We start from the raw sequence: 576,716 nt of genomic DNA, 5'->3' as shown, positions 1-576,716 counted from the left end.
TAGAAACCCACTGTGGGAGAAAACTTTGACAAGTAAATTTAGTAATTGTAGTTGAAACTCTATAATGGCTTGTTACAAGGCAAGTAGGCTTAAAAGTCTACCAGTGAAAAGATTCAATGAAGTGAAATATGAATGCTTCCCTAAGAACCCAAGCCTAGTCTTTTGCTATGATTTGATTTGGATTCCACATTTGAAAAATCTCATATCACTTATTAGAGGAAGTTGTTTTTATATATTGTTGTGGCACATTTATAGTAACTTTGATGAGTAGTATATTTTAATCCTCGGAAAAAGATTTATTTCAAAGGTTCTTTGCAACTTTTAGCAGCAAACTGGTGTTAGAATGATTTAGAATAACTAGGGGGGGAGTGTGTGAATCAGTTATCCTCAAGTTTAGATGTACCAATTGAAATTTTAATCACTTCAAATACTTGAGGTATAAACATTTAGTAGCTTGGTCTCAATAGAAAATAATCAACAATATAAACTTGCAGTCCATTGTCCTATTAGTAACAAACTTGTAGAATATAAAACATTAACAATAAAGCATCTCAGACAACATCTACACAAGTATGATACTAAGATTTAATGTGGAAATCCAATTGGGAAAAAGCCACTAGTAGCATGCTACCATTTTTTCACTCTTCTAAAGTGAGCTCTATTAGGAGCGTGACCTTGTTAAAATATTTAATCACCCTATTAGGAGTGGGCTTGTTAGAGGGCTTAAGAACATTTCATTAGAATGTCACCTTGATTAAAGGATTTACATATGACTATTAGGTCAAACTTGATTAAAAAAATTCAATACTAATACAATAGTTAGAAAGTAATAGTAGGTTGATCTAAAAAATATAACTCACTTTACAAATATATATATCACAATTTGGTCCAACAACCAACTCATTAACTGGCATCCATTAACATTTCTATCACACTTGGAAATCCTTCAAGAAATCACTCTTCAACACTTCATTGTTCAACCTTCTACTCTTGTTTTCCAATCAACATAATCAACAACTTCTCCAACCTTGTTAAGGTTTTCACCAGCTCTTCTATCATCTTTAACGTTAGCCCTTGTCCCTCCTTAAATAGGTAATTCTAATTTTTTTCCACTTAAACATCATCATAGATATTAGGGTTGTTGGCTCCTAATTTAACAGTTTTGAAAATAACCAAGAAACCAGACGAATGCATCTAAGGCTAGAAAATTCCTATGATGGATACACTTGACTGCAATCTTGGGCCAACTATAAGGCATAACTCCTTCTTCACTTCAGGCTCTGCAAGACCTAGGTAGATGGACCTCAAGGTTCTAAGATATGGTACCAATGCAATTAAACATAAATCTGAACCTATTTACTGTAGATGAAAACCCCTTATATCTCTTGATAACTCATGAAATAACACAGATCTACAGTAGCTAAATGCAAATCTATGACATTCATAAGTTGAGTGAGGGCATTCTATTTTAGATTCTTCAACATAAAATGTAAAGATGATTTGAATTTGAGTTTTTTAATTTTATGTGGGTGGGGAAAGTGGATGAAAACCATGTATAGACAACAACTTAATGACCCTGTAGCTTATCCATTGGGCAATTCATGAATCTCCCTCATGCATTTTGGATATCTGATACTTATTCATATATTTAGATATATGATCTATCTATTCACCTTGTAAATAGACATCAATGTTCGATCTAAATCTCATTCTTACCTGATATCCCCCTCAACAAAACTACAACCCTATTAAATTTCTGAAGCATTTACATAATTCCTTGAATTACGAGCAACATACAGCCTTAAGGGACTGCACTTATGATCTAGGCTCTTTCTTCAAAGACCATAAAACATTATAGCTCAACTGAGAAAGGAGACAAGATTTAAATTGAAACTAAATGCTTGCTACTCACTGTATTAATTTCCTTGAAATAACACATGAAAATGCATGAAATGACTCACAAATCACCTAATAAACTAGACTATACAATAACATATGCTGTCATACAAGAGAGAAAATGGTGGGAATGAGAAATCGATGGGATGGGAAGGGGGTATCATAGCCAAAGCATAGCTTCATGGTCTAGAACCAACACATCCCATGTCTTCTATTCAAGGTTTATCAATTCTAGGGCTAGTTCTACTAAATGCCTTCATTCTAGAGAAACTTTCCAATATTTTCCAACCCCTATAAAGGAGAAGAAGAAAGAATAAATATCAAGAGGGAAATTCTCAGATTGAATCTACAACTGACAAGTGTCCCCTCTAAATTCCTTCCTAAGAAGATCAAAAGCCTCTCTCTACCTTCTCTCTATAACTAAAAATAAAATACCCATGATTTTGGTTCTTAGAAGCATAAAGAATATCAGATATTTGGTAGAAAATATAATTGATTTTTGATGTCGCATTTGAACTCAAAGTAACAAGTGAAAAATCAGTTATATGACCTTTAGAAGCCAAGAAAACATCACATAATTGGTTTTCTTCATTTTCACATTTCACCAAGCCTTCATATCTGTCCTTTTACCAATTCTGATGATCCATGATGAAAACTGCTCATTTTATTGAGAATGCCCTAAATTTTACAAATTGTCTTATAGCTCAAATCGGTGAGCACCTGTCCACAAACTAACTTCAGAAATGGAAAATTTGGATTCTCCTGGTTTCGGTGGTATATTGGAGTGCCAATTTTTGACAAAAATTGCCCAGGTTATGGCTGCTTGAAAATCAGGCCTCTATTCATTTTTTCCATGGCATTTTGCAAAAAATTATCCCTTTTATATAGTTTTAACTATATAAAAACTCCAACTTTAAAAAGGAATTGCACAAATTTTTTTTGGGGGAAATGAATAGAATATTAAAATTTGATTTTTCCAAAAATCTCCACCATTCTCTATCTGGCTCAAACCTATTGACTAGCTTGGTGACACGTGTCATGATCTAATTGGTCTTCTATTCTACGACCTCACTGTGCCGTGTCACTACATTATTGGTTCTGTTAGCCACCATGTCAGCATTCCACATCATACTCACTATGTCACTATACTAACAAGTAAGTAGCTTCCTCTTAGCGACATAGCGAGAACCCTCCAATCTGCCACGTGGCATGATCTAGTGCATCATTGAAACTTGCTTTCCACATCACTTTCAGTTGCCACTTGTCACATGTTGGTTCACTACTCCGTACCCAGGCGGGACCCATGTTGCTTATTTGGCTCTCACCAAATTTCTAAGTTTTTTTGGTAACTCACTACCTTGCTAGCCATAAATCCTTGGATTTTCTAGCTAGTGAGGTAGCAACTAGCCAAAATTTTTGACCTTTTTAGCAGCTTGGACATGTTGATGTCACCTTGTTTTTCACGCATGTTGAATCAAAATTTATGTCTTGTTCTAAGCAATTGGGACCCACAAAATCCACCATACACCACACGGCTTCCAAAAGCCTTCACTCTTGTGGACACAAAGCATATTGCAAGGGATTCTATTTAAACAATTAAAATCCCCACCCACAAGCAATGTGGGATATACATTTCTGCACACTGCCACTAGGGTCTTCATCTATCATGTGGGCTAATTCTTCTATAAAGTGGCATCTCACTCTCTTTCAAGCTTTGCCCAGCGTTTGAATTCCTTTTTGTCTTTAGATTGCCCCTTTCAATTGTGTAGAGCTACTTTAAGATGTGGATGTTCTTTTTTATTGTGTGAGGCCCCTTTTCTATCATAAGTTGCAGCTTGCAGCTCCTTTCAAATTCGTTGGCTTTCCTTTGGCTTGTGGCGTGAGTTGTAGTTTTTGACTTATATGTGGTTGTTTACTGTACCCTATGGAGATCCCTACCTCCAAACGGCTAATTCCATGCCATGGGTTGTGTCTTGGATGGATGGCATGGTTTTTTAATTTGCACATGTGTGTGAGCTCATTTTTCACATTGTGTGAACCAGATTCCATTTGAACAGCTTCCTCTGACTTATTTGTTGACTGCCCTGCACTTTAAATGCTTGCGAGCTCCTTGTGTTAGCATGGACTGTGAGCTTCTTGCTTGACGCTTGTTGTTCATTATCGTCTCCTTGCATGATTCCTGCTTCTAACTATGTGTGGAGCCTGCTCTCTTTGATGTGGACGTGGGTATCTTTTCTTTTTGAAAGCATGGGCTCCTTTTCAATGTCGTGAGCTTCATCCTTCGTGCTCTGCCCTGCAAACATGGTGTGTTCTATTTATTACCTACCTAGCTTCTATTTGTTGCAGCTTTTGTGTCTTTCTCTGCCTCTAATCTGTTGTGGGTTCTTCCTTTTATTTGCCCTTGTGTAGAGCTCCCTTCAACACATGTTTCACTGTGGTTTTCCTCTTTTTGATGTGTTGTGTGGGATAGCCTCATTGCTCCTTGTGTGTGGACTGTGGCATCCTCATCCTCCAAACTGCCCTTGGTCTTTTTTATTTCCTAGCATAGACCTTCATTGCCTCACATTTTTCTCACTTCTATTCTTCTTTGTAGCATCACCATTTTGTAGGCCCCTTCTACTTATACTGTGAAAAATGTTTTCAATGTATTCAACAGAAAATATCATGGGGTGTATTTATGAATAAAATGTGGGCTCTCTTTCGTAGCTACAGGCTATGGCTTGGGTCCTTTTTGAATGCATGGACTTCTTTGTCTACTTGCCTTAAATATCAATTGCACTCTCTTAGAGACATCTACTGTAGTTGATCATATATGATGATGTCTTACTCAGGTAGTTCTTCCCACCTTTCTTACATTCTCACATGGCAAGACATGAATATTGATAAAACATATGAAGTGATTAAGTCCACTTCAACATATTTTGAAACTGATCTCCATGTCTTGGAATGTCTTCAAAGGCCTGAAAAGGGCTTTTAATATCATCATCAAATTTGTATCCCAAAAAGAGGTTCCTTCCTTTTGCACCTAATCTTTATCAATCTGATGGAATCAGTCGAGCCCCAAAGTGGGTCTGGCTAAAAAAAAATTCATTTTCAAACAACTGAACCTTCAAATTGATTTGTTGATCACCTTAAACTAATCAGAAGCAAGTTCGGCTACTGATTAATCAACTAAAACCCATTTTACCATTGATTTGCAACCTGTCACTTTTGTACTAGGAGGTTCATTGACTGGCCTTAAAAATTGACCCAAACACCTGACCAAGCTCTAAAATCTGGAACATTGAATCTCTATTCCACAGACTTTTACCCTGTTGAATCTTGTCTCATGAAAAATTTGGGGTCAAAAGATATTTTCTATCAAAGTTGACCTCTTAGAATTACCTGCAAGTAAACATGTCAGAAAACAACTAGGTTCAGATTTGGCTTTGAAAACTAGGCAAATAGACACTTGGGAAGACAAAAACTGGGGTGTTGATTCACTATCATGAGGTGAGTATGGATTTTCAATTTGGGCTCATGAAAAATAACTAAGTGCAAATGGGAAGCATTCAAAGTAAGCTACTTGAAATTTGTAAACTAGAAACACTGACAAAAAACATTGTTTGCAAATGGAATTGACCTAGAAAAGTGTGCATATGGATTCATCAAGACTTGCAACTAGGCACACTTAAAGTATTTTTAGAGTACTACATAATGGTACAATCCATTTGATCTATCCAGTCATGAATTTTGAATTATGATATCACAAACAGGGGTACTAAACAATCTACAAATACTGACACCAGTAGAACTTTAGAAATTGTGTTTGGAATCGCGTTTGAAAACTGATCAAATGGATTCGTCATGAGGTGAAACTTGAAACATAACAAGTCTCTGACATCTATAATGCAACATAAAAGGAAATTCAACATTTTGGTCAACTAGTTAAAATTTTTAACTCTTTAAACAAGGCTTCCCAGCACTCTGAACATTTCATATCAGCATGGCATTGATAACTGACCAACTTCAAGGGATTCAAAACCTAATCAAACAGACTCAAAATTACTTAAAATCTGAAACATAGGTTCTCAAGTGTGGATACTAGACACTCCCAAAGTGGTGGGTCACAAATCATTTATGGGTTCAAGATATTTAGATGCAAACAAGGCCATCTATCGTTGTTTGACATGGGTGAAAATGTAGAATTGACATTTGTTCAAAACAGGACTTCACGAAATGGTTCAAAATGTCAATTTAACTTCATGGAACACTTAGACATACTGAATGCAGGTTGTTAGAAACATTAAACACCTCTTAGGCCTCAAAGGTACAACCAGGTACAATCACCTCAAAAGCATTTATAGGGCTCAATTTCTTCAATGGTGCTCAAAATTTGGGCTACAATTTTGAGCGCCAACAAGGATTAGGTTATATTCTTTGAATCCTTTCATATTTTAATATCCTATTTTCTCTTCTAGAAACTTCTCCAAACTTCTCCTTGAATTCATGCATAGAAACATGAAAACATAGTTTCCCTTGAATTAAAGGTTCCAGGTCATCCATCCTTATCTTCAACACACTTTCCATATTCAAAGAATTCAATTATGTTGGCTAGAAATCAATATTTCCTTACAATCTTCCAAATTTTTTCCCTTGGCCAACACTAGGTTCTCACACTCAGTCATCATTGAATTACTCAATTGATACTAATTTCTCTATCCAACATACTTTTTAATGCTCGATCAATATTGATGCTCAGTTAACACTATAGTTTTCTCCATTTATACTATCACTCGGTCAACTCTAGCATCACCCAACATAAACTTCTAGTTCCTTAATCTTCTTCCCTTTTTCTTAATCAAGCCTATGCATTTGATCTTTCTTTGATCACTTCTTCTAGGCTTCAGTACATCTATCTTCTTTACTTAGGTTATGTTTAAACAATCACATTATCTTGTCAAAGTCTAACTAATCAAGTGTCCATTGTAGTTTCTCATAACTCAACCTTTTGTCTAGGTCCTTTTTTTAAGTCTTCTTCTCAAATCCTCTTCATCAATCATCTTGATATGAATTTTTACTTAAATAGAAATTGTCTTACCAATAAGGTTTGACATCAATGACAACATAACAATTGTTCCAATTGTAGTTTCCAATAATCTCCCTGTTTGGAATTGATGGTAACACCTCTAGTTACCATGCAATCCAAAATATTCAATTTCTTAGCATCCAATATCAAACCTTCATCAATATCCTTAGTTTTATTATGATTCTCAACTCTATGTCCAACAATCATATCTCCTTTTTAGTTTCATTCTGATTCTCATTAATGCACCTCTAATATGCAACACATAGACTCCCTCTATCACATCAAAACATGAAATCAATCATCTCCCTTGTATTATTGGAAACACAATTCATTGATTTGTCTTGGTTAATATATTCTCTAGATTTTCACCATCTCTTAATTTTTTCATCTTAACTCTTCACAAAATATCTCTCTTTTCATATGGTAACTGTATATTATCTCCCTATTTGACAACAATGCCAAAGATACTTCAACTTTGTCATATATATTTACCATGTATATATCTTCATGTTAATACTTTTGAATCTCATTCACCAGTTGTCATATGTTTTTATGACTAATACAAAATCATGTTCTTCTCATGTCACTACTTTAGGCAACTCCTAGAGTATGACTTTCTACATCAACTTGTAAGATATTCTTATCAACACATTTGATGCAAAGCTCCATCTTAGCTTAAGTGGTAATAGCTAGGGGAATCACCCCTAATTTATCTCTTAGATAATCTTGTGCATCCTTACATAAATTCTTAGTTAAAATATTGTATATTTTCTCCTTGGTGTTCACATATTCCAATCTCATTTCTTTATCTTGACCCAACTCTCTCAAGTAATGATACTTGATAGAAATATGCTTGATCTTTGTGTGCATTACATGGTTCATTAATATATTTAAAACACTTATTTTATTACAATATATAACAATGGGATTAGTAATGTCTTCCTCTATTCCTTTCAATAATTGATCGATCTACACAATGTTAGAAAAATTTACTATTGTTGCTAAATGTTTAGCATTAACCTTCCCACCACTTGTACTTTATTAACATCAACATTGCTTGCCCAATCAGCATCTGTTTACACTTTTAATTCAAACTTGTCATTCTTTTGTTGTCATTTGCATCTCTCTTTCATTTTTACTTTCTTTCCCTTCTTTCATCCTTTCCTTCCTTGTCAAGACATCTTATAGCCATATGACCAACTTTGTTACATTTAAAATATATTATATAAAGTTTACCTTTGTATTTTCCTTTGCCTCTTAGATTTCTTCTAGCTATAAATGCCTCAAGCTCATCAAGGTCATCATCAGAGATATCACTATCACTATTCACACACTTTCCTTTTCCTTTCTTATTAAGAACCAATTGAGATTTGAAAGAAGATTCAATAGTACAGATGTACCAATTGAACTTTTAATCACTTCAAACACTTCAAGTCTAATCATTTAGTGGCCCAGTCTCTATAGCAAATACTCAACAACATAAACTTGCAGTCCATTGTCCTAATATTAACAAACTTTTAGAATATAAAACATTATCAATGAAACATCTCAAATAACATCCACATAAGTATGACATTGGGATTTAACATGGAAACCCAATTTGAAAAAAAAAACCCAGTAACATGTCACCAATTTTTTACTCTTCTAAAGTGGGCTCTATTAGGAAGCAACCTTGTTAAAGATTACAAAACACACTATTAAATGTGACTTTGTTAAAGAATTTAATTGTTAGTTTGTGGTGACTAGTCAGGAAAGTACTGTACATACTTCATAAATTCTTTTGGGAAAAAATTTTGGACTGTGGCAAACGTTGTGGCCGACATATGGCCGACATATGGCTAACATGTTGTAACCCTGAAGTGATATAAAATTACTTGTATAAAAGGTCTTAGGGTTAGGCATTTTCATAAGGTGTCATGAAAAAATTGGTTCTATTGAGTTGTAAGGGATTATGGATTGTAATCAGGTTGTAATCACTAGATCGTAATAATACTGGACTTGTTGTTTGGTATACATAGCCTAGGGTTTGGGTGAACCACATTAAATTTTGGTGTCTATGTTCTTTTTTTTATGATCTATTATTTTTTGATATTGTTTATATTTACATGTAATTGTTATTTCTACCTAAGGTTTAATCCTAATAAGTGGTATCAGAGTGAGGTTATTTTTTAGTTATCCTCTATAGGAAAATTTCATGATTGAGTGGGAGTCTTATGGTTGAGTGGGATAAATGAAAGATGAAGGTAAGATGAGGGTTGAGAAGTTTAATGGGAAAAAATTTTAGTTATGGAAGATGCAAATAAAGGATTATCTCTATCAGAAGGATTTATAGAAGCTGTTGGAAAGAAAAACCAAGAATCAGGGATCTATGTCAAATGATGAATGAGATATTTTAGATAGAAAGGCACTTGGGAGCATTCAATTATACCTAGCACCATCGGTGGCATTTAATATTATAAAATTGAAGCTGATGGAAGAGTTGATAGAAACCCTAAGGAAATTGTATGAAAATCCCTCTACTTCAAATAAGGTATTTCTCATGAAGCATTTATTTAATATGAAAATGGCAAAAGGTGGATCTATTGCAGATCATTTAAATGAGTTTAATACTATTACTGGTCAATTATCTTCTATGATTTAATTTTGATGAAGAAATTAGGGCTCTCTTGATATTGTGTTCTTTTTTGTGTGATCTATTATTTTCTGATATTATTTATATTTGCATGTAATTTTTATTTATGTTTGAGGTTTAATCCATCTAGGAATTGAGCATTTGAATGTAGTCAAATGGATTCTCAGATATTTGAGAGGAACATTCAGTAAGTTTTTACACTTTGGGGGCTCTAGTAATAATTTATAGGGATGTGTTGACTCAAATTTGGTTGGGGATATTGATACTAGGTGGAGTACTACAAGTTATGTATTTATTGTTGGTGGGGCAGTCATGAGCTAGGTTTCTAGGTTAGAGGAGGTTAATGCTTTATCCACTACAAAAGCAAAGTATATTTCCACTATAGAGATAGCCAAGGAGTTGATATGGCTTTAGTTCTTCTTGGAAGAATTGGAACACCATTAGAGGGATAATTATTTGTTTACAGATAGCCAGAGTGTCATTCATCTTGCAAAAAATTTAGCTCTGCATTAAAAGATAAAACACTTTTAGTTGTGGTACCATTTCAATCAATTAGTTTTGGATGATGGATAGTTAAAGATGGATAAGATACATATAGATGACAATACAGTGGATATGTTTACAAAGGTAGTGACAAGGGAGAAGTTTAATTCTTCTTCAGCTTCAGCCGATCTTCTAGACTGAATAGGAATAAAAGAACAACAAAGTCTAGGGTGGTTTGATTGAGTGAGAGCCCTATGTGGTAGTGATATTACTACAGTATCAGTCTCCAAGTGGGAGATTGTTGTCTAGTGTGGAGTTTGATTAGTCCCCAAGTGGGAGATTATTAGTTTATGGTGACTAATTAAGAAAATATTGTACATACTTCATAAATTCTTTGGGGAAAAAAAATTTTGGACCGTGGCCAACATGGTGGCCAACATGTTGTAACTCTAAAGTGGCATAAAATTACTTGTATAAAAGGGCTTAGGGTTAGGCATTTTCATAGGGTATGATGCAAAAATTGGTTCTTGCAGTAGTATTGAGCTATAAGGGATTACAGATTGTAATTAGGTTGTAAACATTGGATCATAATAATATTGGACTTATTGTTTGGTGGACGTATCCCATGGTTTCAATAAACCACATCAATTCTTGATGTCTTGTATTCTTTTCTATTTGATCTATTATTTTTTGATATTGTTTATATTTTCATGTAATTTTTATTTCTGTCTAAGGTATAATCCTAACATTAATCACCCTATTAGGAGTGGGCTTGTTAGAGGGATTAAGAACATTCCATTAGAATGTCACCTTGATTAACAGATTTACATATGATTGTTCGGTCAACCTTGATTAAGGGATTTCAATACTACTATAATGGTTAGAGAGTAACAATAGGTTGATCTAACAAATACGACTCACTTTCCAAATACATATCACAATTTGGTCCAAGAGCTGACTCATTGAGTGGCCTCCATTAACATCTCCATCACTAATTCACTTGGCAATCCTTCAAGGAATCACTCTTCAACACTTCATTGTTCAACCTTCTACTCTCATTCTCCAATCAATAGAATCAACAATTGCTCCAACTTTGTTAAGGTCTTCACCAAATATGCTACCCTCTTTAAGTTTAGCCCTTATCCCTTCTTAAATAGGTAATTCTGATCTTTTTCTACTTAAAAATCACCATAGATCTTAGGGTTTGGTTAGATTCATCAAATCCTTCCATTTTTATGTCACTTGTTTTCCCTTATACAAACTTTTCTATTCATGCATAGAAATGCTCAAACACAATTTTCCTTAAATTAAATGCTCCAGGTCATATGTCCTTATCTTCAACACACTTTCCATATTCTAAGAATCCAATTGTGTTAGTTGGAAATGATGATTTCCTCATAATCTATCAAATGTTGTCCCTTGGTCAATAATGGGTTCTCATACTCAATCATCACCAAATTACTCAATCGATACTAACTATTTTGTCCATCATACTTTGAGATACTCGATTGATATTAATGGTTGGTCAACACTATATTTTTCTTGTCTTATACTATTTTTGGTCAACTCTAATGTCACACAACATAAAATTCTAGTTCCTTAATCTTTTTCTCTTTTTCTTGGTCAAGCCTATGTTGATATAAGATTGTTTTGAAGAGAAGAACCTGTAATGGACCAATCATTATTTTTTCAATGAAGTCAAACCTGCTACCTGCTAGTGAGGCAATTTATTTTTGGTATAAAATTTATCATTTAGTTGATTGATGAAGGTAGTTGAAAAGAAGGGATAATAATAACACCTAGAGAAAGGTTTAATTATTTGGTATGTAAAAGAAGCACTAAGACCAAGTAAGACACTAATGTTATAGTGTATTGGTTATCTACTTTTTGTCTGAAGTGAAAGACTAGTCAAGGTAAGACTGCAAGAAGTTTAAGTAAGAAAAGTGTCTACCAAGCCTTGTCAAGCAATTAGTGCAAGCCAAGAAGATATTAGTAGATGTTGAGTGAAAATCAAAAGGTGTCAAGCAAAGATGAAAAATAGTGCAAGCCAAGTGATTGTTAGTATATGCCAAGTAAAGTTTAGTTGATGTTGAGCATCCATTAACTTAAGTGTTTTCTGAGTGACAGAACAATATAGATGTCGAGTGACAACATATTGATGCCATGTTATACTAAACAATGTGAAATTGAAGATTTGAAAAATATGAGCTAACTATTTTATTTTCTTGAATTGTGAAGCATGTGGAAGACAACTATGATGATCAGGTGGAACAAAATTCAAGGTAAACCATTTTGAGGTGAATTCAAAAAATATTATAGGAGAAGTTTCCAGAGGAACCAAATAGAAAAGTGGGTAGATTCATTGTATCCTACCTAATCCTAGCTAAACTTAAAATGGACGATTGTGGTTAACCTGAAAAAGACCTAAATTCTCTATTTATAGAAATAGATAGTTAGAAACAAAGGAAGACAATGAGTCTAGGGTATTGCTTCATTCAGTGACTAAACAGAGGTGACTATAGTTGGCATGCAAAGAAAGAGGCTTAAGAGTATGAATGCTTGAAGGGTGAACAAGCTATTAGATTTGAAGTGTTTGAAAAATGAAGGACTAAAATAGAGTTTGTTGTAGTGCCTCTCATGTTTGCAGTCTATACCTTGTTATACTTTGATCTGAGAGACACTTGTTACTCATGTTACTTTTAGATTTGAGATAACCTAATGGTCATATTTTATACTTTGATTTTCATTATCATAAACGTTAGATTACTATGTTGTTTAGTTGATCATATTTGCATGATGATGCCATTTTGAGATGATAGTATATTTTATGATGATATTTGGTTATGTGGTATTTGGACATATCTTCGATTTGGTTATATGATTGGATTTAATATTAGGGTTATTTACTTCACTCTTTCTTTTTGATGCTTTATGTGAAAGTGAGTGATGTAAATGGATTATTTTGATATAATTAAATAAATGGATAAATTATGTTATTTAATGCATTTATTGCTTCAACTATGATATTTTATGTAATTGCACTTGATTGTGTGTTTTAGTGTGCAAGATTTCTTTCCTTGGCAACAACACATGGAGTTAGTGACTCAACTGTTCATATTTAACCAATTTCATCCATGTATGGTTGACATATCTTATTTAAGTTTTTAATTTAAACCTTTTGGTGATTTGATTAAATTTAGACTCATTTTCATTATGTGATTAGACTTGTGAACATGTCTATGGATTTAGAGGTTCACATTGTCACGAAAGATGTTGAGGAATTTATGTGATTTTAAGTTTTTGGGCTTTATTTTTTATTGATTTTAATTTTTGGTAGCTTTGCCATAAATGAATTCCAATTACTTGGAATAGCCTGCTTTCATTTGGTTTATTCATGGTTTAACTAGGTTACCTAGTTATTTGCCCTAATCAATTATTCACTCAAAAAGTGAATAAGTATCCAAAGAGGGAATTAATTCCTCACTTCTCACTTTTTAAAATTAGAAATTTGAGACCTTTTTCCAAAATCCTCTTCTAGTGGATTATGTTTCTATTTTTTGTGAGAGCTACAAGCATGGGATCTTCATGAGATCAATCTCATTGGATCCATCTCAAGAAGACCTTGCTATACCACGACTTTTGGCAGCTTCCACAAGATATTTATTTTATCTAGTTGATTTCCATTTTAGCCCTTTTGGCTATCATGCAGGGCTCTCTTATTTTTGTGTTTTAGCTCTATTTAAGCTTTCATTTCTAGTAGTTGTGTGTTAGGAGGCTAAGAAATAGTGTTCCCCTCCATTTCTGATTGTTAGTTCTTCTTGGTTGGTTGGATATGAATATTTTTTTGATTTTTAGGATTAGGGTTTGGGGTTTTTCATCATTATGTTGGCCATTTTTGCATACAATGTCCAAACCCAAATTTTATTAGATTTTTTTCACTTTATTTCCCTAAGACCAAATGGGTTTTAATTTTAAAGTTTTTGAGTTTTGAGGTTTTTACTTTGATTTGTGTGTTGCCCAATTTTCTTAGGTTTTCTTAGCATGATGTTGGTTGTGGACTTAGATTATCTATAGGATGTCAATCAAACTATTATTGCACTTTTTTTTTTGTATTGAGATGTGTGCCAGATCCATTCACTTGAGCTTTTTTTTAGTTGAGTGTTATTTTTCTTGTGTCTCATCCAAGCTTGTTTTATGATCTTTGTGATGGTGGTGCACCCACACACGAGTACATGTGTGTGCATTTTTTGGGTGAATTGTGAGGCCCAATCACCCATTGTATTTCAGTTGAGTTATGTTCATTTGGGTTGGGTTGGGAATATGCATGCCTATGGGCACTCATCATTGGATGTGTATGGGTATGGTAGCTTCATGGAAGGTCAACCTTGGTGACTTTTCCTAGGTTGGCATAAAGAAGGCTTAACAAGTGATAATTAAATAAATTAACAAGGTAGTAAATTTAAGATAATAAAATTCTTTATGAGCACTCAGTGTTAGTCTAAGGATACAATGCATGAGCCTTCTATTGGGAAGTTGATTTAGGAAAGTGCTAGCTTGTGCTTTTGATGCCAAGTGTTTCCCCTCCAGATGAGTCCCTACATAGTTACCCATTGAGTGTCTGACCAGTACCTATTGTACTTGTATTGTCTCATGATCTTGGTTTTAGTGATTATTACTGTCTAGTGTGAGTGTTAGCCATGGATATTTTCTTTATATGTATTTTTGGTTGGATCATTATCTCCATTAGCATGATGGGAGTGAATCTATGGGTTTCACATGGTTGGGAGGCATAGCTACCTATACCATTTTTGGGGACTGGTGTAGAGAGATGGTCTATTATTCTAGTGTAGTTAGTGCTCAATGTTTCACTTGGTATATTAGGGATTCTGGAGTATGCTTCCTTATGATTTATGCTTTCATTGGGATGATTGGATATCATAATTAGATGATGTTAGTTATTTTATGCATTTCCTTATTATGATGTTTAGCATATGATTAGATGATATGATTTACATAAAGTATCATTTCTTATTGGTTTAGCATGATTAGATTTCCTTGTTCTTATGATGTTATTACATTTTAGTAGTGACACCCTAATAAGACAACTTTGACTATCTAGTTGGTAGCTTGGTATATTACATGTTGATCTAAGATTGGTTTTGATAAATGAGTTTTTATAAACTTAAGTCATTTACTTAGTTCATTTCAAACAAGTAACATATGCCGAGCATAACATATAAGATAGTGTATACTAATTAAATAGTGAGTACCAAGCCACTCAAGTACCAAGTCACTCAGATGTCTAGAAGATAGTATGTGCCAAGTGATTCAAGTGTTGAGCAAGTAGTGCATGTGGAGTCATTCAGATACCAAGTGACAACATTGAAGTTACAGTTAGTGTTAAGCACTAGGGATTTTAGATGCCAAGTGATACAATTTTGACATAGTTATTTATATTGGCACAAACTACTATGTAAACCATTTTAAAGCTGACTTAAGTATTTTTTTACAATCTTTGTTGATAAGGACGAATCTTAATTGTGAATCCCTATGCATTACATGCATCCAACCAGAAAAATGGAAGGTTTAGGTGGAAATATGGGTGAATCAATGATGTTGATTCATACCTAACCCTAAATCACCTAGGTCTTCTTAAGGAAGATAAACCTAAACTCTAAAAGGAATGCTAAGGAGAATTGAAGAGAGTTTTCATGCGCAAATAGAGCATTCATGGTGATTAAGGTGTCATGAATTGAGTTACATTGAAAAATTAGTTAAAAGAGAATAGAGGAAAGGAATCAAAGGATAGCAGAGGCACATCTAATCAAAAAGTATCAATTACACATTAGTATAGAGGTGATTAGACATTAAGCAACAGAGTTCTAATAGAAGGATCATTGTTGAGAAATTTTAACAAGTGATTTAGTTACATCTCTTAATAGAGCAGTCTTAACGGGCTATTGTAGATCCTTTAATAGGGTACTTACTTCATTGTAAGTTAAAGTCCTCTTACCAAACACATTTTTAGTAGGGTGTTTAAATCCTTTAATAGGATAAGATCTAAAAATCTTGTAAGCCTTTAATAGGGTAGACTTTTCACAAGGTAGATCATGTTTCATGGTCAAACATTGTAACCTTCATTAGATACACTTTATTATTGTAGTAGTGAAGATTTGTGGGTGTTATTCCCACCTTAGTTTTACCTTCTCCTTGGAGGGTTTTTGGGTAACCAAATATCTTGTGTCATATATGTGTTGAATATTTACTTTCATTCTATGGATGTATATGCTTAATTTGGTATTTTAGTTTATATGCATAGACTATGAGATGGATGTGTGGTGAATAGTTTTAGAGGTTAAAAGTTTTAAGTGTTGATTCATTTCCACCCTCTTAGAGTTTATTTCCATATTGTATTTCCAATAGTTACGCATAGAGGATGGCTAGTGCCTTCAAGATCTTATGATGCTATTATAGTTGGGAGGTATTGTGCATGAGTTTTTTTTATGTTTTTTCATTTTGATGTTGATTTTAGTATGTTTCCTTACACTATTATGTTTTAGATGGTTAGTTGCTTGTTCCATCTTATTTCTCTTTCTATCTTGTTGTTATGGTATTCGAGTGTCCAAGCCTTGATTTGTGGATCTAATACTCCCTGATGTGGAGGAATTATTTTCCCCATCTTTTTATTTTTGGTTTTCCTTACTGGCTATTGTGTTTCCTCATGGAAGATTGTACTCTCTAGTGTGATACTTTGATGTTTCATGTGGAGGCTTGCATTTCTTTGTGCAATTTCTTGTACTTTCTTGTGCAAGCCTCAGCACTAGTGCAATGGTTTTGGCAGCTAGGCCAAGCACTTCTTCATGCGAGAAGGTAGTTCCTTGTGTGGCCTAGTGCACTTCCTTGGGAAAAATTGTCAGTTGTGTTTTCTTGTGCAGAAAATAGGGGTATCTCCTCTATTTTTTGGAGAATGCAATTTGGTGTTTTGAGTGCCCTTTTGGATTGTTTATTTTTCTAGGCCTTGATAGATCAAGGATTATTGTTCTATTGTCATATTTGGTTTTCCTCCTTCTATTTAATCATGTTAGTAGGTAGTGGCATTTGGAGATTCATTCGTAGTCGAGATTGTTGGTTAAGTCTTCTGTTACAATATTTATTATCTTTGTATGTTGATTATTGTGTGCATGCATAAAGAGTATTATTTATCCTTGTTCCAAGAATCTTAGGGTGGGGCATTACATCTAGTATTAGAGCTTATGTTGCAACATTGGGATCTCTATTTTATGCTTCCACTATGTTACTATTTTTAGTGTGTATGTTGTTATCTTATGATTGTTATTTTTATATCTCATTCTAGTTCATGTTTGTGACTCTATGATTGTGACATGCGATTCTAACCTTATCTTTTTTCTCCCATAGTGATGCCTCTTACACATAGACTTGGTGGTCGAAGTAGTAATTGATGGAATAACCATGAAGAAAAACACCATGAAGAGGAGCATCAAGATGGTGGGGGAGAACAGGGTAACGATTATTAGGGTGGCATTGGGGCACCGATGTCATAGAGATCATAGTTCACTTGGGTCCTCGTATAGAGGAAAACTAACATCAACATGGCTAGGAAAAGGGATCTCATCATGGAGATTCCCACCAATCAAAGAATAGGGAAGAAGAGGAACATGGCCATGAGAATGAACATGAACATTCTTGTATACCACTTGGTGGTAGAGGGCACTGATAGAGGGTTTGTAGTTAGGATGATGATGACTTCACCCAGGTGGAAATGATGTAGGAAATCCAAAGTTCTAAACTACCACTATTTGATGGCCAAGGGACAAGGCTCAAGGCTAAGACCTGGTTACTAGATATGGGGCATTGCTTTTCCTTACTACCCTATGGAAGCAACGTGAAGGCCCATTGTGCTATCATATAGTTGAGAGACCATGGATCTATATGGTGGGATATGGAGAGTGAGAAGCTCCATATCAATGTAGTGGATCTCACTTGGGAGATCTTTGAGGAGAGGTTCAAGGAGAAATTCATATCTCCACAATACCATGAGGCATGTGCTAATGAATTACATGAGCTCAAGCAAGGGAATATGTTAGTGGATCAGTATGAGAAATGGTTTCTTGGGTTGAGGTAGTATTTGAGTTACCATCATGATGAATCTCTCCTCACACAATAATTTATTAGGGGCCTTAAGGACTCTATCAATGGAGATTCTTGTGTTCACCAACCAAGGACGATTGCACTTTCTATGGAGAAGGAAAGAATTATTAAGAGTATTTTGGCTAGGGAGTTCAATGGAAAATTTAGTTCTCATAACCAAAGTGCACAGACCTCAAGGTGGAATGCTCATTTTACTTAGTCTACAGGAAAGGGCCAAACCCATTCAACACCCTCACAAGGGGGCTAAGGGCATCAAAATTGACAGGGTCATTATTAGTGGTCTAAGGGTGGAAAAAATTATAGTGCCCCAAGAATGAAAGTGGATGACTAGAGTTGTTGACAAAAGTCTCAGCATGATCACCCTCCTTAGAGTAGTTAACAAAACTCTAGCAAGAGAAGTGCACCATATTCTAGTGCTACTGAGGGTGGTCATGGAACTATTTTAAGCTTTGTGAGAGATTGTTACCCTTGTGGCCAGCCTAGCCATAAAACATTGAGATGTCCTATTAAGCCTCCTTTAGGAGCTAGTAGAGGTGTTGCTAGATCAGAGCCTACCATGGGAGATGTAGGAAGAAACCATCAAGTCTTTTTGATAGTTTATAAACATCAAGCTAAGCACTAGGGTATTGTATTCAAGGCTACAGGTATGTTGCATGGTATTTCATCTTCATTAATATTTGACTCAGGTGCTTCAGATTCTTTTATTTCACCATCTCTTGCTAAATGATTTGGGCTAGTGGTAGCACATTAGGTTGATAGGTGGCAAGATTTTTGGAAGATTGGTTTGATGATCATATGTTACATTCATGACTGAGTTTGTCATTGATGTCAACATAGCATGTTTTTTTGTCTTCTGTGGTATCTAATAGAAGAACATCAAAAAGATTAAGTTGGTACAAATGGCTAGTTGAGCATGATAACCACCCAAGGTTATGGGAGATACTTTGGAGTATCTGGTATATGTAGTTAACTTTGGAAGTAGAAAGGATAAGTCTAGAAGAAGTTATCTAAGTTTTGCTGATGTCTATTTTGAGATAGAGTTTAAAGAGGCATGTTTTGGTAAACTTGTTATATCTTTTAGCAGATCTATTATCTTAAAGATTGAGGTTGAGGACATGGAGAAGACATATTGAGTATGACATGGTTGAGTTCACTCATCATAATATTGCATATATAGAAAGTTATTCAAGTTGTGAGGCAGAACATTTGTGTTATCACTAAGTCTAACATGATCTTAATAAGGTCCTATAATAATTAATTGAGAAAAAATAATAGCTGACTCAGGAATTGTTTAATGGACTTGGCATAAAGGAAGGAGATTTTCCTTTATCATGTGATGTTTTTATATGGAGATATCTGAATTATGAATGCACTGTAAGCAGTAGAGAGAGAAAAATGAAAAGTTGAGCAGAGCAGTGCGAAAGTGAAGAAAACTTCATTGCTGAGGTTTTGCTAAGTGATTCAAGGTTTGGTATTTGGATTTGAGGTTGCTAACTTGATATACAAGGTTTGACAATGATTGGTCTAGTTGACAAGATAGAGGAAAGTACATAAGAACGAAGAAAACAATAGTAGATTACTTGTTTGAGCAGTGAGATCTTTTTGTGGTTGAAATTGTATATTTAGGCAGTGGTCTCTTCTCACATACATTATACCACAAATCCTAACAGGGATTCAAAGTCTCCTAATAGGGACTCATTGTACTAAATGTTGTAATAGACTCCTAACAAGGTCCATCCTCTAACAAGGAATATTTATATTAATACATCATCTTGTGGGCATCATTCCCACCATGGTTTTCCATCAAGGGTTTCCCTAGTCAGCATATCTAGTGTAATTGTCTATGTGCATCTTTGTATGGTTGTTGTTTACTTTGGTTGAATGGTTAAGTTTTCTTAAAGAAGATAAGTGTTTTAATTATTGGATAACTAATTCACCCCCCTCTCTCAATTATCTTTTGGACTATTATTCCTAACCATTAGTATCAAAGCATCAGATCCTTGATGAAAAAATCTAAGAGCTTTGGGAGATCCATGGTGAACATGTTCAGGAAAGATAGTCTAAAGCTTGATGGAACAAACTATGATAGTTGGAAGGAAAAGATGAAGACATATTTTTTGTGTATGGGTCCAGGAAATTGGATCTTGAAAAAATCAAAGAAGACAATCATTGAAGAAAAGGAGTTGGAAAGTCACTCCAAAGTAGAAAGAGATCTTTTTATCTGTGACATGAGAGCTAGAGAAGCATTATTGACTACACTTCTTGAGATTGAGTACAATCAGGTAAAATAATTTGCTACTTCACATTTGATTTGGAAAGCTTTGGAAAATAGTTTTGAAGGTGATGCACATTCTAAGAAGTTGAGGCTAAAAAGTTGGATTTGTGCATTTCAAGATGTTAAGATGATGGAAGATGAATATGTAAGAAAATATATAGGTAGATATCAGAAAATACTATAGGTATTAAAGCTCAAGGAGGAAATAAAGAAGATGATGAGGTTATATGAAAGATATTGAAGGGTCTAACACCACCATTCAAGCCAATAGTATAGATGATATAGTTGTTGATATCTTGTACCAAATATTTCACAAAGGAGACATTGGTTGGAAGACATGAAGCAGCTAAGAATGAACTTAGACAGTCTAAAGAATTAACCAAAATAGAGATAGCTTTCAGTGCCTTGAACATTTGACCTAATCTATCGAGGAGCACAAGTCTTAGAGGAGATTTTGCTAGCAATTGTAGATCTGAAGAAGATAGGAAGATTGATGAAGTAGTAGCCCTTCTAGTAAGAAGAGAAAAAGGAGGTAAGAAAATATTTAAGTGTTGGACTTATGATGAATGTGGTCATTATGCATCTAAGTATCCTAAAAGAGAGAAAAAGTATAAGGGAAATCATAAACCTAGAAAAGATAGATATTTTTTATATGCAATGAGGATAATGATTCTGATGAACAAGCATTAAGTGCTAGTGATGATGAAATTGGATTGTGGCAATTAAAGAAGAATGTCCAGAGAAGGTAGCTTTGGTATCACAGGTTGAGAAGAAATCTAATTGGATAATTTATAGTGGTTGTTCACATCATATGACTGGTGATATGAACAAGTTTATTGACTTCAAAAGTCAAGATGGAGGAATTGTCTGAGTTGGAAACAATGAAGCATGCCAAGTAAAAGGTATTGGATCTATAACTCTTGATGGTAAAAATAATACTGAGGATGTATACTTTGTTGATGGTTTAAAGCAAAATATTTTTAGTGTTGGACAACTAGTACACAAAGGTTATCAGTTGCAATTCACAGATAAGACATGCATGATCAGAGATAAAGATGGAAAGGTAATTGGAATAGGAACTAGATCTAGAGGTAATGTATTTAAGTTCAATCCTACTGGAGTGACATGTTTGGTTGCAAATGCAGATGGCAGTTGGTTATGACATAAGAGATTTGTTGAAGATTGTAAATCCTACTAACACAATTTGCAAGGAGTGTGTTTTAGCAAAGTACAATAGAACTTCTTTTCCCAACAAGTTCACTACTACAATGAAGTTGGAGATCATACACATAGATCTCAATAGTCCTATAAAGACTAGAGGATTCTATGGTGAAAGGTATTTTATGATTCTTGTTGATGATTTTTCTAAAATGATGTTGGTTGCATTTCTTAAAGAGAAATTTGAAGCATTTGACAAGTTTAAGATATTCAAGAATAGAATTGAGAATGCATATGGTGTAAAGATTAAATGTTTAAGATTAGATAGAGGATGAGAATTTACTTCAAATGAATTTAACATGTTTTATGAAGAAAATGGAATTAAGAGACAACTATCAGCTCCAAGAACCCCTAAATAGAATGGCATTGCAAAAAGAAGGAATAAGTATATTATAAAAGCTACAAGAGCTATGTTAGCAGAGAATGATGTATCCAAGATATTTTGGAGAGAAGTTGTGAATACAGTAGTTTTCACTATGAATAGAGTATTGTTGGGTGTTCATTTTGCATGAGGTCAATGATAGGAATCCATAGTGTAATTCCTCTCTTGAAAAGAAAATCTTTTTAAGGATCTGCTCCAAGGTTCAGTGTTTGTCTTGCGACGTACCAAAATCTGCTCAGTAGAAGATAAATGTTAATGTTCACAAGGAGGGCTTTGCTGGTTCTAAAACTCTTTTATCTCATAATCAAAGTAAAATCTGTTTGTTGTCTCAAAATATCACATGAAAAGAACAATCTTTTTGTATTTTCTATTTTTTTAATGAATGCATCTCTAACAATGTAGCTAGTATGAGGTCCTACTCTAATAGGGGGGGTTAGCAAAGAAAATAACAAAACTAAAAGAAAATAAAATGAAATCAAATAACTTGAAATTGAAATTCCTAAATAGACATAAGCTACAGAACACAACATGCTGCAAGTTAAACCTTCGAAGAAATCGGTAGGAAACCAATGAAAATAGGAGCAGCGCTTCCTAGAATCCACTGATGCAATCATTAGTGAGAATCTTTACAAATTGAATGATGTTTCACTCTTCATCAAATTGCAAGGCCACAGAAAGTGCGCTCATGCGAGACAAAAAGCTATGTAGACACAATCGGGTGATCTCTTCTCAAGCTCGTTACGTCAATAGAATTCATATATCTGTAGCAAACACCAGAACTAAAAGATCGCACAACCAGAAACAACGCAATAAACCTTTGGCTTAATCACAATCTCATGAATAAAATCCACAAAAAAATGACACATTCAGACAAGAATAACTACACTCCAAATGCTAGCACCAAAAGCATAACTTTATTGCATAATAACGGCGGCCCCTGTTACATTTTACAATGGGGTATTTATAAGAAATCATCTCCTCAATTTGTGTTGAGAGTGAGAGATATCTTAATGCAATAAAATGCTTTTAAAAGATTAAAATAAACTAAATATATACAAACTAGTAATCTAACTGGTGCTTAGAGGGACTCCGTCCATATTTTATTCATTAATTGGATGCATGAGCCCTTTACATGTCGAAAATAGAGAAAACATGAGAGAGAAAGTAGGAGGGAGCCATCAGTCAAAGTAGAAGTGCATGGAGACACCAAAAATAAAAGTTGGCCCTTCACTTAATGTGTGTTGGAGTTAACTTGCCATCAGAATGCGCTCTTGATGCATGGAAAGTGTTATTTTTGGAACTGGCAGTCAACTATCGGCGCACCTCTGAATTGTGGAGCTACATGAAAATGTGAAGTTGTAGAGCTACAGACCTGTGTAGCTACATAGCTGTGGACCTGCGGAGCTATGGACCTGCAGAGCTGCAGAGTTGCGGAGCTACGGAGCTTAATTCGCCAAAAAATCAAAGTTCTCAATTTTGAAAATAGTTTTTGCGTTTTTCTCAAATGAGGTTTTAGATCATTTTTTGTATACGCTCCATGCCCCTTTCTGATGATTTACACCCTCTTTATAGCCAATTACTTTCATAAACTTGCACTCCCTCAGCTTCTTCAATCAAAAATCTCAAGGCACCTGCATTGTATCTTGTCCCCAATAGCTGCATAAGATGAGGAACCTGATTTGCTTTATGTGTCCAACCTCTGTATCTTTAACCTTTATCTTCTCTCCACCTTTTTGGAGGTATTTTGCTCAAAATTTCAAGTGGGAACCTTTGTCGATCCCTAAAATTGGATAGCCGAAGGCTCACTATTTTAGGGACTAAAATTAGATCTTCAGTTCTTCTTTCCAACGGTATAAGCAATTCTAAATTCTGAGGCCCGAGTCAAAAGTTATGACCTCGACAAGTTGAGGATGCCATTTTTACCTACAAAAGAAGCAAACATTAGTCCATAGAATTAACAATGAATAGTAAAGACACACTAGCTACTCAAACAAAACTAGAGATGAATCTTGAAATCTAGCAAAGTCTGAAATCCTGAAGCCTTGAAATTTGGCTAAGTCTAGATTTCTAAAGCCCTAAAATTTGGCTAACTCTGGATTTCTAAAGCCCTGAAATTTCCTAGAATCTTTACCTTATCTCAAGGAGGTATGAAACCTATCTCAAAAGATTCATCACATATATTAAAATATATCTTAAGTACACGAAATTTATGCTTAAACGATATATTTTAAACCACTTTTATGGCTACTCAGACAAAATTGGAGGTGAAAGGGTAACTTGGCAAGGGCACATGGTGCCTTGAGAGCACGGCAACATGAATGTGCATGAGGCACCTTCATTGTGCATGCGCGCACACTTACAAACCACAGTAGAGTGCACGTACAATGGTGCAAGTGCATGGCAAAGCGCACGCGCGATGGCACGAGTGCGTGGCAAAGCACATGCACAATGTGTGTGGCACTTGGTGCACATGGTGATATATTTTAAACCACTTTTATGGCTACTCAGACAAAATTGGAGGTGAAAGGGCAACTTGGCAAGGGCACATGGTGCCTTGGGAGCACGGCGGTGCAAATGCACACAAGGCACCTTCATTGTGCATGTGCGCACACTTACAAATCGCAGTAGAGCACACACACGACAACGCGAGCACATGGCAAAGTGCACGCATGCTTGTGCAAGCGCATGGCAGAGCACGCTCACAACACGTGTGGCAGAGCGCATTGCGACGGCGTGTGCTCATCGCGCACTCACAGTGGCCCGCGTGGCAGAGCACGCCAGGATGTGCTCGAGGTGGAGCGTGCGACACTTTTTCAAGAGATTTATTTATTTTTATTTATTTATTTATTTATTATTATTATTATTATTTTATTTTTTTTAATAATTTTTTTTAAAAAAATTAAATTATTATTATTATTATTATTTTTATTATATTTTTATTTGTATTTTTGATTTTTTGTGATTTTTTTTTTTTAAATATTTGAGTCTAAAATCCTAAGGTCTAATAAAACTCTTCTTCTCCCGACTCCCGAACCATGAGTCCAAGAGTCAAAAAAGTAGGGGGTCCCCATTCTTGGTGAGGAATGGGGTGTGTGTTGTGGACACCACAACAAGTACAAGTCATGAAGGACATAAACAAGAGACTTTATGAACTGTGGTTTGGTAACTCACCTATAGTTAAGTATTTCAGAATATTTGGAAGAAAGTGTTACATAAAGAGAGATTATGACATTGGTAAGTTTGATGCTAGAAGTAATGAAGGTATGTTTCTTGGTTATTCATTGAAAAGCAAGGCTTATAGATGTTATAATTAGAGAACTAAGACTATTATGGAAAGCGCTAATGTGAGAATTGATGAGAAGTTTAGAGTTCAGGAGAGAATAGTTTATTACAATTCAAATGATGATGATGTTATTACTAAGCCAAGAAATGTTGAGGTATTTCTTGAGACTAACAATGATTTGTAGAATGAAGAAGAGCCAAGACAAGAAAAAAGCTTAAAACCTTTAGTAGAGCCAAGAGTTGAGATAGCAACTCCTACTTTAGGAAAGAACATGATAAAGAATCAACCATCTGAAAAAATCATCAGAAGCAAAGACAAAGGTGTGATGACAAGAAGCAGAGTGAATGAAGAATTATGCGTGATATCTCAAGTTGAGCTAAAGAATGTAGATGAAGCATGTAAAGATGACTATTGGAAGCAAGCTATGAAAGAGGAATTGGATCAAATAGAATAGAATGAGACATGGGAATTGATCCCCGAACTAGCAAATAAGAATGTGATAAGAACTAAATGGGAATTCAGGAACAAAATGAATGAGCAAGGAGAAGTTGTAAGAAACAAATCAAGATTGGTATGTAAAGGTTACTCACAGCAAGAAGGAATAGATTATGAGGAGACTTATGCTCCAGTGGATAGAATAGAAGTTGTAAGATTATTCTTAGCCTATGCAACATAGAAGAAATTCAAAGTATATCATATGGATGTCAAGTCAACATTTTTGAATGGAAAACTTGAAGAAGAGGTATACATTGAGTAGCCTAAAGGATGTCCTTTGACAGATGACAAGGACATAGTATGTAGATTGAGGAAAGCATTGTATGGATTGAAGAAAGCACCCAAAACCTAGTATACAAGGTTGGACAAGTATTTGACAAAGCTTAGATATATCAAAGGTATGGCAGATAGTAATCTGTATTGGAAAGAATCTAATTATGGTTTGATGATTTTGGTAATATTTTTTTATGACATTATACTTGGAGGAAATGATGAAGAAAGTAAGAAGTTTGCACAATAAATAAATAAAGAATTTGAAATGAGTATGATGGGAGAGATGAAATATTTCCTAGGATTAAAAATAATACAAATTAAAGAAGGAATCTTTATTTCTCAGACTAAGTACTTGAATGATTTACTTAAAAGGTTTGGTTTGGAAACATGTAAACCTATTGGAACACCTATGATAACTGGACACAAGTTATCCATAAAGGATGAGACACCTATTGTTGAGTAGAAGTACAAATCTATGATTGGAGGATTGCAATATCTGACTCATGCAAGGTCTGATATAGAAAATGTAGTTGGAATTGTTGCAAGATTGCAGGTTAATCCTAGAGAAGTACATTATGTAGTAGTAAAATGGATATTTGGATATTTGAAAGGAACTTTAGAGTTTGGATTATGGTATGACAGATCTAATGATTATACTCTAAGTGCTTATATTGATGCAGATTGGGCAGGTAGTATGGATGGTAGAAAGAACACCAGTGGAGAAGCTTTCTTTCTTGGAGGAAGATTGGTTTTGTTGGCTCATGATTTAACAGATTTTTAAATAACAAAGAAACTAGACCAATACACCTAAGCCTATCAAATTCCTATGATGGATGCACTTGACTACAAATCTTGGGCCAACTATAAGGCATGACACCTTCACTTCAGGCTCTACAATGACTAGGTGGTTAACCTTGAGGTTCTAATATATGGTACTAATGCAAATAAACATAAAATCTAAATCTATTAATAGTAGATGAGACCACTATATCTTCTGATACTTATGCAATAACATAGGAATGAAATAGCTACAAATCATAACCTATGAAACCATAAGCTAAGTGAGGGTTAATTCCTTTTAGCCCACTACAAAACATGAAAAAATGAAGTGATTTTATTAAAATGATTTGTGCAAATGACCTTCATTTCAACTTGCATCTGATTTAGTGATTGGTGCCTTATCCATTGCAACATAGAGTCATTGCCAACGAGATAACCTAACTTGATTGCCTTACAATTAAGTTGCCAAAATCCCCAAATTCCATTCTTACTAGCATCCTCTCCATACACCCAAAAACCCTATCAAATCATTGAAGCATTTACTTAACTCCTTGAACTAAAAGCAATAATAGATCTAACACACAACTCATCCAAGCTATCTTAAATTAAATGAACCTTATTCATTCAATCACAAAGTTAACAACATATGAAGAATTAGAAGATAGAATAAGAGAACATAGACAATGCATTGAAAGTCTCCTTTTGTATTTATCCTTGGAAAGACTCAATGCATTAACAAGTAACACTAAGTGAAACTCAGGATATATTACATGATCTATCATCAACTTTTATTATCTCAGAGAAACAATACATGAAATGAACCCAGAAACTTGCATAAGAATGGATGTGTGGCCTTCACCGCTAGAGATCTGCTCAATAGATAGGAAGTAAAACCAACCAACCCCTTCAAAGAAAGAAGAAAATAAAGATATAGACAAGGAATGAATTCCTAAATCTGTTCTGCAACTACCATGTGTCCACTTGGAGAACTTCCCCAAGAAGTATAAAACATCTCTCTAATTTCTCCCAACAACTAGCAAATCAAATCCTCACTTATTTTGCCTCCAAAGTTGAAAATATCCTTAGCATTTGATGGAAAATATAACTGATTTTCTAGAAAACAACAATTACTAAATTTTCCACCAAATATACATCAAATTTCTAATCAGAAGCCAAATACTTCAACTAGGATCAAAATATCACACATTGGAACAATCAAACATGCCAAGTGTCACCACAACTGATATCTACAACTGAAAACATGAAAGACCTGTCAAAAACCAAATACTTCAACTAGGATCAAAATATTACATACTAGAACAATCAAACATGCCGAGTGTCACAACAACTAATATTTGCAACTGAAAACATGAAACACCTATCAAAAACCATGGATTAGTAGGAATTAAAAATCTCCACTAGTGACCACCTGTGCAAAAAACAACTCCGAAATCATTAAGTCTTTATTTTGACAATTCCAATGATATATTATAGTGCATATTTTGGATAAAAATCATGCCTCTGAGGTGCATTCAAAATTTCAGCCCATGGGCAATGAAAAGTCATTAAAAAATGAAAAAATTAAAATATTACATAGTCAAAACTATATAAAATCTTAAATCAATTAAATTTTTCACTTTTGAAATTTTGATGCATTGGATTTTAGATTTTTTTATTCACTTTCCATTCCCTTATCTATCCAATCCACATGTGCCAAATGTTGGTTTTTTATTTGACCATCATCATTCAGGTGGGCCCCACATCCATCTTCCTTATTTAAAATATATGAGATATTAGAAGTTTATGCATCTACGATATTACAATCAAATCGTATTATCTTAGCACTAATTTTTTCTTCCTCCAACTATATGCTTACCCATCACACATATTATATTATAACTCCCCAACCTTATGATGGCTTCCAAATTTGGTAGCATCTTACCTTTAAATTTTTCTTCTCACAATCTCCTTATCATGTATCATCTTAGGACTTAAAACATTGTTTTATGACCTTATGGAAATGGGCCCCATCATAGCATCTTCGATCATATTTTTGAGCTCCCTGATCACATGATGGATCATAGCATCGTAGGCCTTTATCCTAGCTCTTCTAACAATATGATGGGCACTCCCAAATTGCTCCATGTGGCATGCCTAACCCCTATACAAGGTTATGAACCCATAAGCTAAGTGAGGGTTATTTCCTTTCAGCCCACTACAAAAGATGAAAAACTGAAGTGATTTTATTAAAATGATTTGTGCAAATGACCTTCATTTCAACTTGCATCTGATTTAGTGATTGGTGCCTTATCCATTACAACATAGAGTCATTTTTAATAGGATAACCTAACTTGATTGCCTTACAATTAAGTTGCTGAAATCCCCAAATTCCATTCTTACTAGCATCCCCTCCATACACCCAGAAATGCTATCAAATCATTGAAGCATTTACTTAACTCCTTGAACTAAAAGCAATAATAGATCTGACACACAACTCATCCAAGCTATCTTAAATTAAATGAACCTTATTAATTCAATCACAAAGTTAACAACATATGAAGAATTAGAAGATAGAATAAGAGAACATAGATAATGCATTAAAAGTCTCCTTTTGTATTTATCCTTGGAAAGACTGAATACATTAACTAGTAACGTTAAGTGAAGCTCGGGATATATTACATGATCTATCATCAATTTTTATTATCTTAGAGAAACAATACATGAAATGAACCTAGAAACCTACACAAGAATGGATGTGTGGCCTTCATCGCTAGAGCTCTATTCAATAGATAAGAAGTAAAACCAACCAACCCCTTCAAAGAAAGAAGAAAATAAAGCTATAAACAAGGAATGAATTCCCAGATCTGCTCTGCAACTGCCATGTGTCCACTTGGAGAACTTCCCCAAGAAGTATAAAACATCTCTCTAATTTCTCCCAACAACTAGTAAATCAAATCCTCACTCATTTTGCCTCCGAAGTTGAAAATATCCTTAGCATTTGATGGAAAATATAACTGATTTGGTAGAAAATAAAAATTACCAAATTTTCCACCAAATATACATCAAATTGCTAATTAGAAGCCAAATACTTCAACTAGGATCAAAATATCACATACTGGAACAATCAAACAAGCCAAGTGTCACCACAACTGATATTTGCAACTGAAAACATGAAAGACCTGTCAAAAACCAAATACTTCAACTAGGATCAAAATATTACATACTAGAACAATCAAATATGCCAAGTGTTACGACAACTGATATTTGCAACTAAAAACATGAAACACCTATCAAAAACCATGGATTAGTAGGAATTAAAAATATCCCTAAACTATGCACTAGTGACCACCTATGCAAAAAAAAACTCCAAAATCATAAAGTCTTTATTTTGACAATTCCAACGATATATTATAGTGCATATTTCATATAAAAATCATGCCTCTGAGGTGCTTTCAAAATTTCAGCCCATGGGCCATGAAAAGTCATTAATAAATGAAAAAATTTAAATATTAAATAGTCAAAACTATATAAAATCTTAAATCAATTAATTTTTTTAGTTTTTGAAATTTTGATGCATTGGATTTTAGATTTTTTTATTCACTTTCCATTCCCTTATCTCTCTAATCCACATGTGCCAAATGTTGGTTTCTAATTTGACCATCATCATTCAGGTGGGTCACACATCCATCCTCCTTATTTGAAATATATGAGATAGTAGAAGTTTATGCATCTATGATATTATGATCAAATCATATTATCTTAGCCCTAAATTTTTCTTCCTCCAACTATACGATTACCCATCAGACATATTATATTATAACTCCTCGACCTTATGATGGCTTCCAAATGTTGTAGCATCTTACCTTTAAATTTTTGTTCTCATGATCTCCTGATGGTGTATCATATTAGGACTTAAAACATTTTTTTATGACCTTATGGCAATGGGCCCCGTCATAGCATCTTCAATTATATTTTTGAGCTCCCTGATCACATGATGGATCATAGCATCATAGGCCTTTATCCTAGCTCTTCTGATGATACGATGGGCACTCCCAAATTACTCCATGTGGTATGCCTAACCCTTGCATAAGGTTGGTCAAAATTTTGATGACCACACTATCCATTAACCATGGTATCCCCATCACATGAGAGCTTGGTCTTTCAAAGGCTAGGTGTCTTTCAAGACACATTATGATCAAGTGTTTAGGTATTAAAATGACAAAACTTCCCCTCATTTCACCAATGTGGGATTAAGAACTCAAACTTATGCCTCCATATTATTTCCTAGCATTTTCATTAAGCGATAGGTTTGGTTGACTTCTGCTAGGTTGTTTTGCTCCAATATAGTCTCCTCTGCCCTTTGTAGTTGCGGGTTCCTCTTTTAAAAGATACCTTGCTATGGATATTACCTCTCTAAAACTCATTTTAATGCAATAGGAGCTCCTCAAACCTCAAATGGAATGCATCTTATTCCCTACTATGTTCTCAAACCATGATGGCATCTCTTGCTTCACTGTGGAAGATCTCTTCATTTGGCATAGGACTTCCTGCAGGTCATGGTTTTCCCTACCTCCTTCCAATAGCTTCTCCCTTTGTGTGGAGCTCACTACCATAGGTTTCCCTACCTCCTCACAAGCTACCACTTTGTCTTTATGATGGTATTTTTTTTTTCTACCAACATGGAGATGGATGCTCAAACTGTCATGAACTATTGAGGCTTCTTCAATTAATTGGCTACCTTCCAGCTCTGCTCTTCTCCATTTCAATGACTCATACAAATCATATGAGTTTAAACTCTTATAAGAACTTTAAAATGCTTGCAATGTACCATGGTTGTTGTATAAAGATGTATCCTTATAGGCTCTTATAATGAGAAATAAAGAGAGCACGTCGATGTGGATCCTTGTGCATCTATACCTATTTTATACATATTGAAAATATGCAGAGACATTGAAAGATTTATTGAAATCTTGATTCATTAAGGCACTGATCCTACAATATTGATTTGATGAGGGTAATTTTCTCAATTAACAACAATATTAATCATCCATAAGACGTACTGAATTACCAGTGTAATCACAATCTATAAAAATGGTTGATGTGACTAGTTCTTGGGAGAAATGCACTCAATCAGACCTTTGAATAATTTATTGTCCAATAAAACTCTATGCAATCTCAAACTCATGCCTAAGATCCATACATGAAAATTTTCCACTGATGCAATCTACCTTTCTCTTTAAAACCATGTATATAGTTTTGTACTACTTATTTTCCTTCAAATGACAATATTTTCCCCATGATTAGACCCCCATATTACTTCTTTGCAAATCAAAATCATTTTAAAACCTCAAGGCACCTTCAAGATTCCACAAAACTTAGACTCATCTGATGGAATTGGTCTAGCCCCAAAGTGGGTCTAGCTAAAAAAAATAAAATTGAACAACTGACATTGCAAACTGATCTATTGATCTTCTCAAACTATCTAAATTCAAATTCGAGCACTAAAACACCATTTAGAAACTTGTTTAACCATGTTTTCAGAAACTGTGATTTTATCATAATAGGCCTTGTTGCCTGGGTTTAAAAACTAACATAAAAAAATAGTAGGGCTTTGAAAGATGACATGATAATAATTTGTTTTGCATTCTTACATCCTGCCAAATCTCATCTTATGATGATCATTCAGTCAAAAGATATTGATGTTCAAAGTTGCCCATTTAAAACTATTTGCAAATAAACATGTAAAAAAACCATAAAACGCATTTGTTTCTAGCTTCAAAATTAGGCAAACGGATGCTATAAGGCTTGAAAATTGCAAAATTAGTTCATTTCCATGAGGGGAATATAATTCTACCATTTGGGCTCATGATGAATAACAAGACTAGAAACATCAGTATAAAAGTATTTTTTTGCAAATGGAATGGCCCTAGGAAAGTGTGCAATGGATTCGTCAAGGTTTACAAATTGGCTTGAAATATTTTTAGAGTAGAATAGACTGGTAAAAACCATTTGATCTAATCTATTACAGATTCGAAGATATGACATCTTGAACAGGGGTACTGATCAATCTGCATTTCATGACATTAATAAAAAGTTATAAATTGCATTTAGAATCGCATTCCAAAATGTATCAAACAAATTCATCACAAGCTCAAATATGAAACATAGAAATTGTGTGACCTCTAGAATGTAATGAAAAATGAATTTTCTTAGTATGGTCAACTAGGTCAAAGTTATAATAGGTCAAATGGGGCTTCCCAGAATTCTAAACAATTAGCATCAACATGACAACAATAAATGACCAACTTTGAGGGATTCAAAACCTAGTCAAAACATATCAAAATGACTCAAAATTTGACACATAGGTTGTTTTATATGGATACTAAACACTCCCAAAGTAGTGATTCATGAAACATTACTAGATGTGAGATATTCAATTGTAAACAAGGCCTCCTGTCATTGTTTGACACTTGGGTAAAAATGCAAATTTGAACATTGCTCAAAACAACACTTCGTAGAATAACTTGGAATGTTAGTTTATCATTATAAAACACATGGATATGCTAAATTCAAGGTGCTAGAAACATAAAACACTTCTTAGGCCTCAATATGATAGCTGGGTATATACACAACCAAGAAAATGTGCATATATGGCTCAAAGCAACTCAAAAACTTGGGATGGTACTCAAAATAGGGAATGAAAATTTGAGTTTCATTAGTGGCTTTGTCTGGGGATGCATGATCCTTGTAGGCATGGAAAGGATTTATATCTCTGGAAGAAGAAAATCACACACTTGATAGCAAAAACTTCCTTCGAACAGCTTTATTGAAAGCAAAAACAACTATTCCTAAATTGTATAAACGATGGCCCTAGGCCACCAAAACTTATCAAAAATTCCCACCTCTATCACATATCTAATTTTTATTTTCACTTTCATGAGTTAAGCTAAAAAAATCACTTCTATCATTTTCACCAATCAGATTAGCATCTTGATTGAAATCACTTGGCAAAATGAAATAACTTCCTTCATTCTCATAGTGCATATATAAATCAACATTAACTTCTACATCATGCTTACTATGAAAATATGGATCAGAATGTTCATGTAAACTATCCTCAAACTAAAAACCATCATCCACATATGAAAAATGCATCTTATCAACCAAGAACATGAATGATTCATATTCTACTTTGTTTAAAAAGTTGCATGTGTCAAAATTTTGCAACTCACCTTGTGTAACCGGATGTGAGGAGTACATGAAATATAATTTCTCTACCTCATTTGTAATCATGTTACTCATCAAATAAGATTTATATTTTGCTACAACCTCTTCACACTCGAAGAACTAATTAGTCACCAAGTATTAAAAATCATCCTGAAAGTGTTGATCTAAACTATATTGATCACAATCATTTTATTCATCTAACAAAATATCAGAATGAACCTCAAACTTATCTCTACAAGACTTATTAGCACATAAAGAAAATCCATAATTGAATTGACAACTTTCACTAGTTTCCTCTTCATCATATGAAACATTAAAATATATTGCAGCAAAACCAACATGAGAAGAATCTGAAACAACATCAAACTTCCCTTCACTAACATCCCCCACATCCAAGGAGTCATCATGTGCAAAGACATTTGAGGTACTATCATATACAACTCCAAAATCTAACAAAGATTTTTTGGATTCTATACCTCTTTCCACATCAAACTTTGGGGAAGTAACTTGACTGAATGAAAAAGTATTATGAGGGAAACTATGAGTATCCGTAGAAACACTTACATTTTTTTCAAAATCACCAACCAACAAAGCTTAAATTTCATCAAGATTCAAGAAGATTGCCTCACAAATCTTCTCCCAACTGTGATTATCATTCAGATGACATGAAGAAATTACAACAAAAAAATCATTAGTATAACACTCTAGAACATTAGAATTATTATAACATTCATTCTTATCATGGCAAGAACTACCTCCATTGTTGTTATATAATTCCTCAACTTCATATTCATTGTAACAAAGTTTATTTTCACTTTCATATCCATCTTCCTCATGTTGATTGCAATTTCTTGATTCATTTGCATTTGAATCCACCTCCTCACATTTGAAAGACAAATTATCTTTATATACAGATTAAATACATTAATTGTTACCTTGAATTTTAACACATTCATTATTATCATTAGAAGATATAACATGAACTCTATAATTATCACTTTCCATCTCCTTAGTCAATCTTTCAACCTGCAAAAACTTTTTTGTAATCTTATAGGTGCTGGCCAATTAATTGAATCAAGCACTAGGATATCAAGGAAAACTTTAGGTAGGGAAGATTCCTTAGGTTTAGAATGAAAAGGGATCTTTTTTATTACTTATTTAAGCCTTAGATAACATTGTTTGGATTTTAAACTTTGAGTACTTCCTACTTCAATTCTTATGGCACTGACAATCTTATTATAGATCAGTTTATTTAATATAGCAATGTTGTTAACCACATTCTTCAAACTTTTAGGACTTGGCAAACTAAGTTCAGATCTAAGATCTGACTCCATCATAAAACAAAATTTCTACCTCTTCCTTCTAGTGTTGAAAATCACTAAATAGAGGTAACAATTTTAAACACTTGACTTCCATGAAGAGAAACATGAAAATTAGGAATACCTCAAGTACTAATTCAAGACTTTGATCTGTTGATTTGACACAAGTGCATACTAAAAATTCTTAACACTATTGATAAAAACCTTGTAGAGCCACCACCTCTTTTAAAGAGGATAAAGAAATCACTATTATGATTTACTTTTCAACACTTCACTTTCTTATAATAGTAGATGCAAACAAAACTCCAAAACTTATCAAGAACTTAGACTTCCTTTTCAAGAAACTATCAAAATCTTTAGATCTACTAATACAGCTAAAAGTCCTTCAAAATATTGCAAAGAAATCAACTAGGAAACAACTAGTACAAAGATTTAGAGTCACCACTCACACTTTGTGAGGAATGAAACATAATTTGTCACTTGACAAATCTAAACAAGACCCTCAGATGTAGGAGAAATGCAAATCATCAAAACACTCTTGTAGATTTACAAACTTGAAAAAGAGAACACAAACTTATGTTCATTCTTGACTTTGATTTTATAATAGCACTTTGAAAACAAAATCTAGTTTAATTGATTGAAGATGAACACTCTTAGCAATACAATTTACACTCAACCTCAAACTTACTGCTAAAAATGGATAAAACCTTACTGGGAGACATGAATCTTTAGTAGAGAAATGGGAAACACCTCACAACCCTACTAGTGTAGCAAATTCTTCCTACTGCATTGAATCTTTTTTTAAAATTATCAAGGTTTTTCTATCATACGGATTCTAAAAATTCTATTTATACAAGAGATTCTAGTACTTTAAACAATGAATTTCTTCACAATTCCCTAGTAGATGGGCAAAACCATTCTGAAAAAAAAAGGCTCAAAAAATCAATTCACACCAAAGATTCTTGTCCTTTAAACAAGGCTTATTTGCCATCATCGCCTTAGTAGAGTTGCCATTTTGTTGGCTCTTGATTTAACAGGTTTAAAAATAACCAATAAACTAGACCAATACACCTAAGGCTAGCAAGTTCCTATGATGGATGCACTTGATTGCAAATCTTGGGCCAACTATAAGGCATAACTCCTTCACTTGAGGCTCTGCAACACCTAGGTGGGTTAACCTTGAGGTTCTAATATATGGTACCACTACAAAGAAACATAAAATCTGAACCTACTAATAGCAAATGAAACCCTTATATCTTCTAATGCTTAAACAATAACATAGGAATGAAATAGCTACAAATCATAAGCTATGAACCCATAAGCTAAGTGAGGCTTAATTCATTTTAGCCCACTACAAAACATGAAAATATAAACTGATATGATTAAAATGATTTGTGCAAATGACCTTCATCTTAGCTCGCATCTGATTTAGTGATCAGTGCCTTATCCATTGCAACATAGAGTCATTACCAGTAGGATGACCTAACTTGATTTCCTTACAATTAAGTTTATCAATTGAAATCCCCAAACTCCATTCTTACTAGCATCCCCTCCATACACCCAGAAACCCTATCAAATCATTGAAGCATTTACTTAACTCCTTGGATTAAAAGCAACAATAGATTTGACACACAATGCATCCAAGCTATCTTAAATTAAATGAACCTGATTCATTCAATCACAAAGTTAACATAATATAAAGAATTAGGAGACAAAATAAGAGAACACAGATAATTCATTGGAAAACCCCTTTTTTATTTATCCTTGGAAAGACTGAATACATTAACTGGTAACACTAAGTGAAACTCAAGATATATTACATGATCTATCATCAATTTTCATTATCTCAGAGAAACAATACATAAAATAAACCCAAAAACTTGCACAAGAATGGATGTATGGCCTTCACTATGAAGCTTTGCTCAATAGACAGGAAGTAAAACCAACCAACTCCTTCAAAGAAAGAAGAAAAGAAAGATATAGACAAGGAATGAATTCCCAAATCTGCTCTACAACCACCATGTGTCCACTTGGAGAACTTCCCCAAGAAGTTAAAAACATCTCTCTAATCTCTCACAACAATTGACAAATCATATCCTCACTCATTTTGCCTCCAAAGTTGAAAATATCCTTAGCATTTAATGAAAAACATAACTAATTTGGTAGAAAACAATAATTACCAAAATTTCCACCAAATATACATTAAATTGCTAATTAGAAGCCAAATACTTAAACTAGAATCAAAATATCACATACTGGAACAATCAAACATGCCAAGTGTCACCACAACTGATATTTGTAACTAAAAACATGAAACACCTATCAAAAACCATGGATTCATAGGAATTAAAAATCCCCCTGTAGCATGCACTAGTGACCACCTTTGCAAAAAACAACTCCAGAATCAAAGAGTCTGTCTTTTGTCGATTCCAACAATATATTATACAATTATGGATAAAAATCATGCCTCTGAGGTACATTCAAAATTTCAACCCTTGGGCCATGAACCATCATTAAAAATTTAAAATTTAAAATATTACATAGTCAAAACTATATAAAATCTTAAATCAACTAAATTTTCACTTTTTGAAATTCTAATTCTTTGGATTTTAGATTTTTTATTCACTTTCCATTCCCTTATCTCTCCAATCCACATGTGCCAAATGTTGGTTTTTAATTTGACCATCATCATTGAGGGAGGCCCCACATCCATCTTCCTTATTTGAATAATATGAGATATTAGAAGTTTATGCATCTACGATATTACAATCAAACCGTATTATCTTAGCACTAATTTTTTCTTCCTTTGACCATACAATTACCCATCACACATATTATATTATGACTCCCCAACCTTACAATGGCTCCCAAATTTTGTACCATCTTACCTTAAAATTTTGCTTCTCCTGATCTCCTAATGGTGTATCATCTTAGGACTTAAAAATTCTTTTTATGACCTTACAAAAATGGGCCCCATTGTAGTATCTTCCATCATATTTTTGACCTCCCCAATCACAAAACAAATTGTAGCATCGTAGGTCTCTATCCTAGCTCTTCTGACCATATGATGGGCACTCTCAAATTACTCCACATGGCATGTCTAACCCTTGCACAAGGTTGGTCAAAATTTTTCTAAGCACACTATTCACTGGCTGCGATAGCCCCACCACATGACAACTTGGTCTTTCAAAGGTTGAGTATCTTTCAAGACACATTATGATAGAGTGTCTAGGTATTAAAATAGAAAAACTTCCCCTCATTTCACCAATGTGGGATTAAGAACTCAAACTTATGCCTCCATTTTGTGGCCTAGCATTTTCATTGAGTGGTAGGTTTGGTTGACTTCTTCTATGGTTGTTCTGCTCCAGTATAGTCTCCTCTACCCTTTGTAGCTATGGGTTCATCTTTTAAAAGATACCCTAATGTGGATGTTGCCTCTCTAAAACTCATTTTAATGAAATGGGAGCTCCTCAAAAATCACGTGGAATACATCTTATTCCCTGCTTCGGTCTCAAATTGTGATGGTGTCTCTCACCTTGCTATGGAAGATCTCCTTTTCATTTAGCGTGCAACTTCCTATAGGTTGTGGTTTTCCCTGCCTCCTTCCAATAGCTTCTCCCTTTGTGTGGAGCTCCCTATTGTATTCTACCATACCTCCTCACAAGCTGGGACTTTGTCTTTATGATGGGATGTTTTATTTTTTTCTCCCAACATGGAGATAAATGCTCAAGCTATCATGAACTATTGAGGATTCTTCATTCCATTAGCTACCTTCCAACTCTACTCTTCTCCATTTCAGTGACTCATACAAAATCATATGAGTTTAAACTCTTATAAGAACTTAAAAATGCTTGTAATGTACCATGGCTACTACATAAAGATGTATCCTTATAGGCTCTTATACTGAGAAATGAAGAGAGCATGTTGATGTGGATCCCTGTGTTGGAAATATTCAAGACTATGCTAAGTTACTCAAACAGGAGGGGTAAATCATTAACTTCTAAAACTTCTACCAATTTTAATTCTTAATCCAATAAACCAATTAGCATTTATGGCATCACATCTGATCTAATTGCATGCATGAGAAATTGAAAACATGAAAGCATCCACAACACTTGAACACAAGATTTGGTGACCCAGAAATCTTCCAAATAGAAATTAAAATTGGGATGGGGGATGATACCCATAAAATTTTGTACTGTGCCATAAATTTGGTCTTTTAAGGCTTACATTGATCACTTCTGATGATCTGCCCTATTACAAGCAAACAGGACTACTAGGTCCACCTTGTGAGAGGATTTACAAACATACAATGAAGTATGCACTTGATAAAGAGATTTAGAAAAGACTGTTAGGTCTACCTTGTTAAAGGATTTTGATTGGTTCACCTATTAGGATGAATTAGTAGATCTTTGATTTGCAACTAAGTTTGTTGATAGAGATTCCTTAGTGTACTGATCACCTTTCTATGATAGATTTGTCACTGCTGCTCCTTGTACGAATATGGTCTTTACAATTCTTTATCTGCTGCATTCAAAACTTGAACTTTTTACATTCACAATACATATGCTCACATTTACATTCTTGCTTTACACTTTCATCCATTTGATATGATACAATACATCACATATATATACATATCTAATGTACAAAACTACAAAGTCAGCCATGACACAAGTTAACACAAATATTACAAAGTCGGTCCGCATGAAGACACTTGGGTTCTAAAGACTGACTTGGTGAGGTTCTAATACACAACATCCACTACTACTACTTGGCATCATCATGCTCTTAGTAGAAATAGAAGCTCAGTCCATATTGATCACTTTCAAGTAGTCTTGAACTCAGTCTACACTAGTGACTCAATAGATATTGTGCAACTTGTTAAACACTAAATCACTTGGTTACCATGAAGTAGCTCGGTTAGCATTGGCTTTGCATCACCTAAATTGTGAACTCAGTAGAAACTAAAATGCTTGGTAAACATAGGCTTTGCATCACATAAACTATGAACTTGGCAACCACTAATAAACTTGGTGTATACATAAATGCTTGGTTTGAACTGCTGAACTTCACACTAATTAAATCTACCCAATAACCATTGAGATTAGTCCAAAAGGCTTGGTAGCAACTATAGAAGCTCAGTGGCTACTGAATTACATGGAAAACACTATAAACTATTCAATCAACTCAATAGTTGTACATATTTTGAATAAGTGTGTGTCAATAATGACAAACTTGACTAATATGTCAACAATCTCCCCCTTTGGCATTAGTGACAAAAACACTCATTAGCCCAACATTGAATACCTTGTATTCATCACCATGTGATACTAGCTTTGTCTTATTTTTTAGATTTTTCAAAATTGATCTTTGTAAGGTATATACAAAGTATTTCTTCACCATAGCATATTTCTCCCCATACTATGTGATCTACTATGTACATGTAACTTTTCTCTTATATACATATTTCCCCCTATAACTCTTCTCTTCTCATATCTCATCTCTTCTCTTCTACCCCTTTTTGATAGTAATGCCAAAGATTTATTCAACATATTTACATAGAGACACCAGAATGAGATAAGCATTCATAGTGTACCTTGAGGGTAATTGCCAAGGTTTTATGCGAATTTTCTTGTAGTACCTTACATGTATGAATGGAAATTTGCACTTCTATTGACAATTCAATCATGTGGTCAACAATAGAGAAGTTGTTATCATGAATCAAGGTCTTTGAATATACAATGTTTACCTCATGGCCAAGAGGCTTGACCCACACAACTCTAGGCTTGACTGCCTAGATGTATACCTTGTCACAATCAACCATGAAGCACACATCATCCTTGTAGTCCTCAACTAACTTCTTAGGTATCCTGAACCTATTGTTCATTTTATCTTTAAACACATCAAATTAGTTATCCATGATGTTGCCATAGTTCTCTCCCATTTTTACAATATATTCATTTATTTGGTATAGTACAGGCACATCTTTTCTCCAAACTATAGTGCCTTTTGAAGGGAAGAACTTCTCAACATAAAAAAATAAACATTTTAATAGAGAACCAAATTTGCACGGATTATTATTGGAGGTTCTAATACTTTCCATATTCTTATTGAATTATCTCAATAATAACTCGACAAGGTCATAAGATAAGTTATTCTTCACCACTTTATATGCCAAATCCACCGCTTCACATGATACACTGTAAAGATGGCTTGAACTATATATCTTATGAGCTATAACATGAATATCGAACTTCGACTCTGTATCTATGACATTGCTTATTTTCATACCTCTAGCATCCCACTCAGCTAGGGTTTTCTTCTCCAACTCTGCTTGACCTAGGGTTTTAGTCATTTGGCTTTGGTGAGCATGGGAAGGCTAGTGATTCAATGAATCATTTTCTTGGTTATCAATATTGGCTGCTCTAACCATAGTTGTTCGTTATGCATCTGGCTAAGGATATACCTAATCCATTTAATTTGAAACTCTCAAGGCATATGGGAAATGTGTTTTAATCCTTTTGCTTCCAAATGTTGATGCTCAAGTTTCAAGGTTCCATCAACACATAACTGACCTAGGGCACCATCCATCTCTAGAGTACCAATTTCTTGAATTGCACATTTAAAATGAGTTCAAATGTCATTAACAAGAAGTACCCTCAGAGGGATTTGAGATTGAGCTCCGCTGGGGTCTAGGATTTTAGCAACCATGGGCATAAGCTTGAAATCTGGCACTTTCTATTCAACACCTCAAACCAACATGTCAGAACCTTCTTGACCTTGTTGCTACTGGATGCCATTTTCACTTGGTAGCTTGAGAGAACTTCAAAAAAAATTGCAAGAAATTTTCTCAAGTGGCTTGATCACACAAAAAATAGCTCTTCACAATAGCACTCAAAAATTCATGGTAAGAATTGAATTCACTTCCATGCCTTTTGTTAAAAAATTTCCATTAATGCTTAGTATAGAGGTAGACAAATTGATATTATGCTTGATAAACTGTCATCCACTATTCTGTATTGATCACTCAGTGAAGTCTTCATGACTTGGTAACCATAAGTGCCTTCGTTACTTCTGACCTTGCTCAATAGAGTCTATGACCCGACCTTACTTGGTAGAAAATGTAACTTGATAATAATTGATACTAATCTTGCTCGGTGATCCCTTTATATCTTGCCTATGGATTTGGATCTTTGTTACCTTTCAACTAGAACTAATTATGATGTCTTCTTTGAGAACTTAATTAGAAATGGTAGAGTCACCCAATTCTTGAGTGACTTGACCATCATTACTCAGACTAGTATCGTCAGTAGACTTAGGAATCCATTGTTTTCTCATCTGCTTTTGAATGTTATCAGCTTTTGCCTTCTTTTCATCTTTAATTTTACCAGTGTTCATACAATTCTTGGCAAGATGACCAAGTTTTGTACAAATGAAACATCTTTTAGTGGTATCTCTTTTCCTCATATGATGTTTAACATAATTCATACCAATGTGTCCAAATTCTCCACATTAATGACATCTACACTAGGTATTGTAATCCCAACCAAATATTGCTTTCACAATTTGTTCTACAGGATTCAATGTCTTTGTTTTGCATTCTGATGCCTTGTGTCCATGTTTAGTACATTTATGACATTTGCCTTCAAATTTTGGTTTCTCTTTCAATTCATTAGCCTTATGACCATGCTGATTGCAATTGTAGCATTTGACACTAAATTTTGCTTTTCCATTACTCCAACATTTGTTTGATGTATGACCTATCTTACCACAATGATTTCAAGTAGGTCTTTGATTCTTTTGAGCACCTTGTTTGGAGGATTCACCTTCTTCTTTGAATCCAATTCCTACTTTTCCTTTTTGCCTATAGAGATTTTGCTCATTAAGTTGATCCATGCCTGCTTGAGATTTCATTATTTTTTCATTGATTTGCTTCTCAATGTTTAGGTCATTTCTCAATCTTTCATTGATTTTTTTTTCAAATCTTATCTCATTTTTTATTCTTTCATTGATTTTTCATTCAAAATTTAGATAATTCCTTATTCTTTCATTGATTTGTCTTTGGCTCATGATTTCCTCATTTGCATTGGAGAGCTGATCAATGAGGTATGCATGCTAAAGGGATTGGTTTTGGATCTCATTGTTCTTTCCATCCATCTCTTCTTTTATCTTGTTTCTCTATTCCAAGACTTCACATAACCTTACTGACTGAATTTCTTGTTCTCTTTTTAGCTTTCTTACTTCTTGTAGGGAACCATTCTTCTCTAAGAGTTCTTTGATTGCATTATTTTCTTCATCTAAATTATTTGAAGGGTGAAAGTCTTCAATTCTTTATTCAATGTAAATATGATCATTCATTTGATTTGCAAGTTCCTTTCTTCTTTTCAGGGATTGGGAAAGTTGCTCCTTAGCTTTCTTGAGTTGGGCAATGGCCATTTTCAGATCCAACTTTTCATTGTCAACAGCTTTGTCGAGTCTAAATATCTCCATATCCTTGATCTTTGCTCAATTTGTTAGACTTTCTCTTGAGAACAACAAAGCTCTAATACCAATTGTTGGAAATATTCAAGACTATGCTTAGTTACTTAGACAGGAGGGGTGAATCAATAACTTCTAAAACTTCTACCAATTTCAATTCTTAATCCAATAAACCAATTAGCATTTAATTCATCCCATCTAATCTAATTGCATGCATGAGAAACTAAAAACATGAAAGCATCCACAACATTTGAACATAAGATTTGGTGACCTAGAAACCTTCCAAATAGAAAGTAAAACTAGGGTGGGGATGATACCCACAAACTTTAGTACTACAACATAAAGTTCGCATGTTAAAGCTTACACTGATCACTTATGATGATCTACCTCATTAGGAGCAAATAGGACTACTAGGTCCACCTTGTGAGAGGATTTACACTAGTAGATTTAACCCTAAAATTTGACCTAAATTTTCAACCAACAAATTTAAATGGCTTGGTTGGTCGTCATTATAAAGGAAACTTTTGTTTTTTTTTAATACATGCTCGCATTGGTCGCAATTGCAACAATTTCTTTTTATTTTGTCTTGGTCTCAATTGCGACCAACATGGCAACATAAAGACAAAAAAAAAGCGGCATTTTATTAGAGCATTTCACTTGAATGCGGCAAGTCAGCTGAGTGCATTTCACTTCACTTGACCGCCATACCAGTCGAGCATCATTCTGTAGATAATTGAGGATTTTGAGTGCATTCTTCATCCTTGGAGCATTTCATTGGAGCATTTGGAAACCCATCTACTACAGCCCTAAACTAGAACTATTAGCCGTCATTCAAGCATACACAAATTTTCTTAGCTTCATGTCACAATCAGTGAATAGGTGAATAGGTGAGTTGATACCTTCTTGTTTAAACAATGATTGATTGGGGATTGTGTTGGGACTAAAAATTGCATGGTCTATTTTCAATCACATTTTGAAAATTTTGAGAAATCAAGCCCCATAAATGCTTGTGTACCTAGCTGTACTTGTAAAGCCCCAGAGGTGTTCAATGTTTCTAACACCTTTCATTTAGCCTGTCTAAGTGTTCCATGAAGTTAAACTGACATTCTGAGTTATTTTGTGAAGTCTCATTTTGAGCAAATTGTCAAATCTACATTTTCACCTAAATGTCAAATAGCAACATGAGGTTGTGTTTGCTATTGAATATCTTGCACCTAGAAATGTTTCATGATTTTCCACTTTGGGAGTGTCTAGTGTTCGTACCCAAGAACCTATGTTTCAAATTCTAAATCATTTCAAGTTCGTTTGATTAGGTTTCGAATCCCTCAAAGTTGGTCATTTAATGTTTTCATGCTAATGCACATTGTTCATTTTTCTGGGAAGCCCTATTTGACATATTATAACTTTTGACCAGTTGACCCAAATGTTGAAATTCCTATTGCACTGTATTGCATACATCAGAGACTTGTTATGTTTCAATTTTTATCTCATGATGAATCCATTTGATTGGTTTCCAAACGCGATTCAAAATGCAATTTCTAAAGTTTTACTGGTGTCGGTATTTGTAGATTGATTGGTAGTCCTGTTTTTGACATCATATCTTTGTATCTGTGATTGGTAGGACTAAATGGTTTATTCCCCTATATTGTCCACTAAAAATACTACAATTGTGCTAGTTTTTAGAACTTGACAAATCCGTCTTCACACTTTACCAGGGTCATTCCATTCACAAAAAATGATATTTTACTGATGTCCTATGCCCTACAAATCCAGGTAGCCAACTTTGTGCCCTCGCAAAATTTTCCCTGTGATTCATCATGAGCCCAAAATTGTATAATCATATTCTCCTCATGACAATCTACCAGCACCCCAGTTTTCAGAACCTCAACTGCCCATTTGCCTAGTTTCCCAGGCCATTTCCAAACGCACTTTCCAGCTTTCTGACATATTTATCTGCAGGTAATTTTAAGGAGACAACTTCGGAGATTGATATCTTTTGACCTCGATGTCATCATGTAACGAGATCTTGCAGGCATTTTGAACATGTCAGAGAAATGATAGATCCTGAGTTTTGGAGTCTGGCCAGGTGTTTTTATCAGTTTTTAAGGCCAGCCGACAGGCCCTGTCATCAAAAAATCATAGTTTGCGAAGAGCAGAGTAAAATGAGCTTTTAATGGTGAATTTGTGATCAAATCAGTTTTCAGCCAGTCTGAGAAGGTAGGCGGATCAGTTTGAAGGTCTAGTTGTCTGAAAATGAAAAAAAAATTAGCTGGACCCCCTTTGGGGCCCAACTAATCTCGACTGATCCTGTCAAATAAGTGTAGCAATGGGAAATTGAAAATATCCAATCTAAAGGAACCATGTAAGGTCTTAATGAAAGTTGATTGTCTCACAATGGCATAAATTCTACTAGTGATGATTTGAAGAAAAAGTTGTGAGAGTTTCCATGTTCAAAGAAAGTGTGAGATTCATTGATGAGATCAACCAAAGGAATGTCACCGCAGAGAATGGTTACAACACTTTCAAGATTGATTCTATTGGACCGGGCATATTGTGATAATCGTGGGCATGACACTCATAAAAGGTTTTTTGTTTGAAACTAAACTTGCAAAGTATGAATTGTTTGAGGTAGTAGATTGCATGACCATCCATGCATAGAAGATACAGAGCCCATGCATGATTGAAAGGTAATCCCACGTATTAGAAAGAAGACCCAGTAGTCAAAGGAGGCCATCCAAGCAATTTAAAGGGGAGAGTTATGTAGTCTTTGAGCACTCCAAGCCACATCCAACCAAGAAGAAAAGGCCTGTACAAAAAAAAATGACCACGCATTGAATATTGGACAAAGCCTCTATAAAACATTAAAAGAAAACCTGCTGCAAACAATGAAAGATGTCAATCTTCAAACCACAGGGGAGGCAGTCAACGCCAAATGTGGAGCAGCTCACGCATGGAGGTAGGCCTATATCATAGTCAAGCCACGATGGATTGGAGCCTCACACAAATAAATAAAACCCACACATTCTAAAGAAACTCGCGCAATATAAGAAAGAGAAACTCGCATGATAGAAACCTGCGCCCTTTAAAGAACAGAGACCCTGCCAAAAAGAAGGAAGAGTTATCATAGTTAGCAGGGCAGTCAACACCATTAAAAATTCCAAGTAGCTAATACGAGTAGCCATGCCCAAACAAAAGACAAACCTAGAGTAATAAGAAGGAAGACACGTTCAAGAACAAGCCAAGCCACTGATCAGAAGAATCCCCACATCACAGACTTCACGGAGTTGAGGATGAAGAACCCACATTTTCTGAAGAGCACTCACACATTAAAAGCCAACAGTAATGGATGTAAGAGAAAGCCACCAAACAAAGAAGAGAATACGCATGATCAGAGGCAAAAGATTAAAGATAGAAGCTGCTTGTAAAAGTTTAAAGATGTAGTTGGAGGCGCCAAAGGGATAGAGCAGCCGCGGTTTGAAAGAGGAAGAGGAAGTTGTGTTTTAAATAGGAAAAGCTTAGGATTCTTTATCCCACATTACTCATGGGAGAATTATTTTAATTTTTTAAATAGAAATGCTCACAAAGAACGTAGTGTCTTGAAGACATGCCTTTCACAAAAGGCAAGACATGTTTGCGCATGGACCATTGTGGTTGATGTCAATAAGGAGGACAGCTGGAATGTGTTGCTGATTAAATTGTGAATAAATACACGCAGACGATGACATGGCATCGAAAATGGAGATTTGCCCAGATCATGTCACCTGTAGAGATCCGACGGTGCCTGCTTCCCCGCAACAATAAGTTGCACGAAAGATTAAAAATGTAGGAAAGTGGGCAATTGACACATGGTAATGTGGGCTCTAGGTGTAGTGACATGCAATTTTAGATGAAAGCATCAGATTGTGACACGTGTCATGATCTGACAGTGCCCGCTTTCTCACAATAATAAGTTGCAAGGTTTTTTAAAAATGCGAGAAAGTGAGATTTTTCCACATGTCACTAGGACTAGAGTAGATGACGACGTGGCATCTGAAGTAGAGGTGGGCAAATCATGAACTGACATGTGTCACCCGATCAACTGAAGGTTGACCTCGGGTTCCAAGGGGAAGGGAAAATGTAGAGAAAATAAAAAATAATTTTTAATTATTTTTTTACAAAATAATTATGTCACCTGTAGAGATCCGACGGTGCCTGCTTCCCCGCAACAATAAGTTGCACGAAAGATTAAAAATGTAGGAAAGTGGGCAATTGACACATGGTAATGTGGGCTCTAGGTGTAGTGACATGCAATTTTAGATGAAAGCATCAGATTGTGACACGTGTCATGATCTGACAGTGCCCGCTTTCTCACAATAATAAGTTGCAAGGTTTTTTAAAAATGCGAGAAAGTGAGATTTTTCCACATGTCACTAGGACTAGAGTAGATGACGACGTGGCATCTGAAGTAGAGGTGGGCAAATCATGAACTGACATGTGTCACCCGATCAACTGAAGGTTGACCTCGGGTTCCAAGGGGAAGGGAAAATGTAGAGAAAATAAAAAATAATTTTTAATTATTTTTTTACAAAATGATTACATGTGGAAATGTTTTAAATTAAAGTGAGACTTTTTTTTAAGTTTATACTTTAGGATTGAATCAATTTTTCCAAAAATTAAAAATTCAAAGTTGCAAGTCAGACTCTTCTAGCAGAGGGACTATTTTCAAACAGACTTTGAATGGGTTTCTGGAAGTCGAACTATGCCTTATTAAATATCGCCAGAATCGAGAGAAGATGAACTTTCTAATTTCGAAGCCAATTTTTACACAGGAAGCAGTTGGTTCATGTTACAGGGGGATTTGTCTCAGGTACTTGAATTGCAACTATATTCAAACCAGGAAGTTCAGATTTGATTTTTTGACATGATATTGATTTGAATATGGTTTAAAAATAGTTGAAATGTAGTATGGGTCAAAATTTGAACACATTCACTTTGTAAAAACTAAAATTTCACTAGCATTTCATGGGGTAAATCAGATACTTTTGGTGACTTAACAAGTTTTAACCATTTCACAAAGATATTTGCAAATTAGTTATAAGAATGATGAAGCCAAATCAGATCAGATGGAAGAGAGAGGTTAGAGAGAGTCTTTTCAGTTGCAAAAGAGGGAATTTCAAGAGGACAGATGTTGATTGTAGATTCAATCCGAGAATTCACCTTTGTCTATATCTTTCTATCTTTCTTCCATGGTAAGGGTTCCATTTTTTTGTTATTGTGAGACCACTGTGGTTTGGAAATTTGTAGTCATTCTATGAGACCATTTCTTTGGATCCAGAACTATGATTCCACCTCCATTCTTTAGCAAATTTCTCTCATGTGAATAGCAAATGTAAAGATAATACAGATAGTTCTAAGATGTTAGGTTGTTTCATGTTTTGATTTCATGCATCTGAATGTATATTTTCAAAGAAAACAAATACATATGAGCAAGCATTTCACTAGTTTCATTCTAGTTCTTGTCTCCTGTTTCAACAATCTGTAAGTCTTATGTGGTCTTGGAACAAAGATCTAAGATCCATTTGCATCCCCTTCAGGTTGTATGTTTGATGTATTTTTCTATTGGACCAAAGGGCCAAGTAAATGCTTGATATGTTTAAACAAGGTTATTGGCTATTTAAGAAGGATATTTTGTAAGAATGAGACCTGAATGAACTTTGATGTCTGAATCACAAGGTGGTTAGATAGATCTGATGTCTGGGTATACAAGATATGTCCTGATGTCACAGATGTATGTTTTGAATTCATGGAATTGCCCAATGGATTAGGCACTATTCAGTTATAGGATCCCTTGTTATATTGTTGCATGTTTGAGGATTTGTTGAAAATCAACATCAATAATCAAACACTTTTCCCCTTTCATGTTGAAGAGCTATAATAGAATGCCCTCACTCAACTTATGAGATTCCTAGATCTGCATTTAGCTACTGTAGATTGATGTTATTTCATGAGTTATTAGGAGAAATAAGGGTTTTATCTACTTCATATTAGATTTAGTGTATGCTTTGATAACTGGTACCATATAAAGAATCTATAGGTCTACCCGCCTAGGTTTTGTAGAGCCTGAAGAAGAAGAAGGGTCTAGCCTTATAGTTGGCCTAGTGTCTAAATGGGCATGTTGAAAATGGGACTTAGCTACCCCTATATGTGTTTTGTTCTCATCAGGGTAATTAGAAACTGGTAACGTTTTCAAACACCAACAAAATGGTGACTCTGTTGGGGACTGTATTGAATCAAATTTAAGACAAACCTTGAGAATTTGAAAAGAAGAGATTCAATACAACAGAAGAAGTGCATAAAAAATTTGTAGCAGTAGGTTATCTGATGTGTTTTCTAGTTCTCTTACTCAAATATCATGCACCCCAGTTGAGCTTTATTCATGGATAGTAGTATGTTGTAAAACTGGATGAAAATTGTGTGCTATGACTGTTATAGGTCTATCTTCAATCAGTTTAGTTTGCAAAATTTGTTGAGAAAGTCCAGAGTCAAGAATTGATTTATAAAGTATATTTTCTTTTCAAGGTATTACTGATTTGCAAGTATTTCCTACATTGAAGGTCTAGTTCAGATTTTTCAAGTGACTAATTATGTTTTATTTCTCACAAAGTGTGAGTGGCGACTCCCAAATCTCTGTACCAGTTTGTTCCTAGTTGTTCTCATTGCAAAATTTTGAAGGACTTTCAGTTGTATGGGCAGATCTGAGACTGTTGATAGATCTTGGAAAGGAAGTTTTAAAGTCTTGATAAGTTTTAAAGTGTTGTTTGCAATCTACTGTTATAAAGAATTGAAATGTAAAAGTAGATCATAGCAATGGTTATTTTATTCATCTTGTAAAGAGGTGGCGGCTCTACAAAGTTTGATCAATGGTGTAAAGGATTTTCAATCTTACACCTGTGCCAAGTCAACAGATCGAAGTTCAGCATCAGCACTTGAGGTATTTTAATTTTCATGTTTCTTTTCATGGAAGTCAAGTGTTTAAAGAAGTTTCCTCTATTCAATGATTTTTAGCATGAGAAGGAGGAGGTAGAAATTTTGTCTTAGGATGGATTCAAATATCAGATTTGAGGTTAGTTTGCCAAATTCTGAGAGTTTAGAAATTGTGAATAATAACATTGCTATGCTGAATAGACTGGTCTACAAAAGGATTGTCAATCTTATAAGAATTGAAGTAGGCAGTACTCAAGGTCTAAGTGTCGAACAATGTTATTTAAGGCTTAAATCAGTAATCAGTAAGATGCCTTTTCATTGTAGACCTGAGGAATCTTCCCTGCCTAGTGTTTTCCTTGATGTTCTAGTACCCGATTCAGTCAATTGGCCAGCACCTATAAGATTACAAAGGTTTTTACAAATTGAAAGATTCATTCAAGAGATGGAAGATGATGATTACAGATTTCATGTTATGTCTCTTGATGATAATGAGTGTGTTGAAAGCCAAGGTAGTAATGAATACAATGAGTCTGTAGAGCAAGATAATCTGTCTTCCAAATGTGAAGAGGTGGATTCAAATGTTAATGAATCAAGTAATAGCAATCAGCATGAAAAAGATGGATATAAAAGAGAAGATAAATTCTATTATAGTAAATATGAAGTTGAAGAAAGTTGTAACAACAGTAGATCTAGTGATTGCCATGATAAGAATGAATGTTGTAATAATTCTAATTTTCCAGATTGTTACACTAATGATCTTCCTGTTGTAAGTTCTTCATGTTATCTAGATGACAATCATAGCCAGGAGAAGATTTGTGAGGTAGTCTTCTTGAGCTCTGATGAAATCTCTATTTTGTCGGCTCGTGATTTTGAAAAAAAAAAAAGTGTTTCTAAGTGTATATGAGCAATGTTAGTATGCTAATAGAAACCAAATTTAAATAAAGCTTCTACAAACTAAACAAAATTCATAAACTTCAAGATAGACTAAGATGAGCTCTCAATTGAGAATATGAGCCATTAATGGACTCTCTCAATAAGAAGCTCTCTTGTTGAGTAGCTTTATCTAAATGGATAGGATGTATGCTCAATATGCTTCCAAAGGCTTCAATGGATGATTGTGGATTTTTGGTGTGGATAGATGGCTTTAGTATGGATTTGGCTCTCAAAATAGCATTATAACTTTACTTCATGGATTGTGTTATTTTGCAAAGGGGAAGGATCCAATTTATAGGCAAGAGGCTTGAGGGATTGAGGGCTAAGATGCAAGGATGAGAAAAAGCTCATGGAGGGCTTAGATTGCATGAGAGGAGAGCACATGGATTGTGCTTCCTTACAACCAATCAAGGAGTGACACATGTCACATGGTGAGAGGATGGAGGAAAGGGGAAGGATGAGTCAATAAAGGAGGCTCAAGGGATAAAATCTTCATAAAGACCCTCATAATGACTTGTAAGAGTAATAAAAGGGCTTGTAAGAGTCATTTATGACCTAGTGGACTTCATAAAGTTTTATGGTTGAGATATTTTGAGGGTGATGAGAGCAATTTCGACTTGGGCTTGATTAGGAGGGTTTTAAGCTTGCTTAGGATTGTGCAAATGATTAGAGGATGGATTAGGATGGTTTAGGATTAGCTTAGGGATAGGCAAGTGGATGGCATTTAATGAGGGTGGGTGAAGGAGGAGATATTTGTTAACTTTGGCTTGGGTTAGTAAGTTTTAACCCATGTTTAGGGAATGCGACAAGGTTAGGAGGGGATTAGGATTAGGTTTAAAGACATCTTCTAGAAGAGTCTAGACTTTGGATGAGGATAAAGACTTTCTAGAATAGTCTAGAATTTCCTAGGATGAGAATGAAGACTTTTTAGAAGAGTCTAGAACTTCTTAGGATGAGGATAAATTAGATTTTTAGGAAATAAACAAAGTTTTATTTATTTCAAGGGTTTGGGTTGAGGAGATATTTATTAAAACTTTTTTAATAAACATGAGAATTAATATTTAATCTTAATTAAATATTTTGAGTTGGGATTAGGGGTAGGAAATGATGGGATTAGCCTTTAATCAAAATTAAAGAAGGATTAGAAGATTTTGGAAGAGGTTATTGATCATAAGGAAATTGGCCAAGTTTTGGGCAAAAAATAAATTTTTTATTTATTTTAGGATTTTTGGTCAATTTATTAATTAAATAATTAATAAATAAGGAAATAATGTTTAAATAAGATTTAAACATTTTTGGGAGGGATTTCTTAATTAAATATTTTTAATTAAGATAAAGGGATTTAATGGCATAAAAATAAATTAATTAATTAAATAATTAATTAATTAATAAATGATGATTTCATCAGGACTTTTTCAGAAAATAAAAAAACTTTATTTTCTAAAAGTTTTTAGGTGTCTACACTAAGGATCTTCATATTTTTCGTCATAATGTTTCTTCATTCAGTCAAGTTACTTCCCCAAAGTTTGATGTAGAAAGAGATGTGGAATCCGAACAATCCTTATCAGATTTTGGAGGTGTAAATGACAATGCCTCAAATGTCTTTGCACATGACAATTTGTTGAATGTTGATTATGTTAGTGAAAGGAAGTTTAATGTTGTTTTAGATTCTTTTCATGATGGTTATGCTACAATAAGTTTTGATATTTCATATGATGATGAGGAAAATAGTGAAGGTTGTCAATCAGATTATAGATTTTCTTCATGTGTTGATAAGTCTTGTAAAGATAAGTTCAAGGTGTATTCTGATTTTTAGTTAGATGAAGAAAATGATAGTAATCAACATAGTTTAGATCAGCACTTTCATAATGAGTTTTCAATTTTGGTAACTAATCAGTTGGTTGAAGAATGTGAAGAGGCTTCAGTGAAAGATGAATTTGATTTAGTGAATGATATGACTGCAAGTAGGCAACAATTAGATTCCAAACACTCTTTGCAGCTAGACACACAAGGTGAGTTGCAATTTTTTGGTCTTTACAACTTGGTGAATGATGTAGATTATGAAGTTTTTGTGTTTTCGATCAGAATGCATGAATAATCATTGGATTTTGATTCTCAATTCAGTTTGTGTAGTCATGAGCATGCTGATGCTTTTTCTCATAGTGAGCATGAAGAGGAAATAGTCTTTGAATTTTATATGCACTATGAGAATGAAGGAAGTTGCTTTGTTTTGCCAAGTTATTTGTTTCAAAATGTTGATATGTTGGGTGAAATAAATGATAATGAGAATTTCATCTTACCTCAAGAAGATGTAAATGAAAATCCAAGTGTATGATAGAGGTGAAAAATTCTGAAACTTTTCAGTGGCCTGGGGCCATCTCTTGTACATAGTAGTAGTTTCCTGTTTTCAATAAAGCTGTTTGGGAGATTTTTTGCTATCAGGTGTGTGGTCTGCTTCTCCCAGAGATCTAAAATCTTTCCATGCCCACAAGGGACATGCATCCCCAGACAGAGCCACTGTTGGGACTGAAAATTGCATGGTCTATTTTCAATCACATTTTGAAAATTTTGAGAAATCAAGCCCCATAAATGCTTGTGTACCTGACTGTACTTGTAAAGCCCTTGAGGTTTTCAATGTTTCTAAAACCTTTCATTCAGCCTATCTAAGTGTTCCATGAAGTTAAATTGACATTTCGAGCTGTTTCGTGAAGTCTCATTTTGAGCAAATTGTCAAATCTGCATTTTCACCTAAGTGTCAAATAGTGACAGGAGGTTGTGTTTGCTATTGAATATCTTGCACCCAAAAATGTTTTGTGATTTTCCACTTTGGGAGTGTCTAGTTTCCATACCCAAGAACCTATGTTTCATATTTTGAGTCCTTTTGAGTTCATTTGATTAGGTTTTGAATCCCTCAAAGTTGGTCATTTAATGTTTTCATGCTGATGCACATTGTTCGTTTTTCTGGGAAGCCCTATTTGATGTATTATAACTTTTGACCAGTATTAGTACTTTATCCAAGTATTTTATTTTCTCCATGCCAATTTTAGGTACATCTAGGTACTACATAGCTGATGGTTTGATTTGTTGTAGTTTTATATAAATAATAATTTAGAATGTTAGGGTTGAGGATATCACATTGATATATATATATATATATATATATATATATATATATATATATATATATATATATATATATATCAAATTATAAGGAAAGGACTTTATTTGGTTGTCTCAAACATTACTATGTAAATTAAGCAACTGATCCCTTCCTTATCACTCATGATGACATAACAATAATTACCATTCCTAATATTCCTTTAGAATCTGTAATAATTTCTATAGTTTTGGTTTGATCAAACCACTTACTTTAGGGTAATCTCTTGTCTAATATAATAATTCAAATGGTGATGTCTTTTGGTGTCATTCTCGATGTTTTAATATGTTCAACAGATTGCCTTAAGTGAGCCTCTACTCACTTTGCATGATCCAAGTATGGATAAATAAGAAAAAATAATATTCAATTATACCTTCCAGATGTGAGATTAAATCTCATAATGTATCCTTTACAAGTAAGTGGTAGAAACTTTTGGAATATACAGTTGTTGCTCTTTATACAATTGTCTAATTCACGTCTTTCTCTAGATGTCAATTCTTACTATATTGATTAATATCTTGTGCAGTATGAAATTTTTCTGACGAAAGTTTTGAATTAATTATATAAATAAGTTGTATCTTCAATAAATATCCCTCCCATTACTGATGTCATTAGTAATATTAAAACAACTGAAGTTTTTTGTTCTCTGCATCCCTAAATTTTTTATGGTAATTATTGCATTTTGACTAGTTTGCTGATGATTTCCCTTCTTGATCATTGTAGACATGATTGTTTCTATCATTCATATTAATATAATTTTTTGATAACAAATAATAATAGGTTTTCTTCTATTAATAAACTAAGAATGATAAAAGAAATATTTATCTAGTTTCAACCTTGGAATAAAGAAAGAGTTTGTAATGTTCAACTAAGATATACATTGAAATTTATTGGTCCTTTGAAATTTGAATAGAGGTAATATATAATTCTTTTTTTGGAATTGGTAAAATTAAGTTGAGAAAATGTGTATGTGGGGCTATTTTTTGTTGAAGCAAAAGAAAACAATGCCTTCTGAAACTTGTCCTCTTATTTTTAAGAACCTTGTGTTGCACTTTGTCATTGTCCTTGAGTCACTATGAAGGTTTTCTTTCCAATACTCCAAATTTTTCTTAGTTTTTTTTTTTCATCAAACTTAGCATATAGATATAATCACTTAGAAAATAAAATGTGATAGACAAGCTTCTTGTCTAACAGATGCTATGGCTAGTAAATGTACATTAAGGAACATAGTCAGAATCAAAGGAAAATGAATTTTTATCTATAATGATAGCACTTCAAATGACAATAATCTCAAGAAAAATGTACATCCTAAGATGTGGAACAATCGATATGAGAAAAATCAAGTCTAGAAAATTCCCTATCGTACATGATAAAAAATTTTTGCTACAAAATCTTACCAAGAATAGAGAAAACAATAAGAGAAGAGACACCATATAATGTCAGGCACTTGTCATTAACAACATTGATGAAATAGTTTAAAGGAGGAGAATTAAATATTGTGCCACCCTTGAAAATAATTGTAAGCTTTGGTAATTAGAGTCTGGTAATACCTGAGACATTGAATCATAGATCAAGTTAGCTTTGTACAAGTCTTATTCTTAGATACAATAGTCATTTTGAATGCTGCAAGGATTATCTGGTATGTAGGCTCTACAATATAGGTCAAGGTGGTGCCAAAATCAATGATAGTTCTCCCATTTCCCTAAACATCAATACTCCAAACCTTGGGATGGATGGGAAGAAGAACCCCATCAACAAAAACTTTCTTTATCCCAATTTAGTAAAAGGTCTCTATAAATATGTTCCTTAGAAAAGGAGAGTAGCTCATTGATTTCTTCAATGACTACCTCAATGGTGTCTGCCCCAATATAAATTAACTTGTGTGTGTGGGGGGGGGGATAGTGTAGTCCAACAAGTAGTAAGAAGTTTTATTCCAACAAGTTTACCAAGTTGTGAGGTGAATAAAATAGGCCCCTTCCCCAACCCCATTACATAATATATTTCAACAAATGCTTAACCTATAAAACTAGGTCCTCAGATTTTAATCCCACAGCTAAATGCCACATTGGGGATTTTGGTACTCTCCCCTAAGCTTGTATTGAGTGTTTCAGTCTCCATAGAGAAGATCCTAGTTCTATCAGGGAGATTTGCATAGATATGGTAAAGCATGCATGAACTAGGGATCCTTGTGCAATTACATGAAGAATTTGAGAGAGGAGAAACTAGTTGACAGACTGGTGCATAGTAATGTACTGGTGTAAAACTTGATGAATGCCCTACAAAGAAGGTTGATCCAGGATTTATATGGAATTTCCCTTTACCATTAGATCACTAATGGGTAAGTATATTTATTAAAATAATAGGAGTTATATTGGCTTTTGTATATATTCTATATTAAATCTTAGACTTATATTTATTTGTACATAATCAATGGTGCATTTTATCAAATCAACTTGGCCAATTACCTTTTAACTTGAAGGAGTCTATGCAATAGGAAATGGGTCATTCACAAAGTTTTAATTGAGGTTTGTGGAACTTTTCCAAAAGAGCTTCCTCTGTGCTAGGTAGTAAGTATTATGCAATTAATATGGAAAAAAAAAATCTTTGTTAGTGCTTCTCCTCTACTAAACTCTATGTTAAATTCAAGGAGTGCATGATGCTTGGTGTATATTGTAGGCCAAATGGTGATTCCTTGTTTCAAAGTATAATTTATTCAAAAGCTTGCTCTGCCCAATTTATAGAAGAATTGTCTCTACACTATTTAGTAAGTATAATTTGTAGTTGATATGAGATTTGTACTTTATAAGTTTATTGTCTTTCTTATATTACTGCCTATAATGAATTCTTCTTAAGTGTTTTATTGTCATCATAGATGCATTTTTCACATGAAGTCAACTACCTTATATCATAATAAATTGAACTCCATTTTAATAAGAATTTGATAATTCAGATGACCTCCATCAACTTCTCTGAAGTCTATACATTTGCACTGTCTTCATAAGGTTTAAAATAGCAAAAGATAGAAATGGGAGCTCAAAGACCTCCAAAGCCTCCAGCAGCCATGAGGTAAGTATTGAAAGCTTCACTAAAATATTGAAGCACATGTTGAATTTGAATGCTTTTATTATCATATTTGAGAATCTACAAAGTAGAGTTCACATAAAGAAACAAAATATTCCCTGCTATATATGTTTATATGTTTTTCCAACATAGGATTCACTCCACATTTGGGCAGAATATTCCCTATTGTATATGGCTTTCAATTCCAATATATCTTCAAGCTATGATCACTTCTACACCCCACAAAATTGCATATGCACTATTAGTAATTTATAATACATGTTAACAATTTCATCTTATGAAGGTTAGGCCTCTACGTTCATGGGATGATCCTCATTCTACCTAAGGTGTTACTACAACAACAAATTGAAATCAAGAGTAACTATTTTAAGTCAAGAATGGTATGACAACAAACCTACAATGTTATGAAACATTTCAATAAAACATAGCAGTTCATGCATAAAACCTTGTCAAAGTCTTTTGAATACAAACCAATTGATTGGAGATCCAAAGTAATGGAAATCAATTGCAAAGAATAGAGTTTTATTATTGGTGTCTTTCTCCTATGTTCGTACACCTGACTATCTCTCTTATAACAGAGACTCAAAACAAAAATATAGAAATGCGTAAAACTAACTCAAAACCAATACAACTTTCATTGGTTAGTTGAATGGTTTGGTTTTAAAACAGAACAAACTCAAACTAATGTTGACATATATTTTATGGAATCCCTTTAAACAAAAAGACCATTAACCAAATTTTGATCTTTTATGATCACTAACATTCCTAGGCACTAAACACTCCAATGTTATTTGTGCTTGGGCAATGACAGTCCATTAGAATTTCATTTAGTCTTATTAAGGACATTAAAAATATTTGAATCATCATATTAGTCTAATTCTTATAACTTGCCAATTAATTCCCTAATTTCCTCTAGTATCTTTGTGGTCTTCATAAACTACACCATTGGCTTGGTTGTGTGTGGGGCTCCTGCTCCAACTACTCTACCTAGCCTAGTGAACTAGCCAAGAAGAAGAAAATTATTTACAACTACCAAAACATAAAATGGGAACTTAATTAATGCACTAAGAAATTACTTGGAATGATTCATCAAACAATTTGCTTTATTAGTCAATATTTCATACACTGGGAACTCGAACCCCTCAAAATGATTTCAAATGAGCTTATATAACTCTATTGTCCAAGTACCAACTTTCTTCATCGATCCCCAAAAATTTCTTAGTGACTTTCTAATATTGCTATCAAAGTTGTCACTAACAATTTTTGTAATTTTTTCACTATGATGACTTGGAAAGTCATGATCACTCCTCAAGGGTCAAGTTTGGTTTCAATAACATATCTAACTATTTTAAGACCCCTCCTACTAAGATTTTAAATGAGCGAACTGGAACATTTATGTTGAAAAAAATAATAGATCTAAAGAATGCTAGTTATTTTGTTGCTTTTTGGGATCATATTGATAATATAACATATGTTTTGACTTTATGGTACTCATTTTTGTGTTAATGCTCTATAGATAAAGGTGAAGCATCCTATAAGGAAAAATCATGCCATCGCAAAGAAGCTACCAACAAAAGATTCTAGCATGAGGATTCTTCTTTTGAGGAGGTTAGTCATTTTGTTGTGGATAATTATCTGTAGAATAGAATCATGTTTCAGTGGAATCACAAGCTTATGGAATTTTGATGTTCAATAGTGAACAAATGGTTAATTGAAATGCCTTATTTCAAATTGAAAATCAAACAAAAAAATTGGTGCTCTCTAAATGATGAAGACATTCAGTGTACTTTTCTAGCATAACATTAATAGATATTTGTTTTTTATCTTTAAATATTGCTATACTATCGTGACATTTTTCATTTTATAAAAAAAAATTGTACTTTTTGAAAGAGAGATAAGAAATTCGTGTTTAATATTATTCAAAGTGCATTACAGGAAACACATAAAAAACCAAGTTCTTTGGGAAAGAATAACTCAATTGTAGTGAAGAATGGGTCAGTTGCAGCTTTAAAAAATGATAAAGAAGAATCAAGTGAGAATGAGTCTTCTGATGAGGTACTCCATGGTTAAGCCAAGTCTTCAGTACATAATAAAGCAATTGAATTTCATTAAAAAAAAATTTGATAGTTGATTTGTTTAAATATTGCCCATCAAAAATTACTTAGTACATCTCATCTTTTTTCTACACAGGAGCTTGCAGTTCTGAAGAATCTAATAGTGAAGAATTTGAAGAAGATATTGTACCAAAGGTATATTTGGTGTTCTTTTTTAAGTGAAAATGTGACTAGAAATTTTGTATATTGTCATATTTCACATGCAGAAAGGTCAAATTGTAAATAGAGGTGAAATCGTATGGATTTAAGTTTCTTCATTATTTATAATGCTCTTGATTCATCCTTTGTAGCTGTAAAAATACTTGTTTATTTTCATCTTTCCATATACCCTTTACCAGGGTCTTGAAGATTCCAAAATATCTTGGGCTGACCCCACTCTAGCATGTAGGCAAGTTTCTCGGCTGGACCATCCTTTGTTCCCGGACCATCCTTTGCATCTGCTTATAAAGAAATGGGTACCCCCGAGCTAAACTATCTAGATTGCTAAGGGCATAGAATTTTAGGGCTTGAACTCCCTTCCGAATAACCCTAGAGGTTTATTAGTTTGGTAAGACAATGAAATATGTCCTAACTCCTACTTGGTTCACAGACCTAACTCCTTGCCTTTTTCTCCAAGTTTTGGCTTTACTACTATGGCAAAGAAAGGGGTGTTTTTCACCTTGAGGGTCTTCAAAAACTCCTCTCCAACCATCATCACACTAGATGCATGTTGGATCTCCTTCCTATCTTCTAGCAGTGGTCTCATGGTGTATTCCTTACCATTTTTGGAGATGATGTAAACATTTCTCCTTCCATCATGCTTAGAATTGACATCAAATTGCCAGGGCTTACCTAACAATAGGTGACAAGCATCCATTTTTGCAACATCATAGACAATCTTGTCTTTTTATTCCCCTATTTGAAATTGAACATGAACTTGTTCATTTACTATGACCTGTTGCTCCTTATTTAGCCATGAAACCTTATAAGGCTTAGGATGAGGCAACTTCTTCAATCCAAGCTTCTCTACCATTTCTACTAAGGCTATATTATCAGTTGAACTAGAATCTACAATAACTTTGCAGACCTTACCTCTTACCTTGCAGAGATTTCTGAATAATGTCTTTCTTTGGGGAGGTTCTTGCTCTGTGATAGTCTTCAGTAGGGTTCTGTTGAACATTAGAGACTCTCCTCTCTCTAGATCAACATTTCCTCTTGCCCCTTGGTCACTTTGTGCATCCTCCTCTTGAGCCAAATGGACTCTTCTATTCCCTTCTTGGCTATTGCTACCCATTTTCTCAGGAAGTGCTTGTATGCAGCAACTACATTATGTAGAGGCAGAGTTACGGAAGGTCAACTAAGTATTTGTTTCTTTTCATTTTTTATATTTCTTTATCTCTTTATCAATCTATCTCTCTATCTATAACTTAAAAAGAAAAGGTGATGGAAAATGTTATTGTCCTTGCAAAAATTGCAAGGGCTTAAAGACTCGAAGATATCTAATCAAAATAGTTGAGGATCATTGTAGGCAACATGGTCACATTGAAGGGGGAAATGAATATCGTCCATTGGTATGTATTTTAATAATTTATAAATTGCATAAGACATGATTTGATGATGACACCATGGTCATGGCTAATATTAGGTCATCATTTTCATATAGGTCAACATCCTTGAGTTTCATGTTATGGACCATGACAATTCAAAGAGTGTGGATTTCCAAATGAGGGAACATGGAGGTGTGAATATTGAGGTAGAAGGTAATGATACCATGGAAGAAGACCATGATGATGAAGATCACGATGATCAAGATGGTCATGATGATCAAGATGATGATGATGATGATGATGTTGATGTAGAGCTTGATGTACCTATACTTGAGAAGGCACATGAGTCCCTATATGAAGGCTTTGAAACAACTCTTCTTGCGGCTATATTGTTGTTGGTGAACTTGAAGGTTATGAATAGTTTATCCAATGTAGCAATGACATGTATGTTAAGGTATGGCATCTTCTTTCATTATTTTACTCTTTCTTCCCTCACAATTAACATTGGATTCATGTAGCAATTAATATTCTTGAAATTATCAAATTATATTTTTGGTCATAGGTTGATACGTGAGAGTTTGTTACCACCATCAAACATTCTACCTCACTCATACCGAGAATTATCTGCCATCATGAAAGATATTGGAATGGAGTATCAAACAATACATGCATGTCTAAATGATCATATTATATATCATAAATAGCATGAATTTGCAACACAATGCCCTATTTGTCATACTAGTAGATATCAATTAGATCAATTAACAAAAAAGGTGCCTCGCAAGGTTCTTTGGCATATTCCCATTATTCTATGTTTGCAACGATTATTCAGGTGCAATAGCTTGGCACAATTTATGGATTACCATGCACACAATAGAAGTCAAGATGACATTATGTGAATGCTTGTAGATGGTTCATCATTTAAGGAAATAGAGGGAAAATGGCCACACTTTAAAGAAGAACCTTGTAATCTCAAGCTTTCATTGGTTGCAGACGGTGTCAATCCTTTTGGAGAGATGAGATCTACGTACATGGTGTGGCATGTAATTGTTATCAACAATAACATACCTCCTTGGTTGTTTATAAAGAGAGAGCACATAATGTTGACACTAATTGTTCTAGGTATTTTTTGATTTAATGGTCATCTAAATTAACTTATTATTACTAACCCATCAAAATGGTCATAATAATTATGTAATATTTTTGTTCATTCAACTAGGTAAGTACCAAGTTAAAGATATCAATGTATATATTGAACCCCTTATCGACAAGTTGTTGGTGTTATGGAATGGGGTTACTATGTATGACATCTATAGACCAATAGGACAAAGACAATTTTAATTTCATGCAATGCTTGTATGGACAATACATGATGCCCCTGGGCTAACACATTTTTGTGGTATGTTCTCTTCTAAACACCTCTTTTTTGGTATGTTATAGTGACAACACAAAGTTAACACATTTAGTCCAATTATACACTATCTTGTAGCTCTTCAAACAAAGGGAAAATTTGCATGTCCAGTTTGTGGTCCAAAGATGAAATCTCATCATTAAAAAAGTTTAAGAAAGTAGGTGTTCGATGAGAATAGACACTTTCTGCATAGAAATCATAAGTGCCAAATTATCAAAAAACATCATTTTAATGGGAAAGAAGAGACTACGTCAAAGCCATAGAGAATGAGACATCACCTATGTAAGTTGGCATACAATAAAATAAATCATCGAGGTAATGTCATTCCATCTGATGGTTTTTATTTCAAATTTATATTTTGATATTGTGTTTTGTTTACTGATGATGTAATTTATGCTTGTAAAGGTCGTCAAGGCATCAATGACCAAATTCCAAAAGGTCTAAAAATTTATCCTACACAATTTACTCAGTTGCCATACTATGAGAAACTCCCAATTGTGCATTTGTTTGATCCTATGCATATTGGAAAGAATGTAATAGAGACATTATGGAAAATCTTGGATGGAAGGCGTGATAAAGACCAAATTGTCAAAACTTGTAGTGACATTGAAGAATCCAACCATGCAATGAAAAATGGCATTCAATCAAATAACAATGGAGACCAGATTGATACAAGTGCCCTTAGTTGGTTATTTTCAGAGTAGCAAAGTAATGCTATAAAAGAAGTCATAAAAAAATATGATTTCCCATAGGATTTTCTGCAAACATAAACAATCTCATATCAAAGAAAAGTGAATTTGGGCCAAGGTTGAAAACACATGATTGGCATACATTTATTAAGGTAATTCATGTTATTTTGTATTCACTATATATTTTTATACTGCATGTAGTTTTAATCACATTCTTTTATAAAATATTGACAAGATCATTTTACAAATATTGCAGTACATTCTACCTCTATCTCTCCCACACCACTTCACCAACAATGTAAAACAGGTTATATATGATCTTGGAAAATATATGAGGTGGTTTTCATCTAAAGAAATCAATAAAGAAGATATATTTTATTGGAAGAGAAAAATTCCTCTTCTTATGTGTGAAATGTAAAAGTGTCTACCTCCAAATTTTTTCAATGCACAAGAACACTACCTCATACATCAAGTTGAGGAGATTGAATTGTGTGGACCTGTACCAACTAGGTCAATGTGGATGGTTGAGAGGCACCCAAAATTTTTGAAAGGCTTGGTTTGACAGAGAGCACATCCTGAGGGTTCTATGGTGGAGGCATATATGGTATACTAGACCATGGTATACATTAGTGAATATCTTCCTAAGTTTGCAGCAAAGATCCATGTAGATCATATTTGGGATCCCAACTCAATTAACAAATTCGAATGGGAGTACTTGATGGGAAAAGGTAGATCGAGGAAAGTGAGAGCTAAATCTAAGATGTTATTGTAGTTAATTAATTCTTATAAATCTTCAATATAAGTTATTTATAATTGGTGTATTTTTTTTATACAGGTGGTCGAGAGTGGGATGCAATACATTTGTATATTGCGAACAATCTCAATTGGATGACGGTATAAGTTAAACGATGTCAAAAAAATGGTTGCTCATTAACATGGGAAGGTGTTGCTTCATTGGTTACAGAAGCTCATCACAATGGAGATTCCAATGTTACGTCGATGGTAGTTGATCTATTAAAGGGTTTAAGAGGTGGAGAGATATGTAGAAATTTATTAATGATCATAACTCGATGTATGTTTCGTATCAACTCATGATGCAAATAATTTACACACACTTCAAAAATTGTAGGTCAAGCACCACAAATTTATGTACTATCATGGCTACAAATTTTGCATAAAAAAGTTGGATAACACAAAGAAAACTTGTGATTCTGGGATAACTACAGTTTTTGAGGTCACCAATATATCATCTAAAGATGACGTACATCCTCAACAATCTCAAAATAAATACTATGGAATCTTGGATGATATAATTGAGTGTGACTTTAACTCCTTCAAAGAATTTCTATTCGTCATCAAATGGTATAGGTTATGACTAAATCAAAATGATCCAGATAGAATGGTTATTCAACATGATAATGGATTTACAATGATTAATACAAGGTTGTTTGAGCCAATTGGAGATGAGCCCCATGTTCTTCCAAGCCAATGTGAGCAAGTGTTTTACTCAGAGGTTCCACATAAATAGTTTTGGTCATTTTTTGTTAGACATGATCCAAGAGGAAGGCTAATAAAGTATAATTTTATGGAAGAAGAAGATATTGAAGATGATGAAGAAGCAGATGATGAAGATCAAGATGATGGTGATGATGATGATGATGATGATGGTGATGATGATGATGATGATGATGATGATGATGGTGATGATGATGATGGTGATGGTGATGATGGCAATGATGATGGTGATGATGGTGATGATGATGGCGATGATGATGGTGATGATGGTGATGATGATGATGATGATGATGATGATGATGATGATGATGATGATGATGATGATGATGAGGATGAAGAAGAAGAAGATAATCAATGACTACAAACATCATCACCCCTTCTGTTGACGATCTTGCATTCCATATATAAGGTAAATTTTTTCATGTTTACGATGTTGCATATTGTTCATGTTGTCTTCTAAGTTATTTGTAGCATACACATATCATGTAATTTTTAGCTAACTTAAGATAAATGATTAACATATGCAGGAAATATGATTACATATTTATTGTGTTCAATTCTAATGATTACAACATATGTTATTTATAATTACCATTGTTTATATTGTGTCTGATTATCACCTTTTTGCAAACAGTCAATTAACTATAGACATCGTCACCCCTTCTGTTGACGATCTTGCATTCCATATATAAGATAAATTTGTTCATGTTTAAGATGTTGCATATTGTTCATGTTGTCTTCTAAGTTATTTGTAGCATACGCGTATCATGTAATTCTTAGATAACTTAAGATAAATGATTAACATATGCAAGAAATGTGATTACATATTTATTGTGTTCAATTCTAATGATTACAACATATGTTATTTATAATTAACATTGTTTATATTGTGTCTGATTATCACCCATTTTGTAAACAGTCAATTGACTACAGACATCATCACCCCTTCTATTGATGATCTTGCATTCCATATATAAGGTAAATTTGTTCATGTTTACGATGTTGCATATTGTTCATGTTGTCTTCTAAGTTATTTGTAGCATACGTGTATCATGTAATTTTTAGCGAACTTAAGATAAATGATTAACATATGCAGGAAATATGATTACATATTTATTGTTTTCAATTCTAATGATTACAACATATGTTATTTATAATTACTATTATTTTATATTGTGTCTGATTATCACCCTTTTTGCAAATAGTCAATTGACTATAGACATCGTCAGCCCTTCTGTTGACAATCTTGCATTCCATATATAAGGTAAATTTGTTCATGTTGTTTTCTAAGTTATTTGTAGCATACATGTATCATGTAATTTTTTGCTAACTTAAGATAAATAATTAACATATGCTATAAATTTGACCCCTTTGGCCTGGATCATGCACAGTGACATGGATCAGCAGGTATAAGTCAATAAATAGACATAATTTTCTTATATTCTTCTTGTTTATCATTGACCACGTATGTTATAAATAGACATATCATATAATCATATAATGTATATATAGACAAAAATGGTCCATATAGAAATATAATTGTATAATCACTTTCAGCTTACTACATTTTATATCTCTCATGTATAGACAAGGAAGAACTGCATGTATGAGTCATGACTTGATTATTCTATATATATTATTTAACTATTATCAAATTTCCATTTCATGGATTGTAGGTGCCACTAAATAGGTACTTTTTAGATCTATCTACATCGAATGAGGGAAATGAGGAAATGGTAAATGAAAGCTCTACATGTAGTACGGCTAAAATAGGGAGATCAACTAGAAGTCAAAAGATTAGAAAAAAAATTGATAAATGCATGCAATTTTTCCTTGATAATGGGGGGTCATGTTCTTATGAGGATGAGACCAAAGGTGACATCAAGGTGCCCTTTTGGTACACACACATTGAGAAAGAATGGGTACCTGATGAGCTACCTCCAATTAACACAAATTTTTGTGTTAATGAGAGGATATATCGCATTGCTCCATCCTCATTACATGGTTTGGGCCTATTTTTCCATGGATGGGATAAAGGTATGTTACAAAAAAGTTGTTGAATTGTTCAAGTATGTTGATCCATGTTACAATTATAGTGATTGGATGCAGATTGTTCAATATAAAAAAAGTATGCGTAGGTATGCACTATCAACTAATTATATACAATGAAGAGAAAATGATCAAAGTAAAAGATTTTTTATGTAAATTGATGGGAGACCAAAAGAAATGGTAATATTATAGGTTTTATAAATAGTACATGACCTTCCTCAACTAGTAAGCAACCCAAGTGCATATTTGAGGTGCGTGAGGGGAATGAAGTTTTTATTTGTGCAATAAAACCAATAAGTGCAAGGGAAGAACTACTAATAGATTACCATTTAAATTGCTTAGATACAAACAAAGTTACTATCATGAGGGTTGTAAGTACTATATAGCATTTTTTTAATAATTTTTTTTTTCTATTTATTGCTTTCAGTTAGCTGAAGTTTTTATGTTTAATCTTTGTGGCAGGAAGATATGGATCTGACAAATGATAAAGGCCATGAGGATGCTACTCCCACCCATTCTTTAGCAAGGATAAACCTTATTGAAATTATAAAAATTAGATAGTTGAAAAATTTTATATTATTACATTATTTTATTTACTATTTTGAGTTTTTATGATAGTTTTACTGATATTCCTCTCACAATCTGATGTTCAGGATAAGGGAAAAGCACCTACAGTAACTACAGAGCCACTAGCTACCCCTTCTGATGACGATATTGCAGAAACTCCCAATGTAACAATAATGTTGAAGAAAACATTTAAAAAAATTAATTTAGAAATAATGAGATCTTTGGATGAAGCAAATATTCCATCTGAGCAGATGATAAAGAGGCTATCTGATTTGAGAGCGCAAGCTCATCGTTATGAAGTAAGTAGTAATGAATCTTTAGTTATAACAAAAGTTCAATAAAGATTTATATTTTATAATATTTTATGTTGTGAAGTAAAATATTTAATATGTGCTCTTGTTATAGGATTTTTTGGCAACTGATCCAAAACCTAGTCAAGGACAACGTAGTGAGGGCGGTAGTAGCAGAGCTCCAATTGCCACTAGTAAAATAATCTTTTAGTTGACAAGTTACAAGGAATTTTTTATTTCGAACATTCAAAAACTTCTTAAGTTAACTCTTACTTTTATTATTTTAGAATGTCTTTGCTAATGATGTATTGTTCAAGTCATCAAGTGCAAGAGACTCCTAGGAGGTTGACGGACATCCATACGAGATTGCCAACTGCAATGTCGGCAACAAGGGGATGTCCAACTAGTAAATCCTTGTTTTTCTATATTTGGTTTTGTGTTAATTATGAGAAGATAATTTGTACTTTTATCTTGGGTGCATCACATAGTGGATTTTTTTTTGTGGTAGGAGATGCACCATCTGCTACGCCAGAGACAGATCATAGTGCAAGTATGGGTGATAATTCACCATCATTTCCTAGAGCTACCCATGTTTCTAGCACGGGAGCTATGCAGATGTCATTGTTGATTGACAATGATGAGTCGATGCCTTTAAAATGTCCTAAGATTCCAGGTACTTTAAATTAAAAAAATTTATATTGTAATATGCATTTAGCTATTCATAAGAAGCTTTAGATTGATTATCCCATGACATTTTTTGCAGGAAATGATACATTTTATAGGAAGCTTTATGACCTCACACTACAAATATTTGGACCCACCATACATACAAGGTGGAACATCATAAGTCAACTAATTTTATCTCACTATTTTATTTTTCATGTCATTAATTGGTGCAACATTTTTCCTTTCATTCGGGTCTTTTCTTTTACTAGTTATATCTAACAATTTTGTGTTTTTTCTTAAAAGGTGGAACTTTCAAGATTAAAAATTAAAAGATCAGCTCATCAAAGATTTAGAGCATGAGTTTGGTAATAATATTTTTGATCATAAGAAAATCTTACAAAAAGCTTGCAAACATCTTAATGTTGTGAGGGACTCATATAGAAAGAGTCTCATCCTAAACCTAAATTATGAGCATCCTCCTTTTATTACAGTGAGGGAATGGAATGAGTTCATTTTGGATGCAAAGGAGAAAAGGGCGGATGATTAAAGAGAAACTACACCAACAAGTGTGAGAAGGTATGAAATAGTATTAACTACTAGTACATTAATGTAATAATGCACTAATTAGTACTAATCTTTATATATATATCGTCTAACATATTTCAAACTTTTCATAGGTTGTAGGACACATCAAAGGCAACAAAGGCTAGGCTGGAAAAGGTTGGGCAGCACAAACTTGGCTCTGGGGGATATTCTAAAATCAAAGAACAAGTTGTAAGTAGCAATAAATGAATTTCAAAGAAAAAATATTTATAAAATGCAAATAATTTTGTTAATTAATAAAAAATGAAAATAAAATGCAGGGTGCTGATTTTAATCTGAAGGCCACAAAAGAACACAAAAGAATTGCCTTCAAGCAAGGCTATGCAGCCGTGGTTGAATAGGTAAATATGCCAAAAAATATATTAGAAATTAAATACTTGAGCAACAATCTATTTGATAATAATGTGCATTACATTGCAATGTAGCCTGTTAATCGTGACACAGATCATACGCTGCATCATGAAGCCCCTAATGTGCATCGTACTATCCATGGAGGTGCTCATTTTCTATTTAAAACTAATTATGTAATTATTAATACAATTTAACATCCTTAATTGAACTTGGTGTAACCTTTTTGTGTATATTTTAAAGGATATAGAATCATGTCATGTTGAACAAGTGCTGGAGGATGTTTAGACTTATCAGCAGGTAGCTCATGTTGCACATTCAAGTAAAGAAAATCTATGTTTTGTTCTTTTAAATTAATTTTTTGATTTATAGTTCTTTTACTTAAATAAAAACTCTTAATTTACTAATATAAAATGGTGTGAATTTAACTAATGAAGTACTTTTTATTGCAGCGGACCCTCCTTTGGTGTAGCGGCCTCATGATGTTCCTGAACGGATGAGGAGGAGACATGCATTAGAACCAGTAGAGGAGGGGGATGACGAGGACATTGATATTCCTCTTAGAAATTTCATGAAAAAAAAATAGAAAGAAAGCCAAAAAGAAATGATTGTTGTGTGTTAATGACTTATTCATGAATGTTCGGTGTTAATGAATATTGTGTTAATGAATTATTCATGAATGTTGTGTGTTAATGAATGTTATCATGTGATTATAATGATTGAATGTTACATTTCAAAAATGGATGAATGAATGAATGTTATTAAATGTTAGTGGGGAATTTAGAGTGATGTTAGGGGGGGAGGTGCCAAATGAGCTTCCACCTTCATGTGGTTGGTCTTGTTTAATAGAGAATATTATACTATTCTCAAAACCAAGTGAAGCTCAAACTTTAAAGATAAGCTTATAGTTAATAGTGACAACCAATTAGCAAGTCCAAATGAAGTTCTTTGTTACAGGTGCCTTTTTAGTTTATAAAGCATGATGTCATGTTTTAATATTGTGTAGTTTTTTTTCTTAAGTCAAAGTATTCTTTTACTATAAGAACATAATTTATGACTTGTTTTCTAAGCTAAAAGTATTAAATAGACAAAATTGTCTTATTTTCCATGCTCAATTTTCATATTAATGTGAGATTTTTTAAAATGACCATCTAAGAATTGTACAATATCTTATTTAAAAAACCCTACATGTTCAAAATGTGGTGCTCTTTCTAATACATTTGCTAACAATGCATTCTAGGAAAAGGCTAGTCATGATAAAGATTTTAAAGAAGCATTACAAGCTCTTAGGGGAAGCCAATGTGATGTGTCATATGAAGCAACTAAAATCCTAGTGCATATCTTTGTTTGTTCTAGAAATATATATATTTTTCATTCACCAGTATCAACTAGGTCAGCTTCCAATTTCAATTTAAGTTGAATATAAACTATTATAAGGACATTTACTATGTATTAATTTGAACAACAATAAAGAAAACTTTCTTCAGATTGTTGTAGGAGGAATGAGTATCAGTTGCCTTATTGTTGGATTGTCATTCTACATACTGGTAATTACACTTTCCTATCATTATAACACTTTATGTCCACTAACTCAGTTTAATGGGATTTAATTTCATTTACCTAATGCTCATGCAAAAGAAAGTAGCCTTTTCTCTTGTTAAACCATCTAAGACTATAAAGGGAATGCCATTGTTGTGTCAATGTGTTTTAAAATGGAACTATTGTTAACAAGCATATATTTTCTATTTGATAATTGAGTTCTAATGTTACTTTAGTCCACAAGTTGGCAGCCAATTTTTCAACATAATTACCAAGTACATAAATGACAGAAAATGACAATTAGATAGAACATCAAAATTATGATGTTTATTTTGAATTATTTTGATCTACCTTGTTCTACAGTAACACTCTTCACAATCTATTTTACAGTTGATTGGGAGTAGGCTAGCTCTGATTGGTCTATTGGTGAGTATTACATCATTAACTAGGCAATATTTTATTTAGATCTCAATAATTCATTATCCATTTCTGATAAAAAATATTGTTTATAACATCTTCTTGTATTTATGTTGTACAGGTCTATATTGCAACATTTTCATTAGGGGTTGGCGAAATTCCATGGGTTATAATGTCTGATGTTAGTTCTCATTAGAAAAGTGAATTGACTAGGTTAAGAAGAAAATGCAGAGATGAAGTCAATCTATCAGTAAACACTAATGAATCAAAACTTCCTACCTTATCATTTCTTCTAAGTTTAGTACCCAACTCTTTTGATTACCGAAGGCTAGACATTATTCTTGAGAAGAATGGACCTCATGATCATTATATAGAGACTATTCTTTAATGAGAAGACCTAATGTCTTATGGATTAGTTCCTTTGTACACCCTCATCCTCACCCACCTTGAAAATATCTAGAGAGCTTTTCTTCTAAATCATTCTTTCATTCAGACTCTTCATTCTCTAAGGCATTTAATGTTTATATCCCACTTCAATCATTCTCAACACCCTGGTGTAATCCTTGGATCATTAGGAATGCCTACCCCTAACTATAGATGCATGTACCCTACCACTATAGAATCTTTCTATCAATAGTTGAGCTTTGAAACATGGGTTATAACTAATCCCTAGGCCACATTAATTTAAAACAAATCCTTAACTATGAAATAGATAAAGAAATTTAGTAAGCCAATTATTTTTGGAGCTTGCAAGTGTTCTCCAAAAGTTTTACACCACTAATATAGATTAAAAAGACAATTCTACAATGAAATTCTGGTAATTGAACTTTAGTCTTTAGGTCACATTAGTCAAAACTGAACCCAACCTTCCAAATATTAAAAGAAATTATATCAATAATCAATGGTTTATTTATATTGATAATCAATTTATATGAATTTCATAATCTGTAGATTTATCTGTATTTGGTTTGATGTAGATGTTTCCTATAAATATAAAGGGCAACACTAATAGCTTGGTGTTTTTTGTTGCTTGGTTTGGTGGTTGGCTTGTTACACTTACTTTGAATTCTCTCTTGTCTTGGAATCCAATAGGTTAGACCAATGAAATAATTCACTCAACTTTTCCTATTTTGATATCATCTCTCATTAGTTGTAAGAGTGCTTGAATGGAGAAATGTTAGATGTGTTTTTAGCACTAGATGCTTCCTGTACTCCATGCAATTCCCATTATGAAGATGGATTGCTTATTCTAGACACGGATCTTAATCTCTGCAGACAAGTGAAGGATGAATGGGGATTTTGAATGATGGCCTGTTATGAAATGTATGCAGAGCTACTCACAAATTATCTTAAGCCATAATTTAGACCACAAGTTGTTATAGACCCCTCACTACAGAAGGAGAGATCTCAATAGTGCCTTGGAATAAAAAATTTCTTTTTGTCACGTAAAAATGTACTTTTTCAAAATTATATTGAAGATAGTCCATAGATGCTATTACCAGCTTTAACCCAGGATTATGTGCAATAAATCACCATTGTTTTATAGTTCTTCAAAGAGCTGCCCTTAAATCTCAATTAGTGACCAATATGTGACGATACATTTTTAGAATTATCTAGAAAAGTCGAAGGGTTAAGACACGTTTTTCTCAACAACCCTTAGGTCACTTTGATTAAAGAAATGATTATGTTTGTTTTTTATGTAAATTGCATTGAGTTGATGAAATATTGATTGAAGTGAAAGATGCTCTATGACTTTGCGTTGATATCTTGGATTAATTTTCAACTGGACTTTAGTTTTGGGTTGAATGTTTCAATAAAGGACCACTTCTATTGGTGGATGAAGTGCAGTGAATTCTATGATAAATTCTAGGAGTAGTAGTTGGAAGGCGATGTAAATGATTAGAATAAGGTGGTGTAACGCTAGAGAATAAAAATTCAACCAAATTCTTTCTAACCTAAATTTGCAAAGATGCATATGAAGTAAACTATTGTCATTTCAAATAGGGCACTTCTGAGAATCACTTATAATTTTATAATGTATGTACCTAGAATGGAAATGACTGTGTCCTTTGCAAATGATCATCGAGCAACTTAATTAGCCATAAAAATTATTCATGCGATGTGGATTAGTGATAGCACTGTTGGAATGACTCCCAACATGTTGCAAGTGTGTTGTATATAGCACAAAAAAATTCTAATTGGTTTTAGAGGCATTACCTTAATCAATTGGAACGTGTATCTTTTCCAACTATTGAAATTGTTGTTTCTTATAAGTTGCAAATGAATGGTATTCTACAAGTTGTATTTTGAAATTTCTGCCAACAAGGCTTCAAATAAATTGGTTTGAAGTCATCACAACATTGTTCTAGATAGGAGATTCAAGTAATTTCCTTGTTGCAATAGATGATGATCTCAACTCCCATCGCTCTTGCTATTTAACAAGAATGTTTGAGTGACATTTTAGAGTTGGGCCTTAGAGACTCAGATTAGTGTATATTACAGATTGAAGCAATTTTTCTATGTGGAACCATAACTAGTAGAAGGAAATAGGTGTTGAAAACATTCTACCAAGAAAGAGAATAGAAGACCTAGTAACATGGTTGAAAGGGAGAGAATCTAAAGACACTTGGGAAATAAAGAGGTGCTATGAGTTGAATGATTGAAAGTACATGCTAATGAATTAGTTATAAGAGACAATGACCCCTTTCATAATTGAACATTCATATTTTAAATTATGGAGAAATATTAGAGTAACATCCTCTAATCTGCCCATTTAAGTTACAGATAGGACATCAAATCTAAAATTAAGCATCGTGAACCATCATGTCCATGTGGAATGTATAGTGTTTAATGTATATCAAATAGATGAGTGAATTAAACATATGCATATATGATTGGGATTCACACACTAAAGTAGCCAACCGTCTTTCAGAATTTCATGGTCATCTCTAGTACTATTATGAATATATTTTCCCTTGAAATCTTCAAGAAAGGTAAATGGAATGTGTGAGCAACTATTGGATTGGTCAAGTTGTCCACAAAGAGGTATTGTTTTATGATAGATTTTTTTATGTTAAGGACATGGTGAGGGGTCCTTTAGGTGGGATTGAAGGTAAGTGGAGGCTTAGTTTGATGATGCCCTAGTTTGAGGCTTAATAGTGAGGGTTTGGGAGTTAATGCATAAAATGAGTATGGCTAAGTAAATCAGTGCAAGAATATGTGGTTTGGCAATAAATTGAGACATTGTGAAAAATTTAAGAACTTGGTTGCAAGATGAAAGGACACTTTCTTTGTAAAAGTAGCCTAATTGGAACTCTTGAAAGGGGTAGTAAGGTTTGGTCTGAGGTATTGGTTCAAAATAAATGTTGTTAAATTTGATATATGTTGTATAAATTTTTTAAAGTTATCTAAAACCCTACTGTGTTTGGAGAGTTGTTTGGAAGAACTTGAAAATAAGTTGAAAAAACTAGTTTGGCAAAGCTAATAGAATAGTTTCTCTTTTTCACAACCAGTCGATTTGCACCTTTGCAGAATAGTGATTTGATTCAAATTTTGGATGAATGAAGTTGTACATTATTGATTTCTTTTTGGAAGGTTTCTAGATTTCATTCTTGCAATCTATCAGTATAGCTTTCTTCCTTTGTGATTTATTATTTTGATGCATCACATAGTATGCTGTCAAAATTCTGTGATCTATCTATCAAACTTTTCTTATCTAGCTCAGTATCTTTAATATAGATAATAATTCAAATATTTAAGGTCTTTAATGTAGATCTATAGAGTATGACTGCCGAATTTATTTCGAATTTGAATGCTCTTGAAATTGTTTGCATATATTTTATCTGTGTCAATGTTTTCTATGATCCATTATCACCTTGTCTTTTCTAGATCATTCAATAATGCATTATAGAGTATGATCCATGTTCTTACAATCCATCGTAAAGATTTTTTTTTTTTTTTAATTCATTATATTGATGGGTGTTTGAACGCTTTGAAAATCTTTATTATAGACCAAGAAAATAAGATTGCCTAATTTTTTTCAGATTCAGTTATTTTTATCATTTTTTCCTATCAATATTTTAGATCATATTCTATGATCTACCATCACAACTTTTGTGTTCTCTAACTTCCTATCTTGATCATGATAGATAATGGAGTATGCACCATTTCCATAATGTCTTGTTAATAACTCATAAATATTGATGCAAAAGAGATGTATGAAGTCATATCAAAATCTTTGAAATTCATTAAATTCTAAGAAAAATAGTGTACACTAAGTAAACTACTTATAAAATGGATCTTTATTTGCTTTGAATTTTCATTTTTTGAGTTGATTGTGTATTTTTGTAAACTCTGAATTAGAAATCATAGCTTTATATATCATCATAATTTTTCTCTTTTCTAGCTCATTATCTTATTCAATCCATTATAAACCTAACCACACTCATATGAAAAAGTCTTAATTTGTATCTTAAATTGGAAAGCTTGTAGACTTGATTGCAGGTATCTCCAAAATTATATTTATGATCTAGCATGACTTTTTGTTTCTTTTCAAGCTCACTATACTAAATGATACATCATGGTAGTTCTCTTTTTCACTGATTCGCTGTCTAGATTATAGATTCTAAAATATGAATTGCAAAGTCGATGCAAAAATGTTATACACGGTCAAAGTGAACTGTCCTCATTCTATTCATTTTGTTTTGGTTTTTATTTTATAGGAAGAGTATTTGGGGTCATTTAATATGATGACATTGTTCAATATGATGACATTCTAACTTGTGTCTTTTCAAAACCTTTTTAAACTAACCAGGTAAAAATGAAGCTTAGAGGCCACCAAAAGAAAATTACAGGCTTGGCATTTTCACACACTTTGAATTTATTGGTATCTTCTAGGTCCAATGCCCAGGTTTGTCTTCATTTTGTATATACATTGCCATCTCATTTTGTACATTCACATGTTTATAGATTCAAATTACTAAATGCTTGGCCAATGTTCTGGTAGCTCTATTTCTAGAGCATTGATAAATGGGAGAAGTGAAAGTCAAAAAATTTACAAGTGCAGATAGGATGATCATCACCACTAGTTGGGGATACAAGAGTACAATTCCATAATGATCAAGTTCACTTGTTGGTTGTTCACAAGAGCTAGCCTACTATTTATGATGCTTCTAAGTTTGACCATTTGCATTATGTAAGTATTTGTCAGCAATTTAGAATTCAAATTTAGTAAGTGATAATGATATAAGCTACCTTCTCTATATGAGTGTAAACTAATATCACATTTTTTTGTACTATAGTGGACACCTCATGATTCTCTATCTGCTACCATTTCAAGTGTGGTATATTCATGCGACATCCTTCTCGTATTTTATGATTTAACTCAAAATGCATCCTTTGATTATTCATGCAGTGTCTATCCTCTAGTAATTGTATCACATCTATCTTAGTCAAATTAGTTTGCTCTTGGAATGATTGATGAAGGAGTTTATGTCATTGAGCCTTTAGAATCAATAGGAAAGTGGGGTGTGGGACCTCCTCTAGATAATGGTACCATTGGATCAAATCCAACATTAAGCAATCAAGGTTTAGAACCAACTCCAAGGTAGTTTATCATATTAGAACATGGAAAATGGTGCCTTGTACTACCTTTTTATGTTTATCACTTACCTATCTGCAACTCCACAATTGATATTGATGATAGTCTCTTGCCCTCACCATTCTCCTTTTGATATATTAGTCTTGTAACTTGTATATATATCTTCAAGAGCATGGTGCTTCTTTGTGCATAAGTTTGAGATTTTAGAGAAAATCATTCACTTATGAACATTCCATCAAAGATAATGTATACTAAGGAATTATGGCTTTTTTAGCTATTAAGTGGAAGTTTCACATTTTTTGAACATTCAAATAACTTTACTTTTATTGATGTAGCTGAACTACAAGTGCCTTTTGTGTTCTTGACAAATGGTAAGCTTTCAAATTTTGTGAAGCCATTATGGATGCAAATGAACTACAACTTGTGAGGTGTCAATTTTAAGGCAACTTTTGTTTCTATAGTATAGTTCAATTGCTAGAAATAGGCTTAGTGATTGATTGCATTTTAATATTATGTCCTAGATGCTCTTGCCAAGGAATTGATCAACAAGTAGCCAAATAAGGGGTTATAGTTATATATGCACTCTTATGATGATGTGATTGGGACTGTAAGTTTTTTTGTCACGTTTATTTGTTTGAAAAATAGAGATTAGTTAGTGTTATTGGCTTTCATTCCTGATAAATAATTCTTTCCTACTTTTATTTTTCCCTATAGTCTTCATAAGAAGCAGTGTCTCAAGAACCAAAATTTAAATGGGCTGTGCCAATTATTGCAAAGGCTTTGCTCTCATAGGAGCCTTTTAAACTACACAAAATTTGATTCTAAAGCACAATTGCTCGACAGAGACTCAAGATATCATGCACATTTCTTCCTTCTTCACATTGTTTTGCATGAAATAAATCATGTGATATGAATGAAACAATGGTGTGGAGGTAGAAATGTGCATGATACCTTGAGTCTCACACTGAGCAATTATGCTTTAGAATCCAATTTTGTGCAGTTTAGAAAGCTCCTATGAGAGAAAAGCTTTTCCAATAATTGGCATAGCTAATCTAAATTTCTACCAAGCATTGGTCTCAATTTCAACCAAAATGTCTTCCCTTTATCATCGCATGTATGGTACCACTATAGAAAATTAAGGGGTCCTGGTCACAATTTTGACGATAGTTGAAAGGGATCTTGGTCACAATTTTGATGATAGTTGGTCATTTTTGCCATCGAATGTTTGGCTTTACTATCAAAAATGTTAAGGGGTGTACGTCAAAATTTTGACCAGTGATGGACGCAAATGAGGAAATAAGAATTCAGGTTGGACTAAGGAAATTGACGAAAGTCGCGTCGGTAAGTCAACCTTTTTTGAGTTAAAATTTTGATGCATAATTACTGTGACAAAAAACCAACTACAAAAGATCGACGACAGGTTTAGTCACCTATTCAACCAACTCTAGTTGCAATTTTGACCTTTTTTCATCAAAATTTAAGGCTAAATTTACTAGTGTTACAAACATACAATGAAGTATGCACTCGGTAAAGAGATTTAGAAAAGATTGTTAGGTCTACCTTATTAAAGGTTTTGACTAGTTCACCTGTTAGGATGAAGTAGTAGATCTCTAATTTGTGACTAAGTTTTCTAATGGAGATTCCTTAGTGTAATGATCACCTTTTTGTGATAGATTTGTCACTGTTGCTCCTTGTATTGATATGGCCTTTACAATTGTTTGTCTACTGCATTCAGAACTTGAAATTTTCACATTCACAATACATATGCTCACATTCACATTCTTTCTTTACATGTTCATACATTGGATATGATACAATACATCACATATATATACCAATCCAATTTAGAAAACTACAAAGTTGGACATGACACAAGTTAACACAAATATTACAAAGTCAGCCCACATGAAGACACTCAAGTTTTGAAGACTAACTCGGTGAGGTTCTGATACATGACATCCACTATCACTGCTTGGCATCATCATGCTCTTGGTAGATGTAGAAGCTCAGTCCATACTAATCACTTTCAAGTAGTCTTGAACTCAGTCTACACTAGAGAGTCGGTAGATATTAAGCAACTTGGTAAATATTGAATCACTTGGTTACCATGAAGCTGCTCGATTAACACTGGCTTCGCATCACCTAAACTATGAACTTGATAGATACTACAATGCTTGGTAAACATAGGCTTTGCATCACATGAACTGCAAACTCAATAACTGACAATAAACTTGGTGTATACAGAAATGCTCGATTTGAATTGCTAAACTTCACACTAACTAAATCTACTCAATAACCACTAAGATTAGTCCAAAAGGCTTAGTAGCAACTATAGAAGCTCGATGGCTATTGAATTACATGGAAAACATTGTAAATTTTTCAATGAGCTCGGTAGCTATACAAATTCTAAATAAGTCTATGTCACTAATAACAAACATGATTGATATGTCAACACATAGTGCATCAGTACTTATTTTATACATATTGAAAATACACAGAGACATTAAAATATTTATTGAAATCTTAATTTATTAAGGTACCAATCCTATAGTATTGATCTGATGAGGCTAATTTTCTTAATAAACAATAATATTAATCACCCACAACATGTGTTGAATTGCAAGTGTAATCATAATCTATAAAAATGGTTGATGTGACTGGTTCTTGGGACAAATGTGCTCAATTAGACCTCTGAACAATTTATTGTCCAATAAAACTCTATGCAATCTCAAACTCCTACCTGAGATCCATACATGAAAATTTTCCACTGATGCAATCTACCTTTCTCTTTAAAACCATGTGTATAGTTTTGCATGAATTATTTTCCCTATGATTATATTTTTCCCATGATTGGACCCCCATATTACTTCTTTGAAAATCAAGATCATTTTAAAACCTCAAGGCACCTTCAAGATTCCACAAAACTCTGACTCATCTGATGGAATCAGTCAGCCCCCAAAGTGGGTCCGGCTAAAAAAAAAAATTCAAACAATTGACATTGCAAATTAATCCATTGATCTTCTTGAACTGTCTAAATTTGAATTCAAGCATGGAAACACCATTTAAAAACTTGTTTTACCCTATTTTCAAGAAACTATGATTTTCTAATAATAGGGCCTATTGCCTGGCTTTAAAAACTAACATAAATAAACAGCAGTGCTCTAAAAGCTAACATGCTAATACTTTGTTCTATATTCTTACATCCTGCCAGATCTCATCTTATGATGATCATTCAATCAAAAGATATTGACATTCAAAGTTGCCTAGTTAAACTGTTTGTAAATAAACATGTTAAAAAACCATAAAACGTATTTGGTTTTATCTTCAAAAACTAGGAAAATGGATGTTTGAAGGCTTGAAAATTGGGGAATTAGTTCATTGCCATGAGGGGATTATACTTATGTGATTTGGGCTCATGACAAATAAGAGGACTGGAAACATTAGTAGAAAAGTGTTTTTTGCAAATAGAATGGCCCTGGGAAAGTGTGCAGATGGATTTGTCAAGGGTTACAAATTGGCACACTTGAAATATTTTAGGAGTAGAATGGAGTGGTACAAAAAAATTGATCTTATCTATTATGGATTCAAAGATATGATATCCCAAATAGGGGTACTAATCAATATGCATTTCATGATACCAGTAAAAAGTTATAAATTGCATTCAGAAACATTCAAAAATGTATCAAATGGATTCATCACAAGCTCAAATCTAAAAAATAGCAAGTGTGTGACCTTTATAATGCAATGCAAAAGGAATTTTCTCAATATGATCAACTGGGTCAAAGTTTTAATAGGTCAAATAGGGCTTCGCAAAATTATGAACAATTAGCATCAACGTGACAACAATAAATGACCAACTTTGAGGGATTCAAGACCTAGTCAAAACATATCAAAATGACTCAAAATCTAAAACATAGGTTGTTTGATATGAAGACTAAACACTCCCAAAGTAGTGAGTCATGAAACATTACTAGGTGTGAAATATTCAATTGCAAACAAGGCTTCCTGTGACTATTTGATACTTGGGTAAAAATGCAAATTTGAACATTGCTCAAAACAGCACTTCACAGAATAACTCAGAATGTTAGTTTATCATTATAAAACACATGGATATGCTCAATGCAAAGTTTTAGAAAAATAAAACACCTCTTAGGTCTCAATATGATAGTCGGGTGCACAAGCAAGAAAATGTGCATATATGGCTCAAAGTGACTCAAAAATTTGGGATGGTACTCAAAATAGGGAATGCAAATTTAAGTCCCATCAAGTTTCTTGGTTAAGAAAGAAGTAGGATTGTACATATCAAAGTACAACAGAAGTAGAGTATGTTGCGGTAGAAAATAATTGCAATCAAGTTATTTGGATGAAGCAGATGCTAAAGGATATAAGGTTAGAGATCAGTGAACCTATTGTTATTCATTGTGACAAGACAAGCACGATAAATATGTCTAAGAATCCAGTATTGCATTCAAGGATGTAGCACATTGATATTAAGTATCATATGTTGGGACAAAAATTTTCTAAAAAAAAAAACTCAAATTGGAGTATGTGAGCATAAAAGAGAAAATTACTGATATATTCACTAAGCCTCTTCCCAAAGACACTTTTGAGTATTTGCAAGGTATTCTTGGGGCTATGCCCCTTCCTACATTAGAGTAAGAAGATGCAAGAGTGTATCAATCCAGGGTAACAGAGCACCATTGTTTGTTTGGACTGGATGTTGATGCTTCCTATCTGGGGGAGCATCTGTGATGGACAGAGTCATTTAGGACTCTTTCTGATGTTGTTTTGAATAGTATCTTTTAACACTCAAGTTGAGTAAGTATCAGTTGTTGCAGAGTTTGATGTAGAGATGTTGGTTGCAGAAACCTTTGAAATTTATGTCAATGTGGGAGAGATTAGCATAAAAATATTATGCTAAGAAGATGATTGGCATGAGTATGGGGGAGAGTTTGGAATGAATTTGAAATGATAGTTTGGTACAGAGCACATTGAGGTACATCAATGGGGGAGTATGATTGATGAAGAGGATTTGAAGACTATCTTTTGTTGGTATTCTTGGAACTAGATAGTTTTTCATCTATGTTGCCATCAATGCTAAAGGGGGAGATTGTTGAAAGATTGGCAAGATTGTTGGAAGATTGGTTTGATGATTATATGTTACATTCATGACTGAGTTTGTCATTGACATCAACATACCATGTTTTGATGTCTTCTCTGGTATCTAACAAAAGAACAGCAGAAAGATTAAGTTGGTATAGATGACTAGTTGAGCATGATAACCACCTGAGGTTATGGAAGATACTTTGGAGTCTCTAGTATATGTAGTTAATGTTAGAAGTAGAAAGGATAAGTTTAGAAGAACTTATATAATTTTTGGTGATGTATGTTTTGAGATAGAGTTTATAGAGGCATGTTATGGTAAACTTGTTATATCTCTTAGCAGATTTGTTATCTTGAGGATTGAGGTTGAGTACATGGAGAAGACATGTTGAGGATGATATGGCTAAGCTCACTCATTATAATATTGCATGTATAGAAAGGTATTCAAGTTGCAAGGCAAAAGATTTGTGGTATCACTAAGTGTAACATGTTCTTAATGAGGTCCTATAATAATTAATTGAGAAGGACTAACAACTGACTCAAGAATTGTTTTATGGACTCACTATAAAGGAAGGAAATTTGCCTTTATTATTTGATGTGTTGATATGGAGATATGCAAATTGTGAATGTACAGTAATCAACAAACAGTACAGAATGCGAAGTTGATCAGTGTAGTGTGAAAGTGAAGGAAACTTCATTGCCAATGTCTTTATGATTGATTCAAGGTTTGGTATTTGGATCCAAGGTTCATGACCTAGTCTATAAGGTTTGATAGTGATTATTCTGGTCGATAGGATAGAGGAAAGTATAGAGGAAAGAAGAAAAAAATAGTAGATTACTTGTTTGAGAAGTGACCTCTTCTTGTAGTTGAAATTGCATGTTTGGGTAGTGGGCTCTTCTTGCATACATTATACCACAACTCTAATAGGGTTGGCACAACTCCTAACAAGGTCGGCATCTACTAATAGGGATTCAAAGTCTCCTAATAGGAACTCATTGTACTAAATGTTGTAATAGACTCCTAACAAGGTCCATCCTCTAACAAGGAATATTTATATTAGTACATCATCTTGTGGGCATCATTCCACTAGGGTTTTCCCTTTGATTAAGGGTTTCCCTAGCCAACATATCTAGTGTATTTTTTTATGTGCATCTTTGTATGGTTGTTTTTTACTTTGGTTGAATGGTTAAGTTTTCTTAAAGAAGATAAGTGTTTTAATTATTAGATAATTGATTCACCGCCCCCCCCCCCCCCCAAGTTATCTTGGTGGACTATTATTTCTAACAAAGTTGAGTTAGCCATAGGATCCAAAGTGGCTATAGACTCCTTGGTCAATGGTTGTAGTTTGAACTTGGGTACCTTAACCACTACAGTGGATTTTTTTATCCAACCATTAGGATCATATGACATTGTGTTGGGCATGGATTGGTTAGCCTCCCATTAGGTGAATATAGATTACTTTTGTAAGTCAGTACAGTGTGTTGATGACATGGGTGGGTAGGTGGAACTTTTAGGGGTCTAAAGACTAGTCTCACTTTGAATGGTCTCAACTAATCAGCTGAAGCAGAGTGTGTGGAAGGGATGCCAGATGTTTATAGTTTCTATGAGTGATCTTGAGGAGGTTGAGAGTAGTACAGTGACACTTGATGATCACCCACTCCTTTGTAAGTATGTAGATGTGTTTCTTAATGAGATACTAGGTATACCACCCTAGTGTGACATTGATTTCCAAATCAATCTCATACCACGAGAAAAGCCAATATCTTGAGCTTCTAACTGCATGAATACTTAGGAGTTGAGTGAACTCATATTGCAATTGGAGGAATCATTGGCCAAGAGCCATATTCATCCTAGTTTATCCCCATGGGATGCATCAGTCATCTTTGTAAAGAAGAAATATGGATCATTGAGTTTATGCATTGACTACTGGCAGTTGAAGAAGGTGATGGTGAAGAACCAATATCCTTTGTTGAGGATTGATGACTTGTTTGATCAAATGAAGGGAGTTTGAATGTTCTCAAATATTAATCTTAAGTCTAGATAAAATCAACTTTGTATTCAAGAGGTCAATGTTCATCAAATAGCCTTTCGTACATGATATGGGCATTATGAGTTAATGGTTGTACCCTTTGGGTTAACCAATGTGTCATCATTGCTCATGAGTTTGATGAATCAAGTATTTTTCACATACCTCAATTAGTGTGTCATTGTATTCTTGGATGACATATTAATCTATTTGAAGACTATTGAGGAACATGAAGTCCATTTACACTAGGTGTTACAATTCTTGTGAGATCATCAGTTATATGGCAACTTGGGTAAATGTGGATTCTTCTTTTTAGAGGTAAAGTATTTGGGGCATATCATCACTAGGGATGGTAATACAGTGGATCCAAAGAAAATCTAAACTATCATGGATTGGCTGGTGCCCACTAATGTTTCTAAGGTTCATAGTTTCATGGGATTAGTGAGTTATTACCATTGCTTCATGAAGGATTTCTCACGTTTGGCTCATCCCATCACTTCTTTTTAGTGAAAAGAGAAGAAGTATGTTTGGTCAAACCAGTGTGAGGCAACATTTAATGCTCTTAAGGAGTGTTTGAGTAGTGCATTAGTCCTTGCAATGCCTAATCCTATAGGAAATTTTGTGGTTTGCATAGATGCTTCATTGGAAGGTGTGAGTGAGGTGTTGATGCAAGATGGTCAAGTAATTTCTTACAAGTCTATAAAACTTAAGGACCATGAACTTAACTACCCAACTCATGATTTGGAACTTGTTTCCATAGTGCATGCTCTTATGTATTGGAGGAATTTCCTTTTGGAACACAATTTTGAGTTGCATAGTGATCATAAAAGCTTACAGTATATCTTTTCTTAACAAAACTTGAATGCATGATGGCATCACTTGATGGAGTTCTTGTGTGAATATAAATTTGATGTTTACTACATAAAGTGGAAAGTAAATATCATCATAGATTCTTTGAGTAGGAGGCAACATGAGATATTAGTGTTGTCATTGGGAGTTGATTTGTGAGGTTGTATCTTGGAGGTCTTTCCTAGTGACACATGGTATCAGGAGGTGAGGGTAGAGATCAATTTTGGACATACCCTTGAGGGGAGTTTTTTAGGTTATTTTCTTGAGTTTGATGGACTACTACTACGCTTGGGACATATCTTTGTACCAGCATCAAGTGATCTTCATACCTTGGTTTTGTTAGAAGCACATCATGCACCATATTTTGCACATCTTGATGTCAAGAAGATGCATGCCAACCTTAAGTAGTTGGACTTTTGGGTAGGGATAAGGCACAATGTTGTTTATTTTGTTGCTCATTATCTTGAGTGCCAGAGAGTAAAAGTAGAGCATCAACATCTGATAGGTCTTTTACAACTACATACCATTTCAAAGTGGAAGTGGGATACAATATCTATTGATTTTATCATGGGTTTCCTATGTCATCATGTCAACATGATTTTATCATGGTGACAGTGGAAAATTTGTCTAACATAGCACATTTTTCACCCATGAGAACATCTTACACAACTACTTCTATAGTTCTTATTTTCTTGGAAGATATTATTCAATTGCATGGGATTACTCATTAGATTATTTTGGATAGAGATCCTATGTTTACTTCTACATTATGGACATCTCTCCAACATGCTCTGGGCACGCAACTCAATTTTAGTTTGGCTTATCACCTAGAGAGTGATGATCAGATAGAGAGAGTGAACCAGGTTTTGGAAGATATGCTTTGCATGTATGTGATGAATAGATAGGTGAAGTGGAAGGATTATTTATACCTTGTTGAGTTTGCTTATAATAATGGGTATCATAGTTCTCTTGGCATATCATCTTTTCAGGCTTTATATGGTAGACCATGTCATACCCCTTTGAGTTGGGATCATTTAGAGGACCAAGTACTTCTAGGTCCAGAGATACTTCAAGATATGGAGAAATAGGTTATTTGTATTAGAGTGAATTTGGTTACTACCTAGGACAAGAAGAAGAAGTATGCAGATGCACATAGGTTAGATCGTTACATTTTTTTGGTGACAAGGTTTTTTGAGAGTGCATTCAAGGAAGAGCCCCATCCATTATGGGAAAGGCTCTAAGTTGGCACCAAGTTTTTTCAAGCCATTTGAGATCCTTAAGAGGATCAGCTCTATTTCTTATCAACTAGCATTGCCACCTAGCCTATCACACATCCATGATGTTTTCCATGTTTCTATTTTGAGATGGTATATTCTTGATGTGACCCATGTTTTTGATTGAGATGCTTTATAGGTGGAGGATGTGAAACATTCTTTAGAGCACATTTGTATCCTTCAACATTGGAGATTGACTTTGAGAGGTCATGACATAGAGTAGGTAAGGGTCCAATGGGACCTGAGTGATGAGACTTCTGCTACTTGGGAGGATGCTACACAATTCAGAGATTTGTATCCCTATCTTTTTGCAATCATCTAGGAGTAAGCTTATGCCTAGTGGGGGAGTATGTAGTGCCTCTCATGTTTGTAGTCTATACTTTGTTATAATTTGATCCGAGAGATACTTTTTACTCATGTTATTTTTACATTTGAGATGACCTGATGGTCATATGTTATACTTTGATATCTAGAATCATAGATGTTAGATTACTATGTTGTCTAGTTGATCATATTCACATGATGATGCCATTTTGAGATGACAGTACATTTTATGATGATATTTGGTTATCCAATATTTGGACATATCTTTGATTTGGTTATATAATTGGATTTAATGCTATGGTTATTTACTTCATTCTTTCTTTGCGATGCTTTATGCGAAAGTGAGTGATGTAAATGGATTATTTTAGTATAATTCAGTAAATGGTTAAATTAGGTTATTTAATGAATTTATTACTTTAGTTATGTTATTGTATGTAATTATACTTGATTGTGTGTCTTAGTGTGCACACTATTAAATTTGGACCTATTTTTTGACACATGTTCATCAAAATTACAACTCAAAAATGTCAAAATTTACTGTCGCTAAACTAGAGTCAAAAGTTCCACACACTAGATGAGTGTCAACAAATGGACGACAAAATCTGTCAAAAATTATTGTCATCATTGTCACATGCAAGCATCAAAAAACTACTTCAAAATGTCAAAATATCAATGACCGAGAGATGGTTCGACAGGTATTGCACATCATTGATGACTGGATTCATCAAACTATTGATGACAATGAGAGATGTTTCGACAAGTCTGCCATACTCTCGATGACTAGATGCGTCAAAATAGAGATGACTTGTAGAGATGTTTCAATGGGTTTCTTATACCATAAATGATATTAAGCATCAAAATATTGGCAGTAGTCAAATTTTTAAAAAAATCTTACCCGTTGACACTAATGAAATTGATTGTCATTGATAGGCCATATCTTTGAATGAGAAACCAGAGTCATAGTTTTGTGCTCAAGGGCCAATTTTATAACTACATTTTCCAAGTCCGATATTGGTGATTTTCAATGTAGCATTTCAATCATCAATATATGTGAATAATGCACATGCTAGCAATAAACAAGATTGAATTAGAGAACTCTGACAACATAAGTCCATTAATGTCAAAGCATATCAAGGAGGGCTTTGAATATGATAGCGCTTTTTAAAAATGATAGTTTCAAGTTGCTTCATAGGGTCATTCCATGCCAAATAATCAAAAAAATTCATCGCATACAACACCATTGTGGAAAATAGAAAAATAAACATCATTAAATATCATTGCCACTAGTTATGGCAATAACTATAATAAAGTAATGATGAACATTTTTTGCATACTAACAAAGGCATGCTACTATTTTCACAACCTATAGAAATCTTGACCTTTTTCTCTCAAAATAGACATAACTTTTTCTATTACAGACTTTAAGGAGCTTGGAGAGAATAGGGATCTCGGGATTTCTTTTTTATGTTTGCCAAAATGAGGATGATAATAAATTAAAACCTGGAAGAAACTCTTGGTATCAACTAAATAAACTCTATGGTCTATGGAACCTAATTCTCTCATGTCCCTCCAATCTCGAACTCATCTTTCATCCTATGATCTACATTCATTCACCTTCATTTGAATTGTACAGATTCATAGCTCATACTTGTAGAGAGTCTCATAAGATATTGACAGTTTCAAAGATAGTATAACAAACCTGAAGCCAATAAACTTAGAAGATTAATATACCTTAATATTGACAATCAAATACTTTCTCCTCCTTGGTGGACAAGTGTGATACACAATCTCTTGTGAGAGTAGCTCCATGTCTGCATACATCTTATAGAGAAAGCAACATGCTATCCATTTCTATTAGAGAAGCAATTGGTAATCAACAATAAATCATAATCTACATACAACTTATAGACAAAGCATCATGTTGCAATTCATAGTACTTATGTTAAGGCCATTTTAAGGCATTCACCTAAAACCTACTATGTTCACCCACTAAAAGTAAGTACCATGTTGGAGACTTCACAGTTTGAGCATCCTCGTGATCTACAATAATGACAATAATGCATGTGAGAGACAATAATGACATGATACAAAAATAAGTTGTAACTAAAATGCTTTTAATGGATTTATTTTGAGCTTCACTTGGTTTCGAGAATCCTTTCATATTCTCTACTTAACAAGGCCAACCACATGAAGGTGGAAGCTCATTTGGCTTCACTTGGTTTAGGTTGATCTTCACTTGGTTTTGAGAATCTTTTCATATTTTCTACTTAACAAGGCCAACCACGTGAAGGTGGAAGCTCATTTGGCCTCTCCTCCCCTTATAATCACTCGAAATTCCCCATTAACAACTAAGTTTATATTTCATTCATTCTTTTTAGAAGTATATCATTGAATCATTATAATCACATAACATACATTAACATGACATACAATTAATTAATACATATAAACATTCATCAATAATTTTTGAACACATCAATCATTATATTCACATAAAATTCATTAATACCTATAAACATTCATCAATAATTTGTGAACATGTCAATCATTATAATCACATGAAAATATTCAATAACATGGCATAATATTCATCAACATTCATAAAAATCCATCAACATTCATCATCAATAAGCAATATTCATAAAAATCCATTAATAAGCAACATTCATCATCATAAAAATCCATTAATAAGAAACATTCATAAAAATCCATCCACACATTCATCATCAAACAAGGTTTTTAAGATTCATTTCCTTCTTTTTTTTGAAGATAAAGGCTAATAGGCACATCTTGACTATCATTGGCATCTTGTGGCTCTTGTGATTATGATCTTACAACATGAGGCTTCATCTTCTTTCATCGAGGACAAGGTTGATGCACCCCTGCAAGAAGAAATAAATAGGTTTAATTCTAAGCTTTTTTTTAATGTTATAAGTATTTAATTAATCTAAATAACATAAAAGGTATTTTTCTTTACCTGATATTGCCACATCATCTATTGTCACATTTTTTTCATCCATAACCTCAACATGACACTAACATCACGCTTTGCATACTCAAAAATTATCACATAAAGGTTACACCAATTGCAATTTAAGATGTTAAATTTTATTAATAATTGCATGATTAATTATCAATACAAATTGAATATGTACTTGTATCATTATGATGCACATTGAGGTCTTTGTCATGTGTAGGATCTGTGCCTTTGTCATCATGAGTAAGATCTATGCCAAGAGTAATAGGCTACAGTAAAATGTCATGCCTGAATTGTTATCATTGTTCAAAATTAACATCAAATAGATGAATTGTCATGAAGTTCTGAATTACTATTATTAATCATTTGTCCTATTTACTTATGTATCAACCATTGCACCAGAATCTTCTACACCTATTTGGCCACTGGATTCTGTGCGGTGGCAGGCAATCACTGCTTTATAGCCTTGCTTGAAGCCAATTTGTTTGTCCTCTTCTGTGGGTGCTATATTAAATTTAATGCTCTACATTTTTGCATAATATCATCAATAATTAATGTATTTCTTATTTGCAATTTTATATTAAAATTTTGATATAAAATTTTATTTACTGCTACTAACAAGGTGTGAGTGAATTTTCATATATCCACCAGAGCCAAGATGATGTTCACCAACCTTCTCTTTCCTAGCTTGTGTCACCTTCAATGTGTCCTACAACCTGTATATGTAAACTTTGAAATATGTTAGAAATATTTTAGATTATATAAATCCACAATCACACTTCTAGAAATGTGTTAGATTATATAAATCCACAATTAAATTAAACATGTAAATTGTTTTTAAAAAAAGTAATGGCTCAACTATCCTCTATTAGTATGAAATCATCATGATATTATTCCATGCCTTAATGAAACTGTCCTCTCTCCTATGTTATATTCTAGCACTGCTATGAAACTTCAGCAATTGTTCACTTTTCTCAATGAATCTATTGTTTTTTCCTTCACTTCATACCTTTGACTACTACAACATTCCTCAAACATGCTTACGGGTCATGTGAAAAGGCATAAAAAAAAAATATAAAACCTCCTTGGGATGTTGGAGAAGTTCTTATAGGACAATGCACTAACCTTCTTATAAATAGTATGTAATGGCAAAAGGCCTCACTGCTCACTGTTAGACACTAAATACTGTGCAAATTCATAATGAAGAATACATTGATTGTATGATTCTCACTGTATGGGGATTAGGGAAGGTGTTAATTGTCTCTTGGTTGTCTTGATAGTTATCTTATGGGTTTAAATCATAACCATTGCTCCTTGTGAAGAGTTGACCATGAATCAACATGTTAACTCATGTTGTTGCAAGAAAAAATAGTGAATCAACATTCTCGACAAAAATGTGACAGATGCCTGGTTATGGTGTGCATGTGTGTTTGAAGGTTGGTATGCATTCATGAGATGTTGAAGATTCTCTTGGAATGATGCAATAGATGAGAGACTAAATTTTATGAGACACATAACTATTTTTTTTGGGTGGTGGGTTAAGTCCTTTAGCCCTTAGACTCTTCTCTTTTTCATCTTCAATGATTTCATTCCACTTTAGTTGTGGCACTATAGGAGGATGCTCATACTTTAGGTTGAGCTTTAGAGTCCTTCTGTACTGGTCTCTCACAGTCTTTAGATTTTTGCAAGATTTTTTTAGAAGTTGGGCTCTGTTCAAAATATTTTGACCAAAGAACTCCTCCATAGTATTTATGAGATGATCTTTTAATTCAAGGGCTTGATTAGTCCAACTTTTAACAACAACAACAAAAACTTGTTTGATAAAAAAAAAATTAGTTCAAGCTATGTACGTTGAATACATTACAACAAATGGATGAACGGAAAAATATAGCAACCAATTATATCAAGCTACATACCTTTTATGTAATGTGGGCACAAATATCTTCAATGTTAAATCATAAAAACTTTCATAAAATGATCATTTCTTGCAAAATCATCACCACGTCATTAGTTGAAAATGAGTTATGAATAAGTAAACTACAATTACACTCTAAATAATTAAAATTTTAAAGTACTTGGAAGCTTAGCCAATTTTAAGGGAAGCATATCTTTCTCAGCCATCAATAATGATGCCTTTAATGATCCAGTACAAGTAACATAGGCTGGTCTAGGAAAGGCTGGTAAATTATCAGTAGTACTAGCATTAGTTATATCATCATCATGAGAAGATGGACCTGTCCTTGTACAAAGTTAATCAATGTCATTATATACTCAAATGAAGAAGAAAGTACAAATATTATCATATTTAACACATAACAAAATGTAGCAAAACAAGGACTTACCATCTCTAGTTTTAGTAGGTATGGATGTTTTCATGCTCCTTATTGCTGATCCTATAGTCAACAATCTTAGAGTGTTGGACAGGCTCATGGAAGTAGGTTTATGGAAATCATTAGCACCTAAAAAAGAAACACACACACACACACACACAAATAGTATATTTTTCATGTCCCCTATTGGTAGAAACTCTCCACCCATGAGTCATTCCAAATAAATATTATCAAGTCAAGGGTAAACATTATACCACTATAAGCAAAACTAGTCCTATAGAAATATATCAGGAGCAGTAGATCATCATATCACAATAAGCAATATTTGAAAGATAATTGCATATGTTTAAGGATCAAAATTAGACACATCAATAGCATCATTGAGAGCCCTTACAAGTTTTCATCAATAAGTGAAGAATGGAAAATGCATCACTATGAATGATAGTAATTATAGTAAGAGTAGGAATAGATTGTAGCTTACTTACACTATCATATCAAAGACAACTACCAATCTCATTAGTTGAACATTTCAAATCAAAGATCATTCTTGCATAATTATTATCAGTCATATTAGAAACAATAGAGATAATATTAACATTGTTGCATTGGACTAAGTGCAGATATATAGACCAAAATCATCTTACATATACCTAATTGTTGTATCAGAGATTGCAGTGGCATTATTCTCATTTATCATATCAATTGTATAACATAAGAACAATCATTTAAAAGTGGCACCATAGACTATTTTTCATACATTAGTCACTATCAGTTTTAATTGTTATTTGAGACTTTAAGGAAAGAAGTCTCTTGCAATTGAGTTTTGTAAGCTATTTGTACCTATTTCCCACATTTTATTAATAGGAGACATTACATCAAGGGCATTATCAATGAGGATCAATACAACTATCAAAGGCATATATAGAAATTTTTTAAGGCATATTTTATGACAATGACAATAGAATCATATTAGTTGCAATGATAGAAAGTTTTAGACCAACTGTTATGTACAACACAGATATTAGAATCATATCATTACAAGCTCATGAACATGGAATTGGTTAAGAGGATATATATTTAATTAGAAAAGATATATGAGTTTTCCACATACAGATAAGATAACATATTAGGAATGAGTATCAATTACAGAGTATGGATAAGGGATTGTATCAATCTTAAGTATCGAAGAATAAATACAAGTGGTTAAGTAAAGGAGAAGAGTGAACATGCCAATAGTAATATAAAATTGTCAATAATAATCATGAAGAAAATAATGTCCCTTCTAATGATTGAGAATTGAAATCACATACATGTAGGACGTATTGGTGTTTTTAGACTAATAAGAAACAAAATACTTAATACCAAGATGGTGAAGATCACAATAACCTAAGGATTAGCTACTTCCTATAAACAACTATATGTTCTTCAGATCTAGACCCAACTTCAACAAAATCATGGAAGATTTTCTACTCTTTTGGCTCTACAAAACCAAGGCGGGTGCACATAAGTGATAAAAGATTCACAATTTAATACTATATACACATGTAATTCAATTCATTACATTTTATAATAATATTCATCCCTTACAGTAGATTGGTCACAATTCTTCTTAGATCTACAAATAATTATGGGTAATAATAGCTAACTAAGACTTAAGAGGTTAAATATAAACAAGTACTGACCAGATGGCATTCTTCATACATTTAAAGAAAAATTGATATTGATTTTTAGATGTTTACTTGACATCTATCTAAGATCTTTTCATGTGCTAACTGAAACAATTGATCAGTACCTCATCCATTGGGATTCAAAGTCTATCCAATTCTCGTGACCTAATTGACGATATTATAATCAATATAATCAGCAACTCTCTCTACAACTCATTCTTACATAAATCCTTCCTAATGTATGAAGATCCAGTCACATTCATTGAATCATTTACTCAATTCATAAAATCAAAAGCAATAATGAATTAACATGCAACTTATCCTAGTTGCATTAAATTGAACAAGCTTTCTCATATAATCTCAAAATAACTAGCCACTAAAAATGGAGACAAGATTTAGAGAGAAAAGTTAATGGGGATAGTTCATCTTTGCATTAATCTTCTTTGAAAATTATACAACATTGGATAATACTCAAAACAAATCAAAATTAGACACCATGATCATGGACAATCAATGTATTCTCAAAATTTATAGAGAAAATACATCAAAGAGTTGATATCAAGAAAGACTAGACCGAAAAAAGCTTAGCAAAACTAAAATTATGCAATCACTCAAACCATTTCTCTAGCCTTAGAATCTCACTTATATAATGTGAAATGCAACAAGCTTCAGGCATAGAGAAAGTAATAGCTATCCTTAAGACATAAAGATATTTACATGTTAACCCTCACAAAAAAATTGAAATTGGTGCAACAGAATGTCTTTCATCATGAATATTCTTTAGTGGGGACCACTTTCTACTACACTTTTTTTGTTGCTAAGGACTTTATGATTGGCCTTGATTTTTTTGTTCTTCCTTGAAGTGTGTGATCATTGGGTCTGCATGTGATGGACCTTGTTCTAGTACTTGAAAGCTGAGCTAAACGTAAGGTACTCCATCCATGTCATCTTGTACTAACAAATTGATAGTTATCATCAGTTGTATTGTTGCCAAATCATCTATTTGGGCCCCTATTCTGGTAACTACAATTGGATGTTTACCCTTGTCCTCTTCTATTTTTACTGATGTGTCAATTATTTGTACTTCATCTTATTCCATTTCATTATCATTAGTGTCACCATACTCTGATTTATTTGCATGAACAAAATCTACCATCCACTTGTCAAAAAGTGTGTCATCTAGCCAATTGAAATTCAAAATATCATGTTGCTTCCCCATCACATATTCCCCTACTTTATCAATTTCAATAAAATATATTCTCAGAGAATCATAAAATAATTGCACTTTTATAACTTCTTCAGTTGTATTTGCCCACCATGCATTTCCTTTCTCATTTATGACCTTATTCATTTGAAGGCATAATAGGTCATTCAATTCCTAGGCCCATTCCTCTTTATTTTTCAACTTATTCTTTTTATCTGTGGCATGTGGGAAGAGTTCAAAATTAATACTCTTATACTTGTGAAGATAATATATGATCCTCTTTTGCAATATAATTATTTTATCATCAAACTCTAATATATTATTGGTCAGATCATAAGTCTTTTCTATACACTCATAGGATATATTGATAGTAGAAAAATACAGAAGAGTAACACTTTTATCTCTTCTATTTTATTTATTGACAATTGGCTTTAGGGCATCATCATTTTCTTTTAGCTCATCCCATATATTAATTACCTTTGCTAACTACACATAGAAAGTTGGCCAATCAATTTTATTAACTAAATACATGATATCTTTCCTTAGCCTATCCTCATACTGAATATCTAACTCTACATGTAATGCCCACAATTTACTCTTTTCCTCTTCAAAATCCTTTGCAGTGTAATACTAAGGTCTCTGTAGTGTGTCTGGAATCTCAATAAGAGGATTGGATTTAAAAGGCTCCACTAGTGGGTAAGGGTAAGTGATCTTAGGCCTACTAGTTTTCCCTTAGTGTCCCATCAATTTATTTTTGAGTTTAATTCTCCTTTGAACTTCTTTATTATAAGTAGCCAAAACTTTATCATATTTATCCTACAACTCTAACCTTTCTCTTTTATCCCTCAGAGTTATGGCTAAGGTGAAGTTGGCTGATCCAACACTTAGTTATGTAGCATCTTCACTTGTAGTTTCTTCAACTCTTTTCACAATTAAATTCCCTATCAGGTGGGTGTCATCGGGCTAGGAAGAGATAGCTCTAAATCCTTTTCTCATGTACCATATTACCAATGCAGCATGATCCTCACTGAACTTGGCTCCTTTCATTTATTTCTTTTCCTTCTCATCTACACTTAATTTCTTGGTAATAGAATACCATAATTAAAGACCATTGCATCTACAATATGCCAATTTGGCAACAACAAAACCTCAGATGATTTTATCATTCTCCTTCCTTCTTTAGAAGTCAAGCTCTTAAATTCTTGCATCATTTCCTCTATTATTTGGTTCTATATATCTAACTCTTCTATCTTAGGATGTTCTCTTTTCATTTTACTACACCTTTCTTCAAATAGTCCAATATTTGTTCTCCAAGAAAACTAATGGAAGGCCCTAGATTCAACAAAATTATCATTAGAGATTAACTCTTGGTTGGCCTATTCAACAATAGGGTCCAACTCTCTTCCTTTGTAATCAGCAATAGTCAACTCAAGGCTTGGCATAGGAGGTTCCTAAGGTTTTCCCTCCTTCAATTTTGATGTGGTAATGAAAACTCCCCCTTGGGATCCCAACTGTTCCACCTACTCCTTAGTGAGTTGTTCATCTCCCATGTGTAATGGGGATTGGGTGGGTGAATACTCCTCTGTGTGAGGCACTTGTTCCTTTTCTACCTTCTACCTCTTGGGCATAGTCTCATCAGGTCTTTCCTCCAAAATAAAATTGGTTGACCCTATTATTTGTTTTCCTTTATCAACTGTGGGCCTTTTATTCTGAATCATGTTGTAGCTAGGTCTTCTTTGAAAAATTACCCTGATCCTACTACAAGGATGAAAGATAACCTTCTCATGACCTCTCAGGCCTTATCAAGATAATAATTAATAAAGAATAATTTCTTCGCATTCATAACTTCCATAATCTTAGAAAAAATCATCATTTTATTTAATTTATCTGCCTCTATTTTTTCATCATCTAGAGGCTTATACTTATTATCAAAATAATTAATAAATTCCAAAACCCTAGAGTAAACTCTCCACTTTTCCTTTTTGATCTTTTCTCTTGTAGAGAGAACTCATTCCTTATTATGTCTTTGGGGAAGTAGAGTTGGTAATCTTTTGCACTAGTTTTAGCCCTTCATTTGAATACATCAAAAAATCCCTCACTATCACAAAAATGGGCATGGGAGATAGTCATTTTATACTGGTCCAAAAACTTATACAAGAATAGCCAACCACCCTTAGTGATTATAAACTAGTGAGCAATAGTACAAGAGGGGAAAATTGAACATCTAGACCTACCAATCAGTTGTGTTTCCTCCAACCCACCTATCTGCCATAATATTTCAGCTATACCTACTTTCAATGGCACTTAGTAAGGAAGTACATGGGGACTCCCTTGGAAACCATATACTCTAAAAATTGTAGAAATAGGGTAGGGTATAATATATGCCCAATTGTGGGATACCTTTAAACTGGATGGATTGTCCATAGGCTTGATAAAATCTAGAAATTCCTTGGGAATCATGGGATTGTCCCTTAACATGAGGTATCTCAACTTGGATGCAAAGTATCTATCAAATCTAACAAAGCTAGCCTCCTCTACATCCCAGGTCATGTCTACACTCCACAACTGGACTAATAGAGCTTCTCCCTCATACTCTCTATTTAAAACCATCTCTTTTTCAAAATAAGTAAACTCTTTAAATAAGAACATGTGCATCAATAATAAATAATGGCCAAATGTTTTCTCCACCTTGCTCTTTGAAATCCCATTTAATCCTATATGAATCTCCTCTACTATATAAGATGCAAAATCAAAGATGATATCCACACCAAAAGAAGAGACCTGTGTCATCATATACATGAACCTAATTGGCATAAAAAAAAATTCATTCTCACCAAAAACCCTACACAAGGTCATGTAGATATCTATAGCCCTACTAGTAAAAAATTCCTTCTTAGAAGGTTCTTTAATTCATGTTGTAACAAAGATCAAATTCCCAATGGTGGCCAAGTGTTTTCTCAATGCACCTTGCCTAACCTGATCCTTCTTAGACAAGTATTTCTTCTCTAGACTCTGAAAATCAATGGGTTCATGGTAATCTATAATTGGCTCCAAACCAAAAACCTCTTAGATTTCTTCAAGATTAATTCTTATCAGAGGTTCCCCATCTACTCTCCTTACTATCCTAGCTATGGGGTTGTAATTTTGCGTTATGGTTGCAAGAAGGTCTCAGTCCATGAAAGCCTCGAGAACTACTAGTTTACCCAAATCAAAATTCCAAATATTTCCATGGGGGGCAAACAACTTCCTCTTGAGAACCATTTCCTAAAAATTTGAAGTCCTATTTTTGAGGTAGTAGCATCCCTAACCCAATTCCCCGTTGGATACAATTGTTCAATTATGTGTTGTCTTTGATGTTACACAAATGTCATATCAGTTATTAGTCAGAGTCTACAGAGCTCAGTTGGTCAGCAAGGCAAAAGATAGGGTCTATCAAGCTCAGAAGGTTAGCAAAGAAGGTTTACAGTGTCTACCGAGTGTTCTCAAGCTTTACCTTGTATAGACAGTTGTTACCGAACTTTCAAGGTTAAGAAAGAAAATTCAGTGACTACAAAGCTTACTCAGTCATCAAAGAAAAATTTGGCAAAAAATAGTTCTTACCGAGCTCTCATGGACAGCGAAGGAAATTTAGTTCTTATCGAGTTCACTCGGTAGCCAAAGGATTTCACAAAAATTGCAATATTAACTGAGTTGAGATGGTTAACTTAGGAAATTGTTTCTGGAGCAGTGTTTACCAAGCAAGGTTGACCAATGAAGGATTTCATTGTTTTGTGAAATAAAGTTTATTTGTTTAATGTAATATTTGTAGTTGACTGATGTATGGTTTATTGGTAAATGTAACTTGTGAATGAGCTAACTTGATCATTTGAATGGTATATATAAGAGGTCAAGTTGTGAATTCTACGTGTGTGATGGATTTGATGTGAAATGAATGTGAAGAAGGACTGATTATTGTGAGAGTGAATTTTGAAGGATGATCAGAGATCATTGAGGAGCAGCAAAGCTATATTTGATCAAGGAGGATCTATTGGTGGAGAATAGAGATTTGTAATTAGCAAATTTAGTTGCATCATATTCAGGTCAATTCATTGTTACTTTCTAACCATTGTAGTAGTGATTTCAAAATCTCTTAATAGAGTTGGTTTAGTATCCATTTTGTAAATCCTCTAACAAGGTGATAGTTTAGTTGAATTGTTCTAAAGACCTCTAGCAAGGCAACTCTTAACAGGGTGATTAAATCCTCTAACAAGGTCAAACCTAACAGTTTGTTTTGTAACCTTTAACCGGGTTAGCTCCTAACAGGGCTCACTTCGAAAGAGTGAAAATTGGTAGCTAGTTACTTGGTGGTTTTTTTCATATTGGATTTCCACGTTGAATTTGGTGTCTCTTGTGTTCATGTTATTTACTCTTGCATGCATGTTAATAATTATGAATGCTTGAAGATCAGTAACAATTTAATCTACTGAGTTACAGCATTTTTATAGTGTTTACTGAGTATCAGCAGTAACTAGTTATTTAAGACATCTAAAGGATCTGTGGATTTTTTTTTGTGGTAACTGATTCACCCCCCCTCTCAATTACTCCATATATAATTCCAACATTCCCTTTATCATATAAACCATCTGCAATCTTAAGCCTAGGGTTCATAAGGACTAGCTTTTTAATTTGAGTTGACTCATTTGTAGACTCCATTAACTATTCCAAAAAATCTCATGTATATTCCTACTAGCATATTCTAATTTTCCAAAGAAACCCTTCTTTGGAGGCATATTTGATAATAATAATATAGAAAAATTAGATTTTTCTAAGTAATATGCAAGCTAAAATACTTACTTTCTCTCTTCTATTCCTTTTCGAAGTTCTTTGACAAACAACTAATACAAAAAGCTCTCTTTCAATTCAAACAGGCAGGAAAATTCTTCAACAAGTTCTTGGCTCTTTGAAAATTGGAAATTCATTTGTATGGAGAGAAATTATGAAATCTTTCACTATATCTCTAGTTTTACTTTGCACGGGGAGCCTTAATTTTCATAAATGGATTGTAAGGAAAAACAGGGTGGCACCACCTTCCAAATTAAAAAATAAGCCATTGATTTGTGAAAAATCCGACAATTGAGGGATTAAAACTTTGATGACTCAACTTCTTCCTTACATGTTGGCAATCAAACCAATTGAATTCATCCACATAAGCTTTTATTTTCACTATTGGCACTCACACTGGACCCATTTGTGCTTTTGGGCATGTGTCACACTCTTGTTATGTCGCTAAGCATAAACATTGAGCAACTTCTCATAGCAACATAGTGACCATCATCGATGATGACTTGATTGAATGGTGAACATGCTATGACCATTTTATTGCAATTGGGTCCACATAATTTTCCTTTGGTCACCATGTCACAAACAATAAAGGTCAAACAAGTTTTCATAACAACATGGCAACCACTGTCGATCTTGAAAAGATCTAATGGCACAGATCAACAAGTACATTTCCTTGAGTGTGGACCCTTGGTGACATATGACATCATTCCATGCTGACATGATGACATGGCCATTAATGATGTGTAATCTTTATGGCGCCACCTTTAAATTTGGACCCATTGTATTCTCTTTTCATGGGTGGCTGCTATGTCATGATGGGTAAAGTTCCTACAAATTTTGGTAGCAACAACATGACCATAGTTGATCTCAAGAAGATTTGATGATACAAACAACTCATCTTGAAATAATTTCTTACTCACCAACTAGGTCCCCCTTGTAACCACCCTTTGGTCGCCATGTTGCTAATATTAAAAGACACACTATTTCTCATAGCGACATGGTGACCACCATCGATCTTGAAGAGATCTGACAGTGAAGAGTATTTTAGGAACTTTTAAGAATAAATGTAACCCACCTTAAAAAGGTTTCCAAGAATACAAAAGGAAAAATTAAAATATTCTCCCGCTTGAAAAAATATGAAGCGACACCTAATCCAAAAGCTTCTCTAGGGAAATACATTTCAAAATTAAAAGGAAGTAGGGATTTTCTAGGGTTAAGAAAGTTAAGAATGTCAAAACCTAATTTTACAAAGAGAAACTAGTATTTTCACCTCAATATTTATATATTTAGAAAAGAACAAAGTGAAAACATGACCAACAGGATGTACACCAGTACCCTCATTAGGTGGAAGAACTTGGTGTGGTCTCAAAAAATCCTATAACAAACATATTATGGTTCATGATCCATAAATTAGTATAAAACATAAAGCTTTATTAAACTATTTTCCTAGAAAAAGACTCATTGTTTCTTACTTCCAAACAGTGTGCTCTACAACACAATTCATTTCTTGTGGCCTCTTTTTCTTCTGTTGGATGTGGATCCATCACAAGCCCAAGAATTTGTAGATTGACATTCTTCAAGGTCTTTTTACACAAGCTAACAAGGTCACTACTATATGTGATGTCATCATCACATAATATAGTGGCTACCATATCAACAAGTAATTGTTGTTGTGCAATTTGTTCCTTTCCATTTCCCTATGAATCAAATTGTTACAAAAAATATCAGTAAAATTATCAAAAAAAGTCCAAAACCTTCACAAAAGTAACATAATGATATGACATTTTGTAAAATTACAATTGTATTAATTTTATATAGAAGGTTTACCTACACTGGAGAAGGAGTGGGAGCAAAATCCCTACCTCTGTCATATGATGGCTTGACCATGTTTCCCTATGACAAAGAATGTATATGAAAACATTAGCATAATCAAAGGAATAGTCCACTTAGCAAAAAAAAACTTATTATTAAAATGGTATATTGTATATTACAATTTGAATTATAATTAATTAGTTTAAATTTACATATATAGTACTTACAAGTCCCATGATAGTAACTTTCTTTGTATCTATGTGATTTAAATTGTAAACTATTAGCAACTCTTCCCCTAAACTTATTGACTTTATCTATTTACAATTATCACACACAACTTAAACATACAACAAAAAATATGTGTTAACTGTTTTACATACCACAACAATGTGTTAGTCTAGGGGCATCATGTATAGTCCATACGAGCATTGCATGAAATTGAAATTGCCTTTCACCAATTGGTCTAGAGATGTCGTACACAGTGATCCCATTCCATAACTCCAATAGCTCATCAGTCAAGGGCTCAATATATACATTCATATCTTTCACTTGGTACTTACTTAGTTGAATGAACATAAAGAAAATATAATTATTACAACCATTTCAATATTGTGTTTATAAATTAATTTAGATGAATATTAAATGGAAAATACTTGGTAAAATTATTGCCAACATTATGTGCTCCATCTTTACAGACATCCAAGGAGGAATGTTAGTGTTAATAACAAAAATAGGCTAGACCAAGTAAACAGATCTCATCTCTCCAAATGGATTGACATCATCTACTACCAATGAAAGCTTCAAATTATGAGGTTATTTTTTAAATACTAGCCACCTATCTTCTATTTCCTTAAATATAGAACCATCAGTAGGCATTTTCATAATGTCATCTGGATTTCTATTTCATGCATGGTAATCCATAAATTTTGCCAAGCTAGTACACTTGAATAATCATTACAAACGCAGAATAATGGGAATGTACGGAAGAACCTTATGAGCCACCTTTTTCATTATTCAATCTGATCAATATCAACTAATATGACAATTAGGGAATTCTGTTGAAAATTCATGTTGTTTATGATATATAATATGATCCCTAGGACATCATGTATTGTTTGATACTCCATTCTATTATCTTTCATAATGGTCAATAATTCTCAGTAAGAGTGAGGTAGAATTTTTTATGGTGGAAAAAAAACACTCACCCATCAACCTATGGAAAAAAATTAATATTAATATAAAAAACATTAATGGTATTCTAACATAGAAGATGACAAAAATGACACTATACCTTAGCATACGTGAGATTGCTATATTGGATATACCATTCATAACCTTGAAGTTTACCAACAACAATACATCAGAGAAAAGTGTTGTTTGGGAGAGTTGGTATAAGGGCTTGTATGCCTTTTCAATTATAGGTTTATCAAGGTTCTCTTCATCATCATCATTAGATGCATGACTATCATCGTCTTCATCATCTTCATCAGTTGTGCTAGTAAAATCTTCTTTAATCCTGTTCTCTGGCACATTATTAGTTACACCAATAGCAACATCTTCAATTGTATTCTCTACCTCAAGATCATCTTCTTCCATGGTAGTATTACCTTCTGCTTCGATATTCACATCTCCATGTTCCACCAGTTTAAAAGCCACACTCACTAAAGGATGAAAATCCTTTCCCCTTTAATGTGATCATGTTTCCTACAATGTCTCTAAGCTAATGTGCTTATAATTCTTTGATTCTTTTAACCCTTTCATTTTTTGCAAGGACAATAACATTTTCCATCATTGTTTCTTTTGAATTGAGACCACAATCTAGCAATTGTCGCCTTATTTTGTTCTAGGTTCATATTGTTAGGGGTGGACTTTCTTCACAAGCAAATATTTGGGATATAAAATTATAACAAATGTAAACATAAAAACATTAGTAGTATCTTGTATATAATTGATAATAATAAAATAATAAAATATTGCTATTTCTTCATTACATATGCCATCTAAACAAATAAAATGAATTATACAATATAAATATTGGCATTGATTTTGAACAATATAGCATTAGCATTGATTCTAGACTTCATTCAACTTGGTAGAAAGCTTTTGAACTATTACATCCATGAGGTAAGAGAGAAAGTGCATATTGCATTGTGATGATCCATGCTACCTAACTGTGTCCAAGGTGTTTGCACACTGGAGGTATACTCCACTTACCAGGTTGCCTACATACCTGTAAACATGGGATCAAGATCCTTGAACTACCCACTCTATTGAATATGTAGTTATGGTTTCTAATTGTTTTGATGTGGCTATATTCCTATAACCACTTGTGAGTTTTACTCACCTAATATGACTCTTCACCATCATACACCCCCTCGGGAAAATGAAGTGGTTTTCTGTAATTACAATCCTGTAATACCCTAGTACAACCTTTCTATTGTAGTTAACAATTAATGTAAGCTTAACCTATATACGTCCTAACTCACTCCTTATATAGTTATGTTTAAAAGCTTGTGACAATAATCAATGGGTCTAAATAGACCAGTCAAGTTAATGCTAGCAAGGAACAATTGATTGTTTGTTTTATTGTATCTAATCTAATGATAGTTCTATATGAATTTGTAATCAACCCAGCTAATCAGAAACTAGACCAATTGACATATATATGTCCTAACTCATTCCTTATATAGTTATGTTTAAAATTTTGTGGCCATGCTACTTTTTGAGTGAGTTTTATTGTTTATATACATACATACATACATACATACATACATACATATAATCTAATGATAGTTCTATAGGAATTTGTAATCAACCCAGCTAATCAAAAACTAGACCAAATGACCTATATATGTCCTTACTCATTCCTTATATAGTTATGTTTAAAAATTTGTGGCCATGCTACTTGTTGAGTGAGTTTTATCTAATGATAGTTCTTTAGGAATTTGTAATCAACCCAGCTAATCAGAAACTAGACCAATTGACCTATATATGTCCTTACTCATTCCTTATATAGTTATGTTTAAAAGTTTGTGGCCATGCTACTTGTTGAGTGAGTTTTATTGTTTATATACATACATACATATAGACATGTGTGTGTGTGTGTGTATTATATATATATATATATATATATATATATATATATATATATATATATATATATATATATATATATATATATATATATATATATATATATATATATATATATATATATATATATATATATATATATATATATATATATATATATACATATATACATATACATATCTATATATGTGTATATATACATATATACATATGTATATATGTATATGTATATGTATATGTATATGTATATGTGTATATGTATATGTGTATATGTATATATGTATATATGTATATATACATATATATATATATACATATACATATATATGTATTTATGTATATGTATATATACATACATATACATATATACATCTATATGTATTTATGTATATGTATATATACATACATATACATATATACATATACACATATACACATATACATATGTATATATATGTATATATATGTATATGTATATATATATCTATATATACATATGTATGTATATACATATATATATATATATACATATGTATGTATATACATATATATATATATATATACATATGTATGTATATACATATATATATATATACATATGTGTATATATGTACATACATACATACATATACATCGATGAAAAGGGCACGACAACAAAATCGTAGATCTTGGTGTAGGGGCTCTAGGTCCTAAATAAGGTGGTCAAATGCTAGGTAGGATAGTATAGAAGTTCAATAAGCATCCAAGTTGACAAAAAGTAGTTTAGGCAATCTCAAACATGCATTTAGGCAAGTTGTTTACATGTAATAAAGTTATAAGCAAGTCAAAGGTTGGTCAAACATTGCGAGTTGACCAAAAATATCAATTCTTATGTTTTATAATCTTTTTGCATGTTGTGGTATAGTTTTGAAGGCATATGGAGTCTTTTATTTGAATTTTGTGTAAAAATTTTTAAAATTACAAAAATTGCAATAAAAGTTGTCATGCAACTTTTTACAATTTCCCTTGTAAGGAAGTCTAATTGTCAAGTCATTATTTTGATCAAACCTAGAAGGATGAAGTTGTAAGGTCAAGATGTGAGACCTATAAAGTGATTATCTTCAACCTAGTCTAGGGTTGGAATAGTAATGAACATATTTGGAATGAAATAGCAATTCTTTTGGTGGGAAAATCATGCACAGTCAGATTAATTCTTTCTAAAATATATTTGCAGAGTGATAATCAGTTGTTATTATGTTTTTAAAAAGTTGATTTTTTGAGGATTGATGAATACAATAACTTTTTTTGTCTAATAGGAGAAAGTGGCTTTAGTTTTGGATTTTATTAAGGTTGTTCTTTACCCTACCTTACAATTAAGGTTTGAATGAAAATAATGAATATCTCCTAATTGCCACAATGAAAACTCTGGATGGTTGGTGAGTAGAAGGTATGACAATGGAGAAGATATTCTTGGTTTGTGTTTTAAAAATGTCCACCTATTTGTACTATTCCTTCAACATCTGAGTCTCAGGTTTCAACAGTCAAACTGTTGGACATGCCAACAAACCATGATTACATTGTAGAGATCAGATAGGGACTGCACCCAGATTTAATAAGAAAACCTCTATTTTTACAATATTTATGAGCTTTGGTTATCTTTGAAGGCAAGTTGATCTTGACTGAAACAAGGAAATTAACCTATGATCTAATCTTCCACTTTCATGCTTTGATTGAAGGTTTCCAAAATTGTTTCCATTCATATTTTGTTGATTGTCATAATACGCTCCAATTTCTAGGCTATTTTGATGACTCAATTATGAAATAGTCATTCTATGAATCTAAGTTCTTGATTCTCATGGAATGGCTTGTTTCCAATATGTATTATAGCAACTAACCATTCTATATGCATTCGTGAAGGAGAGAATGAAGTATTTTGGTGATCATCATAACTAATTTAAGGAATCTTACATTGAAATTGTTGGTTATGCTACAACAGTAGCACATTGGCCTTAAGGGTGGCTCATTTTATGTTGGATTTATCTACATATGCTAAGTACAAGGTATTCCATCCATCAGTTGTTGAAGAAAGTGTTGGGAAAGTATAGATTGAGGAAGCCCTAGTTTTTTAAGGTTTTGAAACACAAATTGGGGCTTTTGCATTTGTAGGGTCTATTAACTCAAATTGATTGAAAATTCCTTTAATTCAACTCATTTTATGAGATTGTGGAGAATCTTGAAGTTTGGGAGTAAGTTTCACTCATAGTTGCTTTGCAAATCCATCATCTAGGAGGCCTAAATTGTTTATCAAGCATTAAAACATAGACTATTTTCCAAAATAACCCTATCTATCCTTTTTGGCATATTGAAGTATTCAATAAAGGGTATAACTGATGTAATCCTGCAATTAAATGATCATAATTTTCCTATTGTTGTTGTATGCCTAAGTGCATAACTGATGTAGAGTTGTAGCTTCACTATGTTTAAGTAATAAATTTGAATAAATAGACCACTTTTTCTTTTTCTTTGATTTTATGTAACCTAATGGTCTAATAGATTTGTAAGATGGTACTTGTTGCAACTTTTGAAGAATGAAAATTTGTGAGAAATAAAATGTATTTAATATTGAACGCTAGATTTTTTTCCAAGGTTCCTAACATGGAGCTTGCTTTAGCCAATGATTTAAAAATTATGCTTTAGAACTTGCATTAGCTCTACAACTTCAAAGGAGTTGAGAAAAAACTATTACTTAAATCTTTTTAGTAAAATCCATGTGCCTATTTTTAACTTTTTGTTTTCTTGCCCAGAAATATGTATATCATATGAATGAGAGAAAATGCCCTCACAAATTTGCACTTTGTATTTAAATATAAGTGCCAAGAATCATAGATTTCTTAATAAGCTTGCTTTAATGTTCACATTGACAGTAGTTATCTGAAAAGAATGCTTCAAGAAAAATAGAAAGAGTATGTCTAGAAAAAAAATCAAATATCAAACTAAGGTATATCACTGTACCATCAAACCCAATGACTCCATATATCTCTAGCAGATAGTTTTCAATGTGTACATTATAATGAAACAAGTGAGTTTTAGCTATCAATCAAAAGGAAACGAAATATAACCATTTTCCTAATTGGCAAGGCTACTATGCCTATCTTGTGTATTTTCTAGTTTATTACTACAGTGAGTTTATGGAAGGGAAGAACTAGTTCAATCAACTTATAGATGATATTTTAAGACCATTAAAACCACCTTGTATCATAGTATAGGTCTTGGACAATCATTTAGGTGTTAGAGGCATTAAAGGTCATTTCATTACATTGAAACTTGTGGATTTTTGTTTTTTCCTTACTCTTTCTAATCCAATCTTCATCCCACCATAACATATACATACATACATATATACATACATACATAAATATATATATATATATATATATATATATATATAGATATATACATACATACATACATACATACATACATATACTTACATACATATATATACACATACATACATACATAAATACTTCTGCATATGCAATTTTATCACCTCATTTAACTAACTTTGCTTTCAAATAAAAATTTAGGAAGTAAAATATTTAGGTACATTTTTAAAAAGAAACTGAATTTTTTAGTGGAGAGAGTCTTGTGCAGAGAATATGGCTTTTTTTTATACCATGAAGGCATAGACCCATTTTATTATCACAGTCAAGGGAACTTTTTTGGTTCAGTAAACATGCTTTTCATATTGAGTTTCTACACTCCACAATTTCATGATCCTGCTTAACTTAAAAATCTTAGATAGGTAGGTCTTTACATAATCCAATCAAGAAATTGGGCGAGATCTTCTAAGGGGGTTATCATGCCAACTCTATGCTCTGACTAAAGAAGGTAAGAATGTGAATGTAAATGAGGTATTCCATGTACTTCCTAATTTGTCGCCTAAATTGCTTTCTATGCTTTGTGCTTGGTACGTGAATGATGTTTTAGAGGGCAATTTGAATGATTAAGCAAGTTACAAACAAAAATTACCTTGAATCCTTACAATGAAAATGAAAATTACCTTGAACTCTTATAGCCTTAAAATTAAGGAAGTTGCAAACATAAGAGGATGAGAACAAAAATGAAAATTACCTTGAACCTTACAGCCTTGAAATTAAGGAAGTTCCAAACAAAAGAGGACGCGGAGAATGAAAATTAATCCATCAACCTTACCTTGATGGTGCTAAAAAACTCTTAATTGGTCATTCCTAAAGCCTCTTGCTCGCACTTTGCCACATGAATAAATAAATTTTCACTTCTCCTTTTTTTGTTTATATCCCTGATAACATCAAAATTTCAACACCAAAAGTAACTTTCATCGAAATTTTGAAACTAAAATTAACTGTCGTCAAAATTTTGATGTTATCGAGATCAAAAATATTTTAAAATGAATTTGACAAGACAAATTAGCCGACCATTGAAAATTAACATCAAAAATGACCCCCAAATGTACTAGTGGCAAGATTTATATCCCTAGTAGTGGCACATTTAGTTAGTGATTCAACTATTCATATTTAACCAATGTTGTCATTGTATTGTCAATGTATCTTATTTAAGTGTTTAATTTAAACCTTTAGGTGATTTGATTAAATCCAGACTCATTTGCATTATGTGATTAGACCTGTGAACATGTATATGCATTTAGAGGTTCACATTGTTGCAAAAGTTATTAAGGAATTTCTGTGATTTTTGGTTTTCAAGGTTTATTTTTCATTAATTTTAATTTCTGGCAGCTTTTCCATAGATGAATTCCAATTACTTGGAATAGCCTATTTTCATTTGGGTTGATTTGAGGTTTAACTAGGTTACCTGGTTATTTGCCCTAATTGATTATTCACTCAAAAAGTGAATAAGTATCCAAAGTGGAAATTAATTCCTCACTACTCACTTTTGGAAATTAGAAATTTGAGAGGTTTTTCAAAAATCCTCTTCTGGTGGATTATATTTCTATTTGTTGTGAGAGCTACAGGCGTGGGATCTTTGTGCGATCACTCTCATTGGATTGAGCTCAGGGAGACCTTGCTTTGCCACAACTTTTGGAAGCTTCTATGGGATATTTATTTTATCTAGTTGATTTGCATTTTAGCCCTTTTGGTTGTCAAGTAAGGCTCTCCCATTTTTGTGTTTTAGCTTTGTTTCTACTTTCTTTTCTAGTAGTTGTGTGTAAGAAGATTGAGAACTAGTGTTCCACTCAGTTTTTTATTGTTAGTTCTACCCAGTTGGTCAGGTATGAATGTTTTCCTAATTTCCAGGATTAGGGGTTTAGGGTTTCACACCATTATGTTGGTTATTTTTGCATATAGTGTTAGAACCCAAATTTTATTGGACTTCTATGGTTTTTAATCCCTAAGACTAAATGGGTTTTAATTTTGAAGTTTTTGAGTTTTGAGGTTTTTACCTCAATTTGTGTGCCACCCAATTTTCTCATGTTTTATTGGCATGATGTTGGTCATGGACTTAGATTATCCATAGTATGTCAGTCAAACCATTGTTGTACTTTTTTTTACATTGGGATGAGTGTTGCATCCATCCTTTCAAGCTTGGTTTCGGTTGTGTGTTATTTCATTGGTGTCTCATTCAACCTTGTTTTATGATCTTTGTGATGGTGGTGCATCCACACATGAGCACGTGCATGTGAATTTTTTGGATAACTTGCATGGCCTAATCTCCCATTTTATTTTAGTTGACTTGTGTTCATCAAGGTTGGGTTGGGAATATGCATGCATATGGGTGCTCATCATTGGATGAGTATGGGTATGGTAGGGTAGCTTCATGGAGGAGCTTCTACCACAACCTTGGGGACTTTTCCCAGGTTGGCAAAAAGAAGGCTTAACAAGTGACAACTAAATAAATTAACAAGGTACTAAATTTAAGATAATAAAATATTTTGTGAGCACTTAGTGTTAGTCCAAGGACACTGTGTGTAAGCCTTCCATTGGGAAGTTGATTCGGCATAGCTCTATCTTGGGCTTTCAATGCCAAGCATTTTCCCCTCCAGATGAGTCCCTACATAGTTACCCATTGAGTGTTGGACCAAGACCTATTGTACTTGTTGTCTCATGATCTTGGTTTCAGTCATCATTACTATCTGGCATGAGTGTCAACCATGAACATTTTCTTTATGTGTGTTTATGGTTGGATCATTATCTCTATCAACACGGCAAGATTGAACCTATGGGTTTCACATGGTTGGGAGGCGTAGCTACCTATACTACTACTGGGGACCGGTGTATAGAGATGATCTATTATTCTAGTGTAATCAGTGCTTGATGTTTTACTTGGAATATTTGAGATTCTCAAGTATGGTTCCTTTTGATTTATGCTTTCATTGGGATGCATGGATATCATATTTAGATTATGTTAGTTAATTTATGCATTCCCTTATTACAATGTTTAGTATATGATTAGATGATGTGATTTACTTAGTTGGAGTATCTATTGCTTATTGGTTTAGTATGATTAGATTTCCTTGTTCTTATGATTTTGTTACATTTTAGGAGTGGCACCCTCATAAGACAACTCTGACTATCTAGTTGGTAATTTGGGATTTTACGCATGGGGAATGGCTTGGGACTTTGAGGTCTCATTATGCTATTATGGTTGGGAGGAACTGTGCATGAGTTTTTTTATGTTTGTTCATTGCGATGTTACTTTCAGTATGTTTCCTTACACTGCTATGTTTTAGATGGTTAGTTGCTTATTCCATCTTCCTATTATGGTATTTGAGTGTCCAAGACTCACTTTGTGCATCCAACACTCCTTGGTGTGGAGGAATTTTTTGCCCTATCTTTTTATTTTTGGTTTTCCTTGCTAGCTATTGTGTTTCCTTGAGCAAGATTGTACTCTCTTATGCAAGGGTTTGATGTTTCACATGGAGGATTGCATTTCTTCACATGGTTTCTTGCACTTCCTCACACAAGCCTTGGCACTAGTGCAATGGTTTTGGTAGCTAGGCCAAGTACTTCTTCTCATTAGAAGGTAGTTCCTCACATGGCCTAGTGCACTTCCTTGTGAGAAACTATCAGTTGTGTTTTCTCGCGTAGAAAATAGGGGGTATGTCCACTAATTTTTGGAGAATGTAATTTGGTGTTTCAAGTGCCCTTTTGAATTTTTTGTTTTTTCATGCTTTAATAGATTAGAGATTATTGTTCTATTTTTGTCTTTGGTTTTTGTCCTTCTATTTGAGTGTGTTAGTCGATAGTGGCATTTGGAGATTCGTTGGTAGTCAGGATTGTTGGCTAAGTCTTTTGTTGTGAACTTTATGATCCTTGTATGTTGATTGTCATGTGCATCTGTACCTATTTTTAAAAAAATCTTGGCTTTTATTTATCCTTGTTCCAAGGATCTTCGGGAAGAGCATTTTATCTACAATCTATAATTGAGTTGTAATTTGTTATCAGATCAAGCCTTACTATTACATTCTAATCATTGTATCAGTCTAGTGTAAATCCTTTGCATTAAGGTTGACCTAATAGTCATTTGTAAATCCTTTAACTGGATGGAATTCTAATGGAATGATCTAAAGTCCTCTAACAAGGCTCACTCCTAACAAGGTGATTGAAATCCTTTAGCCATATCACATTTAACAGTGTGTATTGTAAACTTTAACAGGGTTCACCTTTCATAGGGCATCACTTTAGAAGAGTGAGAATTAGTAGGATGTTACTGGTGGTTTTTCCTAAATTGGGTTTTCACATAAAATCCTTATGTCAAATTGTGTGAATATTCTTATGTTGTTTCATGTTTACATTTCTACAAAGTTATTTTGACCTAGGACAGTAACATACAAAGCTTAATTATTGTATGATCTAATGGATGTATGCATGATAAGGTTTTACAGATATGGGTTTACTAAGCATTGAAAAAATATTTGTGCATTTGGTCCTTGAATAACGAATTCACTCCCCTCTTAGTTATTGTAAATAATTCCAAAAATTGGTATCAGATCCATAGTGCTTAAGAGGACTAGTTTGAAGGTACTAGAAGCAAAAGATCAAGATGTCCAAAAGAGAGGTACACCAAGTCAACAAGAAAAAATTCCTTGCATGGAAAATTCTAATGAAGCTACACCTAAGAGGTCTTGGAGACCATGCACAATCTACCATCACCACTGATCATGTTCACCCTATTAGAGCCCTAACTGTCGAGGATCTAAAAAAGAAGAAAGAACACAATCAGGCTATGTTAGAAATTGCATCTTCTCTAAGCTACATTGAGTTTGATGACATCAAGGACTGTGATACTACTAAGAAGAGGTGAGATGCTATAGAAAATATCTATGGAGGAGACAAAAATGTATTGAGAGACAAATCTAAAAGTCTAAGAGGTAAGTTTGATGATATGAGAAAGAAAGAAGGTGAGAATATAGTTCAATATTATGCTAGAGTGAAAGAAGTAGTTAATGTTATTAGAGGAGCAACGAGTAAGATTGAAGATGAGACTCTGATTAGCAAAGTAGGTGAGAACCCTACTAGCCATCTATGCCATTAGAGTCTCTTCCTTACAAGAACTGCTTTTGAACTCTCTAATTTTAATAATTTTAAATCTAATAATGTTGAATCTACTTTCAAAGATAAAATGTCATTAAAGGAACCTAAAGAGAAAATTATAAAGGTCAAATATATTTCTAGTTATAGTGATACAGATGAGGATGTAGAGTATCTTGAAGCAATGCTAGCAAGGAGATTTCATAGAGGCAAAGGAAAAATTCAAAGGAAATTACCTATCACGTGTTTTAATTTTAATGAGGTTGGTCATATTATTGCTAGATTTTTAGAGATAGAAGTGGAGACAAATACAAAAGTAAAAGAGATGAGGACAACAAAGATTACAAAGATAAAGGTAAGAAGTCTTGCTACATTTCTGAGGAGGAAACCAAAGATGGATCTAATTACCATGATGATGAATTGGTGCATGTTGCAATGAAGGATGATTTTGATGAGGATGAGGAAACTGCACTAGTATCTTATGTGAACAAGAGTGACAGATAGATCATTGATAGTAAGTTCATTAACCTTGATTATTATGATGGAAATAATGTAAGATTTGGTAATGATGAACCCTATTTAATAAAAGGAAAACAATCTATCAAAGTCACAGAAGAGATCATGTGTCACAATGATGATTATGTAGAAGGAATTAATAATAACTTGTTGAGTGTGTCACAACTAAAAATTTTAGGTTGCAAAGTTGTGTTTGAGAACAAGATAGAAAAGATATATGACATAGATGGGAAACTAATTTGGAAAGGTGATCAGACTAGAGGTAATATATTCTATCTTGATATGAATGATTCTACTTTTCTTGTTGTAGAATTTTATGATGTATGGTTATGGCACAAGAGGTTATTTCATGTTATATAACTTAGTCAGTATTAGTAACATGAAAAGAATCAGAGGTTTTCCTAAGCTGAAGAAACTTGACAATATGATATGCAAATAATGTTAGTTTGGCAAGATAAAGAAATCTAGTTTTAAAAGTAAGACTTGCACCTCTAAAGAAATTCTAGAGATTATTCATACTAACTTGTGTAGACCAAATGATATGTAAAGCTACAAAGGTGACAAGTACATTATCTTATTTGTTGATGATTATTCTAGAATGATGACAGTTATGTTTCTGAAATAGAAATTTGATGCTTTCCAAATGTTTAAGTGGTACTTAGCTAGATTTGAAAAGGAGACATGCAAAAGTTTAAAATTTCTAAGATATGATAGAGGTGGATAATTTACATCAAATGAGTTTTAGATGTCCTCTAATGATAGAGGAATCAAATGACAGAGTTCTGCACCCAAGACGCCTTTAGAAAATGGGATTGTTGAAAGGAGGAACAAATCTTTAATGGATTGTGCTAGGACACTCATGATGGAGAAGAATGTTGCTTTGAAATATTGGAGAGAGGTTGTAAGTACAATTATCTATACCTTGAACTGTGTGCAAGTCAAGAAAGGTACTCATTCAACACATTTTGAATTATGGCATGGATACTCACCCAATGTAAAATGTTTTAAGGTATTTGGAAGAAAGTGCTACATTCTTAAGGATTTTAGGAATGGAAAATTAGATGCTAAAAGTGAAGAAGGTATATTCCTTAGTTATTCCACAAGAACTAAAGCTTATAAGTGTATAAATACTAACACTAACAAAGTTGTGTAAAGTGCAAATGTGAAGTTTGATTAATATATAGAGGTACATGAAGATGAACCTATGAAGGAACCTAAAGAGTACAAATCATTTGTATAATTTTATGAAGGTATGTCTATTAATGAATATTTTCTAAACCAAGTTGTAAATCAACAAGTTTTAGTGACTACCAAGTCATACAATTAATGCCAACTTGCATTCAAGAACCAAGCCACAGTCAAGAGTCATGTTGCAGATAGAAGCTCAAGCACATTTTGATTCTAAGATAAGTGTACATGAAAGGGATGTTGAATTACCTGATAGAGAGGTAGATAGTGATTCTAAATTTGATAAAACTATTGAAGAAAGAAGAGTGGAACCAATATTGTCAAACTGTGTTGAAAGACATCACACTGCTGAACAAATTATTGGAGATAAAGATGCTAGACCATTGACAAGACTGCTAAAAAGTGATACATGTTTGTCGAGAATGCATCAGCCTAAGACAATGAAAGATGCCTTATAAAATGAGAAATGGAGTATAGCCATGAAAAAAGAGATTGAGAAAAACAAGACATGGACTTTAATTCCCAGACCAGAGGACAAGAATGTGATTGGAACCAAGTAGGTGTACAGAAACAAGTTAGATGAAAATGGTGAAGTCACAAGGAATAAGGAAAGATTAGTTATCAAGGGGTATGCAGAAGAAGAAGGAATTGACTATGGAGAAACATTTTCCCCTTTTGCAAGATTGGAAGAACTCTACTTGCTTACTTGGCATACAAAGGTTTCAATGTTTATCAAATGGATGTGAAGTCAACATTTCTAAATGGTGTATTAGAAGAAGAGGTTTATATAGAAAATCTAGAAGGATTTTTTGATGCTAACAAAAAGAGAATGTATGTAGACTATACAAAGATTTATATGGTCTAAAGCAAGCCCCAAGAGCATGGTATGAAAGGCTTAACAATTATCTTGTGAAGATTGGTTTTGAGAAGACTAATGATAACAAAATTATGTAATTGAGGATAGAAGGAGGTAAAGGTATTTTACTAGCTGGAATTTTTGTTGATGATATCATATTTGGAGGTCAAGATACCTTATGTAAGGCATTTGAAAATGAAATGAAGAAAGAATTTGAGATGTCTATATTTTGAGAGATCAAGTTCTTTATTGGTTTGTAAGTATATCAAATGAAATATGGTATATACATTACTCAGTCTAAGTATGTGAATGAAATATTGAAAACTTTTGGATTGGAAGATTCAAAACCAGTTAGCACACCTATGGTTATAGGACACAAACTATGAAATGATGCTTTTTTTGTTGTGAATCAAACATTGTATAGGTCTATGATTGGAAAGTTGCAATATGTAGTACATAGAAGACTTGACATTGCATTATCTATTGGGATTGTTGCAAGATTCTCTGCAAATCCTAAGGAGAATCATTTGATGACTGTTAAGAGAATTATGAGATATTTGAAAGGAACAAAAGAGTGTAGTCTATACTACAATAAAAATGAAATATTTGAGTTGAGAGCCTACACAAATGTTGATTGGGTTGGAAGCATTGATGAAAAAAAGAGCACAAGTGGTGGAGCATTTTTCTTAGGAAAGAGGTTGGTCACCTAGACCAGTAAGAAACAAAATTGCATATCTCAAGCTACTACTGAAGCTGAATATGTCGCTGCTAATTAAATTGTATAGATGTGGCATGGATCAAATAACTACTCAAAGGTATGAAGGAGGAAATCACTAAACCTATGGTACTTTATTGTGATAATACAAGTGTTAAAAATATATCCAAGAACCTTGTGATGCACATAAAGACTAAGCACATTGCAATCAAGTATCATTACTTCATAAAGTTAGTTCAAGACAAAGAAGTGAGGATAGAATATGTGAATACAAAAGAACAGATAACTTATATATTCACAAAAGCTTTACCTAAGGATGCTCATAAGTATCCAAGAGGTAAACTAGGGGTGATACCCCTATCTAGAGCTACTTAAGAAGCATAATTAGTGTCCTACATCAAATGAGTTAAGTTTTGTATATTATAACTTTATGCAATGGATATTACTTTAGGAGCTACCTAAAGTAATGAAGGAGCTAAATTAGAAGATTTATAGTCACATGAAAGGTGATAGAGGGAGAACCTGGATTGATTATATCCACATATAGATATGACAAGTCTTTGGCATTATTGCCAAAGAGGGAGAAATGACTCCTAGAGATGACTACTAGAGGGAGATAGATTACATGACAATAAGTATTGAGGGAGAAATGACTACAAAAAATCATATACCTAGTAAGAGGGAGAAATAATCTAAAAGAGAAAAGCAGATAGAGATGGATACACCTAAATATCAGAAAGAGGGAGTGACATTCTAAAAGGAAGACATAAGAAAGAGGGAGAAGAAGTAGTAAAGGAACTTGACAAAGCTCACATTAGCCTACATAGAGGAAGAACATATACTATACTAATAGAGGGAGAAATTTCTAAGATTTATTTTCTTTTTGGTATTGTTGTTGGTATTGGTTTGTCATCAATGCCAAAGAGAGAGATTATTGATATAAGATTGTTTTGAAGAGAAGAACATGTAATAGAATAATCATTATTTTTTCAATGATGTCAAACCTACTACTTGCTAGTGAGAAAATTGCTTTTTGGTCTAAAAGCTATCATTTAGTTGATTGATGAAGAGGATTTGAAAAGAAGAGATAACAATAACACCTAGAGAAATTTTGAGTTATTTGGTATGTAAAAGAAGCACTAAGACCAAGTAAGACATTTGATACTATAGTGTATTGGTTATCTACTAAAATTCTAAAATGAAAGATTACTCAAGATAAGACTAGAAGAAGGTTAAGTACAAAAAGTATCTGCCAAGCCTTGTCGAGCACTCAGTGCAAGCCAAGAAAAAATTAGTAGAAGCCAAGTTAAAATCAAGAGGTGCTAAGAAAAGATGAAAAATAGTGCAAGCCGAGTGATTGTTAGTATATGATTAGTAAAGTTTAGCTGATGTTGAGCATCAATAAACTTTAGTGTTTTTTGAGTGACAAAACAATATAGATGCCAAGTGACAACATATTGATGCTGACTACCAATAAACAGTGTTAAATTGAAGATTTGATGAATCTGAGCCAACTATTTTATTTTCTTGAATTGTGTGAAGCATGTGGAAGATAACTATGATGAGCTAGTAGTACAGAATTCAAGGTAAACCATTTTGAGGCAATTTCAAGGAATATTATAGAAGAAGTTCCTAGAGGAACCAAATGGAAAAGTGGGTAGATTCATTGTATCCTACCTAACCCTAAAATGGAAAATTGTGGTTAAGCAACAAAAGATCTAAATTCTCTATTTATAGACATAACTAGGTAGAAGAAAAGGTTTTCTTATGTGAGAACCTAAGGAAGACAAGGAATGAAGGGTATTGCTTCATTCAGTGACTGAACAAAGGTGACTGTAGTTGGCATGAAAAGAAAGAAGGATTAAGAGTATGATTGAAGAGTGAGCAAGCTATTAGAGTTGAAGTGTGTGAATGTCAAGTAGAATGGAGGACTAAAACAAAGATATCTAATATGCAAGTGAGTTGTAATTTGTTATCAAATCAAGCCTTACTGTTACTTTCTAATCATTGTATTAGTCTAGGGTAAATCCTTTGGATTAAGCTTGACCTAATAGTCATTTGTAAATCCTTTAAGTGGGTGAAATTCTAATAGAATTTTCTAAAGTCCTCTAACAAGGATCATTCCTAATAGGGTAATTGAAATGCTTTAACCAGGTCATATTTAACAAGGTTGGCCTTTTACAGGGCATCACTTTAGAAGAGTGAGAATTAGTAGCATGTTACTTGTGGTTTTTACCAAATTGGGTTTCCACGTAAAATCCTTGTGTCAAATTGTTTGAATGTTCTTATGTTGTTTCATATCTACATTTCTACAAAGTTATTTTGACTGAGGAAAGTAGCCCATAAATTTTAAGTATTGCATGATCTAATGGATGCATGCATGATAAGCTTTTATGGATATGGGTCTACTAAGCATTGAAAATTTTTATTTGTACAACTGGACCTTGGAGAATTGATTCACCCCCCTCCCCCCCCCCCCTCATTATTCTAAAGAATTCCAACAACCTATGCATTTGGTGTTTCTTTGATCTTTTTTCTAGGCTTCAGTACAACTGTCTTCTTCACTTAGGTTATGATTAAACAATCACATTATCTTGTAAAAGTCTTGTTAGAATTATTTTAGAATAACTGAGAGGGGGGGTGAATTAGTTATTCAAGGTCCAATAATGTCCAATACAATTTTTTCTTTCTAGCCTTTTTACTTTCTTGTCAAATCCTTAATGGCATATAATTGAAATTATCATGCATGCAATTAAACATTAAACAATCATGAAAAGTAAACATGCATCACCACATAACACAAAGATTTTGGTGACCCAGAAACCCCCCAAGAATAAGAAGGTAAAACTGGGGTGGGGATGATACCCATGAAATTACTACGCAATAGATTTCAACCACTTCTGATGGTTTGCCCTGTTAAAGGCTTTACACACTATTAGATGTGACCCTGTTAAAGGATTTCTACACCATGTTAGAAGTGTGCCATGTTAGAGGACTTAAGAACATTCAACTTAGAATGCTACCTTGTTAAAGGATTTACATAGATCTATTAGGCCCACCCAAGTCCATGGGATTTACAGTCACCTTCTCAAAAGAATCTTTTATCCCTCTCTAAGGATCTCCTATCCTTCTCCTAAGGATCTCTTATCCTTCTCCTAGGGATCTTCTATTCTTTTCCTGAGGCTTATTCACCTAGTTGTTAAGCTAACCTAGCAATGTAGGATTTCAATTTCTAATACAATGGTAAGAAATTATTAGAAAGGTTTTGACCTGATAAAGATTGCAACTCTAACCTTGCAGATTTCATATCACTCTTCAGTTCTTTTCTTTGCTTGGCTTTTCTTCCTTGCAGTGCTAACAGCTTGTTCACCCTTCAAGATCTGTCTCCTTGAGTTCTTCCACTTGTTATGCCAATGCACTCTATGGTCACTTGATCAACTCAGAGTCATGATTCTCTGTGCTTACTTCTCACTATGTCCTCTTCTTGACACTTCCCACTAGCCTTCTCTTGGCTTCTTCACATGACCATACTTATGACCAACTCCCTCACACTCACTTGATCTCTGACTTGTAACTCCTTATAAAGAAGTTATGTTTTTCATTTCCCGCTCAAATCTTCTCGCTCATCAATTTGATTTGATCTGAGAGAATGGTATTGTTTTCCCTCCAAATTATTTCTTTTAGAAACTTCATGATAAGTTCATCAGTATTCACTCAAAACTGGTTTGCATGGTTTACGTGAAATTCTATGCCATCTACTTATCATCCTTATCATCCAACTAATTCACAAAATTCAATGTAACAAACTTATCATTACTGATCTGGTGAATTTTTTGTCTTATTAATAATGCAGCAACTCAACATCATTGGTTTACTGATGCTTAGCATTAACTGGGTCCGGATTGCTCAGCATCCTCTATAGTTTCTGCTTTACTTGGCACCTAAAGCTTTCCTGTATTGCTCGGCTTCTACTATTTTCTTTAATCACTCAGCTTCTATTTACTCCGTAGTGCTTGACTCCTGTTGGATCTTGAGTTACTCGGCTTCTACTACATTTAGTGTTACTCAGCAACTGAAGGATTGCTCGGCACCTTCTTTGTTACTCGGCACCTAAAGGATTTCTTGGCACACACTAAAGTTGAACTTGCTCAGCTTTAACTAGCTAGCTCAGCACTCACAAATGAACTTAGTTGGGTTCTACAAATGACTTAGTTAAACCTTATATCTTTGATGTGTCTTAGTGTGTCCATTCCCTATGTCTTAGAGTATGTCATCAATACACTATTTCATCAATAGCTTAGCTGATCCTTATACTTCATTACAACATCATAACTTCAACCTTTCTCTAGGTGCTCTGGTTACATCTTATTGATTTCTACCTCCGTGTCAATCAACCAATTGATAGTATTTGGATCACTTGAGCAATTGCCATTCCTACAAGTAGCAAGTTTGACATCAATGACAAAAAAATGATTGAAAACATTCTTTACCAGTTCCATCATTCTTCATTCATGTTCTTTTCAATCATTTCCAACAATCTCCCTCTTTTCCATTGATGGCAAACCAAACTGATCAATTGATTGAGCTAATCAACTTAGTTACCACCAAAAGTATATACCAAATAGAAAACTTGTTATCATTACATATCTTCCTTTTTGTATCATGTCTCCCTCTTTTGTTGATAGAAATTGAATCCTTTGTTCTGCTTCTCCCTCTTGACTATTGCATCCTTACTCTGTATTCCTGATCCTTCATAGCTGCTTGCTGATTAGTTTCTTATCTCTTCTAAATCTCCCTCTTTCATCTCTCTTTTTTTTTTGGTCTACTACTGATCTCATACATCTCCCTCTTACTATTTATTGATCAGTTTCTCATAAATCTCCCCCTTTGACATAAATGTCAAAGGTGTAGCATCTTCAACATGCTTGGTGTAAGCTTTGCATCTTATGTATTTTTCATCTATCACCATGCTTGTGATTGATCTAGAATTTCTATTCCTATTATCATCCTCTACATCATTCTTTTGATATTTCAATGATCTACTCATGTTGATGTAAGGCAGCTTCTTTATTACTTTAGACTACTTGAATTAGGGGCTTTACCCCCAACTTGCCTCTAAGATATTCATAAGTATCCTTGGGAAATGGTTTGGTGAAGATATCTACAATTTGTTCCTTTGTGTGAATGTACTCCATCTTCACGTGTTTGTCTTCCACCAATTCTTTGACATAGTGATACTTGATTGCAATATTCTTGGTTTTTGCATGCATTACTGGATTCTTGGATATCTTTATAGCACTTGTATTATCACAATACAGTATCACAGGTTTGGTTACCTCTTCTTGCATTCCTTTCAATAGATGTTTGAACCACACAATGTTTGTGCAATTGGTTGCTGCTACCACATATTCTGCTTCTATGGTGGACTGAGATGTGTATGTTTATTTCTTGCTAGTCCAAGTAACTAGCCTTTTACCTAAGAATAATGCTCCTCCACTTGTGCTTTTCCTATCATCAATGTTGCCTCCCCAATCTGCGTCTGTGTATGCATTGAGCTCAAACTTCTCATTCTTTTTGTAGTATAGGCCAAAATCATCAGTTCCTTTGAGATACCTAATTATCCTTTTTACTACCATGAGATGATTTTCTCTAGGATTAGCAGAGAATCTAGCCATTATTCCAACTACTAATGCTATGTCTGGTCTGCTATGCACAACATATTCTAGTTTTCCAATCATGGATCTGTACATTGTTTGATTGACTTCAGTTGATTCATCATTTTTGGATAGCTTATGTCATGTTGCCATTGGTGTGTTGATAGGTTTGGAGTCTTCCAATCCAAACATCTTGAGTATCTCTTTGATGTACTTTGATAGTGTGACAAATATACCATGTTTTAGTTGATGTACTTGCAATCCAACAAAGAACTTGATTTCTCCAAACATAGACATCTCAAACTCATGTTTCATTTTGTCAAGAAAACTTTTGCAAAGCTCTTCCTTTCCTCCAAAAATTATGTCATCCACAAATATTTTAGATACAAGGACATCCTTACCTTCTTCTAATTTGATGTACAAGTTGTTGTTATCATCAATTCTTTCAAATCCTATTTTCACTAGATACTTGTGAAGTCTCGCATACCAAGCTCTAGGGGCTTTCTTTAATCCATATAGAGCCTTATGCAATTTTCATACCTTGTTTTTGTTATTTTCATCAACAAATCCTTCTGGTTGCTCTATGTAGACTTCCTCTTCAAGTATACCATTCAGAAATGCGGACTTAACATACATTTGATAGACTTTAAATTCTTTGAAAGCTGCATATGCCAGTAAGGTCCTTACTCCTTCCATTCTGGCAACTGGAGCAAAATTTTCTCCATAGTCTAGTCCTTCTTCTTGTGTATACCCTTTACAAACTAGTCTTGCCTTGTTCCTTGTGATTTCACCATTCTCATCTAACTTGTTTCTAAACACCCACTTGGTTCCAATTACATTCTTGTTAGCTGGTCTTGAGACTAAGGTCCATGTCTTGTTCTTTTCAATTTGTTCTATTTCTTCTTTCATAGCATTGTGCTAGTCATCATCTTTTATGGCTTCACTTACTATCTTTGGTTCTATTTTGTTGAGCAGACATGTCTCACTTCTTAGTCTATTCCTTGTCATTGGTCCTGCCTCTTTGTTTCTAATAATTTGATCTGTAGGATGATGTCTTCTTACATACTTTGCCAATACTGGTTCTTTGCTTGTTTGCATGTTGTCTCTTTAAGAATCTGAATCTTCATGTGTATCTTCATCAGGTATTTCTTCATTTCCTTCATGTTGACAGTTCTTAGAATATGAATGAACATTCTCTATATTTTGTAGCTTGGCTTCTGAATGTGTCTACTGCTCGACATTCACTATCTGTGACTCAGAAAATATTGAATTTTGTTGCCGATTGTCATTCTGAGTTGCAACTTCAACATTATTAGGTATACCTTCATAAAAGTATACAAAGGTCTTGTATTCTTCTACTTTCTTGGTGTTCTCAACACTTTGAACTTCTGCAAGCTCATCAAATTTCACGTTTGTACTTTTTACTACTTTTTTAGTATTAACATTCAAGCACTTATAAGCTTTGCTTCTAGTAGAATAACCAAAAAATGTGCCTTCCTCACTCTTTGCATCAAACTTTCCATTTCTAGACTCTTTATATATATAGCATTTGCATCCAAATATCTTAAAATGTTTTACATTAGGAGAATGCCCATACCATAATTCAAAAGGTGTTGCATTTGTACCTTTCTTGAGTTGAACTCTATTGAGCGTGTAGACTACAGTACTTACAGCTTCTCTCCAGTACTTGAGCGTAACATTTTTCTCCATCATTAAGGTTCTGGTGCAGACAATGACTGATCTATTCCTTCTTTCTGCTATACCATTCTAAGGTGGAGTCCTAGGTGTTGATGTCTACCTTTTGATTCCTCTTTCATTGCAAAATTCTTCAAATTCTCTTGATGTGAATTCACCTCCTCTATCAAATATGAGACATTTTAGGCTCTTTCCAATCTCTTTCTCAACTCTGGCCAAGTATTGTTTAAACATTTGGAATGCGTCTAATTTTTTTTCAGGAACATGACTGTCATCATCCTTGAATAGTCATCCACAAATAACATCATGTATCTGTCACCTTTGTAGCTTTGTACTTCAATAGGACCACACAAGTCAGTATGAACTAACTCTAATACTTCATTAGAAGTATAAGCATTGCTTTTGAAAGTTGACTTGATCATCTTCCCTAGTTGGCATTGTTTGCACATGGTGTTATCAAGCTTCTTCAACTTTGGTAGACCTTTAACTTTCTTCATTTTTCTGATGTTTATCATATTGTCAAAGTTTGCATGACATAGCCTTTTGTGCCATAACCATACATCATCAGTTTGAACAATGAGACAAGAAACATCTTCCATGTCTAGGTAGAACAAATTACTCCTAGTCTGGTCACCTTTTCCTATTAGACTTCCTTTAGAATCATAGATCTTAGCAATTCCATTTTCAAATTCAACCTTACATCCTATGTTGCCTAACTATGAGACACTTAACAAGTTATAATTCAGGCCTTCAACATAGTATGCATTATCAAATGATCAAGGAATTAGTTCACCATTAAAGAGTTGCTTCATGCCATGTTTGCAACCATGCCAAGTAATATGTGACAGCATTTGAATAATCAACCTCACCATATGGCCCAATAACCTTTCAGCATTCTTCCATCTCATCCAATTTCCATCCTATGTCAATCTGTTGACTGCCTCAGATCATGGCCTCACAGCTTGGTTCTTTCATTAACTATCTAACCTTGTAAAACTATGAACCTAATCACTACTTCATAACTTGTTTTTACCTTATTTTCTTAACTGTGGTGAACCCTGTGATATCACAAAAATGATCATTTTACATCATTGCCATGGTTTGGACCTAACAACCCTCTAATCGCACGATGATGTTAAATGTCTTATCTTGCTTTTATTACCATGTTATAGCTTATTTCATGGCAGGCATGGAATGTTCACAACCCTATGATCCATGTATTTCACTACTTTTTTGCTTGAGAATACTTAACTATTTTGCTACCTACAAATTTGCGAAGATTAAATTTAACTTCTTGTATCACTTTTTTCATGCTGACGACTTCAATGTTGACTTTGTCTTAGACCCCTGTGACCGTGTGAAAACCATCCGACTAACTACCATCATGTCATTGCAACTTAAAACCTTAACTCAATCATTGAACCTACGATGGCACACTCAAAGTGTTTCGCTACTTTTTTGCCATGACTACAGGTTAGTGATTTAACCTCGTGACAAAGTGAAAACTTTGGAATTGACTATAGCATGTTTGACTATTTACACAGTAGTGACCTAAATCTTTGAAGCTCTTTGATGGAGTGCATCGATTCAACTGATCTACTTCTATTGGATGAATAAAAATCCCTAAGCCTTTAGCTACCTATGAAGTTGCACTGACCGTTGAGATAACTATTTCACATGCTTACAACCATCTTGACAGTTAATCCTTGACTTGGAGTGATGGAGCGAGAAGAGGAGTGAGTGCAAGATTGTAACTTGAATTTTTATAATGATATAACATGTAAATATTAAAAGATTCAAGACTTAGGAATAAAAAGGAAAAAATCAAAGATGTTTTATCTTATTCCTATTAGGCTTTCATGGCATATATATTTGGAAATTCAAATTTTAACATTGGTCATGGTCATCACTCCTAGATATTCAAAATCTTGGGAGGGGGGAAATGGCTAATAAATTTGGTGACTCGTAGGGGATACTTTGTTGCTAAGCATTGACCATTGGCCCTAAGAAATCTATTGGGCTATAGAGTTATAAAAAATGAAACCCTACATTTGGTCACAACTCTGCATCTATGCATCTGCAAAACTTCAAAACAAGCTATCTAATAGAGAAATACCTTATGCTCATAAACTTATTGAAAACATGAAACTACTCTACTATATATAGAAACCCTTAACCTTCCTTAAAATCAAGACTTAAGGTAAATTCCATTTATTGGAATTGGCAAAGTACCACCATTAGGCTTGGATAACTGTAAAGCATTAGCTTCCTTACAAGTGGTGATAACATATAGACAACTCCACATAGCATCAAACTTGGAGTGTTTGCCTATTTTGGCTCTATCTACATCCCACTTGAGAACAAGATCTCCCTCCTTGAAAACCCTAGCTTTAGCCTTCTTGTCAAAACTCCTTTTGACCTGTTGTTGATGTGTCTCAAGTGTCTACATAGCTTGCTACCTCTTTTCTTCTAGATTAATCAATTCTTCCATTCTGACTGTCATGGCATCACCTTCAATTAACTCTAACTGATAAGCTAATTCAAGAGAGGGGAACTCAAGTGAAATAGGAAGCCTAGCTTCTCTTCTATATACTAGCATGAAGGATGAGTTCCCAATTGCTCTCTTGGGTGTAATTTTGTCAGCCCAAAGGCAGTTTTCAACTTGTTATGCCAACACCTTTGATTATCCTCAATTGTCTTCTTGATAATCCTAATTAGGTTCTTGTTAGAGGACTCAGGAAAGCCATTGCCATGGGGATAGTAATTTAAGGAATTTCTCAAATAGAAACCATGGTCAACTACCCAAGAGCATATGTGAGTCCCAAAAAATGACTTGGCATTATCTAATATTATTGTTGAAGGGACACCAAACCTGGTAACAATTCCATCAAGGAATTCCACTACTGAATTCTTTGTGGCATCCTTCAAAGCCACTATTTTTTTCCACCTTGTAAAGTAGTCTATTGTAGCTAGGATCCACTTGTGACTAGAGCTAGAAGGTAGATTGATTGGATCAATAAATTCCAACCCCCACTGGGGAAATGGTTGATTAACCTATATAGGATAAGGGGAAGAGCTACTAACCTTTGTTTACCTAAGAAGAAAGCACACTTCTCACATTTCTTTACATGTTTATGGAAGTCATAGAACAAGGTTGCCAATAATAACTAGCTCTCATGATCTTCATGGCTATTATTCTAGATAAGAAGTGACCACCGTCAGGGCCATCACAAAACCCTCTGATCATTCTAGTTGTTTGATCAGGATTAATGCATCTTAATAGGGCTCTATCAAAATCTCTTCTAAAAAGAATTCCATCCACAAGGACAAAAGAGATGGACTATAATCTAAAATGTCTTTTTTTAGCCCTATCTAGTCCTTATGGATATCCTCCTCCCTACAAGAAGGTAGTCATGTCATGTATCCAACTGTTCAAATTTCCATCCCTTATTGGTTCAACATCCTCTAAATCTAAAGCAACTTCCTTAGTTATCTCCTAGGATGAAATCATCTACTCACACAATCCTCTACCTCTCACAAGCTTGGTGATCTTGATATCTATGCCACATTCCATGACCTTGGTGATCCATCTAGCTCTTTTCTCATTGATATCTTTATTCAAGAGAAAATCCTTCACACTTGCATGTGGAACTAGGAGTTGGACCTTGTTATGTGATAATAGATGTCTAAATTTCTCTAAAGCTCTTATGACAAAAAGAACTTGATTCTCCACATAGTTCTATTTGTCTTCATAATCCTTTAGCCCTTTACTCAAAGAGGCTATAAGTTGTTCTTCATTTGCATTATTCAACTATGTCAAGACAACTGATCTACTTGACTCACCTCCAAGCATATAGAGAATGAAATCCTTATCAAAGTTGGGATTGATAAGGGTGGGAGTTGATGCTATTTATGCTTTGATCTCTTTGAAACTAGCTTTCCCCTCCCTTTTCCAGGTGAAAACCTTTTTTTTTTTTAGCATCGTTGTAAGAGGCTCAATTGACCATGGTAGAAAAATTAGGGATAAATCTTCTTACAAAGTTGATTCTACCAAGGAAGCTTTGCAGGCCTTTCTTATGAGTAGGAGGTGGAAAAGAAAGGATATATTTTGCTCTTTATAAATCAATGGTTAAACCATCCTTAGACACAATATGTCTTAGAAATTTTCCTTTCCTGGTGGAAAACATACACTTACTTGGATTCAAAGACAAACTATACTCCCTACATTGGATGAATACCTGCCTTAGATAACCAAAGTGGTATGCCACATTCTTTGAGTAGATAGTTATATCATCAAGGTAGACCAGCACAAACTTCTCAATCATGTTCTTGAAATCCATCTCCATTGCTTTTTGGAAGGTGGCACCTACATTGGTTAGTCCAAAGGGCATTTTTCTATAGGTATAGGTGCCCCATTTAGTTGTGAAAGTTGTCTTGTATCTATCAAACTCCTAGACTAATACTTGGTTGTAACCAGAAAATCCATCCAAGAAGGAAAATCTTTCAAAGCCACTAACCTTGGCTAAGATTAACTCCATGGAAGGGAGAGGATGGTGATCTTTGAGAGAAGCCCTATTTAGGTCTCTATAATCTACACATAATCTAATTTCCACATTCTTCTTCCTAATGGGAACAAGGTTAGCTACCCAAGAAGAAAACTTAATAGGAAAAATAATATTAGCCTCTATTAGCTTAGATAACTCTTTCCTCATCATAGGCTCAATCTTAGGGTTGCTTGGTCTTTGCTTTTTCCTAACAAGCTTTGTATTACTATTTAAATATATGGTATGTTGAAACAAACTTGGGTCAAAATACTTTAAATGATTATATGTCCATGCAAATACATCATTGAACTCTTGACATAAATGAACAAGATTTTCTTGTTTAGCTTTAGAGCATACCTTTCCCAAATTGAGAACTCTTCCATTAGTAATGGTAACTAGTATGTAATCATCCTTGTTTGTGGCTAAGTTCAGACTATTATCATGAATGCCAATGATACTAAATTGGGGGAGTATCCTAATAATTAGAGAGTATTGATATGTTGCATTCATGGATGTGTTTATCATTGATGTCAACGTAACACTATTTCTATAAAGACTAGCAGAGTAGCAGACATAGATCTTGATGGTACAGACAATGATTTGATTGTTTGGTCATATGTAGTTATGGACATGTATAGTACAATGTCTTGATGACATGGTTAAGTCCATAGAGTCTAAATCATTGGCATACAGATGTTATACCTGATTTACAAAGAGCAATTTAGAGATAGAATATTAGGAAAGTAGTTCCTAATGATTGTTTTTTATCTTACATCTGAGATGTAATGAAGTGATATGCAGTCAAGTAGTGGTAGAGGACAACTAGATGATGATTTTACTGAGTGTATAAGTCTTAGTAGCACACGTGTGAAGTTTTTAATAGACTATGAGCTAACAGTGCTATTGGAATTGTAATTAATTAATTATCTTATTATAATTAATTGGAAAAGGCTCAAGGTTGAATCAAGGAATTATTATGAAGATATGATATAAAGGAAATATGTTTTCCTTGATTGTAATGTGTGTTTAATTATTGTGAGCATTGTTCAAGTGTGAATTCTGAAAAGGAGTAGTGTGCTTACTAAATGCATGTAAGCAACCCAAGGGATTATTGGATGTATAGTTAAAGATCGAGTTACAAGATCTAAAGGAGTATATGTCTAGTTGACAAGATAAAGACAAAGGAAAGAAGTACAACCTAGTTCTATTATTGTGCAAGGAATAATTCAAAGATCATTTGGACAATGGGTTCATTGGTCTTGCTCTCAAAGTTGTTTGGGCAGTGGGTCTAGTTGTCTTCCACAACTCCTAACAGGGTTGGAATCTCCTAACAATGATTTAAAGTCTCCTAACAGGGACTCATATGTACTAAATATTATAACATACTCCTAACAAGGATCTATCCTCTAAATTAAAAAATTATATTAGTACATCATCTTGTGGGTACCAACCCCGCTGGCATTTTCCCTCTGGTCAAGGGTTTCTCTAGTTAACATATCTAGTGTTATTGTGTATGAGTATCTTTTTGTGGTTTTAGTTTATATTACTCATATGGTTAAGATTATTTAAAGTTGTTATTTGTAATAATAGTTGGATAATTGATTCACCCCCCCCCCCCCCCCCCCTCCCCACCCTTAGTTATATCAGTGGACTATATATTCTAACACAAACCTCTACTCCTTTCCTAATCATTAGGGTCGAAGATACTCTCTAAAGTGATTAGACCTTTAGGCAACCTGTTGGAACTAAGATTCATGATTTGATCACCATATTGGCTTTTTAGCTTGAATTGATTCCTCTAAGAGAATTCTGCCTCACTTTGTAGAAAGTTGACAATTTGTTCATCAGAGTCAAACACTTGCCAATTAGCATGGTTGTCTAGAAAAATAGGTCTTACAAATAGTCTGATGTGTTGCTCTCTTTTATTCTCACCATGCTCTAGTACATCATAGTGAACACTTATTGGTACAAGTCTATCAGCATGTTTGTTTTCTTTCCTAGACTTTGGATATTGAATGCCTGGAAACCTTCAAATAAATCCCAAACCCTTTGTTTATATAATTTGAGCAGATTATTCTTGGTGATGTTTTGGATCCTTACTTGATTAATGACCAGTGTATTGCATAAAAATGTAATAAGAGAATAAACATTAAGCAACTAATGCATATTCCTACATGATTATGCAAACCTCAAAATATGCAAGAGAACATGGAAATAAACATAACATGAAATCAAAATAGCACTATGCAAACCTCATGAAACCATCAAGTGTAGATGATTTCCTTGCTCATGGGATGTGGTTGCTCACAATTCCTACAGCATAACAATGGGGTAGATGGTGCTTTTGAAAATTAGGAGAGGGCTCTCCTTTTATAGAAAATGAGATGCAATAGATGGCTGAGATTGAAAGCAAGATGAAGGGCTAGGATTTCTTAGGATCGATGAGGTGTCCATGAGGTGGAGGCCAAGTAGACTCCACATGGATTAGGGTTTTGACCATTCAAAGGGGGCAATATGCTCACACATGTGTGAGCAACCTTTGATGGTGACATTATCAAGAGGTGTGAGAAGCACGGCTTCTCACACATGTGTGAGACAACTTGATTCTCATGCAAGGGGACAAGTGTGCAAGAGGTGTGAGAAGGCATGGTTTCTCACACATGTGTGACACACCTTGACTCTCATGCAAGATGACAAGTGTGCAAGAGGTGTGAGAGAAGGCATGGCTTCTCACACATGTGTGAGACACCTTGACTCTCATGCAAGAGGACAAGTGTGCAAGAGGCATGGAAGACATGAGGGATATGGGAAGTGTGAACATCTCTCACACATGTGTAAGGATTCCTCACACATGTGTGAGCACACACTAAGGATTAAAAGGTGATTAGCTAAGGTGATTATGCAAAGCAAGCATGATTAGGAAGTGGGTACATTTAGAAAAGGTGGGTTAGGTAGGATAGTGAGGTTAGGAGAGGGTTAAAGGTAGGAGCCATGTGCTCAAATAGGATTAAATGTAATATTTAATTCCAAGGGGGATTATGCAAGGATTAATTAAGTAAATGAAGTACTTAATTAAAGTGAATGGGTTAGGATTTAAATAAACCTTAGTTTATTTAAATCAAGGAAAGGCTAGGATTTAGATAAACCTTAGTTTATTTAAATCAAGGTAAGGCAAATGTAATTAAATAAATGCAAATTTATTTAATTAAAGGTAGGAGAATTAAATAAATAATAAATATTTATTTAATTGGTCAGGAAATGGGTTTTGGACAATTTTAGGTGTCTACAACCAGTTCACTTTCTCCAAAGACCTTATGGCTTTGATTCCCCTCTTGTGAGAAAGTTGGAGGCCTTGAATCAATGCTTCATATTTTTCTATGTTGTTAGTGAAATTGAATTGAAGTCTATAGGCAAAATACAACTTCTCCAAACTAGGGGAGACCAACATCACACCAACCCCTAAGCCATTCTTCGTTCTTGAGCCATTAAAGAACATGCTCCATAATCCACCAATGTCCTCGTTTATTTTCATGAGACTAGGAATAGGAGTACCTTTCTCCAATATACAATAGGTGCCAAGACCTATCTCTAGAGCTTCCTATGTTGGATCAAATTGGAATTTAGTTTCCCATTCATCCAAAAGATAATTAGGCACCCCTACTAGGGAAGTAGTGGGTTCATGAGTTGTTCCCTCATCATCTATCTCATGAATTATACAATTCATGTTCATAGGACTAGGTGTATAAGTCTCTATGTGATTAAAGGTTGGAGGTTCTTCCCTTAAGGAAGCCCTTAACCTATATCTTGTCCTCAAAAACATATAGGACCAATCTATTGCAATATGACCATCTATTTGTGTAGTGAAGTCTCTAGAAAGACAGATGGCAAAATATGGTTCAACCTCAGCTACTAATATGTCTTGAGTGACAGTACAACTAGGAAAATCATGCAATGAAATTTTCATATTTTTTAGGACCCCTACTATTTTAACAGAGCTACCATCTACTTTTAGGCATCATAGAACTACTAGCTCCTAAATCTATCATATAGTTATGAACTAGCTTGTCTCCTATAATCAAAGAGACATAAAAAGGAGGAGGCTTGATTTTCTTACTTGTATCTCCTTCTTTTGTTGGTTGCACAAAATTTGTTGTGTCACCCAATGTGGCTAAATGCAATTCCACTCCTATGCTTTTTGACTCTTGCTACAGTAGTCTCTTTTATTGTGGCATGATGACAACATCCCACAAGGAGATATTAATATTAGCCTTCTTCATATGGTCTACTACACTAAAAGGAGTACCAACTACTTTGACTGGAGTTCTAGGGACTATATGAACTGATGACTATATTTGAGTAGCCTAAGGTCTAGTAAACTCTTTGTTTCTTATATTTTGCTTCTACTGGGGAGCAATATTTGATTGTGCATTCATCACTAGTATATAGGGAGAAGTACCCAAATCTGAAGCTTGATTTGGTGGAGGAGATATGGAATCTTTAGTAGCTCTTCTTTTACTTCTAGTATTATGAGTTAAAGCATCATAGTTAGCATGACAATATTCTTCTAGCTAATAGTTCATAAAAGAATGATCACTTTGCTATTGCAGATGAGAAGCATGAATAGGTTGGCTAACACCATACTATTTCCATGCTACTTTCTCTTGTATAGTTAGCACTTGGAAAGATTCTGTCTTCTAGAACATACACTACCCATATGAATAGTTGCAAGAGGGACAAAAATCTTGATCTTGCAGAAGATTGTTTTGAGGAACTAATGCCCTATTTGAGTTTGTGTTTGTATTTTTAGGGGATCCATTACCCGCGGGTCTATTTTGGTTGTGTGGGACATGACTCTAACCTTGATTTGGTGGTCTATTAAGTGGAGAATTCTAATAATTGGTTTGAAAAGGCATGTTACCATAAGTTTGTTGTCTCTTTAAATCCACCAACTCATTCCTCATTTTTTGCACTACTAAGAAGATGTCATCCATCTTTCTTTCCTGATCTTCCAATTTCTTGTGTATCTTTTGCAATATTATATGCATCATGTCCTTGATTATATTTATTTCATTTGAGGATATAGAGGCTAATTGGGGTTATAGAGAGAGGTTGGCATGTAGATGCAATAGGAATAGGGGCTATTATAGGCTAATGATTGGGCATGTTAGGAAAGAAAGGCACAAGGGGCCTTGGAGCTAACTTCCCTCCTTGAATCAAGATATTCTCAGCTTTTATGGAAATTTCATATGCAACTAATAAGGCATCCCCTCCCATGGATTGTAAAGTGGTGGAATATCACTATTAAAGGCTCTTAAGTAATGCAAGAAGGAATTACCAAGGGTAGACTTTACTACAGGAGGTATTCTATACCATGTTATTTGGAATCTATAATTAAAATTTGTCAGACACTCATGGGGTGTTCTCTTGGTGGTAGTTAGTTGTTCTCAAAGAAAGAGGTGATCACTTTTGTCTTAGAAATGCTTGCACAACCTTTTACCTAGCTCATCCCAATTAGTGATGGAATTGTATGGCAATCCCATATGCCATTGTAAGGCATTTCCCTTTAATGGGGAAGACAAAAATCTAATAGCAACATCATCCTGTATAATACCATGTATATTACAAACATTTGAGACTTTCTGAATGTGCTCTAAAGGAGAAATGGAGGTCTCACCAATAAACTTAGGTAGACTTTTGAGAGTAGCTACTAGGATATCATGTCTTTAAGCTAAAACAAGAGGGCTCACACCATTGAAGCTAGAAAAAAAAATGCACTCTAGGGAGGGACATAGACGGTACCCTAGGTTGTGACCTATCAACAAGAGGAGTAGAAAGAGATCTTGCAAGTGTATGTGATACTGTTGAACTCCTAACTGATGATAGAGAGAGTCTAGTTCTCTTTCTTCTAGGATTTGAAAATGATAGTTCAATATATTGAAAAGTACATCTAGAAGATGCTCTTTTTTGAGCTTTGGGCATGAATCACAAAAATTTGGGCCTGGAAAATAAAATGTACATATAGAATTTCCAAGTGCTTGAACTTGAACCTCTTTAAACACTGGAATACTAAGAGTACCACTATCTCCTTGGCATCAATTTGAAGTTCTTTTCTTTGATACTAGTGAACCAATAGGCTTAGAATGCTTCAATATGGGTCCCATCAGGCATGCCAAAAACTATTGTCACAAAAATTTGCACCCTTGCCTAAAGTTTTTACCTAAGGGAAACCTTGTGAAACATGGAAACAATCTCCAAGTTGTGGGACTTGAACAATGACATTGAGTCTCTAGAGAAGGTCGCCTTCCTTACTATCAGGGTCCACCTAACTACTTCTTGAGAGGAAAGGGGAGAAGAAGATGCATGAAAATCAAACTACCTAATCTAATCTAAAGGGGACGATAGACCAAAATAGTTTTTTCAGTCTTGTCTTTGCCTAAAAAATGCACTATTCATCAATATAATCTCATAATACATCAATTCAATCTTTAGCTTAATTCAACAATCACATGCAGATCAGAGACCAATAAAATTCCATAAGGAAGGAACTTCACTCTATATCATTCAGTGCCAAATAGATATAGTCATACAGATTGAAGAATGGAAGCAATACACTAAAAAAGGCAAGAAGGTTTTGTACTTATATTAATGGGAGAATGAGGTAACACAAAGAAATACATTCATTCATAGGAAAAAAAAATTTACAGGAGTAGAGAATATGATACTATTGTTATAGAATTAGAGAAAGACCGATCTTTGGAAGGGTTACAAAACTTTCTTTTATAGTTCAAGCATAACTAAGAAAACTTTTACTGGAAGCCAAAGCCAACTATTGCCATTAAACTTTGTAGAAAACAATCACTATTGAACCAAGGAAGATTTGATCGAGTGTGTGCCCATATGTAGAAAATCATACCTTCCACACCAATTCTAACCTTGAAGAAATAGAAATGACAATCATTATTGCATGATTGAGTGAATGGATAACTCAATATGGTGATGGAATTTCCTTTGCATCAAATAGGTATGGAGAGCATCAAAAAGTAGTTGCAACTGATCAAGGAATTAGTTTTCCATTAAAGAGATGCTTCATGTCATGTCTGCAACCATGCCAAGTAAGTTGTGTTAGCATTTGAATAATCAACCTCACCATGTGGCTCAATAATCTTCCAGTATTCTAGCATCTCATCTAGTCTCCATCCTATGTCGACCTATTGATTGCCTTAGATTGTGGCTTTGTAGCTTGCTTCCTTCATTAACTATCTAACCTTGTAAAACTGTGACTACCCTTGCCTATACATGATTGTTGCTTCACAACTTGTTTCTACCTTATTTTCTTAACCACGATGACCTTGTGACACATATAAATGATATTTTGCATCGTCACCATGGTTTGAGCATGACAACCCTCTGATTGTGTGATGATATGAAATCGCATATCTTGCCTTTATCACCCTGTCGCATCTTATTTCTTGGCTGATATGAAATGTTGCAACCCTATGATCCACATATTTTTATGCTTCTCTACCTGAGAATACTTAACTATTTTGCTACCTATAAAGTTATGAAGATTAATTTTAACTACTTATATCACTTTGTGCACAGTCACAACTTCAATATTGACTACAACTTAGACCCTTGGGACCATGCAAAAACCATCAAACTAACTACCATCGTGTCATTACAACTTAAAACCTTAACTCAACCATTGGCCCTACAATGGTGAACTCAAAGTGTTTTACCACTTCGTTTTCATGACCACAGGTTAGTAATTTAACCCTATGACAAAGCAAAAACATTGCAATTGACTCGAGCATATTTGACTATTTGAACAATCATGACCTACATCTTTGAATCTCTTTGATGGAGTGCATCAATTCAATTGATCTACTTCCATTTGATGAAAAAATATCCCTAAGCCTTTAGCCACCTACAAAGTTGCATTGACCATTTAGATAACTATTTCACATACTCACAACCATCTTGATGGTTAAGCCTTAACTTGGAGCAATGGAGCGAAAAGAGGAGTGAGCGCAAGATCACAACTTGAATTTTCATAAGCATATAGCATGCAAATATGAAAAGATTCAAGACTTAGGAATAAAAGGGAAAAATCAAAGATTTTTTTCATATTCCTATTAGGCTTGCATGGCATATATTTTAATAGTCAAATTTGAATTTTGGTCATGGCCATCACTCCTAGATATTCAAAATTTTAGGAAGGGGGGTAAAAATGGCTAACAATCAATTAAGTGCACACTTTTGGGAAACTTCTAATATAATGAGAAAATAGATTACCAACCCTCAAATCTCCACCATTGCTCACTATTGCATGTCAAACATCCAAGCATTTGTACAAAAAATAAAAGTAGGCCTCTACCCCATTTCAAAGGATTCCAACTTTGTGTTATTTTTATTCTACTAATTTGCATATTGATTTACACAGGGCTCCATCAGGAACATATGATGAAGGAAATCCAAAATATGTTATTCATTCAAAGTCTTATGATTTTGTCTTCAAATATTCAGCCAATGATATTTTAATTTTAAAAATAATCTTACATATTCATTTGTAAGTCTTATAAAATATTGTTGTTCTTATGAAATCAACTTAAATATGTTGCTTTACTTGACATAGTATTGGGAATGAAATAGACGTATAGCATGAGAAAATAACTTAGAAAGTTGAATGGAAAGAAACTATTTCAAGAACATTACCTTAGTATTATGTTTATGTTAGAAATCCATTGTGAGAGAAAACTTCCACAAGTAAATTTAGTAAGCATAGTTCAAACTCTATAATGGCTTGTTACAAGGAAAGATGGCTTAAAGTCTACCAATGAAAAGATACAATGAAGCAAAATATGAATGCTTCCCCAAGGAGCCAGGCTCAGTTTCTAGCTGTGAATTGATTCGGACTCCACATTCCAAAACTCTCATAACACTTATTAGAAGAAATTTATTTTATGTATTGTTGTGGCACTGTTATAGCAACTTTGATGAGTAATATATTTAAGTGTAGAAAAAAAAATTCGAAGGTTCTTTGCAACTTTTAGCAGCTAACTAGTTCTTGCATTAGATTTCTCTCAAGAAACCATTTACATACCTCATTTTAGTTGGTAGTACAACGTGCATGCTATTATGTCTCATGGAAGAATCCACCTACCCTTTTCATAATCATAATAGTAACATCTTTTTGGTTAACTAGAACATAATTAACATGGACCTCCTTTTCTACGATGAAAATATTAATAAATCCATAATATACTTTCATATTTTCATGCCAGTGCACTTTTTTGGAAGTCTGACAACCTATATATAGTATAATTGTGTCAGGAAAATAATTTGTTAGTTTAAGGACTTCCAGTTGGTAGTGGTATAACATTCTTCTACTATAAACTATTTTTTTAAGTTTGACTTAAAAATTGCACAAGTTTTCTAAAATACACACAAATGATTAGATAAGGACTATTGATTGTACAAGTGGAAAATATCTAGCTTATGGTAACAATATTGGAATGAGAATCAAATTAAATTAGTTAAGAGATTGACATAATTATATCAATCTCTTGCGTAAATATCCTTAAGTTGACTCTCACTCTAATACTCTGACTTTAAGTTGGATATATTCTACTTATATAATCAAAACTCCTCATCTAATCATTTACATGTTATTTTAGATTCATTCTATAGTTTTTAAGTCAAACTTTGAAAAATGGTTTATAAAGAGAGAATATTATACTACTACCACAATGGAAATCATTTATTGTCAAATTATTTGCCTAGAAAAATTATACTATGCAAAGGTCATCAAACTTCTGATGACATGTCAACAATTTTTGACATTTGTTCCAATAAGGATTTCATACACCTGATGATATCCTCATTAGTGAATTGAATTGTTTACCATCAAAATATCGACGACCATTGATGGGATTTCCAACTAGGATGCCATACCCCCAATGGAATCCTTGGCAGTCTTTCATTGGTCAAGTTGCTTTCAAGGCTTTCACTTCCCCATATTTTACACTTAAGGGTCCATGAACAATCTTGCAAACATATGATGTGGTTGAGTTTCTAATGACGGATAATAAAGTTGACCCATGTAGATGGAATCTAATTAGCCAACATGAACTTAACTAGTTTTGAACTACTTTCATATGCTTCCTATAACTAGGACACATTATAAATTTATATATATATATAGGCACACATACACACAAACATATGAGTAGACATAAATATATATATATATATATATATATATATATATATATATATATATATATAAACTAGATTCACATACACATTACATTTATTGTATATATAATATTGTAATCACCCTTTTTTTTCTAGTAAACTATGAGCCCCCAGTATGAAATAATTAAATTAAATTTAAAAAGTAGACCCTATTATGAATTAAATAAACTTTGCATAATTTAATCATTATTAAATCCCTCATTAGTTTATCAAATAATCGTTAAAGTAAATTTATCCTAAGGTTTTATTACTTCATATTTTGTTTATTTAATCAAAAGAATCATTCCCCTTTTTAAATAAATAAATTAGACTCCCTTCTCTAAAGTGCACATTAAATTCAATTTTTAAAATAAAATAAAACAAAATAACACCACTTAAGTGCACACTTTTGAGAAACTTCTAATATAATAAGAACACAAATCATCAACTATCAAATCTCCACCATTCCTTACTATTGCATCTCAAACATCCAAGCATTTCTACAATCTATAAAAGGAGACCTCTACCTCAATTCAAAGGATTCCAACTTTCTGCTATTGTTATGCTACTAGTTTGCATATGGATTTTCTTGAGTATTTATAAATTTTTTCTTATTTAGCTCATTTCATTTTTTGCATCTTAGATTAAACAATCTAGAATAACTAGGATGGTTGTAATACTTCATCTTTCTAGTTTAATCTTGCATTTAGCTTATTTTTAATCATTTTCACTTGCATGCATTCATGGAATTCATGGAACTCTTGAAAATCAATTGCATGTTCCTTTTCTAATCTTTCCATTTCATAGTGCACCTTGCAAATGTCTCATTGCTCAATTTGAGAGCACATCAAACAAAATAGGCTCTTGCATATTGTGAATAAGAAGTTATAGGTCAAATTTTGTAGATTATTTTACTTAATATTTAAAAGCAATGATTTACATAAGTATCAAAATTTAGTGATACATTTTTGGTGTCCACCATGGTGCTAGAACCATTTTCTATCTTTGTAATCTTGGGTTTTTAATTCTATTTTTGAAGCATAGCTATACAATATCATGCAACAAAACTCCATATCGGGTGTGATAAAATGCATCCATAGCTTATCGTATTTCTTCTAAGATTTTATCTTTCTACTTATAGGGTTTTATCATATGCATTCTGGACTCATGATTATATCACTATTGCAAATTTTATTGCATGGCTTAAAGAGTTCTACCACACGATATCCTAGTGAATTTTGTTGTATCACATTGATTTAAAAAAAAGGCTCATTTTCATACTTCGAACTATATATTTTTGGATTTTTTGTAGTGTTTCTTGGTTTCTAGTAATCTATAGTAGTTGTTTCTCATGATAATATTCTATTTTGTAGGGTTTATGTCTTTATTTTAAGGTGTATCTAACTTGCAAGATTTGCATGTTAAAGAGCTATTAGAAAATGCTAGCTATAGGTTCAACAATCAAAGAAAAGAAATGGAAAAGTACTAATGAGTCTAATTTGTAGGTTGCATGATCAATTCAATCAAATGTTATATCTTTAATAATATTCTTCATAGGAACTTAGTCATATCTTAGGGCACATCTATAACATTAAACATAGTTTGAGTAGGAATGAAAATGTCTAGTGTGTCTAGAGTGTAGTGATCTAATAGGAGAGTATGTTCTCCTTTTAGGAAAATTATAAATTCACACCCATTTCGTGAATCTTGTTTTCTTTTTTTACATGTAAAGTGCCTATTATTTGAGGAAAAAGATCTCCCAGGAATGACCCAAGTGAGAACACAATTTGCATCAATAATTCCAACTCACTCTAAAAAATATGATTTTTGGAGCCTAATAGCTTGAAATATGATTTAACATCATCCTCTTGATCCTAAATTGAGGAAGTCAAGAGGGTTATGTGTCCATTGTAGTGAGTGGCACCACTCCCAGCCTTGTTTGTAAGGTTGTACATTTTAGGTGATAGTAGGATTGAGAGGTTTAAAATATTATTTACAAGAGCACTTGGGGCACTACATTTGGGACCATTTTGTGATGGTCATTTTTCATATGGATTGATGGAGAGACATTGGAATACTTACTAAAATAGCCATCATTGAATGGGCATAAAAAATGTTGATAGATCCTAAAGCTCTTAGAATTCCAACACCAATAGCAACCATCAAACATGAGATATCATCATAAGACTAATGCCAAATGTCATTGGTAGAATATGGAGAAGTGAAAGCCGTGAAAGCAACTTGACCAACATTGATGTTGTCACGAGTATGATACCCTAGTTAAAAAACCAATCGATTATCGTCTATCAAAATTTGCTACTTTTTCATCAAAAAACTAATATTATGCAGATAGTATATTTGTGTCAAGAAAATGATTTAGTAGTTAAAAATTTCCATTTTGATAGTTATACAGTATTCTCCTGTCGTAAACTATTTTTTAAGTTTTACTTAAAAAGTATAGAAATTTTCTAAAATAATGTGCAAATGATTAAATGAGGATAGTTGATTATACAGGTGGAATATATCCATCTTAAAGTCACACTATTGGAATAAGAATCAATTTAAAGATATTACACAAGAGATTCATGCAATTCTATCAATCTCTTGCATAAATGTCTTTAAGTTGATTGTCATTCCAATAATGTGACCTTAAGCTAGCTATTTTCCACTTGTATAATCAGCACTCCTCGTATAATCCTTTTCACATTATTTCAGAATATTTGTGCGGTTTTAAAAATAAAATTAAAAAATCAATTTATGAAGGAAAGTTCTATGCCATTACCAATGCGGAAATCATTCACTAACCAATCATTTTCCTAAAAGAATTATAATATGGAAAGGTTGTTGGAGTTCCAAAAAAGAGCACTAGAATGATCTACGAGTTCAAAGAATATAGAATAATAAGAAATATGAAAGTATATTATGGATTTATTAACATTTTCATTAATGAAAAGGAGTTCCTTGTTAATGATGTTCCAGTTATACCAAAAATGTCTTGCTATTATAATTTTTAAAAGTGTAGGTGGATGCGTCCATGAGACATAATGTTAGTCCTAATTGATTATGAGTGGCGGGGTAAATCACTATACACACTTTTGCAAAATCTATCAGTTAGTTTACTAATCCTTACCTTACACCTTGATATTGCCTCTTTAACTATCAAGGAAATGATGAATACTATGAAATAAAACCACATAATTTTCCACACATAAGCATACATTAATGACACAAATATCTTTACGTGGAAATCCCCAGGGTAAGGGTGAAAACCATGGTGGGAGTAACAAACTCACTAACCTTTCCTTGCAAGAAAAAGGGTGCCCTATTAAAGGCTCACATTTGTTCAAACTAAGAATGTATATTTTTAAGAATGTTAGTAACCTATTAGGATTATAGTAGCATGTCAAGGCTACCTCACTAGAGGATTTAGATATCTTTCTAAGATATACCTTGTTATAGAATTTTAAAGACTCTTTACAAGTCTGCCATATTAAAGGCTTACAATAGATGCTATGGTTAGAAAGAAAACTAATGTATGTGATCTAACTGTATGGTACACCTTTCCTAATAGATACTTCATTGTTTCTTCTCAAAGATTCTCTAATCTTCTTATATTGCTATAGATTGGGTGAGATTCCTTATGCACTATGCCATTTTTCTCTCATGCACTCTGCACTTTCTATAGCTCTATATTCACATCTAGCAATTTCTGATGTATTCTCTATTCTTTACAGTTGTAGCAATAAAAAATTTCTTGGTACTCCCTTCTAAATAGTTGTCTTCTACACTTTCTCTTGGCCAACAATAAATTACAACAAATCTCAAGTGATCCTTAAATCACTCTCATAGACTACAGGTAGAAACTCTAAATTTATCTTGCTCAAACTACAAATTAAATTTTAAATTGCATAGTAATCATAGTCACAAGAATCTTGTGACTATCTTTCCATAGATGCCTATGCTTATAGGTTGGATTGTCCATCTACAAGTCTATTTCTAGGCCTAGAACATTATGTGCTCCATTGTATCCTATCGCTCTTCTCTTTTGTATGCCTTTTTTTATGTAGACCTTCTCTTGTATTGTCACATAAATGGTGACTAGGCTACATCCATTCCATGTTTTGTGTTTCTTCTTCATTCTATTATCTTGACCGATATACCAATTTTTCAATTGTTGCACTTATAATGTTTTGTGACTTCTTGTTAATCAGTTTCCAATCAATGACAATAAAATCTTCTAACCTGATGTTTATGCTTTTCATTCACCACTTTCCGAGTTGATGTAACTTAGCCAAAACATCTCTCCCTTTGGCATTGATGGCATAACCTTCTACAAATCTTCATAGGTTAACAAGACTCATAAGGTGAGACTTGACCTATCTTCTTCTAAGCCAATTCATTCTACACGTTTGTGGCCATAGAATTTTTTTGGCTATATCCTTTGTCAAAATTCTTTATTCCTTCTCCTATTCTCATGCTCCCCCATTGTGCATCTCAGGTACACTCCCCTTAGTGTGTACTCCCCTGAGGTATCTTTCTATATTCTCCCTCTTTTTTATCAATGACAATGGAAAGGGCTAGAGTATAGGTGATTGGTTTTTGTTGTGTAATCCCCCTATGATAGTTAATCCTTCACATTATAACTTTACAAATATATCCTTTTATTTTTCACTAGCAGAGTTTAGAAGAGTCTCCCATGACTCCTTTAATTTTCTTTAAGTGCAAGGACTACACTCCTTGGTTCTATCAGTTCCTATAAATTGCTTCTTCCATTTCTGCTCGTTGTATGGCTAGCTAATCATCTATGCCCTTTAGTCCTAAGTTGTTGAATCTAATCATTGGAAATAAGTATTGAATATTTATGAATTGGATAGCTCTTTTCTCTTCTTCTATGCACAACTAATATATTAGATACATTGTGTCCTACGTATCTGTGATGTGTTATGTTGTTGATCTAGAGAGTGGTTCAAATGCTTTTGCAACCAAATCAAGCTCTTGTTGTGCCTATGTCTTTTTCTAATTGAGATCACTTGTTAGAGTGTGTGTTGAGCTTGGTTTTTGGATTAGTGTGGTGATGTCCTTCTGTTAGAACATAAAGTCCACCAAGATAACTAAAAGGGGGGGTTGTGAATCAATTATCCAATTAAAACAACTTTTATCAACCTTATTAGATACAAAACATATAAAAAATAAGTGTAACAACCATAGCCAAATCACAATACACATTAGCACCATATTTATGAACTAGAGAAACCCTTGATAAGAGTGGAAAACCCTAGTGGGGATGGTACCCAAAAAATGATTTACTAATATATAAGTTTCGTGCAAGAGGATGAACTTTGTTAGGAGTCAATGAATTTCATTCAATACATATTAGTCCCTAATAGAAGACTTTGAATCCTTTTGAAAAGATTCCAACCCTATAAGAAGTTGTGGAAGGAAGAAGGACCTACTATCCAAACAACTTTAGGGGTAAGATCACTAAACTCACTATCCAACCAATCTTAGTACTAAACTCATAGTCCAATTGATCTTAGTACTATCCTTCACAAAATAATAAAAACAAATAACTGTCCATGGCAACCTCTTTGCTAAATATAGTCTCTATGTCAACTCACTATTCTTTAACTGCACTAAAAACTTCTCTAATCTTAAGATATTCAATATCAGGTTCACTAGATCTCACATCCAAAGTTTGCATATTTGCATTACATAATCATATACTTAATTCACACTTCTATCACACATTACCACAAGGAAAAATAGCTTTCCTTTATAACAAGTCCTCAAACTAGTTATTGAGTTAGCCTTGAGGATTTCTCAATTTACAATTACAATATAGGACCACAATAAGATAATACAATGCATGTTACATTATAAATTTACATATTTTCATAATTTCATAATATTTTCAACTCATAGTCTTTATAATCCTTCACACATGTAACATTGGGATGTATGCACTTGACCATTGCATCTTTGTCATGTCTTCTTCCACTTTCTAACCTCACTTAACCAAATTCTATCTCTGTTATGAGATATAATCAAAACAATGGTAACTTCTTCTCGGGAGCTCTGTCTAAACATCTTCTTTAAGAACTCTTGAATAAGTGTCAATTTTCTTCATCTTTCTAAATGTTCACTTAACCACATCATTATGACACTCTATACAACATCCAACTAAGTGTGCATATCCTTATCGTCAATCCTTGAAGTGTGCAATGTCGATATCTATCGGATGTTCTATCAATCTCTATAGAATAACATGTGTGTTTACATCAATGACAAAGAATGCCATGAATGCAACATATGATCATTGTATCATCTCTACAATTTAGGTATATTCCCCAATAGGAATATCATTAGCATTCATGTTAACAATCTCCCCCTTTGGCATTGATGGCAACACAAATGAAAAGAATTTAAGTTCCATGAATACCAAATATATATCTCTGTTGCAACCACTCCACTGTATTGTAATCATATTATTTTCAAATTATCTTCATCAATCAAATTTGAATCTTAGGAACATCTCTCCCCCATTGATATCAATATCATATACCAATCTCTCTCCCAATGTACTATATAATGTTTTTCAAGTAAAACTCTCCCCCATTGACATCAATGACAAAGGCATCATTATGTCAATTATTCTACATAAGATCTTCAATAATCCCAAGCATACCTCTTAGTTACTCAAATGTATCCTTTGGCAAGTGCTTTGTAAATATATGTGTTATCTTCTCCTTTGTACTAATATACTCTAACCTAATCTCCTTCTTTTCAAATTTCTCTCTCAAAACGTGATATTTAATAGATATGTGTTTTTTTTTTAATGTAACACATGATTCTTAAACATACTCACTCTACTTGTGTTATCACAATGTTTGTTAATAGGCTCTATAAGCTCAACTCTAATTTCCTTCAACATTTTTGTCATGAGCCCAAATAAATTGTAATCAAACATGGCTATTGTATAGATTATTTATCTAAAGATAAATATGCCATAAAATAATGTAATCTTATTTATGGTTAATGTGAAATAATAATGGAATCAATACTAAATAGTAATGTTAACATTAGTAGTTTAAATATAATCAATCTACAAATAAATTATTTTAAGAAATACATATATTATCTCAATTAATATTGAATATTAATATATGAAAATATAGGAAATGAATAATTAAATAATCCCCAACATGGGACCCTACACCATACATCGTGACTCAATAATGAGGCATGAGTCATTCAACATGACACATATAAATGTAGGGGAGGAAGGAGAGGTATGACTAGCCATAGGGGAAAAGAGATTTGGCAATTGCAAACTAGGTAATCCATGTCACATAGCGAAGGACATCAAGGACAAGAGATTTTTTGCCTATACAGATCCACATACTCCGAGAACATACATAAAACCATCCATGTTAGTAGGAAAATAGATTTGGCAAAGAGGATAGAGGTACAGACACATCATACATAGAGCTCATGAATTTGGGTTGTAGGGATGGTATACAAAGGGTTCCCATTCAACTGATCATGTGTGAATTCAACCTTGACTTGAAAGACATACCAATCATAGTGCATAGAGATTCAATTAAAATATATTTTCCACGTTAAAGCATGGGCACTTCTATCACCGTTGGTTAAGGTAACTATGTATAAGGCTAGGGTAGGAATATTAGTTATGGGAAGAAATGTTTATTATTTACATACATGGATATAAAATTATATTTAGGTATTTTTTTCTAGTATCATTGCTAACACATAATAATAGTATCATTATCAAATTAGATTATATAATTTAAATGTAAGGTATATTTAGTTATTTTATAATTGTACTATTACTAGTATATAGTAATAGTATTATTATTAATCTATTTTATACCATTTAAATATGATGATTCTTAAGATCAATTGAATTATGACTAGGATTCACAATAGGGGTGAATAAAAATAATAATAAATGTAAATTATTTTAGGAAGATGATTGATTTACATTAAACATTTAATATGAAACTATTGAAGAGATATGTAGTAGATGTGTTAAGATAATCTCGTAGGTCTTTGAAGGATAATGGCTAGCTAATCAAGCATCATTCTAAGGAACCTAGAGGGTCTTCCTAGAGGATTATGATGCCTAAATTGAAAGTTAGTTTCAAGGAAGAAGGCCAAATAATCAAAGGTTGTTCCTCATGAAAATAGGGGATCCTCCTAGAGGGTTAGGAAGCTAGATTAAGGACCCTCGGAGATGTGTATAAATGTTGAAATCCCTATTATCAATCACTAGAATTGAATTTAATAATCTATATTTCTCATAATTTCTATAGCTAAATTTTTCCTAAGGAGTGGGGACATTACAATTTTCTTCATCCACATGATCTAATTACAATTATTTGATATTGCTATATATTATGCTTCTATTGTACTCTGTAAAATACAATCTTGTTTCTTTCTTAGCCAAGAAACCAATCTTCCTCCTAATAAAAATGCTCCACCATTTATACTCTTTCTCTCATCCATATTGTCTTCCCAATTTGCATCAATATATGAACATAAGGTAAATTCATTTGATCTATCATACCATAACCCAAAATTAGGTATACCCTTCAAATATATGAAAATCCTGTTTACTGCTACATAATTTGATTCTTTAGGATCAGCTTGAAATCTCTCCATAATACTAATTGCATTAGCTATATCTATTCTTGTGTGAGTCAAATATTTAAAACCTCCAATCATATATCTATACTTCTATTCAATAGTAGGTGTCTCATATTTGCTAGATAACTTGTGACCAGTTACCATAGGCATACCAACAGGTTTAAAACTTTCTAAACCAAAGTTTTTCAACAAATATTTCAAATATTTAGTTTGTGATAAGAGAGTACCATCATTATTTTGTACAATTTGAAATCCCAAGAAATACTTCATCTCACCAATCATGCTCCTCTCAAACTCCTTTATTTCACCAAAAGATGCTTCACTTTCTTCATCATCACCTCCAAATATTATATTATCAAAAAACACTTAAAAAGTTAGTAAACCATTCTCAATCTCTTTCAAATACAAATTAATGTTTGCAATGATAGAATGATTAGAATGATTAGTACCAATTCAACTTCTAACAATTTCAAATAACTTATTCAAACTCATTAAACCACTCGGCCATATAGAAACTCATTAGTAACTTAACTTATTCATTCATCCCTTAGCTCTATGTTTAGTATATATTGACTAATAGAAATTAAAAAAAGTAAATAGCATGCATCATCAAAATAGCATTCACACAATTGTGACAATAGGATTTAATGTGGAAACCCAATTTAGAAAAAAACCACCAAGTAACACGCTACCACTTTTCACTCTTCTAAAGTGAGCTCAGTTAAGAGACAAGCCTATTAAAGGTTACAAAACACACTATTAGGTGTGACCCTATTAAATATTTAATCACCTTGTTAGGAGTGGCATGGTTAGAGGTCTTTGGATCATTCCATTAGAATGACACCTCTATTAAAGGATTTATAAATGACTAGTAGGTCATCCTTGATTAAAGGATTTTACTACCACAATGGTTAGAAAGTAACATCTAGGTTTTATTTGTTAAGATACAACTCACTTTTCTTATTTAGATCTGGCCATTCAGCCTATTTACAAGTTCATTGCTTAGATTTTATTATATTCTTCATCTCTGATCTGCTTGGAAACCCTTCAAGAAATCACACTTCACCAATCTCATCACTTTTTCTTTGTTACTTTGTTCTTCAAAAATTCACCAATTAACAATAAATCGACCAACTTAAAACATCTCTTATACCTCCTTGAATAGGTAGCTTTGATCTTTTGTCACTTAAAAACCACCATAGAACTTAGGGTTTGATCAGATTCATCAAATATATTCATTGATTTGTCCTTCTACTCCTTTTTGAAACTTCTAGAAAATTCTCTTTAAATACTATCCTTTGATCAACTAACAAACTCAATTAATGCATTAAATATGTTGTCTCATCAATCCTTATCATTCATGCATTTTGACCAATCCAAAAATTCAACTATGTTGGTCTCAAATCTTGATTCTTTCATAAACTATTATTTTGTTAACACTTGGTCATCACTATGTTCTTTTGGTCAGTCAACACTGGGAATGTTGTGGTTTCACAACGCATGCCCTATTTTGAGTCATAAAATAAAGATTCCCTAGTTTCAAAATTTCCAATGAGGCATCTAGTCTAGAGCCTCGATCATTTTGGACCCTCCTTTGGGTCTAGGTCAAACCTTGACTCAGGCAATCAGAGAAAAGAGAAAAAAATCAAAAAATAGACTTCATTATGCTTTAAGTGCACACATGTGCATCTGCACTAAGGGTGCACATGCACACTTCACCTCACTTTAGGGATGCACACATGCATATATGCAGATGTGCGCACTCTCAGAGGTGAAGTATGCAGAGGTGCGCACCTATGAAGGTGCGCAATAGTCCATCCCCAAGGCCTATATAAGACCCCACCCCCTTACCTTTCCTCATTTTCTCTTGCTTCTAGTTGAAATCCACAGCTCCATACCTCCTTTCTCCCAATTACTCTATTACTTTGGTCTCCCCTAAACAGATCTAAGGTAAAATACCTAAGAGGTGTGCATGTGCACACCTTCGCAAACCTACAAATAACTTTAAAAAAATTAAAAACCTTATAAAAAGACAACTTAAAGAGGTCCATGAGGTGTGCATGTGTGCACCTCCATAGACTAAAAACATTAACAAAAAAAGGACTAAGACAAACTCCCCCCCGCTTGCACTATGTCATGATGCACATGTGTGCTAGTGCATAGCTACATACTTTTCCATTTCCAAGGCAAAATTGGTGCACTAGCACACCTGCCAAGGTGTGCTGGGTGCACTAATGCATAGAATTGGCCAGTGGAGGGATTTTTATATAGTTTTCATCAGTTTGACTTGTGTTGACCCACTTTTTACTTAGTCTAGATCCTATTTGGGTTTTATTTTTGCCTTCTAATATCCATAGGACTAGTCTTTTCTTCTTGTGTGCAAATAAAATGGCATCATCATCATCTTCCATGGCTGAGAAAATAACACCAAAACCCGTTACATTCAAGTAGCAAGGAGCACCTAAGAAATCAAGATTCCAAGACAAGCACGCAGAAAATATGAGATACTAAACTAGGTCACATTGACTAGAATGCTTTCTTGACCATCTACAACAAACCAAAGGAGAGGTAAATGATGATATCTACACTGATCCAAAGTGGGTTGGTGAACACAACATCACATCCTACATCAATTCAATCTTCTGAACTGATAATAGCATTGGTAGAACATTATGTCATAGAGGAGAAGGTTGTAAAGAGATAGTCCTAGACCTCCAACCTCAAAATTTTGAGAAAGTACTCCACCTCCTAAGGGCATACTAGTACCTCTAGATATCATAGAATGGAGCAAAAAGGTGGTATAGAGAGAATGAGAAGGAGACAAAAGAACTAGTACAAACATCATTCTTGATCAACAAAACACCTCTAGGTCAAATAGTAGGTATTGTGGTTATGACTCAAGGATATATAAACGATGACATTGGATACTCAATTGTCCTCCTTAATAGAGTAATGGGCCTTCTTGTAATGGGTCACTTACAAACATGGATGATTCACTTTATTGAAACTATAAGGACCGCAAAGATGTCCATTGATTGGGCCACCATCCTAAGTGATGACTTGGATGAACAACTAGTCATGGTCAAGATAGGCCCTCATTTTTACATGACATCATACATGGTGTACCTCATTGTGGCCAGAACCATTGACTATCTAGGGTTATATGGGAAGGGAAGCATGTAGGATGCAAATGCTTGTCCCTATGTGGTTTACTTATAAGTGGTGAAAAAGAAGCTCCCACTGAAAAGTGTGGAATATAGAGTTGTTAATGATGGGTTCAATTTTTCTATCATTAGGTTTATAGAAGGAGATTATGCAAAAATAATGTTAGTAGAGGTGGCAGCTAGAATCACTGAAGTAGGAGCCTGCTACATTTAGTTCAAAACATTCACATATCTTTGGGTAGTTAGTACTCTTCTATGCCCCAAAAAGCTCCCAAGATGCCCTTTAGATCTTTTGATACTCTTGGAGATAGCCTACCAACTCACTTCTGTAGATGACAAAGTGAGGAAACAACACAAGAAGGCTTGGGTCTGGCTGATCATCATCGGGGCATTCGAGGTAAAGAAAAAGTAGGACATTGATACCTTTGATTCAAAATTGGATCAATATCCCTTGGAAGAATACAAGTCTCCTTTCCCATACTTCAACAACATTGGGATGCTTTAGCATCTTACAGGAAAGGCATTCATCCAAGTAGAAGACCTAGAAGATCATTGGATGAACACAATAGATGACTATGATGTCCATATAATGGACTATTGTAGGATGATTCTATATCTAGCAAAGAATGTTCTTAAAATGAAGATTCCTCTAAAGTTTGTAGAAATGGGTGCCCCAGAAGTCATGGATCCTTTGTATAATAGGAACAAAATCTATGATAGGAAAATCATGAATGTAGAGATAGGGTGAGAGGAAAATGATGAAATAGATAATTGGACTAGACATGTGGTCAAACTAACAAGGAAATGAATATGGAAGCCATTTTGGATGGATCTAGTTTCCCAGGCCATACCTCTACAAGCCACGACCAGACCTCAGAAAGGAAAAGGTGCTAAGGTCACCATACCAACCCACCCTGCTCAATCCCTAGTAAGGCCAAAAATGGTACATCAACCTAAGTGGGAGGTTAAATATTTTGAGGAAGATAAGGGAAAAAAGAGGAAGAGGGAAACCCCTAGGACAAGGAAACAAGTGGTTGAGGCCCAAACAACATTAGCTAAGCAAGAGCCATAACTAGAAGACTGCTTTCAAGCTAACCAAGAGAAAACTCAAGAGAAAAAGAGGAGGAACAACCAAAGGATCAAGACATCCCACCGCCTAGAACTTCAAAGGAAGAAGCCTTCCCATTAGCTCCAAAGAGAGAAAGAATAGAAACAACTATGGTGGTTTCTTGGAGGAGACTAAAGAAGAAGAATAATCCTTCCCCAAAGGTTCCAGAGACCATCCCTGAAGTAGAGGATGGGGAAGAAGGGGAACAAATAAAGTTTGTCCCCTTGACCTAGAGAACCCACTCGACCAAAGCTATAGAGGAAGAGAGGAGTTCTACAAAAATACCTCCATCTTCTCCAAGAGAACCCATGCAAGTAAAAAATTTAGAAGATGAGTAATAGAAGTGGATAACATAGATAGAGGGTGAAGGGGAAAATGTCTTCAACCTCTTAGACTTTGATTTTATGCCAATGGACACTAAGATGGTGGGTGAGAATATAAGAGATACTCCCACAAGCAAGCCATTAGGATAGGACTAGAATTAATTGCCTCATCTACCTCAAGGACCTCTATGCATTCCATCAGTACCACCACAGGATAGCACCACCATTCTAGATAAAGGGTTAGTATCTCCACCTCCTTCAACAATACAAGAAGAACCACAAATTCAAGGAACCAAGGAGGGAGAATACCAACATCTTCATGTTGATGAAGAATCTAAAGAGGGGAAGATAGAAGAAACTCAACAAACTCCCCTAGATACAGAGGCCATATCCTTAGACCAACAAAGAATAGAAGCTCCTTCTAAACATCCTCCTCAACATGAGAAGACTCTTGAGAGGAGTAATAAGGGAAAGGAGCCTACTTAAAAATAACTTCTTCAACCAAGTACATGTCACCTATGAGGACCACACCATCATGGATGAAGAGGGAAGTCATGTCTCAATGAAAGAAGTAGTTGGATCTGATAGAAGAGGAGGGAATGAAGGAATTAATTGAAGTGATAAATAAGCCTGAGCCACTTAAGGGTGATACTAGAACACTTACCTTCATCATGAAGAATCAAAATTAGGACCTTATAGCTCATATCACCATTCCTCCTTCTCCTCATACTGACATTGAAGAACTAACTCCTAAAGATTACCAAATAAAGAACGTCATGTTGGGAAACCCCACAGTCGACATGACCAAAGTTATGATTACTATAGGCATGAAGGAGGTGTTTCAGCACAAGGATCGAGATGAATCAGAATTGATAACACTTTGAAAGCATAATGATCTACTTAGAGGCAATTGTTGGCCAAAAGTGCCCTCTCGCCAAGGATTAAATTCAAATATTTAAACCCACCCAACAGTCACTTTCATGTTATATTTTAACTCTTGGGGGTGTGATAGAATGGTATGGTCCTGATCTTATGATAGCTCATATATCAAAAGATCATCAAGAAAATCAAGCAGTGATAAGATGATATGAGGCTCTTATTGCTCGGGCTTTTGTAAGATCATAGATAGTCAAAGGATTGTAAGCCAAAAAGAGGTCTTGCCTAATGGTACAATAGTAAACAATCATGAGATCATAGGTACTCCAAGGATGTCTTTCAAGGACATGAAGTTGAGGATCGGCATAGTGTCAAGTTGTCATGATATCAAAGACCTCATAGTATTGTGAGCCAAAAGGATATATGTTTCAAACCATGAAAGTCAACATTTCTAGGATCACATGGTTGACTTCCTAGGTTGTTGAGGCTATAAAGGGGAAGGTTGGTTGTATGATCTTAGAGTTGTAAGGTCACAAGCACAAGAAAGGATGCCTCTTGAGGTCATGAGAAAAGGATAGTTAAACCATGATTGTCCGATCATGGGGGTTATTGCCATGGTTGTCGATATCATGATGGAATGTGATTGTAAGATCATAAAGGTCAAATCAATTATGCTTGTGATATCACATGGATAGAATAATGATAGTACAACCTTACGCCAAGGTTTTTATCATCATTTTATCATGAGATTGTAAGACTTGTTGATGTCAAAGAATCTTAAAGAGAATGAAAGATAGGCTTGATGTTATGAGGTATTGGCGATCATAAGATCATAGAAGTTATGTTTATGAACAAAAGGTGAGATGAAGGGTTTTGACCATAGTTGACGCTTGTAGGATCGTAAGTTCCAATATTGACCAAATATATAAAGAGTTTCACCCACCAAGCTAGAAAAAGAGGAGCTCTCAACCAATCAGGTAGTAGGAAAGGTATAGAGTGATAGTTGAATATAGTTGACCTATGATTTTCTATTTGATTTGGCAAGTTGATGATAGAGGAAGCAACTCTTTGATGATAGATCTGATCTTTTTGATCTCCTATAACCACTTTCATCATTCCCCAGGCCTAATAAATGCAAAAGAGCACTCCATCACTGCTTGTTGATCCATCTACTCAGTCAGAAGGTTAATGGTTGTAGTTCATATCCTCTTAGAGATTGTTTGGTGGATAAGTAATCTTCTCACATTTGGATTTGCACTGTGATCAGATCTTTTCTAGTTTTGCAGTACTTATTCTCTATAAGTTTGAAATCAATGGTTGAATTTTATCCTAGGGTGGAAGCTATCTAAGTTATGCTTACATGATGAAAGTAGATGTTGTACTCTTTCTTAGGGTTAGATCTTCTCTTTTTCTCTGGTATTTCCCTAGCATACTACTAGAAATTCCCTCTTTGCCTCTAAGTTATATGATATCATGTCTTATCTCTTTCAACCATCAATGTATTGTGAAAGCTTTATCTACCTCTCTTTGATGTACTATGGATATCTATAACCTACATTTATGTATCTCTTTTGACCTATGAATGATAAGAAGTGAATCTCTTTTTCCCTATGTCACTGATTTGGTTGTCTGATCTATATGTAGCTAATAGATTAAAGCAAGTCTAAATTTGTATATCTTTGGAATGTCATGATAATTATACTACACATGTATGGGTAGATATTGGTTTGAACACTTGTTTTGGTGCATCACCTCCTTACAATAGATTAGGTAGTTACTTTCATGTACTTCTTCTTTTCCTCTTCAAGAGTAGTTTAAGTGCATCTTGATATAGAGGAAGCTGACCCTCTCCGGAGACTCAACCTCATAGTTCAAGTCCCACAACTTTGAGGTTGTTTCCATGTTTCACAAGTTTTTCCTAAGGTAAAAACTTTGGACAAGGATGCAAGCTTTTGTGACAACAATTTTTGGCACACACGATGGGACCCACATATTAAACATTTAAAGTTGACTCCCATCAAAGAGAGATTTCATGTTCATGCTGAGGAGATAGTATTGCCTTTAGTATAAAGCCTTCAAGAGGATCATTTGTTCAAAAGTCTCCAAGCTTCAAGCACAACCTAGTTTCCAGACCAAAGTTGTCACGATTCATGCCCAAGACACACACAAGGGCATCTTCCAACGGTAATTTCCAATACCAGGAGCTTTCTTTTTCTAATCCAAGAAGAAAGGCTATGGTATCTCTATCACTAATTAGGAGTGCAACAGTAGTACATACCCCTGCAAGATCCATCTCCACTCCTCCTATTGTTAGGTCTCAGCCTAAAATACCATCTACCCCTATTAATAAATCATTTTCTTACATGGCTAGAGCTCATGCTTTTGCCACCTTTAATGGTGGAAGCCCCCTCCCATTATCCCAAAGGTATGACATACCAGTATCATCTCTTGAAATTATTCCTGAGTTTACTAGTGAAACCTCCATTTCCCCTATTGAGCATATTCAAGAGGTGTCTAACATCTGCAATATTCTTAGCATCACCAAAGATGATGTAGCAGTCAAGCTTATGGCCTTATCCTTGAAAGGAAAGGTGCTAAAATAGTATAGAGGTTTGTCTCATAAATCTATTGCTGATTAGGATGGGTTAGGAGTAGCCCTATGCAAGAATTTTGAGGATAAAAGGGATCACCTATCACTTTTAGAATATATGACAACTATCAAGAGGGCACTCCATGAATGTACGACTAATTTCAATTATAGATTTCAGAAGATATGGGATAAAATATCTACTGCAGTGAAGCCCTCTCCTAGTAATGCATTCTTGTCTTATCTCAAAGCCTTCAATAGTGATATTGCTACCACTCTAAAATCTATGGGAGGGGACACTCTACCAACTGCTTATGAGGTTTCCATAAGAGCATAAAATAGTCTGATACAGGAAGGGAAGTTAGCTCCAAGGCCCCCAATGCCTTTCTTTCCTGACATGCCCAATCATCAGCCTACTGTAACCCCTACTCATACTTCCTTTGAAATTCATCCTCTTGTTGTGGTCCTAATAGCCTCCACGTCCTCTAATGGAGTTGATAGGATTGAGGCCATGATGTAGATACTAATGCAAAATGTGGATAGGAGAATGCAAGATCAAGAAAAAAAGATGGAAAATAATAGTGCAATAGTACAAAAGATGGGAAATGAGTTGGTGACTATAAAGAGGTAGCAAACTCAAAATAATAAGCCTCTCTAGCTCTAGATTCAAGGTCCCATTCATGGTAGACCCCCAAACTAGAGTCATGTCCCCTACAATTAGAATAGACCTATTGACCACCCCCAGACTGTAAGAATTCTTAGAAATGTTGAAATCGCCTTACATGCATGCCTTGGTTGTACTATAGTATAAGATATATCAATTGATGAGGTTAAACCACACTTTGCCATTTTTCTTTCAAGATATTTCACTATCCAAATAGGAGGTTACATATACTCTAATTGGTCATACATGTTTTTAAAATAAGATATGGAATCAAAGCTTCAATCAGAGTAGAACCATTAGCCCACCATAATATTGAGTCCTACACTCCTAATCTCATCAATATGAACTGCATCATCCTAGAAATAGATGAAAATAATATAGAAAAAGAGCCTGCCACTTCTTTAGAAGAGATACCTGATTTCCTCTTCGATGAGTGGGCTAATGTATATCAGTTTGATCCTATATTAGAAACCTTGGAGACAAGCCTTGGCACCTATTGTATATTAAAAAAAGATGCACTTGTTCCCAACTTAATGAAAATAAAAGTAGACACAAGTGGGATATGGAGCATGTAGTTTGATGGATCTCAAAATAAGAATAGATCAGGGGCTAGTGTGATGTTATTTTCTCATATGATAGAAAGGTACTATTTCTCATTTAGGCTTAAATTAAGTTGTACAAATAATGTGGCCGAGTATGAGGCATTAATTTAGGGTCTTCTACTTGTATATGAGCAATGTTAGTATGCTAATAGAAACCAAATTTAAATAAAGCTTCTACAAACTAAACAAAATTCATAAACTTCAAGATAGACTAAGATAAGCTCTCAATTGAGAATATGAGCCATTAATGGACTCTCTCAATAAGAAGCTCTCTTGTTGAGTGGCTTTGTCTAAATAGATAGGATGTATGCTCAAGCTTATGCTTCAAAAAGGGCTTCAAATGGAGTTAGAATTTGGGTGTGAGTGTACGGTTTTGATGTAAAATGGCTTCTTAAAATGACATTATGACTTTACTTCATGGATTGTGTTGTTTTACAAAGGGGAAGGATCCAATTTATAGGCAAGAGGCTTGAGGGTTTGAGGGCTAAGATGCAAGGATGGGGAAAAGCTCATGGAGGGCTCAGATTGCATGAGAGGAGAGCACATGGATTGTGCTTCCTTACAGCTAATCAGGGAGTGACACATATCACAGGGTGAGAGGATGGAGGAAAGGGGAAGGATGAGTCAAAAAAGGAGGCTCAAGGGATAAAATCTTCATAAAGATCCTCGTAATGGCTTGTAAGAGCAATAAAAGGGCTTGGAAGAGTCATTTATGGCCTAGTGGGCTTCATAAAGTTTTATGGTTGGGATATTTTGAATGAGATGAGAGGAATTTCGACTTGGGCTTGATTAGGAAAGTTCTAAGCTTGCTTAGGATTGTGCAAATGATTAGAGGATGGATTAGGATGGTTTAGGATTAGCTTAGGGATAGGCAAGTGGATGTCATTTAATGAGGGTGGGTGAAGGAGGAGATATTTGTTAACTTTGGCTTGGGTTAGTAAGTCTTAACCCATGTTTAGGGAATGTGACAAGGTTAGGAGGGGATTAGGATTAGGTTTAAAGACATCTTCTAGAAGAGTCTAGACTTTGGATGAGGATAAAGACTTTCTAGAATAGTCTAGAATTTCCTAGGATGAGGATGAAGACTTTCTAGAAGAGTCTAGAACTTCTTAGGATGAGGATAAATTAGATTTTTAGGAAATAAATAAAGTTTTATTTATTTCAAGGGTTTGGGTTGAGGAGATATTTATTAAAACTTTTTTAATAAACATGAGGATTAATATTTAATCTTAATTAAATATTTTGAGTTGGGATTAGGGGTAGGAAATGATGGGATTAGCCTTTAATCAAAATTAAAGAAGGATTAGAAGATTTTGGAAGAGGTTAGTGGTCTTAAGGAAATTGGCCAAGTTTTGGGCAAAAAATAAATTATTTATTTATATTGAGTTTTTTGGTCAATTTATTAATTAAATAATTAATAAATAAGGAAATAATGTTTAAATAAGATTTAAACATTTTTGGGAGGGATTCCTTAATTAAATATTTTTAATTAAGATAAATGGATTTAATGGCATAAAAATAAATTAATTAATTAATAAATGATGATGTCATCAGGACTTTTTCAAAAAATAAAAATACTTTATTTTCTAAAGGTTTTTAGGTGTCTACATTTTGCCCCTCTTTGATGTGATGCCACAAGTGGCATGGCATCAAAGATAAGAAAATAAGATGCCCAAGGCTAGAGCAGAAGAGGAGAGAATGGACTGCGAGATGCCCCCTCAAGAAGGTGGCGGGGAAAGAAAGTGAGGCTCAACAACTTCTTGAAATGTAAAAGAATCTGAGATGAGCAAGAAGACTCAGATTGGCAAAGAGAAGGGGTTGAATTAGCTCAAACTCTCACTATGGGAGAATGATAAAGGAGAATCAGATGCACAAGAGGAAGCAAGCTTAAGACTTTAGGGAAGGTGGAGGATGAAGGAGCGGAGCGCTATAAAAGGAATCCAGGATGGGGAGATGGATGAGGGGATTAAAAAGCTGATGCAACATGATTTCAAAGAGTCATATTGGCAGAAGATGGGTTTTCAAGATCCCTAGGACTAGGATTGTGGATCTCGAAAGATGAGGCTTGGTGGATTGATTTGGATTGGTGGATCCCTAAGACTAGGATTGTGGATCCCTAAAGCTAAAGGTGAGGAGTGATTCAAAGAGATACTGATGAATAAGCTGGGGTAGGAGAGATAGATGTTGGATATGGATGGGGGATAATGGAGATGAAGGAAAACCATTGAAGCTTTTTGAGCGGGGGGATACTTCAAAGAGAAGTACCACCATGTAGTTGAGCACTAGATTTGCTATAGGACTGTTGGTTGATTGCCAAGGTTACCAAGAACATCAAGGCCTTTTCACCAACTGTCCAAAGGACTGACGGACTGACTCAAAACAAACACACAAGGATTGCCCCAGCATCACACATGAAACTCGGAGGAAACAGTGTGGAACCAACACTGGGTAACCCACAAGCAAAAAAGAAACAAACAAAAGACTTGATCAAAATCGTACGCTCAGAGTGCCCCATTCGTAGCATACCATGATATGGAAGATCATGGCAACCTTGAGGAGGGAACAAAAAGATTGCTTGGAAAAGATACTTCAAGACCCAAAAGGGAAGATTCCAAATCAAAAGAAAGTGAAAATCCAAAAGAGAACCGTTTGCCAACGAGATGGGTAGGACGAGATACTAACAAACCAAGATCAGACATGAGGAAAGCTATATCCTACAAGGATCTATTGGAGAGCACCTAAGCCAATGGATTTGGGTGAGTGATGCGTTTGGCAAGCTAAACTAAGAAGGATAGCACTTTGGTGATAGGAGATCTAGCTAAAGGATGCATTGCAATAGCTAACCAAGAGTTTTGTGATGTGTGCAAGATGTTGATCAAGGAGGAACTGACACAAAAGATGGATAGATACAATGGTACTAAGCTAAAGAGGATGTACAAGATGACGGACCAAGATATTTACAAGATGAAGCTGACCAAGATAGTTACAAGCAGGCAAAAGCTCAGGATGATAGGATAGCAGGATGGTTCGATGTTGTGCAAGATGCGAAAGCTAAGGATGGGGTGATAGTGAAAGATGTGGATTTGGCAGGATGCATCCAATGATGATGAGAGATTTTGTGACCAAGGATAGCTAGAGGAGTAGGATGAGATGGCTAGATAGGATGGTAGATAGCTAGGATTATGATGGATATAAAGAGCTGACATTGGGTTTGCATGAGGATAGCCTAGAGCTAGATACCATTGACAAGGGAGGATGGACAAGACAAGATCTCCAAGGAATATAGTGCCCCCAATTAGAAGATAACATGTGGAAGGAGGTCTTATGATGGATGTGATAGGATTGAAGCTAGGATGGAAAAAGCTGAAGGGGCTAGGGAGATGGATGATAGCTGGGATGGTTGGCTAAAGTTGCAGGAGATAAGTGGATGGTGTGAGATGGAATATGGAGGGCGGAGGATAGGTGGATAGATTGGAAGATGGAGTTGGATGTCAAGAGATGACCAAAAGCATGAGGGTGATAGGCTAAGCTGGGGATGGCAGGATTATGCATGACGCTTGTTTGCCAAGTTTTCATCATGGTACTTGTCCAAGGCGCTTGAATTGCCAAGTTTTCACCAGTGGACGCTTTATTTTTCTTTTTCTTTTTTGACTTTTTGACTTTGAACTTAGCTGGAATGATTTTGGCTTGCTTCAGCTATTTTTGGCTCATAGATGTTGGTAGGATGGATGAAAAAGGATTGGATTGTACAAGTGGAATGGTGGGTGGGAGTTTGACAGATAATGGATGCGAAGACATAAGGTTTGTTGGTAAATGGATGAGGAAAATGGAAAGATCATCATTGGCACACACCTTGAGAGGTGATAAAGTAGTGGGAAAGATGGTTTTGAGCGAGGTTGAGGAGAAAATGGAGGAAGAGAAAGATAAGGACTAAAAGTAGAGTTGGAAGATGGAGGATGGGAAATTTAGGATAAGAAGCATATGGACTAAAAGTGGATTGGGGGGATGAAGGATGCTTATATGGGGATTTGGATGAAGGATGGATGGATGAGGCTTTTTGAGTAGCATGAATGGATGCCAATTGAGATTTTTCTTTGAGATGCATTTCTTTTATGAGCATCTTGGGTATCCACATGATTTTTGACTTTTTTAGCTTGGGCTTTTGTGGCCTCTTGACTTTTTCTTTGATTGGGATTAAATGTTTCTTGTTTTGAACATGTATTTTAGAAGGGACATGTTGAGACTTAGATTTTTGTGGATTTTTGGATTTATGCTTTTGTATTTTGGCATCCAATATGCTTCTATTCGCCATGGGATGGGAACAAGAGCATGTAGGAGATGGAGGGATAATTGATGGAGTGATAGGGTTTAAAGGTTGGAAGGGATTCAAGGGTGAGTGCCTTTGATGATCTAGCTGGTGGATTTGAGGGGATGGAAGGATAGATTAGAACATAGGATATGGATGGATATAATTGCCCAAAATGGATGGAAAGGGTGTGGGATTTAGATAAGGGATATATGGACCCAAAATGGAGGGTTGGAGATAAGGAGTAGGATGAGGGCCCAAAATAGATGCGAAATAAGATGGATGGGAACTTTGGGGTGGAGATGGAAGGACTTGGGACCATGCAGGAATAGCAGGGATACCAACATCTAGAAATACATTTTCATTTCTTTTTTCAATATGATGTTCATTATTTGGAACACAAGATGTGAGTCCATTACTAGCTGAAGGAGTTGGAGCTTTAGATATGATAATTAGTTCTTCTTCGATGGATCTATCATCACGGATTATGGGAGATGTATGATCATGAAGCAGAGGAGATGGGAGGATAGGATCTTGAGTTGGGTGGGATGAGGGAAAAGGATCTTGAGATGGAGTAAGTAAGATGGTAGGATTTAGATATGGAGGGGATGGTAAAAGTGGATCATGTAGGGGAATAAGTGGGATGGCAGGATCTACTGTTCTGTCAGAGGATATTTCAACATGCTTTTGGACAAGATCTTGATAGGAATGGATGGGAGTGGATGCATGAGGTTCATTATATGGGATTTGGATAATGCTTGGAGGAGGAGATGTGGATGGGATTTGGAGTGATTCGATGAGTGGTATGGGGATGATAGCTATGGGAGATGGAGGTGATATTATAGATGGGGAAGCTTCATTACTAACTACTTCACATGGTTGGATTAGATGACATGGCTTATCGACCGTTGGAGGCGGCTTTTCTTGTATTTCCTCTAGGAGATTCCTTGGAGACTCGTGTGTTGGAGGTGGAGGTGGATTGACAGGAATAGATAGTGTGATGGGGGTGGAAGATTGGAAGCTTGGTTGATTGGGTGATGGAGGAGAAATTGGGACATCAGATGGCATGACTAGATAGTTTGGAAGAATGCATGGATTTTGTAGGATGCTTGGGGGAATGTTTCTAAGGCTTTCAATATACCCATCATAGTCAACAAGATTTTCATCATCATTGGAATAGGAGGTGGCAAGAGCAAGGACAATACGACTGAACACATCATGATAGGTTTGGGATTTCATGTTTTGATGATGAGTCGGATGGGGATGGGGTCTTGCATATGGATGAACACGGAAGCTAATGGTTGGATTTGGATTAAGTGCAGATTTTAGATTGGCTGATGAAGGATTTCCTAGGGAGAGTCAAAGCTATATGACAGACCTAAGGAGGATTGGCTGGAGATTTTTGGCTTTCCTGTGGATGGAAGACTTCAAGGGTATGCTGTCAAAAAGTGAGAGTTTTGCTTTCCTATGCGCTGGATTGGTGAAGATTGTGTCGAATTAAGGATAGACTAATGATCCTATGGGCATGGCACAAGATTGACCACTTGTGGATCCCAACCTTTAGCTCAAGGTGATGAGGGATAACAAGTGACAAAGCTAGATTACCCTAGACAAAGCTCTGTCAAAGGGATAACCTTGGTGAGGTTGGTGGATTGGTCAGATTAATTGGATAGAAAATTCTAGCAGAATGACAACAACTCTCTAAAGGCTTGGGTATGATTTTGGATTAGGTTGCTAGCTAGCTGGGGGGGGATGATTTGGAGAGACTTTGGATTTGGGATTTTTCTAAAGCAAGGAACTAGATAGATTCGGTTGCAGCAGGGGAGCTTGGATGATTTTCTGATGAGGCAGTGACTACGCTAAGTATGCCTTGAGCTGGGAGATTTTTGCTTTTTTGGAATTTTGACCAAAGTTGGCAAACATTCATTCAAAAGCTATGAACAAACAAGCAGACAAAATTTTGGAGTAAGCACGTCAAACACACCAACATCCTAGGAAGCTTTCTACAAGGATGAAATTTGTTATAGCTAGGGAGTCCTCGATATACGCAAGGTAAGTGAGGCCCAAATTCGTAGATGAAACCAAAAAGATGTCACACAGCCGAGAGGAGCGGTAACCCACTTCTTCTCTTTCACATCTCAAGGGTATAAAGTTCCTTGAGGCTTAGCCCGAGTGACAAAATCTTGATTCCAAGAGAGGTGTCTTTGGATTCACCTTCTGATTTTTATACTCCGCTGAAACACTGGAGTTGAGGTCATCCAAGGGGTGATGAAATCCCCAAGCAGGCCTCCTAAAAAGAAACAAGGTTTTGGATCCTAATCTTATGCACCCAAGATGGCCTTGAAAGATGACAAGCGGAGAGAAGACTTGGATGACCTTGGGCTAAAAAACACGCTTGTTCTTTTTACCAACTGACTCTTATGTGTGCTGATCTAGACTTTGCAAGCACTCATGTTTAAGAGACAATGTTCAATTCCAACTTTGAAATGCGCCAACAAAGCAAAATCGAGCGAAGAATGAATACAAGAAGAAGAGTTAGGGTCAACAAAAAATTAAACCCGCGCGCCCGGAGGCCCTCCACATCAAGTATCAATTAATTTTCTTTAAGGCATTCAAGAGTTGGTGTGATTTTGTTTTTAAGCCCAAAATAAAGATATGTGAAACTCGATTTGTCAAGCACGCTCCCGGAGGTCCTCCACATCAAGATTTGTCCAATTTTTATGCCCAAATGAAGTGTGAGCGAGATTAATGTGCATTCAAAGAATTTTCTAACTTAGAAAAAACACTAAAGACCCAAGTGAGTGGATTTTGATCTTTGTGGAGCACTTAACACCCTCTTAGGTAGACCCATCCCCATAGATGGCGCTGAGATTGCAACCAATGGTTAAATTGATGGGTGATTAAAGAGGGTGAGTCCAACTACAACTTACTCAAAGCGTCTTTATTAGTTTTTATAACTTAGAAGATTTCAAAAATGTGGATTCTTTTTATGCCCCAAAAGATGATTATTTGATCTATGGCATTCAAGATTGGATTTGTTGTTTTAATCATGCATTCATAAAAAAACAAACTTGATTTTAATCCATGGCACTCAAGAGTGATTTTAGAAACATGCATTCAAAGACAAGTGATTAAACATTCAAGTTTTTTCCTTTGAGCATTCAAGATTGAGATTTTGTGTGTTGTTTTAAGAACTTTGAAGTGCTTTATTTTAACCTTAGATCATTCAAGATTGTTTTGGACTCAAAAGTGAAAATGACTCTTTGGACTTTGGTTTTCATTCAAGATATTGTGTTCTAGTTTGCATATTTTAAGCCCAAAAATGATATTCCTAGATTGTTTTGATGCATGAAAAACCTAAGAAACATTCAAGATTTTGCAACAAGACATTTGTTTGGAACAAATAACAAAGCTTTTAGGACAATTTTTGGCAACCATTTAGGACTCTTAGTTTTCATGATATTTTTAAAAGAACTTTAAAATATTTGCAAATGAGGTTCATTTTATCCTTGATTGATTCTTTGAGTTTGATTTAGATTTTAGTGTGCACTTAGTGTTGATTTTGAACCTTTTGAAATGGAAACTTGAAGTTCTTTTTAAATTCCCAAAAATGAAGTGTTCCTAACTTTGCATGAATGCATCTAAAACCTTGATGTTGCAAGGATGCAAATGATTGGATTGGTTTAGTTTCACTTGTTAAAAAAAAAATTCTTATTTGCAAATTTTTAATTTTTTAATGGATTTAAGTATGATTTGGGGGTTCATTTTAAGCACTAAAAAGAAGTGTGTATGATTTTTCTTCCTTAAAAAAAAATGGCCAAGATCTCCCACAAGAAGAAGAAGAAGAAGTAGATGGAATAAGAAGAATATAGACAAGAAGATGAAGAAGAATTCCAAGTTCTTTTTCCACCTATAAGCTTGAAAAATCTGCAAACACTATGAGATAGACTATGAGTTCCTTTGTCTTCTTCATGCTCATGTGGACCTACAAAACCAATTTATACAATCCTACCAATCACAAAAACAAGCAAAATTAGCCAAAATTAGCAAATAACATACAAAACTTGACTAAAAAAGCTAATGAAGATGACCCATGCGGGGTCCCACCAGTCGTGCCAAAATGTATATGAGCAATGTTAGTATGCTAATAGAAACCAAATTTAAATAAAGCTTCTACAAACTAAACAAAATTCATAAACTTCAAGATAGACTAAGATGAGCTCTCAATTGAGAATATGAGCCATTAATGGACTCTCTCAATAAGAAGCTCTCTTGTTGAGTGGCTTTGTCTAAATAGATAGGATGTATGCTCAAGCTTATGCTTCAAAAAGGGCTTCAAATGGAGTTGGAATTTGGGTGTGTGTATGGTTTTGATGTAAAATGGCTTCTTAAAATGGCATTATGACTTTACTTCATGAATTGTGTTGTTTTGCAAAGGGGAAGGATCCAATTTATAGGCAAGAGGCTTGAGGCTTTGAGGGCTAAGATGCAAGGATGGGGAAAAGCTCATGGAGGGCTCAGATTGCATGAGAGGAGAGCACATGGATTGTGCTTCCTTACAGCTAATCAGGGAGTGACACATGTCACAGGGTGAGAGGATGGAGGAAAGGGGAAGGATGAGTCAACAAAGGAGGCTCAAGGGATAAAATCTTCATAAAGACCCTCATAATGGCTTGTAAGAGCAATAAAAGGGCTTGGAAGAGTCATTTATGGCCTAGTGAGCTTCATAAAGTTTTATGGGTGGGATATTTTGAATGAGATGAGAGGAATTTTGACTTGGGTTTGATTAGGAAAGTTCTAAGCTTTCTTAGGATTGTGCAAATGATTAGAGGATGGATTAGGATGGTTTAGGATTAGCTTAGGGATAGGCAAGTGGATGGCATTTAATGAGGGTGGGTGAAGGAGGAGATATTTGTTAACTTTGGCTTGGGTTAGTAAGTCTTAACCCATGTTTAGGGAATGTGACAAGGTTAGGAGGGGATTGGGATTAGGTTTAAAGACATCTTCTAGAAGAGTCTAGACTTTGGATGAGGATAAAGACTTTCTAGAATAGTCTAGAATTTCCTAGGATGAGGATGAAGACTTTCTAGAAGAGTCTAGAACTTCTTAGGATGAGGATAAATTAGATTTTTAGGAAATAAATAAAGTTTTATTTATTTCAAGGGTTTGGGTTGAGGAGATATTTATTAAAACTTTCTTAATAAACATGAGGATTAATATTTAATCTTAATTAAATATTTTGAGTTGGGATTAGGGGTAGGAAATGATGAGATTAGCCTTTAATCAAAATTAAAGAAGGATTAGAAGATTTTGGAAGAGGTTAGTGGTCTTAAGGAAATTGGCCAAGTTTTGGGCAAAAAATAAATTATTTATTTATTTTGGGTTTTTTTGGTCAATTTATTAATTAAATAATTAATAAATAAAGAAATAATGTTTAAATAAGATTTAAACATTTTTGGGAGGGATTCCTTAATTAAATATTTTTAATTAAGATAAATGAATTTAATGGCATAAAAATAAATTAATTAATAAATGATGATGTCATCAGGACTTTTTTAGAAAATAAAAATACTTTATTTTCTAAAGGTTTTTAGGTGTCTACACTACTTACTCAAAAAAAATGAATTCAAGCATTAAGTGTGTATAGAGATAGTGATTTGGTGGTTAATTAGGTGAGAAATCAAAATATCATCAAAAATGGTCTGCTCAAGTCTTATAAACATAGAGTATGGGATTTTCTTGAAAGTTCCAATTCATTTAATATTCAAAGCATCCCTAGAAGAGGAAATAGACATGCTGACAAAAATGTAGCAGTGGGTGCATCTTATGATGTCCCAAGGAGCCTCAAAGATGAGAAGAAGCAGAAGATTAAACTAGTAGCCAGACCCGCTATCCTTGATAATAATATCAATTGGCAGGTCTTTGAATCTGATGCACAAATTGTGAGTTTCTTGCAAAATGAAGTAGAGTTCTTAGATAGAAATTAGTCAAGATTGCACAACTAATATGGTGATCAAATCATCAACATCAACTCTAATATGTTGACTAAGGGTCTCATTACCTTAGAGAGTGTCTTTAATCCTAATGACCAAGTAAGGGATAGAGGTATAAATCTTGTTGCAAACAAAGATGATCATATGCTAGTTGTAGTTGTTGATGGAAGGATGCTAAACATGGGGAAGGTATGTTTTGAAACCAAGCAATAAATTTTTATTCATCTATGTCAAGAATTTAATGATGTATTTGCTTCGACATATGATGATTTAAAGGGTTTGGACCCACACTTGTTTCAACATACCATAGATCTAGTTGATAATGTCTACCCTATTAGGCAAAAGAAAAGACCAATAAATCCCAAGATTGAGCCATTAATGAGAAATGAGCTATCCAAATTAATTGAGGCCAATATCATATTCCCTATTAAGCATTCTTCTTGGGTGGCAAACCTTGTCCCTGTTAGGTAGAAGAATGGAGAAATTAGACTATGTGTATACTTTAGGGATCTTACCCAAGCCTCCCTTAAAGATCATCATCCCATTCCTTCCATGGAATATTTATTGTCCAAAGTTAGTGATTCAGATAGATTCTTTTTCTTGGATGGATTCTTGGGTTATAATAAGGTGTTAGTCAAAGTGGCTAACAGATATAAAACTGCTTTCACTACCAAATGGGGCACCTATTCCTATAGTAAATGCCTTTTGGACTAACAAATGTAGGTGCCATGTTTCAAAAGGCGATGGAGATGCCTTCAAAAACATGATTGAAAGGTTTGTATTAGTCTACCTTGATGATATCATAGTGTATTCAAAGAATGTAGCAAATCATTTTAGTCATCTAAGACAAGCATTTATAAGATGTAGAAAGTATGTGGTAACTTTGAATCCAAGCAAGTGTGTATTTGCCACTAATCAAGGTAAATTATTAAGACACATTGTATTTAAGGATGGTCTGACTATTGATGTAGAAAGAACAAAGGCAATACTTTCTCTTTCCCTTCCTAGTCACAAGAAAGGTCTACAAAGTTTTCTTGGTAGAATAAATTTTGTGAGGAGATTTATTCCTAATTTAGCTACCATGGTGAAACCTCTTACAATCATGCCTAAAAAGAATATGGTCTTCTCATGGACCAAGGAAGGGAAAGAAAGTTTTGAAGAGATCAAAGTAGCCATAGCTTTAGCCCCTACTCTTATCAATCCAAATTTTAATAAGGATTTCATTCTTTACATCTTAGGAGGTGGGTCAAGTATTTATGTTGTTTTGACTCAATTAAATGATAAGAATGAAGAACAACCTATTTCTTTCTTTAGTGAAGGAATGAAGGAGTATGAAGATAAATATAGCTATGTAGAGAAGAAATCCCTTGCATTCTTAAAATCTTTGAAGAAATTCAGACATCTTCTATCCCACAATAGGATCCACTTATTGGTCACTCATGCAAGTGTTAAAGATTTCTTGTTCAATAGGGATATTAGTGAGAAAAGAGAAGGTTGGATCACTAAGGTTATGGAGTATGATGTGGACATCTAGGTTACTAGGATGGTAAGAGGGAAAGGGTTGTGCAAGTCGATGATCTCATCTTACAAACCTGATGAGGAAGTTGCCTTGGTTTTGGCATAACAACAAGAAGTGAGAAATGATAATCCAAGGAGTTGGACAGATGACATGAAGACCTTCTTAGCTAGAAATGGATATCCTCAAGGGTTGGATAAGGATAAAAGGAGACAGTTAAGATTGCAATCAATTCCCTATGCTATAGTTGATGGTGTTCTTTTTAGGAAGGACTTCAATAGAGCTTTGCTAAGATGTATTGATGCAGATCAAGTAAAGAGAATGATTAATTAGCTTCATGATGGTCCTAATAATGGCCACTTTTCAACAAGAACCACTACAATGAAGATCATGAGAGCCAGTTACTACTTGCCATCCTTATTTCATGACTACCACAGACATTTAAGGAAGTGTGAAAAGTATGCTTTCTTCTCAGGTAAACAGAGACTTGCAGCCCTTCTTCTTTATCCCATCCAGGTCGATCAACCCTTTGCTCAGTGGGGATTAGATTTTATTGGTCCTATTAATCTACCTTCTAGCTCTAGTCATAGGTGGATTTTGGCTGTAACAGATTACTTTACAAGATGGATAGAGGTAGTAGCCTTGAAAGATTCTATAGTCTTCAGTAGAGGAATTTCTTAATGGAATCATTACTAGATTTGGTGTTCCTTCCACCATAATATCAGATAATGCCAAGTCATTTGAATGAGCTCAAATTTGTGTGTGGGCAATAAATCATGGTATTTATTTGAGCACATCTTCCAATTACTTCCCTCAAGGTAATGGTTTGGCTGAGTCATCCAATAAGAATTTGATCAAAATCATCAAGAGGACTATTGAGGATAATCAAAGGTGTTGGCAGTAGAAACTAAAGATAGCCCTATGGGCTAATATAATAACATCTAAGAGAGCTATTGGAAATTCTCCTTTTATGTTAGTATATGGCAAGGAAGCTAGACTTCATATCTCATTGGAGTTTCCTATCCTTGAGTTGGCTCATCAGTTGGAACTAATTGAAAATGATGCTATGTCTATAAGAATGGTAGAACTAATGGAGCTGGAAGAGAAGAGACATCAAGCAATATAGACCTTAGAGACACATCAACAATAGATGAAGAGAAACTTTGATAAGAAGGCTAAGTCTAGAATTTTCAGAGAGGGTGATCTTGTGCTGAAGTGAGATGTAGATAGAGAAAAAGAAGGGAGACACTCAAAATTTTATGCCTTATGGAGTGGTCCCTATGTAATCATTAGTTGCAAATAGGCCAATACTTTCTAGTTAAGCAAACCTAATGGTGAAATTCTACCTATTCCAGTGAATGGAATATATCTCAAGCCCTATTTTTGAAGAAAAGATGAGGTTTCTTGTATATAGTTAGAGTAGTTGCTTTCTATCTTTTCTTATTTTCCAAGTAGTTTCAAGCATAAGTTTTGTTGCAAATAGTTTTGGTTCCAGTTTTGAAGAGTTATAGAGAGACTCCATAGTCTAATGGATCTTTTAGTGGTCACTGGTCATATGCCAAGAAGGCTCGCATCCCCCTTGAGTCACCATAAATGTTGGCCAAAAGTGCCTTCCCACTAAGGATTGAGTTTAAATATTTAGACCCACCCAATAGTCACTTTCATGTTATGTTTTAATTCATAGGCCTATGATAGAATGGTATAGTCTCGATCTTATGATAGCTCATATATCTAAAGATCATTGGGCAAATCAAGCAGTGATAAGATGCTACAAGGCTCCTATTGCATGAGTTTTCCTAAGATCATAGATAGTCGAGGGATCGTAACCCAAAAAGCAGTCTTGCCTGATGTTATGATAGTGAATGATCATGAGATTGTAGGTGTCGCAAGGATGTCTTTTGAGGACATCAGTCAAGGATTGGTGTAGTGTCTAGTTGTCATGATATTAGAAACCTCGTAGGATTGCAAGCCAAAAGGATATATGTTCCAAAGCCACAAAATTCAATGATCATTGACTTCCTAGGTTGTCGAGGCTATAAAGGGGAAGGTTGGTCATATGATCTTATAGTTATAAGGTCATAAGCACAAGCAAGGATGCCTCCCAAGGTCACAACAAAGAATAGTTAAACAAGATCCTAGGATCACGAGGGTTATTTCCATGCCTATTGATATCATGATGGACTGCAATCATAAGATTGTAAAGGTCAAATCAACCATGCTCGTGACATCGCATGGAGAGAATAATGATACCATCACCTTGCACCAAGGGTGTTATCATAATTCTATTATGAGATAATAAGAATCTTTTTTGTTGAAGGATCATAAAGAGAATGAAGGATGGGCTTGATGCTATGAGGTATTGGCGATTGTAAGATCATAGAAGTCAGGGTTATGAACAAAAGGTGACATAAAAGGTTTTGACCACAGTTGATGCTTGTAGGATCATGAGTTCTAGTATTGACCAAATATATAAATAATTTCACCTGCTAAGCCAGAAAAAGAGGAGCTCCCAACCAGTCAGGTAGCAAGAAAGTATAGAGTGGTGACAATTGAATACGGTTGACCTATACTTTTCTATCTGATTTGGCAAGTTGATGACAGAGGAAGAAGCTCTTTGATGATAGATCTGATCTTTTCAATCTCCTGCAACCACTTTCATCATTCCCTAGGCTTGATAAATGCAAAAGAGCACTATATTGTTGCCTATTGATCCATCTACTCAATTAGAAGTTTAATGGTTGTTGTTCCTATCCTCTTAGAGATTGTTTAGTAGGTATTGATCTTCTCACATCTGTATTTGCATTGTAATTAGATCTTTTCCAAATTTTCAATAATTATTCTTTGTAAATTTGAAAGCAGTGCTTGAATTTTATCTTAGGGTGGAAGCTATCTAAGTTATGCTTACACTATAAAGTTATATGTTGTACTCTTTCTTAGGGTCAAATCTTCTCTATTTCTCTGGTATTTCCCTAGCATTCTACTATAAATTTCCTCTTTGCCTCTAAGTTATATGACATCTTGTCTTATCTCTTTCAGCCATTGATGTATTGTGCAAGCTTTGTCTGCCTCTCTTTGATGTACTGTGGATATCTATAACATACATTTTTGTATCTCTTTTGGCCTATGAATGATAAGAAGTGAAGCTCTTTTTCCTCATGTCACTCATTTGGTTGTTTGAGCTATATGTGGCTAATAGATTAAAGCAAGTCTGAATCTATATATCTTTGGAATGTCATGATAATTATTCTATGCATGTATGGGCAGAGATTGCTTTGAAAACTCTATTTTGTGCACCACCTCCATAGAATAGATTAGGTAGTTACTTTTAGGTACTCCTTCTCCCTTTTCTCTTCAAGAGTAGTTTAAGTGCATCCTAATAGTAGAGGAAGCCAACCTTTTCCAAAGACTCAACCTCATAGCTCAAGTCCCACAGCTTGGAGGTTGTTTCCATGTTTCACAAGGTTTTTCTTAGGTAAAAAATTTGGACAAGGGTGCAAGATTTTGTGACAATAGAAACCTAAATAAATTAGTGGAACATATTGACCTGAAAAATCCAAAGGTTTCTCTTGGAGCTGCATTGGGAAGGAAACAAACAGGCCCACAAATGGACTCATTTTTGGAAGCATGTCAAAAATGGTGTGATAGTTTTGAGGAGAGGGGAGTGTAGATAATATAGGGAAATTTGAACTTGTTGCACAACATCCTATCAAATTCCAACAAGTTAGTTTCCATTGTAAACCAATATTTTAGGCTGATGGATGAAGTACATACCTGAGCTTATGATTTACAAGCACTCGGATCAATAAAGGGTCAAAGGTATTAGATTCTAATGGAAGTATACCCTATAGAGGAGTTGGATAAGCTTGATGATTGGATAGAGAAAATATCGGCAAGTAATAAAGTAATGGAGTGATTACATGAGGAAATATTGTGGATAAAAGATAAAGCTCAAGAGTAATTTTGGAAGTGGAAAGGTACTACAATGCCACTAGCCTTGAGATTTTTTAGGATGATTCAAAGACGACTCTTTTTGTGGTGCAATCAGTAGTCCAATAATTTAGAGCAACATTCAAATAAGCTTTTTCAGAAGATGATATAAGAAAAGCATTCAAAATCGAAGAGGCATTGTTGGAACTAGACACCAAGCTTGAAGATTTTATGAAAACAAGAATAGAAATTGGTAACTAATAGAAGATAGTAAAGAATAATAATGATACTTTAGATTTACTCAAAGAAATTCAAGTAGTAGAGATGATAGAGAAATTCAAGAATAAACACCTAGACATTGTTTTGGTATAGAGGGGAAGAAAACCCAGATGCTGGAAATTTAATTTTGACACTTAGAAGATTTTTTTTTTTTTGGAACCTGTCACCAAGGTGTGCAGGTGCACATGTGTGCTTTTTACAAAGGTGCACCAAAAAATTTGAAGAAGAAGCAATGTGCTGATAGTTAACTACCACTTGCTATTTTAGAGAATTACATGCACCAGAAATGCATTTTGACTATAGTTCAACTCCCAAAAATGTCTAAAGAAGGACAAGCTTCCATTTTTAGAGCTCTAAGAGACTTCCAGATCATCTCACAACTTCCTTCTTCTTATATTCTTATTATTTCATTCTTTTTATATCATGTAACACTCATGCACCTATTAATGGATATAAACAAGGGTGGAGAACTACTTAGCACCATTTAGAGAGTCAGTTTATATATTATTAGATTTTAGCATAAGTTTTCATTTAAAGAGCCATCACTCCCAACACAAATGGAGGAGATGATTTATTATAAATACATGGATGTAATATGTACTCAAGGCCATTATTTTGATCCAATAATATATGTTATTGGTGTTCTCATTCTAAGTGTAGTTATTCTTGCCAGAGTTTTCTATTTTTGTGAATGCATGTTCATGAATAATAATGGAGCTAATGGTTTTATTGTGTTATTACGATTGTGCGATCTTTTAGTTTTGGTGTTTGTCTTGTGTTAATGAATTCCACTTATGACAAATTCGAGAAGAGGCCATCGTTATTCTTGCATAGTGTCTTGTATCGCGTGAACGCACTTTTTGTGGCCTCACAATTTGATGAAACATGAAACATCTTATAGTTATTATTGATTTTCCATCGATGATTGCATAAGTGGAGTTGAGGAAGTGATGCTCCTATTTTCATTAATTTTAAACCCAATCCTTTTGATAATTTATTTCTCAGACATGTTGTTACTTTGGCTTATGCACATTAGGAATTTCCCTTTCAGTTATTTACTTTAAATCTCTTGTTACTCTATCTTCACATTTACTTTTCAAACACTTGGTTAAAATAGGAATTCATATAGTTGCATTGATAAATTGCATTCATCACAAAATAGAAAATACAAAAAAAATGTCTTTTGTGGTTACATTATAGCAATAGGTTGTGTAATAATGCTTTGAACCAGCAAAGACCTCCTCATGAATATACACATTTATCTTTAATTGAGTTACCTAGTTAGTTGAAAAATCCACCTGGAACCTTGGAGTTGGTCGTCGATCATCTTTTCAAGAGAGGGGTTTGAAAGGATCCCTATCATTCAACATCATACAAAATGACAACTCAATAGGTAGCTTATTCTCTACTGCTTTGTCTCCCTCAGTCTTCACAATGCTCAGTCAATACTTCATTTTTATACTTCATCTTTCTTGACTATAACTATCACTCAACTAATATTATTAGCTTGAATATCTCATAAGTTCCTTAATCTTTTTCCTCATCTTCTTCATTAACCTTGTAAACTAGTACTTGGTCAAGCTTAATGTTTTCTTAACAAATCTTCTAGAACTCAACATTCTTACTTCTCTTTACTTAGAAAATTCACTAGTTCATCTAGCAATCTCTCTTTTCAAATCATCTTCATCAATTAAATGATATGTCACCCTACACTATTAACAAAAGTCTCATCAATAAGGTTTTCAATCAATGACAACATAACAATTGTTACAATTGTGATTTCCAACAATCTCCCTCTTTAGCATTAATGGCAACACCCTTAGTTACCATGCAAATACAAAAGACTTTCTCGTGATTTCTCATTACCACCTCCCTCTATGATTGGATATAGATATTCATTAATATCCTTAGTTTTATTTTATTCACATCCATACACTCCTTGACACTTCTACCTCTATGATACCAATTGTATAGATTTTTTAATTCTAACACCAATCGTATTAGCACTAGGAATGACTCCCTCTTTGATATTACCTCTTATAACACACCATATCCCTCTTTATATGTAACTTTTATGGTAACTATCATTCATATCTCCCTCTTTGACAACAATGCCAAAGACAAAATCTATTACATACACATCAACCTCTTGGCATTGTTTGACTGATCTTTAAATAAATCACTCCCTCTATCATCTTTATCCATGACTACTGAAGGCCTCATCTGCACATGCTTCTATCCATCTTTTTACAACTTTAGGTAACTCCTAAAGCATGACCTCATACACAAATATGTAAGATATTTTGATCATAAAAATTGATACAATGCTACATCTCTTCTCAGTTTTCTTCAAATAGGGAAATGACCCCTAACTTACCTCTTAGATACACATATGCATCCTTAGGTAATTCTTCAGTGAATATATAGCTATCTACATCTTTGTGTTCACATACTCTAGTCTCACTTCTTTGTCTTGTATTAACTTTCTCAAGTAATGATACTTGATTGCAATGTGCTTTTTCTTTGTGAGTATCACAAGATTCTTATATATGTTTATAGCACTTGTGTTGTCATAATATATCACCATAGGATCAGTAATCTCTTCCTTCATACCTTTCAACTATTGCTTGATCCACACAATGTTTGAACAATCAACTACTATAGAAACATATTCTAACTCTGTTGTGGATTGAGAAATATAGTTTTGCTTCTTACTTGTCTATGATATGAATCTCCTTTCGAGAAAGAAAGCACCTCCACTTGTACTCTTTCTATCATCAATGTTTCCAGCCAAATTTGCATATGTCTAAACTTTCAGCTCAAACATGTAATTCTTCTTGTACCATAATCCATAGTCTTATGTTCCTTTTAGATATCTTAGTATTGTATTTACAGCCATCCTGTAATTTTCCTTAGGATAGGTAGAAAATCTTGCAAAAATACCAATAGATAATGTAATGTTAGGTCTATTATGAACAATATATTATATTTTACCAATCATTAACTTGTACAGTGGTTCACTTCAATAGAATCATCATTCTTTGAAATTTTATGACCAATGACCATAGGTGTTCCAACTAGTCTTGAATCTTCCATTCTAAATATTTTCAATATCTCCTTGATATACTTTGATTGTTTAATGTATATACCTCTATTCATTTGATAAACTTGAAAACTAACAAAAAAATTAATCTCTTCATACATTGACATATAAAATTCTTTCTTCTTCTCATTAGCAAATGATTTTCACAACACATCATGTCCTCTGAATATGATATTATTAATGAAAATTTCAGCTAGAAATATCTTGTTCTTAGATTCATTTTTCAAGTAAAAATTGCTATTATCATTAGTTCTTGCAAGGCAATTTTCACCAAATAAGTATGTAACCTTTCATACCATGCTCTAGGGGCTTGTTTCAAACCATATAATGCTTTGTGCATCTTACATGCCATGCTCTTCTTATTTGGATCAATAAATCCTTTAGGTTGTTTGATATAGACTTCTTCCAAGATTTCATTCATAAATATAGATTTGACATCCATTTAGTATACCTTGAAATCTTTGTAAGAAGCATATGCAAGCAATGTTCTCACTCCTTCCAAACTTTCAACTAGGGAAAATTTCTCTCCATAGTCAATTCCTTCTTCTTGTCCATATCCCTTACAAACTAGTCTTTCTTTGTTTCTTGTGACTTCACCTTTCTCATTCAATTTATTTCTAAATACCCACTTTGTTCTAATCACATTCTTATCCTTTGTCTTTGGTAGCAATGCCCATGTCTTGTTCTTCTATATTTGATAAATTTACTCGTTCATTGCTTTAATCTAGTCTTCATTCTCCAAAGCATCTTTAACTAATTTAGGCTCAATTTCACATAGTAAACATGGATTATTCTTCAACTTAATTTTTTTCATGACTCATGAATATTTGTCTCCAATGATTTGATCAGTTGTATAGTTCCTTCTTACATATTTTGCTAAGATAGGTTTAGGTCCTCTTCTTCTTGTGGTAACTCACTTGGTCCATTTTTCTCATCTTCTTTAGGATTCTATGGCTATAACTCGACATTGTCTATCTGGCGTTTGGTCTCCTCTCTCTGAAATTCAAATTCTTCTCTCTATGACTCAGATCCTATAACCTAATGCTTGAAAAAGATTTTTTGTTGAACCTCAGCAATTCCTAGCTACTGATGCTCATCAACCTCTTTATATGGTTCAGGTAATGTTCTTGGTTCTCCTTCATATATGTAGAAAACATTTTTTTAATCTTCAAGTTCTTTCGTACATTCCTCTTCATTCTTTTTTATAAACTCATCAACTCTAACATTTGCACTTTCCACAATTTAGTTGGTGTTATAATTCAAACAATTGTATGCCTTACTCTTAGTGGAATATCCTAAGAATATACCTTCATCACTATTTGGATCAAGTTTTGTTTTCCTTGCATCTTTCAATATGTAACACTTTCTTCCAAAAAATTTGAAATAATTGACATTAGGTGCATTGCCATACCAAAGTTCAAAAGGTCTTTTGTTTGTGCCTTTCTTAGCTTGAAGTTGGTACACTATATAAATAATAGTACTTACAGCTTCTCTCTGGTACTTTTGTAAAATATTATTTTCCATCATCAGTGTTCTTTCACAATCCATGATTGATCTATTCCTTCTTTCAGCTATTCCATTTCATGGTGGAGTCCTTGGTGCACTCATTTTGTCTTTTGATTCAATTTTCATTGCAGAATGCATTGAAATAATCTGATATGAATTCACCTCCTCTATTTTATCTCAAACACTTTAGACTCTTACCCATTTCCTTTTCAACTCTATCCAAATACCTCTTAAACATTTGAAAAGCATCATATTTTGTTTCAAAAACACCACTGTCATCATTCTAGAGAAATCATCAACAAATAGAATAAAATAATTGTCACCATAATAGCTTTGCACTCCAATAGGACCACATAAATCAGTATGAACCAACTCCAAAATATCATCAAAACGATAGGTCTTTCTCTTGAAACTATACTTTTCTGTTTTTCCCATTTAACATTGTTTGCACATCACTTTATCAGGTTTTCTCAATCTTGGTAATCCTCTTACTCTTTTCATCTTATTAATATTTAACAAATTATCAAATTTAACATGAAATAACCTCTTTTCCATAACCAAAAAACCTCAAATTATGAAAATAGACAATTATCTTCAAATAAGTATAGGTAGAGCAAGTTACCTTTTTTTTTATCACCACTTCCAATTATTTCACTAGTAGCATCATAGAACTTTTCTTTCTTATTTTGGAATTCAACTTGGTAGCCTAAACTATTCAATATTCCAATCCATCAACCCAATACGCATTGTCACATTTAATCTTTTCATTCAAAATAATTGATCCTTTACCTTTCACATAACACATTGTATCATTTCCAAACTTAAAACTACTTCCATTATAATGTTCTATCTTCTCAAACTTACTTGTATCACTAGTCATATGATGTGAGAAATCACCATCAATTATCCATATGACATTCTTATTCACATGTGAGACTAATTTAGTTTTCCCACCTTCCTCGTATCCATCTTTTATTGTAATATAAACAACTTCTTCATCATTTTCATCTAAATCACTATCTAAACCATCTTCTTCAACAATGTAACAAGATTTCTTATCCTTTCCTTTTTAGTCTTTGTTACCTCAGTTGTCTCTATTTTCTCTCCTTCCTTAGTATTTGTTATCTTTCCTTTCTTCCTTCTTGTCTCTGTCAGGACATCTCACAACAATATGACCAACTTTGTCATATTTAAAACATATTATAGAAAGTGTACCTTTGTATTTGTCTTTTCCTCTTGGTATCCTTGTTTCCAATAATGCTTCTAACTCATCAAGATCATCATTTGATTTACTATCACTATTCACATGCTTTCATTTTTTTCTTTTAGATCCATCAAGGGTTAGTTAAGACTTGAAAGAACAATCAACACAAGAAAGTGTAAACAAATCAAAATTTGACAATTCAAATATAGTGAGTCTACCAATTAGACTATCCAAGGCTAGATCATTACCAGGTGTACATCTAAGTTCTTGAATTATAGATACTCTAATTACATAGATAGGAAGTAAAGTCCTTAATACCTTTTTGACCATATTCTTGTCACATATGTCTACTCCAACTCCTCTAATAGAATTCACAGTGCATGCATTTGTTGGGTGACTTGCAAGGCTCAAACTCCTGATTGTATTTTGGTGCATTAATGTTCATTTGGGGTTGGGCTGGGAATATGCATTCCTATGGGAACTTATCATTGGATGAGTATGGGTAGGGTAAGGTAGCATGGAGGATGCTTCTCTCTTGCAGCTTGGTGACTATATCCAAGAGGGTTGGCCTGAAGAAATTCTAAACAAGTGATAACTAAATAAATTAACTGGGTAATAAATTTAAGATAATAAAATTTTATGTGAGCACTTGGTTAAGTTTGAAGAAATAGGATTGTGCTCCTCCTCGAGGAGTGCAAGCTACAAATACTAGATTGGGCTACCCGATGCCAAGATACTTACCCTCCAATGAGCCCCTACATAGTAACCCATTGAGTGTTTGACCATGACTTGTTGTACTTGCATTGTCTCATGACCTTGGTTATAGTCCTCTTTACTGTCTAACATAAGTGTTAACCATGGATATTTTCTTTATGTGTGTTTGCGGTCGGGTCATTACCTCCATCAACATGATGGGAATAGACCTATGGCTTTCATGTGATTGGGAGGCATAGCTACCTATACCACTATTGGGGACTGGTGTACAAAGATAGTCTATTATTCCAGTGCGACTGGTGCTTGATGTTTCACTTGGTACTTAGGTTCTAAATTATGTTGCCTTATGATTTATGGTTTTATTAGGATGCTTGGATATCATGTTTAGATGATGTTAGTTTATTTGACACATTTCTTTATTATGATATTAGCATATGGTAAGATGATGTGTTTTACTTAGTTGGAATATATATTGCTTTATTGTTGAAGCATGATTAGATGTTCTTGTTCTTAAGATATTATTATGTTGAGTAGTAACACCCTCATAAGACACCTCTAACTATCCAGTTGAAAGTTTTGCATGTTATGTATAGCAAATGGCTAGGGCCTTTGAGGTCTCATGATACTATTATGGTTGGGAGGAATCACGAAAGCGTTTAGTTATTTTGTACATTGTGTTGTTTCTTTTAGTACATTTTTTTATACTACTATGGATTAGATGGTCATTTGTATCTCTATCTTGTTGCTCTTGTGTTTGAGTGTCAAAGTCTTGACTTATGGATCTAGTACTCCCCAATGTGGAGGTTCTAACTCTATTTTATTCCTTTGGATGTTTGTTGGAACATTTCTTGTGTTTCTTGGGCAATAATGTTCTAGCATTGGGCAATAATTATAAAGTATCGCATTCCTAAGGAAGAAATATCATGCAATATTGGAAAATATTGTACACCCAAAGGGAAAAGGTTGTGTGATATTGGAAGGTATCACATGCCCATTGCAAAATTGTCATACAACACTAGATGAGTATCACACAACTTTAGAAATAGTATCACCTATACCTTGGAAGTATCACACAACCATTGTAGAAATTTCATATGATACTAGTAAAATATTGCCCGTGGTTGTTTGGAAGTATTGTTGAGGTATGTGAGAAAACCTACTTAAGCGACCAGTGGACACTTTTTGACTTGATCGAAAGGTTTTGAGAGGTGACTAGGATACCATTTATGGAGTCTTAAACCTTAGTGTTTGACCTTTCAAATTTGAGATTTTTTGGATTTGAATGTGTTTTATGATTTTCATAGTTTGTTGTTTTTGTTCAATAGTGGCATTTGGAGATCCGTTGGTGTTTAGATGTTTGTTTAGTCTTCCATTGTAATCTTTGTGATGCTTGTATGATGATTGTAGTGTGAATTCTTTTTTTAAAGAAAAAAAATTATCTTGCCTAATATTTATCCTTGTTCCAAAGATCTCTGAGTGGGACATTACATCTGGTATCAGAGCCCATGTTGCAACATTCAGATCTCTGTGTTATGCTTCCACTATGCTATTGGCTTCAACGTATATGTTGTTATCTTATGTTTGTTATTTTGATATCTTGTTATGGTTCATTCTTGTGACTATTATGATTTCTATGAATGATTCTAACTATAAGAATTTGGTATAGCTCTGATACCATGTAAGAATTTTTCTAAGGCAAGAATGAAATGCCAAGATCTAGAAGCTCAAGAGATAGCACAAGAGAGACAAGATATGATCAAATGAGAATGGATTAATTAGATAATTGGATGAATACAACATAGAAGTGCCTTGTATATAAAGGCAACTATTATGTCTAAGAGTCATATAGGAGATAAGCATAACAACTAAGCACATATCCACGAAGAGTGGATTATCCTCCATTGTCAATAAATGTACTTGCAACAATGTGAGGATAAGAATGTTAGAAGAATGAATGTTGATGATACTTCTATGGGGGGGTATTTTAGAAACATGATTAGATCATTATCATGATGATATTTACATTCATGATTGTGCTTGTCATTGATGTCAACATAGCAGTTTTCTATGGTATCTGACAGAAGAATAATGGTAAAGAACAAGATGGTACAGATAGATAGTTGAGAATTTTCACTAAGTGAGGTTAAAGGGAGATAACACTAAGTGTCTAGTATATGCAACTAACCTTGAAAGCATAAGATATTAATTCTGAAAGAAGTTATGCAAGTTTCAGTGAAGACTATTCTGAGATAGAGTTTATAGAAGCATGTCCTAGTAAACTTGTTATATCTCTTAGCAGATTTGTTATTTTAAGAAGCCAAACATAAAGATGTGAAGTAGACATTCTAAAGATAACATAGCTAAGCTTGCTCATCATAATGTTCCATGTACAAAAATTTATTCAAGTTACAAGAAGAAATATTAATGTTATTGCTACGTGTAACATGTTCTTAATGAGGTCCTATAATAATCAATTGAGAAGGTGTAATAGCCAAATTAGGGAATTGTTTTATGGATTCAGTATAAAGGAAGGACATTTTCCTTTATCATGAATGAAATGGATAAATTATTGCAAGAAGCACGAAGAGTAGAATGTGAAGATAAGCAAAGCAGAATAGAGCAAAGGTGAAAAAAACTTCATTGCTGAGGATTTGGTATGGGATTAGAAGTTTGATATTTGGATCTGAGGTTTGCAACCTAGTCTACAAGGTTTGACAATGATTGGTGTAGTTGGCAGGATAGAGGAGAGGAGCTAAAGTATAGTACAAACAATTATTCTACAAGGAATAGTTGAAGGTTAGTTGGACAGTGAGTTCAATGGTCTTGCCCCAGAAGCTATTTGGACAATGGGTCCTTCTGCCTTCTACAACTCCTAACAGGATTGACATAACTCCTAATAGGGTTGGAATCTCCTAACAGGGTTTCAAAGTCTCCTAACAAGGACTCATATGTACTAAATGTTGTAATAGACTCCTAATAGGGTCCATCCTCTAACAAGGAATATTTATATTAGTGCATCATCTTGTGGGCATCATTCCCATTGATATTTTCCCTCTAATCAAGGGTCTCCCTAGTTAACAAATCTGGTGTAATTGTGTATGCACATTTTAGTATGGTTATTGTTTACTTTGATTGAATGTTTAAGATTATTTAAGGTTGATAATTATTGGATAACCGATTCACACCCCCCCCTCCTCAGTTATCTTAGTGGACTATTATTTCTAAATATCGGTATCAAAGCATCAAGACCTTGAAGATAAAGTTTAACAACTTTGGGAGATCCATGAAAAACATATTTAGAAAGGATAGTCTGAAGTTTGATGGAACAAATTATGATAGCTGGAAGGAAAAGATGAAGACACATCTATTGTGTATGGGTTCGAGATCTTGGATCTTGACAAAATTAGAAAAGACAATTGTTGTTGAAAATACTTTGGACCAAGGAAGAGAGAGAACTTTTCGTGTGCGACATGAGAGCTAGAAAAGCACTATTGTCTACACTTCCTAAAATTGAGTACAACCAGGTAAAATCACTTAATACTTCTCATATGATTTGGAAAGCTTTGGAAAATAGTTTTGAAGGTGATGAACATTCTAAGAAATCAAGGCTATAAAGTTGGATTTATGCATTTTAAGATGCTAAAATGATGGAAGATGAATTTATAAAAACATATGTAGGTCAGATATCAGAAATTATTGTAGGTATTACATCTGAAGGAGGAACCAAGCAAGATGATGAGGTGATCTAGAAGATATTGAAGAGCTTAATGCCACCATTTAAGTAAATAGTTCAAATGATACAGTTGTTGATCTCTTGTACCAAAGATTTCACAAAGGAAATATTACTTGGGAGACTTGAAGTAGTTGAGAATGAACTTAGATAGTCTAGAGAATTGACCAGAACATAAACAACGTTTAGTGCCCTAAATATTTGACCTAGTTTATTGAGGAGCACAAGTGTTAGAGGAGACTTTTCTAGTAGTGGCAGATCTAATAAGGACAAAAAGATAGAAGGAGTAGCCCTTTTGGTAAGTAGAGAAAAGGATGGTAAGAAATTTTTTTAATGTTGGACTTGTAATGAGTTTGGTCATTATGGATCTAAGTGTTCTAAAAGAGAGAGAAAGTATAAAGCAAATTTCAAACCTAGAAGTGATAGAGAGTGTTTTTATACAAATGAAGATGATGATTTTGATGAACAAGCAATAAGTGCTAGTGATGATGAAATAGGATTTGTAGCTATTAAAGAAGAAAGTCCAGAGAAAATGGCTTTGGTATCACACGTTGAAAAGAAATCTGATTGGATAATTGAAAGTGATTGTTCACATCATATGACTGGTGATATGAATAAGATTGTTGAATTCAAAAGTCATGATAGAGGAATTGTCAGAGTTCAAAACAATACAACATGCTATGTTAAAGGTATTGGATCTATAACTCTTGATGGTAAGACTAACAGTGAGGATATATATTTTGTTGATTGTTTGAAACACAATCTTCTTAGTGTTGGACAACTAGTGGATAAAGGTTATCAGTTATAGTTCGCAGAAAAAAACATGCATGATTAGAGACAAAGATGGAAAGGTAATTGGAATAGGAACCAGATCTAGAGGTAATGTATTTTAGTTGAATCCCATTGAAATTACATGTTTGGTTGCTAAGGTAGATGACAATTGGTTATTGCATAATAGATTTTGTCATATAAACTTTGATAGCATTATGAAGACTAATAGTATGTTTGCAGTTAGAGATTTTCCTAAGATTGTAAAGCCTACTAACACAATTTGTAAGGAGTGTGTATTGGAAAAGCATTACAAAACTTCTTTTCCCAGCAAGAAGTTTACTACTACAACAAAATCAGAGATTGTACATACATATCTTAGTGGTCCTACAAAGACTGGAGGATTCTATGGTGAAAGGCATTTCATAATTTTAGTTGATGACTTTTCTAGAATGATGTAGGTGGAAAAATGAAATAAGATTATTGGCCCATGTGGCCCATCTTGGTTGCAGAATTAAGTTGACCAATTGACTTTGTTGATTCATCAAGCCAACTATGAAGAAGAAATGTTTTCTTGCCTGATTTGATCTTCATGATCATTTCCAACCACTTCCCAATGAATGCCACATCTACTAAATGAAGGAAAACACTCCACCATCTTTGGTTTTATCCATCTACTTGTTCAAAGTGATTTAATGGCACTTCTCAAGGCTCTGTCTTGGGAAAAGGTTGTATTTCCTTGTATTTGAATCTATGCCAAGATCAGATTTTCTCCAGATCTACATGATTATTCTTTGCACTCTTAAATGGTAGCGGTTGAGTTTGGTTTAGGATAGAAAATATCTCAGTTATGCATGAGCAATAAAGGCAGTTTATATGAATTTTGTAAAGGTGGACTCTTCTCTAGTTTCCTTGATATTGCTTTGCAAGTTCACTGTAAATTCCCTTTGCCTCTAAACCTATATGACATTCTACCTTCTCTCTTTAGACATTGATGCATTATGCAAGGACATATTTGCCTCTCATTAGTGTATTGTGGATCTTTGCAATCTTGCATGACTATATCTCTCTTTGGCCTATAAATGATATATAAGTGAATTCTCTTCTCCTTTGTGTCATTTATTTGGGTTTTCTGATCTGCATTTGATTGTTAGATTGAAACAAGTCTGAATGTGTATATCTTTTGGTGTCATGATGGTTCAAAAGTGCATGTATGGATAGAGGTTAGTTTGAACGCTTTATTTTGGTGCATCACCCCTTAGGTTAGAATAGGTAGATTTTCTTCCTATGCATTCCTTCTCCCTTTTCCTCTCCAAGTGTAGTTAAGTGCATCCTGATAGCAAAGGAAGCTATCCTTCTCCAAAGACTCAACCTCATAGTTCAAGTCCCATAACTTGGAGGTTATTTCCATTTTTCACAAAGTTGTCCTTAGGTAAAAACTTTGGACAAGGGTGCAAACTTTTGTGACAATAGCTTTTGGCACACCTAGTGGGACTAAGTTCAAGAAGATTTTAAGTTGATGTTGAGGAGACAGTGTTGCCCTCAGTATTCTAGGCCTTAAGAGACTCATCTCCACAAGCACTCTATGACTCTACACCCTTCATATCTAGTTCCAGACAAAAGTTACTATGATTCATGCCCAAAGTTGAAACAAGGGCATCTTCTAGAGGTAAATTTCAGTATCAAAAGCTTTCATTTTCAAATCCTAAAAGGAGTACATTGTCTCTATCACCAGTTAGGAGTACAGAAGAAGTACATACCCCTGCAAGATTCATTTCCACTCCTCTTGTTGTTAGATCTCAATCTAGAAAGCCATCAACTCATATTAATAGACTACTTGTTTATATGACCAGAGCTCATGCTTTTTCCACCTTTAATGGTGGAAATCCTCTTTTATTGGACCAAAGACATGACATACCAGTAGTTACACTCAAAAGTATACCTGAATTTACTAGTGAAACTTCTATCTCTCCCTTGGAACATATTCAAGAGGTCGCAAATGTCTGTAATATCCACAATATTATAGAAGATGATACGGTCGTTAGACTCATGCTTTCTTCTTTAAAAGGAAAAGCCCTCGAATGGTATAGAAGTCTTTCACATGGTTCTATAATAGACTGGGATGGATTAGGAGTAGGATTATGTAAACACTTTAAGGACAAAAGTGATTTTTTATCACTTTTAAAATAGCTAACTATTATAAAAATAGCCCCCCATGAATGTATCACCGATTTCAATTACAAATTTTAGAAAACATGGGACAGAACACCTACATCAGTGAAGCCTACCCCTGGTAATGCCTTCTTACATTATCTCAAAGCTTTTAGTAGTGACATTGCCACCATAATCCAAACCATGGGAGGAGACACTTTACCTAATGCTTGTGAAATTGCAATAAGGGTAGAAAACATATTGATACAAGGAGGAAAGATAGCCCTAAGGCCTCTTATGCCTTTCTTCCCTGATGTCCTAAATCACCAACCAATAATGGCCCCTATTCCCATAACTTCCACATCACAATCCTTTGCTCCAGTCCCTCAAGCTTCCACATCTTCAAATGGAATAGATGAAATCAAGGAGATGATGTAGTCTATGATGTTGAACATAGATAAAAGATTACAAGGCCAAGAGATGAAATTGGAAGATAGCTTCTCTATGATGAAAAAGGTGGGCAACAAAGTGGTGATGTTGGAAAGGCAGGAAGCTCAAGGTAATAAGGCTCATCAATTGCAATATCTGTGAGGCCTCACCCCGACCCTTCGTAGCATAGTTGATACCTTATTATTTTGATACTTATGACTCGATACGTCGAAACACTACCTGATGCTTTGAACATATTATATTATTTCATGTTGTGTGATGCTTACTTTCAGATATTAAAGTTCACCATTTAATGCTTTATGAACATGTATGTTGATGCAGTAAGTAAATCCAGGATTAACACTTTGATTATGAAATGGTAATGATTAAGAATATGAGTAGGACGAGAGAAACCTTGATTGATTGATAGATGTATGTTTTAATTTATGTGATTCCTCGATACATATATACATATGTGCATGTGATTTTATGGGACTACTGATGTGTGTAATGAGTGTGCAAGATATTTTAGCCGAGGAACCTGACGGAGGAACAGAACTGATCCCTATGTGCCATTCATGGAAACCTTGTTGTTCATAACTTAATTTTATTATGAGATGTATTAATGTATCTTTTCGTGATCAGTAAATGTTAATGTTCGTAATTGTGTTCTTATAATGTCACTTGACACTCATGAATTGTTTATGCTTTTCAACATGCTAGCCAGGATTAATCTGTGTAGCCTTTGTTTCTAAGTTAGACTAAGTTAGTGACCTTTTCGCTTAATTGTTTTTTATCAAGTTTAGTTACCCTAATCTGGATTAGTGCTTATCTGCATTTTGGAGTTGTTAGATGGTTCTAAATATTCCTAGCATTTGTTTGGTCCCAAATCAATTCCTAAGGCCTTAAAACATGAAATCTTTATACCCAAGGGGTATGGGTATGGGTATGGGTTGGGGGCATTTTCCACCCCCTAAGCCCCTTTTGTTGACTGTTGAGGTCACTCAAAAAGTATATTTTTGCCTTTGTGCAAAAATTGAAAGTTGTTACCATGAGTTGGATAACCACAACTCCACTTGGAGGTTAACCTTAGGTTTGGTTGAGTTGGAAACTTCTAGATTTTTAGGTGAGTGGGGAAAGTTATTGCCCTTTTTGGTGGTTGAGTATGGATCTTATTTAGAGGCCCATTTTGCAGTAGTTTTGGTTGTTACCCAATCTCTACTTTTAGAGAGAAGTCTTGGAAGATTGAAGGCAAGGAAGGAAAAAGCTCTTCTCAATTTGTTCATTTTACCATAACCTCTTGTGAAGGTAGGAGTTCTTCATCTCCTTGTTCATGTTGTTCATATTTTTCATGATGTTTCATGCTTGGTTCATGCTTATGCTATTGTGATTGTTTATTGGTATGCTTGTATGTATGTTGGGTATGTTTGGGAAGGAATTGAAACCATGTTTTCTTGAATGCTTTTCTTTCATGTTTTTATTTGAATTTTGAAGTTTCTTGTATGGGTGTTTTGGCATTACTCACCCTTGGATAGGGTAGAAGTGTCCAATTTTGGGAAAGGTCTTTTTAGTTGGACTCCAACAATGTAGAGTCTCTTCTCAGGACAAGAAGAGGGAGAGAGGGTAGGGTATTATGGGCCCCTACTTGTTAGCACAAACCACGTATGAGTTTTGGCATGTAAGAATGGAAGAACGAAAGTTCTTGAGTTATAGCCCCGATTGGGCACTTGGTTTGGTGTTGTGTCCGACATCTCCTGTTGGAAAAATTCAACTTTCCCTAGTTTTGTTTTAATGTTGAATTATGTTGTGAAAACCTAGTATGGATATGAATGTTTGATTTTGTCTCATTGTTATGCTTGTTTGTCACCTGGTCAGATTTTGTTCCCTCCACGATCTTAGCAATGTATTGCAGAAAATAATATGGATCCCTTGATAAGGGTCATGAAGGAAATTTAATTGGATTGTTGTAATTTCAGGATTTGAAACCCTATGTAAATTGTATTTAAAAACTTTGTTGTAATGGCAACGACGTCGAGTTTTCTTCCTGGTTCTTTCCCGGTGGAGCCTTTGAATCAGGTTGCCAATAAAATAGTGATGGAGTATTATTGCTTCTCATGAGTTTTGTTTTGTATTTATCGGTTATATAGATGCATATCAAAAATAAGTTGAAATGATGATGTTCAATTAGGCAAAATTCAAGTTTCATATATGTTGAAACGAAAATTATGTTATGAATGTAGGTTCAGTTTCGTGATTATTGAAAACAAAAAAATTCTTGCATTGTTGTTAAAATGGATCATTCAAATTCTTGGTATATTTAGATTGTAACAAGTCCTATATATATATATATATATATATATATATATATATATATATATATATCTATATATATGTATATATATCTATATATATGTATATATATCTATATATATCTATATATATCTATATATATGTATATATATCTATATATATGTATATATATCTATATATATGTATATATATCTATATATATGTATATATATCTATATATATGTATATATATCTATATATATGTATATATATCTATATATATGTATATATATCTATATATATGTATATATATCTATATATATGTATATATATCTATATATATGTATATATATCTATATATATGTATATATATCTATATATATGTATATATATCTATATATATGTATATATATCTATATATATGTATATATATCTATATATATGTATATATATCTATATACATACATATATATATATATATATATGTATATATATATATATATATCTATATATATATATATATATATATATATAGATATATATATATATATACATATATATATATATATATATGTATGTATATAGATATATATATCTATATACATATATATATATGTATACATATATGTATATGTATACATATATGTATATGTATACATATACATATATGTATACACATACATATATATGTATACATATATATATATGTATACATATATATATATATAAATAATCCCCTTGGCTAATAAATCAACTTGAAAACCTATACTTAGAAAAATAAAGACTTAAAAAAAAAATTGTCCCAAGAAAGCAAAAACTCTCTAGTTTTTGTATGGGAACAAATTAAATTTCTCCTTTGGTAACAAAGAATCTTTAAAGATTCCCCTATTTATTGAATATTATAAAATAAATAATATCATTCAAAACAAAAAAATTTAACATATTAAACTAACTAATAACTATTTCTACCAAATAAACTTTTTGCATTAACTACTTCCTTCTTTGGCACCAGCTCTTGGTATGGGCTTGAAAAAGTTATAAAACAAAGTCAACATAATCATACTTAGGGTGACATCACCCTGGTACCCCCTCCATAGGAACTCGCAGCTTTATCTTACCCTTTGATTGATTGCATTGTGCTTGATTGTGATTAAGACTTTCTTATTGAAGCCTTCCACATGACTTGACTTGTGATAATGAAAAAGTAAGGAGGGGGCTTGAATGACATTGCAGAAAATGTTTTAAAAACAAAACCAAACATCTTTTAACCTTTTTGCAGCGCATTTTTTTTTGGTACTTGGTTGTATGTAAGGAAGGGTATGTGGGATCCTGCGCTCACGTGGGCGGGTCTTCTTGTTGCGTGGGCGCAGCTTCCCTTTGCCTTGCACTTTGATGTAAGGAGTTTAGTGGGGAGAGTTAGAGTTTAGAGGGGTGATTAAGATTTTAGGTTAGTTTAAAATATTGTGTTTTAGTTAGAATGTTGGTCTCATTTTTTTTTAGGTTAGTCGTTTGTTATTTAAAAGTTTTTGTTTAAAAGTTAGTTATTAATTATGTTAGTTTAATTTATTAAAGTTTTTAAGTTAGCTATAAATTATGTTTAGTTTAGAACTTATGATAGTAAGATTTAGTTAGTTTTAGTATTAATGCTAATTTAGTTTTTATTTTAAGTTTTTTTTAAAAATTGATTAAGATTAATGTTTTAATGATTAAATTTTTATATAGTTGAATATTAAATGATAGTTAAGAGTTTTATTGAGTGAGCATGTATATGTTTTCTTTCTTTCATTTTATTATATTATTAGTAATTATTATAATTTTAAAATCTTAATAAATTTACTTGTTAAAAAGTTAATTGGTTTGAATGTTAGGTAAGTTACTTGGGTTAGTTTTAGTTATAATTTTTTTTTTAGATTTTCATTTGTTAGAATGTGATGTTTTATTAAGTTTCATTAATTGAGTTTAAAAAAAAAAAATCTTTTGTTTGATTGACATTATTCAATGTTAGATTAGTAGATTAAGATAGTTGATTTATTTATTTCCTAGTCATATTTAATTTATATTGTTATTCTAAACATTTTCAATATATCGTTGAAATCTTAATGTTATAATGAACCCAATGTTGTTACCAATTTTATAATGAGAATTTAACTCTTGTACCCTAATGAACCTAGTAAGTTTAATTATTAAAAAAAAAAATTGTGTGTGTGTGTGTGTGTGTGTGTGTGTGTGTGTGTGTTTTTGCCCTCGTATTTTTTGGGCGTGACAATATCAAACTCCAAACAATGGTAGGCCTCTAAATCATAATTATGGGAACAATTATTTTGATCAAAGTAGGTAGAATAGTCATGCTTCAACCTCAAATGTAAACCAAAGTAGGGCCATAGTCCCTCAAAACATATGGCCCAAGATCAAGATTTTTGTCCCTCTTGTGATTACTCCTATGCCTATAGCATGTGTCAAAAGGTTGAATCTTATTTGGCTTTGAAAATTCAAGAGCTTACAACAGTAAAATCATACAAGGAGAATCAATCCAAATATGCCTCATTTATGTGAGGGCAGGGTGATTGCTCCTCTATGAATCATTAGGTCGAGGAACATTGTAATGTAAACTAGGATTCCATTGCTCACAACACTAGGAGCAAAAGAAGAGCTATTGAAGATGCTACCCCTCCTCCTCCTAATCAAGCTTCAATTTCAAATGAAGTGCCTCATGTACGAGCAAGAAATGATCGAGCCAATGCTCCTCTACAACAAAAATAGAGTAATTTTAGAGGAGATGTGAATAGTCCCCAAGTTGTCCCATCTCAATCTCCTACATATGTAGCTCCCAAGGCTTCTACCAAAGCACCTAATGTCTCATTTAGTGTTGTAGAGTAGATAAAGAAGACAAATGTGAATATTTCCATGTGGGATGTTGGTGTTACTATATCCATGCAAAAGAGGTTGTTGCAGTAGAAGTTGGAAAGTACTCAACCAAAGGATCAACCACCTAGCATGGAAAGTGCCACGAACCTAGTACAACCATCAAAGGAGGTAGAAATAAATTTAGACCTCCTCCATTTTATGTTTCTCTAATTAGGGGATAAACTAGTCCACAATTGCATGTTTGATTCAGGGGCTAGTAGTTCAATGATACCTAAGTGTGTTGCTGATGGTTTAGAGATGAAATATGAACCCATTGTTAGGGATGTATTACAGTTGGATGGTAGTATTTTCAAGACTATAGGGATTCTTAGGAATGTGGAAATCACCTTACATGCATGCCCTGGTTGTACTGTAACTCAAGATATATCATTTGTTGAAGTCAAGCCACACTTTGTCATTTTTCTTTCAAGAGGCTTCACTGCACAAGTAGGTGGTTACATATCTTCTGATTGGTCATACATGTTTTTGAGAACAAAATATGGTACCAAGGCTTCAATTAGAGTAGAGCCTCCATCCCTCCATCATATTGAACCCTACACCCCTAATCTCATCAATATGAATTGCATTATCCTAGAAATGGATAAGAATGACATAGTGAATGAGCCTACCACTTCTCTAGTAGAGATACCTAATTTTCTCTTAGATGAATGGGCTAATGCATATCAATTTGATCCCATATTACAAGCCCTTAAGATAGGTCTTGGTACATACTGTGTGTTAGAAAAGGATGATCTTGTCCCTAACCTTATGAAACCCAAAGAAGACGTGAGTGGGATATGTAGTATGTATTTTGATGGATCAAGGAATAAGAATGGATTAGGGGCTAGTGTGATGTGGATTTCTCCTACATAAGTAAGGTACTACTTCTCATTTAGGCTCCAATTCAATTGCACTAATAATGTGGCAGAATATGAGGCTCTGAACCAAGGTCTCCAATAGGCACAAAGGAGGGGCATCAAGCTCTTAAGGGTGTTTGGCAACAGTGAGTTGGTTGTTAATCAAGTTTGAAATTAGAATATCATGAAGAACAACCTTCTCAAATCATACAAACATAGAGTTTGGGATCTACTTGAAGGCTTTTAGGCTTTCAATATTTAGAGCATCCCAAGAAACAAAAACAAACATGCTGATAGACTTGGAACCGTTGGTGCTCATTATGATATACTAGAGCATGTTACTGATGGAAAGAAGTAGCAAATCAAAATTGTTGTAAGGCCTGCCATCCTAGATAATTGCACAAATTGACTAGTAGTTGATTCTAATTTACAAATTGTTAATTTTTTTGCAAAATGAAGCAGAGTTCTTTGCTAGAAATCAATCCAAGCTACAAAGTCAGTATGGGGACTAGATTATAAACCTAAACTCCAACAAATTTCCCAATGGTCTAGTCACCTTAGAAGGCATTTTCAACTCTAATGATCAAGCAAAAGGCAGAGGTCCAAACTTGCCCACAAAGAGGAATGACTACACACTTATCATTGTTGTTGATGGAAAGACTCTTAACTTGGGAAAGGTATCCACTAATGTTGAACAAAAAGTTTTTATTAATTTATATCAAGATTTCAAGGATGTTATTGCTTGGACATATGAAGACTTAAGGGGTTTTGATCCAAAATTATTTTTGCATACCATAGATTTAAACCATGATGCTAAGCCTATTAGACAAAAATAAAGGCTAATATAACCCAAAGATTGAACCTTTAATGAGAGAGGAACTACTCAAACTTATAGAAGCCAATGCCATTTTTCTTATTAAGCACTCTTCATGGGTAGCCAATCTTGTTCCTATTAGAAAGAAGAATGGAGAAATCAGATTGTGTGTAGATTTTAGGGATCTTAATAAGGCTTCTCTTAAAGATCATCATCCCCTTTTATGGAACAAATTTTATATAAAGTTAGTGGCTCAGAAAGGTTTTCTTTCTTAGATGGTTTTTTAGGCTATAATTAGGTACTAGTCCAAGAGTCAAATAGTTGTAAAATAACATTCACTACCAAATGGGGTACCTGTGCTTATTGTAAGATGTCATTTGGACTAACCAATATAGATGCCACATTTTAGAAGGAAATGGAGATGGCCTTCAAGGGTGTACTAGAAAATTTTGTATTAGTCTATCTTGATGATATAACTATTTTCTCAAAACATGTGGTAAATCATTTTGATCATTTGAGATAGATATTTGAGAGATGCAGAGAGTATAATGTGTCCCTAAACCCCAAGAAGTGTGTATTTTCCACTGACCAAGCAAAGCTCCTAGGACATATTGTGTTAAGAGAAGGGCTAACAATAGATCTAGAGAGAGTAGAAGCAATTCTCTCTCTCCCACTTACCAGTCATAAGAAAGGATTACAAAGATTTCTTGGTAGGATCAACTTCATAAGAAGGTTCATCCCTGACCTTGCCTCCATGGTGAAGCCTCTCACAACTATGTTGAAGAAGAATATGGTGTCTACTTGGACCAAGGAGGGGAAAGCTAGTTTTGAAGAGATCAAGAAATCAATTGCATCAACTCCCACTCTTGTCAATCCCAAGTTTGATAGAGAATTTTTCCTTTGCTCCCTTGGAGGAGAATCAAGTATATCAGTTGTTCTAACATAGTTGAATGATGAGAATTTGGAGCAACCCATTGCTTTCTTTAGTGAGGGGCTTAAGGATTATGAAGAAAGATACAACTATGTAAAGAAACAAGTCCTAACTATTATAAGGACTTTCAAAAAATGTAGACATATTTTGTCTCATAATAAGGTTTAGCTCTTGGTTCCACATGTAAGTGTAAAGGAGTTCTTGTTGAACAAAGATATCAATGAAAAAAGAGATGGATGGATCATAAAAGTCATGGAATATGAAATTGATATCAGGATCACCAAACTTGTGAGAGGCAATGGATTGTGTGAGCAAGTGGTCTCTTCTTTTGAAATGAGCAACTAGGAGGGAATGAAAATCAGAATGATTGCTTGCATGATATGACTACCTTCTTGGTAGAGGGAAGATATCCACATGGCTTGGCTAGAGCTACGAGAAGATAATTCAGATTATAGTCTATCCCTTATGTCTTGGTGGATGGAATACTATTCAGGAAGGATTCTAATGGAGTCCTATTGAGATGTATCAAAACAGATCAAATCAGTAGGCTATTAAAAGAGTTCCATGATGGATCTGTTGGCGGTTATTTCTCAGCTAGGGTTATAGCAATGAAGATAATGAGGGATAGTTATTATTGGCCAACTATTATTGGGATAGTTATATGTGAGAAAATGTGAGAAATGTGATTTCTTCTCTGGAAAGCAAAGATTGGTTGCCCTTCCTCTCCATCTGATCCAAGTAGACCAACCCTTTGCTCAATGGTGTTTGGATTTTATTAGTCCAATAAACCCGCCCTCTAGTGCTGGTCACAAATGGATCTTGGCATCCATGGATTATTTCACAAGATGGATAGAGGTAGTAGCTCTGAGAGATGTAATATAAACTTTAGTGGTTGAGTTCCTTGATGGAATAGTGACCAGATTTGGCATTCCATCAACCATCATATCAGATGATGCCAGATCTTTTATTTGGAATCATATATGATCATGGGCGCTAAAATATGGAATATATTTGAGCACTTCCTCAAATTTTTACCCCCAAGGGAATGGTTTGGTAGAATCCTCCAATAAGAACCTCACCAGAATAATGAAGACAATCAGAGGTGTTGGCACGCTAAGCTAAAAACTGCCCTTTGGGTTGACAAAATCACACCCAAGAGAGCAATTAAGAACTCACCCTTCATGCTAGTATATGGAAGGGAAGCAAGGCTTCCTATTTCACTTGAGTTCCCCTCTCTTGAACTAGCTCATCAATTGGAGTTAGCTAAAGGTGATGCTATGATAGTCAGGATGGTTGAAATAATGGAACTGGAGGAAAAAAGATAGCAAGTTATTCATACACTTGAGGTACATCACCAATAGGTCAAAATAAGCTTTGACAAGAAGGCTATGGCTAGAATCTTCAAGGAAGGAGACCTTGTCCTCAAATGGGATGCTGATAGCGCTAAGCCAAGTAGGCACTCCAAATTTGATGTGATGTGGAGTGGCCCATATATTATCACTAACTGAAAAGAGGCCAACACTTTTTAGTTATCTAGGCCTAATGGTGAAGTTCTCTCAATATTAGTCAATGGGATTCACCTTAAATGTTGCTTTTAGAGAAGGTTAAAGGTTTTTTGTACGTATTAGAATAGTTTTTTTACTTTCTAATAAGTGCACGAGCACAGGTTGTCCCTCTAGAGGATATCAAGTTTTAAAGTTTTGAAGGTTGCAAAGGCTTTTTGTTCCTATTTTGTGGTTGCAAAGAAACAAGGGTAGGGCTATGGTGTTTTACTATGTTTAGATCTTCATGTTTTATGACTTTGTAGCCCAATGGATGCTTCAGGCCACTAGTCCATGCATAGCTAGCTTGCATCCCCTCTGAGTTGCCAGAATTATTGGCCAAATTTTTCCTCCCGCCAAAATCACCACATTTGAAATTAAAGGATAAATGACCACTCCCCATTTTATATTTAATGCCATGGAAATAAGATATCATAAGGTTAGGAGCCAAAACTCAAGGGCCTACGATGCTACGAAAGTTCGTAAGATCGCGTGAGGAAAGGTGAAGTGTTGTGATGATACGGTGGTTGTAAGATCAAGGAACCCAAATTTTAAAGGTAAGATGCTATGACCAGGATGCCCACTGTAAGATCATGAGATTGTAATAGAAAAGGTCATCATAATATCGTAAGACAAGGTTTTAATTCCTAAGATGATATGTGTTTGAGAGATCATGAGGCAATTTTCAAAGGTTTATAATGTTACACCAAACTCGTAGGATTGAGGAATCATAGGATCGAGAGAGGAGAGAGAAAGGCTTAAGATTTTATGTCTTGCAAGTGGTCAAAGGCCTTAAAGGGTTCATCTACAATGTTATGACAAAGCTTTAACCATAGCATTAGGAGAAAGAAAAGGAGTGTTATGATGCTACGAAGTGGAGATGCTCAGTAAGATTGTCCAAGGAAAGAGATTGAGCTTCGATGTTATGCCAAAAATAGCCAAAGAGGATGTCATAGGATCATAAGGCCAAAGGTGAAGATGTAAGATCTTATGAAGTTGTCGGATCTTGTAAGGTCGTAAAAGGAATTTTGCTTGGTTTTGATCTTACACTTGAGAAACATGTGGGGTCATCTATTCCAAAGGGTGCCATATTTTATCATCGATCTTTCGTAGATCAACTGATGGCACTTCACTGCATCGTGAAAGTGTTTGAAAGTTAAGGAATGCGGTAATGCGCCTGCTTGACATGTGTCCTCATGGACCCAGTTTGAAAGAAAGGTAGTCACAATTAAGACTGACAGTTATGTGACATTGCAGTTAAGTTGGAAAGTTGGCGTGGTTAGTAGGTTGTATAGTCAATCACCTAGAGACTTTGTTGGGGTGGCAAAATGAAATACGATTATTGGCCCACATAGCCCATATTGGTTGCAGAATTTAGTTGACCTACTGACTTTGTTCATTCATCAAACCAACTATGAAGAAGAAATGTTTTCTTGCACGATCTAATCTTCATGATTGTTTCCAACCACTTCATAATAAATGCCACATCCAGTGAATGAAGGAAAATACTCCACCATCTCTTGTTTTATCCATCTACTTGGTCAAAGTGATTTAATAACACCGTTCTATCTTCTCAAGGCTCTATTTTGGGAAAAGGTTGTATTTCCTTATATTTGAATCCATGCCAAAATTAGATTTTCTCAAGATCAACATGATTGTTCTCTACACTCTTAAATGGTAGTGGTTGAGTTTGGTTTAGGATAGAAAATATCTCAGTTATGCCTGAGATATAAAGGCAGTTTTTGTAAATTTTGTAAAGGTGAACTCTTCTCTATTTTCCTTGATATTGCTCTACAAGTTCACTATAAATTCCCTTTGCCTCTGAACCTATATGACATTCTACCTTATCTCTTTAGACATTGATGCATTGTGCAAGGACCTATTTTCCTCTCATTAGTGTATTATGGATCTTTGTAATCTTGCATGATTGTATCTCTCTTTGGCCTATAAATTATATATAAGTGAATTCTCTTCTCCTTTGTGTCATTTATTTGATTTTTCTAATTTGCATGTGATTGTTAGATTGAAACAAGTCTGAATGTGTATATCTTTTGGTGTTATGATGGTTCAAAAATGCATGCATGGATAGAGATTAGTTTGAACACTCTATTTTGGTGCATCACCCCTTAGGTTAGAATAGGTATATTTTCTTCCTATGCATTCCTTCTCCCTTTTCCTCTCCAAGTGTAGTTAGGTGCACCCTAATAGCAAAGGAAGCCAGCCTTCTCCGAAGACTCAACCTCACTGTTCAAGTCCCATATCTTGGAGGTTGTTTCCATGTTCTTTGAAAATTATACAACATTGGATAATACTCAAAACAAATCAAAATTAGACACCATGATCATGGACAATCAATGTATTCTCAAAATTTATAGAGAAAATACATCAAAGAGTTGATATCAAGAAAGACTAGACCGAAAAAAGCTTAGCAAAACTAAAATTATGCAATCACTCAAACCATTTCTCTAGCCTTAGAATCTCACTTATATAATGTGAAATGCAACAAGCTTCAGGCATAGAGAAAGTAATAGCTATCCTTAAGACATAAAGATATTTACATGTTAACCCTCACAAAAAAATTGAAATTGGTGCAACAGAATATCTTTCATCATGAATATTCTTTAGTGGGGACCACTTTCTACTACACTTTTTTTGTTGCTAAGGACTTTATGATTGGCCTTGATTTTTTTGTTCTTCCTTGAAGTGTGTGATCATTGGGTCTGCATGTGATGGACCTTGTTCTAGTACTTGAAAGTTGAGCTAAACGTAAGGTACTCCATCCATGTCATCTTGTACTAACAAATTGATAGTTATCATCAGTTGTATTGTTGCCAAATCATCTATTTGGGCCCCTATTCTGGTAACTACAATTGGATGTTTACCCTTGTCCTCTTCTATTTTTACTGATGTGTCAATTATTTGTACTTCATCTTATTCCATTTCATTATCATTAGTGTCACCATACACTGATTTATTTGCATGAACAAAATCTACCATCCACTTGTCAAAAAGTGTGTCATCTAGCCAATTGAAATTCAAAATATCATGTTGCTTCCCCATCACATATTCCCCTACTTTATCAATTTCAATAAAATATATTCTCAGAGAATCATAAAATAATTGCACTTTTATAACTTCTTCAGTTGTATTTGCCCACCATGCATTTCCTTTCTCATTTATGACCTTATTCATTTGAAGGCATAATAGGTCATTCAATTCCTAGGCCCATTCCTCTTTATTTTTCAACTTATTCTTTTTATCTGTGGCATGTGGGAAGAGTTCAAAATTAATACTCTTATACTTGTGAAGATAATATATGATCCTCTTTTGCAATATAATTATTTTATCATCAAACTCTAATATATTATTGGTCAGATCATAAGTCTTTTCTATACACTCATAGGATAAATTGATAGTAGAAAAATACAGAAGAGTAACACTTTTATCTCTTCTATTTTATTTATTGACAATTGGCTTTAGGGCATCATCATTTTCTTTTAGCTCATCCCATATATTAATTACCTTTGCTAACTACACATAGAAAGTTGGCCAATCAATTTTATTAACTAAATACATGATATCTTTCCTTAGCCTATCCTCATACTGAATATCTAACTCTACATGTAATGCCCACAATTTACTCTTTTCCTCTTCAAAATCCTTTGCAGTGTAATACTAAGGTCTCTGTAGTGTGTCTAGAATCTCAATAAGAGGAGTGGATTTAAAAGGCTCCACTAGTGGGTAAGGGTAAGTGATCTTAGGCCTACTAGTTTTCCCTTAGTGTCCCATCAATTTATTTTTGAGTTTAATTCTCCTTTGAACTTCTTTATTATAAGTAGCCAAAACTTTATCATATTTATCCTACAACTCTAACCTTTCTCTTTTATCCCTCAGAGTTATGGCTAAGGTGAAGTTGGCTGATCCAACACTTAGTTATGTAGCATCTTCACTTGTAGTTTCTTCAACTCTTTTCACAATTAAATTCCCTATCAGGTGGGTGTCATCGGGCTAGGAAGAGATAGCTCTAAATCCTTTTCTCATGTACCATATTACCAGTGCAGCATGATCCTCACTGAACTTGGCTCCTTTCATTTATTTCTTTTCCTTCTCATCTACACTTAATTTCTTGGTAATAGAATACCATAATTAAAGACCATTGCATCTACAATATGCCAATTTGGCAACAACAAAACCTTAGATGATTTTATCATTCTCCTTCCTTCTTTAGAAGTCAAGCTCTTAAATTCTTGCATCATTTCCTCTATTATTTGGTTCTATATATCTAACTCTTCTATCTTAGGATGTTCTCTTTTCATTTTACTACACCTTTCTTCAAATAGTCCAATATTTGTTCTCCAAGCAAACTAATGGAAGGCCCTAGATTCAACAAAATTATCATTAGAGATTAACTCTTGGTTGGCCTATTCAACAATAGGGTCCAACTCTCTTCCTTTGTAATCAGAAATAGTCAACTCAAGGCTTGGAATAGGAGGTTCCTAAGGTTTTCCCTCCTTCAATTTTGATGTGGTAATGAAAACTCCCCCTTGGGATCCCAACTATTCCACCTACTCCTTAGTGAGTTGTTCATCTCCCATGTGTAATGGGGATTGAGTGGGTGAATACTCCTCTGTGTGAGGCACTTGTTCCTTTTCTACCTTCTACCTCTTGGGCATAGTCTCATCAGGTCTTTCCTCCAAAATAAAATTGGTTGACCCTATTATTTGTTTTCCTTTATCAACTGTGGGCCTTTTATTCTAAATCATGTTGTAGCTAGGTCTTCTTTGAAAAATTACCCTGATCCTACTACAAGGATGAAAGATAACCTTCTCATGACCTCTCAGGCCTTATCAAGATAATAATTAATAAAGAATAATTTCTTCGCATTCATAACTTCCATAATCTTAGAAAAAATCATCATTTTATTTAATTTATCTGCCTCTATTTTTTCATCATCTAGAGGCTTATACTTATTATCAAAATAATTAATAAATTCCAAAACCCTAGAGTAAACTCTCCACTTTTCCTTTTTGATCTTTTCTCTTGTAGAGAGAACTCATTCCTTATTATGTCTTTGGGGAAGTAGAGTTGGTAATCTTTTGCACTAGTTTTAGCCCTTCATTTGAATACATCAAAAAATCCCTCACTATCACAAAAATGGGCATGGGAGATAGTCATTTTATACTGGTCCAAAAACTTATACAAGAATAGCCAACCACCCTTAGTGATTATAAACTAGTGAGCAATAGTACAAGAGGGGAAAATTGAACATCTAGACCTACCAATCAGTTGTGTTTCCTCCAACCCACCTATCTGCCATAATATTTCAGCTATACCTACTTTCAATGGCACTTAGTAAGGAAGTACATGGGGACTCACTCCCTTGGAAACCATATACTCTAAAAATTTTAGAAATAGGGTAGGGTATAATATATGCCCAATTGTGGGATACCTTTAAACTAGATGGATTGTCCATAGGCTTGATAAAATCTAGAAATTCCTTGGGAATCATGGGATTGTCCCTTAACATGAGGTATCTCAACCTGGATGCAAAGTACCTATCAAATCTAACAAAGCTAGCCTCCTCTACATCCCAGGTCATGTCTACACTCCACAACTGGACTAATAGAGCTTCTCCCTCATACTCTCTATTTAAAACCATCTCTTTTTCAAAATAAGTAAACTCTTTAAATAAGAACATGTGCATCAATAATAAATAATGGCCAAATGTTTTCTCCACCTTGCTCTTTGAAATCCCATTTAATCCTATATGAATCTCCTCTACTATATAAGATGCAAAATCAAAGATGATATCCACACCAAAAGAAGAGACCTGTGTCATCATATACATGAACCTAATTGGCATAAAAAAAAAATCATTCTCACCAAAAACCCTACACAAGGTCATGTAGATATCTATAGCCCTACTAGTAAAAAATTCCTTCTTAGAAGGTTCTTTAATTGATGTTGTAACAAAGATCAAATTCCCAATGGTGGCCAAGTGTTTTCTCAATGCACCTTGCCTAACCTGATCCTTCTTAGACAAGTATTTCTTCTCTAGACTATGAAAATCAATGGGTTCATGGTAATCTATAATTGGCTCCAAACCAAAAACCTCTTAGATTTCTTCAAGATTAATTCTTATCAGAGGTTCCCCATCTACTCTCCTTACTATCCTAGCTATGGGGTTGTAATTTTGCGTTATGGCTGCAAGAAGGTCTCAGTCCATGAAAGCCTCGGGAACTACTAGTTTACCCAAATCAAAATTCCAAATATTTCCATGGGGGGCAAACAACTTCCTCTTGAGAACCATTTCCTAAAAATTTGAAGTCCTATTTTTGAGGTAGTAGCATCCCTAACCCAATTCCCTGTTGGATACAATTGTTCAATTATGTGTTGTCTTTGATGTTACACAAATGTCATATCAGTTATTAGTCAGAGTCTACAGAGCTCAGTTGGTCAGCAAGGCAAAAGACAGGGTCTATCAAGCTCATAAGGTTAGCAAAGAAGGTTTATAGTGTCTACCGAGTGTTCTCAAGCTTTACCTTGTATAGACAGTTGTTACCGAACTTTCAAGGTTAAGCAAGAAAATTCAGTGACTACAAAGCTTACTCAGTCATCAAAGAAAAATTTGGCAAAAAATAGTTCTTACCGAGCTCTCATGGACAGCGAAGGAAATTTAGTTCTTATCGAGTTCACTCGGTAGCCAAAGGATTTCACAAAAATTGCAATATTAACTGAGTTGAGATGGTTAACTTAGGAAATTGTTTCTGGAGCAGTGTTTACCAAGCAAGGTTGACCAATGAAGGATTTCATTGTTTTGTGAAATAAAGTTTATTTGTTTAATGTAATATTTGTAGTTGACTGATGTATGGTTTATTGGTAAATGTAACTTGTGAATGAGCTAACTTGATCATTTGAATGGTATATATAAGAGGTCAAGTTGTGAATTCTACGTGTGTGATGGATTTGATGTGAAATGAATGTGAAGAAGGACTGATTATTGTGAGAGTGAATTTTGAAGGATGATCAGAGATCATTGAGGAGCAGCAAAGCTATATTTGATCAAGGAGGATCTATTGGTGGAGAATAGAGATTTGTAATTAGCAAATTTAGTTGCATCATATTCAAGTCAATTCATTGTTACTTTCTAACCATTGTAGTAGTGATTTCAAAATCTCTTAATAGAGTTGGTTTAGTATCCATTTTGTAAATCCTCTAACAAGGTGATAGTTTAGTTGAATTGTTCTAAAGACCTCTAGCAAGGCAACTCTTAACAGGGTGATTAAATCCTCTAACAAGGTCAAACCTAACAGTTTTTTTTGTAACCTTTAACCGGGTTAGCTCCTAACAGGGCTCACTTCGAAAGAGTGAAAATTGGTAGCTAGTTACTTGGTGGTTTTTTTCATATTGGATTTCCACGTTGAATTTGGTGTCTCTTGTGTTCATGTTATTTACTCTTGCATGCATGTTAATAATTATGAATGCTTGAAGATCAGTAACAATTTAATCTACTGAGTTACAGCATTTTTATAGTGTTTACTGAGTATCAGCAGTAACTAGTTATTTAAGACATCTAAGGGATCTGTGGATTTGTTTTTGTGGTAACTGATTCACCCCCCCTCTCAGTTACTCCATATATAATTCCAACATTCCCTTTATCATATAAACCATCTGCAATCTTAAGCCTAGGGTTCATAAGGACTAGCTTTTTAATTTGAGTTGACTCATTTGTAGACTCCATTAACTATTCCAAAAAATCTCATGTATATTCCTACTAGCATATTCTAATTTTCCAAAGAAACCCTTCTTTGGAGGCATATTTGATAATAATAATATAGAAAAATTAGATTTTTCTAAGTAATATGCAAGCTAAAATACTTACTTTCTCTCTTCTATTCCTTTTCGAAGTTCTTTGACAAACAACTAATACAAAAAGCTCTCTTTCAATTCAAACAAGCAGGAAAATTCTTCAACAAGTTCTTGGCTCTTTGAAAATTGGAAATTCATTTGTATGGAGAGAAATTATGAAATCTTTCACTATATCTCTAGTTTTACTTTGCACGGGGAGCCTTAATTTTCATAAATGGATTGTAAGGAAAAATAGGGTGGCACCAACTTCCAAATTAAAAAATAAGCCATTGATTTGTGAAAAATCCGACAATTGAGGGATTAAAACTTTGATGACTCAACTTCTTCCTTACATGTTGGCAATCAAACCAATTGAATTCATCCACATAAGCTTTTATTTTCACTATTGGCACTCACACTGGACACATTTGTGCTTTTGGGCATGTGTCACACTATTGGCACTCACACATAAGCTAAGAGTTGAGATAACAACTCCTACTTCTGGTAAGAATATGACAAAGAATCATCCACCAGAGCAGATCATCAGAAGTAGAGATAAAGGTGTAATGACAAGAAGCCAAGTCAATGAAGAACTATGTCTAATATTTCAAGTTGAACCAAATTCAGAAAAGACAGACATTGTTGAGAAAGATTTGGAAACTTGTATCGAGGAAGAAAGGGAACTTTTCATGTGTGACATGAGAGCTAGAGAAGCACTATTCTATGCACTCCCTGAAATTAAGTACAACTAGGTAAAGTCACTTATTACTTCTCATATGATTTGGAAAACTTTGTAAAATAGTTTTGAAGGAGATGAACATTCTAAGAAATTGAGGTTACAAAGTTTGATTTATGCATTTCAAGATGTTAAGATGATGGAAGATGAATCTATAATAACATTTGTAGTCAGGATATCAAAAATTACTACAGGTATTAGATCTCAAGGAGGAACCAAGCAAGATGATATGGAAGATATTGAAGAGCTTAACACCAACATTTAAGCTAGTAGTTCAAATGATATAGTTTTTGATCTCTTGTACCAAACATTTCACAAAAGAAACATTACTTGGGAGACTTGAAGTAGTTGAGAATGAGCTTAGACAGTTTGAAGAATTGATCAGAACAAAACTAGCTTTTAGTGCCCTAAATATTCGACCTAGTTTATTGAGGAGCACAAGTGCTAGAGGAGAATTTACTAGCCGTAGCAGATCTTATAAGGATAGAAAGATAGAAGAAGGAGTATCCCTCTAGTAAGAAGAGAAAAGGATAGTAAGAAAATATTTAAATGTTGGACTTGTAATGAATTTGGTCATTATGCATGTAAGTGTCCTAAAAGAGAGAAAAAGTATAAGGGAAATTTCAAACCTGTAAGAGATAGAGAATGCTTGTAGGCAAATGAAGAAAATGGTTTTGATGAACTAGCAGTAAGTGCTAGTGATGATTAAATTAGATTTGTAGCTATTAAAGAAAAAATTCCAGAGAAAATGGCTTTGGTATCATAGGTTGAAAAGAAATTTGATTAGGTAATCAACAATGGTTATTTACATCATATGACTGGTGATATGAACAAGTTTGTTAACTTCAAAAGTCATGATGGAGGCATTGGCAGTGTTGGAAATACTGTAGTGTGTCAAGTTAAAGGTATTAGATCTATAACTTTTGATGGTAAGAATAACACTGAGGACATATATTTTGTTGATGGTTTGAAGCACAATCTTTTGAGTGTTGGACAATTAGTGGATAAAGGTTATCAATTATAGTTCATAAAGAAGACATGCATGATCAGAGACAAAGATGGAAAGGTAAACGAAATAGGAACTAGATCTAGAGATAATGTATTTCATTTGAATCCTACTAAAATGACATGTTTGGTTGCAAAGGTATACGACAACTGGTTATGGCATAAGAGATTTTGTCATATAAACTTTGACAACATTATGAAGACTAGTAGTATGTTTGCAATTAGAGATTTGTCTAAGACTGTAAAGCCTACTAACACAATTTGCAAGGAGTGTGTATTGGCAAAGCATGATAGAACTTCTTTTCCCAGCAAGAAGTTTACTACTATAGAAAAATTGGAGATTATACATACATATCTTAGTGGTTCTATGAAGACTAAAGGATTCTATGGTAAAAGGTATTTCTATTGGAAATTTGTTCAACACTCCCCTCAGGATTTGTGAAAAAGGCTTAACTACCTCCTAAGTACTATAAGTTGAGTGGTTGTATTCGGCATTGATAGATCAATCTTTTGGTACAACAGAAACCCCACTCTAACAAGTGGTATCAGAGCTTAGTCACAGGATCAAATTCTCAGACCCTCAAGTAATGTTGAGTGGGAGATTGTTGGAAATTCGTTCAATGCTCCCCTTAGGATTCGTGACAAGGGCTTTGTCGCCTCCTATGTATTATAAGTTGAGTGGTTGTATCAAGCATTGACAAATCAATCTTTTGGTACAATGACAACCCCACTCTAACAATTTCATGATTTTAGTTGATGACTTTTCTAGAATGATGTGGGTTGCATTTCTTAAAGAAAAATATGAGGTATTTGATAAGTTCAAGATATTCAAGAGTGGAGTTGAGAATGAATCAGGTATGAAGATTAAATGTTTAAGATTAGATAGAGGAGGAGAGTTTACTTCAAATGAGTTTAACATTTTTGTGAAGCTAATGGAACCAAAGGACAACTGTTAGCTCCGAGAACCCCTAAACAAAATGGCATTGCAGAGAGAAGAAACAAGTTAGTAACAAAAGTAACAAGAGTTATGTTAGCTAAGAATGATGTATCCAAGATGTTTTGGAGAGAAGTTGTGAATACATCAATTAAACAATGAACACAGTGCAAGTCAAGAAAGACACAAACCCTTATGAACTATGGTTTGTTCACTCACCTATAGTTAAGTATTTCAAAATTTTTGGTAGCAAATGTTATATCAAAAGAGATGATGATATTGGTAAATTTGATGCTAGAAGTGATGATGGTATATTTCTTGGTTATTCATTGGAAAGAAAGGCTTATAGATATTATAATCTAAGAAATAAGACTATTATGGAAAGTGCAAATGTGAGAGTTGATGAGAAATTCAAGATACAAGAAAGAATAATTGACTACAATTTAGATGATGAGAATGTTGCTACTAAACGAAGAATGATAAAGTATTCTTTGAGACTAAAAATGATTTGCAGAATCAAGGAGAGCTAAGGCATGGACAAAGCTCAAAACCTTCAATAGAGCTAAGAGTTGAGATAACAACTCCTAGTTCAGGTAAGAATATGACAAAGAATCATCCACTCGAGCAAATCATCGAAAGCAAAGATAAAGATTTGATGACAAGAAGCAGAATCAATAAATAACTATGTTTGATATCTCAAGTTGAACTAAAGAATGCAGATGAAGCATGTAAAGATGACTATTGGAAGCAAGCTATGAAAGAGGAATTGGATCAGATAGTGGAGAGTGAGACATGGGAATTGGTCCCCAAACCAGCAAACAAAAATGTGATAGGAACAAAATGGGTATTCAAGAACAAGATGAATGACCAAGGTGAAGTTTTTAAGTAACAAAGCAAGACTAGTATGTAAAAGTTACTCATAGAAAGAAGGAATAGACTATGATGAAACCTATGCTCCTATTGCAAGAATATAAGGAGCAAGGTTATTCCTAGCATGTGTAGCATATAAGAAATTCAAAGTATATCATATGGATTTCAAGTTAGCATTTCTAAATGGAGAACTTGAAGAAGAGGTATACATAGAATAGCCTGAAGGTTGTCCTTTAATAGATGACAAGGACATAGCATGCAGATTGAAGAAAGCACCCAAAACTTGGTATGCAAGGTTGGACAAGCATTTGACTAATCTTGGATATAACAAAGGTATGTCAGATAGTAATCTATTTTGGAAATAAATTGATGATGGATTGATGGTCTTGGTAATATTTTTCGATGATATAATATTTGGAGGAAATGATGATGAAAGTGACAAGTTTGTAGAAGAAATGAAGAAAAAATTTGAAATGAGCATCATAGGAGAACTGGAATATTTTCTAGGATTACAGATTGTGCAGGACAAAGAAGGAATCTTTATTTCTCAAACTAATTATTTGAAAGATCTACTAAAAATGTTTCATTTGGAAACATGTAAACCCATTGGAACACCTATGGTAACTAGACACAAGTTATCTACAAAGGATGAGACACCTACTATTGAACAGAAGAAGTATAGATCTATGATTGAAGGATTACAATATCTGACTCACACAAGGCTAGATATAGAAAATGTAGTTGAAATTTTTGAAAGATTTCAATCTAACCCTAGAGAAGCACATTATGTAGCAGTCAAAAGGATATTTAGATATTGAAAGGAACACTAGAGTTCAGATTGTGGTATGATAGATCTAATGATTTCACTTTATATGCTTATATTGATGTTGATTGGGCAAGCAGTATGGATGATAGAAAGAGCATCAGTGGTGGAGCCTTCTTTGTTGGAGGAAGATTGGTTTCTTGGCTAAGAAATAAGCAGGACTATACCTCACAAAGTACAGCAGAAGTAGAATATGTTGCAACAACAAACAATTATAATCAAGTTGTTTCAATGAAGTAGATGTTGAAGGATATAAGGATAGAATTTAGTGAACCCATTGTCATACATTGTGACAACACAAGCATAGTAAATATGTCAAATAATCTAGTGTTGCATTCCAAGACTAAGAACATTTCTATCAAGTATCACATGTTGATAGAAAAAGTTGCAGAAAAAGAAATTAGATTGGAGTATATAAGCACTAAAGAGCAAATTGCATATATTTTTACTAAGCCTCTTCCCAAAGATACTTTTGAGTATTTGGATGTATGCTAGGGGTTGTGCACCTTCCTACATCAAAGTAGATGATGCAAGAGTGCATCAATCCAGTGTAATAGAGCACTATTATTTGTCTAGACTGAATGCTGATGCTTCTTGTATGGGGGAGTATGTGTGATGGACAAAGTCATCTAGGGTCCTCTTGTTGGATGTTGTTTTTAATAGTGTCTTTGGACACTTGAGTAGGTCAAAGATAGTTGTTACAGAGAATGATGGTTTTTGAAACCTTTGACATTGATGTTAATGGGGAAGAAGTACAACATGAAAAATAGTTCGATAAAAGAAATATAGAGAGAAGTATAGTAGGAGAAGTACAGTAGAAGAAGTACAATACAATAGTTTGGGAGAACATTTTGGAAGAAGTACAACATGGAAGAATGATTTATGAAGAGGATTTGAAAAGAAAGGTTACCAGTCCTTTGCAGTTGGTATTCTTGGAACTAGATGTTTTTCATCTATGTTGCCATCAATGCCAAAGGGGGAGATTGTTGGAAGCATGAACGTTGATGATATTCCTATGGGAGAGTATTTTAGAAACATGATTAGATCATTATCACGGTGATATTTTACATTCATGACAATGTTTGTCATTGAAGTCAACGTAGCAATTTCTTGTGGTATCTAACAAAAGAACAATAGAAAGATCAAGTTGGTACAGATAGACAATTGAGCATTTTTAATAAGAAAGGTTAAAGGGAGTTACTATTAAGTGTCTAGTATATGTAGCTAACCTTGGAAGCACAAGATATTAAGTCTGGAAGAAGTTATGCAAGTTTTGGTGAAGACTATTTTGAGATAAAGTTTACAGAGGCATGTTATGGTAAAGTTATTATATCTCTTAGCATATTTGTTATTTTGTGAAGCCAAAGTTAAAGATGTGAAGAAGACATTCTAGAGATGACATATCTAAGCTTGCTCGTCATAATATTGCATGTACAAAGAGTTATTCAAGTTACAAGGTAGAAGATTAATGTTATCGCTAAGTGTAATGTGTTCTTAATGAGGTCTTATAATAATTAAATGAGAAGGTTTAATAGCCAACTCAAGGAATTGTTTTATGGATTCGGGATAAAGGAAGGATATTTTCCTTTGTTATGTGTGGATGGAAAAACAATTTCAAGAAGCATGAAGAGAGGAACATGAAGATAAGTAGAATAGAGTGAATGTGAAGGAAACTTCATTGCCAAAGTTTTATTGTGTGATTCAAAGTTTGATACTTGGATCTGAGGTTCGTGACATGGTCTACAAGTTCAGACACTGATTAGTCTGGTTGACAGGATAGAGGAAAGAAGTTAAAGTAGAGTACATACAATTATTCTTCAAGGAATACCTATGAGATCAGTTGGATAGTGAGTTCGGTGATCTTGCCCCTAAAGTTGTTTGGACAGTGGGCCTGTCTGTCTTCTACAACTCCTAATAGGGTTCGAATCTTCTAACAAGGATTCAAAGTCTCCTAACAATGACTCATATGTACTAAATGTATTAATAGACTCCTAACAAGGTCCGTCCTCTAACAAGGAATATTTATATTAGTACATCATCTTGTGGGAATCATTCCCACCGGGGTTTTCCCTGTGATCAAGGGTGTCCCTAGTTAACATATCTAGTGTAAATGTGTATGTGCATCTTTGTATGGTCATTGTTTACTTTGGTTGAATGGTTAAGATTATTTAAGGTGGAATAATGTTTTAATTATTGGATAATTGATTCACCCCTGCCCCTCTCAATTATCTTGGTGGACTATTTTTTCTAACAGTAAAAAAGAAAGAAAGATTGGTATGCAAAGCTTACTCACAGCAAGAAGGAATGGACTATGATGAAACTTATGCTTCTATGGAAAGAATAGAAGTAGTAAGATTATTCTTAGCCTATGCAACACATAAGAAATTCAAAGTGTATCAAATGGATGTCAAGTAAGCATTTTTGAAAGGAGAACTTGAAGAAGAGGTATACATAGAACAGCCTGAAGGTTTTCCTTTAATAGATGATAAGGACATAGTATGTAGACTAAAGAAATAATTTTATGGCTTGAAGCAAGCACCCAAAACTTGGTATGCAAGGTTGGACAAGCATTTATCAAATCTTGGATTTAGCAAAGGTATGGTATATAGTAATCTATACTAGAATGAAATACATGATGGATTGATGATTTTGGTAATATTTGTTATTGATATCATATTTTGAGAAAATGATGATGAAAGTGACAAGTTTGTAGAAGAAATGAAGATGGAATTTGAAATGAGCATGATAGGAGAAATGAAATACTTCATAGGATTATAGATTGTACAAGAAAAAGAAGGAATCTCTATTTCTTAGACTAAGTATTTGAAAGATCTACTAAAAAGGTTCAGTTTGGAAACATGTAAACCAGTTAGAACATGTATGGTAACTGGACACAAGTAATCTATAAAGGATGAGACACCTATTTTTGAATAGAAGAAGTATAGATCTATGTCATCAATCTCAATTTCATAACCAAAAGGTTTAAGCCAGGCTACTTTTGGCTTAAATACCTATACATATGTGTAATCATTATCAACTAGAAAGCACACATCATTATAATGCTTTTCGACTAAAGATGCTAGAATCCTTAATCTCTTTCTCATTTTATGTTTGAATTCTTCAAAATATCCATCTAGAACATTCTAAAAAAATTCTCCCAACTTTACAATGTACTCATTGAGCTACCTTGTAGCAGATTTGCTTGCTTCCATACAAAATTTCCAATAGTAGGAAATAACTCTAAGTATAATAGAAAATGCACATAATCAATGATCCAAACTTACACGTTGAATTCTTTGCTTTCCTTATTGATACCCGGTTCTCTACCAATTACAAGCATTGTAGCTCAACAAGATTGTATTCATGATATTTATTCACAATTTTCCATGCTTGATCAACAACCATACATGACACACTATTCAGTCGACTTGAATGATATAATTTATGCAAAATATTTCTCACTGAAAACTCAATCAGTGGGTCAATGATGGTTGAAATAGACATGTCATGTCTATTCCACTTAGCCTTGGCATTTGCCTTGATAGCTTCTTTACTCAGGAAACACATCGTCTTCTTCTTACCAAATGTTGGATAACCTATAATAGCATAAATCATCTTCTTTGTAATTTTGATCGACCCATTCCCTAGCCATAACTCCATATCATGAATTCAGCTCAGCTTGGCCTTGATCCATTCAATTTTGAAATTTCTTAGAAAAATATAGGGCACTCGTTAACCCTTTCCTCTCAATAATTTTGAACTCATCTTTAAATACTCCTCCATCACACAATTTTTGATATGCCACATAAATTTCATAATCTTCAACTTCACCAATTTGACACATGTAACAACTTTTTACATCATGAATCATAATAACCTTGGGTGTTATCGATGGTAATGCACCCCTTGAATCTCCTTTCATAGAAAATTTAGGTAGAATACGATAATTAGGTGGAGGGCAAGTGTCACTTTTCATAAATTGAATATTTCTTACCTCTTCTTCTTGATTCTTCATTGCTGATGATGATGCAATTTTTGTGTTTAGGGTTTTGAAACTTTTCTTTCTAAACAACTCGACACAACTTAAGATCAATACTTGATCGCACTTCAACAACAAATTTGATCTCAATCACCTTAAAAATTCCTTCACAAATTGCTCAAAATGCTCTATGCTCTCAAAATCTAAATGCATGGTGTATAAAATACCTGCAAATTCTCAATATATACCTTCATTCATTCAAATTAGGGTTCTCATAAATGTTGTGTCCTCTGTTAGGTGGATTCCAATGGTCTCGATTGTCATTAAACTTTTGAACTCTATCTTCATTATACATCTCAGTTAATAACATCTAACTCAACCTAGATATCAGTTTAGTCATTGGGATACTCAATCCATATTGCAATACTCAGTCAATACAAATGGTATTACTGATGCTCGACACCCAAAATATAAATGATTCTATTACACTATTCTTTCGATTAATATGTTCTAATGCATCTTGTCTTATGCAGATATGAACTTTGGCACATTTATGTTAGGAACCAATGTAAGATAAGTCATTAAATATACAACTTCTTACATACCTTTGTTGATCAACTTGAGGTGGTCTGATCATCTTCTCCATTGGATTGGGTGATCTTGACTTCATTTGTTCCACTATTTTAGCTTCCACCTTTTTCTTCCAGGTTTGATTCATCTCTTTCTTTGTGTGTTCAAGATCCACTTTGCCTTTACCTTTGATGTGTTCATTGTTTGGTACTAGTGCTCAGGTCCTAAAGTTCTTGCTTACATGTCCAACTTTGTGACAACTAAAACAAACTTTCGTAGGTGCATTGTCTCGCCTTCTAGTTGTCCAGTTCGGCTTTGCCTCTGATCTTTATTCATGTGCTCTATGTCCACACTTTTGACAATTGTAGCCATATACCTCAAATCTAGGTGCAATAGGTATATTGTTCATCTTTGATCTACATGCATGTACTTGGTGTCCTTTCTTTTTGCAATAAAAATAGTTACCAGTAAACTTAGGTTTAGGGTTTTGCATACCAGTATTGCTTTTGCAAATGTTTGTAGTATGTTCAAGTTTACCACAATGATAGCATGTAGGTTTTCCTTTTAATTTTTCATTCCTTAGCTCTCCACTATTGGATGACTCTCCCTTTTTAGTAGAAGAATGTTGCTTTGTATGCCCTAATCCAGAGGTGTTACTAGATGACCTAGGTGATCTCACTAGTTCTTCAAAATATCTTATTGCTTTACTAGGTTTGTTCATCCTTTCTAAAATTTCCTTCTCAAATCTTAACTTATTCCTTAGTAGGTCACTCTATGCTCTCAAATTTTCTATCTCCATGTCTTTCCTATCTAGTTCCTGATTTGTAAGTATCATTTGATTCATCATGTTTAGCTAAGTGTTTGAAAGCTTTTGTACATCAAATAACCTTTCAAGTCTGATAGACATTTGTCTTTTGTCTTCTTCAGCCACAACTTTTTCTTCTTCAACTTTCCTCTTTTGTTATGTCACTTCACATAGCCTTATTGATTGGATTTCATGTTCTCTTTTCAATCCTTTGACTTCTTCATTCAACATATTCTTCTTCTCCAATAGATCTACAATGGTTGCATCACTTTCACTGTAACTTCCATCATCAACCAATCCTTGTATACCGACTTCTTGATAAAGTGTGTCATTATGTTGAATGGCCATATCTTTTCTTTTTGTTAGGGATTTCCTCATTTCCTCTCTTGTTGCTTCAAGTTGTTTTAGTATGAGTTGGATGTCGTTAATAATCTTTCTCGATTTGTAAGCCTCCATCTCTAAGATCTGAACTCTCAAGTTTTTAGCCTTGTTTCAAGAGAACTATGCCCTGATACCAATTGTTGGAAGTTTATTGGAAAACTGAGATACTAAGAGGGGGTTAATCAAGATTTATAGAAGTTTTATTGTTCAAAACAACTTGACTATATTTGCCATATTAATCATCTCACATCTAGCTCGTGCATAACATAACTTGAAATATCAAATGTTGACATACATCTATCTATGCATCACATCCATGAAATGTAAACAAATAAAACAAAAGATTTTGGTAACCTAGAAACCCTCCAAGGTGAAGGTAAAACTGGGGCGGGGATGAAATTGACAATTCTTCACTACTATAGTAACAAAGTTAGCTTGTTAGGACTACAATTTGATCACTTTTGATGATCTACTCTGTGAGGGGTCTACCTTGTTAAGAGCTTTATGAGACTACTAGGTCTACCTTGGTTGAAGGATTTAACACTTACAATAAAGTAAGGATTATTTTAAGAGATTTACAAAGGTCTATTAAAACTGCTCTTTAAAGATATTCACCTTGATTCAATTTGCCAAAACTGATTCAATACTTGATCCTTCATTCTACACTTACAATGTTGATTACAGATCTCCTTCCAATCTATGATCTGATCTCTTATTTGATATATCTTTATTCTGTCCTTCACCACTTCATAGGTCGCTAACATTGTTGCTTCATAGTTTTGCTTGCAGCCTCCAAAACCTAACTTCTTCACTCAATACTTCACTTGTTTGCTCTTCTTACACACACACACACACACTTCACATCTGTCATCTCCACACTTTGAAATAGGGTTTGGATTTGCTTATTTAAAGCCACTGGTAGAGTCTTCTAGATTTTTCTCTTATTGACTATTCATCTGATTGGTTGTCCTCCCTTCATGGGCATTATTGATTAAATATTTTTTATTTAATTAATTAATCATCATCCCCTACTTAATTAATTAATTAAATTAACTATAGTCCAATTGATAAAATCAAATGATAACCCAAAATCAAATTATCAATTATATCCCTATTCATCTATTAAATTAAATAAATTATCAAATCTATTTAATTTAATCCTGTATCCCCATTTTATTAAATAAATCATTTAATAAAATATCCAAACCCCTAAAAAATCCCTAAGACCTACCTTTATCCCTAATCCAACCCATTCACCCATACTAACCTCACTTAGACTCCTAACTAACCCATCCCATCAAAGCTAAGCCACTTGCCCCCTAACCCACTTCCTAAACTAAGTATAATCCCCCTCCTAAACATGTGCACAAATTTAAGCGAGGGTTAAGACTTGCTAACCCAAGACAAAGTCAACAAGTCTCCCTTATCCCCTTCCATCCCTATCCAAGAGCATTAATGGCTCTTACATACCATTAATGACTCTTACACATTTCTTACACACTCAACTTCCTTCATTACTCCCTTTGACCAACCCTTATCTCATCCCCTCACACTCATCCTCCTTGTGACAAGTGTCACTCCCCTATTGGACCCAAACACACACAATTTATGTACTCACCTTTGAGTGCATCCTAGCCCTCCCCCACCATTCTTCCATCTTTGCATCTTGACCCTCCATCTCTCTATCCTTTGACCTATAAATAAAGCCCTTCCCTCTCACAATCTATTAATCCACTTTTATGCAACCTTATAATGCTCTACTAACTACTCCATCATAGCCATTTTGCACCATCATAATGCTGAAATCCATCCATACCTCCATTATTGAAACCCTCATCCATGTACACACTTGGTAAAAGCCCCCCACCCTTTATAAGCTTGAGCACAACGTGAGCATACATCTGCTATCCATCAGGGACATAACTTCGTCATCATAGGTTATGCCCAATGAGCTTACCATTCCTGGTTTGCCTTCCTTTTGGTGATAACCTTGTCCTACCATAAGTGTTTACTTATTTGGTTATTGTGAATGCTTTTGTTACTATTCCTTTTACACTAACTAGATTAGGTGATACACATAGAAATTGGTGATCCATGTCAAAATATGTACCAACCATTGTAACAAATTCTACGCTCATTAAATGTTGTTTACATGTTGACTCAAAGCAATTACCTCAAAGTTTGTACCATTTCAGACATTCTTGTTCACTCTGTGTTGCTAGGTACATACTATCTCTGATGCTCAGTTGTAATTGTTCTTTCTATTGCTATTCAGTCTTAACGAATTTAGTTCCTTCTGTATAACTTGACATCTATAAGCTTTGACTGCTTGTCATTCACTAAACTCAGTTTGTATGGAAGTACTCAATAACCAAATACTTGCTCGACTCCTATAGAGCTCGACATATAAATGATTATTTACAAGTCTTTACATGTCTCACCCTATATAGAGTAGCTTAGTCCCAGTGATGATCGACTAACTTTGCCGTACATATGACTAAGTGTTTGACACTAATAAAAAATACAACTTAGAGAGACCAACACCTTTGTCCTTCCATTCTTTCACATCCAAATTACTCTCCCTAATTGTAAGTACCTAACAAGACCTTTTCCCATTTGGTTAACTCCACACACATCCTTCTTATGGCCCTTGACTATACATTTGGAACATATTTGTAGATCATCTTCTATAATTAAAGATTGTTGCCACATCCTTGCCACTATGTTGATTTTTATCATGTCTAACAAAGGATGACATGATCGGGCCACTAGATGCATATTATGGGAAACATGTCAAAATCCACCTTATCCAATGTCTCAATAGGTTTCACAAATGTTTCTAGTTTATTACCTATTAATCTTAAGGTTTAATTGTTCTAATGTTGCTATGAGAGATTTGTAAGCCCAATCAAAACCAAAACCTCCTTCACGTCTTCCTTAAATGGATCAAATTTTGGTTCCCATCTTCTCAAATAAAAACCTTTCTCACCCAGTATCTAAGGCCCATTGCTCACAATCCATTCCCTATCATGTTCCATTGACACAATGACTAGAAATAAACCATTCATAAGCATTTTAAAAGTTCTCTAAATTTTTTATTACACCATTCCTTTATTTTTCAATGGGTTAACCATCCTCCCTCCCATTCTAGGAAAAAACATGAGCCTTGAAAAAGCTAATTGATTCATTCCAATCATTGCTTTCTACTACAATTAAAACAACCTTGCAAAGATCTTGGCTAGGGTTTACCTACGAGGGATCAAGCTAGTAAAAACATGCTTTGGATGCCACAATTTACCAATAATCTTTCCAAAATCCACTCTTTCAACCTGCTACATCGGCACAAATTGGTTTGATAGGCACTCCACATCCTTGAATTTTTTGTTCCCCCTCATTCCTATTTTCAAACCATCTACTACCATTCTTCCATTACTCATCCCTTGCCTTTTCAAAATTCTTCCATTGATACCCTTGGTTTGCTTTGCCTTTCCTTTTGTTAAAGGACCAAATTGATTAATAACCATCACCATATGATAAACCATGGTATTTGTAATGACCCTACTTGCTGCTCTACCATTTCCTCCTTAAAAGATACTAACAAGAATGCGAATTATTATTCTTGAGAGTAAATCAATAATAATTTTGGCATATCCTTCGATATCCACCTTTTACCATCTTAGCATTTTAATTCATTTTTACACCCTACCTCACACATATTATTATATCAGTTGAATAAATAATATACATATAATATATGCATATATATTATAAATGTGTGCATGGTACAAAGGTATTTACACCAAATATAATTTATGTAAAAAAATATTTTTCAATGCCAATAAGAGGTCAAGTGTAATGACAAGTCAAGTATAATGGCACTTGTGACTAGTAAAAACACTTCCTTTTTATTATCTAAAATACTAATATTTTTATACCCTACCTCACATATATTATTATATCTATTCAATAAATAATATACATTATAAATTTGTTCATGGTACAATAGTATATACATCAAAGTATAATTTATGTAAAAAATATTCTTAAACAAAGTATAATGACATGTGTAACTAGTAAAAACACTTCTTATTATCTAAAATATTAATATTTTAATTATAATAAATATAATATTTTAGAATAATTAACACATAAAATTTGTGTTATATGTATATAAATAAAAAAACATAGTTATGGAACCAATTGGGTGGGAGTTATAACCTTTTCTTGCTTCTATATGTAACATGGGTGTGCCATCACCCTAAACTAATAAAGATGCATAAATTATTTTTTTAAGAAAATAAAATAGATTTAAATATCTCTATATTTTTTAGAAGACTTAATTAAAATATCTTTATTATATACACATTAATGTAACATGCAAAAAAAAAAAGTAACTTTCTAGTTGAGGGGTTCATAAAGTCTAGGCATCACCTAGATCCAATGAGTGGTAAGTGTTCGATTTATTATCATAAGAGATGGAGTCGATGGATTTGACTCAAAACTACATAATTAAATATAGCAATATCATTAGCAATATCATAATTTGGCTTCCTACTTTAAAAAAGCAGAAAAGGTCTCTGTAGATAAGATAAATTTATAACATTCGTTTTATGCACTAAGATATTAAACGTCGATTTATCAAACTGTAGAATATTTGTTGTACGAAAACAGAATACTATAGAATGGGAAAAATAATTTCAATTTTCCCAAATCTTTATTTTAACTTTTTATGAACAACCCTTCGCGAATAAAGAAGAATCCGCTTATAAAACATTGAAAAATAAATAAATTTGTCAAACGTAATTCGAAACTTCTATAATTTCCACGTGATTAAATTCGAGGTTTTGGAACCAACTGAACTTCTCCATTGTTGACCAACTCTTCTGTGTGTGGCTGCTTTTTAAATTTTAATTGCTATAAAACTCATCTTTGCAGGTAGGCACGTTTGTAATGAAAGTTCAGGCTACATTCTGCCCCAGTTGCTACCACAATATTTCATCGCTGTAATTCTTCGATGTTAGCAGGTGATTCTTTTCTCCTTGAGTCAGATTTGATTAGGTGTAAGATCAACTATCGTTTTTAGCAGCTTATAAGCATTTTGGCTGCCATATAAACAGGTGGATTTTGTTGGGACATTTGGATATCTGGTTTCTAGGTCTTCAGGACCCTTTTCCGGGTAATATAGATTTAGTTATTTTTGATTAATTTTTCTGGATAACAGTTATTTTTTTTTCTAGAATGCGATTCGATCAGATTTATTGGGAGCTTTTTGGATTAATTTTCTTAAATTTTTAAGATTCAGATTTATGATAAGTTGAAGACGAAAGATTTTCTCTCGAATGTGATTTGATGAAATTTCGTGTCTATTTTTGCCTGTATAATTCTTCTTTATTTTATATTCAGTTCTATGGCAAGATGAAATTATAGGGTTTAAGCTAGGGTTCACGTGATCTATTGGCCTTTGACAGCATTGATAGCCAGGTCTCATTTTCCTGGCATTTTCCAGCTGTTCGCCCTGAAATCTTGAATCTCAGAGTCCAAGAGGATTCATAATTATATATATTTTAAAGAGATCTTTGAAGAATTCCAATATTAACAACAATACAATTAATAGGATCCATTGGTTCTGTTGTTTTCAAACTCAAATAAAATTAATTTCTATAATTAGTATAGAGATTTTATTTTGATTTGTATAAGTAATCATCAGTTAGTTAGATTGTAGAATGTTGTTTTATTACCTGAAAGTTTGAAGATAGGAAAGAGTTTGACATAATATACAACTCTTTTTTATAGGGACTTTGGATCCAATTTTTCTTCTTAAATTAAAAATTAACGGAGAATCTCAATTCTGAATTATATTTTCATTGGTCTTCGATCTGTTTCAATTGAAATACCGCTCAAGCCTTTCTCTGACAAAATTCTTATTTGATACTAAAAGAAGAGAAGCTTGAAATCTTTTTGCTAAGTTACCAAATTCGCTCCTCAGCATGCAAATTTGACATTCAATTCGTAGCTAATTCGAAGTCGGTTCCGGTTCTTTTCAAATTTGTCATTTGTCTGATGAATTCCTTGCGGATTCTCTTTTTCGGACCTTGGACAAATTTGAGTGAATGTCAAGCGAATTTTGTAGTTGACAGAAGAACCAGAGAGGAATTTGGAGCGAATTTGGGCGTGCAACCAAAAACGTTTGACTTTTTAATGTTTTTATTGTTTTGAAAAGGCATTTTTTTTGGTTTAAATATAATCTGATTTATTATCAAACCGACCCAACCCTATAACACGCCCGCACTTCATATAGTGGTGTATGAACTTATTTGCTGCAGCATAATTTTACACACACACACACGCACACGCGCACGCGCGCGCGCACACACACACAGATATATATAATTAAAAAAAAAAAATCTTGTATGGACGACCCAAAATGAACCTGATTCCAGCCCCAAAAAATTTTGATTGAATTTCGAACCCGAATGTCGAACCCGCATTCGAACCAGAGTCCAAACCGTTAACTTAGTCTTTTTGCATGGCCTTTACTTAAATAAAACAGAAGCAAGTAATATACTTACTAATAACTGGTAGAATTGTTTGTTTATCTCCCGTGTCCATCTACCACCTCCATGTAACATGCAAAAGTGTGTATATATTTGACTGTCTATTTTTGCAAAATTTGGGTTAATTCATCTGTTAGTCGTATATAAATTGACGTATAACATGAATTAGTTTTTAAGTCATTCATAATTTCTCAGGCATAATAACCAACCAAACAAATCTCATTCACTATATACCTGGCTTTATATCAAGTTCCAACAATTCAAACTGAGTGCTATTACCTTGTTAATGATTTCCAGGCTGGAGCTACAGTCTGAATGCTTTTAGCTAGGGAAAATTGGGATATTGTATAGTTATGCTACTTATACTGCAGTAAACTACTATAGAAGTATAGTGATTATACGTTATTGTAATGCTCCCTACCACTGCAATAAATTACTATAACACTGTAGTGATTACATATCGTAGTAATTTTCCCTACTACTGCAATAAACTGCTATTAATTTTAGTGATAATATATTTTTGACTCTGATGTACAGGGTATTTATGCAGTATGATAGTTCTCATTTGTTAGGATAAAACTAAAGTACATAACTATGAATGTCGACAAGGACAACAGAAATAAGACAACTGTATTTAAACATTACACCACTCAGGTCAGTGAGGTCAGGTTGCTCCTGTATTACTTGATTACTTTGTCAGTAACAGTTGGTTGCTCATCACCTCCATCATCCTATATTGCTAGTTCTGGATTTATAGTTTGCTATTGGTTAAGTATGACTGGTTCAACTATGAATCACTGAGTGTAAGCTGTGTTATATATCTAAGTTTTTACATTCCTGCATCCTGACACGACATTCAGGAACTGTTACCAATCTAGGGACATGTACCCTGAAAAAAGGGCTGTCACACTGTGGAAACATCTGGAGGATGCAGGGATTCCACAGAAATGGCCCTGACCGTATCCAAAATTGGGATAAAAAGATTAGGGGATATTTCTGGTATGTTTGCACAAATTTGCTCTTGGATTGGGTCTGAGTTGGAATCCATTCCTTTTTGTGAAAGCTTCCTATATTTGTATGTTTTTGGTAATACTATCCAATGTACGATTAACTTCTCTTTGGCTTGTGTATTGAATTTGATTCATATCTTTTGCCATCCACATATTGCGGTTCATTTCAGATTTTACACCTGAAAATATTTCTAAGAAAAAATACAGATGCCCATATTTCAAGTTAGATTTCTCTTAAATCCTTAACTTATTGCATTAGATTTTACTCCTGTTACAAATTATTGTCCAATATTCGTTTTAGAGCTTAGGAATTATGTGGTAATTACATTTTTGCAGTTGAGTTTACAACACAGTAATGAAAGAAAATCAATACAATATTATATGATAGTTTTAGGATTGAAAGAAGAAATGATATTAACGTGCACAGATTACTAAAAGGGGAAAAACTAATGAAAATAGATGCAAAACTATTTTGATGTAATTTTACTATAATGTGCCATGTGTTCACTATATTGTCATTGTACTTTTATCAATGAATGCAATGAAAATATCAACTGAACTCCAATATTATGTGTGAAGGCTCTATGATGTGTATGATGATTGTCTTATGAATGCTATTATAGGAATATAGGAAATTCTCTATAATTTTTATAATTTCCTCATCTTTAATAGCTGTCCCCTCAATAATGGCTCCCTCTTGTCTACATCCCAAAAACACATTCCCCCATCACCGATCTACCCCGCTCCTGAAACTCAGGGCAACATTGATTGTTACACTCTCTTACTGATGCTTCCCCTAGCTGTCCAACTATAAGTTTACTCATGTTGTTGTTGGATGCTGGTCGTATCATTTTAATTCTAGTCTTTAGCTGGTCTACTGTCACCCTCCTTTTTAGGGATGTCTTCTTATGATAAGAGTGGTGCATGTGACTGAAGAGGGAAGTGTTACAGAAGGGGTTGTAGGAATCGCAGGAACAGGCTTATGAAGAATAACATATAGACGTAAAACGGTCTAATAGATATCAGTGCACTAAAATTTACTGGGCAGGAACGTGTAAAAAGTTTGTGAATCTGGATGCTTGCTCATAATTTTCCGAGTCATTGTAAGGCATATGCCTTTAGCTTATCACCTGTATCAAGATAGCTGACACTGGTAGAATGATGTAAGGAACTACCATGATGTCATACTGTTATTTCTGAATTTACTGTTACGTTCACTCTGTTGTTCTTAATCAGTTTTAAGGAGTTGCTTGGATTGGTTGCCCTTCATTGGGTGCGATGTGTATGATCTCTGTCAGGCTGTCTGCATCAGAGCTTATGCTTGAATTGATTTGTGTCTTTTGCCAGCTTTATGTGGCTCAGGATATTGCTTGGGACCCAAGTTTGTGCTCATCTTGGTTGTATATATTCAAATATTGACTTCCTTTTAAATATCCTTGTCTTTAAAGTCTTAGGTAACTTTTGAGGATTTTCTAGCAGCGCAGAGCTCTAGGAGGAGTCTTGTCTTAGGTTTTACTTTATTTATATTTCTATTCTCTCTCGGCTTTTGAAGCTTCATTCAATTGTGTGTTTTTAATCAGTTAATAAAGGATATTTTGTTACTCTTCACTTTTAAAATTATGGTCTTTATTTAAAATTTAAAATTATGGATGCCAATCTGTCTTGGAGTGTTAATTAATGACTTGTAGGTGATGTAATTTTTTTTTTCTATTGACATGGTTTGTATTAGAAGTTATAGTAGCATAAATCTTTCTTGGCATTGACTCGGATGTGGCAAACAAAAAACATTTTTTCAATTAATTGTGAAAAACTTGGGATCAAAGCACTGTAAAATTCATAAAATAAACCATGTTATTTATAAAAAATAATATTAAATCAATATCAAATCATTAATTTTGTTTGTTGATGCCTTCATATATGTTCCTGAATATAGAGAAAAATTGATGAGCTGCTCCAGACTGGAGTGTCAAACTTGCTGAGAGTTGATTAATTGTGAATTATCAGATTCATTTTTCTAGGGTTTTTACTACCGTGGTATGAGAAAACTGTTTTGTATACTAGCTTATGTTTAGATAAACCCTAGTTGATTTTGATATATTGTCTCCTTGATGCAAGAATACCCTCTCCTCGCAACAAAAATCAAACTTAAATGCAAAAACATTTGCAGACTCTCAGCTTCTAAATGAACATCAGATTGCAACGAAGATAGACAACTTTATTCACCACAAATTTGCAATCACAAAATTACAGACTCGGCCTCTTAATGACCTCTCTCTGCACATTTTCACCCTTAATTATCTTTCTCTTCTATTCATTTTCAACTATTCAATCTTCTCTTCCCTTATGTTCCCAATTAGAATGCCCACCTCTGTTTTCCATGGGTTGATTATTCTTCCATACTCTTCGAGCTGGTCTTGGCCAATGACTATTGTAAAATAAGGTGAAATATGCTTGCTGTATGAACTTAAACTAAATACTTATGCAAATTTAAAACTGAAGATTAACCTATTGGCAAGTTGGATATGTTGTCATCAATAACAACTTATCCTTAAAGCAGTTTACTAGTGGGGCGATGAGGACCGGTTATTGAAGGTGAGGTGTCGCACACCTCGAGGGATGCTATAGAGGTTGTCTACTTGGTCTATGCCAAGTTTTAGGCGTTGACATGACGATTTGGATGAGTTATGAAGTTGCAGTTGGTGACTGGTTGCTTCGTTCTCAGCCAGTGTTGAAAAAGTGATAGATTGGTTTGATGTGCGCTTCTAGTTGCTTCGTTCTCTGTTAGTGTTGAAAAAGTGATAGATTGGTTTGATGTGCTCTTCTAGGTCAATATTTGTGGTTACATAGCCAAAAATATGTTTAGGACACGGTGATGTGTCTTCCATTCGAAAGGTTCATGATCTAGAGGGTCCATAATGCATTTATGAATGGAGTAGTTGAAGGTGTTAGTGTTCTTGGGGGTTGGCAAGATAGATGCTGCCAAAATTTGACGATGTCTATGGGTAAGATGTTTATATGTACTTCATGATGCCTATGGATGTTCTTGCATTGTGTTCATGCTGAGTTGGTGGTCTACATTGATCAAGGTGATCGAACTTGAAGGATTTCTTAGTTGTAAGTTGCATTCTGTGTTCTTGACCACCATGATTAGAAAAACAATTTATGATTGATTGGTAATGCATTTTATGGCAGTGTTTGATTTTGAGGTTGTTGATAATGATCAAGACGATTGAACATGTTTGAATTACTATCCTTGGCACATGGATTTGAATTGTGAAATTAGGGTTGGGACTGACCTTATTTTTCAAGGTTGAAGAATGATATGAGGGTTTTAGGGCAATATCTTTGGTTGCAGATGCTTGGTTGGAGGAGAAGCAATAGTGGTAGATCTATTGGTGATTAGAGAATTCATCTGAAGGAGTCAAAGAAGGTTTGATTAGAGATTCCTGTTGTACTTCATTTGAACTAACCTAGACATATGGTAGATGTCATTAAACAGTTCATAAATTTTTTCAGATTGTTGTTTGAATAAGCCATTGTAGTGGTCTTGTAAGGCAGAAAGTCTTCCTTTGGGTTGTAGCCTTGGGCATTTTGAGCAGTGAGCTTTGTTAGAATATTATACTGTTTCTTTAATGATGATCTTAGTTATTCTTTAGTTTACTAGGTAGTTTCTATTTTCATCTTTAGTTTATGATTGTTTCTTTTAGAAACATCGTCTTTATAAATCTATATAAGGAGCTCTCATCTCCATTGTTTAATACAACTACAACAGTATTGATTTACCTTAACATGGCATTAGAGCAGGTTGATGGGATATCATAAAATTTGGTGAATTTTTAAATAAAATTTCAAGCCTCTTTTGATTTGGATTTTTTCCAGAAATTTGCTTATCTTTATTTGAAATAAAAATTAGAAGAGGTATTTTCTAAAATTTGTGGCATTTTGTAGTCTATTTTGGGACATCATGCTCATCTGCAAAGTTTGGAGGGTTTGCCAATTTTGTCTTCAAATCCTTGTTAGCTATTCTTAGTGTTCGTCTTTGTCTTCAGGGAAGAGAAACTTCATTATTCAACATCAGGTTGGATGCTTTTGTGATGATTTCTAGTTAGATGTTTTACTGATTTTGGGAGAGTTAGTGACAGATTCATCTCGGTGGTAGAGTTAGTGGCAGATTCGTTTCTCTTGTTATAGAGCATTTGAAGAAGGGGGCACCCTTGTCCTTTCTTTTCTAGATGTATTTTGGCTACTCTTGATCTTTGATATTTTGCAGATCTAGGGAGGGTCTTAGTAGTAGTAGAATGTTTCAAAGAGTTTGTGACCAGAAGGCAACAATTAGACAATGACCATTAAGGGAGGATATTAGAATACTATAATGTTTCTTTAAAGGTCATCTTAGTTAGTCTTTAGTTTATTAGGTAGTTTCAATTTTCATCTTTAGTTCTTGATTGTTTCTTTTGGAAACATCGTTATATCAGGAGCTTTCATCTCGTTTGTTTATTACAAACACAACAACATCGATTGACCATAACAAGCTGTAGGTAGAGTGCTTGAATGCATGTGCATTCCCTATTTGTGATAAGCTTATACTTCTAAAAAGGTATATTCTTATTGTGGGTTTAAACCCCATTGTCGTTTTCATCCTAGTTGGATTTCCACGATAAAAATCTGTGTTATGTGTTGTGGATGTGTTTTTGATTCATGCTTGCAAGTGTGATTTGTTCAAATCAGAATTAAGGGTATAAAGTATAAGGGTTTTGAAGTGTAAAGTGTTTGAAGAAACCCATTCATCCCCTGCCCCCCCCTCCCCCCCATTTGCTTGTTGCAATATTTCCTACAATTGGTATTAGAGCTTGGTTCCTTGAAGGACGCTTAACAACTTGAGGATTATCCAAAGATCACAGCGTACAAGAAAAATAGTCCAAGGTTTGATCGATCCAACTACACATTGTGGAAGAGTAGCATCATACTCATCTCAGATGAATTGATGATGATTGTTGGAACATTACCAAGTCATTTTACAATCCTCTTGTGACCCCTACTACCCCACAAGAGATCAGTGATGCCAAAGCCAATGCCAGGACAAATGAAGCTTTATTTAGTGCCTTGACCGATGGTGAAATGACCAATGTCATGGAGTTGGAGACAACTAATGAGATATGGAAGAAGTTGCAGTTCTTGTATGAAGGAGACAAAGACGTAAAAGTTGCAAAGTTGCAGAGCTTGAAAAGGAAAGTAGGAGGCCTTGAAGATGAAAATATTGCCTCTTTTGTGCTTATTAGGCTAAATGAGGTGGTGTATGCTATCAGATGTGCTGGAGGTATCTTGGAAGAAGATGAGATTGTTGCAAAGGTGTTGAGATCACTTCCCTCCACCCACTGACACAAAGTTGCAACCATTGAAGAAATTAGGACTGTGACATATCTGACAAGAGATAAGTTGATTGGTAAGCTTACTACCTTTGAGTTAAGTTAGTTTGGTAGTTCATTACCTAATGTTGACTTGGCTTTCAAAGCTACTATATCTGGAAAGAACATGCAAAGATCAGATCAGGGAGAAGGATCTACAAGAAGAATGCCAAGATATGAGAACTTGAAGAGAGCTAGAGCTTTAAGAGCTGAAAGCATTGATTGCTAAAAGATTACCAAAAGGTTCTGGTACTTTCAAAGTAAAGATACCTCTCAGATGTTGTTCATGCAATAAGATAGGACACTTTGCATCTAGATGTCCAGAAAGAGTTGTTTAATGGAACAATAAACTTACTGTTGTGAAGTAATTCTATTTTTCTATTGATGATGATGGAGTTACAAATGATGAATCTGACGATGTTGATAAGGATGATGACGAATTTACATTTATTGCTATCAAAGAAGATGAGTTTAAGACTGCAGATCCTATGCCTACTCGTTCTACTGATTGTGTTGTTGAAGAGAAAGCTGTAGCTGCTCAAGCTGTCAAAAAGGATGAATGGGTTATAGACAGCAGATGCTCTCATCATATGACTGGTGATAAGAGCAAATGTGCGAGTTATGAGAAGCATGATGTCGGTATTGTAAGATGGGAAGACAATATTGGTGGTGTGATTTGTGGTAGGGGTTCTATCTTTCTAGTTGGCAAGAATAATGCAGATGATGTGCTGCATGTGGAAGACCTGAAGCATAATCTTCTTAGTGTTGGACAGCTGATTGACAAAGTTTATGGTCTGCACTTCAAGAATGACAAATGAAGATCACGAGTGATTCGGATTGACATTGCAACAGGACAAAAAACAAATGGTAAATTATTTTATTTGAATAGTGGCCAGAGTTGTTTGATTGCTCAAATAGATGAAAGCTGGTTGTGGCATAAGAGGTTATGTCATGTGAACTTTGACAACATTGTGGTGATAAGTTCTAATCATGCTGTTAGAGATCTTTGTAGGCTGAACAAGCCTGGTAACATAGTTGCAAGGAATGCCAATGATATAAGTAAACAAGAGTTACTTTTCATTCTAAGACTGAGAATTCAAATGGATTGTTAGATCTTGTTCATCTGATTTGTTAGAATAAGAAGAATTCAAGGAGATAGATATTTCATGTTGCTTATTGATTACTATTCTAGGATGATATTGATAACTTTCTTGAAAGAAAAGTCAGAAGTTTATGAGAAGTTTAAGATCTTTAAGAGCATGATAGAGAATGAGACAGGATTAAGACTGAATTCACATCAGGCGAGTTTAATACATTTTATGAAAAGCATGGAATAAGAAGGCAATTATCTGCCCCAAGAACTTCATAACAAAATAGGGTGGTTGAGTAGAAGAACAGGTCCATTCTAGACGCTGCCAGGACCATGATGCTTGAAGGAAATGTTCTGCAGATGTTTAGGAGGAGAAGCAGTCAACACTGTAGTATACACTCTCAACTGTGTGCAGATAAAAAGAGGTATTTGTAAGATACCTTATGAGTTATGGTATTGAAATGTGCCTACTGTTAGGTATTTTAGAATTTTTGGTAGTAAATGTTACATCAAAAGAGATGAGGACACAAGGAAGTTTGATGCAAGAAGTGATGAAGGTATATTCCTTGCATAAAGTACCAAAAACAAGTCCTATAGGTGCTGCAACAAGAGGTTAAAGAAGATGGTGGAGAGTCCTAATGTCAAGGTGGATGAACGCACCTACCAATTTCAGTTGCTTCAAGGTAGCTAAAGCCTTTTCTACCATCCATTTTTTGCATATCCTGCAATCTTGGTAACCCGCAAGGCACCACTTTAGTGAGGCATTCTGTCAAACAGTTACATGCCCTACCTATGCATCCACATTTTATGTACATGTCTACCAAGACACTTAAAAGGAAAAATAATCATTATGCTTTGATGAATGTCACACCCTGCTCCATGCATCACCCGCGCGATTGTTGGACTCCAGTAGCTTGCATTTCATTCTGTGGCAGTAGTCGATCGTTGGGAAGCATTTTTACAACAAGCAATGCAACAACACTTTGAGGAAGGACTGGTGCTGGAGCACCTAATGGAAAGCAATTCAATTTTTGGTTTTGGCTTGTCTAGACTCTAGCCAAATCTTGCTTTCTTGTTTTGGACCCTAGTTGGTCTGTTGTGTTTGTGTGCAAATGGATTTGATTAGTTCAATCCATGTTGTTTATGTTGCTTTGAAGTGTTTTGTTTCATAGGTGTTAGGACTAGGACTTTTGGTGTGCAAAATGGTGTGCAAAGTTGGCATGGGTAGTTATTTGGATCCTAAGAGTGTTTTTACACAAGAATGCATAAGGGGAAGGTCATAGGTCATCATCTAGGTGATAAATGCTAAATATTGTAAAAGTTGTCATCAAGTTGTCAACTTGGCCTAGGAGTGTAAAAATGAGGGAAAAAAATATGTGGATTGTGGAAAAGGCTAATTCACACTTTCATGGTCTAGTTGGACCATTTCTACCTTACTTGGAAGTTTCCAAGTCCATTTGGCAAGATTTGGGCAATGTAGCAAAAAGTTATCATGACAACTTTTTAAAAGTTGCATGACAACTTTGTCCTAAGGATTGCATTCGCAGAATAGGACTAGGATAGTTATGCTAACTACTTGCACACCTGTGGAAGACCTATAAAACCTCGAGGAAGACATGTTCTCGTTTGGTTGGGAATTTTGAATCAATTTTGTGCTGAAAGCAACGTTCTTATTGTGCATCTTTACCATTTGACCTATGCATGAAACCCTCAAATGCATTAATGGATTGAAGTTGCTAGTTTTATCTTGGATTGTTGTAGTTCTAGTATTTATTGTTGTTTTTCATTTAGATAGTTTCTTGGTGGGAGTTCATTCAGTAAGGTTTTGAAAATCATTTGAACAAGTACAGTTCACTGTCCCAAGTTTCACAGCTTTTGCTAACATGGCTCCCCATGAATCCCCACCATGAGTTCTTTGTGGCCTTTTGGGAAATGGGAGAGGAGCCTATGTACATATTGTATATAGTTTTTGGGGCCCTGGAAAGCAGGGCACAAACTGATGCCCTAGGCAAGACTGTGTACCCAGCTAGGCAAAAATCAGTCATTGCAAGAGGCAGATGGGGGATTGAATGTATTGGATAGTTCAACCCAGTGTATGGAGTTGAAAGAGGGATATATGAAGTTGACTTGGTGAAATGGAGAAGCTTTCACCTTTAGTTTTGGAGTCCTGCTGAATTGGACCTAGTGAATGCTGCTATTTCACCCTAAAACCCTTGTTTTCAGGCTTGAATGTAGCTTTCCTGTGTCCAGACAAGGTGGAGACCTAAAAGCTGAAAAATCCTTTAGATTTTTCAAAAGGGTGCCTGACTCTATAGTTTGTTTGGGGTCTTGATCGGAAATGATTTGAACTGAGGGCCTAAACCTCAAGTAGGAGGGCTAATTAAATTAGGCCTAAAAGGGCAATTGGATGGTTTGGTTAAGATTGGTTAGAGCCCCAATTGGTCTTAGGTTCAGAAGGTTGTAATGATGCATATACTTCATGGAGAATTCCCCCACTCCTCATGGATAATCTAAAGGTCAAGTTTGATCAGGATTCAAGATTGGCAAGAAAGCAAGAAGAATACATTTGGTGAGTTTGAGAGCTTAACTAAATGGTGTAACTTGGTGGTGAAGTGTGGGAGGATAGGAGAGCAATCCTCTAGTGGATAGGGCACCAAGGTGAACACTAGGAGGCTTGGTGTAAGCCTAGGCAAGTCCTAGTGGAGAATAGGACTAAGGAAAGCAAACTACCCCGGGAGTTACATCAAGGACCATATGCCTCTACTCATATGTGTCATCAAAATACTTAGCAGAGTACTGAATTTCTGGCAGTTGAATTAATCCCACCAAAATCTCAGGAAGAAAGAGATAATTGGCTAAATCTAGCCTCGAGTTTCAAATGCTCTTCAAATCTCACAACGGAAGAACTATCAGCAACTCAGAGAACAAGCAAGTAAAATGAATCACAGGAAATGAAGATGCTAACAAAGGTATTGAAGATGAGACAACATTATTGAGCACAGGCACAAATTTAAGAGTTTTAGGTGCCTTGAGCCTATTGTTTTGTGATACAACTTTTCAACAAAAGTATTAGGTTCCCAATAAGTACTGACTGCAAAGCCAAAGAAGAGATGCAAACAATACCAAGATGAACAAATTGAAAATGTTTTTGGTCGGTGCTGATCGCTAGTCCACCTGTGCGATTGAGCACCATTCCTTTTCTTTCTTGTTTTAACATAATTTCTAATCAGTTTACCCTAACAAATACATGGGAAGTATTTTCCATTAAGATAGAGAACCATTTTACTTAAGAGGTTATTTGAACTTTAGAGTACTGAATCTGGACTAATCAGCAGAACCCAAGTTAATTTATTTTAACATCAATTTCTGTAGCATACCTAGAGGGACCTACTTGAAAAACTTTTCCTTTATTTGTTTATTCTATATGAAGTGACAAACTTTTTTACCAATAAAGATAAGTTATTCAAACTCTGCGATGGCCTACATTGCGTTTTATTAGCATATATACTGTTATATCCATTTGGAAATAAAAATTTAATTCCAGCTAACGGTAGTTTTTATGTCTAGAACAGCTAACACGTATATCTACGCATGTACAATTTCTTATTCAGTAAGTATTTAATTACAGCTGAGCTTACAAATATATACAAATTCTTATATAGGTATATATTTGATTATATATGTGTAAATACTGTCAATAAATACTCAGAGCATTATCAGTCAGTAATTATAAAATGTAATGATAGTTGAATGTATATAAAATGAGTTTGTATGAGAACTTTAACTCTGTCTGTCAAAAGCAACTAGCAGGTATAACATTTATCCCTATAGCCTTAATCAGCATCTTTCCAATCAAGTAAAAGAGAAACTATACAGGAAGAACAATCAGCCCTTACAAGCAGTTCTTTGCAGATATTAATGGAAGTATTCAAACAAGGTAAAGTCATTCCATTCAGACTTACAAGTAAGGACCATGCATAAGCATACACTAAGTGTAGACTTCTTGACTAATACCTCTAGAATGTAATGAATAATGCATTTAACTGCAGATTTCCCAACATATAGGTCAATTAATAGGCAACATACTTATAGAGAGATTTATGTTGGAAAGATCTTTTAACAGCTTTTAAGCAAGAGCATTTGATGAAAGCCAAGCTATGCTTAGCATTATTTATGAGTAAATATAATAGAGAATATAAACTATGAGAACATGCATAGGGTGTGCTAGAACTGACATCAGGAGTTGAATTATGACAATCATGAATCAAGTCTCCCAACATATGAATAATGCATTTAACTGCAGATTTCCCAACATATGGGTCAATTAAGAGGCGACATGCTTATAGAGAGATTTATGTTGGAAAGATCTTTTAACAGCTTTTAAGCAAGAGCATATGATGAAAGCCAAGCTATGCTTAGCATCATTTATGAGTAAATATAATAGAGAATTTTCCATCATACAAAGAAGCTATTACGGTGATACTGGCTATGTAAACAATGAGAACATGCATAGGGTGTGCTAGAGCTGACATCAGGAGTTTAATTATGACAATCATGAATCAAGTCTCCCAATCATAAGTGAATCAAACAATGAAACCACACATTTATGTCCTTTTGGCTGTAAGAGGACACTAGCTAAGTACAAGTGTTTTTATATACCTGAACAAAACAATCATATCCTTTAAGTGGCAAAGGAAAAGTGGTTAACTAGCTGAACTCAGAATTAATATCAAAATCCAATTATAATGCAGAGGCAGGGGTATAGAATGTTTGTCAAAATGTTTCTTTAAAGCTGTAAGAATCTTTTTAAATTGATGTTAGATCTATTGTTTAAGCTAAATTATTTTCAAAACAAATGGAGAGAACATCCAGCCATGGTGGAGCATTTACTCTAGTTTTTGAACACACAGAGTAAGCCAGAAACATGCACGTGCAATCTGACTTCATATTCTCTGCAACTCCCTTTTCCTTCTTTTCCTTGTACTTTCTCTTCTCCCTGACCTCTTCCCCTTTTGAAAAATTGATAACATATTCATAAAAAATCATCTATCATGGATGGTCATTATGTCAACAAAAGATGCCATGCTTGTCGTAACTCTCTTGTGACACAAATCTCTCCAACTTCTGCACAATTTTCTCCATGGGCTGCCCATGAGCTCCCTCAACCCTACAATGTAGGGTTCTTAAAGTCAATTACCTTTCACTTTTCTTTTAATTTTCCCTTTTTTGAAATGGATTTCTAACTTCAATTCAGGCAATCTTCATCTAGATTAATGAGTATTTTGTTCCTTGAAACAGAGATTCTTTCAAACAATGGTTTTGTATAGAGGAGCATTGGCATTTTCAAGGCTACGCTCTCGTCTTGTAAGTGGACATTTAACAAATATTTGATATTCATTCTTATATCTAATTCCATATGATGCAATTTAGTCAAAACGTTATATATTTGTCTGTTTAGATATTTAAAAATATACCTTTAAAATGCATTTATCTGGTTTAAAATTATGTTACAAGAGAAATGTGCACCTGAACATATTTTTGTCTTATTAAGTGGACAAGCTTTACATCCTAGTATTTTATCTTTTGATGTGTGGTCTTTTTTTTTTGTAGAAGACTTGAAATAAATGTACGAAGGAAAACATAAATTTATTTATCTTGACTGAATTGTACTTCCTATTGGAGAAATCTAGTTGGAAAAAATTGATGTTTATATATTGTGAAGAAGGGAATACACTGCCCTTAGAATTGATGAAATCCTAAGTAACAAATCAACCCTTGTGCCACTTCACTTCTAGCACTCTAGTGAGCTAGGCTGATCAAGAAAAGTAGGTTGATGAAGATGTATGTTTTTGTGTTTAAGTGAAATATTATATATAATACAAGAATTAAATTAACTAGACAAGATCAATAGATAAAAATAATTTGACTATTGAAAATGAAAGAGCTAACTATGAATATTGTTAAGAATATAACCATGATAAACCTACAGGTCTGACAGTACAGACCGTACTTTCTCTTAATAATAATATATCTCTAATGATTGGCATTTAATATATATATTTCTCCTAGAGGTGCCGGCGATTTCTAGATGATGCATTTGTTTGGTGCTTGACTAAACTAACACTTAGTTAGTTAGTCATTACTAATCTGTGTCTCCTAGATTGCCGACTTTGGAATAATATGGTTAGTGCCAAGTTAGGAAGGGTTATGTCCCTTGAGGGACATACCCTTTAGAAAGGATATATAATTAGATTGTAAATGCAGCTTAGAAGACACACAGTTACAGCAGTCTGCTCTTCTAAGTATTTTATATCCTGCGATTTATACCTGAGATTCTCCCTCACGATAAAAGGTGCAATATTCAGTATTGGATCTGCATTATAATAAGCAATAACTTCATCCACAATCAGAATACTTAAAAGATCTAACTCAGCATATAAGACTGGATTGAAAGTCTGATTAAGAGATAAGGACTTAGCAGAAACTTTACATGGTATTAGAGCCTAGTTATTATATCTAGGGCTCTGCAAAATTCAGTTATCAGACTTCATATATATTCAGTAGCTTTCTCCTATCTTCAATGGCATACACAATCAGACCCGAGGACAGGTTTGATGGGAAAGAACACTTTGAAGCCTGGAAATTCAGAATCTTGATGATTCTTGAAGAGAACAATGTTAAACAATTCGTTGATGGAGCATCCAAACAACCCTCAGTTGAACCTCACAAATCTATATGGAGCAAAGGAAATAGAAAAGCTATTCAAATCATCCTGGATGGAGTTAAAAACGATATTGCACCTATGCTTACAAAACATCGTACTGCCTTTGATATGATGAACGCATTACGAAATGCATATGAAGTAAGCAATGCAACTAGGGTTCTTGCACTAAAAAGGCAACTAAACACATTCAGATAAAGAAAGGAGAATCGATAAATTCTTATTTCCTAAGAGTTGCTAGTATTAGAGATGAACTATCAAGCATAGGAACCATCATTAGTGACACAGAATTAACACTTATGGCTATAGATGGATTGCCAGATTCATGTGAGACATTTGCACAAGGAATAAGTGCCATAGATCAGCTTCCGGACTTTAACAGACTCAAGAATAATTGTCTTCAAGAGGAATCTAGAAAATTAAAGAAAGGAGGGAAACCAAAAGTAGAAGATGAAGAACTTCACGTTCTTAATACAAACTCCTGTAAGGGCAAGAAGAAGCATTTCAAGAAGAAAAAGGGAAATCAAAAGAATGGAAAGTCCAAGAAAGATCTATTTAAAATAAAGTGTTTCAAATGTGAAAAATTTGGACACTATAGATCTAATTGTCCTAAAAATTCCAAACAACAGGAAAATTGTACAAATGTCATTAGAGAAGAAGATACTTATGATCTTGAGAACCATGTTTTGTATTCCTCTCTATCAAATGAAATTTCAAATAAAACATGGGTAATTGATAGTGGATCTTCTAGACATATAACAGGATACAAAAAAACTCTATATTCTTTGTCAGAGAAGGTTAACGGTGAAGTTAATATTGGTGATAACTCAACACACTCTGTTGAAGGAATTGGAGATTGTACTTTGAAACTAAAATCAGGTAATACTCTTCTTCTTAAAGGTGTACTCTATGTACTAGGGATTAAAAGAAACCTAATCTCAATTACAACACTTGAAGATGATGGACACAATGTTGCATTCGTGGATGGCAAAGTATTAACTTGGGCTAAAAACTCTTCCATCAAGAAAGCAAAGTTAATTGGTCAAAGAAAGGGATATTTGTATGAATTGAATATAGAATCGAGTCGATCCATTCAAGCCCTAGTTCATGAAGCTGAAGATTCAAATGAAATATGGCACAGAAGATTAGGGCATCTAAATTTTAAAACTTTATCAACTATGGAAAAGATGGTTACTGGATTACCCAAATTAAATAAAGACCACCCTAGTATTTGCAAAGGGTGTGCTCTGGGTAAAAGCACCAGAAGTCCCTTTCATGATAGTACTAGGAAAACAAATAATGTACTAGAATTAATTCATTCAGATTTATGTGGACCTATGTCTGTTCCTTCTCTTGGAGGATTCTAGTATTATATCTTGTTCATAGATGACTTCTCTAGGAAAACATGGATTTACTTTATAAAATGCAAGGAATCAGAAGAAATCTTACAAAGATTTAAAGAGTTCAAAGCATTAATTGAAATTTTTTTAGGACATAAAACTAAAGCCCTTAGAAATGATAGTGGAGGAGAATATACATCAAACTTGTTTAAAAGGTTTTGTAAAGAATCAGGAATTAAGAGGGAGTACACTGTTCCTTATGACCCAGAGCAAAATGGGGTAGCAAAAAGAAAGAATAGGACAATTATAGAAGCTGCTAGGGCTATGATTTTTGACCAAAACCTAGAATATTATCTTGCGTTGAAGCCTCTTGTACTGCTGTATATATTCAAAACATAAGTCCTCACTCCTATCTTAAAGATAAAACCCTTGAAGAAGTATTTACTAAAGTAAAACCCAATATAAGTCATCTTAGAATTTTTGGATGTCCTGTATATATCCATGTTCCAAAAGAAAAGAGAACCAAGTTAAAACCCTTTGGGAGGAAGGGTATTTTTGTAGGGTATAGTGAAACTTCTAAAGTATATAGGATCTTCATACCTGGACAGAAAGCTATTGAACTTAGTAGAGATGTAATCTTTGAAGAAGATCTTGCATTCAAAAGAGCCATAAGTTCTGATGAACCTTCTCCTTTATCTAGTTCTGAAAGAAATAGTGAATCTGGATCCCAGAGGGAAAACTTAGAAGAGATTGAAGATGAAATTCAAAATATGAACCTTGAAGAAAATTCAAAGAAAAAACCACTTTGGGCCATAAAAACAATTGAAGCAGCTCAAGACTTTGCTGCACCTTCAAGAACAGTCAAAGAAAGCAAAAGACCTAAAAGATTCTTTGGTTATACAACAAACATGAGTGATTTATCCAAAACAGAGCTAACCAATCCTTCTGATGCTATTAAACATTCAGTTTGGAAAGAAGCTATGACACAAGAATATCAATCTATTATGAAAAATGATGTTTGGGAAATTGTTCCAAGACCTAAAGGAAAATCTGTTGTTTCTTCCAAGTGGATATTTAAAATAAAGCATGCTGTTGATGGTAGTATTGAGAAGTATAAAGCCAGATCTGTAGCCAGAGGATTTTCTCAGAAAGAAGGAATTGATTATGAAGAAACCTTTGCTCCTGTTGCCAGATATATCTCCATAAGAGCAGTCTTAGCAATTGCCGCATCAAAGGGATCGAAGGTACATCAGATGGATGTGAAAACAATATTCCTAAATGGAAAGATTTTAGAAGAAGTATATGTGGAGCAACCTAAAGGATTTGAAACTCATGATTCTAACACTTTTGTTTGCAGGCTCAAGAAAGCTCTCTATGGGCTTAAATAGGCTCCTAGGGCCTGGTACGAAAGAGTTGATAAGTTTCTCACCAACTTAGGATTCTCCAAGAATGAAGCTGATCCAAATTTATATTATAAAAGAGATAAAGATGATATGGTAATTCTGATACTGTATGTTGATGATCTACTAATAACAGGTGATGATCATCTCATAGATCAGTGCAAGAAAGATCTAACTAGAGAATTTGAGATGAAAGATTTGGGACTCCTTCATTACTTTCTAGGGCTGGAAGTATGGCAGAATTCTGACAGTATCATACTAAATCAAGTGAAGTATACATTAGATATTTTAAAAAAATTTGGAATGTGGAATTGCAAACCTATGTCTTCTCCTATGGAGACCTATCTACATAAACTTAAGGAAGCAGCTGTAGAATCACCATCCATAGATTCTACTCTCTACAGACTGATGATTTACCATTATGTAAGAGATATGGTAGACATGAATTTTGTAAAATTGGAATACATTTGCACTGCAGATTAGACAGTAGACATACTCACCAAACCTCTATCTAGAGTGAAGATAGAACATTTCAGGAGGAGACTTGGTATGGTTGAGTTGTAATCCATTTGTACTTTTTTGATTATTAATAATTTTTTTTTTTTTTTTGTCAGGCTACTGACTGTTATGGGTTCCACCATGTGTAATCATTATTTAAAGAGGCGATGATCTCTAAAATAATGAACACTTGTATAAAAGGTGTTTACCATACTAGGTAAAGAAAATAATGCATACTGTTAGAAAAAGTGATTGAAATGATAAAATATAATAAAATGAAATAGCATGAAATAATAGATTTAATCCAAGAGAGCAAGAAGAGTTTTACCATACAAATGATACAAGATCAATGGAGCAATACCAAAGATAAGCAACACAAGAGACAAGGATTTGATAAGGGGAAAGCAAAGAAAACCCCTTGTGAGTATTATGAATGAGGCAAAAGCCTAAGAATGAGAAAGAGAGAGAGAAGAAATACAGCAAAATAGCTCATTTACAATAGCATCAAAAACTTAATGTGAATAATGGAGACTAGATGAAAATGAGAGATAGAAGCACCTCTTTTAAAGAGATGAGAAAGGAGTTGCATGTCTTTGCATGTGTAACTCCCATTTCTATGAATGCCACATTCATAAAAGGTGTGTGCAAAGTGTCAAGTTCCTCTTAAGGAGGAATATCTATTTTCCTTATCAAAGGAAATACAAAAAAGAGTTGTCCTCACAAGTGGACAATAGGACAAGAATGATATGTCCTTTACATGTGGACTAGAGGACAAATAAATAATACATAAGGGATACCTTGGTTTATTCCAATAAATAAATAAATACAACCAAGGAAAGATTATTAATTCTAACACATACAGACAATAGATGAGAACAACATATAAGAATAGCAGAACTCCTTATTATATTCGCATACACCAAGATATTACATTATGCTTCTGATACTAAGATGATTACAGTGATCCCGGAGGAGGGTATAAATACATCCCGAGGAATCTTCTCGAAGGTATCCGTCAGCCATATACAACATGTCGACTACATAATAAGAACCTTCCCGATACACAAGAACCTTCCCGATACCAACGACACACATCCCGATACACACGCTATCGGCCGATACCGACGACATACATCCTGATACCGACGGCCTACATCCTGATATAGACAGAATGCATCTTGATACATTATTTACTGTTGACAAAGGGCATTATGAGAGATGACGATCTCTTAGATAATGTACGAAACAATAGATTTTACTGTAGATCTAGATGAGTTTTAGATCATATTGTGATGTTGACATTGCTATCTTCATGGGTCACAAATTGGATAAAGGAAGAATCTTAGTATTCTCTGGGTTTATCCTATATTCGAGTAGATCTTAAACTCAAGATCTTGTTGTGATATAGAAATACCAGTTTCTATGAGTCACAACCCGTGTCTTATCACAGTAGCAGTGATTTGTCATATCACAGGTTTAGTAATATGACATTGTATCATGTGTTCTATGATATCACATACTAAGAAGAGACAGACATATATAGAGTATTAATTCTTGCTTAACCATCTGTGTTGGTGTTGCTAGGTATAATATCTCTCTGTAGGATTATCAGGTTAAGAGGGAGTGTTAAGAATATAACCATGATAAACCTACAGGTTTGACAGTACAGACCGTACTTTCTCTTAATAATAATATATCTCTAATGATTGGCATTTTATATAAATATATATATATTTCTCCTAGAGGTGCCGGCGATTTCTAGATGATGCATTTGTTTGGTGCTTGACTAAACTAACACTTAGTTAGTCATTACTAATCTGTGTCTCCTAGATCGCCGACTTAGGAATAATATGGTTAGTGCCAAGTTAGGAAGGGTTATGTCCCTTGAGGGACCTACCCTTTAGAAAGGATATATAATTAGGTCGTAAATGCAGTTTAGAAGACACACAGTTACAACAGTCTGCTCTTCTAAGTATTTTATATCCTGCGATTTATACCTGAGATTCTCCCTCATGATAAAAGGTGCAATATTCAGTATTGGATCTGCATTATAATAAGCAATAACTTCATCCACAATCAGAATAATTAAAAGATCTAACTTAGCATATAAGACTGGATTGAAAGTCTGATTAAGAGATAAGGACTTAGTAGAAACTTTACAAATATTAATTGCCAAGCTTTGCAAGCTCACTGCTTTGGACACTTGTTTTAGTCTAGGACAATTGTAATAACCCCAACCTGGCTATAGCTTCAAACATATATCTTAAGCACACAATTTCCTAAGCTAATCAGAGGTTTGACATTTGTCAAACAGTTTGCAAGCCAACTCTCCAACAAGACAATAAACGGTTGCGATTTCAAGCTTTGTAGTTGCCAACTGAAACAGTTTCTTAATTGTAAATAATTTGCAAAGGAAGAGCCAACTAAATGTCTAATGAAAAACCAGCCCAATGTATTTTAAATTTCAACAACTTCACTTATTTCTCAAAACCTTCAGCACTTATTACATTCACAAAATTTGATGCTTTATCTGAAGCACAAGTATCAACATTGGAATAACAATTGGAACCTGGTTTAAGCAATTGAATAACTTGACTTAGTGTTATGAATTCCACCTTGAATTGATCAGCAACCTCTCTTCAGTCTGATCACAGCCCTTCCACATCCATGTTAGCCAATGTTTGTAGAATGATGGCTGGAGATACACTTGGCAATCTCAGATTTAGGACAGCTCCTCCCAAAAATGCAGACGCTGATATCCAGGCTCAGCTGCCCACCTCTAAATCCCAAACGCAGGGCTGGTGTTATTCACGTGCAAGCTTGAATGTGGTTTGCGGGCCAAAGAGAAATGGTGCAGGCCAATTTGGAGTGATTGCAGGCCACTATCAATGCCAACCCTGCCTTAAATGAACAACAACAATTATTCTTCTAGATCGTAGGTCAAGAGTGGGATTTGAGCATTTAATTCCACCAAATTCTAGCTTCAGATTTATCAAATGAAATTAGATTTCTCACAACATATCCAATACAAACTTTAGCAAATGACTCCTCCTTAGTCACAATAGATACAGTAGGAGAGAGAAACTCACAAACCACTTAAAACTACTAGCCACAGTAAAAAACAAAAGGGAAAAGAACAACTGCAATACCTCAGCTGTGTTTATCACATAGGTTAATTAAGAATTGCACACAGAGAATGAGCACGAACACCAACAGCAGAACTCTTCTTATTATTATTCGCATCTGCCAAACAATACATTATGCTTCCATGATAAGATGATTACAATGCTTCCCGAAGGGGTTATAAATACTTTCCGAAGAACTTTCCCGAAGGAGTCCGTCGGCCACATACAACATGTCGCTACATAACAAGAACCTTTCTGAAGGGACCCGTCGGCTGATACACAATTTCTACTGACGACATCATCCCCCCCCCCCCCCCCCCCCCCCCAAAAAAAAGAAAAGTCGTCTCCTGACGACTATTACAAAATCTCTGAGACAAATCAACAACCAAAATACATTGACTGACTAATTGGTCTTCAACACTGTCACCTTAGCCAATCTGACATCTGACCCTGATAGCCACCTGTGCCGCTTTTTGCCTTCCAATTCTGAGTACACTGAACCAAGTATTGCTGTACTGCCTTCAACTGGATGATCAACTCCTCCCGAGCTCTCCCTGCATCCACTAAGACAACTTCACGGCCAACACCTACTCCAAGTGTAACACCCCTCTCAAAATGCTTGTTCCGTAGATCTTTCCACCTCTGGCACACTATGCCTGCAACAACTCCAAGTTTCATCAACTGGTCACACTTCCTGCAACCGATATCCGCAACGACTGGGGGTCCAGGGGGCAACGCCCCCGCGGGGTCCTAGGGCAGCGCCCCAGGTGCGCTCCTTGTCAGCACTTCGAAACTCACACAAAACTGCATGGAACACACTATTTCTGTCATTTTCTGCCGATTCTACACTCTTTTTGGCAATCGTTGATGCTTCCCCTTCTCTATGGTATCCTCCGTTACTCATTCTAAGCAGGCTTGATTTGTTGACATTTTTTTATTTTTATTCTTTTAGAAAAACCCCTTGCCACCCTCTACTATGTTATGCCAATTCCTTATGCAATAACTTGGAATGCCATTCAAAATCTGAATGCAATAACATGCAGAAGCCGTATGCCCAAACCTGTAGAATCCATACGCCACATTATGCAAAAACTCTGCACCATAATATGCAAAATCCGTACGACAAATCCCTTCAAAAAACTTTACACCAAAATATGCTAATGCTACACTGAAAAATCTGTACACCAAGCCGTATGTCGAGTGCTGAGAACGGAAGCCATATGCCAAATTGGGATTCAATGTCTTCTCCAAAATCCGTATGACTAACTATATGAATTTCTCCTTCATCTCCATACGCTGAAGAGAACTTGCCAAAATCCGTATGTTGAAGAGAACTCTCAAAATCCGTACGCAGTACTTAGACTTGTTTCCTGTGTTACAATCTTGAAATCTGTACGGTGACTTTACCATAGAAATCCGTACATTGGCTACTTTAGAAAATCCGTACAGTGACCATGTTGGGAAATCCGTACGATGGCTGTTTTAAAAAAAAACCGCGCTGAGACTCCCAAATTCCGTACGGCAAATAACATATACATGAGGAAATCTGTACGACAAGCTTTTTAACAAAGCCGTACGGTAACTTAACCTCCAAAATCCGTACGGTGAGTGGCTCTCGGAATTCGTGCAATGGTGGTCATTTAAGAAGCCGTACGTTAGCTGACTTTAAAATCCGTACGGTGACTTGGGTTGGAAAAGCCGTACAGTGACCCTGACTCAAACTGCTTACTTGGAAATCCATACGGTTCTTGGTTTCAAAAATTCGTACGGTAGCTTCTTTTTTTTTCTTTAAATCTCACTTTTGGAATAATTATGTACAATATTTACATATATACAGTACTTACAATCTTTTCTTAGTTGTTCGTCCACGGGGGTGCGTTACTTCTCCCATGGTAGACATTCAACTTCGACCGATTCACTGCGTCAGCCACTTCCTTTTCGTCTAGTGTTGATAACTTCACCGCTCCATTATCACCAACTTCCCGTATCTTGTATGGTCCTACCCATTTGACGCTAAACTTCCCGAGTTTGATCTCATTCCGACCGTCGTACTTCAACACCCACTGTCCAAGTTGAAACCTGTTCAATTTCAAGTGTCTATCATGCAATCGTCGCTCATCAAGTTTATTTAGGATACATGATCTCTCCATCTGGTTTTCCCTATTGCCCAGTTTGTTCTCGAAGCTTGGTACCATGGACTCCATCAGCTGCCCCTTCTGACTGTCAATAACACCTGCAATCTGTGCTACTTCAACTTTTATTGAACCCTTCCTCTTTGTTTCTTGTGAAGGTTGTATCGTGTGTCTTCTTTGCTTTCGGCACCTTTCTGCTATATCTGTGGTTCGACGTAATACTTTCTTCCTACACGGTCGTACAATGGAATCTTTCCTCCTTTTGGATTCGTATTGTATGTTCTTTCCTTCAGCTTCAGTCATACCCGCCTTTCCTTCTTCGGCTTGTCTGGGTTGCTTCGGACATTCATTTCCTTCTTCGGCTTCTCTATGTACCTTCGGACATTCATTTCCTCCTTCGGCTTCTCTGTGTTCCATCGGACATTCATTTCTTTCTTCTTTCTTACCTTCATCGACCCTTAACATATTACAGCTCGGAAATAGCTCATAATCCTCTATTTGCCAATGAAAAAGGCCGTTCAACGAATTTAGATCGTCATCACTCGAACCTCCTTCCAGTCTTAATACGCCCTCTTCATCAGGTTCCATTCTTTTCTTCCCTTCGTCATCCCCTTCACCTTTGCCTTTGGAATCTGACGAGAGGGGTTTCTTCGCCGACCATTTGAGTGTGCAGATCAATGACAAATCGTCGGCTTTTATTTTCCAGTGATAAGGTGTTCTTTTTCCAGTCGTGTTGAGCTCTCGTTTTGATAAGCCATCCGTGGCCCAGGATGGCGTCGTATCCTTTTCATTTCAACGGAATCACCACGAAATCCAACAGGAACGGCTGAGTGCCAATTGTGACTGGCTGTGCCATGAGGATGCCCAGAGGTTTAATACCATGTTGATCTGCTGTCAGCAACTAAAATTTAGGAGGCCACAATGTCGGTTGTCCAAGCTTCTTCTAGGTCTCTTCGGGCAAAACATTTACGCCGGACCCTCCATCGACTATTGTGTCCGTGAGAACATGTCCGAGGATCCCCATCTCGATGACTGCGGGATGCCGTCTGGATGTAAGGGCCAGTAACATTTGATCTTCTCCACCTGCAGTAATTTTCTTCCCTTTACCTTGTTCTCTTGGTATCTTCGGAGCTTGCGTAATATTCGTGAGAGCGGATTGGAGCTGAGGCATTGTAAGAAGCAAATCATTTATCTTGACTGGTACCTCTGTTTGCAAAATTTGCCGTACGATGTTCTGTTCTACACAGTTTCGTATGGAGGTAATAGGCGTGTCCTTCAGGTGTGCCATTTCTGCCTGTGTTGCTTTCTGGATCTTTGCCCGTGCTTCCTCCAGTCTCTTCTTTTCTTCCGCCGGGTCAAGGTACACTTTCACTTGCTGTCGCGTGATGGCCAGAACCTCTTCTTCGTCCGTCCCGACGGTGATCAAGTTTACTCCCGACTTCGGACACCTAGCATCTTCATGATCACCAAGTCCACACCATCTGCATAACAACTTCGGTGTGTTCGCCATTGTACACTCTCGGGCGAAGTGACCGCACAGATTGCATGCGCGGCATTGGACTATCGGCCGGCCATTCGTATCATACTAAATTCGACTTCTCCTGCCATTATTGTTGTTGCTGCCATTGTTGTTGTTGTTGTTTTGATCGTGCCGATTATTTCTATATCCACTTGATGTGGCACCATCCATACTGGTGTTCCCGCTCCCTCCTGATGGGGACGCCTCCTGTGTCAGAAACACTTGCTGTGGTGTTCTTGTTTTCAAATTGAAAGGGCATTCCTTTACTGAGTGTCCCATAATCTGGCAAATCTCACAAAATTGGTCTTTCGGGCATGATCCCTTCGTATGGCCTTCTTTCTTGCACTCTGTGCACCATAGGTCATTGCCCTTAGGCTCCTTGTTCATGTTTTTGAACTCCATCATCCGTAGCATGTCCTTCTGAAGAACACGGACTTTCTTGCTGCTGCCTTCATCGTTGCTGCTATCTTCTTCTGAAGGTTCGTCGTCATCTGAATCGGATGAGCTGGTCTTCTTCTTCTTCTTTGTCTTCTGTTCACTTTCGAGGTTCAATGCCCGATTGTATGCTTCAATATATGTTGATGGTGGCACGATCTTCATCTTTTTCCGCAGCTTGGGGTGAAGGCCTTCAATGAACCATCTTTTTTGGAGCCCATTTGTTGGCTTATTCTCCATTTTACTGATTAAGTCTTTCAACCTCCTAGCGAAGACCTGTACTGTTTCATTCTTCTTTTGCTTGGTATTGAATATCTCGGCGACGATTTCATTATCGTCGCGCAATATTTGAAATTCTGCGCAAAACTCCTTAATATTATCCCAAGTGTTTAACTTCTGCGGATCTGTGATAGTAAACCAATCAATCGCAACACCTCGTAGGGTGGTTGGAAATTGTTGGACCCATTCGTTCGTATCTGTTTTGCCATTTGCTCTCCAGATCGTTTCACATGTTTTATAATGTTGAATCGGATCAGCAGCTCCTTCACCATCAAATTTAGGCAACTTTTCTTTTGGACCTGCCATTATCACTGTAGAGTGAGGGTTTTGTTGTGTACTTGCGGTATTCTGAACACCTGCTCTGTTCTGAGCTCCTGCGCTGTTTTGAACACCCGTGCTGTTCTGCACACCTGCGCTGTTCTGCACACCTGCGCTGTTTTCGACTTCCGCGTTGTTTTCTACACTCGCGCTGTTTGCAACACCCGCGATGTTCTCGGCTTCCGCGCTGTTTTCAACACTCGTGCTATTTGCAACACTCGCGTTGTTTTCGACTTCCGCGTTGTTTGGTGAAGAAGAGGTTTCGTCCACCGAAGCTGTCCGTTCCGGAAGTATATCTCGGACGAAGAGGTCACTCCACGCTCGTGCTCCCTCGGCACTCTGAGCCGTGCGAGTCAATCTCCTTCCGTCAGGATTCTCTTCCCGTGGCGTATGCAAGTTCAAAAATTCCTCCCTCGCTTCTTCCACCAAATCAAGCCGTTGTCAAGTCTCCTTCAACAATCCTTCTGCGCTCCTGTTTCCGTCGACAATCTTCTGGAATCTCCTTCGGCGCTCTGTCTGCTAAGCCAGAATTAAATTTTTTGCGCAACGCGTATGTCATCCTTTTCCTTCAACTTATTCTTATCTTTGTTCAACTGATTCGACATTTGATTCATATTCGCCTACCTACGTACCAGGTCCATCGGGCAACGACGCCAAATTTTTATCGCATAGGTTAATTAAGAATTGCACACAGACAATGAGCACGAACACCAACAGCAGAACTCTTCTTATTATTATTCGCATCTGCCAAATTGTACATTATGCTTCCATGATAAGATGATTACAATGCTTCTCGAAGGGGTTATAAATACTTTCCGAAGAACTTTCCCGAAGGAGTCCGTCGGCCACATACAACATGTCGCTACATAACAAAAACCTTTCTGAAGGGACCTCTCGGCTACATAACAAGAACCTTTCCGAAGGGACCCGTCGACTGATACACAATTTCCTTTCCGAAGGGACCCGTCGGCTAATACACAATTTCTACCGACGACAAGCTGCAGATGAAATATTGACCCTCAGATCAAACCACTATACCTCAGCAGTGGAATCAACAATCAGCTACAAATCCTTATACTTCAGCAAGGGCACAAAAAATCAGAACTCAGAAAAGCCACAAATGCATCAAAAGCAAATAAAATATCCAAGCATGCTTTTCTCAATGAAATGATCTCTCATCTATAATCTTTCGTTGGCCAAAGTTTCTTAAAAAACTCCACTTCAAAAATTGTGGAAGTTCCCCAAAATAACTCAACACTTGAAACTTTCCAACACACTTTTTAGAAATATCTCTTAAAGTCATTATTATAATAATATAAATATTATTATAATAATGCAACTTAATAATTAATAAATAAGATCTCATGCAATTATTAAACTTATTTACTGCAGGTGACGACCAATTGTCAAGCCACTCACTGCATTGCCAAGAATAGCAACTACCCAAAATAGACTTACTAGTAAGTCCACAACTGAGACCCCCAAAATGCCTTGTCAGCTCACGAGGGTTGCTATGATGAGCTAACTCCATCAAATGCGTAGACCTGCCAAAATGGGTTCATTACAACAATAGTGTTGATGTATGATGTTTGCACTATGTGCTTTCATTGTGTATGACAGTGCACAAAATCCTAGACAATGTTAATGATTGGTAGTGCCAGTCGGGTTAAATCATATGGATAATTCCATTTTCTACCATCTACATTCTACTCAGAATTATTGTAAGTATTGATGCTATAATAGTGATTAATAATTATTTATAATCTTCTTGCAATTATCCACTTATATATGTATATGCATATTTTGTATATATACACATCAAATATATATATACCAAAGTAACAAGAATCGGAATTGGATCGGAATCGGCAAGGCCGAATCAAATCGTGAATCGGCAATGAATCGGCGATGAATCGGCAAATTTGAAAAAACCCTTTAAATTTAAAGATTTTAACAATTTAAAACTTATTTCATGCACCCTTTATTGAATATAACTTAAACACACTATAACATCATCAAATAGAAGTTAAAACTTAACATACATAAACATGGAACATAAAATCCATCACATATGTAACTATGTTATCTAAAATGTAAATTGTAGGCTAGTTGAAGTAAATAGAAATCAAATGATCACAATGATTTAAATCATAGAATGTATGTAAGACGATCCATAAGACATCAAATCATAAATGTATGTAAGAATCTAAGATGAAGATCCATGAAAGTTTGAAACATATGTCTATCAATGATTCAGTATCAATATCTGTAAACAAAATATAAAAACAAGGCTCCAGCTCAAGCCTTAGACTCATAGTCATCATCATCATCCTCAACATCATCCTGAAGCTCGGCTGCAGCCTCAGCCTCAGCCTCTGAGTATCCAGTGTGCCTAGTAGCAAGGCGTCTAATGTAGGTCCTAGAGGACTGCCGAGCCATATCTCCCGCATGTAAGATGGGCTCATGAACGTCGCTAGGGCCTGTGCCTGTGCGTGCACGTGTGCGTCTACCAATGCCTGAAGAACGTGCTCTAGCTGCCTCAGCCTCTATATCCACCTGGTCAACCCACACACGGTCTTCCTCAGTGAAGACTGGATCCACAACCGCTGTGAGCGACTCTGATTCTGGATCAATCTCCTCCAAAATGATCAGAGAGGAGTTAGTGCCCAAAATCTGTCTGATCCTAAGACGGAGGTTGTAATGAACAAAGACAATATCATTCAACTTCTGCACTATCAACCTGTTTCTCCTCTTCGAATGGATGTGCTCGAACATGGACCAACTGCGCTCACATCCAGAAGCGCTGCTTGGCTGACTCAGAATACGAATGGCAATTTTTTGAAGTTTTGGGATTGTGGCCCCAAACATTTGCCACCATCTATCTGCAATAAGGGAAAAATTGAAAATAGAAACAATTAGTCTCATTTACAAATTACAAGTTAACTCTAAAATTACATAATCAACTTTAAGATTAGAATCTAGATTCATGAACATTGACTATATTATTTAATTTTTACCTGGCTGTAGTGTTGTCTGAGCATTTATGGGCATCCTGCCAGAGAAAAGTGGCCCCTCTTTATTGTTGAACTGGTCTAGCTCAACAATCGCAGCAGCGCTATCTTCATCGCTACTCAACCTCTGAATCACTGTGTATAAGCCAGTGAGAACCTCCGCATCCGCCTTGAACTTAGGACGGAAAAAATAATGCCGGATTCAGAAAGTAAGCTGCTGCATGGATGGGTCGATGGAGCTGATTCTGCCATCTCCTATCGATGATGTCCCAAATAGGGCCATACCTCTCCTGCACTCCTGCATATTGGGCTCTGATGGCCTCCTTGGCCCTATCCATGCCCTCATAAATGTAGCCCATAGAGGGCTTCTCCCCATCAGCAGTTCGTAGCAAAACTACAAGGGGCTCAGTGACCTACATATAAAGTAAAACAAAAAGCTTGAGTCAAAACTTAAATATAAAATAATATAACTTAAAGTAAAAGTAAAATACTAAATGTTAAATTGCAATAAATTTACCTGCAGGATTTCTCTAGCGGGTTTCCAAAAACCATCCTCATCAAATATGCAATCCGCCACATCTATCCCTACAGTGGTCGTAGCATAGGAAGAGGAAATCCACTCCCGCCCAACAAACATGCTCCTCAATTCATCCCTTGATGTCAACAAGGACTGCAAGGTGATGAAATTCGAGGCAAACCTCGTGATACTTGGGCGAGCTAACTCTTTGCCTTCTGTGTACTTCCTCATTGTGTGAAGGACAAATGAATGATTATAAATGAATTTGTATATGTTTTTTGCCCTTTCCACACATGACTTGACAAACTCAAGTTTGCCAATTTCCTCCAACATGAGGTCAATGCAATACGCCGCACAAGGGGACCAAAATATGGTGGGGTGCCTCTCCATCAAAAGTTTATCTACAACAATTTTAAGTCAATTAGAAATTCAAATTTCAAAATTCAAATAAATTTATTTTCAAAACTTGAAAAGTTAAAAGTTTACCTGCAGCAACATAACTTGCTGCATTATCCGTCACCACCTGGATCACATTTTGTTCTCCCACCTCTGCTATGACTTCCTCAATAGCCTCACATAAGTATGTCACATTTTTTACATGTGCGGAAGCATCAATGGATTTGATGAACATGGTATATCCTACAAGTAACAAAACAACGAATTAGAATATTAAAATTAAATGGATCATCAACAAATTAGCATTCAACAAATCAAAATTTACAATTATGTATGTAGGAAAGTAGAATGATCAATTACCTCCACAGGATACAAGAAAATTGAGGAGTGTTTTATTCCTCCTATCTGTCCAACCATCAGTCATGATGGTGCAACCCTTTGCAATCCACTCCTTTCGGTTCTCCTCGAGCTCAGCCCTCATGTCCTCTACCATCTCATCCAAGAGGTATCCGCTCAACTCAGCCTCAGTTGGGGCTTTAAACCCCGGACCACAAATAGCAACCGCATCTATCATGTTCTGCCAATAAGGAGCTCTGTCACAAATACAAATTTAGATGTCAAAGACTCAAATTATAAAACAAGTAAATATAATTAAAGTTTTACATTTACTTTTAATTTTAACTTTAAAGAAAACAACAAAAAAAGAATCAATTACTTGGCTGCAATAAATGGAATGTTGCAAAAGTACCAAAATTTGCATATCTCCTTTCTGGCAGCATCATGAATTTTCTTGTTCAAACCCATGCCCTCAAGCGTGGGTTGGGAACCAGGAGTAGTGCGGGGCACAAAGTAACTATCCATTCTGTTTTTCCGCACTCTAGGCTGCAATAGGTTGGTGTGGGACTCTGTCTTAGTATGTGACCGACTAGCACTAGCACGAGCAGAAGAACTAGGATAAAAAAGAGGCCTAGAAGAACCCTCTCCAACACAACCTACAGATGCAGAAGCTGATGCAGATGTGGATGCGGCTACAGATGCGGATGCAGGAACATGGGAGCCAATACCCCTTAACCCTTCAAGTTGCATTTTCCTATTGGCTTTGTCTTTTTCAATTTTTTCTAATGCCATTAAGCAAGTGCGTTTTGCCTCAGGAGTTTGGTGAGTGCAAATTGTAACATCGTGTTCAGGTATAGCAGCAATGTGGTATTTCAATCTATAAATACCCCCAGAAGTTATTTTTTCTTTACAAAAAATACATTTTGTTTGATATTTGGTTCTTCTAGGAAACTCTTCGTTATATTTCCAACATTCATCTTTTCTACCCATTGCGAATTTGCAAAAAATGAAAGCAAAGGCTGCTGCAATAAAAATTTATATGTAAAATATCAAAGTTTGAAGCTAATAAAAACTACAAAACAACAAACCCTAGTTTGCAACTTAGTAAAAATAAAGAACATTCAAGATCTAAACTAAAAATCTTGAAAACTATAAAAATTTAACAAAAAATGCATAATACACTAACATGCAAAAAAAAAAGAGCACTTACCTCTTGCAAATGAGTTGAGGAGTGTTGAGATTGGCTCCCTAATGCTCCCAATGCAATTGATGGCCTCCCCAAATGGATTGCTGATCTCTTTTGTGCTCTTTCTTCTTGCCAGTTAGAAACCTATGGCTTTTCTTTTCTCTTCTTCTCTCTCATTTTTCCTCTCTTCTACTCATGTTAAACAAATAGAAGGCCCTTTAGGGTTATAACAAAGAGAATAGGTCAAAAACAAAGTTAAAAAAAAAGCAATTTTTTAAAATTTTACAACTCTATACTTTATTGGCCGCGGGCGATTCATGCCCATTTTTCCAGGCGATTCATGCGATTTTTTGGATGAATCGCCTGAATCGCCGATTCAGGCGATTCACCTGAAGAAATCGGCAATGGCGATTTCCGACTCCAAAAAAATCGCCATTGCTGAATCTAATCGCTGAATCGCCGATTCAGGCGATTTTATGGCGATTCTCGTTACTCTGATATATACACACACATATTATTACTAAACAATTATTAATTACCTTATGATACTTAAACTAATTTACCAGTTTTATTCTGAGTAACACATATCTCTGATTATTGATTCTTAGAAATCAATCCTTGTTTTAAATACAAAGAAATATTACTAATGTTTATTCAAATCAGCATTATCACTGGCTGTAGATGATGCAATTACAAATGCGGCAATTTCATTTGTAAATTCTGTGATTACATATGCAGCGATTCATTTATGAATCGGCATCTAATAAGGCTGTTAAAACTATGATTTAATTTGGAATAGACACCCAATAGGGCATGCCTCTCTCTCTCTCTCTATATATATATATGAGAAGTTTCAGATCTTGGAAAACACAGAAAACATACAATTGTGAATACAAGATAAAAGTTGCAGCAGACTCACTCAACTACACATAATAAATATACTTACCAAAAGTTGATTCAAGTCTCTCATTCGTATTCTGCAAAATACACAACATTAGTGAAAATTCTAGAGATAATTTCAGTCAAGTATAGAATTTGAATCAAAATAGATTCATTCATTCAAATCTGATATAAAATTTAACAGCCAGAAACCCCAAACAAATTATTAATTAACAAAAAGCAAACTATACTAATAACAGAAATGAGAAATACAACTATGTAATGGAAATTATAAGAATCTGGTGAATCGCTCCACTTTCTTCTCATAAAAAATCTGCACTCTCAGAGAAAAAGGTAAATGTTATGGGCTGTCTGGAGACTTGCCTAAATGAAGTCCTTGTTTTGGTGTTTCCACCTCCGGAACAATTAGATAGATAGATAACTTGTGATAGATATCCAAGAGCTAATAGACAACAACCTATAATCAAAATAACAGGACTATGATAGAACGCTATGATATGCTTAAACAAAAATATGAAATGAGATGCAGTGAAGGACTCCACTTCAAAGCCACAAAGCCAGAGCAGAATGAAATGAAGGCAAAGTGACAATGATGGTGAAGCTGGTATGCTGTGAAGACCAAGAATGCTATGTGGAAGTTATCCCAATTCATAAATGAACTCGAGAGAGTGTAAGCATGCTGTAGAAGGAAGCCGAAAATTGTAAGAGAATTTAACATTATCTCCAAGAAGCTTGAGGGGATAGAAGAAGACCCTATATAGTTTAAAAGTGGAGTCTTAAGCTAATAGAACAATCCTCGATGTCTATGGGTAGTGGTAAGATGTGTGACATTGCAAGGGTAGTCGTGATTCGTGGGATGAGTGCACGTTGGTCTTCGCAACGTGCACATCCTATGCCAACTAGGCTGCGTGGTCAAGATTCTAGGTGAAAAAGAACAAGGGAGATGGAGGGATGTGGAGGCTTGCCTGGGATTTTGTTTTTCAGATAAGGTAGGAGCATCGCATAATGGCAATTTTACGACACTACATAGATACACATTTGTGATGAAGTGGTAATAATGTATTGTGTGCTAACTCAAGATGTTATCATAAGATCCCAAAAATCTATAGTGGGCAAGTCCATAAATTCTCTAGGGTGCTCACTTTGGCTATTTGGGTTAAGCCCACAGGCATCCTTATAGAATCGCCTATGATTAATGTGGATTAGGTCCACAAGCACTCTTGTAGAAATCTATTTCACTACAACAGATTAGGTCCATAGGCATTCTCATGTGATACCCCCTGACAATTGTTGGCAAAGTCCACATTTTTTGGCCAGAGATATTGAATTTGAAAGGCTTTCCTAAGTAACTCTTTGAAAAGTGGTTGAGATACTAGGTAATGACCAAACAAAATAATCTTTTTGTATATTCGTAATGCTCAAAAATCTTTCTTAGACAAGTAAAGGCTCAATAAATGTGTGATCATTTGGGTATATCCTAAACTTTTTTGTTTTGTTTTATCCATGAGAAATTCACCTATTTTAATTTATTCATTATTCATTATCGTAGTACTTTCTCAAAATGCCATCTGATTATTGTATGGATACAACATTATGTATATTAGAATATTTTGATTCCTAGGTTCTTTCTCTTTATAGCTCGCAATTCTAGACTCTTAGTTAATGGTCATTTAGGCTCTATTTTTGAATTGTCTAATTTTAGTCATCATCTTTATTTAGATGATTTTTCTTTATTTTAACACTTTTTATAACATTTGTAGACTCCAAATATTCGCTTTATTGTTAATACAAATTTATCCAATTTTTTAAAGTTTCATGGTATCAAAGCTGGAGTTGGTCTGGCTATGACCCCCTCATAGGTGGGCCTAGGATTATGAAATTTTTGAGGGCAATTTTAAACCATACTTTCTTGTCTACTCAAAATCCATCTAGAGCTTATTGCAAACTCGTGGGTGGTGGTATTAGTTTCAACTTGCATTTTGCATTTTGGTCTTTTGTGAATGCAACTCGAGAGTTTTTAGTAGATCTTCAAATAATATTTCTACAGTTTTTCAGCAAAGATCAAAAGTTTTCGAGGGTTTTAGTGGCTCGTGTTTGTATTTTTGAGCACTTGTGTTTTTGAAACTCCTATTTCTATGTTTTCTTATGGCTTCTTCTAGTTTTGATGACCCTTGACGCCCTCTCATCCTCAACCATCCTTGGGGGCTGTTCTCACGATCTTATCTCTTGCGATTGTGACCATGGCTTCTTGTGTTAGTGGTCATCATTCCCGTTGTGCCATCGTGTTGCGTCTATGGTTGTAATTTGCCTATCCACTATTCTCAACATTTGTCGTTGCTTGTTGTGTTTGCTTGATTGAAACTCTGCATTGCTTGTGGTCATCGCCCCTTCTTCCATGTTCCAAATCCCCGTTTCTGGTCAAGCCTCACTGTTGCTTTGTTTGTTTGTGTGCAAGGTTTCTTTAGTGATTGTTCCTAGCTCCTGCCTTCTGTTGATATTGCTGTTGCACATCTGTTTGTTGGTTTTTTATATTCCAAGGGGTGCTCTCATGGGTATCTTCCTGTTTGTAGCATCTTTTGTGTATGGCAAGTGTGCGTGTTGTGTGCTTTCTATTTGCTGACCCCTCACCACCCTTTCTCTGCTGCTCTGGTCATGGAAGCTTACCGTGGTCTTTGCTTTTCAGCTTGTGCCATGTTGAACACACAACTTCTGTGACAATTTTCTTTGTTGGAGAACATGCCAAGATCTAGCCACAGGTGGACTTGTCTTTTCTGCCTACCATTGCAATCATTTCCTGCTACTGGTTTTGCCCTCTCTCATATGTCAACTCCACTATGCACTTTTATGCACTGCCAATGCTGGTTGCTACTACAGTACACCCAAACTCTATGTACATCTGTCACTTACCAATGTTTAATTGACCTTATAGCCAAACTTCAAGTGGAGATCGCCTTTGTGAAACTGTCCACACACTCTCTATGTCACTGGCTGATTTGAAACAACTTGTTGACTCTAACACCGCACAACAAAATGATGTTTTTGCTTTAGCCACTAAGATTGCTAATGTCAATAAACAAGTCTTTTCCAACAATGAACAAGCTCAGGAAATTCGCACTATGAGAGACATACATGCTAAAATTGACAACAAACAACCTTCCTTGATTTCTGAAACTCAAGATGTGGGCCTCCATTTGCAGCAATACCAACTGCGCACCACTCTACGGTGTGTAGGAGTTAGTTTAGGCTCAATTAGCGGATGATCATGTTATGTGGGGTTGTGCGCTCAACTTGAGAGTTTAGGGCCTTCCTATTAACAACTAGGGTTGTTGCACTAAACATCGATCTGTTAATGCCTTATATGGCGCCTAGACTTATAGAAGACACAGGAGGCTATTAAACTATGTCAAGAATCCAGTGTGGGATGCTAGCCCACTGCTAACATGACATGGCTTAACCTGCTTTATAAGTCTAGTGCTTGTATCAGGCATTGATAGGTAGGTCTTTTGGTGCAACAACACTAGCTTGTAAGAGTTACTCCATCTTCTGTTAATCTTGTCTCTACAGGTTACTCTTTCCTATCAACTAGGTATTGTTGACATCACACTTGACAGGGCTTGGGTTGGCCATGATAGTACTCTTTCTTTGACTAGTTGCCTCAGTGCTCTTAGGGCGAGGAGGAAGCTCTTTCCTCTTCCCTCTAAGATCTATGTGGACGAGGATCTCACTAGATCGCAAGTGGCTGAATTGAAACGTTCTCACGGTCTAGTTATGGAAGGTGGATGCAATGGGAACTGGGTAATTATTAGGAACCTTAGAGTTGTTATTTGAGATTCCTCTTCTGTAGGGTGGGAATTGAAGTTGACTGTGGAGACCAAATAATGGTTGTGTAGGCAATTGGGCATGGGGGAGCCTCTCAATTGTTCTCTTCGTGTTAACTACTAGAACGACAATGGTACCCTCTAGTCCTTGTTGGGTCTCTTTTAGGATGCTATTGGTTCTACTGACATTCTGTTGGTTACCGAGACTCATGAGAGTGTTGTTCATCTTCTTCTAGGTGTATCTGAGTACCAGTGGCTGTCTATTTTCAGGGACAAGGTCAGATACTTGGGTGGGGTCAAGGGCTTTGGTTGGGTCACTTGTTTAGTCAAAGATCGCCTCTTCAATGCGACTTTCATGGTCCGCTCTTATAGCTTGGCCAAATTCTTGTGGATTTGTATCGGTCATAGGACTACACAGTACAAGGGCATCTTCATTGTAGTAAGCTATTTCCTGCCGACCTCTTCATCTTATGTTGTATAGATTGTGAAGCATGACGATCCTTGCGTGGACCTTTATGAGCACATTATAAGGTTTTCGGCCATGGGAGATATTATCATTCTGGGGCTCTAATGCACGAACCAAAGACTGTCAAAGACCCCCACATGACCATGGTGTCAACTTGACTTGCACTTTCAAGACCTATTCGAATTCTTTGGGCGTAAAACGTTCCTAATGATTGTATGGGGCCTCTCATGCGATGTGGTTACCACTTACTCTAGTTATTGAATTCCTTTGACTTGGTGATCTTGAAGGGGCTTCCCTACTTTCGTGGAACTAGTTCCCTCTCACCTATTAGCCTCATTGTGGTGGTGTGAGTGTTGACTACACGCTCTCTTGTGCCTCCATTCTTTCCATCAATAGTTTCAACGTCTCTCGCCTCCCCTTGGTCGATCATGCCGTTCTCAGCCTTACTTTCAAGGACTCCCATCCTACCACCCTATTGCATCCCCCGTACTCCCCTCTCCCTGAGTTGACCCTCACCTGCACCTCTTTTAGCTTCATTGATGGGGACTTTGACCTTTTTATCTTCCACCTTAGATGACTCCTTCCTTAATATCCTTCATTGATCTTAGTGATGTCTCCACCATGTTTGATGTGTTTGTGGCTGTGCTTCGGGAGCCTTCTCTCCTCTCCACCCCCCACCAAAGTACCTCTGTTTCTTGCAACCAAAAGTGCGGGAACAATTTCCTAGGATTTAGTGGTTTGACGAAGACTATAAGTCCTTTTAGCGCTTGGTTCTCTCAACCCTCTCGGCCCCTTCTCTCATGTACATCTAGTTGAACCTTGCCCACTGCTGCTTTCTTTGCCATAAAAAGTGCTTGTTCTTTACGTCTCTGTGTAAATTCCTTTATGCTTCCCTCATGCATTGGTGTACTATTTTCCCTTGCCACCCTCCCCCTCCTTCCATCTTGGACCACAATGCTCTTTTCTCATACACCACTCTTTACAATATCCCCACCCAACCTCCCCTCCACCTCACCCCTATGTCTTGTTGCCATCTCTTCTCCTACTCTAACATTAGTGAGGCAATCGGATCCATGAACAATAGCAAGGCAATAGATGATGAAGGCTTCCAAGCGAAGCTCTTCAAGCTTGGCAACATAGTCTTGGGTTCCTTACTCATAGTGCTCTTTAACAAAATGGTTTGTACGAGCTTTCTTGAGTCCTGGACATGACATATTATCTATTTGATCCATAAGACCAGGTTGGTCTCTGACCTCGACAACTACATGATCATCATGATTGGGCACAACTTTGCTAAACTCTATGCCATTGTGTTGAACACTATTTTATCCTGAGTGCTTGATTGACGAAACTACTAGGCAAGGGGCTAGGTTGGCTTTTAAACAAACTTTTAAACCATGGAGCACATTTCGACCTTGCAGACTATCTTTGAGGAGACTCATCACCATTTGAAAAAAGTCTACTGTTGCTTTGTTGATGCGGGAGCATCCTAGGGTAGTTGGCAATCCTGAATGCAGGAGTTGTTTTGACTTTGGAGTTGGAGGACTCGGTCGAAGAAGAGGTGATGCTTGGTCGCAGTATTGACTGAAGAGCCCTGTTGCTGAAGATGCTCAACAGACATTGGGTTGCTCGACTTATACTACATTGCTCGGCATGTGTTGGGTGCTCGACTCAACGATGCTTTGAGTTTTGCTGACGCTCGATAGTTTGGTGTGCTGATTGGTATTCTTATAGATTTGCTTGACTGATTTGGTGCATTTAATGCATGTAATGTGTGATTGTGATGTGGATTGATTTGGAGATGTGTGTGGACTTATTTGAGCCTTGCATCTTTATCCTAGGTGCGTTTAATGAGTGTTGACAACTGACTAAGGCATTTTGTATTTAATATCTGTTGCAGGCTGACTTGTGGCTCAAATATGTAATTTATGTAAGGGTTTATTTAATTTGTAACTTTCTAGGCATACTTGTGGCTTAGTTGGGTATAAGTAGAGGGTCTTTTGGAGTCTTGAATTATATTCATTCAGCATGGATAAGAGGAGTAGTTGAGAGAGTGAAGTTTGAGCAGAGCTAGTAGCTAAGTGTGGCTTCAAGAACAAGAAGGTTGCTTGGTGGCTTGTGAGCACAAGTTTAGATTCTTCTTGGGGTTTGATGGAGCCCTAAAATTCTGTAAAAAATTAGGGATCCATTAAAGTTAAATTGCCAATGACATATTAGGTTGTAGTGAAGACTACTTAAGAAATGAAGAGAGATATTTAGAGTATAACTTGCAATGAGTAAACAAAGGGTAGGATACATGCAAAAGATAAGGAAAACACAGTCAGCAATCCATGGACATATCAAATACAAATTTGGAAGCTCTTTTGTAGTCTCTGACATTCAATTGACCCCCTTTCTAAAATGTGCTAGTACAAACATACAATGATTATCACATGACATTTTGTGTTCAGTAGCTACTATTGACACATTTGTCTTTTCCTTAAATAACTATGTGACTAGAAACTCCAAGGTCTGTTCCAGTTCTTTAGCTCTCTGGGTTGATTTTCAAATTTGTATTGACACTTGTCAATTCAAGGAATATTTACAATGATATAAGCAAACTGGTCTCTGAATAACGTCAGCATGGCTCAATTTATATTATATTAGAAATGATGAGACCCGATATGTGAATGATCTTATGCATTCTTGGACATGAGCAACTTTAAGTCATGTTAGCGATTTAACAAAATATGCAGACCATGTACATTCAGAAGTGATAATGTTGAAAGTTGTTTCTTAGATGATCTCAAAACTTCAAAGGATCAAATCAAATGTAATGTTCCCATCATAAAATAAATTATTAATTAAACTTTTGTCAATGGGTCGATTGATTTAGTGTATCTTAGACCCATTTTTGTTTTAGTTTCCGTAGGTAAGTGTAGTTGTTAGCTATCTTTGTACACCCTCGAAAAGGTTTCCCCGACGAGTATTTAAGCACGAGTTGTAGGTAGTTGTTGGTATGCAATTTGGATTAGTTCTTTGTATTGCGAATTCCTGTTGGGATTCTCTGTTGTTCGCCATTTTCAAAGTGAACGATCTTCCCTACTTGGCTTTTCGGTTTCGGTGGGATTCAACCCTCACCCTATTCCATCTGTGTACTTCTTGGCTTGGATCTGGCAAATCGGAGCATCATTTGTATGTGGAATATCATTATTATTTGGTACAAGTGTGTATCTGTTTGGTCTCTGATTTTTTGTGAGTTATTCGTGTTTAATATATTGCATTGCATTTCAAACGACATTGCCAAACTTCTTTGCATTTCCCCTTGCCGTAATCATCTTTACTCCACCGTTCATCCTCCTGCATGTATCCCCGTATGGACATACGACCTGAACAAGTGTCTCACCATCATCTTCCCCTTCGTACTCCTCTTTCGGCCTTCATTTGTTCTATTGTATGGACTACTGTACGACCTTCTTGGCCCTCACACTGTACTTTCACCCTTCTTTCATTTACCGTATGACATCCTTGTGTCACTATACGACCAGAGCTGCTCAATGTACACCACTTCCCACCACCATACTACACATCTTCTATCTGATACCATACCATATGACCTTCCCCGTTGACCATACATTGTTGTTTGGCATCTGTACACCATCTCACCCTAGTTGTACTGCTCTCCAGAATACTGTACGACTTCATCTGATTGACATTTTTGGCATATGAGGGGAGAAAGATTGTTTTAAGAGAAGTTGCAGGGTATGGATCATTACATCAAATACCACTCAATGCAAATAAAATCTGACGAAGACACATATTCCTTTAATAACAGTGACTTATTTCATCAGGTTGCTATCTTACAAGTCGATGACATGTACAACAATAACTAGAAATGCATAATCATAGGAAAGCTATGCATTTAATTTAGGGAAATGAGAGGAAAATGTATACTCCAGAGATGTAGCAATTAACTCCGATAAAAAAATAAATAAAATGAAGACTTCATGCCTTGAAGAGACTTTAGAAATCAAGAGCTATATGGAGGATATAATGAAGACTCCGCACATGAAAGCCAGTATGAAGGAGATGTGCATTAGACAGTGGCAAACACATGAACAATAAGAAACAATATGAAATCAGACATGATGCCCAATAATGACATAAAGCATTCTTAGGAGACCGCAAGTATGAATATGATGGAAATCAAAATCACCCAATTGCATGGCTAAATCTAGAAGCGATTTTTGGAAGTGGTGATTTGCATCCAAGAGGTTACTGTCTGAAAGCCTTTAGAAGAATCTATGCATGAGACAGACATACTCCTGTGCCAGGAATGCGAATGATTCCACAAAATGGAATAACATGATGCATCTTTTATAACCTGTTAAAAATGATAATCACCAGGCAAGTATATATGTTTGAAGATGTTTTGTGTTCTTTTGTAGGTTTGGAGAATATATACGGAAGAAACATCTTCACCAAAGAGCCCGATACTTGTTATGAATATATCATATATGTGATCACAAAAACCTTAAAAATGGTGCCCTATTAGTGTATTTGTAAAAATCAATATGTACTCGTCGACGTCATCATGGAGAATCATTGTATAAGCGGAGAACACAAACCAAGGCATCAAGTCGGTAAGGATGTGCAAAGATAGATATATTCACAATTAATTGAGTATAGGAGCACACGTAGCCTCCAAAAGATTGTTCGTTGTGAAGAGATATAGGAATGAAACGAATAGTTGCATCCATGGTGTCGTGCGAAAGCTTACTTAATTCAAGATAGTTTGTTTGGCCCATTCCATGTATTTAGTAAGGCATATATGTCTCTGGTAGTTTTGAGTTACAGTATGATTTATTAAAACAATTAAACCCACAATTTCATTATCAAAAAGTTGTAATTAGGTATCATGAAGAGGTATGCCTATCCAATTACAACTTTTCATTGTTTATAAATATAGATGTAAAATAAAGGGTTACAGTAATATACAATTCTTATTTTTCTCTTTAATTTTTTTTACATATCCAAGTGATATATGCACACTTGATATATTATATTCTTCTATTGGCCGAGATTGAGTGATTGAACAAAGCTCATGGATTTGAATTATTGGGTGAATTTTGTGCAGTTCGGAGAAATTCACAATAGATGGATCATCTATAAGGAGTGTCTTTATTGCGATTTTATTTCCAGCATAATTATTTATTTTAAATTTTGGAGTTGAAATATTATTAAGTTGTGTCCGTTATAATTATTTTAAAAATTCTATAAATATTTTAATGTTCAGACAAGTGGATTGGATCGTTATTGCATTGTAAACTTGATAAACATAGATATTGTGAAATATTTAATTGTTTTTGTATTTATGTCTAGTTTGTCTCCATATCATAGGAGTTAAAATGCATTCTGGACTAGTTTAAAATTGCATTCGTATAATTGATCTGTCGCGTCTGGATTATTAATTTGTTTATAGTTTAATTACATTGAACTTTATAAAGTTGTATGTTTCAACTTATAATATTGACTCAATTTGCCCATTTAATTAAGCACTGGTCTTTATATTACTCTTGATTCGCAATCCATACGCTGCAATTATTTCATATCTTTCCTTTGGAGAATTAATATATTCATTTGTCGCTATCATCCATAATTAATTTTTATTTATTTAAAACATTCTCACATTTATATAATCATTTACTATTCTTAATTCATAATTTGCAAATTTGTAGTAGTCTATAATTCTTGCCATTAGGAAAACTTTCATCGCATTCGCATTCTAATTGATCTGCTATAAGGATCTTGGATTTAAGTGATTTATTTAGGATTAGGTAAACCTGCCTTGGCCTTGCAGAGCCAAAAGCGCAGGGAACTTGAATTACATCATTCAATTGCGTCAAGTTGGCCATAACCAGTTGGATATCCCAACATTGAGTTGGCAAGGCTCGTTGGATTCCAATCTGCGATTTTGGGAACCAACAGGGTTTTCTACCAGATTGTGGATTTGGGCTAGCTAGGGTTTGGATCTTGTGAGATCTTGTAGAATTACTATTGTATTTGCTTATGTATTTGGCTATAACTCGGAAGGCCTTACAGTTGGGCATGTTGGATGTTAATCTATTGATTCTATTATGAGAATTGGTGTTGTTGTGGATCTAAATCTCTGTGTTATTGTTTATATTTCACTATGTGGTTATTGCTGGGGCTAGGACATGTCCTTTGGGGATTCTCTTACCTTGTACTGCGTCAGGTGATAATTAGAGTTGAAGGTTGACCTGGTGGCAATTTGTTACTTTAGGTCTACAAAGATCTTGGAAGATGCATCCAAGAAGATTGGACCCTAGGACGATTGATGATCTCTGTGATGTTGTAGAGACCAGGATTTCAAAGAAGGTGAGATTAGATTTCAAATCTGAGATGGAGTTGATGAAGAATGAGATCATGAGAGCTATTGCTGGTGTACCGAGGAATGTGGGTACTGAAGATGGTTATGAGGTGTTGAGTAACATGGATCGTTTTCTACAAAGGTACTAACATTGCCAATGTTATTGATGTATTCCAAATGCAGATTTGGATCTCATAAAAATATGAGAAGAGAAGAGACATGTCTCTAAGGATTAATCATCATTTAATTAATATATTTAATAATAATAATTTGTATAATATATATATATATGTATATATATGAATATATATGTATAATGTATATATGTATATATATGAATATATATGTATAATGTATATATGTATTATATATAATATAATATATATATTATATTATTATAATAATATACTATGTAAAATAATATATATTATTATTACATGAATATGTATATATAGGAAATGATGATTTACCAATAACAATAATGTATATTGAGTCAATCCAACTGAAGCTACAACTTTAACACTCCCTCCTAGCTAGGGAGGATTTGTAGAACACATTATGTTCTCAAGTATATGAAGAGATATCATCTCAATATGATATTCAATTCACTATAAGGCTAAATTTCTCAATGCTCCCTCTTTAGCAAAAAGACAATTGAAGCAATTATAATACAAGATTTGAACACCACTTTAAGTGTGGTCTATGAAAGATTTAAGTTATGGTGTCTGGCAAGATCTGGCCTAAAGAACCATAACAATTGATTTTCATGGTGTTCGGCAAAATCCGGCCTGAAGAACCATGATAACACTTGCGCCAACACATTTTGGTGTTAGGAGATAGATCAACTATTGATGAAGTCGTCACCTTACAATAGTGACCTCACACATGAAAAATCATCACCTTTTATAAACCAATTGCAAAAATTTAATCTTCCTGAGACAACAACTTAATGAAGTTTGTTATGTTGCACTCAAGAGTAGGTCCATCAAAATCATGCAGTCACACATGTATTTTTAGATTCCCTTTGAGTATCAATCTTCTAAGCTCCTGCATTTGCCTTCGAAGAAGTGTCATACTCCCTCGTAATGTAGAAGGATACTCATAATTTCAATCATTAAAGATATTTGCTTCAAGAGCCTCATTTTATCAAGCTTGATCGCAATTTCTTTTAAGTTACTGTTAGAAGCTACCTAATGTGTCATTCTTCTTTTCCTACAAGATCAACTTTAGATAGAAAAGAAAAGATCAAGGCAAATAATCTTATAGTATGTGTAGAATTACAAATAAGAGAGACTACAATAAGTAAGTAAATATAATACTCAAAAATAATAGATACTTATATCTCCACATTAACGTTCTTGATACAAGTTGCTCCAATGAGGGCCCATGTGCCTCAAATAAGATGATGTCTCCATATAAACATTTGTCAAAGAATGGGAATGAAACATTGATTATTATTCCCCCCACAATGTAAAATTCCTACTTGTTCCATCAACATTGTTGGGTGATAGTATCTATTTAGTAATATGAGTGATAATTTCATTCTATGCAATTCATATCTTGAGGAATGTATTGAAGTTCTGTTCTCGTGAATGATCCATTATCGCTATTTTTCCTCATATCCTCATCTCCTTTGGTGTGGGTAATCCGATGAAATTGATAGCACCATATATGATCTAAGTTACCAAATTCACCCCTCAGCATGCAAATTCGACATTCGATTTGTAGTTAATTCGAAGTGGGTTCCGGTTCTTGTCAAATTCGTCATTTGTTTGATAATTTCCTTCGGATTGTCTTTTTCAGACCCTAGACAAATTTGGGCAAATGCTGAGCGAATTTTGTAGTTGACAGAAAAACCCGAGAAGAATTTGGAGCGAATTTGGGTGTGCAACAAAAAAAGTTTGACTTTTTAATGTTTTTACTGTATTGAAAAGGCCTTTTTTTTGGTTTAAATATAATCTGATTTATTGTCAAACCTACCCAACCCTAAAACACGGCTGCACTTCATATAGTGGTATATGAAGTTATTTGCTTCAACATAATTTTACACACACACAGATATATATAAAATAAATAAAAAAATTCTTGAACGGACGAACCCAAAACAAACCTGAACTTAGCTCCAAAAATTTTTGATCGAATTTCGAACCTGAATGTCGAATCCACATCTGAACCAGAATCCAATCTGGCAACTCAGTATATGATGGTCAAGTAATATTTGATACTTGTGTATCCATTTCTTTGTGTATGTTCTCTACACATATTCTAAAATATTCATAGCTCTTTACTCTGTTGTGTGTTTTATTGTTTACTTTATTAATGATTCCCCTTTTTCTTATTGATAGTCCATGCTGCATCTCATCAAGGATGATGCTTCATACATAGAATATTCACAAATGCCTTGAGCGAGAGATCGCTGAAGAGTTATAATATGCAGAGATCACTGTAGGATGACTTGCTTGGGAAGTCATGTTTCTTCGAAACAGTACTGTAGACTCTAAGGGTTACAAAAAATTCCAAATATATAATGTAAATAAAGTAACACAAATTCATGGCAAATTCCCATTATATGTTTCCATTTCGTGCCTTGAATATTTTCTCCCTCTTGTATACTTAATGTATAAAGCGATGAATCTACTGTTTGCCTGGTAGAGAATCTTTCCAATCTATTTTTTAATATCCTTCGTACTCTTCCATGCGGATTCTTCACTGCCTTGTTAATATCGTTGTTGTTCATGTAATGTCTCCAAACTATGAGTACTATTCAGGGCATATGCAACTTCTATTTTAGAATGTGCTTTCTATGATGGCGACTGACTGAACTATGCATGGTATTATTGTTGGATGTAGTTTTGGAGTGGTAATATATTATGACCACAATCTTAGAATGTCCATAAGCTGAGTGAGTCATGTTGCTCCCTTGATTACACCAATTACGGGTTACTAAATTCCTATACATTGCTTGTATATCTAGATGATCGTTGCCTTTGTTATTCCTTAATTCTCTGAAATTTCTCTCTACTATAAATGTCCACCAAAATAATTCTAGCTTAATGCAATGCCCTTGGGTGCTATTAATTCCCACAACTTATCTTAGTATGGATGTTTCTTTAATATCACTCTTCCTTCTATTGTTGTTGATTTATCACAACATCCTTATTTATCATGGCTTTTTCAATAATCTTTATCATTGGATTTGACCATATTATTTTTTTATCTTTGTCCTGTTTTCGTATTGCCTTTTTTTAATTCTTTCTTATGTTTTGGTTGTCGACTAAACTTCATCCTTCTCCTATCTAGTGTGTCTTCCTTCCAACACTCTTATTTGTATGCATGTGACTGTGGATTACTTTTCCTTTTAGATGTTGGGACTCGATGCTCCCTATGTCTGATAGGACTCGCTACTCTATTTTATGGGTGTCTTTCCTCCTAGTCTACTCACGTGCCCCTTGTACAACCATCCCAAGAATTACTTCTATGTTTTTACTTCCACCAAAAATTGATCTAACATATTGTACTATAAATGATATGCTATATTTAGTCATATGTTGTGGTCGGAGTTGTGATATCCACAAGGGGCTATTTCTATGTATATCCTTGTTTGACTGTACGACCGTGAGTCATTTATTTTGGTCTTACCATTATGACAAGACAATAATCCCATTTGACCAACATAGCCACTATTTATGACCTATTTCTTGATCGGTGCAAGTGCTGCAGATCAGTACGAAAGCAACGGTCGACATGTACGTGCAAAATAATTGTGTTCTCTTTAATATATGAATTCAAGTGCTGATGTAGCATTTGGCGAATGAACAAGATTCTGAGATATTTGTTTTTGACATGATGTGTTATCACCCATTGTACTCGTCTTTCTGTCGGTTCCTTCTCAAAAAATGATGTCTTGGGAGCACCCATCACAATGACCAAGGGGGATTATCCACAATGAATATCGATATCGTTGTTTATACTTTGCACCCTTTTATTATTTTATTGTTTTGATTTGCATATCAATGTATCGATTTGGACTTCCTCTATGCCACGATGATGTGATCTCTTCTTAGGAGTTGTCTGTAGATTGAAGGGGTTCAGTGCAAATTACATTGAGAAGGTTAGATGTCGCACAAAGGCAATGTTTGTCTTTTTCTTTTGTTCACTATAACAATTGTCTAATGAAATGGGCAATCACCTTTTCTATTCATCTCCAAAATAGGGAAGAGTAAAAAAAATGATATTGTAATTTCTTGATGGTATGCTAATCAAACATTAATATGGTTTATTCTATCACTGAATGCATTCTTTTGATTCATCTATCTGTGTATTTGCCATTTTTTTCCTTATATTTATCCAAATATAATGATTCTTCATTGATGTCCTCCCAACTAGGCTCTTATACCATGTTGAGTAACATGGATCATTTTCTGCAAATGTACTAACATTGCCATTGTTATTGATGTATTCCAAATGCAGATTTGGATCTCATATAAATACGTGAGGAGGAGACATGTCTCATGAAGAGACATGTCTCTAAGGTTTAATCATCATTTAATTAATATATTTAATAATAATTATTTGTATAATATATATATTTATATATGTATATATATGAATATATATATCTATGTATAATGTATTTATGTATTATATATAATATAATTTATATATATTATATACTATAATATATATATTATTATTATTACATGAATATGTATATATAGGAAATGCTGATTTGCCAATAACAATAATGTATATTGAGTCAATCCAACTGAAGCTACAACTTTAACATGAGGAAGCTCCTAAAGACTTTGAGTTTGTTGGATCTAGTGGTGAAGACAAAATTGATCGCTTGGAGAAACCTTAGGTGCCGATTCGTGAAATGAATCCGATTCGAGCACACGAATCGGATCCGTGGATTCAGGATTTTTTTTTTTTTTTTCAATAATGATTCGTAGAGGATTCGTGTCTATATATATATATACACACACACACAAAAAAAAAAAAAAAAAAAAACTAAGAGAAATTATTTCATAGTATGAATCTATGATTCTAGTATGCATCTATGAATGTAGTATACTTGATAATTGATCTATTTTCATGATTATAAAGAAAATCAGAACATTCACATTCAGGATTTTATGTTTTTGTGCCTTGTATTGCCATGGATTCATGTTGGATCCTCAGGATTCGGGTAGGATCCTTGATTCTGCCTGTGGATCCATCAGGATCCTTGGGCCACGGATCCTGATGGATCGACAGGCAGGATCATGGACCCTGCCCAGATCCTCACGGATCCACATGCAAATCTGGATTTGGATTGGACCTGAATCTGGATCCAGGGTCTGATTCGTGAATCCAGTATCTATGGGAGAAACCTATAGAAGACAGAGCTGATCGGTTGGAAAGATCTGGAGCTCAGATGAAGCTGAAGCACAAGATGGATGTTTCTAATTTCTCAGATACTTTGAATCTTGAAGACTTGATTGATTGGATTGGTAAGCTAGAAGATTACTTTGAGTTAGAGGATATTGGTGACCTGCTTAGAGTAAGGTTCGCACAAACTAAGTTGAAAGGACATACTACTCTTTGGTAGAAATAATTGCAAAGAGATAGAGAAGAGGAAGGTGAAATGAAAATCACTCGTTGGAGGTTAGTGGTTACAAAATTGAAGGTTAAGTTCATTCCTGCAGATTATGAACTTGAGTTGTCTAAGAGATTGCAAAATCTGAAACAAAAGGATATGTTTGTGAAGGATCATACCGAGGAGTTCTACAAGTTGACTATTCAGTCTGGACATAGAGAACTATTTAAGGAGAAGGTGGCTCGGTACATTAATGGTTTGAGATTCAATGTTCAGGATGAGGTTGGTATGGCGAAGAGTGATTCAGTTGAGGATGCTTATTAGTATGCTTTGAAGGCAAAAGATAAGTTGAAAAGGAGACCTCAAGGTGGGTCCCGAGGGAAGGAGAAGCAAGATCACTCGTCAAAGGAGAAATCGAGTGCAGAAGATGAACCAAAACTTGTTGGCTGAGGAAGAGGATGGGTAAGGTTGCCTCTAAAGGTAATTGTTTTCGTTGTGGTGAAGAAGGACATAGAGCTTATGGATGCTCCCAGAAGGCTGGTGATAGAGGAGTTGTTGTTGTGAATGAGGCTGAAGACTCAGTTAATGAACCTGAGAGGGAAGGAGAGAATCCATTGGCTCGACGAGTATTGTTTGGTAAAAGGGTATTGGAACCTTGTCAAAGGAGTAATTTGTTCAGGACTTGTTGCAAGTCTGCTGGTAAAATCTGCAATGTGATTGTGGATGGTGGTAGTACTGATAACCTTGTTGCTGAGGAGATGGTTCAAAAGCCTGGTTTGAAGAGAGAGACATTCTTGTCCTTATAGGAATGGTGGGTTACAAGATGGTTATGCTTTGGAAGTGAGGGAGCAGTGTCTTGTTGATTTTCAGATTGGGCAATATAAGGATCAAGTGTTATGTGATATTGTGGACATTTGTAGTTGTCACATATTGCTTGGTAGACCTTGGTAGTATGATTGCAGAGTTGTGCATGACTGTTTCAAGAATGTATATACAGTTGAGAAAGGTGGCACAAAGTTTTCATTGATTCCTTTATAGAATGAAGAACTTGGTAAGAGGAACTTGAGCTTTGGGAGCCGAGTTGAGTTGAATGATTCTGAGATGTTAGAGATCAGTGTGGAAAATAAACTCGTGCTACACCATGGAAGGATGTGAGGAAGCAAAGTAAAGGATTGACCATTGCTGGAAAGGATTGGCAGAAGTGGAATAAAGGGAAGCGTGTGCAAGTTGATAATTTGGAGGATATGTATGTGAGGATTTATGTTCTAAATCCCACAAGATGTTCTTTCAGCCGATTAAGAACATCTTTTCGCACCTAGGGTGTTGATGCGGGAGCATCTTGACCTTTCATACATTATGATGAATTTCATAATATTGTAATATTTAACTCATTTAGATTTTCCTATAACCATGTTGAAGAAATGGTTAAAATACTTAGCTTTGCATTGTGATGTATTAAAAACTAGAAAAAAATACATTTGCATTGTAATGGTAGTGCTTAAAGAAGCATTGAAAAATGGACAAGGGTTAAAAGAATGTGTTGGGTTGGTTTAAAAGGTGGTTGGGAAGTTGTAAACCACCACAACCACTTTAAAATCATTGTATTGGTCGTTCCAAACAGAAATGGATGAGTGAGAAGAAGAATAGATCATTTTGAAGCAATTGGTTTTCAAGAACTTGTCATTTTTGATTGGTTATAACTGTTTTAGTGTTGGTTCCAGGCCTTGTACGGCCATGTACAGCCTGAAACCCTTGTATTTTCTATACGTTTGAAGAGTAGGATTAATAATCTTCTTTCTCTTTTTGGTTTGGAACAATTTGTTAAGTTTTGAAGAAGTTATGCTAGTTTTGGTAAAAGTGGTCATTTGCAGATTTGAGGATGCCCAGCTACAGTTGAATTTAAATGTTTGGTACGGGCATATTTGGATGAAACAGAAACTCTAGTTGTATTCATTGGAAAGATATATGAACCAGCTTTTATTTCCAATTGGTTTGAGTCGTTTTCATTTAGATATGTGTCAGTTATGTTCATTTTAATGAAGACTGGTTTTTAAGGATTTGTTTTGAAGTTATAGGCAATGATTAGTGCTTGTAGAACAATTTATGAATTGAAAAATTTAATGGCTTATATATTCAGAAACTAGACTCATATAGAGTTTATGAAAAATTGGTTTGGTTGCAATTGGAGTCATTTTGAGGAAGTTATTAGATGCCCAAGGAAGGGTTATTAGTTTTACTTCTGATTTATGACAGAGAAAATGGGTCTACATGCAGAGACTATAACGTGTAATGAATTGATTATTTTTAGCTCAGATTTGGATATGTTTTAGTATTTCTAATTTAGAACAAATCCTCCAAAGGGTTTTGAAAGAAAATGTCAGGATTGAAAGTTATGATTAATGTACTCGGGTATAGCAGTCAGACCATGTGAATGGTAAAGTATTGTAAACCAGTGTTGGAAAGAGTTTTGTTTTGCCTCATGAGATGTCTTTAAAATGGAATTTATTTCATGGATATGAAGGAATAAGCATGTATCCCAACATTTGGTTTACTCCATTGATGCTATTTACATCAGGTTTTTAATGTAGGAGCATCCTAGTGTAATTGGCAATCCTGCATGCTGGAGTTAGAGGACTTGGTCGAAGAAGAGGTGGTGCTCGGTTGTAGTATTGATTGAGGAGCTCAGTCGTTGAAGGTGCTCAGTTGTTGAAGGTGCTCGACATACACTGGGTTGCTTGGCTTATACTACATTGCTTGGTATTTGTTCGGTGTTCGGCTCAACAATGCTTGGAGTTTTGTTAATGCTTGGTAGTTTGGCATGCTAATTGGTATTCTTGCGAATTTGCTTGACCGACTTGGTGCATTTAATGCATGTAGAGTGTGATCCTGATGTGGATCGATCTAGAGATGTGTGTGGACTTATTTGGGCCTTGGACCTTTATCCTAGGCCCATTTAATGGGTGTTGTAACCGACTAAGGCATTTTGTATTTAATATCTATTGCAGGCCGACTTGTGGCTTAAATTTGTATTTAATGTAAGGGTTTCTTTAATTTGTAACTTTCTAGGCCGACTTGTGGCCTAGTTGGGTATAAGTAGAGAGTCTTGTGAAATCTTGAATCATATTCATCCAACATGCAGAAGAGGGAGTAGCTGAGAGAGTGAAGTTTGAGCAGAGCTAGTAGCTAAGTGCGGCTTGGAGAACAAGAAGGTTGCTTGGTGGCTTGCGAGCACAAGTTTAGATTCTTCTTGAGGTTTTCTACCAGATAGTGGATTTGGGCTAACTAGGGTTTGGATCTTGTGAGATCTTGCAGAATTACTATTGTAATTGCTTATGAATTTGGCCACAACTTGGAAGACCTTACAGCCGGGCATGTTAGATGTCAATCTATTAGCACAAAGACGTCGTTAGCACTCCTATTTGACCTCAGTTTGCAGAAATGACCTTTTGTTAAGATTGGACTTGAAAGGATTACTGTTTGTAAATGGGTTTCAGATTGAAATCATTTGACAAAAATAATTGGTTTGGTTCTTTGATTTTTATGTAATTCATCATAAGTCTTGTAATCACTGAGTTTTGTATTTAGGCTGATTGTGTAGTTGCTCAAAGTTGTAGAAGGCTGATATTTGGAGAAGTGAGGAACTCATTCTTGTTTAAATTAATAATTATTTTGCTGCATCAGAATATTAACATTTTGAGAAGGTGAGTGGGTTGGAGCCCTAAACATTGCAGAGTTGTTGCTCAAATAAGGTAGTGGAGTTAATACTAAGTTTGTATATGTTGTGGAAGAGTTGACACTCTTAAGAAGAAAGGGGTTTTCTGACTCCTTAGGGTTGGAATCCTTAAAGTTCTCATTGGTTCTCAAATTTGTGAGGCTGGTTTGGTATAGTAGATGCTAGCAGCTATTATAACTATGGTTTTCTCCCGCATCGGGTTTCCATGTCATATTCTTGTGCATTGAGTTTTGTGTCTCTTGATTTCGTGGTGTTTTCTTCTAATTTATCTGAAGTACAAATTGACTAAGTTGAAGAAGATTTGATTAAGTTTGAACTTGATTGTAAGATTCATTCACTACTAATTCACCCCTCCACCCCCCGCCCCCCCACTAGTAAACATGTGCTCCACATTCTCAAGGTGTTGATAAAGGTTATTGATATTGTTTTGTAAGCTATAAACACAACTAGAATTAGTAAATATTTTATTCTAACATGTTGGAATGTGTCTAGCATATCCCCTTGGGATTTGTGACATGGTCTATTAGTTTCTTGTGATATCCTTAACAAAGATGGTAGCAGTTTCCTGAACATATGCATTTGTAGGGAGAAATGGCCAACTTAATTTCCTTCAAGTGGTATAAGACTAGGGTTAGAGGATTGGATCCCCTTGGATAACATTTAGGGGGAGATTGTTGGAATGTGTATATGTAGAGCCCCTCTAGATTTGTGATACGGTCTACCAACCCCTTGTTAGATCCTTAACTAGGATGGTAGCAGTTCTAGAAGTATTGCAATCAAAATTTGTTTCCATGATCCAACATAGTTCATCGTTAACTCTTAAACTTTACCTATACCACATTAACGATTACATACATTCATTGGAACAAATTTGTTAATTCAATCATAACATTCAAAATCCCTTATTATGTATAGTTAATCAAATGCAATCAAGCCTTTGCTTTACCTAGTGAGGGTTAGGGATTCCACCTAGTTGATAAAAGCTAGTTTATAATTGATAACTTATACATACACACCAATCACACACACATAGATGCCACGAGGTGTCTCTTGGGGTTTGGAGGCCAGTTGGGTATTATCATGGCAAGTTTTCATTTTATTGGAGTTCAACTATGTTTTATATAGGATAATTATTATTTTTGTTAGAGGAGATTATTCATTCGACTAAATGTTCTATCTGTACAATCCTAACACCTAGACCAACTTAATTCCTTGAGTTTGACCCCTCATGGATTGCCTACACATCCCTTCCCTAGGGAATAAATGGACGTGTAGTTTTGATAGGAAGTTACTAGCTTTTGTCAATCCAATTAACTTGTTTCTTGTCTCATGCTAAGGTTTGGCCATGACCTATGGACTTGATCTCATTCAACCAATAAGTCTATCCATTCTTGTGGTCATAATTTGTTTCCCCAAGGTTTCGTAACTCATCATGTTCTCTCTACTATCTAATCCAAAAAATATTTTAGAATAAATGTGTAATATAATTGCACTTACATTCCCTCTAGCATTTTAGAATGATATTAATTAATTTGACAACACTACATGTCTAAAGATTGACATTCTTCATGAGTTTATTGTATAGTCACTTACGAGTCTGCATTTGATCTTTGGTGTTTAGGCAATACTATATTTTAGATCAAGAATGTATCTCACATTCAAGGATTATTTTAATTGCATAATATTGTTATGCCTTATTTTGTTGTTTCTGGTTCCATTTCTTCAAGTAGGGAGACATCATCAACATGTCGTTGAGCACAAGGATCAATGTCATCCAAGTCAATGGACTCGGTGTGAATTTGACCTCCACCTTTCTAGTTCAAAGGTGAAGGTTGTATTGAACGAAGACAATATCATTCGGGCATTGTTGGGTCAACCTATTTGTCTACTTGCGAGTGTTCTCAAATAAGCTCCAATTGCATTCACACCCAAAATCACTTCATGGCTTGGACAAAATAGATATGGCTATCTTTTGAAAATTATACATCCTAGTACCAAAAAATTCCCACCATAAATCTACAAAAAACCATATAAAAATATATGAAAAGAGTCAATCCTCCTTACACAGATCAAATATAGAAAATTAGTTATTGCATATGTCTTTGGTTCGAGCCAATCCATACTAATGTGTCCCACCCATGTTGGAAAGCCAATGTTCTACTATTTGCTCGAGTTGAGCAATGTCTTCTCTTGTTAATAGCAAGTCTTCAATTTTTTTTCCACTTCCATTCAATGGATAGGTTATTGCCTTTTTTCACAAATGTGTCCCACCCATGTTGGAAAGCCAATGTTCTACTATTTGCTTGAGTTGAGCAATGTCTTCTCTTGTTAATAGCAAGTCTTCAATTTTTTTTCCACTTCCATTCAATGGATAGGTTATTGCCTTTTTTCACAGTCTTTGACTTTAGTGCCCTAGAGTTGTTTGAGAGTCTCCTTAATATGAGATGTGTTCATTATGCTATCTATGGCTGAGTAGCCTCCCCATGAGTCTTATAGGGCTTTGTACCCTTCTAGGATATCCCTCAAAAGATGATTTGCGATGACTTTTGCAATTCAGCATAAAGTTCCAGTCCTAAGATCCTTTCTGTGGGTTAGGAGTGCTAAATTGTCAAGTTGGCTCTTAACTTTCTAATTATTTGTTGTAGAGGATTTTGACTCATTCCAAATGGGTCTCTTTATGCATTTGCCATAAAAACTTATTAACCGACACCTTATTTTGCTATAATTGATTCCTCAAGCCTAAACCACCCATCTCTTTAGGTCTGCAAATTTCATCCTAAGATATCATTGCCATTTTTCTTTTCTGCCAAGCCTTGCCAATAGTTATTTTTGATTTTTTGTACTATTTTAGAATTTTCTCTTGCTGAAATGGAAAGGCTGGAGAGTAGATATATAGGTAGTGCATATATGACTGCCTTTAACTTGACTATTCTTCCTATCCATGAATACCATTTTCGTTTCCACAAGGAAAGTCTCGTCCATTTTCTCTCCCAAAGGACCCAATAACTTTGTGGTTCTTATCCCTTTATCTAGAGTGAGTCCTTGATATATGCAAGGTAGTTTGCCCACTTTGAAGCCCAACTATTTCTTGTTTCCACCTTCCTTGGTTCAATCGAAAAGAAAAAACTTCTGATTTCTGTTGACCTATCATCTGCCCAGAGGCTATAAGGCATATTGTTTTAGTATGCTGTTGATTTTAAGAGTTTCTCTTGTTTTTCCTTCCCTGAATAGCATTTTGTCATCAAAAAATTGCCAATGAAGGATAGCTTGCATTGAGCCGGTGATCTTAATTCCTCTAATCAGGCCCATCTCTTATGATTTCTTTAGTGCTCTCCCCTTATCTCAATTGCATTTACTAGGATGAAGAATCTTGGACTTGAAATACATTTAAAGATCCAGTGTATCCATTGTTTATAGAAATTAAATGACTTTAAACATTTACATAGGAACCCCCAATCCACCCTTGTCATAAGCTTTCTTGATATGAAGTTTGATGAGAACACTTGAAGTCTTGTTGTTTTGAATTGAGTAAATTGCCTCTTGAGCAATTATCTCACCATTTAGGATAAGATCTTCCTGGGACAAACCCAGTTTGTTCTTTAGATATGAAGCTTGGAAGAATATTTTTTAACCTATTTGCAATTTCTCTTACCCTTGTCTTTTAAAATGATGTTACATAGGGATATGGGTTTGAACTCATCCATGCTCATGGTTTTCTCCTTCTAAGCGATGAGTGCAATGAATGTGTTGTTGATCTCCTTTAGAAATCTTTAGTTCCTAGTGATTCTAGGACATCTCCAAGCCCATCCCCCAAAATATACCAACACTTTTGAAAGATTCCAATTGGGAATCCACTATGACCTGGTTCTTTGTTGGGGTGCAGTTGCTAGAAAGTAGTCTCATCTCTTCTTTTGCAAATTTTTCTTTCAAAATTTTACTATCTTCTTTTAAAACTATGCTAGGAATATGAGAAAGTAGTCCTGTTGATTCGTCAAATTTGATATATCCTAGTTGTTTAACATGTTATGGAAGGAGCCGTCTACTTTCCTTAATGTGATAATCCTATTCGTATCCCTCTATCTAGTCACATTTCTGAAAAGTTGAGAGTTTTTATCTTTTTCCACCTTGGCAGGAGCTAAACAAGCACTTTATGATGGATATCTATAGATAGTATATCCTCACTACTTGGGTAAACCCCTAGGGGGTTGAGCTTGATAATGGCTTTCTATGTTGAGCACTCTTTAGATATTTAGGACAGGATCATTGTTCGCCCCTCCTATTTATTCTACTACTTGTCACATGCTCTTCATATCTCTCTTGGCTCCTTCAAAGTGGGTTTGTATAAGCTTTGTATTCAGTCTGGCTGTCATTTGCTGAGGTATGACAGGATCTGCCAACTTCGTGACATGAGGGTGGTTGAGGCGAAGACTCATTTCATTTTCTGCTGCCCCATCTACTATGAGATCAAAGGGAGGTTCTACTACTTATTCAGGGAGACTCAATCTCTTCCCTCCTGTTTCTGATTTACGGACTAGAAGTGCATTGCTCTCTATCTTCAGGAGGCCCTGAGGCTGTAGGACCACTCTTTACAACAACATTTCCCCACAAGACCGCACTCAAATCAGCTCGTCACCCCATTGTTCACGGAAGCCCCCTCTATGCAGGGGGCCAAGCAGCCTCGTCCCCCTTTCTAGGCTCCTCAGGGAAGTGCATCCTCACATATCCTCCATGCAGCTACGATCTTTGTTCCCTTCTTCTACAGGTTTTCAGCAACGACTTGGGGTCTCTTCCTGCCTAAGGCATATCCTTTTGTCCTGGATTTCTTTCCAGTGGCTCGAAGCAACTAGTGGGGTGGTTTAGTTTCTTTTCAGTTTGCATGCTCTTCCTTTTGTTGTTCTGTTTTATTTCCCTGGACACTGTTTGGTGCTCTTGCTATAGGCTTTCTCTTGGCCAGGTTTTGGCAGTCCCATGGACCCTTTTGTTGGTCTTTTGTTGGATATTAATGAAATTATCTTTTCTTATCTTCTTCTACCTGTCAAGTCTCTCTTGATTTCTATCTCTAGAAGGTTTCTTCTTTAGTCAAGACTTCCTCATAATCATTTTATAGAACTGTTTCTCTAAAGAATCTGTGTTTTGATCCATCCCATGCTGAATAATTTTCTCGTTCAGAGATACCAATGGTTCCTTAGTTCCGCTTTGTGGAAAAGATGTTTTTATAATGTTGTTTGTTCATTGCAAAAGCTGTTGCTTGACTAATTTCTGTTTTGCCACAATGAAGAAACTTTTGTCAATCTGCATGTTCTCTAATTTGAAGAGATCGTTCAATGGTTTCTAATCACCAATCAACATCAACTGCACCGAATAATGATCGTCTAGGGCATGGTTGTATGGAAGCTTTGAGACCAAAGGGAAAGGTTGTTAGATCTGCTTGAAAAGGAATATATCACGCTTCTCTGCAATGGTTTCAAGTATAGGAACCATTTTATGATTCAATGTTAATAAGATTATTTGTGTCGACCCACTTTCTAAAGTCTATCTGAAATTTACTCATATTTTTAATGCCTCCACTCTTTTGTAAAAGTTGCAGAATAGCATTAAAGGTCTCCCCAATGATTGTATGAGGAAAGGGGAAGTTGGATAAAAATGTATCCAACTCACACCAAAGTTCTTTCTGCTTAGTTTTAGGGATTGGGTCATATACATTTATCACAAGGAACTAAGAAGAAGAAGTTTGTAGTCAAGCTTCTTACTAGAGCCCTTATGCATTTCTTTCCACTAGCTAATTTTTCAATATAAACTTTCCGATCTTCTTGCTGAACAATATCATCTCATTTGTGTCCAGTTTAATCTCTTGTAACAGTAGAATTTCTGCTTTTCCCAAGGAAACACTGTACTTGACCAAGTGCCACTTGTTAGGGGCATTTAATAAACTTGGCTTTTGGGAAGGTTTCGTGCCTCTTATCTCTTTCCTCTTTCTTGTTATAAGAAGTAGGAGCAAATCCTTTCCCTAGTATTCATTTTCCACCATTTTCCTCCATGTCAACTTTAATTTTTTCAAACCGTTTTCCTTTTTCGGTGATGATTTCAAGGTTATCTAAATACTTTAGATATGTATCCATGTCAGCCAATTTTTTTGCCTCCGATCTTGGCTTGCGAAAAAAAAGGTCTTCTTCAACTCCTATGAAAGAAGCTAGGGATTCCCCTATTTTCTTTAGAGCTTCTGTGTTCCAATATATAAACAGTAGATATACTAATCTTTACCCTTTTTGAAAATCTCTGGGGTTTATGTTTAGAGGGATCAAAATCAGGTTCCCAGTTTATTCAAGAGAAACTAAATCCTTTGAAAAAAGGGGTTTCCTGGATGGAATTTATTTTCTATAAAATTTATTGGTGCAATCAATGAGATAGAAGCCTTCAGGGAGTGATCTTGCACTTATCCGTCCTTTGAATTGCTCCTACCACCAGATGATGATCCTCTCTGTTGGGTTGTATACACTCCATTTGAAGAAGAAACCATAATCTTTGAAATGATCCCAGATCTGATTTGAAGTTCTTATTGAAATGACAAATGCCTCATTTTTGTTGTTCATCGGTGCTTTGCATTTCCCTTTGCCTGTATTCCTATCTTTGTCCAGGTTTATGAATTTAGTGTTCCAAGTCTTTGCCTGAGACTGGTTGGAACTGCCAGGGTTTCTTCCTCTCCAAGAATGGTTTCCTGCCCTTTTGGAAATTGTGACAATATTCCATCCTTTTTTGCTGCAGGTTGGGTTTCTGTTTGCCCCAGAGGCAGATGGGGGATGTCCAAATCATGTTGTTTGCCAGATCCAATCTGTGTCCTATTTTTCCACCAAGACCCTGTGTTGTGCTGCCATCTGTTGTGTGGGGTCTACCACATCTGCTCGACAGAGCCCCTGGGGACCTTTCACATCTCGGTTCTTCTTTTTCGCTCATGCCATCTTCTCAAAGATGGTTGACTTTATTATGAAATTGTATATTGCCAGCATAAGATTTTGTAAATATGAGTGCATCAAGTGTTTCCTTTATTAAAGCAGTACCTGAGAGAGTTCTGCATTTTATCCTTGGTTCCTCCTTTATCAAGAGTCATGTTTTATGAGGTTCTATCAAGATAGATTATTTATGTAATAACGGACATTTCTTGCTAGACTTCATTTTTGCTTTTTCAGCTTTGGTCATGATTGCTGGGGTTGATTTTCCAATTTCATTTTCTATATTCATTCACACTTCATTTAAAACAAGTGATGCTGGGTTTGTCTTTGGACATGAATAGAATGAAATATTGAATGATTTTCTTTGTAATATTCAACAGAGTTTGTCTTTGAGTTCAGGCATTATAGGTGGTTATAATAGGCATTGGCATATATGGGTTTTAGCTGTATGTTTTCTCTCTGTTGCCTTTATGAGATATTTGTTACCTTACATGTAGTTTGTTTGTTTAGGTTTTCTCCTCTGTTTTTACAAATGAATAAATATGTTGGTTTTAGTATCTGATGATTAATGCCAAGAAATAACTCATTGTATATTGCTTTTACAAAAATATTTGTAACAGATACATTGAGTACAGATGTAAAGCAATGACTTTTTTCAAAAAAATGTTATGATAGGGATAATTGCTAGTTGTGGTAATTGTTTTCCCTTGTATTGTAGGCTCACCGAGAATCTACTTCTCAGTTTGTACGATGGCTTCAAGTTCAGAGTGCACCACAAGAGGTTAGATTTAATGTTTTGCTGATTCATTTTCCTTGAAGAACTTAATTGTTTGTTAATGACTAGCTAGGATTAAAATATGATGTACACATTATAGAAGAGCTTTTGAAATTAAATTCTATGATGATATGGAACATGGAAGTGGATGTAAATCCTTTTTTAGCTGCATAAAATGGGGGAGCAGGGTCCCACTCATTTTTATATTAATTAAAAAAAATACTTGCAGATATGACCTTGATCTCACAATATCAAATGATGAGGTGGATTGGGTTTTGAACATATTGTAATGGTAATTGTAATTCAATACAATAGACAGACATTATAATGATCCTAAAAGTAACAAACGTAAAGAGAAGTTGGAAATAGAAACTATGCTTCTAAAAGAAACAAACATAAAGAGAATTCTGAAATAGAAACTACCTAAACTAAGACAGCTAAGATGATCATTAAGGAAACTTAAGATTATTTTAATACCCTTCGTAAATGGTCATCATTCTAACAACTCTGCAGGAGACATAATGTAGGTAATTTGGTCACAAATACATAGAAGGCTGCCTGCTTCTGATCACAAATGCATAGATAAGGTTGTCATTTACCTTGTTTTGATGTCCCCAATTTGAAATACAAAGAATAATTGAATGATAAAATAAAAATAAAAATAAAAGAAAATTTAATATACTCTATTTATAATATTCAATTAAAATATATTTTAGAATAATAATATAATATGTAAATATATTAATATATTATAAGTAGAGAATTAATAAAAATGATGAAGTATATAATTGAATAATCGATATAATATAAATATATGATATTATTATACATAATATTATCATTTATAATAATATCATTGTTATTTCAAATATAAATTTAACATTTTTTTTTATAAGTAATATTATACATACATAACAATATTATAATATATAATAGTATCATAATATGGAATATAGAATAAAATAATAAATAAACAGATTTGTTGATTGATTAATTAATTAACACCAATATCAATATAAATCTATTACTAATGACTTAGTTACCGGTTCGAGTTTGATTCGAAATACTAGTTTGAAGAACCGGTTCGCTGTTACGACAAAATTTTGGAAATGGTTGAGATCATTTCTACAAAAACATGTAATAATTATAAAAAATTATATATATATATATGTATGTATATATATATATATATATATATACATATGCATATTTATGAAGCCTAGAAGTGTAGAGTATCATAAAATCATATGATTTAATCATTTAAACAACAAAAACACCATAGGCATGAACTTTAAACATGTAAGTTGTAATGATAGCATCATGAATCGAGATCATACCGTTATATATCTCAATTTTCAAGTCCAACATCAAAATTAAATCATGATCCATGAATCATAACAACAAGTTCAAGTATCATTGTTCACTCAATCACCTATTTGCTCACAAATTCACCTATTTGCACACCGCAAATGATGTTAGAAGCCAAAATAACCTGTTTACATTCACTTTTTAGGGCTGTGGAACTCAAAAGTCAAAACAATATCAAATGTGTTATAAAAAAATGACTTAAAAGTCGTTCGTCACCAGAAATTTGCCCGGATTTGATGCAAATTCGATCTGGGCACATCAAATTTGCTTGGGTTTGAATTACCAACCTGCAGATTCAAACCACCCCCTTCCAAATGGAACCCTTCTCAAATTTGGGTTGAACCAGACCAGTATTTCGAATTGGTTCAAACCCAGATGTGGTTTTGAGGGAAACTAGCAAACCCTGGTAACTAATACTAATAAAACAATATCATACCTTCTTTCAAAAGGCGTGACACTAGAAAAGGAGAGATATATCTTGTAATAACTCATAAGACAAAAGGGGAACCATTTGAAGAGAATTTTTACGATTTTGAGGAGAAAATCCCAAACCTGGTCTTCTTTGGAAAATAGCCACAATTTTATTCAAACAGTCACCAAAAACTTTTTCAGATGAGCACATTGCGCCTAAATAGACTCCATGGGACTGCAATTTTTGTGACAAATCCTTGACTGATGTGTTGTGTGAGGGTTTTTTGATTGTCTAAAAAAAATCATTGGAGGGTTTTGTAAATTCTGTTTTCATTATTAAATATACAATTGCTATTACACATATGATACTCGACAACGTATAGGTTGGTCTTCTATGAATTTACTGTTTCTGATGAAATTGGGAATTTATCCTTGAGGGTTTGAATATGGAAATGTTGTAAACAATCTGATCTGTTGTGATAGGTTAACCACTCCATGAACATGTTCTGCAAAAAATGTGGTCTTATTAATAAAATGTTTTCTGAGCAATGATATCTCCTTAAAATATGCTTGTGTTTGGATGTGTAACATCCTGATTTCCCGGGTCTAAATGAACATCCAACATACTCAAAGAATACAATTACTACTTCGTTTCATAGCAAATCAGTTATATCATTCAGGTTCATGTGAATAAGATTTACCATTAAAAATCAGTTAGACAAAATTTCTTAACTAAAAACTTAAAAACACCATCAAATGAAATTACTATAGAAATTAAAACCACATACCTTGGAAAACTAAGATCAAAATCAAAACTACGGATGCTTTTGCAACCACCAGGGTTAGTCCACAATACCAATTTAACAATATCACATGACGACTATCATCTAAAAACCACTATCTAAAAATCAAATGATAATTACAATTAAATACCACCAAATTATCAATTAGGGCATCACATACCACTGTATCAATTAGGGCATCATTTACCCTCGGTTCATTTAGGGCTGTTGATACTGCTATTTCAAATTAGGGCTTCCGCTACCACGGATTCAATTAGGGCTTCTGATATCGCTGTATCATGTAGGGTTCCAGTTGTCACTCAATCAATTAGGGCTTCGGATTCCTTTCTTTCCGATTACTTAACTGTGACAGTAACTCAAGATTACAAAATATACTTATATTCTTTATTCATATATATGAAAGTAAAATGACGCTAACAATGAAATAATTCAATTTAATCTTACCTCTTCATAAATAAAAATGATAATACCTGTTTCCGATAATGCATGGCTTATCTCTATTTGACGCATGTCCAACATCTAGAGAGAGGTGAAACATTGTCAGGGGCTTAACCACCCAATCTCGGACCAAATCTCATCCCGCACGATCTCTAACGAGAAAGGCCCTCCCTACCCGAAACAGGCAATGGTCATCTTGCCATTCACTGGGCTTCCTGGTATAAACTCACCACACGACTTGGCAACAAGAGATCACAATAACAGGAATATGCATGAACTATTAATTAATTCATATTAAATGATAAATATTGAAATGTCATCACTGATACTGATTTATATTATTGGCGATTCCTTTCTCACACCTCATCACCCATCTTCTCGGCTACACAACCGGGTGAGTCCCAAGTATTTGGAATTCTCAGAGCAGATGACTCTATCAATTATTCAAGAAGATTACATACAACCATCATTTCTCATTCTATGTTTACATAAATTATGTTCTTTAAAGATTTCAAAATTCGAAAGCTTAATTACTCAATTTAATAATAACTGAATTCTCATCCGCGTTCTTGCAGACCCTCTACACCTCACCATTTCAGGCTACCATGCCGGTGATTCCAGGTGCCTGCAAATTTATAGATTTACACCTTCTCCACCTTGATTACTTGGTGAATTCCTCGGTGTTCATAATATTATCTTATAAGAGGATGCATTTATATCTTGAACAAAGATATTGGATTGGTATACGATCATGGCTAAAAAAATTAAAATAAAAACATTATTACAATGCAATATCCTTATTCTATTATTTATTTTCTTGAATCCAAATCAAACTCGTATAACAGTGTTAAGAAATCTGTGAGTTATTGACATGGGAAAGGAATAAGGAATTGTAACATGGCACTATGGGTGTGGTATTTTGTACTTATGTTGCAAACTCAGCAATTAAAATACAAGGTAACACATGATTTGCAGCACAACATTTAGATAGTGATATTCTGAATAGACTCAATGATTTTGATGCATGGTTTAGCATGAGTTGTAACAAAACGTATGATAGTGGTATTCTATACCTATGCTATAGACTCAGCGATTTAAATGCAAGGAAAAACATGATTGCAACACAGCATAATAATGGTATTCTGTATCCATACTACAGACTCAGCGATTTAAATGCAAGGAAAACATGATAGGAAGTATTTGGATTTAAACTTATTTGTTAGACTACATGGCAGGGTTTTTCATTATATGATTCATAAACAAATGTATGTATCTTTCTATTTCTACCTATCATTCTTTGCATTCAAATGGAACTATCTGTTACCTTGACTTGGAATCGGTTTTATAATCTCCTTACTACTATTGTTACAATGTGAAATGGAGAACTGAGAACCGGTGGAACTTAGAGCATATATTTAAACTTGGTTTGCTGTTCATCGAACTTGACAATTAAGGAAGTAAAAACAAGTTGCAACAGGTGCCTTACTTGACTCCTCTAAATGATTTTGATTGACTTGCGCTTGGTTGAATCCTTGATTTCTGGTCTGTGATCTGCGGCAAGTGTGATAAGGAAAGTTCAGGCGTAAATGAGTTCAATTTCAGAGCTCTGTCACCTTTGGGTCACCGGCGGCAATGGCTTGGAAGGCTGAAGGAAAAATAGTCGAATGTGTGATACGGTTATGGGAATCAAAGAAATATACAAAAGCCTGACTCTACGGCTTCCATCAGTTACAAGAATCCGTTCGAATTCCCAAGATGACCATTCGGATTCCAATTATTAAATCAACTATGAAGAGAGAAAAGAATAAAAGAAAAAAATAAGTTGGAAAGAATTGGAAGATTATAATTTGAAATTTATAATAATTCAATTATTATAACTCTAACATTATTATAATGTACAACTAAACATCACTCTATTAAATTATTAAATGATAATGGTGCCAAATCATTTTTATATTTAAATGCACATTTATAAGTATTTACTAAAATGATATGATGAAAGATAAATTAAAATTCTTTAAGATACGTTCTATATTTTAACTCAATTATTTTTAATTAAATTATTTATTAAATAACTCATGCGGGTCCTGTAGATGTATTCTGTTCCAAGTCGCTAGGTCCTCTACCCATTTGCTTAGTGATGGTGATGCTCCTGTGCCTAATTCCTTTCTGACAATGTTTCCCCCCTATCGACACGTTTCCTGCAAGAAAATTTTCCGCAGTTAAATTATATTATCATAATGAATTATTTAATCTTGATTAATCATAACGGTTAACCATCTTCTCACTTCCATGAGTTTGTGATTAATGATCAACTAACATGTCATCTTTACTTGAAATCACGACTAACTATCTTACCATTTCGCCAGATTATAACAAATTAAACTGCTAACTGACTTCATGTGAACCTCAACAGCTATATTTCAAATTAGGTCAAAAATTGGGATGATAGAACTTCACATTCTGCTAGCTTTTTTATGATTCCATTTCCCTTCTGGGGGTTATCCTAGAGTTGCCCACAATGAATAATACTATTATAGCCTGCAGTATTTAACAACTTTTGTTCTGATAGATGGGAATAGAGATCGGATCCTCTAGCCAAATGATGGTCTCATCAACAGTTGCATGGAAAACAACCCTTGTTTGGTTCTCTTCATGTCAATTATTGGAATGGTAATGACACTTTTTGGTCATTACCTAGTTTCTTTTCGAATGCAGTTGGATCTGCGGATATTTTGGTTATCATAAAAACTCATGAGAGTCCGGTCCGCCCTCTCTTGGGGTTTTTTGATTATAAGTGGCTATCTGTTTGTAGAGAGGACGTTCGGGCTTCTGGTGGTGTACGCAACTCTGGTCATGTGGCTTGTTTGATTAGAGAGGACCTCGTCAGTGCTACATCTGTGGTTCACTCTAATACCTTGGCTAGATTTATGTGGATTTAGATCAGCCACACTGGTCACCGTCTCAGGGACATCTTTATAACTGTTTGTTATTTTCTGCCGGCCACTTCTCCATATGCCATTCATAGTTTGGTGGATGGAGATCCCTTCTCCGATTTGTACGAGTGCATCTCCAATTTTTCGAGATTGGGTGACATCATCATTCTGGGTGACTTCAATGCATTAACTAGAAATCTTTAGATCCTTCTCCATGACTGCAGTTCGGGCTTGTATTTGGGAGACCGATCTTGCCAGTATGGGTTTTCAGCACCACTCTCAGGACAACCTTTGGCCTCTTTCTTGTTATGGTCGTCATCTCTTCTTGCTTTGCAAGTCTTTTGATTTGTTGATCTTGAATGACCTCCCTTGCTTTCTGGGTTCCGAGCTCTTCACTTGTTGGCCCTATTGCGATGGTGCGAGTATGGTCGACTATGCTCTTGAACCGACCTTTTTGTCCCCTCGGTTAGCCGTTTCACCATCACTTGCCCTCGTTTGGCCGTCCATTCTATCCTCAACCTCATTGTCTGCTTCGACCCCCGCCCTCACCCTCCTTGCTCCATCCCCCACCCTTACTCTCTGGTCTCCATACCACTTTCTGCTTCTCAGAGTGTGACTGCTACCTCTTCACCCCCCACCTCAAAATACTTTCCCCCCTTGACCACTTTTCGGATTCCTCCCAAGCTTCATCCTTGTTTGACCTTCTGGCTACTGGTATTTGGGAGTCCGCCCTCCTCTCCATCCCCCATCACACTTCTCCCTCTCCCTTCAGCCTTGCTAGCCAAAAAACTTGCCCCATGAAACATTGGTATGATGATGATTGTAAGCCTTTCCACCACTCCCTATGTGCGTCCTTTGTTGCTCATTCCGCCTCCTATACTCAGTTTCGTTCCTCGTACCACCGCCTTCTTCATTACAAGAAGCGATCGTTTGTGGCTTCGCAGGGTAGATCCCTCTATGACATGTTCGTTCGTGACTCAAAAACCTTCTAGAGTACCTTGTTCCTCTGCCACCCTCACCCTTGACTAGCACTCTCTGGTGTCCCATGCCCCCACTCTTTACGATATCTCTAGCCAACTGCCTATTCATCCTACCTCCCTCCCCCACTGCCATCTTTTTAGTTCCTCCTCCGTTCGTGAGGCCATCAGATCCATGAGATGGTTGCTACTTACATCAGGTTCTGATCACCATTCTCCTCTTTATCGATGATGTGGTTGTTTTAGCCTCCTCTCTGGAGGGGCTTTAGAGGCTCATTGATGGGTTGGCCTCCTTCTGTGACCTGTGATAGCTCATTCAACTGTACGAAGACCTCACATCTTCACTTTGGCTTCCATGGTCATGCGATTGAAATTGTCTCTTCATACACTTATCTCGAGGTCAAGTTCTCTACCCCCGCTTCAACATGAGCCCTGCCCACCTGCCTAGGTTGCCAAGGGGATGGGTTCCCTCGCCCTTCTGGAGAGACAATGCTACCGACATCAGTTTTAGGACACTAAGTCCAAGTTATATCTCTTGGACTCCTTGGTCAGAGTGATAGTTTTATATGTCTTTGTGGTTTGGGGGCATTCTCTTCTTGATTCAGATTGGACTTCGGTCTAGCGGGTCGAGATCCTTCTTCGTCGGGTTATCAGATGTCATCGGTACACCCCACATAGTATCATTTTGGCTGAGTTCGGGGCTCACCCTTTTAGGCTTGGCGCCATCTTCGATTTGATCTGGTTCCTTCATTGCCTCGGGGGCTTTGCGGACTCCACGAGTAGTCACCACAAATACTCCTACCTCGCTTACTGGTCCTCTGTTGATATTGCCAGCTCATGTTTCCCTAGAGCTAGGCCTTTGATCTACTCATCACTGCATTTTTTCCACCTATGTTCCCCTCTAGGGGCATGAAGTGGCTGCTAGCTATACCAGTCTTCGGACATACTATATCTGTTAGGCCTCGTCGTGCTTTCACCAGACAATGACTCCCTAACTCCAGCATTACCCAGAGACGGGCCCAAACCCTTGGTTGCCTTGGGCCTTATCCTTCGGTGCTGGACTTCTTTTTATGGAGAAAGGATATTTGGTCCTCTTGTTTGTTGTTGTTCACTTTCTTTGCTTTCTTGTCCTCTCTTCTCGGACATCGTTTGGTGTTGTTGCTGGGTGGTTTGGTACTATTGCTGTAATCTTCCAGTCCCTTGGACCCTTTGTTGGTCTCTTGTTGGACATTAATATCATTATCTTATCTTATCTTATTTGACCTCTACGCCTGACTACTGATGTAATTGGAATTTGTTTGCCTTTTCTAAGTCTAGATCCTTGTCCAGTTGTTCTCGTTGATCATTGACTACCTTGTCTAAGTCGTTCCACCAAGGACTTACTAGACTAGTTATATGAAATCAATATCTTCCCTTTTCGACTTGACACCTGAATTTAGATGAAATATTCAACTTTCTAATTCTTCCTACAGTGAGGCCTGTCCTATTTATATACTTTTTGTTAACTAATCTTTATGCTGCCTTTTTGGTCCTAATCCTTGCTTTTATATTGATTTCTATTGCTGCCTTTTTCCTTACTAGTCGTTGCTTTCTTTTTGTTTATAATGCCAATCATTGCATATTAATCTTGTCCTCGATAATCACTGTCATTCCTTTTTAAATTATATCGCCCTCCCTTATTTTTGCATAGTTGATTAATACACCGTGACTCAATTTTTGTTCTTGATATTAGTGTTGCCGGGTTTGATATTAATCTTAATGCCACTGAGATTTCTTGTTTATGCTCCTGTAGAGCCATCGAAATCTAAACATTAATAAGTATGAATAAATCTTCACTTATTTTCAAACACAATCCTTATGTAATATTTATATCCTTAGAGAAGTCACTCTTCATAGTCACATTCTCATTCACATCTTTTGGTTTGTGGGTTGGGTATCAATGATTATTATTTTAAAATTGCCTTAATGTTGATAATAAACTATTTCTTATTGAGGCGTCTATTTTTGTTCTTGTTTCCTTTGTTGCCTCCCGTGATTAGTTCTCACGTTGTCTTTGTTACCTGGCCTCTCTCTTTGCTCGCCGTTCTTGGCCTCTCTGCCACTGTGGGTGTGTTAGCTCCTGTGTCACCCTGTGCAAGCCGCGATTGTGTCTGCTACCACCAAGTTGCCTTCGTGCGAATCTGCTCACAAGATGGGAGGTGTTGGTTTGACCCATCTGAGGCATTGTCTTTCTCCCACGATGGGTAGTTCATTTCTTTTGTCTGCTCGTGCCCATCTTGGTCTCCCCGGAGAACTCTGGTTGAGGTCTGCTAGTGTTTGTTTGTTGTGCCTTTCTTATCGCACATTTGAAATTCTCACTCTGGGTTCGCCAAGGCTACGGGGTTGCTCCAATGCTCAACTATTAAACATGTTGGATTGCCTAGCTCGGGTAGGCTATATTTCTCTGTTGTGTTGTATAGACTGCGCCTCCTCCGTCACTGTTTCTTTTCGTCTTTCCCTATGGGAAATGTTCTCCCTCCAGCCGAATCAAATCCTGCTTTTGTTCCGGCTTCATCAGCTGCCCTTGTGCCCTCCCTGACCTATCAGAGGCTCTTTGACAGGCTGGTCAAGGTCGAAAATGAGAATTAATGTCTAAAGGATATAGTGCTCACACTCACGGAGACCGTTGCTGCACTTAAAATCCAAGTTGACTCGTTCTTGGCCACTCTCATTTTGGACACTACTATCATGAAGACTCATTTCGACAAGGTCATAGAACAACTTGGGGACCTTGACACTTTCAGGGAACAACAAAGCGAACTAGTGGCTAAACTCACTTCTCTTCTATCCTAGACCAAGAAGAAGGCCAAGCCATGGGCGTCAGTGTACACCACTCCTAATTCTACCCCTTGCGGGGGTGGAAAAGATCATCAGGGGGCAACTCATCAAGGAGCGTTGGAGACGGGTTCGCAAACTTAACCTCAAGGTTCGCTGGCTCCCTAGTTTTACCACTGATTTGTTGACAACTGGGCAATCCTTTCTCGTGGAGTAGCTAGATATCATAGATATCACCTTGGATAGATGTTGGGTGGGACCGGATGGGTCTTTTTTTCTGCGTTCCTCTCACTCTCTGATAGGTTACATGCTCTTTGATCAAAGAGGAAGCTTTTCCCTCTCCCTTTGAAGATCTTTTTAGACGAGACTCTTGCTAGAGCACATATAGTAGAGCTGAGACATTCTAGGGGGTTAGTAGCAGAGGCTAGACAGGAAGTGGGTTGTGATCCGAAACCTCAAGGCTATTATTCAGGATCCCCCCCCGAACGGATGGGAATAAAGATAGGCTCCTCTAGCCAAATGACGATCACGCTGGTAGTCACATGGGAGAGAACTTTCCTCTGCTTCTCTCCATGCCAACTGTTGGAATGGTAATCGTGCTCTTTGGTCATTACTTGGCTTGCTCTCGGATATGGTTGGCTCAGTAGATATTTTGGTGATTATAGAGACTCATGAGAGACTGGTCCGCCCTCTCCCTGGGTTCTCGGGCTATTAGTGGCTATCTACTTGCAGAGATGAGGTTTGGATGTCTAGTGGTGTTCGGGGCTCCAGGAGTGTTGCCTATTTGATCAAAGATGACCTTGCCAACGTCACGACAGTGGTCCACTCCGACACTACAGCTAGATTTATGTGGATCTTGATCAACCATGCTAGTTATATTGATCACCGTCTTAGAGACATATTCATTGTGGTTTGTTATTTCCCACAAGCTCTCTCCTTATGCCATGCATAGCTCGGTGGATGGAGACCCCTTCTCTGATTTGTATGAGTATATCTCTAAGTTCTTGAGCTTGGGAGACATCATCTTGGGAGTCTTCAATGCACGAACTAGAGATCTTCAGACCCCTATCCATGACGATTTTTTGGATTCAACTTGCACTCGCGAGACTGATCTAGCCACCATTGGTCTTTAGAGACACTTTGAGGACTTGCTTGGGCCTCTGTCATGCTATGGCCGCCATCTCCTCCAACTTTGTGAGTCTGTCGATTTGTTGATCTTAAATGGCCTCTCCTGCTTCCTGGGTTCTGAGCTCTTCACCTACTGGCCTCATTGTGGGGGCATGAGTGTGGTCGACTTCACTCTTGCGCTGACTTCCTTGGTCCCCCTTGATCAATAGCTTCACTTTCACCCACCTCCCTTTCGTCGATCACTCCGTCCTTAGTCTCCCTGTCCACTTCGCCTGCCCACCTCCACCCCCTCGCTTCACCTCTAATCCTTATCCTTTATTGGTATTTTGTTGGACATTAATATCATTATCTTATCTCATCTTATCTCATCTATTGAAGTGCTGCCTTTTAAGGAGTCAACCTTAATATGTGGTTCTATATAAATTAACCATAAACATTGCTTTGATTCCCTTATAATCTCTGTCATAAATAAAAATATTAATTGCTGCACCTTATTTGTTAGCTGCAATCAAGGTTTGCACTAGAGGGACGTGACAGGAGATAAATTTTGGGAATTATATTAGTCTCAAAGGCAACAATAAAAAGTGATGACTCAATCCTTATGAAAGGTGCTGATCCACCAATGAAACATAAAGGAGAATTCATTCAAAGCATTAAAGGGAACTTATCAATTTTCACTCACCCATACCTCAAGGCATCAATCAGCAAAGATTGAACCATTGAGCAATAATACTCATCCAAGAGAGAAGCAATCAACAACCAAAGAGATAAAGTCAGCAGACTTGGTATTTACAAGTTGTGTGGGCAAGATTTAGGGCAATTCCAAAAAGGGGACATTACAATTAGTTTCGGAGCTCTGACCCTGCTAGTCTGCAGGGTAAAGATAAGATGATGGATAACAAGATATCAAGGGCAGTCATAAAGATGTTTCAAATAGTCATGAGAGTGTCATAAGTGCTCAACAAACCTGATTTAATAGTGGATTATTGAAGCAATGTCAAAAGACATATAAAGACATTGGATAGCATGTAGAGAATGGTTTACAAAATTAAAATGCGAATTGAAACAATTAGGAAGACAAAAGACTGTGCTAGGTTTATAAAAGCATTGCAAAGTATAAGTTACAATAAACAAATGTTAAGAAGGGGATAGTTGCATAGAGGTCATTTAAAGGCCAAGTTCGTTGATATGTACAGTGCTGATGATGGGGAAAGATAGCAACCAATGCAAGTATGAAGAGAGTTATGTCTTCATTCATGAAAAGTAAGACCATATAATGTATGGAAGAGACATTTTGTGGGGTCCAAATATGGAGAGTTATTGTTGCATTTGCATCTTCAGGGTATCAAATGTTGAAGGCAGAAATCTAAATCAGTTGCCTTTATTGTGGGCCATGGTCACTGTTATTGTAGTTGTAGTACCGAAGTCGTTGCAAGCTGTCATAACATTGTTGAAGTATATGGATGTGCATGCTGAAGTTATAAGTTAACATTTCCTTAGGATCCCCCTTCGTTCTTTTTGAGTGCGTTTATATCGGCTCTAGTGTGAGGCTGACCATCACATTGACAAAGTGCATAGGATTTGTCAGCTTTGCAGCATTGGGTAGGTAAGTTAGAAGGTTACTGTATCTTGTGTTTCCCTTTATACTACAAGGTCAAATGGAGGTCCGGGGAGGCACAGTTGCTCTCCATCTTCAAATACAAAGACCGGAGGTGCCTTGCCATTTATCTTTAGGGAGCCATTAGGCTTCTAGGCCACATACTCCAACTTGGTATCTTGTGACACCTCTGCCTTGTTAACTCATTACATCCTTCTTTACAGGGCTTCACTCAGTAGACAACACCAAGCAAGCGTTTGCTTGGATCCATCCCTTATTCTAGATCTGTGAAGGCTAGGATGATCTCCTATCTGTAACGACCTTCATTATGAAGCGACCTAGGGTTCCGACTAGTCCCATTACTTATCCTTCAGTTTTGAGGTTCTTCATGGTTATTCAGAACCCTTAGCAGGGATGAGGAGGGTTTTTCCATTGAATCCCTCTTTGTTTTTGTTTTTGTTGTTGCTTTCTTTCGTCGGGCAACATTTGGTTTCCTTGCTGCATGCTGACCCCTTTTGTTGTTCTTGGCAATCCCTTTGACCCTTTTTGTGGCCTCTTTTTGGACGTTAATAAATTATATTATCTTGTCTCCACATGTTTTGAAGAATAGTGATTGTCACCAGAAGAACTGTGATGCGCTCTTTGAACTTTTGGAAAAAGGGTTTGTAACTTAGGTTTGTGGTTTTGTCGTTTCCAACTATCTAATGTAATACTCCAATTCTTAACAGTTACGGAGAAAGCTTAAGCTATTAACATGATTAAAGGCATAGGCTTGCAAGATCTCATGCTTTAATACCACTGAAATAACCACACTTAATTTTTCTTTGAAGATATGGTTAGCATTCAACAAAATTGAAAGATGCATCGAATTCCTTTCCACTTTTCGATCACCTAGATTTTAGAAAGGGAAAGGTGAGAGCAGAGATCCCATAATTGTTGCGATTCAAGCAATTTTGGCAAGCCGAATCAAGCCAACAAGCGTTTATTTAAAAGATAAATACAATATTAATACTCCAAATAACTCCCTGAAAAAGTTCAAATAACTTTTGGACAACTTTTAAACAACAGTAGCATCAAATAATAATAGAACCTCCAAAATTTATCATTTCATGCACACATTAATCAACCATCATTGAAGAAGGAAGCAAGTAGGAGAAGCTTTCAGGGATGATGATGTCATCAACAAAGAAATGATTATATTACTACAATCACGCCATTTGTACAAGTCCCCCATTGTTGATAGAGTAATAGTAAGATGCAGGGTGAGCTTTTAAGTTGGGAGTCTTCTAAGAACTTTGGAATTTCGAGTCCCATTTTCCAAACCAATTAGCTGATGGGAATTCAGTAATTGAGCAAAAGGCTTAGAAATCAATTTCTACTCAAATTGAGGACATTACAGCTCCTTGTGGGTTCTGGGGGCAGGAAGCCTAAATTAAAAGCCTTTGGTACCGCCAAAATCTTCAGGGCACATGCCATTCTCTATAATTTTATCACTGTTTAACCATTGTTGAAAACATAGTTGGCACACTTGCAGATTAATCTGCGATTTTCGATTACTCATTGAGTTAACCAGCCAGGTGAGTTTTTGGCAAAACAAATCATGGATTTTTCAGCTCCCAGGGAAAATTCGCTGATTACTCACAGGGTTTTAGTTTTAATCAAAAACTCACAAAAACTCGTCCACGTGCATAGGGCAGCGATATAGGCAAAACAAATTGATTTTTAGTTTGTCAGTTTTCATTTGTTCGTTTAGAGGCTTGAGGAGTTGAGAGAAGAAGGGTTCGAAGGCATTCTTAGGTGATTGCAAGCTATTGAAAGGCAGATTTGAGTGGATTTGCAAAAAATAATGTATTTTTAATTAAATTTTAGCGGTTCTTTTTAGTTTCCCGAGTTTTTTTTTAAAAATTGGCCCATTTTTTCCAAAATAAACTTTTAGGGGCTTGGCAAGTTGTTGCTGAGTGAGAGTTTTCCAACTATGGTAAAAAATACTTGAAACCCTTATTTTTAATGTTTTCTTTTCTTCATTTTACCTTATGTGGCCAATTCTTTTCCTTGGGACTTCTCAGATCCAGCAAGTTTAATAGGCTAGGCAAGTCTGACCGAATTTGTTGGGTACTTGGGTTACAAGTCCTTAGGACCTGTTTAGTGCAGAACATCTCAGGACTTTGACGAGTCCAGATTAGTCTTGTAAGAATGCTAAGGGAACCCCATTTCTTTTTGTTCTCATCCAGCAACTCTCAATTTCGTCAAATTGAGTTCATGCAATTGGATGGGAAGATTGTTCCTTCATTTTTTCCAATTCATGATGACTCATTGACCGGAATAGCCTGCCAAATAAATTATCTCTGAAGTTGATTTCTGATTGCTAGCTTCATTGCTGGTCTTGGAGGTGATAATTACTCTATTAAACTCTTGCATTAATAAACAATGAAATAATATGCATAATGGAACCCTTGAATGGCATAAGACTATTATTATATTTTAGAATTATCGTCAGTGTGTAATGACAACCCAATTTCTACAAATCTAATTATTTCAAAACATTTTTTTCCATAATTATGTCCTTACCTACCTTCGAATAAATGTTTCTACAAATCTGATTCTTTAAAAACATTGTTTTACATAATCATGTCCATACCTACCTTTGAATTAATGGACATATTTAAAAGATTTATGGTATAATTCACAAATAAATAACAATAATTTTAAATGTTTTAGAAGGTGGATGAAGAATAATTTATATGAATTTGATTTAACCGAATGCTACTGAGTTTCTGAATGCTAATAATTCTACTTCAATCTTTTGTGATTGCTTACTCTATTACCTTCCACTGTAATCATTTTGATGTAAATGTTCAGTGGTAATTTCAATAATATTGGTGCTTCTATTTACATGCACGATAGAAAAGTTAAAAATTCTGCTATCTTCATTTTCTCTTAATATCCAAGCCTCCAACAAATCCGCACTGGGTTTCTGAATGGTAATTATTCTACTTCAATCTTTTGTGATTGCCTACTCTTTTACCTACCACTGTAATCATTTTGATGTAAATTTTGAATGGTACTTTCAATAATATTGGTGCTTCTATTTAGATGCATGATAGAAAAGCCAAAAACTCTGCTATCTTCATTTCTTACTATCCAAGCCTTTAGAAAATCCCACATTACCAAATTCATAAACTGAATCATTCTGGGGTCAGTGGAATACCTATTGCTTTTGGTAATGATTTTTTGTTGTTGAGACAACTCCATTCATCTGTGGGACAGAGAAATGTTTGGAGATTGTTTGTGGTCTTTGATTTTCCTTGCAATTATTATAGGATTTGATTATGGTTTAACATTTCTATTTGTGCATCTGGTTCAAACAAATAACTAATTGGTGGGCCCACTCAATAAAAAGCTTATTTTTTTATGTTTTGATTTTGACAGGATCTTCATGCTCAACTGCAAGAGCTAATCCCAGAACAACAGGTTTGTATCTGCGACAAGTGAAGTATTTTTGAAAGCTTTTAAGGGAACAACTAGTTGAGATTATTTATGCACAAACTTTGGAAATATCTTCTGATATTCAAATGGAACTTTCCCAAATTAAGTGTTTGAGAAATGATTTGCATGTAACTGTAATAAGGAGCCTAATAGAAAGGCCCCTGTCATGAAGAGCACTGGCAGGACAGTGATAGATTGCCTCTGCACACACAAGGGGAAAAGTAATTTTGATTTCTGTCTTTTCCATGGAAACTAACGTGGTATTAAGGTCAGACTAGGGTCCCTAGCCACCAAACTGTTTCTCAGGTGCAGGTGTTGGACAAATGAACCATACCTAAACCTTTAAAAGGACCCTACCAGAAAGATCCAGTTAGAAAGGGAACCACCAGGTCAGTAGCACCATGTACATGTGAGGTCTCTGGTACAATTACATGTTGGTCCATGGAAAATAACAAGAACACCTTTAGTTGTATTTTGATAGGAGAATTTCAATTTGGGAGGATTAAGAGGATTTTCATTGACATTGTATTTTAGCACTGTAACAGATCTGATTCTAATATGTTGATGAGTAAGTATCTGAGTCTCTTTTATTTTAGAAAACTTCCCTATACCATGTTGCATTGCTTTGGGTGTAATTACCATGGGACCACAGGAACAAATTGTGAGTTCCTCTCATCTAACTACGTGCACCTAGACTCTCCAGCCCACCCCTTTCTATCCTTGATAATTCTTGTGAAATCCTTGAGATCTAACAAATACACCATCTCCATTCATCCAGTCTCTTGTATCATGTCCACACACTATCCTCTTAACTTGACTTTAGGTGAATAGACACGTTGATTCAAAAGACTTACTTATAAACAGTTATGCTCTCAAGCTTATCCTTTTCTGCAGGTGATTAGACATGTTTCTACAAACTTTGTTGGTCTTGGAGAGATTTATGACACATTGACAACATGCTCATGTAGATAAGGCAAACAATACACAATTGGGACCTTCAATTGAAAGTTTGTGAGCATATGCACCTTTTATGATAGGGATGTAGAACACAATGAACATCTCATTTAATTTGGTCCCTTGTTCGGATAACTCCAATTGGCATGCCTAGGATTGGTAGATTGACTCCTTTTGGTGATGTTAAGGTGAAGGAAGGCTTTGTGAGCAATGTATGAAGATCTGTAACATTGAGGATACATCTAGATATTGGGAGTAATGTATGGAAACTACCATCATCTTTGATCTGGGATGGAGTGCTCATGTATATAGTCTTGAGAATACAATAGAGTTGAGCTTTGTACTCATCTTGCACTCATAGCTAACTAGCTCATTTGCTAAAAAATGGAACTTGTCTACTAGAATATTATTTAATTACTTCAATGGTCATCTATGTAATATTTGTAAATCTTTGTAGATAAGATTTCTTCTTAAGTTTCTTCTTAGAAACTTTCTATTCTTGTAACCTTGTAAATTCTTTATAATGATTGTCTTGATCATTTGTTTATACATACAATAATTTACCAATTACTTCTCAATAATATGGTATTAGAGCTAAGTGAATGTTTTTTCTCAAACTTCGTAATTTCTTTTTGAAATTATCTATCTCTAAATTTTTTAAAACTTTGCCTTAGTTCAATCTGCAAATTATGGTTCTTCTACTCTTGATTAGGGTTCTTGCAGATTTTTTCGTGGATTATCTTTCATAACTCGTGGTCAATTTTTTTAGAAAAATTTGTTTTTGTAAAATCGTGATCATCTTATATGACTATGTTCTTTGTCTAAAGTCTAGGAGTTTTCATATATATCAATGGTAATGTATCACTACATTTGTATTAGATTATATAAAGTACATAAGATGCCATAAGGCATAACCAGAATGCCTAATCATCCATTGCACATGTCGCTAGGTATGAAATGCTAAAAAAATATACATTATGATACAATACAACATTATATAGGATCTCAAAATACACAATGTACAAATGCCATAATATATCTACTGAATAAAGCAGCAAGTCTGCACATAATAAGAAAGAATAGAACAACTGCAACAAGTTACATCCACCATCGGTATTCAACTGTTGGATCTCAATAGCAAATCAATCACTAATACCGCTATTACTAATATCCCTATAACTTATATGACTATGTTCTTTGCCTAAAGTTTAGGAGTTGTCATACATATCAAATTATATATATTAGAGGTAACATATCGCTACATTTGTATATATGTGGAATTGTAAACTCTATGTTAAATTGTTCTTAAATTGAATAATATGATATTTTCAAATTGATGGTGAAATAAAAGGTATTTGTGCTGACATCGATGGTGAAAGAGGCCTTGATTCTTACGACTCTCATCGTATTTAATTGTGTAATGTTGGCTGGTCAAATGGTGTACGCGGTAAGATGAGGACTGAAGGGTATAAATGACAACTAAGACGAGATGTTTTGGGGAATGTAAAGATAAATCTTTTTGGCACTGGAGTCAATAAACACGGCACGACACAGTTAGTACAAAGAACTTATCGCAGATCTCAGCATTACCATTTATTGTGGATGTTGCGCCTACTGGGAGTGGAAGAATTAATGCAAGCATTGGACTATATTGATTCAGGTAATTTGGCCCAATCATTATTGAATAGAGGGAGCACACAATGGTTTTTGCAGTTGGAATAGAACTTTGGTAGGTCAATGTATTAAGAAGCAGAGGTACAGGTAAGGAAGTGGGGTCTGATCTACATAAACAAGGATCACCGAAGTAGGGAAGAGGTGAGAAAACAAACAAGAATTCAAGGAGGCTAAGCCTCGACTTCTGAGCACCTATCTTCATCAGTAAAGTCATAGACCAGAAATAGTTGGAAAGAAGCAGCTAACTATCATGCTGAATCACGATAAGGGGGGTAGTAGAGATGACGCTCACCACTGGGCCCACATCAGCCACCTCACCACAGTCAGCGTTTCGAGGTTAAGCCCAGCCGCTACTAACACATCAAGTTATTGCAGTCTGACCGATAGATATTAATGTATACTTGCAACGTCTTTGAGACCGCCTTTAAATAGATCCGAGCACCCATACATTATTGTAGGACTATACATTGGAAATGCACGATACGTAGAGAACAAAGTCTACCGCAACAGTTGTTTACTATAAGGTTTTCTCCTTTCCGCCATCTATTTCTTCCCCTTCATTTTTTGTTATTTCGTAATCTGGATTCGCCATAGTTTGCTTAGTTTTGCTTGGAATGTTTTATGCAATTCACGTGGTTATCTTCTAGCAATTGATTAGGTTTCTTTTATGCAATAAGCTTTAGATATTTGTACTGAGTGTTGTAATGAGTGTCGATAGCATCAATTTGCTAGACAAATTGAGAAAGGTCGAAGTCATGCTTATCAGTTATTGTGGTGAGAAAATACCTAGTGAATGAGTAGTTGGGCAGTTTTGTTTGGGCTTTTTCTATTGGGAGAGCTTAATCTGTAAAATGTTACCGAGTATCGGCATTCCTCAAGGACCGGGAGGTAGATTGGATTTGTTCCTGAAGTTGAGCAGGAGTACCAAGGAATCGCTAAAAGGAGAGCAAGATGTCTGTTTTTAGAGGAGAGTGTCTATTTTTTCAATTATGAAGATGAAACAAGGCGCCTAGTCGTCAACCTTGGACTGTCGCTGGACGACATGAAAAGCACAATTTTTGATCTGTTCAAGCATAATCTTGACGCCATCGCCTTGTATGCTCTATAGTGTCATCTTAATTAGGTTATAATGTAGAAACCTTATTAACTGCTTTCCATACCTCTTGAAAGGTTATATTTTTGAAATTTATGCAAGCAATGGGGAATATCAATTGAAAGCGATTGTTAGTTCCTGTCGAAGACAGGATACTACTGCATCCGTTCGATGCATATAAACAATAAATTTCAACCAATCGCGTTTAAGAATTTTTTCAGCATACATACGTATCCAAAGCTTATAAATTTATAGATATTTTTCAAAGCTTAAAAAAGTGAATTATCTTTGCTTGTATTGGATGAGAACCAAAAAGGCAAGGAAAAAATTAATTTTCGTTGCCAATAAATTAATAAATTTTGTCAACTTGACATCTGGCAAAATCAAAATTATTAAATTTCAATTAGGAAAGTTCGGGAAGAATAGAGAGTTGTCGGCTCTAATATTTGAGACTTTCAACAGCTCAAGCACTCTTCAAATCCTGAAGCTGCCCAAATCCGAGACTCGAATATTACAGATGGAAGCTTGCACAGCTGAGGAATTCACTGTAACTAACTCTCAACATATCAGTGGCCATGAGGGCCAATTTAAAACAATGCCTACTACTCACATCAAGAGCCTGCACAAGCTGAAAAAAGCCACACAAACACAGACACAGACACACACAATATCTATCTAGACCCCTTTATCTTCTATCTTCATCTAATCATTTTGTGGGTCATTGATTATCTTTCCCTATCGGAGGGTTTTGTAGTTGGATATTGTTATCTCTACCATTTTCTTTCTCTAGCACTAACACAACTTGTATTTAAGTGCCTTATCATATCCTACTCTTATGTGTGCAATCTGAACTTTCTATTTAACACATACATATAACATATCGGTTCCTTCAAAATTTTCCTTTTCTATCTCTAGCACATATATCACGACATTTTGGATACATTTATAAATATTGAATTTAGTATTATAATTGCTCATTAAAGTACGTTCTGTCTTGCCACAAAATCAACACCTCCCTTTGTCCCTATCTATATCTCCTTACCCAAATCTCGTTGTTATTAGTTATGCTCTCTAGATTTGTTAGGACTCTTTGTTCCAAAGCAAGGTAATCATTACTATTCTGTTCTCTATACAATGTAAGTGAAAAGAATCAAAAACTTTATTTTTTGACATATCCAATGTGTTCGTATCATTTTTCTATATGAATTACTTGAAGCTTCTATCTGCGTTATTACATACAAAATATAGCTTGCACCCTACTAACAATCCATGTATGTCTATATTAAAACAAACACTATTCTACACCAACATTAATATTTGAATGGGAATATTAGAGTTCATTTTGAATGTGCCAAAAATTGAGGACAAATTTAGTTTTTTTTGAAAATATTACATTAAAGATTGTATAGGTAGAGGATGTCACTAATTAATTAAATGAAAAATAGCTTTACATGCCGTTGGATTTGCAAGAAAGCTTATAAACCCTTTTCACTAAACCATCTACGGTTAAAACTTAAAGTATTAATAGTTTTAGATTTAATACATTAATAAATTCTCCTTGATTAAGATAAAATTAGGATAATTAATCATATTATTATTAGTTTATACTTTAATGTTCTTACTTAATTTATGATATAAATATTATTGTTTTTTTGCTATTTCTCAATTTCCTAGTTATTTATTCATTATACATAGTGAAACAAAAACTATTCACAAATAAATAGCCAATGGATAGGATTTACATAATGGGTAGTATAGTGGTATAAATTGTTAGTTCTCTCTCTCTCTCTCTCTCTCTCTCTCTCTCTCTCTCTCTCTCTCTATTCATTAGATTTTAGAAATCAGTGGGCCACAATTTTTGAGAGCTATGGATGACTATTAAAACTTCAATGGCCATATAATTTTTTTCACCCTTTTTTACACAATCATTCATTCTTCCTAATAATTATGTATGGCTTGTCTTTTTGAATTATCTTTTGCGTTACTATGTTTTTTTCCAAACTATCTGAGGTTTCTTTTATTTTGATTTTGTGTTTTATTTGATGCCTTAAATATACACACACTTGACAAACCAAATTTATTAATTTTACCTTTAAAAAATGAAGAGACTAAAATATTGGTACATTTGTAGTTTTAAAAAAAATTTCCTTTTATAGATAGGTGACATTATTTATTTAATATAATTAATAAATAGTTTGAGTTATATATAACTTTTATCTCTATCATTGTACCTCTTTGTATAACTATATTTTCCTCTAAATCTCTCCCTCGCCATATTACAAGTATAACAAAATCTTGCTAATAAACGATGTAAATAAACAAAATACACTTTTTTTGGGTTCGAAAATTTGCATACAAAAATATACACAAGTATAAGAGCATTTAAACATTGATTGGAATCCCTTGCTTATAAATAACAAAAATACAATTAGTCATTAGAAAATCCCCATGTATGAATTGAAGATAGCAAAAATCAGTGTAAAGTAGAAGAACATTCCATGTACAATCCACTTTGAACTCATACAAAATTTATGCTCCCTCCTCTCAGGAAATGGCAACGATTGCAAATAGCAAAGAAATCATCGAAATTTCAAGTGGGGATTCAACAAAGAGTATCAACAACCCCTTGCATGGACTTGCAGTAACTAATTCCATAGGAGAAGCAAGTAGCTTTGCAAAAAAGCCAAAATGTTTAGCAAGTAATGTACATAGCTTATCTTCCACTGTTTCAAGTAGCTGCCATGACATTTTGAATAACTTCAAACCAAATTGTCTCTCTTTGCCTCATGTGGAAGAAATGGACGTGATACAACTTTTGAATGGTTGCATTGAGTTGGAGGGGTTGTGCACTTTCATTAGGGAGATCTATCATGACCAATACTATGTAAATGGTGATACAGTCTCAATAGTTGACGCATGTGAGAGGCAATTGAATAAAATCTGATATTTTCTCTTGCTTTCATACTATGTAACCCGAAGATCATTGCCTTTATCGACTTTTGTAATGTAGTTATCCAGGTTTCAATTTTCAACATATGTAACCTCAGAATAGACATGAAAGTACATGTTTCGTACATGAAATAAAAATAAATACAATTATATAGAAAATTGTAATGTAGTTATCCAGGTTTCAACTTTTAACATATGTAACCTCAGAATAGACATGAAAGTGCATGTTTCATACATGAAATAAAAAAAAATACAATTATATAGAAAATTGCTTCTAGCAATGAAATTGGTAGCAGGCTAGATAATATTAGTATGAGTTAGATACAAGGAAATAATGTAAACATATGCAATTGTACAACAAAATAATGCAAGCCTATTTCCTTTTCTCGCGTGTGATTAAAGGAGTTGGAATTTTTTTTTTTTTTACGTATTACAATATGCTATTTTCATAACAAAACATCTACCTGAGTAAGATACATCTATTTCTCCTTGATCATGTATTTTAAGAACAAAAATTTTGATCCTTATATAGCCTAATCAAATCATATCAACTTATTTGCAGGCTCTTGTATTCCTTTTCCACTTAATCTCATGATGGTGACTTTAACTAGTGGTGGACTAGCAAAGATTCTTGCAAGCTCATCTATTATTGATCCATACTTACAAGTTACATCTTTACACTCTATTCATCAACCTAATTCTACAATTACCAAATATTGAGTTCAACTCTCAGATGGTACACACACTCATTCGGCTCTTCTTCCAGACAAGTACACAGATTTAATCATTGAACTTTAGCAATGGGCACAATTATTTTTTTAAAAGATTATTCGTGCAATTTGGTCAACAGCTTCATGTATGCCATTTCTTTCCCACTACCATTGATTTTTTTTCGCTATGTCATGTTAATGTCCATGCTAAATTATGAACTCCTTTCTCTACAGGGCACTCTTGCTTGAAAACATTGTGGTAGTCTCAAAAAATGCAACCATAGTTGGATCTCCAAATCCACTCCACCAAATAGCTAACTTCCATCTGCCTCCAACTTCAGAAGATGCATCAGTTCCCTCCCAAAATGCAGAATATGATGTGCAAAACATGGCTCTATTCCTACCACTCCCCATTAAATCATTGACTCCATACCATAGACATTGGTCCATTGAGGGTAGAGTTTTAGAGAAAACTTCAATCCATGAATACAAAACTGATAGTAGTGATGGAAAGGTTTTTGGGTTTGAATTCATTGACAAAGAAAGCTCTGAAATCCACGTTACTTGCTTTAATGAAGTAGTAGATGAGTTCTACAATGTTATTCAACCTGGTTGTCTATACAAGATCTCAGGTGGTCGCATCAAAGTAAGTAATACAAAATATAGTAGCTCACCAAACCCATATGAAATACACCTCGTATGCACATCAACAATATCTCCATCCACTTGTCTAGACTCTACAATACCAAACCATAGCTTCCACTTTAGGAGCATAGATTCCCTAGACACATTTCCTATTAACTCTCTTGTAGATGTCATTGTAGTACTTGTATCTTTCATGCTTGCATCAACCATACGAAAGAGAAATAATATTTCAACCAAGAAATGTACAGCCACAATCAAAGATATGTCAAATCATACCATAGAAGTAATGCTATGGGGACATCATTGTGAGGCCAAAGGGGAGAAAATATTTGATTTGTTCCTACAACCAACCCCAACTATTATTTTAATCAAATCTGCACGTTTGGTTTCATGGAACGGAAAAAAACTTGATACTACCTTCTCAACTTCCATTAAAATCAATCCAAACCTTCCTGAAGCCTCTGCATTACAACTTTGGTATGCAAGTGCAGGAAATGACCGCCCTTCCATACCCTTGTCAAAGGCCATGTTCGCCAACACACCTTTAACAATCCAATAAAAATATGCTCTATTGAAAAACTAGGGAGTCCAACCACACAACCTATTTGTGTAGAAGCTACTATTACCAAATTGCATTTGGATAACTTTTACTACCTTTCTTGTCCACTAGTAGTGGACAAGAAGAGTTGTAAGAAAAAAATTGTTCATACTTCAACCAACAAATTCTAGTGCCCTAAATGTTGCACAGAGTTATCTACCTTTGATTACAGCTATATCCTCAAGATGGACTTACAAGATGAGACAGGTGATTTGCTAAATACTACTGCATTTGAAGGACCAGCAAACGATTTGGTAGGGATACCAGCAGAAGACTTGCAACTTCTTCTAGCTGAACCTGATGCTGCAACGAACATATTGGAGAACATCGTCAATAAACAATTTCTCTTCGAACTTAGCATCAGCATGAATCACTTTGGAGGAGAAGAAAAAAAGAGCATTGTTGTAATAGCGCTACGGCGTGCATAGTGTTTGCAAATAGAGATCTCTAATTATAGCAACACATTCTTATTTTGTTGTTTCTACTATAATTCTATATTTAGTTGTTTTCCACAAGTGTGTTTACATGTACTGAGATTCCCTCTCATTTCGTACAACTATGTATTTACTTTTCACTTCCCAATTAATATACAAGTCTACCCTATGGTTTCCTTCATATTTTATATATCTTGTTTAGTGGACAGCTGTCACCACATATTATATACATTTCTAAATATCTATTTAACTATTTCAATATCTCAAAAATGCTTATGCATACCATATACACATTTCACTATCCAACTAAGATTATTGTGCTCAAAGTATAGTACATTACATATTGTAATTGATGATATTCTTACGCAATTTAAACCTTGAGAAAGACAACAAAATGTTTCGTATTTATGTTTCATCTTGTGTAAAACATATTTAAATAGACGAGAACAAAAGATCTAGTAGTTTTTGTATTTCATTTCATGGTATAACTATTTAAATCCCTTTGCAAGTATAGAAGTTATCATACCCTTACCATACCCTCTTGTTCAATAATACACCTTCAATATTTTAAAGTTATCTTTGTTCCAAACTAAGTGCATGTTTTCCTATTAAAATAGAAAATACGACGGACACGCACTAGCCATTATATTTTATTTTCCCTACCTTGACGCTATCAAACTTCCTAATGCCAATAACGCTAATTACAGGAATACTTGGTCTCTCTTTCTGGGTATACAATTAGAGATGGGCATATGCAATGCTACAATTCAAGAGAAACGTGCTCAAAGTAGTCAAAAGAGACGAGTAAGGTACCAAGCAACAAAGGACACAATCAACAAGAAAAGACGAGAAAGTCGCTACAAAAAATTCGATGGAGCACCCAGTTCTACCAGACCTACTTGCCCCATGCCATACCATGTACAAGAATGCAATATAGAGTTACAAAATTCTACTCAACTAAACCAACTAGAAAAAACAAAGTTGCCGCATTTCTTTGAGAATTATTACAAAGCTAGAGATAATTTTCGTAAGAAATTGGATAACCTTTCCAAAATTTCTACATGCTTGGTCTGCATGGAAAGATACCCAGGAATACGAATAAAGAAATCAAATGGATTGACTGCTTGCTATAGATGCACATCAGAAAAGAATGGCAATCGATTCTCAGAATGGAATAATATGAACCCTGGTGAACAACCACATTGTTTACAAATACTCAGTCAAGTTGAGGAGATATTGATAGCAAGAATAAGCCCTATCCTTTAAGTTACTTATGCAAGAGGTGGGCAACTAAAATATAGTGGTCATACTATATGTTTTCCTCAAGATATTTCTACAATTGCAACACTTTTGCCAAGGACAATAGATGCCTTGGACATAGTTATTGTCAACAAAGAAAACATAGACCATAAACAATACAGTTTCATGGTAAGTAGAGATCGTGTCTATGCAGCACTAAACTATAAAATATCCCATGGTCCTTATTACAAAGACGTACAGGTAGATGGTTCTGCACTGGTATCCTTGCCCACTTAGTCCACTGACATTTCAAACATTCTATACTCAACAACTCTAACTCCACTCCAGAATCAAAGCTTGTCGATTGAAAGTGAATCAACAACAGAAGATCCAATAGAGGAGATCATGCACAACACTTCATTTGTGCCAGACCTACCCACTACATGTAGAGAAATGGAAGAAGTTAGATCTTTGCTACAATTAGGAGAAGGACGACCAAGTCCAAGCATACAATGGCCAAACATTTCTACATCTCCCATCAATGAATACATAACTGAAGGATTGTTTGCAATGACGTTCCCATGTCTATTTCCACAAGGGAAGGCCACATTCAAACAACATCGTATTAAAGATGTCAAGCTACATGAATATGCTTGCCACCTTATCCGATACCATGATAATAGGTTTGACCAGCACCCTTGGTTTAGGTACTTCATACTTAATATTCTAATGCGACATAAAAGCCAGGCCACATCATTAGTATTTGTTCGCAAGCAACTTGATGGTTCCATGCCAGCATCAGTTGAGGACTTGCGCCAAAGATTAAAGGACTTTCCTGATGACAAGCTTGCTGACCAGCTCATGCGTTTTAGCTCAACAATTCGTGGCACGCGGCCATTCTGGAGTCAACGAAGAGGAGAGCTTATTGACATGGTTGTTCAAATAGGTTGTCCAACTCTCTTTTTCACTCTTAGTGCAGCAGACACCTAATGGCCAGACTTGCACATGACCATGCCATCCACTGCACCAACACACCCGAGTGCAGCAACTGCATGGAGGATACAAAACATTATTCAAAATCCACATCTTGCAGCACTGTACATGCACCATAGATTTACAGCATTTCGTGAGGAAGTCTTAGACAAGCTTCTCCATGCAACAGATCACTGGTACAAGTAAAGCTCTACTACACTTCCAACTTGATTAAATTTTTTAGGGCCTTGTAGTTACTAACAACATTATATACTATCAAGTATGAATGGCAACACAAGAGATCTGCACATATCCATGGGTTCATCTGCTTACGCCAGGCACCGGACATTAGCAGCTTACAATGGGATGAGAGCCAATCCATACAAAATGCACTTGATTTCATCAATAGATATGTATCTGCATGGAACCCTCAAAGTCTACATTTGCGTAGCAAAAAAATACACCGATTGCTTCTTGATGACCCTTGCTTGTTGGATACAACAATGATCAACAACACAAGCCCAATAATAGACTACACAGAATTAGTAAACCGTGTCCAACGTCACACTAAATGTACCCTACAAACATGCCTTCGAATTAAAGGTTCTACTCCTACATGTCGATACAAAGCCCCTTGGAGTACACAAGAAAATTCATCACTTTCTTTGGCCACAAATGGTCAGCCAACCCACACCCCTGCTCGTAATGATGACCGTCTAAACCTACATAATCTAGAAATCCTATCCATTTGGAGGGCCAATGTAGATTTCCAGCCCATCCTTTCAATAGATGCAGTACTCAAATACATTACAAAATATGCAGCAAAGGCTGAGAACAAGTCAGAAACATATCACTCCATGTTGACCCGAATCTCAACCAAACTAAACTCTGCAAAGCCAACCCCAATTGCTTTTCAAAAAATGCTTATGGAAAACCTTGTCGATCAAGATATTGGTGCCCAAGAAACAAGCCATCTCTTGCTAAAATTACCGCTCTCCATTTGTAGTAGAACATTTGTATCTTTAAATGTCAATCAGCAAAACCTCCAACGTGTACCAATTGAACCCCTCAGATAGCTAACATACCCAAACAAAATTGAGACTTACATCTCACGACCTATACATTTAGAGAATACTTCACTTATCGAAGTAACTCAAAAATGGACCTTCAAGAATAGTCGAAAACAAATGCAATGGAAACAAAGTGCCAGTAATGCAATTATCCGTGTCAGCCCACGCTACATAGCCATCCCTACAAAGGAAGACAAAAATTATGTATCCTTTTGTTGGACTGAATTACTTCTATACAAACCATTCCGCAACATTTCGACAGATATAGGTGCATCAACTAAACAAATTGAACACAATTGGAAAACTTATGCGATACAATACAAACCTTGGCATGTACGTAGAACTGTACAAGAACCAATACATGATGTTGCTAGCCCAGAAGATCATGAAAATATTATTCCAAATAGTATCCCTAATGAATGGCAAGTCTTGGCAGGACTGTACCCAGGCTTGCCTATCCGCTTAAATGACCTAGAAATGCTAGGAAGCTGTGATTTTGATTTGAACAATATTTGGGAAGATCAGGAATTTAGCACTCTCCAACGAAAAATTGCTACAACATTCATACAATCAAATCGCCTTACATTTCATGTCCCTCAAACACCTATTCCCCTAGAACAACATGTATTGTCAATAGCACAAAAGAAGGCACATGATATAATTGTAGCGCATCTACGTTGCAACACTCAACAATTACCTCTAAAGCTTATTGTTTAGGGAACAACAAGCACATGAAAGTCACATCTCATAAAAAGTGTCAGATACACAATGGTCAACTCAATGCCACATGGGCAGCCACCAATGCTATTACTAGCACCTACAGGCGTAGCAACATTCAACATTCAAGCATCGACAATTCATTCTGCTCTCCGAATACCAATCAAGGAAATGGCACCTCTACAGGGACAGGCACTTGCTAGCTTCCAAGAGTGCATTTTCTTCATTCACTATATTCTAATAGATGAAATGAGCTTTATTGGTCCAAAGCTACTAGAAAAAATAGACATGAGATTGCGACAAACATTCCCTACTCAGAATCACAGTCCCTTTGGGGGATGCTCTCTTGTTCTATTTGGTGACCTGGGACAACTACCACCAGTCAAAGACATACCTATGTATGCCTCTAGATCCTATGGTGGCACACTATGGCATAGGTTCCAAACTATTGTTACATTAGACAGAATATTTCGACAGAGTGGAGACAGTATTGTACAGTTGCAGTTTCGTGAACTCCTATCAAATTTACGAAATGCAACACCAACAATTGCAGATTGGAGGCTTCTAATGTCAAGATCAGGCTGCACAATCAGCTCAGAAGAGAACACCCTCTTTTCGTCATCAATACATCTTTTCTCCACAAATCAACAGGTACTACTACATAACAAATGCATGCTACACTCATTGGCAAAACCAGTTGCCCTTTCTGATGTAGAGAAACTTAAAGGTTTACCATGTTCAAATCCATATGAAGAACAACTTCAGTCAAGAATCCTCTTATGCACTGACCAAAAGGTCATGCTCTGTGCAAACTTGTGGGTAGAAACTGGACTTGTCAATGGTGCACTTGGACAAGTCAAAAGAATTGTCTATAATGTTGGTGAAAAGCCACCTCAACTCCCTTTATTTGTAGTTGTTGACTTTCCAAACTACATTGGGCCACCTTGGGACCATAACAACCCACAAAATATTCCAGTTCCACCAATAAGTCGTGGCATTCACAGACAAATACCTTTAAAAATGGCATGGGCCCTAACAATCCACAAGTCGCAAGGACTGACACTACAAAGAGCGACAATCGACATTGGAAAAACAGATCGGCAAGGGCTAACATTTACATCAATATCAAGAGTACGTGAGGTTACTGACCTCCGCATACAACCCACATTCACATTTGAAAGATATGCACGAATGCAAACAAACCCATTTGTTGCACGAAGGAAAGAAGAGGAGAAGCGCCTTCAAACATTATCAAATACAAGTCCTCCAACAATCTCAAATTTGAAACAAATACTATAGGTAAGCTTGAATTACTTTTTCGATAAATACATTACAAATTAGAGTATACAAATTAAGAGCTGATAAAAATACTGTAATCTACGTAGGTGTAGATGACATTGCATACACACACAAATAAAAGACCAGACACAGGATGGACTGGAAAATCAAAGCTTATTGAAGTGTGTTGCACATTAATATTTGCTACTTTCCATCTCCCGCCTAATTATCTATGTGCTTGTTCAATACCAAACATATTGTATTAATTGTGGAGAACAAATAAAATGTCTCCTTTGTGGTAGTTAGGCAAAAAAAATTACACCAAAATACGGCGTACCCATTGTACACTAAGGTGCGATTGCTAGTTGTAATTATAATATATAATTATATGAATAAAATAATATACATGTATATATATATTTGTTTATTTTGATTGTTAAAAGGCAATAGCCCGTTTTTCATTAATTAATATCAAATTTTACAACAATTTTTCGTTGTTTAAGTGTAGGCACTAGGAAAAAGAACGGGGAAGAAAAATATCGTCCTCTCTAATTAATATAGTTGCCCCCTGAATTCAAGGGGACTTCGAGAATGCATTCCTTCTCATACAATATATAATTAATCAGAATTCTTTCTTTCTTTCTTTTTAAATTTTTTTTTTAAAAAGAGGGGTAAAAATTTATTCAATCAAATCCAAGTTACAGAGTAGAGGCCAAAGGCCCAAAACAACACTACATACTCCTGTCCTCTAGTAACAATTGTTCAATGATCTCACAATACTTGGAAGGTAACTCATCCCTACCATTAATATCCCATCTACCCACATTCTCTGAAGCCCACTTTGCCAAATAGTCCGCCACTCTGTTCCATTCGTGAGGAATATGACGAAAGGAAACAGAGTCCAAGGAACTACAAAGACTAAGAATTTGTCTAGCCAAAGAGACAAGTTGCCAACTAACATCCTCCAACCTCTTGTTATTTAGCATATCCACAACAATTTGAGAGTCAGACTCACATATGATCTTTCGCCACCCTAAAGAGCAGCCGCGCTCAATAGCAACCTTAATAGCTAGGGCCTCCATTAGATTATTAGAATGTTGACCCTTGTAAATAGAGAGGAGAAAAACCGCACCACCATCACTGCCTCTACCAATAGCCCCAATACCAGCATGACCAGGGTTCCCCCGAGAAGAACCATCCATATTGATCTTCAAGATCCCATTCGGGGGAGGAGACCACCTCCCATCGCAACAAACCTGCTGCTTAACATGGCTAGGTCTTTTTCCAAGAGTGCATCCCCGACTGTTATCTCCCAGGTTTAGATTCCTCACAATAACTTGATCCCCAGGAGCTATAATATCAGACATATCACACTTCGCATAAATCGTTTCCTGGAGCCTATTAAGAATTATCTTCCATAGTTGACAACTTCCTGATTTGGAATCACAAAAAATTCTACGATTCCTTTCTAACCAAAGGTTCCAGAGAATGAAAATTGGGCCAACCATCCAGGCAACCTGTAAGAAAGAAGTCTTCACTGGAGGTTTGCCCAAACTCTCCCAGAACTCAATAAGAGAAGTAACATGAATACGACCATGACACCAAGCCTCCCACCATCTATGCCATATCTCTCTCGAAAAAGGGCAGAGAAAAAACAAATGGGAGGCACACTCCTCATTGTGCAAACAAAGAAAGCAAACCGAAGGTCCCTGAAAACCTCGTTTGCGAAGATTCTCCCAAGTGAGGCATTTCTTCTGAGCCAATAGCCATAAGAAAAAATTACATTTGGGCCAAGAAAAGTTGCTCCAAACCTTCTTCCACCAGTGCACTTCAGCCAGATTATGTAAGTTCCTGTCAAGTGTAGCATAGCCTTGAGCCACTGTAAATTTATCTTTTGGACTAGGACTCTAAGCTAAGCTGTCCCTCCCATTAAGGGAGCTGCAAAATCTATTCTCCAAAACTTTAGAAAGAAGGGTACGATCCTCATTAGAGCTACCAACCGGCCACTCCTGAGAATCCTTCTAGCAAGTCACCTCAACCTGACCCAGGCGTTTGACTTTCTTAAAATGCTCCACCTTAAGCCAGCCAACATTAATAAAAGTATGGGAAAGGGGTAGAAGCTGGGGAAAGCTAGAGATAATGGGAGGGTGGCCATCCCAAGAGTCATGCCAAAACAGAGTATTCGAGCCTCTGTTACAAATCTAGAAGAGACCCTCCTTAACTAGTTCGGCTTCCTTCTTAAGAGTATCCCAAATACAGGAGCCTTTACCCATCAAAGGAAGTCGTGGCACCTTAGAGCAATCCGTACCAGGAAAGTACTTATGGGAAAAAATCTTGGCCCAATCTTGGTCTTGATTGTTACACCATCGCCAGTACAACTTGGCAGCCAAGGCCGTGACAACAAGAGCCATCGAACGAAGCCCAAGGCCTCCAGCATGTTTCGGCCTACACATAGACTCCCACTTGACCAGGCTCCGAGGAAAGAAGGCTACCAGACCAAAGGAATTGCCAAGATGAAGCATCAAAGTCCCTCACAAAATTAGAGGGTGGGACCTGAACACAACACCTGTAAATGGGGAGAGATTGCACCACAGTCTTTAGCAGAACCACTCTCCCAGCAAAAGATAACCATCTGTAAGTCCAGTGACTAACCTTACTCTTGAATTTATCCAAAATCCCCTACCAGTAGTCCCTCCGCTTAGCACCCAAGGACAAAGGGACCCCGAGGTACATCAAAGGAAGGGAACCAATGTGGAATCTAAGAATTCTAGCAATCTTGTTCTGAATAAGCTGAGGAGTATTAAAGAAATAAATGGAAGACTTATCATCATTAATTCTTTGACCTGAGGCTTTCAAATAGGTATCCAAAGCTTTCCTGATATTCATTGCCTCACTGATTCTAGCCATGCCCATCAATCCGGTATCATCCACAAACTGAAGATGAGAATACAAAGGACGGTCATTTTTCCAGCTCCAACCTTGGATAAGACCCTACCGCACTTGAGTTTTTAGAAATCTACCGAGGCCCTCCACCATGATAATGAATAAGTAGGGAGATAGAGGGTCCCCTTGCCGAAGTCCCCGAGAGGCACCAAGAAAATCTGAGGTTCTCCATTAATAAGAATTGAGGAGGACAAGGTCACACAGCTAAGAACCCAATCCACCCACTCCTCAGCAAACCCAAAAATCAAAAGAATTTTCTGTAAGAACTCCCAACTCACCCGATCATAAGCTTTGGCCATGTCCAGTTTAATGAACATAGCTTTCTTCTTAGAAGTAGCCATAGAGTGTACAACCTCCATTGCTATCAGAACCCCATCCAAAATTTGTCTTCTGTCAACAAAGCCACCCTGTTCAGTAGAGATCAAAGAACCAAGGAGTGGCTTGAGCCTCTCAACAATCAATTTGGTGATGATCTTGTAGACAACATTACATAACGCTATAGGCCTGAATTGATCCAACTGATTTGCCCCTTCCTTCTTAGGTATGAGAGCCAAGAAGGAAGAATTCAAAGACTTCAGCATCTGTTTAACTTTATTCCTATGTGATTCTTGGACCACATCTAGGAGATCATACTTTATTATCTCCTAGAATTCTTGGAAAAATTCAACCGGAAAACCATTTGGGCCAGGGGCCTTACCTTTCTTCATATTAAACACAACTTTCTCCAATTTAAGAAGCAAGATAGGGCTTAAGAGGGCGCCATTCATCTCTATAGAGACAAGTTGAGGGATACAATCCAAGATGTCCCGCTCCTCAGGCCTAGTAGAAAGATTCTCCCTAGAGAAGAGATCAAAGAAGTAATTGACTACTTTCCTAGAAATATCTTCACAAGAAAAGATATAAGCTTCATCAGTTAAGACAAGAGAGGAGAGAGAGTTCCCATGCCTTCGTGCCTTAACAAAGTTGTGAAAAAAAAGCAGTGTTCTTATCCTCCTCCTGGAGCCAATTGACACGAGATTTTTGCTTCCTGAAAATCTCCTCCCGAAGCTCCCATTCTTCCAGATCCTTAAGAGTTGAGGACTCAGCTTTACTCAGCTCAAAGTTCAATCCATGGTCATGAATCTGGCGAGTAATATCATCCAGCTTGGTTTGAGCATCAGTCTTCTGAACATTTAGATACCCGAAACACTGTTTATTCCATCTCTTAAGCCTGTACTTCACATGTTGAAGCTTCTTACTAAAAGTGTACATGGCCATACCATGAGCAGGCATCCCCTCATACCACCAATCCACCATAAGATCAAGTAAAGACAAGTCTTTGAGCCACATCAGCTGGAATTTGAAGGAGATTTTCTTGGTGACTCTGTATGAAGTGATGGAAAGCTTAATGGGCCAGTGATCCGAGCCCCTCCAGTCAATAATTTCAGAATTGGTGATCCACCTGTTGTCCATCCAATAGTAGGAAACCAAAAATCTGTCAAGCCTTTCCGAGAGAACCTCACCACCACATCTTCGATTATTCCATGTAAAGACACCATTGGTTGGCTTCACATCAATGAGAATCAATGAGCCAATCATATCTCTGAGCAGATTTGAAGATGGGTCCAACCTAGCTAGCCCATCCCGCTTTTCCTCCAGACTAGTAATTGCATTAAAATCTCCAGCCATAATCCATGGGAGAAAAGGGTCCAAGGACCGGATGAATCTAATATGAGCCCATAACTGGGATTTACCAGAAAAATCAGTAGGAGCATAAATATTGGATAAAAGGCACCTTTCTTCGGTCTTAGAACTAGTGGCAACCAAAGAAATGGAGGACTGACTGGAGATCCACCATAAGGGGGAGACTTTCCTTGGGTCCCAGAAGCAAGCCACCCCACTTGAACTGTTCAAGGCACCCACCCCCTGCCAAGAGCCCTGGGGCCAGATACAGGCAACACAATTGGCCAATCCATCCGATGAAAGTTTAGTTTCTTGAATAAAGACCATATCAAGAGACTGGGACTTAATCAATCTGCAAACAAACTTTTTTCTGGGGATGTTGTTCAACCCCCTTACATTCCATGACAACACAATCATTGGGAGAAATGAGAATCAATGGGTTTCATAGACCCAAACTCAACCAAATTTTCGCCCATAATCTTCACCTTCTCTTGATCAGTCTTCCTGCCACTCTTTGACGGTTTATCTAAAGGCCCCTTTTTGAAGGATTTCTGTTGTATGCCTAAAACAAGAGGAGCCTTATTACTCTTCGTGGAATAGGGTGGGAGAAAAGAGAATCAATGGGTTTCATAGACCCAAACTCAACCAAATTTTCGCCCATAATCTTCACCTTCTCTTGATCAGTCTTCCTACCACTCTTTGACGGTTTATCTAAAGGCCCCTTTTTGAAGGATTTCTGCTGTATGCCTAAAACAAGAGGAGCCTTATTACTCTTCGTGGAATCAGAGGTCCCCTTGGGCACAAGGGGGTCAGAAGCCGCCAAGACTGGGCCCTTCGAACCTTGTAACCCACGAAGATCTCCAATATCCTGAACAAGAGGAGGCAAATCAATATCTAGCTGCCTAGCCTGTAGGTCCCCTGTAAATAGAATCTGATCCTCTCTCTGCATATCCCCAACTTGAATCTCATGTTGACCTTTGGCCTCAGAAGAGAGCTCAATTGGGATACCTACCTCTTGGACCATGTCTACAAGAGCATCAAACCTGTTAAAGGTGCCGTCAGTCCTCCTGTCCATCTAGGTTCTCTTCTTACCTTTGCCTTTGTTACAAGATTTAACTTGAATAAATCCCTCGCTATCAACAGGTCCATTAGATAACTTAGCCTTCCCCCTGTCCTCCCTAGGGGGTTCGGGAGCATCCAAGGCGGGGTTCTTATTCTTGGGACATCTGCGAAGTAAATGCCCATACTCATGGTAGATTCTGCATCTAAACGATAGGGTCTCATAATCCACTTGCTAAATCCAAGCAACTGAGCACATATAAATTGCCATAGAATCTAGCAACGGATTATTTAAATCAACTTCTACACAAATACGAGAAAAAGAGATTACCTTATGATCTTGAGTCTGTGTAGCCGATTCCACAGGTTTTCCAAGAAGCATTGAGATTGAGTAAAGAATATTTTTCCTCCAGAATTCCAAAGGAAGTCTTGGCAAGCGAACCCACACCGGAACTCGAGGAGGGATTTCCTCAGCAAAGTTAAAGCTCGTGTGCCAAGGCTTGATGAAGAGCCCCACTTGATTAAAGAAATAAGGGCCACCTTCAAAAGCCTTATTCCTGTCCGACATGCTTGAGAAGATAACCATGAAATAATTATTAGCTGCTAACAGGATCTCCATATCTCCTTTTGGGTTCCACACTTGGCGGGCCCAGGAATCCAACACAAGCAATGAAAGGTGAAGGCCTAGAAATTTGCAAATAAGAGCATGATTGCTCTAGTACTCGACATCCTCCGAAACCTATTCAAGTTGAATAACCAAAATTGGCCGGACCTCGGCTTACTGCAAACATCCATTAATTTTTTGTAATCGTATCTTCCCATTTGAAGAGGATTCACCTTCCCCCGATTGGGGTTTACCATTCAGAACCTTACTACTGGCATGCACCATTGAAGTCGGATCACCCATCTCCAAATCTCCACCAGAAGGTAGGGAGGAGGTGATACCAAGATCCCCCATTCACTTGGAACCCGGACCTAGCAAACAAAAGAAGGAAAGATGGGGCAAAAGCCCCTCAACCACACACCACCATAGATCGCCACCAAGGATGCGGCAGTGGCAAAGAATGAGTTGCAGACGCCCACCCATGGCCGAAGGAGGATCAAGCCACCCAAACCAGCAGCGCCCACCCAAGCTAAAGCAAGCACCGGTCCTCGAAATCAGAAAGAATATGCGCAACAGGGAGTATAGACCAGTCGCAGGTTGGGCTAGGGCATGCAGGCCCTAGCAGCAAACCGAAAATTGCACGCCATCATCCGCCATCCGCTATCTGTTCTTCTACCCTCAGAATTCTTTCTTTAAAAACATATACAACTTTATATAATTTATTGGATTTCCCGCCTTCATGCATAACCATTTCCTTTCTGCTTGATCGATATATCCATACATAATATTTGTACCTGCAATTCTTGCTTTTGACTAAGATCCACTGTTAGTCAGAAAACATAATATTAAAAACATAATTAGATAAATTTAAGGAAACATGTCTATGAGTTAGCTTGCGTATATACTTCATTTTCTTTTATATTCCTTTCTATTTCTTAAACCTTGTTATTCTTTAATAAGAGAATTTATGGCTCTGGTCATAAGTATTAGATGTTTTAAATAATTTATTGTTAAGCTGATCAAAATCTTTAACGGGGAGGCATAATGAAGTGATTACATTAGATAACTCTGTTGACATCAATTAGTAAATCATTACGTTTATATCTATTAATTCCCGGTGTTTCTGCAAATAAAGATTTAAATTCAGTATCATTTATGCCTTAATTAATTCGTAAATCTCTAATAAAGAGAATCACTTAGAGAAAACTAATCCTCTAAATCAAAATCCTCCTTATCAATTTCCAATATTCTTGCTATTAACTGTTTTTTTTCCTGTATCGCAGCTTCACTATCTTCATCTTCAGATTCAGAATCAGAATCATTAGAGAAATCTGCTTTATCTGAGATTTCATTATCCAAAATGGATTTTGAGATAGGACCGTAGTTCAGTTCAGAATTGTGTTTGGGGTTAATTTTTATGTTTTTGTTAATATTATCATCCTCAATGCCGTTATTTGAAGTTTTGGTGATGTTGTGTACAATATTCATGAATTCAGCTTGACTGTTATCTAGGGAATCAACTAGCTTCTTTACTGGAATGTAAATAGTTATGTTTTCATTGATATCAGTGTGAATTTCCCATAGTAACACGGGGACGCGTCCCCCCCCTTTTTGCCCAACGTCTCGGAGACTTCAACGCACCGGAGACTTGGGGACTCCGTCTCCCCGTCCCCAGCGGTGCCACTAGATTCCACCACCTCCACCGAGGATGGGGGACATCCTGCTATTCACTATTTGCAAATTCAACTATTTATGTTTAATGTTCGATGTTCCAATTCAATGCAATGTTTCAAGTATTCACTCTTTTACATCTTTACATCCTATATTGCAATACATATTTTCATAACTAACATTTTTAAATACCATATGCATAGATATATACACCCCTCTTGTCCCCTGCCGCCGTCCCCCCACCGTCCCCCCGCCGTCCCCAAATTAAGGCCCCTCTGTCCCCCCGTCCCGGAAACTTGTCCCCCGTTTCGCCGTCCCCCCGTCCCCCAGGGTGGTGTAACTATGGAATTTCCTCATCATTATCCAGAGGTAGGGGTTCATTCTTTTCTTCTTTAGATTTTGGAGGCATTGTTGATGCAGATTCCTTAATACTATCCACGTGTGCCAAATCGAAGGCGAAATCTGTATCCCCAACATTTGTCTGATCAATATACAGATCTGAAGTATTGTTAAAGTCTCCTACAGGTGACAAATTCACATCTAGTCCAACCAATGTCTCTACATATTCAGTCTATGGGGGGTCGATATTGGTTTGCTCCCTTTTATTAGATTTACCTGGAGTTCTCATAACTGGTGATTTAGAGATACTACAATTGCTAGTTTCCAAATTATTTTCCAACTTGTCAGAATATCAATTTAATAAAGATTTATCTGTTATTCTTTTACTTTCCTTTCTATAGATATCAGTGATTGTATTATCCACAATTTCTTCCTCTTCAATCTCATAATTCCTTAAGCATTCTTTCGTGGGTTTCAAAAGTATAGCTTGCGAGTGAGCTACGCTTCCTTGAAGAATAAAAATCCTCTATTAAATTTGATGGTGAGATTCTCAACCTGGTTGTCAGGATACACTTTGCCATTTTCCAAAAATTGATTGTTAATCAAATTATTTATGATTCTATTATAATGAATGTTTAGAATAGTCTTATCATAAATATTCCCTTTGTATATTTCTGGTTTCAACACAGATATTGATTGATTCGCTATGATCTTAATTGTCTTTAATAATTGTGTATTGATTTCCAAGCTTACTAATATCTTAACATTTGCTGAAGAGACATAATTCGTATCCATACCCTCAAACCTTCCCAAAAGATCACCTGTTCTCATTAAGAAATAGCTGTGTAGCAATTCTACGGGCATATTAGGAATGACTATCCATCTTGAAGCAGAAGTGTTCTGGAAATCTTTTGGATTAAAATTTGGTTTCCAGTTAAAAATTTCAACATTATATCCTTTGAAGAATATGGGGTCTCCATATAATAGTTTATTTTTTAGATCTATATTTTTGCAGTGCATAGACAGAAGATAGGATGGTTATACTTACCTGCTCTGGAAACTTCTCTTGGAACCATTGAACAACATCTTTCGTGGAAGATTCAAAATCCAACCATTTGCAGATTAAGCCATTTGTTCTACAATGCTCCCAGAGGCCCTCTGAAAACTTATTATTGATAATCATTGTATTAGCCTGTTCCATGGAATAGGGAATCTCTTTATTTATTGTTAGACAATCAAAATTTGAAGGAAGATTAGTGCTTTTCCAAACCCTAGCTTTAATTGGGTTTGATCTCGATTATCCATTCCAGAATTCTGATCAAGACCGAAGCTTAGGGTACCATAAGGATCTGTTAGGGCATATTTTGTCCTGGCGTAGATAAACTCTTGATTATTCCTTGAATTCAGAGTATTTCTTGATATAGACAAGACAATTTTTTTGTGAATCCCATACCCATCTGTTGTATTATGAGTATAGGAAATTTTGTCTGTGACTAAGTTGTTTAGAATTGCAAATTTGTTGTCCATTTTGACTGCGTATATGGTACCAGAGTGATGCTTTTTATGATAATATGCTAGTTCTCGGGATTTCTGTAGTCTGCTACTTTTTGCTAGTCTTATTTAGCCTTCCCATTATCACTTTCTGAGTATGTTATATTTTTTCATGCCCTGTCCTTGATTCTGATTTTTATTTAAACAACATCTGATGTCTAGAGAATTCACATTTAGGGAAAACTTTCCTGATTCTATGTCAAACTTTCACTCCAAATTGGAAGGATGTTGGCCCATGTTTAGTCAGATTGGGGCTAGAAGAGCCAACGTGCAATCGGATGTGGATTGCCCGATGGCACAATGGATTAAAAATGATGATGTCACCACCAATGAATGCTCATCCCAAGTTAACTCCAACAGTATAGAGAACATTACAAGATCCTCTAGAAATAAGGGCAAGCAACAAAATTCAATTAACTTTTCTCTCTTGGCCAACCTTCATGGTATTTATGAGCCTCAAACATTTAAAGAGGTAAAAGTGATTGTGGATTGGGAGCATGGTATGGATGCGGAATAGCAATGTCTTATTAAGAGCAACACGTGGGCTTTCTTCGAGTGAAGAATCCCATTTAGGTGCAATTAGGTGTATAAGGTCAAGTATCATGCAAATGGTACCTTAGATAAATACAAGGCCAAATTATTTGCTCGAGGGTTCACACAAAAGGAGGGCATTGATTATGAGGAGATTTTTGCTCCTACCACCAAGATGAGTACAATTCAAGGTTGTTGACAAAGAACACCAAGTATATCGAGTCAAGAAAGCACTCTATGGAATCAAACGAGCTCCTCGAGTGTGGTACATCAAGATTGTTCAACACTTGGTTGCTCATGGTTTTCAACGTTGTCCTTCTGGTAGTAATTTGTATATCACATGCTTTGGTGGTGTCCTCTGTCTTATTGTCTATGTGGATAACTTGATCATTAGTGGTAGTTCAACACATTTGATTGCAAAAATCATGTAAGACCCGTGCAAGGATTTTGATATGACAGATTTTGGGGTTTCTCTATTATTGTTTAGGTGTTGAGGTTTGGTAGATTGATGGAAGCATCTTTATATCTCAATCTAAGTATGCCAAGAACTTTCTTGACAAGCTTCAAACACAGGATTGTAAGCTTGCTTCCACGCCTATGGAGAATGGATTAAAGGTCTCAACCAAGTCTGATTGTCCTCCTGTTGATGAAACCACTTACAAGAAACTAGTGGGAAGTCTCATCTATCTTGCTAGCACTAGCCCTGATCTTACTTTTGTAGCGAGCTACACTTCAAGTTTCATGACAACCCCCAAGGCTGATCATTGGGTAGCAGTGAAGCACGTGCTTCGTTATGTGAAGGGCACCTCTGATTATGGACTTTTTTACGCTAGGAGTCATGATTCCAGACTTAGTGGGTTCACAGATTTAGATTGGGAGGGATCAGCCTCTGGATACATGTTTAGGATCTGGTCCAGTCACCTGGACATCTAAAAAGCAGTATGCGATCTCAGTCTTCTTCACATAAGAAGAGTATCAAGGAGCTTCTAAGGCAATTTGTGAGGAAGTTTGGCTTCGTCGGATGCTTGTGAATATGCAATTTTATCAAGTACGTCCAATTCCCTTGCTCTCTGATAATCATGGAGTTCTCAAACATGCCAAGAATCCAGTCTTCCATGAACGAACCAAAAATGTGGACATTCATTGTCATTACATTCGACAATTGGTTGAAGACAATACAATTTATTTGCAGTATGTTCCAACAACGGATCAGACTGCATGCATTCACACCAAGCGTATTGGTCCATATTAGTTTTCAAAAATCAGGGGCCAGCTTGGTGGTGTTGATAGATTGATCATTAAGAGAGGGTATCAAAATATTATTTAATTACTTTAATGTTCATCTATGTAATATTTGTATATCTTTGTAGATAAGATAGTTGATGGTCTTGGTCATTTTTTTATACACAAAATAATTTACCTCTCAGGAATATTATCCACATACATTGTCCTTGTTTATTATCTTTTAAAGAATAGAGAAGACTAGTTGCATTTCATGGTTTGTTGTGACTTTAGGATTCATAAATTCTGAGTATTAACATACTTAGTTGCATATTATGATCTTGATAGTTAAGATGCTAGATATTTGATGAGAAGATTCAATTGGAATTGATTAGGGTACTATTGGGTGTTTCACAAATTGATATGGTGAGTGACTTAGAGTCAATGTCGATCTTGTATATTGTTTTATCTAGTGATATACCTAAGTTTGGACATTTTGTACCCTTCAGGCATTTTGCTTTAGATTTGTCTAATGAAAGTGATAAGTTTTTTCAGTTCTGCTATAGATGAATCAAAAAATATCAAAAATTGAATTTTGAGTTTGATGCATTAGGAATATGTCTAAACTTGAGTCTCGATGTAATGTACAGAAATGTTAAAATGTAGCTTCAGTCAAATTGAAGTACATATTAGATGGAGTATATGTATTTGAATTACATCCACACACACACACACACACATAATCAAATAATGAATCGGGCTTTCCTTTATATACTATCAGGCATCTTTTAAGTCTGTGATCAAGTAAGTATCGGCAGAATCGGTGCAATCAAAGGAAGTTAAAGGGTGTGTCCACGTAGGGACATTACCCTACGTGGTCATAATGGCTACGTAGAGTCATGTCTCTACGTAGACATGACTCCCTCCATTGTATATATGTCAAGTTGCTGCTGAGGGAAAGATACAGAAGTAATAATGTATTAAATACCTCCTCCAGCAGGTTGAAATATCAGTCTCAAGATCTCTACATTAATATATATTAATATATATTGTTCACTGCTACATTACATACAATAACAGTATTCAGGGCTATTTGGTTATATCAAGATAATATCTGAATCTTTCCTTCATCTCTATCAGGGATCTTATATACATTAACAAGGAATACTCATTAATTTTCCCTATTTGTTTGAAGAACTATAAGATAATGCTGTTCCTTCCTATCCGTGAAATTGGCCTTCTAACACTGCCACACCTAGAACGTGCTGCATTGTTTCCTTCCACCCATTGAACTGATAAGATGCCTCTATCTACTGTAAATATTCAGAAGTTGAACAAACATTTTATCTTTATATGAGTTTTCTTAAAAGACAGTAATATAGTTTTGCCTCTTTTGCTTTCTTTATAACCTTGGTGTCACCTATAATAAATATGGATGGGGACTATTCAATTTATCTTCATGGAAATATTAAAAAATGGCATTAAGATGATTGCGACTAAATTGAAGAGTTCAAATGGATTTGGTGTCTATAAATCTTGAGCAATGAAAATAATGAATTGTTCTCTTTAATAGTTGTATCCCAAATGTTACACTTGTGCATTTCAGGAGAGATTGAAGAAATTGAAGACAGAATGTGGAAAAGTCTCTGTTGGAAATGTTACTGTGGATATGGTAACCATTTTTTTTTGTCTTATGTTAAATTTTTCAATTATGGCAGATTTTCTCCTGTTATAGATGAGTGTTACTATGGTTCTCATATGCACACTCTATAAGAAATCTTTAAGTATAGAAGTTGACATTTAATCATTTGCTTCTTCTTGTTGCAAGGTTATTGGAGGCATGAGAGGGATTACAGGGATGCTGTGGGAGACCTCACTTCTCGATCCAGATGAGGTATGCCCATAGAAATAAATGATTTTCAACAGTGGAGATGAACTTCCTTTTGGAGAGAGGTTGCTTGTATTTGTCTAGAATTTTATTTCCCTATGAAAAGAGTCTGATTTGGAAACATTCGGTTGTTTTGCCACTATTTTAATTTTGCCTGAAATCTAGTGCAATTTGATCTTCTTTAAAGTTTCAGAGATATTCTCATCTGTCATGTTTGTGTGTTTTTAGGGCATCCGCTTCAGGGGTCTGACAATTCCAGAGTGCCAGAAGGTGCTCCCAGCGAAAGTACCCGGTGGAGAACCATTGCCAGAAGGGATATTGTGGCTCCTCTTAACTGGAAAGGTGCTTATTACTCTATCTGATGAAATTTACTTTATCTATCTTTTACTTGCATAAGAATTATTTCTAACCATGTTTTGCATGAAGGTACCAACCATGGCACAAGTATCTGCATTAGGGAAGGATCTTCAAAGTCGTGCAAAAGTACCAGGTACATTGTGTTGTGTTAGAGCTGTGTGCATCTTGATCTTTTGTTCTCTGTTTAATTGCGCAATTGGTCTACCTTCATTTGTCCTTTCAGATCATGTCTTTAAAGTCATAGAGAGTCTTCCTGTAACGGCCCATCCAATGACACAGTTCACTACTGGCATCATGGCACTTCAGGTATCCAACATTCCTTAATTTTGTAGGCATTGGAAGTTGGCCTTGCTAGCCCTTATTGATTCTGATAGACAACAAAAAATTGTTTCTACATGGCTCTGCAATAACTTCTATTATTTTGGAAGAATCTTATTAAGATGCACCTTAAGAAGTAATAAAATTACATTGAGCAGGGTAGCTGCAGAGATTTAGATGATGCAGGTTTATTCATATGTGTGGTGGTTGTCTAGTGGACTTGTTTAAGGAAACTTTAATTTATTTTCATTCCGATGGTCACTCTTAAGTTTACCTTTAGGACATTGCGATTCTTAATATTGGAGTATCAGTTTAGTAATCTTCCAACAGTGCAAAGCTTTAGATGCTGGCTTGTCTCCATCCATCTGGGCAGTTGACTAGACTAGTTGAAATGCTTGCTGGTTCTTTAGCAAGGCCACATGGATGATTTGACTAGTTTTTTTCTCTCTTAAAAGATCTAAACCAACATCCTCCCTATCCTCTTAAGCATCATTAATGCCAATTTCTACTATAGCATGTCTCTGTTGGTTCTCATTTAAGCAGACCAGGTGTGTTAATCTTATGGTACCAGGAAATATGACTAGCATTCCTGCAATGATAAAATACTTGTTTGTTAGGTTTTGTAGCTTTTGCTATCTTGTCTTTGGTGCCTTTTCCGTCTTATGAGATAAAGTGGCATGTTTTGTGAATTTTGAGCACTGACTGTTTTGCTACAATGGTTGAAATCAACAGATTCTAGGATAATGGGAAGCATCCCATCCAATTATTTGCTGAAATCTTATATCTAGAGTTCAAAGTATTTAGCAAAATTTCCTGTATTGTCACCTGGTACCATGGCCCCAGTGTGTACCATCTGTAATAAACTCAAACTGTTTGCATATTTAATCATCTAATATTTTAAAGCTGACTTCTAGAAAGTTCATATTTCCTTCCTGCACTTTGTTGGATCTTGACGATTAGTTGAGGCACCCTACATGTCAAGTTCGCCAAGGGGTTTATCACTTTCATTCTTAGATTGTCTCTTAGTCACTTTGTATTATTTAATTTCATTGTAATTCCCCATGGATTACTGAGTCTGGATGACAAATCAGGCATCCTACATTCCAATCTTACCAAGGGATTAACACTTCCATTCTGGGTTTATCATATAGCTTATGCCACTTTGTATTGAATTAGTTTCATTGTTACTCCAAACAGATTACTGGAAATAGCTTGGACAGTAGCTCTTCTATGTTTCCGGTATTCACAAATACTGAGCTTCTGGGGGTTAGCTGAATGAAGAGGGAAAAACATACATCTTGATGTATATGATGAATCCCATCAGATTGGTTTCAGATTTGTGTCTGAATGAGGAAGCAACTGTGGAAATGCATTCAGGCCGCTGGATTCATCTGTAGAGAAGGCTAACTCTAGCTTTAGTAAATATCTGTAATAACCCCCTGCTGGCTCTAGCTTGGTAATAACTAATTTTTCTTTACTATTTAGTTTTTTTGACATTTCGTCAAACACTTGGCAGGCAACTTTGTTGTGACGTTTTTAAATTTTGAACTCAATACTACGCTATGCAATAAACTGCTTAAAATATTCAGATAAATTTGGTCTAAAGAATTTTACATAGATGAATGCCAAACACTAATATATAATTCTGCCATATGAATTTTGCAGATATATGACTTTGAAATGACAAGTGATTCACACCAAACTTCTGAATTTGTTGCAAGTATTTTATCATTCAATTTATTAATTCCTAAAATGTCTTACAATAATACTTGAAGAACTTGTATGTGCTGTATGGACCCGAAGTCTTTGGGACTCCGATTTGCAGCCTGACCATGGAAAATTGCAGGCAGCCTGAATATGTGATCGCTGCCCAGCTTTCAATACTGCACAGATTTCTTTGTGCATACACCCATAGCCTGATAGGGCCTTAAACTTCCCTCCAAAAGCCACAATTTACAATGCCCAAGCAGGGTGTGTGAGAGCCAGTTATTGACGCTAAATGCAGCGGCCCCGGGCTAAGGAAATTCCCCCAGAATTGCACGTCCACTTTGGAATAAACAGAACCACCAAATCTAAATCCCAAACGCTTTCTCAAACTGCAGATAATACTACGCCATAGCAAATGATCTGGGCATCCTAAGACATGGTATTGGCACAAAGAAATTGCAGCGTGTCAGAGTGCAAAGTGTTATGTAAAACCCTGCCTAACAGCTGTAGTAAAATGGGTGTCCAAACAACCCTGAATAACCATGCCCAGCTCTGATACAAATTGCCCAAAATCAATGATGCAGTCGCCAATACATTGAGACTTTATTGGCACTCAAAAACAACTCCAAAGTCGCTAGAAATTACCTCCCCCAAATGCTTTTCCACCTACAAGAATAACAGTAGGAAAAACAGCAAATTATGCAGATTAAATAACGCCCAACAGAAGATATGCAAGGGCATCAAACAATTCCAAATTCCCTATGAACAATTGCTTCTCAGCCACTGTGGAAAACAATAAGGGAAACCTTCAATATTCAGACTTGCAATTAGATCAATGCAACTATACTCAAGTAGTGGATTGGAATTCATAAATTAAAAAAAACCCTTACAAGAACCACGAAAAATCAAATAGACAATTGGATGATTCATTTGTTTCATGAAGCCACCTTTTATAGTCCACTTGGCTTCACCAACACACCATTAATTAGAAGCTTCCACTAGTTTCGTTTAATAAAAAACTTTTCAAGCACATGGCTTCATGAAGACGCTTTTCACTTAAGAGGCTTCAACTTTTAAATATAACAACTCCTTGCACTTTTGTATTTACTACTTGACTTAGGCTTCTAACTAATTAAATAAATGATCCCTTCCAATGATGACTCAACTCTCAACTTAAATGAAATTATAAAGTTAAATTATAACTTTATAATAAGCCATTTAATGATTTAATAATAATTTGGCCACTAAAATAATAACTCCCAAGATACTTATCCTTTAAATATGCTGTTTGAAACAAAAGTCACACCTATTATTTCCCCATGTGACCAAATGCATTATGCAAAACTAGAAAGGGTCCCTTTCAATCATCAACCGAGTTGTCATAAATAATAAGTGCATGAAACGAAAAGCCCAAAAGAAGACCAATTTGAGTCAAACGAACACCAAACCGGAATATACTGAATCGTGAAGAAGACAAGACCCTCCCATAGCCAAGAATTTCCCTCAAAAGACCCTCTATCTACGTAATAATAGGCTAATCCCTCAAACTCTAGTGCTAGCAAAAATAGGGAGATTACAATAGCCTAGCCTCAAATTAATTCACTCTAATCCCCTATATCACAAGAAAAACTAAGGGAAATTGTAATTTATATTTTCAGTTATACACAAAGTATAATCGTTGCTCATGTGGTAACCATATGCTTGTTAGGTGTTTCATTGTGGAATTGCTTGCTCATGCATGTTTTTTATAGCTTCTAATCCCAGAATTCAGTACAAGGTTGCTTGAAGCGTGAAACTTAACCCACAAACTAAACTTCCCTAGCTTTATATTACATGGATTGTAGCATCATTGAGTGGGAGTGACTATAAATGGAATACATAAATGTGGAGCTTCTGTGTGATGTTGATATTTAACACAAAATATTTAAGGCTTGTAAGAGTTGATATAGAAATGTTTATAACATGCAAGACTTGACTATGGAGTGAACCACACAAGATCTAGGAGCTTCAATGAAAGCATAAGAGAGATCCAACTTCAGAGAATTATCAATTTTGTTAGAGGATGCACATACATTGATACGAGGGCATGAGATGGGAATACAAAGAGAATCTCTTGATTATATAAACCAAGGTGAGACATAGGCTTTTAAATTTTTTTGACATGTCATAGTCTTATGATTTGAGGTATAATGTGTTAATTACCTAGTAAAATTTTGTGAATAGGACCTAAGAGGGAAGCTTGTAGATAATATATCTCTAGTCCAACAATTTCCTCAATTGCAACTTGTTGAGAGGGTTTTGGTTACAAGACTATGTTAGGGACCCATGTGCAAATGAATCTCTTACAAGTAGAGAAAAGGAGAAAAACCTGATGGACCCCAAATTTTCGGTCTCCATTTGTGATATTGAAAACTCAAAAAGAGTGGGGTGCTTGAAAATTTGAGCTCCACTTTCCGTCAACTTTCACCGAGGAAAGATCAGAATTATAAGTTCTGTGGTGATACACTATTGAATAGTAAAATGTCAGTTCATGTTGCAGATGCAGGGGAGACAGCTGTTGTTATTTCAATGCTTGAAGGTGAAAAGGATGGCTCAGAATTGGATACTCGGTAAAATTCTGAAGATGTTGCACTTATGGAAGAAGTAGAGGTTACTAATGAAGTCTTCATGCCATTATGTGCTGAAGTGAACATGAGCTTAATAGGAAGAGAACAACATTTACCATTCCCAAAAAATATACTCAATGCTGAAGGCCATAAAGGTTTCACAATATTTCCACCCATGAATGATTCAAAACAAGTGTTGGTTGAAGACTCTAGTCTGAGACCCACAACTATGCCACCTTGTAAGGAAACCAACCAAGTAAATACAGTATCTAGAGGTGAAGTTTCTGATTCTGCTACAAAATCAAGGGATAGAGATATGCCTACTTCCTTGGTTGGGAACTCTCAAGCTTGTATGTTCATAACTGATTGCCAGAACATAGTAAAACCTTATGTGGGCAAAAGTTAAGAGGAGAAAGGAGATGTGTTGCAGAATTTCTTCCTCAAATTGCTGAAAGCTTGAACAAATCACATGCTAAAACAGGAGAGAAGCATTCTGGTAGTCATCTTGTTGACATATCTCTCAGTCAAGTTCCAACTAATGGCTCAAGATTATCAGCTGGTAAGGACACAGTAAAGAGGGTCAATGCAGAAGTTGGTATTATAGATGGAGAATCATCCCAAAGAAGCAAAAGGAAAAACCCAGATTCAAAGGATTCAAAATGTTGAGATGTAGTTGATACATAGGATTCTATGTTGTTCAACCAAAGGCATGGAAAGAATGCAAAACAAAAGGAGCAGCAATGATTCCTTCTACAGTTTTTAAAGCAGACATGACAATCAACAAGAGGTTCTCAGTCAACGTTTCCATTAGCAAATGTTTCCAAAGCATCATCAAGTAGCAGAAAGAGGAAGTTGAACCGTCAACAAATGTCTGAACTATCTCATTATAACAGAGATTTTCAGATTTGAAAAGTAATCATTAGCAATCAATGATAAATTCAAAAGAAGCTGTTGGAAATTGTTATTAAGATGAAGTATGTATATAGTTCCAGAATATATCAACTAAAGGTTAATAAGCATCGGGTCTGTGCAAAGTAAATACAATTGTGGTGCTGCCTGGTCTACATTGGTGTCTTCGAATAAGGGCAAAAGTAAGATGCACACATGATTGTAATCAGGAGAATAGCCTTTTGCATATCGCAACAATGGGGAGTTCATGCGTCCTTAATCGAATCTGTGCTTACATGAAGATTTTCAGTCCTGGAGCCTTTCCAAATCACCGAAATTTGTATCTGAAAATGTGAAGCGATATTTGGAAATAGTGGAAAATTGCCATGGAAAATGATTGTAGGAGACACGACAGGTTGAGTTGCAAAAGCCTTTAGGAGTCATGTCTGAAGTAGAACAAGTAGTCACAATAGTTGTTGGAATTGATGGCAGGTTATTCTTGTTGTGATACCTCACAGTAGAAGCGCATCGAAACAGAAGGAGCATTCCGAGTCAAGTGACCCCTGGGTGTTACCCTGAAGATAGATTATATGGAGATCAAATATATTATCGGGACCTCTTGAGCGGATGATTTCATATTAATAATCATAAATCATTAATAGGTCATTAATATCTTACGTTGTTTCTTGTTTTTTGCAGGTATGAATCGATATTTGGAGCGAGTGACGAAATGCGTAAGGAGTTTGCGTAGGAAATCTAGTTAATCATGCAGTGAAACACCCAGATTACATGACTATGGCTGGTGCTATCAATGGGAACATCCAGCGCAAGGAATATATGTTGGAGCCGGAGCGCTCAAAAATCTAATTTATTCAAACACCAATGGAATTTCCTAGTTCGAATCAGGAATAATGATTATTTGCCTTGTCGGGGCTTTAAAGTTTCAAATAAACTGTTATCACTAGTAAAACATAGAACTATGCAACCTATCGGTTGTTATTAAATCAAAATTACATTTCAGTTTTAGTTATAAATTATAGTTAGGTGCGATGAAAGGCTGTGTTGTTTTACGAAGCACCCTTTCATCGCCTATCAATATAGATGTAATATCAAACAAGGAAAGAGACAATTCATATTCATTTTTAAAAAATCTTACAATTTATAAGCAATTGATATATTATATTCCTCTATTGGTGAAGAATGAAATTTTGAACTAAGTCTATGGATGCGGATTATTGAATAAACGTATTTATATGCGACTTTGGAGTCAAATGCGTTGGATGGATCATCTGTAAGGATTGTCTCCAGTGTATTTTATTTCCGGCATGATCCGTAAGAAGTATTTATTTATTTTATTTGCTTAAAGTTTTTAGGAGTCGAGAATACTATATAGTTCGTCCTTTATGATCATTTCTCAATCTTATAAATAATTTATTGTCAGAGTAAGTAGATCAAATCAATTGTGGCTATTTGAACTCGACAAATACAAATATTGTGAAATATTTTAATTGTTTCCTTATTTGTATCTATTTTGTCCTAATAAGGGTTAAAATATTATTGACTGGTTTAAATATGCATAAAAACAATTGATTTATCGCATCCTGATGACTAAACTATTTATAAATTCAATGTCCATAACATCATAAAGTTGTATGTAAAAACTTATAGTTCTGACTCTATCACCCTTTGGCACTGGTCTTTATATTTTTTCATAATTCAAATCTATAGCTGGCAATTATTTCATATCCTTCCTTTAAAAAACATTCATATATTCATTTATTATTCCTAACCCTTAATTTGCAAACTTAAAGTTTTCTATTATTCTTGCCATTTGGAAACTTTCACTATATTTGTGTTCTAACCAATCTGCTATAAGGATCTTGGATTTGAGGTTGTTGTCCAGGATCAGGTACACCCACCTCGGTTTTGCAGAGCCGGAAGTGCAAGGGATTTGGATCACATTGATCGATCCCATCAAGTTGGCCTTAACCAGTTGGATATCCCAGCATCGAGCAGGCAAGGCTTGTAGGATTCCAATCTGCGGTTTTGGGAACCAACAGATTGGCGACTCTGTTGGGGAGAGTTGCAAAATAAACCCTAAGAGTTTTGTTTTGAAGATCAGTAAGAGTTAGCTTCTATTTAATTTGATACATCATTTTGGTATATTTAAAATTCTGAATTGGAAAGTTTTTAATAGTGCATTCAAATTCTTTGAAAGTTTCAATCTCTTGTAATTATTTATAAATGTTAAAAGTTCTTTATGAAGATTTGATCTTGTAGAAGCATTGTATGTTTTTCTTTAAGCTTTTTGCCTAGATTCGATCTTTGGTGACATATACTCTACTGGAAGGAAGAACTTAGATTCTTAAAGCTAATTCATGTCCTCCATTTCGAGGTGGTGACTCTATTGTATTTTGATTGGTACTTTAACAAAAGATGCCTAGATCATCAGTGACTCTGCTGAGGGAGTTGACTCAGAGGGAAATGGTAGATGGTTTTTCAAATGTATTGATCATTTGAAAGAAAGCCTTTTATTCCAGATGGCATCAGGCCATTGGACTTCAGCAATTTCAATTTTGAACCTAGCAAGTTATCTCCAAAGCTTTCACAGTTGGTACCAAAGTTCCATAGAGAATGGGATGAATCGGCAATTCGACATTTGGATGCATTCTATACATTTATAGAAGATTATGATATTTGTGCGGAAGATCAAGTAATGAAGTTGTTTGCCAGAACTTTAAAGGACAATGCAAGACAAGTGTATGAATCACTACCCACACAATATATTGCATCTTGGAAAGAATTTGAAGGATGGTTCCTATCTGAATTTGATGATGCAAACCATGATGAAGAGATGTATTATGAACAATATGATGATCAAAGCTGCAATATGGAAGAGGATCCTGAGATGTCTCCACTTGATGCCTTCTTCAATTTAGAAAGATATGAAGGTGAAACTTCAGCGCATTTGTTTTTGAGGGTGATGAACGCTTACCATGAGATTCCATCAAACATAAGACCTCCTTACAAGGAATTTCTAAACAGAATTGTCAAGTTGAAAATTTCGCCAAAGGACCCTGATGTGATACTTCTTCAAATATGGGATCAAGGTATTGAAGATGAAGCAAAAGGTACTAAAGTTAACCCAGAACATAGTAATTTTTCAGATTCAAGGGTAGATGAAATTGAAAAGGGATCCGATCATGATAAGACCGGTGAGGAATTAGATTGTAAAGAGAATGGAAATGATGAATCTGAGCCGACAAGTTTGATCTTTTGGATTGTGTGAACCATGTGGAAGATAAACTTGATGAGTTGGTGGCACATAATTCAAGATGAACCATTTTGAGGCGAATTCAAAGAGGATTGAAGGAGAAGTTTCTAGAAGGGAACAAAATGAAAAGATGGGTAGATTCATTGAATCCTACCTAATCCTACCTAACCCTAAAATGGATGATAGAGGATGAACAACAAAAGATCTAAATTTTCTATTTATAGAGATGGTTGGTCAAAAGAAAAGGTTGTCATGTGCGAGAAGCTAAGGAAGACAAGGAGTCTAGGGTATTGCTTCATTCAGTGACCTAAGAGAAGAGATTGCTATTGGCAAGCAAAGCAAGAAGGCTTAAGGGTATGGATACTTGAAGGGTGAACAAGCTATCAGAGCTGAAGTGTGTGAAAGCCAAACAGAATGGAGGACTGAAATAGAGATCTATAATCTGCGAAATGGAGTTGTAAGTTGTTATCAGATCAAGCCTTACTGTTACTTTTTAATCATTGTACCAGTCTAGGGTAAATTCTTTGGATTAAGGTTGACCTAACAATCATTTGTAAATCCTTTAACCAGGTGACATTCCAAGTGAATGATCTAAAGTCTTCTAACAAGGCTCACTCCTAATAGGGTGATTGAAATCCTTTAACCAGGTCACATTTAATAGTGTGCATTGTAATCTTTAACAGGGTTGGCCTTTCACAGGGCATCACTTTAGAAGAGTGAGAATTAGTAACATGTTACTGGTGGTCTTTCCCAAATTGGGTTTCCATGTAAAATCATTGTGTCAAATGTGTTATTGAATCTGTTATGTTCATGCTTATATTTCTACAATGTTGATTTGATAGTAACCTACAAGTTTAAGTGATTGTATGCTCTAATGGATGCATGCATGATGGATATGTTTTATGTATATTTGTTCACTAAGCTGTGAAAAGTTTTATTTGTACATGTAGACCTTGGATAATTGATTCACGCCCCCTTCTCAGTTATTCTAAAGAATTCCAACAATTGGTATCAGAGCCATTTGCTTAAGAGGACTAGTTTGAAGGTACTAAAAGCAAAAGATCAAGATGTCAAAAAGAGAGGTACCCAAGCTTAATAGAGATAACTTTCTTGCATGACAAAGTTTGATGAAGCTACACCTTGGAGGTCTTGGAAATTATGCACAATCTACCATCACCACAGAGCATGTTGTTCTTGCTAGAGCCCTAATTGCTGAAGATCTGAAAAAGAAGAAAGAACACAACTAGGCAATGTTGGAGATTGCCTCTGCTCTAAGGTATGCTGAATTTGATGATATCAAGGGTTTTGACAGTGCAAAGAAAATGTGGGATGCTTTTCACACTATTTATGAAGGAGACACAAATGTTCTAAGAGCCAAATTTGAAAGTCTTAGAGGTAAGTTCGATGATATGAGAATGCAAGAAGGTGAGAATATTGCTCAATATTGCTCTAGAATAAAAGACATTGTTAATGCAATAAGAGGAGCTAATGGTAAGATAGATGATGAGATTGTATTAAGCAAATTTTTGAGAACACTGCTGCCCATTTATGCTATTAGAGTTTTTGCAATACAGGAACTGAGATGTGTACCAGGTTCTAATTTGACTCTTGAAGGTCTGGTAGATATGCTCACTACTTTTGAGCTATCTAATTTTGATAATTTCAAACCTAACAATGTTGAATCTGTTTTCAAAGCCAAGCTGCCATTGAAGGAACCTAATGAGAAGAAGAAGAAAAAGGTAAAATATGTTTTTAGTGATAGTGATACAGATGAGGAAGATGTAGAACAACTTCAAACACTACAAGCAAGGAGATTTTATAGAGGAAAAGGAAAATTCAAAGGTAAGTTACCTATCATGTGTTTTATCTGCAATGAGATTGGTCATATTGTTGTTAGATGTTCAGAGAAGAAAAATTGCAGAGGTGGAGACAAGTACAAAAGTAGAAGAGATGAAGACAAAAAAGATTACAAAGACAAAGGCAAGAAGTCTTGCTACATTGCTGAAGAGGAAACTAAAAATGAATTTGATGATCATGATGATGAAGTGGTGTATGTTGCAATGAAGGATGATTCTGATGAGAATGAGGCAACTGTATTGGTGTCTTGTGCGAGCAAGAATGACAGATGGATCATTGACAGTGGGTGTTCACATCACATGATTGGAGATAAAAGTAAGTTCATTACTTTGAATTATTATGATAAAAATAGTGTAAGGTTTGGTAATGATGCACCTTGTTTGATAAAAGGAAAAGGCTCTATCAAGCTCACAAAAAAGATTTTATGTGACAATGCTTATTATGTTGGACTTAACTATAATTTGTTGAGTGTGTCACATCTGAGTAGTTCAGGTTGTAAGGTTGAGTTTGAGAGCACGATTGCTAAGATATATGATACTAATGGAAAACTAATTGGAAAAGGTGATTAAATTAGAGGTAATCTATTCTACCTTGATATGGAGGATGCTACTTGTTTAGTTGTAGAATTTGATGATGTGTGGCTATGGCACAAGAGGTTATGTCATGTTAATTTTGATAACTTGATTAGTATCAGTGACATGAGAAGAGTCAGAGGTTTTCCTAAGTTGAAGAAACTTGACAATATAATTTGCAAACAATGTCAGTTAGGCAAAATGACAAAGTCAAGTTTTAAGAGTAATACTTATACCTCTAAAGAAATATTAGAGATTGTTCATATTGACTTGTATGGACCAATTGATGTGCAAAGCTACAAAGGAGATAAGTACATTATGCTATTTGTTGATGATTATTCTAGAATGATGATAGTTATGTTTCTGAAATAGAAATCTGATGCTTTCCAAATTTTTAAGTGCTACTTAACAAGAGTGGAGAAGGAAACAGGTAAAAGTTTGAAATGTTTGAGATTTGAAAAAGGAGAATTTACATCAAATGAGTTTGAGATGTTTTGTAATGACAGAGGAATCAAAAGATAGACATCTGCCCCTAGGACCCCTCCCCAAAACGGAATTGCTGAAAGGAGGAACAAATCTGTAATGGACCATGCTAGGACACTCATGATGGAGAAAAATGTTGCTTTGAAATACTGGAGAGAAGCTGTGAGTACAGTTGTCTATACCTTAAACCGTGTGCAAGTCAAGAAAGGTACTTATTCAACACCTTTTGAACTATGGTATGGATACTCACCCAATGTAAAATATTTTAAGGTATTTGGAAGCAAGTGTTATATTCTCAAAGATTTCAGGAATGGTAAATTAGATGTGAAAAGTGAAGAAGGTATATTCCTTGGCTATTTCACAAGGAATAAAGTTTATAAGTGTTTAAATATTAACACTAACAAAGTTGTGGAAAGTGCAAATGTGAAATTTGATGAATATATAGAAGTACATAAGGCTGAACCTATGAAGGAACCAAAGGAATACAAATCATTTGTATATTTTTATGAAGGTATGCCTGCTGAAGAAGATGCTGTAAATCAAGTTGCAAATCAACAGCAAGTTTCAGTGATTGCCAGGTCACATACTATGAATGTCGAGTTGCATTCACGAACCGAAGTACTTAGTACATTCAACAATCGAGTTACAGAATGAAGTCGACGCATATTCTGATTTTGAGATTAGTGTACATGAAATAAATGTTGAACTACTTGATAGAAATGTACATAGTAATTCAAAAGTTGAGAGACCAAATGAGGAAAATAGAGTAGAACCAAGATTGTCAAAGTATGTCAAGAGACATCACCCGGTAGCACAAATTAATGGAGATTAAGATGCAAGACCAATGACAAGGAACAAATTGAGAACTAATACATGTTTGCTTAGCATGCATGAACCTAAAACAGTGAAAGATGCCTTAGAAGATGTGGATTGGAGTAAAGCCATGAAAGAAGAGATTGAACAAATTGAGAAAAATAAGACATGGACTCTAGTTCCTAGACCAGAAGATAAAAATGTGATTGTTACCAAGTGGGTGTACAAAAACAAGTTAGATGAAAATGGTGAAGTCACAAGGAACAAGGCAAGATTAATTTGTAAAAGATATGCACAAGAAGAAGAGATAAACTATGGAGAAACATTCGCGCCTGTTGCAAGATTGGAAGAAGTAACATCTCTACTTGCTTACTCTACATACAAAGGTTTCAAAGTTCAAGAAATGGATGTTAAGTTTTGCATTTTTGAATGGTATATTAGAAGAGAAGTTATATAGAACAGCCAGAAGAATTTGTTGATTCTAACAACAAAAACACGATATGTAGACTACACAAAGCTTTATATGGTTTGAAGCAAGCACCAAGAGCATGGTATGAAAGACTTAATAATTATCTTGTGAAGCTTGGATTTGAAAGGACTGATGATAACAACAATCTGTACTTGAAGACAGAGAAAGGCAAAGGTATTTTATTATCTGAAATTTTTGTTGATGATATCATATTTGGAGGTCAAGATACTTTATGTAAGGCTTTTGCAAATGAAATGAAAAAAAAATTTGAAATGTCTATGTTTGGAGAGATCAAGTTCTTTGTGGGTTTGCAAGTACATCAGATGAAATAAGGTTTATACATCACTTAGTCAAAGTATGTAAAGGAGATACTGAAAACTTTTGGATTGAAAGATTCCAAGCCAATAAGCACACCTATGGTGATAGGACATAAATTGTCAAAAAATGATGATTCAATTGAGGTGAATCAAACATTGTATGGGTCTATGATTGACAAATTACAATATGTAGTACATATCAGACTTGATATTGCAATCTGTTTTTATAGTTGCAAGATTCTCTGCTAATCCCAGGGAGAATCATTTGATGTCTATTAAGAGAATAATGAGATATCTGAAAGGCACAAAAGATTATGGTCTATACTATAAGAAAAATAAAAAAATTGTATTGAGAGCCTACATTGATGCTGATTGGGCTGGAAATATTGATGACAGAAAGAGCACTAGTGGAGGAGTATTTTCCTTAAGAAAAAAGTTGGTTACATGGACTAGGAAGAAACAAAACTGCATATCTCAATCTACTGCTGAAGTTGAATATGTTGCTGCTGCAGTAAATTGTACAAACATTGTATGGATCAAACAACTACTCAAAAGTATGAAGGAGGAATTCACCGAACCTATGATACTTTATTGTTATAATACAAGTGCTATAAATATATCAAAGAATCCTGTGATGCATACAAAGACTAAGCACATTGCAATCAAGTATCATTACTTGAGAGAGTTAGTTCAAGATAAAGAGGTGAAGATGGAATATGTTAACACAAAAGAGCAAGAGGTGAAGATGGAATATGTTAACACAAAAGTTGTTATGTGCGAGAACTTAAGGAAGACAAGGAGTCTAGGGTATTGCTTCATTCAGTGACCTAAGAGAAGAGACTGCTATTGGCAAGCAAAGCAAGAAGGCTGAAGGGTATGGATGCTTGAAGGGTGAACAAGCTATTAGAGTTGAAGTGTGTGAAAGCCAAACAGAATGGAAGACTGAAACAGAGATCTGTAATTTGCAAAATGGAGTTGTAAGTTGTTATCAGATCAAGCCTTACTGTTACTTTGTAATCATTGTACCAGTCTAGGGTAAATCCCTTGGATCAAGGTTGACCTAACAGTCATTTGTAAATCCTTTAATCGGGTGACATTCCAAGTGAATGATTTAAAGTCCTCTAACAAGACTCACTCTTAATAGGGTGATTGAAATCCTTTTTCCAAGTCACATTTAATAGTGTGTATTGTAACCTTTAATAGGGTTGGCCTTTCACAGGACATCACTTCAGAGGAGTGAGAATTAGAGGCATGTTACTGGTGGTTTTTACCAAATTGGGTTCCCACGTAATTCATTGTGTCAAATGTGTTATTGAATCTGTTATGTTTCATACTTACATTTTTGCAAAGTTGATTTGACAGTAACCTACAATTTTAAGTAATTATATGATCTAATGGATGCATGCATGACGAATATGTTTTATGGATATGGGTTCACTAAACTGTGAAAAGTTTTATTTGTACATTTGGACCTTGGATAACTGATTTACCCCCCCCTCTTAGTTATTCTAAAGAATTCCAACAGGATCAGTTGTAATGCCTTTATTTTCAAATTTGTATACTTTATTTGCAAAATATTATTTCACAATATGATCTTCTTTCTGATTTCTTATGCAGATTTTATATAGGTATATGTGACAACAAACACTGTAGTTTATTATGATGATAATGCTTGTACGTGGCTCAAACAATGTAGGGACATATCCTACATGGAACATGTCTTTTATTTCAAATACACCAATTTATACAAACATTATAAATGCTGCTTCATATTAAGATCAACCTGTTTTAGTGATTGGAGATCATAATGCAATTTATATGATAGTTATTGGGGATTACAAGTAACCTGATTTACAACAATAAATTGTTAATTTATGTTAGAGTTACAGCATTGGTTAAATTGATGCTCTTAGTAACTCATAGTATAAGCAAATCATATATATATATATTCAGAGTTCATGGTTTCGCATACATCTATGGTGGATTTGATTTACTTTGCATTAGTAAACAGATTTGTCCTTCAACAATAATGAAATAAATTGACTCTTAAATGCCCAGAAAGATGAACAAACAAAACTAACAGTTGGATGAGTTATCATAGGCTGATAACTCTCCTCTGAATTGAGAGGTACAACTCCGTCGTTGAAAGATTTACAATGAATCAAATAACTAGGTGTATCTTTAGCCTAAAGATACTAAGGATTTCTTACATTCATTCTGATGGAACCCAAATTTTCACAAAATTTAGGGTCTCTATTTAAGCAATAATGTTGGAGATTTGATGGAGCCTTGTCATGGGTCCATGTCGAGATGCTAAAGCACATTGAGAGATGCTTCAAAGAGTATATGATTGTAAACATAATGGATCATTTTAATCAATTTCATTGTCTCATCTTAGTCAGTTGAACCTTAAGATTCAAAAGGGAACATAGGCTGCACGTTAACAAGGAGGCCAGGAATTCACATCTCACTTTTTAATCATTAAGGAGACTATGCATTTCAAACACAACATTAAATATCTCTTGCATTGATATGAATCAAATTCTGAAAATGCACGGCTCATAGTGAATGTTTCATGTATCACAACTTGATAATTGAGAGTTTGAGCAAGGGATTATGCAGTTAGATGCAACCATGAAATCATATTGGGAAAATGGTTTTCAAAAGAGTTAAGTACACATATCAACTGGAAGAATTTGCAGATCTGATATATTAACAACAAGTATGGGATGCTTTCGTTAGGATGAAGCGAGGGACATATGGACCTGAGAGTGCAACTGATTTTCCTCACAGCTTGCCCAGCTAAAGCATGTCTTCACTTAGTATTCTCTTGGATTCCCGTCTCATGAATGGTAATCCATTTTGCACTCAGTAATGATATATATTCAACTTTCAAGCATGAAAAACGATGAGTTTTAAGCTTCCAGACCCACAATGGAGATAGTGCAGCAGTAAGGCATTTTTCTGAAGGAAATGTATGATAGAAGCCTAGGCAGATTTGGAGTGTGGTGTCTGTGAGGAGATTTTGTTCGTTTGTTACAGGCTGATTGTATGATGACACACAGAAATAACTGAACAGAACTGTTAATCATAACATGATGATCATATCTGATAAAGGAATGACATGCACACTGAAAGTCCCAGGATTCTATGTGATTATATAACATTCTAACCAGTATTTGTGAATGATGGAAAACATCTGCAATTAGGAGGCTGTAAAGAAACAGAGATGAGCGGATTTATACATGATATAAATACAATTAAAAAGGTAAGGAACTGAAGTTAAACATCACAGTAAAGAAGATAGGACTGGAGAGTTATGAAGGCGTCTGAAGATGATATGAACATATAATGTAACCACAGTAAGCACAGACATTGGAGAGTTTCCTGATTCATCTCAGTATTGCAGATTTCACATATACAAAACCTCATGAAATAAGCATATTGCTTCTGTACATCACCCTCTGTACATTTACTGGCAACAGATTGAAGAAAGATGTTATTGAGAGCTTCATAGCAACAACAATTAAACAGCAGACTATATCGCATATGAAGAATCATTCATCGAAATGTACAGGTTAAATTATCAGATGAGGCAAAGGAGTCACTAATGGGCAGATATTTTGCTATCCTAAGTGTTGACGTTGGATAATCAAGCAAATCTCTAGCCCTCGTATCCTGCATCTGCACTCAAGTTTTAATTTTTATTGATTGATAACTTAACATATTCTTTTTGCTGTAGGTATATGAAGGAGCGGAAGCACTTGGTGTAAGGCGAGTAATCGGATGTTTCAGATCGAAATATCTCTACGGTCGCAGATTTGAATAAGCTTTGTGAGGATATTTGAAGGCCCACGAGACAACGATTAAGACGCCTGTAGATTCCGAAGCTTCCGGAGGCTCATGAGCATTCAGGGAACAAAGGTTGGGATTTTCGAATGAAAATATTACAAAATCAAAGTGTGGAGGAGAAACGATCTGCGCAGATGAAGAAATTAAGGTGGAATCCCTGTCCAGATTCAAGCACACATACAACATCCAAATAGATGTGTCTTTGAAGCGATTAGGAATATAGTTGCTGAGATCATCCAAAGGAAAATATAAGCTTGTGCAGATATGGAGGCAGAAATATATTTTATTTTGAATGAACCTTTCAAGATTGATCTTAATCATTGCTGAAGGATAAATAGGAGATTAGATTATCCGGATATCAATAATTTTAGTAAAATTATGTTAATATCTAAAGTTTAGTTATTTGTTATGGAAGGCTGTGATTCTTGGAAAGCAACCAACATCGCTTGCCCTTTTATAAATAAGAGAGACTGATGACGTTATTATCATTCATACTTTAAAATTTCTGCCTTGTGATGATATATTATATTCTTTTAATTGGCAAAGGAAATGACCTTTTGAACTAAGCTTCTGGATGGTGAATTATGGAATAAATTCTTGTGCGATTCCGGAGTTGAATTATATTGGATAGATCACCTATAGGAATGTCTCCAGTACGATATTATTTCCGGATCAATAAGAAGTATTTATTTAATTTATTTGCATTAGAGTTTTAAATTATTATTAAGTTGTGTCCTTTATAAACATTTTTATTATTTTCTATAAATATTTTAATATTCGGATAAGTGGATTGGATCGTTATTGCATTTTAAATTTGATATACGTAAATATTGTGAAATATTTTATTGTTTCCGTATTTATGTCTAATTTGTCTCCACAGTAGTTAAAGTGCATTTTAGACTAATTTAAATTACTTTTATATAATTGATTCGTCGCATCCGAATTATTAAATTTGTTTATAGTTAAAATATATTAAACTTTATAAAGTTGTACGTTTCAACTAATAATATTGACTCTATTGCCCATTTAATTAAGCATTGGTCTTTTATTCTTAATTCATAATCCACACGCTGGTAAATGTTTCATTTCTTACCTTTGAAGAATAAATATATTCATCTGTTGCATTAATCTATATTTATTTTTAACACTTTCAATCATTTACCTTCGCTCTCAATTCATAAATCACAAGTTTGAAGTTTTCAATAATTCTTGCCATTTTGAAAGCTTTTGTTGTATTTGCATTCTAACTGATCTGCTTTGAGCATTGTGGATCTAAGCATTTCGTCCAGGATTAGGTACACCCGCCTCGGTCTTGCAGAGCCGGAAGCGCAGGGGATTTAGATCTCATCGATCAATCCCGTCAAGTTGGCCTTAACCAGTTGGATATCCCACCATCGAGCAGGCAAGGCTCGTAGGATTTCAATCTGCGGTTTTGGGAACCAACAGATTTGGCGACTCTACTGGGGACGTCGCAAGTAAGATTTACTTATTCCAGGACCAGTTTAGAGTTTCATTTAAGCAAAAGCCTAGAGGTGAGATTTCTGATTTCGTCTTATTTCACTTAGATATAGATACATTAATAAGTTTTCTTTTATTTCCATTTGTCGTTTATAATTTTCAGATTCCAACATTCAAACTTTTAATCATCATTGTGATAAAATCTACAAATCTTTTCTAAAATTTCAAAGTTGTGCTCAAAAGTCTTAAAGTTTTGGCTAAAATTTCCATTTTATTTGATTCACATAAAATCAGTGACTAAAAGGAGATTTCTTTCCTTACTTTCAGCAAATTGTTTTTCAAGTTATTGGCATAAAGCTTTGCTGGATATATAGAACCCAAATTTTCATTTCTTTATAGAAATTGGCGACTATTGTTTAATTTTGCAAGTATATGTGGGGTAGAAGATCGGTAAACCCCCAGCCTAAAAGACTTGTGCAACTCACTTTTGAAAAGAAGTCAAAGAGTAAGAAAGGCAATTATCAAAAGGCAAAAATGTTTTATACAGGACATAGAAATTTTCAGGAAAGAGCTAATAAACAACCTGAAGTTTGTGAATCAAGCCATAACAGCCCAGAAAATGAAGAAGAAAACCTGTTCTTTCATATTCCTAGAATTGATGAAGAGCCTCAATGTGAAGTAACTCGTATAGAAGAAGATGATGAACAAGAACAAATAATGCAGTGGGGCATGATAATAAGGAAAATGGCTGAAACTACGAATGGAAATAGTGCTATATTGGCAAAAGCGTTAAAAATGCAGCCGGATGATATCCTAGCAAAACTAGGAATGTCTAAAGACCTTATTACTTCCCCACCTAAAACTCCTAATGAACAAAGATCAGATAGGTGGAGGGAAGAAAAATCAGATCAAAATACTCCGCCTAGGTATAATCCGCCTCACAGAAAAAATTTGGAGACACAATATGCTACTAATCATGATAATCCGCTATTTGAGAATAGAAGAGAAAGAAATAACAATTTTTATAATAATCAGCGAACATGGAACAATGGACAAAATAATAGGGGAATTCAGCAAAATAGTGGGAATACTAGACGGCCTTATGGTGCAAATCAAAATAACAATAATCAAAACCGTCACGGATATGTGGCTCAAAATCAAGGCAATAGAAATCAAGTAATGCGGCAACCTATGGCAATCGAGCGCTATAGGCAGCTTGACTTCATTGGAATTCAAGGATATCCGAATCCTATTTCAAATGATTTAAGGAATGCCATCCTAAAATTTTCAGGAAATGGAACAGAATCAGCTGAGAGACATGTTATCAACCTGAAAAATGTGATTGAAGATTTTGAAGAAGAACATGAAGATGTGTTCATGAAATTGTTTGTTCAATCACTAACTGATGACGCTATGGAATGGTATAGAAGCTTGCCAGACAGATCAATTTCTGGTTGGTGTAATTTCGCAGATCAATTTATTGAGCAGTTTGGGGATCACACTGATACATCTTTCGCATCACATGAGTTGACTAGCATTAAGAAGAATTCAAATCAATCAGTATCAGAGTTTAACAAAAGATTTAATAAAGTCCTTAACAGAATTCCGAGAGAAACTAGACCCGTAGATTCATTCTTGATTGATTTTTATTTAAGTGCCTTTGATAGCAAAACTCACTACGAAATTAGATCTCATAAACCTTCCTCGCTACCCCAAGCTTTCAAGGTTGCCATGACTATTGAAAATGATAGGAAGGCCGCAGGAAGAGTTAATAAGAGGGATGATTCAAAATTGTATAACCCAAAAAATCCTAAGAAGGACGAATTTAAAGAAATAATGGATATGTTAAAAGAGATAAAAGTCAAAAATGAGAAGCCACCCTTTAATAAAAATAACAGAGTAAGATTACATGATATGCTTTATAACACAAACTAGAAGGATGGAAAACCAGAGAGACCAACTCATGTTAAAGATACACCTGATCCCTTGAAGAAAGTGAATATTGTTGATGATGGCCCATGGTGTGATGCGTGTAGGCTGCCCCACAATCCTAATCATTGTACTATTGCGCAAACTATTTTTGAGGAAGGAAATCAGGAAAGTGAAGAACAACCTGTGATCAACACAATATCGTCTGAACCAATATGGGGAAGAGATGAGGATGATTCTGGGGATGAAGATCAGAATAATGATTATTATTACAGAGACTCTAACCAGCAGCGATGTACTCAACAAGTCTTTTCAGATGAAGAAGATAATCCTACTCTTCGTAGGTTAACACCAGACGAAAGAAGAGCTTATACTATTGCCGCAGTTGAGCACGCTAAACATACATACCAAAGAAGGAACAAAGATAATAATACTGATCAAGGAACTCCTGCTGGTATATTTATAAGGAATCAGCAGCATATTGACGCATCTAAGAAGCCTGAAAACCAAGCTCAAACCAAACAGAAGGAAGGTAACCAAACTTATAGAATGACCAAGCAACCAATTGTGCAGACTCATGGTAAGAAAATATCCGATTGTCATAGTTTTATGAGTCATGCTTTATCTCAATTAAAGATTACTGTGCCACTAATGGATATGATGAAATTTGCTGATTACAGGCATGAAACGGTGAAGATATTGTCTAGTGTGCAAGATATTAACAATAAGGATGATAATAAAAGTAATGAAGAAACGCCCATTGTATATCTAGGAACAACATTAAATAAAAAGGTGAATCAAGTAGACCCGTTCTATTTAACATTGTTGATAAACAATAAATTAGTTAAAAATTGTATGATTGATTCTGGCGCAGCAGTCAATATTATGTCTGCTGATGTAATGAAGGAAATAGGATTAAAAGTTGATACCCCTTATGGAAAGTGTTATGCCATGGATAACAGATCTGTACCTGTAGTTGGAATAATTAAAAATGTTGAATTTCGTTTTCCATCATTTCCGCATATATCATATAAAACTGACATCACAGTAGTAGAAATATCAGCAAGTTATGGTATGTTGTTATCTAGGCAATGGTCAAATTTGGTTGGAGGTCATGTGCAGTTAGATATGTCTTATGCTACTATTCCTGTCGGAGGCAAGGAAATACGAATCGAAAGGGAACCCCAATCGTACTATTTGGTCGAAGACTACATTTTGGATCTTGAAGTTAACTTTTGCCATTCGGACATGGACAACTTCCAAGTAAGTATAACCAAACCTACTTCTAAGATTATTGATCCAATTTCAATCTATGTAAGAAAAAATTGTAATGATGTTTGGCAAATGTTTTTTGATGGCGCATGTAGTAAGGAAGGAAATGGGGTTGGCGTTATTTTTGTTTCGCCATCAGGTAAAACTTTTAAATTTTCTTTCTTACTGAATTTTGAATGCACTAATAATATTGCTGAGTATGAGGCGTTAGTCATTGGTCTTGATATTGCTAAAGCATATAAGATTAAAATGCTCGCTGTTTTAGGGGATTCAGATTTAATTGTTTCACAAATTAGGCATAAATTTTCAACTAGGAACCCGAGATTAAAACAATATCGGAACCATGTATGGGATTTGATAGAATTCTTTGATGCCTTTTCAATTAAATGGGTCGATAGATCAACCAATTACTTCGCTGATATAATGGCTAATCTGGCTATTAGGCAAATGGATATCCCATTTGATGAAGTTATTCAGGTTGAAATGAAAAATGGACCTTCTATACCGGACAATGTTCAAAACTGGCAAGTTTTTGAGGACGATAATGATATCATTAAATTTTTGACTTGCCAAGAAGATTATGAAAATCAATTTATTGATTGGAATGGATACATAGAAGAAGAAGACGGTAAGGAAACATTGTTTGGAAAGGAAATAATGCAATTAAAAACCAATAAACTACCAAAGGGTCTTGTTTCTTTAGAGAAAATCTTTGATGAAAAGGAAAGTCCAAAAAATAGCAAATCTACTAGAATCCAAAATGAAGTTGAGGAAATAAATTTGGGAAGTGAAAGTTCTCCCAAAAAGATTTACATAGGAAAGAAATTGTCAACAAAAATAAGGGCTGACCTAATTGCTTTATTAAGAAAATATAGACACGTCTTCGCTTGGAGCTATGATGAGCTTAAAGCATATAGGGAAGATTTGTTTCAGCATGAAATACCTTTGAAACCCGATGCCAAACCATTTAGACAAAGACAACGTCCGATAAATCCAACGTTAGCTCCAAAAATGAAAGATGAACTCATCAAATTAAGAGACACCGGAATTATAAAGCCTATAAGGCATTCTACATGGGTTTCGAATTTAGTCCCAGTTAGAAAGAAGAATGGAGATATACGGTTATGTATAGATTTTAGAAATTTGAATATATCTTCCCTTAAGGACAATTATGCATTACCTAACATGGAGATTTTGTTACAAAAGGTGACTGGTAATGAATTACTATCTATGATGGATGGATTCTCGGGTTATAATCAAGTTAAAGTGAAAGAATACGAACAATATAAGACTGCTTTTACTACACCTTGGGGTACCTATGTCTATGCTAGGATGCCTCTTGGGTTAACAAATGCAGGGGCTACCTTTTAAAGGGCAATGGATGTCGCTTTCGATGGATTGATTGATTTAATCATGGTTGTCTACCAAGATGACCTTACTGCTTATTCAAAGAAAGCAGAAGACCATTGTAAGCACTTAGAGAAGATTTTCATAAGGGCCCTTGAATTTGGAATTTCTTTGAATCCTAAAAAATGTCAATTCGGGGTAACTGAAGGAAAATTGTTAGGTCATATCGTCTCCCAGGAAGGGGTTAGAATCGATCCTGAACGGGTAGCAGCCATCGATAACATTCAGATACCTAAAACGACTAAGGGAATCCAATCTTTCGTCGGGTAAATAAATTTTGTGAGAAGGTTCGTTTCAAATTTTGCTGAAATTGTTAAACCTATTGCTAAGATGCTTAAGAAGGGTGCTAAAATTACTTGGGATGTGTAGATTCTTAACCAATCTCTGCATTAAGTTTTTGCTAGTTTTGTGCGATGTGTAGATTCTCCCTTAATTCCTCTATAATATCCATGCTTCTTTGGACAAACTCTTGTGCATTGGGTACCCTACTTTCCTGAGTGAAGATGTCTCTGAATGTGGCAGCTTCATAACCATATAATGCTTTGAAAGGGCTCATCCCTATGGACATGTGATGTGTGGTATTATAACAATACTCTCCAAGGTGTAACCATCTAATCCAGGCAGATTGGTGTCGGGTGATGTAATTTCTTAGATATCTCTCTATCCACTTATTTACAATCTCAGTTTGTCCATTGGTTTGGGGATGGTAGTTGGTGCTAGGAGTGAGTGAAGTCCTTGCTAGTTTAAACAATTCTTGCCAAAATTTGCTGAGAAATTTGCTGTCCCTGTCACTTACAATGTTTTCAGGTAGTTCATGGAGATAGAAGATTTCTTTAAAAAATATTTCTGCTATTTGAGGTGCCTTATACTCAGTTGAAATAGGGAAGAAATGTGCGAATTTTGTAAGTCTGTCTACTACTACATAGATGGTGTGTTTCCCTTGATCCTTTGGAAATCCTATTATGAAGTCCATAGATATACTTTCCCTTTTTTGGTTTGGAATAGGTAATGGCTGTAACAATCCTACATGGGGTGATTGTTCGGCCTTATTTTTTTGACATGTTGCACATTCTTGTACGTATTTTTGAATGTCTTTTTTTAACCCTTTCCATGAGTACCTTTCTTTGATATGTTTATATGTTTTGTAGTATCTAGGGTGTCCTACTAACGAATTGTCATGGTATTCCTTCATAATGATTCCCTTGATCTTGGATTTTGGAGTCAAGTAGATTCTTCCTTTGTAAAATATGATATCGTTCGAGAATTTGAAATCTCCATTAGGTGCCTTCCCATCTAGTACTTCAATTGCCAATTGATCCTTAGTGTAATTTGCTCTTATTTCATCCTTCCAGACTTCAAATATACAAGAGATAGTGTTGATGCGGGGTCTTCTAGATAAGGCATCTGCAGCTCCATTATTTACTCCTTTAACATACTCTATGTCAAAATCGTAGGCTTGAACCCTACTTACCCATTTCTGTTGTCTGACATTCAGGTCCTTCTGAATTAAGAAGCGTAGGCTATTATGATCTGTTTTGACTATGAATTTCCCACAAATTAGGTATTACTTGAATTTTGCCAAAGCATGCATTATTGCTAACATCTCTTTATCATAAATGGAATAATGTTTTTCAGCTCCTGCGAGTTTGCAATTTTCAAAAGCTATAGGGTGTTTCCTTTACATCAGTATTGCCCCTATACCTTCTCCTGAAGCATCACATTGTAGCTCGACGGGTAGAGAGAAATCTGGTATGGCTAATACTAGGCACGAACTCATAGCAACTTTAAGCTGTTCAAAAGCTTGTTGTGCTCTATCATTCCAAGTAAAAGCTCCTTTCTTGGTCAAGTCTGTAAGAGGGGCTGCAATTTTTGAGAAGCTTTTAACAAATATTGGATAGTAATTGCATAGTCCCACAAATCCCTTGAGTTGTGTAATATTTCTTGGTTTCAGCCACTCCTTGATAGCTTTGATCTTCTCTTCATCCACACTTATTCCTTTATTGATTTTGTGTCCCTGGTAAAGTATTTCCTCGGGTCCAAATTCACATTTTGAGATTTTAGCATATAAAGACTCTTTCTCTAAAATACTTAAGATTTCTTGGATGTGTTCTAGATGCTCTTCCCATGTCTTACTATAAATAAGGATGTCATCAAAAAATATGAGGAGGAACATCCGTAGCTGCTGTCTAAAGGTATGGTCATACAAGATTAGAAGGTTGTTGGTGCATTTGTGAGACCAAAGGGAAGTACCAGAAATTTGAAATGTTTGTAATGGCATCTAAATGCTGTTCTGTTTACATCTTCTTCTTTTATTCTGATTTGGTATTTTTGAGATGTAACAAGCCCCACGAAGCTCATCCATTAGTTCATCGATTCTAGGAATAGGGTATCTAGTTTTAATAGTCTTCTTGTTTAGGGCTTGATAATTGATGCACATTCTCATAGCTCCATCTTTCTTTTTGACTAATACTATTGATGATACAAATGGGCTGCTACTTGGCTGTATATGTCCCATTGTCAAGAGCTCCTTGATAGTGTTTCGATTTCTTCTTTATATTTGTGGGGATGTCTATAAGGAGTAGTGATTACAAGTTTTGCTCCTTCTAATTCAATGGGGTGTTCAAACCCTCTTTTAGGGGGAATATCTTCGAACACTTTTCTATACCCTTCAAGGATGGGCTGAATCTCTATATGGAATGTTTTCTCTTTAGTGGAACTATTATCCAAGATCATACATTGAGCTATCATCTCTCCTTGGTCATGTTTTAAAATTCTCTCTATTTTATTACAAGATACCACCCTTGCTGCTCCATTGGGCATTCCTCTCAAAATTATGTCTTTCCCTTCATGTTTGAAGCATATTTCTAGACTAGGTCCATCCATGATAAAACATCCTAGGGAATTTATCCATGGCATCCCTAATATAATATCATTTTGAATGTTTGCTACATAGAAGTCTCTTTTAATGACATGTCCTTTAGTAGTAATTTCTACTTGTGTGACCATCTTATTACAACAATCTAGGGTGCCATTTGCCAGCTTGACCTTAAAACCTTCAAAGTCTTGCGTTTTTAACCCTTTTTTTTCCACTAAGTGTTCATTGATAAATTCATGAGAAGCTCCAATATCCACTAGTGCAATTACCTTTTGTCCTTTAATTATACCTTTAACGCGAAAGGGCCTATTTCATCTTGGGATATAACTGCCAATGTTCCTTGTTCGTGTTCCTCCAATCTTGCTCTCTTACTTGTTCCTCCGATTTGTTTCACTTGTCCTCTTTTACATCGGTGACCTTGTTCCCAGGGTTCCCTACATTTAAAATATAGATTTTTTTGGATCAACTCTTCCCTTTGGGGGCATTTGTGCCCAATACTTCATGGCTTGTTACATAAGTAACAAGGCTTGTCTTGGTTATCCCTTCTAGTGTTTTCAATTCGATGAAAAGTTTTGGGGGGAAAATTTCAAGTTCTTTCTTTATTGTTACATTTAATCATTTTTGCTTTTCTTATTGCTTCTTCTAGATTTTGTGGTTCATGGGGTTTTACCATGGTTTTTGTAGATTCTTTAAGACCTTCTATAAACATACATGTGAGCCTCCTTTGGGATAGATCCAAAATCATGACAGAAATTCCTTGGAATTGTTTAACATAATTAGGTAAAGTCCCTATTTGCTTAAGGTGTGTTAACTCTTGAAAATACCATTTAGTATCTTTCTCATCGAATTGGTTCATGAGTTTTTGGGAGAATTTCTCATAAAACTTAATATCTTAATGCCCTAAGGAGATACACCCTTGGGTCCACCAATCATGTGCTACTCTACCCAACAAGATTATGGCAAATTGGAGGGCTTCTTCTTCTGTCATGGGGTTTAGGATGAAGAATGTATTTAGTTTTTCTAACCATTGATGGGCTGAAAGATCTCCTGATCTATTAAAAGTTGGAATTGCAACCTTGCTCACCTTGCATCGGAGTTCCTCATTCATATAGCCTCTAGCCATTTCTCTCCTTTTGTCGGCACAAAATTCCCTAAAAGAGACTACTTCCCTAATATGTGGTTCTAGGGCTGCATATGCTCTTGCAATTTCTTTCGTGCTAGATAAGGGTTGGTCTACCCCTTCATCCTCTCTTAAGTTTGCTCTTGTAGGTAGGAATGTGGGTTGGGGAAGACTAGAATTCGAAGTTATATTATTATTTTTAGAATGAGTTGAACTGGTTTCTCTTCCCCCATTTGGTTGACCCCTTATATTATTGATGGAGTTTCCCATGTTCTGTAGGGCTTGTAAGAGGGCCTGGTTTGATTTCTCCATTTGGTTTAAAATAGTTTGATTTGTTTGATTGGTTTGCTCCATATATGATCTGACTTCGTTTGCTAGGTCGTTCATTATAGTTTTTGTTTTCCTTTCGTAGGTGTGCATAGGCCTTGACTCACAAGATGGCAAGATTATGGCTTTGATACCACTGTAATGTCCCACCTCCTGATGGCGTAGGATGTTGAAACCTGCAAGTATTCGTTAGTAAAAAGTGGAAAAGATTATATATATAAACATTGCTATGATGTTATATTCATACAATTATTAAACTAAATTCTACCCAAGCTACCCTTCCTAATCCTTCGGAGGAGTCCTTTGTTAAATTACCTAACCCTCTAGTGAGAACTATGTCTCGATTAGGTGATTATCATGGAAAAGAGCATCTTCCTTAGGCCTCTTGGGATCTCTGGTAATCACTACTTGGTAGAGATTCCACCTCTAACCAAGTCTCTTTTCTTTGACATATGCATATGTTTGACCACTACAATATATATTGTCCCTAAGAGGTCCTCTATAAACCTCTCTTTGAATTCCATTTTTAGGAATCTCAACATTCATACATAATGTTTCTTTGATTGCTAAGAGTCTATGAAAAATAATATTCTCTCTAACTATATCTTTTGGAAACAGTTCCTCATAATCTAGGATTCTATCTGTAATGATATAAAATGTCACACACTTAATCTCATACCTCTATCCTATCTTTGTTGGCCACGACTTTGGATTCTCTTGTGTTTTACTTCCCTGTATGTTATAACTTGATTATTATCGGATCGAGAGATTATCCAAAACTTGTTGTTGACGACTGGGGAGACTCTAATCACGTTGGCTGCTTAGTAGTATGGTATCAGTGACTGGTCTGGTCATTTATGTTTCAACTCGCCTGTGACGTCTTCCTTCTGGATTACCAACGTTATGCAAGGTACTTGCAATTGGCTTCTTGTCTGACTCTGAGATTCTTCCTTCTCCATTTATCAGCAGGGTCTACGTATCTGTTTAATGCAAATCTGGGTTGTGTTGCTTTCTCCATCCTAGCTGTCGATGATATAGTTCCTTGGCGTTTATCTTCCGTGGATTAATCTTCGTCGTTTTCTGCCCTCTCCGTCTCTTAAACAATCCCAATATATATGTATTTCATTCGTTTACATCTTTTGGGCAAGCGTCAATTCGATTAAGGTTAGTGCTTTGGTATCTCAGCTAAATACAAAAAATTCGATACTTAAGTAATAGTCAAAATAACTTTGTTTTGCAAATTTCCTATTATAATAAAATAAATTTCTTTTAATCACAATTCATTATTATATATATGTTTATTTCCTTATTATAATAAAATAATTTCGTTTTAATTACAATTCATTATAATATATATATTCATTTCCTTAAAGAAATTCATTATGATTCATTATAATAATATATATCTACACTTCTCTCATACAAAATATGCTTTTAATTATGATTCATTAATGATATACATTTATGTACATATTAGGGTTTATTACACGTTGCTACCGCTGTTTGATTGTTCATGTCGGGCTTGCATATAACTCAAGCAATAGATCATTGATTGAGACCTTTGAGAGTTAGAGGAGAATAGAGATTCGGCCAAATGATTTGTGCCTTACAATTTCGTGTCCCTTATTGTCACTTGTAACTCCTTTCGATGTGCCTCTGATTCCTTATTCAGATTAATAGCCCTTCGTCAAACTGGTGAATTGGGCATCTGCAATGTTGACGTTGTCGAATACCTTTAATGACCCTTGTGACCAAACTAGCTTCAGGTCGTTAATTCAAAGTCTTCTTTAACCTGTTACGGGTTCCAAAGATGGATGGGTGTTTGGATAAGAATTGGGTATTGAGGTTGACATTTGGCTGCACCCCAAAGACCATGATACCATCCACGATGCATATTCTCCTATCCTTAAAACATTCCATCGAACAGTTCGATGTGCACTGTGTGCTCCAAGTGTGTATGCTCAGGTTTGACATGAGATTCTTCATAGCATAACTGCACGTGTTCTGGGAATACATGGCACCCAAATGTGAAATCTTCCCATTCTTGGGTCTTTCAATTGAATACGATTGGTCAGTGGCCTTCGTCTATTCTAGTCGATTGTTCTCCATATGCTGTCGCAGTGTCATGACATGTGTTATCACACATTAGCATTTCTCCATCTCAAAAGGTAGACGGGATCTTTCCAAACTATTAATGATTCTTTCATATATCTTCAAATTAAAAGTGTGTGATTGCAACATCCATGTGGCTCGGTCTGTATGCATTGAAATTGATTTACTTTCATATCAAGGCCCAATGTTCATTCATGTTGTATGATTATCCCACTCGGATTATCCGTTGCCGATAATGAGATGAGCCTTTACACGGATCTTGGACTTATGGATCTGCATTTTTAGACTTGAGTTGAACCTTCAACTTTACTTGTGTTCGCAATTTGGGGAGTTGTCGTGCTGAGACCAAATCACTAAACCATATCATCAAACTGACTTGCCGATTGCAACGCCAACCCTTGAGTTTGCATTTCTAAACATTAGAGCTGAAATTGCACTTTGGAGAGGTGATTTGTATATTTAACTCTGAACCTCAAATCCAAACTTTGCTTATATATTTCGATCCTTGAACTTTGAACCACCAAATTTGAAATTGGATCTGAACTTTGAACTGAACCTTGAATCTGAACTTAGTTTTGGACTAACAAATCTTAAATCTGGTCCTGAACTTTGAACTTGAACCTTGAACTTTGAGGTTCAAAGTTTAGGTTCAATATATCCTTAAAACATTGTCTTCTCGCAAGTCATAGTCTACAAAATAATCATTAGCAAAAATAAACCAACCAAAGATTAATTTTATGGGGTTGATTTGGAAATTTAAAATGTGGGTGCTAAAGCATGGTAACAACTGGCTCTGATTGGGGATGGGGGCTGTGATATCTTTGGTAAAGGCCAGTGTTATATCTAGTGGGAAACATAGTCGGCATACAATAGAGAACAAAGGGGTTTCTTGCAGAGAGGGGAAGAGCAGGGGAAAACCCAAAAAACACCTAAACTACTGTTGTGAGGTTTTCACATCATCGCCCCAAAATTTTGGGGACCCCCTTTTTTCTCGGTTGTCTTGGCGAGTTTTTTTTGGAGTTGTCCAAAAATTTTCAATTTGAAAATTTTAGACTTTGGACGCCTTTGGGCCAAGAGGGATGTGGTTGGATTTATGTTTTCACCTAGTGTTAACTTGATTTTCCAAAACATGTAATTTTATCCTTAGGCCAAACAAATTTCAAAGACAACATTTTTCGATGGTTAAAACAATATTCGGGAGAATAAATTTGCAAATTTTTTGGACTTAGATGGATTTTGGAAATTGGAAATAATTGTATAGACTTGAACATTTTCAAAATGAATTTTTTAAAGATTTAATTGTTTTGAAAAATCTTGAATTTTCTGGTGAAAATGAATTTTTAAATTTTTTTTTTGATAATGAAATTAAAGTTGGAAAATCGATTTTGGATGCTAGAAAAATGATTTATTTTGGTTAAAAAAAAAAAATTATTTTGCAAAATTGAAAGTGGATTAAATTGCAAAATCTCATTAAAATTGGTTGAAATATTGTTCAAGAGATTTTTAAATGTTGAAAGAAATTGGTAAATTAAAATTGAAAATCGATTCTAGCTTGCTAAATTCAATTTTAATGATATTTTAATTGCTAAAACGTTTTTAAATGAAAATTTTGGAAATTTTGGCATCTCTTAGGCTTTCCTTGTTTTATTTTGCAAATTTTGATTACAATCGGTAATTAAATGGGCTAATTTCACTTTGAGCTAAGTAATTTTAGCAAGGCATTTAAATCTGGGCCATTAATAAAGGGCTAATTTAATTTTGTTCTCCTCCAGGGCAAGTTGGCCAGCTTGGAGAGACATGAAAATTTGGTATAAGAGGGGCTGCCCCCCTCTCATTCCCTCATTCCACCTTCCTCCTCATGTGTTGAGTGATTTTTCTTATAGAGGCAATTTCTAGCCTAGGCGATTTTCTTGTTGGAGCAGATTTTCCTTGCTTGACACCATTCTCCTTATTCCAATTTGGGCGAATTTCTGCCCTAAGCGATTTGGGAGCAGATCTGGAATTTTTCTCTTGCTTGGGTGATTTCTTGAAGTCTAATTTTCTTGCTAGAGGTTGGGATTTCAATTTCCAGATTTGGGTGACTTTGTTGGTGAAGAGGATACATGAGCCAAGGTCTGATTTTTTGGGCAAATTTAGGCGATTTCAAGAGGTCAAAATTCTAATTTTTGCTAGGGCATCATTCTTTGCAAGAAGGCTTGAAGTTTCCAAGATCTGATCCGAATTTAAAAAGGGCCCAATTATTGGTAAAAGACAAAATTAAGGTAAAATTCTACTCATTTTAGATGTGAAGATTGGTTTAAAGGTGGATTCCACTTCTTGTTTTTGCTTGGTTTTGTTTCCCTTATATTCTTCTTGCATTCATCATCCACCACTTCGTCATCCCATTGATAGGTTGAAGTTTGGAGAGATAAGTGTAAATCTCATGATAGGACACTTGGTGAGGTAGAAATAAACTAGACCACCCTAGATTGAAGTTGGGAGATATAAGTGTAGTCCATCCTAAGGTAACGGAGAGGCAAAAATAAGTGGTAGTCCCACCCCTAGGTTGAAGGTTGGAGATTGATAAGTGTAGAGATAGGACTTGGCGAGGCAGAAATAAGCTAGATTTCATCGATAGAAAGAAGGTTGGAGATCGATAAGGGTAATCCATATCATTTAGAATAAAGGGGCAGAAATAAGTGTTTAGGATGGTAGATGTTAGTGCAAGCAAGAACTTAAAGGAAACGAACACCAAAAAAGACAAGGAAAACTTGATGCCTAAGACCACCTTCTTCTCGAAAGTGAGGCAAATAAGTGACACCAATATCGGTATATTGAACATGATCTAGTTAAAGGACAGATTGAAGGAAGGACAATCCCCTATGGCAAAGAAAATCTATAGAAGCAAAATTGTACACGCGACGGCCTTCCCTCCTACCTTGCCTTGTCCAGAATTGGTAATGGAGTGTGCATCCCGGTTTGATATTGTTACTAAGTCCATCATTTTTGATGAAGGGAAAAGAGTGCTAGCCAACATCGATGGACAAGTGATCGAAGAAACATTTAATATCCCCCAGTACAAAGGCATGACAGTGGTAACGATGGATCAGGCGACCAAGTCATTTCAGGATAATCAAGAGGCTTTCTTCATTCATCTAAAGTAGAATTGGGTACACGAAGGCAAGAAAGGAGTTACTAAATCATCAAGGCTCACCATGTCAGATTTCAAATCAGAGTATGGCGATCTCATTGTGCTTCTTAGCCGGATCATGGGCTTAGCTCAAGGTATGCAATTCGAGAACTAGATGTATTATTTTATTGATAAAATTGAAAATGGAAAAAGAAGATTTGATTGGGCTAGGATCATAAACGAAAATTTAGAGTTACAACTTAGGACCGTGCAAAATCAAAAGCAATTCTATATGGGGTCCTATCTTTTCTATCTGATTGCAAGATTATATGAAAGTCCTGGACTTAAGGCCTTAGGGGTAGTTGGCAATAGGCCGGGGCAATGTTTGTGCACGAGTGCTATCCACAGCTTCATTTTGCACAATACCAAAGATTATAAAATGTTTTGTAATGCCTTTGCCATGAAAACGGTAAGGATATTGCAAGGGACACCTGCTAAGAGGCTCTCATTAGAAGCAGAAGCAAAAGTCAAGAAGTATGGTAGTTGGTTCATCCAATTTCCGCAATTCACTTATATTAGAGTAGCAGGAAGTTCAGTATGTCCCAAGAGACTTCCAAGGTACCCACCCGACAAGGTAGTTTTGATGGAGTTTGTTAGGCAGCTTGAGCATTATGATAAAATGATGAAAGTTAAAGGTGAAACAAGGATTACCTTCTCATTTGGAATTGACAATGATAGTTGTCCCAATCTTGTCGCCTTTGCAACTGTGGAGAAAGAATTAGAATGGTATCATCTAGCATGGTATAGAGCAAGGCAAGGATTTGATCCAAATGGTCTTATCAAGGCATCTCACGGAAATACATTTAGACATGTTCCTACTATAGAAGATTTTTGGGCCAATGCTCAGGACGACTTTCATGTGAGAAAGCTAGCTTTCTCAAGATTGTCAGTGAACATGATGAGGACAATCGGATGGAGAAGCCTTGATATTCTCGATCAACTGGAAGATGATGAAAATGTACTGATAGAAGATTATGGTACAATGGGTGGAATGGAGTTGAATCTAGTGGATTGGGATGATCATCAAGATCCCTCCATGGAGGCAGTTACAAGGATGATGAATCTACACACCGAGTCGTGGTATAATGAGAAGCTAAGGAAATTACAAAGTCAGAGGGTACACCTTATGAGAAGATGAAACCAAAGGAAGGTCTAGTAGAATTAGTTGGATAGAAAGGTGAGGGTAGTAGCCAATAGCAAAGAACAGTTAAGAACACGAAGAGAAGTTTGGAGGTCGAGAAAAGCAAAGAACATTAGGAACCTCCAGCAAAGAGATAGAATGCAACGCCATCAAGAGAGAGCATGATTGAGGCCAGATGCCAAGAAGATAATACGAGTGGACAAGGGGCCGCAGTAGAGGTGAGCTCTGATTCAGAATCAATTGGTTACAGTGACAACACTGAGTACTTTTCTCTTTCGAAGAACCAACATGGAGAGGATGTGATAGTCACTAGTGAAGAAGAGGATCAACCAATTGGTATTGAGGAAATGAGCCAGGCATCGAGGGCATTGGCGATGCTTTGCTAGTCGAACCGAATCCAGATTGGAGGATATGCACTACACCACAATGGTTGATGTAAATGCTTATGCCAAGAGGCAAGGTGGTGACTGTCTGAATAGTTGAAGACATCCAAGGATTGGTAGAAAAGGGTGATAACGAGAACCAGAAACAAATTGCAAAAACGGTGGCAAAGGTAATCAAGAGCGACAATGATAGTCACTGAAAAGTTCAGATTGCTACACAAACGGTTAACAAGGCATTTGATGAGATTGTAGCTCAGGAATATGAGATAGTTGAACATAACTTGGGAAGTGTAATGTCCCTTTTTTTTGGGACATTATAATTCTGTGTGGCCAGCTCACTTCGCCCAAGTTTCAGGGGCGAAAAGGTTCTTTACGGGGTTCAGTTCAAGATTTGGCCTAGACATTTCCAATTCCAGACCCATCAGAGCAGTTTTGATAGGTTATCCAGATGCTTACTATTTTTAGTAAGTAATTAGAGTTCAATATTTTCAGTACCTCAGTGCTGGGTTGGAAGCGTCTCGCCGAGAGTTTTCCAACGAGCAATTGCACCTACTTATCAGAGTTCATTTGGTCAATTATTTTAGTGCCTGATGACTATATGGTTTACTGACTAAGTGACTATTAAAGTTCATTTAACTTGTCACTTTATTTTTAAAAGGTACTATGTTCACTTAAGTGACTAAAGGACAAAAAAAGGTGCTTTATCCCACATTGCTTGAATGAGCGTGCATCACGTTTGAGAAAAGTAATAAAGGTACAACAAGCTCCACATGAGAGGATATATAAATAATATAATATTCAAACAAATATTAATCTGGGAGTTGGAAACAATTGCTGGTTATTTCTTCTATGATGCAAACCCTTGAAGAAGCATTTGAAGGTTGGACGCAAACCTAGCCTTCTTACAGGTTTAATCTATATTGTCAATCTGACTGTAAATTCTGTTTATAAGATTGGTTTTTTTGGATAGTTGCATGTTATTGTATTGCTGTAGTATAATACAATAACGTTATTTGGTAACCATTGGTAATTAATTACTGGTTTATGTATTTATTTTTGAATATTAAATGGAAATAAACAAACTTTCCAGAGTTTTCTTTATGCAAATCTGCTGGTTACAAAATGGATTCAAGTTCTGGAATTTCTATCAAATGTTGGTTTTATTTTTGATTTAAAATCTGCAAGTTCGTATCAAGGGTTTTTAGTATAATATCCGAAAGGGGATATTACAGGAAGAATCACGGATGACATGGAATGTGAGGAGATCTAAGAAGGCATGGTTTCAATCAGAGAAAGGTTGAGGAAGGAAAACAAAAGGATTGTAAAGTTGGAGGTTGAGAACAAGTATTGGACATATTACTAGCGTATTTAACAGTTGCACCAGGCAGCCCTTCCTCAAGACAACGGGAGCAATATAAAAGAGATATCAGCTCAGCTGCGTGAAGTCAAGGATTGGATCTATGATACAATCGAAGATAGGCGAAATTTCTTACCTTCCTTTGTCTTGACATTCAGGTCATTAGTGGCTATTAGAGATAGATTCAAAAAATTTGAAGGTGAATGGAAGGATATCCTTCCAGTGAAGGACTTAGCCATTCCTTGGCTACAGGCATTCATTGAGCTACTGGAGAAATATTTGGAAAGAGCAAAGTTGGTAGATAGAGGAGGATTGAGTATGGTGGAGTCTTGGTTTGTTGCCTTGACTATTAGATTGAGAATACTTGAAGAGGTATGGAACGAGATTGCATAGCACAGCCTAAGCATTGACACTTCCATTTCAAGCATGATGAGTGATGTTGGGGCTGCGCTTGATTTTGAAGATATCAAAGAGGAGAACGTCAATGAGACAGAATTTGGATCGAGATTGGATGAGTTGGGGAAGGTTGCCATCAAGAAGAAACATTTGGGCACCCTTGCCTCCCTCAATGCCTTTATCAGATATGCGAAAGAATATGAGAAGGATTATGAGAAGACACTGCAAGTAGTGAGCAACATGATGAATTCAGCTGAGCTCAAGATGAAGCATTCACTTTGCCTTTCCATGAAGGAAGTCAACAACAAGCTAGCCAAGTTCATTGCTTTGACTAAAAAGATGAAAGAAAGGGGTAGAACTATATTAGAAGATCGTTTGATGTAAGCCCAAGTGGCAAATTCTCCTCCTTCTTGGGTAGGATAGGTGTCTGATTCTGATTGGCTACCATTTTGGTGCCTTCTCATTGGTTGCCACTTTTCTTTTTTTTTCGTTGGTCCATTGATGAGGTGGCATCTTCTCATTGGCCGATGGGATGGCAACCCTAATTAAGGTTTCTAGGATCCAATTTGGATCGTTGGTTTTGCCTCTTAATCTCTACCATTGGTTGTAATTTTGGGCCTCTATATAAGGCCATTTGTTCTCATTTGTAAAGGGTCAGAGAAAATTGTTGCTAAGATAATACCAAAATCGCTTCTCTTTATCATTGTTGTGACTTGCATGGTGATTAAGAACATTTGGTGTTATTGCATGGTTTCTACTTCCAATAGTTAAAATTAGATTTCCTTTGAAGTTGCTAAAGTAGATTTTATTTCAAGAAGGTTGTTAAGTAAGAGTAGATGGATAGTTGCATGGTGATATTAGTGGATGTTTGATAGGGATTTATAACTAGGCCACTAGCATCCTAGCAGCTTGTTGGGAAGCCTTGCGTGGTAAACTAGTCTTTTCTCTTGAATCATTGCATCTATGGAGGTAGAGCTGCTGGTTAGCTTTCATTAGATTTGATCCTCGTCCATTTGCTAATCTTTCCATTCATAGGAATAGGAGTAAATAGCAAGTAGTTGAGTTGTTGGATTTCATTCTAGAAAGTTAGGAAGGTAAAAGTCGTTTGAACACACCCTCTACCATCATCACCACCATCAACATTATTTGGCACTCATATATTTTACAAACCCATCATCATCACCATCATCCCAGAACCCAAGTCATCCTCGAATGAACAACGTAAGGCCGCCTACGTGATTACCAGCAAATCACATTGATAATTGAGTTAGTATCCATAGGTGTAAGGAACATTGGGGTTGTTCTCATGTCTTCATGAGTATTAACTTTTTAGGAGAGGAATTGAGTGTTTGATATCCCATATCAAGTGTTCAATTGCTATATGTTTTGTAGTGGTACAGAATTGACATCAACTACTAGCAAGATGAAAGTGACAAACTAAAAGAGAAACCAACAAAACTAAACACCACCAAAAATTCAGAGAGCAGCAAGCTATTAACAAGTATATACAGGTAAGGACTCACCACAAGAATCAGAGTTGAGGAAAACCCACACAAAGCCATTTACCGGCTGAGAGAAGAAAGATCCCTTTCGGAACAATGAGCAACTCCAAAATGAGATAGCTTGGCGTAACCTACTCATGGCGACCTCCTTATTGCTGCAAGCTGAGTGTAATGCATGGAAGAGCCTTATGAACCAATGCTCAGCTCCAAATAACCATAGCTCATCATAGACTTCTGCCTTTACTTGAGTCTCCAAATTATCTGAAAATATTCAAAAGTACAAACATGGTGAACGAAATCAAATTAGAAGACGGACTTAATGGAGCATCAAACTTCGTATCCTGGAGAATACAAATCATGATCGTTCTTAGAGAACTTGAACCATAAAATTATGTGGAAAAAAACAAAACTATGCCTAAAAGTGAGCTAGACAAAATAGTTTTGGAAAAGGCATAATAATAAAGCTATGAAAATCATTATTGAATCTATAAAAGATCACATTCTTCCACTTATAATAAAAGCATCAACAGCATATAAGATGTTCATGACAATTCAAAACTCATATGAATTAGTAATACAAGCAAATTGCTTACCTTAAAAGCACAACTTATTCATATTAAGATGAATAAAGGAGAAACTGTCACATCATATTTCACGAGAATTTCTGAATTAAGAGATCAACTTTCTACTCTCCGAAATATGGTAGATGATCAAGAATTATCATTGATAGCTCTTAAAGGGTTGCCAATTACATTGTAATAACCCCAACCGGTTATAACTTAATCAAACACTTGGCAGGCATCCTATTGGGTTTGACTTTTTGTTTGACAATGATTTCTTATGATGATATTGATGTATATAAAAGGAAGTTAATATGGAATTATGAAATGAAAGTATTTCTCTCAACACTAGGATAGATAATTAGCTCAAAAGCAATTATTCTGAAGTTTTATTAAAATCAACAATGGCTACAATGATGTAAATTATTACAAGAAATGAACCTGTCTAATGTATAGTTTGTAGAATGATTGCAGCAGACTTCAAATTATGCACTCTCCTTATACCAGCAGATCCAATTTGCAATATCTGGATGTGCAGATTAAACATCAATAATGAGAGCAAGCCTTGTGAATGTAAGTGCAGTTACATGGAAATTCCAAATGCACATCTTATGTTGAATGCAAACCCTCAAATTGTGAATGCAGACTGTAGTAGAACAACCTCAAGCCTCAAACATGTAACCGCAGCCCATAAGCAAGTCAACGTAGGTATAAGAGTTTATGGCAGCAGTCACAAATATCCAAACCGCCCCCATCAGATTTTTTTCAACATTTAATCACTTCTCAAAAACAAATAGCAATAGAAGAGAAGCTAGGGTAAATTACTATACTTCAGTAGTAATTTACAATTCCAATTCCCAGAATAATTTTCAGACTTTTCACAACTCTCAACTAAATTCAAGATAATAATAAATAATGACTTCCAGCAACAGTAAGAACAGTATGGAGACAAAACAATTCCTCAAAATTAATTCACAATACCTCAGCTGTGAATTACCTGGTACTTCTCCAATCTAGACTCTTATACTTCAGCAAGGGCACAAACCACAAACTCAGAATTTTCACAAAGACAACAAAGGAAAATAGATAATCAAATAATCAGATGCTTTTGTCATCAAATGTCATCTTATTTACAATTTCCAAATGGCACCGGTTTCCCAAAAGAACTCTACTTAAGAAGCTTACTCTACACAACATTAGAATATATTAAAGTGCCATTAATATAATTTATTAATTGCTTTTGGCTCCAGAAAATGACCTTTTTCACCATAACTTAAAATTCTGACACGCAAGGCCATTGTTTCTTGTTCCCACGATTTAAAACTTTTCATCTTGGTTCCACGAGCTATGATATTGAGGTGACCAACAAACAACACCAACAAAAATAGCAACCTTAGCGTATTTAGATGAATAATATCAATAATTCACCTGTCTTCCAAAAACAACTGAAGAAGCATCAAATTCGAAATCTAACAACACCAAAGTGATCCTAATGATGAAAGACGATAAATGAACCTGACGGGGTGACTCACTATAAATAGACGATTCTTGGAGCCCAAACTGGAAGTCCGAAATAAAAATCGAGAGCATCACCCAACTCCTCTAACTCAACTGAGCTCATCGGAACAAACAGTTTGACTTACTATAAATAGTAAATCTCTCAAATGGAGCCAAAACACACCATAGGCTGTTGGAAAGCCTATAACCACATAATTGAGACCCTCAAATCCTACTGCTAGTTCACGAGGGTCACGATGGTGAACTGACCTAGCCAACTGCAGGAAGTTGCTAAAAAAGGGGACATTACATACATGGGAATCTTTCATTCAAGGAGTTAGTTCTCGTCTTGATCTAACAAAATTTGATCAACTCAAGAATTATTGTACCTAGGAAGAATCTCGACTGATTACAAGAGGAACCATTCCTAATAAAGAAGAAGAAATTCAAGCTTTACATGGGAACTCAAACAATAAAAGGAAAAGACACTTTAAGAAAAGAGGAAAGAAAAATCAAAACCATAAGAAAAGAGATTTGTCAAAAGTTCAGTAATACAAATGTGACAAATTTGGACATGCTCACATGTACTATCTAGAAAGAAAGAAAGCCCTCGTCAACATATTTGAAGTCAAGGAACCTTAAAACTCACTATTTTTCCTTGCCTTATCAAGCAAGCTAAACTCTAATAAAAATGCTTGGATTTAGAGACCAATTTGAAACCTTCGAAGATCACTCAACCGAAGAAGTCACAATAGTGGATAACTCCACTTACTTTGTGAAAGGAATTGAAACTTGTTTAGTTCAATTGAAAACTGAAGTTACTTTACAACTAAAAGATGTTCTATTTGTACCAGGTGTCAAGATAAATCTAGTCTCTATTTCAGGTTAGCAGATCAAGGGTATAAGAAGACTATCTTGGCATAAAAATTCAAATATTAAAAATGCAATCTCTATTAGATTTAGAGACAGAAGTCTATATAAACTATGTAACTCCCAAAATCAAGCCTGAAATCTTGAAGTTATAAAGAACAATGAGATTTGACATAGAAGACTAGGTCACCTACATTGTCACGCTCTACCCTCCATAGAGAAGATTGTGAAAAGCATTCCCAACTTAAAATATGGACATGAAGGAACATATAAAGGTTGTGCTGTAGGAAAGAACTCCAAGACATCTTTCCCTCATAGTGAACATAAATCAAAGATTGTACTTGAATTCATTCACATTGACTTATGTGGACCAATGTCATTACCTTCCCTAGGAGGATAGTTGTATTATGTCATCTTTGTCAATGATTACTCTACGCAAACCTAGATCTACTTTCTGAAACTAAAAGAGTCAAATGAAGTTCCATCTAAATTCAAAGAGTTTGAAGCCTTAGTCGAAAATCAAACCAAGAAGAAAATTAAATTCCTAAGATCAGACAATGGAGGAGAATACATTTATGAAAGCTTCAAGGAATTCTGCATATCTGTTGGGACTAAGAGGGAGTATACAATACCATATAATCCTCAACAGAATGGAGTAGCCAAAAGAATAAACAAAACAATTATTGAGGAAGCTAAGGATATGATGCATTATCAAAATCTTCACATAACATTTTGTGCTAAAGCTTCCAATACTGTAGTAAACATTCAAAATAGATGCCCTCATTCATTTCTAGAAAATATAACACTTGAAGTCTTTTCAGGAGTCAAACTAGATCTAAGTCACTTAAGAATCTTTGGGTGACTTGTATACATTCATATACCTAAAGAGAAAAGGACTAAACCAGAGCCCTCAGGAAAGAAAAGCATATTTGTTGGATATAGTGAATCTTCCAAAGCTTACAAAGTATACATACCACGGTCAAGGTCAATTGAAATCAATAGAGATGTTAAGTTTGAAGAAGATGTTGCATATAAAAGCTTTGAAAATATAGAAGAATGAAATGATGCCTCCATCCCAGAGTTAGATGAAAGTATTACGATTGAGAGGGAGAGTTGTATAGAAGATAATGGACCCACAACACCTAACCCTAAGTATGACTCAAATCCACTCAACAAGAAAAGACCATTATGGGCAAGGAAATGATTGAAGAAAATAATGTGGTTCCTGATGAAATCTTTAGAGAAAATAAGAAAACAAGAGGTCACTCATATAAATGAGCCCACTCAATCAGAACCTTCAGATGTTGAAGAAGCTTGGAAAGATGCCATGATTGAGGAATATCAATCCATATTAAAGAATGATGTTTGGGACATTGTACCAAGACCCAAAGATAGTTTGTTTCTTCAAAGTGGCTATTTAAAATTAAACAGGTACTTGATGACAGTATCGAAAAACATAAAGCCATATTTGTGGCCATAGGATTTTCCAAGAAGGCTGGAATTGATCATTAAGAAACATTTGCTCTAGTTGCTCGATATACACTTGTCAGAACCATCATTACAATTGTTGCATCCAAAAGGTGGAAGATGCATCAAATGGATGTAAAGACAACATTCCTAAATGGTGCCATTAATGAAGAAGAATACCTGGAACAACCAAAAGGATTTGTTATCCATGACAGGAACACTCATGTATTTAAACTAAAGATAGCTCTTTATGGCCTTAAACAAGCCCCTAGGGCATGGTATGAAAGAATAGACAATTACCTTATCAAACTGAGGTACTAGAGAAATGAAGTTGATCCTAATATATACTTTTAAAGAATAAAAAGGTGATATGCTAATGCTTGCTTTTATTGTTGACGATCTTCTAATATTAGGGGAAGATCACCTTATTGCAAAGTGTAAACAAGATCCATGTTTAAATGTTTTGTTTACATAAGTTAAAGTAAATAGTTTGATTGCACATGCACATGCAATCACTCTGAATTATTTGCGGTAGATTATCATGATTTCTTTTTAGAACTTAAATAATTGGGCAAGAATGCCAACTCTATGCAATTCTTATACAGGGGTATAATCCATATGCCTCTGAGATAACATGAGGCACCATCAAAGAGTTAACGATATTGTTTATGAAATGCCATGAACTTTTATATATATATATGTAGGCCCAGGTTGGGTAGAGAATTCTTGACTGGAATAAATAGAGTTTCAACAAGAATCATGAACAGCCACCCCGGGATTCATCAAGGACGACCAACAAGGTTGAGATGAAAGGTGTAGGTTGATAACATTGATTTGGGGAAATAACCTACAAGACAAAAAGGTGGAAAATCAATACAAAACTAAACAATAAACGAATATAAGCAAACATGTTAAACTGAGTTAGCTCATGGTGGTCTAAGGGTTTAAGTCTTGTTGTCAAGTTGAGTCGTGGGTGATTGGGCACATGGTGTCCATCTAAATCCTTAGCCAAGGTAGGTTTAGTAGCTTATAATGTTGCTATGATCACTAGATGTTAGGATAGCTTGCAGTCGGATGGATAGGTTGAAAGGAATTCACTGCCTAGCTGGCTGTGAAGTTGACACTCTAACACCAGGACGCTCAGTGGCAGGATAGTGGTGTGATGAGATGTTGTCATTGATGTCAAAGTTAAGGGTGTAAGAAAATGCATCAAATGTGATATATATGTTGAGTATCATTGAATGTCAAGTATGATGACATGATGATTAAACAAAGAGTAACAACAAGATACAAGGATAGAAGATTAATGGCATGAATATGTAGATACTGCAACAGACAAAACACAAACATAGTATCTATATGAACCAAGATATATGGTGAGGTGAATACAAAAGTTACAATAAGGGATTCTGTCGTCAGGAAATAGTGTATCGGGATGTATTTCGTTGGTATATCAGGATGTATGCCATTGGGCCGACAGGGTGTGTATCGGGAAGGTTCTACTATTGTAGCCGACAAATTGTATGTGGCCGACGGATACCTTCGGGAAGGTTCCATGGATAGTATTTATATCCCCTTTGGGATCATTGTAATCATCTTATTTGATACAGATACCTTCGAGAAGGTTCCATGGATAGTATTTATATCCCTTTCGGGATCATTGTAATCATCTTATTTGATATCATAGCATCAGAAGCACAATGTAATATCTTGGCGTATGCGAATAATCAAAGGAGTTCTACTATTCTTATCTGCTGTTCTGTTCTATTATCTGTATGCATTGTTTTCTTTACCCAGTACGGTAAACATTTGGTGCGTTGCCCAATGGACCTGGAAAGGCAAGCGAATGAAGAGTAATGCCGAATCAACTGAACAAGAATAAGAACAAGCTGAAGGACAAGGACGAAATACACAACACATGGAAATCTAATTTTGGCATAGCAAGCCGAACACAAAAGGAGGTTCTAGAAGATTGCCGATGGACACAGAAGCGCAGAGGAATTGTTGGAAGAGACTCGATAGCGGGTGAAATTGGTGGAAGAAGCAAGGGAGGAGTTTTTGAATTTGTATTCTTCGAGGGAAGAGGATCTAGTCGGAAGAGAATTGACTCACATGGCTCGGAGTGCTGCTTGAGCAAGAGTGTGGAGTGACCTCTTCGTCCTCGACATACTTCCAAAAGGGACAAATTCGCTAAACGGAGACATTTCTTCACCAAACAACACAGTTGCCGGGATACCAAGCGTCGGTGTTGGGATGGCGGGACCAAAGGAGAAGTTGCCCAAATTTGATGGTGATGGAGCAGTTGATCCCATCCGACATTGTAAAACCTGCGAAACGATTTGGACGGCCAATGGCATAATGGATACAAATGAATGGATGAGGCAATTTCCGGCAACCCTACGAGGGGTGGCAATTGATTGGTTTACTGATATCGATCCACAAAAATTAAACAGTTGGGATAACATTAAAAGCAAGTTTATCGCAAAATTTCAACTCTTGCGTGACGATAATGAAATTGTAGCGGAGATATTCAATACTAAGCAGGGGAAGCATGAAACAGTCCGAGCGTTTGCTAGGAAGTTAAAGGACTTGATCAATAAGATGGAGAATAAGCCGGCTGATGGGTTATAGAAAAGATGGTTCATTGAAGGCCTCCAACTGAAGTTGCGAAAGAAGATGAAAATCGGGCCGCCATCAACATACATTGAAGCGTACAACCGGGCAATGAACCTAGAAAGTGATTAGAAGACCAAGAAGAAGAAAAAGAATAGTTCATCCGATTCAGATGACGACGCCTCTTCAGGAGAAGATAGCAGCGATGATGAAGGCAACAGCAAGAAGGTCCGCGCCCTCCAGAAGGACATGATTCGGATGATGAAGGAGTTCAAGAACATGAACAAGGAGACTAAGGGCAATGAGCTATGGTGCACGGAGTGCAAGAAAAAAGGCCATACGAAAGGATCCTGCCCAAAAGATCAATTTTGTGAGATTTGCTAGATCATGGGACATTCGATAAAGGAATGCCCTTTCAACCTGAAAACAAGGACACCGCAGCAAGTGTTCCTCACACAAGAAGCGTCCACGTCCGGAGGGAGCGGCAACAACAGTGCGGAGAGTGCCACGTCGGGAGGATACAGAAATAATCGGCGCGGCCAAAACAACAATAACGGCAACAACAATAATGGCGGGAGGAGTCGAATCTAGTATGATGCGAATAGCCGGCTGATAGTTCAATTCCGCGCATGCAATCTGTGGGGTCACTTCGCCCGAGAGTGCACAATGGCGAACACACCGAAGTTGTTATGCAGATGGTGTGGACCGGGCGATCATGATGATGCTAAGTGCCCGAAGTCTGGAGTAAACTTGATTACTGTCAGGACGGACGAGGAAGAGGTTCTGGCAATCACTTGGAACCAAGCAAAAGTGTATCCCGACTCGAGGGAGGAAAAGAAGAGGTTGGAAGAAGCGCGGATCGAGATCCAAAAAGCAACGTAGGTAGAAGCGACAGACCTGAAGGACATGCTTGGTACCTTCGTACAGGAACTGTGCAGAACAGAACATCATACGACAAATATTGCAAGCTGAGGTACCAGTCAGGATAAATGATTTGTTGCTCACTATGCCTCAACTCTGTACGACACTCACGAATATAGTTCCGATTGCTAAGCAACCAACAGAGCAAGAAAAGGAGAAACAAGGGGGCGCAAGTGCGGAAGACCCGATGTTGTTAGCTCTTTCATCCAGATGCTATCTGGCGGTTGTTGAAATGGGCATTCTCGGGATTGTGCTGACGGACATGATTGCGGACAGAGGGTCTGGTGTCAATGTGCTACCAGAGGATACCTGGAAAAAGTTGGGACAGCCGACATTGTGGCCACCTACCTTCCAGCTGCTAACAGCTGACCAACATGGAATCAAGCCATTAGGAATCTTGATAGCCCAACCAGTGAGGATTGGAACACAGTTGTTCCTATTGGATTTCGTTGTGATCCCACTTTAGCGAAAAGGATACGATGCCATTCTGGGCCGGGGATGGCTAATACAAGCCAAGGCAAAACATGATTGGAAGAAAAATACCTTATCACTTGAAACCAAAGGGTGGAAATATGTCATTGATCTGCACACTCAAATGGTCGGGGAAGAAGCTTTGTCATCGGACTCTGAAGGTGAAGCGGATGAAGTCACGCAACGTCTAGACCTAGATCAGGAGGGAGTCCTGCAATTGGAAGGGGGATCAATAGACGACTTGGATTCGGTGAGCGGTCTCTACCACTAGCAAATGGAGGACTACGAGCTGTTCTAGAGCTGCAACGTCTTGACAATTGAGGAAGGATGAAACGCAGAAGAATTTCCAAGCAAATTCACCGAGATAAAGGAAGGAGACCCGCCATTGGATGTGACACCCGCTCATAATTTCATTGAAGGGGAACCCATCAAATATCATGAAGCCACGCTCTAGACCATGAATTTGGGAGACGAAGCCGAACCACGAAACATACTGGTCGGAGACAACTGGGACCCAGTACTGAAGGTAGTGGCTTTTAAGATATTTTTGGAGTATAAGGATATGTTTGCATGGACATACAAGGACCTAAAAGGAGTACCCCCGGAGTTGTGTGTGCACCGAATCCCGTTGATTAAAGAAGCAATACCTGTACAGAAGCGGCCCTACAAGATGAACAAGAACTATGCGGCACGGGTTACGGAGGAAATGAACCGGATGTTGGGGGCCGGCATTATCTTCAAGGTGCAGACCAGCGAATGGGTGTCGCCGATAGTAATCTCATTGAAGAAGGATACCACTCAGATCCGGATATGTGTCGATTTCAGATGCCTGAATGTAGTCACCATCAAGGATCCATTTTCGATCCCATTCACGGACAACATCCTGGAGGAGGTAGTGGGACATGAGATCTACTCCTTTATGGATGGTTTTTCCAGATACAATCAAATTTCAATCGTAGAGGAGGATAAGTTGAAGACGACATTTGTCGTAGAAGATGGGGTGTACACCTATAATCGGATGCCGTTCGGTCTGTGCAATGCGCCTGCGACATTCCGCTGAAGAGGAGAGGGTACAACGCTATTCTAGGCCGTGGGTGGCTAGTGCAAGCAAGGGTTAAGCACGATTGGAAGAAGAATACTCTCTCAATGGAGCACGGAGGCAGAAGATTCATAATTGACCTACACACACAAATGGTAGGTGAGGAGGCAACATCGTCAGACTCAGAAGGTGAAAGCGAGAATGATGACGAGGGGAAGAAGAGAATGGAACTTGATAAAGAGGGAGTATTGAGACTAGAAGGAGGGTCAAGTGAGGATGATCTGGACTCGTTGAATGGCCTTTTTCACTGGCAGATGGAGGATTACGAGCTCTTTTCGAGCTATAATATGTTAAGGGTCGACGAAGGTAAGAAAGAAGAAGGAAATGAATGTCCGAAGGAATATAGAGAAGCGGAAGAAGGAAAGGCGGTTACGGCTGAAGCTGAAGAGAAGAACACACAGTACGAACCCAGAAGAAGGAAAGATTCCATTGTACGACCCCGCAGAAAGAAAGTGTTACATCGAACCACGGATATAGCAGAAGGTGCCGACAGCAAGGAAGACACATCATACGGTCTACACAGGAAACAAAGAGGAAGGGTTCAATAAAAGTTGCAGCAGTATGGAGTGGAGGTGTTATTGACGGCCAGAAGGGGCAACTGACGGAGTTCATGCTAACGAGATTCGGGAACAAACTGGGCGATATGGAAAACTGGATGGAGAGATCGTGTACCTTAAATAAACTTGATGAGTGACGATCGCAAGTACAGTGGGCTACGGAGGTGACAGAACAAGTGTAGAGCATGGCATGATAAGCACTTGAAACTGAATAGGTTTTAACTCGAAGTGGCTGTTGAAGTACGACAATTGGAATGAGATCAAACCAAGCAAGCTCAGCGTCAAATGGGTAGGACCATACAAGATATTGGAAGTTGGTGATAATGGAGCGATGAAGTTATGGATGCTAGACGGAAAGGAAGTGGCTGACGCAGTGAATAGGTCAAAGTTGAATATCTACCATGATAACGCACCTTCATGGACGAACAACTGAGAAAAGAATGACTGTAAATACTGCATATATGTAATATTGTACATATGTAGGATAAGTAAGGGCAGAGTTGATCCAAAAAAAATAAAAAAGTAAAAAAAAAAAAGTGAAGAGAAAAAAAAGAGAGAGAGAAAAGAAAAGCACCGTACGATCAAGTGACCATATGGCATGGTGTATAAGCAGTGATCATCGTACGATGTAATGGTTCATCACCGTACGACATAACAATTACATCATCGTACGACATAACAATAACATCCCTAGGTGAAGTGCTGTACAGTGTAATGGATAGGAAATGCATACCGTACGACAGTTTATAATAAGTATCAACCGTAGGCGTTTGCAAGGAAAAAACCATACCCCTTCAGAAGTTGCACACCGTACGGCTTGAGACCAATTAGCAATATCACCATACGGACATTGAGCCACTGTAAGCAATATAAGGAGGATATACAAGTCAAGTTCGGAAGTATCTTGCATTCGTACTAAGGCATTCAGATTGGCAGAGAGCATTCGTTTGGAGGAATCAAACCTGGTTACACCATACGACTTGGAGATAGGCTATTTTGGCACTGTACGGCTTGACTGGACACCCCTACGTATGGTTCTCTAGGAACTAATTCAGTGTACAGTGTTAGAGTTTCTTAAACAGACATGTTGTATGGCGACAAAGGCATAATTGCGTACGGTAGATGATATTCACAGGGAGAGCCATAGCAGGAAGGAGCTTAGCATCTGGTAAATCTAGTGTAGAGGATTGTTGAGGGAAAGCATAAGCCAAGGTATGCATCAGGCATCTGCTGGAAGGTGCCCAGCTGGATTGAGAACGAAGTCTGGAAGTTGCGACTTGGTGCAATAAGGAAGGCAAGTAGAGGAGCCAGTGTCCAGAAATTGATACAGAAGAAATGGAGGAGGGAGGGTTCTTAAAAAAAAAAAAAAAGTCAACAAATCAAGAATGCTCAAAATGAGTATCGGATGATGCCAAAGGGAAGGGGAAGCACTAGCGGTTGCCAAAAAGAATGTGGGATCAGAAGAAATCGCAAAAATAGTGTGTTCCATGCATTTTTGCGTGGGCGTTGCCTCTCGACCCCGCTAGGCGTGTTGGCCCCTAGACCCCCAGCCGTGGTGGATATCAGTCATGGGAAATCTGACTAGTTGATGAGACCTAGACCTGCTGCAAACATGCAGTGTCTGTGTACCGGGGGTGGAGGATCAGTGTGCTGCAGCAATAGAGAAAGTAGATGGAAGGGTGCAGGTGTTAGACCCTCTACCATTAGCGGAGGAGAAGGATGAGGATGTTCGTTCTCGCCTTGCTATCATTAGAGCAAGTCCCTGGTAGAGTTGGTGCTTACAGAGCGAAGAAGGGTAGAGGTTGGGCAAGAAGCTTGGGAGACGGCGGAGAAGGCTCGGGAGGAGCTGGCCGACCGACTTGCCACCCAGCAGATCGCGTGGGAAGCAGAGCGGACAGCCCTGTTAGCACAGTTCGAGGAGAGTGCACGAGGGAAGCAGTAGGCAGAATAGCAGTTAGCCACAGTGGAGCAACAACTAGCAGCAGTCGAGTAGCGTTTGGTAATAGCACTTCAGGAGAAGGACTCAGCGAAGCAGGCTCAGGATTAGAAGGAAGCTGAGTGCCAGGAGGTTGAATTGATGCTGAAGGAACTGGTGGAGGAGAACTCTCAGATTAGAGCTGATTTGCAGGTCTGGACAGATCAGGTGTATCAACTTCGCCACAGCCGGTCTTTAGAGTCGGAGACACAGCCTTCGGGTTCATGATGTATAAGCCCATGTTGTTTTTGTTTTATGAATAATAGTTGTTGGGTTTTTTTTTGTGGAGTCGTCGGGAGACAACTTTTCATTTTGGGGGGGATGATGTTGTCAGGAAATAGTGTATCAGGATGTATTCTGTTGGTATATTGGGATGTATGCCGTCGGGCCGACAGCGTGTGTATCGGAATGTGTGTATTGGGAAGGTTCTACTATTGTAGCCGACATGTTGTATGTGGCCGACGGATACCTTCGGGAAGGTTCCACGGATAGTATTTATATCCCCTTTGGGATCATTGTAATCATCTTATCTGATATCATAGCATTAGAAGCACAATGTAATATCTTGGCGTATGCAAATAATCAAAGGAGTTCTGCCATTCTTATCTGCTGTTCTGTTCTATTATCTGTATGCATTGTTTTCTTTACCCAGTATGGTAAACAGATTCAATAACAAGCGCAGTCATATTAGAAAGGGCAAAAATCAGTTATATCATTATAGTCAATGCGATTGGAATGGTTCTAGCGTAGAACAAATAGCGGCACCCGCTAATATGAAAAAACAATATAATCTCAATGAAGGAAAGAATAACAACATATAAAGGTCCTGATTAAAATATTATGAGTCTGTTTATTACATAGTAACGTGAATCGGAATCGGCACGGCCGAATTGAATCGTGAATCGGAATCGGCACGGCCGAATCGAATCGTGAATCGGGGGTGAATCGCCGGTGAATTGGCAAAATCGAAAAAACCCTTTAAATGTAAAGATTTTAACAATTTAAGACTTATTTCATGCACCTTTTATTGAATATAACTTAAAAACACTATAACATCATCAAATAGAATCTAACATACATAAACATGAAACATAAAATCCATCACATACGTAACTATGTTATCATTATGTACTAAAATGTAAATTGTATGCTAGCTGAAGTAAATAAAAATCAAATGATCATAATGATTGAAATCATAGAATCAGTAAGATGAAATCATGAAGATCTATAAGACATCAAATCATAAATGTATGTATAAATCTAAGATGAAGATCCACGAAAGTTTGAAACATATGTCTATCAGTGATTCAGTATCACTATCAAATTATCAATATCTATACAGTGTAAACAAAATATAAAAACAAGGCTCCAGCTCAAGCCTCATCATCCTCATCATCATCCTCTAGCTCTGCTGCAGCCTCAACCTCAGCCTCTGAGTATCCAATTTGCCTATGAGAAAGGCGTGTAAGGTAGGTCCTAGAGGACCGTCGAGCCATGTCCCCTGCATGGGCAATGGGCTCATGAATAACGTCTCTAGGGCCTGCGTCTGTGCGTGCGCGTGTGCGTCTACCAATGCCTGAACGTGCTCTAGCTGCCTCCTCTGCCCTGGCCACAGCCTCAGCCTCTACATCCACTTGGTCGACCCATGCGCGGTCTTCCTCAGTGAAGATTGGGTCCACGGTCTCTGTGATCCACTCTGATTCTGGATCAATCTCCTCTAGAATGATCGGAGAGGAGTCAGCGCCCAAAATCTGTCTGATCCGAAGACGAAGGTTGTAATGAACAAAGACAAGATCATTCAACTTCTACACTGTCAACCTATTTCTCCTCTTCGAGTGGATGTGCTCGAACATGGACCAACTGCGCTCACATCCAGAAGCGCTGCTCGACTGACTCAGAATGCGGATGGCAATTTTTTGAAGGTTTGGGGTTGTGGCCCCAAACATTTGCCACCATCTATCTGAAATAAGGAAAAAACAAAAACAATTAGTCTCATTTATAGGTTACAACTCTAAAATTAATGCATTATATAATCAACTTTAAGTTTAGAATCTAGATTCATGAACATTGAATATATTATTTAATTTTTACCTGGCTATAGTGTTGTCTGAGCATATATGGCCATCTTGCCATTAAAAAGTGGCCCCTCCTTATTGTTGAACTGGTCTAGCTCAACAATCGCAGCAGCGCTATTTTCATCGCTACTCAATCTCTGAATCACTGTGTATAAGCCAGTGAGAACCTCCGCATCCGCCTTGAACTCAAGACGGAAACAAAATGTCGGATTCAGATAGTAAGCTGCTGCGTGGATGGGTCGATGGAGCTGATTCTGCCATCTCCTATCGATGATGTCCCAAATAGGGCCATACCTCTCCTGCACTCATGCATATTGGGCTCTGATGGCCTCCTTGGCCCTATCCATGCCCTCATAAATGTAGCCCATAGAGGGCTTCTCCCCATCAGCAGTTCGTAGCAAACCTACAAGGGGCTCAGTGACCTACATATAAAGTAAAACAAAAAATTTGAGTCAAAACTTAAATATAAAATAATATAACTTAAAGTAAAAGAAAAATACTAAATGTTAAATTGCAATAAATTTACCTTAAGGATTTCTCTAGCGGGTTTCCAAAAACCATCCTCATCAAATATGCAATCCGCCACATCTAACCCTATAGTGGTCGTAGCATAGGAAGAGCAAATCCACTCCTGCCCAACAAACATGCTCCTCAATCCATCCCTTGATGTCAACAAGGATTGCAAGGTGATGAAATTCAAGGCAAACCTCGTAATACCTGGGCGAGCTAACTCCTTGCCTTTTGTGTACTTCCTCATTGTGCTAAGGACAAATGCATGATTATAAATGAATTTGCATATGTTTTTTGCCCTTTCCACACATGACTTGACAAACTCAAGTTTGCCAATTTCCTCCAACATGAGGTCAATGCAGTGTGCCGCACAAGGGGACCAAAATATGGTGGGGTGCCTCTCCATCAAAAGTTTACCTACAACAATTTTAAGTCAATTAGAAACTCAAATTTCAAAATTCAAATAAATTTATTTTCAAAACTTGCAAAGTTAAAAGTTTACCTGCTGCAACATAATTTGCTGCATTATCCGTCACCACCTGGATCACATTTTGTTCTCCCACCTCTGCTATAACTTCCTCAATAGCCTCACATAAATATGTGGCATTTTTCACATGTGCGGAAGCATCAATGGATTTTATGAACATGGTATATCCTACAAGTAACAAAACAACGAATTATAATATTAAATGGATCATTAACAAATTAGCATTCAACAAATCAAAATTTACAATGTATGTAGGAAAGTAGAATGATCAATCACCTCCATAGGATACAAGAAAATTGATGAGTGTTCTATTACTCCTATCGGTCCAACCATCAGTCATGATGGTGCAACCCTTTGCAATCCATTCCTTTCGGTTCTCCTTGAGGTCAACCCTCATGTCCTCTACCATCTCATCCAGGAGGTATCCGCTCAACTCAGCCTCAGTTGGGGCTTTAAACCCCGGACCACAAATAGCAACCGCATCTATCATATTCTGCCAATAAGGAGCCTTGTCACAAATAAAAGTTTAGATGTCAAAGACTCAAATTATAAAACAAGTAGATATAATTAAAGTTTTACAATTACTTTTAATTTTAGCTTTAAAGAAAACAAAGAAAAAAGAATCAATTACCTGGCTGCAATAAATGGAATGTTGCAAAAGTACCAAAATTTGCAGATCTCTTTTTTGGCAGCATCGTGAATCTCCTTATTGAAACCCATGCCCTCAAGCGTGGGTTGGGAACCAGGAGTAGTGCGGGGCACAAAGTAACTATCCATTCTGTTTTTTCGCACTCTAGGTTGCAATAGGTTGGTGTGGGACTCTGTTTCAGTATGTGACCGACTAGCACTAGCACTAGCACAAGCAGAAGAACTAGGATAAAAAGGAGGCCTAGAAGAACCCTCTCCAACACAACCTATGGATGCGGAAGCTGATGCAGATGCAGATGTGGATGCGGCTGCGGATGCGGGAACATGGGAGCAAATACCCCTTAACCCTTCAACTTGCATTTTCCTATTTGCTTTGTCTTTTTCAATTTTTTCTAATGCCATTAAGCAAGTGCGTTTTGCCTCAGGAGGTTGGTGAGTGCAAACTGTAACATCATGTCCAGGTATAGCAGCAATGTGGAATTTCAATCTATAAATACCCCTGGAAGTTATTTTTTCTTTACAAAACATGCATTTTGTTTGATATTTGGTTCTTCCAAGAAACTCTTCATTATATTTCCGACATTCATATTTTTTACCCATTGGAATTTGCGAAAAATGAGAGCAAAGGCTGCTGCAATAAATTTTTTTATGTAAAATATCAAAGTTTGAAGCTAATAAAAATTAGAAAACAACAAACCCTAGCTTGCAACTTAGTAAAAATAAAGAACATTCAAGATTTACACTAAAATTCTTGAAAACTATAGAAATTTAACAAAAAACTAAAAATTAAACAAAAAATGCATAATACACTAACATGCAAGAAAAAAAAAGCACTTACCTCTTGCAAATGAGTTGAGGAGTGTTGATATTGGCTCCTTAATGCTCCCAAAGCAATTGATGGGCTTCCCAAATGGCCTGCTGATCTCTTTGGTGCTCCTCCTTGCCGGTTGGAAACCTATGGCTTTTCTTTTCTCTTCTTCTCTCTCACTTTTCCTCTCTTCTACTCATGCTTCACAAATAGAAGGCCCTTTAGGGTTATAACAAAGATAATAGGTCAAAAACAAAGTGAAAAAAACAAGTGAGTTTTAAAAAATTTTCAACTTCCCTTTTTACATGCCGTGGGCGATTCATAGCCGATTTTTTAAGGCGATTTTGGCGATTTTTACAGGAATCGCCTGAATCGTCGATTCAGGCGATTCATGGCCCAGAAATCGGCGATATCGATTCACGATTCAAAAAAAATCGCGCAGGATGAATCGGGTCGCGGAATCGCTGATTTAGGCGATTTTTGGGCGATTCTCGTTACTATGGTTTGTTATGACACTCTAAAGCGAACAAATTATATAAGCGACTCCACGTGAATGGTATTATTGGCAAAAACAAAGGGAATCTAGATGAATTGTGAAAGCGGCATTATATTTGCCAAGTCATTGGCTGTGACATTGTGAAATGGGGATCTATTAGCAATGTAATAGACACACAAATTATGAATGAATCCCAAATCATACCATGACTTCAGATAAAGGAAAGAAATGATTGGTATAGAAAGTAACGATGCCAAATAAGGAGTGACAAATACATGCACCATCGGATATGCTGCAGGAGGTCCAAGACAAATAATTTTAGATCAATTAAATAACTCTGGACTGATTCGAAACATCCTGATATAGCATTGTTGGGTCGTAAGTGATGTCGTCAGCATGTATAACATGAGTCAGCATATACAGTGATAAAGTACAAGTAAGATAGATGGTGATGGAAGACAGATAAATAAAACACACAGTCTGAAGCGATTCTTGTCCAATCCAAGCAAGACACGATGAAGATATACCTACAAACTAAAGTTATAACCCTATGCTACCACGTTCACTTGGAGATTAAATAATTAATATGCAGTGATTGAGATTATGATGAACAACGTTTACAAAGACAAAGATATTAAAAAAAGGGGATCATTGAACAAGCAGCAGTTTGACACCACCCAACGTTTAGATCTTTTACCAAGCAACTTTATTGCCAGATGTTCTTGATTACAAGTAAGAGCCAAATTATCAGCTATGTGAAGGTTTAGTAAAAACATGTTATCGGGTTGGAGTCAAGTGCTGGAGTCTCTACACCATAAAAAATGATATGCAGAATGAAGGAAAGATACCTATAAGCAGATTCATAAGATATTCGAATGTTGATAATGTTTGAAGCACAGGTCAGCGATAACAAGGATTAATGATCCTCATGTGCCGACAATTTCATAAAGCAAACACATATGGTTATAAGTAAAAAGGAAAATATATGATATTAATAAAACACTACCTGCAGATAAGTTTAATTTAAATTGCCGTTAAAGAGTAAAGCAGTGATGGTAAAAAGAAAATCATTTGCTGTGTTTTTCTCCTGCATTGGGTTTCCATGTAAACTCATTGTGTCATTGTGTTCATGTGCATAATTATTTATTTCGGCATTTGTAGATATTGTTTGGATAACAGTTTTATATTCAGTTAATCTGTTATAACTGTCAATCTCTTTTATATGAATGTATAAAGTAATAAGTAATTGTTATAACTATCTTATGTGCATGTGAACATGGAAAGTAATGAAATCAATGTTTTATTAATTGTTCTTTAAGGTTGGAAAAAATAGCTTGTTACAATTATTGCAAGATTCCTTTTTTGGAGAGAATTTCTCTACATCTGCAACAACAACTCCATGAGAAGGATTTGGTTTCATATGACAATCTCTTGCATGGTGATCAAACTTGTCACATCTAAAGCACTGAATGTGAGAGAGATTTCATATCATTTTCTTGAAGCCAAGAGAAGAATCAAGGCTTCTCTCTCTGATTCTTTTAAAATTGCCTCTCTTCCCTGTTTCTTTGAAAGTATGAGCAGCAAGGACATGGTCATCTTCAATGAAGGATTTTCGACTAATGCCTCTTGCTTCGAGCCTTCTTTCTTCTTGAATACAATCTCCCCCTAAGCGATCAAAATTAGGAAGTTCACCTCTACCATTGATGCCTTGAATAAATGACTCCCAATGATCGAGGAAGTCCATTCATAACAATCATGACCAGATCTTTATCACTAAAGGATTCACCTATTGAAGCAAGTTGATCTTTTAATTCTGTAATCTTCATGAAATAAAAGACCACAGATTCTCCTCTAGACATCTTAATATGTAGCAATTCACTTCTCAAGTCAAGAGCTTGATTGGCGTTGTTGATCTCATATAACTCCTTCAAGTTGTCAAACACTGCTTTAGCTGTTTCCAATTTGGAGATAATTGGAATCAGATGATCCTTAGCGGAGTCTATCATAATCTTCTTATTCATTACTTGTTTTTTCTTTCATTGCGCTTTAGTAGCCTCACCAGATGGTTCAGAAACAGCAGAGTTAACATGCTCCAATAAATCATTTTTTTCAAGAGCAACTAGAATTCTTGGTTTTCAAGAAACAAAGTTTGAAGATCCTTCCAATCTATCCCTGACTTTAAGACCGTTCACCATCTTTATAAACTAAGAAGATCAAGGAGGTAACTGAAAAGAAACTAGCTCAAACTCAGAACTTCAACAACCTAGTTACCATATTAAATTTTGAACTAACAATATAAACAAAATTACACTGAAACACAGAGTTTTTATCCTGGGAAAAACCATCTCATCATAGTCTACTCCTTCTAAATCAATATGACCGAGATAACCGAAGGTTGACTTAAACATATTCTCTATCTCCCTCTCTTTGATGGTTGTCTTTAATGAAATACCAGTCCCCCTCTAAATCTCATATCAGTCATCATTGTCCTGCAAGAACATACTAGAAGAAAAGATCAAGGCATATATATATATATGAATGTAAGTAATTTAACTCTTGCCCTAAAATAATACTTGGTGAAGTATAGAACCTTTCATATTCTTATGTAGCCATTTATATGTAGATTCTATTGACCTCTCACACTGGCACTACTAGCCACTTATATGAGAGTTACTCATCTCTTGCATTGGCACAATAGGTTCTCTTTATTACTCGTATAGTTATTTATACAAAGATACCCTCAATCCCTATACTGGTACTCAGCCATTTATATAGAGCTGAGTATCATCCTTACATTGACACTCTAGGAACTCAAGTAAGAAACATATTAATCTCTTCAATATAAATTTCTAAGTACCAATCTTGAATTATTATACTTGTCTACAATGCATTATTTCAAATTATATATATAGGCCACATTATAATATAAAAGGAGCTAAATATATTTATTCATTTACTTTAATAATGTATGGAAATATACTTTAACTTCCCTTTGGGATTGCTGCCCAGTACTTTTACCGCCTTATACTTAACCGAATGGGTTGGTGGCATGAAGTCATTTAATAGACCCTCGATTTGTCTTTGGCGCTGGAGAAAAATGTAAATGTATGGGCCTTATATCTCCTAGTCCATCAATATCTCCATGGCTCGTCCTTTTAATTCAAGATCTGCAATATGAAATGTTTGACCATCCATAATATCAGTGATTATGCTTCCCTTCACCTTTATTTTAATTTTTCTTCCACGTGGTGCGGTCTTCCTACTTTTAGCATTGGGTGTCCTTTTACACATAGGATATGGAGTACAAGTCAATAAAATCATGTCCTATGTTTGCCACGATGGCAGTGATGTTGACTAGATATTATTAATGGATCGTATCCCCTTGATAAGACGTTGCTTTCATATAAATGCTTTTCAAAAGTGTCAATGAATTTGTTACATGCGTTCAATGATCCCTTATGAAAGTCTACTTTAGGAAAAGTTATGATATGCTACCCAATCTGATAATGTCGATATAGTTGTTCCAAGTCTTTGTGAAGTAAATGTCATAGTCAATCTGATTGGAGACGGTGAATGTTGATTATGAGGTAATCGATTTTCACTGAGAAGTTTTGACTTGAAGATCACAATTCTTCTATATAATCGATGTTATGGTAAAGTGGCCACCATGTGTTGGTAATAAAATCATTGTTAACTTCAGATTGGATATTATTCTTATTTACTTGTGTTATTATATAAAGGTACCTATTTGATATCACTATTGTCGAGAGTACTCCCTTCTCTAGTGTAGTGCTGACTAGGACTACATTTTTTAGCTACACTGAATTATATTTGTCTACTTCACAACATCTATATTGTCTAGGTGTCTGCGATAGATGACTCGTCTATGTATCCTTTGTAATCTCTGGTAGAGCTATAGATATGGACCCAAAAATTATAATCAAAGTGCTCTTTGAATGTGGTCAAAATTGATGATTGTGTAATTTGAATGATAATTTGATGCCCTCTTCTCAAGTTAGATGATTGTTCAATATCTAAAACACTGAATCTATCTCCATGCCAATTTTTTTGTGCTTTTAATGCTCGACAATTTTCTTAGCTTGTGAATCACCTCTAATAAGATTGTGAACCATGATTCATTCCGCTATTATTGATTTGATATATATGGGTCTTCTCATTAGAAAAAATAACACAGATGTGGGACAGAGTGTTGAGGAGAGCCCAAAATCACTGTCTTGGCCAACTATTGCCCCAAGCCCCTTGAGCAAAACATAGGCTGAAATCATTATGATCTTAAGCATGCCTCATTTTTGGTGGTTGTGTAGCATGCATGATCCAGGTTTGATCTCTTTGAACATTGAATCCTGCCCACAAAGAGGACAACCGTTGAAGTTGTTGATCAAAGACATTTCTCTGCAACGAAGATCTAGCTTCGAGTCATCTTGTGTGGGGCATGTTTATGGCTTATTTGACTTGATGGGTCAAGTCATCAGTTATCCTTGACAGAGCATTGTGATTAATTTGTTTAACTTGTACCATGGTACGAGTGTTAGTCTTGAAATCTATGGTGGCATCCACATCCTTCGTTGAATCGATATTTCCTGTCTTCTTTCCATGTCACCCTCCTTTTTCTACTCTCTATTAGTTGTGATAATTCCCCATTTGATGCCTCCATGTGGGATATTAATGGCTAATTAAATCCGTGCCAATGAATGGTTCCTTCATTAACGTGTTTTCGTTTCCACTAGCTTGGGTGGCCAATAAACGCCTTCATACGTCTGTGTTTTCTCTCAATGCATGGTGCGGGATAGATGTTCACTCCTTTCTAAGTTACTATTCATATTCCTTGGTAGAAATATTGCCCTAATATAACCCAACAATCTGTGTAAGGTGTGACATTAACAATGATTAGAAAATGACATTCTCTGGGCAAAGTATTCATTGACTTGTAGTTCAAGAGGGCTTCAATAGGGCAAAGAAGTAGAAGATTGTGAGTTTGCAAATTGTTCTTAGAAAATGATCATATTCCTTGACGTGGCCTCTCTGTAGAAGTGTGGCAGAAATGAACCATCCTTCTCCTTGCTCAAGCATACAAATTTCTTAACACAAGTCTCAGGATTGAAACATGCTCTAATACCATGTTAAAGTTTGAATGATTGTTGTAGATGAAACAATCATTGTTTGTGATTTCTGTGTCTTTCAATTACAACATCTTTTATCATTTATATTGAGATAAGCCTATGAAGAGACATGTCCCTTCAAGGGACATGTCTATTCATTAGTTATATAATTAATATAATAAAACATATATAATATATGTGTGTGTGTGTAAATAATTATTCATAGGTTTATCCAACTAAAGCTATAAAACATTAACACAAGCTTTTTCCGAAAGTAGTTAAACTTCATCTTAGGTAGAGGCTTGGTGAGAATGTCAACAACCTGTTCTTCAGTAGAAACATACTTGAGTTCAAAGGCTTGGTATGTTGAGGGGCACATGGCATGATTTAAAGTACATTGAAAGGCAAAGTGTGCCCCTAGCTATGCAAGTTTGACATTTAATGTGGGTTTTGTCATTTGATCTTTGAGGTATTATGGATTTAGAGATTGAATAGAAGGATTATTAGACAATATTCTACACTGGAACTCTAATCTGAAAGTGTATTTTGACCATATGCGTTCAAATGTCTGGGCTTGAGGAGGAAAACCTATGGATGTGTTCAATCAGATGAAGGAAGCCTTTTCGGATTGTGTGTTTGAGGATTAAACCCCTTCGATTGAAGGTCAAGCTCATCTAGAATTTGTATTTGAAGTTCATAGTCTTGAGACACATAGGTATTGAGCTTACTAAACATTGCAACAATCATGGTTTTAAGCACTCATGTTCTAGTTTGTAATAGTTGTTCTAGCAATGCAATGTAATGTTTAGATAGAGCCTTTAAATACAATCCTTTAAATACAATAGATGGTCTGCAGTGGTTTATGCATAATGTGAAACCGATCTTTGCAATTTAAGCTTTATTAGTTTGGAGTAATTTCAAGTTCAACTACTATTTGTGCCATTTTGTTCACTATTATACAACATTTTGACAACTGTTTGCAAACTTGTGTAAAATGTTTTATTTCATAATAACTATTGATGGAATGTTACAAACCTGTTAATGGGAATTGACAAATAAGCCAATACCTAGATGTAAGAACTAGCAATTATTGGTGTAAGTCAGAATATTGCCAAATAAGTCAATGCCTAGGCATAAGATAGCAGTTGGTGATTGGTATTATGATCATGAAAGTTTATGAGGTTTCTTGATCTGAGTATTGAGTTCTTGGAGTGATGTTTACTTCTTAAGAGTTTTGTTTGTGTTTCATGGTACTTGGATGCTTTTCCAAATAGTTGGACTTCATTTCCAAAATACAAGGATTTTATTTTGATTGGTAATAGTGATAATTTCATCAATAATAAAAGATTAGTAGTATCAGAAAAGCCCATGACCGTTATGTCCAAGTCCTACAACCACCATGCAAGTGACCAATACAAATTGGCATCAAGCCAATAGACCCCGGACACCAGCCCATACAGGGAATAAACAAAGACTACATAGGGGCATGCCAAAAATCTACATATATCATGAATCCATAATGAGATAGCAGCATAAACATTGAAACATCACAGCCATCAAAACAAAACAGCATAAAATGGACTGGGTTAGGAAGAAACAACATAAACACTTGTCTTTTTGAGGCATCACTGGTCCATTTACCCAATAGTCAGAAATTTCAAACTTCTGATTTTTGGTTTTTACCATCCTTGTTCACTAATGCACTCATCTCCTTCTGCTCATCAAGAAAGTCTTTTAGAGATGACCACCCCACACAGGCCTCTACCTTTCACTCGTCAATATTTGAGTTTGCACTACAAACAATAAAAGGATGAACATCACCCTCATTTCCTTTGCACTCCCTCCAATCACCTTCTTTGCACTTGAAACCCTTTCCAGGAATTGGCCTGGTCGCCATTGCTGCTAAGCCCAACAATCAATCGTCAAAACAAGTCTTCATTGCCCAAATTGTGTCCACAAGAACTTAGAGACAATATCCACATTTATATGGTAACGGTGCTCAGTGTGCATGAATTCCTCACCTAAATTAAGGTCAATTATCTGCAATAATAGGGGCTATGCATAAATGCCCATCCCATTGCCTTTAGACTAAACACTAATTACTATCAGCAGACATCAATAGTGTGTGGGGAAGCAATCTCACCATTCCACATTTGAAAAGATCTCAATAAAAGTCTTCCCTTAAATTGTCCTTTAAATCAACCACATGCTTCGATAAATTATCCGACAGCTCGTTGCCATCTCTAAGGATGTGCAAAATTTTAAACTCTTTGAATGTATTTAAAATGGAGCATGTAGGTTTGATAAATTTGTAAAGGGACCTTTGGGCCTCAACATTCTATAGATTGTTGATAATTATCAATAAATTGCCTTCCAAATGCAAGGCATTTGGCCATCTTAACAATAGTGATGTCCCCAATTTTAATGTAATAATAATTAATTAATTAATTATTTTGTGCCAAGAATTGAATTAAATAAAAAGGACCTTTAATTAATTAATAAATATGAGGCCCAAATAAATTAAATAATAAATAAATTAATATTGTCGGCTTGTACTTGTAAATCTCTAGATCCTTCTTGGAGGTCTTTATAAGGCAATGGTTGGGCATTGTAATGATCATGAATTGGTTTTGATTTCTTTTTGTATTTTTGGAGGTTGAAGGCTAAGGGATCATTATGCGTAATTTTGGAGGTGGAAGATCCTCCCTATTTTGCATTGTAGTTTCGGTGGTCCAATACCACCCTATTCTACCGTTGGAGGTATTTCTCCGATATCTTACTATGTGCGCCAAATTTGCTATTTGTTGTCAACTGGTGATTGTATCTGCTCGGATCTGGTCCGATGCATATGTAACCAAAGCATTGCTATTTGAATCTGAAATTAAATATATACTTGCATCACTGCACTTGGGCAAAACTATTTAGATCTTTCGTGTGAACCTCTATTGCTTCGAATTTGGTGTTTGTGCGATCTAGTTCTATAAATACAAAATCGAATTACCCTATTACTGGCAAGACTCTATTGTCTAGAACTTTATCTACATTTCAATTTTCAACAAATCACTTGAACCATATAGCCTACAATTCTGTTGGCACATTTAGAAGCCATTTTACAGTTGCTCACCTAGTTGTACAACACCCCATGCATTGACTATATGGTTGCTCACCTAGCCAATTTTGAAGTGGAACCTCATAATTATGTTAGTTTTAGGAATGGAAGAGTGATTCTAAATTGGCAGGAGTATATGGATATTGATTTGAAGTCGCATAAATGGAATCACAATCCTAGAAGTGTAGGCATTATCGACAATTGTTTGTATCGACAATTACTATTGTTAGTTGATTTTGAAGTCTATCCACCTGTAGTGATCGTGAAGGATTACATGGATGAATTTCAAGACTGGCATGTTTGGGATCCTGAAGGCTATGAACATGAGAATGTTTATATTAGAGTAGCATAACAGGATTTTGTTGATAGTGCAACACAATGAAGGATGGATGTCATTTCACTCATTCTACCTGTGCGGTTGCTTTGTGACCTTGGCGCTGATGGCCTTTTGTTCAATTATGAATTGCTTGAGTGCAAATAATCTTTGGGCAGCAAGGATTTGTGATGTCCCCGATTTTAATGTAATAATTAATTAATTAATTGATGCCAAGAATTAAATAAAATAATAAAGGATCTTTAATTAATTAATAAATATAGGGCCCAAATAAATTAACTAATAAATTAATTAATATTGTTAGCTTGTACTTGTAAATCTCTAGATTCTTCTTGGAGGTCTTTATAAGGCAATGGTTGGGCATTGTAATGATTATGAATTGGTTTTGATTTCTCTTGGTATTTCCGGAGGCTGAAGGCTGAGGGATCGTTGTGCATAGTTTCAGAGGTGGAAGATCCTCCCTATTCTGTCATTGCAATTTCAGTGGTCCAACACCACCCAATTCTGCCATTGGAGGTATCTCTCGGATATCTCACTGTGTGTGCCAGATATGCTATTCATCGTCAATTGGCCACTGTTTGTATCTACTCAGATTTGGTCTGATGCATATGTAATCAAAGCATTGCTATTTGAATCTGAAATTAAATATATGCTTGCTTCAAATTTTGTGTTTGTGCAATCTAGTTCTATGAATATGAAATTGAATTATGCTATTATTGGAAAGATTCTGCTGTGCGGAGCCCTGTCTTCATTTCGACAAATCACTTGAACCGTACGATCTACAGTACCATTGGCACATTTAGAAGCCACCATACAATTGCTCACCTAGCCGTATGACCCCTAAACTCTTGTTCATATGGGCTTCAACCTTTGACCATACAACACACCATGCATTGATTGTACGTCGTTGAAACTCTACTATATGACCACCAATAGGCACACACATTGTTCAAATGGTGTGGGTAAACTGCCCATACGACTCATCACTCTGGGCATGCAACATAGTTGTATGACATATTCAAACAGTTATCCTCATACCTTTCAAGCACCAAGTTGGAAGAAATTGTGTCATAACTTAACAACTTAAGGTAGTGCACAGGTTAGTTCAAGCACCAAGATAGAAGAAATTTTGTCATAACAACTTAAGGTAGTGCATGGGTTAGTTTGTATATGTTTGGATGGAAACATTACAACAACAAACCAAGTTGCTTGGGCTTCTGCAATAGTGTTCAAGCCATCACACAATATCTTTGCTTCAGTGGCAATAATATTACCTATATGATCATGAGCAACAATTTCTTCTCTAAAGATCTGGGGTTGCCTCTTCAGACACCATCAAAGTTTTTCTGTCCTACTTCTAGGTTACTCCATACTTTGACTCTAGCCTCTTGCAATATTGGATTTATGGTTTTGCCCAATTGGGCCCATTAACGGGCCATAGAATTGGGCTTTTGCTCATAACAAATGCTGCAGGGCTTAGTTGACGATTCAGTCACATGAATTAGATCAGTGGATTCGTGAATTTCTTTTCCAATTATGATTCATGAGGGATTCGTGTATATATATATGCAATGTGCATTATATATACTAAAAAATAAGAGAAATATACATAATTCTAAAACTAAATCATTTCATAGTACGATTCTATGAATCTAGTGTACTTGATTATTGATCTATTTTCATAATTATAAAGAAAATCAACATATTCACATTGAATTTCTGAATTACAAAATGAAATTATGAAAATTCAAAATATAGATCATTAAACTTAAAGTTCGTAACATGATTCACTCATAAAAGAGTTGAGACTATAGTTTTTGATTTCAATCATCAAATGGATTTTCAAGAAAATCCGCATCAGAGGGGTAATGATGAGCTACAAGTGCCATATCTACATCAGCAGATGAACCCAAACCGGTTCCACTAGTAGTAGAGGGAATTGCGAACTCATAATCCTTCTCATCATCGACATCATCCAAATTGGCTCTAGCAAGATCCTAGATGGTCATATCTAAATCAGGAGTCTTCGATTCTACATCCCAAAGCTTCTCGGGCCCCTTCTTGTACTTGGGATCCTTCCATGTGTAACATGCTAAATTCCCAACCATAATTTTACAATTTAATATAAATGAAAAATATGTCACTTCCCATTATTTATATGCATGAAAGATAGTTATAACAACTACTTTACATAATCATGTGAAAGGGATTAACAGTTACAACAAAAATTAATTGTATTCTAGTTAACTACTCATATTATCGAAATGAAAGACGGTTTAATTCAGTTAATTAACTTTTTGGATATATGTAATAAGATCATAATGATTACAACTAACTAGTCATAACTGCAGCTGAACTTTGAAAATGTATACAAAAGTAAAATACCCAGTAAAAGATGATGACATGAAAGAAGATCCTTTTGTGTTGAGCAAGTCTTGGCATTAGGTGGAGAGGAGAAGCATTGTCAGTGGCTTAACCTCCCAACCGCGGACCTTAAGTATCCCTACACAATCTCTACTGAGAAAGGCCCTCCCTACATGGGATTAGGCATGGGACACCCCTTTTTTGCCACCGAGCATCCTGGTGTTAGAGTGTCAACTCACAGCCGGCTAGGCTGTGAATACCTTTCATCAACCTATCCATCTGACTACAAACTATCCAGACCTCTAGTGAGCATAGCAGCATATTAAGCCACAAAACATACTGTGGCCAAGGATTTACATGGACACTATGTGCCCGATCACCCACCGCTCAACTTGACACTAAGAATTATACCCTTAGACCACCATGAGCTGACTTGGTCTGGTTTATTTGCTTTTATTCATTTCTTGTTTAGTTTAGTACTGATTATCCACCTTTTGTTTTGCAGGTTATATTCACATAATCATTTGTTATCAGCCTACACCCTTAATCTCGACCTTGCTGGTCATCCTTCATGAATCTTGGGTGGCTGTCCATTAAACTCTGATTACTATAGACAAGTTTTTCTCTGCCCAACCTGGGCTTAAGATAGATATATAAAGAAAGGTTCATTGGCATTGCATAAATTTTTAACTCCATGAGGGTGCCTCTCCTTATCTCAGAGACATGGATTATGCCCCTGTATAAGAATTGCACAGAACTATAATCTTCCTCTTAAATTAAATTCTGAAAAGAAATCTTAGTTGCATACAACAAATGAATCAGATTGATTTTATGTACTCAAGCAGTCAGCTATGTAATCATTACATCCAATTTCGGACTCTAGTCCATTTGGCTCTACTCATGGCATAAGCTTTCATCTATGCTACATGCTTATACTCAGAGCCTATAACCATAATTAATGAAAAAAGACGTACAGAGAGAATGCACGACCTGGTTTTGCAAACAGAGGTATGAGCACCCTCGACTGCTGAAGGGAACTTGTATTGTCTGGTCCGACCCCTTGATTGTAGATAATCTGGCCTCTAGCAATATGGAAGCAATCCCAGGATTAGAAACATTCACCAGTAAGAAAACTGCAGGTAGGAAAAGTAATTTCTACTATAGAGACAAATGCAGGTACAAATCAACCATAGTATGGATGCCTTCACAGATTTGAACAATGACAATATGAATGCAAATTGCAAATATGGACAATGGCAATATGAATACAACATGCATATATGAACAATGGCAATATGACTGCAAAATGCAGATGAAAAATGGCAATATGAATGTAGACACAGATATGAAAGTGTGCACTGATATGAAAGTAATCAGCGATATAGAGAAAAATGCCTCTCATTTATCAAATGCATGCTCAATGCATACATGAGGTCTCCCGAATGGAGCTACGAGCAAGATAGAAGAAAGGTGGCGAAAATATGAGTTACATTCTTGGCTTAATATTCAAGAATCTCAATTTAGAAGGCTGATAATGACAAATGGGGATAGAAACAATTACAATATAGGTCGATGGAAAATAAATAAATATAAAGCATGGCATAAATGGAATAATATTAATAAGTTTACTCTTTATGTTCCATTATAATGGTATATCTTATAATTACATATATTCATATGTGTATGTACACATATACATATATACATGTAATATTCCAAATATGTGTATCTTGTGTATATGCTAATTATTTAAGTTTACGTATGCATACATGTGCATCATATTTGAATATACACATACACACACACATATATATGTATGTCTGTATATATATAGGTACCATGGGTACCACTATACTAGAACATGTTTGATATGCAAGAAGGATTGAATCGCTCCCTAAAGGTAACAATTGTTTCTTAGTTTGTTCATTGTATTATTTTAATAAGTGTGTTGACCCAGTTAGCACATGGTGAGCTCTGGGTATACCCTTGCTTGCCTAGTCTAGTTTTCTCTTGACCACGACGGTTTAGGACTCATACTTGTTAACTCTATGGTAGGTGGTGCCTTGTGCTCAATCCCCTCTCTAACAAGTCTTTCCCCCTTTGTCGTGTTCCTGCAAAAGAAATTTACCATGTTAATAACATATTCCCCATCATTTATCAAAATTACTATAACAAGTAATTATATTAGCTATCCATTTCCAATTCATATCACATCATAATGGTTAATAACTAATCCGAGTTCCCATGAAATTATAACGAATAACCAACACTTCCATTTCACATGAAACCATAACTATTAACTAATTTAACCAATCAACTCAACTTCGCATGAAGTCTCAATGGCTATAAAGAATATTTTATAATTAAGCAAAAATAGGGATGTAACATTGTGGCAACAAGCACAAATTGTTGTGAATGAACACAAGGTCTTTTTCTTTTTCTGAAGCCAACCGGTTACGTTTGGCTGAGTGGATAAAGAAGTAAGTACTCAATTCCTCTTAGCCAGAAAAGAGCTTGCAACCTAGAGAGAAATTAAGAGAATATCAATACAAGAATCAAAATAAATTCAAGGAATCAAGAGTGTTAACTTAAAGTTAAGGAATTAACTTTGTGTTAAATTTTACAAGCTTACTTGGTATAGGATCTTTATGGCAGGAGGTTGGAGGTACATGTAGCCTTGCCCATGAAGGTGCCACCATTTAATGACATCCATCCTACTTTGGTCTGCTATAACAACATGGTGGAAATCATTTCCTAAGATGAAGGCAGCAAATTCATTCCTCACAACCACCCCAATTTTTGGATTTTGGAAGATTTTAGCTAGTGCCCTCTTATACACATTTGCAACCTCCTCATCTCTAAATGGTGCCACTCTACCTGGAAGGCGAAGTACTTCTTTATAGTACTTGGGGAATCACATAATACAATTGAACATTATCAAATATCAATAGCACAAACATTTGATAAGCACTACAGTACCTTGGGGTTAGAGCATATGTGAGAAGGTGAAAAGGTGTAGTCATCTTGTTCCATTGATGATGAACAATTGCTTCCACATTTTTGTAAAAGGTGTCCTGAGGATCATTCTCCCTCCTTTGTATGACCTGGGATATGAGATATGAATAATAATAATTATTAGTCATTATGTCAATTTAAATTTTAGAATCTAGATCTCTCAAATAAATAGCGGTAAAAGAATGTAGAACTTACCATTTTAATCTTTTCTTGCATAGTGTCCATGGAATCATAAATATCCCCGAGGCATGGCTCATCAATGCTTGCAAGCGAAGCATTGCCATGATTGGATCGATGAATTCCAACACAGAATCCACACGACCCCACCAATCATTATCTAGTATCATTGCTCTCACTTTTTGGGCCCTTGCTGTATTGGAATTCTTCCAAATGCCCCATTGGGGGCTAATGACCATTTGTGTCAATACATCCTTTACCCTCACAAGTTGTCTCAAGACGATTGTGTGAGAGGAAAAGCGGGTTTCAGCAACCTAAGAACATGTTAAACTCGAGTTAGTAATACATTTAAAATATGTTAATGTAAACAACACAAAAAGTAATATTATGCAATCCAATAATATAAAAATTAAATCTTAAATTTACTTTACCTTCAATAATTCCAAGCTTGAGAAACTCTTGAAAATTGCTAGTGACATGTGGTGATTTTTCACAAACATTTGAATCTCTTCAACCTTCTCATATATTTGTTTCACTCAATCTCTTTGGGTGCCAATTGATCTCATCAGCAAATTGAGAGAGTGGACGGTGTACGATGTCCAAAAGATATAATCATATCTAGACTCTATGAATAACTCTGCTTCCGTGCATACTTTTGCATTGTCGATGACCACTTGGACAACTTTATCAGCACCCATTGACTCTATGGCATCAATAAGAATGCGAGATTTTTTTTGCATCTTTCGTTTGCCCTTCACAATCAATTGCCCTCAAAAACATTGCCCCCTTGGGGCATACAACAATAACATTGATCGATGGACAGTTTTTACAATCTTTGTATCCATCCAAAATAATAGATACACCTGTTTGAACCCAAGAATCTCTTATTGGTTGAAGTTGAGCATCTACATTTTTTCTCTCATCATGTAATATGGTAGTGCACAACTTTTCATAAACAAGTGCTCTGTAACTAGAGGGTGCTTGATTTATTGCTTGCACCATCTCCATCCAATAAGGGGATCTCACTAAATTGAATAGAACACCATTTGCAACTAAACGATGTCACACTTTATGATCAACAACGTCTCTCAATTCATTTTGGAATGCACTACCTAATGGGCCTCTCTTGCAGGTGAGTGGAATTTGGTCTGCGGCTTCATCATTTATAGGTGTCGTAGGCAAAAAAGGATGTGTTCTTGTGCTTGTTTGTGTTAATGTTTGGTAGCTTCAGTCGGCTAAACCTATGAGACTAGTATAAATATACATATATAAGTGTGATATATATATATATATATATATATATATGTATGTATGTATGTATGTATGTATGTATGTATATTAACATATATATTTAATATATGAAATATTATATATATTTATTATTTTATTAATTATAATGGATAGACATGTCTCATGAGGAGACATGTCTCTCCATCTGTGATTTACAATACATATAAGAGGAAATTGATGCATTTGGAAAGGATATACTAAGATGGCAATGCAACTACATCTGCAATCGATCCTAAAAACATCTACAGTTTGATTGGATGGCGGTGTTGGTTTATTTTTTTATTTGGAAGCACTATGTTTTCCTTTTGCAAGTGCTCTATTTGCAACTTCTCGCTCTTTTGCTAAAGTTTCTATTTGTGCAGTTGGTAATCCCTTCTTATCTTCCCCACTACCTTCACACATGTTAATTCCTTGACCACTAGGACCCAAAAAATGTAGTTTCACTTGGGAATAGGAGCTTCTATATTGTACATTGCAATAATTATGTTTCCATATGTATGACCCACCCTTAGGACATTGTGTAATTCTTGTTGTGTGTCTCCATGAAGGAGACCCCTTTATCAATTTTGAATTTTGGTGATCCCCTTCCACCCACTGAGCCTTGACTACTCATTGTATGATTCTTGCAATCTAGGGAAAAAACTGAAAGAAAACCATGCTTCAACATTTATACAAAAACTTGGAATTTTTTTTATTAAGTTTTGAAAAACTTGAAATAAATCAATGATCTATGAAAGAACAAAAGGAAATGGTTGAAATGTATACTGTAATCACTTTTTGCAAGGTATTTGTAGCTCCACAATCGATCGCCTTCGAATCTGAGCACTTCACTTCAAACTTGCAACAATGAGAGAGCAAAATAGAGAGCAGATGTACTAGGATAATGAATAAAAGGGCCGCTTTTAGGGCTTGGAGGCAAATTTTTTATTAAAAAGCTCATATTTTGCAACTTGGGTCCACTAAAAAGCAAGCCTTGTCCGTGGATTCCCGTAGATATTTGCTGGATTCTCGGGCTGTAACATAATTCTTGTGTGGATCCATGTAGATATTTGCTGGATTCTCGGGCTGTAACATAATTCTTGTGTGGATCCATGAGGATCTGGACAGGGTTCGTAATTTTGCCTATGCATCCATCAGGATCTGCGGGCTGTGGATCTTGACGTATCCACAAGCAAAATTATGGACCCTATCTGGATCCTCATGAATCCACGTGAGAGTTTGGATCCTGATCGAACCCAAATCTGGATCTAGCCTGTTTTAGGCGAATTTGGCAACTAAGGTTGAGGGTGTTGCCTCGATATTTTTCTTGCTGCTAGGCAATGAGTTCTCAGTTTACATATATTACATGAGGGTTTTAACTTGGTATTGAATTTACTAACATAAAATCTCTGTAGGAGTCAGCGGCAAGCTTTGGATGTTGACAAGTTGAATTTGCAAGGTGTTTTTCAGAGTTTCAGTTTATAGTTGCCACTAATCATCTTATATATGGTGTCTAGGGAGGGAGGAGAGTTTCAGAAGTTGAGAAGGTGAGTCGAAGTGTACAGAGTGGATTTTAGAGTGAAAAATGCTAACAGTATAAGTAACAAAGGGCAGTGTTTAGCTACAGCAGATTATACTTTTGGAATTTTAGGGTTGATGTTGGTATCATAGCAGCCTCCCGGAACTCCTGTTTCAGTCACTTCAAGACCTAGAACAGTCACTGTTAATGACTGTTCCAAATCTGCCTTTACATGAGGCATGCGATTGACTGATCTGGCTTCCAATAATAGGTATTTTAATGTTGTAATGGCTAAAAATAAATGGTTTGGATGTTGGAAATGCATTTTTAGTTTGGGATGATGAATATTGTTATTTCCCAGAATACGAACTTGATTATGAATGCATGAATAATCCAGATTGGACTATTTAAACATTTAATTTGTCTTGGCACGCTTTGTGGATCAAACTACTTTAATAGGAAAGACAAAATAAATCAGGGTTGCACATTTTAGGATGTGTACCTTGGATGCTTGTTCACTGACTGGCCGCATGTTTTTTTGGCAGTTATTTAGATCTGAAAATACAGTAATATGCCTCCCATATCTTGAATATGGGCTAGAAGTTTATTCTCCTGGATAGTTTCTTACAACATCATATTGTCTTGGTGTGTGTTGTTACAATATATATTAGCATATTATTGAAGGACAGATATCTGATTTTAACAGTTTAAAGACTAACTAATATTGTAATTGTTGTATGGTAAAGCATCACTAGCATTGACATTCATCTGGATAATTTTAGTAACTGCACGTTCACTCAACGGTAGTAACCATATGATCACTCGTCCAAAATGTCATTCAGTGATTACATGGCCACTAGTCTGTATCATTGTTTGCAGTCTATAGTACTAGTAACCATATGGTACTGGAGAGGACCTGAAGTGGGTATGAGGACCTTTCCTCCTGATTTTATGTGTACAATAGATCAAAGAGGCAAAATAACTCCAATAAATTGTGATTGTTCATGATTAATTGCAAGTTGGCAGCCTCCCCAAATTTTTACCTACAGAAGAATTCTGTTAAAATTGTTGACCTGATTTTCAATGACTTTTTCAGGTTTAAATTGAGCTTAAATCACTCGGAAATTTGATAAAATGTGAACTATAACAAAAAATTGAAACCCTAAAAAACTCACAAAACAGAAGAGGAAGCCTGCAAAAGAATTAGTTTTGGAGTCGTGCAATGCTTTGACTCATAGTGTTGCTCTTTGGAAGTGAGGAAGACACATGATGGGACTTGCTATTATTCCATCTTCTCTGATTCAATGGACAGCTCTTTGAAACTCTCTTCTTATTATAATAAATATATAAAGTTATCTCAACACACTCCTAATGCATGCATTTGAGACCAATAATATGAAGAGGGCTGGATAACTGATGGTCAATGAGACTCACAATTTCTTTCTGGGATTGACAAATCACACACAAACAAGACAATTGGATATCCTCTGTGGTATAGATGGGTTTGGCAGTGTTTTGTTAAATGAAAGTCACTATGGTGAGAGCTTTATAAAATGAGTGATCTTAGTGTTGTAATCCACATAATATGTTTTTCATGGAGAAGACTAAATACAATTCTTGAAACATTTATCATATATATTAGGTAAAATGATGTTATTTTCGCACATAGAAATGTCATGATCATGCATACAGAAAATTTCACCATTGGCTAATATTTAAAGAGTCTATGCCTTTATTATTCATAAATTTTGCAGAATGAAAATAAAGATTCTTTATATAATTTTGTAAATGCACATAAAATTTAGATGAGTGAGGAAAAAAATCTAAATTTTTCTAGATAAAAAGCTTAGTTACTAGTTTGAGTTTGGTTCGAAATACAGGTTTGCCGGTATGGAAAATTTTTGGAAAGGGTTTTGGGTTCGTTTGGGTTCGTTTGTACAAAAATGTGTAAAAATTATAAAAAATTATATATATACATATTTATGAAGCCTAGAAGCAGAGTCTTATAAAATCATATGATGTAAACTCCACCTTGCACAAACTTCTTTTGCTCAATCACCTATTTTCTCACAAAATCACCTACTTGCACACCACAAATGATGATAGAAGCAAAAATAACCTACTTACATTCATGTTTTAGGGCAACCGGAACTCAAAAAATATAAAATTTGCTCAAATTCGTCCCAAATTAGATATGGGCAGCCAAAATTCACCCGGGTTCGATTTCCGAACTGCGGGTTCGAACCAGCCCAAGGAAATTCGAACCCTTATCGAACCTAGGTCGAACTGGACTTGTATTTCAAACTAGTTCGAACCTAGGTAGGGTTCTTGGGCCAAAATGGCGAACCCAAGTAACTAAGATAAAAAGTAAAAATAGATATTCTATTTAATTAGATTTTGGGAATGAACAAAATAATGAAAAGTAAAATGTGTATTTCAGTATTGGTCAAAAGGAGATTGATTTTATCGTAATAAAAGGTTATCCATAGCCAATGTGACATGGGTGTTGCTACTGATCAAGTTTACTCTTTTTTATTACATTTATATATACATTCACTCTTTTAGAAGCACACATTGGATCCTCACATTATTGAACAAGCCAGGACAGGCTTTTACCCGGGAACCTCAGCATCAGCTATTTGTAGTAGTGAGTCATTGGCTACATTTGAGTTTTGGGCACTTTGGACTTTGTTTATATGTTGACTTTGTAGAGCTGTCATCATCTGTTTATTATTTATGCACTGAAGTATGTTGTGTAATGCAATATAATCAGCGAGCATCAGCTATTTGTAGTAGCAAGTCATTGGCTACATTTGAGTTTTTGGAACTCTGGACTTTGTTTATATATTGACTTTTTAGAGCTGTCATCATCTAGTTATTATTTTTGCACTGAAGTATGTTGTGTAATGCAATAAAATCAGCGATATGAATATGAACACCAAGAAATCTGTTTTCAACAATTCATGGGTTAAAATCTATATTTGTTTTTGTCTATATCTCTATACTATGAAAACCATTCTTAGTTTTTTGCATATATGGTAGTTTTTGGTCTCTTTTTCTCTTTTAATTTTTAATAAAATATCTCATTCTCTTCAATTTTCTCAAAAGAAACTTAATACTTCTCGCTTGCCTACATTTTCCACAATGGTTTTTGCTGCTATGCAGTAGATAATATGATTGATGAGTGATCCCATTCATTACCACATCAATGGGTGATGACTACCAGTCACAATGAGCATTGTTTATGTCTAATAAGCTTGAACAAGCTAATAAGTAAATGTACTTTATAAAACAGATTTTTTTTTTCCCTAATGTTTCAAACTTGATGTACAGGTTCAAAGCGAGTTCCAAAAGGCATATGAGAAAGGAATTCCAAAGACAAAGTGAGTGCTTACTTGATGTATCAAGCAGCTTCATTGCATTCGATTTAAAACTAATAACAGACAGCGTAATTATTCCTTTTTGCAGGTATTGGGAACCAACATATGAGGATTCTCTAAATCTCATTGCACAAGTGCCTATTGTTGCTGCTTTTATATACCAAAGGTGATAATCACTAGCAAGAAGCAGCATGTTAGTTAAATATAAAGGGAGGCATGTTAGTTAAATGATTCCTTATATTTAGATGTTGTGCATTTGATGGTCAGAGCTAACTTAGTATTATAGAAAATATTGTGTTGATCAAAGTATTGCTCAACACAGGCAAGCCACATAAACTTTGTTATGAGTGTTTCCTTAATTGTATTGTTGGTAATATTATTCATATCCTTTCATATTGCTGATTATGCAGGATTTTCAAAGATGGGACATTTATTCCTCCAGAAGGCTCCCTTGATTATGGTGCAAATTTTGCTCACATGCTTGGTTTTGATGATGAAAAAATGCACGAATTAATGAGATTGTACATTACTATTCACAGGTTTGTGAACTGCTAAAATAAACTCTTCATCTGTTTGGCTCTTCTATTACATTTATTGGCCATAAAATTTGTTTCAATAAGAGTATTCTATTCATGTATTTCAAATCAAATTATATTTTTGCCAAGCAGTTTCTTTTACCATTTGTTATTGAAAACATGTATGCTTTTGATTTATAGTGATCATGAAGGAGGGAACGTAAGTGCTCATACAGTTCGGCTGGTAAATACAATCTTCTTCCTTTTAAGAAATTAAAAAAATCTGTTTTTAGTCATGTGTTTAAAGGCATTGAAGGGTATTATGGAAGCTTGGTTTAAGTGCTGAGAGGTTTATGGAAAAGTTGTGTATTGCAGTAATAGCTGATAAATGTGCGCAAAGAGCTAAGATCTTTTTCCTTGGTGTCTATTTCATTGATACTTTAAAAAGCAATCGCGTCTTTTAATTTCTTTATTTGAAATAATGTAAGTAATGGTTGCAACCTGAAGATAAAAACAATATTTCTCTCGTATGCACTTAAAATAGAACCTGTTTTCCTGATTGATTTATAGGCTTTCGTGAGTACTAAGATTAACATACCAAAATATCCACACTTGCAAGTATTAGATACTTTTTGATGGACATTCTGCTGTACAACATTTATTACTTTTTGCTGAGGCTACTCAGGTCTAAGACACACAGAAGTAAGTTTATGTTTTCATTAGTCCCAATCCATGTTCTTTTTAAATGGCAAAGAGGGGAATTCTCATCTCGTAGGCAAGGTAGAATTCAAAGGCTAATATGTTATCGCCATCTTGTAGTGCCTGTTATCATTTGGACAACAGATGCCACAAAATAAAGAACCTATGTTGTTCTGTATTGAGGGCCATTGAGCAAAGGAGAGCTCATGGAATAATAAAACGGTTTTTATGCTTTGTGATTAGGCTTCAATAATCTCGACGTGATCAATAGCTCAGTTCAAATGGTTGAATCCCTTGTGGAATTCTGTTAAAAAATAATAACATCAAGTTCATCCCAACTGAACTAAAACAGAAACTATTTTGCCATTGAACTTACCTTGAATATCAAACAATGATGAATGTATATCAGGACATTGGTTATCTATAACAGAAAAGAATGTTTTTGAGGAGATTGATTGTTTTTCGGTTCAGGGCGATCTAGCATAATGATCTTTCCTACTATTTCAACATCCACTTGCAGGACCTTTGGTTGGAAACATGAATGTTGTTTCCCCCTGATCTAGGGGGTATTTCCAGCAGAGTATAATTTTTGGTCAGAGTTTTATCTGCTGTAATTTCCTTTGCATGACTGTCCTTTGATCATGCTAAATTTCTTTAGAGAAACCCCATTTTTGAGGTGTCTTAACACTCAATATGGCTGCATTCTTTAGTGGCCCTTAGTATGCTTATAGTGTTGTGAAGCCTTATTTCTTCTGTTCTCTTTTTTGAATTTTTCTGTCCTCTATAGTGAGTAGGATTTGTCATGTTTACATTTGTATTTTCACCTCTTTCAAACCTTACTTGAACTTTGTGATCCTGGTCTTTTTTATTTTGCATGTAATAAGCCTTGCTTAAGTTCAATAGTTCTTTGGGCAATGTCTGAGAGGCCATGGGGACTCCTGAATTGTCCAACAACTGTCTCATGGAGTGTAATGTGGCCATGTTCAGAGTATCAGAAATACCAATGCTTCATAATTCATGGAACAATAGCTGTTGCAGGATGGGGTCAATGACAACAAAAGACTTTAGAGGACCAATGATTAGCCCTTTCAGTGATAGCACTAAGTGTGAAAATGCAGTCAATAGTCTTCAATTCACATACTTCCAACAGTTTCAACTACAAGAGTGGTTTGGAAATGGCCTGCACTCTTGCGGTTGAGGGTAGTTTTGTAGTGCATGGTTACATAGGGGTAAGTTTATGATCAAGGTGAGGCTTTCCTCAAGAATTAGACTCATTACTCTTGGATATTGACTAATAGATAGGCCAAATGAAAAACAATTATAAGAATAATTGAGTCCAATGTAATCTCCTGGCACTCGAGTTGGAATGTTGACTAATGGGTAAGTTTCAAGGATCAAGGTCATAATCTGTAGGTCTGTAAGAGTTGTTTTGGCAACTTATTTTATAGTAAGATCAGTGCGCCAAGATAAGCAGGTACAATTTGTGAAAGCAGGTTCCTTGCAAAAATAAAGGGATATCATTTCATATGTAGTGCAAATTTTGTAGTGTGTTGGTGATAGTGAAGCGTTATTCCTTCAAACATTATTTGTACATTACTGATTAATGTTTAGGTCTTATTTGTATCTATTTATTATTGACTTTCTTCTGGATGAATTTGTTTCTAGGTTGGGAGTCCACTGGCAGATCCATATCTTGCATTTGCAGCTGGTATGAATGGCTTAGCGGGGCCTCTCCATGGTTTAGCAAATCAGGTATTAAAAATATTCCTGCTATTGCAATAAATATTTGATGAAATAAGATGATTTTTATACACTTAAGTGGCAATGTATAAATATATGTTCCATATTTGTTGAAATTGGAAGGGAAGCAACATAATTCTTACTGACTAGTTCATTCACAGGTTTTGGAGACTCATTTGTCGCTATTATACTCTCTTTTCTGTATGAGAAAATAAAGAATGTATTAGTATTCATAAAAAAATAGCAATTGCTAATTTGTACAACTAGATGGGGAAATGGGAGGGAAACCTAGCTAAAACTTTCAGGGCCCCATCTAGTGGACATCTAAATAGTAGGCTCAGGGTGTGTCAAATAACCAGGTCTCCTAATACATGTTTCTTCTTTCTCTGTTGATTTGAAAGGGATTGTGATATAACCATTGTCTATAGTTCGAGGAAAATTGGATGGGGTGAAAATTCTTAGTGTGCATGCACTAAGGTAGTCATGCACCATGAGGTGGTATCTATTGCTCACTGTAGTTAGCTGATCCAACTATCTAAAATCTAGATAGTTTTTTAAAAAGTTCCTAGTATGTATTTGAAGCAGTTGGAGAATGTTGGGAATGATCTTGGTGAAGTTGTGGCAATCCCATTTCTTGATGTGCATCCATTTTTAAGGAATAGAACCTAGTAATGCCCTCCTTCAGGCACATTTATTTGGATGCATATTTCTTAATTGCATTCCAATTTGCACGAGAAATCTCAAATCTGAACAGGTGAATGAGAGAGGCAAGTTTGATGAGCCTCAATTGCAGCCTCAAGCACAGTTGAGGGATTAACCCTGCACTTATTTTGAAATCAAAATGATCACAAATCAGTGGGTTCATTGTGGTAAGGACAAGGAACCTGGGTGAGCAGCAAGGTTATTTGAATCATCTTAGTGCATTACTGATCATTATCCAACCTAAATGCCTCATTGGTGCAAGATTTTCATTACTTTTGGAGGTGAACTTTTGGAGTGACACTATTATGAAAGTGGATGAGTTATTGGTGCTTGAGACGTTTTAAACTCAATTACAAAGCCATTTCTCTTGTTGACATGCTCAATGGGAATTCTGGAGGGTGTCACTGTTAAATGTTGAACCAGAAATAATGTAATCAAATTAACACATTAAATTCAAAGCAATCAGACAACACAAAACAATTATCCTGGGAAAAATCCTTGTCAGCAAGGGAAATGACCCATCCCGCCAAAATCAGAGCCTGTATTGATATCTTCAAATCAAATTACAAAATCTCTGCTCCTTATTAATTCTTCAGTATTCAATGATCATACATTGATCAGAGTACTTATAAAAATGTTGCTTTAAATAAGTCATGATACACTCAATATTAAGACTCAGAATGAAGTCTTTTTCTAACATGGGAAAGACACTGAATAATATATTGGTCATACACCAGAGAACAAAAATGATACAACGACAATCTGAAATTTTAATTCTGTAGAATACACATATCTCTAAAGAGCATCACCACCACGGCAACTATGAAACAAAAGAACAACTACAATGGTTACGATATCACCATCGAGTATATCCTTGATCAACTGAAAACAGTATATAGACGATGCAGAAAAACTTGTGCAGTCTCCTTATTTTGTTTCTAATTGCGATGCTCTTCCAAAAACCGTTTGCATATACAGAAATGATCCTCAAACCATGAATGGACATGTAACAACCATCCTACCTGAAGTGACACTATCAATACATAGACAGCTGTTACAAATAACATAATGTGGCAACAATAAAATACTTTGAGAGTCATAATAGTCACTGACAGACATGAAGGAAAACTGCTGCCATATCATAGTCAAGATGAAACATATACTCTCGATGTTGACACATCATGAGAATTGACATGTAAGGTTGAGTCAGCATAGACATTCTAGTCACAAAAGGAATACTGAAGTTGTGCAAAGACAATTGTAGACAAGGATATGCTCAACGATGATGCCAGTAAAGAGACACGATATCAAGGAAAATAATACTCAAACAAAAGATATGCAGCATCAGAAGATGAAAAATACTGAACAGAGAATGTTTTAATGAGTTGAAGATCATTATTGCAGCTACCAAAACTCAACATTCCCTCTTAGCAAGAGAGAGATCTTCATAATTTCATCTCGTGACAAGTACACATAGCTACAACCAAGGATAATGTCATTACAAAATCTCATCATAGATTTTTCTTGACAAAATTGTTATCTCAACATAACAAAATTCACCATAGCTACTTCTAAAGGATGAAATAAAAAAACATAGAAATAAATTCATGGAGTCACACACATGACTTCCACTATGGCTGCTCCCAGAGGGTGGATCCACCATAGCTACTCCCAGAGCTTATCCCAGAAGTAGCAAAACTTCATCTCGGAAGTGTCTTGCTAACGATGTTCACAGTTAGCTTCTTAATAGAAAGTACTTGAGCTCAACTGCATTCCTTTGAACCATATCCCTTAAATAATGATATTTAATTTCAACATTTCCCGTCTTTTCATGAAAGGCTGGATTAACTGAAAGCTTCACACAACTTTGGTTATCACACATAATTAGTATAGGTCTGAAAGGCTGCCCAAATAAACCTGCAAGTAATTTACAAAGCCAAACAACTTCTCTTGCAGCGACACATGCTGCAACATATTCTACTTGAGTTGTACTTTGAGCTACATGCAATTTTTTTCTGTTGCACCAAGAAAACATAGCTGAACCTATTAGAAATAGGAAATACTGAGAGGGGGAGGGGGGTATTTCACAAACTTTAGCCCAAGAACTGGATATCTTTAACAACTTTATAACTTGCGTAAGAAAGTAAACTAACTATGCTAAACAATAAACACAACAATGCAATAAAGTAACTCATAACACTAAATTTTGTTAACGAGGGAAACCTTGGCCAAGGGAAAACCCTAGTGGGGATGGTACCCACAAAATGATCCACTAATCAAAAGTATGTGGTTAAAGATATTGACCCTATTAGGAGTCTATTACATTTGTATAGTGTCTCGGTCCTTGTTAGAGGACTTAGGCCTTGTTAGAAGCCTCAACCCTATTAGGAGTTGTTATATACAATTATAGAATGTATGCAAGATGAGCCCACTGTCCAAACATACAATGTGCAATAAAGTTCTTCAATATAAAGAGATAGATACAAAAACCTCTTTTACATTGCTACTAATATCTACAATATTTGATACTGCCTTTACCGCTCTTCAAAGCATTATCACAATTCACATTCCTTTGATCATACATCAAAATTGGCATCACAAAACATTACATCAATATCACATTTACTTAGGCGTAACTTTGCATTTAGAAATCTTCCTTTATACTTTGCTAATTATCAAATATCTGCCTAGTTGGCCTTCATACCTTTATATAATTAATCAATATACGAAATTAACTTTTGCCCTCTTAGGGTTAACATCTAGGATGTCGTCCCTAATTAGTTAAGTAATTATTTCGTAAACAAAATAATTCCTTAACCAAAAATACCCATTTCCTCATGCTCTGTTCTGCCTGTACACTATTGTAACTGGTAAATACATCATAACTTTGTCTGTACTGACTGTACTGTCTCGTGGACTTGACTATAGAATCCTCACACTTTGTACTATCTGTCCTCAAGCATGCATGTGCTAACATAGCCTCTGTAAATCGTGCTGATAAAAACTTCATCTATTCTGATAGATAAACTATGTAACACTTAGACAATTTTTTATGTATACATGCCATAACTTTATCTTCTTGTTTTGCTCACTTCATATAGCGGATATGTTACCATAAATGACAACATCAAAATGTCTAACCTAGTGAAGTTGCCAACAATCTCCTTTTTTGACATTGATGGCAACATATGAGAAAATTGGCTAAGTCCCAAACAAAACTTCAAAATTTGGCCTTTACAAAATTTCAAAAATTTCAAAAACTGTGGATCATATATTTTTACCATCTTTCTTTATATCTCCTAATTACTACAACTTCTACACTACTTCCCCTTACATATACGCACAATTCTTCTTATCTCTCCCCTTTTGACATCAATGACAAAGGTGTCAAAATTTATGTACAAGTCAAAATTGTATTCCCTTTCTCTTCATGCTGAGTTTGTCAACCTGAAAATACAGTTTGCAAAGTTTGACTTCACACTCTCAAACTCTTTCTGTCATGTGTCCTTTACTACCTCTGATATACTAATAAGAGTGCATAATCCATGTGGCATTACTTCAACTGCATTAAGATCATGATAGACAAATTTCTCATAAGATGTCTTTGTTGCAAGACACTCATCCAACTGCTTCTGTACATTGCTGATCTTCAAGGTCAAATGTTCTCTTAATAAGGATAACCTCTTTATAATTCTCTCCTTCCTCAGCTCAGTGATCTTTATATCATCATGTATGTTTGTTATAGTTGCTTCAAGATCTTCAATCTTGGTGCTAGGCTGCTGGAGTTTGCTCACCAGATTCTGCAACTCATTCAGTTTTCCTTTTCAGCTCATCATTTATGTCCTTGACATAATTGTATGACAGGGTGCACTGCCCATACAATGTCCTTCCTTCTGTCAAGCATCTTCTGAGCTCCTTGATGCAAGCATCAAATGTTAACAAATCATTTCTAACATTTGTGCATACTGTAGCAAATAGTTGTGCATCATGTTTGATCTGTGCTTGAGTCACTGCTACTTCTGACAAATGAGTAAAAACCCATTATCCAGAGTTGTTATCAATTCTTTGCTCTTAACTAGGGATTTGTCTCTGCAATCTTGACTGATATAACTTTTTACAGTTTCTTTGAAACCTCTCTCAAAGTCTTTTCTAGACTATTCACCTTGTTTCTTTCAAATATTTTACTCAAAGATGATATCAGACCTCATTGATCATCATCATCTTCAGACAAATTCTCCAATGTTGATTCCAATAGAGATGTAATCTTCTCACGTGTCTATAACAGAATGTCTGCTTCATGCTGGAATTCAACTTTATCAAATTCTGTTTTAGTATGCTTTAGCTGAGGTAGGAATGCTGACTCATGCATTATCACCTTCCAATTATTTCAGACTTTATCTTCTTGTCTCTTCTTCTCTTCTTCTTGCTTCTTCTTCTTTCCTCTTCTTTTTATCTTCCACTTTTCTCTTTTCCTCTTCCCTTTTCTTCATCTCTTCCTTTTTGTTGTCTTCTTCCTCTCTTTTCTTTCTTTCTTCTAACTCCTTTTCTTTCTCAACATCTTTCTTCCTTTCTTCCTCTTCTCTTTTTTCATCTCCTCTTCTTCATTTCCATCTTCTTCATTGTTTGAGTTGGTATAGTCAACCAAATTGTCAACAATAGATGGTCCAAAGTCCTTAAAAGGATCCTCTTCTTCCGTGTGTAAGGTAATTCTTGTACTGTCCACTTTCATGGTATCAATAACAATAGTTACCTGTGGTGTAGACTTTGTCATCACAGTGTCTTTACCAACCTCTGCCATTGATACTTCCACTAATATTGGTGCTACAGATGGCACCTCTAACAAAGTTACTGCTGCTGCTGCTTGTTCAACTGACAGTGTCTCTTTATCCTTTTTCTTTGTTGGTTTTGCAATTATAGGGAATGCTCCCCCTAAGTCTTTGCTTCCTTGTTATTGGTTGGGTGCAGAGGTCATGAATTTTACAATTGCTTGCTCTGTTTCCTCATTCACTTCCTCATAGTTTCCTCCCATCAACAATATTGCTCTTCTTTTGTTTCTCAATAGGGGCTCAATACCCTTCATTATGCTCTCAAGGTGTTCATCACTCTTTACTTCACATAATTTTCTTATTTGATTTTCTCTTATTTTTCTATCCTCAACTACTCTTCTCTTTCTATTTATTAATCTATCATTTGTATATCTTCAAACCTCTTATTTGACAAAATCATATGTCTTACTACAACATTTTCTAACTCTAGTCTATCCTACTATCATACAAATCATAAAATTTATTTAGCTGTGTAAAATTACCATTATTGATGATTGCGACATTAAGTGTTTCTACCTTAGGCTTCCAGGGCTTCCTTCCAGTAGGTTCCTTCACCTCTTCCTTTACTTGCTCTATGTATCTTACCTCTGTTTCCTCTTCTTTAGATTCATCTGATTCAGACTCAATTACACGAGTCTTCCTTCTCTGTGTTCCATGTAATGTTTTCCTTTTCTTTCCCAGTCCACTTGCCGTTTGGTTTGTTCTTTTGTGTGAAGGAGATTGCATTTTCTCCTGTGCCTCACAGGCCTCCTAGTGCTAGGCGGGGTAACTGTTTGAACCTTGGTGATGCTCACATCTTCATCTTTTTCTTTCTAGACTGTTGGTACAACTTGTGGCTGTACATGTGATACTGCTGCATAAGGTGCACTAGCTGATGGTCCAGCTACTATGAGCCCTTGTGTTGATCCAACATCAATTGCTAAAGGTTGAGCCATCAGTATCTCAGATTGATCACTTTCTCTCATCTCTAGAGCAATTCTCATTGCTTCCTTATATTCTTCTCAGTCCCATAAACCTTGTTGGTTTTTCGTGGACATTAATATTATTATCTTATCTTATCTCTTGTCATGCCTGTTTCCTTCAGAATTGTATCAATCTTCTTTTCCACTTTTTTCTATATCTTTGCTATGAATTTCACTGTGAAATTCTTTCACTTTCTCCTCATAAGTACCCCATGTAGGACACTCCTTGGCTCTATTAGATTCTAAGATTATCTTTGCATAACTCTCTATCAGCTCCTCTATCATTTCATATCCCATAGGATCAATGAACTTGACCCTTGGTTCAACTACCTCCATGTATATTACATCAATTTCAACCATGAAACAAATGTCATTTTTATATTTTTCCACCAAAGATGGAGGTATCCTATACCTTTGCTTCATAGTTGCTTGAAAACTTTTCGTCATCCTTCAAATATCTTCTGCATACTTAACCATAGCTTTAATACATCATGTTCTACCTCGTACTAACTGCGCATGCCTTAACTCTTTCCCTAACACTTTGTATGCCCTTCTGATGCTAGTTCCTTTATAAAAGTGCTTAATTCAAGTAGGATGAATCAATCACTACAACTAACTTCAATTTTCCTTTAGGTGCTTCATTTGACTATTCTTCCAACACCACATGTGGACTTGATGGATCTTTGGCTTTGACAAATATTTATTTAAATTCTTCTACATGTTCTCTTAAATTGTCGTTCTGACTTTTACTAATGCTATCCTTTCTTTTGACATTCTCATTCATGTTCCTTCTGAAATTTGGATTCCTTGAGTTGTTCCTCATGTCAATTCTATAGAATCTTGCTATATGACCAAAGTTGTTACATAGCTGGCATACTGGTGCATTGTTTCTAAATCTGGGTCCATATTGGTTAACAAGTGCTCTGCAATCTCTGGCAGTATGTCCAAAGTTGTTGTATTTGTAACATACAATGTTGTCTCTCATTCCATTGTTTCCTTCATTAGATCTTCTTCCTACAGGGTTAGTACTTCTAAACATTCTACTATTGCTATAATTATTATTATCAAATTTAGGCTTTTTACAATTAGCTTCTCTATGACCAAATCCCTGGCAATTTGTTAGTTGCCCAATGTGTCGCCAAGTTTAAAACTTTTCCCTTAAATTTTTGGTCATCCAGTTCTTGAAGTTTTTCCTTCATCGCCTTGCGTGTTGGCCATCTCTCGAAGTGTTGTCCAAAGTCCCTAACACTCCGTGTCACTGTTTCTTCTTTTGAACCACTTTGAACTTCGGTTCAAAGCAGTTCAAAGTAGTTCAACCAAAGGTTTTTTGTGCTAATGATTTTTTTTGCAGGAAACATGCGCCAAAGCTGTGAGGTGTTCTTTTGAATTACTTTGAACCACTTTGAACCTCGATTCAAAGTAGTTCAAAGTCGTTCAACGATAGAGGTTTCTTGGTGAAGGTGGATTATGATGTATGACGTGCCGTCATTTTGCAAGGCATTGATTGTTGTGTGAGAGGGTAATAATTAAAAGGATATTTTTATTCTCAATACGAAAGATCATCATTATGAGGAGAGTGGAAAATCTTTAGCCGAAAAGGGGATTGGATGTCATAATAAAGCTAATCATTATTGATACAGCCGCAAAGGAGGTTATTTAATGAGATGATCATGTCATAAGGCTTCTAAACTTGTAAACCTTAACGAAGGGTGATTTGTCATCAATGCCTCATAATGAGGCTGTACTTTCGCACGTAAGTACTTTTCCTTCTTAAAATAAGCTCAACTTTCCCTTTTTATTTATCATGCGAAGAATTGAAAGTTTGAAGGAGAAGTTGTTAAAGAGGGAAGGAAGGGAAAATTGTTTTTTTGGCATATCACAGGTGAGAAACATAGAACTTCTTGTTTTTGCTCTGCAGTCTCTTTGTTTTCCAAGAAAATCAGTTTGAAGCCTTGCTATTTTGATTAAGGATGAAGTCTGTTTTACATTTCTTTGGCAATGTTTGAAGTCTAGAATGTAAAAGGCCTGTCATAAGTGATACGAACTTAGAGGGTGTTAAGTTGGAGAAACAGTGATCTCAATTTTGAGAGAAACTATTGGCTCCGTATTGCGTCTGCCAGAGGGCACTTTTGCCGCATTCTTCCCTGTTTCAAGCCCAGGCTGAATATCAAGAAACTCCAAACCAATTCCGCAATACCCTGGCTAGGAAATGGACTGAGACCATGTATGGTGGAGGTTCTAGGTTACCCAAAGTTATCATCAAAGATCACCTTAAACCTCATATTCACGACCTTGTGGTGTTATTGCATAGAGTCAAAGGTTCTGCTGATTTTTTCTCTTTGAGGAATGGATGTACAGATATATAGAAATCATTTTGAAGGGAGAACAATGGATGGACTGAGCAGAGATTATCACTAGTTCACTAAGGACGCAACTTAAGCATGCCAAAGAGTCTAGGGAAAATTTCTATATAGCTTCCTACTTGACTTATTCCTTTGCCTGTGTTTGTGACCTTACCCCTCTTCCTTACAGAGTCTGAAATGAAGAAATAACGGTGTACCAATATTGACCTCTGCTGCAAAAAGATAAAGCACTGGAGAACTTTAGGAAGGTTCATGATGTGTTAATTGAAAATGTGCATACAGCGTTGAAGAAAACACCAATGCCTAGGTTGTCTTTCGAAGCTCAAAGGTTGATTCAACAATACGGAAGTTATTTCATACAGTTTCCCAAGTTCATTTACTTGAGAATAGGCGGATTCGAAGAGGAACCTGTAAAACTCTCGCGATATGCTTTGGATTGTTTTGTTTTAGCTAAGATTTGCAAGCAACTATTCTCTGTTGTTAAGGATAATTTACCACAGGAGGATTGGGAGACAGCCTTCCCGATTAAATTGGGTTCTCTGGTCTGTAATAGTATGATTAACGCTTTTGTTATTGGAAGCAATTTGCTTGGATTCAATTTTGGTTCTTATCGTAGTAGAAGAAATTTTGATAGTAAAGGATATGCAATTCAGATTCTTGGTCTTCTAGGTCACCCATCAACAACTCCATAGGTAGAAGATCTATGGCAAGATTGTAAAGACGAAGAGGAAGTTTTGAGAAGAGACCATTCAAGGTTAACATTACAACAAATCAATTCCCTGAAGTTGAAGTTCAAAACAGAGGGGGTGATTGAAGATGGCTCAAATATGGTTGAACTAGGCTGGGAAGAATCTTATGAATCAAAGTCACCGGTAGTAGATTGGAACCAAGATGAGGAAGAGGATATAAATCTAAGAGCTAGATTTATATTTACTTACATAGATGACTGGCTAAAGAAGCAGAACAAGAAAGTTGTCAATGAACCCTCTTCAGGGGTGGTTTCTTTTTCTGAACCATCATCTTCTAACATCCCATTTTCGTCTCCTGTTGCAGGTAGTGAGTTGGCTCAGGGTAAACAGAGGAGGACGACCATCCATATACAAAACACGGCTCCTAGGACTAGGTCTCAAGCTAAATCTGAGGCCCTTACGCAACACAAAGTTCAAAAAGGAAAGATGTCAACTTAGGGGCAGTATTCAAATGTTGGTCTCAATTTTCCGGATGGTGCTGATGGTGATGTCCAGTTCATAGAGGCCCCTAAGGTGGATCAGCCAAAGTTCATGACTCCCACTAGAGATGTTTAGGCAATCTCTGTAAGCCCTGCTATCCCTTCCTAGTTATCCAATATGATCAGCAAGAAAAGAAATCTGCAGTCGGTTTCAACACCTGTGAAGGACATTGTAACCAAATATGCTACTCGGGGTTCAAAGGTTAAGAAATTGAAAACAAATGCCCATCTAACCAAAGACCCAGTGACTGGAAAGATAACGGCTGAAGTAGCCACCTACAAACAGAAAACAGAGTCTGGGGAGATTGATAATGAAGATTTCAAAGTCGCCTTAGTCGAATTGGGGACCATTAATAGAAGCACTGGCAATCACTTTTTCAAATTTTTTGTCGACCATATGTTAACTCAATTTGAGAAGGATAACATAGAGAAAAAGGAACTTAAGGGCATGGTGATGACTATGGCCGCGTATATCGATTCTTTGATGAATCTCGATGCATTGCTAGTTGTTCAAGCCCCTCAAGCCTTTGACTTGAATTTTGCAGGAAGCCAACAGTTGGTGAAGCAAATGCAAAGAGGAAAGCTGCTAGCGGATGCTATGAAAGATTGGGTGGATGCCATCATTAAAGAAGGTAATAAGTTTATTTTGGAATTCATCAATGTATATGACGAAGGGGAATCGCTGTTGGGAGAAATCCAAACTTTGATTCAAGGATGGGAAACAGAGCAAAGCCGACGTTAGGCAGTTGTATTTCAAGTAACTGAAGTGGAGAAATTTGGGGTGCTTAGGTTTATGAATGAGAATCCAATGAAGAATGTAGATCCCTTCATGTTGTTCATCATGAAAAACAACATGGGTTGGAAGGAGTCGGTCTATAAGGAGGCAATTAAAGAAGTATAGGGCATCGAGAACAAAATTACTGGGATGCACCAAGAACTCCTTAAGGATATGAAAATAATAAATCCTACAGGGATTTTGCAGTTCGATGACGGGAATATGGATTCTGAGACATTGACAAAGAGCTTCAATGAAGTCATTGAGCAGATTAGAGATAATGAATCGCCAAGCACCAATGACTTCACTGCGCTGGCGAATATTGAATCGATGTTATGTCTCAACAAGAACCTCATGACACATCAGAACCTGAAGATAAAGGAGTTCAAATGGCAAAAGGACGCGTGTAGGGCTAGGTTGTTGAGTCTGAAGAATTCGCATTCCCATGCAATGCAGGAGTTCATGAACACTTTTAGGAGCTGGAAGCTGGTGCATCAGACCGTAGGCGAGGAAGAGAAGACTAGCGGCGAGACTTGAACAATATAGTTGTTTCAGTTACATTTTGACACCTGTTTTATAACCGCTTTCTTGTTCATAATTGTTTCTTGTTTTAACCGAAACGGCTGGGTTTTGATGGAGGCTTTTCGGATTTGTATTGAAAAACTATAAATGCTGGGGCATTGAATTGATTAAGAGGAGAAATAGATAGTTAGAAACTCTAATAAGTAGTTACCTTAAACAGTAATCGAAGGATAGTATATGGATGTTTTGCTTTTGAATGATTGTGTGTATGAAGAAGGTTTAACATATATATATCATCTTGAATTCGGCTTGGAAACTTGGTGTTCGAAGTGTTTAGATCACTGTTACTTTGTGAACTCTGGTTTATTGGTTCAAGATATTTGATTGCTGTTCTTGTTGTAAGTTCATTTCAATTAAGGTGCTCGAATGATTGATATCAATTTATCGTGTTATTCATTCCTTTGAAATAGATGTTCTATAGAAATATGGTTCGATGAATGTTTCTTTTTGTTGATTGAATTGTTCCCTACCTCACTACCGAGGAGTAAGTGAGAGATCCTTATGCACTTTCTGGTAAAAGTGCAAAGATAATTTTGAATTCATTGCAAATTTCACAAGGAAGCTATACCTTCAAAATACAGAGAGAGTCAAATAACACGAGATTTTCTCAACTGTTGTGAACATTTTGTGTTTTCCGTACCTTGGGCATAGAGTAAATTTGTTAAATAGTTGAAAAGACAATCTGTTCATTAACACAATTATAACAATAAAAATCAGTAATAGGTTTAGATGACTTACCTATGCAATCCCTTTTCATATGACCAATTTTATTACATGCATAACATCTTAGACCTTTGAATTCATATCTCACTTCTTTAGGTGATTCAATTTACTTAGGCTGCTTAGGTTCATCAACTTGCTCAGGTTGCTTAGCTTGCTCAACCTCCTTAGGTGTATCATCAAATTGATTTGACTCAATCTTATTCAGATATACCTTTTCTTGCATAGGCTGATGATTTTCAAGATTAGGTTCCTTTCTTGCTTCAGACTTCTTGTTAGAAGTAGTAATCTTTCCTTGGTTGTATTTATTTATTAAATGGGATAAACCAAGGTATCCGTTATGTATTTTGTCCTCTCGTCCACATGTGAAAGACATGTCATTTACTTGGCCTATTGTTCATGTGCGAGGACAACACATTTTTGTAATTCCTGTATTAAGGAAAATAGATATTCCTCCTTAAGAGGATGATGACACCTGTTATGCACACTTATGAATGTGGTAAGTGTTCACATGGGAGTTTCTAAATGACTCCTCTTCTCATCTCTATAAAAGAAATGTTCCCCTCTCATTCTTTACAACACACAATCACTATGTAGTTCTTGTAACGAGTGTATGGCTCCATTTTTACCTCTCTCTCTCTCCCCGTTCTTTAGGCATTTGCCTCATTCATATAATTCACAAAGGCTTTTCTTTGCTTTCCCCTTTCAAATTCTCGTCTCTTTTTTTTGTTGATCCTTTGAAAGCTCTTTTGGTTTATGGCAACCTTCTTCATCTCAAGCTCTCTTGGATTATTTCATTAGTTTTCATTTTGATAGATTTATTACATGGTATCAGAGCTAGCTAATCCTTGTTTTGAGGTTGCGTGAAGGTTATATTTCGGAGATATTGTCCTTGAGAGAACAAGAGAAGCTTTAAGTCTACTTCTAACATTTGAGTTGCAGTTTCAATTTTTGGCTATATTTTGTTGTTTTTATTGTTCCTAACTCTTTTTGGAAGGCTTGTTGTCAAAACGTTGTTTTCTTGCAAAAATCGATTTTTTTTCTGTTGTTTTAGAAGGCTTGCCGCCAAAACAAGATAAATTTTTTAAAATTCTTTTACTCTTAACTTTGTTCATTATATTTTGTTGTTTTTATTGTTCCTAACTCTTTTTGGAAGGCTTGTTGCCAAAACGTTATTTTCTTGCAAAAATCGATTTTTTTTCTGTTGTTTTAGAAGGCTTGCCACCAAAACAAGATAATTTTTTTTTTCATTCTTTTACTCTTAACTTTGTTCATTATAGATTTGTATTTCTTGTTGTTTGCAGGTCTCATTTGCTATACATTTATATTATATTTGAGTTTTGTATTCCTACTTATTTAACTTGTTGGAAGACAATAACTTATAACTTTAAATATTTTTGTTCTAAATATTCTATCTGTGTTCTCTATGCAAAAGACTTCTCCATCCCCTCTACCTATTCGTATTCATATCCCTATCGTGTAGTTTTTTTTTCATCTCACTATGGACAAAATGTTCAGAGTGCTATTCACAATTCTATGTTAAGTGCTTTGGCTGACAATGTGGTTGGTTCTTTGGACCTTGACCCAATGTTGGATATGATTTCCCTATGAACCTTAGTAATTACATCGATGTCAAAAGGCTCTTCAAATCTTTATTTAAGCCTAGCCACACCCAACTAGATCCATGCAAAGCAACAGCCTCAGCATTCATCTTATCTATCAAAGCATTTAAGGACCCAAATTGTGTATCTATTGCCTTTGCTAGGCCACCACTTGGTGCTTCCCCACCTCGTTCTTTCATAGGAGCAATTTTTATTCCAAAAACACAGATTGGTTTATGTGTTTCAATGGAAGGTGTTTAGCATTGTTTTTTGGAGAACATTGAAGAATACCCATCTCTTGAGAGCCCCAGAGAACCCATGCAATTTTTGGTGCATTCATGGACCATCCCTGATTTGTTTTTGTATTACTTTTGTAGCATTGGTGACACGAAGTGAGGGGTTTCTCATGCCTTGTATTTCATGCTTGTCCCTCTGAGCGTTGCTCTCTCCTTCTTCATGCACCTTTGCGTGCTCTCTCCTTTAAGCTCACATTGCCTTCTTTTCATTCTCTGTGAGGTTTTCTTATTTTTGTTTCTAATAAAATAATATGAAATACTTTTAAAATCTAGATTCTAAGATATATTGCAAGATGCGACATAGTTTTTTTGTCCTTGACTTCTCCATGCCTTTTTCTCTTTCCCTTGCGAACTTTATACTCTGCGGCTTCCAGGCAATTGATAATCCAATTATATAGCAAACATGACAAAAATGTGGGGAAAGTATGACAATTCATATCGATTTTACATATTCTAGCTTCTCTAGAAATAATGCTCATAATCAAGTTGTTAAGTCTCATTTTGCTGCTTCAGCTGATGAGACTTAGGTTGAAATCTTGAGGTCATCTAGTGATATGGATTTTCCACACACTCTAGAATTCCAGTTCTATCTTTACCAAGACCAGAGCTTTCTTGCTAGCCCATATTTCACAACATTCTATTCCCATGTAATATTCTTTGTTGGATTCGGATTTAAATAATTGAATTTGAACTAACAAGGATTTCGTCAAATAGTTATCATGTAAGCAAATCCTTAAGCAACTTACTGCTGTTGTGCCATTATGCTGATTGCTTCCATAATGATACGAAAAAGACCATTGTAAAACTTATGAAAACATGCATTCAATGAGTTCTAGATGGTGTCTTCAGAATCTCAATGTTGTAACCAGGAATTATATTAAGACTAATGACTAACAGCAGATTTACAATATGCAAAAGACAAGTTTCTGAGTCAGATACATATAGAAACCTGGTGTTGAGCTGTGTAGATAACATATAGAGCCATCTGCAGTTCGAACATCAATAAGGGAAAATGAATTCTGCTTGAGTGTCCGTCTAGTGCCCACATACAGCTACTCTGACTTTAGGTGCTGTCTATCATCAATATTCTGTCAACCGTCTGCACTTGCTCAACACTGCAGTTTACTCAGGGTCTGATACGTGATCCGGCAGAATGATAATGGCGTCTCTATCATTCTGTGAATGTATCCATCTTACTGCTAATACACATGCCGCCACCCTGCAGATAACCCAATACCTGCAAGTTACCCAATGTCTGCTGCGATTTCTGACCTATTATACTGAAGAGATGGTCACACAAATAGGATTTTTGAGACGTTATCCCAAGGCAGTCCAACTCCTCCTACTGCTAAGCATTCAACGCCTCCACTTGATGCTAAATGGTGTAGCTCAACTGATTGGAAATGACAGTGCATTTACGTATGAAGCCACTATCTTTTGCTATCCATTCCTTGCTGCACTATACTACTGAATAATCCCGCCACCATTACTGGAGTTTGGAGAAGGAAACTTATGTCTGAAACTCCTACTTGCCGTGGGGAAATGACTTCATCCTTGATGTCTACTCCATTGCTAAAGAAAAGGCCTGTGTGTTACTAGGTTCCTGTTGAGTTCAACCATCAAATCTGACCTGGAGCTATAATCTCCTGATATTACACCAGACTTTAATACTGAAAATACAATTGTGAGTGCCAGGTTTGCATCCAGCTTCACTGATTTCTTTAGGGGTTTCGTCCTTAGGAATCATCTAGTCACTTAAAAGCAACCTTTAGGAATTTGATATAATGTCATATATTCGTTGTGTCAATCCCAATCCAAAAGCTTTCCTTTATAACTTCGAAATGAGGAGAGGTACGGACAACTTAGCAATGTGGGATAAAAGACTATTTTCGTCTTTTAGTCACTTAAGTTATTTTGTCATAAAGTGACTTTATAACTTTATAATAACACAAATATTAAAATAAATCACTTGAACTTTAATATCTCTTGAAATACTTCTTTGATTGCCATGCCATCAGAAATAGGAATCTCTCTTCATAATTCCCCATGTGACCAAATACGCTTTCTAAAAATAGAAAGGGTCCATCTCTATTACTCCTGGCTTACTTTACATAGTAAGTATGGCAAATGGAGTCCAAAAGATATCAAACGAAGGCCAAATCCATAAATCCCTGAATGTTGGAGACAAATCAATCCTCAAAAGACCCGCTAACCAACCTTATTAACCTACGAGGATCCAATATTAGGCTAATCCCTGAAATTCTGATGCTGGCAACAAATGGGGACATTACATCCCAATATTCTCTTTGTCAATAGCTTTCTCTTTAGTAATAACTTCAATCCTACCATCTCTGCAATATAAACACAACGTGGAAGAGAACTTGTCAGCTCTATCTTTAGACTTGGTTCTTTTTCTTCTGTTCTCTCTGACTTTGCATTCAGGATAACGTTAGTTTCCTTTAACAGGTTCAATTACTTTAAGTATTAGTTCTTCTAATTTTGGTGACTGCAGGATATCTATTATTATATTCTCTGTCAAGATTGCTGACAGATTTAATTATTATTTCAGCTTTTATCATCATTTATCTCTTCCATACATTTTTTTGAATGAGTTATTTAGGCTTTTCTAACTTCAGCCTTTTTTGATACTCGTGTCACGATTCAGAGTCTTTCTTTATTAGTCTTTAGCACTCTGTCAACTTGCAATATTCCTCAATTATTCTTGTCATGATTGGCAATCCTTTTCATTTCTGCAAAATTACATTAGTAATCGCAATGCAAGCTTTTTTCCAAGCTTAAAATAATCTGATTTGTAGTTTAAACTTTTTCTTACCAATTCACACCACATATCCACAAGTCACACGGGCAGTAGCTATATACAAGTTTTTTTTTTTTTAACTCTCATTCTTAATCATTCCGTTAGCGGCATTTTTTATTATATTCTATGCTTATCCTATGTTGGTCATGCCATTCATTTTAACTCAAGTTTAAAATGATTTTAATCAAATTTTAATAAAGTTTTAATACTGTTTTAATGAAAATACCGTACAGTTTTCATAAATGATCCTAATTTTGATCCTTGCTTGGTTTTAATACAGTCACAGAGAGAGATTTAAATTGTTATTATATTGATAATCAGCAATCTAAAGTGATACAATAAGCCTTTTGATACACGCATATATAGGAAACTATTCAAGCAAATCTCCGAAAAGGATATTATTCCCTCATCAAATATAATTGAAATCAATTGTAATGAAACACAAATAGGAAGCCTTATTGAGAGTATGAAATGATCACAGTTTTTGTATAAGCCTCCACCATTGTTGCAGCTATCCAAATAAAGTTTTAGTAAGATTCTCTAGAGATTAATAGACACTTTTTAGTATATTACTATTAGCTCTTTAAGAACATGCATGTGATCGACTTTGGATACTTCTTATTATTTAATCAAAGGGAGATGACACATAAAAACATTTTTAAGCCACACAGTATTTATTTTTAATATAAGCAAAAAAACCTTAAAAGATTAAAACAAAGAATTTTTTATTGAGGATTCTTTCATTTTTAAAAAAGTTTATTTTTTTCATTAAAGTATTTTTTAGACTATTTTGTTTAAGTATTGGTTAATTAAGTTTTTTATTTCAATCTTAATGGTCTAATCTTTTTATTTATTATTTTGTATTTTTTATCCTTAATTTCTTTCTTGAATAAAAATAAATAAGAGAATAAATTTTTTTGGTGTCGTCATAATTTTTTTTTTTTAACTTACTTTTGTATAGAATGTTATTTTGTTAACTTTCACTATGTCTTAACATTTTTTTTATTATTACTAAGTGTTTAACACATTGCTTAAGTTGAATTATATTTACTTTGAGAATATACATGTTTGTTATCTGATTTATGTTTTAGAATATCCACATTTATTAATTGTTAAATTTTAGAGTACTTATAAATTTCATGTTTGATTATAACTTTCATATATTTTCGAGTTAAAATTGAAGTATTTCTGGTCAAGTCTTTGGTATGTTTACAATCTTTTATTACATGTCTTGACCCCAAATTGTGTAAGTAGTCAATTAAATATATACTTTTCGAAGAACCTTCCCGAAGGGGTTCGTCATGTGACCAATTGATGAGACCTAGAGCCGCTGCAAGCATGGAGTGTCTGTGTACCAGAGGTGGAAAGAACAAGGAGCAAGCCTTTCGAGAGGGGTGATACGCTTTGAGGCACTTGGAGTAGGTGTTGGACATGAAACTATCTTGGTGGATGCATAGAGAGCTCGGGAGGAGCTGATCATCTAGTTGAAGGCAGTTCAACGACACTTGGCTTAGGGTACCTAGGAGTTGGAAGCAGAGAAAGCAGCACGGGTGGCTATCAAGGTCAACTAAGGAAATAGTATTGTGTTAGCAGAGGCTACAAATGCAATGTGGTTTGGAGACCGGTTTGGTGCAGGCAAGGGACGAATGTGAAAGTGGTGTGATAGAAACAGATCTATCTTGTAGTTAGTCAGTTAATGTATTCTGTTTTGTTAATCTGTCTCGGATATTTTGTAATTGTTGTCCGGAGATGACTTTTTCTTTTGGGGGGGATGATGTCTTCAGTAAATATTGTGTAGCCAACAGGTTGATGTCGTCAGTAAATATTGAGTAGCTGACGGGTTATTATCGTCGGTAATTATTATGTAGCCGACGGGCCCCTTCGAGAAGGTTCTTTGGGATGGTATATGTACAACTTTGGATCATGGTTGTAATCATCATTGGAAGCACTATGTAATCTCTTCGGCATATATGCGAATAATAAAAGGAGTACTGCTGTGTTACATGTTCTTGTTTATTGTACATCAATGCATAAATACTAAACAGAGGGATGCGTCCCTAGCGTATTGGCCGTCCGCACTCTCAACTCGTTCAACTCCGCCCGTGGCTTGTAGACTTGCTCTTTCCTAACCTTCAGTTCTGCTTCCGCCTCCATCTGGAGCTCTAAAGCCGCTTGCATCATCTCTGCAATTCCTCCCAACTCTTTCTCCTTTCCTGCTGTCACTTGTTCCTTTTCCGCTGCCAAGTTCTGTAGTTGACTTTGTCTGTCTAACAGGGCTGTCCTCTTGGATTCCCATGCGGCCCTCTTTGAGGCTAACCTCACAGCTAACTCCTCCCAAGCCCTCTCAGCTGCTACCTGATTTGCCCGACTTCTCCAAAGAGTGTAATATGCCTCCTTGTATAACTTGACTATCTCGTGAGTCAAAGCCTCGATTCGGCTCTCCATCCAAGATCTCTCCTCATGGCCTAGTCCTGTCGCATCTCTGTAGTCTCCACATTCGGCCATCCCCGCTCCTCAAAACAGACTGTAAAGGCAGCTGAGCATCCTAATCTCATAAAAGATATGACTCCCTCCAGCTCCTTCACTACTGAGTCAAACGCCTGAGTCTCTGCCGAAGCCAACACCTAGCGAGCCCGCATCGCTAGAGCTACTACATCAGCAAGAAATGCCTCTCTCATCCCTATCACCCGTGCTACTAGATGTTCTTGCTGCACACCCATAGCCCTCTCTACTGCTTCTGCCATACGCTCCACGACGCTATGCGACGGTCCCACATCCTGTACTGGCTCCGCTACCTATTCTTGCTAAGTGTCTCCCTTTGGAATTTCGTCCCGCATAGGTGTTTGCATGTAGGCCATCCGAGGTATTGGAGTACGGTGGAACCGCGTACTCAAGTAAGTACTCAACCTCTGCGCTCTACTCTCCTTATCACGCTCGGGTGATGCTAAGAGTGTTGCATCCACCATAACTATTGCATTTGAACCCACTACATCCAAGTGCGCACTAGGCGTACTCTGGCTCTCTGCTATCTTTGGTACTGGTAAGTTGAGTAACTCCATGGTAGTCTCCTCTCCCCCCTTCAACACACTCTCTACTATAGGTGCCATAGATTGTGGTGCTGGTTGTGCTTCGGCAGATGCCACGGTAGTGCTACCGGAAGTGCTTCAGCAGGAGCTGGCATACTCTCTCGGCTGACGGGTGCTACCACCCATGCACATCCCACGACAAACCCAACTGGTGGTTGAATTGGGGGAGGCCTTATGCCGTGTTGCTAGGGTGTTGCTACTGTAACCACCTACTGTGGTGCTATAGTCATCACTATCGACTGTTGTGTCTGTCCAAACCCTGGTATATGTGCTATGTGCAAACCTGCTGGGAATAGGCAAGAAGTGGCGAATAGTGTAGAACGTGGAAATAATAGGGGAGTGGCTGTGACAATCTCAACTTCTTCATCATCGTCTTCCCCTTCCTCCTCTCCCAAGCTATTCTCCTCGGAAGATGTCTCCTATCGGCCACTGTCCGCATCACCTCCTGTATCAAGCTAGGGCCTTTTGTGCCCTGCAGAGCCCTTTTGCCCTGTGGTTGAGTCTAAGTGTCTCCACTGTATGATAGGAGGTTCCCTGGGAGCTAATGGTCCAGGTCTCACCTCCAACCTATCCTCTGGAATCATTCATGCTGTAGCATTGAGGAAGAGACCTATGGCATAATGTGGCATATAAAATGTTTTATGCTGGAGTCTCATAAATTTATGCATACGTTCAGCCAGTACAGATGCCCAATCATACACCTTCCCATTCATTATGCTGTTCATCATGGAGACTTGCGGAAAGGAGATATAAGATGTCCTCCTTGATGTCGTAAGTCTGCTCTTGACTACATCTATCAGGCATCGCCACGGTCCCTCTTGGATGTCTATTTTCTTCAATCCCCTACCTTTTGATGTCTTAGCCAATGCTTCCTGTTCTGCTTCAGCCATGTCTCCACATACAAGCCTAATCAAAAACATTTTACCTCCTTGGAAATCCGTTGCTTTGAATGAGACTACTAGGTCTCTTCCCAAGTACTCAAACATGCTCTTCCAAGAGCCCTTGTCATAAGTCTCAATCATGGCGCATAGGAAACCCTCGTATTCCTAGATGCAAAAAATTGGCATCCGAATCGCCCATTCCACCTGTGCCCTTCTGTTGCTGGCTTTTATTGGATGGTTGTCAGTAGTTTCTTGCCACCACTTTCTACAGTCCATTCCGCTCAATCCTTCAAATGCTATATTTTGTGGTGTGATTTCAGTGGCTGCAGGTGCTTGTGCCTTACGCTTCTGCTTGCTATTGCTATTGGTGCCTTCATTCGGGTTACCTGCAGTCGACATTTTCATGCCCTTCTCAGCTGTAAATTCTTCCAATTGTCTTTTCCACTTTCTCTTGCCTGCAGACTCCATTTATTCTTAGGTCATTTATTTCTCTGTACACAAATTTTCCTGCTTTCCAGGCGTCCGTACGGCCTTCCTTCAAGACTTAGCGAATGACTTCTAACTTCTGCTATACTTACCAAGTCCTCTTGTGATTTCCCGGAAGGGAACTGTACGACCTTCTTTGCTCTGCCAATTGTTTGTATGCAACTTCCAACTTTCTTCCTTGCCAAGGCCGTACGGTGAAGGAACATAAAAAAATGTACAGGCATATAAAACACCACAAGAATTGCTAACTGCCTTTTCCGTATGGGGATTTACCCAGACTAGTCTGAAGATAGCGTAGCCTCTACTAAGCCTCCTGAAGAGGGCTTCAAATTTCTTTAGGATTGATGCCCTGCAGACGAAATTGGCATCAATCTCTACTACACTGATCTTCTCCAGCACTTTGTCTTACTCCCCATGTCTGATTATCTTGATGCCATCCGTACGCCCTCAAATTCCCATTAGAGCCTAAAGTCAATCTTCTCACAATGATTTTGGTATGAGCATACAAAGGAGACACAAGAATAAGCTGTATGGTGACGACACTTCAAACACACACTGTGGGTGAATAAGATCGCTGTAGGAGGCTGAATTAAATTGCCGTACGATGCCAATGCCTAATTATAATGTGCCATATGGCCATGAAATACTCTTTGAAAGTCGTACAGTGAAATGGAGAATGAGTGCACTGTGTTTTAGTGATCATCTGAACCCAATCGTATGGTGTTTGTCAAGACAACTCATACTGTCGTACGGTGAATAACAGGGATCCTTGACTGTATGGACATAAGGCTATTAGAAGAAGCTGTACGGTGGAAGTATTAAAATTGGAGGAAGTACTAAACTCTTTTTTTTAAAGTCTGTATGGTGGAAGAAAAAACATTCTTTGCTACATTATTCGTACGACCATGAGGCTCTTCAAATACCGTACGGTGGCATTAAGAGGTTGTCGTACGGCAACCGTACGGTGACTTTAATCACTTTTTAAAAAAATTATTATTATTTTTTTAATTTTCAGAATTCTACTGCTCCTTGATCTTCGTCGACGACAGAACACATCGTGCCTGAAATATTTTTAATTTCGAACTTTTCATGGTTTCTAGAATTTCCTTTGCCCATCCAGTGTCCACAACTTTATTGCTCGGTTATCACCTACTTCTGGGATTTGGTATGGCCCAACCCATTTGACTTTAAACTTGCCTGGTTTGATTTTGTTTCGTCTGTCATACTTCAACACCAGTTGTCCCAGTTGGAACTTGTTTAGTTTCAGGTGTTTATCATGCCATGCTTTGCGCCTGTTCTGTGTCACCTCTGTGGCCCATTGTGCCAATAGCCGCTTCTCCTCGAGTTTGTTTAGGTTATGCAACCTTTCCCTCAGGCTTTCCATGTCGCCTAACTTATTCTCCAATGCAATCCTCAGACTCTGTATCATAAATTCTATTGGTACCACTGCCTCTTGTTCAAACATCAATTGAAACAGTGTGTGCCCCGTTGTCACCTTGTATGCCGTGTGGTATGCCCAGAGGGCAGAGGGCAGTTTCTCCTCCTAGTCTTCACCTTCGACTACACATGACTTGTATATGATTGCTACCGGGATCTTGTTCGTAGCCTCAACCTATCCATTTGTTCATGGGTAGTACGGGCTTGATAAAAAATGATATATGTTGAATTCTGTCATTAACAGTGTAATGACGTGATTGACAAAATGCCCTCCACGATCACTCGTTATCTAAAGTGGAATCCCATACTGAGTGATTATTTGTTCATAAATGAATTTTGCCGTACTGATCGCTGAGTTATCAGGTAGGGCCCGTGCTTCCACCCACTTTGTTAAGTATTCCGTAGCTACCACTATATATCGGTATCGGTGCCTTCGGCTTGCTCACGAGGGTCCCACGAAATCCAATCCCCATTGTTCAAATAATTCCTGCATGTGTGAGGGGTGAAGCGGCATAAAGTCTCTCTTCAGTGGTTTTCCGGCCCTTTGGCAAGTGTCACACCCGACGACCCATTCACGTGCATCGTTGTACACTATTGGCCACCACAGTCTTGCCAACAATATTTTCTACGCTGTGGTATCAGGTCCCGTATGCCCTCCCGTTGGACCGTCATGTGCTTCCTTCAAGACTCGATATTTCCTCCTCTAACACACACCATTGCAGGATGTGATCAAACCCCATTTTGTACAGTAATCCATTAATCAATTGAAATGTACGGCTTCTGATTACTTTCGCCTTTCATTTTGTGGCATCTCCTTTGGTGGCTGTCCCGTGGAAAGATATTCTCCAATACTCGTGTACCATTTTGGCAGTACTATAATTTGGAATTACTGTGCATCAAGGAAATCATTGTTCACTTCGTCCACTGGTTCACCTATTTTAATTCACGACAAATGGTCTGCGCTGACATGATGCTTCCCGGGTTGTGCAATGATCTTGAGGGTGAATTCCTGCAACAAAAGTAGCCACTGACTAATTCTTCCTTGGATGATAGGTTTATTCACCAGGTACAACAGAGCTTGATGGTCGACATAAAACACAAATGGTGTTGCCAACAAGTAATGTCGGAACTTCTGCACTACGTAGACCATTCCTAAGGCTTCCTATTTTGTCATACTGTAGTTCTATTCTGCTTTCGACAGTAGTTGACTGGCAAAATATATCGGGTGATCTAGTCCGTGGTTGCCTGTTTGCACCAAAGTTGCTTCAATTACATAGTTGGATGCATCCACGTGAACATGAAATTCCTTGTTCCACTTTGGGTACGCCAATATAGGTGCTATGGCCAATTGTACCTTCAATCCTTCGAATGACTCATCCTGTTCTTTCTCCCATTTGAATGGTTCCCCTTTGCATGTTAACCTGTCTAGTGGGTATGATACTTTGGCAAAGTTTTTCATGAATCTTCTGTAATAGCCTATTTGTCCCAAGAATGACTTTACCTCCATTACATTTGTAGACAACTGCATTTCCATTATCACTCTGACTTTGTTTGGATTTGTTTTCAACCCCTCCTTGCAGACTATATGTTTGAGTAATTTTCCCTGCGGGACCATGAATTTGCATTTCTTTGGATTTAAAGCGAGGCACGCCTTTCAACATCTTTTCATGCATTCGCTCAACGCTGCTAGATGTTTGTCTTCGATGCTGAATACGAACCAGTCGTCCAAGAATGCTTTGAAATTTCCGACAGACATTTTGTCGAATATGTGCAGTATGATTCTTTGGAACGTAGTCGGTGCATTGCACAAGCCGAATGGCATTCGGTTGTATGCGTACACCTCGTCTTCTACCATAAATGTCGTTTTTAGTTTGTCTTCTTTTGCTATGCAAATTTGATTATATCCCGAGAAGCCGTCCATAAATGAATAAATCTCATGTCTAGCTACCTCCTTTAATATACTGTCTGTGAATGGTATCGGGAAGGGGTCCTTGATTGTTACCGCATTGAGGCATCTGAAATCGACACATATCCTGATTTGTGTGGTATCCTTCTTTAGGGATATGACTATGGGCGACACCCATTCACTTGTTTGAAACTTAAAAATAATACCAGCCTCCAACATTCAGTTAATTTCTTTTGCAACTTGCGTTGCGTAGTTTCTATTCATCCTGTAAGGCCGCTTTCGTACAGGCACTGCACCTTCGACCAGCGGAATGCTGTGAACACACAACTCCGACGGAACTCCCTTCAAATCCTTATATGTCCATGCGAATACATCTTTGTATTCCAAAAATATTTTAAATGCCTCTGCTTTTAGTACTGGAACCTAGTTATCCCCCACCAGTATGTTTTTTGGTTTGGCCTCATCTCCCAAATTCATGGTTTGCACTGTGGCTTCGTTATATTTGATCGGATTCCCTTCACCGAATACATACGCGGGTGTTTCATCCAGCGGTGCGTCCCCTTCTTTTATTTCCATGAACTCTTTTGGAAATCTGTCTCTGTTGTGCCCTTCCTTTATCATTAATATGTTGCAACTCCGGAATAGCTCGTAATCCTCCATCTGTCAGTGAAATAATTTGTTCACTGAATCCAAATCATCTTCCGTCGATCCACATTCCAACCATAGGACTCCTAGATCTGGTTCTATTCGCTGCTTTCCTTCATCCTCTTCTTCGGAATCAGATGAGAGAGCTTCCTTGCTCACCATTTGTGTGTGTAGATCAATAATGAATTTTCGCCTTTTGCTTTCTAGTGATAGTGTATTCTTCTTCTAGTCATGCTTGACCTTTGCTTGTACGAGCCATCCACGGCCCAGAATGGCATCATATCCTCTCCTCTTCAACAGGAGACGACGAAATCGAATAGGAATGGCTGTGTTCCAATAGTTACTGGTTGTGCCATCAGAACGCCAAGAGTTTTAATGCCGTGTTGGTCCACCTACGTTGCTTTCTCAATTTCTGCTCGCGCTTCTTCCAATCTCTTCTTTTCTTCTATTGGGTCAAGGTACAGTTTTGTTTGTTTTCGTGTGATTGCTAGAACCTCCTCTTCGTATGTCTCGATGGTGATCAAATTCGCTCCTATTTTTGGGCACTTGGCATCCTCATGATCTCCTAGACCACACCATCTGTATTACAACTTTGGTGCGTTTGCTGATGTATAGTTTCGAGAAAAGTGGCCTCACAAATTGCATGCTCGGCATTGAACCATCGGGTGGCCGTTTGCATCGTACTAAATTCAGCTGTGGCTCCCATTATTATTGTTGGTATTGGTGTTTTGCCCTCTTCTATTATTTCTATACCTACCCGAAGTGGCACCATCGTTGCTGATGTTTCCACTCGCTCTTGACGCGGAAGCCTCCTGTGTCAGGAGCATCTATTGAGGCTCTCTTGTTTTCATATTGAAGGGGCATTCTTTTAAGGAATGTCCCATAATTTGGTAGATCTCACAGAACTGGTTCTTCAAACAGGATCCCTTCGTGTGACCTTCTGTCTTGCAGTCTGTGCACCATAGCTCGTTTCCCTTTGTCTCTTTCTACATATTCTTAAATTCCTTCATCATTTGGAGCATATCCTTCTGAAGAGCTTGGACCTTCTTGCTGCCCTTTTTGTCATCACTGCTATCTTCTTTCGAAGACGCGTCATCTGAGTCAGATGAGCTACTTTTCTTCTTCTTTTTTGTTTTCTGTTTACTCTCTAAGTCCATCGCCCAATTGTATGCTTCGGTGTATGATGATGGTGGCACAATCTTCATTTTCTTAACTTCAGGCGTAGTCCTTCGATGATCCATTGCTTTTTCAGCCCATCTACCAGCTTACTTTCTATTTTATTTATTAATTCTTTGAGCTTTCTGGCATATACACGAATTGTTTCATTTTTCCTTTGCTTTGTGGTGTAGATTTCTGCTACTATTTCGTTTTCGTCGCGTAGCAATTGAAACTCGATGATAAACTCCTTTTTAATGTCCGCCCGTGTAGTTAATTTCTGGGGATCTATGTCGGAAAACCAATCAACTGCTACACCCCTTAGGGTTGCTGGAAATTGTCGCACCTATTCATCTGTATCAATTATGCCATTTGTCATCCAAATTGTTTCGCATGTCTTACAATGTCTGATTGGATCGGCCGTTCCATCACCATCAAACTTTGGCAATTTTTCCTTTGGTCTAGCCATTACTATTTGAGGTTGAGGGATTTGTTGTGTTCCTGCGCTGTTTTGCACTCCCGCGCTATTCTGCACACCCATGCTGTTTTGAACACTCGCGCTGTTTTGGACAGTCATTTTATTTCCCATAGCCGTGCTATTTGGTGAAAAAGGGTTTTTGTCAAGCGAAGCTATCCATTCTAGAAGTGTATCTCGAATAAAGAGTTCACTCCACGCTTATGCTCCCTTAGCACTCCGAGCCATGCAAGTTAATTCCCTTCCATTTGGATTCTCTTCCTTCAGCGTATGCAGGTTAATAAATTCCTCCTTTGCTTCTTCCACCAAATCCGAACACTGTCAAGTTTCTTCCAGCAATTCCATAGTGCTTCGGTGTCCGTCGGCAATTTGCTGAAACCTTCGTCTGCATTCGGCTTGTTGTGCCAAAATTAAATTCCCTTGTGCTGTGTGTATTTCATCTTTTTCTTTTAGCTTACTCTTATTTTTGTTCAGCTGATTCGGCATTAGTCTTCATTCCTTTGCCTTCATTCCAGGTCCATCGGGCAACGGCACCAAATGTTTACCGCATGGGGTAAATAAATTAATGCCCACAAAAAATAGACAAGAACAACAGTACTCCTTTTATTATTCGCATATGCCAAAGAGATTACAAAATGCTTCTGATGACTACAATGATCTCAGATGGTGTATATATACTTTTTGAAGAACCTTCCCGAAGGGGTCCGTCGGCTACATAACAATTACTGAAGGGCCCATCGGCTACATAACAAGAACCTTATGGAAGGGGCCATTAGCTGTTTTATAATTTTACCGACAGTTAACTCCATTGCTTTGTGGTGACATGTCACATTTTCATCTCTACTCCATTTTTTCTCTATGAAAGTTTTCTTATCTTTACTCAAGAGGATTGTTAACTTGAATATAAAATGAAATTATCCTTGTGGATAGTTGTCTTGTTTCTATTTTCTCAAGTCATCCATCAAGGCACATACAAGACCTCACTATTTCACAAACTTTAGCACAAAATTGGATATCTTCAACAACTTTATGACTTGCATAAGAAAGTAAACTAACTATGCTGAACAGTAAACACAACCATGCAATAAAGTAACTCATAACACCATCTTTTGTTAACGAGGGAAACCTTGGCCAAGGGAAAGCCCCAGTGTAGATGGTACCCACAAAATGATCCACTAATCAAAAGTATTTGGTTAAAGATATTGATCTTATTAGAGGACTTAGGCCTTGTTAGAAGCCTCAACCCTGTTAGTGGTTTTTATATACAATTACAAAATGTATGCAAGATGAGCCCATTACCCAAACATGCAATGTACAATAAAGTTCTTTAATACAAAGAGATAGATACAAAAACCTCTTTACACTGTTGCTGATATCTTCAATATTTGATACTCCCTATACTACTCTTCAAAACATTATCACAATTTGGATTCCTCTGATCATACATCAGAATTCACATCACAAAACATTATATCAATATTGCATTTTCTCAAGCATAATCGTGCATTTAGCAATCTTCCTTTATACCTTGCTAATTATCAAATATCTACCCAGTCCGCCTTCATACCTTTATATACTTAATCAAAATACAAAATTAACTGTTGGCCTCTCAAGGTTAACATCTAGGATGTCGTCCCTAATTAGTTAAGTAATTATTTCATAAATGAAATAATTCCTTAACCCAAAATACCCATTTCCTCCTCATGCTTTGTTCAACCTGTACACTGCCGTAACTGATAAATACATCAGAACTCTATCCATACTGACCTTATTGTCTTACGGACTTGACTGTAGAATCCTCATACTTTGTACTATCTATTCTCAAGTGTGCATGTGCTAATATAGCCTCTGTAAACTGCACTGATCAAAACTTAATATGTTGTGACAAATAAACTATATAACACTTGGACAATTTTTTAAATATACATGCCATAACTTTATCTTCTTGGTTTGCTCACTTCATATAGCGGATCTGTTGCCATAAATGACAACATCAAAATGTCTAACCTAACCAAATTGCCAACAGAACCTAGGCTGAAACAACATCCAAAAGTACTCTTCCTATCGAGCGCATACCTTGCCCGATCTAAATCAGAGAACCCTTGCAAGTTCAGCTGTAAACATGAAGAATATTTCAAGTCCTATCCCACTATACCATGAACATATCTCAATATGTGTTTGGCTGCCACAACATGAATTTGGTTTGGTGCACACATTAATTGACTCACTGTATTAATTGCATAACATTTATCATATCTTGTGCTAACAAAATACATCAAAGAAACAATTTACCATATGTACATAGTAGGATCAACTAAATCTGAAGTGGTTGTATCATCATGCAACTTTTTTGGGTTTGCCTCCATAGGAGTCACCATAGACTTACACTCAACATTCAAATCTTTTCAAAATATCAATTGCATATTTACCTTGACTTGATATGATCTCATTAGATCTTTACCATACCTCAAGACCAAGGAAATAGTGCAGCAAACCAATGCCTTTCATTTTAAATTCTGAAGCTAACTCCTTATATTTGACAATGAGATCATTATTACTGGTGGAAACAAATCATCAAAATAAAGCACTAGAATCAACACTTTGTCATCATTTACCTTGAAGTTTAAATTTGGACCTACATCATTCTTATGGAACCCAAACTTGGAAAATACTTATCAATTCTCTCATATCAAGCAAGGGGAGCTTGTTTAAGACCATACAATGTGTTTTTCAGCTTGCACACATGATACTCCCTATCATGAATAACAAAGCCCTCTGACTGCTCAATATATACTTCCTCTTCAATTACCCCATTTAAGAAAGTTGTTTTTACATCCATTTTATGAAATGTCTAGCCCTTTTGTGCTGCAATAGCTATGATGGTTCTAATGGAAGTGTAATGAACTATGGTAACCTCCAGCTACAAACGTGGCTTTATGTTTTTCTATATTTCCGTTAGCTGCATGCTTAATTTTAAATAACCATTTAGATGAAACAAATGATTTACCTTTTGGCCTTGGAACAATGTCCCACGATGGACTGATACTCCATCATGGCATCTTTCCATACTTGTTGGTTTGAAGCTTCTTCAACACTGGAACATTAAGATGCTATAATGTGACTCATCAAAGCTACGTAACCAACATACTCTCAAAGTGCCACAAGGAGCTGCAGATTTTTCAGCTTATTCGAAAATGTTTTTGGCCCACAAAGGTCTTTTTTTGTTGGCTGAAGTACTATTAGGACCCGCTGAAGTATTAATAGGATCTACATGATCAACTTGTTCATCATTTCCTCAAAAATTGAACCATCTCTCTGAATCTCAGAAGGTGGATTCAGATCAACCATATCTATATCCCAAGGAAGTTCAAAATCTTCTATACCAGATTCCATGTTAGATTTTTCTGATTTCTTATAAGCTACATCTTCATCAAAAGAAACATCTTTGCTGATTTTAATATGTTTTTGACTTGGAATGTAGATTTCGAAAGCTTTTAAAGAATCACTATAGCCGAGAAATATGCCTTTCCTTCCTGAAGGTTCCAACTTTGTTCTTTTCTCTTTTGAAACATGAAAATGAACAGAGCAACCGAAAATTCAGAAATAACTGATATCTAGTTTGATACCTCAAAAAATTTCTTCTGGAGTCATATTGTCTAGAGTCTGATGAGGGCTACAATTTTGAATATGAACTGTTGTCCTGCAAGCCTCTATTTAGAGAAAAGTTTGAAGGCTCTGATCATGGATCACAGCCTTGGCAAAATGTTCTAAAGAACATCACCGCCTCGTAAACCATGAAACAAAAGAACAACTACAATAGTCATGATATCACCGTTCGGTATATCCTTTGATCATCTGAAAATAGTATATAGACTAGTTTGAGCTTCAAAGAAAGTCAGAAAAATATCAAAGATGAACCACCAAAAAGTACAAGCATAGATACACTCAAGGACTCTGTTGAGAATGAAGGCAACAAGAAGAAGGAAGATGGCTTTCTTAGGAAACCAACAAGGATAGCAAGGTGTTTACCAAAAAGTGCAAGCACAGATACACTCAAGGACTCTGTTGAGAATGAAGGCAACAAGAAGAAGGAAGATGGCTTTCTTAGGAAACCAACAAGGACAGAAAAGTGTTTAGAATTTTCTGCAAGAGTGTCCCATATGGCCAAGTTCCCATACTTTTTCTTTTGCTATGGTTTTTCTACATACAATTTGGTCATTAGGCAATTGAGTGTAGGGTATATGCAAGAAATAAGTATATGTTGAACAAGAGCATAAAATCCTTAGGTTTCTTTAATAGAAACTATAGTTCATTTGCTCCTTTAATGGATTACAATGTTTTATGCTACAAGTGCAATGACCTTGGCCATATAGCATGTTTTTAAAGAGGTGATTTTGGAGAACTTGCTAGACAAGACAAGAACATGGACAACTCCGTTTGGCAAAAGGCATAACCTGCAATAGTTTGGAAGATGAAGCAGAAACAGAAAGATAAGTTTATGCTTGTGCAAGGCACCTTTCCTACCCAAGATGACGGAAATCAATCTCATGTTGACAATAGATGTTTAAGCCACATAAAAAGGTATAAGAGCAACTTTCTCAATTTGAAGGAAGTAGATGGCACTACCAAATTCAAGGATAATACTACAAGGATAGTGTTGATGTTAGTTTTGTACCACTACATAACATATAACAATTGAATACTTGATACAAAATATCAAACACTCAATCCCTCTCTTGAAAAGTAAATACTCATGAAGACATGAGAAAAACTCCGATGTTCCTTACACTTGTGGATACTAACTCAGTTATATTAATAAGATTTGCTAGTTCATCACGTAGGCGGCCTTACGTTGTTCATTTAAGGATTGTCAAACTCTCGTTGTGATGGTGATGATATCTGGCTTTGTAAAGTATATGAGCACCAAATAATGTTGATGGTGATGGTGATGGTGATGGAGGGTATGTCTGCCAATGATGCTTCTCCTAACTTTTTTCTCGATTGAACTCCAACTACTACACTACCTGCTGCCTTACTCCTACTTGTGTGAAAGGAAAGATTAGCAAATGGACAGGGATCAAATCTGATGAAAGCTTACTAGCGGCTCTACCTCCACAGATGCAATGATTCAAGGGGAAAAAGCTATATTCCCCCAAGCTTCCAGTACGGGGACGATAGAGTACGGCTGGACGGGTTTTTGGGACGGCAATTTTTTTTTGGCGATTTTGGGGACGGGGGGAGACGGAAAACGGGGACGGCTATATATATAGAGAGAGAAATTTTAAAATATATATTGAAATTTGCAAATATACATGTCATTTAAACATTATAGAACCATAAAATACAACATTTGAATGACATCTAGGAAATAATATTCGATTTTAGTACCCAATTGTCAAAATGCATATCAATATCAGTGAACACTGAACAATGAACATTAACAATTGTCAATATCATAATGTCATAATAATAAACACGATAAATCTGAAAATCAAAATCAAAATATGCCCAAAGCTATAGGCCCAAAGGGTAGAGGGCTGCCATAAAGTCGTAAGTATCAACGTATCATAATCATGTTCATGTTCAACATAAAAATAAAAACATAGAAAAATGAAGCAGCCTGCTGCTCCTATTCTGCCTCTATTGCCTTTTAGGGCATTTGGAGGGGTGGGGACAACTTGGCCGACCAAGTTGGAGGCTTAAATTTTTTTTTTTATGTTAAACTTTTTTAATTTTATGCAAACAAAAAAGGGGGACGGCCAGAAGTACCCGATACGGAAAGGGGACGTCTTTCTGTATCGGGTACTTCTGGCCGTCCCCGTTTTTCCCCTCAGGCGTCCCCAAGTTTTCGAGATGTCCCCTGCATTTTTTCACTTTTTGAAGACCGCTGGGGGACGTCCCATACCCGTCCTCCTGTCCTCAGGACGTCCCCGTCCCCGAAACACCGTGTTTTAGGCCGAGTACGCGTCCCCGAGGAACACTAGATTACCATGCAAGGCTTCCTAACTAGCCGCTAGGATGCTAGTGGCCTAGTTTATAGATCCCTATCAAACATCCACTAATATCACCATACAACTATCCATCTATTCTTACTCTTGCTTAACAACTTTCTTGAAATAAAATCTATTTTAAGAACTTCAATGGAAATTAACTCTAACTATTGGAAGTAGAAACTATGCGACAACACCAAGTGTCCCTAATCACCATGCAAGTCACAACAATGATAAGAGAAGCAATTTTAGTATTATCTTAGCAACAATTTTCTTTGACCCTTTACAAATGAGAGCAAATGGCCTTATATAGAGGCCCAAAATTACAACCAATGGTAGAGATTAAGAGGCAAAACCAACGATCTAATTTGGATCCTTGAAACTCTAATTAGGGTTGCCACCCCATTGGCCAATAAGAAGACACCACCTCATCAATGGACCAATGAAAAAAAAGGAAAAGTGGCAACCAATAAGAAGGCACCAAAATGGTAGCCAATCAAAATCAGACACCTATACTACCCAAGGAGGAGAATTTGCCACTTGGGCTTACATCAAATGCTCTAATATAGTTCTACCCCTTTCTTTCATCTTTTTAGCCAAAGCAATGAACTTGGCTAGTTTGTCGTTGACTTCCTTCATGGGAGGGCAAAGTGTATGCTTCATCTTGAGCTCAGCTGAATTCATCATGTTGCTTGCTACTTGCAGTGTCTTCTCATGATCCTTCTCATATTCTTTCGCGTATCCGATAAAGGCATTGAGGGAGGCAAGGTTGCCCAAATGTTTCTTCTTGATGGCAACTTTCCCCAACTCATCCAATCTCGATCCAAATTCTGTCTCATTGACGTTCTCCTCTTTGATATCTTCAAAATCAAGTGCAACCCCAACATCACTCATCATGGTTGAAATGGAAGTGTCAACACCTGGGCTGTGTTGTGCAATCTCATTCCATATCTCTTCAAGTATCCTCAATTTGATGGTCAATGCAACAAACCAAGACTCCACTGTACTCATTCCTCCTGCATCTACCAACTTGGTTCTTTGCAACTATCTCTCTGGTAGCTCGATAAATGCCTATAGCCTGGGAATGACGAAGTCCTTGACTAGAAGGAAATCCTTCCACTCACCTTCAAATGTTTTAAATTTGTCTCTAATAGCCACCAATGACCTGAATGTCGAGATAAAGGAAGGCAAGAAATTTTGCCCATCTTGAATTATGGCATTGGTCCAATCCTTGACTTTGTGCAGCTAAGTTGATATCTCTTCTATATTGCTCCCATTGTCTTTTGGAAGGGCTGCTTGATGCAACTGTTGGATAGGCTGAAAATCTCTCCAATATTTGTTTTCGGTGTCCAACTTTACAATCCTCTCGTTTGCCTTCCTCAATCTTTCCCTTATTGAAACCATGCCTTCTTGGATCTCCTTACACTCCATGTCATCCTTGATTCTTCCCAAGTTATGCTCTACTATTTCATACTCTTGGGCTACAATCTCATCTAGTGCCTTGGTAAGCTTTGGTAAAACAATTTGAACTTTTCAGTGACCATCATCATCACTCCGGATTACCTTTGCCACCATTTTTGCAATTTATTTTTGTTTCTCGCTATCTTCCTTGTCTACTAACCCTTGAATATCTTCAACTGTTCAAACAATCACTACCTCGCCTCTTGGCATAAGCATTTGCCTTAACCATAGTGGTGCAATGCATCTCCCCAAATTTGGATTTAGTTCGACTAGCAAAGCATCACCAACAGCCTTGGGTGCCTGGCTTATTTCCTCAATATCAAGTGGCCTATCCTCTTCTTCACTAGTGAGTGTCACATCATCTCCATGTTGGTTCTCCGAGAGAGAGAGCACTTGGTACTGTTACTGTAACCATTTGATTCCGAATCAGAGCTCACCTCTAATGCAACCCCCTATCCACTTGTATTAATCTCTTGGCTTCTAGCCTCAAAAATGCTCTCCCTTGGTAGTGCTGCATTCTGTTTCTTTGCTAGAGGTTCTTGATGTTCTTTACTTTTCTCAACCTCCAAATTTCTCTTCTTGCTCTTAACTGCTCTTGGTTGTTGGCTACTGCCTCTACCTTTTTATCCAACTAACTCTGTTAGATCTTCTTCCTCTGGTTTCATCTTTTCATAAGTAAGGCATACCTTTTGACTTTGTAATTGCCTTTACTTCTCATTGTACTATGACTCAGTGTGTAGATCAACTGTCCTTCTAACGACCTCTAAGGAAGGATCTTGATGATCATCCCAATCCATTGGATTCAACTCCGTTCCATCCACTATATCATAATCTTCTCTTAGTACATTTTCATCATCTTCCAGTTGATTGGGAATATCAAGGCCTCTCCATCTGATTTCCCTCATCATGCCCACTGACAATCTTGAGAAAGCTAGCTTTTTCACATGAAAGTTATCCTATGCATTGGCCCAAAAATCTTCTATAGTAGGAATATGTTTGAACGTGCCTCCATGAGATGCCTTGATAAGACCATTAGGATCGAATCCTTGTCTTGCTCTATACCATCCTAGATGATACCATTCTAACTCTTTCTTCACAGCTACAAAGGCGACTGGATTGGGGCAAGTATCATTGCCTATTCCAAATGAGAAGGTAATCCTTGTCTCACCTTTAAGTTTCATCATTTTGTCATAATGCTCAAGTTGCCTAGCCAAGGCCATCAAAATTATCTTGTCAAGTGGGTACCTTGGAAGTCTTTTGGGACAAACTGTACTTCCTGCCACTCTAATATATGTGAATTGCGAAAATTGGATGAACCAACTCCCATAAATATTAACTTTTTCTTCTGTTTCCAATGATAGCCTTCTAGCAGGTGTCCCTTGTAATATCCTTACCGTCCTCATGGCAAAGGCGTCATAAAATATCTTATAATCTTTGGTGTTGTGCAAATGAAGCTGTGGATAGCACTCATGCACCAAACATTGCCTTGACCCATTACCAATCACTCTAAGGCCTTAAATCCAAGATTTTCATATAGCCTCACAATCAGATAGAAAAGAGAGGATCCCATATAGAATTGCTTTTGATTTTGCACTGTCCTAAGTTGCAACCCTAGATTTTCACTTATAATTCTAGCCCAATCAAATTTTCTCTTTCCATTTTCAATTTCATCAATAAAGTAGTACATGTAGTTCTCGAATTGCATACCTTGAGCCACGCCCATGATTCGACTGAGAAGCACAATTAGATCACCATACTCCGGCTTGAAATCTGACTTGGTGAGCTTTGATGATTTGGTAACTCCCCTCTTGGCTTTGTGTAACCAATTCTACTTTAGATGAATGAAGTAGTTCTCTTGATTATCCTGAAATAACTTTGCTGCCTGATCTAGCATTACCATTGTCATGCTTTTATGATGGGGGATATTGAATACTTCTTCGATCACTTGTCCGCTGATGTTCGCTAACACTCTTTTCCCTTCATCAAAAATGATGGACTTGGTCACAATATCAAACTAGGATGGATATTCCATTACCAATTCCAGACAAGGCAAGGCAGGAGGGAAAGCTGTCGCGTGTACAATTCTGCTCTTTGCCATGGGGGAATGTCCTTCCTTCAATCTGTCCTTCAGATGTACCATGTTGACTGTACTGATATTGGTATCACTTATTCGTCTCACTTTCAAGAAGAAGGTGGTCTTAGGCATCATGTCTTCCTTATCCTTTTTGGTATTCGTTTCCTTTGGGTTCTTGATTCCACTAACATCTACCATCCTAAACACTTATTTCTGTCCCTTCGTTCTAAATGATATGGACTACACTTATCAATCTCCAACCTTCTTTCTATTGATAGAATTTAGCTTATCTCTGCCTCGCCAAGTCCTATCTCTACACTTATCAATCTCCAAACTTTAATCCTAGGGGTAGGACTACCACTTATTTCGTCCTCTTCGTTACCTTAGGATGAACTATCTTCAATCCTAGGGTTGTCTGGCTTATTTCTGCCTCTCGAAGTGTCCTATCATGAAATCTACATTTATATCTCCCAACTTTAGCCTATCAATGGAAATGATGAAGTGGTGGATGAAAAATGCAAGAAGATAAGGGAAACGAACCAAGCAAGAACAAGGAATAAAATCCGCCTTTAAAACCAATCTTCACCTGTAAAAATGAATGGAATTTTACCTTAAATCTGCCATTACCAATAGTGGGGCCTTTTCACATTCAAATCAGATCTTGGAAATTTGAATGCTCGCAAATAATGATGCCCTAGCAAAAATCAGAATTCACCAACCTTGCTAAAATCTGCTCATGCCATTGAATTTTGACCTTCTTGCCAAAATCACCCAAAATGAAAGAAATCGCTGCCCTAGGGCAGAAAAATCTGCTCTAAATCAGAATTTCGGTTCTCCAAATTCACTAAAAATTGCCAAAATTCAAACCTTAAATTGCTTTGCCTCTTCATCGGATAGAATCGCCATAGCTAGAAGAAGAAATCTCTAGGGTAGAAATTGCCCAACTTGCCAAAATTCAGATCTGCTCCTCCAAATCGCCCTAAGGCAGAAATCGCCCAACCAAGGAGGAAAAAATCACTGCCAATCAATGGCAAAATCAGACCCAAAAATCGCCTTAGTTGGAAATTCGCTCCCTAGAAGAAAATCGCTCCAACTTGCAAAAGGAGGTGGAAAGAATGAATGAAGAAACAAGAGGGGGAAAGCCCCTCTTATACCAAACTTTTTGCCTTTCCAAGTGGGCCGACCTACCTAGAGTGAAAAGAAAATTAAGTTAATCCCTTAATTAATGGCTCAGATTTAAATGCAACATTAAAATTACTTAGCCCTATAGTGCAATTGGCCCATTTAATTGCTAGTTTTGATAAAAAATTACAAAATAGAAACAAGGTATACCTAGGAGATATCAAAATTTTCATTTAACAATGATTTGGTAATTAAAATATCATTAAAATCGAAAATAGCAAGCTAAAATCAATTTTCGATTGCAAATTACCAATTTCCTTTAACATTTCTAAAATCCTTTAGGCAAAATTTCAACCAAATTAATGCGATTTTGCAATTTAGTCCACTTTCAATTTTGCAATGCAATTTCAAAATTTTAACCAAAATAAATCCTTTTCCTAGCAATCAAAATAGTTTTGATCAAAAATTACAAAATAGAAACAAGGTAAACCTAGGAGATGTCAAAATTTTCATTTAACAATGATTTGGTAATTAAAATATCATTAAAATCGAATCTAGCAAGCTAAAATCAATTTTCAATTCTAAATTACCAATTTCCTTTAACATTTCTAAAATCCTCTTGGCAAAATTTCAACCAAATTAATCTAATTTTGCAATTTAGTCCACTTTCAATCTTGCAATGCAATTTCAAAATTTTAACCAAAATAAATCCTTTTCCTAGCAATCAAAATTCAAACTCCAATTTCAATTTCACTATCAAAAAATTTCCTTTTCATCGAAAAATTCAAGATTTTCCAAAACGACTAAATCTAACAAATTCATTTTGAAAATGCTCAAGCTTATACAATTATTTCAAATTTTTAAAAAAGTCCATCTAAGTGCAAAATTTGCAAATTTATCCTACCAGATATCATTTTAACCATTGAAAAAAATATTGTCATTGAATTCTATTTGGCCCAAGGACAAAATTATATGTTTTGGAAAATCAAGTTCCGCACCGGGTGAAAAAAAAACCAAATCCCTTCCTGGCCCAAAGGCATCCAAGGTGTAAAAATCGTCAATTAGAAAACCTTTGGACAACTCCATATCTTGCTAAGGCAATCGAAAAATTTCCAACACCCACGAAAACTGCCAAGGCCTGCCCGAAAAAGGGGGTCCTCAATTTTTTTTGGGGAGATGATGTGAAAACCTCACAACAGATAGTTGTTTAAGGTATTCTTAGCCTTAAATGGTAAGACAAACAAAAGAATGTTATGTATATTGAAGGAAAGAAGCACAATCTTCTTATTGTTGATCAAATGTGTGATCATGGATACAAGTTCACATTTTATGCTCGAGGACGTGAGTTCAGGAAGGCAAGTACACGAAAACTTGTTGCAAAAGCAAGTAGAACAACAAATAAATTGTATGATCTTAGTGAGACCAAGAGAGAAATGTTTTATGGCACAAACAGATGAAAGCTGGTTATGCCATAGAAAATTGGACAATGAATTTTAATAATGTTGTGAAGATCAACAACAAGCAAGTTGTAAGAGATATGCCAAATATTACTAAACTTTCAAACACTCTTTGGAAGCAATGTTAGTATGGGAAACAAACAAGAGCAAGCTTCAATAAAAAAGTGTATTTAGTTGACTTGGTGGTCAATACATCCTTGGAGATTTGTGACATGGCTTAACCCCCTCTTGTGGGCCGATTTAAATCTAGTGTTTGTATCGGGCATGGATAGTGCAAGCTTTTGATGCAACAACAAATGATTCTTAGGATTGGTATCAGAGCCTTAGGTCACTGTTTTGAATCTCCCTTCAGTGGGTTTCAAAGGCTTAGTTGATGTTGAGGGGGAGATTGTTGACTTGGTGGTTAGCACCTCTTTGGAGACTTGTGACATGGTTTATGTGCCTCCCATGAGTTGGATTCAATCTGGTGTTTGTATTGGGCATTGGTAGTTTGAACTTTTGGTGTAACAACAAATGATTCCAACATATTCAACGATAAGGCTGCTAAAACATGTTTCTACAAATCTCTATGGGCCTACATGAGCAAATAGTTTGCAATGTGAAAGGTTGATTACTCTAGAATGGTATGGGTTACTTTATTGAAATAAAAAATTGAGTCATTGAAATTTTTTAAGTTTACAAAGTGTTGATTGAGAATGAAACTAGTATAAAGAATAAGTGCTTAAGATAGAATTTAGGAGGTGAGTTTACATCAAATAAATTTGACTTTTGTGAGCATCTTGGAATCAAGAGACATTACTCAACTTCAAAGACTACACAACAAAATGGAGTTATAGAAAGGAAGAATCAAACTGAGCAAGTGATGACCATAATGGTGTTGAATGAATCCATGTTACTAGACATTTGTAATTGTTGGCTCAGATTTTTGCCTTTCTAAAATGACTTCAAATATGACATAGATGACCCTAATTTAAAGTAAAAAATGAAACCAACAGTTGGATAGATCTCCGTTAAATAGATGATCTTCCTTTGAATTTTAGAGATACAACTCACTGTTATGATATAATTTGATTTTTGGACATGCTTTTAACAAGAAAGCAAGAAAGGATAACTAACATTTGCACAAAGCTATGTTGCAGATAAGATTTACAAATTTATGAACAAAAGGGACAAAGATAAATGAGATGATGTTTACTCCTCCTCACTACCTGCAACAAATAATGAAGGAAAGTACCAATGATTTCTTTATAGATTAATGAACCGCCCATAATTTAGAGCTTTTGAGAATGAACATGCATGTAAATACATGAAATAGGGAAGACTTCAATGAAATAACTGATGACACACAAAGGCAGGTATGCAGTCGAAAGACCTCATATATACACAATTTAAATACAAGTTCCTCCATTCCTTTGATAAAAAGCCAAAACAGTTTAAAGCCTATTCCTTGTACAATAGCCATGACTGAAAAATAGAAACCATCTATTCCCCTTACAATAATGAACTCAGAAAAAATCCTTCTTTAGAGCATAGGCTTCCCAAGAATATATCTTGCACCTTTTTTGTTGTCTTATTCAGTTAAATATTTTTAAGAATGCCCTCACCGAGCTTTTTCACTTATATAACTGATTCTTGGGATATGAGTTCTATTTTCCATCCCTTTCTCTTATTGGAATTATTTCCATACTGGACAACTTATGATACATAAGTTTAACCCCTTATTACTGCATGTTTTGGTTCCTCCTCTTGATGAGGGAACTACTTTTTTAACATGTGATGGAAGGGTACTCCCCTTATTAACATAAACACGCACAACAAAATAGAGAAATAACAACAAATTGCAAGAACAACTTACTTTCTATTAACTCCAATGAAATGAAATTACAATATTCGAAACTATGACATGCACAATCACATGGGTGGTTTCATTACAATATTTTGTAAGCTAGAGCCACCATATACATCCTCAGAACTGCCCTAGATAACCCTATGAGCCTTCACTATATTGGCAATTTTTATCTACCCAAGAAGGTTTTAGAAATTTTAACCCTAAACTTTGTGGCCGACCATCTGTAAGATGATATTATTCATATTTTATTACATTTGAATAGGCCTCAACAACTTTTGGAACTCAAATGAGGTTTTGAAGGAATTTTATTTTTTCTATTTTAAGTAGTGAAACTTTTAGAGATCATAACTTTTCGCTAGTTGACCTGATTGACTATAATAACCCATTTAAGAAATGACACACAGTACTCTATAGGCTTAAGTGCAGAATACCACTCATGCCAAGGATTGACCTCTTTTCAGAGCCTCTAAAGCCTTCAAAGCTGAGTTCAAAGCCTTTTTACCCTTCTACCAATATTGAAATTTTTCAACCTCTTCAAAACTAGACTTGATCTTGCAATGAACTTTACCGGTAGGCTAATATAACCAATGTGAACCTCCAAGGAAGAAATTAGAACATTTTGAGCTCCAACAAATAACTTACCAAAATTGTAAGCTTCCAGAAATAGTGAGATGCCTTAACCAATTTCTTGTATCTTTAGTTAATTCTTCTTCATTTCCTTCCATACGATTGCCTCCTTTGGCATTGTTCTTGTACCCTTCACCTTTGAATGATTCTCTTACCTTGGCACCCACTTAATTCCCTTTGGGCTACCCTCCTTCCCCTTTGGGTCTTCCCTCAACAAGTCTCCTTAGCCTTTGCCTCCACTTTGCTTGTTCTTCTAATTGTAAGACCCTATGGATGACCTCATAGTTGTCTGTTTGATCCCTTTGTGTGCAGTTCTTATCTTTTTACAAAAGGTTTGATATTTATAGTTTTGCTCCCAAGCATTTAGGATGTGTTGCCTCCTTCAAGATTTGTCACGTTTCGCCTTTTCCCTTTGGTTGTTTTCTTCATATCATTGCAAGATCTTTTGGCGGCAGTTCTCTATATTCATTTCTTCTCTTGATTTTTGTGAGGCAAGGAAGGTTTGTGCCAATAGTTTGAGCAAACAACACATTAACCAATCTACTGTAAGGCTCACACCAAGTAAAGTCCATGTGAAACTTCTTCTTGGACGACTTCTCTTTGTACGTGGGTTTAAATGGATGCAAAGTTCACCATCAATGGCCTTCACCATAAAATAATTTGTTGCTTTCGTGACTGTTGCTCATACCCTCCTCTGTTGGTTGGCCCATTATGCTACCTTTGCCATGTAGCACACTATCATTCATAGATTTATATCGGCAATGGTGCCAAATGTTTGCTCCATAGGGTAACTAGTTTTATGGATACGAGAATAATCGAAAATGTAACAAAACACAAGAAAATGCACAATTGCTTCTATATTAATTCTATCAAATGCTTTACAATGTATGACACAAAGTACTCAACAACAACGTGACAATGCCAACAACCATAATCATATCCATTAGATGTAAGTACATGACATATATAAAGGTTGGAGGGATGCAAGCACCAATCGTCGTGACCATCCCCAACTACCTACCATGTGACCAAACTAGCAAGTACTAACAACATTGAGTTACCCGACAACATTGTGCAGACATCATAAGTTACAAAACGGGAATCAACTAATTCATATTTGGGATTTAATAGTACTTGTAATGTCTAGAACAGTTTGAAAATAACTAAATTAAGAGCGTGAAAAGGGAAATGATATGACAAAGGAAGCTATCGCATTTTTCATCTTGATAGGCTTTCAATCAAATAGCTCAAGGTAGAGTAAAAGAAAATCCTTTTGAAACAAAATCTTACATCCCAAAAGACCATAAATGAAATAGAAATGTTCTCATTGTTAACTATTTTAGAAGATTTGTAAAACAATAAATGAAGTGTTAAATATCTCTCCATTAGATAGTAAAGACCTAATAATACAAAAGAAGAGATCAGGATTTGAGCCACAATTTTAGCTTAATATTATTCACGTGAATTTTGCTTGATTTTAAGTGGATGATGGAGTAAAAAACATTGATAGACTTTGAGTTGAGAATTTGGGAGATCACAAGCATAAGTTTCAATCTGAGTTGTCAGTTTGGATTCTTGTATGGAAGCGGGTTCGGATTCATTTTGGGTGCACCCATACAAAAACATTAGTTTTTTTAAAATATGTATTTGTGTGCATATATATGCAACAACAAATAAGTCCATACATCACTTTGCTAATAGTAAAGCAACATAGAAAAATACACCACCATACCTATGTTTCAGTGCAATAGGATATTAATTGCATCATTTAGCCATACATACAACATGATACACTTGTTTGGTCACATCAAGGAACATATTTCCATATCAAGGGGACAGTTTGTTGAAAGGAATTGGGAAAAGAAAAGTGCAGTTATCTGAATTTTTATTTTGTATTGGTTAGAGGATTTCTAACTAGGCTAGATCAAAAGTTGGGGTTCAATTTTTTAGACCTGGATTCAAAGATATCATATATTTTTTAAAGAAATTCCTCTACAATTGGCAATTTGGATTTCATCCATAAGCAATTTATCATCTTCATTCACAAATGCATAAATGACATATAAACCATATTTTTTGGTCTTTTTAGTGGTCACTTTAGGGTTGTGAGGATCGAATAGACCAAATTAGGGGCGGAAAAATGCTTTTTAAAAGTCTAAAAAATTGTTTTGAGATCAAATTCAGCCCAGGTTTTGCTGCCTGGGTTCCTTTGATAAAATTTGCAGCAAATTTGTAGCTTTGCAGGCAAATTTGGGGAGAATTTGACAAGGACTAGACTTTGTACAGAACCAAACCAGACTTTGAGGGTTGCTGGAGAGAGTCTAGTAACTTAGGTTTCAATCAAAGCACAAGGAACATTCCCTTTCAATGGAACAGTTGGTGCTGAAGTTTCTAGGTCGTTAAAGTAAAAATATACGAGGCCTGCTTCAAGAGGGATTAAGATGAACACACAAGGGTAGGACGTGTCTTCTTTCAAGGCATGTATTGGTTTGTTTGACACCTATTTAATATGCACAAGATACCATGCTATATGTTGAAAGAATTCATGTACTGTTATTGTACTCCTTGCAGGCCCTTTGAACCTCCATGTTATGATGTGTAAATGGAATGTAGTCCCCTAAAAGTTGCAGGGGATGCATTTAACAATAAGTTTCACCAATCAACAAATCTTTAATCCTGTCAAATATAGAGGAAATTTAATATAACCAGAAAAACAATCCTTCATTTTGATCTTCACTTAATTTGTTTTTCCAGCACTGTGAGCTGATTTTGTCTTTCTGATAGGAACTATTTTGCTTCCAGTTCCAAGATATCTATATACTATTATGTATATACTTATGCTTCTAACTCTAGTATACAATTGTCACTACCCTACTCACTTATCAATATACCTTGATGGCCATTGTCAAATTGAAGCTCCAAATTATCATACTTTATTAGCATCTGAAAAGGATATTTAGTCCCAGCCTAACTTTGGTAATCTACACAGCCATCTTGGTATTATTGTTGACAATAATATGTTAATATCCCTTTGAATAATAAGGATCACAAGCATTCCTAGAAATTGATTACTTTTGGCAATTACTCGTATGATCCATATATGTTAGAAAAATGGAAAGAAGGCTTATTATTTACAATATTGTCTGCAAATTTACACTAAATTGTCTTTTTGGATTAATAAACATGGAAGCATTGCTATGAGCCTAAGGAAAATGACAGTAGTGGAATACTGAGAAAGAAACAACATATCTCTAAACCATTCCATGTTAATGTCCTTCAAATAAAAAATAGAAGCATACGAAAGAACATTGTCTATATTATTTTTAGACTGTGAGAATTGGGTGTGGCAACCCACCTATAAATTGCAGTGCACTTGGTAAACTTTTTAACATGACTAGTGACATTGGTGCAATACATCCTCTACTACATGGAATGGGGGGAGATTGGACCTTGCAACCTTATGCTCTTGCCAACCGAGCCAGATCCCCAACCCTAACATGCCTCTATTTTGAAGGCCTTGACATCTATTAGAAATATACATCCATTTTGTTAAAACTTAAGCACATAAATCAATGATGGTAAACAGCAATAAGGAGTCAAAATTGAAATGATAAACACCAGAATTATCCTAGGAAAACCCTTCTAGAATGAAGGGAAAAACCCAGCCACACAACAAAAAAAATCATTTTATTGATCATAAAAGTTCAAGTGTACAATGTCTATTGCTTGATGTGATATATATAACTTAAGGAGAGATACTTCACATACCAACCAAAGGTCTCTCCAATTTCCCAAAACGTGACTCTTTATTACAAAAAACAATTACAACTCTTCAAATTTCCATGCCTTAATGCATGTCGAATGACACATGTTATTACATTTAATATTACAATTTAAATGTGTCCTTTTCAACTGAAGGTGACAATAACGATAATAACGTCCATATTTTCAGGGATAAAGATCTCTATCACAGCTACAATCTTCATCACTCCCTCTTAGCCAGAGAGAGATCTTTCGCTGAACAATCATGCAAGACTACAACCAAAATGTTAATGATAAAATCTCATCATGTAGATCCTATAAAATTCATGGAATCACTCAACATGAAAACTTGTAACTATTACTCATATTCATAGAATTACTCAACATGAAATCATGTAACAATTACTCATATTCATGGAATCACTGAACATGAAATCCTGTAACAATTACTCATATTCATGGAATCACTCAACATGACAGATTCATAAGACTCATAGCTAAGCCTTTAATCATGAACTGTCATGGAATCTCTCAACATGACATCCAACTCCCATCATGGAATGTCTCAACGCGATGTTCACTATTGCATAGTGAAAAAGTTATCATAGCTGATCTTACAATCTCATTTATTCACACAAGAATAGAAATAGGCATAACGCAATAAGACTTAGTTCCATTTAAGTCTCAAATTTTACAAATACCACAATCATTGTAAGCATATATGAAAATAATGAGGATTCCATAAACACTCCCTCTTAATTATGAAGCCTCCCTCTAAAGCTTAAATCTCCCTCTAAAGTTCAACATCTCTCCCTGGAGCTATAATCCATATCTTGTTACATCCTGTAGCCAATATTAATCTCATAACATCAACTATAATAGAGATCAAAAACCATACAATATGATCAATATAAATTACTTATCTCTTTGGAGATCTGAGCCCAATAAGAGATGATGAAATCGAGATAAAGCCGGACTTTCAAACTTTACTATTACAACAATTTAGATGCATCAATCATATAAAATTTATCTCCTAGTAATTGATGAATGCTCAACATTTTGGAAAACCGTCCTCAATTGGTATTCGAAATGTCTCAAGCAAATGTAGTGATAGTTGCACTACATGCAATTCTGCCTCTCTACCATTGTAATGTTTTAGATTCTTTTCCTTTCCTTTACTGTTATGATAAGAAAACATCTCCAAATTATACAAAGCAATATTGTTTAATTGAACTAAACATAATGAATCTCATATAATATGACAAACTTTCTTATTATGAATGATATATTCTGATCAAAACCTGAAGACTATAAGAAATTATTAGGGCTATGAATAAAAAAATATTAAAGACACTTCATGTTCCTTGCTCCTGCCAGCATGAGTGTAGCCATTAGAAATATTTGAAGAGCATCAATTGTTTTATTGCCTCCACTCTCTTCTCTGTCATTCATCTTCCACGTATGCATGCAAAGTGAAGGCCACCTTAACATGATCCTCGAGAACTGTAGTCCAAGTCACTATAAATTGAAACATGAGATCCTTAATTTCTCTATTGGAGTCAACCTGAATGGGCTTGAGCGCAAGAGGTTGTTGCAAACTTCCGCTGCTTAGAAGGATTGGAGCACCTGAACTTATGGATTGAGTTTTCTGTTGAATAATATTATTTGGAAGGATATACCATCTCAATTACGGAGGAACATGATATGCGGTAAAACCATAATCAACATCTGAAGCCACATCGAGTCAACATCTTTCTCTGACCTCCGACACAATAGTAGTAAGAATTGAAACCTCTAAAGAAAATTGGAGCTCATGCATTATACAACAAAGAACATTATATCGTATGACTCCCGTTTCACAATAGAGAGCATTAATCATGCAAGACAGCTTTAAGAAACATCGACTTTCCTTAATATTTCTCAAGTCGTAACTCCCAGAAGCCAATTGAGTTTAACATTGCACAATTGTGCTTAGTGCGTGAATAGACTTAATAGCTTGAAGAGAGTAAGAATAATATATGATGATGGAGGAGATGATTACAAAACAACATTAATACCTATTGCCATGCAACATGCTGAGTGGACAATTATGACGATAGATAAGATCCATTTGTCATATACCATACGAATATAAAATAAAATATCCAGATGTCCCGATCAAGAAAATTGGATGATGCCGCATGCAAAAGAGAAAATAATGACACTCCAGACACCCCACCACTCAAAGGCGCGATGCCCAAATTTATTTAAAGATATGGTGAAAAAAAAACCACTTGACAATAGAAAAGGCTAGCAGATTCTAAAGAAGTATGCCACAAAACATTACCAAGAGACTACTGCAGAGTTGGCGACCATGAAAACATGATGAGGAGCATATGTTAAATAAGACAAAATAAAAACACGACATTGACTAGCCGAAGATATAGACTAGTTGACATTGTCCAAAAAAATCGAAGGAATGCAACCAAACATATAAACCGTGATAATTTCAGAAAAGGAAAAAGGAAAGTATTTGTTTAATCACTACTAATATTGAAAGGAATTTTCAAAGATGATCCACACCGAATCATAAAACAAACATACGTAATGCCAAAAACAAGAGACTTGAACATAGCTATATTATCCAATATGAACAGGCTTCCATTATAGGTAAAATCAAACTAGGCTCTCATACTTGTTGATGCGAGTTTTGTGTCACTACATAACATATTAGTAATTGGATGCTTGATACAGAATATCAAATACACAATTCCTCTCTTGAAAAGTTATCTCTCATGGGACATGAGTATAACTCCAATGTTCCTTACACCGTTGGATACTCGCTCAGTTTTATCAATGTGATTTGCTGGTAATCACGTAGGCGGCCTTACGTTTTCTTGTTTGAGAAAAATTTGGATCTTGGTGAGAAAATGGAGATGGTGGTTCGGTGTGAATGCTAGATGATGTTGATGGCGCGATGATGGCAATGTAGGGTGAATGGCGATGGAAGGTGAGAATGCCGATGTTTTGGTTTACTTCTCTAACTAACCTCTTCTAAGCATGAAATTTGGCTACTCAACTACTCCTACTCCTAAGAATGGAAGGTTAGCAGATGGACGGGGATCGAATCTAATGAAGGCTAACCAGCGGCCCTACCTCCATAGATGCAACGCTTCAAAGGAAAGTAAACTAGATCACCACACAAAGCCTCCCAACCAGCCGCTAGGATGCTAGTGGCCTAGTGTTGACCCCTATCAAACATCTACCAAAGCTACCATGCAACTATCCATTTTATTTTACTCTTACTCTAACAACTTGAAATGAAATTGCTTCAACTTGAAAAGAAAATTTAACTATGTGGAAGTAGAAAACATGCAATAACACCCAATGTTCTTAGTCAACATGCAATGAAAAAGAGAGCACTTTGGTATTATTTTCGCAACAATTTCTCCAACCCCCTCCCTTTTACAAATGAGAGCCAATGGCCTTATATAGAGGTCCAAAATACAATGGACGGTAGAGATCAAAACAAGATCGACGATCCAGATTGGATCCAAAACCCTAATTAGGGTTGCCACCCCATCGGCCAATGAGAAGATGCCACCTCAATGGACCAATGAAAAAAGTGCAAAAGTGGCAACCAATGAGAAGGCACCAAAATGGTGGCCAATCAGAAACAAACACTTGTCTTATTCTAGAAGAAAGAGAAAGTTGCCACTTGGGCTTACATAAGATGATCTTCTAATATAATTCTTCCTTTTTCTTTTGTTCTTTTAGCTAAGGCGATGAACTTAGCTAGCCTTTCGTTAACTTCTTCCATAGGAGGACAAGGTGTGTGCTTCGCTCGGAGTTCTGCTGACTTTGCCACGCTGTTTGCTGCTTGTAGTATCCTTTCGTGATCCTTCTCATATTCCTTTGCAAACCCAATAAAAACATTGAGTGAGGAAAGGGTGTTCAGATGTTTCCTTTTGACGGCAGCCTTTCCTAACTCATCCAATCTCGATCCAAATCCTGTCTCACTGACATCCTCCTCTCTAATACCCTCAAAATCAAGCGCCACCCCAACGTCGCTCATCATGGTCGAAATGGAAGTGTCAACGCTTGGGCCGTGTTGTGCAATCTCATCATGAATTTCTTCAAGTGTTATGAATCTGGTAGTCAATGCGACATACCAAGATTCAACTATGCTCAATCCTCTCTCATCAACCAACCGGGCTCTTTCCAAATATGCCTCCGGTAGCCTAATGAACGCCTGCAGCCTAGGAATAACCAAATCCTTGATGGGAAGAAAATTCTTCCATTCCTCTTCAAATAATCTGAATTTGTTTCTAACAGTCACCAATGACTGGAATGTTGAGATGAAGGAGGGCAAGAAATTTCGCCCATCTTGAATTGTATCATAGATCCAACCCCTTACTTCATGTAACTGAGCTGATACCTCTTCTGAATTGCTCCCGCTGTCTTGAGGAAGGGCTGCCTGATGCAACTGTTGGATTGGCTGGCAATCTCTCCAATATTTGTTTTCGGCCTCCAACTTTACTATCTTTTCGTTTGCCTTCCTCAATCTTTCTCTGATTGATGCTATGCCTTCCTGAACCTCCTCACATTCCATATCATCTGTATTTCTTCCCAAATTATGTTCTACTATTTCGTACTCCTGGGCTGCAATCTCATCCGCTGCCTTATTGACTGTTGGTATAGCAATCTGAACCCTTCGGTGACTATCACTGTCGCTTCTGATTACCCTTGCCACCGTATTTGCCATCTGTTTTTGGTTCTCGCTATCATCCTTTTCTATTAGTCCTTGGATATCATCAACTGCGTGAGCCATTACCACCTCGCCTCTCGGCATAAGCATTTTCCTTAACCATAGTGGTGCAGTGCATCTCCCCAAATCCGGATTCGGTTCGACCAACAAAGCATCACCAACGGCCTTAGACGCCTGACTTATCTCTTCAATATCAATCGGCCCATCTTCTTCTCTACTAGTTTCTGCCATATTTCCTTGCTGGTTCTCCGAGAGAGGGGAGTACTCCGTACTTTCACTGTAGCCACTTGATTCCGAATCAGAGCTCACCTCCACTGCGGCCCCTTTATCACTCGAATTGACCTCTTGGCTTCTAGCCTTAGTTATACTCTCCCTTGACGGCGCTGCCCGCTGTCTCTTGGCTGGAGGTTCCGAACGTTCTTGGCTTTTCTCTACCTCCAAAGCCCTCTTCTTGCTATTTCTAACTGTCTCCGATTGCCGGCCACTTCCTTCACCCTTCTGTCCGATTGATTCTACTAGACCTTCCTTCGGTTTCATCATCTCATAAGTAAGGAGAACCTTTTGTCTTTGTAGCTTTCTCAACTTGGCATTATACCACGACTCGGTATGCAAATCTACTGTCCTTGTGACTACCTCCAAGGAAGGATCCTGATGATCGTCCCAATCCACTGGATTCAACTCTGTTCCAACTACTGTCTCATAGTCTTCTCTCAACACACTACGATCATCCTCCAATTGATCGGGAATATCAAGGCCTCTCCATCTGATATCTCTCATCATGTTCATCGACAATCTCGAGAAAGCTAGCTTTCTCACGTGAAAATCATCCTTTGCATTGGCCCAAAAGTCCTCTATAGTGGGAACATGCTTAAATTCGCTTCCATGAGATGCCTTGATAAGACCAACAGGGTTGAATCCTTGCCTTGCTCTGTACCATCCTAGATGATACCACTCCAATTCCTTTTCCGCAGCCTCAAAGGTGGCCCGATTTGGGCAACTATCATTGCCAATTATAATTGAGAAGGAAACGCCTGTTTTCCCCTCATTCCTCATTACTCTATCATAGTGCTCAAGCTGCCTAGCCAATTCCATCAAAACTACCTTGTCGGGCGGGTATCTTGGAAGCCTCTTGGGACAAACTGTACTTCCTGCCACTCTAATGTATGTGAATTGCGGGAATTGGATGAACCAACTCCCAAACTTCTTAATCCTTGCTTCTGCTTCCGATGAAAGTCTCTTACCAGGCGCCCCTTGTAATACCCTTACTGTCTTCATGGCGAATGCATCGCAAAACATCTTGTAATCCTTGTTATTGTGCAAATGAAGCTGCGGATAGCATTCATGCACCAAATATTGCCCCGGCCCATTACCAATCTCTCCTAAGGCCCTAAGTCCCGGACTCTCATACAATCTAGCAATTAAGTAAAACAGATAGGATCCCATGTAGAATTGCCTTTGGTTTTGAACTGTTCTAAGTTGCAACTCTAAATTTTCACTTATGATCCTAGCCCAATCAAATTTTCCTTTTCCCTTTTCAATTTCATCAATGAAGAAGTACATCCAGTTTTCGAATTGCATAGCTTGAGCTAGGCCCATGATCCGGCTGAGAAGAACAATGAGATCGCCATATTCCGGCTTGAAATCTGCCACTGTAAGCCTTGTTGATTTGTTAACTCCTTTCCTTCCTTCGTGTATCCAATTCCGCTTTAGATGTGAGAAGTAGGCCTCTTGGTTACCTTGAAATGATTTGGCCGCCTGATCCACCATTACAACTGTCATGCCCTTGCTCTGGGGAATATTAAATGTCTCTTCAATTGCTTGTTCGCCAATGTTGGCCAACACTCTCTTCCCTTCGCCAAAAATGATGGATTTACTGTCTAGATCAAATCTGGATGCACACTCCATAATCAATTCCGGAAAAGGCAAAGTAGGAGGAAAAGCTGCTGCATGTACAATTCCGCTCTTGTATATCCTCTTTGCCAAGGGGGATTGTCCTTCCTTTAGTCTGTCCCTCATCCGTATCATGTCCACTGTAGCGATATTAGTATCGGTTATTTTCTTCATTTTCGAGAAGAAGGAAGTTTTGGGCGTCATATCCTCTTTGTCTTTCTTAGCGTTTGCCCGCTTGGGATTCTTACTTGCACTATCATCCTCCATGCTCGTCGCCCTATTACGGGATGGTAGAGTGGTGGACCAAAAGGCAAGAAGAACCAAGTAGTGCAATTCTTAGAAAAGAGCGAAAGAATGGATGTTAGCTTAAGCACTCCTTGCAACTCTAGATGATGACTTTCACCTTAACTAATAATCTTACAGCAACTTTTCGGAACTCGGGATATGACATCAAAGAATTACAAATCCCTTTGCAAATTAGAAAACAAAGCCTCTAAGCTTATCCAACACTTGCCTTCTATGCAAAAATCAAACTTTCATATGTATCTCTTCTCCCAACAAAATTGCCCAAATCTGATATAAAAATTGCAGCCCCTCTAGAAAATCAGAATTTTGTCTTCCACAAATTTCGGCCCCCACAAAATTCGGCTCCCACAAAATTCGGCTAAGCATGAAAAAAAATTTGCCCTTCCACAAAATTCGCCCAAGCAAAGAAGGAGCAAAATCTGTAAAATCTGCCACCTAGGGCACAAATCGCAGCCCACAAAGTGGAGCAAAAATCCCCAAAAACGCAAAAAATCTGGCCCTTAGACAAATCGCCCAACAATGGCAATGGAGAAATTGCCCAAAAATCGCCAAAAAACTGCCTTCCACCAATTTCGCCCAAGTCTGGAAATCTGCCCTTGCTTCAAATTCGCCCAAGCATGAGGAGCAAATGAATTGATGAAAATGAAATGGGAGGGGACTCCCTTTATAGCAGCTTTCACCTTCCTCCCAGGCTGGCCGACTTGGTCCTATAGAGGGAAAAAAAAACCAAAATTAAAGCTAAGTTAGTGGCCCACTTTAAATACTTTGCCAAAATTTTAATTTTCTAAAATGAAAACTGCACTTTTAATTTACTAATTAACCACAAATTGCAAAACGAAATTGAATGGTGCCTTGGGGATGCTAAAAATTTCTATTTAATGAGGGTTTGCTAATTAATACATCCTTGAAGTTGAATTTTGGCTAACCAAAAGCCATTTCTTAATATTTATTTACCAATTTCATTAAATACCAAAAGCTTTCAAGGCAAATTTAATCTATTAAAGCCAATTTTTGCAATTTTCCTCTAAATCGATTTTGTTAAATAATTAAAATTTTATGACAAAAAATAAAATTGCCTCTAGATTAAAAATCGATTTTGCAATTTAACTTCATCTTACAAAATTAAATTCTATTTCACCAAAAAAAAATAAGATTTTCCAAGAACCTAAGTCTAACGAAAAATTTCCTTATTTGAAAATCATTCAAATTTACAATTAAATCCAAATTTTCAAAAGAAATCGTCTAAGTACAAAATTCACAATCTTATCCTGCCAAGTTGAAATCAATTTTGAACTTATTCGGCCTAAGGATAGAACTGATAGCTCTGGAAAATCAAGTTGAAACCGGGTGAAAAATACATCTAACCTTCTCCATTGGCCCTAAAGGCGATTAAAAGGGGGGTCCCCAAGATTTTGGGGCGATGTGTGAAAACCTCACAACAATACTATGCTAAAATGTAAGCCCAGAAGTCAATGATGGTAAACAGCAATAAGGAGTCAAAACTGAAACAATAAACACCAGAAATATCCTGGGAAAACCCTTCTAGAATGAAGGGAAAAATCCAGCTACACAACAAAAAGTATCATTTTATTGATCATAAAAGTTCAAGTGTATATAACTTAAGGAGAGGCTTCACATTTCAACCAAAGGTCTCTCCAATTTCCCAAAACATGATTCTTTATTACAAAAAAACAATTACAACTCTTCGAATTTCCATGCCTCAATGGATGTCGAATGACACATGTCATTAGATTTAATATTACAATTTAAACATAAGTGTCCTTTTCAGCTGGTCACAATAACGGTAATAGTATCCATGTTTCCAGAGATAAAGATTCCTATCGCAGCTACAATCTTCAACACATTCAAGGTCGCCTACCTATGATTTGCCCCAATGCTAGCACTTAGTTTTGTGCTAGAAATCAACAAAAAGCCCACTTAAATCATGATTTTGCACGGTTAGGATATCATGACAAGTTGGTGGAGGATAGTAAATGCATTTCCTAGGAGAGTTTTGCAATTTTTCTTTTTGTACTCTAAACCTTTCAAAAATTATTGAAAATTTTGGCTGATTAAATTGAAGTTTTTTACTCTTCAGGAGAAAAAATTGTTTCGGGCAAGGATTTTTTTATATGATGCGAAAATCAGGGATTTTTTTCGCAATTTATGTTTCTCTGGTTGAGTGTGGTTGCTGTTATAGCAGTAATTGCTATTATTGTTGTTATGGTAATGATTAAGTTTTGAATTAAGTGAAAAGTTTTCTTTTTTACTGATTCAACTCCCGATGCCCTCTTATTCTAAGTGTGTGCTCGGCATGCATAATCTAACCTATGATTTTACAATGCTATGCTCAAATGATAGAATAATAAATCAATACATATTGATCTGAAATGAAGTCTTTTGATCAGAACAAAATACATCCAAGTGTCAAGATGAATCATACGGAATACAAATATGTAGCTGACTGAATAAATGTACTTGGGGCTGAATTTGGAAAGTGTTTGATGATTGTATAAAGCTCTTCAATACTTTTTAAATGCCACAAGAATCACACAAACTGGAGATCTAAGGAAAAAGTTAAGAGCTTAAAGGCTAAAAATAAGGATTTAACTTTAGTCCGCAATTTTGGGCAAGTGTAGCAAAATATTACAAAATGGCTTGGACCACTGCAAAGTACTAAAATATTTGATACATTGATGCATAGTTTGAGGACACTGCAAGTATTCTCCAAAACTTGTCAAACTTGTGAGTCCTATTTCTGGCCGAGTCCACTTGCCACTGACTCGTGTAGCAAGTCCAGAAGAATTCTAGGGAATACACCATCAAATTCATTTGCCCTCATTCTTGAGTACTATCATATTAATGCCTTGAGTAAGCTTGGTATTGGCACTTATGGCTGCTTTCTACATTTCTCTGTTTTGGTAGTTATATCTTTAGGTGTGTCTTCTTGTCACAATAGGTGCATGTCTTATATATCTTTCACAATGAGTTCAAATGCTAGTAAGACCTGTTTAAACTTGTCTAGTATTTTCATTCATAGGTAGTACCTAATGTTTATTATCTATGGTACTGGGGCTTGATTGGTGGACTTTTTGAGACCTTTCCTTGACTCCTGTGGGACCTCAAAAGCATCACTTGCCCATTGAATTTACCTTTCAAAGTAAGATTTGCTACATCACTTGCCCATTAAACAATCATTTCCATGAAGTACATCATTATTACATTGAACATTTATTTCTTAAGAAACGATCCCATAAATATGTATACAGTTTTATGTTTGTAAATTTGAGTAATCAAAATTTGAAGCTGCACTTTCCGTCTCAATTTAGTTCATATATAGAAGTGGTTTCTCATAATATAGTTGTTTTACACAAACTTAGTATATTTAGTATAATGTTCATTTCAAGAAGAGGATAAATCTTGTCCTACTAGACTAAGAGGACTATGTTGGCATGTAAGTTAAATATTCCTCATGGTAGTAGTTTACATGCTCATTGGTTTTTTGATTTAATTTATGGTTGTTCATTGAGGTTAGTGAACTCGGAAGGTCATATAGCTCCTAGGGGGAATATTTTTGTGCTACTTGACTTTGATTGTCGAGTGACTTTTCTTTTATAATACTTTTTAGACAAAAATATGATTATCACAGGCTTACACTATTTATAACAGACAATTTTCTTAGAGGTGCTCATGATTTTCAATTCTGGTGCAGGAAGTCCTGCGCTGGATTAAATCTGTTGTTGCAGAAATTGGTACAGATGTTAGTAATGATCAACTTAAGGAGTATGTTTGGAAGACGTTAAGAGGTGGACAGGTATGAAGCTTATGATATATTTGAAATGGGTAGGATTACAGTCTGTATTTCTGTGGCAGATCTGGAGTGCAGTTGCATTATCAGGCCGTTTTAATAATATTCCTTAAGACCAGTTAGGCATCATCATTTAATGAGAAAGTGGCTATTCATATACCGGACATTATATCATATTGTTTTCTTTTTTCTTTTCTTTTTTATGGGTAATGGGCCAAAGCCAAGATTAATTAATAAATTATTATTATTTGTTGAAATTAATTTTTATTAATTGTTAAGCTCGAGTAGATTCGAACCCAAGACCTCCTAGATTAAAGGCTCACAAATTACCATTATGTTGTAGGCTGTTGCATCTTGCTTTTGTTATTCTTATCATTGAAGACTGTGCTAGATTATTTTTAGAGTATGCTTATTGTTTTTGTTATTATGTTATTACTATTCATTATTACCCTGGAACTATGTTTACAGGTTGTTCCTGGTTTTGGTCATGGAGTATTACGTAAAACAGATCCAAGATATACATGTCAAAGGGAATTTGCATTAAAGCACATGCCCGATGATCCCTTGTTTAAGCTGGTTAGAATTTTGTACCCCTTGAATACTAATTTTTATTCCCTTGTCTCGAACTGGCATGTGGAAAAATCATTTATCTTTCTTGTTTTAAAGAATGAGTTAATGTATTTCTTTTTAATTGTTCAAAATTCGATTATGCAGGTTTCAAAACTGTTTGAGGTTGTTCCACCAATTCTCACAGAACTAGGGAAGGTAGGTTCTTCATGAGTAGGTTTGTCATTTGATGTTTCCCTGTTTGATGGATTCTGCCAATCATTAAGTTATGCCATTCTCAGTGCAGAATGCCAATTTCAATTGGATATGTGTTTCTACTGGGAAATTTTAATGCCCTAATATATAACATGCATTGAAACCTGCACTCTTTCAAGTTTCCTTGCTTGTTACAGCTATCAGAGGACATCTATAGTGAGAAAATTAATGGTGCACTTTTGAAAAATGGATTTTGAACTAGTTATCTTAATTTATATATCACATCTTTGTATTATGTAAATGCTCCTCTGATGCCATAAAAAACATTTTGCAAGAGTGGAAACTGTTTATTGATAAAATATTGTTTGCCAGCTGCCAAACATGCAGATTTTTTATAATGAAAATAGAATTTATGTTTGAAGTCGAGGTCATGCCTACATTTTAGATGTATTGCTCATGGGTTGTTGGAAATTTTATAGGTGAAGAATCCATGGCCTAATGTCGATGCACATAGTGGGGTGTTGCTAAATCACTTTGGCTTATCAGAGGACAGGTCATGATCATCTGCTGATTTTCATTTAGATTTCATGATGAGGATGTTGGGAGCTAGTAGAGCTATCACTACATCATATACATATCTTTGCAGCAAATGAGTTCTATGCTGAAAGTTGTTATGTCGTCATTGTTTAGTTTATTGAATTTTTTAACATACCATGCACAAGTTTACAATACGACTTTATTTCAATCATGAATTTTTTTTGATAACTATCCTGGGGTGTTAACCATGAATTATGATCAATTTGAATTGACAATGGCTGACATGTTTTGTCTTTTGCAGGTTCTTTACAGTCCTTTTTGGGGTTTCCAGAGCTCTGGGCACCTTATCTCAGGTATCTTTGGGTATACATTTCATGTCAATGTACTATGAGGTATTAATAATTACTACGTTTATAACATGAATAATGATTTGCAGCTTATATGGGATCGTGCTCTTGGATTACCGCTTGAGAGGCCAAAAAGTGTAACAATGGGGGTACTTGAGAATATTTGTAAGAAGAATTCTGCATGAGACATGTAAACAATTACCGCATAAGTGTAACAATGGGGGTACTCGAGAATACTTGTAACAATGGGGGTACTCGAGAAGAATTCTGCAAGAGAAATGTAAACAAATTACTGCATAAGAGATTTTCCCTTGAAAATAAAACATTGAAATAAAATGGGCTTTTGTTTTGCTTGTTAGCACTGTCATGGTGGAACATCTTGTCAATTTGTAATAATTTCCAAGTAGTTGTGCACAGTTGTCTCAGATGACGTGGCTGTGTTTCAATCATGATTCATAGTGGTTGTTATGTGACATAAATTCCATGGCCAAAATATAATGAGGGAGAAATCAAAGTGAGCATTGTACTGTTGTAACAATTTTGGCGTATTTGTCCCCTGAAACGAAGGAGAAATCAAAGTGAGCATTGTAGTATTCTAACAATTTTGACGTATGTCCCCTGAAACGTGGGATGCCATATTACAATGCGATAATTTGAAAAGAATGCTGGCTTTTGTTTCTGAAAATCTGGTGGGTTAGATCTGTTCCATCTCTCCGAAACTATGTGTTGCATGTGCGCTAGGGTATTAGGCCCCTTATAAATTTCAAGGGCAACTTATATTTGGAGAGATTATCATAAAAAACAAATGCATAGTAATGAGAGCTAGTTTGCAAAATCAGTTATCAGGCACGTGTCTGAGTTTCCAAAACAGAATTAAGAGCTGTGTTCATGTAGCAATATGTACTTCCATGTAATTGTAGTTCAATTATTTAAGATCGCAGATAAGGCATTTATATTTTAGTATTCCTGAGATTAGACCCATGCTGTACATTTCAATTAGTAGCATATTGTGCATATATTATTGATTGCAAGTGCTTTACAATGTTTACATGGTATGAAGTTGTGATACTCATGACAGTCTGCATTCATATGTTAGCAACGCAATTATCTAATCTTTAGAACATTTTAATATTAACATAATATAAAGTATTTTAATTATCTATCAAAAGAGCAGGGTGAAAAGCAATAAACAGTAAGGATGCAAAATAAGCACCTCCCAATGGCAAGCTAGCATGCACGACACCTTGCTATTAGCCCTAATTCCTTTATTATTGGCCCTGGCTAATCTGTAGAGAAAATGCACCAAAGATTAAAAAAAGTCAAACATGATTCTTTTTCAGATTCACGAAAACACAATGAAGTTTTTTGAAAAAATTGTTGTTTTCGATCACAAAATATACAGAGCATGAAGATCAAACGCTGAATTTTTTAAAGAATTTCATTGTATTTTTGTTTTTTAAAAATTTAGTCAATAGAGCAATTTGTAGCGAGGATAGCTACGTTCGTTATTATTGTGGTTATTTATTGATATTTTAACTTTTAATTAAAGTTGATCAATAGTCCCCATTAATGACGTGATAGCATCATTAACGCTGGTAGGCATTCTACAATAGGGATGGTGTGAGTGTGTTAATGTTAACATTTACCGTTTTTTGGTTAAATTTGACAACTATCTACATGCAAAAATCTAAATATTAATTATAAATGGAGTATATTTTTTAAAAAATTAATAAATACTATATGAAAAATTTGCTAAAATTATTAACTCTAGAGATATAAATAATCATTTATTTTAGAAATTAAAATTAAAAAACTTAAGTGAGTTAAAAAATGAATAGAGATACAGAGAAATATAAATATATTTCTAGATGTAGTAAATTAAGTTTTAATCATTTTATAATGACTATCTATCAACATTTTTTTAGATGGATTTATTTAATATATCTACACTACTTATGGTAATGATCATGTGAAGGACAAAGGGTTGATTTTAGCGTGTATTCTCATAAATGTTGGAAGCTTCCATATACTTTTGAATCTATTTGCCTCTGAGAGTTTGCATGTTATACCTTTTTGTATCAAACTTTGTAATTCATGATCAGGACAAAGAACAAAATATGGGATGATTAGCAAATTTAGTACAATGATTTTTTTATGAATCTAAAAGGGGATTCACATATGCTTAAAAAAGAGAAATAAAGTGAAGAAATTTGTATGTAGAAATTAAGGGTGGGAATGTATTGTGTTAGGAGCTTTAAACAATCCAATCAGTTAGACACTCATCTTCCAGTCTTATTTTCTACATTATATGAATTCATAAAGCCTCTCAACCTACTAACCATCCAAATGACCAATACAAGTAAAACTAATGCCTACACATATTCTATCACACACTAGTTAATTTCAATTGAGTGAAGAAAGGAATTACACAAAGTAGTAAAATAGAACAAAAAATGTCTTTATAAAATTAAAGAAACTCAAAAGAATAATTTATTGGGGTTCTATATAGGGCCCTAGTGTTTCGGAGTTACAAACACATACATAGCAAATTGCATGAACAATTGTGTAGCCAAAAAAATACAAAAACCTTGACAGAAAAAATATTCAAAATTTGTAGTAGAAGATAAAATTAGATAAAAACCTTTGTCCACATATTAAATTAAATAGCCCCAATTCATTTAAAATTCACAACATGAAATTAAACAAAGCATCTACCTTAGGGAAGTTGAATACACTAGATTTCAACATGTTACTATTAATTTTGGTAGCGTGGACAATTGTTTGTCCAATTTCTAGAGTTTGGTAAATAATTATTTCTCTAACTTTTCCGTGATGTCTCCTGCTTTCTTCTTCTTTTGTTGTACTTGTTCTTTTTTGGACACTGTTTCGTGCTCTGTTTATTTGCTTTCTTCTTGGTGTAAGCTTCCAATCTCCTAGACCCACTTTGTGGTCTTTTATTGGATATTAATAAAATTATCTTGAAATAATTTCTGGGGAAGATTGTGTGAGAGTTTTTTCATCAACGTTTCGGATCATACTGTATGATCCATCATCAGGATGCCACTGAGAGCAAAAAATGGAGTGCAGATCTAGGAGAGGGGATAAAAAGAGGATGGAGAGGAGGGAAGGGGCACGAAGACCGAGGAGGCACGGAGGACGGAGGGGGAGAGAAGTCAAAAGAAGAAAATGTAAGGAAGAAAGGATGAGAAATGAAAATGATGAGGAAACAAGAATAAAATAAGAATATAAAAACGAGAATAAGAATAAAATTATCTTATCTTATCTAACAAATTTGTTGGGAATGCAAATAATTATTTATTTATTAATTAGCCACGTTTGGAAACTGTTAGAAACAAATTGGTTAGAATTTTATTTGTTTTTAATTTTTAATTTTAATTAATTTATATTTAATTTAATTAAAATTTTTTTTTTGGTTTTGTTTTTAATCTCAGTCGTTGATTGAGAACTGATCTTTGTTGTTGGTTTTCCATTGAAAAGGGCATAAAAAGGGGCCAAGGGCATTTGGCAAACACAAATTGTACAAGCATTTGCAGTGATAGCAAATAGTCATGCAATGTTTAGTAAGGGCACATTTATAACGTTGGGGATGATAGTGAGGGAATATCAATGGGAGAAATTGGGAGATTATCAGAGTTTTGCCAGTAAGAAACAAGTAGTTAATGTAGATCTCTTAATTTCCCAAAGTTTAATGTATTTCTCATCTGCAAAACTAGTTTTCTATTAGGGTTTTCTCCAAGGATAACTTGTCTAAAACTATTGTGTTAAAAATTTCTTTCCATATAATTTATTCATGAAGTTGCAATCGTGTTATTTTTCAATATTAGTTGTGAATTAATTTTTTACAATTAAATAATTTGAAAAATATGGGAGATTAATAACCAATGTCTATAATAGAATTTTACATGGTGTCAGATTTGTGTTCAGGGTAGAAAAGGTTTTCCCTATGAAAGAAAACCAAGGCTTTATAGAACTAGGTTGACCTTTTTCGAATTATTTTATTTTTATCCCTTGAGATGGGTTCAATTGGTTTGAGAGATCATGACATATTGGATGGTGCCTCAAATTTTGGTGTTTGGAAGGCCAAAATTACTTTATTGATGGAAGAGAATGGTATCAAGGATTAGATCTAACATAGCTTGCAACATACAAGAAGGGTGATGCCAAGGCAAGGAGGATAATACTTGGTTTCAAGGACCATTTTTTTTCACATATCACAGAGTTAGATATGATGAAGAAAATGTGGGACACTATTTTGAATTTGTACTAGAATGCTACCACCAAGAGGAAGTTGATTCTCAAAGAAAAGTTTAAGAATACTCAAATGAACAAGAGCAAAGACGTCATAAGTTACCTCACTAGGCTTAGACTTGTTAATGATGAGTTAAGATTTATTAGAGATAGCCCCAGTGATGATGAGCTTGTATGAATTGCCCTAATTAGGTTTGCTAAGTAGTGGGATGTCTTTGTTCAACACCTTAATGAGTTAAGATCGACTATAGAGTGATTTCACTCAAGAGGAGTTTAGACTAAGTCTTGTCAAGGAGACCAACAAGAGTCAGAAAAGTGAGGTGGAACATGAAAATGTTGCTGTCGAGGGAAAATGCAAAGCAAAGAAGTGGTCTAGCAAAGGATCAAATTCACAAAGTGAGATGGACTTGTTAAAGATCAAGTGCTTTGGTTGTCACGATTTTGGCCACCATGTCAATGATTTCCCACAAAGGAAGAAAAATGAAAAGAAGGGAAATAAGCAGGTGGCAACTTCAACAAGTGCATAAGAGCTCTATAGTAGAATGGAAGATGAGTTTTCACTCATAGCTTGTATTGGTTAGCTCAACCTCATAGTGTGTTTGGTATATAGATAGTGGGGCACCATTCCATATGACAAGAGATAGAGAATACTTCTCTACTTATAAGGAGGAGAACACCAGTATCCATATTTCAATGGGGAACTTTTGCAAGCTCAACCTAGTAGGGAAAGGGACTGTTAGAGTTTTAGGTGACTCTATAACACCCCTAGGATCAAATGAAAGACCAAGATAACTTCCACAAGAGATTGGCAAGACAATTGCATGAAGATGCAAGAATGCTATTATTGATAATGGACTTGATTGCCATCCAATGGATTGATTTGAAATGTACATAATAGGCCTCCTTATATAGGAGAGGCGATAAGAGACAATGATAAGGAGAAGATAAGCTATCACCCACACAAGGTGGAATCACATGTCCAAGAAAGGTGGATCATTCTCCATTATGTAATGAAGTATGTGCAATGATGAGGATGATAATGTGATAAGTACACTAAAGGTGGAATAAGATAACAACTATGACTAACCTAGAGTGGAATTCTCCTACACCATGTGTTTAATTGAGGTGCAAACTCCCAAGTGTCTCAATCACAAACTAGTATGCAATGCATTATCCTAAGTAAGCTTAAGTAAGTGTAATTAGTGAATATTTAATTACACCAAAACCCCCCCTTAAGTGCAACTTAGGGGAATGCACTTAAACTCACAATGCAAGATGGGTCCTAGATACAAGGCCATTTTAGGTACCCATGTACAATATGCAAAGCAATACATGAAATGTAATCTCTCATAAAGTGGAGAAAGAGAGAAAACCTCATGGGAAAAAGCCTCCTCCAAAAATGCATGGATGGATGGAGTACTCAAGACTCTCCAAAAATTGGATACATCATGTATATACAAAGAATGATCGCCCCATAGGAAGGAAATAAGGAGACATGATATCCCCCTCATAATAAAGAAGCTCCAATGTAGATGAAGAGTACTTGCAAGTAAAATATAATCCAATGCCTACAAGAAACATCTCTCCCCATCAAATGGTGAAGAACCCACTCCATGTAAAAAGTGAGGAAGGAGGAAGAAGGTCTCCATGTATGCATCTTTGAAGATTGAATAGGTGTCTCCAAGCTCAAATATTTTGTCACACCATCAAGCTGACCTATGAGATGTGAAAAAACAAGAGAACATGAAGAGTTGGGAAATCCAATCTCTAAAGAAGGTGAAGAAATATCTTGAAGAGAACCCTCCTCAGATGTATTAACCAAATATGCATTATGAGACTCGTCTGAATGAGCATCCATGAATTCATCCCACACTACAAGATGTGAAGCATAAAGATCATCTTGCTGAACAGTAGAACTCATGTTTGAAGAAGCAGGAGGTGGAGGAGTAGGACGTTCAACACTTGTCTCAAGAACAAAATGATTCAAGTGTCCAATATTCTCCTCACATAAATTATTCACCCTTGATAAAGGGTTAGGTACATCATGAATATCATCATCATTATCAACAAACTATGCAAACAAATACAAGTGTGATGTATGATCAACAACTCCCATAGCTATGACATCTCTAGTCTCCATGTCCCTAATATAGACATAATCAGGAGTGAACTCAACAATTTTACCTTGTGCCCCATGAGTAATTTGGTAAATGGAAAGGATAGTAGTGGTCAAGGATGGTACACAAAGAATATCATTAAATGTACCCTCTATCATAAGAGTAGAACCTTTACCACAAACCTTCATGTCTGTATTATTACCCATCAATATAGGTGGAGAAGTACAAGGCTCAATAGAAGAAAACATATTTGTAGAAGATGCCATATGATGTGATGCACCTGAATCAAGAATCCATTTACCTTGCTCAGGATGTGTGGAAGCAATGAGTGATTGTCCTTTGCCTCTGGATGATTATGTTGATGTAGATGTAGAAGTTGGCTAATGAATAGAAGGAGGAGAAAACATTGATGAGGGCAACTAGATATTGTTCTTTTGAAGAATGTGAGTGAGTTCATCAATCTTGTTATGGAAACGCTTATGCTCATCATGTCCTAGCATTTTGCAATAAGCACATTTATCTCTCTTTCTTCTAGATATTTCCTCTCTAGAAGAGGACTTGGATTCAATATTATGTTGTGAAGGAGAGTCATCATTATGTTGTGAAGGAGAGTCATCACCTTTTTCATGTTGCTTAGGATCCTTGTGTTGTTTGTTTCCCTTTCCTTTGGGGGCCTTTGGAGAGGAGTCATTTGCAACCAATGTTTTATGCTTTAAAGGCTTTAATTGACCCATGTGTGCTAACTTTGCTTGTTCCCTTGTGACCTAAGCTACAAATTCATCAAGAGAAGGCATTTTTTATGTACTACCAAGAGCATCCATAATAGCATAGAATGTGGAAGCAAAGATTGAATATTCAGGACCTAGCTTGGAAAGAATAGATAATAACAATTGCTCATCATCTTTAGTAATGCCACAATTAGAAAGCTCCAATGTAATGGAATTTACCTTAGAGAAAAAGTCTTGAATATTATCAAAATCACATGGACTTAGACCTATAAGCTCATTCTCCAATTTGATTTTTTTTATTCTATCAAGTTTACCAAAGATCTCTTCCAATGTTGTCCATGCATCGTGAGGATGTGTGCAGGATGCAATATGATATAAAAAATCATTGGAAATGGTAGATCTAAGAGAGCCAAGTGCTTTATCCCTTAATATCAAACCATTTCCTTCTTTATGCAACACCTGTAGCTGGTTCTAGATCCTGTCCAAGAATCATTCTAAGCAATCAAATACTCATCAACTGATCAAAAACTACTTGTTTCCATTCATGATAGTTATATGGAGTGAGTAATGGAACTTTTGAAAACTTCATAATGAAATCAAATGATGATTGAAATCAATTGATAACTCCTTCAAATTACTGATTTAGTTAAGAAAATTAAAATCTAAATATTCAGCAAGTGCAAATATAGCCAAAAAGGACCTATTTATGAAAGTGATATGCCCACTCCAAATTACTAAAATCTGATTACAGATCTAGAAAGTAGAGGACAAATCATGCACTTTCAAAAAAAATTGCACATGAAAATGTTACCGGATGTGCCCAAACAAAGCCTTGAAAGTTGCAAAAAATGGGATTTGCAATTTTTAGAAAAATTCAGAGGCAGGGATCCAAAATCACCTATACCACTATGTAGATTGTGAAATTCTACCCCCCTCCAAAAAAAAAAAAAAAAAAAAAACTCAGAAAAAGGAGTCCATATGAGGGAGATATCGTTGTTTGAAAATCACCTTTGAAGTTATTTTTTCTGAATCGCCGTCATTGCACCTTCAAAAATCAAGTGACTCTAGATTTGGCCTCAGATGTCTGATTTGGATGAAACAAAATTTGATTTAGGGGTTTTTGGACCTCCTCTATATGATGCCAACCTCTAATTTTCACTAGCAAGCTCTAATTTTTGTCTACAATAGAAGGTCACAAAATAAGACTCCCGAAATCTCCTCCAAATTGTAATGTCCAAATTGCCAAATGTTGCACCAACAATGAGTCAAGCCAAGATTGCACTTCTTGAGAAGAAGTCTTCACATCATGAGAACTCTAATACTATGTTAGAGTTTTAGGTGACTCTACAACACCCCTAGAATCAAATTAAAGACCAAGATAACTTCCACAAGAGATTGGCAAGACAATTGCATGAAGATGCAAGAATGTTATTATTGATAATGGACTTGATTGACATCCAATGGATTGATTTGAAATGTACATAATAGGCCTCCTTATATAGGAGAGGCGATAAGAGACAATGATAAGGAGAAGATAAGCTATCACCCACACAAGATAGAATCACATGTCCATGAAAGGTGGATCATCCTCCATTATGCAATGAAGTATGTGCGATGATGAGGATGAAAATGTGATAAGTACACTAAAGGTGGAATGAGATAACAACTATGATCACTTAGAGTGGAATTCTCCTACACCATGTGTTTAATTGAGGTGCAAACTCCCAAGTGTCTCAATCACAAACTAGTATGCAATGCATTATCCTAAGTAAGCTTAAGTAAGTGTAATTAGTGAATATTTAATTACACCAATAGGGACTGTTCGGTTTCATAGGGAGAATGGAAAGATAGTTCCACTGTTGTGTGTGTTATGCTTATGTATATATTTGATTTTTTAATTTTTCCTTTAGGATAAAGGGTATAATTTACTCTTTAAAAGGGCACATCTACTAATCAAGAATAAGGATTAAAAACTACCCATAACTATTTGAAGTAGGAGGGATCACCTTTATAGGTTTTAGTTTGATACTCCTAAGGCACTCATGACCAACAGTTATCCTATAGAGCTTGGGGAGCTATGACTTAGGAGGATAGGCCATATTCTTCACACAACATTTAAATTGCTCCGCGAGACAGTGATAAGTGTTCCAGAGGTGAGCACCAAGCACAACAATGTATGCAAGGGATGTGTGTTGGGGAAGTTTGTAAAAGTATCTTTTCCAAGGAGTGACATTAGATTTAAGTGTGTTCTTGATCTAGTACATTTATATTTATGTGGACAAATGTTGACAAAGTCTCTTAGAGGATATGTGTACTTTGTTACTTTTATTGATGATTTCTCTAGGAAGACTTGGATATACTTCTTGAAGACCAAGGATGGGGTTTTTAGTCACTTCCAAGAATTCAAGGCTCATGTGAAGAACTCAACAAGAAGGAAGTCAAACAATGGAGGCGAGCACAAAGGAAATGACTTCTAGGAGTTTTGTACGAGGGAAGGAATCAAGAGTGAGTGGACTATTCCTTACAACCCACAATAGAATAGAGTTTCTTAGAGAAAGAATCATTCTATATCAAAGGCAACAAGGGCTATCCTACATAACTAGGACATGCCCTGCTACTTATGGGCAGAGGAGTATCGTACAATAGTATACATACAAAATACGGTTCCACACAAGATACTAAGATAACACCGAAGGAAGCTTTCATAGGGAAGAAGCTAGTTATTCATCACTTTAGGGTTCACTACTACATTTGGGCTTGAATTGCGATGGCCACCTATCACTTGAGTGACAATACCACGAATTGGCTCTTGTCGGATGGGCGTCAGAATTTTGTTGTCACAAATTGCGATGGCGAGGGTGTTCGTCATAATTGCAACAAATAAAGTTGTTGTAACTTGGAAGAAGCTAAGGGAAGGAGTTCATCATCATGTTGTCACAATTTTGACAATAAACCATCGCAAAGACAATGCCTTAGGCCTTCAGTCTCATGTCCCAATTGTGATGGTTGTGTGACAATAGTGCTATGGGAGCGACAACTATCTGTTGGAATAGTCTGTCACAATTAGAATGAGTATGTAACAACAATGTTGTAGGAGCAATGACTATCCATCAAAATAACCAAAATCCCCACAAGAGCATCACAAAGATGCTCAAAGTCAACTATGATGCTCTATGGAAGAAAGAGAAGATGTTCTTGGATGCAACATGTTTTTTCATTGGAGAAATAAGAAGTGTGGCCATTGAAGCATGGGATATTGAATTTTATGGAACACTTGTTTGGGGAACTCTTTTCAATAGATGTCTTGTTGAGGAGGATGAAGATGGTCGGATAAGAATGCATGATCACTTGAGGGACATGGGGAGGGACATTGCAAATGGATAGCTGCCACACTTCCTTTGGTCTCCAAAGAAGGTTAACGAGGTAAAGTGAATGCCTTCATGTATGGATTTATTAGTCATGGCATGGTTTCACCTTTGGTCTTGAGATATTCCTCATTGAAAAGTGAAGTCAATGCTTTCTTTTTATGGCTTTAATAATCATGGATAGGGAACACAACTTCTCTAGTTATAATGAGCTCTAAAATATCCCTTATGTTTACTTTGATAATTCAGGAAGCAATTCGAGTCCGAGGAATAACAATAGATTCACATATTTAGTTGTCATGCAATCATAGGTTAACGTTGAGCTTCACTTGGTTTCAAGAATAGTTTAATATTCTCTACTAATTAGGGCCAACCATGTGAAGGTGAAAGCTCATTTGTAATAAATCCATTCATTCCATTAATAAATTCCCTATTAACATCATACTATTGATTTGATAAACATGAGAATACCACTCTTAATCAAAAATGTATGTACAACTACATTCTATATGCATGGACAATAGGCAGAGCTGAAAAAACCCACTATGTTTACACTTATTTAATAGGTCTATGCAAACCTCTAAAAAAATGCAAACCTATTGGGTATTCTCAGCTCCACCTGATGTTGTATGCATATGAATTGAGATTGCATATTGAACTATGGTGTCCTTCTACGTTGCCTGAAACCAAGGGATTTATACAATTAGTTTTCATGCAATCATAGGTTAATGTTGAGCATCACTTGGTTTTGAGAATAACTTAATATTATGTACTAATCAAGGCCAACCATGTGAAGGTGGAAGCTCATTTGGCCCCACTCCCACCCACCCTAACATCTAAATTCCCCATTAACATCTAAAATCTTTAAAGAAAGGATCAATCTTTTAAGTACCTGGAATATCCTCATCCCCTCTTGCTACTCTCAGGGGAAGTCCATCTTCATTGCTCACAAGAAATTCATCACAATTCTTTAGTGATTCTTGTACATCTAACATGGGTGCATCTAGGAATGTCCTCATCGCATCTGACATAAAATGAATCCAATATTACAAAATGCCACCTAAGAAATAATAGCTCAAGTGAAATAAACACATGAAAAATGAGAGAGAGAAGAAGGAATCTACTTACTAATAGGCATTGCCATCACATCTGTGGCCATGTTACATGTTGAGTGAGTTTTATTGTTTTTCTATTGTGCCAAGATATCTCTATTTATATACATAGACACACACACACACACACACATGTGTGTGTGTATGTATATATACACATATATACATACATACATAAATGAAGATCACAAGGGCACATACATTTATACACACATACAGAGAGATATATATGCATACATACATATATACATACATACATACATATATATGTACATATATATACATACATACATGTGTGTGTTTGTGTGTGTGTAGAGAGAGAGAGAGAGAGAGAGAGAGAGAGAGAGAGAGAGAGAGAGAGAGATCTTTTTTAAGGTGCTAAGTGGCTTACCTCAAGATCCTGCATAGAAATAATGCAGACTAGGAAAAATGGGTAGAGTTTGCAAGAAATTTTACAAAAACATATTATAGTAGATATTTTTAGAAAGAAACAAGCCATAACCCAATTAAATGGGTCTAGTTGCTGATTAGCTAGGTTGATTACAAATTCTTGCAAAGTTGTCATCAAATTAGGTACAATAAAACAAACAACATGCATAGATCACAAGAGCACGACAAAGAGATGTAGAGATCACAAGGGCATGGCAACGAAATGCAGTGATCACAAGGGCACGTCAATCAAATCCCAGATCTCCACTAATCTCCACAATCCACAAGATACTCTCTGTATATATACTTACATACATACATACATGTATATGTATGTATGTATATATGTATATATGTATTTCATACACACACACACACATATGTATGTGCATACATACACACACATATGTGTATGTCTGTGTATGTATGTATATATACAAACAAATCTTTTTTAAGGTGCTTATTACATCTTAGCACAACAATTTTTTTGATCCAACTACATACATATTCCATAATCCAAATAATAAAACAATAAAACTCACTCAACTCGTGTTAAGTGACTTACCTCAAAATCTTGCACACAAATAATGCAGAGTTAATGGGAAATGTGTGTGTGTGTGTGTGTGTGTGTGTGTGTGTAATGTATGTACATAGGGGAAATATAATGCTCATTAACAATGCCATTAACTCTGACCATTTTCCTTGGTTTGTATACATACATACATACATACATACATATATACATACATACATATACGCATACATATATACATGCATACATACATACATCTATATCCTTTGTACGGTTTAGAGGTAATGTCATTATGGTAGAGGCTTCTGCAAGGAAATGAGCCTTGTGATTATGACACTTACATAGAAGCAAAACTTGCTTCTTCAACTCCTTACACTCAACTCTTCATTGAAGTTATTCTTCCAGCAGTGAGAATAGTTGCTACAAATTCCTAGGAGCCAAGGTACCCTGAACGTATGCTACATTTTATGGAGACATGGGAGAAGTTACTACCGACTTCAATACTTCATAACATTCTAGATTATATAGTGATGCCCAAATTAACAATAGTAGATACTTGGGATCCTCATAGGGAGATTGTGCAAATACATGCATGGTTACATCCTTGGCTTCCATTGTTGAGCCAATATATGGAGCCTTTATATCCAACCATTCATTATAAATTGGGGAATGTGCTTCATGCCTGGCATGCAAGTGATGCATCTGCATGTGCAATTTTATCACCTTAGAAAACTATATTTGATCATTGGCTTTGTTCAAGTCCTAATTTTAATGAAGTAAAAAAGTGGTTTTGAGGGTGGAAATGATTATTTTTCCTCGAGCTTCTTGCTAATGAGAGGATAAGAAGTCAGCTAAATGTAACCCTTGAAATGATAAATCAAGTTGTATAGGGTAATACTATGGAACAACCTTGGGCTAGAGAGAATGTAAGCTATCTTAAGATGATGGAGCAACACCAATTTGAGCCACTTCAGTAGCAACAATATATGCTCAATAGCAAGCCTCAGCTTCCATGGGTAGTAGGATTCACCTGAATAATTCCATGGGTGCACCTTAGTTGAGTTTAAAGGAAGTGATTGAAATATATGCACAAGAACATGAAATCCAAATTTTCCCTAAAGTGGGATGCACACTTGATGATCTTTAAGTTTTTGGCTTTAGAACTCTCGGTGTCTATCTACATTCTATAAAAGAACAAGTGCTTGCATAATCTAGAGATAGATGGGTGATTGCATCATTGGAGCAGATAGTTGAGATGCAATATAATCAAACTAGAGGAAATCACTGATAAACCAAACATATAATGGAGAGGAAATAGGAATGTTGAAATGTTGAAATGAAAGTTGTTAAGGATCAAACACCTATGCCAAGGTTACAACACTATGTGAAGTTGATTTTAGATATAAACAAAAAAAAATTTGACATAAATCATTTCCCATTTGTTTTGGTCATAGAGAGGTGCATGTGAAAGAGGGTGGAGAGCTCTGAAAAAAGGTGGAGATCTCTTAATGTTGGTGGAGAGATCTGAGCTCTAAACATTGGTGGAGATTTCATTTTTGTGCCCTTGTGATCAGTACATTGCATTATCATGCCCTTATGGTCTCTACATTTCATTTTCGTGCCCTTGGTGGAGATCAGTGGAGATCTAGGATTTTGTTGTTGTGCCCTTGTGAGCGCTGCATTTTATTATCATGCCATTGTGATCTGTGTGCCCTTGCTCTACAATTTTGTTTTCATGTCATTCCCTTGTGATCTTTGTGCCCTTGCTCTATGATTTTGTTGTCATGTTGTGCCCTTGTGATCTCCGTGCCCTTGCTCTGCAATTTTCTTCAAGGGGGGAAGAGGTACCTATGTAAATAATCTTTTCTTTTCCTTCTAAACATGTATCTCTTTATATTTCCCCCAACAGGTGATTAGAGAAGCTTCTCTTTATGTATATGTATGTGTATATATACACATACACACACATATGGGTGTGTCTATGTATGTATACAATGATCTCTATGTTTAAATACATACATAAACACACACATGTGTGTGTATGTATGTATACACATATATACATATACATATGCATATATATGTATATACATGCATACATACATACATATATAGAGATCATAAGGGCATGAAAATGAGTTGCAGAGATCACAAGGACACATCAACGAAATGCAACAATTACAAGGGCACGACAACGAAATCCTAGATATCCACTGATCTCCACAATCCAGAAGATCTCTCTCTCTCTATATACATACATACATAGAAATAGACATTACAATGAGTTACAGAGATCACAAGGGCACAATAATGAAATGCAACGATTACAAGGGCACGACAACGAAATCCTAGATATCCACTAATCTACATAATCTACAAGATCTATCTCTATATATACATACATACATACATAGACATAGACATATATGTGTGTGTGTGTATATATATATATATGTACATATACATACATACATATATATACATACATAGATACATACATATATACATACATATACACATACATACATCTACATATGCAATTTTATCACCTTGGAAAACTATATTTGATATTTACTCAATTACCAAGAGATAATATAATCTATAACTACAAATTTATGCATACTTAGTTTGGTATGAATAGTTTCAATTGAATTCAGCTAAGGAGAGTGAGTCTACTCATGATAATAATTGCTCTGTGTATTGGGCCTTTAGAGGAGAGAGACTTACATAAGATTAGATGTTTCTAGCTCAAATGTTCACAACTCAAATGCTCTCCCATGGCTTGAGCTGAAACTCTCATTACTATATCCAAAATTAAGGAATAAAATATGATTATGTCCCCAATGGAGAATTTAAATGTAATTTTTTTGGATTCCACTTAGCACTATGTTGATAAATTCAAGAAATCCTACTACCATGCAAATTAACTTACATTAATTTTGAAGCTTAGGACCTAAAAAAAGTTGAAAGGTAAATTGTTGTCAAAGAATGTGCTAAAAATAAGCAAGAGTACATATTTAGAATAAACATATAGATTGGAAACAATGAAGAAACATATGATCCTCTTATACATAATCAAAATTATGTTACAGAGGAACTCAAAAAATTGAGCAATTGAGTAATCCAAATCCAACCTTTCAATTACCACACTCTGTCCATCATTATCATTTTATCAAATTGCATAGTAGTTCTAGAGATTTATCCAAATAATAAATTACACTCATATAGAAAGCTCATACCATGAGAGATATTCAAACTTGTGGACTATTTGGAATTAATGCTACTTTACCAGTAAGATGACACTATAATGGAGCCATACAGATATACTTTTGGCTTATGTGTCATTCATGAAGACCAACTAATATCTCCACTATCAAAATTATAATATTCCTACTCACTTAGAATCCCTACTTGCTTAGAAGATAAAAGTTGGAGATGAGATTTGAATAAGATTACTGTGATGTTGTTTTGTAGACAACTTATATGGATTCATATCTAATGATCATAGGCCAAAGGTATTTGTGTGTATCATACACTTTTCATAAAAAAACCCCTAGTTACAGAAGTTGCTTCTACTAGTGGAGCAAGAACTCACCCTTGAGTGAGCAACTGTATGCCATCAGTAAAAGCCCTTTACTTTTTTGGGACATGGAGCACATTCTATGTTAGTAAGATTCAAGTCTGTAGTTATTTGCATTTTTTTTTTCAAATATATGAATAGGGATTGATTAGAGTTTCCTATATTTGTTTCTAGATATTACCCTCTATCATTTCCTTCCACTAGATGTTATTTTCATCTTTAATTTCCCAAATCTATCCATACACACCTTCCTTCTACCCCACCATAGGCAAGGACTAGAGTTACATGTAGCCCTTGTTCTCGAATGTGCATATGGTCAAATATAGACATGAGTTACATAGGCATTATTTGTTGACCTACATATGGTCTTTAATTTCACGCAATCCTACATATGGCCTATTACAAATATACAGTCTAATTTTAACAAAAATCATAGTCTTAAATGTATATGATTAAATAAAATAAACAAGAGCAGTAGCTATAGTTGTATAATTCTAGTATTACTGATTATGTAAAAAAAAATGCTCAATAAAACAAGTATGAAGTAACATAAATGGATCATTTGCTCGATCCTATTATGACTTAATGTGAATGCATCTTATCCTTACTTGGATGATATTATGCACGTGATCTTTACTCAATCACCAAGAGATAATATAATCTCTTAGATTTTTGCATACTTAGCTTGGTATGAATAGTTTCGATTGAATACAAGGATGATTGCTTGTGTGAATTCAAGACATGAATGATTAATTTAATTTAGCACAAGTGCTATGCAAGTGTGTATGTATGCATGTAAAGTAGTTCACATAGTGAACAGATATAATTACATACATGTGCATATGCATACAATCATCATAATCAGTTATCCTTGAACTTGACCAACGCTATTATATATGAATAAGAGATACATGTTTAGAAGGGAAAAATAAACAATTTCATAGATAGCTCTTCTTTCCTTGAAGAAAATTGTAGAGCAAGGGCATGAAGATCACAAGGGCATGGCACAACAAAGAAATACAATGATCATAAGGGAATAGCAACAAAATCCTAGATCTCCAGTAATCTCCACCAATGTTTAGATCTCTCCACCCTCATTCAGAGCTCTCCACCCTCTTTTGTGCACAGCTCTCCACAATCAATCAAAACAAATGGGGAATGATTAATGTCGTGTTTTTCTTTTATTTTCTAATTATAATCCATAATCCACAAGATCTCTATGTATATATGCATACATACATGCATAGACACACAAATGTGTGTGTATGTATATATATGTATATACACACATACATACATATATACATACATACATACATATACATACATATATATATATATACATACATGAAAACACCAATGCACTTTCTAAGAGTTTACAATTGTTCACCAAAATTAATTTCTTATAAGAAAATGCACCCAAAGAACTATTAGCTCAGAAGCAAGAACATAGTGTTGAAATAGTATAGAAAGTGTTTGACATGAGAGGTCTGCAAGTGAGGTTGTTGACCAATCTTGAAAACTTGAATGTTGAAATGAAAGCTATCGATGATCAAACACCTATTCCAAAGTTAAAACACAATGTGAAGTTGATTTTAGATATGGTAGAGGTAGATATTTAGAAGTTTGATAATCAAAATTTAAGGCATGAGAGAGAAGGAGGAGTGGCTTTAGAAAGAGAAGGAAAAGGAGCGGCTTTGGAAAGAGACTACATGAAAGAAACAACAACTATAAAACATAGAGGATATTATGGGAGCCACTAGATCAAGAAAGTGTTGTGGTAGGTACTATGACATTAGAATCACTTGCAAGTGTGTTTGAGAATTTATAGTCCAAATATCAAGAGGACTACAATTTGTGCAATTTTTCATGTATTGCATTTGCATTTTCTTAGAAGAGTGTTTCAAATATTGACACAGTCTCCCTACGATGATCCCAAGTATCAAATTCTTATAAGAGTGTTTCGATCTTGGGAACCACTTCAACATCCTTGACATGGTTTAGAGGTAATTTCATTGTGGTAGAGGCTTCAACAAGGGAATAAGCCTTGTGATTATGGCATTTACACAGAAGCGAAACTTGCTTCTTCAACTCATTACACTCAACTCTTCACTAAATTTATTCTTCCAAAAGTGAGAATAGCTACTACAAATTCATGGGAGCCAAGGGACTCAGAACCTATGCTATGTTTTCTAAAGACATGGGATAAGTTACTACTGGCTTCAATACTTCATAACATTTTGGATCATATAGTGATGCCCAAATTAATAGTAGCAGTAGATACTTGGGATCCTCATAGGGAGAGTGTGCCAATACATGTATGGTTACATCCTTGGCTTCCATTTTTGGGCCAACGTATGGAGCCTTTATATCTAACCATTAGTTATAAATGGGGAATGCACTTCATGCTTGACATGCAAGTGATGCATCTGCATATGCAATTTTATCACCTTGGAAACCTATATTTGATCCTACTAGCTGGAAACAACTAATTGTTTGTTTTATTGTACCTAATTTGATGACAATTCTATAGGAATTTTTAATCAACCTCGCTAATCAACAACTAGACCCATTTAACTGGGTTATGGTTAGTTTCTTTCTATATATATCTTTTATGATATGTTTTTGTACAATGTCTTGTGAACTTTGCCCATTTTTCCTAGTTTGCATTATTTTTGTGTAGGATCTTGAGGTAAGTTACTTAGCATGGGTTGAGTGAGTTTTATTATTTTATTATTTGGATTCTAGAATATGTATGTAGCTAGATCAATTTTTCTATTGTGCTAAGATGTAATAAGAACCTTAACACAAATCTGTAAAATATACATGTTTAGAAGGAAATATAAAGAGATACATGTTCATAAGTAAAAGAAATAGACATTTACATATCCCTTGAAGAAAATCATAAAACAAGGGCATGGCAATGAAATCACAAAGTAAGGGTATGGAAATCACAAGGGCACGACATGGAAAAAAATTGTAGAGCAAGGGCACAACAATGAAATGCATCGATCATAAGGGCACAACAACAAAATCATAGAGCAAGGGCACGAAAATGAAATGTAGAGATCACAAAAATGAAATCACACAAGCAAGGGCGTGGAAATGAAATGCTTCCATCACAATGGCACGACAATGTTCAAAGCTCTACACCCTCATTTGGAGCTCTCCACCTTCTTTTGCGTGTAGCTCTCCATAATCAAAACAAATGGGGAATTTTTTATGTTGTGTTTTCTTTTTTTGTTCATACTCACGTGGGTGTCATAATTACAATGCAAATGTTGGTATTGCAATGACATTGGGAACAATTACTAAGAAAACATAAAAATCACCATAAATTACATCGTCATTGTAAATTGTTGTCACAATTTGACCCCAAATGTTGTAGTGGTTTTTTTAAGTTTGGCATATTTCCATATTCCAAGCGATACATGTACCAAGTTAGATCAGCCTGTAAAGAGGGTGTACTTTGTTGGGTACAATGAGACCTCAAAATTATATCAGATTTTCATCTAGGGACTAGAAGAATTATAGTCAGACATGATGTCAAGTTCAAGGAGGATAAGGAATTTATAAGTTCTAGAGACTTGTCAACAAATGACCAAATTGAGTTGCCAAGAGTAGCTCCAAGGACAAGTCAAGGGTTGAAAAGATCAAGTACAATTACTAGTATAAGTGTGGGATCAAGTGGTGAAGATTCATAGAATATAAAGTAACTAGTGTAGCAGAAACTATGAGGTTCAAGACATAGAGTGATACTTAGGAGTTTTTGGGATCTCCTAGGAAGAGTATGAGATAGAGGAGACACCAATGGAGCTCAATGATTATGTGGCATTAGTTAGACAATTGGTAGATAGTAAGCCTTCCAGCTATCAAGAGTCTACACAACATCAAGTATGAAAATATTCTATGGTTGAGGAATATACCTCAATAAAGAAAAAAAATTGTGGAAGTGACTAGACCAAAAAATAAGATAGTAGATGGATCATGCTCAATCTATAAGATAAAGCACGATGCATATGATAGCATCAAGAAATACAAGACAAGGTTTGTAGTAAAGGGGTTCTCTTAGGAAGGAATAGATTGTGATGAAATATTTTATCCTATGGCTGGGTATACTTTTATACGAGTTGTGATCTCATTTGCAACATGGATGGGTTGGAATATCCATCAAATGGATGTCAAGACAACATTCCTCAGTGATGAATTGAAGGAGGAGGTATACATAGAACAACAAGGCTTTGTAGTGCACAAAAAAAGAGACTCATGTGTGCAATTGAAGAAAATATTGTATGGACTCAAGCAAGCTTTGAGGACATGGTATGAGCACATTGATACATACTTATAGGAAACAAGCTTTATGAAGAGTGAGGAAAATTCTAGCCTCTACTACTTGGTGGTTGGGGGTGCAGTTCTCATTCATGTTCTATATGTAGATGAATTTTTTCTTATAGGTGAAGTATTTAGAAGGTGTGTAATATATTGTGTTAAATATTCATTTCCATATTTTTTTTGGTGAAGTTGTTGTGTTATTTTTAAATATTAGTTGTGAATTAATTTCTAGAAATTAAGTAATTTTTATAAGATAGTAGATTGATAACCAAGTTCTATAATAGAATTTTACATGGTGTCAAAGTTGTGTTGAGTGTAGATGAGGTTTTCTCTAGGAAATAAAATCAAGGGTTTTATAAAAATAGGTCGATCTCTTTTGAATTATTATTGCATTTATCCATTAAGACGGGTTCAATTGGTTTGAGATATCATGACATATTGGATGGTGCCTAAAATTTTGGTGTCTAGAAGGTCAGGATTACTTTATTGATGAAAGAGAATGGTATCAAGGATTATCTTACCAGTGTTGTAATTGTACCTATAGATCTAACACAACTTGTAATATATAAGAAGGGTGATGCCAAGGCAAGGAGTATAATCCTTGATGATTTCAAGGACCACATTTTCACATATTATGGAGTTAGATACGACAAAGAAAATGTAGGCCACCTTTTTAAATTTGTACCAGCATGCTACCACCAATAGGAAGTTGATTCTCAAAGAAAACTTGAAGATTACCTGGATGAACAAGAGCGAAGACATCACAAGTTATCTAACTATGCCTAGATTTGTCAAGGATGAGTCAACCATTATTAGAGATCACCCCCATGATGATGAGCTAGTATGAATAGCCATAAATGGGTTTACTAAGTAGTGGGATATCTTTGATCAAATTGTTAGTGGATGAGACACCTTACTGAGTTGGGATCAACTATGGAGTGATTTCACTTCAAGAGAAGTTTAGACTAAGTCTTGTCAATGAGACCAACAAGAGTCATAAAATTGAGGTGGAACATGAAAATCTTTCCCTAGAGGGAAAAGGGAAAGAAAAGAATCGGTCTAACAATGGATCAATTTCAAAAAGTTTGAAGGGCTTGTCTAAGATCAAGTGCTTTGGTTGTCATGATTTTGGCCACCATGTCAATGATTTCTTGTGAAAGAAGAGAATGAAAAGAAGGGAATAAGTAGGTGGCAAGTTCAACATGTGCATAATCTCTCTCTGGTAGAATATAAGATGAGTTTTCACTCATAGCTTGTATGGTTCACTCAACCTAATATTGTGTTTGGTATATAGATAGTGGGGCATCATTTCATATGATAGGAGTTAGAGAGTACTTCTCTACTTATAAGGAGGAGAACACCAATCTCCATATTTCTATGGGGAACTTTTCCAAGCACAACACAATAAGGAAAGTGACTATTTAGTTTTAGATGGAGAATGGAAAGATAGTTCCACTTTATGATGTTTTGCATGTGCTAGGCTTAGGTATAAATCTGATTTTTGTATGTCCTTTAGGATAAAGGGTATAATGTACTCTTTAGAGGGGCACATCTTCGAATCAAGAATAAGGATTGGAAACCACCCATAAAAATTGGAATTAGGAGGGGTCACCTTTATAGGTTGTAGTTTGATACTTCTAAGGAACTCATGAGAAACAATAATCCTAGAGATCTTGGAGAGCTATGACATAGGAGGATTGGGCCATATTTATCACACGACATTTAAATTGCTCCTTGAGATGGTGACAAGTGTTCTAGAGGTGAGCACAAAGCATGAAATTTTATGCAAGGGATGTGTGTTGGGGAAGTTTGTAAACACATCTTTTCCAAGGAGTGACACTACATTTGAGGGTGTTCTTGATCTAGTATATTTATATTTATGTGGACCAATGTCGACAAAGTCTTTTAGAGGAAATAAGTACTTTGATACTTTTATTGATGATTTGTCTAGGAGGACTTGGATATACTTCTTAAAGAACAAGGATGAGGTTTTTAGTCAATTCCAAGAGTAAAAGGCTCATGTGAAGAACTCAATAGGAAGGAAGACAAGGGTTCTTTGGTTAGACAATGGAGGCGAGTACAAAGGATATGACTTCCAGGAGTTTTGTAAGAGGGAAGGAATCATGAGTGAGTGGCCTATTCCTTACAACCCATAGCAGAATGGAGTTTCTTAGAAGAAGAATCATTCTATATCAGAGGTAGCAAGAGTTATGCTACATAACTAGAACATGCCCTGCTACTTATGGGCAAAGGCATGTATTATAATAATATACATACAAAATAGGGTTCCACATAAGATACTAGGGAAGATAACACTAGAGGAAGATTTCATAGGGAAGACGATAGTTGTTGGTCACTTCAAGGTTTTTGGAAGTTTGGGATATTGTCATATTCCAAGTGATACATGTACCAAGTTAGATAAGACTGTAGAGAGGGTGTTCTTTTTTGGGTATAATAAAACCTCAAAGGCAAATAGGTTTTTTATCCATGGACTAGAAGAGTTATAATTAGACATGATATCAATTTCATGGAGGACAAGGCATTTAAAAGGTCCAAAGATTTGCAAACATATGATCAAAGTGAGCTAACAAGAGAAGCTTCAAGGCTAATTCAAGTGTAGAAAGCTCAAGTATAGTTACTAGTATAAGTGTGGGATCAGGTGGTGAAGATTCATAGAATATGAAGCAAGTAGTGCAAAAGGAAATACATCACAAAGACATAGAGGTTAATATGTCATCATCTGTAGTTGGAAGTAGGAACCTGTTAGCCATATCCACCCTCTCACCAAAATTTGAGATTTCCTATCAAGCATGGCAAAATGGTCATATCTTTTAAAATATTCAAATGATCAAATGTTATAGAAGATATATTTAAACCTTGGGTTTCTTTATATCCTAAGTCTCAAATTTTTTATGCTTTATTCCCTTGGAGATTCAAGTCATGATCATGCGACTATCCTTCACCACTCAATCGTTGCAATCTATAGCTTAACCATCAAGGGAGGTGTGAATGTGTGACATGGTCTTTTCAGTGGTCAACATGGCTTCATATTTTAGAAGGCTAACATCCAATTATAAGTGGTGACATAGTGATCTCTCTTTATTTCTCAGTCATAGGGCTATGATCTTGACTCAAGGTTTAAGTTGCAATGCCGCGACCCTTCCTCATTCACATGATTGCAGAGAGTTTAGTGTTAACCATGGTTAGGATGGTGAAGTTTCAAATCACCTTGTGCAAATGGTCACTGGGATCAGTGATGGGTTAAAGAATCAAGTTGTGAAGTAGCGATAACATGAAATAAGTAGACTAGATGGTCATTGCAACTTTGCTAGAGTTGTGGCTTAAACACAATTAGTACTATGACCATGAATCTCTTCCTATTTGCATGGCTACTATGATTTAAAGGTAATCCTGGGTTAAGGTTGTAGAGTTGTGGTATGGCACCATATGGATGACTCCGATGATGTGGTAGCACTAAATTGGTTAGAACTTTTGACATGGATGGTAAACTATGATTTTCCCTTGGTTGGATGATCTCCCAAGATCAATGCTTGTCACTATGTCATTAAGAAAATATGTATGATGAAAATACATAGCAAGATAGTGACAGTGCAACACGTGTCACAGTGGGCCTGGGTGGAGAGTAAGAAATGGTGGTTAAGTCCATCTTTCGCAAAGTCACAGGCATTTCATGTTAAGTCAAGGTTTAAGTTGTGACGTTACAAATGGTATGTTGGCAGTTTGGATCATAGTTTTGTAAGGTCATAGGTGTCTAATGCTAGTTAGATATTAAGTGGTGATGATGCAAGATGCATGTTTCACATTGTCATGTAATCATGACAATTAGGGGAAGATGTTAAGGACAAGTTGTGAAGTAGCAATATGGTTTGTTCGTGATTTTGCAAGGTAAAATAGAAATGAAGATAAAGGGTTGTGACGCCACGATTGATTATGGTCAAAAGTCAAACATGAAAGATAGAAGAGTGGCTAGGTGGAAAAATGATAGAATATGACTAGTCCACGATGGCAAAGCCCAAGGATTTACTCTAGTTGACTGATGACATGGCTAACTTGGTGTGTTGATGATAAAGAAAGTAACTCTTTGATGGTGAATCTAATATTTTTGATCTTCCTTTAACCACTTTCATCATTATCCATGCCTAATAAATATGAAGGGACACTCCATCACTGCTTGTTGATCCATCTAATCAATTAGAATGATAATGGTCATTGCTTCTATCTTCTCAAGGTTATGTTTGGTGAATAAGTGATTTTCCTACATTTGAATTTGTGCCATGATTAGATCTTTTCTAGATTTGCAATAATTATTCTCTGCAATCTTGAATACAGTTGGTGATTTTTGCCTTAGGGAAAAAGCTATTTGATTTATGCTTGCACTATAAGAGTAGATTTTGTAACCCTTCTTAGGGTCAATCTTTTCTTTGATTCTATAGAATTGTATGTCTATGCTCTACTACTATAATTTCCTTGCCTCTAAGTTAATACACCCCTTTGTTCTATCTCTTTCTTCCATTAATATACTATGCAATAGCCTCTTGCCTTTGTGTTAATGTATTGTCTTCATTTCTAAACTCTATGATTATATCTACTTGGCTTTTTGAATGACATAAAGTGAGGTCTCTTCCTTATAGCATTCTTTTGGTTTATGATCTACATATGGTTGTTAGATTAAGCAAGGATTGAATTTGTATACTATGAAGTTATATTGATGAATTGTGCATTCTTGGGTAGAGATTTAAGGTTGAACATACTATTTGGTGTATCACCTCATCTTAGATTAGATTATGTAGTTTTATTTCATGCATTCCTTCTCCCTTTTCCTCTCAAGAAATGGTTAGGTGCATCCTGATAGTAATGAAACTAGCCTTCTCCAAAGATTCAATCTCAAGTTGCAAAGTCCCACACTTTTGAGACTGTTCCATGTTATGTGAGGCTTCCTTTAGGTAAGACTTTAGATAAGGGTGCAAGATTATGTGTCAATAGAACCTTGAGGTTCAAGACATAGACAGATACTTGAGAGTTTATGGGAGCTCGTAGGAAGATTATGAGATAGAGGAGACACCAATGAAGTTCAATGATTATGTGGCATTAGTTAGGCAGATGGTAGATAGTGAGCCTTCCAACTATTAAGAGATTGCACACCATTAGGTATGACAAGATGCTAAGTTTGAGGAATATTTCACAATAATGTAGATTTTTGTGTGGGAGGTAGTTCCTAGACCAAAAAATAGGATAGTAGTTGAATAAGTTTGATCTATAAGATAAAGCACAATGCAAATGGTAGCATCGAGAAATACAAGGAAAGGTTCATGGTAAAGGGGTTCTCTTAGAAGGAGGGAATAAAATGTGATGAAATATTTGCTCCTATGGCTAGGTAGACTTCTATATGAGTTGTGATATTATTTAAAACATAGATGGGATGATAGATCCATCAAATGGATGCCAAGAGAACATTCCTTAGTGTTGAATTGAAGGAGGAGGTATACATAGAAAAACTAGAAGGCTTTGTAGTACACAAAAAAGAGACCCGTGTGTGCATATTAAAGAAAACATTGTATGGAATCAAGAAATCTCCCATGATGTGGTATGAGCTCATTGATACATACTTATAGGAAATGGGTTTTATGAAGAGTGAAGAAAATGCTAACCTCTACTACTTTGTGGTTTGGGGTGAGGTTCTCATTCTTTTTCTATATGTAGGAAACTTGTTTCTTATAGGTTCACTAGGGCTCATGGAGGATTTTGAGAGGAACCTTGAAGAAGAGTACGAGATAAAGGATTTGGGACTTATGCACTAATTTATAGGTAAGAAGGTATGGCAGACAAATGGAGAGATATTCCTTGGTTGAGAGAAATATTCTGCCAAAATATTGAAGAGGTTCAAGAGGGAGGATTGCAAAGCCATGTCTACACCTATGATCAAAAATTGGAGGAAGATATATATATTAAAGAAAAAGGATGTATGTTGTCCTCCATTTGGTTATCACAAAATGAAGATAAAAGTACCTAACTTTTCCAATTAAGTTTTGCTTTTATCTAAGGTAGTTCATTGTTTTATTGGAAAATTTTGATCAAACAATCATCACCAATTCATATAATGAAACGTTTTAATGAAGGTTCTCTTCAAGTATTTTTCATTTTTTCAGTTTTTTAGCCTATAGCTGATTTTGTATGCCTTGAACATCCCTTTTTTGCCAATAGACATTCTACAATGATAGAAAGGGTGGAGTGGGATGGTGTAAGTGTGTTAATGTTAACATTTACCTTTTTTGGTTAAATTTGACAACTATCTACATGGCAAAAACTTAATATTAATTATATACAAATAATTATTTTATTAGAAATTAAAATAAAAAAACTTAAGTCGGTTAAAAAATAAATAGAGATACAAGGAAATATAATTATTTTTAGGTGTAGCAAATTTATTTATAATCATTTTATAATGGATATCTATCAACATTTATTTAGATAGATTTATTTAAGATATCTACACTTTTTACGGTAATGATGATGTGAAGGACAAAGGGTTGATTTTAGCATGTATTCTCATATAAATGTTGGAAGCTTCTATATACTTTTGAATCTATTTGCCTATAAGAGTTTGCATGTTACATTTTGTGTCAAACTTTGTAAATTAATGATCAGGAAAAGGAACAAAATATGGGATGATTAGCAAATTTAGTTCAATGAAATTTTCATGAATCTAAAAGGGGATTCACATATGCTTACAAAAGAGAAATAAAGGTAATAAATTTGTATACGGAAATTGAGGTTGGGGAATGTATAGAAATTTGAATGTATTTAGTTAGGAGCTTCAAATAGTCCAATTAGTCAGACACTCATCTTCCAGTCTTAAATTCTACGTTATATGAATTTATAAAGCCTTTCAACCTACTGATCAACCAAATTACCAATACAAGTAAAACTAATACCTACACATATTTTGTCACACACTAGTTAATTTTCAATTGAATGAAGAAAGGAATTACCCAAAGTAAGTAAAATAAAAGAAAAAATATCTTTATAAAATTAAATAAATTTAAAAGAATAATTTATTGGGGTTCTATATAGGGCCCTAATGCTTTTGAGTTGCAAACACATACATAGAAAATTGCATGAACAATTGTGTAGCCAAAAAAAATAGAAACCTTGATAGAAAAGATATTGACATTTTGTGATAGAGGATAAAATTAGACATAAACATGTGTCCACATATTAAACTAAATAACCTAATTCATTCAAGATTCACACCATGAAATTAAACAAAGAATCTACCTTAGGGAAGTTGAATACACTAGATTTCAACATGACACTATTAATTTAGGTATCTTGGACAATTGTTTCTCCAATTGCTAGGATTTGATAAATAATTATTTCTCTAACAAATTTATTGGGAATCAAGACAATAATTAATTAATTAGTTAATCTCATTTAGAAACTATTAGAAACAAATTGGTTAGGTTTTGTTAAAAAAAAAATTAATCTCAGTCTTGATTGAGAATTGATCTCTATTTTTTTTCCAATGAGAGTGCTATTAAAGTGGATTAGGGGGCATTTATAGCATTGGGGAAAATGGTGAGGGAATATTAGTGGGAGAAATTGGTAGATTATCTGAGTTTTTCTAGTAAGAAGAAACTAGTTTATGTATCTCTTAATTTCCTAAAGTTTAATACATTTCTCATACACAAAACTAGTTTTCTCTTAGGGTTTTTCCCAAGGACAACTTGTCTAAAAATATTGTGTTAAATATTTCTTTCCATATAATCTATCTGTGAAGTTGTGGTTGTGTTATTTCTCAATATTAGTTGTGAATTAATTTTTGGCAGTTAAATAATTTTTATAAGATAGGAGATTAATAACCAATATCTACAATAGAATTTGACATGGTGTCAAAGTTGTGTTGAGGGTATAAAAGGTTTTCCCTAGGAAAGAAAATTGAGAGTTTATAAAACTAGGTCAACCTCTTTCAAATCATTATTGCTTTTATCCCTTGAGATGGGTTCAACTAGTTTGAGAGATCATGAAATATTGGATGGTGCCTCAAATTGTGGTGTTTGGAAGGCCAAGATTACTTTATTGATGGAAGAGAATGGTATCAAGGATTATGTTACCAAGTTGTACCTATAGATCTAACACAACTTGCAACATACAAGAAGGGTGATGCCAAGGAAAGGAGGATAATCCTTGATGGTGTCAAGGACCATATTTTTTCACATATCACAAAGTTAGATAAGATGAAGAAAATGTGGGACACCATTTTGAATTTGTACCAAAATGCTACCACCAACAGGAAGTTGATTCTCAACAAGTTGAAGAATACTTGACAAAATAGGAGCAAAGACATCGCAAGGTACCTTACTAGGCTTAGACTTGTCAATGATAAGTTATTAGTTATTAGAGATAGCCCTTGTAATGATGAGCTAGTATGAATAGCCCTAAATGGGTTTACTAAGTAGTGGGTGTCTTTATTGGAATTGTTTGTGGAGGAGACACCTTACCAAGTTGGGATAGACTATGGAGTTATTTAACTCAAGAGGATTTTAGACTAAGTCTTGTGAATGAGAACAACAAGAGTTAGAAAAGTGAGGTGTAACCTAAAAACATTTCCATAGACGAAAAAGGGAAAGTAAAGAAGGGATCTAACAAAAGATCAAATTCACAAAGTGAGAAGGATGTGTCTAAGATAAAGTGCTTTGGCTGTCACAATTTTTGACCACCATGTTAGTGATTTCACACAAAGGAAGAAAATGAAAAGACGGGAAATAAGTAGGTGGCAACTTCAAAAAGTGCATAAGAGCTCTCTAGTAGAATGAAAGATGAGTTTGTAGTTGTAGCTTGTGTGGTTAGCTCAACCTCACAAGGTATATAGATAGTTGGGCATCATTTCATTTGATAGGAGTTAGAGAGTACTTCTCTGTTTATATGGAGGAGACCTCCAGTATCAATATTTATATGGAGAACTTGTCCAAGCTCGACCTAGTAGGGAAAGGAACTATTTAGTTTCATAGAGAGAATGGAAAGACAGTTCCACTTTATGATGTGTTGTATGTTCTAGGCTTAGGTATAAATTTGATTTTTGTATTTTTCCTTTAGGATAAAGGTTATAATTTACTTTTTAGAGAGTCACATTTACTAATCAAGAATAAGGATTTGAAACCACACATAACTAGAGGAATTAGGAGGGGTCACTTTATAGGTTGTAGTTTGATATTCCTTAGGAAATCATGAGCAACATTAATCCTAGAGATAGGAGAGTTATGAAATAAGAGGATGGGCCATATTCATCATGCAACATTTAAATTTCTCTGTGCGATAGTGACAAGTGTTCAAGAGGTGAGCACAAAGCATGACAATGTACACAAGAGATGTGTGTTGTGGAATTTTTTAAGAGAATCTTTTCCAAGGAGTGACACTAGATCTAAGGGTGTTCTTGATCTAGTACATTTATATTTATGTGGACAAATGTCAACAAAGTCTCTTAGAGGATATGAGTAGTTTGTTACTTTTATTGATGATTTCTCCAGGAAGACTTGGATATACTTCTTGAAGACTAAGGATGAGGTTTTTAGTCACTTCCAAGAATTCAAGGCTTATGTAAAGAACTCAATAGGAAGTAAGATAAAGGTTCTTTAGTCATAAAATGGAGGCAAGCACAAAGGAAATGACTTCCAAGAGTTTTTTATGAGGAAAGGAATCAAGAGTGAGTGGACTATTCCTTACAACACACAATAGAATGGAGTTGCTTAGAGAAAGAATCATTCTATATCAGAGGCAACCAAGGTTATGCTACATAACTAGGACATGCCCCACTACTTATGGGAAGAGGCATGTAGTACAACAATATACATACAAAATAGGGTTTGACACAAGATACTAGGGAAGATAACAACTGACAAAGCTTTCCTAGGGAAGAAGCTAGGTATTTGTCACTTCATGGGTTTTGGAAGTTTGGAAAATTGTCATATTCCAAGTGATATAGGTACCAAGTTAGACTAGACTATAGAGAGGGTGTACTTAGTTAGGTACAATGAAACCTCAAAGGCATATAGGATTATTACCCAGGGACTAGAAGAATTTTTGTCAGACTTGATGTCAATTTCATGGAGGACAAGGCATTTAGAAGGTCAATGGATTTGTCAATACATGATCAAAGTGATCTATCAAGAGAAGCTCCAAGGAAAATTTAAGGGTAGAAAAGATCAAGTATATTCATTAGTATAAGTGTGGGATTAGGTGGTGAATATTCATATAATATGAAGCAACTAGTGCAACAAGAAATGCATCACAAAGACATAGAGATTGATATATCATCATCTAGAGTTGGCAGTTAGAATAATGAGGTTTCAAACATAAAGGGATACTCAAGAGTTTGTGGGAGCTCCTATTAAGAATATGAGATAGAAGGGACACCAATGAAGCTCAATAATTATACGTCATTAGCTAGGAAATTGATAGATAGTAAGCCTTCCATCTATCAAGATATTGCACAACATTAGGTATGATGAGATGCTATGGTTGAGGAATATACCTTAATTATAATGCATAATATTTTGTAGGAGGTAGTGCCTAGATCAAAAAATAAGACAATAATTGTATCATATTTGATCTATAAGATAAAGCATGATGTAGATGGTAGCATCAAAAATTACAAGGAAAGGTTTGCGCAAAGGGTTTCTCTTAGAAGGAGGGAATAGACCATGAAAAAAAAATTTCTCCTATGCCCACGTATACTTCTATATGAATTGTGATCTTATTTACAACATAGATATTGTTAGGACTCAAATTTGTGCCCCCGATTTGAGTACCATTTAAAGCTTTTGAGCCCTTATAAGTGGATTTAATGCATGTGTACCTGACTATCCTTTTGAGGCCTAAGAGGTGTTTAATGTTTCTAAAACCTTCCATTCAACATATCCATGCATTACATGAAGATAAATTGTCATTTTGAGTCATTTTGTGAAGTTCCATTTTGAGCAATATTCAATTATGCTTTTTTGCCAAAGTGTCAAACAGTGATAGGAGGCCTAGTTTGCATTTGAATACCTTGCACCCAGTAATGTTTCATGACTTTCCACTTTGGTAATGTCTAGTACACATATTAGAGAACCTATGTTTCAGATTTCAAGTTTTTTGAACATATTTTGATTAGGTTTTGAATCCCTCAAAGTTGGTTGTTTACTATTGTCATTCTGATGCTGATTGTTCAAAATTCTAGAAGGCACAGTTTGACCAATTCTAACTTTGAGCTAGTTGACCAAAATGAGAAATTTAATTTTGCATTGTATTCTAGAGATTAGATACTTGTTATTTTTCAAATTTGAGCTTATGAAAAATCTATTTGACTAGTTTTTTAGCACGATTCCAAATGCAATTTCTAAAGTTTTACTAGTGTCAAGAAGTGCAAATTGATTTGTACCCCTATTCAGGATGTCATAACTCTGAATCCATGACAGGTGAGACCAAATGGATTGTACCATTATTTTTACTCTAAAAATTCATTATGAGTGCTAGTTTATAAATCTTGACGAATCTGTCTGCACACTTTCCCATGTCCATTCTATTTGCAAAAATCACTTTTCTACCAGTATTCCTAGTTCCGCAAATGTGAGTACCCCACTTTGACCACTTGCTAAATGTGCCCTGTTATTCATCATGAGCCCTAATCCCAAATTTATACTCTCCTCATGATAGTGAACCAATGCCCTAGTTTTCATGCCCCCAAGTGTCAGTTTGACTTGTTTTCAAAGCCAAAACTAAATGTGATTTATGGTTTTCTGACATGTTTGCTTTAAGGAAATTCTATGAAGGCAACTTTGATAGTCAATATCTTTTGACCTAGGTGTCCTCATGATGCACATTTATTTCAATCAATACCAAGTGTTCATCAAATTAGTTTGGGATGTTACTTGTTTGAAAATGAAAAAAAATAAGCAAAACCCACTTTGGGGCCCGACTATTCTCATCAAATTGCAAAGTCATATTCATGGAGTAAAAGTGTCTTGAGGAGATATATTGATTACGATCTTCATAAGAATTTTTTATGCAATATGCAAATAAGTTTATGTTTTTAGTGATATGATGAGAGTGCTAAAAGCCTTCAAGTGTTTGTATTTTTGAGAGAACTAATATAGAAGACTTTTGGCATGAAGTAATATGAAGTAAGTTATTCAAAAATGTCATTGAAAAACTACTTTAGATGAAGCTTGAATGGAGAAATATTGACAGAGAGTGCAAGAATGGTAATGAATGTTTTGGGTGCATCTCTTGAGGGGTAGATGTCACGACGATAAAATTCTTTTATGCTCATTTGAGTACAACTTTGATGCAAACATTTGGCTTACATGCATAACATTGAGGGAGGATGGTTGTCAACAAGTTTGTATTGCTAGCTTGCAAGAGTTTAAAATCTTAGATGAACAAGTTGTGCAAAACTTCAATAGAAAAGGAATAAAGATGAAATGGCTAAAAATGTTGATAAATGATTAGTTTTTTGAATGACGTCTTATTAAAAGTCCAAACATATTTTTTTACTACATTTAATCATTTTGGGCACTTAATTGCCACAACTATTAACAACTGAAAGATGTAGTGCATGCCTTCGATATTTGCCTATTTTATCACATTAAGGAGAGAAAAAGATTGTTGTGAGTCAATCATTCACATCTATAATAGCTCCAAACATAGGACCTTCCATAAAGACAATTTGGTGAGCTAGTTAGTGTTTATTCATTTGAACAATATATGTTCCTTGATTCTGTCTGCTAGAGCACTAATTGAGGACATTGCATGCATAGTGAGCACCTTCTAGGGAATTGAAGTTCAAAAATGACCTCCATTGACATTCCAGTCTGTGCCAGTGATTGGACGATGTTTTGTCTTCATACGATGACTTGAAGATAAAGAGAATCAAGGATCTACAAATGTGGTTCCGCTATGGAAGCATTGAGTTTCTCCTGCAATGTGTGGAGTCATTGTAATGATGAGTGTAGTTTAGTATTTTCCTAATAAGAAAGGCTCTCACATTCTTTTAATCCAAATTTCTAGTCAAAGAGGAGCTTTGATACATTTTATATAAGAGAAATAAGGGTTTTATATACTTTGTTTAGAATCAAGTGTATGCTTTTGAACAACTGGTACCATATAAATGAATTTGAGGTACACCCAGCTAGGTTTTGCAAAGCCTAAAGTAGAAGAAGGGTCTAGCCTTATAGTTTTCCCAGTGTCTGAAAGGGTATGTTGTAGATGGGAAGTGGATGCCCCTAGATGTATCCTATTCTCATCAGGATAATTTGAAGCGTAATGTTTTAAAACACCAACAGATGGGTATACATAGAACAAATAGAAGGCTTTTTACTAGACAAAAAAGAAACCCATGTGGTGAGATTGAAGAAAACATTATATGGACTCAAGCAAGCTCCCATGGCGATGTATGAGTGCATTGATACATACTTACATGAAATGGTCTTTATGAAGAATGAGGAAAATTCTAACCTCTACTACTTGGTGGTTGGTGGTGAGGTTATTATTCGTGTTCTATATGTATATGACTTGTTTCTTATAGGTTTACTAGGGCTCATAGAGGATTTCAAGAGGGACCTTGAAGAAAAGTTCAAGATGAAGGATTTGGGACTTGTGCATTAATTTATAAGTAAGAAGGTGTGGGAGGTAGATGGAGAGATCTTCCTCGGTCAAGGGAAATATTACACCAAAATATTGAAGAGGTTTAAGAGGGACGATTGCAAAGCCATGTCTACACCTATGATCATAAATTGGAGGAAGGTAGATACATTTAAGGAGAAGGATGTATGTCGACCTCTACTTTATTATCACAAAATGGAGATAGAAGTACCAAACTTTTCCAATTAAGTTTTGCATTTTTCTAGGGTAGTTCATTATTTTATTGGAAAAATTGATCAAACAATCATCACCAATTCATATAATGAAATGTTTTAATGTTTCAAAGAAATGCTTGCATTTTTGGGTGCTTGATTAGTTGGGTTTAGTCTTTTTTTTCCCTATTATCTCTTGCTTTTAATTTTCCCTTTGATTTGGAATATCTTAGGCCTTAATCAAACTTGTTATTCAAAAGATATATTATTTAAGTGCCCAAAAAGTGGAATCTCCAAGCTCAGCTACATATTTAAAAATATTAGTGTTGAGCTACACTTTTTGAAAAATATAACTTAAATTCAATTTATGTTATGTTTTTAAATTACTTTATGACTTAAATTTATCACTTAATTCATTATAGTTCACTTTATATTATATTTGAATGTTGAATTGCTTTTTAATATTTCACTTAAGTTGCTTAATAGCTCTATAGTATAATTTGGTGTTGAGATTTACTTTAATGCTTTATTTTAAAACATTTAAGTGAAATGTTACTTTTTGAACATATTTGAACTTTATATGCAAAGTATAGTGTAAATATGATATTTGACCCCTTTAAGTTATAGTTACTCAATAATAAATTTGACATGTGCTAAATAGATCACTCAAATGATACAACTCAACATGTTTTTTCCTCTAACATGTTACATGCAAATGCATCTAGAGAGTGAGATTTGCCTCTTGCATGCAAATGCAAATAACTAAAACATGTCATTGCCTTAGAGAGTTTGATTTTCATTGATGACATGTTGTCCAACCAAATGAAAATGCCCTCCAAGAGTGTGATTTTCCTCTTGCTTTCCAATACTTGCATGTAAAAGAATTTGAAAGGAATGTTTTTCCAAATACATGCTAGGTGTTACATACAATGGCAGTCCAAGAGTGTGATTTTGTCTAAAAACCACAAATACATGCATATTTAAAACATGCAATGGCATCTTGAGAATGTGATTTTGGCCTAAGAGAAAATACATGACATACAATTGTAAGAATATTTGGAATAACTAAGAGGCAAGGGGGATAAATCAGTTATCCCTAATTCCAGATGTTCAAATCAAATACTTGAAACTTCAACAAACTTAACCCAATAACTCACTAACTAAAATTGTTCACTATAATCCAACTTATTCATTCCATTTAGCTCTATGTTCTATATGTTTTGACTTGTAAAAACTTATAACATTCAACAATAAACTTAATTTAAAAATAGTAAGTAGCATAAACATATAAAAAACATCCACAAGATGTTTGACACCAGGATTTAATGTGGAAACCCAATTTGGGAAAAACCACCAGTAACATGCTACCACTTTTCACTCTTTTGAAGTAAACTCTATTTGGAGCCAACACTCTTAAAGGCTACAAAAAAAATTGTTAGGTGTGACCCTATTAAAGGATTTAATCACCCTGTTAGGAGTAGCCTTGTTAGAGGATTTAAGAACATCCCATTAGAATGTCACCATGATTAAAGGATTTACAAATGATTGTTAGGTCAACCTTATCAAAAGGATTTTCACTATTGTCACAATGGTTAGAAAGTAATAGAAAAACTTTGATTTGATAACATACAACTCACTTTGCAAACTCATATCTTTGTTCTACTCAACTCTGGTTCATTGACTAGACTCAATCATTCTCATCATCTTAGATCTTCTTGGAAACTATTTAAGTAATCCTTCACCTCACAAACTTCACACTTCTCCTTGCAAGTATGTTCACCACTTGTCTTTGCAAATTTCTAGCCCAAAAACCCTCTAAAACATATCAAATAAATCCTTAAATAGGGAGCTTTTATTTTTTGTAGCTTAATCAAAATCTTAGATCTTAGGGTTTATGATTAGATCCAAAACATTCAACAAATTTATTCATCTTCTTGTTCTTCTTCTCTTCTCTACACTTCTAGAAACATCTTCACAAATCTTATCCTTTTTTTCAACTAATCCTTTCCTTGCATTAAATAATATAGCTCATCAATCCTTATCATCAACATGTTTTTCTTATTCTGAGATTTCAACCATGTTGACTACAAATCTTGTTTCTTTCATTAATTATACTTTTATTGTCACTCAGTCATCACTATGCCTTCTACTCAATCTTCACTAGATCACTTAGTCATCACTGAATTTTTTCGCTCGAACAGTAGTTTTAACTTAGCAATCTCTGTAACTCAACTACTACAGACACTCAAGTAACACTATTTTTTCTCAAAAATGCTTGAGTTCCTCAACTCCTTTATTGACTGGCAACACTGATAGTCGGTCTAGCTTAAAGTAAAGCTTTCAATGTCAAACTCCTTTTCTCTTCAACTAGTCTTTCTTCTTAATCAATGAACAACATATTGTCTTGTCAAGTACTAACCTATCAATTTTCCATTGTAATCCCACCTCTCTTACATATTTCAACTCAACCTTTCACCAGGTCATCTCATGATTTCTTCTTTTCAAATCCTATTCATAAATCAAATGATATGACACTCTACACTATTAATAAATGTCTCAAAAGTAGGTTTGACACCTGTCTTACCAATAGGTTTGACATCAATGATAATATAACAATTGTTCTTATTAGGCTCTCAATAATTATAGCTCCAACAATCTCCCACTTTGGCATTATTGGAAACACCTTTCCACTAGCAACACCTTTCACAAGATATGTAATAGCTTAAAGTTACCATGCAATCCAAAAAGTAACACAACACCTTGGGTGTTCAACTATATTTCTCCCTCTGTGTTCAATTGGTAGATCTTCCTAGTTTCATTCTTATTCTCATCTAGTTTGCTAGTGTAATAACAATAGTTTTCAACATCTTCATGTCATATGATCTTCCATCTTCATATCTCTTTATGGTAACTATCTACATTTATTATTATCTCCCTCTTTCTTTATGGCTTCATTAACAACAATCTTCATCTCCTTCTTTGACAACAATTCCAAAGATGTCTTAGTCACACTAACAACATCATGTACATTTTCATACATCTTTTCTATGTAGATATCATCAGTCTTACTTGTATATCTTTTCCCTCTATCATCAATTCCATCTTCAAGATCATCTCTTCACAATATTTCACACCTTTAGGTAGATCCTAAAGTATGTTCTTGTGCATCAGTGTGTATGATAATATAATAATAACATTTGATGTAATGCCACATTTCTCCTTATTTAGAAGTAGAGAGGGGAATCGTCCCTAACTTATCTCTCAAGTACTCGTGTGCTTCCTTAGGCAATGCCTTAGTAAATATGTCATATATCTATTCCTTTGTGTTCACATATTCAAGCCTCACTTATTTGTCTTGTACCAACTCTCTCAACTAATGCTACTTATGTTGACACAAAAGTTTGCACTATTTCTTGAGGTATGACCCTCAAGTGACCTTGTGTGACATGGAAATAGTCTCCAAGCTATGGGACTTGAACTATGAGATTGAGTCTCCAGAGAAGGCCAACTTCCTTACAATCAAGATGCACCTAACTACTTCTTGAGGGGAAAAGGGAGAAGAAGATGCATGAAATCAAACTACCTATTCTAATATAAAGGGGGTTGATGCACCTAATTGAAGTAGTTACAACTCTTCCCACAACTACACAAAACATCAATGAAACACTCAGATGCATAGATCATGACTCTAATCCACATTCAAATAATTCACATGCAGGTTTGGAATTGATCAAATGCTGAAAGGAAAGACATCTTCATAGTACAACAATCATCAACAAATTGAACACAAAACATAAACCTTAGAAACTAGAAAGGAACATTTAAAACAAGGCAAGATATGTGCACAAATAATGAATGGAAAAAAGAGATAAGGAAGAAAGATATTTCATTAACGAATAACAAAAGTTGTAGAGCATGATGTTATTGAAAAATAAAAATAGAGAAGAACCCTCAAAGAATAATTAAAATTTCCTATTATAGAGTTCAAGCACAACTCTAATGTTCACATTGAAACTCTAAATTCAAACAGTAAGTTAAGCTGAGATTGCGGAGGAGAGAAATAATTGAGAATTAGAAGGGAAAATTGATTAGATGCATGCTCCCATGCAGAAAATCCGATCCTTGCATGTAAATCTAGTCCTGAAGAGATAGAAACAGATGACATAACTACTTTGGCTGGGTAGATGGATCATCATGGTGGTGACTAAATAGATTTGCATCTATCAAGTGCCAAGAACACCAAAAGGTGGTTACAGGTGATCAAAAAGATTTGATCGCATCAACTAGCTACTTGATTTCATGTTTGCAACAATGCTAGGTCAGCCATGTCATCATTCAATAGTCAACTTTGCTACATGGCCTCATACCCTTAAAATGTTCTATCACCTCGCTTTTTCACTACTTCACAACTCTTTTTCTTCATTAATTGTTTGGCCTTGTGAAACTATGACACCTTCATTTATTCCTTATCAATGTTTCACAACTTGAAATCTCTTCAGTCCACTAACCACTGTGATCTTGCGATGACCATCAAACTACCTTCTTTGCATCTTCTTAATAACTAATGACTTAACAATGTATTTACCTATGATGTTGCAAGGCCATCTATTTTATGTTTTTTTCCCCTTCACAACCACTAGACACAAAACATGCTTTGACCATGCAGCATCATGAACACTATCATGGATGACTTCTGGCTGATTTCATGACTTCATAACTCAAGAACTTAGCTGTAGATGAAAACCTATGAAGCTATGATGGCCCTAAACCTTAACTATCAACATTAACCTTTCACACCTTCACAACTTGAAATCTCTATTCATGACTTAACCATGCAATGATCACTTAACTTGACTATTTTCTCATTTCACAACTTCATGACTTAAGTTTTTAACTCAAATCTTAACCTTGCAAGAGTGCAACAAAAGGCTTTTGCCACTTCACAGCCTTAACCCTAGATCACTCTTAATTCTATACAATAATATGCCAAAGCACTTCGCAGACTTGCCATCTTTACCTCGGATTAACCTTCACCGTGTGCGATGATGTGACTACAAGCTTTCACACCTTTGCAACTTGAAATATCCATTGACCATGTTGCCCTGCAAGGTTACAAAGACCTCCTTCAACTATTAATCACCACTTCACAAATCAAGAACTTAACTACGGATAAAAACCTGTGAAGCTACAACAACCCTGAACCTTAACTATTAGCATTACTCTTTTGCACCTTTTCAACTTAAAATCTCCATCAATGACTTAACCATGTGATGTTGCAACTACAAGCTTTTGCACATTTGTAACTTGAAGCATCAAAGCTTTTCAATGGAGTGATATTGATTTAAGATCAATTGCATTTATCAACAAGGCACTCCTTCAAAACTAATCATTAACCTACCTCTTAACCCTATGAAGATACGATGAAGGATCCTTTATGAATCAGACCCACTAAGACATGCATCATCTAGTCTCTTTTGTGCAACCTAAAATTGGTGTTTAGCATTTAATCCTATGAAAATGTAACCAAACCATTCCATTTCTTTGTAGCCCAAACTTGAATGTTAGCCCAAATAACTGCAAAGCCACACATTTGACAACCAACTCATCTGATATGACTCCTCCAACACATGAAACTTCACTTCTCAATTTTGTGCACCTAAAATTGCACTATTTTTTCATGCACCTAAGTATGCCTAAAATTGTGGCTAGAAATGCAAAACTGATTCCATGAAAGATATCTTAGATCAGTTATTTGCGATGGAATAAATGGTGACAAAAAATGTCAACATCTTGATCTCAATATTTATTTATTTAGTATGCATCATAGGATTATTTGAAACTTTTATAGCACTTGTATTGTCACAATAGATCATTACAAGATCAACAATCTCTTCCTTCATACCTTTCAACAATTTCTTGATCCAAACAATGTTAGAATAATTTACTATTGCAACAACATATTTAACTTCTTTTGTGGATTGAGAAATGTAGTTCTCCTTCTTTCTTGTCCATGAAATAAATCTCTTTCCAAGAAATAAAATGCCTCTACTAGTACTTTTTTTGTCATCAACATTTCTAGCTTAATCAACATTAGTATAAACTTTTAGCTCAAATTTATCATTCTTCTTATACCATAGCCCATGGTCCTCTATCCCTTTTAGATATCTCAATATCCTTTTCACATCTATCATGTGATTCTCCTTAAGATTAATAGATAATATTACAACTCTTCCAACTACTAATGCAATGTTATATCTATGATGAACTACATACTACAATTTTCCAACCATTAACCTATACAATGTTTGATTTACCTATTTAGAATCATCATTTTTTGAAAGTTTATGTCTAGTAGCCATAGGAGTTCCAAATGGTCTTGAGTCTTTCATACCAAAATTCTTTAGTATCTCCTTGATAGATTTTAATTTTGTAATGTAGATACCATTCTTCATTTGATATACTTGCAGGCCAACAAAGAATTTGATCTCTCCAAATATAGACATTTCAGACTCTATGTTCATGTCATCAGCAAATGATTTACACAATCCATCTTTTCCTCCAAATATGATATCATCCAAAAAAAATTCAGCTAACAGTATCTTTTTTTAATATATATTGACAATGCAAGGTTTGAACTAATGACCTCCCTGAAGGAAGCCATGCCAATTCATTGCTAACAATATCTTTCTCTCAGATTCATTCTTCAATTATAGATTGTCATTATCATTTGTTCTTGCAAAACCAACTTTTACCAAGTATGCATGCAATATCTCATACCATGATCTAGGAGATTTTTTCAAACCGTACAAATCTTTATGCAATTTACATACCATATTTTCATTGCTAGGCTCAACAAAACCTTCAGGTTGCTTAATATAGACTTCCTCTTCAAGTATATCATTCAGAAATGCATACTTCACATTCATGTGATAAAATTTGAAAGTCATTACTCCTTCCAACCTTGCAAGTAGAGCGAAATTTTCTCCATAGTCAATTCCTTCTTTTTGTACATATTTTTTACAAACTAGTCTTTCCTTGTTCCTTGTGAATTCACCTTTCTTTTTTAGCTTGTTCTTGAATACCCACTTTGTACCAATCACATTCTTGTCCTTTGGTCTGGGTACTAGTGTTCATATCTTGTTCTTTTCATTTTTCTCAATCTCTTCATTCATAGCTGCAATCCAATCTTCATTCTTAAGTGTATCCTTGAGTAATCTAGGCTCATACTCACAAAATAAGAATGTATCACTCCTCAGTCTTTTTCTTGTCATAACTCCTGAATCTTTGTCTCCAATGACTTGGTTTGGTGCATGATTTCTTCTCACATACTTTTCTAGGATAGGTTCTTTTCTTCTTTGTTCTTTTTGATGTTCACTAGTTCACCTAGTTTAACATGTTCAATCACTTAAGTTTCTTATTGTTGTATTTTAGTATGTATCATAGGTACATCATTTCGATGGTCAGAATTATCTACTAATTTCTTGACTTCTACAGTCTGACACTCGATAGGTTGCTATTGCTCAGTAGGGCCTTTCTACTATGACTTGGCAGTGTTCACATTTTGTATTTCTTCAATTGATATCTTAGGTTCAGAAATGGTGTTAGGCTCTCCCTCATGGATATATACAAAATTAATGTAGTTTTGAGGTTCTTTCTTTCATTCCACCTCATTCTTCTCTAAAAATTCATCAATGCTAACATTTTCACTTTCCACAACCTTGTAAGTGTGAGGATTTAAACATTTGTATGCCTTACTCTCTGTGGAATAACCTAAGAATATACCTTCATCACTTTTAGCATCACGCTTTCAATTCCTTGAATCTTTCAAAATATAACATGTTCTTCCAAAAACTTTGAAATAATTTACATTAGGTGCATGTCCATACCATAGCTCAAAAGGTGTTTTGTTTGTACCTTTCTTGATGTGTACTCAGTTTAGTGTGTAGATTGCAATCCTAATAGCTTTTCTCAAATACTTTGATGAACAATCTTCTCCATCATCAATGTTCTTGCATAGTCCATTATGAATATATTCCTTCTTCTAGCTACACCATTATGTGGTAGAGTTCTAGGTGCAGACTTTTGTTTTTTATTCCTCTGTCATTGCATAATATGTTGAACTCTCTAGATATAAACTCTCCACATATATATGATCTTAATAACTTTAGACTCTTAAATGTTTCTATCTCCACTCTATCCAAATACCACTTAAACATTTCAAAAGCATCAAATTTTTCTTTAAGAAGTATTATAGTATTCATTCTAGAGAAGTCATCAACAAATAAGATAAAGTACTTATCTCCATAATAGCTTTGTACTCTAATAGGACCACATTAATCAATATGAACTAATTCCAAAATATTATCAGAAGAAAAATTTTTACTCTTGAAACTAGACTTAGTCTTTTTTCCAATTGGCATTGTTGCACATCACCTTGTTTGGTTTACTCAATGTTGGAAATCCTCTTACTCTTCATTTCTTGTTGATCTCAACCAAATTGTCAAAATTTACATGACAAGCTCTTATGCCATAACCAAACATCTTCATATAGTGAAAATAAGAATGTATCTTAAGATATGTCTAGGTAGAACAAATTACCTCTTGTTTTCTCTTAGCATCCAATTAGTTCACCACTAGCATCATAGATCTTTTACTTCTTATTTAGAAATTCAACCTTGTAGCTAGAACTGATCAGCAAAAACCACTCACCAAGTTATATTTTAAACCATCAACCCAATATGTATTGTCACATCTAATTTTATCATTCAGAATAATTAATCTTTTACCTTTCACATAACATGGTGCATCATTTCCTAACTTAACAAGTGCTATTACCATTGTACTGAATCAACCTTTCAAACTTGCTTGTATCACCAGTCATATGATGTAAACATCCATTATTGATTATCCACCTATCATTTTTGATTATATGTGAAATTAGAGCAGTCTTTTCACATTTTTCATCTTCATCAGAATCATATTTTATAGCAACATACACAACTTCTTCTTCATTTTCATCACTACCACTACTAGAACTCTCTTCAGCAATGTAACAAGATTTCTTACCTTTTCCTTTGTAGTCTCTTTTACCTCGATCATCTCTATTATCTCTCCTATCTCGATACTTTTTGTCCTTCCTCTCAAATTTATCCTTTGTGTTAGGACATCTTGCAACAATATGGCCAATTTTATTGCATGTGAAACAAATAATAGGAAGTTTACCTTTGTATTTACCTTTTTCTCTAGGTAGCATCTTAGCTAGTAATGTCTCAAGTTCATCAAGTTCTTCATCTAAGTCACTATCAATATTCACACATATTATTTTCTTCTCCTTTGTAGAACCATCAAGAGTCAGATTTTCTTTGAAAAAACTTTCAACATTAGTAAGGAAATAATTATCAAAATATGCCAACTCAAAAGTTGTGAGTCTACCAATTAGACTATCCAATGTGATATCATTACCTAGTGTGCATTTCAACTCTTGTATTTTAGATGCTCTAATTGCATAGATAGGAGGTGAAGTTTTGAATATCTTGTTGATCATTTTCTCCTCACATATTTCACCTCCAACACTCCTGATAACATTCACCACTTCTTTAATTTGTGCAACATATTGTGCTATATTCTGCTCTTCATTCATTCGCATGCCATCAAACTTTCCTCTTAGACTTTCCACCTTAAATCTCTTCACATCTATGTCTTCTCCATGAATTAATGCCAAATTGTCCCATAATTTCTTTGTATTCAAACACTATTTTACTTCATCAAATTTAGAATAGCATGGGGAAGATGTAGGTTCTCTTTTGTCTTCTCAACTAATTCAAGAGCATCCTTGGTTGGCTATAAATCCTGTGTGTTGGGATATTCTGACTTTGGAGTTGGAGCAGTCAGTCAATAAAGAGGTGGTATTTAGTCAATATTAAGTTGTTCATGGTTATTGTGTTAACCAAGTGAATTTATTAATGAATGCATTTGAAGATGCTTGGGGCACTCGACAAATATTGTAAGCTCAATTTGCACTGGGAGCTCGACAGTAGTGTTGCATAAGTTGCTCGATCTATGAAGGTAGCACTTGACATATACTATGGCTCAGTTTGCACTAGGACTCAAAAATAGTTTTTCCCAAGTTGGCTTAGTCAATTAGGGAGCTTGGTTATGCTTGGTGGAATGTTGATGCTCAGTGGTGGTTTCTGACACTCAATTTGGTCTTGGTCTATGTGGTGTCTGAGTAGTCTGTGAGCCATCTTTTGGCATTTAATTTGGGTTGTGGGTAGTTAATGAGTGTTTTAGTCAACTTGTGGCTCATGAAAATATTTAATGTAAGGGTTTGTTTTAATTTGTAATGGGCTAGGTCAACTTGTGGCTTAGTTGGGTATAAGTTGTTACTGTGTGGTGATTGATCAGGGAAGTACTATACATACTTCATAATTCTTTGGCCCCTATTTTATTGGGGTCTATTTTATCATAAATATTTTATCAGTATTTTTGGGTTGACATATTACAATTAACTATAACCCTAAAGAAAAAAAAATACTTGTAATAAAGGGCTTAGGGTAAGGGAATTTTTCCATAATGTGTGATGTGAAAATTACTTCTTTTGGAAATATTGAGCTGTAAGGGATTATAGATTGTAATCAAGTTGTAATCATTGGATTGTAATATTATTGGACTTGTTTGGTGGATGCAATCCAGGGTTTGGGTGAACCACGTTAAATCTTGGTGTCTTGTGCTATCTTCTATGCAATTTATTATTTTTTGATCTTGTTTATATTTGCATGTAATTGTTATTTCTGTCTAAGGTTAATCCTAACAAGTGTTATCAGAGCCAAATTATTTTTCAATTATCATTTGCAGGGAGTCTCATGATTGAGTGGGAGTCTCATGGTTGAGTGGAAGTGATGGAAGATGAGGATAAGCTGAAGGTTGACAAGTTTAATGGGAAAAAAATTTAGTTATGGAAAATGCAAATGGAGGACTATCTTTATCATAAGGATTTATGGAAGCCATTGGAAGGAAAAACTAAGAACCAGAGAACTATGAAAAATGAAGAATGGGATATTTCAAATAGAAAGGCACTTGGAAAAATTCTATTATTCCTGGCACCATCAATGACATTTAACATTAAAAAAGTGAAGACGATGGAAGATGATAAAAACCATAGCAAAATTGTATGAAAAGCCCTCTACTTCAAATAAGGCATTTCTCATGAAGCATTTATTTAATATGAAAATGGCAGAATGTAGATCTATTGCAGATCATTTAAATGAGTTTAATACTATTAATAGTCAATTATCTTTTGTGGGTATTAATTTTGATGAAGAAATTAAGGTTCTCTTGATTTTGTGTTCTTTGTTTGATAGCTAGAATTGATTGGTAATGGCTATGAGAAATTCTATTTATGGATCTAACACCCTAAAATATGATGATGTGATTGATGTTATTTTGAGTGAGGACACTCGTAGGAAAGCCTCAGGTGGATCTACATCAGAAAGTGTAGTGAAAACACAAAGTAGAGGCAAAATGATTAAGAGAAGAAATAATTCCAAAAATCATGGGAAATCAAGAGAAAAGTCAAAGGGGAAGAGGTCTCAATCTAGAAGACCGAGAGATTGTTGGTACTACAGGAAACCAAGGCATAAGAATAAAAATTGTTGGACTTGAAAGAACAATGAAGGAGATAAACCAAAAGGGAACAAGGAGACAAATGTGGTAAGTAACAAATCTAAAGAGGATGTTGTCCTTTTCTCTTTAGAAAGTATTGATGATTCATGGGTTTTAGATTCTGGTGCTTCATTTCATGCTACACCTCATAGAGGTTATTTCATTGATTATGTCGAAGGGGATTTTGGGCTTGTTTATTTGGGGGATAATTAACCTTGTCAGATTGTTGGAAAGGGTAAAGTTAAGATTAAGTTTTAGAATGAGAATTATTGGCTACTACATAAGGTGAGACATGTTCCAAGGCTAAGTAAAAATTTAATTTTAGCAAGGAAACTCGGTGATGAGGGTTGTGTAGTTACTTTAAATGATAAAAATTGGAAGGTTTCAAAATGTTCCCTTTTAGTAGAAAAAGATGTGAAAATAGGCACCTTATATCTTTGTATAGTTCATATTGTTCCTTCTACTTTGATTGTTTTAGAGGAAAATGAATGTTCAAGAATAGTTGCTACAGTTGAGAAAGGAGAAGAAATAGTTGTTGTAGATTCTGATACAGTGATACGGCACAACAAAATTGGTTGCATGAGTGAGAAAGGTATGAAATTACTTCATTCAAAGAAATTTTTACCAAGTCTGAAATGTGTTAATATGGATTTCTATGAAAGTTGTGTGTATGGAAAACAAAAGAGAGTGAGTTTTGTTGGGTGATGTGACCCCTACCCACAGGTGGTTAATTATGTGGTGTTCCATGTTCACTAATAGTCATGACTTTTGGTGCAACGGAAAATGGGCCCTACAATTGGTATCAGAGCCTGGTTTTGGCCTGGTCATGGGTTCAAATCTCCCCGGTGCCTTCCTGACCCGCGTAAGCACCTGGTATGCGCATCGAGGGGGATATTGTCGGGTGATGCGATGCGCTCCCCTACCCATAGGTGGTTAATTATGTGGTGTTCCATGTTCACTAACAGTCATGGCTTTTGGTGCAACGGCAAATGGGCCCTACAAGTTTTGTGAAGACTGGGAAGGAAACAAAAAGTGAGAGATTAGAACTTGTGCATACAAATGTGTGGGGACTGGATCAGGTATCTTCCCTTGGTGTCTCTCATTGTTATGTTACATTTATTGATAATACAACTAGAAAAGTATGGGTTTATTTCCTTAGATAGAAATCTAATGTATTTCAAACTTTTAAAAAATGGAAATGCTTGGTTGAAAATGAGACTGGTATGAAATTAAAATGTCTCAAATTTGATAATGGTGGTGAGTATTGCAGTCATAAATTTGAAGATTATTGGTACACTAATGGTATTCGTAGACAGAAAATTGTTCCAAGGACTCCATAGGAAAATGGAGTTGTTGAACACATGAACATGACAATAATGGAGTGTGCAAGAAGCATGAGGTTGCATGTTGGGTTGCCCTTAAACATGTGGGTGGAGGCTATCAATACTACTATATATTTGATTAATAGAGGTCCCTCTACTCCTTTGGGCTATGGTATTCTAGAGGAAGCATGGATTGGTAAGAAGGTGATTAATTCTTTTCTTAAAACCTTTGGTTGTGAAGCATTTTCTCATATAGATCCTAAAAATAGCACCAAGTTGGAAGCTAAGTCAAAAAAATGCATATTTGTTGGATATGGCATTGATAAATTTGGTTATGGGCTTTGGGATTTAGAAAATTGTAAAATTGTAAGAAGTTGAGATGTCATATTCAATGAGAAAGTGTTGTACAAAGATCTATTGTAGTAACATAAGAAGAAAGAATATGATTATGTAGTGCTAGATGATACTCCAAAAGATGATGTTCTAGCAATTCCTCATAATGTGCAACAACCGCAACAACAAATACCAGATACACCAATGAATATTAGCAATCAATAATGCTAAGTAAACCTCCAAAAAGATTTTCTCCTTCTTTGTATTCTATTTTATGTACTGATGCTAGTGAACTTGAATGTTATGATGAAGCTATGTAAGTGGATACTAAGATTTAGTGGGAATCTACAATGAAAGATGAAATGGACTCTTTGCTGAAAAATAAGACTTGAGATTTATGCAAGTTGCCTGTAGGTAAACAAGCTTTACAGAATAAATGGGTTTATAAGTTGAAACAAGAGGATGAAGGCTAGAAAAGATTTAAAGCTAGGTTAGTTGTAAAAGGATTTACACAGAAAAATGGCATTGATTTTGATGAGATATTATTTCTTGTTGTTAAAATGATTTCTATCCATACAATTTTAAGTATTGTAGCTACTGAAGATTTTCATTTGGAGTAGGTTCATGTTAAAACAAACTTCCTTCATGGTGATTTGGATGAAGAGATATATATGGCTTAGCCATAGGGATTTTAGGTCAAAGGTAAGGAGAACTTAGTGTGCAAATTAAAGAAAAGTTTATATGGCCTGAAGCAAGCACCTCGAAAATGGTATCTAAAATTTGATAGTTTTATGCATAAGCATGGATATAGTAGGTGTCATTCATATCATTATGTTTACTTTAAGAGGTTGGATGATGAAAACTACATTATTTATGTTTATATGTTGACGATATGCTTGTAGTTGGGTCTAACATGGATCACATTAAGGGGTGGAAACACTAATTATCACATGCATTTTCTATGAAGGATTTGGGGGTATTGAAACAAATCTTTGGTATGGAGATTTGCAGAGATAGAAAGAACAGAAAATTGATATTATCTCAAGCTAATTATATTGTGAAGGTGTTGCAATGTTTCTCTATGGAGAATGCTAAAGCTATCAGCATATCTTTACTTGGTCATTTGAAGTTGACTAAGGTGTCCCAAGACACAAGAAGAGGAGGATAAGATGTCTAACATACCTTATTCTTTAGCTTTAGGAAGCTTGATGTATGCTATGGTATGTACAAGGCTAGATATTGCACATCCAGTGGGAGTCGTTAGTAGGTATATGACTCATCTAAGAATTGAGCATTGGAATGCAATTAAGTAAATTCTCAGATATTTGAGAGGAACATCTAGTAAGTGTCTACATTTTGGGTGCTCTACTATTGATTTACATGGATATGTTGAATCAAATTTGGTAGGGGATATTGATACCAAGTGGAGTACTACAAGTTATGTATTTACTATTGGTGGGGCAGTAGTGAGTTGAGTTTCTAGGTTATAGAAGGTGAACACTTTATCCACTATAGAGGTAGAGTATGTTGCTACCATAGAGGTAGCCAAGGAGATGATATGGCTTTAGTTCTTCCTAGAAGGATTGGGACACGCTCAGAAGGATAATTATTTGTTTATAGAAAGTCAAAGTGTCATTAATCTTGTGAAGAATTCTTCTCCACATTCAAAGACAAAACACATTTAGTTGTGGTACCATTTTATTCGGTAAATTTTGGATGATGGATAGTTAAAGCTAGACAAGATACATATAGATGAAAATCTAGCAGATATGTTTACAAAGGTAGTAACAAGGGAGATGTTGAACTCCTCTTCATCTTCAGTTGGCCTTCTATACTGAACAGAATAAAAGAACAATTGAGTCTAGGGTGGTTTGATCTAGTGGGAGCCCCATCTGGTAGTGGTATTGCTATAGGATCAGCCTCCAAGTGGGAGATTGTTGTCTAGTGTGGAGCCTGATTAGTCCCCAAGTGGGAGGTTGCTAGTTTATGGTGATTGATCAAAGAAGTATTGTACATACTTCATAATTCTTTGGGGTTCAGGGCCTTATTTTATCAAGACCTATTTTATCATGAATATTTTATTGATAATTTTGGACCAACATATTGTAATTAACTATAACCCTAAAGTGGAAAAAACACTTGTATAAAAGGGCTTAGGGTTGGGGATTTTTTCCATAATTTGTGATGCAAAAATAGCTTCTTGTAGTAGTATTGAGTTGTAAGGGATTACAAATTTTAATTAAGTTGTAATTACTAGATCATAATAATATTGGACTTTATATTAGGTGGATATAGCCCAAGGTTTGGGTGAACCATGTTAAATCTTGGTGTCTTGTGTTGTCTTCTATGTGATTTATTATTTATTGATATTGTTAATATTTGCATGTAATTATTATTTCTATTTGAGGTTGATCCTAACATAAGTAGGGGTGTTTTGTAGTTTGATGTCATAATACATCAATCTTGGAGAAGAGGATGAAGTGGAGGAGCAAATTTTGAGAAGGGCTAGTAGCTAAGGCTTGGGAAACCAAGAGATTGCTTGGTGGTTTTGTGAGTACAAGTTAAGATTTCCTTTAGGTTTTCTACCAAAGTGTGGATCTCGACTAGCTAGGATTAGGATTGAGTTGAATCTTAAGGAATCTTACAGAACTATTTTTGTAATTTCTTTTTTTATTTAGCCCTAACCCAAAAGGCCTTGCATTCAAGCACATTGCATGTAAATAGTTATTTTATGAATATAGAGTTTCATTTGTATCAGATCTTGCTTTTTTGTTGTATTTCCACTGTTTGGTTATTTTCAAGAATTTGGATTACCTCTAGTAGGGGTACCCTCAAATTATTGTTGCATTAGGTGGTATCAAAGCACTATTGTTCCTGATTGTGTAGACTGAGCACTGAATAAGAGGTAGTTTGCACTAGGACTTGGGTGAAGGTTGGAAGAGAAGGTTGATCTTGTGGAGTTGATTGATCTTCTAGATTTGTGGATTTATTTCTTGGGTTTGCAAAGGATCTTGGAAGATTCCTCTAAGAATATTGGACCCTAGGGTGATTGATGATCTCTATGATGTTGTGGAAGTAAGGTTCTTAGAGAAGATGACATTTATGAAAAGTGCTATGACTGCTAAAATTGTGAGTACTTTGGGTGGTGTCCTCAGCATACCAATATTGAAGATGTTTATGAGGAAGTTTTTAAATACTTGAAGTTGTTGGATTGAGTGGTGAGGACAAAACTGATCATGTAGAGAGACCTATGGGAAATAGAGTTGATCAGTTTGCTAGACTTGGATCTCAATTGAAGTTGAAGCATAAGATGGAGGTTTCTAGTTTCTTAGGTACTTTGAATTGTGAAGACCTGATTGATTGGATTGGTGAATTGGAAGACTACTTTGAGCTTGATGATATTGAGGATCCACTCAAAGTGAGGTTGGCATAAACTAAGTTGAAAGCACATGCTTCTCTTTGGTGGAAAGAACTACAAAGAGATAGAGAGGAGGAAGGTGAATTGAAGATCACTAGATAGAGGTTGATGGTAACCAAGTTGAAGGCTAAGTTCATTGTTATTGATTATGAACTTGAGTTGTTCAAGAGGTTGCATAATCTAAAGCAAAAAGATATGACTGTGAAAGACTATACCAAGAAGTTCTACAAGTTGACTATACCTAGAGAATTGTCAAAGGAAAAGGTAATTTGGTACATTAATGGTTTGAGATTCAATATCCAAGATGAGGTTGGTATGTTGAAGATTGATTTAGTTGAGGATACTTATCAGTGTGCCCTGAAGGTAGAAGAGAAGCTAAAGAGGAAAATTCAAGATAATTCTAGAGGGAAGTAAAATCAAGATTTCTTGGAAAAAGCTAAACCGAGTCCAAAAGATGAACCAAAACCTATTTATTAGAAGAGAAGGATATGTAGAGGTGAGTTTAAGGGTACTTTCTACAAATGTGGAGAAGTAGGACATAGATTTTATGAATGTCCTAAGGCTGGTGATAGAAGAGCTATAGTTGTGAATGAGGTTGAAGACCATGATAGTCAACCTAAGAAAGGAGAGAGCTTACTAATTTTGTGAGTACTTGTTAGTTAGAGGATAGTAGAATCTTGTTAGAGGAGTAATCTATTTAGGTCTTGTTGTAAGTGTAGTGGTAAAGTTTGCAATGTGATTGTGGATGGTGGTAGTACATATAACCTTTTTGTTGAGGAGATGGTTCAAAAACTTGGTTTGAGAAGAATGAGACATCCTTATCCTTATAGGATTTTTTAGTTGTAAGGTGAGAATGCTTTAGAAGTGAGGGAGGAGTGTCTTGTTGATTTCTAGATTAGGCAATATAAGGAGGAAGTGTTGTGTGATATTGTGAACATGAACAGTTGTCATTTGTTGTTTGATAGACCTTGGTAGCATGATTGTAGGGATGTGCATGATTGCATCAAGAATGTGTTTTCAATTGTGAAAGGTGGTAGGAAGCATTCTCTAATTCCTTTGTAGAATAAAGAGCTTGGTAGAAGGAACCTAAGTATTGGTAGCTAAATTGAGTTGAAGTATTTTGAGAGGGTTAGAGATCAGTGTAGAAGGAAGACTTGTGGAACACTAAGGATGAATTTGAAGAAGCAAAAGAAGATAAAGGGAAAGAGTGTACAAGTTGAGGACTTGGAGGATATGTATGGGAAGAACCAATTTCAGATTTATGTGATGAATCCTAGAAGATGTTCTTCTAGCTATTAAGAACATCCTTTTGAACCTAGGGTGTCTAATGTAGAAACATCCTTGGTTGGTTGGAAATCCTACATGTTGGGGTATACTTGATTTGGAGTTGGAGGACATGGTTAGTGAAGAGGTGGTATTTGGTTGATACTAAGTTGTTCACAATTACTATGTTAATTGGCTGACTTAGTTAATGAAGGTGTTTGGAAATTCTTTGGGCACTTGGTAGATATTGTAAGCTTAGTTTGCACTGGGAGCTTGAAAGTTTTGTTTCCCAGGTTTCTCAATCTATAAAGGTGGCACTCGACGTATATTGTGGCTTGGTTTGCACTAGGACTCAGTATTAGTGATGCCTGAGTTGGCTCGATCAATGAGGGAGCTTAGTTATTCTTGGTGGAATGTTGATGCTCAGTGGTGGTTTTTGACACTCAATTTGGTCTTCATCTTTATGGTGCCTAAGTAGTCTATGAGCTGAATTTTGGCATTTAATTTGGGTTCTGGGTAGTTAATGAGTGTTGCAACTAACTTTTGGCTTATGTAAACATTTAATGTATGGGTTTATTTTAATTCTTAATGGGCTAGGCCAACTTGTGGCTAGTTGGGTATAAGTAGGGGTGTTTTGTGGAGTCTTAAGTCATAATTCATCCATCTTGGAGAAGAGGATGAGGTGGAGGAGAAAAATTTGAGAAGGGATAGTAGATGAGGCTTGGGAAACTAGGAGATTTCTTAGTGGGCTTGCAAGAACAAGTTGAGATTTCCTTGGGGTTTTCTACCAAAGTGTGGATTTGGACTAGCTGGGATTAGGATTGAGTTGGATCTTGAGGGATCTTACATAACTTTTTTTGTAATGTCTTTTTGTATTTGGCCCTAACCCTTAATGCCTTACAGTCAGGCATATTGCATGTAAATAGAGATTTTATGAATAAAGAGTTGCAATTGGTATCATGTCTTTCTTTTGTGTTGTATTTCCACTGTGTGGTTATTGGCAAGGATGTGGATTACCTCCATTAGTGGTACCCTCATATTCTTGTTGCATCATCAACAACCATAGGTTTGGTAAATAAAATGTAATCATTTCTGAGATAGTAAAGTGCAGAATCTCCAATACCTAATAGATGCAATTTCATCAGGCTTTTCCGTGCTAAAAAGTTATCCTTGCCTAACTTGGGTATCTTTCTCCTGTACATCTTGATATTTAGCTTTAAGTCTTTCAAATTTTCACACAAGCACCAAGAGCTTGCTAGAATATATAGTCCACTGATATAAATGGGGGGTGAATTAGTTATATAACTATCATCACAAATATTAACCTTAAACAAACTCAACCATGTAAGTAATATAAACTAAATTCACAAAAAGATATGCATGCACAATTAATACCAGATATATTAACTGGGGAAACCCTTGATCAAAGGGAAAACCTTGGTGGGGATGGTACCCACAAGATGATGTACTAATATAAATATTCCTTGTTAGAGGATAGACCCTGTTAGGAGTTTGTTACAATATTCAATACATATGAGTCCCTGTTAGGAGGCTTTGAATCCCTATTGGGAGATTCCAACCCTATTAGCAGTTGTGTCAACCCTTTCAAGAGTTGTGTAAGATAGCTAGACCCACTATCCAAATAGCTTCAAGGTTAAGATCAAAGAACCCACTATCCAAATGATCTATGTATTATTCCTTCTAGAATAATAGAACTAAAATGTACTTCTCCTCTATCTCTATCTTGTCAACTAGACTTTTTCTCCTTCAAATCTTTTAATCAAATCTCATACTACACATTCAATGATCCCTTAGATCGCTCACACACATTTAGTAAGCATTCTTCTCCTTCTTGAGTGGTACACTAATACTTGACATTCCACTTGATCATCTCAATCCAAGTCTCTTTACAAACAAAGAAAACAACTTTCCTTTATACCATATCTTCATAATAATTCCTTGAGTCAACCTTGAGTCTTTCCTAATTAATTAAAATAAGATAATTAATTGATTCACAATTACAATAACATTGCCAGTTCACAGTCTATACCAAACTTTACACATGTGAAACCATGTCTTGCACACACACTGATATCACCATACAATCGTCCTCAATCACTATTATCTATACATCACCTTTATTACATCTTAGTTGAAAAATAGTGATAGATCATCATAAATCTATTTTCTAATGCTTTATTTCTACATGGTTTCTAGTAAAATAGGTGAAACTTTCATACAACATGGAATTAGACCTAGTCCTTTGAACCACCTCATTAAGAAAGCCTTAGAGACATGTCCTCCACTATGCATCAACTAAAACTTCCTCGGCTCCTAAGCATACTAAGATTACTGACTACTATTCTTCCAGTCTTAACAGAATTACTGGTGTGTTGACATCAATGACAAATATAGTCATGAATGCAACATATCAATACTCTTCAATGCTTAGGATGCTCCCCCAACATATTATCATTATAATTCATTCTAAAAATCTTTCCCTTTGGCATTGATGGAAATATAGATGAAAAAATCTAAGTTCCAAGCATACCAAACTATACTATGCTTTTGTCTTCTTCTCAAATCAATCTAAGATTTTTTGGAATATTGTACTATTCTTCTTCTTCTTCTTCTTCTTTTAGGATCAATAACACTCATAGTAAAAAACTTCCAATACTCTCTGGTTGCATCTGCACACTTACACATCCTTTTGTGCACTTACATGAATCTTTATAAATCTCCCTAAAGAGCTAACTCTCCCCCATTGCCATCTCAATAGGTGCTTCTCTTCTTATGCAGATTCACTCAATATGTTTTTCATGTAAATTCTCTCCCTTGTTAACATCAATGTCAATGGTGTCAATCACAATACCAATTGTTACATACTAATTGCTAATCAACTACACAAATCATCAAAAAGCTCGAGTGTCCAAAGACTTTGTTCAATACCAAATACCTAGAGTCCTTCATGACTCAATACATATCAGATACTCCCCCATATAGGAAGCATCAACATTCAGTCCAGTATAACCATAGTTCTCTATACCACTAGATTGATGCACTCCTTGCATCAACCACTCTGAAGTAGATAGGGGCATAAACCCTAGCATACCTCTCAGGTACTCAAAAGTATCTTTAGACAAAGGCTTTATAAAGATATCTACAATCTGATCTTTAGTCCTTACATACTCCAACCTTATTTCTTTCTTTTTTGCCTTTTCTCTCAAATCATGATACTTTATGGATATGTGCTTTGTCTTAGAATGCAATACTAGATTCTTAGACATTCTTATTATACTTGTTTTACCATAGTAAATGATAAAAAGTTATATAAACTCAATTCAATATCCTTCAACATTTGTTTCATCCACATAACTTGATTATAGTTATTTGTTGTTGCAACATACTCTACCTCAACCATACTCTAAGATACACAATCTTGTTTCTTGCTAAACCAAGAAACCAATCTTCCTCCAAGAAAGAATGCTCCACCAATGGTTCTCTTTCTGTTATATATACCACCTGCCCAATCTGCATTAGTATATGTGCACAAAGTGAAATCACTTGATCTATCATACCACATATTCTATAGTAAGATGTACATTTCAAATATCTGAATATCATCTTTACTACTACATAATGATACTCTTTTGGATTATCTTGGAATCTTTCCACAATAATAACTACATTTTCTATATCTAGTCTAGTGTGAGTTAGATATTGCAATGCTCCAATCATAGATCTATACTTCTTCTACTCAACGGTAGGTGTCTCATCTTTACTAGATAACTTGTGACTAATTATCATGGGTGTACCAACATGTTTGTAATTCTACAAACTAAATATTTTCAAAAAATCTTTCAAATACTTAGTTTGTGAAATAAATATCTGATCTTTATTCTATACAATCTACAATCCTAGGAAAAACTTCATTTCTCCTATCATGCTGATTTCAAATTCATTTTTCAGCTCTTTAGCAAACTTATCACTTTCTTCATCATTTCCTCCAAATATTATGTCATCCACAAATATTACAATGATAAATAGGCCATCATCAATTTTCCTCAAATAAAAATTACCATCTATTGTACCTTTGATAAATACCTGTCCAACTTTGCATACTAGGTTCTAGGTGCTTGCTTCAGACTGTATAGTGCTTTCTTTAGTTTGCATAAAAAATCTTTATCTTTTGTTAGAGGGAATCCAACAAGTTTCTCAATATAGACTTCTTCAAGTTTTCCATTTAGAAAAGCTAATTTTACATCCATCTAATAAACCTTGAAATTCTTTCTTGCTACAAAAGCCAAGAACATCCTTATTGCTTCCATTCTTGCCACAGGTGCATAGGTATCTTCATAATATATGCCTTCTTCCTATGAGTAATCTTTGAAAACAAGTCTAGCCTTGTTTCTCACAACTTCTCCTTGCTCATTCATCTTATTTTTGAATACCCATTTAGTTCCTATCACATTCTTGTCTTTCGGTCTAGCAACTAATTCCCATGTTTCATTCTTCACAATTTGATCTGGTTCTTCTTTCATAGCTTGCATCCAATGATCATCCTTACATGCCTCATCTGTGCTCTTGGGTTCCACTTGAGATATTAGACACAATTCCTCATTTACTCAATTCCTTTTCATCACACCTTTATTCTTGCTCCCAATTATTTTCTCTAGAGGGTGATTCTTTGTCATGTTTTTGCTGGAAGTAGGAGTTGACATCTCAACTCTAATCTCTTCCGTAGGTTCAGATCTTTGTTCTTCTCTATGCTCAATAGATTCTTCATCCTATAAATCATTTTTAGTCTCAAAAATAACTTTAGCATTCTCTCTAACAAATCTAAAATTATCCTCTTCTTCATCCAAATTATAATCTACCATCTTTTCTTTAGTACCAAACTTTTCATCAATCCTTACATTTGTGCACTTAATTATTGTCTTAGTTCTATAGTTGAAACATCTACATGCTTTTCTTTTCAATGAGTAACCAAGAAGCATACCTTCATTTCTTTTGGGATAAAACTTACCTATATCATCATCTCTCTTTATGTAACACTTACTTACAAATATTTTGAAATACTTAACTGATGGTGAGTGACCAAACCATAACTCATAAGGTATCTTGCTCATACCTTTTCTAATCTGTACTCTATTCAAAGTATATACTATAGTGTTAACTATTTCTATCCAAAATGTCTTTGAGACATCATTCTCAAATAACATCTCTCTTGTTCCTTATGCTAATGATTTGTTTCTTCTTTCAACAATCTCATTCTGTTCAACTGTTCTAGGTGAAGATAATTGTATTTTGATTCCATTCTCTTCACAGAACATGTTGAACTCTCTAGAAATGAACTATCCTCCTCTATCTGATCTTAAACACTTAATCTTAGAACCAAATTAATTTTCAACTCTCTTCTTGAATATCTTAAATTTCTCAAAAGCTTCATACTTTTCTTTAAGAACTGCTACCCACATCATCCTAGTGAAATTATCAACAAAAATCATAAGGTACCTTTCACCATAGAATCCTCTAGTTCTTGTAGGACCACTCAGAGTTGTGTGAAAAATCTCTAATTTCTCTATATTAGAGAGCTTATTGCTAGGAAAAGACACTTTCCTCTGCTTAGCCAGAATACATTCCTTGTAGACAATATTAGTGGGCTTAATAATCTTAGGCAGATCACTCACTACAAGTGTACTGCTAAATTTCACAATATTATCAAAGTTTATATGATAGAACCTTCTATGCCATAACCAAGTGTTATCAACCTTTGCAACCAAACATGTTATTTTAGTAGGATTCAACTGAATTACATTACCTCTAGATCTGGTTCCAGTACCAATCAGCTTACCATCTTTGTCTTTGATAATGCAAGTCTTCTCTGTGAACTACAATAGATATCCCTTTTCTACCAACTATCCAACACTTAACAAATTATGTTTCAAAACATCAAAAAACTAAACATCATTAATGTTAGTTTTACCATCAAGAGTAATAGATCCAATCCATGTAATATGACAAGTTGTATTGTTACCAACACTAACAATACCTCCATGATTTCTAAACTTAAAAAAATTGTTCATATCACCAGTCATGTGAAGTGAACATCCACTATGAATTATTCAATTTTATTTCTTCTCAACTTGGGTAGCTAGAGCTCTTTCTTCTCTAATTTCTCTATCAAGATTATCTTCCTTAATAGCCATAAATCCTAATTCATCATCACTTTCCCTTTGATCTTTTTCATTAGATTCGTCATCCTCATTAGCATATAAACAATTTCTATCCTTATCTCTTTTGGGCTTAAATTTTCCTCTAAACTATTTCTCTCTTTTAGGACATTTAGATGTAAAATGACCATATTCATCACAAGTCCAACACTTAAAGATTTTCTTATCATCTTTTTCTCTTGTTACCAAAAGGGCTATTCCTTATTCAATTTTCTTATCTTCTTTAGATCTACTACTACTAGAAAAGTCTCCTCTTGTACTTGTACTTCTTGGAAAATTAGGTTGACTGTGCATAGTATTGAAAGTTGTTTCAACTCTGGCTATTCCCCAGACTATCTCATTTCTGCTTCTATAGATTCTAATCTTCCAAGCAAAGTTTCGTTTGTAAAATCTTTGTTGTAGGGTATTACTACTTGAATCACCTAAGTTATTTTCTTGAATGGTGGTGATAGACTTTTTAGGATCTTCCATATAACCTCATCATCATGTTTAGTACCACTAAGAGATTGAATACCTTCAATAATTTCTAACAGACTCATCTTCCATCATCTTAGCATCTTGAAATGTGCAAATCCAACTTTGTAATTTCATTCTTTTTGCATGGTCATCACCTTCAAAAGTGACTTCTAATTGTTAGAAATGCTTTAAAGTGAGCCTTTAAAACTTTTCTTTCATCCAAGCTTAAACTTTCCTACTTAGCAAGTTATTGTAAATCAACATGCAAGCATCATACATGAAAATCAACACATAACGCAGTGATTTATATGGAAACCAATTTGGGAAAAACCACCAATAAGATGCTACTCAATTCTCACTCTTTTGAAGTGATGCCTTGTGAAAGGCTTGTGTTGTTAAAGGCTACAACACACTATTAAATGTGACCTAGTTAAAGGATTTAACCACCCTGTTAGAAGTGGGCCTAGTTAGAAGACTTTTGAACATTCACTTGGAATGCCACCCTAGTAAGGAATTTACAAATAGTTTTTAAACCAACCTAAGTCCATAGGATTTTTACCCTAACTGATACAATTGCAAGAGAGTAACAATAAGGGGTTTTGACTTGATTACAATTCACAACTTATCTTGCAAATTTCAAATCTTTGTTCAACTCTTTCATATTGCCTAGCTTTCAGTCTCTATAGCTCTTGACAAATTTCCCTCCTTTCAAGCTTTGTCTCCTTGAGTCTTCATGCTCAAATGTACTAGTGCAATCTTCTTTCTGACCACTTATCAAAGCAGAGTCTCTATGCTCTATCCTTCCTTCTCCTCTTGATGTCTTCTCCTTCACACCCTTAACCACTTCACAATTTTGGCACTCTAGCAAATCTTTCTTCTTGGTCTGTGTCTCCTTAAATAAAAGTCTAGAATTTATTTTCCCTCTTGATTCTTCCCTCCAATTTTTAGTTTGAATGGATTAGGTAGGATTCATTGAATCTAACCCATATTTTTTTCCTTCTAGAAACATCATGAAGAATCCTCTTGAATTCACTCAAAAATAGTTTACACAAAATTTTGTGTCACCATCTCATTATCCTTATCCTCCAACTAGTTCACAAAATTCAAGGTAACAACTTTATTGGCTTAGATCTCACAAATATTTGACTTTTTTGATAATGCAGTAGCTCGACACTATTGAAATTTTGGTGCTTAGCACATATTGTGTTACTCGACATCAACTAAGCTTTACTGATGCTCGGCACCTAGTGTGGATTCACTTGGCATCTACTAATGTAGGAGCATCCAGAGGTATAAGGGCAATCCTATTTCACCCAAAAAAAATACTTAGACTTAGTTTCTGTTTCATGTGTTTTCATTTTTGGATATCCATTTGGGTCAAATAAAGGTTCCAACTCTCACAGTTCCACTATCAGTGTTCGTGTAAATCTCAAAAAAATAGGAGTATGTAATTGAGCCATCATTTTGGTGAACTAGGAGGTGTAAATTGGCTAGATGAATGTAATTGTAATTTAGAGCATTCTAAAAAAAGAATCAGGTCAAAAAGCCCCACGGTTTGAAAGTTATTGCAATTTTTTGGGTTGTGGAGACCTCCTAAGAATGCTTCAAAGTAAGGTTAGGGGGCATTAAATGGCTGAAAAATGAGGGACAAGTGAATCTGGTCCATAGGGCTATAGAGAATTTTGAGAGCTTTCCAAAAATGTAAATGGTTCGTCAATCGGAGCTACGGTTCAAAAGTTATGCCTCCCGAAAGTTTGGTCACCATTTCTAGATTCTTCTAGATTTGTGTCGACTTCTAACGCAGCTTCTAGAACCTTCTATTTGGTCAGTGGATGCCTACTAGCACTTTCTAGAATGTACTCCTAGTCCTTAACCCTCTGGGGTCTATTTAAGGAGATTTATGGCATTGTAAAAGGCAGTTCGGAGTGGAGTTTGAGAGGAGGTACAGAAAGGAGAAATTATCTCCACATTTATGCTATTGTAAGCCCTTAGGGCATGTTTTGAAGTTTATTTTCTCTGTACTATTTGTACTAGCTTATTTTCTCAATTAATATAATTTCCCCTTTTCTGTTGTGTCCATTCTGTGCTTGGGTTGTGTCCCCATCAAGTGGTATCAGAGTGAGTTTTCCTGAGTGTGTAGATAGAGCACCGACTGTGAGGCAATTTGCACTAGGACTGTGTGGTTGTGGGTTTGAGTTAAGAAGATGCCTCCACAAAAAGAGAGTGGTGGAAGGGCCATAGCTATTAATCCTAAGGAGGTTAGAGGCCTCCAAAGGCAGGTACAAGCATTGCAAGAGCAACTCTGTAGAGGAACAATTGTGGCCACAGGTGATGAAAGTGAAGATGACAACAAAGAAAATGAAGTTGAACCAGAAGGGGAATTTGATGGGAAAGTTCTGAATCATGCAGAGGAAAGGCTTTTTAGGGCCATTACTAAGTTTGGGAAAAGACCTACAATTGAAGTGGGTGTATTTTCAGGAAATTTGAAACCAGATAAGTTGATCGATTGGATCAATGAACTAGAAGAATACTTTGAGTATGAGGATATTAGGGACCCAGATAGGGTTAAGTTTGCAAAGGCCAAACTAAAAGGCCATGCCAAAATCTGGTGGCAAGAGGTCCAATTAGAAAGAAACAAAAGAGGAAAGGAGAAGATCACAAGATGGGATCGCATGGTGGACAAATTGAAGAAGTAGTTCATTCTTGTGGACTACGAGCTTGATTTGTTTAAGAAGATGCATGGGTTAAAGCAAGTAGGAAGATTAGTCCAAGAATATATAGAGGAATTTTATCGACTCTTGATTAGAGCAGGGCATGCAGAAGCAAATAAGGAGAAGGTTGCTCGTTATATCAGTGGGTTGCAACCTAGCATCTAGGAGGAATTAAGTCTGGTAAGAATGACCAATGTTGAAGAGGCATACTAGTTAGCCCTATGAGTTGAAGAGAAGCTGAATAAAAATTTTGAAGGAAGACAAAGAGAGCACGGTCAAGGAGGAAGGGGAAGTGGTGGATCATCTGGAGGCCGCAATGAAACCCAAAAGAAAAATGAAGATGTGGGTACTAGCAAGAACCAGAGGAATGAGGGTTTCAACCACTCCCATGATCAAGACTTTTGAAATCAGAGAGGAAGAGGAGGCTTCTGTGGTACCTATTTCCATTGCAATGAAGAAGGTCATCGTGCCTTTGAATGCCCTCAATGAAAAGGAAGGATAGATAGGAGAGCTGAGGGCCAAGCTAGGGTTGCTCATGTGGATGAGGATGCATAATCATCACATTCAGAGGATGCAAAAAGAGGAGAGACCTTGGTAAATGAAAGAGTCCTACTAAGTGGTGAGATTGAACTAGGACAACGAAGGAGTTTGTTTCGTACCAAATGCAAGTGTGAGGATAAATGTTGTGATGTGATCATTGATGGTGGTAGCACTGATAACTTGGTATTAGAAGAGATGGTCTCTAAGCTGAAGCTCAAGAGGGAGAAAAATCCCCAGCCCTATCAGATTGCTTGGGTAAAAGATGATCATAAGGTCCTGGTAAGTGAACAATGTTTAGTGAAATTCAAAATTGGGAGTTACCATTATGAAGTTCTCTGTGATGTTATTCTGATGGATGTTTTCCATCTATTGTTGGGTAGACCATGGCAGTTTGATAGACATGCAATACATGATGGGCATGCAAACACATACTCTCTGACAAAGGATGGGGTTCACCACAAATTGAAGCCCATGAAAAAGGAAGGTGAAAAGGTATTTAGCAATGCTAGGATTTGTCTTGTTGATGAAAGGAAGTTTTTAGATGACATGAAACATCAACATATGTGCTATGTTTTGATTCCTGGGAAAGATAAAGAAGGTAGTAGTGAAATACCACTTGAAGTTTTAGATTTACTAGGGGAATTTGGAGATATTATCTCTGATAATGTTCTAGATGGATTTCCACTAGTAAGGAAAATCATTCATCAGATAGATCTGATTCCAGGAGCTAGTTTTCCTAACAAGGCTACTCACAGGATGACTCCTACTGAAAAAAAGGAGCTAAATAGATAGGTTCAGGAGCTGTTGAGGAAGGGCTTGATTTGAGAGAGCCTAAGTCCATGTGCAGTACCTATAGTAATTGCACCAAAGAAGGATGGAGAGTGGAGGATGTGTATAGATTCTTGAGCTATAAATAGGATAACCATCAAGTATCGGTTTCCTTTGCCAAGGATGGATGATCTTATGGATTGCTTGAGTGGAGCTTAGTACTTCACAAAGATAGATCTCAAGAGTGGCTATCATTAGATATGGATTTGAGAAGGAGATGAGTGGAAAATATCCTTCAAGACCAAGGAGGGTCTTTATGAGTGGTTACTCATGCCCTTTGGATTGACGAACGCCCCAAGCACCTTCATGCAGCTCATGAATGAGGTACTTAAGAAGTTCTTGGGAAAATTTGTTATTGTTTATTTGGATGATATTTTAATTTTCAGCAAGACTTTGGAAGAACATTTACTGCATATTCATAGTGTCCTTGAAAGGCTAAGGGAAGAGAAGCTATTAATTAATCTGAAGAAGTGTATCTTTGCAAAAAGGGAGTTAGTCTATTTGGGGTTTGTTATATCACCTAAAGGTCTTAAAATGGATCCGAAGAAGGTAAAATCCATCTTGGAATGGCCTACTCCAAGGTTTGCTACTGAGGTAAGATCATTTCATGGTCTGGTTAGTTTTTACATGAAGTTTATTAAGAATTTTAGTGGCATATGTGTACCCCTAACTGATACAATAAGAGGGGATAGAAAAGAGTTCAAATGGACTGCAATAGCTGCGAGAAGTTTTGAATTGCTGAAGAAGAAGGTAACAGAACAACCTGTGTTGGCACTTCCAAATTTTAGAAAGGTTTTCCAGGTGGATTTTGATGCCAGTGGCAGCACTATTGGGGCTGTATTAAGCCAAGAAGGTAAGCGTATTGCATATTTTAGTGAAAAATTGAATGATGTAAAGAAGAAGTATTATGTTTATGATCAAGAGTTCTATGCAATAGTTCAAGCCTTAAAGAAATGGAGGCATTATTTATTGTCAAAGGAATTTGTTTTGTATACTGATCATTAGGCATTACAGTACCTAAATAGCCAAGGTAAATTGAATCAAAGGCATATGAAGTGGGTAGAGTTCTTGCAGAGTTATACATTTGTGTTGAAGCATAGAAGTGGAAAATCTAACAGGGTCGTAGATGCACTAAGTAGAGGACAGTTGTTGCTTACAGTAATGCAAGTTGAAATAGTTGGGTTTGATGAACTCAAGAATTTGTACCCTGAGGATCCTGATTTTGTTGAAGCATGGAAAGCTTGTAAAGAACCTGTTGCTGTAGATAGAACCAAGTGGTTAGACTATTTGATTCAGGATGGCATGTTGTTCAAAGGTAGTCAATTGTGCATTCCAAGGAGTTCCATGAGGGAAAATCTGATTAAGGAGAAACATAGTGGAGGGATGGCAGGACATTTTGGTCAAGATAAGACCATTGCCATTCTTAGAGAACATTATTTTTGGCCTCAAATTTCATAGGATGTGAAGAAGTTTGTACAGAGTTGCCAGGTTTGTCAAGTTGCCAAGGGGTTTAGTCACAATACTGGACTATATCAGTCATTTCTTGTTCCATCAAGGCTATGGGAGGACATAAGTATGGATTTTTTTCTTGGATTGCCAAGGACACAAAGGTGTAATGACTCAGTATTCGTGGTGGTTGATAGGTTCTCCAAAATGGCACATTTCATTTCATGCCACAGAACTCATGATGTTGTCCATATTGCAAACTTGTTTTTCAAAGAGGTGGTAAGACTACATGGTCTTCCAAGGAGTATAGTTTCTGATAGAGATACCAAATTTGTGGGGTATTTCTAGAGGACATTGTGGAAGAAGTTGAGAATAGACCTAAAATTCAGTTCCATGCATCACCCGCAGACTGACGGCCAAACAGAAGTGGTAAACAAAAGTCTAGGCAATTTGCTGAGATGTTTAGTTGGGGATAAGCCCAAGGGATGGGATTTGATTCTACCATAGGTAGATTTTGCTTATAATAACTCTGTAAATAGGAGTACTGGAAAATCACCATTCAAAATTGTATATGGGAGTAGCCCAAGGACTGCACCAGAGCTGAGGAAGATAGAACAAGGGGAGAGGACAAGTGCTGAAGCTGAGGAGGTTCAAGCAAACATTACCAAGATGAATCAAGAGTATAAAGCTAGGGCTGATCAAAGGAGAAGACATAATGAATTCCAAGTAGGAGATTTAGTCATGGTGCACTTATGAAAAGAAAGATTTCTAGCCGGTACTTACAAAAAGCTGAAAATGAAGAAATTTGGCCCCTGCAAAATTTTGAAGAAACATGACTCAGGAAATGCATATGAGGTGGAGCTGCCAGATGGTATTCACATTTCTCCTATTTTCAACATTGCAGACTTAACAGAGTATCATGACAATGGTGCAGATGACGAGCCAGTGTTAGAGCCATGTCTAATTCTTGCTACTAAGAAGGAGGAGATAGAAGACATTCTAGATCATTGTGTGGGTAGGAGTACCAGAAACAGGCAGTATGAAGAGTATTTGGTCAAATGGAAAGGACGACCAATCGAGGACTCAACTTGGATTTTAGCAGCTGAGGTTTCCCATTTGGGATTTCCTCTACCATTCATAAAGTGACAAGGTCACTTTTCAATCTACCTTGGGTGTTTGATGCAGGAGCATCTAGAGGTATAAGGGCAATCTTGTGTCACCCAAAAAAATATACTTAGACTTAGTTTCTGTTTCATGTGTTTTCATTTTTGGGTACCCATTTGGGTGAAATAAAGGTTCCAACTCTCATAGTTCCACTATCAATGTTTGTGTAAATCTTAAAAAAATAGGAGTATGTAATTGAGCCATCATTTTGGTGAACTAGGAGGTGTAAATTGGCTAGATGAATGTAATTGTAATTTAGAGCATTCTAAAAAAAGAATCAGGTCAAAAGGCCCCATGGTTTGAAAGTTATTGCAGTTTTTTGGGTTGTGGAGACCTCCTAAGAATGCTTCAAAGTTAGGTTGGGGGGCATTAAATGACCTCAAAAAGGGCCAAAAAATGGGGGATGAGTGAAGCTATCCATAAGACTATAGAGCGCTTCGAGAGCTTTCCGAAAATGTAAACAGTTCGTCAATTGGTGCTACGGTTCAAAAGTTATTCCTCCTAGAAGTTCAGTTACCATTTTTGAATTCTTCTAGATTTGCATCGACTTCTAACGCAGCTTCTGGAACCTTCAATTTGGTCAGTGGATGCCTACTAGCACTTTCTAGAATTTACTCCTAGTCCTTAACCCTCCGAGGTCTATTTAAGGAGATTTTTGGCATTGTAAAAAGCAGTTCGGAGTGGAGTTTGAGAGGAGGTACTGAAAGGAGAAATTATCTCCACATTTATGCTATTGTTGTTAGAATTCTTTTAGAATAACTAAGAGGGGGGGTGAATCAGTTATTCAAGGTCCAAAATGCCCTATTAATACCTTTTTAATAGATCCATACCCTTTTCATCTGTTCAAACTTAAATCAGCAAATTATTGTAAATCAACATGCAAAGATAAAACATTCAAGATCAACACATAACACAATGATTTAGATGGAAACCCAATTTGGGAAAAACCACCAGTAACATGCTACTTGATTCTCACTCTTCTGAAGTGATGCCCTGTTAAAAGCCTACCCTGTTAAAGGCTTACAACACACTATTAAATGTGACCTTGTTAAAGGATTTCACCAAACTATTAGGAATGGGCCTCGTTAAAGGTCTTTAGAACATTCACTAGGAATGCCACCCTGTTAAAGGATTTATCTAATGGCTGTTAAACCAACCTAATTCCATAGGATTTATCTTACTATTACAATTGCTAGAAAGTAACGATATTGGTCTTTTGATCTGACATAACTTACAACATACTTTGCAGATTTTAGATCACTCTTTCAGTTCAATCCTTATGCTTGGCTTCAATCACTTCAGCTCTGATTGCTTGTTTCCCTCTCAAGCTTTGTCTCCTTGAGTCTTCTTACTCATTATGCCAATGCAATCATGCTTGTGGTCATCTATTTAAGCAGTGTTCCTATGCTTTCTTCTCCTTAGCACATTCTACAGCACTTCATGCTTTTATGCTTGACCACGGCTCTCTCTCTCACTATTTCCCTCTTTTCCACACTTTAATTATTAACTTATGTCTTCTTATATAGAAGTTTGATTTTCCTTTTGCCGCTCAATTTTTCCTTTCCAATTTTAGGATTTCAAAATGGATTAGGTAGGATACAATGTATCTACCCCATATCTTGTTCTCTTCTAGAAACTTTTCCAGTTGTATCTTAAAAATGTTCTACATGGTGTTCTGTGCCATCAACTCATAATTCTTATCTTCCTTTTAATTCACAGATTTCTAGATAACAACTTTGTCGGCTTAGATCTGATGAATCTTCGATTTCCAAAATAATGCAGCAACTCGGCATTATTGAGTTACTAATGCTCGACACCTCTGTGTTACTCGGCATTATTGAGTTACTGGTGCTCGACACCTCTGTGTTACTCGGCACCTATACCTGCTTGACACTTGGTTCTGCTTGGCACTTGGTTTTGCTCGGCACTTGATTCTGCTTGGTACTTGGTTTTGCTCGGCACTTGATTCTGCTCGACACTTGGTTTTGCTCGGCACTTGATTCTGCTCGGCACTTAATTCTGCTCGGCACTTGGTTTTTCTCGGCACTTTAACTAGGAATTTTCTTGGCTCTTACTAGCTTGCTCGGCTCCTTCTCTCTAATGAACTTAGTTTGACCTTTACAAAAGACTTAGCTAAAACCTTTGATATATTTCAGTGTGCTCATTCTTTGTATATGTCATCCAATATAGTGTTTCATCAATTGCTTAACTGATCCTTGTACTTCATTACAACATCATAACTTCAACCTTTCTTTAGGTGTTCTAGTTACATCTTATTGATTGCCTCCACCTTGACAATCAACTAATTGATAGTATTTGGATCACTAAAGCAATTTTCATCCCTGCAAGTAGTAAGTTTGACATCAATGACAAAACAATGATTGAGGAAATTCTTTACTAGTTCCATAAATTATTCCAACAACTTTTCTTATGATCATTTCAATCATTTCCAACAATCTCCCTCTTTGACATTGATGGCAAACCAAACTGATCAAGTAATCAATTCAGTTACCACCAAGATTGTATATGTTGGCTTGCTGCATTTTCACTATTGATCACATATATCTCCCTCTTTCATATATATCTCCCTCTTTCTTTGCATTGATCATTTTCATGCATATTTCTCCCTCTTTGACATAAATGCTAAAGATGTAGCATCTTTATCATACAAAATATAAGCTTTGGCTTCTTGTTGTCTTTCTCCCTCTATCACCGTGCTTGTGACTAATTTGGAGTTTCTATTCCTTCTGTCATCCTTTGCACCAACATGTTAATATTTCAATGATTTATTCCTATTGATGCAAGGCAGCTTCCTTGTTGCCTTAAACTGCTTGACTTAGGGGTATAACCCCTAGCTTGCCTCTAAGATATTCATAGGCATCCTTGGGCAATGGTTTGGTGAAGATATCTGCAGTTTGTTCCTTTGTGTGAATGTATTCCAACTTCACTTGTTTGTCTTCTACCAATTTTCTAACATAATGATACTTGATTGCAATATGTTTGGTTTTCACATGCATTACTAGATTTTTGGAAATATTTATAGCACTTGTATTATCACAATACAATATCACCGGTTTCATTACTTCTTCTTTCATTCCATTCAATAGATGTGTGAGCCATACAATGTTTATACAATTGACTACAGCTACCACATATTCTGATTCTGTAGTGGACTAGGATATACATGTTTGTTTCTTGCTAGTCCAGGTAACCAGCCTTTTGCCTAGAAATAATGCACCTCCGCTTGTGCTTTTTCTGTCATCAATGTTTCCTCCCCAGTCTGCATCTGTATATGCATTAAGTTCAAATTTTCCATTCTTTTTGTAGTATAGACCAAAATCATCAGTCCCTTTGAGATATCTCATTATTCTTTTTACTGCTATGAGATGATTTTCTTTAGGATTAGCAGAGAACCTAGCCACTATTCCAACTGCTAATGCTATGTTTGGTCTACTATGTACAACATATTGTAGTTTTCCAATCATGGATCTGTACATTCTTTGATTGACTTCGGCTGACTCATCATTTTTGGATAGCTTATTCTCTGTGGCCATTGGTGTGCTGACTGGTTTGGATTCTTCCAATCCAAATGTTTTAAGAATTTCTTTGATGTATTTTGATTGTTTAATAAATATTCCATGTTTGAGTTGATGTACTTGCAATCCAACAAAAAAATTGATTTCTCTAAACATAGACATCTCAAATTCATGTTTCATTTTGTTAGCAAAGCCTTTGCAAAGTACTTCCTTACCACCAAATACTATGTCATCCACAAAAATTTTAGATACAATAATGTCTTTACCTTCTTTAGCTTTGATGTACATGTTGCTATTATCATCAGTTCTTTCAAATCCAATTTGCACTAGATACTTGTGAAGTCTCTCATACCATGCTCTAGATGCTTGTTTCAAACCATAGAGTGCTTTGTGTAACTTACACACCATATCCCTGTTGTTTTCATCAACAAATCCTTCTGGTTGTTCAATGTAGACTTCTTCTTCTAGTATACCATTTAAGAAGGCAGATTTTACATCCATCTGATAGACTTTAAAATCTTTGTAGGCAGCATATGCAAGTAAAGTTCTTACTCCTTCCATTCTGGCAACATGAGTGAATGTTTCTCCATAGTCTATTCCTTCTTCTTGAACATAACCCTTGCATACTAATCTGGCTTTGTTTCTAGTAATCTAACCATTCTCATCTAGTTTGTTTCTGAATACCCATTTGGTGCCAATCACATTTTTGTCATTTGGTCTGGGAACCAAACTCCAGGTTTTATTTTTTCTTATTTCATCAATTTCTTCTTCCATAGCTTTATACCAGTCATCATCTTGTAATGCACCATGTACTGTCTTGGGTTCAGATTGGCTAATCAGACATGATTCATGTCTTAGTCTATTCCTTGTCATTGGTCTTGCATCTTTGTCACCAATTCTTTGTTCAGCAGGGTGATGTCTTTTCACATATTTGGATAATCTTAGCTCTGTCCTTGTTTCCATGTTTGATCTTTCAGATTTAGGATCACTATGAACTTCATTGTTAGGTTGTTTTTCATCATGTATGTTGTCTTCAGAATCAGATTGTGCATTTTCTTCATTCTGTAACTCTTCTTCTGAATGCAACTCGGCATTCACTAGTTGTGAATCGGCTGAAACTGACACTTGTTGTTGACTTTCAATTTGATTGACATCATCCTCATCAGCAGTCATTCCTTCATAAGAATATACAAAGGTTCTGTATTCTTCCATTTTCTTTGGTATTTCAGCTTGGACTTCTGTGTGCTCATCAAAATTTACATTTGCACTTTCCACAATTTTGTTAGTTTTAATATTCAAATACTTATATGCCTTACTTCTAGTGGAGTAACCAAGAAATATACCTTCATCACTTTTTGCATCAAATTTTCCATTTCTAACATCCTTAAGGATAAAACATTTGCAACCAAACACTTTGAAATGTTTTACATTTGGTGAGTAACCATACCATAATTCAAAAGGTGTTGTATTTGTACCTTTCTTGACTTGTACTCGGTTCAGTGTATGAACAACTATGCTTACAGCTTCTCTCCAATATTTTAGAGCAACATTCTTTTCCATCATTAATGTTCTGGCACAGTCAATTATAGATCTATTTCTTCTCTCAGCAATTCCATTCTGTGGGGGAGTTCTAGGAGTTGATGTTTGTCTTTTGATTCCATTGTCATTACAGAATATCTCGAATTCATTTGATGTAAACTCACCACCTCTATCTGATCTTAGACATTTCAAGCTTTTTCCAGTTTCCTTTTCAACTCTAGCCACATACCACTTAAACATTTGAAAAGCATCAGATTTTTGTTTTAGGAACATAACAGTCATCATTCTGGAATAGTCATCAACAAATAACATTATGTATTTATCTCCTTTATAGCTTTGTATTTCCATTGGAACACATAAGTCAGTGTGAACTAACTCAAGTATCTCTTTAGATTTATAGTTTTTGCTTTTGAAACTTGATTTTGTCATCTTTCCTAGCTGACATTGTTTGCACATGATATTATCAAGCTTCTTTAATTTTGGTAGACCTCTGACTTTCTTCATTCTACTGATGTTGACTAGATTGTCAAAGTTGACATGACATAATCTTCTATGCCATAACCATTCATCATCAAATTTTGCAAGTAGACAAGAAACATCATCCATATCAAGGTAAAATAAATTACTCTTTGTTTGATCTCCTTTTCCTATCAGTTTACCATCATTGTCATAGATTTTTGCAGTTTTGTTTTCAAATTCCACTTTGCAACCTTCATTGCCTAATTGTGAGACACTCAGTAAATTGTAGTTTAATCCTTCAACATAGTATGCATTGTCACATGAAATTTGGTCTGTGAGCTTAATGAAACCTTTTCCTTTGATTTGACATGGAGCATCATTACCAAATCTAACATTGTTTCCATCATACTAAGTAGAGTTAACAAACTTACTTTTGTCTCCTGTCATGTGATGTGAGCGTCCACTATCTATGATCCATCTGTCATTCTTGTTTATACATGTCACCAGTGTTGTGGCTTCTTCTTCATCAGATTGGTCCTTCATGGCTACATAAACAACTTCATCATCATTGTCATCAGAATTTTCTTCAACAATATAACACTTCTTACCTTTTTCTTTGTAATCTCTTTTGTCATCATCTCTTCTGTTCTTGTATTTATTGCCTTCCTTGGAATCCTTTTTCTATGGACATCTTGTAGATATATGACCTACTCCATTGCAATTAAAACAAATGATAGGCATCTTACCTTTGAATTTTCCTTTGCCCCTGTGAAATCTTCTAGCGAGCAGTGCTTCCAATTGTTCCACATCTTCCTCATTAGTGCTACTGTCACTAGATACATACTTCATTTTTCTTCCTTTCTTTGATTTCACTTGTTCGACATCTTTCAGTGATAACTTTGCCTTAAAAGTAGATTCAACATTTTCAGGTTTGTAGTTGTCAAAGTTAGATAACTCAAATGCAGTGAGTCTACCTATTATACCTTCAAAGCTTAGATTATTTCCTGGTATACATCTTAGCTCTTGTATTGCTGATACTCTAATAGCATAGATAGGAAGCAAGGTTCTTAAGAACTTACTATTAACAGTATCTTCATCAAGTTGGCCATTCAAGCATCTTATTGCACTTACCACTTCCTTTATTCTTGCACCATATTGAGCAGCATTCTCATTTTCTTCCATTTTCATGTCATCAAATTTTCCTCTGAGACTTTCTCTTTTTTCTCTTTGTACATTTTGATCTCCTCCATAGATGTCTGATAGGGCTTTACACATTTTGAATGTAGTGTCACATCGTTTGATATCATCAAATTCAGCATAGCTAAGTGCAGAGGCAATTTCCAGCATTTTTTGGTTGTGTTCTTGCTTTTTTTTCATGTCTTCGACAGTAGGAACACCTGTTGGACCTACATGTTCAATGAAAATTGAATTTTGAGCATAATCTTTTATGGATCCAAGATGTAGCTTCATAAAACTTTGCCATGCAACAAAATTGTCTTTGTTGAGCTTGGGAACTTCTCTCTTTGGCATTTTGATCTTTTCTACTAGTAGTCCCTTTAAACTGAATCAACAGTCAACTCTGATACCAATTGAATTCTTTTAGAATAACTGAGAGGGGGGGTGAATCAGTTATTCAAGCTCCAAAATGCCCTATTAATACCTTTTTAATAGATCCATACCCTTTTCATCTATTCAAACTTAAATCAACAGATTATTGTAAATCAACATGCAAAGATAAAACATTCAAGATCAACACATAACACAATGATTTACGTGGAAACCCAATTTGGGAAAAACCACTAGTAACATGCTACTTGATTCTCACTCTTCTGAAGTGATGCCCTGTTAAAAGCCTGCCCTGTTAAAGGCTTACAACACACTGTTAAATGTGACCTTGTTAGAGGATTTCACCAAATTGTTAGGAATGGGCCTCGTTAAAGGTCTTTAGAACATTCACTAGGAATGCCACCCTGTTAAAGGATTTATCTAATGGCTATTAAACCAACCTAAGTCCATAGGATTTATCTTACTGTTACAATTGCTAGAAAGTAATGATATTGGTCTTTTGATCTGACATAACTTACAACATACTTTGCAGATTTCAGATCACTCTTTCAGTTCAATCCTTATGCTTGGCTTCAATCACTTCAGCTCTAACTGCTTGTTTCCCTCTCAAGCTTTGTCTCCTTGAGTCTTCTTACTCATTCTGCCAATGCAATCATGCTTGTGGTCATCTATTTAAGCAATGTTCTCGTGCTTTCTTCTCCTTAGCACATTCTACAACACTTCATACTTTTATGCTTGACCACGGCTCTCTCTCTCACTATTTCCCTCTTTTCCACACTTTAATTATTAACTTATGTCTTCTTATATAGAATTTTGATTTTCCTTTTGCCGTTCAATTTTTCCTTTCCAATTTTAGGATTTCAAAATGGATTAGGTAGGATACAATGTATCTACCCCATATCTTGTTCTCTTCTAGAAACTTTGCTAGTTGTATCTTAAAAATGTTCTACATAGTGTTCTGTGCCACCAACTCATCATTCTTATCTTCTTTTTAATTCATAGATTTCTAGCTAACAACTTTGTCGGCTTAGATCTGACGAATCTTTGATTTCCAAAATAATGTAGCAACTCGGCATTATTGAGTTACTAATGCTTGGCACCTCTGTGTTACTCGGCATTATTGAGTTATTGGTGCTTGGAACCTCTGTGTTACTCGACACCTATACCTCCTCGGCACTTGGTTCTCCTCAACACTTGGTTTTGCTCGGCACTTGATTTTGCTCGGCACTTGGTTTTGCTCAGCACTTGATTTTGCTCAGCACTTGGTTTTGCTCGGCACTTCATTTTGCTCGGCACTTAATTTTGCTCGGCACTTGGTTTTTCTTGGCACTTTAACTAGGAATTTTCTCGGCTCTTACTAGCTTGCTTGGCTCCTTCTCTCTAATGAACTTAGTTTGAGCTTTGCAAAAGACTTAGCTAAAACCTTTGATATGTTTCAGTGTGCTCATTCTTTGTATATGTCATCCAATACACTGTTTCATCAATGGCTTAACTGATCCTTGTACTTCATTACAACATCATAACTTCAACCTTTCTCTAGGTGTTCTAGTTACATCTTATTGATTGCCTCCACCTTGACAATCAACTAATTGATAGTATTTGGATCACTAAAGCAATTGTCATCCTTGCAAGTAGCAAGTTTGACACCAATGACAAAACAATGATTGAGGACATTCTTTACCAGTTCCATAAATTATTCCAACAACTTTTCTTATGATCATTTCAATCATTTCCAACAATTGTAAGCTGTTAGGGCATGTTTTGAAGTTTATTTTCTCTGTACTATTTGTACTAGCTTATTTTCTCAGTTAATATAATTTCCCCTTTTCTGTTGTGCCCATTTTGTGCTTGGGTTGTGTCCCCATCATCTACTAAGTTTTTCTGATGCTTGACACCTATTACTTTTCTTGACACTTGAACATGCTTAGCTCCTTCTGTATTACTCAGCACACACTAGATTTTTCATTTTCTTGGCACTAACTAAGAATTTGCTTGACTTGAACTATCTTGCTCGGCACTCACTAATGAACTTAGTTAAGCTTTGCAGTCAATCTTGTTTCAACTTATTCCTCCAATGTTTCTAAGTGTGGCCAACCTTTGTATCTTCAAGTATGTTACCAATACATCATTTAACCATTGTTTTAATTGATCCCTGCACTTCATTACAAAACCATAACTCAACCTTTCCCTTAGGTGCTCTTGTTACATCTTGTTGATTAAATCCTCTTCATCAATGAACTAAGTGATAGTACTTGGATCTTATAAGAAATTGCCATTCCTAAAAATAGAAAGTTTGGCATCAATGACAAAATAATGATTGAAAACATTCTTTTAACAACAATCTTCCTTCTTTACAACAATCTCCCTCTTTGATAGTAATCCTTTTCAATCAGATTTCCAACAATCTCCCTCTTTGGCATTGATGGAAAACCAAACTGATCAACCAAGTTAATAGAATGCTAACTAGGTTAAAATAGTAAATCAAATGCCAAAAAGAAAACTATATTCAAAACTATTCATTTTATCAGCAACATAAGTTAACTTATGACTCCCTCTGAATTCTTTTGCCAATAAACTTTTTTTTTTATTGATTCTTTTCTATACTGACTCCCTTTTACATACATTCTTTCTCCCTTTGTATGCATTGATCATGTTCTGGTAACAACTACTTTAGCTACTTCTCCCTCTATCCAATTGAATGTTGTTGATCAGTTTCTTCATTCTTCTCCCTCAACTATTGATTAGTTTCTTCATTATTCTCCCTCTTTTACAACGATGCCAAAGACATACTATTTCAGCATCTTAACATGCAAGTGTAGCATTTGTAGATACTCCAATTTCTCCCTCTATCACCTTACTTGTGGCTAATTTTGAATTTCAGCACTTTGATTACTTTAGGCATGATCCTAAAGTGAATATCCTCTACATCAATTTGTAATATGCCAACAATCAACTCATTTGATGCAAGGTAGTCTTGCTTTATCTCAAGTAGCATTGGCTAGGGATATCACCCCTAACTTACCTCTAAGATACTCAAAAGCATCTTTAGGTAGTGCTTTTGTAAAGATATCATCAATCTATCCCTTTGAGCTGACATATTCCATCCTTACTTGCTTGTCTTCCACCAATTCTCTGACATAATGCTACTTGATTGCAATATGCTTTGTTTTAGCATGCATCATAGGATTCTTTGATATTTTGATGGCACTTGTATTATAACAATAGAGTATCACAGGTTCAATTACCTCTTCCTTCATACCTTGTAGCAGATGTTTGATTCATACAATATTGGCACAATCGAAAGCAGCAACAACATATTTAGCTTCTATTGTGGACTGTGAGGTACAACTTTACTTTTTGCCAGTCCAAGTGATCAGTCTATTTCTTAAGAAAAGTGCTCCTCCACTAGTGTTTTTTCTATCATTAATATTACCTCCCCAATTTGCATCAGTGTAGGCTCTCAACTCAAACTTTTTACTTCTCTTGTAATATAAACCAAAGTCATCAATTCCTTTTAGGTACCTTAGTATTCTCTTTTCTACCATCAAATGATTTTCTCTTGGACTAGCAAAAGATCTTGCCACTATTCCAACAACTAATGCAATGCCTAGTCTACTATGTACAACATACTACAACTTTCCAATCATTGATCTATACATTGTCTGATTTACTTCAACTTACTCATCATTCTTTGATAGCTTATGTCCTATCACCATTGGTGTATTGACTGGTTTTGAATCTTCTAATCCGAATGTCTTGAGTATCTTCTTGATGTATTTTTATTGGGTCACAAATATTCCATGCTTCAATTGATGTACTTGCAATCCAACAAAGAATTTGATTTCTCCAAACATTGACATATCAAACTCATGTTTCATTTGATCAGAAAAATCTTTACATAGGGCATCTTTTCCTCCAAATATTATATCATCAACAAAGATTTTAGATATCAAAATGTCTTTACCTTTTTTTTCCTTGATATATAGGTTGTTTTTGTCATGTTCTCTAAAATCCTATCTTCACAAGATATTTTTGCAGTGTCTCATACCATGCTCTAGGTGCTTGCTTTAGACCATAGAGTGCTTTATGCAATTTGCAAACCATTTGCTTGTTGTTGTCATCAAAAAATTCCTCTAGTTATTCTATGTAGACTTCCTCTACCAGTATACCATTCAAAAATGTAGACTTTACATCCATTTGGTAAACTTTGAAACCTTTATAAGTAGCATATGCAAGCAGTGTTCATACTCCTTCCATTCTTGCAATAGGGGCAAATGTTTCCCATAGTCTAGTCCTTCTTGTGCATAACCTTTGCAATCTAGTCTGGCCTTGTTTCTTTTTATCTCACCATTCTCATCAAGTTTGTTCCTGAAGACCCATTTGGTACTAATTACATTCTTATCAGCTGGTCTATGAACTAAGGTCTAGGTGCTATTTTTCTCAATTTGATCTATCTCCTCTTCCATAGCTTTATGCCAATTATAATCTCGTAATGCATCTTTCACTATTTTGGGCTCAATCTTGCTCAGCAGACATGATTCATTCCTTAATCTATTTCTTTTCATTGGTCTTGCATCCTTGTCACCAATGATTTTTTCTACAAGGTGATGTCTTCTCACATACTTGGCTAATCTTGGTTCTGTCCTTCTTTCCATGTTTGGTCCTTCAGCTTCAGAGTTACTTTGCACTTCTCCTTCTGGTATTTCATCATCTCTTTCACATGTGCTGATTTTAGAGTTAGGATGCGCATTTTCTTCATTCTGCAACTCGTCTTCTAATTGTAACTTGGCATTCACTAGATGTGACTCAACTAATACTAAATTTTTTTGTTGATTCTAACTTGATTGGTAGCTTCATCTTCAATAGAAATTCCTTCATAGAAGTATACAAAGGATCTATAATCTTCTGGTTTCTTGGATTCATCAACTTGGACTTCTACATGCTCATCAAAATTTACATTTGCACTCTCCAAAATCTTGTTAGTATTAGTATTCAAACACTTATATACTTTTCTTCTAGTGAAGTATCCAAAGAATATGCCTTCATCACTCTTTGCATCAAACTTGCCATTTCTAGTATCTTTAAGAATATAGCACTTACAACCAAATACTTTGATTAGGTGAGTGACCATACCATAGTTCAAAAGGTGTTGTATTTGTAACTTTCTTGACTTGTACTAAATTCAAGGTGTAAATAGTAGTACTTACATCTTCTCTCCAGTACTTCAGAGCAATATTTTTCTCCATCATCAAGGTTTTGGCATAGTCTATTACAGATCTATTCCTTCTTTTTGCAATCCCATTCTATGGGGGAGTTCTCGATGATGATGTTTTCCTTTTGATACCCTTACCATTGCAAAATATTTCAAAATATTTTGATGTAAACTCTCCTCCTCTGTCTGATCTCAAGCACTTTAGACTCTTTCCTATATCCTTCTCAACTCTAGCCAAATACCACTTTAAAATTTGAAATGCATCAGACTTTTTCTTTAAGAACATGGCAGTCATCATCCTAGAATAGTCATCTACAAATAGCATTATATATCTATCTCCTAGGTAGCTTTGAACTTCTATTGGGCCACATAAGTCAGTATGGACTAGTTCTAGTACTTCTTTAGAATTGTAGGTTTTGCTTTGAAGCTTGACTTGGTCATCTTCCCTATTTGATATTTTTTGCACATTGTATTTTTAGGCTTCTTTAGCTTAGGCAATCCTCTGACTTTCTTCTTTTTGTTGATGCTAATTAGATTATCAAAGTTAACATGACACAACCTTTTATGCCATAACCACACATCATCAAGTCTAACAACAAGACATGTTATATCTTCCATATCTAGGTAAAATAGATTGCTTCTAGTTTGTTCACCTTTTCCTATCATATTTCCACCAATATCATAGATTTTGGCAATTTTGTTTCCAAATTCTACTTTACAATGTACATTGCCTAATTGTGACACACTCAGTAAATTGTAGTTCAGTCCTTCTACATGGTATGCATTATCACATGAAATTTTCTCTATAATCTTGATAGAACCTTTTCCTTTGATTTGACATGGAGCATCATTTTCAAATCTAACACTATTTCCATCATACTGGGTAAAGGTAATAAACTTACTTTTGTCTCTTGTCATGTGATGTGAGCATCCACTGTCTATGATCTACTTGTCATTTTTGTTCACACAAATCACCAGTGTTGTTGCTTCATCTTCATATGATTCATCCTTCATGGCTACATAGACTACTTCATCATCATTCTCATTAGAATCTTCTTCAATAATGTAGCATCTTTTGCCTTTGTCCTTGTAATCTCTGCTATCATCTTCTCTTTTGTCATTGTACTTGTTTCCTTCTTTATAGTTCTTCTTCTATGTACACCTTGCAACAATATGTCATACTTCATTGCAATTGAAACAAATGATAAGGAGCTTACCTTTAAATTTTCCTTTGCCTCTATGGAATCTTCTAACTAGTAGTGCTTCCAATTGTTCCACATCTTCTTTATCTGTGCTACTGTCACTAGATCCATGTTTTCCTTTTCTACTCTTCTTCTTTGATTTCACCTCCTTAGTATCTTTCAATGATAGTTTAGCCTTGAAAGTAGATTCATGATTTTCAAGTCTGTAGTTATCAAAGTTGGACAACTCAAATGCAGTAAGTCTTCCCACTATACCTTCAAAATGTTAGTGTGTTTCCTAGTACACACCTTAGCTCTTGGATGGCTAAAACTCTAATAGCATAGATGGGAAGAAATTTTCTTAAATAATTACTATTAATAGTGTCATCTTCCAAATGACCACTTAAACTCCTTATTGCACTTACCACCTCTTTCATTCTTGATGCATATTATGTAGCATTCTCACCTTCCCCCATTTTCATATCATCAAACTTTCCTCTGAGGCTTTCTCTCTTTGCTCTTTGAACATTCTGATCTCCTCCATAGATATCTAATAGGGCTTTCCAAATCTTGAATGTAGTATCACATCCTTTGATGTCATCAAATTCAGCATAACTAAGTACAGAGGCAATCTCCAACATTGCCTAATTATGTTCCTTCCTTTTGTTCATGTCATCTACAGAAAGGGGTCTAGTTGGATCTACATGTTCCACTCCAATTAAGGTTTTTTCATAATCACCTATTGATCCAAGGTGCAATTTAATCAAACTTTTCCATGCAATGAAGTTATCTTTGTTGAGCTTGGGAACTTCTCTCTTAGACATCTTGACCTTCCTACTTCTAGTACCTTCAAACTAAATCAGTAGATGGCTCTCATACCAATTGTTAGAAATTTTTTAGAATAACTAAAGGGGGGGTGTGAATTAGTTATTCAAGGTCCAAATGTCCAATTAAAACTTTTTCATCAAATAAAGTGAGCCTTTTAAACTATTCTTTCATCCAAGCTTAAACTTTCCTACTTAGCAAATTACTGTAAATCAACATGCAAGTATCATACATGAAAATCAACACATAACACAATGATTTATGTGGAAACCCAATTTGAAAAAAACCACCAATAACATGCTACTCAATTCTCACTCTTCTGAAGTTATGCCCTATGAAAGGCCTGCCCTGTTAAAGGCTACAACACATTGTTAAATGTGACTTGGTTAAAAGATTTAACCACCCTGTTAGAAGTGGGCTTGGTTAGAGGACTTTTGAACATTCAATTGGAATGCCACCCTATTAAAATATTTACAAATGGTTTTTAAATCAACTTAAGTCCATAGGAATTTTTCCCTAATTGATACAATTGTGAGACAGTAACAATAAGGGGCTTTGACTTGATTACAATTCATAACTTATCTTGTAGATTTTAGATCTCTATTTAGCTCTTTCACATTGCCTAGCTTCTAGTCTTTGCAGCTCTTGATAGCTTGCCCTCCTTTCAAGTATTGTCTCCTTGAGTCTTTATGCTCAATGTACTAGTGCAATCTTCCTTCTGAGAACTTATCAAAGTAGAGTCTCTGTGCTTTGTCCTTCCTTCTCCTCTTGATGTCTTCTCCTTGACACCCTTTAACCAATTTGAAATTTTGGCACTCTAGCAGCTCTTGCTTCTTGGTTTATGACTCCTTAAATGGAATTCTGGAATTTCTTTTCCCACTCAATTCTTCCCTCCTTCAATTTTTAGTTTGAATGGATTAGGTAGGATTCATTGAATCTAACCCATATTTTTTTCCTTCTAGAAACATCATGAAGAATCCTCTTGAATTTACTCAAAAATGGTATACATAGAATTCTATGCCACTAGCTCATCATCCTTATCCTCCAACTAGTTCACAAAATTCAAGGTAACAACTTTCTCAGCTTAGATCTGGCGAATATTTGACTTTTCTAATAATGCAGTAGCTCATCACTATTGAAATTCTAGTGCTTGGTACATACTATGTTACTCAGCATCAACTAAGCTTTACTGATGCTCGGTACCTATTGTGGATTCACTCCACATCTACTAAGTTTTTCTAATGCTTGGCATCTGTTACTTTTCTTAGCACCTGAACACACTTGGCTCCTTCTGTATTACTCAGAACACACTAGATTTTTCATTTACTCAGCACTAACTGAGAATTTTCTCAGCTTGAACTAGCTTGCTCGGCACTCACTAATGAACTGAGTTAAGCTTTGCAGTCAACCTTGTTAGAACTTATTCTTCCAATGTTTCTAAGTGTTTTCAACCTTTGTATCTTCAAGTATGTTATCAATACATCATTTAACCATTTTCTTAACTGATCCTTGCACTTCATTACAAAACCATAACTCAACCTTTCCCTTAGGTGCTCTTGTTACATCTTGTTGATTAAATCATCTTCATCAATCAACTAAGTGATAGTACTTGGATCTTATAAGAAATTTCCATTCCTAAAAATAGCAAGTTTGGCATCAATGATAAAACAATGATTGAAAACATTATTTTAAACACAATCTTCCTTCTTTACAATAATCTCCCTCTTTGATAGTAACCCTTTTCAATCAGATTTCCAACAGTAATGCTTTCCAAATTTCATGAGAAGTTTGAAATGTTTTTACCTGATTATATTCATTCTCTAGAAGAGCTAATAGTGGGGCTTCTCTGGCTCTCATATTACACATGAACAAATCTCTTTCTCCCTAACTATATTCCTCTAGCTTTGATTCTTCAACAATTGCCTTCTTAGCTTTCATCAAAAGCCAATATCCTGGACCTATGCATAGCATATGAGTCTTCATATTTTCCTTCCAACTATCATAGTTGGCCCCATCAAATCTTAGACTATCTTTCCCAAACATATTTTCCATTGATCTCCTAAAATTGTTAAGTCGTATCTTTAAGGACCTGATGCTTTGATACCAATTGTTAGAATATATAGGCCACTAATATAACTGAGAGTGGGGGGTGAATTAGTTATACAAATATCATCACAAACATTAACCTTAAAAAACCTCAACTACATGAGTAATATAAGTTGAAACCACAACAAGATACTCATATACAATTAACACTAGATATGTTAACTATGGAAACTCTTGATTAGAGGGAAAACCCCGATGGGGATGGTACCCACAAGATGATGTACTAATATAAATACTTATTTTTAGATGATAGACCCTGTTGAGAATCTGTTACAATATTTAGTACAAATGAGTCCATGTTAGGAGACTTTGAATCCCTATTAGGAGATTCCAACCCTATTAGGAGTTGTGACAACCCTATTAGGAGTTGTGGAAGATAGCTAGACCCACTGGCCAAACAACTTCAAGGTTAAGATCAAAGAACCCACTGTCCATATGATCTCTATATTATTCCTTGCAGAATAATAGAATTTAAATGTACTTCTCCTCTATATCTTTCCTATCAAATGGACTTCTTCTCCTTTAGATCTTGTAACTAGATCTCATACTGTACATCTAATGATCCCTTGGATCACTTACATGTATTTAGTAAGCATTATGCTCCTTCTCAAGTTATGTACTAATACTTCACATTCCACTTGATCCTCTCAATCCAAGTCTCTTTAAAAAAAAATTAAAACACTTTCCTTTGTACCATATCTTCATAATAATTCCTTGAGTCGGCCTTGAGGCTTTCCTAATTAATCAAAATAAGATAATTAATTAATTCACAATTACAACAACATTGTCGGCTCACAGTCTATACCAAAATTTACATGTGTGAAACCATATCTTGCACACATGTTGATGTCACCATAAAATAATACTCTATCACTATTATATGTGCATTACCTTCATTATATCTCAGATGAAAGATAGTGATAGATCATCAAAACTCTATTTTCCAATGCTCTATTTTTGCACGATTTCTAGTAAAACAAGTGTAACTTCTGTATGACATGGAATCAAACTTAGTCCTTTAAACCACCTCATCATGACAACCTTAGGAACATTTCCTCCACTGTGCATCACTTAAAACTTCCTTAACTCCTAAGAATACTAAGATTACTTACTGCTACTCTTCTAGTCTTAACAGAATTACTGTTGTGTTGACATCAATGATAAATACAGTCATGAATGCAACATATAAATATTCTTCAATGCTTAGGATACTCCCCCAATGTAGAATCATCAAAATTCATGCTAACAAAGCTCTAATCCAATTTTTAAAATATTTGGAATAACTAAGGGGGGGATCAGTTATCCCCATGTATAGATTTACAAATTAAATACTTGAAACTTCAACAAACTTAACCCAACAATTCACTACCTAAAATTGTTCATTGTAATCCAACTTATTCATTCCATTTAGCTTACTGTTCCATATGTGCCAACTTGTAGAAACTTATCAAAGTCAACAAAAAACTTAAACTTAAAAAATAGTAACTTAAAAACATAACAAATATCCACACAATGTTTGACAACAATATTTAATGTGGAAGCACAATTTGAGAAAAACCACCAATAACATGCTACCACTTTTCACTCTTTTGAAGTGAGCTCTATTAGTTGCCAGCCCAATTAAAGGTTACAAAACATATAGTTAGGTGTGACCATGTTAAAGGATTTAATCGCCTTGTTATGAGAGGCCTTGTTAGAGGACTTAAGAATATTCCATTAGAATGCCACCTTGATTAAAGAATTTATAAATGATTGTTATTTCAACCTTATCAAAAGGATTTTCACTACTATCATAATGGTTATAAAGTAACAATGAAATTTTTATTTGATAAGATAATACTCACTTCACAAATTTAGATCTCTATTCTACTCAACTCTAGTTTTTTGATTGGACTTCATTGTTCTCATCATCTCAGATATGCTTGGTGACTCTTCAAGCAATCCTTTACCTCACAAACTTCACACTTCTCCTTGCAAGTTTGTTCTCCACTTTTCTTCATAGATTTCCAATCCAAAAACCCTCTAAAACATATTATATACCTCCTTAAATAGGTAGCTTTGATCTTTTTCCTCTTAATTACAATATTAGATCTTAGGGTTTACTATCATATCCAAATTCAATGAATTTTTCCACCTTTATTTTCTTCTTCTCTTCTCTACACTTCTAGAAACATCCTCTCAAATCTTAGCCTTTGATCGCTTAGCTAATATTTTCCTTGCATTAAATAATATAGCTCATCAATCCTTATCATCAACATGTTTTTCTTATTCCAAGATTTCAACTATGTCAACTACAAATCTTGATTCTTTCATAAAGTGTTCATTTATTGTCACTCGGTCATCACTATGTCTTATGCTCAGTATTCACTGAATCACTCAGTCATCACTAAATTGTCTTGCTCAGTCATCAATGTTCAACTAGGAAATATCTATCATTCAGTTGATATAGATATTCAAGGAACACTATTCTACTTGGCAATTCTTAAGTTCCTTAATCTTCTGCTTCAACTCCTTCATTGACTGTGCAACACTGATACTTGATCAAGTTTATAGTAAGGCTTGCAATGTCAATGTCTTTTGATCTTCAATTGATCTTTTTTCTTAATGAATGAACAACACATTATCTTGTCAAGTACTATTACTATGAATTGCCTATTGTAATTCCATCTCTCTTACACATTTCAACTTGTACACTCAAAAGTGTCCCACTCTAAACCATTTTATCCAAATTATTCCATAAGTTTGGAATGCTTGGATGTCGGCTTAGAGCTCCCTATCCATGGAGTGCAAGAGAGTGTATTTCAAGTTCAAGGGCTCTCAATTGAGCCTTATGAATACTCTTCTTGCTAGTAAACCATGCAATGGGAGGTTCCAAAGACAAGATGCAAGAATGCAAATGTCCCAAGGAGTTCCTTAAGGGTGCAATGCAAATAAAGATTAAGCTAGAATGAATATGAAAAGTGCAGCTATCCTAAGCATGGATGAGAGTGTTACAATCCAAATATTAAGCTATGTGAGATAGATTATTACAAAATAGAAGCTATAACTAACATGCAACATGAATCTAAGCTAAAATGCTATGGTATGAGAGAATGTAGACAAGAAATAGAAGTTCTCCACAAAGCTCCAAAGAAATCTATTAGAAAACCTTCAGCGTAACAATACTCAAAAGATGGATGCTTTGAGGGGGAAAGCTCTCTCCCTTTTAAAGTCGTCCAGATAGTAGAGATCAAGATGAAGATGGTGGATGATCAATGATGGAATTTGAAAAGAGGAGTAATCCATGTGCACACACAAGTCAACCAATAGAATATAAGTTGAATTGTCACATAAGACAAAAGTCACAAAGCCCTTTGTTTTAACTGCAAAATAGAAAAAGGACTTTATGTGTGCACTTTAAGTGGGTTAGAAGAATGGGGTCTTTTATTTAATTAAAAGGGTGTATACACCCTAAAATGGTCGCCTAGTCTATGGGCCCCCATTATTCAATTTATCAAATTTCTTGAATCAATGATTTGCAATATTTTATTAAATCAATTCAAATCAATTTCCTTGATCAAATTCGATTATTTTATTTCTAAGGTTGATCATTTTATCCTAAGTCTTATTTAATTAAAAGAAAATCTCCTCTTTTAATTAAATAAAATAAGTCCCCATTTAATTAAAAGGAAACCTCTCTTTTAATTAAATAATTCATCCGCATTTAATTAATTAAGAGAAAAACCCCTCTTTTAATTTAATTAAATATCTCCTATTTAATTAAAAGAACTTGCTCCCTTTTAATTAAATAAAAATATCACTTAAATATCTCTTGTTGATGAAAGAGAAATAAAATAAATTCTTTTATTTAATTTCTACACTTAGATGCACATATTTCTAAGTGGGACTTATCTTTTCACTTTCTTCTCAACCACTCCTCTTTTCTCATTGGTGGAATTTCGTCTCACATGGATCAAACTCTATTATCCCATATTGGTTGTAAGAAGCCTCTCACCTCCATAATTTCCTTTATAAGGGAGAGCCCTCTCCTCATTTTAGGGACGGATGATGTTATTGTTATGCTGTAAGTTTGGAGAGCAATTTTTGAAGAAGGAGTTTTTGAATGCTAAAGCTTTTTGTGAAGAACTTCTATCTTCTTGTCTCATACTCTCTTGCACCCATGGCTTTCATCATGGGCTTTTATCATTGCATTTGCATGTTAGTTTAGAGTCATATTTGCTTTCATAAGACTAGATCTTGCTTTCATAGATTAGATTTTGCATTGTTCTTGCATTGTTATCATATAGATTAGTTTTCATCTCCATTTGCATGAATTTTAGATCTTTGAATCTCTCATTTCATGGTGTACTTGCATGGGCATGAACTAGGTCAAACTGAGGGCCTCCATTGCAAAACCCTTGCACTCCATGACTAGAGAGCTATGAGTCGCCATTTGAGACCTCATTCTTGAGTAATCTTGAATATAATAATTCATAGAAGTGTGATCACATTTTAGGCATACATTTTTAGCACCCACCATGGGGCAACCCACCTTTGCTTGCTGATTTTTGTGCAGATCTGTTTGTAGACTCAAAGAAACCCTAGATTTGAAAGATTTTCTTATATCTTTCAAATGGATTCGTATTTTGATCTGAAATTTTTTGTGCAAGGAGATGCTATATTCAAACTTTTTTGAAATGTTTTCGAGCTTTTATGATATTTTCTTCATTTTTCATAAAAAATCATTTTTAGGCATAAATCAGCACATTTTTCGAAAAAAATTATAGTTTCAAAAATCTCTTGGAATTTTAAATAGAGTTGGTTCTTTGTGTTTCAATTTTAGAGGTCATATTATGGGTCAATAATTTGATTTGCAAAAACTGGTCTATTTTGACAAGACAACTCCCTAGGGCACAAATTAAAAGATCTTTTCAAAAATTTTGCATTTTTGGAAAGCTCTCTAATTTTTTATAGGGGTTACTTTTTTGTATTTTGAATTTTAGATCCAAATTCATATCATGTAGATCCTATCTTTATGACTAAGTCAAAAATCAATTGAAAAAAAAAAGGCATTGAATGAATAGTTTGCATTTCATTTTTACAATGAATCGATGCATAATGTGGGCTTTCATTTGGGTTACTTGTTGATTATTATCACTCTTAAAAATTAGATTTTCAGATCTAACCTTGATTTTGCATGAGTTGACATATATTGCATTCATGAGTTTGTTGCTTTGTTCATTGCGAGCGAGCGATCAAGTGTAAACGAAAGGTACAACAAAGAAAAGACACATTGCAAGGATTACTAGGTAATTTTCTTTGACTGATAACACTTCATTTGGACCTAAAATGAACATCTCTCATGTCAAGCTTGTGTGTGTTTCCTTCCATATTCTTATTTTACAACACATGCATAATTTGATACTAGGTTGTGATCTCCATTAGTTTTCATTTAGCAGGCTTAGTTGCTTGTGATAGATCTAATTAGCTATCTTGGGTTATTGGACTCACTAATCTGCCGGTCCCTCATTCCACCCTATGATTGCAAGCTTAGCACCATGTTAAAAGGGGATGGTTCTACAGGACAGAAGCGTTAAATGTTCCACTAGGAAACCCTTTTGTGCTTTTTAGAACTCACTAGTTTCTAAGTTGTGGACTCATTTTGGCTTGTGTGAGGGGTTAAATGTTCCACATATTTGGACTCACCTCACATTAGTTAAAGCATTAAGTGTACCACCTTTTTCTCTTTGGTTTCTTTTGGATAGATTTACTTTCGAGAATTAACATCTGTACACACATAGTAATTAGGCCTCATGAAAACTATTCGTGGATCTTGAGAGAGTGGGTTCCTAGTGAAACTCCTCTCTATGATGGATTCCTTGTAGGTGGGGAGGATACTTTTAGCATCTCACAAATAGATGAATCTTCAACTTGTTGATTGAGGCATCCTTTCTCCAGAGAGGTTGACAGATCACTGGGAGTTGATATCATAGATCTTTAAGAGATACTCTTAGTTTAGCGTGTCGAATTAATCTATCTACTTTGATTGGGTTAAAAGTGAAAAGGTGTCAAAACCTTGGATCTGGAAGCTAAGTCCCCTTGTGGTACACTATTGTGATTCGGTCACCTTTAGAGAGGGTTAACCATAGCAGACAATCCCTCTACAGGGCAAACTGTGTTGATGGAACCTCAAGCGGTAATAGCCATTTTTGCCATGGTAGTGACAACCGCTATATAAATGTCCTTGTGGAAGAAATCTCCATGGGTGTGGTTCATTGTGGGTTTTCAGATCTCCCCAGCAGCTCTTGAAGATTAAGTTCTCAGACTGTGTCAAAATCTCGGTGCGTCGAGATTGGAGGTCACCCCTGTGAGTTATAAAAGTTGCAGAGTCAAACCATTACTAAAAACCTTAGAGTGGCCAAACTTTTTCATTTTCTAGGAATGTGTGCAATAATTTCAAAACTCTTTGAAAACATACACAATTAGCTCTCTTAGGGATTAACACAAACTAAGTCACTTGATTGTTCATGTGCAAGGTTGCTTTTACCCTTGCTCATTATTTTCAGACATGCTTGATATCACCTGCTTGCTGTTCTACATGCCTGTTTACTTGCTTGCTTACTTAAACAATCAAATTTGCTATCTATTAAATTGAACTTGTCTCAAAAATCTTCCCAATCTATCTAAAAAGTCCAAAAATCTTGCCAAAATCAGTTACTATTCTGAAACTGATCTGCTTTCTCGCGTGAAAACTTTTTCAGTCTCGTGTGAAATCATTTTGTCCTCGCGCAAAATTAAAATTCTGTCATGAGTCTTCGCGCGATCCTGTGAACTTCTTCACGCAAAATTAAACTACTGTCACTAACCTTCGTGTGAGATGAAACATCTTCGTGCGACCTATAAAACTTCTTTGCGCGGCTTGTAAAAGTTTCTTGCGCAAGACTTTGTGTTAGCATTTCCTCTTTTGGTCTGATTTATCTATCTACGATTTGCATGCTACCCTTTTTTGCGTCTGTTTGTCACTTTCTGTCTGCAAACATTCCTCAAATAGTGGCATCCCACTTAGCTAATGACTTGTGATCCATACTTTAACTAGTCTTGTCTCTCAGTTATCTTGCTCTTTTCCTTTAGTGCTTGTTGTACTCTGTGTCATGATAGTCATAATCTTTGGCTATTCTAGCCTTCAAATTAGACTATTTGTACCTTAGTATACTGCACTCTTATCTTGCTTTTCTGAGACTAAGTTCTAGTGTGGTCCTAGTCTAAGCTTTTTTTTTTGTCATTGTCCATGACTGTGGAAGCTTGACTTATGTTCTAAAACTTGGCTGTCACTACTTGAAACATAGTACATCAAAATGGCTAACAACAAATGTGCTAAATCCAATATTTCGAGTGAGGAAGAAAAGCTACTTATTGCAAACATGAAGCAACAAATCCAATCAATGAGTGCTCAACTTCAAAGACTAAAAGAAGAGGAAACACATCATCAAACAAATTCTCCTTGAGAGAAATTTTCCCTTCCTCCTATGACAATCAAAAATCACATTCTTGTGATCTTGAATCCAAGACATCTGAGAACACTTCACATATGCCTAAGAAATCTAGGAATATCTTTGAAAACAAACCTCAGGAACCTAAAGCAAAGCATGATTTCACACCTTTGGGAAAATCTTATGAATTAATCTTGGAAGAACTTCTTGAAGAAAAACTCATTACTTTACCTAAGCTCACTTTGGCAGGAGTTTCCTTTATGAGTAACTATTGTGTCTATCATAGACATAATTTAAATAAAACTTCCCATTGTAAGAAGCTGAAAAACAAGATCCAAGATCTCTTTGACAATGGTATAATTCAAAAATCTAAGCTCTCAACTACTAAAGATTCTACTCTAAAGAAGGATCAACCTCATGAAACCATGTCTAATAACGATTCAAACACAACTTTTACTTCCTCCAACATACATCCACTTTCTCAATTGTCCAATCTTTCTAACACATATTCACCAAAAGAACTCACTACTCCCCCAATTGACTATGTGTACCCTCAAGGACTACCTTTAAAGGAAACTCAAGCTAATCTTGACTTAGCTACAAACCTCTCCCATACTACACAAAGCAAAGATCCAAAACCTCCAAGTGTTGCTCCTCCTATTATCCCAATCCAACTATTCCTCCATTGTCCCTTCAAGAGCTTGTTATGGAGACTCTAGAAATATATTTGAATATAGATTTAGATACTCCTTCATCATTGGATTTGGTTTCATGTCAAGAGGACCACTTAAATGATGAAGAAACAAGTGTTGATCAAGACCAAGATTCCTTCATCCCCTTTCAAGTCTTCCAAGATCTCGTGCCTCCATCTCAAAAGCCACATAGTCCTCCATCTCCCATGTCATGCACCTCTACTAAGCAAGATCAAGATATTCCTTCCACCATCCTTAAGGAGATTATAAAAGACCAAGAGAAGGATACTTTTCCTATGTTACCTAAAATTCCTTTTGAAAATAAAAATGTTCCCTTGCTCTCTTATTCTACCTCGCTACATTCACTTCCAAACTATGCTCAAGCTTTAAATACTCCTGTCAAAGATATTGCTCCTATAACAGTTATTCATAAATCTATTGATGACTTTGGTCATATTGCTCACTCTAAAGATGCTGATATCCCTACTCATGGTCCATTCACATCTTATAAATCTATCCTTGGTCCCTACCCATCCAAGCTAAAACATTCAAGTCTTCCATCCATATTGGGACCTTATGTTCCTCTATCTCATATTGCCACTACTAGCTCATTACACATTCCTCCTACCCTACCCCAAGATCAACAAAGATACACATACTTGAACTCTTCACATTCACCTTTCCATCTAAACCAGTCATATTGGCCTCATTCCTCCACAAGTCCCAAGTCCTTTGGAAGCAAGTTGGATGATCAACTCAAACACAAGTGCATGAATCCATCCTCAAAAATTCACTATGTCTCCTCTAATCAACATGTGAACGTCAAGAAGGAAAAAACAAAAAAGAGACCACAAAGGTCCACTATTCAAAGAGCTCAACCAAAAATAATGTGGGTTCTTAAATCTGTTCTTGAAGAAATGCATTCCAAAGCATCTAATGAAAAATCAAAATCTATATGGATTCCCAAGTCTCTTTTGAAGGACTTGAATATTGAAAACAAATCAAAGTTAACATTCAAGCTTCCAAAGGCTTCCACTCCATCTTCTTCCCAACATCTTCCTAAAAAGGTTTCAAAACCTTCTACTCCACCTTCCTCAAAAATTATTCCACCAGCTCATACATCTAAATCTCATACTATTTCATCCATATTTCCTCCATCATTCCACTGCCCTTCAAGGTGTGTGTCAATGTTGATCTTGCCCACTTTTTCTTCTCCCCTTGCACATCCCTTTCAATACCATATCCACTCCACCTTCTATACTCCCCCTTTTATCCTTCCATCCCATTTATCTCATCCATGGCCTAAACCTTGTCCTCCATATACCTTTTCTACTATCTCCCTCCATTACCTTATCAGCATCTTTGAGCATACCTTGCTATGGCCTTGGCTTATCCTAACTTATCTTTCTTATAGGAGTGCTATCTCACTTGAGAAAGGCTTGAATTCTTTCCAAAAACTCTAAAAATCAAAAAAAAAAAAGAAAAAAAATGTGCCTTGGTGAAAACCTGGAAACAGGCGCCTTGGTAGAAAAAGTAAAGAAAAATAAATTCATTCTATGGTGAAAACCACTTCTTGTGGCACCTTGGATAAGTACCATGATGAAAAACTAGCAAACAGGCATCATGCATAATTCTTCCATCCATGACATCCTATCAAGATCTTGCTTATCCTTCAAATGTCCTCATTCTTGAAGTCATTCACTCATAACCTCCATAACAAACTTTGTTATCCTATTCAGTTAACCCTTTGGTCTTGATCAACGAAAGAAAGAAGAAAAGGTGGTTCTTAGCAATCTCTTGACATGGTCATTTTCTTTGGTTACTTACACGATACCCTTCATTACACCATGAGCTTATATCCTTTTCCCTAGCTTGGGTAATCTTGTGAAGGCTTTCCTTGAGGGTAACATTCACCACTTCATATTCTTTGTCTATCCATCTCTGCTTATCCACTCGCTTGCTACTACATCTCATCCTACACCTTTCTAGACACTAGAAAAAAATCAAGGTGATCCTTCTTGAGAGCTAGTAATCTTTAAAAAATCCTAAAAATCAGAAAAAGTCCTGAAAAAAATTGTTACCCTGGTGAAAACCTAGCAATAGGTGCCTTGGTAACACCAAAAAAATAAAAAAAAATTTTAAAAAAAATAAAATCAAAAAAGAGAAAAATACAAAAAAATTGAAAAATAGAAAAGTTCCATTGTTGAAAACCTGGAAATAGGCATCATGGTAGCAAAAAAATAAAATCTTGCCAAGAAGGTGAAAACTTGGTAAACAGGCACCTCTTGTTCCCAATGCTCCACCTTGCAACACATCTTCTGGCTATTCTGTACAGTCGCTTTCGTGCTTTCGCTTTCCTGCTTTTCCTGCTCATGTATCCATGGATTGAGTCTTGTCCCAGCTCGGGGGCATCCCCCCTTAGTGTCACTCTTTTCGAAGTTCTCCTCATAGAATCTCTTTCGTGACAGTCACCAGTTGTTTCAAACTGCGTCTGCCTACTGTCGCTAGTGTCATGCTTTTTGAGATTCTCCTCATAGAATCTCTTTCACAACAGTCACCAGTTGTTTTAGTTGTGTCTGCCTACTGTTGCTTAGGTCACGTCTCCAACTTCATTTATGGAAGATCTCTATTACGCCAGTCATCGGTCATTCTGGCTGTGTCTGTCTACTGTCGCCCAGTCCTCTTTAGGTTCTTCATCGTGAAGATTTCTCTTTGACATCAATCACCAGTCATTTTGACTGTGTCTGCCTACTGTTGTCACCCTACTAAAGAGATTTCTTTCGAATGTATTTTGGACATTAGCACTTGACATCAATCCCAAAAAATTAAACTCAAAACTGATGTACTTGTTTGGATATGCTAAGCATTTTCTTTGTTTTCTTTGTTTTTCTTTATCATATCTCCTCAAGCAACTCGATGATGTCATCTTCGACTAGAGAAGTAATGATTGGAGGCATGATCTTTTTCTTTGCTTTCTATTTGCGGTTTAGTTCCAATAAGTTGATCTACTCCTATAAAAGAGGTGTCCACTATAAGAGCCTCCATCTCGTATTGGATGGCCATGTGTACGTCGACTCCTTTTATAAGAATATGTCAATAATGTTGGTGCTTCTCCTTGTTTTTTGGAGTGAACTCTTCATGCTACAGTAAATACTAATACTTGTCCTGCTAAGTGAACGTACGGGTCACTGCGAGTATATCTAGCACACTTCTATCTCAGGTTATGAATGCAAGTGTTGTTGCGGACAGAATGAATACTGAATGCTTAGCATAAGAGGGATCTCCTGTGTATTTGGTGTGCCTGTCATGCAAGCAACATTCTGGTCATCCTAGCATTTATGCTTTAATTCTTATGTTAACTTGCTACATTAAAAGGGACAAATGTTCTGGTCATTCTGGCTTCTTGTGCCTCGAATTCTTACATTTCATCTCGACAAACCAATAAGGTATGTTATATTCATATTTCCATGATTGCAATGTCAGTGGGAATTGTATGACCTACGAGCTTTGTTCTATATCTGGTGATGATTAAATATTGAGGCTTGGTAACCAGACCTAGGGTTGCATTTAACATAGTCTCGCATTGCATACTTCACTTGTATAAGCATGTGATTCAATTGCAAATCTACTTTCACCTTCTTTGATGAGGGATTGTTGATCTCTTCAAAGTATCATGTTCTTCACGACTGCACAAATGATCGATTAATCACTCTTTTGGCTACTTTGGCTGCTTAGAACCCATTTTTTTCGAGATCGAATTCAAAATCTAACACATTTAAGTGGCTCAAAATGCATTTTAGAATTTTGGGTAATCCAAATTCTTTTGATACTTTGCAATTCTTGGAATCTTTTCAAATCAAACTTGGACTTTTGGACCTCAAAATCACTTCGGATCAACTTCCACATTTCTTCAGATTGTTCTGATCTTTTCAATTTCTTCTGATCATTTTGATCTCCTCATCTTTTCTTTAGATCGTTCTGATTTCTTCTACATTCTATTGAATCTCAAAATTGATATACTACTTCACATCATATTTCTGGTGTGTCATCTTTCAATTTCGCTCCTGAGGGGGCAGGATGATTACATCATTGAATACTTATTGCTCGGGGCATCTCGTTCCCATCTTATGTCCTTGTCACTTGGGGCATCTAATCACTCAGGGCATCTTGTTCCCTTCTATCTGGCATCTTTGCTATCTATTTTATTTTTTTCATCAATTGATCAACCTTATAATAGCTCCTCTCAGAGTTCGATGGACAGGTATTGGGACAGTCTAAACCCTGACTCCTGAGGATCAAGCCTCGTTCTGGGGATGATCCTATGACTCATGATTAGAATTTGTTATCTTTTAGCAATCTCAGGTATCTAGGTGTTCTATCTGGATCCTTGAAGGTTAAGCTCCATTCTGGAGATAATCTTCTAAATGCTTTCAATCTTAGGTATCTAGGTGTTCTATCTGGATCCTTGAAGGTTAAGCTCCATTTTGGAGATAATCTTCTAAATGCTTTCAATATCAGGTATCTAGGTGTTCTATCTGGATCCTTGAAGGTTAAGCTCCATTCTAGAGATAATCTTCTAAATGCTTTCAATCTCAGGTATCTAGGTGTTCTATCTAGATCCTTGAACGTTAAGCTCCGTTCTGGAGATAATCTTCTAAATGCTTTCAATCTCAGGTATCTAGGTGTTCTATCTGGATCCTTGAAGGCTAAGCTCCATTCTGGAGATAATCTTCTAAATGCTTTCAATCTCAGGTATCTAGGTGTTCTATCTGGATCCTTGAAGGTTAAGCTCCATTCTGGAGATAATTTTCTAAATGCTTTCAATCTCAGGTATCTAGGTGTTCTATCTGGATCCTTGAAGGTTAAGCTCCATTCTAGAGATAATCTTCTAAATGCTTTCAATCTTAGGTATCTAGGTGTTCTATCTGGATCCTTGAAGGTTAAGCTTCATTCTGGAGATAATCTTCTAAATGCTTTCAATCTTAGGTATCTAGGTACTCTGCCTGGATTCCTTGGGATTAAGCTTTGTTCTAGAGATAGTCCTTAAAAGCTTAGCAATTGGTCTTCGTATCATCAACTTTGAAACCAATTTTTAAATTAAATCACTTTTAATAAATACGCCTATCTTGATTAATTAAATGTAATTATTTAATAAAATGAGAAAGGTATCTTCATAGTTTCACTTGTGACTAGTGATGATTGTGTGATTTTTTTAATATTTTTTTTGGATGTCCGTTAATAATGGCCCAATGATGAAAATAAGTTCTTTACATTCTCTAATGAATGATGAACACAAAATCCTATGTTATAGTTGTTGTTTTGCAAGTACACCATTGCATTTTCATGTAGCTTGCATTATTAGACTTCATGTTAGTTTGCATTTTTAGGCTGCATTATAAGTTTGAGAGGGTTCTCCCTTCATCTTTATTATGGACTTTTAATCAACTGTGGTCATGTTTTGATCTTCATTTCCTTATCTTCTTTCATGATCTCAATCAAAATTTCTATCTTAAATAGTTGATTGATTTTGGGGCATTTTCTTTTCTTCTTTCTATTTTCTTTCCATATCTTTCAAACTCCTATCTTCCATTTTCTTTATCCCCCACTTCTTTTCTTCTAAAATCACCTTTGGGGCATAATATTTCATGATTGATGATCTACCTTGGTTCAATGATTCTTATATCTTTCATCTTACACCAAGAACCTTATCTTTTGTTCGATTTGATCAAATTTATCAATTTGTTGTCTCTCCTCTATCTCATTTCAATTTCGATCATGAGGGGACGATAATTATTAACTTCAATCTTTGATTCAATTTCTTTCTTTGACTACATGTGTTCCCAAATCGATCACACATTAGTCAAAGAGGGGCAAATGTATACACCCTAAAATGGTCGCCTAGACTATGGGCCCCCATTATTCAATTTATCAATTTATCAAATTTCTTGAATCAATGGTTTGCAATATTTTATTAAATCAATTCAAATCAATTTCCTTGATCAAATTCGATTATTTTATTTCTAAGGTTGATCATTTTATCCTAAGTCTTATTTAATTAAAAAAAAATCTCCTCTTTTAATTAAATAAAATAAGTCCCCAATTAATTAAAAGGAAACCTCTCTTTTAATTAAATAATTCATCCGCATTTAATTAATTAAGAGAAAAAACCCTCTTTTAATTTAATTAAATATCTCCTATTTAATTAAAAGAACTTGCTCCCTTTTAATTAAATAAAAATCCCACTTAAATATCTCTTGTTGATGAAAGGGAAATAAAATAAATTCTTTTATTTAATTTCTACACTTAAATGCACATATTTCTAAGTGGGACTTATCTTTTCACTTTCTTCTCAACCACTCCTCTTTTCTCATTGGTGGAATTTCATCTCACATGGATCAAACTCTATTATCCCATATTGGTTGTGAGAAGCCTCTCCCCTCCAGAATTTCCTTTATAAGGGAGAGCCCTCTCCTCATTTTAGGGACGGATGATGTTATTGTTATGTTGCAGGTTTGGAGAGCAATTTCTGAAGAAGGAGTTTTTGAATGCTAAAGCTTTTTGTGGAGAACTTCTATCTTCTTGTCTCATTCTCTCTTGCACCCATGGCTTTCATCATGGGCTTTTATCATTGCATTTGCATGTTAGTTTAGAGTCATATTTGCTTTCATAAGATTAGATCTTGCTTTCATAGATTAGATTTTGCATTGTTCTTGCATTGTTATCATATAGATTAGTTTTCATCTCCATTTGCATGCATTTTGGATCTTTGAATCTCTCATTTCATGGTGTACTTGCATGGGCATGAACTAGGTCAAACTGAGGGCCTCCATTGCAAAACCCTTGCACTCCATGACTAGAGAGCTATGAGTCACCATTTGAGACCTCATTCTTGAGTAATCTTGAATGTAATGATTCATATAAGTGTGCTCACATTTTAGGCATACAAAGGGGACATGTTCTTTTAATCAAATAATGAACTTAGGATAGCATAGTCAAACTATAGGTTATAATCAAATAAATTGATTATTAGCAATTTGGTCTAGGTAAATGATTAAATTAATTTAGCCAAAATGTTGAAAAGGGGGCTACTAGTCTAGATGACCATTTTTAGTTGATTACACAACTCAACCTTTCACTAGTTCATCTCATGATTTCTTCTTTTCAAATCCTCTTGATCAATCAAATGATGTGGAACTCTACATTGTTATTAAATGTCTCTCCAATAGGTTTGACACTTGTCTTACCATTAGGTTTGACATCAATGAAAATATAATAATTGTTCCAGTTATGTTCTCAATAGTTATAGCTCTAACAACAATCTCCTCTCAAGACCCCAATTTTGCACTACATGCTTATTTGTTGACTTTTTAAAACTTGCATTTTCATCTCAAGAGTGTAATTTTGGCTTGGTGCACATGAAAATGCCTTTGGAGAACTTAATTTTTCTTTAAATATGACATGCATGCATCCATGTTGAATATTTAAACCATGTGTTTTCATATGGAGACCCCATTTTGGCCTTCAACACTCCAAAATCGCCCAAATGCATGTGTTTTCCTTGCATATTTAAACCATGCAAATGCACTTGGAGGGTGTAATCTTCCTCTTGCACCAATAATTAACATGACATGCTATTGCATCTAAAGACACTAAAATTTCCCTTCAAGTGAAAATGTTTGGGTTTATTTCATTTTAAAAAAATGCATTTTCCCTTTGAGAACCTAATTTTGGCTTAAATGCACTTGTTTTTCCCATTTATAATATGTGTTTGGGAATTATAAACCTAATTTTGGGCATTCTAAGGAAAAAAACACATGCATTAGGGAATTCTAACCCCAATTTTTCATAAAATGTTTGAAGGAAAGGGAGTGTTTGAAGCTTTTGCAGCCAATACATGCACATGTAATGCAAGCTAGAAAACTTGATTTTTGCCTTGAAGTGACTTTTCCAAACATGAAAATGACTTGGAGAAATACAAGTTTCACTTTGGAAGACATTTGTAAGGTCATTTGAAATATCTTTCACATGTATTTGCATCTAGAAACCATTATTTGAAGCTAAGGTTTGAATCTTTCAAAGCCATTTGGTCACTACATGCAAACACACTTGCTAATCTTGATTTTGGAGAGAACAAGTTCGATATTCCAACTTCTTCTTCTTCCAAAATTTTCTCTTTGATCTTCAAGTAAGTGTGAGAATCCATTTTTTCTTGCATTTCTTGCTTTTTTTTCTTATTCATTGTATTCTTTGGACATTTATCATCTATTTGTTCAAATGCAGCCCTAGATTTTTGTTCTTTATTTTATGTCAATGCAAGAGGTTTGTTTTGTATTTCTTTGGTTTGTTCATGAAGAAAATGATGGAATTTTTTTCCGACAGAGTGCAAGTCTCCTCCATTCTTTTATCTTCCATGTTCATCATTCATTCAAATGCATCCAAATTCCATATTTCTAAACATGTAATCACCTTCTCTAAACTAGATTACATATTAACACCAAGTAAATCATGAATTTTTACCACATGTAATTGCATCTCCTAAACCCAATTTTGGTCAAAACTAATATTTTTAAACATAAAAACTCTCATCCTATGCATTCCATGTACATCCTAACTTTCATTCTTAGTCATCCAAAATAAAAGCCCCATTTTGCCTACATGTATTCCATCATCCTTAACCTAATTTTGATTATTTTTAACCAAAATAGAAGTTATCCTAAACATTTTATTTTTCGAAAGAGTTCAATAAATATCTCATTTTTAATTTGAGCACCCATCCCTTATGGATCCATCATTGTAACTCAAATCCCAAGTTTTTAGGGATCTAATCTCATTGGAAGATGTTCTCATCTTCATGTTGTGGGACAATCTTCAAGATATATCAGGATTTTTTGAAAGAGTAGAGATATACCATCAACAAGATATTCTTTGAATCCAAAGAAGAAACATTAATTTGGCTCCTCTAGAGCCTAAGTTCATGTGGAAATATGGCAAAGCACTTTGATGTGTGTGTGTGTGTGTGTGTGTGTGTGTGTGTGTGTGTGTGTGTGTGTGTGTGTGTGTGTGTGTGTGTGTGTGTGTGTGTGCGTGTGTGTGTGTGTGTGTGAGAGAGAGAGAGAGAAGTTGGTGGGAAATCTTTTTGATTTTAAATCCAATAACATTGAAAAGGTTCTCAAAGTGTCAAAAGTTCCATAATGTGTAAATCTGATAAAGTGGAATTCACAACTTCAAGTTTACAAAATATAATCAATAATTCATTAAAGAGACTGTTGTGATGTGAAGTACAAGAACTCCCAATTTAGTGATAATCCATGATTGCACCATCAAGTACAAGGCCTTTGCTTATAATCTATAGGATTGATTCATTCATAATCAAAAACTTCAAAATTTTCTTCAACTATTTTTTAGCTTTGTAGTTGTGGAAGATGAATTGTATGTCCTTGTGACATGTAATCCAATAATTCTTCTCGCCTAGTTTGATAAGGTCAAGGTGGTTGAGTTTCTCTCACTTCTTCCTTCTTCTTTCTCTCATGTTTTTTCCTATATAAGGAGTGTCCCCTAATTAAAATTTCCATCTCTATCTTTATGCAAGAGAGATCTAACACAATTGTGCAAGAATAACTTTGATTGTGTAGTACTAATTTGGAAGAAAAGTGAATACAAATAAATAGTTGGAGCTAAAATTTTGATTGAGAGAAATTGTGATAATATAAATTAGAAGCTTTGACTATAATTTGTGCCAATTATCTTTGTTCATGTTATTTTTGTGTGTTTAATAATAGATCACAATGATCTACGAAACCTTTAAATCCCAAGATTTGACCAAGAGTGGTTGTGATAATACATGGACTAGAAGCTTTGACAATAGCTTGTGTTATCATCTCAAATTCATAAAAATAGCTAGAATTCCCTACTTCTGGAAGTGTTTGCACCCCAATGGCAGATTTTTTCCTTATATAATAGATTAAAATAAAACTTATATCCAAATTGATCTGCTTTCAATTAACCTTTGAATTAGTGTTGATTTATTGGTGTCATTATTTTCAACTATTATATAGAAATGTGGTTTAGAGATTTAATCTTTTCCATTACTTGCTCTGTGGGTAAGTGGATTCTCTTGAGAAAGATAAGAGGAAAGAATATTAGTAAAACCCCTTACAAAATCTCTCCAATTTTTGCTTATCTTGAGTTGATCTAAGGAATGGTGAGAAGGGGGAGCCTTCCATTTAAGGTAGCAGAGACTTTGTCTCACATGTTAGGGTTGGTCATCCTATTTTGTGACTAAATTTGCATAGATTGTCAATTGTAAAATATCAACCCAATAATTTATATCTCACTTTATATAGGTATTTGATTGGTTTTCTCATGTATTTAATCAACACCAAGATAGATATAAAATTTCTATTAAACTCTCTTAGTTAGTTCATTGTTGAGCCAAAAGGAGTGCATTGAAAAATGACTAAACTTGTGCTATGTTAATTGTGTAGTACAATTTACTATGGGATCAAGTATGTTAGAAGTGAAGGAAAAAAGTTGATAGGTTATACTATCACATATTAGAAAGGAAGCACAATGGACAAGAGGAGAACTTCAAGATCTTATTTCAGTTTGGGATTGGAAGTTGTCTCTTGGTTCAATAGGAAGAAAAAATAATTGACTCTGAGTTATATAGAAAAAGAATATATAGGAGCTAGCATGGAAATATGTGAAGCATTATGGCTTTAAAAATTTCTAGTAGTATTGTTTGTAGAGGTTTGAGATTACTGTGATACACTATGATAATGAGAGTTGCATCAAGTTGGCTAAGAATCTAGTGTTTAATGATAGGTCTAAACATATAGACATCAGATATCAATTCATCAAGGAGCATATTTAATGAGGGATTTTTCAGCTATAGTACATATCTACAAAGGAGTAGGCCTCACACATTTTAATTGAGGCATTGAGGAAGGAGAAAGTAATCTTCTTTAGAGATAAGTTGGATGTCATGTAGAACAACTTCCTTGCTAAGAACGAGTGTTAGTTTTGGTAGCTTGGATAGTTGTTCATCCATTTTCTATATTTTGGTAAATAATTTTTTCTCTAAAAAACTTGTTAGAAATGAAGACAATGATAAATTAATTAATTAACCTCTTTTAGAAACAATAAAAAACAAATTGGCTAGAGTTTGTTAAGTTGGCTTTTTATCACAGTTGTTGATTGAGAATCAATCTTTATCATTGGTTTTTCAATGAGAGTAGTATAAAAGGGGGTTAGGGGGAACTTGGAGAAAACAACTTGTAGAAGCATTCACAATGCTATCAAATGAATTTACAATGATAGAAAATAGTCTTGTAGTGTTAGCAAGGGTGTGGTGATAGCCTTGGGGATAACAATAGAGGAATATCAACAAGAGAAATTGGGGGATTATTGGAACTTTATCCCTAAGAGGCAAGCAATTTATGTATCTCTTAATTTGTTGAAGTTTAATATATTTCTCATCTACAAAACTAGTTTTCCCTTAGGGTTTTTTCCAAGGGAAATTTATCCAAAAATATTGTGTCATTGTGTTACATATTTCTTTCTCTATTTTTATTCATGAAATTGTAGTTGTATTTTTTTAAGATATTAATTGTGAATTAATTTTTAGCAGTTAAATAATATTTATAAGATAGCAAATTAATAATCAGTGACTACAATAGAATTAATCTTCCAAACAATTTAATTTTCCAATACAGTTCCTTTGAAGCCCACAACTTATCCTCAACATCAAACACTACTCTAACCTTCACAAATTCACATCCAAAGCTTGAATAACATTACATCACAATACATATGACCACATATGATACTTTACAACCAAGGCGCATCTTTCATTTATACCAAGTCCTAATAACTAATTGAGTTAGCCTTGAGGATTCTCTAATGTACAATGAATAATATAGGACCATCATAAGATATTATATTTAAATTCAACACTCTACAATACAAATTACATCAATAATATAATTTAATCCGCCTCTAAGGAATAGCCTACACATTATCCTTCACAATTCTTCAAAAAATAAAAACCAAAGTCCACCATCTTAAGCATAGCATCACGAATATGTCTTTGATGAAAACAAAGCTCTTTTAACAAGCTTTAACTACTACAAAAAGATACAACACGAATAAGAACATGTAGTTTTATGTACACTAGCTTGCAACTAGTCCTTAGAAAAACTTATGTAACTCTCACAAAACTCCATAACTCTTTTCACAAAAATAGATATAGCATCTATAAGCATCCACAAACATATTGCTAACACCACTTAATGCAACTCAACAACCAAATTTTTTTTTGAACAAAACTACCTCTATAACTCTGTCTCAACTATTCAGAAAGCTAATATGTTGATATCAATGACAAACCAAGTCATGAATGCTACACATAAGCACTCAATCATCTAATAATATTTATAAGTCATTCATGCCAACAATCTCCCCATTTTTCATTTATAGCAACATATTATGAAAAAACATCAAAGTTTTAAAAATAGTAAAACATATTTCTTCCTCATCTTCTTAACTCAACCAACAATACTTGCAACAAAGATATTGTCCTCCATTCATGCTACTCCCCCGTGAATGTATATCTGATAACATTAATAACTGAATACAAAAGGTGTTTTTCATGTATTACTCTACCCCATTGACATCAATTACAAAGTTGTCATTATGTTGATTCTCAAAGTTTAGTTATCTCCAATAAAATAAAATAAATCTTACCAAGTGTCAAAAGATGCCATAAAATAATGCTCAAACATTATTAATAACTCTACCAAAATTGACTACTCCCCTAAGGAAGCATCACTGGCATAGTCTAGATGTAAGAATAATCTCTGAATATACTAGACTAGTGCAATCGTTCATCAACTATTCTAAAGAAGGTTGGGGCATAACCCAAGCATGCCTCACAAGTACTTAAAGGTTTCCTTAGCCAAAGGTTTGTGAAAATATCTTCTATCTATTACATTTTACTAACATAATCCAATATTATCTTTTTCTCTAGTACCTACTCTCTCAAGAAATGATACTTAATTCCAATTTACTAAGTCTTTAAATGTAACATTAGATTCTCTAACATATTAGATGTGCTTGTTTTATCACATTGAATGATAATAGGTTCTATAAATTCAGTACCAATGTCTTTCAGCATCTACTTTATCCAAATATGATTGCAATTGTTTGTTGCTTCTACATACTCTGATTCTACTATAGATTTCCATATACAATTTTGTTTCTTTTTAAGCCATGAAACCAATCTTCCTCCTAAAATGAATACTCTACCACCGGTTTTTTTATCACTAACATTTCCTACCCAATCGGCATCTATATATGCACATAAGGTAAAATTGTGTGATATGTCATACCATAAGCCATAATCAAGTGTACCTTTCAAGTATGTGAATATCCTCTTTATTATTGTTAAATGTGTCTCTTTGATCAGGTGTACCTTTCAAGTATCTAAATATCCTCTTTATAGTTGTTAAATTTGTCTCTTTGGGATCTACTCAGAATCTTTCCATAATTTCAACTACTTTAGATATATAATTTTGTTTCTTAGTAAGCCATGAAACCAATCTTCCTCCCAAAATGAATATTCCACCATTGGTTTTTTCTGTCATTAACATTTTCTACCCAATCCACATTTGTATATGCACATAAGGTAAAGTCATGTGATATGTCATACCATAAGCCATAATCAAGTGTACCTTTCAAGTATCTAAATATCCTCTTTATTATTGTTAAATGTGTCTATTTGATTAGGTGTACCTTTCAAGTATCTTAGTATCCTCTTTATTATTGTTAAATGTGTCTATTTGGGATCTACTTGGAATCTTGCCATAATTCCAACTACTTTAGCTATATATGGTCTTGTATGAGTCAAACATTGCAATCCTCCTACCATAGATCTATATCTTGTTTTTTCTCCACTAGAAGATCCATGGTAACCTCGCTTTTTTTCTTACTACTTCAACTTTCTCACTCATCTTGTTTCTGAATACCCATTTAGTTCCAATAAAAAGAAAACTATTTAGGTCTAGGAATGAATTCCCAACTCTTTTTCTTCTCAATCTTCTCTAGTTCCTTTTTAATAGTCTTTATCCAAGATTCATCTTTACAATCTTCATCTATAGTCTTAGGTTCAACTTGAGATATCAAACATAATTCTCCACTCACCTTTTTTCCTTTTTGTCACTCCTTTGTTTGCACTTCCAATGATCTAATTAACAAGATGGTTCTTTGTAACGTATCTATTAAGTGTTCCTTGCTCAATTCTAATTGTTTCTCTTGGTTCTAATATAGGTTCTTCTCTTTGTATATCAGTCTAAAAATCATTTTTAATTTCATAAAATCATTCTTACTCAATATTTTTATTTTAAGTCCTTTGATTGGTATTTTCAGCAAGCCCATAATCAAGTATTCTTTCTTGAATTCTAAACTTTTCATCAACTTTCACATTATCACTTTCAATAATAGTTTTCAATCTTTGATTAAAACATCTATATGCCTTAATCTTCAATGAATATCCAAAGAACATTCCTTCATCACTTCTAGAATCAAATTTCCTAATTTCATCATCACTTTTAATATAACATTTACTTCCAAAGATTCTAAAGTATTTCATAATAGGTGTATGTCCAAATCATAGTTCGTAGGGTGTATTACCAACATCTTTCCTTATTTGTACTCTATTCATTGTGTATATTTCAATGTTCATTTCTTCTCTCCAAAACATATGTGAAACATTATTCTCAAACATCATTACTCTAGTTGTGTCACTTACCAATACGTTCCTCCTTTCTGCTGTCCCATTCTAGTGTATTGTCTTAGGAGTCAAAAATTTTCTTTTAATACCACTATTCTCAGAAAATATGTTAAACTCATTTGAAATGAATTATCCTCCTCTATCTGATCTTAAACAATTAATCTTCAAACCATATTCATTCTCTATTCTATTCTTAAATAACTTGGACTTCTCAGAAGATTCAAAATTTTCTCTAAGAAATGATACTCACATCATCCTTGTAAAATCATAAAGTGTCTTTCACCATGTAATGCTCATGTTCTTGTAGAATCACTCAAATATGTGTACACAATCTCCAACTTCACCGAAGTATTAACCATCTTGCTTAGAAATAAACTCTTCTTCTATTTTTCCATCACACATTATGTACAAATCATGTTAGAAGGTTTCACAATCTTAGGAAAATCTCTAACTTTATGTGTAGTACTTATCTTCACAATGTTATCAAAGTTAATGTGACCAAATATCTTATGCCATAACCAAGTGTCATCAAATTTTGCAACCAAACATATTATGACAATAGGATTTAATTGAAAAATATTACCTCTTTTTCTTGTACTTGTACTAATCAACTTACCATATTTATCCCTGATAATACAAGTCTTTTCTAGTGAATTAAAATTTATATCCCTTATCCACAAGTTGTCCAACACTCAAAATATTATGTTTTAAACCATCAACAAAGTAAGTATCCTAAGTGTTAGTCTTCCCATCAAGTGTAATAGATCCTTTTCCTTCAATCTAACAATTTGCATTGTTTACAACTCTAATGACTCTTCCAACTTAACTATTGAACTCAACAAACTTATTCATATCTCTAGTCATATGATGAGAACAACCACTATCTAGGATGTTGGCTCCTAATTTAACAAAATTTTAACTACGAGGGAGCTGAAACAAAATACACCTATGGATAAATAATTCTCATTATCAACATATTTGAATAAAACCTAGACCAAATAACAAGACAACACTTTCCTTCTACACTTCAGGCTCTACAAAATGTAGGTGGGTAGACCTTGGATTCATACAACTAGTGTAAAACACATTCTTGAGTCCAAAGAAAGAAGATAATACCCCAAAATCTTCTATAATTATACAATTATATAGATGTGAAACAATTTGGGTTTATGACGAATAACTGGGTGAATTTGGTAAGCATGCAAAGTTGGCTTCTAAAATTTGTAAAACTAGGCAACCTTGTGAAATAAATATTTTTTCTGTAAGACCCCTCCTCATATCTACTTATTTAAATATGAATTTATCTATTAAATCCTTTATAGGATATTTGAATATATATGAGCACGACAAGGAAATGGTATGGGGAAATGTTGTTGTTCTTGATAGAAACCATGTAGAGGACATCATGATAAATTATGGCTATCTTATTTATAATAATTATGATGATGGATATGAATTAACATTTTACAGTTTAGGTGTCCTAATGAAAAGTGAGATCAATTGGTATGTTCATGTTTTGATACTCCGTGATTCAAGACTTGCTACATTGTTCGACTATTTAAACATTGATTTGTACTAACAATGATATAAGGTGTTTCACCTTATGATGATTATGTTAATTACAATACCCTAATGATTAAGATATATGCATTAAGATAGTTTAGTATCTTTATTGATGATTTTTATGGTGTTTTGGATATATGTATGCATTACAATAATTATTTTAGTATTTTAATTCAAACTGATGAATATGTTATGATGATTCAATTATGAGATTTGTGATTATGAAAATTTGGTTTAAATATATGAATTTGATGTTATTGAACTATTGATATTTGACTTGAGTGTGCAGTATAATTAACCATGGAATTAATCAAATATTTGTTAATTGACCCTATTTGCAAATTTTAAGACCAAGGTTGAATCCAATAACATTATTTGAACCTCATTGTCAAGTATTTAATTTGTATCATAATCTGAATGTATGTGTATCATTATTTATTTTGTGACATGTCAAATATTATGTAAAAGTAAATCTTATGGTTTCAATTGACACTCATTATATGCATGTGTGTCAACATGTCAATTTAGGGTTAGCAGAGTAACTCGTTAATCTAAGACTAATTAGTTAGTAACCTAAATTAGTTCCCCTTAATTAGGGTATAGTGGAAAGGTTACATCTTTAGGGTTTTGAAGATCAAAATTTTCAAGCCATTTTTATATTTCATTAATTGACACTAGAAGCCAAATTTAATGTAATTCTAGTGCCCAAGTAGTATGTGTATGGGTTAGGAACCTTTTCCACCCTTCTAGAACTTCCTAGCAACATTTATGAACCCTAAAATATCTCAATTTCCCTTTGTTCCGAAAATGGATCATCTCCATAAGGTTACCCAAGGTTACACTCTAAGAGGTTGTCTTGATTGAAGGGACAAGTGGAAAGACCATTGGAGGCTTAAAGTCAAGATTAGAGTTATTTCTATTTTGGGTAGATAAGTTTAGAGGCTACTTAGAGTCCCTTTGAAGAGTTGAATGTTGTTTACCCATTCTCTACATTTAGAGAAGTCAAGTTTGGAATTACAAGAAGGAGAGGATTTAGATCATCTAAAAATTCATTTCCATAACATTTTTGAAGGTGCGTTCTCCATCTCCATGGCTATACCCTATTGTTCATTAGTTTTATGTATAAAATTTTTGCATATTGTAGTATGTGTGTGTTTGTATCATGTGAGGGATGGGTATTGTGGGATTTTACTTTCTTTGTTTCATGCTTCTTCTCTTCTTTTTGTGGAGAAACTATGAAGGGTGTGTTGGTATTACTCACCCTTAGATAGGGTAGAAGTGGTCATGTATGGGGGAAGGGCTTAGTTGGACTCCTAGTTAGTGCAAAGTCTCTTCTCTTGATGAGAAGAGGGAGGAAGCAAGGTGTTATGGGACCTTTCTTGTCATTGAAAAATTGAATTTTTTTGGGGGAATAAGGAGAGAAATAAATGGAAGTTTATGTGATTTGGAAGCCTTGGAAGAGGTATATGATTTTTGTTCTTCATTGACATCTCCTACCTAGAAAAATCCACCTTCTCCCTAGTCATAGGTTCATTATGAAACTTGTTGTGCATACCTTGGATGGGAATTTTATGTTGAGTTATGTCATTGTGTTTGGTTTTTGAATGTCACCTGGTCGATTACTAGTTCTCCTAGCTCGGTGGGTGGCCTTTCGAGGCCTAATATGGGAGGTGAGCTCTCCATGGTTTTTGTTTTTTTTTTGTAGATTGTCTAGATAGGTTCTCATGATGTAGTGATGCTAGTTTTCTTGGGGCACTAATCATGTTCTTGATATCATGTTATTGAAGGTTTCTCCATTGTAATACCACTTGTTCAATTGTATAGCCATGTTGATAATGATCATGAAAGAGATGGTCTAAATATTGTAATTTAAATATTTATAAATGAAAAATTAAGTTATTTTATGAAATAAGAAAGTATGTCATCAAGTGTCATTAGATTGTAAATCATATCTCACTTTCGATTATATTTCTTTACAAAAAGTTTGAGTTGAAAACTCTCTACCTTTCTCCATGAAATCTTCATTTCAATTCATAGTATTTGAAATTTATTATTATAGAATATGGATATATGAATTATTTAATCAATAGATACAATAATTCATCCTTAAATTCATGTGATATAATAAATGTTCGATTTAGATACAATCATCTTACTTGCATCTTAAAACCTTAGCTTGTATAAATTTAGTTAAATCAAAAAAATTTACCTTATGTTGTAATATATCTAAACCATCTAAACTTGCTTCTTACTTGGATATAGAATTTATATCAATATTTCATTTTCAAATCCACTCAATAGAATAACAAAATAAAATTACACTATGCCACTATAAAAATTTCTATGAGGGAACCTAGTACTTAAAAGGAGAAAGGAAAACTTAAAATTCTCATCTACTTAAAAGAGCCAAAATACTCTCTGCAAAATAATACATGGAGTAAATTCTAATTACATCCAAAGACAAAAGTAAGAGAGAATATTCTCTAAAAATTCTTTCAAATAAATTACATAATTTAATTCAATAAATAAAATAATCAACATGCAAAATATCTATGTTGAACACAATCACTCCCCACCCAAGAGTTCCCCGCCTATAAAAAAAATTCATTAATTAACATCCCATCCACTCCCCCATGTGTTTGAATTCTTTTTGTTGATGTCACTTCCCCTCTCTTCAAAGTTGGATGCAACGTATAAAAAAGGGAAGTAAGGCACATTCAAAACATTAAATGAAAATCTTTAAAATAATTCAAACTCACCTTTTTACCTCCCACATCCTTTGTTTCATTTAAATTAGAGTTAGGCATTCAAATGATGGAGGGGAGGATGGGACACCTATGGGCCCCACCTCCACCTCACCTTTCCTCTTATGTGACATTGTAATATTATATGACATTACCATAATAATATATGACATTGTAATTTTGGACGTAACATTTCAAGGAGGGCAAGGCATTGTAATATTATATGGCATTACCATAATAAGTCAAACCTGCCTTTTTAAACCCCAACCTTCCTCTTCTCATGTGTTCAAGCCTAGTGGAGGGAACAAGATGGAAGCAAAATTCTACCTTGGGTAGTGTGGAAACTCCTTGGATATTGGGAAGGGTAGGGGGTAGGGTTAGGGGTAAGGTGTTAAGATAGTGAATTAGTTAGTTAGGAACTAAGTTAGCTTGGGTTTTCGTAGTTAGTAGTTAAGTAGGGATTAGCTAGGGTTAATAAAGTTAGGATAGATGTTAAGGTGAAGGATTTAATTAATAATATTAACATTAAATTAGTAGTTAGTTTAAATATGTTAATAAAGCTAAAGTTTCAAAAAGATGGGTTAGTGTTAATAAATTAGTTATAGTTAGTTTTGTTTAGTAAGTAGATAATGAAGTTAGTAGATAGATTATAAGACAAAGAAAGAATTTTTTGTGTTTTTTCTTTTTTAATTTATATTAAAATGATATTTTGTATTGAGATATATTATTAGAAGATATGTTAATAAGGTTTAGTGGTTAGATTAGTAGGTATAAGATTAATTAGGTTAGTAGGAGTTTAAGTAAAAGTTTGGTCAAGTAACCTTAGTTAGTAAATAATGTTTCTATTAAATTTTTATGTGAGAATTGATTAATTATATTTAGGGAAGCATTTTAATTTATTTTTAAAATTAATTATATAGGATTTATTAGGTCTTTAATGTTCATGTAATGTTTGAAGGTGTTGTAAGTCAAGTTGACTAGACATTTTGACTTAGTAAATTGAATTATATTCTAAGATGAAATGGAAGTTGAAAGTAATTAAACGATGAATAGAAATGATTTAATTAGTTAAATGAAAGTATTATTTTTAAACAAGATCAAGTATTAAGGTTTCAGATCACTTCCTAAGAGGTGCAAAATTAGTTCAACTAGGGAAATTGTCTAACTTAACGAAATGAAATATGGAGTCATATCAAACCTAATGTGTCTTATGTAATTAGTTGAACATATTAATTCAACTTTAAGGAACCATAGAACCCTAATGCTTTCTCAAGTATGATGTCACACTTTAACTAGATTTTTGTCAAACCAAATTAGGTGTACCTATAGCAACAGAACCTAAGATTTCATCATCGTGCAGTAGGGTTGAGATGTTGACTCTACATCATTATGAATTACAACCAAAAATCACTTCTATCCCATTTAAAAATTTTGTGACATATTAGATTTGGTATGTGTTAAAAATAGTGTTATTTAACTTTTTTTTTAAAAAGAATTTCGTGTGTTTTTGCTCTGATATTTTAGGCATGACATTTGCAAACAAAATGGACCTGGGTAAGTGCTCAAATGGATTCCTGGAAACTTGAGAATTGGCATGGGAATATTATTTTTAGTGTAGAATATAGTGGTGCAATTCATTTTATCTCATCCATCAAGTATTAGAAGTTATAACATCATAAACAAGTCTATCAATCAATCCGTGAAACTACCCAACAATGAAACTTTAGAAATTGTATTTGGAATCATGTTTGAAAACTATTCAAATGGATTTTTCATAAGATCAAACTTAGAAAATAGAGTATCTCTAACCCCTAGAATACAATGGCAAAGGAATTTTAAAATTTGGGTCAAGTGGGTCAAATTTATTTAAGGTCAAACAAGGATTCCTAGATTTCTGAACAAAGTGCAACATCAAGACAACGATTAACAACTATCTTTGGGAAACTCAAAACCCTATCAAAACATGTTGAAATGACTTAAAATATGAAACATAGGTTCTCTAATATGCATGCTAAATATCTCAAAGTTGCAATTCCTAAAAGTTAACTAGGTGCAAGATATTAAAATGCAAACTATCCCTTTACACACTATTTTACACTTGGACAAAGAAGCAAATCTCTCAAATACTCCAAATGACATCTCACAAAATGATCTAGAATTGCAACCTAAGAACCTGAGATGCATGTATATGTTGGCCTAATATGCATGTATATATTAAATGTAAGACTTGAAATTCTTGAAACACATCATATGTCTTAAAATGAAAACTGGGTACATATGCACTAAGAGCTCTTATATGGGTTCCTTTTAGCCAAGTTTCAAGAACTCTCAAAAATATTAAAATTTTGCATCCCAATAGTGGATTTTTATGGGGATGAATGTTACAAGATAGATTTGTTGTTGCACCAAAAGATCAACTAGTTAATGCCCGATACAAACACTATAATTATAGAACACAAGAGGCGGTTAAGCCATGTCACGAATCTCAAAGGGGAATGTTGGTAGTTAGTCCAACAATCCCCCCCTCAACATTACCTGAGGAGATTCAAACATGTGACCAAGCTCTGATACCACTTATCAAAACCTAGAGTTTTCATTGCACCAAAAGATTGACATGTTAATGCCTGATAGAACCACTAGACTTATAGAACACAAGAGGCGGTTAAGCCATGTCATGAATCTCAAAGGGGAAAGTTGGTGGTTAGTCTAACAAAATTATTGACAATTGGCTAATGAAGATATTTAATTGTTGTCATTTATGGAAACACATGATGTACATGCTTGTAGAAAACCTCAAAAATAAAGATACTTAGTTTTTGGTACCTAAAAGGTTGTCTAAGTATAAAATTGGTTTATAAAAGTGTATTGTTTTGTATGTAACTTGTTACTGATATCATATTATGACTAGAAAAGTGAGATAGAGATATTATAAATGTTGATGATGATGTGTATAATCTCAGACATTAGTATGGACTGTACGAAAAAGAGATATTCATGTTTTTCCAGTGAACTAAATAATTGAATTAAAGGAAAGGAATTATTTTATTTACAAAATTATTACTTGACCAATTAGGGCTGACATCCTAGATGTTTACTCTAAGTTGGAAAAGTATATTATGGTCTTAGCCAACTTAGTAGAAATTTGTGAAAAGGCATGGTATTTATGCAAAGGACATCTTGTCAATTTATGTGTGTATTAAGTGTGCAATTATATTATAATAAGTGATATGTAAACTTCTTGTAAAGTGATATATGCAAAGTTTTGAGAACTTGATTTTGTGATCTAAGATTGAGTTGAGGTCAAAGATTAGTCAAGAAATAAATTACAACACCTATATACCTAAGGACTAATTACTTGTTTGGGCAATGGACTCATCTTGCATCTATTGTACTACAACTCCTAACAAGGATTCAAAGTCTCCTAACTCTCTAAACTAAATTTTTTCATTGACTCCTAACAAGGTCCATCCTCTAACAAGGAACATATATACCAGTATATTATCTAGTGGGTCTCATCCCCACTGGGGTTTTACCTTGGCCAGGGTTTCCCTAGTTAACAAAATATGGTGTTATGAGTTATCTTTGTGCATGGTTACTATTACTGTTCAACATTACTTGTTTACTTTCTTATGTATGGTTCAAAGTAATTAATAATATCCAGTTGGTGACTAAAGTTTGTAGATTACTAATTCACCACCCCCCCCCCCTCCCCCCCCCCCAAAAAAAAATTACTATTTCTAACAATGCATGCCCCTTGTGGGCATGTAAATAATTCAACATCTATTGGTAGAGAAGATCACAGCAAGAAACCAAATAACTTATTAAATCAAGAAAATTAACTTATACCTTGTTGAGTGGCCCCGAGACACTAAACACAAACCACTTATTTATCCCTTTGTCAAATATTTGAATCTCATCTTCACACACAAACAAAAAAACTAAAAGCATCTTCACATACCCATTGTTCATAATTATAATGAACCATAAGTGTAAGATTTACCTTGTTGTAAGCATCACCTATATCATTCCAATCTCCTTTCTCAAAAAAATCATAACCAAGCATATGGTTTTCACTTATCATATCATAAAATGATGAATATACAAAAGTAAAACCATGAAGAAAGGTATCATCATATAACAATACTCACCACAAACTTCTTCCTTTTCATTTGATTGGCTTGAAAAAAAAGAGATGACTTGTATACACAAGTGTGACCAACACCAAAGTTTGAAACCACTTCAAAGTGCTCCAATGTGTCTTCATATTCACACATTTGATTAACAATCTCATGGAATTTACCATCATAAGATTTATAACAAGGTTTTATTTGATCCACAACAATATCTTCATCAAATAATGTGTTACTAAGCTCACAAAATGCAACATCTTCATCATTACAATTGTCAACATTAGAAGAAGAGCAATATGATTTTTTACAACAATGTTATAATGTATCACATTCTAGATCAAAACCATTCAAATATAATTTTTTAATTCTTTCCTCAAACAAAGGATTAATAACTCCATGAAGAGATCCCCATTAAACATTATGACACAAGGAAGGTTGATCAATATCAATATTCTTATCATACAAAGAATTATTAAACACTTCAAATCCACTACCCAACCCATTTTCATACTTACTTTCATCACATGAAGGGAAATTAGAACTATCACTACAACAAGATGCACCATCTTCCTCAATCATGCATGTATTGTTCATATCAATGTCATCTTCCTCAAGATGATGAGATGATAAAGCCAAAAATCAATCTCAAAACTACCATTAAATGCTAATGCATGAAATTTTAAAGTAGATAGGCATTGAAAATGAACATTGTCTATCATAGGAAACACATCATGGAATGTAAATACTGAAATGCATTCCTCTACACCTTTATCACATGACTGGAAATCACTCAATAATTTGTCATTCTAATTTTCACATACAACCTCATGTTGAGCATTTACAAAACCAGGTTAATCCTCTTCATATAATGCATTTATCAATCATTATTTCATCTTCATTCTTTAAAAGAAAATCACATTCAAGATCTTCAAAACCACGTTGATTTATAAAATACAAAAATGGAGATGCATTTTTAGATTTGAGTAAACAAATTATACCTTTACTTGTTGACCATGTTTTACTCTCACAAATACTCTCTTCTTAATGTGTTGCATCTAATTTATGCAAACATGAATCAACACTTTCAATGCTATCAATTTCATGAGAAACACAAGTTTCAACTTCCTCATACTCAATGATGATGATAAACATGATGTAACCTCATGGTTAGTAAAAATGTCAACATCACAACCAAAATAAACATCATGAGGAACACTTCCTACTATAACTACTTCATGAATTTGGAAATTAGTAGGTGGATCACATTGATCACATTTTGAAATATCATTTACTATTGTAGTATTATGAACATATGCATTTTCATCAACATTAGGAGCATCCCTATTTTGAAATAAGGAAAAGTTATCCAACATATATTCGGATCTAAAATTTTAACATGATTAGGAACTCCAACAAAGGTATCCACATTAAATTGAAGTTGAAACATCTATGGTCACTCAGATTACACCCCTATTTTGAAAAGAAACATCCATCAATCTAGTGAAACATGGGATGATCCTCGACTTGTGGGTATGCAATAAATAGGATCAACCTCTGGTATAAAGGGTCGACTTCTCTTGAATCACCTTTTGAAACTAGATTTGAACTTGGTAGTAAAATGGATAGAAGGAGAAAATTAAATTGGAAACAAAGGTGATTCACCAAAAATATGAGGTGATGCAACTTTGATTGAAACCCACAACTAAAATAACTATAAAAATTTAATCATGGAAAGATCTTATTAACATTAAGGGTACAAAATTTAACAAGGTGTGGATGTTCAGAAGAAGAAAACCATGTTTACAACTTTCAAACTTGATTACACACATATTACACTAACATATCCCATAAAAATACCTCTCATATGCCTCAAAACATTAACCTTTAAGCTAAGGATTTATGAAAAACCACACTAACTTAGAGTTAAAACACTTAGAAGATAATGAAAAGTAGAAAATAGGACCAAATAGGAGCATTTTTATATTACTTTAGAAGGAGAAAAGGCTCAAAAAATGCATCACAGAATAGGACATGAGCTACAAACAAGACTATCTTTGTAAGGAGAAAGAACAAAGGCTCCTACAATGAGATAGGATGAAAGAAATAACTGGAATAATGCTCAAGAATATGATATAAATAGGTTTGAAACCCATAAATGCATCATCTCCTAAAAATGGAAGCATATCCATGATTTCCCTCAAATCAACTTGTAGGTGAAATTTGACATCTCCATAGATCATGCTGAAATCTGAAATCTAGCATCTCCCTCAAATTGACTAATACGTGAATACAACAAAGGAAACTAATCACCAAGCTTCCATGACTTGGGCATAATAAAATCAAACTATTCCCTCAATTTTTTTGTTTCAAAAATACACTTAAACAGAATTATTTATAAGGATATCATCCATTTAAATGTTTACATTAAATGCAAATGCAAAAAAAATCTCCCTTCTAAAATTACGTATTTTATCTTGTCAACTTCCGTGATTTGCATTAAAAGATAACATTCAAATAAAATGATTTATAAGACATCATTTAATTTTTTGCAATAATAATTGATTTATAACAAATTCTTGAAATTTGGGCATTTACAAGATAATTATTCAACCATTTAAAAGATGCTTTAGTGTTCATTTTAACGATAATTTTTTTAGAAAATGAATTATACTAACCCCTGAATGCCAATTTAAAAAAATTGGTATGAAAAAAAATCATTACTAACATCAATATCTAACTCTTCACCAATTTATAGGGTTATGTAAGTCCATGTGTGGCCATACCAAATTTTCCTTTCTCGCATTGTCACCAAAATGGACATAACTCTTTCATTTTTTCATGAAAATGCTTCAGACTTGATTTAAATGAAAGAATACTTAGATGCCTTTCATTTGAGTATGATATTTCATATTCATATATCCATACATGTTACAACAGTCAAAATTAGCAACTAATAAAATTGTACACTTCTTGTAGTAATACTTAACTTCATATTTCTTCATTCTTCAAGTTTCATATTCCCTAAAACATGTATTTTTATTTATTACCCATTGTTACTTCATGTAACTACACTTATATTTCTCACTGAATGAAACCTCTTGTAGCATATCATCCTGATTGAGCCTACAAGGTGAAAATTAGATAACAACATCAATAAGACAGCACTCCTTATTCACAAACACATTATGCCAACAAGAGCTCCTATAAAATTGATTCTTCAATAATCCATATTTCATGTTATTTTCAATCTTTATTTCAGTCATAAATGTTTGGTATAATGTTATTGGCTCTTTATTCCTTACTAAGTAGCTCATGTTCTCAACAAATACATCTAGTAAACAACTAAACACACTTGATAATTGGGTCTATATTGTTGGATACAATCATTTAATTGTGTGTTGTCTTTGATGTTATACAAATTTTAAGTATATGCTAAGAAATTAGTGTATGTTGAGCTCACTTGAGAGTCAAAGGAAGTTACAATGTATGATGAGCATCTCAACATTAACCAAGTTCAGAGCAAGTGTTAACCGAGCTTATCACTCGGCTACCAAAGGGAGTTTGCAGGTAGACAGTGTCTACCAAGTTCACTTTGTAGCCAAAGAAAAGTTGGTATGGAACCAGTGTTAACCGAGTCACTCAGTTACCAGAGGAAGTTTGAAGGAAAATCATTTCTAAGTTAGTGTGGACCAAGTTGGGTCAGCTAATGAAGGATTTTCCTATATCAATTTTGTTGGTTAGTTCTAGCTAAGTCATGGGATGAATTTTATTTATTTGAAATTTTATTCAAGCCTACTTGACAAGGTATAACATATAAATAATGACAAGTTGAGGATTGAATTATGAATTAGAAGCAAGAAGAACATTCTAATCAAGAAGGACCAAGTATTCAAGCCAGAATAGAGATTTGAAATT

The 576,716-nt window shown here is 35.3% G+C and overlaps 3 protein-coding genes, 1 long non-coding RNA gene and 1 pseudogene across 5 annotated transcripts; 1 reads left to right on the top strand and 4 right to left on the bottom strand.

The window, feature by feature from the left end:
* Positions 1 to 56,342: 56,342 nt before the first annotated feature.
* Positions 56,343 to 128,406, bottom strand: LOC149537143 (aspartyl protease family protein 2-like; annotated as a pseudogene).
* Positions 128,407 to 218,691: 90,285 nt separating this feature from the next.
* Positions 218,692 to 459,987, top strand: LOC149537139 (citrate synthase, mitochondrial-like). Of its 2 annotated transcripts, XM_089807233.1 has the most exons (21): positions 218,692 to 218,768; positions 218,862 to 218,920; positions 233,102 to 233,167; positions 279,547 to 279,609; positions 295,505 to 295,546; positions 323,082 to 323,147; positions 323,304 to 323,369; positions 323,592 to 323,705; positions 323,790 to 323,853; positions 323,944 to 324,026; positions 398,619 to 398,668; positions 398,754 to 398,831; positions 399,076 to 399,204; positions 399,382 to 399,424; positions 401,545 to 401,631; positions 457,561 to 457,662; positions 458,125 to 458,232; positions 458,371 to 458,421; positions 458,898 to 458,971; positions 459,257 to 459,308; positions 459,392 to 459,987. In XM_089807233.1, exons 3-21 carry the CDS (start codon positions 233,117 to 233,119, stop codon positions 459,485 to 459,487), a joined length of 1,419 nt encoding a protein of 472 aa, XP_089663359.1. In that variant the 5' UTR covers positions 218,692 to 218,768; positions 218,862 to 218,920; positions 233,102 to 233,116; the 3' UTR covers positions 459,488 to 459,987. The 2 variants fall into 2 exon arrangements, with proteins under 2 accessions (XP_089663359.1, XP_089663360.1); XM_089807234.1 differs by lacking the exon at positions 218,862 to 218,920.
* On the bottom strand, positions 247,745 to 248,751 carry LOC149537142 (uncharacterized). Its single transcript, XM_089804905.1, has 2 exons — positions 248,588 to 248,751; positions 247,745 to 248,452 (listed from the first exon to the last, which is right to left on the bottom strand). The coding sequence occupies exons 1-2, from the start codon at positions 248,619 to 248,621 to the stop codon at positions 247,869 to 247,871; spliced, it is 618 nt and encodes a 205-aa protein (XP_089661031.1). The 5' UTR covers positions 248,622 to 248,751; the 3' UTR covers positions 247,745 to 247,868.
* Positions 375,735 to 376,098, bottom strand: LOC149537141 (uncharacterized). The gene is made up of 2 exons (XR_016358010.1): positions 375,956 to 376,098; positions 375,735 to 375,851 (listed from the first exon to the last, which is right to left on the bottom strand). It is a non-coding gene; the product is annotated as an uncharacterized LOC149537141 (long non-coding RNA).
* On the bottom strand, positions 376,081 to 392,736 carry LOC149537140 (uncharacterized). Its single transcript, XM_089803600.1, has 5 exons — positions 392,516 to 392,736; positions 391,343 to 391,416; positions 376,442 to 376,594; positions 376,147 to 376,356; positions 376,081 to 376,091 (listed from the first exon to the last, which is right to left on the bottom strand). The coding sequence occupies exons 1-5, from the start codon at positions 392,734 to 392,736 to the stop codon at positions 376,081 to 376,083; spliced, it is 669 nt and encodes a 222-aa protein (XP_089659726.1).
* Positions 459,988 to 576,716: the final 116,729 nt, after the last annotated feature.

This window comes from Cupressus sempervirens, chromosome 10 (genome assembly GCF_028749045.1).
Source record: "Cupressus sempervirens isolate cs-2001-9-10 chromosome 10, ASM2874904v1, whole genome shotgun sequence".
NCBI classification, from domain to species: domain Eukaryota; kingdom Viridiplantae; phylum Streptophyta; class Pinopsida; order Cupressales; family Cupressaceae; genus Cupressus; species Cupressus sempervirens.
This window is presented reverse-complemented; position numbering and strand designations above follow the sequence as displayed.

Coding starts and splice junctions, on each gene's coding strand:
- LOC149537139 (XM_089807234.1), top strand. CDS start 233,117: ATGGTTTTGTATAGAGGAGCATTGGCATTTTCAAGGCTACGCTCTCGT. Junction 233,168..279,546: donor CAAGGCTACGCTCTCGTCTT/GTAAGTGGACAT, acceptor CTTGTATTGTAG/GCTCACCGAGAATCTACTTC. Junction 295,547..323,081: donor AGCTAATCCCAGAACAACAG/GTTTGTATCTGC, acceptor TGTGCATTTCAG/GAGAGATTGAAGAAATTGAA.
- LOC149537142 (XM_089804905.1), bottom strand. CDS start 248,621: ATGCCCATAAATGCTCAGACAACACTACAGCCAG. Junction 248,453..248,587: donor TCAGACAACACTACAGCCAG/GTAAAAATTAAA, acceptor CCCTTATTGCAG/ATAGATGGTGGCAAATGTTT.
- LOC149537140 (XM_089803600.1), bottom strand. CDS start 392,736: ATGGTCATTAGCCCCCAATGGGGCATTTGGAAGAATTCCAATACAGCA. Junction 376,595..391,342: donor ACCTACCATAGAGTTAACAA/GTATGAGTCCTA, acceptor TGTTACTTGTAG/GATATACCATGTTCATAAAA. Junction 376,357..376,441: donor AGCAAATTATGTTGCAGCAG/GTAAACTTTTAA, acceptor AAATTGTTGTAG/GTAAACTTTTGATGGAGAGG.